This window comes from Ambystoma mexicanum, chromosome 4p (genome assembly GCF_040938575.1).
Source record: "Ambystoma mexicanum isolate Mex_15411 chromosome 4p, UKY_AmexF1_1, whole genome shotgun sequence".
Lineage (NCBI taxonomy): Eukaryota > Metazoa > Chordata > Amphibia > Caudata > Ambystomatidae > Ambystoma > Ambystoma mexicanum.
In genome coordinates, this window is record NC_090927.1 from 979,838,994 (window position 1) to 980,415,709 (window position 576,716).

Genomic DNA, 576,716 nt, shown 5'->3' on the forward strand with positions numbered 1-576,716 from the left:
GCATTATGCTTCTCTTTCTTTATCAGAAGCTCAAGAAGCAAGATTCAAGCCAAGCATAACTTTTAAACAAACCCTTAATGCTGGAATGCTGAAATCTGAACAAAAACTCCTCTCATAACCCCGACCGTGAAGAAACAATATGTTTCACAGAAGTTTCTTGTCAGTCTTTAACTAGGTCACATAACCTGTGACCTCAATCCTCCAATCATGTGACAGTCACTCCTTCAAGAACCTGCTGATAACTTCCTGTTTCCTCTTTCTTTGCTGCTCGAGCAGCAGATAAGTGTTATCATGTGCTTTAACATTATTGATTGTGAAAGTAATTAAGTATTCTATTATAGTTTAGTTATGGATTAATAGTGTCTTACTGTGGTGGGTTTCTGACTGAAGGTAGTCTCATTATTGTGATATGGGATATTTAACAGCGTTATGCAATGCTCTTCAGTACCTGTTATTCTTTTCTGCTTCGGAACCAGGCTGTAAGTGCTTACTACGTCTACCTTCCTGCAGGAAGGTGCCACGCCGCATGATATACTTCTACGGAGGCAGCAGGAGCATCCGCGCTCCATCCCGGCCCCTTCTCTGGGAGTTGTCAGTGGGCCAAGCACTGCGTCAGCAGCGGCTTCAGTGTCAGTGCTCGCCGGCGCATAGCCCCTCATGCACGGGCTGCCATACGAGGTTGCTGCATGACGCCCCGCAGGACAGTGGCTGGAGTCGCGAGACTCAGTGTCACAGCAGTGGGTGCACTTTATGCACAGCCCTCTTTTCAGCTTGCGCATTCGGCTGACGGCCTGCGCCTCAAGTGATGATTTTCCTCTTCTGCATAGGAAGCATCAGGGAACCGCACCGGGGACACATGTGAGGCAGAGGAGTACCACCGCCCCTCGGCAGAGTCAGCAGGTGCCCCAGCCCATGCAGCGGTCGCTAGAGGCGAAGCTGGCATAGCGGGCCGCCCCTCTGGCCCCCTATCATCAGGCTCGCCTCCACTCGCTTGAGGTGGGCGGAAGGGGCGGAAGCAGCCTGGCCTGGAGGCACATTAAGGGCCTGGGCTGACAGAACTAATCCTCTTTCCAGCCTGGAAAGAGGAGTTAATCCTCTTTCCAACCCTAAATTAACTGCAAACATGAGCTGGCAGGTTTCAGAATTGAAAGCAACTGGGAGCTGTTAGCTCCAACTGGCAGACTTGAAGAGCCTGGTTAACTTCATACCAACCACAAACGGGAGCCACTTTTGGCTCCCCACCTCACCTCGGGTCAAACATAACATTAGGACAGAGCTATACAACATTTAAAGTTGAATGGTAATAAGTGGTGGGCAAATTGATAGGTTTGCATCTTATGTGAAAGTTGGATGTGGGAAAAGCTATGGACTAGCTCCAAGTGTTACTAGAGGCATTGGAGCGACTAAAGGGGGTATCCCTGTGTACTGTTGGGAAGCAATGGCAGCACGGTTATAAGTGGGTCGGAAATAGGTAATTACAGTTTGCAATATGCAGAGATCTATACAATAGTTGAAGGGCAATGAATATTGGACAAATTGATAGGTTGGCATCTTATGTGGAAGTTAGATTTGGATACTTGTATGTGAATATGTGCTAGATGCAGCGGTATGACGTTGAAGGGAGATACATAACAAGAAGCAGCATTTACTAAGGCATTGCTGCTCGCATCAAGTGGTTTGCGGTACAATTGCGGTGAGCTTGGAGTGATTTAGCAGCTTCATACGAACAGCTACCAGGACGCCGACTGATAACAAGAATATGCACATTTGATTTAACTCTGTGCATTTGGGACTATCTATGCATAAGGATTCGTATAGATCATCACAACATTTAAGGGTCGTTGGGAATAAATGGCGAACATGTTGCTGGTAATACATGCAGATTGCAAGGGGAACTCCCGGTAGGTCTATCCGTAGGGACCAGAGAGTAGGGGGCAGTGCAAGATGGAATGACAGCAGCTGGGAATGTTGGCCACACACTCTGGGACCTCTGGGAGCATGCGTGTGCCCCAGGAGCCAGGACCAGGTACCAGTGGGGCTGTGAGTGCGACACCGGGGGCAGGTTCCCCCATTGCAGGATGACCTGGGCATTGGGATATAGGTTGTGAACTTAATGCCTGGAGGCGTAATTCTCTTATTGCAATTTATGTTGGTAATGCACTGTCTAAACTACAAATTTTGTCATTTGTATCACAGGATCAAGGATCCAGGGAGATGTTCACCAGGAAAGGGATTAAGTGTGGCAACAGCTCAGAGGGGTTCATAAGAGCAGCACTGGTAAGGTGGGCTTGTGCATCCAAGGTAAGACACACTGATTAAGGAGGGACCTCCCGGAAGGAAGATCCGTAGGGCCATTGAAAGAGGGGGGCAGTTGCAAAAGGATGAGCGGTACTTGAATCCGATGCTCGTGGATCGCCACGAGCATACGCTAGTGCCAGGAGCAGGTCCAGGTAGCAGGGGATATGCATGACTTTCTGTGAAGTGGTGCCTAAAGGTTAATGGTTGGCAGCGACTGGCAAAGGGCCATTTATGTGAATGAGTGGTTAGGGCAAACGGCCACGCGGGATGCCTGTGGATCACCTAGAATTAAGTACAGGAGAGTATTTAAGGGCAGGTGGACCACCCAATGAAGGGTAAGAGGTCCGGGGCTACACTCAACACAGGGTGTGAGATTTACTTCCTAAAAATATTAATTGGCCACCCAGTAAGTGATAAGACCGGGAGTTAACAGGTGTCCCCGGCGGTGGTATGGAGAGATTGACGTGCTTGGAGCACTGGTTTGGTTCAGGAACAGGAGATTGGGTGATGAAGACCCATTAGATCCCGCTAAGAATGGGGTATCACCGGTCTGACAAGGACAACTAGTGGTTTCTGAGGAGAATGTTCGGAGCACAAAAAAGGTAAGAAAGCTCATGATACCTAACGGAATTGGGTGACAGGTTGCTACATAGTGGCTGTATTAAGGGTTGCGGGGGGCACCCCCAAAGCGTGGCAGAGTTACAAGGGCGGTCCTAGAGAAGGAGGCACGCTGCGGTCTTGCCACGAGCTATAACCGCTGGCTGCATCAGCCTGGATGGGGTGAGACGGGTACTGATACCACTAGGGACGGTTGGGTCTCCTGAACAACTGATGCAGTGCCCTTGTTTGCTCTATTGAAACAATATGGGAGTGACTGAACTGGCTTTTGTATACCAGGGCTGACTGTTCTCGCAAGAGCAGAAACCCAAGTGAGGAGGCTCACCGGTTTTAAAAAGTGGACTTGTGTAACACGGGATTGGCAGAGCCACCCAGAAAAAGGATTTTCTAGGCCAGGGATAATTGTGGCCTGAGCAGGGCTGGGACCGCCCGTTAGGATGACTCCAAGAAAGTGACCATGTGTATTTCCAATAAAAATGACCATGCTTCATGAGAATCCGCCTGAAGCCCAAAGCCAAATGTAACTCCTGGTATGACTCGGATCTCGTCACCCTTAAGCGCAAGTGCAGGGTGGCAGAGAGGAAATGGCGTGCTTCATGTTCATCCTCTGACAAACTGGCCTGTCGCCTGCTCCAAAGGCAATACCGGCTCTCCGTTCTCACCAAGAAGAGAGCCCTTATCCAAGCCCGCATCTCTGCGGCATCTAACAATTCGGCCGAACTCTTTAAAATCTGCAAGGAGCTGGCCAACCCTGCTGCAGTCTCTACCTCTCCTGTCCCCTCCCAGGCCCTCTGCACGGCACTGGCCTCTCACTTCATTTCAAAAACTCAGGACATCCTGTCCTCACTCTCCTCCTATAACCTCCCCCCCTCTATTCCCTGCCCTTCCTCTGGCTCTTCTGCAGCCACCCCTCCTCTCTCCTTCTCTTCCTTTCCCCTTTTTTCTGCTGACGAGGTTTCAAGACAAGTCCGATCTATAAAAGTCTCATCAAAACAGGTCCACCCCTGTTCCTCCAAAACTATCAAGGACCACATTGACTCCTTGGCTCCTGCCCTTGCTGACTTCTGCAATCACTCCTTCGCCTCTGGAGTCTTCCCAACCCCTCTCAAGCACTCCCTTGTGCACCCCATTCTTAAGAAACCCTCTTCCGACCCTTCCTGCCCAGCTAACTATCGCCCAATCTCTATCACTCCCTTCCTGGGCAAGCTCCTGGAGAAACTGGCCATCTCCCAGCTTAATCTCCATGCTGAATGTGTTGGTAGTCTTCATGACCATCAGTCTGGCTTCAGAGCTGCCAGAAGCACGGAAACTGCTCTCCTGAACATCCGTGAGGACCTGCTCTCGAACCTTGACTCTAACATTCCATGTGTTCTCATTTTGCTTGATCTCTCTTATGCCTTTGATACTGTCAACCATACCATCCTGCTCAACCGTCTCCGTGATAACCTCGGTATCACTGGTCAGGCTCTGGCGTGGCTGACCTCTTTCCTCTCAAATCGACCCTCCCAGGTCCAACTGGGGTCTTTCCTCTCTGACATCTTCTTCTCTACCTGTGGTGTCCCCCGGGGATCTAACCTCTCTCCCTGGCTGTTCAACCAGTATCTGGCACTTCTCGCCCACCACATCGCCGCTCTCTGCCCCTACTTTCAGTGCTATGCGGATGATACCCAACTCATTTTCAGGCTACCCTCGGCCTCCTCTTCTCCTTCCCTCATCTCTGACTGTCTTTCTGCTATCCAGGAATGGTGTGCCGCCAACGACCTCTGCCTTAATGCCAGTAAGACTGAGATTCTACTCATCGGCACTCCCACTCCCTCCTTCCCTGCTGCTCTCTGGCCGGCCTCTCTGGGCCCTCTTCCTACTCCTACCTGCAAGGCAAAAAACCTTGGGGTCATCTTCGACTCCACACTCTCCTTCTCTCCTCACATATCCGACGTATCTAAGAAGTCACACTACCAGCTACACCTCCTCAGAGGTATCCTTACTTTCCTCTCCTTCCCCCAGAAGCTCACTGTCTCTAGAGCCCTGGTTCTCTCTAAGCTGGACTACTGTAACAGCCTCTATCTTAATCTGCCCGCCTCTACTCTCCACCCTTTGCAACTCATCCAGGACAGGACTGCAAGACTTGTCCTTGGCCTCAAGCCCAGGGACCGTATCTCTCCAGGACTGAAATCACTACACTGGCTCCCAGTGACTGCGAGGATCAAGTTCAAAACCCTCTGCATTGTCCACAAGGCCGTCTGGGGCCTTGGGCCAAAATACCTTCAACTCTCTCTTCCTAAATATCTTCCTTCTCGAGCTCTTCGCTCATCCGCCTCCAACTCCCTCAGGGTCAGCCGCTTCTCCAAACAACGGGTTGGGGGCAGATCTCTTTCCACTGCAGGGGCCTCCCTCTGGAACAGCCTTCCTACCTCCCTGAAACTTGAGGAGAACCACCTCCGGTTCCGGAAGCACCTCAAAACCTTCCTCTTTGCCTCCGCTTTCTCTCCCCCTCTCCCCTGCTAATACTACTGAAACTGCACTGAATCTGCAACTGGGCCATTCACCGTTCTCGGCCCAGCCACTCTCCCCTGCACTGCCTCCACGGCAACCCCTGCACTACGGGACTGTGTCTGTATCCATACAGCCCCCTTCCCAGCACTTGTTTGCACTTACCTCGCACTTGCCACCAGCTGGCCCTTGTTATTTATCCTGTATGCTGTATGCTTATAACCCTGTACTGCACTTTCCCCTCTCCCTTTCCCCCATGCACTTTTCCCTTCCCCTCTACCCTTGCACTTGCACAATCTGAATGACACCTGGCCTAGTAAGATCGTTGTCTGTCTCCCCTTGTTCCCCCCCCTGCCTCGTCGCGCCTTGAAACACTTGTGTATAGGCGCGTTACAAATGCCATATCATATCATATCATACCTTTTCCAGTCAGAAAGGCGTCTGTCTGTTTATGTGTGGAAACAATGTGGATAATGTATTCCTGTGTTTGCGGTGCTGCAGTGGGGGTTAGCCCCGCTAAGCAGGTGCTCCAGCCCACGCAGAGGGCGCTAGAGAGGCAGCTGGCTTAGCGGGCCCCCCCTATCGCTCCCTAGCGCCAGGTTTGCCTCCTCTTGCCTGAGGGAGGGGCAAAAGGAGCGTGCCCCCAGGGGCGTGGCTCGGAGCTGCCGCGATCGGCATGGCTTCCTAGGAGCTCCTGCTTGGCTCAGTGCACCGCAGCCAATATCGCCTGATCCAACCCCTTTTTATGGACGCAAACGAAATATAACCTGGGGGAACGTCCACTGCAGCTGTCGCTCGAGTTGGACCCTGCTCTGAAGCCGAACCATCATGATACAGCCTGAATTCCCAGTCAGGCCCCACGCGGTAAAAAGATGGCGGCCGCCGACTACGGACCATGAAGAGCAGCCATGAGGGGGAGGTGCAGGCGAGCAAAAGCAGCCCGGGCCACCTGACAAGACCAGCTCGTTCGCCCGCACTGTCTTATGCTACCCAGCACCTTGGCTCACGATCCCACAAGGGACACATGGACAGTCGGATTCGGGAGGTGGTCCTGGTGCCGTAGCCCGGCCGGACCCACGGACCCAGCATACTGCGCAATCATCGGCCGGCACCATAGCGGATCATATGATGCTCCTCGGGGGCTTTGGAGAGCCCGGTGGTAAACCTGAGCAGCGCCCTGGAGCATAGCGTCCTCTTCTGGGACAGCGAGCGACTGGCCAGGGCTTCCCTCTCCTCTCTCTCACCTCCATTCTGCACAGCCCCTCCGCTGGCATTGAATCCAACGGAGCCGTCTGCTCCACGCCCGCGTGACACCCGAAGCATGATCAGAACCGGCTTGCATCAATCCAGAGCCCCCCGCGCCTTACCATCTGCTGGCGTGGCCCCCAGATACCCCAGGGGGGCAGTGCTGCATCAGCGCACCTTGGGCTGCCCGCTGGGCTCATTGGTGCCGCTGGGGGAAATACCGGACAATGCCTTCAGTGGCTGCACACTGCTCGGGCACAGCAATCAGGCGGCCCAGACCGCCTCCGGCAGAATCCAGCACGGAGCAGCCAATAAACACCCCAACCATCGCATGATCCAGCCGGCCTGGCCATGTGCAGCTCCGGTTTGCCCATCCTTCACAGGCAGTCCCCCCCTGTGGCCACCCAGAGGAGCAGCATTAAATTAAGTTAATCCTTGAATTGTACAAGCTGCGGAGTATGGGGTGCCCAGCTGAGACCCACTAGAAATCCAGGCCGTCCGTTGATATCAGCCCCCAATCCCCTCCTCATTGGACACCAACAGGGACACGTAACTGAACGCCCTTGGCGGGGTCCCCGGATCTCTGCTCTTTTCAAGTGGCCTTTTCCACCGCCAGCCCATATCCATCAAGGGGATTGTCAATCCCCCCCATCCAGCAAGGGGACCAATGAAAGGACAGCGCAACCACAACCTCATCCCTCTCGACTTCTTGGGGCCCCCCTCGGCCTGCTCTAGGCATCATCCTCGGGCTCTTCCCGGTTCTCGAACCTTCCTGTCATCAGTGGTGCGGCAATATCACACCCAGTCTAAGGACTGATAACACCGAACCCCCCCCACCTCCTGCCCCGTAGAACTACCTTGCTAAGCCCACTGAAACCTTACAGTGGGGGCTGGAGTGTGGAAGGCGGGAGATTGGTGCTGACCACAGTGGTCACCGCCTGGGGAGCAGCACAAGGAACATTCTGCACCGCGCACAGCTGAAATTATCAAACAGAAGCAAAATGGCGAAAAGCGGGAAGGCATCTAAGCAAACGGACATTGCCGCCCTAATGAACAGCGCATCCACCGAAAGGTCCAAAAGGGTGGATACGTCGGAGGACCCAGCCACCAGCGCCACTCACAACGCAGCAGCCCATGGTCCGTCACAAATGGTCACGAAAGCCGATCTTCAAGATTTGCTATCAGCACTAACTAAAGAAATTCAGAAAAGCACGGAAGAGGTTACGAAAAAGATCAACTCCCTTGATAAGAGAGTGGTGGATGTGAAACGCCGAACAGCTGAACTCGAAACCGAGATCTGCAACCAACGATTTCAGGATGAGCAAGACCGGGACAGATTTACAGCCCTAGAAGCGAAGTGCGACCTCCTAGAAGCAAAGCAGGAGGATGCAGAGAATCGGTCCCGAAGGAACAAAATCCACCTGCGAGGGATTCCATCCTCCATCCCAGATGCAGACCTAAAAAGTTATGTATCGGACTTGCTCAGGTTCATAATCACCCTCCCGGACGAGTCCCCATTGGAACTGGACCGGGTTCACAGAACAACTCCTAGACAGACATCTGCTCTTCCCCCGGACGTTCTGGTGAGAATACATTTTTTCCAAGTCAAGGAGGAAATCATGTGGGAAGCGAGGCAAATGCGCCAAATCACCTTCCAAGGGTCCACACTCTCGCTCTATCAAGACCTAGCGAACTCCACTCTTCAAAAACGAAAAGCTATGCGAACATTCATGGAGTGGCTGTGCGAAAGGAAGATCCTATACCACTGGGGTTTCCCGACCTCTGTCAGATTCACATGGGAAGGGGCCCAGAAGAAATCCAATCGCCAAAAGAGGCGGACAAATTCATGGGCATCAAAGGAGGAGAGGGGGAGTCAGAATCCAAAGGGTCAGGCCGGGTATTCCCCAGAAAGCAATCGGAAGGAACCTGGTCGAAAGCCAGCAGACGGCGTAGTCTCCGAGGTCCCCCCAGGAAAGATTCCAATCCGGGATGATCAACAGCAACATCAATGGAGAACCCAGGCTCCATGGGCCCCACAACACTAATTTCCCGATTCGGGGAGTCAAAGGACTGGGGAACCAATCAGCCCTCACAGAGTTAGCAGCTTCACGGCAAGCTGGATCCTCAGCAAAAGGAGCCTACTCTTAAAGTTGCAGTGCGGGAGCAACGTTCGAGCTCCACCATATTTTGTTTCGGCGGTCCAGTTGGCCACCATCACGACGTGCACTAGTGCCACCAGTTTTCCCAGTGGCAGTAGGATGGGGTCTTTCCTACTAGTTCAAGAAAGGGGAGGGGGAAGGGGATGCGAGAGGGACACAGGGACAAGTTCAAAGCACGGAGAGTCGGGACGCTCAAGGTCCGCCCTCTCGGCCAACATCACAACACGTCACATCGACACCATTGCCTGAGCTACGCCAATACAGCGACGTTGTGCCGCACTTAAGGAGGCAGGAGTCAGCGGGGGACAAAAAGCTAATCATAGCCAACTCAGAAGAGAGAGGGGATGGCTGACACAAGCGAGGTAGTAATCATCTCATGGAATGTCCAAGGCCTGAACTCACCAATGAAGCGCAGATCAATTGAACATAGGCTGGGGCAATTAGCCGGAGACATCGTTCTGCTCCAAGAAATTCATTTGCTGCAGGAGGACAAACATCGGGTCAAATTCAGCAGATATAAAAAAGCTTACTTCGCCACATCTGGAGAGAAGAAAAGAGGGGTGGCAATATTGCTGAGTGACAGGGTCCCATTATCAAAAATCACAGTGAGAAGAGACCCGGGAGGTTGCTTCCTCCTACTTAAGGGCCTATTCGAGGAAATCCCCCATCACTATTGTCACAATCTATGGCCCCAACACGTCCCAAGCCAACTTTATCTCTGAACTAATTCCGATCATCTTATCCTTTCAGGAAGGGCACCTGATCATGGGTGGGGATTTCAACACTATGCCAAATCCCCAAATGGATAAAACTCTGCCACCCACAAATGCAGACTTTGCGCAAGCACTATCCCTGGCAAAGCTGCTCAGGGAAACGGAATCTGTCGACGCCTGGAGGCTATTCAACGGAACATCAAGGGTCTATACCCACTACTCTTGTGTACATAAAGGATTCTCAAGAATAGACCTCATACTAATCTCTGGGGTGCTGTATCCATGTCTAAATAAAGCAGAAATCCACACATGCATGATATCTGATTATGCCCCAGTGTCCGCAAACCTCGTCATATCGGGCCAAAAGCATCCTATTTAGAGACATTGGAAATTGAACAATTCCCTACTGCTAGATGAGTGCACCAGAACAGAAGTTGGGGAAACAATAACCAACTATTTTAAGGAGAACACAACTGATGACTCCCCCATCAACATGATCTGGGATGCTATGAAAGCAGTGGTCAGAGGGTCCCTAATCAGCACAGGGGCGGAACAGAGACGGATCTCGAACATTGCTGCTGCCAAACTGGAGCAAAAGGTAAAACATTTAGAGGCCGAGTTGAAATTTCACAGCTCCGGGAGAACAGAAAGAGCCCTGAGGAAAGCCAAAATAGCACAAGAAATGCACTGTACCGACCGAACTGCCAAGTCATTAGCCTTCACGAGGCAGTTCTATTATAGCAAAGGGAATAAGGCAAACAAAGTGCTGGCGCAAAAACTGAAAAAAATCCATAGCAGAAACAATATCCTCAAACTAGCGGGAGCCGACGGTAAATTATACTACTCTGAAGCGGATAAAATTAGCAAACTAGTGAGGCATCATAAAGCCATAATGTCGGGGAAACCTACAGTATTAGACAGCCTGCCAGAGTATTTGCAAACTATCCGCCCTCAAAACAAAACCGAGCTAGATTCCCTAGAATCCCCTTTCACTACCGAAGAATTTGGTCACCGGGTCAATGGCGGAGTCGCTCATAGTTCTGCTACACAAAGCTGGGAAAGACCCCAAGTTGGCTACCTCTTACCATCCGATTACACTACTGAACAATGACGGGAACATTTTCGCTAAGATCCTAGCTAGCAGACTGGGGGCGGTTCTTCCAAACCTGATAGACCGCGTTCAAATGGAATTTATTCTGGGGAGGGGGGACCCCCGACAACGTTAGGCGGACGATAAATATCATTGAAAGCGCACACAAGCTAGGCGTGGGAATGGCAGTCATATCTTTGGATGCACATAAAGCCTTCGATTTAGTGGACTGGGGAGCACTTCGGCTTCGGCCCAAATTTTACCACATGGTTGATGGCCAATTATCAAACCCCCACTACACAATTGCGTGTTAACGGTACCAGGTCTGAGGCAATACGCATATCCAAGGGCACTATGCAGGGCTGCCCACTCTCACCCTTGATTTTCGCCCTACCCATGGAGCCTTTCGCAGCGAGAATCAGGCAGAACATGAGGATAAAGGGGATCACTGTGGGAGACTATGAATACAAAATTGCTTTATACGCGGACGACGTGTTAATAACAGAGTCAAACCTGGCATCGTCTCTTGGGGCACTATGGGACGAAGTCAAAGAGTTTGGAGATCTATTCGGGTTCAGAGTAAATCTGAACAAATCCTCAGCCCTAGCAATTAATCTCCCTAAGCAGGAAAGAACTAGCCTTAGACCCCTAATGCCGATCCCATGGGCGAAAGGAGCAATTGAATACCTTGGGGTACACATCACTAAAGACCCGTCATGCTTGTACTCAAGCAACTTCCCGCAGTTAATTAAGGAATTTCAAAACTATTTAAAGCAATCGAGGACCCAAGAAATCTCCTGGTTCGGCCGGATCCCAGCCATAAAAATTAATATAATCCCCAGGTGGCTGTATGGCTGTACTACTGTACAGCATTACCGATCCACATCCCGGGTCCTGTCCTGGCACCACTGCAAAAGAAAATACAGGAATTTGTCTGGGGGGTGGAGGGGAAGCCCCGAATTGGAAGAAGAATTATGATGCAGGGGAAAGCGCAAGGTGGGCTGGGGGTACCCGGCGTCGCCAGATATGCCCTAGCGGCGCAATTGTCACATGCATACTCCTAGGTCCAAGAGTCAGACCTCCCGAAGTGGAACGAATTAGAGGTGGCCTGGTGCCCGGTCACCCCATCAGAGCTCCCACACTTGCCAAATATAAAACCCCAAGCAAATAGTGGTCCCCTCTCTGCGACAATCACAATCGTTCGCAGTTGGAAGGCCGCAGCCCGGAAATGGGGTGTCCGAGGTTCTCTGGGTCACCTAATCCCCATCTGGAACAACCCCAAATTCTCTCCAGGCAATCCCCCGCTTGGCTTCCAGCCCTGGAAGGAGGGAGGATTACTAAAAACAAGTGACTTCCTAGAAGAGGGAATGCCCATACCGTTTGAGAGATGCAAGACAAAATTCAGGGTCGGTGAGCGGGAAAGATTTCACAAAGCTCAAATTCGGCATTGTCTGTCCCACAGGGTAGTCAGGGAAAAATGCTCCAGAGAGTTAACAGCACTGGATCTCTCTCTAACAACCCCAACTAAAAGAGGGAGAACCTCTGCTCTCTACCGACTCCTAGATAGGTCACAGCCCTCCAAAAAAGAAAGATACATGCTTGAATGGGAGAAGGACTTGGGACGGGAAATAGAGGTTGAGGAATGGCAGAATATCTGGACTAGACTGCATAAGAGTTCACAGTGCATCACGAATAGGGAAGGGTGCTACAAACTCTGCTACAGGTATTATGTTACCCCAGCTCAGCTAAACAAGGCTAACCCGGACATCCCCGTGACCTATTGGCACGGTTGTCCCGCCCCCGGCTCACTATTCCACATGTCATACAAGGGGGGTTGTCCTAACGGCTGTGTTTCTGGGGTCTACTTTTTGATTGCAGTAAACCTAAAATTGTTCTGTCATGTAACATACATGCAAAAAAATTCTGTTTGTAGTAGTACTCATACAATTGAGAGTGCAGACAAAAATAGAAAGTAAATACAGCTTTTATTTATTTAGCTGTTCATGCATTTCCTAGTCATGCATTTGGATTTTTTTTTTAAATATTAATTTTTGGAAATCCAGTATATTAAGGGTGGTTTGTTCTTAAAGTTCATAAAACCTTAACAGGGCTGAATTGGCAACAGAATATAGTTGTACAAAGCTAAAACAAAGTAGTGCTTTGAAGTTAATGTGTAACCACCACCTATAGTGACAAGTGACAGTTCATATACAGGATACAACCAAACAGAAAGCAGTTAATGGTGTCACAATTGGTTGTATATAGCCAGGCTAAAGGGTGACCTAATACATTTTTTAATTAAAAATCTCTATTATCTGATTCAGGACGCATTGAAGCCTCCGAACTGAGGTCTATTTTACTTCTTTTCTTAATAGGATATCGTCATTGAACTGATTATTTGTAGCTTTGTCTGGTAAGTGATTCTATTGTGTCCTATTACTCTCTGACGGACTCCTTACTGTAGGATGTTGTGATTCTATATAACTGGTGTTTCCAGTTGCCTCTTGTCACCAATTAGTGGTTAATGTGTTTATTCCTGTATTCTTCCTTTAAATATCACAATTATTGTTTTAGGGTTATCTAGAATTTCGGTCATCACCTGAACTCTTTTGGTGTCTGGATTCGCATGTGGTTGTGCCACGGGATGCTGGTCATAACTAGTCTAGAGATGGCAATAGGGTATTAACCTTAACTTGTGTTGATGAATCCTGTTTTGATTATTGTCCATTTCTTCTTTTATTTTTATTGTGTACCTACATTGATCCGCAACTGCTGTACCACACCCCTAACCTGTTTCTTGGTATGTCTTTTATTCTGTAATATCCTTAAAACACCTTTTTGCATTTATTTGAACAACAATTTCTTCACTGTTATCTATTGAATATGTTAATTATCATCTGCTAATGATGTTTGTCATTCAGCCTTGAAGACAACCCAAGTGTCGAAACACGTGTCGGCTGTTCTTCAATATATTTTCATTAAAATGCTGTACCCAGATTGTTGATTTTTTGTACTTTAATGGTGTTAAGCGCAATCCTACCCCTCTCAATATACAACTGACCTAATACATGGGCGACGTCTGGATGTGAATCAGGTAGTTAGAACAAGTTAGGAGGACCAAGCAGAGCATGGTGAGGTGATGGTCCTCAGATGTTCGGCAAGGTGCCTTCATCTTGGGCCTGGACCAGGTCTCCCTAAAAGAGAGTTGAGGGGGCTCTATTAGTGCCTGAAATAATGGTCGAGGATTTTTGAACATGACATAAAAAATTCCATGATTATGGTACACCACAAACAAAGTTAAAAACCAGCCAAGCACGGGACTGACCTTGGGGGTAGTTGCGTTCGGTGGATCCTTGGATTAGTGGTCCACAGATGTATGGTAGGGTTTATTTAGTCCATGCTTGTTACGTGCAACATCAGGCTGCTGTTGGGTATATAATAAAAGGGCAATGTGTCGCATTGCACACTATGTATGCAGTATGTGGCATGCTGTTGCTGTAAGTGCAAGCAGCTATAGATGTAGAAACACAATGCTCACCTTACACAACATGCTTGTAGTCAGGAGCAGCTGGAGGGCGCTGGTGGCAGTGAAGGCGGCGCCAGCTAGAAGCCTGAGTGACATGTGGTAGTGTGGGAGCTGTGTTCCCAGGGCTGGCAACAGAAGGACACTCTCCTGTAAGGTGGAGACATAAGGACCCAGAAAAATTGGGATCTGTGTACAGGGGCTGGCTAATGGCGCCTGTGGAGGGAAAGACTGTATGCTACTTTACCTCTGGGCAGGAAGTGTGGATCCTGTGGAGCCGCAATGTCGAGGAGCGGCTGGGGAGCTGCGTTATGTGGCCGCAGAGCTGTACAAAGCAGAGCGCGATGCGCATGGGGAGTAGTGTTTGGCGTCCACTTCTCGTGCGCTTGTGTAATGAAGGAACAGGTTAGGGATAGCGCGCATGAGCGGGCTCTCCAAGCGTCTTGTAGTCATGGAGACGCAGGAGTATATGGAACAGAGAAAATGCAAAAAGCAGAGGCTGTAAAAATCTGCAGCCTGTGTATTTGTGGCCATGGTGGGCTGTGAGCCTGGAGAGAAAATCAGATGGCGTGGATGGTGCCTATGGTTGGAACTGAACTCAGCAGTCAAATCTAGAGGAAGAGGACAGCCCGTGGGCTGATGGTTCCCTGTTGTGGCCAGCAGTATTGGTCAGTGGCAAATCTGATGGCATACATGGTGCCTATGGCTGGAGGGAGCTGAGCTAGGCAGCCAAATCTAGGGGAGGGGGTGGGCCTGTGGGCTGTTGGCTCCCTGTTGTTGGCAGCAGTATGGGTCAGTGGTCCGACACCCGGATACAAGTCCACTGCTGGAAGGGGGGTCTGTGCCTGGGGATAAAGGCTGTGGGTGTAACGCTCACCTGGTTCCCATGGGGGCGCTGGTCTAGTCTGGATTGCTGTGGCCTCTTCTAGCGTGATGCGCAGGACCCGGCACACAGATTGGACAGGGCCTCCAAATCGTGCTTGCCTGGCCCATAGGAATATCCTTCTGCAGATGAGAAAGGGGTTAACAGTCTGCAGAATAGTGTGCTAGCTCCCCCCTTTCCCCCTTCGTTCCTCTCTAACTTCCTCCAAACCCCAGTTTAAGCTCACCTTATGGTTTGGAAGGATGCACTCTCCATCCTGCTTCTGGTGCAGGGGCGCGCGTTCGTCCAGTTACTTCACTGGTTTTCAGAATGGCGCTGGCAAAATCCACTTGACTTTCCTGAGCGTTGCGCCGTAAGTATGAAAGTTCAAAGTTCAAGTGAAGCCCCCTTTATGTTGTCTTTCTAACCTGTGATCTGTCCTTTATTTCAGGTGCAGAATGAAGGCGATGCGTCGAGGGGTTAAACTGCTGAGGTGAGTAGTGATGAGGGCGATCCCTCTAAATGTCCTTATCATTCCCCAGAAATGTCTCTTGTCCTTTCCCCATAGGGGCCGGGGTACGGTACCTGCCAACGGGGCGGCGCCGACCCGAAAGGTGGTAGAAAAGCCGGTAAGTATTATGGCTGTTAATCAGGCTTTCCTTCTGTGTTCCTTCTGCTCACGTTTTGTTTCTTCCTCTCTCCCCTAGGTGCAGAGATGTGGTGTCCGATGCTGACAGCCGCGATGGAGCCGGGAGATGTCTCGAGGACAGGTCAGTGAAGCGTGGCGCTGCAGTGAGCAACGCGATGCTTTTAAATGGAAGTCTTTCTTCAGGGATGCTGGCGAGAAGATTCCGGATGCAGGTAAGAAGTTTGAAATAGTTTTTGGTTTTCACCTTTCTCTTCTCTTCCTTCCTTGCAGGTCTTCCAGGATCGAGGCGGGCGTGGCTGGAGTCCAGGAGCAGGAGCAGACACGGTGAGCGTTAAGCTGCAGGAAGCAGAACAACGCGAAGCATGAGCTGCTGTCTGGGCGTGGCTTAAATAGCCTCCAAAGAAGTCCCAGGTATGTATCCTTCCCCAACTAGGTATGTATCCTTCCCTGGCCACGCCCAAGTGAAAAAATAGTCCCTATGAAAAAATAGTCCCTTTCAGGTCTCAGGGAGGCCTGAAGCGTGCAGCATGGTCTGCATCAGGTAAGTGCACAAAACACCTCCCTTTATGAGCCTGGCGCCTATGGCGCCAGGACTGATGTCCAACATGAGCCTGGCGCCAAAGGCGCCAGGACTGAGTCCAAAGAGCCCCTATAAGGGGCCGCTGGGCTTTTACCCGAGGGCATGATGCCTGCTTCCGGGGGTGCTGGGCCTGGCCTGGTGCTCCGGGGGTAGGCATCATGACAGCACTCCCCCCAAGGCCCCTCCCAAGGTCGTTCCTTCTGGAGGTTTCGGTTTGTTTGGGAAATTCCGATGGAACCTTTTTACCAGCCGAGGTGCATGTACGTGATCACTGGGTTCCCAAGACCTTTCCTGAGGCCCGTACCCTTTCCAATCAATTAGATAGAAAAGTTTTGATTTTGAGATCTTAGAATACAAAATGTTCTTCACCTCGAATTCAGGCTCCCCATCTATCTGAATCGGTTCTGGTGGCTTTGTTAATCTGGTTCCTGGGTGCACTGGTTTCAAAAGTGACACATGAAAAACAGGGTGAATCCGCATGTTAGCTGGTAGATCGAGCTTGACTGCCACTGGGTTGATTATAGCTTTGATCGAGTAAGGGCCTAAATACCTTGGATTAAAAGTTCGAGGCCCCTTGAGTGATAGGTGTTTGGTAGCCAACCATACTTGATCCCCTATTTGGTATGGAGGCGCCTCTCTTCGATGCAGATCCGCATTCTTTTTGTATTTCCCTTTCGCATGTTGCAAATGTGCAGTTGCATCCTTGAAGGCTTGAGTAATCGTAGAATGCAAATGGTCCACTGCGGGCATTTCAAGGCTCAGAGGTGAGTCCAAGTCTGAAGTACGAGGGTGATGTCCATATAGGGTATAAAAGGGGCTCTGACCAGTTCCAGAGTGTATCGAGTTATTGTATGCATATTCAGCCACCCATAAAATGTCCTTCCAATTACCCTCCGATTGGTGCAACATACATCGTAGATATTGTTCAAGGGTCTGGTTCGTTCTCTCCGTCTGACCATCGGTCTGTGGGTGGTGGCTGGTCGAGAGTCTTACGTTGATTTGTGCCAGTTGACAACACTTTTTCCAAAAATGAGAAATAAACAGGCTTCCCCGATCGCAGACTAGTATGGACGGGAATCCATGCAAACGGATGATATTTTCGAGGAATTCCTTGGCAAGAACAAAGGCTGAAGGTAATCCTTTCAACGGAATAAAGTGGGCCATTTTGGAAAATAAATCCACCACGACCAGAATAGTATTGTAACCATTACAAGAAGGAAGGTTCGTGATAAAATCTAGTGACAGGGTGTGCCAAGGTGCTGGTGGAATGTCTAAGGGCTGAAGAAGACCGGCGGGTCTTGTCTTTTGACCTTTGTTTTGGGCACAAACTCCACAGGACATCACAAAAGATTTAATATCCTTTCGCCAGGAAGGCCACCAGAATTGTCGTTTAACCTTTCCCTCTGTTTTGGCAATGCCAGGATGTCCTTCCATCAGGGTATCATGAATACGGGAAATAACCAGTTCTTGCAATTCCTTTTCTGGCAAAAAAAAAGCGTCTTTGGAAGTAAGGTAAGCCATCCTTGACTGAAAAGTTAGACCCCCTTTTGATCCAATCCTGCAAGGCTGAAGAGTCCAGGAATTGTTTCACTCGTGCTTGAATGTCTTCAAGGGTTTGTACAGTGGTTATCCCCAAAATTCTTTGTTCGGGAATTATCGGCACAGGTTCTGAGTTTGTGTCTATTTCTTCCATTCCAATTCGGGATAGAGCGTCCGCCTTACCATTCTTATAGCCGGGGCGGTAGGTGATTACAAAATCGAACTCAGCAAAGAACAAAGCCCATCGGAGCTGTCGAGACGATTGAGCCTTGGCAGTTTTTAAATATTGTAAATTTCGATGATCAGTGATCACGGTGATGGTATGCCGGGCACCGAGGAGATAATGCCGCCAAGCCTTAAAGGCGCACTTAATGGCTAATAGTTCCTTATCGGTGATCGCATAATTTATCTCCGGCGGCGAGAACTTTCTGGACCAAAATGCTACGGGGTGCAGTTGGTTGGTTTCAGGGTCTCTTTGAGACAGGACAGCTCCCATGGCTAAGCTGGACGCGTCGGTTTCGACTATATATGGGAGATCGGGACGCAGGTGCTTCAAAATAGGTGCGGACGTGAACTTAGCTTTCAACTCCTGAAAGGCCTGTTCGGCTTCCTCGGTCCATTCAAAACGTTTATTTTTTCGCAAGAGTGCAGTGATGGGTTGCACCACACGTGAAAACTCCGGGATAAACCTGCGATAAAAGTTGGCAAAACCAAGCATACTTTGGACACCTTTCACCGAACTAGGTGATGGCCATTTGAGGATGGCATCCACTTTCCGTGAATCCATTCGGACCCCTTTAGGTGTCAGGATGAATCCGAGAAACTCAACCTCGGTGGTATGGAAAAAACATTTTTCCAGCTTGGCAAACAGTTTGTGCTGGCGCAGTTTCTCTAGGACGGCCCTGACATGCTTTCTGTGATCAGATTCCAAAGAGGAGTACACAAGAATGTCATCGATATACACGACAACACAGACATCGATGAGTTCCCGAAGGACATCGTTCATGAAGAATTGGAAGGCTGCAGGCGCGTTGCACAACCCGAAAGGCATCACCTGGTATTCAAATAGTCCATATTTTGTACGGAAGGCCGTTTTCCATTCGTCGCCTTCTTTTACTCGTACCAGATGATAAGCCCCCCGGAGATCTAACTTGGTGTATACGCAAGCGTCCTTCACCTGGTCAAGGAGTTCAGGGATCAGAGGCAGAGGGTAACGATTTTTAACAGTTATCTGGTTCAAAGCGCGGTAATCGATACAAGTTCTAAGGTCGCCTTCTTTTTTGGGCACGAAGAACAAAGCTGAGGATGCCGGGGACTTTGACAGGCGAATGAAACCATTGGCGAGGTATTGATCTAAATATTGTCTCAAATGCAGATTCTCTGGTTCAGTAAGGGCGTAAATCCTGCTACAAGGGGGTTGTGCACCGGGCACCAGATCGATTTGGCAATCGTACGATCTGTGGGGAGGTAACGTGTTGGCCTGTTCCGTCCTGAAAGTCTTGGTACTCTGGAGGAAGTTGCACGGGGACAGAGGTTACTGATGCTAGATTAATATTTGGATTTTCTGGGTAGCAGGTTTGTGCACAATCCGGGAAGGTTATTCTCTTCGCTCGCCAATCAATTCGAGGATTATGTGTCTCTAACCAAGGGATTCCGAGAATAAGCTGAAACTGTGGAGCCTTGATTACATCAAACACAACTGCCTCCCGATGGCCATCCGGACCTACAAGTGTCACCTCAGCTGTGGAATGTGTTACCGGTCCAGAGGCAATTTCGGTTCCATCTACTGTGGTGATGACATCTTTGTTGGTTTTAGGACACAGAGTGAGGTTTATCCTAGAGACCAATTCTCGATCCACATAGTTTCCTATAGCCCCGCTATCGATGTATGCCTTTATAGCATGCAACCGTTTAGGCTGTTCCAGATCTACGAGGACCATTGGCACAATGAAATGCAAGGTCTGAGAGTTAGTTTTCAAGCTCGGCAAGCGGACCCCTACGCTTGCCGGGCGTGGTCGTTTCCCGATACAGAGTTTACATGGATTTTATCAGCGGCTCCTACCACCTTCTTGGGCGGCTTAACCGGGCAATCTCGTAGAAAGTGTCCAGAGGACCCACAATAAAGGCATAATTGCATCTGTCGTCTTCTTTCCCGTTCTTTTTGAGTTAGGGGTCCTTTAACCCCTCCGATTTGCATAGGCTCCGAGCCATCAGCCCCCTTGGGGTTAGCGTGGGTCTTGGCCAACACCCGGGTTTCAAACTTGGACCGATCTGCTTTTCTGTTTTGCAGCCTGTGATCCAATTGGACCACTAAGTCTATATATTCAGTGCATTCTTGGGGCGGATTTACAACTTGTGCCAGGACATCTTTAAGTTCTCCGCGTAGACCTCGATAGAATAACGTGATTCTTTTATCCTCTGGCCAACCAGTTTCCACAATTAGTCTATTGAAGGTTGCAATGTAGGATAGAAGGTCTTGATTGCCCTGTCGCAGAGATAGAAGTTCGTCATCCAGAGCCTGTCCCTGGGAGTGTCGAGCAAATAACCTTTCAATGCTTGTTTGAAATCCTTGAAAATCACGAAGAATCGGGTCATCTTGAGTTACCAGTGGGACTGACCAATCGGCAGCACAGCCGCTGAGATATGACAACACAAAGGCTACCTTGGTCTGATCATTAGGGAAGGCCCCAGGTCTGCATAGGAAGTGCAAACGACACTGATTCATGAATACGGCGAATCGTTTGGGGTCCCCAGCAAAGCGTTCCGGTGGGGCCAGCGGCATGTTCCCAGGTAGATTAATCTGCACCGGGTTACTGGAAACCACAGGAGCGGGGTTCCCCCCGGAACCGGGTAAAGGAGTTTGTCCAGCTTGGCCTTGCAAAAGCTGTCTAGCAAGGTCATCAGCTCTATCCTTTATTACAATCAGTTCCCTCCTGAGGGCACTAGTCTCTTGACGAGCGGCGTGTACTTCGGCCCGTAATTCCCCCAGTAATTGGGCCATCTGGTCAGTTTCGGAAGTTTCCATAGCGCCTGGGTGGGAATTTGTAGGAAGGCTTCGCGTTCTGTAACGCTCACCTGGTTCCCACGGGGGCGCTGGTCTAGTCTGGATTGCTGTGGCCTCTTCTATCGTGATGCGCAGGACCCGGCACACCGATTGGACAGGGCCTCCAAATCGTGCTTGCCTGGCCCGTAGGAATATCCTTCTGCAGATGAGAAAGGGGTTAACAGTCTGCAGAATAGTGTGCTAGCTCCCCCTTTTCCCCCTTCGTTCCTCTCTAACTTCCTCCAAACCCCGGTTTAAGCTCACCTTATGGTTTGGAAGGATGAACTCTCCATCCTGCTTCTGGTGCAGGGGCGCGCGTTCGTCCAGTTACTTCACTGGTTTTCAGAATGGCGCTGGCAAAATCCACTTGACTTTCCTGAGCGATGCGCCGTAAGTATGAAAGTTCAAAGTTCAAGTGAGGCCCCCTTTATGTTGTCTTTCTAACCTGTGATCTGTCCTTTATTTCAGGTGCAGAATGAAGGCGATGCGTCGAGGGGTTAAACTGCCGAGGTGGGTAGTGATGAGGGCGATCCCTCTAAATGTCCTTATCATTCCCCAGAAATGTCTCTTGTCCTTTCCCCATAGGGGCCGGGGTACGGTACCTGCCAACGGGGCGGCGCCGACCCGAAATGTGGAAGAAAAGCCGGTAAGTATTATGGCTGTTAATCAGGCTTTCCTTCTGTGTTCCTTCTGCTCACCTTTTGTTTCTTCCTCTCTCCCCTAGGTGCAGAGATGTGGTGTCCGATGCTGACAGCCGGGATGGAGCCGGGAGATGTCTCGAGGACAGGTGAGTGAAGCGTGGCGCTGCAGTGAGCAACGCGATGCTTTTAAATGGAAGTCTTTCTTCAGGGATGCCGGCGAGAAGATTCCGGATGCAGGTAAGAAGTTTGAAATAGTTTTTGGTTTTCACCTTTCTCTTCTCTTCCTTCCTTGCAGGTCTTCCAGGATCGAGGCGGGCTTGGCTGGAGTCCAGGAGCAGGAGCAGAGACGGTGAGCGTTAAGCTGCAGGAAGCAGAACAACGCGAAGCATGAGCTGCTGTCTGGGCGTGGCTTAAATAGCCTCCAAAGAAGTCCCAGGTATGTATCCTTCCCCAACTAGGTATGTATCCTTCCCTGGCCACGCCCAAGTGAAAAAATAGTCCCTATGAAAAAATAGTCCCTTTCAGGTCTCAGGGAGGCCTGAAGCGTGCAGCATGGTCTGCATCAGGTAAGTGCACAAAACACCTCCCTTTATGAGCCTGGCGCCTATGGCGCCAGGACTGATGTCCAACATGAGCCTGGCGCCAAAGGCGCCAGGACTGAGTCCAAAGAGCCCCTATAAGGGGCCGCTGGGCTTTTACCCGAGGGCATGATGCCTGCTTCCGGGGGTGCTGGACCTGGCCTGGTGCTCCGGGGGTAGGCATCATGACAGTGGGTCCTGCTCTGTTTGGCTGGGGGTGTATGTGAGGAGCCTGGTGGTCCGGCCCATTATATGGTTGTCAGGGTGAGGCTATAAGACTGGAAGCTGGGTAGGAGCAAAAGGAAGCTGCTAAAACAGAGTTCGGGAGGCTGTGGTAGGCGAGGAAATGGTGGCAGTGGAGGGCGCACTGAGAGGATAGCATAGTCTCGCTGAGGATGATAGGAACGATAGAATGTCCTATTTAGGCAATGCAGGGATCGTGGCTGGACAAAAGCTGCGGCGGTGTGGAAGTTAGCTAACCCCGGTACCCGCTGGGTTCTGCTTCGTTGAGCCCTTTAGTAGTGCTTTTAAGTTTAAAGATCCACCAAGCCTCTTTATGATTTAGTGAATTCAGTGCATTACTGGTGTTGGTGACTGAATCCGCAATCCACCAAAAGATGTCATCAGGTCCGTGGTGATGTTCTGTGTAGTGTTGGACCATAGGAGCTGTTAAAGATTTACATCTGATCTGAGACCGGTGTTCTCCTATTCTTTTGTGAATTTGGCTAGTTGTTTGTCCTACATAACAGAAGCCACAATGGCATTCTATTATGTATATGACATTTGCTGTTTTGCAATTTGTGAACTGCCTGAGTTGCCAATCTTTTTCACCAATCCGGAATGAATTCATTTTCTTTGTGAAGCAGCACACTGTGCACGTGCCGCATGGGTGATGGCCCCTTATTTCCCGCATGTTCCAGATAGTAGATCTTTGCGTTTTGTTATCTATTCTGGCGTGTGTTAACATGTCCTTGAGGTTTTTAGATCTGTTCAAAGCCATCCTGGGTATTTTTTCTTCTGGTAGGCTCAATTGCACTAGTGGCCAGAATTTTCTCAAGATTCCTTTGAGTTTGGTGGTGTCCGGGCCAAAGGTAGATACAAACGTGAGGGTATCATCACAATTGGAGCTGGACAATTTGGGGGTTAGCAGGTTCTCTCTAGGCGTATATTTGGCTCTTTTCGTTGTCTTCTTAATGAGTTTTTATGGGTATCCTCTATCCTCTAGTTTACTTTGTAGAACCTTTGCATGTTTGTTATATTGTTCCAGTTCAGTGCAATTACGTCTTAGCCTCAGAATTTGGCCATACGGAAGATTGTCACGTAGATTTTTCGGGTGGTGACTGTTGTAATGCAGCAGAGTGTTTCTGTCTGTCTCCTTGGTAAAGAGGTTGCACATCAAGGTTCCATTTTTGACTGAGATGGAAAGGTCCAGGAAATTGATTGTTGTATTGCTACTTAGCATGGTACATTTTATTTCTTGTGTCTTAGTGTTGAGCCAATTGAAAAAGGCGACAAGGCTGTTTTCATCCCCTTTCCATATTAGGATGATATTGTCGATATACCTATACCATGAGGTAATCTTATCTTGAAAAGGGTTTGAGGTGTTGAGGATGTAGAGGTGCTCAAATTCAGCCATAAAGATGACTGCCAGACTGGGTGCGAATGCTGCTCCCATGGCGGTCCCACTTGTTTGAAGGTAGAAGTTGTCATTGAACGAGAAAAAGTTATTGGTCAAGGCGAGTTCTAAGAGTTCCACTATGAAGTTGGTGGCGATTCTTTGTTGGAGCATAAAGTGAGTCAGGTGATGACTTATGCATTCCACTGCTGCCTCTTGTGGGATACTTGTGTATAGACTGACTATATCCATGGTGACTAGGAGTTCTTGATCTTTATTGAATGTTAGTCCTTCAAACTTTGTATTGGTGGACATGGTGTCCCTCAAGTATGTAGGCGTTTGCTGGCTGAGTTGCTTGAGGAAGTTGTCTATGAACTTGCAGATGGGTTCGAGTATCGATCCACACCCTGTCACAATTGGTCTTACCAGAGGGGTTTGCCTATTTTTGTGAAGTTTTGACAATGCATCAAATGCAGGAGTCCTGTTTTCCGAGGTATTTAGAAATGTTTCTTCCCGGTCTGTAATCCAGTTTTACTCTAGTGCATATCTTGTCACTTCCTGGATTTTGGTGCTTGATGTCTGCTGTGGGATCTTTCCTGAGTGTTTTGTAATTTCCTTCTTCATTGAGTAATTTCATTACCAGCTCTTTGTATTGCGTGATATTTTGGATGACAATCCCGCCACCTTTGTCCGCTGCTTTAAAAATCAGTTTTTTATTCTCGGCTAAAGTTGTCAGTGCCTTGCGTTCACCTAATGTTAGGTTGTGTCTCATGTGGTGGGGTTTTTCCTGTAATTTTTTTATTTCTTTGGTATTGCATTTCTCGAATGTTATCAGGGATCCTGGGACTTCGTTCTCAGTAGGATTAAATGTGGATTTTACTCTGAGGCCTGAGTCGTCTAGTTCCGGGCAGAAATCTTTGTCCTTGAAGTATACTTTTCTTCTGATACTCCTAAATAGATTGAAGAGTTCTGTGTCCAGTTTCAACCAATCTGTTTGATTAGTAGGTACAAACGATAGGCCTTTGGTGAGCATGGAAATTTCTTCTTTGGACAGTGTGACTCCTGAAAGGTTGAATATAGGAATTTCTTTCAATACCTCCAGTTGGCCCGTCTCCTCCGATTGCATTGTCCCCACTGTGGGAAGTTGAAGAACTGCATTGCCTGTGGATGTGGAGGTGGCCCCCAATATCCTCCTCTGGGGGCCATTTGTTCTAAAAAAAAATGCATCTGATGTGGTGGCTGGTATTGACCTTGTTGGGTATTTCTGTTTCTGGTTTGATTGGGGACACCTGATGAAGAGTCAGAGCTGGAGGTGTCCGAGAATGACACCCATTTGCGTCTGTTGCTAGTGGCAGATGTTTGATTAGCCAGTCTTTCCTTTTCCTTATTATCTTTGTACTCGGCTGAAAGGTACGGATAGACTTGTTCTATTTTAAAGTTGCCAATATCTTTGGCCAATTTTTTTTGTTTCTTCTCCAATGTAATAGATGCAAATTGTTCCAAGGCTTTGTCGATTTCTTTAAGTTTCTCTCCCGCATTGATAAGGCTGTCATGGAAGCAGCATTCACACCCAGTCTGGCAGTCATCTTTATGGCTGAATTTGAGCGCCACTACGTCCTCAACACCTCAAACCCTTTTCAAGATAAGATTACCTCATGGTATAGGTATATCGACGATATCATCCTAATATGGAAAGGGGACGAAAACAGCCTTGTTGACTTTTTCAACTGGCTCAACACTAAGAGACAAGAAATAAAATTTACCATGCTAAGTAGCAATACAACAATCAATTTCCTGGACCTTTCTATCTCAGTGAAAAATTGAACCTTGATGTGCAACCTCTTTACCAAGGAGACAGACAGAAACACTTTGCTGCATTACAACAGTCACCACCCGAAAAATCTACGTGACAATCTTCCGTATGGCCAATTTCTGAGGCTAAGACGTAATTACACTGAACTGGAACAATATAACAAACATGCAAAGGTTCTACAAAGTAAACTAGAGGATAGAGGACACCCAAAAAAACTCATTAAGAAGACAACGAAAAGAGCCAAATATACGCCTAGAGAGAACCTGCTAACCCCCAAATTGTCCAGCTCCAATTGTGATGATACCCTCACGTTTGTATCTACCTTTGGCCCGGACACCACCAAACTCAAAGGAATCTTAAGAAAATTCTGGCCACTAGTGCAATTGAGCCTACCAGAAGACAAAATACCCAGGATGGCTTTGAAAAGATCTAAAAACCTCAAGGACATGTTAACACACGCCAGAATAGATAACAAAACGCAAAGATCTACTATCTGGAACATGCGGGAAATAAGGGACCATCACCCATGCGGCACATGCACAGTGTGCTGCTTCACAAAGAAAATTAATTCATTCCGGATTGGCGAAAAATATTGCCAACTCAGGCAATTCACGAATTGTAAAACAGCAAATTTCATATACATAATAGAATGCCCTTGTGGCCAGGGGAGTGGCTAGGTCTGGAAAAGATCCGGGGCTAAGCTAATGTCCAGGCTGTCAGGACTCGGGGCTAGCTAGTCTTTTGGCTGTAGCTCCTGAGCTTCTATCCGGGGCTACAGCCAAAAGATCCGGGGCTATAGCCCCCTCAGCCCCCCCCTAGCAACGCCCCTGCTTGTGGCCTCCGTTATGTAGGACAAACAACCCGCCAAATTCACAAAAGAATAGGAGAACACCGGTCTCGGATCAGATGTACATCTTTAACAGCTCCTATGGTCCAACACTACACAGAACATCACCACAGACCTGATGACATCTTTTGGTGGATTGCGGGATTCAGTCACCAAAACCAGTAATGAACTGAATTCACTAAATCATAAAGAGGCTTGGTGGATCTTTAATATTAAAAGCACTACTATAGGGCTCAACGAAGCAGAACCCACCGGGTACCGGGGTTAGCTAACTTCCACACCCCCACAGCTTTTGTCCAGCCACAATCTCTGCATTGCCTAAATAGGACACTCTATTGTTCCTATCATCCTCAGCAAGACTATGCTATCCTCTCAGTGCGCCCTCCACTGCCACCATTTCCTCCCCTACGCCTACCACAGCCTCCCGAACTCTGTTTTAGCAGCTTCCTTTTGCTCCTACCCAGCTTCCAGTCTTATAGCCTCACCCTGACAACCATATAATGGGCCGGACCACCAGGCTCCTCTCATACACCCCCAGCCAAACAGAGCAGGACCCATAGCCTTTATCCCCAGGTACAGGCCCCCCTTCCAGCAGTGGACTTGTATCTGGGTGTCGGACCACTGACCCATATTGCTGCAAACAGCCCAAAGGCCCACCCCCTCCCCTAGATTTGACTGCCTAGTTCAGTTCCCTCCAACCATAGGCACCATGTATGCCACCAGATTTGCCACTGACCCATACTGCTGGCCACAACAGGGAACCATCAGCCCACGGGCTGTCCTCTTCCTCTAGATTTGACTGCTGAGTTCAGTTGCAACCATAGGTACCATCCATGCCATCTGATTTGCTCTCCAGGCTCACAGCCCACCATGGCCACAAATACACAGGCTGCAGATTTTTACAGCCTCCGCTTTTTGCGTTTTTCTCTGTTGCATATACTCCCGCGTCTCCATGACTACGAGACGCTTGGAGAGACCGCTCATGCGCGCTATCACTAACCTGTTCCTCCTTTACACATGCACACGAGAAGTAGACGCCAAACACTACTCCCCACGTGCATGCGCATCGCGCTCCGCTTTGTACAGCTCTGCGGCCACATAACGCAGCTCCCCAGTCGCTCCTCGACATTGCGACTCCACAGGATCCAAACTTCCTGCCCTAGACCCTGACCAGAGGTAAAGTAGCATACAGTCTTTCCCTCCACAGGCGCCATTAGCCAGCCCCTCTACACAGATCCCAATTTTTCTGGGTCCTTATGCCTGCACCTTACAGGAGAGCGTCCTTCTGTTGCCAGCACTGGGAACACAGCTCCCACACTACCACACGTCCCTCAGGCATCTAGCTGGCGCCACCTTCACCGCCACCAGCGCCCTCCAGCTGCTCCTGACTACGAGCATGTTGTGTAAGGTGAGCATTGTGTTTCTACATATGTATCTGCTTGCACTTACAATAACAGCATGCCACATACTGCATACATAGTGTGCAATGCGACACATTGCCCTTTTATTATATACCCAACAGCAGCCTGATGTTGCATGTAACAAGCATGGACTAAATAAACCCTACTATACATCTGTGGACCACTAATCCAAGGATCCATCGAACGCAACTACCCCCAAGGTCAGTCCCGTGCTTGCCTGGTTTTTAACTTTGTTTGTGGTGTACCATAATCATGGAATTTTTTATGTCATGTTCAAAACTCCTCGAACATTATTTCAGGCACTAATAGAGCCCCCTCAACTCTCTTTTAGGGAGACCTACTCCAGGCCAAAGATGAAGTCACCTTGCGGAAACATCTGAGGACCAGCACCTCACCATGCTCTGCTTGGTCCTCCTAACTTGTTCCAACTACCTGATTCACATCCAGACATCGACCATGTATTAGGTCACCCTTTAGCCTGGCTATATACAACCAATTGTGACACCATTAACTGCTTTCTGTTTGGTTGTATCCTGTATATGAACTGTCACTTGTCAATATAGGTGGTGGTTACACATTAACTTCAAAGCACTACTTTGTTTTAGCTTTGCACAACTATTTTCTGTTGCCAATTCAGCTATGTTAAGGTTTTCTGAATGTTAAGAACAAACCACTCTTAATATACTGGATTTCAAAAAATCATTTTTGAAAAAAATATCCAAATGCATGACTAGGAAATTCATGAGCAGCTAAATAATTAAAAGCTGTATTAACTTTCTATTTTTGTCTGCACTCTCAATTGTATGAGTACTACTACATACAGAATTTTTTTGCATGTATGTTACATGACAGAACAACTTTAGGTTTACTGCAATCAAAAAGTAGACCCCAGAAACACAGCCGTCAGGACAACCCCCCTTGTATCATGTACTAATAGCCCATAGTCCTGGCGCTCTTAGGGCCATCCCTTCGGTTACCATCACCATTCCACATGGTCTGGACCTGCCCAAAAGCAGAGGCATATTGGAAAGAGGTAGCACGCCACATCAAGGAAATCACTGGTCTCTCCATTGCCTGGGACCCCGGGATAATCCTTCTGGGTGAAACAGGAGGAGGGGCATTCCCGGTTTCAGGTCACATCCCTCGCCTATGCACGCACCTACTCCTGGCAGCAAAAAATTGCAATAGCCCGGTTGTGGAGAAACAAAGACGGACCCTCAGTAGCGTTATGGTGGTCCAAGTGTTGGGACATAGCAGTTGCTGAAAAGGTCACAGCAATTCGAGCAGGCTTTCTGAACAGAGCCCCAATTATCTGGGACCAATTCATGGACTACGCAGACAAATTTCCAGCTCTCATTATAAGGCCTCCACTAACCAGATGGCTCCAAGGCAGCCCACTTTATTAGGCTAAAGACTCAGACGGGGACAACCCATAACACGGGGGCCTGCTCGGACACCGTGGAAAAGGCATGGTCATGGACAATTATGGACAGGACACTAACCATCGCATCCTCTTCCCTCTAGCTCGAACTGCTTTAGTGTATTGGCACGATTATCGCAATGTTGCTGATGTTGTGTTTAACTGTAAAACCCAATAGAATGTTGTTTAGAAAAAAAAAGGCGCGTGCCCCCAAGGGCCCGGTCGGAAACAGCCTGGCCTGGGGGCACATAAAGGGCCTGGGCTGAGAGAGCTTATCCTCTTTCCAGCCCGGGCACCAGCAGCCACCCTCCCTCCAGACTTAGATGGCATGAAGGGGATAGGAAAAATGGTTGTAGCATTTATTGATAACAAGTTCTCTTGGTTTCTAGGAGTTTTTTGGCAATGTTTCTAAATATTGTTTTTCTGTCACAGGCGGAGTTACAAGGGCGGCCCTAGACAGAGGCATGCTGTGGTCTTGCCGCAAGCTATAACTGCTGGCTGCATCAGCCAGGATGAAGTGAGATGGGCACTGATACCACTAAGGACGATTGGGACTCCTAAACAACTGATGCAGTGGCCTTGTTCGTTCCATTGAAACAATATGGGAATGACTGAACTGGCAGTCATATACCAGGGCAGGGCGAGTGACCATGTGTTTTTCCAATAAAAATGACCATATCTTTTTCAGTCAGAAAGGTGTCTGTCTATTTATGTGTGGAAACAATGTGGATAATGTATTCCTGTGTTTGCGGGGCTTCAGTGGGGGTTAGCCCCGCTAAGCAGGTGCTCCAGCCCACGCATGGTGCGCTAAAGGGGCAGCTGGCTTTGCGGGCCACCACTCTGGCCCCCTAGCACCAGGCTCGCCTCCTCTTGCCTGGGGGGGCAAAAGGAGCATTCCCCCCAAGGGCCTAGTCGGAAACAGCCTGGCCTGGGAGCACATAAAGGGCCTCGGCTGAGAGAGATAATCCTCTTTCCAGCCCGGGCACCAGCAACCACCCTCCCTCCCAGACTTAGATGGCATGAAGGGGATAGGAAAAAGGGTTGTAGCATGTATTGATAACACAACACATTCTCTTGGTTTCTAGGTGTTTTCTGCCAATGTTTCTAAATATTGTTTTTCTGTCACAGGCTGAGTTACAAGGGTGGACCTAGCGAAGGAGGCACGCTGCGGTCTTGCCGCAAACTATAACCGTTGGCTGCATCATCCAGGATGGGGTGGGACGGGCACTGTTAGGCAGAATTGCAGGCAGTACCCTCTGGGACCACTATCCACAATTAGGACTACAGGTGTTAACCAAACCAACCTTTGGTATAAGTCTGTACCACACAGTTTTTGTTAGCCAGCTGAGCAGCCAGGCTTATCTCAAGAGTGAATGTGAGCAGTACAAGTAATTACATAAATGACTTTCAATCACAGTGGTTCAAGTAAACACTTATACTCAAGGTTTCCCGGTAAAAAACACTTATTAATTTATTACACAATCATTTAGAAAACATTTTACTAGGAGAAGGCAACGTAATATTATAAACCAATACACTTCAATACAAAATTCTAAGGTTTTGAGACAGTTTGAGCTCCACTGAAGAAGGAGCAAAATAGCAGTTCAGTACTTAGAAAGGAGCAAAAGGCACAAGGTAAGTAAAATAGATCATATATACTTTTTAGACAGTGCAAATAGTTTCAGTTCACCAGAGGAGTGCAATTCAAGTCAATAGGCCAGGCCAAAGTCAATGGGCTAGTGTTCCGGATAGGAAAGAGCAGTTCTGGTATCAAACTGTAAAGTCTTTGCAATGGTTTTTAGAAGTAGTTTAGGCGAAAAAGAATTATATGTTGGGTTACAAGCTGATTAGGCCTGCAAGTTGGGAAAGTTTCACGAACTTGCACCACGAGAGTGGCGTTCTCTCTATCGGGTTGGCACAGTACCTTTGTATGAAGAAACAAATGCTGCTGAAGTCGGAGTTCCTGGCAGGTCCTGCACATCTCGCTGTTCCTGAGCCTCAGTCGTGGGGACAAGAGGGAGGATGTCGGGGGACTCCTGCACTGCATGGGATCGTCAAAGAAAGCAAACAAAATGGAGTGACTTCAGTTCCAGTAGCTGCAGATTCAATAACACAAGCTTGTGTCCCTCCCCCTAGTTAATCCGAACCAGCCTTGAGAATGGTATCCAGGTGTCTTACGACTGCAGCAGGGCTTCACCGGGCAAACCAACGGTCCAGGAGTTGCACTAGCCGTCCTCTTCCAGCTCGTCTTCGGTTCTTTCGTTCTCCAGCATGGGGTCTGGCATGGATTCACATGCTCATGAATATTCCCCGTCGTCAGGCTGGGAATCCTCGGTAAAGAAAAAATCAGTATCAGTTTTGTTTCTGATCTGTCTTTCTTAGTAGTAACCAATCACTGATCTCTGGGTCATACTGCCCCCAGCCAATGACTGCCCTCTCCCTAAGCCCCGCCTCTGGCAGCCATCCTCAGATTTTTACCGCACGCTCAAGTGTTGGGAGTCCTCGTGTTTAGCTCTCACGATTTTTACTGCGTTTTCACGCTTTTTCAGGAGAATTTCTCATTTTTTCGGTTTAATCGAACCTCAAGCTCCACCGTTTGTACTTCCGATAACGGGGACCCGTTTCGGAATTCTTCTACGCCCCTCAAGGGTGAAGTTTTCGTCGAGTTTACACTTCTTGGAGGATTCCGGAAGATCTGCGGCCTACCTCAACGGACATGGCCCAGGACAAGGGGAGCTCGATGCCCGGATCCAAGCTGTTCAGGAACTGCCCTGGATGCGGATTATATAACGTTTTCAAGGAGGACGAGCATTCGCAATGTCTCTACTGCCTCCATGGGGACAAGACGCACGTGGAGAAGGACTGTGCGTTCTGCAAGAACCTTTCGGAACGGACCAAACAAGATTGTCGTTCCCGCCTCGCCACCTGGCTGGAGAAGGGCACAGCAAGTGAGAAGGCGAAGAGGAAGTCTGAGCGGGCTTATAACTCCTTTGAGGGCCCCCCCGGGGACGGGGGCCCAACAGAAGGCCAAGCACTGCGAGTCGGGCTCTTCGGTTGCCAAGCAGGGCGTTACTTCCCCGGCACGTTCGACCACGAGCCAGCGCTCTGGTTCGGGGAAGAGGAAGTCCGAGAACGCGGGTAGGCCGCTGGAGCGGACCTGGTCGATCTCGAAGGGGGAGCGAGGCGCTGACCCTCCCCCGAAGGCAAAGGCCCAGGACGCACCTAAGGTAGTGAGGGCTCTGATCCACCCTGCTAAGGCCTCTACCGAAATGGTCGCTGTGACCCTGGCGGAGCCGGCTGAGACTACGCCAATGGAAACGGCCTCTGGGCCCAGAGTATCCCTGCCGCCGCGGAGGGAATCCTCTTTCCAGCCCATCGCTAAGACCCCCCGTGAAGCCCCCGGCTGAAAAAGAGGGGGGGCGGCATCCATTAAAGACTCGGAATCAGCCTCTGAGGAGAAACTGGTGGAGACCGAGAAGGGCCTCAACGAAAGGTCCATAGGCCTCAACGAGAGGTTCATAAACCTCAACGAGAGGTTTGAAAAGGTTCGATCCAAGGGGACAGTCCCTGCTGACATGATCCAAGATAGCGACGACGACGACGAACAGGGCCCAGTGGAGCGGCCATCCCGTCTGTCGCAGCCATTGCCCGAGCCCCAGGATAGCTCGGCGGCCATTTTGTTGGCAATCCAATCCTTATGTATCGAGATAAGGACGAGATTACCACGCACCCCGACGGAGGAGCCAAAACCAGGCCTGTCGGGAAGCCCTCCGAACAAGCGGAGGAGAGTCCACCCCGCTCCGCCCTTCGTGCCTGCGAGACCGGTGGACCCCTCATCCCCCTCGCCGGGAGAGGATACGGCGACGGATACGGCGACGGGGATGGACGATGACGGCGGCGATGACACAGCGGACATCCCGTCGTCACCCCCCCTCCTGCGGGCGTCCCCAGCCGACGAGGTTGGCTCTTTCCACGCCATGATAACCAGGGCATCCGAGCTCTTCCAGCTCTGCCCTGAAGAACAGAAAAAGGAGGGGTTTCTGTACCAACGACGAGAGGCTAAGAGGAAGACGGTCCTCGCGTTGCCTTTATTCGACGACATCTGGGACGAGGGGCTTGCTGTCCTCAAGAACCCTGCCACAACACCTGCCAAGAGGGACAGGTACGAGAAGAAGTACCGAGTCCCCGATGCCGCCCCCTTGTGCCTCAGGGCCCAGCCCACGCCGGACTCGGTCGTCTTGGCAGCGGCTAAGAAGAAGGCAGCGGGCGCGGCGGCTTCAACTTCCACTTCCCTGCCGGACAGCGAGGGCAAGAAGTTGGACCCTATGGGACGACGAGTCATAACGTCGGCAGCGACGACAATTAAGGCGGCCAATGCCTTAGCGATCGTGGCCCGCTACGACAGGGAGCTCTGGTTCAAGATAGCTCCCCTGCTAGATTTCCTGCCTGATGACAAAAGGGCAGAGGTCCTAGAAATTCTGCAGGAGGGCGAGGTGGCGTCGGATCACGCCATAACGGTGGCGACGGACATTGCCTCCGACGACGAGGATGGCTCAAGGCGACAGACTTTCGCCAGGACGTCCAGACCAGAGTGTTGGACATGCCGTTCGACGGCAACAACCTCTTTGGTAAGGCTGTGGAGGAGTCTCTACAGGCCATCAAGACCGACTTGGAGACGGCCCGGGCCCTTGGGGTGCTTCAGCAGCGACGGCCCTTTCGGAGCCCCGGAGGCAGACAGGGTACCTCCAAAGGATCCAGCGGTGGCTCCTCCACTTACCGCCAGGTGGCCCGCTCCTCTTCCCAGGAGGCCTACAGAGGTCGCGGCAAGCAAGGGGGTTCCTGCCGTTGTCGCCAAGGAGGCCAAGGCGGCAAGGCCGCTTCCAAGCAAGACTGACCCGGCCGGGTTGTCGGGCCCCCACCGAAGCACCCCGGTGGGAGGCCGGCTGACGAAGTTCGTCAGAGTGTGGGAGTCCATCTCCACCGATCGTTGGGTGTTGGAGACCCTGGCCAACGGGCACTCGCTGGAATTCCTAAAGAAGTGCCCTGCATTCCTCCCGTGGCCAGGAAGGAGAATCATGTCCCTCAACTGCTGTTGGAAGTAAGGGCGATGCTCAAGAAAGGTGCCATCGAGCTCGTCCCCAGGAGGCTCCGGGCTCCGGAGTGTACTCAAGGTACTTCCTCGTCAGAAAGAAGACAGGCGGTTGGCGCCCCATCCTGGACCTGCGTTGGTTAAACAAATGCATCAAGGCGCAGAAATTCAGGATGGTCACCCTCCAGCACGTGCTGGGACAGCTGGAGGAAGGCGACTTCCTATCGTCGTTGGACCTGGAGGATGCTTACTTCCACATCCCCATTCTAAAAAGGCACAGGAAGTTCCTCAGGTTTGTGGTTCAGGGACGCCACTACCAATTCAGAGCCCTACCGTTCGGATTAAAGTCGGCACCCAGGGTTTTCACCAAGTGCCTAGCATCAGTGGCGGCGCGGCTGCGCCTGCAGGGGATCCACGTCTACCCCTACCTGGACGACTGGCTAATTCGGGCAAGGTCAAGGGAACTCGCCGTCGATCATACGGCGAGGACCGTCTGGTTGCTCACGGAGCTAGGGTACGCCATCAACTACCCCAAATCCCACCTGGTTCCATCGCAAGTAGCACTGTTTTTGGGGGCGAAGCTCGATACAGTGGAGCAATTGGCCTCCCCTTCAGAGGAGAGGACCAAGAGCATCCTGGGCAAGGTGCAGCGCCTGTTAGCCACGGACGTGGCCATGGTGAGGTCCATCAAGTCCCTTCTCGGGATGATGTCCTCATGCATCTACCTTGTGCCCCTTTGCAGACTTCGGATGCGTTCGCTACAGGAGTTCCTCGACGCCTGCTGGTTTCAGGCGAGGGGCTGCTTCGAGGACAGGATCCCCCTCGACGAGGAGTTCCGTGGGGCGATCCTATGGTGGGGCACCCGGGCTCACCTCACGACAGGCACGGACTTTCAAACCCCCGCATTTCACGAGACAGTGACTACGGACGCCTCTCTGGAGGGTTGGGGGGCCCACACCGGAGATCTCCCGGAGGAGAGGTCTCTTCACATCAACCTCTTGGAGCTCTGAGCAGTGTTCTGGGCGCTCAAGTCGTTCCTCCCGTCCCTCAAGGACAAAGTGGTGAGGATCTTCAACGACAAAACCACCATGATGTTCTACATACGGAAGCAGAGCAGGGGGGCACCAGATCCCCAGCCCTATCCAAGGAGACCCAGGATCTGTGGCACTGGGCCGTCGCCCAGGGGATGTTTCTGGTTCCTTTCCACCTGGCAGGAATAAAAAACACCATCGCGACTCACTCAGCAGGGAGCTGCGCTCGTGCCACGAGTGGGAACTGCGCCAGGATCAAGTGGATCGACTCTTCCAAAAATGGGGCAAACCCCAGATCGACCTGTTCGCGACGGCGACAAACTCCAAGTGCCAGAGGTTCGCCAGCAGGTTCCCACAGCCGAGGAGCATGGGCGATGCTTTCTCGTTCCCTTGGGACGGACTGTTTCTATACGCGTTCCCTCCATTGCCGTTGCTGCTCCGCCTCATCAACCAGCTCAAGAAGTCCAGGTGCAGGATGATCCTCGTCGCACCGCTGTGGCCGAGGCAGGTCTGGTTCCCGGACCTTCTGGACTTGTCAACGTCCCCGCCAGTCAGGCTGCCGGCGGACGCGGATCTTCTCTCCGGGAAGGAGGCGCCATTCTTCACCACGACCCACAGTCGCTGAACTTGCAGGCCTGGCTCCTGCAGCACTAGAGTTTGGAGGGTACGATATCCCAGCTGATTGCAGTGAGGTTCTTGCAAAGGCCAGGGCGTCCTCAACTCTCAAGTGTTATGGTCATAAATGGAAGAGGTTCTCTGTCTGGTGCCGTGCACAGAAGATCAACCCTCTGCGAATTACGGCCCCTCAAGTGCTGCCGTACCTGCTGTTGCTGGCCAAGGCTGGCTGGCTCAGGCCTCCATAAAAATTCATCTGGCTGCCATCTCCCGATATACCAGGATGACGGGACAGGCGTCCTTGTGGTCCCATCGCCTGGTGAAGGAATTTATTAAGGGACTATTCCGATAATTCCCGCCGGTGAAGGCTCCTGCCCCGGCATGGGAGCTTAATGTGGTGCTGACCAGGCTCATGGGGGCCCCATTCGAGCCTATGCATTTGGCGCCTTTGAAGTTCCTGTCATGGAAGACAGCGTTCCTCGTGGCCATCACCTCTGCACGACGAGTGGGAGAGATTCAGGCTCTATCTTGCAAGCCTCCATACTTGACTTTTCATGACACAGGGGTGGTGCTGAGGACGCACCCCTCCTTCATGCCCAAGGTGCCGTCGGACTTCCACCTCAACGAGCCCTTGGTGTTACCAGTTTTCTTTCCGTCGCCTTCGACGCCGGCCGAGAGGACTTTGCACTCGCTGGATGTAGCTAGAGCGCTGAAGTTTTACGTGGACCGCACGAAGAGTTTTCGGAAGACGTCACAACTGTTTGTGAACTTTGGGTCTGTGAATCAAGGGAAGGCTCTCTCGAAGGCTTCCATCTCCAGATGGCTCTCCGGCTGCATCATGCATTGTCACCGGTTGGCAAACCGACCGCTGCCCTGCCGTCCGAGAGCCCATTCGACCAGAGCGATCGCTGCTACCACGGCGTTCCTGTCTGGTGTGCCCCTGCTGGACATCTGCAGGGCTGCTTCTTGTAGGTCGATGCACACCTTCACAAGATTCTACTGCGTCGATCGGGGCTCCAGGGAGGAGTCCAGGGTCGGCCAAGCAGTGCTGCGCAACCTGTTCGCTTAAGGTGAGCCTGGTGAGGAGGTAAGAGATGCTTAATGTTGAGTGGTTGTATTGCTTAATGTTGAGCCCTTTTTGCCACCTCCCGTGGTTGTACATGTGTATACTGCTATGTATTCTTTTATTCGTGAGCATGTGAATCCATGCCAGACCCCATGCTGGAGAAGGAACAAGTTACTTACCTGTAACTGTTGTTCTCCAGCATGGGTCTGGTATGGATTCACATGCGAATCCTCCCACCTACCCCTCTGCGGCTCTTCACTTGATCATACTGCCACTTGGCGTGCTACCAAATCTGAGGATGGCTGCCAGAGGCGGGGCTTAGGGAGAGGGCAGTCATTGGCTGGGGCAGTATGACCCAGAGATCAGTGATTGGTTGCTACTAAGAAAGACAGATCAGAAACAAAACTGATACTTATTTTTTCTTTACCGAGGATTTCCAGCCTGACGACGGGGAATATTCATGAGCATGTGAATCCATGCCAGACCCATGCTGGAGAAGAACAGTTACAGGTAAGTAACTTGTTCCTTCCAGTGATCAACTCTGCCTTCCAGTCCTGGAGACTTGCTTTTTAAACAGTTTTCTCCCATTCATTCCAGCCTAGCTGTCACTCACCCAGAAGGGTGGCTGTCCTTGCTGGACAGTCAGCCAGCCAATCACACCAGAGTGCATTTGGGTCTCCTAGGAGACTAAGCACAGGGAGTTTCAGACACCTCGCTCACTTCCTGCCCACCCCAGACACTCGCCAAAAGCACACGAACAAAGGGACCAAACCTGGTTTGGAGTGCAGAGACAAACAATAGAAGGACCTTTCCAAAATGAAATGGCAAAAAAAGAAGACCGGGACCTGTTCAAACCAAGGGGTTTAAGGCGCCATCTTGAAAAACATGGCTCCCGTGATTTTTAACTACCGGTGTTCGCGTGTCGGGAAAAAGCATGGTAGTTCATTGTAAAACCACTGCCACTGGCCTTTTCAATAGGAAAGGGTAGCATTTGACTGCTACATGAGTATTAACACACAGGGGGTACTATGTAACCCCTCCAGCACTCCATTGTAAGATGGTGTGTGCTAGGTCTATAAATTTGGAAGAACTAGTAAAGTCAATTTCACTTTATTTATTTATTTATTACATTTATATAGCGCACAGACAGCCCGGTGGCATTGTGGCGCTGTTACTTGTAGGAGACTTAGTTACAGTAGGTACACGTTCAAGGCATTAGACAGCATGGATGTTATACATATTATGCATTGAAGGCTTATACAGTTTGCAATGTCCCTAGGGAAGGGATGGTAGTCACATCAGAAGGTAGAGTTGATCAGGCAAACAAGGTGGTTTTCATGGCCTTACAGAAGGCCGTGAGTGATGGTTCGGCTCACAAGGTAGTGGGGAGGGCATTCCAGTGTAGAGAGGCCAGGTAGGAGAAGCTGGCGCAACCTGCCCTAGCTCTTTTGACTCTGGGTATGGTGAGCATGTTGGCATAGGATGTCCTGGTAGGTCTTGTGGCAGAGGCAGGGTCGATTCTTTGTGACAGATAGGCTGGTGCAGAGAGGTGGATGTATTTGTGGATGACAGTCAGGGCTTTGAAGATGATCCTCTTCTTTATGGGGAGCCAGTGGGATGCTCTTCTGGCGGCAGTGATGTGCTATCTTTTGGAGATGCCTTGTGATGCACGTAGGGTGATAATTTGAATTACTTGCAGTTTCTCAAGGTTTTTTGTGGAGGTCCCTAGGAAGAGAACATTACAGTAGTCCAGCCGGGATCCAGTGATGGCAGTAGCTATGTTGGTGCAGTTGTCATTGGAGAGAAAGGGCCTCGCTGCATTGAGAAGTTTGGCATGGTAGGCAGCATAGGAGGCAATTGCATTTACTTGCCTAGTCATGGATAGATTAGAACCTAAGGAAACGCCTAGGGTTTTTACCGAGTCGGATACTGGAATTTTGATGGAGTCAATGGTGAAGTGGCTAAACTGAGCGTCAAGTTTTTTGAGGGTGTCAGGGGAGCCTACAAGTAGGAGTTCGGTTTTGTCCGAGTTGAGGCAGAGACTGTTGGCAGCCATCCATGTTTGGATGGTGTTGTAGATGTTGTTCAGAGTCGTGGAGTCAGTGTCATAGTCCCCTGTAAGTGTGGGAAGGATCTGCGTGTCGTCCGCGTAATTTGTGTAGGAGATGCCCATGGTGTCCAGGATGAGGAATAGGGGGTGAGTAAAGATGTTGTAAAGGGTAGGAGAGAGGCAGGAGCCTTGCGGTATGCCACATAACATGATGGTAGGTGAAGCAGTGGCTAGATCAGAGAAGACCTGCATGGTCCTACTTCGTAGGAATGAGGTAATCCATGTACTGGCTTCTGCAGAGAAGTTGGCTGTGGAGGTAATGTGATGGCATAGGACATCATGATCTACAAGGTCGAATGCAGCGGAGAAATCGAGGAGAAGAAGCAGGACCGGTTTACCTTGGTCTCTTGCGTCGTGCATCTGGTTTTTAAGGGCGAGTAGGGCGGTCTTAGTCCCGTGTTTGGGGCGAAAGCCGGATTTTCTCAGTCCTAGGAGTTTATACTCCTCGAGGAAGTGCTGAACTTGCAGGTATGCTGCTTTGTCCAGAATTTTAAGTAGGAAGGGGACAGTGGTAATGAGCCTGTAGTTGTTGGGTGAGGTGGGGTCAAGGGTGTTTTTTTTTAATGAGAGGCCTGACCCATGCTTCCTTGAGGGATGAAAGGACTTTCCCTGTGGTGAAGGAGGCATTGACAAAGGCCGTTAGGAATGGAGCGAGGGAGTCTGCACAGTCCTTGATAATGGCGGCGGGGCAGAGGTCTCCTTTGCAATTGGAAGATTTGATGCCTTTCATTATGTTAATGATGTCTTTACATTCTGTGGGAAACAGTAGTTTATCCCAGAGAATGTTGGGCCTCATTATGAGGCGGGCGGAATGGGTTTAACGGTGCTGTTAAAGGTGCCGGCGCCGTTAAACCCATTCCGCCCTATTACGAGGTTCCCTTGCGGGACCAACTCTGGACGCTGGTCAGACCAGACGTCCAGAGCGGGTCCCATGAGGGGACCAGGGAGCTAACAACAGGCCCATTATTAACGGACCCGTTGTTAGCTCCCTCCCATTCCCATTGAGCCCTATGGGGGCTCGAATGGGGAAGGTCCAGGTCCGGGTTCCCAGAATGGGGAAATACCGGGCCCTCCAAAGTCAGAAGGGCTCGGTATTTCCCCATCCAGGGACCAAGGACCCGGACCCGAGTTTGGAGGCAGCCATGCCCTCCAAACTCGTAATGAGGCCCATTTTGTTAAACTGTGTTTCCCTTCGCTCACATGTTGACATCATATTGAGCCAGTGGTGTGCCTGTGCAATAAGCGACCTCACCACCACAGACGCCATACCCACCAACTGCTTCCCTTCCCCCGAACCCTCCCCGACATGGGCCAAAAGCCAAGTCTCAGGTGAAAGTGGCAAAACTATGTCGACCATTTTTGATACAGTGTCAGCTACCTTTGACCATAGAGGCTGTATCGGGGGCATTCCCAGGCAACATGAAGAAAATCGGCATCCACCCGATTGCATCTCTTACAATTTGAGGGTCTATGTGAATAAATCCTGTTCAACCATAGGGGGGAGTAATATACCTGATGAATATATTTAAAGTGTATCAACCGGAATCGATATAGATTTAGGCTGCACGCATATAGAGTTCCATTGCTTATCGGTCAACGAGTATCCCAGAGTACTCTCACAGTGATCTCTATACCGGGCTGCACGGGGGATCTGAGGAACCTAGCCATACTATACAGGATCGATAACAGTCTCCTTTTAGGCGTTGGTGTGGTGATATATGTCATGATTGGAGGGCAGGGTGGAGCATTCAGTAACTCGGGCCACCTGGCACGGAGCACCTCACGCAAGCGGTAATATAGAAATAGCGTAATCGGGTTGCATTCGCCTCTTACTTTGAGGTCATCCCAGGAGACGAATCTGCCCTGCAGTGCTATATCTCCCATGGACTCAATCTGTAAAAGTGAAAAGTGCTGAAAGAATATCGACTCGTGTGTGAGTGGAATACCTTGTACATGATAAATGGCCATAGCAGGAGAATACCACTGTCCCTGTCCAGTCAGGGTGGCCAGTTGGTCCCAGGCCCTAAGTGTAACCGCCACAGGCTGTACATCTGTCCTATCACACCGTCCCCGAGTGCCCCCCAAAAGGCCCTTGAAATCGTCAGGGCAAGCAAGAGCTTTTTCCAGGTTCGTGTGGCGTAAGTCGGGTGAGGGTGTCCACCACCAAACCGCATATTGCGCTTGTGCAGTCAGATAGTACAAAAACAGATCTGGAACCTCGATGCCCCCCTGAGAGGTCGGACAGGACATTATTTCCATCGATATACTGGGACGTTTGCCGGCCCATATTAGTTTATTTACCAGACTCTTCACCCTGGTCCATTAGTTTGCCGGGGGCCATATCAGGACATTATTAAACACGTACAATAGTTTAGGTAGGATTACCATTTTTATAAGTGAGATCCTGGCGGCTTGGGCGATAGGGAGCCGAGCCCAGGTCTCGGCCTTATGTTCCAGGATTTGAAGAGCTGTTATGTAATTCTCCTCGTATAGCTTGGTTGGGGATGTGGAGACTGATACCCAGGTAGCGGATCCCTTGAGGACGCCACACAAAGTCATCCCCAATATCCCGCAGGGACTCAACTGCAGTGAGGGGGATGACTTCAGACTTGGACCAATTTATCTGAAGTCCAGAAAGGGTGCCAAAGCTGGTGATCTCTTCCACAATCGAACGTAAATTTTCTCAGGGCTGTTTGAGATAGATTAACATATCGTCAGCATAGAGGGAGACGATAGAAGTATGAGAGTGAAAGGTAATACCCCTATACGCATGATATTCTCTCAGTGCCCAAGCCACCGGTTCAATAGCCAGAGCGAATAGGATGGGGGAAAAGGGGCATCCCTGCTTGGTCCCGTGTGAAGGTGTAATGGGGTCTGACTGTTTTCCGTTAGTGTAAACTAGGGCTTTAGGGGCTGTATAGAGTAGGTACACCCATTGCAGGAAAGTATTGCCCAACCCAAATCGACGAAGGACCTCAAACAGAAACGGCCACTCCACCGAGTCGAATGCCTTTTCTGCGTCCAAAACGGCGACTAACAACGGGACTGATTGGTTTACATTATACATCAAAGAGAATAGCCTCCGCAAATTATTCTGGGTGGAGCGGCCAGGTATGTAATCTGCCAGGGAGGACCAACCCAGGCATATGGGGTAACAGTCTGTCCGCCAATAGTTTAGCAATAATCTTATTGTCCGTGTTTATCAGGGACGGGGGTCTATAGGAAGAGCAATTATAGGGGTCTTTGTCAGATTTTAGGAGAACCGTGACCAGGGCCGTACGGGTAGATTCAGGGAGGATGCCCGTTGCACTGGCCGCCTCAAACATGGACCGCTGATGGGGGATTAGTAGATCAGGGAACGTTTTATACAATTCCGCAGTAATGCCATCATTCCCGGGAGCTTTGCCATTAGGCAGAGACCAGATCACCTTGAGGAATTCTTCCATCGGAGCGGGGGTTGTTTAATAAGGCACTGAGTTCCGGCTCAATCCACCCCAAGGCCACTCTATCCAAATAGCGTACAATGTCATCATGCCCCGCCTTAAATTGTGTGGAATATAGGCGTTCATAATATTCTCGGAATGTATCATTTATCTTTGCAGACACCCTAGTACATTCCCCATTTGGCGTCTCTATTTCCAATATAGGGTTGGAGTGACACTCCCGTCCAATGGCCCACGCAAGTGTCCTACTAGGGCGTTCCCCTTCCACGTATCTGGCGGTGACCACTGGATCGCCTAGGAACCGTTCCTCGCTGCCCATTAATTTGCAAATCTCTTCCCTCTTGAGCTCTAACTCCGCACGGGTCGCCTCAGAGTCCCGAAGCCCCTGACAGGTCTCAAGATCTTTAAGTTCCAGCTCTTTATAGGAGATGGATCTACAAATGCACTTCAGGACCCCGCCCTCTTGCGAGATGCACCAGCCTCGGATATAAACTTTAAATGCCTCCCAGACTACTCTGGGATCTGGGACTGAGTCAGAGTTTATTTGAAAGAACTCAGTGATGGATTTACAAATGTCCTCGCAGAATGCTATGTCCTCCAGCGTGCAGGCCCTGAATCTCCATCGAAGTTGTTTCGGGGGGGACACCGGGCCAGAGAACTGGACCAGGAGCGGGGAGTGGTCAGACAATGTCCGGGGTCATATCTGAGCCTTGCGAGTCACTCGGGCCAGCTCAGGGGACAAGTGTATATAATCTATCCTCGAAGAGCACCCATGAACCCCCGAGAAAAAGGTAAACTCGCGATCACTGGTGGAGGAGTCGCCACGCATCAACAAGGGCATAGTCATCCGCTATTGATTTCCATTTATAGGCCGCTTTGAAAAGGAGGACCTGTCCTGAAGTAGTGAGAGTGTTACATTATAATCTCCCGCCCATACCACTTCATACCCCGGAGCGCAAGTGTTCAGAGCACGATTGAAAGAAGTCAGGATGGTCATAGTTAGGGCCATATATACTGATGAATAAAACCAACCATCCCGCAATCTCTCCGGCCACCAAGATAAACCTATCAGCATCCGCTCTCTGAGTGTGTAATTTGAATTCTAATGAACGGTGTATATATATCGATACACCCCGGGAGCTGGAAGTGAAAGGAGAACTATATCTATGGATATCTATGGATCCCCCAGCCTGTCAGCGGGGGGAGCCTATGATCCCTGCTCAAGTGGGTCTCCTGTAAGCAGAGAACATTTACGTGGTGGTTCTTGGCATCATTCGGAATCATTCTGGTTTTCTTGCCATTTCTGAAGCCCCGAATATTCCATGACATAAGAGTTATGTCTAAGTTAGTGTGTAAGTCAGAACCACCTGGCGATGTCATGGCACGACCAGTCTAAGTCGCGTAGTAGAATGGTGGCATGCAGATATATTCAATTTCCCCTTGTAGCGAGCTCATACTTCAGTGTGTACCTGGTAACACCGGAGATGTAGGTGATTGGAAAGTGTACCCCCCAATAAGAGCAGTGCAACTTCATTATAGTAACCCAAAACTTCCCCCCCATTGTTCCCCCACCCACGCCAGAAACTCCAACCAACTGGCCAGGAAGTACCACCCCCCACCCACATAACAAAAACTATCAACCTTAACTCTGTACGCTGGTGCTGGGCATGGGGGGGTGCCGGCGGCCACTGTGCCTACCGATGGTGAGAGGCTCATTTACCACATTTAACTTTTTCCTTGGTACTCAAGAGTAAGTATTGCTACAAGTATTGCCGATTCGGGGCCCAGGGCTGTCCAGAGAGGGCCTGCCAGTAAAATTCGGCGGCGGAAAGAGCCCAACGCCGCTCCCGCTGACCTGCGGCGGGGGGAGGCCCCCGGGTCCAGGACCTCCAAGGCAAATCTCTCCGCAGCTTCCGGCGAAGTGAAGAACAGAGTTTTTCCCTCATAGAGAACCCTAAGTTTGGCCGGGTACATCATAGAGTATCGTTTATCTTTTTTTCTTAGGATGTTTTTCACCGATTGGAAGGGCTTCCTCGGGTCCCAAACCTGTTGGCTAAAGTCCGGAAAGAGCCTTATCGTTGCTGAACCCCATCGTAAGGGCTGTTTTTCCCTTGCAGCTCGCAGCAGGATATCCCGGTCTCGGTAATTGAATAAACGTGCGATGATGGCTCTCTCCAGGGCCCCGGGGGGGGGGGGTTTCGCTGCAAGTGAGCGATGGGCTCGCTCCACCATGAACATTTCTGTAACAAGAGGGTCTCTGAGAACCTCTCTAAGCAGTTTTTCCACAAAAAACCTCCATGTTGTCGATGGGGATCGACTCGGTGACCCCTGTGATCCTAATGTTGTTTCTCCGTGATCTCCCTTCAAGGTCCTCATTCTTGGCGACCACTTTCTTAACCACTTGTTGAAGAGATGCCACCTCCCGCTGGAGCGCAGCGATTTTTTCTTCCAGATCTCCAATCCGGTGCACCGCTTCTGACATCCTACCACATAGTTTTCAATTTGGACTGCTGACACTTCAACTTTACAAGTTTTTGCTTAAATTTTGGCTCCTAAATTGTCTGTGCTGTTTTTCAGAGCTAACCGCGTCTGGTTAAGAGCCGAAATATCCAGTTGGGAGGGGCCAGGTTCATCCTCATGTTGTGGAGGGTCAGCTCTGGTATACTGCTCCATCCTCGCTTGTTTCTTTTGGTTACCCATTTCCAGGGGCAACCCAGGTAATATAATTGTGGCAGTCGTGGAGTAGGCTGAGATTAGCTAGGTGTATCGTGGGGAACTCCATAGGGCCAGCAGGGGGGACTAGTTGGACAGTGGGCTCCTGGTGTTACAGCTGACTGGCGAAGCTGTAGAGAGGCAGAGCGTGATGAGCAATAGCTGAGCGGGCCCAGGGCAGGAGAGCAGCCGCGCCTGGGGGGCAGGTCTGCCCAGGCTGATCCTGTTAGGGAATAGTTCCCTTGAAGGGGAGAAGCGCAGTGTAGAGGAGAAAAGTCATGTAGGTAGAGGGGAGGTTGCAGCCCCCCGCGCGGCACCCGGGCATACCCCAAGTTGTAATGGTTCCCAATCCGGGTCCAGAATCTACCACGTTGTGTCTGGTTCCCCTCCATTCCACAACTGGGGAATTATATTATGTACGCAGTGCAGGCTTAGAGATGCCAAAGGAAAGACTAGTCAGGGGACCAGCCATATAGTGAAGGACTCAGCCCTACTGTGACCCCCCCAAGCAAGGACAGCACCACACTCCGTGATAGTATGTGCCGGTGACCCCAGGATAAGGGGAGCGGGCTTCAGGATCAGAAACCCCCCGCACCCCCAACCCCCTGACTCACCACAAAAGTGTGATGTTGGAGCGGCAAGCACAACAGGGACCAGGGAGGAGCAGTGATGGAGCTGCCCCTCCGGCGCCGTGAGCTACCCAGAAGTAGCCGTTAGTCCCAAGGTCATCCGGGGGATCACCCGCAGAGCCCAGCAGAGAATGAGCCTCGCGCCACCACCCATGCAAGGGCAGCGGCATGGCTGGAAGAACAGGTGGCTCCAAAGAGCGGCACAGACAGGCTGTCAGCGTCAGTGGTACCGCCGCCTCCCGATGGAGCCGCCTCCCAGCCGAGTCTCAGGCAGTGCAGCCAGGAAGGTCCAACTCAGCAGGGGGCTCCCAAGTCACGCCATCTGGGGTCCGATCCCTCAGCTGGTGAAGAGGAACGGAGCAGCAGCAGAGGAGGCCACACCGAGCGGCCGCGCGCAGCAAAAACCAGGAGATCCACAGCCGTTCCATGGGGGAAGGGTGGCTTGCCAGATTAAGGCCGCAAAAGTCCAAGTACGTAGGGGAGCGAGCCCGCGCAGCCCAGGACGTTCAGAACCAGCTCCACCAATGCCGCCCAGGTTCCGACCCAACGCGCCGCCCCAATCACAGGGCAATTCTTAGCAGGAATGCAGGATTTTTCTCCATATGTTAGAGCCTCTCCAGGAGCACTCTCAGGCTGCGGCCATCTTACAAGCCACGCAACAACGCCCCCTGGGGCTAGTAGAGGGTTCTATTAACCCGAGATCAAGCATCTTGTTGACCTCTTCCTTTATGTGGGTTCTGACATTATCTGACATCCTGTAAACTCTGCTTTTAACAGGTAAACAGTCACCAGTGAGAATATCATGCTGGCCCCAAGGGGTCAAGCCTGGTGATAGTGAAAACAGGGAGGTAAACGGATTTAACAGAAACCTGCACTCCTCCTGTTGTTCCAGTGTCAGATTAGAAGAGAGATTAACTCCTTCTGTTTTATCATCTAAAGGTTGTCCACTGAGGAGATCAGGTGGAGGCTCATGCTCTTCCTCCTCTTGAGCTGAAGCTATAAGCAAAGCTCAAACTTCTGGTCTGGTGACATAAGCCTTTAGACAGTTGATGTGAAAGACCCTGGGGGCCTCCTTAGGATTGCCTAAGTCCACCAGATAGTTGACCTCTCCAAGTTTTCCAACAACCTTGTAGGGTCCTATCCATTTGTCCTGTAAGGCCCTCTGCCTTGTAGGAACCATAACTAAAACGTGCTGGTCTTGAGTAAACTCAACCATGTTGGCCTTCTGGTCATGCCAATGCTTTACCAGAGCCTGACCTGCTTCTAAGTTATCAGATGCTTCTGTCATCATGTGTGTCATTCTCCTCTGGAGACCTATCACATAGTCAGTGACTCTCACTGGCTTGGGAGGAGCAGCACTCTCCAACCCCTCCTTAATTAGGCCCAATGGACCTCTAACTGGATGACCATAGAGAAGCCCAAAGGGACTAAATCCAACTTCCTCCTGAGGGACTTCTATATAAGCAAATAGAAGGCATGGCAGTAGAAGGTCCCACTTTCTTCTAAGGGGTTCCTCTAAAGCACCCATCATGCTCTTCATGGTACGGTTAAACCTCTCTACCAATCCATTTGTCTGTGGATGATAGGCAGTTGAGAACCTTTAAGTCACTCCACAGTTTTTCCACATGGCCTGCATGTAGTGGGACATAAGGTTTGATCCCCTGTCAGAGATGACTTCCTTAGGAAAACCTACCCTGGTAAAAAATACCAAGTAGGGCCTTAGCAACAGCCTAAGCTGTTAACAGTCCTCATTGGTATGGCTTCAGGATACCTAGTAGCATTGTCTACTACAACCAATATAAATCGATTGCCTGAAGAGGGTGGAGGGTCTAAGGGACCAACAATGTTGATTACTACCCCCTCAGAAGGGACTCCCACCACTGGGAGGGACACCAAAGGTGCACATTCTTGCCAGAGATCTGACAATTGTGACAGCTCCTACAGAATTTATCTACATCAGACCCCAATTTAGGCCAGTAGAAATATAGAGAAAGCCTTTCGTTGGTCTTCTTGAAGCTCAAGTGACCAGCCAAAGGAATCTTGTGGGCTAACTGTAGGAACTGGTGTCTTATCTCTAGAGGCACTACACGTCTTCTGTACTCCCTGGGATAGACTTAGTTGGTTCACTGTAGAAGAGGCCATCTTCCCAGTACAACCTATGCTTCCCTGGCTCTTGTCCGTCAATTTGGGAATCTGCCTGTTGGCGAAGACCCTCAACAGTAGGACACTCTCTCTGGTCTCTGCTAAAGTCTGCCCTACAGGTGCCACCTTCTGCCAGTAAAGACTGCCGCTCAGGATGGCCTTTAGGATCCAGATCCCCAACAGGGGTCAGGTCTTCTTCCAGCTCTGAATCTTCAGCAGCTGATTCAACCTTTCCTGGTTGTTCCTTACACTCAGCCTCAGCTGGTGGAGCAGTCACGGGTGTGACTGTGGACAGTCCTCTGAGGGATGTCCTTCTTGGTAGCACAGGAGTGCTTTCTTGCTTTTTCCTTGAGACCTTGGGTTTCCCCGCTGTCTCATTCTTCCTTGAAATAGCAGTTAGTAGCTCCTGTGGGTTAGGTGTTATAGATTTCTCTGTAACATCCTGTGGATAGACATCTAAGGTACTCTCCCTGGCCCTCCTTGTCTGCTCATGTTTCCATTTGCTGGGAGGCCTGGGGTTCTTGATACAACTCCAAGAGTTTTTAAGTCATTCCCCAACAGGAGTCTCCCAGGCACCTCAGTTTGTACACTAACAGGTATCTTGACAGTCATGTTGTTGCACTGGATGAGAGCTGGTAGTCTAGGAAGCATTTGGTCAGGGCCTCCAGCAAGCTTAGTGAAGCTTGTGGGTGCCTTAGCAACATCCTCAGCCTTGAAATAAGATTCATCCACTACAGTAATGCTGGCCCCAGTGTCTCTAATGGCAGGAGTCTCCTGACCATTTACAGGTACACTTTCCTTGTAATATTAATTTGTTTTATCTGGAATCAAATTATATTCTGCTGTTCCCACAGACCCAGGGACACTAAAGAAACACTGGCAGAGACTCCAACGGGGTCTTCAGCCAGTACTTGAAAGTTACCACTTGTCACATGTACTTCGTCCTCTGGGGAGAAGGATAAGGAGACAGTGTGGACCCCTGAAGGTTTACCCTTACATCTGGGATCCCCTTTCACATGGTCAGTAGATCCACGAGCATAACATTTTGCAAATGTTTTGACAAATGGGGGTCTCTGCTGACCTCCCTCTGGTTTGGCACCAGAGGTTTCACTAGCCTGATTTGGTTTCCCTGGTGGCTTACCCTTCTTATGTTTGGGGCCCTCTTTTGGATTGGAGGTACTAGAATTCTCTTTGCCATCTTTATTTTGCTGCTTCCCATCATCATTTTTCTGAGTTGCCCCAGAATTCTTGTGAGTAGCCCTGCCGGCAAACCACAAGTCAGCAGCCTTTGCTAACTTTTTTGGATCAATTTCCTTAGAGTCAGCCAAGTGTTGTCTTAGCTCAGGAAAGCAGGCATAAAAAATAGATTCTAACCAAAATAGATTTCTCATGCCTTCAAAAGTGGTAACTCTGTAACCCTTTACCCAACCATCTATGTTTTTCAAACATTCACACACCCAGGTCTCCTAAGAGGTACCATCATTCTTTTTGAGGGTCCTAAACCTCTTAAGGTACTGGGAAGGAGTTTTCCCATATCTAGCTATTAAAGCTAGCTTCACATTTTCATACTCCAATCTTTCAAGTTGCCCCACCTCCAGTACAGCATCAGTTGCAACCTGGGGGAGCCTAGACAAAAGCCAAGGAATCAACTGATTGCCTGTGAAACCCTGAATCCCATAGTTATATTCAAAAGCAGCCAACCAATCTAAAATATCAAGCCTCACCTCATACATACTCTCAGCTTCTTTAGGCATGTGAGGCCTCTTAAGACTGGAAGACCTAGAAGACTCTGGGAGAGAACCATTTTCAAGAGACACTTTATTCATTTCTAGTTCATGATTCAATTCCATTCCTCTGAGCCTGAGTTCTTCATATTTACTATCAGTTTGCATTTGAATTCTTTTGAACTCTAACGCAAGCCTAATTTTTTTCAAGAGCGACAAATTCTGGACTCATTACTGGGTTATAGCTTGAGGAACTACAGCTAGTAAAGGTGCAGTGGGGCTCACATCCTGAGACTCCTCTAACTCATCAATAACATTAGAACTTGACTCTGAATCATTATCATCCTCATCAACATTATCCACATTTGCTGAGGGGGTAAGGGTTATAGCTCTACCTCCCAGTCTTTGATGATTCAAGAATGTCTCAATCAGTTCATTTTTCTTGCCTCTAACAGATAGAGACCTGACTTTACACATATCCTTCAGTTGATCTATGTAAGAATGATCAGGGCTTCCTGCTTGAACTTATCCATATTTGGCATTATAAAACAATTGCTTCTCTAGTGGTGCTTAGCCTTGTGCAGATTATCTGAACAAAAGTAAGATCAGCACTCTCAATGTAATAACTATAATGTATCCCACCACTGTACACCAGTGTTAGACAGAATTGCATGCAGTACCCTCTGGGACCACTACACACAATTTTGAATACAGTTGTTAGCCAAACCAACCTTTGGTATAAGTCTGTACCACACAGTTTTTGGTAGCGAGCTGAGCAGCCAGGCTTATCTCAAGAGTGAATGTGAGCAGTACAACTAGTTACACAGAGGACTTTCAATCACAGTGATTCAAATAAACACTTATACTCAAGGTTTCTTGGTAAAACACTTATTAATTTACTACACAATCATTTAGAAAACATTTCACTAGCAGAAGACAACTTAATATTATATACCAATACACTTCAATACAAAACTCCAAGATTTTGAGACAGTTTGAGCTCCTCTGAAATAGGATCCAAATGGCAGTTCAGTTACTTAGAAGTGAGCAAAAGGGGCAAGGTAAGTAGAATAGATCACATATACTTGTTAGACAGTGCAAATAGTTTCAGTTCACCAGAGGAATTCAATTCAAGTCAATAGGCCAGGCCAAAGTCAATGGGCTAGTGTTCTGGATAGGAAAGAGCAGTTCTGGTATCAAAGAGTAAAGTCTTTGAAAAAGTTCTTAGAAGTAGTTTAGGCGAAAAAAAATGTCGGGTCACAAGCTGATTAGGCCTGTAAATTGGGAAAGTTTCACAAACTTTCACCGCAAGAGTGGCGTTCTCTCAATCGGGTTGGCACAGTACCTTAGTATAAAGAACAAAATGCAACTGGTGATGCTGGTTCCTGGCAGGTCCTGCAGATTTCACTGTTCCTGATCCTCATTTGTGGGTACAAGAGGGAGGACATCGGGGGACTCCTGCACTGCACGGGATCGTCGAAGAAAGCAAACAAAATGGAGTCACTTGAGTTCCAGTATCTGTAGATTCAAGAACACAAGCTGGTGTCCCTCTCCCTGCCTAATCTGAATCCTAACCAGCCTTGAGAATGGTATCCAGGTGTTTTACGAGTTGATTGGTCCCACCAACTCAAAGGAAGACGCCGTCTTTGAAGGAGCTTCTCTGTCGAATGGAGTTTGACAAGTCGGACCTGCAGCAGGGCTTCACCGGGCAAACCAATGGTCCAGGAGTTGCAGCAGCCGTCCTCTTCCAGCTCGTCTTCGGTTCTTTCGTTCCAGTGGTTGACTCTGCCTTCCAGTCCTGGAGACTCGCTTTTTAAACAGTTTTCTCCCATTCATTCCAGCCTAGCTGTCACTCACCCAGCAGGGTGGCTGTCCTTGCCGGACAGTCAGCCAGTCAATCACGCCAGAGTGCATTTGGGTCTACTAGGAGGCTAAGCACGGGGAGTTTCAGGCACCTCCCTCACTTCCTGCCCACCCCAGACACTCAGACGCTAGAGGCAGTCTTCAGTCCTGAAGCCCGCCAAAGCCACATGAACAAAGGGACCAAACCTGGTTTAGCGCACAGAGACAAACACTAGAAGGACCTTTCTAAAAAGAAATGGCGAAAAAAGAAGAGCGGACCTGTTTAAACTAAGGGGCTAAAGGCGCCATCTTAAACAACATGGCTCCCGTGATTTTTAGCTACCGGTATTCGCGGTCGGGAAAAATCATGGTAGTTTGTTGTAAAACCACTGCCACCAGCCTTTTCAATAGGAACGGGTAGCATTTGACTGCTACATGAGTATTTAGACACAGGGGATACTATGTAACCTCTCCAGCACTCCATTGTAAGATGGTGTGTGCGGGGGCTATACATTTGGAAAGACTAGTAAAGTCAATTTCACTTTACATTCTCTGGGAAACAGTAGTTTATCCCAGAGAAGGTATTTAAACCTTTGAGGAGTCTAAAAAGACAACCCTGTGTCACTGCACTGAGGGTGCTGTGTAACACACATGAAAAGATGCCTTATGGAGCTATCTTAAAACTCCAAAGTCAAAGAAAACAAATGTAAACCACACATCAAAATACATGAAAGAGTGGGGAAAAAGGCTCACCCTTTCCAGGTAAAAAATCAAGTCCTTAAAAATCCAGCAAAGTTGCTGGGGGTCTCTAAGGTGAAGGGAATTAGCACATTTATGAGAATTCTCCCTAACAGGCACTGATACCACTAGGGACGGTTGGGACTCCTCAACAACTGATGCAGTGGCCTTGTTCGCTCCATTGAAACAATATGCAAGTTACTGAACTGGCAGTCGTATACCATGGCCGGACGTTCTTACAAGAGCGGAAACTGAAGCGAGGACGCTCACCAGTTTTAAAAATGAACTCAAATGGAAGGGACTGAACTGGCAGTCGATACCAGGGCCGGCTGTTCTCGCAAGAGCGGAAACTGAAATGAGGAGGCTCACTGGTTTTAAAAAGTGGACGTATGTAACATGGAATTGCCAGAGCCACTCGGAAAAAGGATTTTCTAGGCCAGGCATAATTGTGGCCTGAGCAGGGCTGGGGTCGCCCGTTAGGATGGCTCCAAGAAAGTGACCATGTGTTTTTCCAATGAAAAATGACCATATAATTTCCAGTCAGAAAGGTGTCTGTCTATTTATGTGTGGAAACAATGTGGATAATGTGTTCCTGTGTTTGGGGGCTGCAGTGGGGGTTAGCCCCGCTAAGCAGGTGCCCCATCCCATGCAGGGGGCGCTAGAGGGGCAGCTGGCTTAGCGGTCCGCCCCTCTGGCCCCCTAGTGCCATGCTCGCCTCCTCTAGCCTGGGGCGGGGCAAAAGGAGCATACCCCCAAGGGCCCGGTCGTAAACAGCCTGCCTGGGGGCACAAAAAGGGCCTGGGCTGAGAGAGCTAATCCTCTTTCCATCGCGGTGTTAGGCGATCCTCTGCACACCAGGCCACGACACATCAGAACACTGCCCACATTCCCCCAACACCTCCTCCCAAGCTTCGAGGCTCAAGTGATTCGGTGAACCCACAGAACCGAAAACTCCGTACCAGTGTACGGGCTCGATTGCAACCCTTTCTGCATTGGCAACTGCCTTGGAGAACGTATAGCAGAAAGGGCGGCCTCACGTCCTCACACCAGTCACGTGATACACTACGGCGTTCCCCATGTGATCTTGGTGGACGTCACATGATCCAGAGAAGTCACGTGACCCAGGGGCGATCAGTATAAAGGACTGAGAGACAGAACGCTCATTGCTTCTCAGCTGGCTTCGGACACTGTTTGGCGTTACAACTTTCTCCTTGTTTACCTTGACCACGGAAATCTATCTCGGACTCCCTCGGACACCCCTTGGTACTTTTGCTTGGAACTCTTTACCTGTTGCCGGATATTTGGACTGCACCTCGACTTGTCTTTGGATCATCCCTTGGTACCTTGCTGATCTTCTACGCCTTTTCCCTACTGGGGATTCAAGTCCAGCTCTGACTCCCACAGGTGGCTACTCTTCATCCACGCTGAATCTGCGGTTCTACCATTCCAGGGACCGCCGCATCTAATGAGCCTCGAACCTCCCTACTAGGTCACCTGGGTCTCCATTACACCACATAGGTAAGACACTTTAGTTACTTGTTTTCCTTATTGTATTGTGCTTGCCTGGTGCTTAACCTCATTCCCTCTTGACAGCAGCATCGGTGTTCCTAGAGGCTCCGTGGATCCGAGAAGACATCTCTCACCTGTGGCCTCAAAGGTCGTACAGCGGGTTTCTATTTAGTTCCCCTGTGCGTCACTTGGGGACGGAGGTCTCATCGGTCTACACGACACTCAAGTCAGAACAGACTGAGAAGCCGTATAGTCGTGTCAGACGATGCAGGGATCCACGGATGAACCCATAGCTGCTTTGGTTCAGGCAATTACAATATTAAGGGCAGATATGGCCGCCGCAAACGCTGTGATCCATCAAAGGTTAGATTCCATACAAAGTGTTCAACATTCCCTTCCGGCAGACCCTGAGTTTGGCGATGCCAGCTCCTCCACTACGCCCTCTCCCGTTATTGCTCCTGTAGTCCCAACTCCGATGATACTTCCAACCCCTTCCCCCCTAGCTGCTCCTGAACGCTATCAAGGGGATCCCAAGAAGTTCAGAACCTTTATTAATCAGTGCAAGTTACATTTCCTATGCAGACCTTTGGCTTTTTCCACCACCACTGCTAAAGCTGCCTTCGCCCTTTCCCATTTGGCCGGAACAGCAGCCGCTTGGGCTAATCCCCTGTTAGAGAACAATAGCCCAGTTCTTTATGACTTTGATTTGCTGCTCCTAGAAATGGCCCGAGTATTCGATACCCGACACAAGGTACAGTCTAGGGATTTGGAGTTGTTGGAATTGACTCAGGGTAAAAGGTCGCTGATAGATTACATCACCCGATTCAATCAGCTAGTTGCGGAAACATCATGGCCAGAAAACAAGAGGGCGGTGGTTTTCTATAGGGGGTTGAGTAACACCATGAAAGATGCACTAGCAGTGATCCCTTCTATGCCTACTCAGTATCAGGAATTGGTTGATCTGGTCTTGCAGGTAGATGCACGACGATCGGAGCGTAGAGCTGAATTGGGGGCCACTTCCTCTCCCACTCTTGTTGGCACTCCTGCTTCCAGTACCGAAGAACCTATGCAAGTGGGAGGGTTACGTAGTCCTATTACAACATCTGAGAGAGAACGTAGAAGGGTGGATAATGCATGCTTTTATTGTGGTACCACTGGACATTTCGTGAAAGAGTGTCCTCGACGGCCCAGGAAGAGTCAGGTTTTTCGGACGGCTCGACCTTAGAACCGGAGAACAGGTCGAGTGTTCCGTCATCTTCTCCGGGTACCTCCCTTGCCTTTACTCGTGTTCAACCCATTTCTGTAAGGGCTACCCTATGTCCCTCTACAGGCCTTCTTCATGCAGTCAATATCATTATTGATTCAGGTGCCACTGGTAATTACATAGATATTGATTTGGCCCATTCCCTCAACCTACCTTTAGTGGTGAAAACACGACCGGAACATGTCCAAGCCGTGGACGGCTCTGCACTGGTTTCTGGTCCTGTCAAACAGCAAACAGCACCCCTCCTGTTAACCATACAAGAAGTACACACCGAAACCCTGAGTTTTGATTTGATCACCACACCCCAATTCGGCATCATCCTAGGGATTCCATGGTTACATGAACACAATCCGTTGATCAATTGGCAGTCAGGTACTGTAGTCTTTGAGTCTGATATCTGTCAGAATTATTGTCTTCCGGTCCATCAAGCCCCTGACACACCTTCCCGGGCCTTGGGGGCCTTAGCCCAACTCGCACTGACTGTCGACGATCCGGAGCTTGTGCATACACATACTGTTGGGGGGTTGGTATCTGGGATTCCGCCAGAATACAGAGAATTCGAGTCAGTGTTCGACCGGGGCTCGTCTGAGGTACTCCCTCCACACAGACCATATGACTGCCCAATCGAACTGCTTCCCGATTCCAATATTCCTTCGGGCAGGATCTATTCTTTGTCCCCTTCGGAGGAACTGGCGTTGAAAGACTATGTACAGAACGCCCTGCGACTAGGACACATCCGCCCCTCCACTTCACCCGCGGCAAGTCCTATCTTCTTTGTACCTAAGAAGGAGGGGGATTTACGCCCTTGTGTAGATTATCGGCGTCTTAACGCTATCACTAAAAAGGATAGGTATCCCATCCCGTTAATCACTCCACTTCTAGACCATTTAACACACGCTTCCGTTTTCACTAAGCTCGACCTACGCGGCGCATACAACTTAGTACGCGTCCGCGAGGGAGACGAGTGGAAGACCGCTTTCTGCACTCGGTATGGCTTGTACGAATATCTGGTCATGCCCTTTGGCCTATGTAACGCCCCGGCCACTTTCCAACGATTCATGAACGACATATTCAGGGATATATTGGATGTATATATGGTTGTGTACTTGGACGATATCCTAATCTTTTCTCGTGACCTTGATGAACACGTGAATCATGTCCGAGAAATATTGACCCGTTTGAGAGAACATTCCTTGTTTGCCAAACCTGAGAAATGTCAGTTCCATAAGACAACTGTCGAGTTTTTGGGTTTTCACATCACCCCTGGGGCGTTATCCATGAATGAATCTAAGGTCAAAGCAGTCTTAGATTGGCCAGTACCTCGTACACTCAAATCCTTGCAGGCTTTTTTAGGGTTCGCCAACTTTTACAGACGTTTCATTTCTTCCTTTTCCACAATTGTAGCCCCGCTTACGGCCCTGACTAGTCCTCAGGTATCTTATCAATGGCAGAGAGAACAGCAGGAGGCTTTTGAGGCTTTGAAAACCGCCTTTACTACCGCACCGGTACTCCAACATCCTAATCCTGATCTTCCGTTCATAGTTGAGGCGGATGCCTCTTCCTTTGCCCTCGGTGCGGTATTATCACAAACATGTCCAAATACAGGCAAATTACATCCAGTTGCATATCATTCCCGTAAGTTTTCCAGTACTGAGTCTCATTATACCGTCACGGAGAAAGAACTCTTGGCTGTCATGGATGCTTTCCGTGTCTGGCGTCATCATCTTCTGGGGGCTAGACATCCCGTCACGGTATACTCCGATCATCGGAACCTACAGGATCTGGCTTCTTTGAAATGCATCAATAGCAGACAGGTCCGATGGCATCTTTTCTTTTCCGCCTTTGATTTCCATATCATGCACCGTCCTGGCATTTCACATGGGAAGGCGGATGCCTTGTCACGTTCTCCGGGAGGGGTCCAGTTGCCTACATTCCCCGACACTGTTCTCGGTAAAAGCCATGTGATTTGTCTCTGTACACCCTCATTGTCACTATTAGATTCGGTCCGGTCCTGGACTAGCAATCATTCTGACCAGCTGCGAGAATGGGATCCTGTATATTCTGATGGTCTACCTTTCGTACATGAACGCCTGTTTCTTCCTACACCTGATACACGTAACCTAGCCCTTGAGTGGTCTCATGACGCTCCCTTTAATGCCCATCCCGGACAAGAGCGCACTTTAGATCTTCTCAAGCGTTGGTGTTGGTGGCCTTCTATGAAGCGCGATGTAGAGTGTTATGTCAGATCTTGTGCGGTATGTGCTCAGGCTAAACATCAAAGGGGTCGACCGGTTGGATTGTTGCTTCCACTTCCGGTACCTCCCAGGCCCTGGCATACGTTAACAATGGATTTCGTTACCGATCTCCCCAAGTCCAAAGGCTTTGACACCGTCTGGGTAGTGGTGGACACGTTCACTAAAATGGCACGTTTTGTTCCTTGTAGGGGTATCCCTTCGGCCCCTGTCTTGGCGGACTTGTTTTTTGAACATGTGTTTATGTTATTCGGCCTCCCTTCGGTCATTGTTTCCGATCGAGGTTCACAGTTCACCTCTCGGTTTTGGAGGTCCTTGACGAAACTGTTGGGCATCGATACGAGGTATTCTTCGGCCTATCATCCGGAGACCGATGGCCAGACCGAAAGGACGAATCAATCGATGGAACAATACCTTCGTTGCCTCATATTGCAACACCAGTCCTCTTGGTTGGCCGTTTTGCGGCTTGCGGAGTTCGCGTATAACAACGCGGCTCATTCAGCTACTGGTTATTCTCCTTTTTACGCCCTCTATGGTCAACATCCCAAGGTTTTGCCGGTCCCTGATGCCTCTGGTTCTTTGAATCCTGCGGCCACGACATGTCTTAGGGATCTTTCGGCTATTCATGCAAGTACAGTGGTTCATCTCACTGAAGCAAAGGCCTCCATGAAGGCCCGTGTGGATGGCAAGCGTCGTGCTGCTCCCCCTCTGGTGGTGGGTTCTAGGGTCTGGTTATCTTCCCGGCATCTTCGACTAGTGGGTTGCCGGAAGTTGCTGCCTCGCTTTGTCGGGCCGTATGTGATCTCACAGGTTGTTAATCCGGTGGCTTTCCGTTTAGTACTCCCCAGCTCTTGGCGTATCCATCCTGTGTTTCATGTCTCCCTCCTCAAACCCTGTCCCGACTCAGTCCGTCTTCGTACCCCTGTTGCGCCGGTGTCCTTGACCTCTCCTGATGTTTTTGAGGTGTCGGCCATTTTGGGTTCTAGGTGGTTTAGGGGTAGACTCCAGTATCTGGTGGATTGGACGGGTTACGGCCCGGAGGAGCGTTCGTGGGTTTCCGCGTCTGATTTGAACGCCCCGCGGTTGGTTGCCCGCTTCCATAGGGATCATCCGTCCTGCCCACGAGGTCGTGGGCCGTTGGGGGGGGGCTATGTTAGGCGATCCTCTGCACACCAGGCCACGACACATCAGAACACTGCCCACATTCCCCCAACACCTCCTCCCAAGCTTCGAGGCTCAAGTGATTCGGTGAACCCACAGAACCGAAAACTCCGTACCAGTGTACGGGCTCGATTGCAACCCTTTCTGCATTGGCAACTGCCTTGGAGAACGTATAGCAGAAAGGGCGGCCTCACGTCCTCACACCAGTCACGTGATACACTACGGCGTTCCCCATGTGATCTTGGTGGACGTCACATGATCCAGAGAAGTCACGTGACCCAGGGGCGATCAGTATAAAGGACTGAGAGACAGAACGCTCATTGCTTCTCAGCTGGCTTCGGACACTGTTTGGCGTTACAACTTTCTCCTTGTTTACCTTGACCACGGAAATCTATCTCGGACTCCCTCGGACACCCCTTGGTACTTTTGCTTGGAACTCTTTACCTGTTGCCGGATATTTGGACTGCACCTCGACTTGTCTTTGGATCATCCCTTGGTACCTTGCTGATCTTCTACGCCTTTTCCCTACTGGGGATTCAAGTCCAGCTCTGACTCCCACAGGTGGCTACTCTTCATCCACGCTGAATCTGCGGTTCTACCATTCCAGGGACCGCCGCATCTAATGAGCCTCGAACCTCCCTACTAGGTCACCTGGGTCTCCATTACACCACATAGGTAAGACACTTTAGTTACTTGTTTTCCTTATTGTATTGTGCTTGCCTGGTGCTTAACCTCATTCCCTCTTGACAGCAGCATCGGTGTTCCTAGAGGCTCCGTGGATCCGAGAAGACATCTCTCACCTGTGGCCTCAAAGGTCGTACAGCGGGTTTCTATTTAGTTCCCCTGTGCGTCACTTGGGGACGGAGGTCTCATCGGTCTACACGACACTCAAGTCAGAACACGCGGGCAGCCTGGCTTCCAGACTTAAATGGCATGAAGGGGATAGGAAAAAGGGTTGAAGCATGTATTGATAACACATTCTCTTGGTTTCTAGGTGTTCTCTGTCAATATTTCTAAATATTGTTTTTCTGTCACAGGCAGAGTTACAAGGGTGGCCCTAGAGAAGGAGGCATGCTGCGGTCTTGCCGCAAGCTATAACCGCTGCCTGCATCAGCCAGGATGGTGTGAGACGGGCACTGATACCACTAGGGACGGTTGGGACTCCTCAACAACTGATGCAGTGGCCTTGTTCGCTCCATTGAAACAAAATGGGAGTGACTGAACTGGCAGTCTTATACCAGGGCTGGCCATTCTCGCAAGAGCGGAAACCGAAGCGAGGACGCTCACCGGTTTTAAAAATGAACTGAAATGGAAGGGACTGAACTTGCAGTCGGATACCAGGGCTGGCCTTTCTCGCAAGAGTGGAAACTGATGTGAGGAAGCCACTGGTTTTAAAAAGTGCACTAATGTAACACGGGATTGGCAGAGCGACCCGGAAAAAGGATTTTTTAGGCCAGGCATAATTGTGGCCTAAGCTGGGCTGGGACTGCCATTTAGGATGACTCCAAGAAAGTGACCATGTATTTTTCCAATAAAAAAGGCCAAATGTTTTCCAATCAGAAAGGTGTCTGTATAAATGTGCAGAAACAATGTGGATAATGTATTGCTGTATTTGGGGGGCTGCAGTAGGGGTTAGCCCCGCTATGCAAATATTTTTTTTCTAAAACGAGCCTGAGGCATTTTCGGATCTCTTGGTCAACCCGAAAAAAAAAAGATAGAAAAGAGAAGAAAAGAGATTTACACAATTAGAGCACAAAAAGAGCCGGACTCCGACCAAGAGTGGTCAGGTGTAGAGGATGCCTGCTCCACGCAGGACATGGCCTTGGCAGACAGTTTTAAGAGGGTGTTGGGTTCTTCGGTCGAGTCCACTATAAAAAAAGATGGTCTCCGACATGCTAGTGCCACTCAAGCGGTGGCTTGATGACATGAAAGTGCATATGAGGGACACATCTAAGGCTCTGGTCGTCCATGTGCCGAAAAGAAAGCAAGAGCACGCAGGGGGTAGTACTCTGGCCGTAAGAAGGGGCAAGCCTAGCAGAACCCATTCCCCGCCCGCTCCCCCCCACTCCCGCAACACCCCTCCCCCAGGCAAAAACCGATAGAGCCAGCTCCGTCGGCACTGTCAGACAACTTTTGCAGACTCAAGAAGGCTTTCCTGGAAAGAGAGTTAAATCCAGCCGAAATCCTGGCCCTGAAGCTGTCCTACCCGGAGTTATTAGGGCAGGAAGGTGCGCTCCACAAGTGTCATGAGAATTTCGGAAACCGCAGTGCTCTGTTTCAACCTGAATTCCCGGGGCCCGCAGATTGTCCTTATTGGACGACATTAGGCCCTCAGCGTGATGTTGGGGCGGCAGTGGCTGGCCAATGGATGGGAGGAGGTGACTGGGATGGGGCTCTCCACCCGTGGCCGGGAACCTCCACCCGCTCCCTGTCCTCTGCTGAGTGGAAACTGTACCCACTCAGCAGAGGACAGGGAATGGGAACGCGTTCTCCGGAGCCGAGTTGCAGTGGACTGTGGCCGCGTGTGTGAGTGCAGAGAGCCCTGTTTCATTGGGCGGCCCGAGAGTGGTATCGCTGGGGGAGGCAGGCAGCCCCACCCGGAGGAAAGGACGATGAGGCACCAAAAGAGTTAGTGGTGTGCAGGAGTGCTGCAGTCCAGGCCCGCACGGGGAAGGGAGCAACGCCTGCTGGGTCCTGCTGCAGCCCGCACTGCGGGAGTGTGTGGAGGCGGCTTGAAGGCCCGGAAGAGCGCCCTGACAAGGGGGCTCGCTGGAGCACAGTCCATCAGAGCCCTGCTGGAGGCAGGTGCAGTATGTTGTCAATTCGATAAGAGGAGGCACTTCCTTGGCCTACTGGATCCTGGGGACTGTGGGCTCTGGACATTTTTCTCTGCGCTGGAGGCAGTGGGGCTCAATTGGCTGGCCCCATAGCAGTGCAACTGCGGGAGACTTAAATTGGGAGCAGGCTTGCAGGAGGTGCAAGGCAACCGCTATTTCCAGAGGGGTGCTGCAGTAAGGCACAGTAGCTAGAGGAGAGCTTTCTCCCCACACCAGTGGACCGAGCAGGTGGAGGTGGAAAGTCTTGTGTATTACCCAGCTATTGCTCTGCCTTTGAAGTTGAGGGGGGAAGACGCCAAGGAGACGATTGGAGTGGGACATTGCTAGAGCCGGATAGGGATACTGTTGGCCTGGTTGGCGCCCACATGGGGGTGTGAAGGGCATAGAGGAGGCTGCGATAGTGACCACTGGCATGATGGTGAAGGGTCAACAGAAGTTAGAACACTGCAAGGTGTTCAAGCCCCAGACCTAGGGAGCTAATGATGGACTGGAGCAGGGCCCTGCGGAGGAAGCAGTGTCGATGAGCCAACTCCTGGCGGCTATTCAGGACTCAAGTGTGTCCCTGGAGGGAAAGATCCAGTCGGTGGCGGTGGATTTCACACTGGTCCAGGCAGACCTCAGGCTGATGGGCGAGAGAGTGGCCGAAGCAGAGAACAGGATGAGTGAAGTGGAAGATGCAGTCAAAGTGCTGCTTTAGAGAACCACACTGATGGCTTTCTCCCCTCCGCCAAATTTGGGAAAGATTTGTGCACTAGGAGGGGTGTCGGTTTCTGGTCACCTGATTGGTAACATGTGAAAACTACAGCTACCAGAATCCCTAGAGACTATAAGAGCTACTAATTGCAATCACCTGCATACCAGCACAGCCTCCCTGATGATTATTTGTGACAGGAAAGCGCTAGGAGGAGAACAAAAACAGAGCAACTGAACAGCAGATGGGATCCAACCCTGTTAATACTTTTTCACTGTTTTGGTATTCAACCCTGTTAATACTTATTAAATTGTTTTTGGGATCTAACCCAGTTACTTTTTGTATCAGGTCCAATTTGACTGGGAACTGGAGTGTGCGCCTCGCCATCCCCCTTTTGTTTCTTACAATGTATTCTAACAATATTGGCTTTGCTAATGCTTGCTTGCGCACACAATCTCTGAAAGTTGGGGCTACTTTTTGGTAGTTAGTTGTACTTGTACCCCAACCCTAAGAACTCTTCACTGGACCCCAGAGACCCTACCTGCATGTTTCCTGCTTCATAACTTCTGTGGAATTACCTGACCTATTGGACAAAAGACCCCAGACAATTTAGGGCTGGACAACTTTAGTTAGGGATCAGCTCTGTGGACCTTGAGATAATAATACTGATCTAACCTTTCCTTTGCAGGAGTTTGTGATATGTTTTATGCTCCATAACAAAGTGAATGCATATATGTATTTAGTTTATTAGTCTTGTGTAATAACTCTGCTTGCTAGAAGTCATTTTTCACAGTGTGTTTTTGGCCAATAAATATAACTCTATTTGTATACATCCTGTCTAAGTGTAATTTGTGATTCCTATTGTGTGACCTCATTGTGGACCCCTTACAAGCTCTCATTTTTTCACACAACAAAGTCTCAGGTAAGTTGAATACATAATTTTGTATTATCACCAAATGTTGACCTAGTCTATCTTGCTCTTCAACCACACCGAGCTAAACCCTTGTGTATTTCTATCCCTAGATAGCGCTGGTTGCTCCGCTTATCTAGGGTGAGGAGATAGTGGAGAGAGGACTTGTCCTATTGCTAACCTTCTGTACACACCGTAAAGTTGGCTGCTAGGATTTTTCTAAAAGGCACATGCCATGATCATCAAGGCATGTATCGTCTATCTTGCAAATTAACATTTATGTTTCTTATTCAGCTTCTTTGCTTGGCAGAAATATTTAAAACCAAATTCCATAAAAGTACTGTCAGTTTGTGTATTGGTATTCGGAACAACACAAAGCTGAGAGTACGTACTGTCAGAGGTTTTTGTAAACAGTTCTTTTGTTTTACAAAAATATAACCCCATATGTTACACAGAAAGCGTTCCTTTGCTGTGGGTTCCCTCTGTGTTTGGTTTGTAAACAGTTGAATCTGTCTTCTTCCTCTGGATACTGGAAGGTTTTTAAAAAAATTATTATTTCCGACCTCCCGCCATATCGCTGGTCAGTTTTTTAGAACAAGGTTGGGTTAAGCCTACCATTTTCAGTGGTCTAGTTCTTCAGGGCTATCTACAACACAGTTCTCTGTGCTGTTGTAATTGGTTTTCAGCCGACCATGCATTTGGCTTATGGTACCCCACCCTGATCCCTTTGAATTACAAACTCAATTTATTTAATCTTTGGAAGGAGCAGGACAGGTCTGGTTTCTCATCTCCCGGATGCCATAGTTATCAGCATTCCGTGGTACCTTGTGTGCCGGTGTTCAGAAAACACCACCGTCTCTGTTTTTCATACGGAGTGGGCTGCGATGCTCACCACCTCTGAAGAACTTAGCCTAGACCGCCTGTCAGTGCTACCTGAACTGGTTTGGCTACAGCTCCCCAGAGTTGTCCCTGTCACAATATAGGTTGTCCTTCTATGCATCTGTCCACCAGGCTAGAGTATAGAAAATCAGTCCTAACAAATTGGTGTACAGCGGTGGGATGACCCTCTCCACATAACATCGGGATGTTTTGTGAAAAGGATCTCTATTGGGTACCACAGTGTAGATCACTGTGTCAGATAATATTTACACAGAACACTTTCATTTTTGATTGCCTTGTAGAAACAAGTCACCTACTGTACTAGATATAATGAAAACAATCACTTTCACCACTGTAAGTGCCTCCAAAGTGGATCACGTAAGGAAGTTGTGTGCTGACAGGGGCTTGGCAGTCTCTGGCACTAAAGCAGAGTTGGCTGTGAACATACATTCTGGATTTTGAAAGAAATACGGTTGTGCCTAACTTAGAAAATGGTCCCGATAGTGGAGCTGAGGCTGGACCCAGCATCAGTAATGTAGTTACTGCCACTGCAGTTTCAAATGTTGAGGATGAGGAGAAGGAATTCTGGCTGTAACCCCCTTAGATGCTGAGGCATTGTTCAATTTGAAAAAACAGAAACCTAGGAAAGAGCTTGAGTTTAATGTGGCCAAATTGGAATTTGAGAGGGTTGAAAGGCAGAAAGACATGGATCACCAGCTGGAGCTGCCAATATTCAGGCTTCACAAGGTTCTTCCAGATGATCTGGAGATGGTTCTGGGTTCTTTTCACATCCTAGGTTTCCAGAAGATCTCTTAAGTATGTATGACGAGAAGAATTACATAATTGACTGCCGTGTAACCTTTGAGTATGCATGTGAGGTACAAGGAGTGAGTGATGCTGATAGGATTGCACGGTTGATCAGCAGACTGCCCCATTCTGGCTGCAGTGCCATTATGGAAACGACAAAGGCTGATAGATTAAACTTTTTGAAACTAAAGCTATCTCTTATCCTCAAGTTTGGGAAGACTCCTGCCCAATACTTGAGGAGGTTTAGAGAATATAAAAGAAAAGAACATATGACCTATGTAACTTTTGTTGCAGATTCATTAGAAAACGTGTGTGGCTGCATAGAGGGCTATCAAGTAACCACCTTTCGAAGGGATTGTGTCCTCCGACGTATTCCTTATCTTAGATAGAAATCCTTCAGCTTTGCTGGCCTCGGAAAATTTTTTCGCCAGAGGGCGCTGCGCGTCGATGATCGCCGAGTCGATGACCCTCGACGGCCTCCGTGCCGACGTCGACGTCATCCTGCCTATAAAGGCCGCGCGCAGCGTCCGTTGCTCAGTTCCGTTTTTCCGCGCTTCGTTGTGCCTCGGAACACCGTTGCTCAGTTCTCGTCAGATAACGTATATAATATCTAACCTCGATATCGATGGCATCCTCCTCCGACCCGACGACCCCTCGGTCCGGTTTCAAAAAGTGCCGAGACTGCGGGAAGAAAATGTCGTTGACGGACCCTCACAGGGTCTGTTTGTGGTGTCTGGGAATCACGCACCAGAGTTCGGAGTGTGAGGAATGCCTTTCCATGACGGCGAAAGCCTTGAAGGAGCGTAGGGGGAAGCTCGAGAGAGGTAGGTCAACTTTAACTTCCTCGAAAGCTTCTTCGGTAGAGTCGAGACGTTCGTCTCCTCACCATAAAAAACACTCTCGTTCTAGGTCACGAAGTGGCTCCCACCACTCGTCGACATCGAGACACTCGAAGAAGAGACGTAGGAGATCCCCTTCGTCATCTTCGTCGAGTTCTCCTGAGAGAGTTCATTGCCCCACAAAACGCAGCTCGCAAGCTGAGTGGGAGGAATTCAGGAAAAAGATGCTAAGCGTCTTCGAGAAAGCGGCCTCGTCCCCCTCGAAGACAGCTGAGGGTGATACCCCGGGTAAAAAACCCAAAAAATCTAAACGCCGCGAGTCGCAGTACCCGGCGGAAAAGTCAACCCGAAAGCGCCTCGAGCCATCGGGAGATAAAGCATCATCGACGCCATCGTCGAAAACTCCTTCGAAACAGAGGTCGGCGCCATCGACGCCGTTGTCGAAGGATTCATCGGCGCATCAGTCGATCGAGTCGACGCCGACGTCGACGCCGATATCGACGCCGGTGAAGGAAAGAACCACGGCTACTCCACAGCCAACGGTTAGACAAAAGACCTCCGACTCGACGCCGAGAACGTCGACGTCGTTCTCGAGCAGGACTCCGATCCTTTCGAGTTCCTCGAGGCCTAGTACACATTTCTCGACGCTTTTCACGGCGCCTTCGAGTACTTTCACGTCGGTGTCGACGACATCGACGTTTTCAAGGCCTGTGATGATGGCTCCTTCTGCATTGGAAATGGGGTTTATACCATTCCAAAAACCAAAGTATCCCCCTTTAACCTCGATTTTTGAGGAAAGGGAGGATTCAGACCAAGATATTGATTTACAGAGGACCACATCACCAGAGCCAGAGACTTTCGCCTCTGAGGAAAGAGGATTAAAAAATCTTCAGGATGCACTTCAGGAAGCTAGTGGCTTGGACACTTCTCCTGAAGCAGAATTTATCAAACCAGACCCAGGAGAACATGCGGAGACTCCATATAGAGCTCTGATGTCTAGAATCATAGAATTTATGGGTTGGTCTGCACCTTCTCCTGCCTTTCAGCAGGATGACCTCACTGACATACTGGACAAGGGCCCACAGGAGGATCCTGTGGTTCCATTTCACTCTGCTCTACAGAGAAGGATTTTGACAAACTGGGAAACGCCGGAAATTATCCCGGCAGTAAATAAAAAACTGTCAACAAAATACAGGGTGGCTAGTTCTGACCCTGAATATTTGTCAAAACACCCTACTCCTGAGAGCTTAGTTGTACAGGCTGCAACCTCATCAGGCAGCACATCTGCATACCCCACTGCTCCGCAGGATAGGGATGACAAAAAGTATGATGCCATGGCTAAGAAGGTTTTTTCTGCCTGTAGCATGGCGTTAAAGTCTATTAACGCGACCTGTACGCTCGCTAGGTTCAGCCACACCCTTTGGGAGTGCGCTTCATCAGCGGCTGACTGCCTCCAAGAAGGAGAGGAAAGGGACGCATTTTTAAACATCATCAGGGATGGTAAAGATGCGATGTGCGAGACCCTACAAACTGGCCTAGATTCTGCTGACAGTATCAGCAGGGCCATGGCGGCAAGTACCACAATCCGCAGGCATGCGTGGTTGAGGAAGTCTGGTTTTGCCTCTGACGTGCAGACCAGGCTTTTGAATATGCCCTTTGACGGTTCTACCCTCTTTGGAAAGAAGGCGGATGACAGTTTGGAGAAACTGCAAACGTCCAAGGCAGCAGCCAAGTCATTGGGAGCTGCTATCCGTCAGAATACCTTTCGTCCTTCGGGATCATCGTGGAGAGGACGGTCCTTTCGTTACTATTCCTCATATGGAAAGGGCAGAGGACGACCGGCTCAAAGAGGCCAAGGAAGATTTACCCGTGGTGGACGGGGTAGGGGAAAGAAAGCCGCACCCGCAGGAGCAGGAGCCACTTTACCTTCGGCAACTGCATCAGCCGCTTCAAAACCACTCTGAGGTCTCCCCTCACAGAACACCAGTAGGGGGCAGGTTAACTCACCATCTGACGGAATGGCAGGCTATTACGTCAGATGCTTGGGCTCTGGAGACAGTGGCCCAAGGTTACTGCCTGCCCTTCCTACATATCCCTCAGAGTCATCCACCGGGGAACAACCCTTTGAAGCTTCCAGATCCGCTCCTCTTGCAGGAGGTTTTAGACCTGCTAGAGAAAGGTGCCATAGAACTGGTACCTGTAGCGGAAAGGAACAAGGGTTGGTACTCCCCCTACTTCATAATACCGAAGAAGGACGGAGGACTGAGACCCATCTTAGACTTACGGGAATTGAACAAATTCCTCCGAAAGGACAAGTTCAAGATGGTGACTCTCTCTCAGATCCTTCAGGCCCTCCAGCTTCAGGACTGGTTGGTATCTCTAGACCTCCAGGACGCTTATTTCCATGTGCCGATCCATCCCAGGCACAGGAGATACCTGAGGTTCGCAATTGGCAGCTCTCATTATCAATTTCGAGTTCTGCCATTTGGGCTAACCTCCGCCCCGAGGGTCTTTACCAAGCTAATGTCGGTTGTGGCTGCAAGTCTAAGGAGGGAAGGGATTCATGTCTACCCTTACCTAGACGATTGGTTGATCAGAGCTGTATCTTCGGAACAGGTTCAGAGACAACTAGATTATGTTTGCCACTTCCTTCACAAGCTGGGCTTCTCCCTCAATTTAAAGAAGTCACAGATGATACCATCACAGAGACTCCAATTCATTGGAGCAGTCCTGGACACTTCCCTGGGAAGAGCCTTGCCACCAGAGGTGAGGGCTCGAGATATTCTGCAGATGGTCATCAGATTTCAGAATGCCCAATATCTCCCAGCCTACGACTTTCTGAGGTTGCTAGGCCTCATGGCATCCTGCATATTCCTCGTGCCGGAGGCTCGCCTGAGAATGAGATCCCTCCAGTGGGCACTGAGAACTCAGTGGTCACAGTTCTCAGGAAGGATGACAGATCTCCTTCGGATCCCGGTCAAAGTAGCCCGAGACCTTCAGTGGTGGGCCTGTCGGGAGAACATCCTGAAAGGAGAAATGTTTTGGCAACCATGGCCGGAGATAACAGTAGTCACGGATGCCTCACTCACGGGGTGGGGAGCTCACGCCAACGACTTGACCATCAGCGGTCGTTGGTCTCCATCGGAGTCCAGACTACATATCAACCTGTTGGAGCTGAGAGCCATCAGACTAGCGCTGAAGGCTTTTCTGCCGTCTGTACGGGGAAGAAACGTCCTAATAATGACGGACAATACAGTGGCCATGCACTACCTCAACAAAAGAGGAGGCGTAGGCTCACTACCACTGTGCAGAGAGGCGATGCAACTCTGGTTTTGGGCAATTCAGGAAGGAATCTCTCTATCGGCAATTCACCTAGCCGGAGAGAAGAACTTGACAGCGGACGCTCTGAGCAGGCAGAGCACAGTCTCTCACGAGTGGGAGATAGCTCAGGAAGTCCTTCAAGAGATCTTCGCCCTTTGGGGAACCCCTCAAGTGGATCTGTTCGCCACCAGTATCAACAGGAAGTGCGACAGATTTTGCTCAAGGGAATTTCCCCCGAGAGGAGCTCTAGGAGATGCGTTCGTAGTGGACTGGGAGTTCCCACTTCTGTACGCGTTCCCTCCGGTCCCTGTCATTCCTCAAATGATCAGGAGGTTGAGAAGGTTTCGGAAGACCATGATCCTAATTGCCCCGGATTGGGCCAGGAGAACGTGGTACCCGGACCTTCTAGACATGTCCATCTGCCCTCCAATTCGACTGCCATACAGAGAGGATCTTCTCTCGCAGAAGGAAGGTCAGGTTCTCCATCCAGCCATCAAGACCCTCAACCTTCACGCTTGGTGTCTGAAAGGTTGAGGTACAAGGATTGGGACCTTCCGGATGATGTTATGGAGGTGTTGCTTTCGGCCAGAAGGCCGGCAACTAAAACTCTATACCGCTGCCGTTGGAACAAATTTTGCAGCTGGTGCAGAGAAAAGAATATTGAACCCTTTTCTTGTGGTACACCTATGGTGTTGTCATTCTTACTTTACCTGGCTAATTCAGGCCTACAGGTTGGCACAATTAAGGGCTATCTCGCAGCGCTATCAATCTTTAAGCGCACTGCAGAGGAGCCTTCATACTTCAAAATTCCATTGGTAATACAATACCTAAAAGGATTAACTAATGTTTATCCCCCGAAACCTTTTCAAGTTCCCTTATGGGATTTAAACCTAATTTTAAACTTCCTAAAGGGTGCCCCTTTTGAACCACTACACTCTTGTTCATTGAAGCTTCTCACCCTCAAAACTGTTTTGCTAATAGCATTGACATCTGCTAGAAGGGTTAGCGAGTTGCAAGCCTTATCGTGTAAACCTCCACATACAATCTTTTACAAGGACAAAGTTGTTCTTCAGGTGAAGCCTAACTTCCTCCCGAAGGTAGTCTCGGAGTTTCACATCACTCAGAAGATTATATTACCTTCTTTCTACCCTCCTCCTCATCCGGGGAAGGAGGAAGAGAGACTGCACAGGCTGGACCCTAAGCGAGCCTTGAGCTTTTATATCAGCAGATTGGCTAAGATCAGACAAGCAGACCAACTCTTTGTAGGTTATGCAGGACATAAGTTGGGCCTTCCAATAACAAAACAAACCATCTCCAGATGGATTATTTTAGCCATTCTGGAGTGCTACAAATTGGCAGGAAAGGAGCCTCCTCAAAATCTAAGGGCTCATTCTACCAGGGGTATCGCAACATCCTCAGCCCTTCAAAGAGGGGTGCCAATTCGAGATATATGTGCGGCTGCCACATGGTCGTCCGCACATACATTTACCAAATTCTATAGCCTGGATTCCTCCTCTAGTCAAGAAACTAGATTCGGCAAGGCTGTGTTACACTCTGTCCATTCTGGAAGGGTAACATAACTTTTATTACTCCCGCCTCCAGTCACAATACCACTGCTATGGGAGTCTATCTAAGATAAGGAATACGTCGGAGGACACAATCCCTTCGAAGAACTAGTTACTCTTACCTTGTAACGTTCTTTCGATGGGATGTTCCTCCGACGTATTCCTTATCGACCCTCCCATCCATCCCCGCAGTATGACTTCCTGTGGGTTTGCAGCCTATGCTCCTTCAAGGTGATTAGTCTAATCCAAAAACATTACTGGGGACTACAAAACGGAACTGAGCAACGGACGCTGCGCGCGGCCTTTATAGGCAGGATGACGTCGACGTCGGCACGGAGGCCGTCGAGGGTCATCGACTCGGCGATCATCGACGCGCAGCGCCCTCTGGCGAAAAAATTTTCCGAGGCCAGCAAAGCTGAAGGATTTCTATCTAAGATAAGGAATACGTCGGAGGAACATCCCATCGAAAGAACGTTACAAGGTAAGAGTAACTAGTTCTTCAGGGTATGATCAATTTGCCCCTTGTTCCCCAGAGCTTAAGCAGCATTTGGCTGACTCAAAGGAGTTAAATCCAAAGAGGCTAGCTATGGTTGCTGACTTATAGGTATCACATGGAGTGTCCCATAAGAACACGCCTGCTTCAGGTAAGCAGGAGGGGGGAAAGAAGCACAGAGAGAAATCTGTGTGTCTCCCTGCCCTATGCCAAAGCAGCCCTTCCAATGACTTCAGTGAGGATGACCCGGTGTCCCCTTACCCTATCCCACATAGACAGGGTGAGCTGGAGATTTTGCTGAGGCAACCTATGTGATGCTGGAAATGCATTGGAGGGACATGGCCTCCATGTCCTTCTCCTGTACTCCCCTTATCATGTGTGTTCTGTGTTGTTTTCTGCACAGGAGTCCAGTTGGGACTCCTGGGAGTGCAGCTCTTCTTCCTTTTGTTTGTAGTGAACAAAGACCATTGGTTTACCCTTATGGCATCCATGGGTGGGGGTACAACCCTGTACCCCTGGTGTTTGTTTTGGGCACCTGTGTGTGGCACACATAGCAGGGTATGGGCTGGTGGCAGCTCCATGCTGAATTTGACAGGTGTGCTGAGTATCCTCCATTTCGCGATACCCAGACACTGCCATAGGAATCAGTGGATTCCTGATAGAAGGCAAGATGGCCTCTGTGGCCTCTTGGTTTCCATTACCTGTTAATTTTTTTTCCCAATGTCCTGGGAAGCCCTGACTCTGTCACTTCCCCTGATTGGCTGTTGGCTGGAAGAACCATATATAGTATTGTGGGGAAGTCCAGGACAGACTGGCTGGAGCCTTCTCAGTCGCTGTATGTCGTGGGTACACCCTTGGGGTGGGACCTGTGTGAATAGCTTGTGTGGCTGGTTTCTGTGTGGATGACACAATGAATGACACAGCCCTGCCTGAAACTGACATGAATGCAGTGTGGTGTGCTGAAAGGATGGGTGCTTGCCTCAATCCACATTCCTTGTTATTCCGGTAAGATAGCTCAGGGGGTTGAGCGCTCGCTGCTGCGATCAGAACGTGATCTGCAGATCGCAGGTTCGAATCCCGACAAGGCCAACTCAGCCTTTCTTCCTTCCGAGGTCGATAAATGAGTACCAATTTTGGTTGGTTGATATTGTATGTAAATATGTGCTCTGTAAAGCGCTTTGGATTAAGGCACTATATAAATAACACATCATTATCATTGTTATGGGTGTCTGGGTGGCAGTGAATGACCTGAATGCACTGTGAGCCTGATTGGCTGCCTGCCTGCACGAATGCCCTTCTGTCTGATTGGCTGACTGAGTTTGGCTTAGCATTGTGAATGAGGGACAAATGTGTATATCTGGGGACCTCTCACTTTCCAATTTGTTCAGAATCTGAAGTTGAAACTTGAAGCTGCTCATCCTTGAAGCCCAGCTGGAAGAAGAAGCATTGCTGCTGCTTTCGTTTGACCAAATCTAAAAGCTGTCGAGGACTTATCCGAGAGAGGACCTGGCTCGGAGACCAATCCCTGAGCTACAAAGGAACATTGTGCAGAACCTGATTTTCATCGAGGCACCCTGGAAGCCAGGCCCAAAAGACTGTCGACCGGAGACAGGGTCTGCTGAGAAATCTTGAAGTAAAGCACCGGCAAACGAGGCCATCGAAGTCCATTGCCGTCGACTGGGGTTTTCGGAGGATTTCCATAACTGCTGGAAGCCCATAGAGTCGTGTGGCCCAGAAGCAGGGACAGCTTGACGCTGTGCTGCTTTACGACCGGAGCCGCACCGCTCCACCTTTTCCCTAAGAACATTGAACGAAGGGCTCCCTTGCCATCACCATCGACCACTTTGTCCCGCCGCAGAAAGTCGAGGTCATCAACGACCGAGGAGAATCTGCCGGTGGGTTGCCCGCCACCAAAGTCGACAAAGATGTGTCAAGTGAAGATCCGAAATCCAGCCGTGGTCGAGTCCCGATCGTCAATGCTGACACCCGATACCTGCTGCCGGGCCTACGTTCTTCACAGAGTCCTCTTTGCAGCACCAAACTGTTTGCATTGAGGTGCACCGCACGCCTCATCTTCCCAGGACGTCCTTGAACGATCATCAACGAGCACCGCAAAGATCTAAGCTGCAGTCTCGATGCTAGTGTTCACATTTCTTCGAGGAATATCAACGCCCTGTGGCTCCTGCTTTAAAGGGAGTTCTCTCTTGAGGGATCCGTCAACGAACTGTGGGGTACAGTGGGGTAAGGGAGCATTTTAACCAGGAAATAAGACTATTTAAACATTAATGGACTGGGCTTATTAATACTCTTTTTTTAGAGGTTGCCCAAGTGGGGGGATCCTCATACAGAACTGTGTCTTAGTAGCTAAAGTACCATTCTGCCATTGTTTAACCCAACTTGTTTTCCTTCCCATGATCTATGCTGATACACATTGTTATCTGATTTGTATGCCATTATAACTGTCAGCAGTTGATGCATTTTAAAAGAATCAATAGCTAAGTGTGGTACAACATAGACGTATATATTTGCTATCATAGATTTGCCAAAGTGCAAAGTATGTTATTAATTGATGAATATATCTTGAACCTAATTTATATATAAAGAACTGTGTTAGCACATAACATAGTGTGTGGACATACCTTTGTGGGGGCTTGGGGACTACACTGTACTTAAGAACCAGCCCACATCACCCCCTGAGAGCTTAAGCCTTGGTTGCTCGTCCATTCTACCATATAGAGAATATTGGCTGGGGTGTTCTCTGCTTCTACTCTGCCATATAGAGGGCAGGAATACATATACCCCTCCAGTCTTTACAACCTCCCCCCTTGTTGTCACTGTCATCCCTTAGGACAGGTTGGTGTGAACCAGACTGTATTCTGGGAGTGAGTGAACCCACCAAGTTTGGGTTTTGTGGTGACTCAAAAACAAGTTGAAGTTTTGACAGTTTGTGTGAGATCCACCCTCTGTTGTAACAAAGACTGTTTGATCATTCTAGCTGTCCACGGATCTGGAGGAGTATACAGGTAAAGCCAGTTTTGGATTCTGTTGTCATGACCCTGGCCCTCACTGGCAATTCAGCCTTCCAGTTAGGGCCAGGTCAAAGGCCTTAAAACCTCATCCAAGACTCTCTTGGAGTCAGTCCTGGCACCTTTGGCGCCAGGCTCATAACCATCATGAAGACCAACATTAGAATTGGACTATTTAACTTGGGGGTATTCAGCCAACATGGAGGCACACACATAGCTCAGTTACAAGTCTTTTGGGTGTGGTAGGCCTGTGACTACTTTACCTGGACTACTTTGAGTGTGGCAGGCCTGGGACTATTTTACCTGGTCTACTTTACCAGAGACTATTTAAACCACACCCAAACAGCAGAACATGCTTTGCTTTATTCTGCTGTGGGCAGCATAACGCTTACCGTGTCCAGTTCTTTGATGCCAGCTTGTTGATGTATTATATTTGTTTTGCATTTGAAACATGACATGATCTGTTGTTGACAATGATGTTCCATATAATGTATATTTAAATGTAATAGCTTTATTATGCAACCAATAGCCCATGTACAGCCCTGATGAAGGTTCTCAACGAAATCCATTGGCAAAATGTACACTGATGGCAAATTAAGATGATCGCCCAACGTAGCATATTGTAAAGAAGTGCTATTTTCTCCAGAACGGGAATGTGAATAAAACATTCCTGGCTATAACCACACCGACTCAACAAGTGTTTAAACATACTCAATAAGTGGAGTACTAACATTTTAGGGAAGTATATTTTTGAAGTCTTTAGCCCCTAGGATTGGGGGCCAACTGAGAAGCGCCAGTGATAATAAGGCAAAGTTGCCTTATTTTTTGTTTTGTGTTACTTAGAGGTCCTTGTACTATAGGACCAGTTTGAACTGGCAGCTCCAGGTAAAAACATTAAACTATCAATCAATAGTTCTAAACATCCATTACAAATGGAAGAATAGTGTGGTGCCCACCACTCCTATATTTTTGTTGATGAAAAGGTATACATAACTCCAGATCCAGTAGCCATCATTCCAGAAGACAAACTCCTGGGTCTTACGACAACATTGACACAGAGTGAACTCCAAAACAAGATCCAACTCTTAATGGATCCCACTTTCTCACAAGAGTGGTGTACTCAAGGAGAACATTACACCATTAAAGACCAGTTACCATATTTTAGTAACCGTCTATACTTGCCAAGTAAAGATTTACAAGAGCAGGTTATTTCGGGTTATCACAACTCCCTGATTGAAGGTCATCCTGGAATTGCCAAAACTCTAGCTAAAGTAAAACACAACTATTGGTGGCCCACATGGCGTAAAGACATCATACGATTTATCCAATCTTGCGGTGTGTGTGCACAAAAAAAGTCCCAAAAGCAGAAACCAGCTGGTCTTAACCAACCATTGGAAATTCCTCCCGCACCATGGCACCCACTGTCCCTTGATTTCATTACAAATCTACCTGCCAGTCAAGGATTCAACACCATTTTAGTAGTTGTAGACTTGTTCTCTAAAATGGCACACTTCATTCCTTTTAAGGGTCTTCCAAATGCATCCAATTTAGCAAAAGTATTCCTGGAGGAAATCGTACGGCTACATGGCTTTCCATCGGTCTTGATCTCAGATCGAGGTAGTCAGTTTGTATCCAACTTCTGAGGTAAATGCTTTTCAATGGCCCAAATTGACATTTGATTATCCACAAGTCACCATCCTCAAACAGATGGCCAAACAGAAAGAACAAACCAAACCCTCGAGCAATACTTATGTTGCATGTTACATCAAGTGGAAAGAAATTGGAAGGACTTGTTATGGATAGCTGAATATGCCTATAATAATTCATTACAAACCAGCACTGGACAAACCCCTTTCTACACTATGGGCCTCATCACGACTTTGGCGGTAACCCTTAAATCCGGCGGTAGCGCTATTACCGCCGGATTTAAGGGTCCGCCAAATCAGGACTTTGGCGGATTTCGCCCCAGCTCTTATCTGGGGGGAAATCCGCCGAAAATTCGCGCTCATACCACCGGCGGGAAATCCGCCGGCGGTACTAGCGCAAAATTTCCCCATTGAGCCCAATGGGGAATGGGGCATTCCCGAATGGGCTCAATCGGGAATGGGGACTAACAGTACCGCCAAACTCGTGATCCGGCGCTATTAGTGCCGGGGAGTTCAGCGGTAGGGCTAATACCGCCAGCAGTAATACCACCGGGGTTACCGCCCGAGTCGTGATGAGGCCCTATATATGGTAGACATCCACGTACTTCAGAATTGGATCTCCCAACCCCTTTGGAAATGCCAATGGTTAAAACTCTACATACGACTATTTCCCAGGCCTTCAAAGAAGCAGCAGAACATTTACTCCAAGCCAAGAACAGACAAAAGAAATTTGCTGACAAACATCGTAGTAAAGCCCCCCAATATCAAATTGGAGACAAGGTCTGGTTAGCATCAAAATATGTGCCAATAAAAGGGACTCAGACCTTTCGTCCCTGTTATCTGGGACCTTATTCTATTGAATCCATAATAAATCCAGTGGCAGTTAAATTAGCCCTACCACCCACTGTGCAGATTCATCCTGTGTTTCACATATTACTCCTGAAACCGGTACAACCAGGTACTCGGGTTACAACACCACCAAAACCAGTATTAGTTGATGGAGAACCAGAGTTTAAAGTAAAGGATATCCTAGACTCAAAATACACCAGATCCAAACTATACTACTTAGTTGATTGGAAGGGATACGGCCGTCAAGACAGGTCATGGGAACCTAGTGAATACATCCATGCACCTCGCTTAATTAAAAAGTTCCATCAGAATTACCCAGCTAAACCAGGACCCGGCAGAAGTGCCACCGTGAGAGGGGCCTTGGGGGGGGGGAGTGCTGTCATGACCCTTGCCCCTGGCCCTCACTGGCAAGTCAGCCTTCCAGTTAGGGCCAGGTCAAAGGCCTTAAAACCTCATCAAAGACTCTCTTGGAGTCAGTCCTGGCGCCTTGGCGCCAGGCTCATAACCATAATGAAGACCAACATTAGAATTGGACTATTTACTTGGGACTATTTAACTTGGGGGTGTTCAGCCAACATGGAGGCACACACATAGCTCAATTACAAGTCTTTTGGGTGTGGCAGGCCTGTGACTACTTTACCTGGACTACTTTGGGTGTGGCAGGCCTGGGACTATATTACCTGGACTACTTTACCAGAGACTATTTAAACCACACCCAAACAGCAGAACATGCTTTGCGTTATTCTGCTGTCCAGTTCTTTGATGCCAGCTTACCTGAAACCAAGGACCTTCAGAGAGAGAAAGAACACTACGAAACTTACCTGGTACAGTATCCTGTCTTCAATCCATTGCTGACTTCAGTTCCACTCACCTGAAGGTATGAACTCCATCATCCAGCACTGCATGTATCCTGGAATACCTTAACCTGAAAATAGGAGAAAGAAAGACAGCATTAGTAAGCGTTTACTCATGTTTCCTCCCGAATGAAGAAAGCCACACAATTCTTACCTGGGTAGTCATCTCCTGGTCAGTATCATTGCTGGAACATTATGGCGCTCGGCGAGGAACATCACAACCTGCAAGGAGAGAAAAGACACAGGTTAGCAATATAAAAGGCGAAACAGCGCTGCATATCGCGCCTTACTCACCGGACAGCATCGCGTACACCTCGCTTTCGCCTACCGGCCCATGCTCTTCTTCAAACTGCATGACAACACCAAAATACCTTTCCATACCTAAAAGGAAAGAAGCAAGACTAAGAGGAACATAAGAACTGCATATAAAGACTGTAAAGCAGCAAACCTACGTTGTTCCAGCAGGCCTGGATTCCCACAGGGGGGCTTGTACCAGTGAAGTAACTTGGTCGCTGCTCGCCCCCCCCCCCACATCTACGCGCCCCTGCCACGAGGAGCAGGACGAAGAATCCACCTTTTACAATATTAAGACCCATCTTTAACCAGAGGCCTTACCAAGGGACCAGGAGAGGGTTCGAGAGTGCAAATCATCCAACCAGGGCTGGGTGGCGTCCCCGGCGATACCAGGTGAGCGTACCAGAATGCAAAGCCTCAATAATATTATCTACATGGGCGTCATGGAGACTTCAGAGACTGACCAGTTAGTTCAGTTGTTGGGACAATTACGCGCTGAAGTACATTCAGCCAGAAACCAACGCTCTTAGGAGGGATTTGATTGTTACTAAGGATTGTACCGTCGAAATAAGTATACAATTACTCCAATCACAGGCAGGACAGACCCCATTGCCTGGTAACATTCCGCCAGCACCTGTACCAACTTCTTCCACCAATCCAGTACAAATAACCCTTCCTGGGGCAGTTCCTTTAGCTCCACCTGAATGATTTACAGGGGACCCCAAGAAGTACGCAATGTTCATGAACCAGTGTTGTCTTTATTTCCTTTGCAGACCTGGGGCTTTTCTTAACGACCAAGCGCGGGTTGCTTTTGTCTTGTCATATCTGAGTGGCAGTGCTGCGGATTGGTCGGTACCATTGGTAAGTCAGGATAACCCGTTGTTCTATGACTTTGGGGGTTTCCAGATGGAAATGGAAAAACTCTTTGCTCGTCATACCCAAGGCCTAGCATTAGACAACAAACTTTTGTCACTCCGTCAAGGAAGTCAAGACTTGCTTACATATATAGCAACATTTAACAGACTAGTCATTGAAGCTGGGTGGCCTGAGGAAAAAAGGACCACACTATTTCATCGGGGTCTACGAGGGGAACTAAAGGATGTTCTTGCTCAAGTGGTTAACCCACCTAAAGACTGTGGAGAATTAATCAACCTTGTGTCGCAATTAGATCACAGATTACGAGACCAAAAAGCGGACCGGATAAGGTTAGACACTCAAGCTGTGTATGTCCGGTCAAAGGATAATGTTCCACGTGCATTGGAAAACACAGTAGAACCCATGCAAATCGGAGGTGTATGGCCCCCTTTAACTAAAACTGAAAGAGACAAGAGAAGGCAACATGAATTATGCTTATATTGCAGAAAATCAGGCTACTTCCCTAAAGAATGTCCAGTGAAACCGCCAAGGAGAACTGTTGAAGCCACAGAGAAGGAAGATAATAATGAGGAGTCGGAAAACTACCAAGCCCGGCAAGTGTTGACGTCCGCTTGTCGAGTGAGAAGGATGAGCCCCGACCTCACACTTTGCATTACCAGTAATTTTGATCAATCACCAACAACCGTCTTGGATGCATGCTGTCGAAGCATACATAGACAGTGGAGCAGTTGGGAATTTTGTAGACCAAGATCTGGCAGCAGAGATGGGGCTTCCCTTATGCTCTAAGTCGACTACTGAAAAAGTTACTACTGTTGATGGGACAGAAATAGCTTCCGGACCAGTAACCCAATGTACAGCAGCACTAACCCTATTGTGCCAGGATGGACACCGAGAATCTATTGCATTCGATCTCATCAAAGCTTCTCAGTTTTGACTAATCTTAGGGATGCCATGGTTGGTAGCTCACACCCCTCTAATAGATTGGCCTTTTCCAATGATTGTGCTTGCACATGTTATTACCAAGAAAAGGGGAGAACAGACTTATATACATCTGCTACTCCCAGTACGGCGGCGATTGTACTAGGTGTGACTAGTACTCTACCAAATGAATACCAAGATTTTCAAGACGTGTTCCAGAAAGAATAAGCCAATACTCTACCACCGCACAGGCCCTACGATTGTCAGATTGACCTCATACCTGGTGCACAAATTCCTTGTGGTCGAATCTATGCACTTACTGAACCAGAAAACCTCCATTTGAAATCTTATCTTGACCAGTACCTGGCAAACGGATTTATCCGCCCATCTAAATCACTGGCAGCCAGCCCCTTATTCTTCGTACCAAAGAAGGAAGGAGATTTGAGGACCTGCATCAACTATCGCGCATTAAACCAGATCACAGTAAAAAACCGTTATCCACTGCCCCTTATTCCCGAATTATTGGATCAAGTCAAAGACGCCCAAATCTATACCAAACTGGAACTTAGGGGGGCGTACCATCTTGTTCGAGTGAAGAAAGGAGACAAATGGAAAACCGCCTTTCGTACCAAATACGGCTTGTATGAATACCAGGTAATGCCTTTTGGACTTTTCAACGCTCCTGCTGCATTCCAGTACTTTATGAATGATGTTTTGCGGGAGTTAATCGACGTTTGTGCCCTGGTTTACATTGATGACATCTTAGTGTATTCTGCTACAAAAGAAGACCATGGCCCTCATTACGACCCTGGCGCTAATGGGTTAACGGCGCCGTAAAAGGCTGCAGCGCTGTTAACCCATTAGCGCCTAATTACGAGGTCCCTTCGCGGGACCCGACCTTAACGGCTGGTTTTACCAGCCGTTAAAGTAGGGACCTGCAAAGGGACCTTGGTGCTAAGTACGGTGCCGCAATTTGCGGCACCGTACTTACCGCCTTCCCCATTCCCATTGAGCCCTATGGGACAAAAATGGGAATGGGGAAGGGTCATGGAGGAAGGGGGAATTACCGCTCCGCCAAACTTGTAATGGGGTGGTAATTCCTCCTTTCTCCATGGCGGAGTCGGTAAGTTACCGGCATGGACAATGGTGCTAATAGCACCATGGTTTTCCGCCAGGGTCGTAATGAGGCCCCATGTCAGGCATGTCCGCTCTGTCCTTACTAAACTCTGACAACATAAACTGTATGCTAAACTCGAAAAATGCTCTTTTCATGTCAACGAAGTGGAGTTCCTCGGTTTTATCTGCATGCCAAAAGGTATCAGAATGGATAGGCACAAGGTAGATACCATACTTAACTGGCCGTCACCAACTTCATTTAAAGGAATCCAGAGTATGTTGGGCTTTGCAAACATTTACCGCCGATTCATCCCAGATTTTTCCCAAATAGTGCATCCAATTACATCACTATTGAGAAAAAACACTAAAAAGTTCCATTGGACCGAAGACACAGAGGAGGCCTTTCAAGAACTTAAGAAAAAATTCACTTCTGCTCCAGTTCTACGGCATCCTCGCCCAGACTTCCCTTATATAGTTGAAACAGATGCCTCTAGCATGGCAATGGGAGCTGTTCTCTCACAAAGGGACGCAGGAACTGGCCAGTTACACCCTGTGGCCTTCTGGTCACGAAAATTCTCACCTCCTGAACTCAACTATGCTATCACAGACAAATAACTCTTGGCTATAAAATCAGCTTTCAAGGCATGGCAACACTATCTCCTTGGTGCTAGACATACGGTCACGGTCATAACTGATCATCGAAACCTGCAATACCTAAAAACAGAAAAGGCTCAATCATTCCGTCAACTGCGGTGGGCTCTTTTCTTCGCTGAATATGACTAGGTGATCACCTACCGGCCAGGAGTCCGAAACGGAAAGGCAGACGCCTTGTCGCGCATGGGTGTTGATGAAAAGGTACATAAAACAAAAAATAAGGCAACTTTGCCTTATTATCACTGGCACTTCTCAGTTGGCCCCCAAACCTAGGGGCTGAAGACTTCAAAAATATACTTCCCTAAAATGTTAGTACTCCACTTATTGAGTATGTTTAAACACTTGTTGAGTCGGTGTGGTTATAGCCAGGAATGTTTTATTCACATTCCCGTTCTGGAGAAAATAGCACTTCTTTACAATATGCTACGTTGGGCGATCATCTTAATTTGCCATCAGTGTACATTTTGCCAATGCATTTCGGTGAGAACCTTCATCAGGGCTGCACATGGGCTATTGGTTGCATAATAAAGCTATTAAATGTAAATATACATTATATGGAACATCATTGTCAACAACAGATCATGTTATGTTTCAAATGCAAAACAAATTAAATACATCAGCAAGTTAACACATACCATTAATTGTGATGTCCCGCGGTATGTTCAAAAGTTGAGAAAAAGAAACAAAAACAAAAAGTGTGATTTAGTTTCAAAGCTGTGTACTCGATAATCTCAGGATTTAAGGAACATAAAGTAGTCCTACCTGATCGCATCAAATTCTGTTTTTCAAGTGCATGTTTAAATGCTTATGGCAATACTGCCGTTCCTGATTCTGATTTAGAAAGCATATGGGAACGCATGTACCAATGCTGTTACTGCTGGGGAAACAAACGTACCCTTAGCTCAACTCGCTCTTTGTATCTAATACATTCAATTAGCTGGCGCATATACGTCGGCGCTCACCTCTCGTTTGAGTAAGACTGCAGCTCTGCAAGCCGCGAAGACGCATGCTCGCTCAGGCCGAGAGCTGCATTTAAGTGTCGCCATGGAGACAGTTGCGAGGCGCCGTGATCCAGCTGGGAAGCCGGAGCACGTACGCCTCGCGCCCCACCCCTGGGTGTTCACCCTGGGGCGGGGAATTCTCCATGGCAACCTCGTGTTGCTTTAGTCGCTAAGGAAAGTAGAGTGACAGAAGAGCTGTCAGTACTGTTCAGATTCAATTTGCAAAATTCCCATTATGTAGCAAATGATTATGCATGTTCTTATATTGTCTTTTTACATTAAATAAGTGGTGCAATATGAACATGGGGCTATACAACCTCTCTTGGGTTAAAAAATTAAAGAGGTGATATAAAACTTAAACAATAAGGAATCATAAAAGCTCAGATGACTTGTACCGAAGACAATGGGTCTAAGGTGAAAAGCACAAATGTCGGATTCGCAAAATATCCCATGCAGACCATGTTTGTAGACTACTTCCTACAACCTCTCATTCAGAAAACCAGCACATACATTAAGGATTCCACACATTTTCTGCAACATTTGAATTCAATACCATTTGACCCTAATGACATTTGTTTCACAATTGACGTCAAGAGTCTATACATGTCAATCCCACATGAACTAGGTAATGAAGCGGTAGATGGATACTTCTCAAGGCAGAGGAAATACCAGCGCAAAAAGAATTCATAATGGCACTTCTTGAATTTATCAGTAACAATTCATATTTTCGATACAATGACAGATATTATCTTCAAATAGCTGGCACAGCCATGGGGGCCACCATGGCTCCATCTTTTGCTAATTCATTCATGCACAAATTTGAAACAGAATACGTCCTACTCAATCACCGGTGGCAGCAACATCTTGGTATTTGGATTAGATACATTGACGACATTTTTGGAGTGTGGAAAAGCAGTGAATCAGAACTACTGGAATTTTTTGATTGCCTGAACAGTAAAGACACAAGGATTCAGTTTACACATGAGTACTCTCGAGAAAGCATTCACTTTGTGGATGTGCAAATCAACATAACCAACACAGGATACCAGACAACCATTTTTCGAAAACCCACTGATCGCAATAATAACATCAACCAAGTCTTATCAAAAACTTAACATATAGCCAGATGCTATGTGTGAAAAGACTGGTGAGTGATCCAACTGAATATGAAAAGCAAGTCAAAGAAATGGGTAAAATGTTTTTGGATCGAGGATACACCAAAGAAGACGGCAGCAGAAACACGCACAGCAATTCAAAACAGGGAAGATCTGCTTAAAATGAAAACCAAGGAAGACAATTCTCCTCCATTAGTCTTTGTGTCTAAATATTCGAGACAGAGCAATCGTATCAAAACCATCATTAAAAAACAGTGGAATACAGTGACATGTGACCAACGAGTTGAGCATTTATTTAAAGACATTCCCACATTTGCTTACCAACGAAGCCAAAATCTCAAGGATAAACTTGTCAACACCAAACCAGCACAAAAAAAGAAAATTACCAATACAATTGGTACTTTTCCCTGCTTGAGTTGCAGTAATTGTGGCTACATTATGAAAGGTGAATCTCTAAAACATCCCTACACAGGAGAGACAATTAAATTAAAAGGTTTTGCTACATGTGATTCCCACAACGCGATATACACAATAAAGTGCCCTTGTGGCTTATATTATGTTGGACAAACACTGAGGATGGCAAAAACTAGATGGAACGAACATAGGTCCTGTATACGTGTAACGCTCACCTGATTCCCGTAGAGGCGCCGGTCTTGACTGGGCGTATACCGTATCTTCAAAGGTGATGTGTAACACACGGCTGGCTCTTTGGGCTGGACAGAGGTGCACTGTATGTCTGACTCGAAGGGTAAGATGTCTGCAGATAGAAAATATGGGATTAATGAACTGGGTTATTGAATGTCTCTCTCTTCTTCCCTTTCTCTTCTCCTGTAGAACCCCAAAGGTTAACGCTCTCACCTTAGGTAAGTGAACGCCGTGCTCTCCATCTGCCTCGGGGCAGGGTGCTGTAACCAGTTTCTTCACTGGATAAGGGGAGCAGGCCTCTTGACTTCAGAGGACTGCTGTCCGTCGTTTACTGCACGAACGGTAAGTTTCGAGTAATTCTAATGTCTTTAAAAGTCTTTAGTAATGATGTCTCTTGTTTTGCAGGGTTCCGGCGATGGCGGATGACGGGCTGAAGTGAGTTGAAGATGGAGCCCGTGTGATGAATAGAAGCGCCTGGAAGCACGTAAGTAAGCGCTTGTTGCTTGCTTCACGATGCGCTCTAACTGTCTTTTTATTTTGCAGGTACAAGTTCGGAGCGGCTGCAGGGTGCCGGAATACCCACTGGGTTAGATGTGGAAAGGAGTAATGGCACGTGAGTATTAAAGTTCCCCAATGTCTTTAAACGCACCTTGTTTTGTCTTTCAGATGCGGGATGCAGCGCCGAAGGCCTCCGGAGCGTGCGAAGAGTTGGTAAGCTTTTGTCTTTCAGATGCCGGAATGCAGTGCGAAGACCTCCGGAGCGCACGAAGAGTAGGTAAGCCTTTGTCTTTCAGGTGCCGGAATGCAGCGCGAGGCGTTGGTGACAGCCGATGGACCAGGTAAGTGAAGCGCTGTCACTGAAGACCGTAATGCTAACCTGTTCTTTCTTGTCTTTATAGGTGTTGCTGAAGACTGGATTCAGGATGGTAAGCCTTTTTCCTTAGGCCCAGGATCAGATGCAGAAGACACGATGAGCGTTCTGCTGCAGAGGATGCAAAATAACGCAAAGCAAGATTCATCCATCGGGTGTGGTTTAAATAGCCTCCTGTAGTGCTTAGGTGTCTCCTTCCACAGCCACGCCTAGGTAAGAAAAGAGTTCCTGCTTTCCAGAAGAGTTCCAGTGTTCTGAACCTAGGGAGTGGCTCCTGCCCCACCCAACAGGAAAAGTAGTTCCAAACAGAAGAGGATCAGAGGCTCAACTGGCAGGCAAGTAAGCAGCATGGTCTGCTGCAGGTAAGTCCACCCAAGCATTATGAGCCCGGCGCTTCCAGCGCTGGCACTGGGCATATTTATGAGCCTGGTGCCACTGGCGCCAGGACTAGGTCCAAAAGGTCCCAATTGGGACTGGTTGGCACTCGGAACCTGGGTTATGGATCTGCTTCCAAGGGAGTTGGGAAAACCCTGACCTTTTGGAAGCAGAGATCATGACAATACGTAACAACAACAAAAAGTTGGCTGTGGCCAGACACTGGAATGACAAGAAACACAACTTGGCACAGATTTGATTTGCACTTTTGGAAGTAGTGGAAAAAAGAGATCTTCATGAAAATTTCCAAAAAATTATGGACCAACGAGAAACCTTCTGATTGACCGTCTGAGTTCCCTTATACCTAAGGGGATGAACGAGGATATTAACTATATGTGTTTTTTATAAAACTGATGGAGCCATAACTCTTCAACGCAATTACTTTCTTATTGATTTAAAAAATTAAAAAAGATAATTTGCATCCCTGTACATTGCATACCAGACGGTTTGCTTTCAACCCTGATAAATAGTACAGATCTTACATGGGATATTTTGCGATCTGTCATTTGTGCTTTTCACCTTAGACCCAGTGTCTTCGGTACAAGTCATCTGAGCTTTTATGATTGCTTATTGTTTAAGTTTTATATCATCTCTTTAATTTTTCAACCCAAGAGAAGTTGTATAGCCCTATGTTCATATTGCACCACTTATTTAATGTAAAAATACAATATAAGAACACGCATAATAATTTTCTACATTATGGGAATTTTGCGAATTGAATCTGAACAGTACTGACAGCTCTTCTGTCACTCTACTTTCCTTAGCGACTAAAGCAACACGGCTTTGCCATGGAGACTTCCCCGCCCCAGGGTGAACACCGGGGGTGGGGCGCGAGGCGTACCTGCTCCAGCTTCCCAGCTGGACCATGGCGCCTCGCAAACCGTCTCCATGGCGACACTTAAATGCAGCTCTTGAGCCTGTGCGAGCACGCGTCTTCGCGGCTTGCAGAGCTGCAGTCTTACTCAAACGAGAGGTGAGCGCCGACGTATATGCGCCGGCTAATTGAATGTATGAGATACAAAGAGCGAGTTGAGCTAAGGGTACCTTTGTTTCCCCAGCAGTAACAGCATTGGTGCATGCGTTCCCATACCCTTTGTAAATCAGAATCAGAACCCGCAGTATTGCCATAAGCGTTTAAACACGCACTTAAAAAACAGAATTTGATGCGATCAGGTAGGACTACTTTATGTTCCTTAAATCCTGAGATTATCGAGTACACAGCTTTGAAACTAAATCGCACTTTTTGTTTTTGTTTCTTTTTCTCAACTTTTGAACATACCGCGGGACATCACAATTAATGGTATGTGTTAACTTGCTGATGTATTATATTTGTTTTGCATTTGAAACATGACATGATCTGTTGTTGACAATGATGTTCCATATAATGTATATTTAAATCTAATAGCTTTATTATGCAACCAATAGCCCATGTACAGCCCTGATGAAGGTTCTCACCGAAATGCATTGGCAAAATGTACACTGATGGCAAATTAAGATGATCGCCCAACGTAGCATATTGTAAAGAAGTGCTATTTTCTCCAGAACGGGAATGTGAATAAAACATTCCTGTCTATAACCACAACGACTCAACAAGTGTTTAAACATACTCAATAAGTGGACTACTAACATTTTAGGGAAGTATATTTTTGAAGTCTTCAGCCCCTAGGATTGGGGGCCAACTGAGAAGCGCCAGTGATAATAAGGCAAAGTTGCCTTATTTTTTGTTTTGTGTTACTTAGAGGTCCTTGTGCTATAGGACCAGTTTGAACTGGCAGCTCCACGTAAAAAGATGAAATTATCAATGAATAGTTCTAAACATCCATTACAAATGGAAGAATAGTGTGGTGCCCACCACTCCTATATTTTTGTTGATGAAAAGGTATACATAACTCCAGATCCAGTAGCCATCATTCCAGAAGACAAACTCCTGGGTCTTACGACAACATTGACACAGAGTGAACTCCAAAACAAGATCCAACTCTTAATGGATCCCACTTTCTCACAAGGGTGGTGTACTCAAGGAGAACATTACACAATTAAAGACCAGTTACCATATTTTAGGAACCGTCTATACTTGCCAAGTAAAGATTTACAAGAGCAGGTTATTTCGGGTTATCACGACTCCCTGATTGAAGGTCATCCTGGAATTGCCAAAACTCTAGCTAAAATAAAACAAAACTATTGGTGGCCCACATGGCATAAAGACATCATACAATGTATCCAATCTTGCTGTGTGTGTGCACAAAACAAGTCCCAAAAGCAGAAACCTGCTGGTCTTATCCAACCATTGGAAATTCCTTCCGCACCATGGCACACACTGTCCCTTGATTTCATTACAGATCTACCCCCCAGTCAAGGAGTCAACACCATCTTAGTAGTTGTAGACTTGTTCTCTAAAATGGCACACTTTATTCCTTTTAAGGGTCTTCCAAATGCATCCAATTTAGCAAAAGTATTCCTGGAGGAAATCGTACGGCTACATGGCTTTCCATCGGTCTTGATCTCAGATCGAGGTAGTCAGTTTGTATCCAACTTCTGGAGGAAATGCTGTTCAATGGCCCAAATTGACATTCGACTATCCACAAGTCGAGGAAATCCGCCGGCGGTATTAGCGCAAAATTTCCCCATTGAGCCCAATGGGGAATGGGGCATTCCCGAATGGGCTCAATGGGGAATGGGGACTAACATTACCGTCGAACTCATGATCCGGCGCTATTAGTGCCGGGGAGTTCAGCGGTAGGGCTAATACCGCCAGCAGTAATACCGCCGGGGTTACCGCCCAATTCGTGATGAGGCCCTATATATGGTAGACATCCACGTACTTCAGAATTGGATCTCCCAACCCCTTTGGAAATGCCAACGGTTAAAACCCTACATACGACTATTTCCCAGGCCTTCAAAGAAGCAGCAGAACATTTACTCCAAGCCAAGAACAAACAAAAGAAATTTGCTGACGAACATCGTAGTAAAGCCCCCCAATATCAAATTGGAGACAAGGTCTGGTTAGCATCAAAATATGTGGCAATAAAAGGGACTCAGACCTTTCGTCCCTGTTATCTGGGACCTTATTCTATTGAATCCATAATAAATCCAGTGGCAGTTAAATTAGCCCTACCACCCACTGTGCAGATTCATCCTGTGTTTCACGTATCACTCCTGAAACCGGTAGAACCCGGTACTCGGGTTACAACACCACCAAAACCAGTATTAGTTGACGGAGAACCAGAGTTTGAAGAAAAGGATATCCTAGACTCAAAATACACCAGATCCAAACTATACTACTTAGTTGATTGGAAGGGATACGGCCGTCAAGACAGGTCATGGGAACCTAGTGAATACATCCATGCACCTCGCTTAATTAAAAAGTTCCATCAGAATTACCCAGCTAAACCAGGACCCGGCAGAAGTGCCACCGTGAGAGGGGCCTTGGGGGGGGGGGAGTGCTGTCATGACCCTTGCCCCTGGTCCTCACTGGCAAGTCAGCCTTCCAGTTAGGGCCAGGTCAAAAGCCTTAAAACCTCATCAAAGACTCTCTTGGAGTCAGTCCTGGCACCTTGGCGCCAGGCTCATAACCATCATGAAGACCAACATTAGAATTGGACTATTTACTTGGGACTATTTAACTTGGGGGGGTTCAGCCAACATGGAGACACACACATAGCTCAGTTACAAGGAACTGAGCTATGCGGTCTAGTCTTTTGGGTGTGGCAGGCCTGGGAGTACTTTACCTGGACTACTTTGGGTGTGGCAGGCCTGGGACTATTTTACCTGGACTACTTTACCTGCGACTATTTAAACCACACTCAAACAGCAGAACATGCTTTGCGTTATTCTGCTGTGGGCAGCGTAACGCTCAACGTGTCCAATTCTTCGATGCCAGCTTACCTGAAACCAAGGACCTGCAGAGAGAGAAAGAACACTACGAAACTTACCTGGAAAAGTATCCTGTCTTCAATCCATCGCTGACTTCAGTTCCACTCACCTGAAGGTACGAACTCCATCATCCGGCACCGCATGCATCCTGGAATACCTTAACCTGAAAAGAGGAGAAAGAAAGACAGCATTAGTAATCGTTTACACACATTTCCTCCCGAATTAAGAAAGCCACACAATTGTTAACTGGCTAGTCATCTCCTGGTCAGTATAATTGCTGGAACATTACGGCGCTCGGCGAGGAACATCGCAACCTGCAAGGAGAGAAAAGACACAAGTTAGCAATATAAAAGGCGAAACAGCACCGCACATCACGCATTACTCACCGGACAGCATCTCGCACACCGCGCTTTCGCCTACCGGCCCATGCTCATCTTCAAACTGCATGACAACACCAAAATACCTTTCCATACCTAAAAGGAAAGAAGCAAGACTAAGAGGAACATAAGAACTGCATATAAACACTGTAAAGCAGCAAACCTACGGGGTCGCAGCAGGCCTGGATTCCCACACGGGGGCTTGTACCAGTGAAGTAACTTGGTCGCTGCTCGCCCCCCACATCTACGTGCCCCTGCCACGAGGAGCAGGACGAAGAATCCACCTTTTACAATATTAAGACCCATCTTTAACCAGAAGCCTTACCAAGGGACCGGGAGAGGGTTCGAGAGTGCAAATCATCCAATCAGGGCTGGGCGGCGTCCCCGTGGATACCAGGTGAGCGTAACATCTGTATGGACACTAGACAGAGATGCACTCTTCACTAAGAGGTAACAACTTAGTGGGTCAGCGCTGTTGCTGTTATGATCTCTCTGCAGGGTATGGAAACATACCCATTGCAGTCTATGCTGAAGAGCAGACAGCAGTTTTGGACTTTTCAAAGCATTACTTCAGTGTATGGACTTCTGGATTGGTGGCTGCAACGGACACCTGTCAAATGAGCGTAGCCCCTGTTCTGAATGGGAAAATGGATCTCAGCAATACATGTCTGGATCACATGGCAGATTTAACCCCCACTTGGAAATAACTGAGGATAACTCAAGTGACTGGCTGTCAGGACCTTCATCAGGCCAACTTGTTCATGGAGACAACCAAGTGTCAAACTGAACAGGAGTCATTGGCCTTACTCATGCATGAAGTTCGTGTATGTGGGGACAAGATGCAACCTTTTGTCAGTGAAGTACTCCATGTACAGAACTGGGCAACCCACACTACCCAAGCCCAAGTGAGGATTTTCCTTGGCCTCACTGGGAAACACAGGAGCAAAGTGGCAGCCTATAGCAATATAGCTGCCCCTTTGCCTGCCCTCACTACTCATAGGGGATCTAAAGAGTTCTTATGGACCCCTGGGTGTGAGAAGGCCTTCACTGGCCTGAAAGAATTCCTAGGTAAGGCCCCTGTTTTAAGGGCACCTAATTGGAAGAGACCTTTCTTATTGCAGATAGATGCCTATGACACTGGGATAGTTGGAAAACGTTCACAGCTTAAAGGCATGGTCTAGTAAAATTTTTTATTGTCCCTACGGGTCGGCCATGTTTTTTTAAGCCTAAGTGGCTCGATTTTAGAAAACTTTCCTATGGACCTTACCCGAGTTTTCGTCCATTAAACGCACGCGAAAACAAGCACCAGGGAGCTTTCATTTTGTGATAATCCTATCATTTCCCCCATCGCCCTGGCTGGCCTGCTTTTGCGGCACTAAATCATATCCCCCGCCCCTGAGCCTGTCATCAGCAGACGCGTACCGCCCATTTCACAACGCCAAAGCACGTCTCATGTCAACATTCGCTGCGCTTCAGCTAATGACGTGTCGCCATGGAAATGTCAGGACGCCTCTTTCCTCAATAAGTATAAACAGACCGTTTCACAACACACAGCAGCAGATTTCCGATTCCATTCCTCTCTCTGTGCTACTTTGAGTATTCTGTGACTCGTTTCAGTGCTCTGGTCAGCTACCTTGCCGCTTGTAGCCCGTGTGAACAGATACCAGTACCACCGCTATAAATTATTTTAGTTTGTTTAACACACAATGGCTACAATAATGCCCTACATGTACGAGCCCGAGTATACCGAGGAGGAACTACTGGAAAGGGAAGCACGTGAAAACGATGGGGATTCGGACTGCAGTTGGCAGGACGAATCAACAGATGAAGAGCCTGGGCCTAGTCGAATGGACGGCGTCTCCACCTGGTGCACATGCAATCGGTGCAAGCTAATGCCAACTGAGGACGAGAACTGCTGCTGCCGAGAAAACTCGGGATGCCTGGCCTACATTTCGGAAGACGAGCCACGACCGCAATGCATCACCGAGCTGCCAGACTTCAGAGCAGCCTGCCTCACACGGGCCGTGTTGAGAATAATGATGGTGCTTATGCACGAACTTCGAGCAACTGTTCGTCCTCGTAATCCGAGTAACGAGTAAGTATACTCTGCTTGTCATGCCACTCCTATTTCATGTTCTTCTACTATATCCAAAATTACATCTACATATCATTGTAACGCATGTAAATCGTTCAATAGTGTGCATTGTCTAGATAGCATTTGTCCGTGTAAAATGCCATTAGTTACAAGAATTGTCATTGACAACAAACGTTTATTAAACTTATCTTGGTCATTTAAAAACAGTTTGTTTCATTCCTTTTCACAGGTGGTACAGGCTGGTGGCCTATCGTTCCTTTACATGGTGGCTTCACGAGAGGCTTGGACACCGCGTTCGAAGAGTAATACCCGCCTGTGCTGTTCGTGCCATTAGAGAAACGTTCCCGAATGACAGCGGTCAGTACAGGGGATTTTCTCTCGCTGTGCTGCAACCTGACCTGTATAATCTTTAAAGTCTTGTATTTTTGTGTCATGAAAATAAGATACAAAATAAAACACCACATATATTTTAACAACGGTTGTCTCGATTTTTTAAATGAATCAAGTGTGTCTCCATTCAAGGATGGACGTCAGACATCTGTGCTCCGAATGGGTGAAGGTCTGGTCGCTGTGAAGCAGGGTGGTCACTATCTATCTAAGCTAACATAACATATTCTCGATAATGCATGCACTAAATAACACTTGTTCAAAGTCTTTCAGTAGGTTGTGTCTCTATAAAAGTCACACATATATCTATACTAACAATTACCATTGGATTATACAGGCCTTATGGTCTTGACCACTATAATACACCGGTTGAAGTGTGGGTCTGTGCTCACAAGAATCTCCGGTATGTGGCATTTGTTATTGATAAGCAACGATATACTATCATTGATATAAAGGCGATATACTGTATATTGATATAAAAGCGGTTCGCGCCGGTGGATGCGCGCTGGCATGGGGAGCTGTCAGGGGCGCGAAAGGCCAGGGTGCCAAACTACATGTACACTTCAAAAGGTGTCCCATGCCAAGGGGCCATCGGTCACATGGCCTCCTCAGACCCTGTGTCTCCAGCCAGGCCTCCCCTTGAAGCAGGCCTCCCCCCTGCAATCCACATAAGTGTGTCTCCATTCAGCAGTCGTCCTGTGCCTTATCTGCACACCCCAGGGCCATCCATCCCACCCCCCTGTATCAAAGGCGGTTCGCGCCGGTGGATGAGCGCTGGCATGGGGGGCTGTCAGGGGCGCGAAAGGCCAAGGTGCCAAACTACATGTACACTTCAAAAGGTGTCCCACGCCAAGGGGCCATCGGTCACATGGCCTCCTCAGACCTTGTGTCTCCAGCCAGGCCTCCCCTTGAAGCAGGCCGCCCCCCTGCAATCCACATAAGTGTGTCTCCATTCAGCAGTCTTCCTGTGCCTTATCTGCACGCCCCAGGGCCATCCATCCCACCCCCCTGTATCAAAGGCGGTTCGCGCCAGTGGATGAGCGCTGGCATGGGGGGCTGTCAGGGGCGCGAAAGGCCAAGGTGCCAAACTACATGTACACTTCAAAAGGTGTCCCACGCCAAGGGGCCATCGGTCACATGGCCTCCTCAGACCCCGTGTCTCCAGCCAGACCTCCCCTTGAAGCAGGCCGCCCCCTGCAATCCACATAAGTGTTTCTCCATTCAGCAGTCTTCCTGTGCCTTATCTGCACGCCCCAGGGCCATCCATCCCACCCCCCTGTATCAAAGGCGGTTCGCGCCAGTGGATGAGCGCTGGCATGGGGGGCTGTCAGGGGCGCGAAAGGCCAAGGTGCCAAACTACATGTACACTTCAAAAGGTGTCCCACGCCAAGGGGCCATCGGTCACATGGCCTCCTCAGACCCCGTGTCTCCATGCAGGCCTCCCCTTCAAGCAGGCCGCCCCCCTAATACCACGACATACATACGTCATTCATTCACAAACACACCCCAGTTTCTAATACTTTAAAAACCACTCGATATGTCTCATGAGAACATCTTTGTGCTTTGCAAGTCAACTCCTGAACGTGCTACCTGGGAACCACTGAGATCTATGCTAATCTGCTCGTTGTCCTGCTATCCGTGAACTTCTGTGACCGCTTCGAGCATACCCGTCAGTGCGCTACCTGTGGCCATCCACCTATTCTCCCGCAGCATACTGCTCTGCTTGCTGAATCCAACTGTTTGTTGGTCAAGGTAAGGCCATGTATCCTGGTCATATTTCGCAGATTTTTTAATTTCTATCTATTTGCGAGTAGAGTACCCAATAGTGCTATGTTCATTGGTCTCATTGCTATTGACTTGAATTTCCATTGCTATGCTATCAATAGATCTATTTATTTTCATCTGTGTCAATTGTCATCGAATTGCATCCTTCGGGGAACCAGTCTATGATGTAAGCATGTTTCCTTCTCGTGCAATACAGAACATCCAAGGGATGAGTCACATGTTCAGTTTTTAGTCACATCATTTATACATTTCTGCAACTTATGCAAATACTAAGCCGCACATAATGAACTGGTATAGTTCCTGCGACCAAAACAAACCTTGCATTGATCATTGTATGATTCATTTACTTTTGTATCAAATCTTTATTCTTGAAGATTGTATAATAATGTCGATATTTACTTTTCAGATTTATCAACAATGCCTGCCTGTTCGATTAGCGGTTGCCCTTCGAAGACCCATGCGAAATCTGAAGGCACTACAATGCATGTATTCCCGAAAACTGTTGATCGAATAAGAGAATGGGTCAGACATTGCGGATATCCACTGGATGAGCTGGAAAGTAGAGTCCAACAAGTCTTGCAGGACAAGAGGGGTGATCGATACCGCATCTGCAGCCGGCACTTTTCCATGGACATGTACACAACATCTTGGGTAACAAAGAAGAATAAACGGCGAACGACACGGAAATTGCTCGAAAACGCTATTCCCACTCTATTCGTCCACTTTTCGCCACCGGTGAGTGAAGTGTTCGGATTTAGCTTTAGGCCTTGGGGTAGTGTGTAGGTATCCGAACGGATTCATTGATATTGTAGGTGTTCTATCCCTTGTAATAATTTCGATATTGATATGATTGTATAGTTTTTTGAATAATGACATTTACCAATATATTCTTTTTCGATTTCATAACCCACAAACGCAATGTATATATATATGGGGACAGGGAACTGTGCTGTATTGAGCATTTTTCAAGTATTCTGTCGCCTTACCTGGCTATTTTTAATATTGGCATTTCATTATCAATCATTAATTGACCTTTACAACTTCTTGACTATCCCTTGAATCTGAAGCAAGAACATTCTACATCCTTGACGTGGTCGCAGTTATCAACCACTTCTAGCGCGTATCAGGTAATCTTACTAGGCTAATCCGCTACATACTTGTTTTATGCATGTCAAGTAATAGTTTTATTCTATCGTGTAATTATTTTACCGAATGTTTGGTTACTGCTTTCCAATTGATATACACCTTAGTTATCGTCCACTGGTGTTTGTTTTCAGTTATAATTAGTGTTATCCATACTAATGCAAGTACTGTCTTTCAGGGAGATGCTGAAGCGTCCGCCACATCTACAACATTTCTAGATGTTCTTCAACAGCAGGAGGTATGGATACTGACAGCTCCATCGAGCGTCATCATCAGAGCTGGAATTCTTGTCGTTTGATTGTTCTACACAATGTTTCATTCGTGGTTAGCCGTTGATATGTACCTCTGCTGTCGACCCCAGGTGTGTGTTATGTTTTCACAATTGTAATCCTCACTAATGCAAGTACTATGTTTCAGGCAGTTGATCGAGTGTCAACCCCTGCACTTTATGCAGAGCCTGACATTCAAGTATACGAATCGGCGCAACAGCTTTTGGAAGTGCGCACTACATTTGCAACATCCATAGATATTCTTCAGCAGCACGAGGTATGGATAATGACAGCTCCATCATGCGTGATCATATAACGTGATTCCATTTGCTATACTTTCTTCCCTATTAACGCAAGTGCTGTGTTTCAGGGAGACGACGAAGCTTCCACTACAATCACAGCATCCAATTTAGATGATGCAGATGTAAATAACTCGTTGAAAAAAGTCGATGAAATGTGATCATATTTAGATTTTCCTTGATTCTTTTGGACAATGCATCATTTGCGGTTATCTCTTTATATGTACCTGTGCGTTCGACCCCAAGTGTGTGTTATGTTTCCAATATTGAAAACCATACTAATTCAAGTACTGTGTTTCAGGGAGACGACGGAGCTTCCACCACAATCACAACATCTCATTTAGATGATGCAGATGTAAAGGAATCGTTGAAATAAGTCGATGAAATGTGATCATATTTGGATTTTCCTTGATTCTTTTGGACAATGCATCATTTGTGGTTATCTCTTTATATGTACCTGTGCCGTCGACCCCAAGTGTGTGTTGTGTTTCCAATATTGAAAAGCATACTAATTCAAGTACTGTGTTTCAGGGAGATGCGGATGCCTCCTCTCCAATACAACCATTCATGGCAGTCCATGCAGAGCCAGAGGTATGGATACTGACAGTTCCATCAAAATAGATCATCACTGGTCGAATACTTGTCGTTTGATTGTTGCACACAATGTTTAAATCGTGTTTGGCTATTGAGATGTACCTGTGTGTTCGTCCTCACGTGTGTTTTATGCTAACAATATTTTGATACATAGTAATGAAACTACTATGTTTCAGGGAGACGATGGAGCCTCATTCCGTGCTGTCTATGCGGATACAGAAAATATAGTCGTTGCAGCGCAAGAGGAAGGGAGGACATGCGGAAACGAATCGGAGCTACATCGTGCAGATGTTGAAGGTCGAGTCAAAAAAGTTGCAAAGAAAAAAAAACAAAAAAGGTTAGTTACAAACAGTTCATAACTTTAAAAAAATGTTTGTGCTGGGGACTATTTTATGTTTTTTTCCAGTCAATTCTACTACACTCCATCTTGTGTTTAAACTGAACATCCCTTTTCCAATCTCTCCTCCAGTTACCCGTGGGTGTCAGAACTATACACACACAGACAGTGAAGCGAATGAGAGATGTGGCTTGCCAGACCGTGTACACTATGGAGGAACTATTAATTGAGGCGAGGCCTGTTCGGGCTCGAGATGCTCATGTCCAATGGCCAGAACATGAATTAACTGTGTTTGGAGACTACAGCAAAGTTGCATTGGACAATAGCTACAGTGCGACCGCACCACCACAAGAAGATGTTATTGAATGTATTGAAGATAGCTCTGAAGTAGTTGCAGATCAATTTACACAATCTACACCCGCCAAAGATTTGCCACCAAAAAACCTGTCGACATTGTTGTGTTCTCCCATCGATGTTGAAGTAATAGATGTTGAAATGACAGAGAATGAACCAGCCGCAGCATCCATAGACGCATCAGAACTTGATATCAGCGATATTACTTTCCATTGGGCCTCATTAGGACCCTGGCGGAGAGGGTATTACGCCAGCGTAGTGCATGGCGTACCTCTCCGCCATACTACGAGTTCCCGTAGCGCCATGGAGGTTTTCTCCGCCTGGTTTTACCAGCCGGAGAAAACCATGGCGCTACGGGACCTCGTTGTTAATTACGCCACCGTATTTTACGGTGGCGTAATTAACTCCTTCCCCACTCCCATTATACCCTATGGGGCAAAAATGGGAATGGGGAAGGGCAGAATGGGGATTGGGGATTTACCGCTCCGCCGAGGTCGGAATGGGGCGGTAAATCCGCCAACCCCCATGGCGCTATCGGCGGCTTTCCGCCATGCTTCGCGGTGCATTTAGCACCGCGAAATCCGCCTGGGTCGTAATGAGGCCCATTGTGTTGAAATCTCCACAACGTCACAGGCCGAAACAACGTTGACGCAGGATGACAGACTAATGAAAGAGAGCAAATACATTGTATTCGACAGTTGTTTGATGGAAATTATAAGTATGCTGAAATGTGTGCATTCCATTAGAGGGAAAGTATGTGGGAAGCCATTGATTAATGTGACTCGTCAAATAAAAGGCAGTAACGTCAAAATAAATGCCGCCTGTCGATTAAATCATAGGTTCTCATGGTCTGGACAACCGATGCTGGGGAAACTGCCAGCAGGCAATCTACTGTGTGCAGCTGCATCACTTTTTAGTGGCTCCAGTTTTAGAAAGTTAGAGGCTTTCTTTCAGTTTGTGGGACTCCATTTAATTTCTAAAGCGCTGTACTACATATACCAACGTGATTATCTGTTTCCGGCCATTAGTGATGCTTGGAAAATTGAACAATTGTCTCTAGCAAGTACATTCAAAGGCAAACGATTCAGGCTAGCCGGCGATGGACAGTGCGACAGCCCTGGATTTTCTGCCAAGTACTGCACCTACCACTTTCAGGACATGGATAGTAAGAAAATTGTGAGTTCGGTGGTCATGCAGGTAACACAATGTACATCCTCAGTGGCCATGGAGAAACTGGGTTTTAAGAAATCAGGGGAATATCTACAATCGAGGGGAATGCACATCGACCTCATAGCCACGGATAAACACGTTTCAATTGCCAAGACAATGAGAGAGCAGTTCCCACATATTAAACATCAATTTGACATATGGCATCTTGCTAAATCAATCAATAGGAAAATCTCGGCTGCAGGTAAAAAAAAGGTTTTGAAAGTATTTTGCAGTGGTCACATTCTATCACCAACCATCTTTGGTGGAGCTCAAAAACTTGTGAGGGGTCAGTGGAAATACTACTTGAAAAATGGCGGTCACTGATGCACCACTGTACCAACGTTCACCGCTGGACAGCAAATGAACATTTCCACCAATGTGAACATGGCCCTTTGTCCCCAGAGGAGGCACGGAAGAAGAAGTGGTTGATTCCATCTTCACCGACACACAAAGCCATTGAGAAGATTGTTTTTGACAAAACTCTATCAAGAGATTTGAGGGGACTGATAGAATTCTGTCACACAGGAGATTTGGAGGTGTTCCACAATATGTGCCTAAAGTACAAGCCAAAGCGCTTGCATTTTAGCTTTCGGGGCATGAAGCATCGCACTCTACTAGCGGTCTTGGCCCATAACAGCAATGTCGGACGTGAACAATCTAGGACTAGGAGTAAAGTAAGGATGCCTCGCTACACTAAGGTGTTTTCAAAACGAAGTAAGCAATGGGTGATCAAACCAGTCTATGATGAAATGCAGTTCGACTTTGTGAAAGGCCTTATTGTTGCTGTGTTAGAGAAGCACAGATATGGAATTTTGGACGTTTCTGTGCAGAGCAGTGATCCATTGCCACCGAACATTGCGACTGTGCCATGCCCACCCGAAGCACAGCTGATTGTGAAGTACAAATCCCGGTTTAAATATTTGCAATACGATTGTATTTTTGTAAAAAAATGTTATTGTACAGTGTACCTGTAAACCTAACCCCTACCTTCACCATCATGGGTGGCAAACAAGCTGGGTGTCATCTTTGAATTCTCTCTATTCACCTCCCATATGTGTATGTATATATTTTTCTCATGTCTCATCTCATGTAAATGTAAATGCTGCGCACTGTTAACGGAGGGGAGGCTTGCGTATTGCAAAGAATAAAACAAACAAACAAACAATAAATCTCACTTTTAACTCAACTCCTGTGGTACTTTATACTTTCCCTGACCTTCCGCCAAAAATTAAATGTCTCAATTTGGGCTGCAAAGCTCGCAGACAACGGGGACAAAATTGGGGCACGTGGCATTTGGGAGAGAAGCCAGTTCGCATTTGCACATTGAGGCGCACTACATAGACGGATTCTAAACTTCAAGTTCTCACAGATGCCTATACTACGTGATGTTGCAAATAAAGAATGCGAAGGACAGCGCCCAGATGAGGCCCACAAGTCGCACTGGAAGTATAAAGGTCTATTGTTTTTTGACCTTGAGACAGGGACCATGCCGAAAGAACTACATTTGAAGGGAGTGTGCAATAACGTAAGAGACGATAAGGCAGAAAATTCAGAAACTAGACCGAGTTTCATTTTAGGTCAGTATACGAAAAATCGTTGTCAAGAGCACGGTCCGTTTTACAGACTGCATTACGAAGAGACACAATGGAAATTTCAAATATAATGTAAGTAAATCTTTACACGCTTTTATACCGGAATGAAGATTTAATGAATGGATGCATGAATAAATGAATGAATGAAGAGCTAGGAAAAGCAAGTAAAACTGTTCGTAGTGGGCACATGGGCATGCAGGTCCACTGGTCTCACCGATCTCGGTCCTTGGCCCAGGCACTTTTCCCTGCACTGCCTACCTGCACTACGGGACTGTCTCTGTATCCTTCATCCCCTTCTCCCGGCATTTACCTTGCACTTGCCACCAGCTGGCCCTATTATTTAATTTGTATTCAACTAACCATGTACAGCCCTTCCCCGTGCGCGATCAGAAAGACACCTGGCCTGGTAGGATCGTTGTCTGTCTGCCCTTGTTCCCCACCTGCCTCGTCACGCCTAGAAACACTTGAGTATAGGCGCGTTACAAATGCCATATATATCATATCATTCCTCACGCATGTAGACTAACTGTCGTTTATCATTGTGTGTTGGACTCGATTTATCTCGTTACTTTTCGCATTGATTTTAGAGACGAACATACTCCATTGAACTATCCTTGCAAGCAAATAGTTTCTGATCGGCCGTAATAAATAAAATGAGTAACATTAATGAAGTTCGGCTAGCGAGACTAATTATAATTTTTTTGTTTTCATAACAGGTATTTGATCCCATTCTGCCACTGCCATCTGTTTGAGACACCGGCGGATGGATTCTTCAGCAGACACCTGCAGCTTCGTGTCAACAACTGGAGCACGATCACCATATTATGGGACGATCGCCAAGGGCCCACATGCCCTTACGCTGTACTAGTGGCTAGAAGCAACATAACAACCTTTACGCTGGACTAGTGCCTAGTTGATGGAACAGCCTTGCGGTTCACCGTGCTTCCAAAGTGATTCTTTTTACGAAAATGAACACCTTGTGTACCATAAAGGAACAGCGCGTGACTCAAGATGAAACAGAACAGTTATTGCAGATACAGATAAAAGAAAATAAATGGCTTCCGGAGTTCATATGGCAATTGCTGAATATTCTCTAAACATTTAATGTCAAATAAATGTACTTTACCAAATGTACCGTGTTGCTGTTTCATTTTAAAGTACAGTTTCATATTCCGAATTGTGGCGCGCTGTGTTGTGAGTTGATCTGTGTTGGTTTCCGGGTTCTGTGTGGAGACGCGCAGAAGACGACTGGGCGCGTTTGCCTACGCAGCACAGTAACGTCACGGGGAGAGGTGGGGAATATCAATGTTTTGATAATGTCAGGCTCAGGGGCGGGGGAATTGATTTAGTGCCGCAAAAGCAGGTCAGCCAGGGCGATCGGGGAAAAGATAGTATTATCACAAAATGGCAGCTCCCTGGTGCTTGTTTTCATGTGCGTTTAATGGACGAAAATTCGGGTAAGGTCCATAGGAAAGTTTTCTAAAATCGAGCCCCTTAGGCTTAAAAAAACATGGCCGACCCGTAGGGACAATAAACATTTTTACTAGACCATGCCTTTAATGACACAGGTGAGGAACATCCTATATGTCTAATAAGGTGCTACCGTTTTAGTATTGGAGAACTCAGTTGGCCCCAGGTGGAGAAGAGTTTTTTTCCCATTGTATGGTGCCTTGGGAAGTTGAGGTCCTACCTCCATGGGACTCACTTCACTGTGTATGCTCACCGTAAGCCATTGAAGTGGTTGATAGATGTTAAGGGAGATAATCCAAAGTGGCTCAGGTGGTTCAAGAGTTTGGAGCCCTTGAACTTCACTACTGGGCATAGGCCAGATCCCAAATGTAGCAATTTTGATGGACTGTCCAACAGGGATAACCGACTGGAACAGAGGATCCATCAGGGGTGGATTAGTTCTTCCTGTCCCTTAGTCTGGCGGAGGGGAGTGTGTGTTAGGAAATATTTCTCTTTACTGCCCCTTTCCTTCCATCTTTATGGAACCCCCATACATTTTGCTTTTATTTTTGAATCTGACCTGTACTTTTTACAGTGCATTGAAGCTTAAGATTCACCGCACTGGCTTTTGCTCATTTCTCATGGGGAAACTCACATATCCTTCAGGCTTTCAGTCTTTCAGTACTGGGAAACATTGTTTCCCTTTTTCTTGTTACTGTGTTACTACTTTTGGTAACCTTTGTATCACTTGTGGTAATTTTGTATCATTGTGCACAGCAGCTTACACTGCAGTACAATGGGGAGCATTTTTGTTTTGCCCTAGACTACCACTCAGAGGATTTTTGGTTACTCTAGGTGTGCTAAAAGGATAGGCTGGTGACAGCAGTGACTTTTTCCCACTTTTTGGGATTTTTCGTTTTAGCCTTACTGTGTTTACCGCGTTTGGCTACTAACTGTGGCTACTGGTCAAACATGGCCATGTCACGAGATATTTCACTTGTCCTTTTGCCTTCTTGTTCTTTAGCCTTCTTCCTGGCCTGAGAGGCCAGGAAAATCCTTATAAGGATTTTCAGTGCCTGGGACAGCAGAAGCTGTTGGCAGGCTACTGGAGGGTTGTGTGTGTTTGCTGCAGGATGTGGGCTGGGACTGTCTGGTCCCAATCCACAAACTGGTTTCAATGTGTCTGAGTGGCATGCATGAATGTTCCCGCCAGTGGTCCTGATTGGACCACTTCTGGGGTGTGTGTGGGAGCTAGTCCTGCTATTGGGTAGTGAGAACATCAGCTCTTACCTGCTTTTAGGATAAGAAGAGGACCCCTGCACCCATTCTCCATAGATCCTGGAAAAACCTGAATGAGCCAAGTATCTTGTCCAGCTTTGAGACCCGCAAGGAAACCTGGGACCAGACGGAAGGAGGCCTGGCTACCAACTTCTGCTGCTGTCCTGGAGGATCCCTGTCTTGCTCGTGATCTATAGCAGTCCTGCGAAGGAGTTGCGACCCTTGAAGTGGAGGGAATTTCCATTACTGACGTCTTCTCGGTGCCCTGCCAAAGGAAGCCTTCGGAAGTGCCTTGGGACTGTCCTGTGGTTGACTAGCTTCGTTTTTTGGGCTACCATGCTGCCGGCGTCACTGTTCCGAGTTTCAGCCTGAAAATTTGAGGGTCCTCAGTTGGCCCTAAGAGGCTAACCTCTGCGATATTTCGCCATCCTAGTATTGAGGGGACCCGAGATACGGGGGGAAGTCTGACTGCGGCTGCTGAGGCCCTTTGCGGGTCCATATCCATCTCATTAACCTTGTGTAAACTTTACGAAGGGAGCTTCCACTGATGCACTTAATTTCCGATTAGGTCTTCCCCAGGTCAAAATACAGTTGATTTTGAAATAGTATCCCATAGACTCAGCATCTGGATAGCATGGAGCTGGGCCAACCTCATTTAAACACCCATTATCCATATTATTATGCTCATCAATTTAAAAAAAAAAAGGCACAGGTTGTTTTTGACATAGGACAGAAGTGGTTCCTCTGACTCTTAACGGGTGCAGTTTGGGCACATTTGATTTGTATTTCACTTGGGAATCTGCACGTTTATTAGATAAGAACTGTCTCCTGCTTCCAAGCGAAGAATCCCACAGCAAGATGGCCGCCGCCCTTGACGCGCATGCATTGCACGTGGGTAGGGTTGCCTTGGCCATGAAAAATATATACACGCGAGCGAGGCACCAGACCGGTAACCAAGTCTTCTGCTAAGTATGTGCTTTTATTTAGGCCTTTAATGCTTTCAATACCCTAGAATATGATGCTGCTAAGGCATGAGCGATCTGCCATAATAGGCAGCCGCAGAGTTGGAGCTATCTGAATCTAATGGGTGCCACAAGAAACGCTGAGGACCTAAATGCAGTATGCAGATACGGCCGCAACCACGGCCGCTTTTGATGTATTTATAGCAGGTAGCATGTGAACACACGTCAGTACTACAGTACGCGTGTGCCTAAACTAGTGACAATCTTTTTTTTACATATTTGTCCCTAACATGGCCCAATCCATTTCCAATCTGTTACAGAGAGGCAGAAGACTCCAATGAGTAAGTCTTAACTGCGAAGAACCTCACATAATTTGAATGTATCTTGATTTTTTATGCATTGTAGGTACACAGATGAACATGTAATTATAGATATACATGTTTGAGATGAAAGACAACTCAAAGTCCTAAGGATGGATTTTATATCCGAAATGCATCGGCAATCGTGTCAATGAAATTGAGTTGACTGTTTATAGAAATTAAATTGTAAAAATATATTGGTTTATTTAGAGAAGCGGCATACACCTTTCTCTGGATTTGTAAAGTGTTGTATTATCAATACGTTTTTATTGATTTTACAACAAGAACATTTAACTACATGCCACCCCTCCCACACTCTGAGTTCGGCCCCAAAGTCGGATTCCTGTCCTTATCGCCTCTGATGGCGTGTCCAGTTCCACCCTTTTCCCAATGTATTTCCAAGACGCCGACCTTCTGCGTAGTCCAATTGGCCCCTTAAATTAAGTTTAGTAGTCTTGTTCCCCTCGGACACCATGCGCTATTCTTGCCCCCTCTTGGAGGTATACCAACACCCTTGACCAGTCTGCGAGGAAGCCCTGCCGATCCCCTTGTAGCGAGTATGTCACCCACTCGAGTGCTGCAAAGTTCCACATCTTCCATTTGTGTTCTAGGGGGATCTCTCCATTTCCACTTCCGCACAACGGTGTCCCAAGGTACCTTTCAAATTGGGTCAATGCCCTGGTCGCTCCTTTCCTCACCAGGTCCGGCATCACCCAGTGCTGTAATTAGATGTATCTGTACCTTTCCCACTCCCCCAGCACAAAATCCTCTTTACATTGATTAAAGGATTTGATTTCGATCCTGTCAAACAGGTCGCACATTTTTTGGAACCCTCCCTCTTGCCAGGCGCGAGATCCTTTACCTCCCATCCCTATTGAGAACTGTGGATTGTCGAATATGGGGGTACACGGGGAACGGGAATGTTGTAAATTGGGCTTTCCCCACCAGCTCGTTCAAGGCCTCCCCCACCACTGTCACTATGCCACGTCAATACATACTGGCTGGCCTGTGTATCTTGGGTTTCCATAAAACCTCCTTTAGCTTCCCTCCTGCCACCGGCTCGTCCATTGCCCTCCATAGCTTCCCCCAGTCATCCCTCAGCCAGTCCCTCAAAGCCCTTATCTGCGCTGCCAGATAGTAAACCCGAGAGTCGGGTTGTCCCATTCCCCCTCTATTTCTGGGCATCATCATGACTTGCCGTGCCCCTCTTGTTTTTTTTTTTTTATTCCTCACAAACCTCCCCGCGTACCTTTGAAGGGCAGAGGGACTTGTATCGGGAGGGTCATGAAGTTGCATAGAAGCCGGGGTAGCACCACCATCTTAAGTACATTAATTCTACCCATCCACCTAATGTTCAGGGGGCCCAGTCCACTAATTCGTTTTTTATGCTTTCCAGGAAAGGCGGGTAGTTTTCTCCTGCCATCATTTCCAAGGAGTTGGTGAAGTGAACCCCCGGATATTTTACACCCTTCTTCGCCCATTGGTAAGGGTACTCACTTCTAATCACGGCTTCCATATGTGGTGGGATTGCCAGATTTAGTATTTCGGATTTGTGGGTATTGATTTTTAGCCCTGCCAATCCTCGGAATTCCTGTAACTCACCTTCCAGAGCCCTCAGAGACTTTTCAGGCTCCTGTATCGCTAGTAACATGTTGTCCAAAAAGGAGGCTATTTTGTGTTCCGTTCACCCAAAAGATATTCCCCTTATCTCCCTGTTTGCCTTGAATGTACCCAATAAAGGTTCCAGGTGAAGCAGCCTTGTTCCGTACCTCGCTAGACTGTAATGGCGGGTGACAGCTGGCCATTAATTGCCAAGCTTATTGATGGGTTCTTATAATTGGCCTTGATTCTGGACACAAACCTCTCCCCAAACCGCATCTTCTGCATTGTGATGAAGAGGAATTGCCATTCGACCCTGTCAAAAGCCTTTACGGCATCCAGGGCAATCCGAAGGGTGGGTGCTCTGCTTTCGCTGGCTTTATGTATAATGTGGGCTATCCTCCTCATGTTGTCGCTTGTTTGCCTTCCTTTTTTGAAGCCGGTCTGATCTTGAGAGATCAGCGGGGGGAGAACCTTGTCTAAGCAATTTGCCAGGATTTTGGTATAAATCTTGGCGTCCACATTGATCAGGGCAATTAGTCTGTATGAGTCACAGGCCGAAGGGTCTTTGCCCTGTTTGGGCTGTAGGACAACCTTTGACTCCTCCACAGATGGCGTAATCATCTGTGTTATTCCTATTTCGTTAAAGAGGGAAACCATGTGCAGAAATAGCTGTTCTCTAAAGGCCCTATAAAACTCTGAGGTAAATCTGTCAGGCCCTGAGGACTTGTTAAAGGGTAGGGATGAAATAGCTTTCCTCACCTCTGCCCCCGTTATCTCCTGTTCCAGCGTCCACCTTTCCTGCCTGGAGATTTGTGCTAGTGGCCTGGTGACCATGTATGCTTCCTGCTCTTCCTCAGAAACCCCCTCGGAGGTGCACAGTTTAGCGTAGAACTTCTCAAATTCCTTGGTAATATCTTCTGTGTCTGTGCTTGTCCCCCTCCCTCTATCTGGATTTACAGGATGGTCATAGCTTTTTCCTCCCTTTTTAGCATCCTTGCCAGTAATCTATCAGCCTTATTTGCTTTGACATAATACCTCGGTTTGAGAGACAGCAAGAAGCGTTCCAACACTCGTGCCTGGGTCATCTCCAGTTGCCCTCTCACTGCCCCGTATTCCCTCCTAGTCTCACCGCACACACCTGCCCCCATTTGAGTCATCACCTGCTCCAGTCTCTCTTTAAGGTCTTGTTCGACCCGCCCTATTTCACTGTCCCTCCTTGCTTTTATCGCTGTGATCTTCCCCTAATGGTTGCCTTGAAGGCATCTCACCTTATCTGTTGTGAGGTGTCCCCTTGCTTATTATCCTCAAAGTATTCCCTTATGCCCGTCCTTATTTCCTCCCTCAGCTTGTGGTCTTTCAGTAGCTGGGCTGGGAACCGCCACTTCCAAGTCCCTGGTGGTCCCCCTTCCCCCTGAGTTGTAGTGTAATGGGCGCATGGTCCGTAATTGTAATTTTAACACAACATTAAGTTATTGGGTGTGATCACACTCAGTAAATAAAATACAGATTGATCTCATGTAAGCTCTTTCAGCATCAAAATTTGCTTCTGTAAAAATATGACCGGTTTTTGAGCTATGTCAAATGTATCAGCTTTGAACTTATTTGTATGAAAATCCTAAAGGAACATTTGTCCGCTGGGAGTGCATTTGGGTTACCTGTTGGCAACAGCAGGTTGGTTTGAACTTAAGTTGTATTGAGTCTCCATAGGCCAGGGGACTTTACCCTTTTTGCACCAGAAATATCATTAGAAACCTGTCTTACTGTGAGTTAAGTTATATATACAAAACTGAACATGCTAGCAGAATCTGAAACAGTAGTGCCCCTCACCTATAACCTCTTGTTTATATCCTTTTCGGCCGACCAAGAGGGAGCACACTCCAACCAATACTTGAACGTATCCCTCCAAATATGTAATTTGCAAAGAATGATTCAACCACAGCCAACCGAGCAGAGGTGCTCGGATTTAGTGAGGAGGAGGCCAGGATAATGCTCGGGCTAATCAAATTGCACAGGAGAGGAACTGGTCTCCTCAGATAAACCTGAAGCTGTGATCAAGCAATTGGAATGGACAATTCTTCGTGAGATCAATTTAAAGTTGCACGCTCCTAACGTAGCCCAGTATCATAGGGCACAGGGAATACTGCGTGGCCTAAGGGTAGCGTTGGAACCAACTTTGTGCAAAGATAATCCTACCTTTGTTAAACAATGGCGGCATATTTTGAACAAATGCTCTCTTGACCTTATTTTGCTAACGATCGAGGAACTTGCACAAAATGTAAGCACCCTGGAAGAGGACATCAACAGTATCAAAACCAGTCTTAATGGTAGCCTATCACAGGAACAGATACATCAGATACTAGAAGACACCAACCAGAAATTGGATAATTACAAAAAAGAATTGGAGGTGAAAAAAATAAGGAAGTTCAGGAGCGATACAAAAGATTACAAATTGGATATAGAGTATAGCTTGCAAGAGTACTACAGACAAATGGCCCCTGAATGCAATCAGTCACGCATGCACACCTGAACCAGGTGCACCTAACGCTACAACCACATCCTCCGACGTATCGGGTGTAGAATTAGAAGCAGCACATGATACGGTCACAGAGGCAGAAGCATCAACATCGGACACCAACACCACCGGAGGAATTCCTTTTTTTAGAAAAATGTCTACCAGAAGGGAAAAAAAGAAAACGTTTGCAGGGAAAGAAGACAATCACAAAAAATACCTAGTGGTTAACATCTCGACATATCAACTCTCTAAAATTAAATTGGCTGTTTTGCAGAAAGGTTTATATTTTGTGCCATAACGTAGCAGCACACTTCTAAAAGAAAAGATTGTCTTCAGGTTGATGAGGAAATTAAAACTGAAGGTGTTCTATGACTCGATTGAGGAACTGTCTGATGGTAAAGTATCTTCAAGATATTTAGACATGTCACCTTGTACCAAAAGTACTTTCTATCCACCAGTACAAGCATTCGGGAAAACGGTACCTGAAGAAATATGGCAACTTCACAAACAGGGAGCGTCAGACCCTTAAGGGGCTGCTCGATAACCAGGAGATAATCTTCAAACCGGCCAACAAAGGAGGGGCCCTTTTCCTTATGGACAAGTGCGATTATCTGGAGGAAGTAGAAAGACAATTGATGGACCACGAAACATACCAAGAGATCCAATTTGACCCAACAGAGAAAGTACAGGCACTCATCAAAGAAGTCCTCGACAAAGTTGAAAATAGAGAAGTAATCTCTGAACGTACCAGAACATTTTTGGAAATCCCACACCCAGTTATGCCAGTTTGTTATATCCTGCCTACGATCCACAGATGTTTGACAAACCCTCCTGGATGCCCGATCATTGCAGCTATGGGCAGCCTTCGAGAACCTCTGGCGAAATATCTAGTTACGGTGATACAACCATTGATCCAAGAAATTCCAACTTATGTAAGGGACACTATGCACTTCATATTCAAGCTCAACGATATTCAGTTTATAAAGGGATGGGACACACTGTGTACAATGGATATAACCTTTCTCTACATAAACATCATACATGAAGCAGGCCTGGAGGCTATGGAATGGCTCCTACTAGTCTCACCGACATTTCTAAGTGCCTTATCCACAACAGTTCCGTCATACTCTGCAACGACTGCCGAGCTCACTTCACTTCGCTTTGGCTACATTGTTGTCCCCATAGCAATGTAGAATTTAAATTCGGAGGTCTTACCGCAGCAAGATGGCCGCCGTCCCCTCCACGCTTGACCTGTTTCCTGATTCGTACATGTGCTGAGGTTGGATTGGGTGCCCACCCCATTTAACCCAATAAACACGGCCGGCAGGCGTAAGCCGCCCCCCTCACCTAAGGCCCCACATAAGGATCCTGACTGAGCCTAACAGAGACAGAACAAGTGGCCATGCACTAAATTTGTGCTCCGTGGTAAGCTATTACCCTAATGTCTGATCCGCATACACCCATGATTATTTAATTTCCTGTGCCAGCCGGCCTATTGCTTCCCGATCAACCTTTAGCCCTGCCATGTACTTTGCCTAGAGATAGGTCCACCCACACACTGCGTGTCGGGCGCACAAGCTACTCTTCCGCAAAATCCACTGTGGCGTTCCTTCGCCATGACAATCCACGCTGCTTGTGGCATTCGTGTACCAGTTGAGATACTACGATTACCCCCTCATCTCTACTGAGTTTGCGCTAGTGCGCCCACTTTTGTCCACCGTACTATACTGAGGAGTTGGCTACACCTTGCCCTACCTACCCCACGCTGCGTCATTAGCCTCTTTAAGCAATGGCTATCTTCAAACTGAAAACCACTACACAGGTGAACTTACCTGGGCAATTGTATACCGCTGTGATCTGTATGCCCTATCTACTACATTGTTTAGCTGTGTTCAACTTGTGTACCATTGTCTACACAGCGCCTAGGTGCACCCGCCACTGTATGGTACGATGTCTTCAGTATAACCATCTAGTGCCTACTCAGGCATGCCCAGATACTATTGATACTCACATAAATGCCTGTGTATTCTAACTACGTTATTGGTCTCTGGCCCTCGCACAACTATATTGTACAGCTAGGTTTGACCCACGCACTATTATTACTAGTATCTGCTATAGATCTACATAGCGCCATAATTGCTTACGTGGACCCGCTACTGTATTGTCCTTGTACTCCGGAGTAACCACATAGTGTGGTGTGTGTGATCTATGTACTATTGTTATTCTTACAATACCACAATTGCCTGTGCTTATATATGACTGTAGTGCCTTGTGCCCGTGTCTCAACCACATAGCGTAGCATGCTTGATCTGTGGTCCTGTACATCTTATATTGTATTGTTCTGCGCCTGTGGTCTAATGATACGGGGAGGTGTGTTTGATCTCTGCACTACTGATATCCGTACAGCACCTAACTGGCCGTGTGTACCTAAGACTGTATTGCCTTATCTCCTTGGCTAAATTACATAGTGTGGCATGCTTCCTCCATGTACCTGGTGTCTACATAGTACCCTAATTGCGTGTGTGCACCTGCACCTATTCGTTCTGTGTTCTCGAGATAACTTTATGTGTCCCACTTAACCATGAACATTTACCCACAACCTATATGATGTTTCCTACCTACATTATAAGATTACCTCCTAGCCTTGTATCCATTGAAATAGGATGTTGTCACCTTTGTTTCATGTGGGCTGAAGGCCAAATATGATGTTTGAATGCGTCCTCACAGTTATTCCTCATCTTTGATATTCGTATCATCAGCTTTGGAAAAAATATTCCACACCAGAGAGCACTGTGCTCAATGTCGTGGTGTCGATGTCTGTTGAGGGCTGCCATAGTGCATTGACGTCATCAATGGTATAAATAGCTCGAGCCGTGGCCGTTGGCTTCAGTTCCGTTTTTCCAAAAGCTTTCGCTTCGAGTGTTTGAACGACTCTTCAGTCTTTGAAGCCAAGTCGACAAGTCAACCCCAAAAACTGGCTTAAAAAAATGCCAGTATTGCGGGAAGAAAATGTCCATCACTGATTCCCATTGCGTCTGCCTGTGGTGCCTGGATCCCGACTATCGGACCGATGACTGCTGGTCCTGTCAGGCCATGACAGGAAAAGCTCTCAAGGAATGATGAGGTAAATTGGTGGTGGAGAGGGAAACTTCGAAGGTTTGTTCGAAGAGGAATAAAGACTCTGGAGAGTCTAGGGATTCGTCCCGGCATAAGTCGAAGAAGTCCTGATCGAGGAGTCGGTCGTGGAAATCTTCTTCTTCTTCGTGTTCTTCTTGTTCTTCTTGTTCTTCATGTTCCTCTACTTCTTTTTCTTCTTCTTCTTCTTCTTCTTCTTCTTCTTCTTCTTCTTCTTCTTCTTCTTCTTCTTCTTGTTCTTGTCCTGACTCTACAAGTGTGATCACTTGTCCAACTAAACACGATTCCCCAAGAAAATGGGAGGCTTTAAGAGCCTCAATGATGTGAATCTTCGAGAATGCGACCCGACCCGCTCGAATCCTTTGGATGACAGAGAAAGGTCAGAGACTACTAAACGCTCTTAATCCGATGAAAAATCGTCGAGGGTACCTGGCAAAGAGCCTTCTCCGGGACCTCACAAAAAGAGCAAGTTGACAAGCCCATCGGTGCATATATCAAGGGCAAAGCCGGACAAAATGGCATCAGGTTCCAAACCTTCTTCGACACCAGTGTTGAGGACCTCGTCAACAATTGTCTCGAAGGTTTTATCGACAGCTTTCTCGACAACTAAGTTGCCTAAGGCTCCTTCAACGACTTTGTCGAAGCCAGCGTCGACAACATTGGTTGCGTCATCAACGCCATTACCAAAACCACATTCAGGGTCTCAACCCACGGGTAAAGTTTATACCCATTTGCCAAGGAAAGACTTTTCAAAGTCTATGACATCTATTTATGAGGAGGAGCTATCCTCTGAGGAAGATTCTTCCCCATTTGGGGTGAAATATGGGACAAAAGACGTTCCTGAGCAACTTGTCTACCCAGAATCGAAGATGTTTGACCTTCATGACTGTTTACAGACAGCTAGTGGCATTGACACTTCGCCTGAATATGAGTTTAAGCAACCTGATCCAACAGATCATGCTGATTCAGCATATAGGAATATTATGAGTAGGGTTGTGGAGTTCATGGGCTAGATCAGGAGCTCTCCTTCCTACCAAAAAGATGACATGACAGATATTCTGAGCCAGGGCCGCCAGAGGGATCCAGTACTACCTTTCCATACAGCCCTTCAAAGGAAGGTTATGTCCAACTGGGAAACCCCAGAATCTGGACCGGCAGTAAATTGTTACACTCACCTGGTCTCTGCGGAGGCGTTGGGGCACGATTGCAGCCCTCCCTGGAGTTAGATTACCCACGTCAGGTTTCTCCCCATGCTGATAAGCTGTGGACGGCGACAATTGGTGGCACTGATCCTATTAAGTATTGGTGATGAGCTCTCCGTCCTGCTACTTCAGGCAGGGGCGATTGTTGATGGGATCTTGTTCTTTCACTGATCCCTGGTAAGTAATAGTCCAGTCCAGCTGCGACTATGCTTTCCCCTGGTTGATGGTAAGTGTCTTACAAAGTCTCTTGTTTTTTCCCCTTTCTGTTTTCTGTCTTGGTATTACTGCTCTCAATAGTGTTGTTAATTCCTGAATAATGTTTTCTCTTCTTTTTTCTTCCCAATAGGTGGATATGCAGCACAAAAGCAGCTGTGGAGGCGCGGAGCGCGGCTGGGAGGAGGATGGATGAAACCGCAATGCCCGACAACAGGTGAGTGATAGTTTAAGGAAAAGCGCGTGGTTCGGTGGTAGCGCAACCTTAAACTTAATGTTTGTTAAGTGTCTAACCTTGCCTTTTGTCAGGTGCTGCGGTCGCGGTGGCGTGTGTCGTGCTGGGGTGTCAAGATGAAGGTTTCAGCATCCCGGAAGGTTTGAAGGTGAGCTGCGGTGCCAAGATGAAGATTTCAGCGTTCCGGAAGGTTTGGAGGTGAGCTACGTGCCAAGATGAAGGTTTCAGCGATCCGGAAGGTTTGAAGGAGAGCTGCGGTGCCAAGATGTCAGCGTTCTGTAAGGTTTGAAGACGCGCACAGGTGGGAGCAGGTTCCTCAGATGTTAAGTATGGAGGCAGGTAACCAGATTTCCAAAGGTAAGTTTAACCCCAAGCTGCGGTGAGTGTTATGCTACATGGAAGTGCAGAATAACGTGAAGCATCTGCCTCAGGGATTGGAGAAGCTTATATAGCTGCGATGGTGGGCACGCCCACTAGCCTGGCTTGCTACCACACCCTGCCACTCCCAGAGAGACAGCATGTGAAAGGAAACTGTTATGGACTTGATGGTCGTGCAGAGTATAAATACCTCCATCCCCAAGTACCCCACAGACAACACCAGAAATACTGCCTGTGCGGTCTTTGAGGCCACAGGTGGAAGTCCGTCAAGCCGATTTGGGAACAGCCGGAAGAACCCCTTGAACGCTGTAAAGCAAAAGGTTAGGCAGTTATGCACAGAACAGGAAGGACAACTAAAGACACAGGTAAGTTGGTGCTGCTTACCTATCTGTACAAGAGGTGGCCCAGAGATGTGAGAAAGGGCTGAACCCCGGAGCAGGAGTTGCTGGAGGCTAGGAAGACGGATAGGTAAACACCTAGAGTGGAGGCCGGAGGCCAGGTTACCAAGTAGACAGACGTGATCCGTAGAGTATCCAGAGACGAAGCCGAGGTCAAGTAAACAAGAGGACCAAAGTTCGAACAGGAGGGCGAGGCAGAAGCAGTCCGTGGAGCAAAGCGTGGTTCGGCAACTGAAGATCCAAAGTTCTGTTAGTAGAAGGGCAATGAGAGGCAGTCCGTGAAGCAAAGCGTGGTTCGGCAACTGAAGATCCAAAGTTCTGTTAGTAGAAGGGCAATGAGAGGCAGTCCGTGAAACAAAGCGTGGTCGAGGAAAGAAAACAATCCGTAAGTTCAAAAGCGTCACGTGATCCAGGAGGAAAACAGCTGTGAAGCAACGCTCCTTGTTTCCGGAAGTCTTTTATATCATTTCAGGGGTCACGTGATACGTGACACGGGAGCGTTGCTGCGTGAAGGGCAATCACGTGATCCGTGCCGCGCGGGTCTCCGTGGGCAACGCTTTGCGTTGTAGCGAGATGTCAATCTCCAGTTCAGTTGCCAAGAACGGGAGGGGCGATAAACGCCGGGTCTGCCATACAGTGTTCTAACAGGATGGTTGAGGGTCAATGGGTTACGTGGACCCCGGTAAGTGTGTGGGGTAGTGGGAGACGTAACAGAGTCCCCCCTCAAAGGCCCACGACCCCGTGGGCAGGCAGGGCAGTCCCTATGAAAACGGGCAACAAGAAGCGGGGCATGGACATCATTGGAGGAAACCCAAGAGCGGTCCTCGGGACCGTAACCCACCCAGTCGACGAGATATTGAAGGTGACCCCTGTGAAAACGGGAACCCAAGATAGCACTGACCTCGAAAACATCCGGAGAGGACACCGAGACAGAGGGTGGCGGAGCAGTGACACGGGTAGGGGCCAGACAAGGCTTGAGGAGAGAGGTATGAAAAACCGGGTGGACTCGCCAAGAAGGAGGGACAGCAAGGCGGAAGGCCACAGGGTTCAAGATCCCAGTGATTTTATAGGGACCCACAAAACGGGGCAACAGTTTGCGACACCCAGGTATACGCAAGTGTCGGGTCGACAACCACACCCGGTCCCCTACGCGATAAGCAGGGGCCACCGACCGTCTCCGGTCAGCCTTTGATTTCATCAAGGTTTTGGCCTCACGGAGATGGACAAGTGTCTGAGCATGGACGTCCGCAAGGTCGCGAACACAGGCGTTGGCAGCAGGGGTGTCGGAGGAGAGATCCGGAAGCAGAAGGGTGCGCGGATGTTGACCATACATAGAATAGAAAGGAGAGAAACCAGTAGCTGAGTGTCGTGAGTTGTTATAGGCGAATTCAGCGAGGTGGAGCAGATCGTACCAGGAGTCTTGGTATTGAAGGGTCAGGCACCGCAAATATTGTTCCATGGCTTGATTTACCCTCTCAGTCTGCCCATCGCTTTCTGGGTGATAGGCAGAGGAGAAACGAGCATCAATTCCCAGTAGTTTGGTAAGGGCACGCCAGAAACAGGAAGTAAACTGCGACCCGCGGTCCGATATGATGACCTGTGGAAGACCAAAGAGACAAAAGACTGTCCTGAAGAACAAGCGGGCTAGCGTTGGGGCCGAAGGTATGCCGGTGCAGGGAATGAAGCGTGCCATCTTAGTGTAGGAGTCCACGATAACCCAGATGGCATCATAACCTTGTCGGCGTGGCAGATCCGTGACAAGGTCCATGGAGATAATATGCCACGGTCGGAGGGGTATGGGCAATGGATGGAGTAGGCCTAGGGGGCGTCCTCTACGTGACTTGCATTGGGCACATATCGAACAGGTGTTCACGTAGTTCTCCACATCCCTTCTCATGGACGGCCACCAGCACCACCGGTGTAACAGATCCAGGGTGCGTTGCTGCCCTGGGTGACCGTTTATGGCAGCATCGTGAGACCAGGCCAGCGCTTGGTTGCGCACATCGCATGTGGGAAGGAACAACTTGCCCTGAACAAACGGCAACCCCTCTCGTAGTACAATATCCCATTCTGTGAGTGTATGCGGATGTTGGGAGACCCATTGTCTAATAGAGGTAAGCAGTGGCTGGGATGGTGTACACAAACAAACAACATGACCCTTCCCCAACAATGTGTCTGGAAATGAAGACAGTGGTTCCCCCCCAGGTGAACGGGATAGGGCATCAGCCTTACCATGAACAAGACCTGGCCTGTGCTTAACCACAAAATCAAAAGCAGCGAAGAACAAATGCCAACGCACTTGTCTGCTGTTCATGCATTTAAGAGAGGCCAGATCCTGTAGATTCTTGTGATCTGTGTATACTATGGTTTGGTGTTTCGCCCCCATGAGGTGGTGACGCCATGATTGGAGGGCGTCCTTGATGGCCAACAGCTCTTTCTCGGTCACTGTATAGTGTGACTCGGCTACAGTGAACTTCCGTGAGTGATAAGCTACCGGATGCAAACTACCCGTGGTTGGACATGGTTGTGACAGTATGGCACCCAGAGCAAACGAGGAAGCATCAGCCTCTATTACAAACGCAAGGTCCGGGTCAGGGTGCTGCAATACGGGGGCAGAAACAAATCTGGATTTAAGTGCCTCAAAAGCCTCCTGGTGTACCGAGGACCAGACGAAAGGGACGAGAGGGCTGGTCAGCGCAGTCAGGGGAGATACAATGGAAGAAAAACCGGCAATGAAACGCCGATAAAAATTAGCAAAGCCGAGAAAAGACTGGAGCTGTTTGAGGTTGACAGGGACTGGCCATTCCGTGACAGCACGGACTTTTGACTCATTCATAGACAACCCTCCAGGGGTGATGTGAAACCCCAGAAACTCCACCTCCCTTGTATGAAACAGACATTTCTCGGGTTTGGCAAACAGGGCGTTCTTCTTGAGACGGGAGAGTACCTCTCTAACATGAGCAATATGTTCTTTCAAGGAGGACGAATAGATCAAAATGTCGTCCAGATAGACCACCACGTACGTATCCAAGATGTCCGAGAATACATCGTTGACGAAACGCTGGAACGTTGCAGGTGCATTACAGAGCCCGAAAGGCATCACTGTATATTCAAATAAACCCTGTCTGGAGCAAAATGCCGTTTTCCATTCGTCCCCACGCCGCATGCGGATTAGGTTGTATGCCCCTCTCAGGTCTAATTTGGTAAACAGGGACGCCTTTGTCAGCCTGTCCAGTAGCGTGGAGATGAGCGGAATGGGGTACCTGTTCTTCACGGTGATAGCGTTTAACCGTCTATAGTCTACGCATGGGCGCAGATCACCTTCCTTTTTCGGGACAAAAAAAATAGGGCTGGCAGCTGGAGAACAGGAAGGACGGATATGACCCAAACGCAAGGCTTGCTGAATGTATTCTTTCAAAGCCCGTTCTTCAGACTGTGATAATGAGTAGATCCTACCCCTTGGTATAGGAGCATCCGGGAGAAGATCAATAGGACAGTCATAAGGTCTGTGTGGAGGTAGACCTTCCGCTGTGACTTTGTCAAAGACCATATGATAATCATGGTAGTCCACGGGAATACCTGCCATAACGGCTCCCACCGTGTGTGTTGACGTGGTGTCAGTGGCTATTTCCCTGATAACGGAGGAAGCCAAGGCGCCGAGGATTCTGGCGGGAGAGGAGAGTGATTCTGGTTCTGTTAGGCAGAAGTGCTGGCATTCTTCTGACTCGAACGTTACCTGTCCCGTTCCCCAATTAATCAAAGGGTTGTGGTGCCTTAACCAGGGGATACCCAAAATAACCCCGAATTGTGGCGTGGTGATGAGGTCAAATGACAGGCTCTCCTTATGAGTGCTCTGTATCACCACTTCCAAAGGTGCAGTTTGGTGCTTAATCGGACCAGAGGCCAAGGACGTGCCATCGACCGCTTGCACTGGTTCCGGGTGTTCTTTTTTGATCAAAGGCAGATTGAGACGATGGGCTAATGTGATGTCTATAAAACAACCCGTGGCCCCGGAGTCGATCACGATCTGAACGGCATGGACGATCTCCTGGGTAGGTTTCAACAGGGCCTGGACCACAACCGGTCTGATAGGACCGAAGGTGGGTTCAGCGGGGGTCGTGGATAGGCTCGCCGGTGCCCCCTGTATCATGGGCGAGCCTTCTGAAAACCCGGTGCCTTGTTCTTTGGTCGTCGGGGGCATTCCCTTACGTAGTGTCCATTTAACCCGCAGTAAAAACAGGCGTTGTCGGTTCTCCGACGTTCCCGTTCAGACTGCGTTATTGGGCTTCGGATCCCACCTATTTGCATGGGTTCAGTACTGGCGGGGGAAGGAACAGGGGTTGACTGGCCAGCAAACGTGGTTTCTGCCTTCCGTTCGGACCTCCGGGCGTCCACCTGTAGTGCAAGGTCTACAAGATCCGTAAACACAGAGGGAAGAGCAGGAACCACTGATAGAGCGTCCTTCAAGGAGTTGCATAACCCACGGTAGAACACGATCGCCTTTTTCTCCTCTGGCCAGGAGGTCTCAGCGGCGAGTTGATTGTAACGGGTGATGTACTCGATAAGTGTTTGCTTTCCCTGTGAGAGATCTAGTAATTCCAGGTCCCTTGACTGGGCCTTGTAGCGGGTGTCAAACACTTTAGCCATTTCCGTTATGAGGAGCTCAAAGTCATATAAAGCAGGATGGTCGTTTTCTAACATTGGGTTTGCCCAGGTAGCCGCTACACCAGAAAGATGGGACAAAAGGAATGCAGCTTTTGTGATAGAATCGGGGAAGGCTTGGGGTCTGCACAAGAAGTGGAGTTTGCATTGGTTTATGAAGGTGCGGTATTTCCGCGGGTCACCCTGATAGCGTTCTGGAGCGGCAAGCGGGAAAGAGGTTGGAAGCAAAACAGGTGTGGGTGCGGAGGCCGGGGCCGGGACAGGCAGTACTGGAGGGGCAGGGTCTCCGAACTCGGCGTCTGCAGGCAAAGGATAACGTGTGCTTTGCAAGGCGTCTAAGCGATGGTGAATGGCGGTCGTAGCTGCCGCCATGTCGGTCCTAAGGGCCGCTACGGCCTGCATTAGAGCGGTCACTGGGTCCCCGGTGGAGGGATTCATACTCTGAACGGCCAAAGGCTTCACAGTCTGTTATGGACTTGATGGTCGTGCAGAGTATAAATACCTCCGTCCCCAAGTACCCCACAGACAACACCAGAAATACTGCCTGTGCGGTCTTTGAGGCCACAGGTGGAAGTCCGTCGAGCCGATTTGGGAACAGCCGGAAGAACCCCTTGAACTCTGTAAAGCAAAAGGTTAGGCAGTTATGCACAGAACAGGAAGGACAACTAAAGACACAGGTAAGTTGGTGCTGCTTACCTATCTGTACAAGAGGTGGCCCAGAGATGTGAGAAAGGGCTGAACCCCGGAGCAGGAGTTGCTGGAGGCTAGGAAGACGGATAGGTAAACACCTAGAGTGGAGGCCGGAGGCCAGGTTACCAAGTAGACAGACGTGATCCGTAGAGTATCCAGAGACGAAGCCGAGGTCAAGTAAACAAGAGGACCAAAGTTCGAACAGGAGGGCGAGGCAGAAGCAGTCCGTGGAGCAAAGCGTGGTTCGGCAACTGAAGATCCAAAGTTCTGTTAGTAGAAGGGCAATGAGAGGCAGTCCGTGAAGCAAAGCGTGGTTCGGCAACTGAAGATCCAAAGTTCTGTTAGTAGAAGGGCAATGAGAGGCAGTCCGTGAAACAAAGCGTGGTCGAGGAAAGAAAACAATCCGTAAGTTCAAAAGCGTCACGTGATCCAGGAGGAAAACAGCTGTGAAGCAACGCTCCTTGTTTCCGGAAGTCTTTTATATCATTTCAGGGGTCACGTGATACGTGACACGGGAGCGTTGCTGCGTGAAGGGCAATCACGTGATCCGTGCCGCGCGGGTCTCCGTGGGCAACGCTTTGCGTTGTAGCGAGATGTCAATCTCCAGTTCAGTTGCCAAGAACGGGAGGGGCGATAAACGCCGGGTCTGCCATACAGTGTTCTAACAGGATGGTTGAGGGTCAATGGGTTACGTGGACCCAGGTAAGTGTGTGGGGTAGTGGGAGACGTAACAGAAACCCAATAGCAGCAGCCCCACCCAAGAGTACACATGGGGCTGCTGTAGTAATGAAATGTTCCTATGTTAAATACACTTGGCACCCAAAATGAGGTGCCATGTTCATAATAAAAGTATTATTGACCCAAATACATGTTCCTGCTTATTGTTTTTCATGAGCCTGGCGCCAAAGGCACCAGGACTGTGTCCATCCGGGCTCCCTGTGTAAGTGGCCCTGTAATGTTTGTGTCCTTGGCCTGATGGCCATGACAGCACTCCCCCTCAAGGGTGGTCCTGCTCCTGGTCCTGGCTTGGTGGGATTATTGGGATGGAATTGCCTGATTAAACATAGAGCATGGACGTGTTCACTGGGTTCCCATGTTCTGTCTTGAGGTCCATAACCTTTCCAGTCTATAAGGTAATACAATTTGGACCGAACCACCTTGGAGGCCAAGATGGATTTAAATTCATATTCCGGTTCCCTATCTAGTAATTCAGGCTCTGGCGGAGGACTAATCCTTGTATCCGGTTTCATTGGTTTGAGGAGAGAGACATGAAATACTGGGTGAATCTTCATGTGAGATGATAATTCCAATTTCATGGCAGCAATGTTGATTATTGCTTTGATAGTATAGGGGCCCAAATATCTGGGGCAGAAGGCCCTTGGCCCTTTCAACAGTATGTGGCTGGATGCAAACCAGACTTTATCCCCAATCTGGTAATCGGGAGCTTCTTTTCGGTGCCAGTCAGCAAACAGTTTTTGTCTTTCTTTGGCCATAGTCAAGTGTTCTGTCGCTTCCTCAAGAACCTGAGTGATGGTTTTTTGCAAGGTTTTCATTGCTAGCATTTCCAGAGTATCGAGTGGATCAAACATTGATGTCCGCGGATGTCTTCCGTGCACAGTATAGAATGAGGTTTGCCCCGTACTTGTGTGAACAGAGTTGTTGTATGTATACTCGGCTACCCAGAGTATGTTTTTCCAGGAGTCTTCGGAGTGTTGTAGCATACACCTTAAATACTGCTCTAGCGCCTGATTAGTTCGCTCGGTTTGCCCATCAGTTTGAGGGTGATGGCTTGTGGACAACCGGAGGTCAATTTTGGCAATCGTGCAACACCTTCTCCAAAAGGCGGAAACAAATTGAGTTCCACAATCCAATATTAATATTGACGGGAATCCATGCAATCAGACAATTTGTTCTAGAACACGGTAGCGAGAGTCGATGCCGTTGGAAGTCCCTTCAGAGGGATGAAATGGGCCATTTCGGAGAATAAATCCACAATCACTAAGATGGTGTTGTAACCATTGCAGGGAGGAAGAACCGTGATAAAGTCCATTGATAGAGTATGCCAAGGTGCTGGTGGTACCATCAAGGGACGTGGTAAACCAGCAGGATTTTGCTTCTGAGATATGTGTTGCGCACAAACACCAAGGGTTGCAATAAACTGGGCAATATCTTTTCTCCAAATTGGCCACCAGTAGTTTTGGTTTATCTTAGCCTGCGTTTTGGCTTTTCCTGGATGTCCTTCCACTAATGATTCATGATAGTTTGTGATGATTTGATTTTGCAGTTTCTTGTCCTGAATATATAAGCGTACTTGAAAATATGGTAGATTGTTTTCGATGGTGTACCGGTCTCCCTTTGAAAGCCATTCCTGTTGTGTTGACTGATCCATCTGGGACTGCAAACGGGTTTTTAAGTCATCTACACACTTGGTGGCAGCGATCTTGGTTTGGATTCGTTCTTCGGGAATGATGGCCACGGGATCGGATGTTGTAAAAGCCTCTTTTTCTTCACTCATGCGTGATAGTTCCAGGGGTGCCACCAAAGGGTGGCCAAGGGGGGCCACGGCCACCCTTATAAAAATGCTGGCCCCCCCCCAACGGCTCATTCAGTTATGTGTGTTTGTTTTGGTGTGCCACCTCAAGATTTCCATTGTGGCCACCCCTATGTAAAATGTCTGGGCGCACCACTGGATAGTGTGCCTGCTTTTCCATTCTGTACTCCAGGTCTATAAGTGATAATAAAGTCTTATTCTGCGAAAAAGAGCGCCCAACGAAGTTGACGCGGGGTTTGCGCTTTAGCAATCTTCAAGTATTGTAAGTTACGGTGGTCCGTGATAATGGTGACTGTGTGTCTCGTCCCAAGAAGATAGTGTCTCCATGCCTTGAATGATGCTTTAATCGCCAGTAATTCTTTATCCGTGATCACGTAGTTCAATTCGGGGGCAGAACATTTGCGGGACCAGAATGCGACGGGATGAAACTGTCCTGTTTCCATGTCTCGTTGGGACAATACCGCTCCCATCTGTTTCAACTATGTATGGCAGGTCTGGTCGAGGGTGTCGAAGAACTGGTGCTGTTGTAAAAGCTAGTTTCATCTTCCGAAAGGCTTCTTCAGCTTCTGCGGACCAATGGAATTTTCATTCTTTCTTAGTAGGGAGGTCATTGGGTGTACAATTTGTGAGAATCCAGGTATAAATCGGCATTAGAAATTAGTGAACCCGAGCACGCTTTGCACCCCTTTCGTGGATGTTGGTGAAGGCCATTGGAGGATTGCGTCCACCTTTCGTGGGTCCATATGTACGCCCTGTGGTGTGAGCATGAAGCCGAGAAATTCAACCTTGGTCACATGGAAGAAACATTTTTCCAGCTTGGCATACAACTGGTGATGTTGAAGCTTCTCTAAGACTGTTCGGACATGACCGATATGTTCTTCCTTGGAATTTGAGTAGATGAGAATGTCATTTATATAGACAAGTGCGCAAACGTCCAATAGCTCACGGAGCACATCATTCATAAAGAATTGGAACGCTGCATAACCCGAAGGGCATGACCTGGTATTCGAAGAGCCCATACTTCGTGTGAAAGGCCGTCTTCCACTCGTCTCCTTTTTTGACTCTCACAAGATGGTAGGCCCCTCGCAAATACAACTTGGTGTAAATCTGAGCGTGCTTCACCTGATCTAGGAGCTCTGATATAAGTGGTAAGGGGTATCGTTTTTTTACTGTGATCTGATTGCTCTGTAGTCAAGACAGGTTCTTAAGTCCCCTTCCTTCTTAGGCACGAAGAAGAGGGGCGAGGAAGCAGGGGACTTGGATGGGCGGATAGAACCATTTGCCAGATACTGATCCAGGTAAATTCTAAGATGTTGATTTTCCTGCTCTGTTAGAGCGTAAATGCGACTGCAGGGACTTTGAGCTGCAGGCACGAGGTCTATTTGGCAATCGTAGGGTCTATGTGGGGGCAAAACATTGGCTTGTTCCTTTTGAAAGACATCCTAGTAATTCATGTATTCAAGTGGTAAAGAGCCAGTGAGGCCCAGCATGATTCCTTTCTTTGGTTTCAGGTTGACGACGTCTTTGTTGTAACAGGTGTCGGCACAGTCTTGAGGAAAGGTCAGAACTCGTTTTCGCCAGTCGATCCTAGGATTATGGGTCTCCAGCCAAGGCATTCCCAATATCACCTGGAACTGAGGAGCTCCAATGAGATTGAAGGTAATGTCCTCTTGATGCCCGTCCTGCAACAGAAGCATGACTTTCGAAGGGATTGTGTCCTCCGACGTATTCCTCATCTTAGATATCTCCTTCGAGCTCTGCTGGCCTCGGAAAATGTTTTCTCTAGAGGGCGCTGCGCGTCGACGTCCTTCGAGTCGATGTCCCTCGACAGCCGCCGTATCGACGTTCGACGTCATCCTGCCTATAAAGGCCGCGCGCAGCGTCCGTTGCTCAGTTCCGTTTTTCCGCGCTTACTCGGTGCCTCGGAATACCGTTGCTCAGTTCTTAGTCAGATAATCCTATTTACCTCGAGTTATTCGATCCGTACTCGATGGCTTCCTCGTCGGAACCGACAACTCCTCGATCCGGCTTCAAAAAATGCCGAGATTGTGGGAAAAAGATGTCGTTGACCGATCCTCACAGAATTTGTCTGTGGTGCTTGGGAGCTGAACACCATTGTTCGGAATGCGAGGACTGTATGTCCATGACAGCTAAGGCCCTGAAGGAGCGTAGGGGGAAGCTGGAGAAAGGTAAGACTTTTAAAGCTTCTTCTTCGTCGACGAAGTCGAGACATTCGTCTCCTCGTCACCATTCGCGCTCCAGATCTCGGAGTGGGTCTCATCACTCCTCGAGATCGAAGCACTCGAAGAGGAGACGTCGAAGATCCCCTTCTCCGTCTTCCTCTTCCTCTGTTTCGCCAAAAAGAATCCCTTGCCCCACGAAACATAGTTCCCGGGCTGAATGGGAGGAATTCCGAAAGAATATGATGAGCGTCTTCGAGAAAGCGGCCTCGACCCCCTCGAAGACTGCCGAGAGCGATGCTCTGGTCGAAAGACCTGAAGGTCAAAAACGCCGCGAGTCGCAGTACCTGGCGAAAGAAACCTCTCGAGCGCGTTTCGAACCCTCGAGCAGGACTATGACCTCCAAACCTTCCTCGAAGGTTCCGTCGACGCCGTCGACGAAGGTCCCGTCGACGTTGAGGTCGATGTCTTCGACGCCGTTGTCGAGGGGACCTTCGACACACGGGTCTGTCGACTCGACGCCGCCCTCGACACCGGCGTTGACGCCAAGAAAAGTCACGGTTTCTACACATCCAGTGACTATCCCCAGGCCCTCGACGTCGATGACTTCGATATTGTCGAGTAGAATTCCAATTCTGTCGAGGTCCTTGAGGCCTCCACCTCTGTTTTCGACGCCACGCTCGAAGCCTTCGACGTCGGCGTCGACGACATTGACGCTTTCGAGGCCAATAATGACAAGTTCGGCACCCTCTGCCTTGGAAATGGGATTTACTCCCTTTATGAGTTCAGAACAATTGAGAACTATATCCTCAATTTTAGAAGAGGGTGAATTGTCTGAACAAGACACATTTGAGTTACAGGTACCTGTAACCCCAGTTAGAGAGGAATTTTCCTCTGAAGAGCGCAGATTAAAGGATCTTCATGATTCTTTACATGAGGCAAGTGGGTTAGACACTTTCCCTGAGGTGGAGTTTGCTATGCCAGACCCGGGGGAGCATGCTGAAACCCCCTACAGAGCCTTAATGGCCAGGATTACAGAGTTCATGGGGTGGTCTGCACCTTCACAATCTTTCCAACAAGATGACCTCACGGATATTCTTGACAAAGGCCCACAAGAGGATCCTGTGGTGCCCTTTCATAAAGCTCTTCAGAGAAAGATCATGGCAAACTGGGAAACCCCAGATGTAATACCTGCAGTAAATAAAAAACTGTCTACAAAGTACAGGGTATCTTCCACAGACCCAGAGTTTTTGTCTAAACACCCATCCCCAGAAAGTCTGGTGGTACAAGCAGCATTCTCTACCGATGTCAAGACGGCTTATCCTACAGTCCCACAGGACAGGGACGATAAAAAATATGATGCTATGGCAAAGAAAGTCTTTTCAGCATGTAGCATGGCGTTAAAGTCTGTTAATGCTACTTGCACCCTTGCTAGGTTCAGCCATACACTTTGGGAGTGTGCTTCTACAGCGGCTGACTGCATCCCGGAGGGAGAAGAAAGGGATGCGTTGCTGAATATTATACAGGACGGTAAAGACGCTATGTGCGAATCCCTCCAGATGGGCATTGATTCGGCTGACAGTATCAGCAGAGCAATGGCGGCAAGTACATCAACCAGGAGATTTGCTTGGTTGAGAAAGTCGGGTTTTGCCCCAGATGTGCAAGCCAGGCTCTTGAACATGCCATTCGATGGCTCTTCTTTGTTCGGGAAAAAGGCGGATGACAGTTTAGAGAAACTGCAAACTTCAAAAGCTGCAGCAAAATCCCTAGGAGCTGCAATCCGTCAGACTCCTTTTCGTCCCACAGGAACCTCTGCGAGGGGCAAGTCCTTTCGCTTCTACTCCGCATTCGGAAGAGGTAGAGGACGACCGGCTCAAAGGGGTCAAAGAAGAACTACCCGAGGTGGACGGGGTAGATATTCTAAAGCCGCAGCAACAGCAGGTGCCTCTTTACCATCGGCATCTGCATCAGCCGCCCCAAAACCACTCTGAGGACTCCCCTCACAGGACACCTGTAGGAGGCAGGTTGACTCAACATCTGGCGGTATGGCAGGCTATCACGTCAGATGCTTGGGCATTGGAAACAGTCGCCCAAGGTTACTGCCTGCCTTTCCTACGTATACCTCAGAGTCATCCACCGGGGATCAGCTCTCAGAAAGCTCCAGATCCGCTCCTCTTGCAGGAAATTTTGGACCTGCTAGAGAAAGGTGCCATAGAACCGGTACCTGTAGCGGAGAGGAACAAGGGCTGGTACTCCCCTTACTTTCTCATTCCGAAGAAAGACGGAGGACTGAGACCCATCTTGGACTTGCGAGAATTGAACAAATTCCTCAGAAAAGACAAATTCAAGATGGTCACTCTTTCTCAGATCCTCCAGGCCCTTCAGTTCCAGGACTGGTTGGTATCTCTGGACCTTCAGGACGCTTATTTCCATGTGCCTATCCATCTCAAACACAGGAAATACCTGAGGTTCGCAATTGGCAACTCTCACTATCAATTTCGAGTGCTGCCATTTGGGCTGACCTCCGCCCCAAGGGTCTTCACCAAGTTAATGTCGGTAGTGGCTGCAAGTCTAAGGAGGGAAGGGATTCACGTCTACCCTTACCTGGACGATTGGCTGATCAGGGCTGTTTCTCCGGAGCAAGCTCAGATCCAGCTAAATCACGTGTGCCACTTCCTTCACAGACTGGGCTTCTCCCTCAATTTAAAGAAGTCACAAATGATACCATCGCAGAGACTCCAGTTCATAGGAGCGATCCTGGATACTTCCCTGGGAAAAGCCTCGCCGCCAGAGGTGAGGGCTCAAGATATTCTACAGATGGTTACCAAGTTCCAGCATGCCCAACGTCTCCCAGCCTTCGACTTTTTGAGGTTGCTAGGCCTCATGGCATCCTGCATTTTCCTTGTGCCAGAGGCTCGCCTGAGAATGAGATCCCTCCAGTGGGCACTGAGGACTCAGTGGTCACAATTCTCAGGGAGAATGACAGATCTTCTTCAGGTTCCCGACAGAGTAGCTCGAGACCTTCAGTGGTGGGCCTGTCAGGAGAACATTCTAAAAGGAGAACAGTTTTGGCAACCCTGGCCGGAGATAACAGTAGTCACGGATGCCTCACTCACGGGGTGGGGAGCCCACGCCAACGACTTGACCATCAGCGGTCGTTGGTCTCCATTGGAGTCCAGACTACACATCGACCTGTTAGAGCTGAGAGCCATCAGACTTGCGTTGAAGGCTTTCCTGCCAGCTGTACAAGGGAAGAACGTCCTGATAATGACGGACAACACGGTGGCCATGCATTACCTCAACAAAAGAGGAGGCGTAGGATCACTACCCCTGTGCAGAGAGGCGATGCAGCTCTGGTTTTGGGAAATCCAAGAAGGAATCTCTCTATCGGCAGTTCACCTAGCCGGAGAGAAGAACTTGACAGCGGACGCTCTGAGCAGGCAGAACACAGTCTCCCACGAGTGGGAGCTAGCTCAGGAAGTCCTTCAAGAGATCTTCGCCCTTTGGGGAACCCCTCAGGTAGATCTGTTCGCCACCAGCCTAAACAGGAAATGCGACCTGTTCTGCTCAAGGGAATTTCCTCCGAGTGGAGCTCTGGGAGACGCGTTCATAGTGGACTGGGAGTTTCCGCTTCTGTACGCGTTCCCACCGTTCCCTGTCATTCCTCAAATGATCAGGAGGTTGAGAAGATTCCGGCGAACCATGATCCTAATTGCCCCGGATTGGGCCAGGAAAACGTGGTACCCGGACCTTCTAGATTTGTCCATCTGCCCTCCAATTCGACCTCCACTCAGAGAGAACCTACTCTCACAGAAGGGAGGTCAGGTTCTCCATCCAGACATCAAAACCCTCAACCTTCACGCTTGGCTTCTGAACGGCTGAGGTACAAGGATTGGGACCTCCCTGATGATGTTATGGAGGTGTTGCTTTCGGCAAGGAGGCCAGCAACAAAGTCTTTATACCGCTGCCGTTGGAACAGATTTTGCAGCTGGTGTAGAGAACAGAATATCGACCCATTTTCATGTGGTACACCAATGGTTTTGTCCTTCCTACTATATTTGGCAAATTCAGGCCTTCAAGTTGGCACCATTAAGGGCTATCTCGCAGCGCTATCTATCTTTAAGCGTACTGCGGAAGAACCATCCTATTTCAAATTACCCTTGGTAATACAGTTTCTAAAGGGGTTAACCAATGTTTATCCCCCAAGACCATTCCAAGTTCCCCTATGGGATTTAAACTTAGTACTAACTTTCCTGATGGGTACACCTTTCGAACCTCTCCATTCTTGTTCGTTAAGATTCCTTACCCTTAAAACTGTTTTATTAATAGCACTTACATCTGCTAGAAGGGTGAGCGAATTACAAGCTCTTTCTTGTAAACCCCCTCATACAATCTTTCACAAAGACAAAGTTGTCCTGCAAGTGAAGCCTAATTTCCTCCCAAAGGTGGTTTCTGAATTCCATATCACTCAGAAGATTACCCTACCATCTTTCTATCCTCCTCCTCACCCGGGGAAAGAGGGAGAGAGGTTACACAGACTAGACCCTAGGAGGGCTTTAAGTTTTTACATTAGTAGACTAGCCAGGATAAGACAGGCAGACCAGCTGTTTGTAGGTTACACAGGTCACAAGCTGGGGTTACCAATAACTAAGCAGACCATTTCCAGATGGATCATTCTAGCCATTCTGGAATGTTATAAACTGGCAGGGAAAGAGCCCCCTCAAAACCTTAGAGCTCATTCGACCAGAGGTATTGCAGCTTCATCGGCCCTCAAAAGAGGTGTGCCGGTTAAAGACATCTGTGCGGCCGCTACATGGTCGTCTGTCCATACCTTTACACGTTTTTACAATTTGGATTCCTCCTCCAGTCAAGAGGGTAGGTTTGGAAGGGCTGTACTGCATTCTATTCATCAATAGAAGACAGCGTGAAGTCAGTACTCCCTCCTCCGAATATAGAATACTGCTATGGGAGCCTATCTAAGATGAGGAATACGTCGGAGGACACAATCCCTTCGAAGAACAAGTTACTTCTTACCTTGTAACGTTCTTTCGAGGGGATGTTCCTCCGACGTATTCCTCATCGACCCTCCCATCCATCCCCGCAGTTCTACTTCCCTTGTTCTTGCAGCTTACGCTCCTTCAGGGTGATTAGTCTAGTCCAGACAGTATTACTGTGGGCTACAAAACGGAACTGAGCAACGGACGCTGCGCGCGGCCTTTATAGGCAGGATGACGTCGAACGTCGATACGGCGGCTGTCGAGGGACATCGACTCGAAGGACGTCGACGCGCAGCGCCCTCTAGAGAAAATTTTTTCCGAGGCCAGCAGAGCTGGAAGGAGATATCTAAGATGAGGAATACGTCGGAGGAACATCCCGTCGAAAGAACGTTACAAGGTAAGAAGTAACTTGTTCTTCTCGGTGTATTGTGTCATCGGGCTGGATGATAGCTGAGAACCATCCACTGCAGTGACATTTTCCGATTTCTGCTTTTGTAGTTTCCCACCGCTGCACTGTCAATGTATGCCTCCAGGGCATGTATCTTTGACGGTTGCTTGTGATTGACCAAAAGTATTAGAAGGACTAGATGTGAGGTCTGCACGGATTCCTTTTTCTCGCTCAACAAGTGGACCCCTACGCTTGCCAGGCATTGGAGTTTCCCCAAGTCCTGTACTTCTTCTTCATCATTGTTTTTGTCCGTTGCTCCAACTATTTTCTTGGGTCGTTTTACAGGGCATTCCCGGAGGAAGTGACCTGCTTTTCCACAATATAAGCAGAGCTGTTGCTGTCTTCTTTCCTCTTTTTCTGCCTTGGTAAGAGGACTCCGTAACCCACCAATTTGCATTGGTTCCGACTGTTCGTATGGTTTGGTCTGGTTCTCACGGGGTGGCACGTAAACTGACCTTCCCTCTGTTCTGGCTCGATCCATTTTCCTATTCTGCAACCTATGATCGAGTTGTACTGTCAGGTCTATGTAGTCCACACACCTCTCAGGTGGGTTCACAACTTGAGCAAAGCATATTTAAGTTCTCCATGTAACCCTCGATAAAAGAGCATAGTTCTCTTTTCCTCTGGCCAGTTGGTTTGGGCTATGAGACGATTGAAGGTTGCAATGTAGGTTAATAGATCTTGATTCCCCTGTCTGAGCGACAATAGTTTGTTGTCCAGAGCTTGTCCTTGAGTATGTCAGGCAAACAAGTTCTCCATCTCGTGCTGAAAATCCCCAAAGTTCTGAAGCAAAGGATTATCTTGAGTTACCAAGGGTATTGACCAGTCTGCCGCATTGCCTCCTAGGTATGAGAGTATGAATGCAACTTTGGCTTGATCATTAGGAAAGGTTCCTGGTCTGCATAAGAAATGAAGACAACATTGGTTCATGAATATGGCGAACTTGATTGAATCACCGTTGAAGCGTTCGGGTGGGGCTAGAGGCACTGCCCCTGGAAGAACCACCGGAACCGGTGTTGATTGTGGTGGCGTGGAAGATGGGACTATCCCAGGCAAGGGAACCTGTCATGCTTGTGCCTGCAGCATCTGTCTTGCCAAGTCATCAGTTCTTTCTCGCGTTACAATAAGATCCCTCCTTAATGCACTGGTTTCCTTCCTTGAAGCATGCACTTCAGCCCGTAATTCCCCTTGTAATTGGGCCAATAGATCTGTCTCTGAAGTTTCCATAACGCCCAGGCAGAGATTTGTAGACGCTTCGCGTTCTGTTACGCTCATCTGGTCTATGTGGAGACGTTGGGGCACGGTTGCAGACCTCTCTGGAGTTAGATCACCCCCATCAGGTCTTTCCCCCTGCTGATAAGCTGTGGACGGTGACAATTGGTGGCACTGCTCCTGTTAAGTATTGATGATGAGCTCTCTGTCCTGCTACTTCGGGCAGGGGCGCTTGTTGATGGGATCTAGTTCCTTCACTGATCCCTGGTAAGTAATAGTCCAGTCCAGATGCGACTAGACTTTCCCCTGGTGGATGGTAAGTGTCTCTCAATGTCTCTTGTCTTTTCCCCTTTCTGTTTTCTGTCTTGGTATTACTGCTCTCAATAGTTTTGTTAATTCCTGAATAACGTTTTCTCTTCTGTTTTCTTCCCAATAGGTGGATATGCGGCCCAAAATCAGCTCATGTGGAGCTGCTGTAATAATGAAAGTTTCCTATGTTAAATACACTTGGCACCCAAAATGAGGTGCCATGTTCATAATAAAAGTATTCTTGACCCAAATACATGTTCCTGCTTATTGTTTTTCATGAGCCTGGCCCCAAAGGCGCCAGGACTGTGTCCATCTGGGCCCCCTGTGTAAGTGGCCCTGTAATGTTTGTGTCCTTGGCCCGATGGCCATGACATAAATAAGAATTTTACCAGAAAGTATAGACCTTCATCCACTGATCCAGACTATTTAACTAAGCACCCTACACCTGAAAGCTTAGTTGTACAGGCAGCTACATCCACCAGGCAGTCTGCGTATCCCTCTATTCCCCCGGATAGGGATGACAAGATAATTGATGCCTGGGCTCGCAAGATTTTTTCTTCGAGCAGTATGGCTTTAAAATCTACCAATGTTACTTGTACCCTTTCGAGGTTTACTTACACCCTGTGGGACTGTGTTAGCATGGCGGCTCAGCACATTCTGGAAGGCGAGGAACGAGACGGCTTCCTGGCTATTGTGAAGGTTGGAAAGGAGGCAATGGGGGAGTGTCTCCAGTTAGGACTGGACACTTCTGACAGCATCAGCAGGTGCATGGCGTCTAGCGCAGTGCTAAGCAGGTTTGCGTGGCTGAGGAAGTCGGGGTTTGTACCGTATGTGCAGACCAGGCTACTCAATATGCCCTTTGACGGCTTGAGGTTGTTCGGCAGCAAGGCAGATGAGAGTCTAGAGAAGCTGCAGACCTCTAAGGAAGGAGTTAAGCCGCTTAGCGCCTCCATCCGTCAACCTCAGCAACACTCCTACTCAGGCATATCTTCTTGGAGGGATCGTCCTTTTCGTTTTTATTCCTCATTTGGAAGGGGAAAAGGACAGGCTAGTAAAGATGACAAAAAAGATTGCCTCGTGGTGGACAAGGAAAGGGTGCTACATCAGCCCCAGCAGCGGCAAATGTACCCTCAGCCGCTGTTGCAGCCGCCTCTAAGCCACTCTGAGGTCTTGACCCACAAGGCCCCAGTGGAAGGCAGGATCTATCAGCATCTGAACCTATGGCGGGGCATTACTTCAGATGTTTGGGCACTGGAAACGGTAGCCCAAGGTTACTTCCCAAGGTAGACCATCCACCGGGAGCCAACTCTGTCAAATTTCCGGATCTGCTCCGTGTGCAGGAAATGTTAACCCTGCTAGAGAAAGGTGCAATAGAACATGTACCTGTAGCGAACAGGAACAAGGGTAGGTACTCCCCTTATTTCCTCATTCCCAAAAAGGACAGAGGATTGAAACCCACCTTGGACTTAAGACACTTAAACAAGTTCCTCAGGAAGGACAAGTTCAAGATGGTAGCCCTTTCTCAGATCCTTTAGGCTCTCCAACTCCAAGACTGGTTGGTATCATTGGACCTTCAGGATGCTTACTTTCATGTGCCAGTCCCCGTCATTCCTCACGTGATCAGGGGGTTGAGAAAGTTTGGGAAATCCATGATCCTAATTGCTCCGGATTGGGCCAGGAGGACATGGTACCCGGACCTTCTGGACATGTCCATCTGCCCTCCAATACGTCTTCTACAAAGGGAGGATCTTCTCTCGAAACAGGAAGGTCGAGTTCTCCATCCAGGGGTCAAGACACTCAGCCTTCACGCATGGTTTCTGAGAGGCTGAGATATAAGGATTGGGACCTCCCGGATGACGTAATGGACATTTTGCTTTTGGCCAGAAGGCCAGCAGCAAAATCCTTGTATCGGTGTTGTTGGAATAAGTTCAGTAACTAGTCAAAGGATAAGAATGTGGACCCATTCCTATGTGGCACACCTATGGTGCTTATTCAATCTGGGACTTCAGATTGGTACAATAAAAGGATACCTAGCAGACTTCTCACATTGAAAACAGTCACACTAGTCGCTATTACATCAGCCCGCAGGGTGAATGAGTTGCAGGCTCTCTCTTGTAAGCCTCCTCACACGGTTTTCCATAAAGATAAAGTTACACTTAAAGTCAAACCTTCATTCCTACCCAATTTAGTCTCTGACTTTCATTTGTCTCAAAAATCACATTGCCATCTTTCTATCCTCCCCCTCATGCAGGTAAGGAGGAAGAAAGGCTTCACAGGATGGACCCAAAAAGGGCTCTCAGCTTTTATATTTCTAGACTTGCAAATTTTCGACAAAGTGACCAACTTTTCATTGGTTATACCGGCCACATATTGGGCATGGCAATAACAAAACCAACCTTATCCCGATGGATAATTATGGCAATTGGTGAATGTTACAAACTGGCAGATAAAAAACCTTCAGAGGGGCTAAGAGCTCACTCCACTATGAACATGGCAACTTAAACAGCTCTTCAAAGGGGTGTCCCGTTGCAAGACATCTGGGCAGCGGCCACCTGGTTGTCTATGCATACTTTTGTGAAACACTATTGTTTAGATTCCACGTCATCCCAAAGAGGGCTGTTTGCCAAGGCCGTTCTTCATACGGTCCATGATTGGGGTTAATTGCTACTCCCTCCTCCAACTTTTTTTACTGCTTTTGGAGTCTATCAAAGATGAGGAATACGTGGGAGGACACAATCCATTCGAAGAACAAGTTACTTACCAACTGTAACATTCTTTCGACTGGATGTTCCTCCCACGTATTCCTCATCGACCCTCCCAGCCTACCCCGCCATACAATTTACGTGATTTACACACTGTGTTCCTTGAGAGCTTGCGGTCTGGGGTGTGCCTACTCAACTACTCATTTGGGGATATCGAAAAAACAGAACTGAAACCAGAGGGCATGGCTCAAGCTATTTATACCATGGATGATGTTGATGCACTACGGCAGCCCTCAAGGGACATTCAACGCCACGATATCGAGCACAGCACCCTTTGGTGTGGATTTTTTTTCCCGAAGCAGCAAAACTGATGATACTAATATCAAAGATGAGGGATACGTGGGAGGAACATCCAGTCGAAAGAAAGTTACAGTTGGTAACTTGTTCTTTTGGTTTGGTTAGTGCAATGTTGTGCTACTGCATGCCTTAGAACACTGCTGCACAGACCTACTTACTATACAAACGCAATTGACCATTTGGTATGACCTTTCAGTAGCTGATTAGGAACCTGTGGGCCACCATGGTCTATTACAGGCCACTCCCGCCTAATTCTGCTTCAGACCTTTTGAAAAAACCCCACCCGGGTTCCCCCGACAGCCTTAACTATGCTAGCTATTTCCTCCATAATTGTATGCCTACTGGTATAATGGCCTAGCAACAGTACACCCATGCTAGCTTCAGACACTTCTAACCCCAAGGATGATTGCCCAATATTCAATTCCTATACCAATATTATCATTAGGAACCTCTCTACACTGACAACTCCTATGACTTCAGGATATGACATCAATGTAAATATATCCCTTCCCATATAATTGCCTATCACTGACCAATGCAATTGCATTCCCTCTGGCCATAACCGCAATAATGTCCAGATCTTTGCCGCTACTTAACCCTGCTGCTAACATCCGTAATCTCCTGGACAAGGCCAACCTGGGTTCTACATGTTCTTTAACTCCTGACCAATGGATCTGACAATTTGCCACAAGACCCATCCCAAATCAACCGTGCCCTACCAATATTAGAAACTATAGGGTGGGATCTAGACGACTTAATAATCGCACCCCCTCTCCTGATCTTAGGGACAACTCCACGTGCCAAATTCCACCGATAAAGAGTCGCAAACCTAAAATTAACCTTACTACTAAGTTGTCTGATTTGACAACCTCACTCAATGCCTCAGTCAATATGTCTCCTTACATCAAAGGAGCCTTAATGAATGCAAGATCCATGGTTGCCCATGCGTTAGATATAGCAGATCTGATAATAATAGCTAATCAATTGGACTTTCCAGCAATTACAGAGACCTGGCTACATGCAGCTGCAGGCCCTGCCCTTTCTCTTGCCATTCCAGACAATGTTACCATCCTGAGGCTGGACAGAGATACAACTAGAAGTGGCGGCATTGCCTTCATTGCCAGAACTAATCTAGAATTAAGAATCTCAACTCATCCGCCTTTCCCAGCAGGTGAACTCTTGACAGTTAAACTGCCACTCTCACCTTCACGGACTATAACCATGCATTTGTTATACAGACCACCTGGCCCTATTGCTTCCTTTGAAGAAGATATTTTAACATTACTTTTAACTAATACTAAACCTAGTTCACAAATTTTAATACTTGGAGACTTTAATCTTGGTCTTGGTGACCTGAATGATCAGCATGCCTTGGCATTGGCCAATACTATTGCAGAATTAGGCTTTACCCAGAGGATTAACACACCAACACATTCTAAAGGCAGAATTCTAGACTGGTTGGCTGACTTTAACTGTGAAACTACTATATTGTCTAATGAACCCTGTGCATGAACAGATCATCACCTATTAATATTTAATCTGAAGGATAGCCCTCAACCTACACAGACCAACCTTCTGGCACCTCCCGCATTCACTCGAAATAAATGGAATATAACAATGAACAATTTACTACCGCTTCTCCAGCCCATTTCTAAGCTTACGGCTGCTAGCACTGACCCGGCACTTCTGGTTGATTTATATCATTCTACAATTAATCAAGCCATAGATACTATTGCACCTTTATAAATGTGCAAAGGTAAACTTAGAGCCTACCTCAATTCTTGGTTTTCCCCTAATAGTAAAGCCTTACGAGCTGAAAAAAGAAAAGCCGAATTCCTCTGGAAAAATAACCGTACAGCCTTGAACAAGGAGAAGCTCACAAACATTTCAGCACAATACAAATGAGAGATTCTCCAAACTAAACGTGATATTTACAATGACAGGATCAACAAAGCGAGCTCAAGCACAAGAGAGCTCTTTGTTATCTTAAGAGAACTTGAGTCCCCAACCCCACCCACTGATATGTGCATCAAGGATAAGACCTGGTGCACAATTATTCAAACTGCTCTGTCCATTAAAATATCCCTTCTTCAAGATAAAATCGAAGCCGAAAAACTCAACATCCTTAACTCCCGTCCTCCACAAGAAACTTTGCCAGACCTTTCCAAACCTTCCAACCGATTCAAATTTTCTCTGATCTCTATCCTGGAGGTGGAGAATATTATAACCGCCCTTAAACCCTCCAGATGCCAGGGAAACACTTGCCCGGCCCTCATTATTAAAGAGGCAGCTAGGGACCTAGCCCCGTTCATCACAACTTTAATGGATGCCTCATTTGACTCCTGCTCAGTTCCTAATAATCTTAAGGACGCGTGGGTCCTCCCACTATTAAAGTAACCTACTCTGGACCCAAGCATTCCAGCCAATTACAGACGAATAACTGCAGTCCCATTTCTGGTAAAGATCATTGATAAAGCTGCGTACATCCAAATTCAGACTTACTTAGAGACTCACAATCTTCTGGGGCTCCGCCAATCTGGTTTTAGGCCTAAACATAGCATGAAAACAGCCCTAGTGGATCTAAAAAACCAAATAGATGAACTAAAGGATAAGGGGAAATTGGCTCTCCTCCTTTTACTAAACCTTTCGGCCGCTTTTCATTTAGTTGATCATAAAGTGCTATGCAACCATCTTTCTACAGCTGCCCATTTTTCTCCGGAGGTGACAGCCTGGATCCAATGTTTTGTAGACCATCGATCCATAAGAGTCTTATCTCCTTCTGCAGCAGCAGAGCCAACACCAATAACTTGTGGATGTCTGCAAGGGTCATGTGCATCTCCTACGATGTACAACATCTTCACAAAGCCTCTGTTTGATGACCTAGGCAATTTGGCTTTCACCTACACAAATTATGCATATGACACCCAAATCCTCATTCCTATCTCTGGCGATTACGAGGCTGACTCTGCCTTGTTGAATAAAATCTATCTCTTCATCCAGACATGGATGGCCTCCCACGGCCTGTGTCTGAACGATGAAAAGACGGAGCTCCTACTCATAGGAGCTTCAGTCAATCTCAACAAATTAAGTAACCAGTTCCAATCCTTTAACATTGAAGGTATAGACTTTAAAGTTGCCAAAGATGTAAAAACGTCCACTTAGACTCAACTCTTAGCCTACAAAGGCAAGTCAATGCCACTGCCTCGGCAACAGCATACATTTGCAAGCTTATCCACGCCTGCAAACCATTCCTTTCCACGGCCAGCTGTATTACACTAGCTAGAGCCTTAGCTCTGTCAAAACTAGACTACTGTAATGCCCTTCATCTTAGTTCCAGCAAACAAAACATTAACAAATTACAAATTCTTCAGAGCAACGCTCTTAGAACTCCTTTAAGCATCCCAAGAATGCAACATATCTCTATGATCAGACACAATACCAAGTGGCTGGCAGTTAACGATAGAATACAACTTAGAGCATTAACCTTCACCCACAAATGCCTAGCTAACGCAGCACCAAAATATCTGGTGGATACATTTACAAAATATATATCTGCACGACCGACTAGGACAGTGTATTCAAATTGTCTTAAGGTCCCCAGATATAACCTTAAAAAAAGTAGGGGAAGTAGCTTACTGGTCAGGACAGCACAGTTATGGAGCCCTATGCCTACAGCGTTAAGATCTGAACCCTCATCCTTCAGCTTTAGAAAAAATATTATAAACTGGCTTTTAGCCATGAATCCTTAACTTATCGTGATGGCCACATTTCTCTGCTAGATCTTATCCTGCTGATCATGTATAGCGTTGTAAATATTATGCAAATACTTTGACTTTGAACTGTGTAATATTCTATGCATTCTTGTCCTGTAATTTTGTATATTCTCTGAACGATGTAATTCTTTATGTATTCTTGTCCTGTAATTTACATATTCTTGTATCTTGAAACATTGTAATGTAATAAGTATTTTTATGCAACGTGTAATGCGCCTAGACACCTCTGGGTTTGGAGCGCTATATAAATAAATAAACAAACAAACAGGGCAGGAGAATCCTATCCATCAACGTTTGGTAAATTGCTGGGGCACCATGTAACTTCTGAAGGGTAAGCCTTTAAATTGATATAGACCTATCGGGTGTGTAAGGAACTCATGGTGGCAACAGTAAAGACAGACACAATTGATCACAGTTCCTGGGTGTTTATTAAACTGTATATGCAGGTTGACAAACAGCTAATCTGAGGCTAAATCTAAGATGGGAGCAAGCTACAACCATCAAATAATAATAAGACAGTCCTAGTGGCGTCTTGTCAAATAAAAGGGCCTATACTAAAAAAAACTATTGCCAATCCTTGCAACTAAATGCAAAAAGAGTGTGGGATAGTGTTCATAAAAAAGAAAGAAGTGTTCACTAATGATAAGTCAGGATGCGGTAGCCGGGGGTCTCCCTTCCCCACGTTTTAAGCATCGGACAAGGCGGGACTCCTGAGCATAGCACACTCTCGCTCTTTCACAGCATGAGGCTACAGTTCCGTTCTCGGATATCGGGATCTTCAGTGGTTAAGTCTCTTTTTCTACAAATAAGTCTATTTCCTCCGAGGACGTGATGTGTTAAAAAAATAACAAACAAAATGTTCCTTTCCATTGAACGTTGAGTGATGACTTCACCCCTGGGTCCCTCTCTTCTGGGTTCACACCCTTCTCATATGTTTGCCTCCCTCTGTCGGGTTCACTACGGCATTCAGATTCACAAAAAGTTCCTTGTGATATCAGGACCTTCAGGGTTTAAGTATCTTGCTTCCGAGGGCCTGGTATGCTACAAATAATAAACAAAAGTTCCTTTCGGATTGCACTTGGGGTGATGATTCTTCACCCCTGGGTCCCCCTCTTCCAGGCTCAGACCCCTCTCGATTATCAGCCTCCCTCCGTCGGGTTCACTCTGAATTGTATTTCAAAAGATTTTTCTGTTGCATTCACGTGTCGTTGGGTGATGGTTTTTCACCCCTGGATCCCCCTCTTCCGGGCTCAGACCCTTCTCAACTGTTTGCCTCCCTCCGTCGGGTTCACTATGGCGTTCACATATCATTGGGTGATGGTTTTTTTACCCCTGCATCCCCCTCTTCCGGGCTCAGACCCCTCTCGAATATTAGCCTCACCACGTCGGGTTCACTATGACTTTTTCCAAACGATCTGAACTGTTGCATTCACAAGTGTTAATGTCTTTTAAACAATTCACTGTGGACCTCCCTCTTCCAGATTCACTCCTATCAACACAATGTTCCTTTTGCTTTCTCACCTTTCTGAATTTATTTTCCTTAGCTTTCCAATAGTTTGTCAGTCAAACTGGGGACTAGTAATTGAGACACCTTCAGGTTTCTCACAGGTGGCAAAAACTATCTTTTCTTTATCTGGTCCGTGTTGTGGGACTTGTCAATAACCCTTGGTTAAGTATAGGGTAGACAAATAGACAACACTACCCAACTTATCGAGAAGATTGTCAATGCAAGGCATTGGGTATGCTGAGATGTTCACCTTTCTGAAGTCTATACAGAGCCTCCAACATTTGTCTGTTTTTTTCACTAGCACAATGGGAGAGGACCATGGACTGGTAGATGGTTCAATTATGTTGGTCTGTAGCATTTGCACTACCTGTTGACAATATTTCTATGGGCAACAGGTGGTCAATATGGTTTAAGATGTTTAAGGTTTAAGATGTACTACCTGGCCTGCAGGGGTGTGGATATGATGGTATATTCCTTTTCACCCTGCCAGGCTCTTCATGGAAAACATCTTGGAATTGTTCTAACAACTCAAGATTGTGTTGAGTGTTAGAAATATCAGAGCGAATTAGAGTGTTATTATTCACCTTGTCCGTTATCAAACAAGATAACACTGTGGCATTAGACTCAGAGATGTTCTCCTTCCACTCTTTCAACAAGTTTACATGGTAGATCTGCGTTTTCTGGCGACAGTCTGGTTGGGCGATCTTTTAATTACACAGTCCTGTCTTTGCCAAAGCCTCATATGGCCCATGTCATTTAGGAATAAGCTTGTGTTCTGAGGTAGGGAGAAGTACAAAGACCTTTTGCCCGATGGAAAATGACCTAAGGGAGATTTGCTTATCATAAGAAGCCTTTTGTTGGCTTTGGGCTCTACCAGGGTGACCTTGTACCAGGGATCGAACAGCTGTCATATGTTCTTTTAACCAAGAGGCTGTCTGCGAGAGTGGTATTGGAGCTTCTTCCCTTTCCTCCCATGTTTCTCGAAGCATCTCTAAAACATCTCTGGCTTCTCGCTCATAGAGTAATTCAAAGGGTAAGAAACCAGTGGAGGCTTGAGGTGTTTTTCTTATGGCAAACAAGGCACACAGAATCATCTGATTCCAGTTGGTTCCGTCCTTGTCGACTAATTTCCTAACAATGGTCTTAAGGGTCCTGTTAAACCATTCAACTAATCTGTCCATTTAGGGATGGTAAACGGAAAATCCTCAAGGTGGTTATATGAAGTAGCTCTTTTACCCCCCACATGAACTTACTCATAAAAGTGGTACGCTGGTCTGTTAGGATTTCTTTAGGGAAGCCCACTCGAGAGAAGAAGGGAAGTAAATGTTTTAGTATCTGCTGGGTGGTATTATTGCGCTGGGGACATGCCTCCGGGTATCGGGTGGCAAAGTCTCGTATTATTAGCACGTATTGGTTCCCTAACTTGGATTTTTCAAGGGACCCAATAATATCCATCCCAATCCTAGAGAATGGTACTTCGATGATGGGTAATGAATCTAAAGGGGCTGGTGGTGGTAAGGGAGTGCTGGTACGCTGACATATTTCAAAAGTCTGGATGATATTCTTTGTGTTGACATGTAAACCTGGCGAGTAGAATTTGCTGGATAGGTGAGCCTGAATTTTGGACTGGCCCAGATGCCCTCCTGTAAGATGTGAGTGTGCGATCTCAGCACTATCTGTTTGTGACTATGGGGAACCACTAGCTGTGTTTTTGGTATCCCTTCCTCTCTTTAAAAAGAAAAATGCCCCCCTCCCTTCCGACCCTCAGATTCAGGTATAACTTGTAGGAGGGCTTCTGCGAGTAAGGGATCATTTCGTTGAGCAAAGGCCAAAGGAAGTATGTCAGAACCTTTGTCACTGATGGAGGTTGGATAGAACTAGGTTGAGCATCAGCTTCCCAAAGCCTAAAGCACCCATCTCAGTGGTATCTTTCTCAGCCTCTTCTTTGATGATATCCTTTCAAGTATCCCTTGGGCTATTTGATCCCCTGCCTGCATCTGAAAGGCCTCTTCCCCATGATTGTGGAGTAATACTTTCACATCCTCTATTAAATCTGGGTCGCTCACCCCTGCCAGGACATTGATACCAAACTTTCAAGCAAGTCCTGATATGGATGCCAACCTGATGTAGGTTCCAGGAGGTGGAATAACGACAAGGTTAGTAGGGATGTGTTATAACTATTATGACTTCAAAGACAAACTATGGTTAAACAGGATTCAGCATTCAAAAATGACACCCACCTCCACTCATAGATCTTCAATGATTCAGCTTGTTTGGAGTTCGGAAGGTATTGGGGCTCCACCTAGAAACCCCTCCACGATCCAGTTAAAAAGCGCTAGAACGCGGTGGAGTCCCCGGGGAAAACCACCAAAGGGGAAAAAAACCCTGTGGTGTGCTGCTAGTGTGCGTGGACTCCTGAGGGCAGCAGCGAAGATGTTATGATGTTGGTCTGTGTCCGTGACTCCGCTAAAGGCAGGTGTCCTCTTATGAAGAGCACTAACGATAATAGAACAACAGTGTTTTGAGAGAACTAGTCAACAAAGGAGAAAGAAACTACCATAAGGTTGTCTGAAGAATACGGGCTTACTGTTGCGCTCACCTGGTATCCACAGGGACGCCACCCAGCCGGGTTACTCGCTGGTATGCTTCTCAGCTTTGCCCTGATGTGGTCTGCGGGGAAGGTTCTGCCTGAAAATACAGGAGGACTGTGTTCAGGACTGACCGACTGGGATAAGTATCCTCCCTCCACCCCTGTATGATTTCAGTCCCTCTGGTGCCCTCTCCTCACCTTGTGGTAGAATTAGGCGTGCTCTCCGTCCTGCCTTCTTTGCAGGGCGTGTTGTCTTTCATGGGTGAGTGCGGTCCAGTTACTTCACTGACGCCGGCCCATTTGATATTGTTCAGGTAGGTCTTATTGCTGTTCTTTAGTGTTGTTGCTATCCTGCATGCCTTTCTTGTTTAAAATGTCTCTTTTTTTCTCCCTTAGGTATGCGGAACTTCTTCGCGGCGAACTGGCTTGGTTTAGCCCCGCTGGTAAATGATGGCGCGTTAAGTCTTGCCTTTGCTAACCTGTGTTTTCCTTCCTTGTAGGTCGCAGTGTTCTTCAGCGCGAGTGGAATGTCTGGAGTGGTGCCAGCCGAGAGGCGACCAGCCAGGTAAGCCTTTTGAGCAGTTCGTAATTTGTAAATGTCTCTCCTGCTTTCTTTAATGTTGCCTCTATCTTCCTCTTTCAGGTCGTTCTGTCCGGGAGGCGTGCAGATTCGAGGAAGCTGTTCTCAGTAGCTGCGAGTGTTTAAAGATGAAGACTGCAGGTAAGATGCTGCTGCTAATGATGTTCCTTTTGTCTCCTTGCAGGTTCTGCTTCTCCGAGGTTCGAGGGAATAGCTGGACACAGTGAGCGTCACGTTGCAAGCTGCAAAGTAACGCGAAGCGTGCTGTCTTGCTCGGGTGTGGTTTAAGTAGCCCCAACAAAATAGTCCAGGTAAAGTAGTCCCTAGGCTACCGCACCCAAAACACTAGACCTAGACATAGACACTAGACTAGACATAGCTTGGTTCTTAGGAACCCAGCTATGTGGATGCCTCCATGTTGGCTGACAATACAATAAAGTAGTTCCCAAGCACATTGTTTTTCATGGTGTATGAGCCTGGCGCCATAGGCGCCGGGACTGGCCCCATGAGGGCTTTTGAAGAGGATGCCAGGCTCTAGAGGCCCGAGTCCTGACTCCACCTGGCCAATGGGTTCGCCAGAGGGGGTTTTGGGCGAGGATCGTGACACTTACCCTGGGTCTAGAGGTATTGTTCAGAAATCCTGTCAGCCGGTCAGGGCATCCAGAGAGCGATATGAGAGCGGAAACCTGGCCAGAAGAGACTAAATGGAAAGGGGAATAATGGACAGGCTGGTTTGGAGGAAGCGAGAAGCGAAGACACAGATGAGCGGTAAAGCTTGTGGCTTATCCTTACCGGACAATTCGTGACTCTGCAGCTTTTTGGAAGAACAGAGACTTTGGATTAAGCAGGGTGAAAGATCCTTGTTTATCCGGCGGATGATGCCTAACGTTAGATCATAAGACTGTGAAACACGGAAATAGATAAGCGCGCTGAGTAATTATACAAATCGCCAAGTGCTGCTACGTACCGAACAGCTTTCGGGAAAAGGCTGGTTGCCGGATAACGCTCAAGGAAGTCTTGTAAACAGCGGGATGGGAATCGCATATCTAATCACTGTGGGAAGGAAAACAAAAGAGGGAGTCCAAGAAGTGAAGTCCTAGGAAAATCTTCGTAGGTAGTAGATTGGAAAGCAGAAGAGAAGGTAGATTTGGTAAGCGTACTTACAGAGTGTAGCGGAGCTCTGGATAGAGTAGCAACGTGACAATTCAACTGCCGAGTATGCGGTCCGGGAAGTTGGGGGTGTGGCTACCAGCCTGTTTCGAGGGGGTAGAGACGCTAGACCACTTATTTTAGTTCTGGGTCCTGCAATACTGGGGGAATTCTGAAGTAGCCGAATAACGTGAATTGGTGGAATCGCTATGAGAGATGTAACAGGATGAGATGTCTTGCTTTTGGCGGGATGGTTTCTGACCGGCTACTACAAGGATCAAACCCAACAGAACCTTTAGTGGCCACTGTGGGTTTGGAGGCTCAACTACTTAATTTCTCGTATTTCAGGGTCCCCCAACCTGTTTCGATTGAGTTGAATCCCACCCTAGCACCATATGTGAGACAGGCATGGTATCAAGAGAGACACAGGAATTCATCACGAGTTGGGCGTTAGCCCTTAAATGCAGCAGTAACGGTATTACCTACTGGAATACCACTCCACCCTATCACAACCCTGCAAAGTTAGCGCTGGACGCAAAAGGGACCAGCGTTAATACAGCCGGCGGCAATACCGCCGTCAATACAGAGCGTTATCACAGACCTATCACAACCCCATTTCCAGCGGTATTACTGCCCGAAAACCGGCGATAATACAGCTGGAGGTAAATGAACCTAGGTGCCAGGAATAAAGCCACAGGTGCATACAATGCACACCAGAAGGCTAAAAAAGAAAAACACCCAGGCCCCAGGCACACTTTCCAACACCATGCTGCCGTTCTCTGCTGGGAGCTTTGACATGCAGTTTCACATGTTGCACCTGGAGATACATATTTTGGACAACCGGGGCAGGGCATGCCACAGGGAGCACGGGGAGGGGGTGGAATAAGGATGAGGAGGAGACCAGCCCCAGCAAGGCGTGCGCCCATCCCCAGGGTCAGGCTATCACCCTGGGCCCTCAGTGACACCCAGTTAGTAACAGAGTACTGGCTGGTTCGGGCGGCCATCACTGAGCTGCTGGCCACAATACAAAACAACATTGGGAGCAGGATTGACATCCGCACAGCCGTGCCCCCACTGGTCAAGTTGGTGGCAGTCCTGCAGTTCCAGGGGACCAGCACGTTCCAGCACTCTGTGGCCGCCATGATGCATGGCATTACCCAGTCGGCATTCAGTGCAGTCCTGGGCCAGGTGCTGGATGCCCTGCTGCGCCATGTCAACCTGCACATGGCACTGCCCACCACCCAGGCCCAGGTGAATGACCTCAAGGCACGCTTCTATGCCATTGCACAAGTGCCCAGCATCGTTTTAGCCATCAACTGCATCCTTGGTCCATTGGTTGCGCCACAGGCTCATGAGGCAGTCTTTCGGAACCGCAAGCACTATCCCTCATTGAATGTGCTGATGACCTGTGGGCCTGACCTAATCATCAGCCACGGCTGTTCCTGCTACCCTGGATCCACCCACAACTCCATGGTGCTATGCAACAGCACACCCCCAGCCTACATGGAGAGGCACAGGTGACAATGGACCTGGATAGTGGGTGAGTACAGACCCTGCTATAAATGTATGTTTAAGCACAAGTAAAAAAGGGGGGGTATAGCCACAGGAAGCATTGCATGCCAATAGGAGGCACCGTCAGCACCTCTGTAGCACATGCATCATTTACAGGGGGCATCCAAGGGCACATGCGCACGGCCACCATACCTGGACCCACACATGGTGATGGACACACATTGCTGCAAGCACAACACATCAGACCACAATAACCAGAATGCACCTGGAATGTGCTACAGTGCAGATCCACACCCCATCACCCAACAGCCAGTCCAGCCATTGCCCCAGGTAGGAATCCGAAGTGAGAGGATCCCACTACCTATTGCCTAAAGTACTTTATACCGGGGAGTTAACATGTACATCAACATCACACAGAGAGTTTCCCATTAGTACATTAAAACATATATGAAATGTTAAACGAAATTGTTGGTGTAATGGACATTTATCAACATCTAGTGATACAGGCACATGAAAAAGAGAAATGCCTACTTCCCCATATCAGCCAGTCATAACTGTAGCCCCATCCTGTGGTACTCCATGCACCACTGGCCCAACCATATCCAAGGAGTGGTGCAGGTGGAACCCGGGGCACAAGGCTTCCAGTGTCCCTTGCACAATAATTGAATGGAATATTACTACACCCTATTATAGGTAAAAAAGGTAAAAAATGTGTGTTCAAGCCTATTCATAATGAGTAAAAGTGGATCATGCACCCCCTTACCTATAGTGCTGTGTCCACCTGTAACACAGCAGCCATCCCATGTTCAGTCAACTGTCAGCTGCCAGAGGACAGACACCTCAACAACACAGGGTGCATGTACAGGACAAATAATGCATGACATGAAATAGGAAGGATGTACACCCATCACTCATACACACTGCGTGGCCCTGTTGCTCACAGGAATCCCCATGGTGCATAATGGCTGAATATTCTGAATCTGCAGACTCGTGCATGGTACAAATGCCTGATGTTGTCATCCAATCCCATGCAGGTGATTTAGGATACCCGCAGCTCACCTGGCTGATGACCCCTATGCGTGACCTAAGAACACCACATGACCACGCATACAACCTGCCCACAGCCGGACACGCATCTGCATCAAACATGCTTTTGGACTATTGGAGGCACGATTCAGGTGCCCAGATCGTACTCGAGGGGTCCAGACAAAATTGGCAAAATAGTCTTGATGTGTGCAATGCTGCACAACATTTGCCTCAGGTGGAATGTGCCCTTACCCCCCGACGCAGACATGCGCCCAGGGACTGATGATGACAATGACCATGTAGCCGGAGCCAGGGCTGATACACACAGGGATGGAGTGAGGGAGGGGAGGCTGGCGCAACAGGCACTGATCAATAATTGTTCTTGCCACAGTGACTGGACCCAGAACACGACATGCACATTTCGAATAAGGAGCACTAGTACACAATCATGATTGTCCTTGCATTGTCTCAGATTTCAACAGGCTTTAATGTATGTGAAACTAGCCCTATCCCCTCCCCCACCCACCACCAACTCCCCATCACACAGACCCCCCTCCTCCCTCCGTCCACCAACTCCCCAGCACACAGTCGCCCCTTCCCCCACCAACTCCCCACCACACAACCCCTCTCTCCACACCCAACCATGTGTCCATGTGATGGCCCATCAGGCTGACAGTGCATAGTCCATTCATTGGGTACGTGGCCGCTTCCCATGTGCACCTGATTCGGGAAAGCGATGTAGCAGCCTGTGCTGGGACCTCTGCCGTGGGGTTCCCTGTTGGGACTCCTCAGTGGGGGTGGTGGAGGTAGATGGGGTGGAGGCAGGCATTTAAATTTGCTGCCAAGGTTATTTGTTTCCCTCATTTGTTCAGCCAGCAAATGCAGAGAGCCCCTCGCATAGCTCCCTTACCCTCTGCCCAAACCCCAGGAGGGATGTTGTGCATGACTCCACCACCATCCTCGTGTGGGCATTGTCCCTGGCCATGGTCTTCATAGCACCCATGATGGCCTTCACATGCCTTATGTGTCCCCTGGCAAGGCCTCGATTCTTAGCTGACGTGCCTCTATAACATCCAGCTGTGCCATCACAGCAGCCACGAGACCAGTAGGAGGTGTTGGGGTGGGGCTGCGATGCCTGGGGGGGCTTTCCTGCCTGGGGGGGTGGCTGTCCTGCCTAAAGGGGCTTTACCATGTGTGGGGGCTGGCTGATTATGAGGCATATGAGGGAGTGTCGTTGTCAGACACCGGGGTGTAGGCGCAACAGTGGTGTGCCCGGCACTGTGACCTTCATCTGTGCACCTCCACATGGTCATGGCTCTCTGGCGGTGTGCTAATTTCCGGCACATGCATGTCTTCGGTGTGGGGGCTGCAGCAGTCTGCTGGTCATCGCTGCTTGCCCCTCCCTCCTGGGTGGTTGATATTGGGCCGCTTCAACGGCCTCCTCCTGGTTGGCCCTGGAGGATTGTGTCCTTGGTGGTGGCGTGGTCCTGGAAGGTTGGACTGCTGGTGTTGGAGTGGCCCTGGAGGTTTGGGCCCTTGGTGTTGGTGTGGTCCTGGAGGGGTGGGCCCTTGGTGGTGGTGTGGCACTGCTGCAGTGTGGGGTGGGTCTTCCGCCTTGGTGTGCCCTGTCGGCCCCTTCGCAGGGTGCTGGTGGAGGTGTGGTTGGGTGCTCGATGGAATAGCCCCGCTACCTCATCCTCCTTGGACGCCTCAGGTGATGCTTGCGTACCTGTAGGGGACAAAGGGGATGGCATTAGGTCACATTTGCTCACGTGTTTTGGCATGCAGAGCAGTACTTACGGGGAGGGGGGTTGCACAGGGTGGTTGGACTACTCAAGCATGGGCCTGGCCTGCTTGCAACTTACAGTGGGTTGGTATATATTCAGCATGGTGCAGGAGGGGGGCACACTTGGGAATGTAGCTTCCCGGTGGTGGCATGGCAGGGGTTTAGTGTTGGCGTAGGCATTGATTGTCTGGCAAGCACCTGGTTTACTGGTGCACTGCTGTGTCCACGCCATGGCTGTGTGTTGCATGGAACTTGGATGTGTCCCTTTTCTGCCCTCCCCACAGCTAATGCTCACAAGGGTGGCCTAGGTGCACTGGCACATGGGTGCTGCTGTGGATGCCTTTGGTGGCTCACACACACTGCACCCAGTCACAATGCCCGGCTCATGGGAATTCACACTGGAGGATGGTGTGCTGGGATATTGACATTACATATGGTATTTAGGGGGAGGTTGACTCACCTTCGGCCTTCTGGGTGGCAGCGCCTGCCTGCGCACATCCAACTCCCTCTATCCCTGCCATGTCTTTGATGCTGCTGCAGAGCTCCTCCCATGGCATGAGCTCCGGTGGTGGTGGTGATCCTCCTCCGGTTGCCATGCAGTCTGTCCGGTTCTGGGCTAGAAAGCCACGGACCTGCAGTTCGTTGAATCACTTCCTGCAGTCTTCCCCATACCTGGGGATACAGCCGACTGCAAACACCTTTTCGCTGACGGTGCCCCAGGTGTGGTTGCAGCACTTTGAGCTGGTTTTATTATTGTGTGCCCCATACAGCTGCTCATAGTGCACTAACATTTCCTCCACAAGGACGTTGAGCTTAGACTCTGTACATTTCGGCTTACGGAGCCTATCCTGGACTGACTTGCTCCTTGCACGCTCCTGTGACATTTCTTATGTTCAATTGCTCTGGATGGCTGCCAGGGGCTCTGATTTTTAATGGATTGTGATTTCCAAAATGGCCACCGCAGTTTTTCCCGTTCTGGCTGTGATGCATTTCCTGTGCTCTATTACTACGCGCTATTACAGTGCCCCATTACTGCGCTATATTGGCTGCTAGTGGCGGCAGTTCCATTTAGGCTTGGATTTCGGGTGTTAGCGTTTTTTGGGTCGAGCAGTATTAGCGTTAATGCCGGGTATGTGTGTGCGTGTCCACTGACTTGTGATACAGCAGTTTCTGTGCGACTACTCCCGATGTTAACACTAATACCACTCCACAGTAATTACACCCAGATTGTGGTGCTCACTCGAATTGTCGGAAGCGGCTGCCATTCGAATGGATTGTGTCCTCCCACGTATTCCTCATCTTATAATAAATCGTTATCTCCAGCTTCGCTGCTTCGGAAAAAAAAATTCTCGGCAGAGGGCGCTGTGCTCGAGGTCGTGGCGTCGATTGTCCCTCGACGGACTCCGTACTCTGTCGACATCACCGATGGTATAAATAGCTCGAGCCGCGCCCGTTGCTTCAGTTCCGTTTTTCCAATCACTTCGCTATCGAGAACGGCGCGCTTGAGATTTTCTGTGAAGAAAATGTCATCTTCTTCGACTCCTTCGACACCCAAGACTGGGTTCAAGAAGTGCGTAGATTGTGGATCGAAAATGTTGATCACGGATCCCCACTGAGTTTGTCTCTGGTGTCTCGTTCCAGTCACCGGACCGACGACTGTGGTTCCTGCCAATCCATGACCGAGAAAGCTCTTTGTGAGAGGAGAGGTAAACTGTCGGCGGGGAAGGAAGCCTCTAAGAAGGCTACGTCCAAAAAACGTAAGAAAGCGACTGATTCGAAGGAATCGGATCGCCATAGGCATTCAAAGAGATCTCGATCTAGGAGTAGATCGAGACACTCTTCTTCCTCGTCCAAGAAAATTAAGAGGAGACATAGATCTCCCTCATCATCATCTTCCGAGTCGACCGAAGAAATTCGATGTCCGACAAAATCGGATTCTCCCAGAAAATGGGAAGAATTTAGTAAAAAAGATGATGGAGGTATTCGAGAATGCGGCCCCGACCCCCTCGAATGAACCTCGGAAGAGCCATACCCCTAAGGTTGCTCCATTGGACGACAAAGGGAAGTCTAAGACTACCATGGTAAAAACCGGTAGTGTCGAGGATACTCGAAAAACTCGAGTCGATGACAAGTCATCGAGGACTCTTCGAGGGTCGAGCACCTCTCTGGTGCCATATAATAAACATAAGTCGTCGAAGGCTTCGACGACTTTATCGACGCCATCGCGGTCGACCGTTTCGACATCGAAACCAAAAATAACTTCGACGCCTGTATCGAAGTCATCTTCGAAATTATCGAAGATTCCTTCGACAACTTCGAAGGATTTTTCTATTCCTTCGACGCGTATAGTAGAGGAAGAAAGAAGATTTACTCCATTGCCCAGGTCAGACTTTTTTAAGTCCATGTCCTCAATTTATGAGGAATCTGGCTCAGAGGAAGAGGAAGTTACTCCCTTTGGAGTTTCATATGGCACGCAACAAGTTCCTGAGGAACTCATTGATCAAGAGTCCAAAATGAGAGACCTGAGTGACACTCTACATTCTGCCAGTGGAATTGACACCTCCCCAGAATTAGAGTTTGCCAGACCTGATCCTGCAGAACATGTAGACTCAGGGTACAGGAGTCGTATGACCAGAGTAATTGAGTATATGGGTTGGGGTAACACTTCACCCGTTTTTGAACAAGATGACATGGCGGATATAATTGTCAGAGGTCCTCAGAAAGATCCAGTTCTCCCCTTTCACAGGGCTCTTCAGAGGAGGGTGGAGAAAAACTGGGAAAAGCCTGAGAGCATTGCTGCTGCAGATAGTAATTTCCCCAAGAAAAACAGACCAGCTGGTACGGATCCTGAACACTTAAACAGGCATCCGACTCCAGAAAGTCTAGTTATTCAGGCAGCATCCACATCAAAGCAAACTGCATATCCCACTATCCCTCCAGATAGAGAGGATGAAAAAGTTGATGCCTGGGTACGTAAAGTTTTAACTTCAGGCAGTATGGCCCTTAAATCGACAAATGTCACCTGTACCCTGGCAGGTTTACCCATACCCTGTGGGACTGTATTTTGGCGGCGGCTGAGCATATTCTGGAAGGCGAGGAAAGGGAAGGCTTCCTGAATATAGTCAAAGACGGGAACTAGGCAATGGGGGAATGTCTCCAGTCTGGACTGGATACTGCTGATAGTATCAGCAGATCCATGGCTGCAAGCATTGTGCTACGCAGATTTGCGTGGTTGAGGAAGTCGGGATTTGCACCAGACGTGCAAGCCAGACTCCTCAACATGCCCTTTGATGGCTCGAGGCTGTTTGGCAGTAAGGCTGATGAAAGCCTAGAAAAAGACCTCGAAAGCAGCAGCTAAATCGCTTAGTGCCTCCATGCGCCAGCCTCTAGAACCCTATTCCGGCTCATCTTCCTGGAGGGGTCGTTCTTTTCGTTACTACTCCTCATTTGGTAGAGGAATAGGACAGGCTTCTCAAAGGGGCAAAAGAAACTTCCCTCGAAGAGCACGGGGAAGAGGTGCAAAATCAGCCTCAGGAGCGGCATCTGTAACCTCGGCACTCCTGCAGCCACCTCCAAATCCCTCTGAGACCTTGTTACACAAAACACCAGTGGGAGGCAGGATCTCTCAGCATCTGAGGGAATGGCGAGGCATTACCTCAGATGCTTGGGCACTGGAAACAGTAGCTCAAGGTTACTGTCTCTCCTTCCAAAAAAGGCCTCAGAATCATCCCCCAGGAGCCAACTCCGTAAAAACTCCAGACCCGCTCCTGTTGCAGGAAATTTTAACCCTGCTAGAGAAAGGTGCCATAGAACAGGTACCGGTAGCGGAGAGGAACAGGGGTTGGTACTCCCCATATTTTCTCATCCCAAAAAAGGACAGAGGACTGAGACCCATCTTGGATTTAAGAAACTTGAACAAGTTCCTCAGGAAGGACAAGTTCAAGATGGTCACTCTTTCTCAGATCCTTCAGGCTCTCCAACTCCAAGATTGGTTGGTATCATTGGACCTTCAGGATGCTTACTTTCATGTGCCAATCCATCCAAAGTACAGAAAGTACCTGAGGTTCGTGATTGGCAACTCTCATTATAAGTTTCGGGTTCTGCCATTCGGGTTGACCACCGCCTGAGGGTTTTCACCAAACTGTGGCAGTTGTGGCAGCGAGTCTCAGCAGAGGGGATATTCACATCTACCCGTACCTGGACGACTGGTTGATCAGAGAAAGTTCTCCAAAACAAGCTCAGGAACATCTTTCGATCACTTGCCACTTCCTCCACAAATTGGGCTTCTCCCTCAATTTCAAGAAGTCTCATATGATACCATCCCAAAAGCTCCAGTTTATCGGAGCAGTCTTGGATACTTCCTCAGGAAAAGCCTCGCCTCCCGAAGTGAGAGCTCTCCACATCCAGCAGATGGTAACGAAGTTCCAGAATGCCCAACGTCTACCGGCCTTCGATTTTCTCAGGTTGCTCGGCCTCATGGCATCCTGCATTTTCCTAGTACCAGAGGCCAGGTTGAGAATGAGATCCCTTCAGTGGGCACTCAGAACTCAGTGGTCCCAGTTTTCAGGGAATATGTCGGATCTTCTGCAAGTCCCGAGCGCAGTTGCTCAGGATCTTCTATGGAGGGCTTGCAACGACAACATTCTCAAGGGAGAATCTTTTTGGCAACCATGGCCGCAGATAACAGTAATGACGGACGCCTCACTCACGGGGTGGGGAGCACACACCAACGATCTGACAATCAGCGGTCGTTGGTCTCCATCGGAGTCCAAACTACACATCAACGTTTTGGAGCTGAGGGCAATCAGACTAGCGCTGAAGGCCTTTCTGCCCTCTGTACAGGGAAAGAATGTCCTGATAATGACGGACAACACGGTGGCCATGTACTACCTCAACAAAAGGAGGAGGAGTAGGGTCACTACCACTGTCCAGAGAGGCGATGCAGCTATGGTTCTGGGCAATACTAGAAGGAATCTCTCTATCGGCAATTCACCTAGCCGGAGAAAAGAACACAGCGGCAAACGCTCTGAGCAGGCAGAGCACGGTCTCTCACGAGTGGGAGCTGGCTCACGAAGTCCTTCTGGAGATCTTCGCCCTTTGGGGAACCCCTCAAGTGGATCTGTTCGCCACCGCGATCAACCAGAAGTGCGATCAGTACTGCTCAAGGGAATTTCCTCAAAGCGGAGCTCTGGGAGACGCATTCGTAGTGGAGTGGAAGTTTCCACTGCTGTACGCGTTTTACCCAGTTCCTGTGATTCCTCAAGTAATCAGGAGGTTGATAAAGTTCAGGAAAACCATGATCCTAATTGCCCCGGATTGGGCCAGGAGTACGTGGTACCCGGACCTTCTAGACATGTCCATCTGCACTCCAATACGTCTTCCATAAAGAGAGGATCTTCTCTCGCAAAAGGAAGGTCAGGTTCTCCATCCAGAGGTCAAGACACTCAACCTTCACGCATGGTTTCTGAGAGGTTGAGATACAAGGATTGGGATCTTCCGGATGACGTAATGGAAGTCTTGCTTTCTGCCAGAAGACCAGCAACAAAATCTTTGTACAGATGTCGCTGGAACAGATTTAGTAACTGGTGCAAAGATAAGGATGTGGACCCTTTTCAATGTGGCACTCCAATGGTGCTCTCTTTCCTGTTACATCTAGCCAATCTGGAGCTCCAGATAGGAACAATAAAAGGACACCTTGCTGCGTTGTCCATTTTCAAGCGCACTTCGGAAGAGGTTTCATGTTTCAAAATACCATTAATCATTCAATTCTTAAAAGGGCTTACTAACGTATACCCTCCAGTACCTTTTCATGTCCCAACTTGGGATTTAAATTTAGTACTAACATTTTTGACTTGCATACCTTTTGAGCCTCTGCACTCCTGTCCATTGAGGCTACTAACACTAACGACTGTCCTTCTTGTGGCCCTATCATCAGCCCGCAGGGTTAGTGAACTTCAGGCTCTCTCATGCAAACCATCATATACTGTTTTTTATAAGGAAGGATAAGGTAGTCCTTAAGGTTAAACCTTCCTTTTTACCAAAGGTAGTTTCGGACTTCCATTTGTCACAAAAAATAATACTACCAACATTTTATCCTCCTCCTCATTTGGGCAAGGAAGAGGAGAGACTGCACAGACTAGATCCCAAGAGGGCCCTTAGTTTTTACATCTCAAGGATGTCTAAATTACGACAAGATGACCAACTGTTTGTGGGTTATACTGGTCATAAACTGAGCTTATCAGTAACAAAACAGACCATATCCCGCTGGATCATTTTGGCCATAATTGAATGCTACAGATTGGTGGGAAAAAAAACCACCATATGGGCTTCGAGCCCATTCTACAAGGGGAATGGCTACTTCTGCGGCTCTAAAGAGGGGAGTTCCGGCAGCAGATATTTGTTCAGCTGCAACTTGGAAAACAATGCATACTTTTATCAAGCATTACTGCTTGGATACTGCCTCCTCCAATGAGGGGTTATTTGCCAAGGCAGTTCTGCATTCTGTACATTAAAACTGTAATTAGTACTCCCACCTCCAAAATTGCCACTGCTATGGGAGTCTATCATAAGATGAGGAATACGTGGGAGGACACAATCCATTCGAAGAATAAGTTACTTACCAACTGTAACATTCTTTCGACTGGATGTTCCTCCCACGTATTCCTCATCGACCCTCCCATCCTACCCCGCAGTACAGTTTACCTTTTCTTACACTTTCTTCTCACAAAGAATGTATCTGTCATGGGGCACGCCTGGGTGTTCCTCCTATACTTTCATCGAAAAAACAGAACCGAAGCAACATGCGCGGCTCGAGCTATTTATACCATCAGTGACGTCGACAGAGTACGGAGTCCGTCGAGGGACAATCGACGACACGACCTCGAGCATAGCGCCCTCTGCCGAGAACATTTTTTTCCGAAGCAGCCAAGCTGGAGATAACGATTTATTATAAGATGAGGAATACGTGGGAGGAACATCCAGTCAAAAGAACGTTACAGTTGGTAAGTAACTTCTTCTTCTGTGTGCGTGCTCTGTGTTCCGGTGAGGCAGTCCAGTGTTCAGTATTCAGTATACATGTACGCAATGTGAGTGCAAGAAGTGCGAGAGGTTCTTTCCTCGAATCCTGCAGAGCAGGCAGAATCGAGTAGTGAGAGTCGAGTATGGATCGGGTGGCACAGGAAATGTAGAGGAGAGGAGAGGAAACCGTTGTCGGGTTGCTGGTGGATATTGACGAGACCACGGGCTGGAAAACTCAAGGTCTTAAGGTCTGCTTATCATATCCTGCCACCTGCCTCCTGTCGGAAGTACCCGTAGCAAGGCATTTTCATCCTGCTACATCCCGCTTGGTGCTTCTGTTGGACTACGGTCTGCAGTTTGACTGCGGTCGCGGTAAGCGTTAAGCGCTAAGCCTAATAAGTCTTTTGTTGCCAATAACCATAGCGACCTCACTATCATTAACACCAACCACTAGTATGGTAGTGATGTAGCAGCGAGTTGAGTCGAGTGAAAGTGGGAGACTGTTGAGGTTGATCCCCTTTGATCCCGCGACTCGCTATCGTAAAAACTAGCAGGTTTAGTACGTAGGCAGAATACTAGTCCTGTTGTGTGAACAGTGTGTACAGTGCCACCCCTCCTCCCCTTGGTAACATTTAAGTGTTAGGCACAGGCACAGGGGTGCTCGCGGGGGGGGGGGTCCAGCGAAGTAGTCACTTTTTGGAGAGGTTTACTCCTCTGTGACAACCAGGAGTTACGGTGATTGAAGGATCTATTCCAGGACCTATTCCTAGGAGCGGTGCTCCTTTTGATTGTGTCTGGTATTGCGAGCAATAATAACCACCGGGAGGCGATTCCTATTACTTCCCACAGCCGTTCTACCTGGGGGCAGTGTATCCAGGGCAGAAAAGTGGTTGTAGACCTCTGAGGAGTGGAGTACTACTGAAAAACAATTATTCCCCAGACTTCTACAAACCGGTGGTAAAGTGCCCTGAAGTGATAAAGAGGAATAACATCTCTAAGGGCCTCATTACACGGACGGCGGTGGACCAAGGTGCTATTAGAACCTTGGTCCATGCCGGTAAAATACCGGCATTGCCTTGGTGGAAAGGGGAATTACCGCCCTATTCCAAGGTTGGTGGGGTAATTCCCCCTTCCCCCATTGCCCTTCCACATTCCCATTTTTGCCCCATAGGGCATAATGGGAATGGGGAAGGTGCTAATTACGGCACCGCAAATTGCGGTACTGTAATTAGCTCCCTGGTCCCTTTGCGGGTTGGTTTTTAACGCCTGCAAAAAGCGGGCGTTAAATTCTCCAACCCGCAAAGGGACCTTGTAGTAAGGCGGTAAGGTTTTACCAATACCGGTAAAATACCGGTACCGGTAAACCCTTACCGCCGTCCGTGTAGCTCCAAGTACAAGTACAAGACTCTAAAAATGAAATTAAGGAGCACTGCCCTTTTAGAGTCAGCAAAAGTCCCACAATGGGATGGATCATACTTGGAACCAGTGGCGCAATCAACCGTAACAGGAACGCCCTGGCTGGGGGAGACACCTGCAAATCCAATCCAGAACTCTGTAATAACTATGGCTCAAATCCATAGTTTAGGTCAGCATCCTCAGGAAAAGGATAAGGGAATGGAGAGTCAAAACACAAACCACTGGAAAAGAGGTTTAGAATATACAGTGACTACTGATAATATCCAAAGGAAAATTAAGGAATACTTTGGGAAAAGAAGAAGTAGTAGTTTAGACGAACTGGTAGATACATCAGACTCAAACTGGGGTGATGTGATAGAAACCGGAAGAGAAACTGGAAATCAACTGGTGGAAGCTCAACGAGTGGTCGCTAGTCAAGAGGAGGAATGTGGAGTGATTGGAGAGAGCATGGGTGGGGGGATAGAGCGGGGTAGAGACTTATATTTGGAAGAAGATACACAGAATGATGTCCCCGCAGAAGAGCAGGGAATTGATACAACAGAAGCTCTCCCTCCAAATGGCTCAACCCTAAAGGCTCTCAACTATGTTCTAAACTCGCTGGTTTTAGTCTTTGAGCTACTAAGAGGAGAAGTTCAATCCCAAACAGGGACCTTGCTGGAGCTGACCAACGAGATGACGAAATATGATGCATCGATGGTGGGTCTCAGTAATGTGATCAACGTTACGCTAACCCCAATAATCCTGGAGATTAAGAGAGACGCTAGAAAGCAAACAGACAATATTGAGCCCCTTCAAGCCCTCTGTAGGAAGATTGGAAAGGAGGAAGAAACTACAAGAAATCAGATACAGAAAACCCTGAAATCTCAGCAGGCTAAACCTCAATTGAAGGAAGCAGATTGCCAAACGGGGGGAATCAAACTGGGGACCGCAGGCAGATACACCCCTGTCGGAATCAACAGTAGAAGAACTTTTAAGGATGGTGCAAATATTGGAAGACAAGGTTGGGCTCTTAGAAGACCATCAACAAATAGTGGGAGAAGTGGCCGTGGAAGATCTAAACAGCTCCATTCTATGCTGGACGGAGGCAAGCAGCCAAAATTACAGGAGGAGAGGAAAGATGAAAAAGAAGAGGAAAGGAAATAAAGACAAGTCAGAGACGAGTCCTCCAGGGGGAGAAACCAAGAAAAGAAAACCAAAAATCAAAAGAAACAGAAGCGTAATAATACAAATAATGAAGATGATCAGGACGAGCGGAAAAAATTACAAATGCATAAATCAGCAGGGAAGGAGCTGGAGAACCATGTAGATGAGGAATCCAGCTACCCAACTACATCTGTGTCTAAGAAAGGGGCGGTAAAAACTGGTCAGGCAAATCAGGATAGTGAACCAGAAGTAATAAAAGTGAGTGTGGGCCTGCAAACTGAGGCGACAATAAACGGTGTCAGCACTACCAGGGCCCAAGGGGCCAGAAGGTGGAAACTTTCCCCGATTTTCATCCAGAAGAATAAGTCCATCAGTCAAGTAGGGGCAGGAAGCACCAAAAATGGTGGATTAATTGTCCAACTGGTGCCGAAATTTGTGAAAACTAAAGAAGATGAACTAAGCCAACAACTGTGGGGTCAAAAAGAATCCCTGCCTGCACTGACTATGAACCTGGGGAGTGGGAAATTCTGTAATTTAACAGAACCGGAGTGTAACGCTCACCTGATTCCCGTAGAGGCGCCGGTCTTGACTGGGCGTATACCGTATCTTCAAAGGTGATGTGTAACACACGGCTGGCTCTTTGGGCTGGACCTCTGTGCACTGTATGTCTGACTCGAAGGGTAAGATGTCGGCAGATAGAAAATATGGGATTAAGGAACTGGGTTATTGAATGTCTCTCTCTTCTTCCCTTTCTCTTCTCCTGTAGAACCCCAAAGGTTAACGCTCTCACCTTAGGTAAGTGAACGCTGTGCTCTCCATCTGCCTCGGGGCAGGGTGCTGTAACCAGTTTCTTCACTGGATAAGGGGAGCAGGCCTCTTGACTTCAGAGGACTGCTGTCCGTCATTTACTGCACGAACGGTAAGTTTCGAGTAATTCTAATGTCTTTAAAGTCTTTAGTAATGATGTCTCTTGTTTTGCAGGGTTCCGGCGATGGCGGATGACGGGCTGAAGTGAGTTGAAGATGGAGCCCGTGTGATGAATAGAAGCGCCTGGAAGCACGTAAGTAAGCGCTTGTTGCCTGCTTCACGATGCGCTCTAACTGTCTTTTTATTTTGCAGGTACAAGTTCGGAGCGGCTGCAGGGTGCCGGAATACCCACTGGGTTAGATGTGGAAAGGAGTAATGGCACGTGAGTATTAAAGTTCCCCAATGTCTTTAAACGCACCTTGTTTTGTCTTTCAGATGCGGGATGCAGCGCCGAAGGCCTCCGGAGCGTGCAAAGAGTTGGTAAGCTTTTGTCTTTCAGATGCCGGAATGCAGTGTGAAGACCTCCGGAGCGCACGAAGAGTAGGTAAGCCTTTGTCTTTCAGATGCCGGAATGCAGCGCGAGGCGTTGGTGACAGCCGATGGACCAGGTAAGTGAAGAGCTGTCACTGAAGACCGTAATGCTAACCAGTTCTTTCTTGTCTTTATAGGTGTTGCTGAAGACTGGATTCAGGATGGTAAGCCTTTTTCCTTAGGCCCAGGATCAGATGCAGAAGACACGATGAGCGTTCTGCTGCAGAGGATGCAGAATAACGCAAAGCAAGATTCATCCATCGGGTGTGGTTTAAATAGCCTCCTGTAGTGCTTAGGTGTCTCCTTCCACAACCACGCCTATGTAAGAAAAGAGTTCCTGCTTTCCAGAAGAGTTCCAGTGTTCTGAATCTAGGGAGTGGCTCCTGCCCCACCCAACAGGAAAAGTAGTTCCAAACAGAAGAGGATCAGAGGCTCAACTGGCAGGCAAGTAAGCAGCATGGTCTGCTGCAGGTAAGTCCACCCAAGCATTATGAGCCCGACGCTTCCAGCGCTGGGACTGGCCATATTTATGAGCCTGGTGCCACTGGCGCCAGGACTGGGTCCAAAAGGTCCCAATTGGGACTGGTTGGCACTCGGAACCTGGGTTATGGATCTGCTTCCAAGGGAGTTGGGAAAACCCTGACCTTTTGGAAGCAGAGATCATGACAGTACCCCCCCTCAAGGCCCCTCCCAAACCGGGCTTCTCCGGGGGTTTTGGCTTGTCAGGAAATGTTCGGTGAAATCTTTTGATTAGGCGAGGAGCGTGGACATATTCAGCAGGTTCCCAGGATCTCTCTTGGGGGCCGTAGCCTTTCCAGTCAATTAGATAAAATAGTTTAGATTTGGAGATCTTGGAGTCCAGAATGCTTTTGACTTCAAACTCGAGTTCTCCATCAACTAGGATAGGTTTTGGAGATTTAGTTAGTCGGGTTTGAGGTTGCACGGGTTTTAATGGAGAGACGTGGAAGACCGGATGTATCTTCATGTGCGGGGGAAAGTCCAACTTGACCGCTACTGGGTTTACTATGGTAGTGATGGAATAGGGACCAAGGTATCTTGGGTTGAATGTGCATGGCCCTTTTAGAGGTAGATATTTGGTGGATAACCAGACTTGATCCCCTACTTGATATTGAGGGGCTTCCTTCCGATGTTGATCTGCTCCTTTCTTGTATTGTTCTTTAGCCCTTTGAAGGTGAGAAACAGCTTCCTTAAAGGCTTGGGTGATTGTAGAATGCAGGTAGTCTACTGCTGGTGTTTCAAGATCTTGGAGGGGATCCAACTCCGAGGTTCGAGGGTGACTGCCATACAAAAGAAAAAACGGGGTTTTCCCAGTTCCTGAATGGACAGAGTTATTGTAGGCATATTCGGCTATCCAAAGGATGTCTTTCCAAGTTTTTTCAGTTTGTTGCAGCATGCAGCGTAAATACTGTTCCAGAGTTTGATTGGTCCTCTCGGTTTGTCCGTCGGTCTGAGGGTGGTGACTGGTCGATAGTCTCACATCAATTTGAGCCGACCGACAGCAACTTCGCCAAAAATGAGAAATAAATTGACTACCTCGATCCGAAATTAGAACCGAAGGAAAACCGTGCAGTCGGACGATGTTTTCGAGAAATTCTCGGGCCAGAGTTGCTGCTGTTAGCAAGCCTTTGAGCGGAATGAAATGCGCCATCTTGGAGAATAAGTCCACGATTACTAGAACCGTATTGTATCCGGAGCATGGAGGTAGATCGGTGATGAAGTCCATAGAAAGCGTATGCCAAGGGCGAGGTGAGATGTCAATAGGGCGTAAGAGGCCTGCTGGTCTTTCCTTTTGACTCTTGTTTTGGGCGCATACTCCACAGGACATTATAAAGTCTCTGATATCTTTTTTCCAAGACGGCCACCAGAAGTAGCGCTTGATCTTTTCTGAGGTCTTGGCCATACCGGGATGTCCTTCCATTAAAGAATCGTGATAACAAGAGATTACTTTTTTCTGTAAATCTGTGCTGGGCAGGTATAATCGTTCTTGGAAATACAATAAGTTGTCCTTTACTGCAAAGTCCTTTCCCTGCAGATGCCAATTCTGTATGTCTGCTGGAGTTACAAGTTGCCTGGCTTTATCCTTAACTTCCTCTATGGATTGTGTGGCGATTACACCCAGAATTCTTTGTTCGGGAATGATTGGTACAGGTTTAGGGTTGATCAAGTGTTCTTCCACTCCCATCCGAGAAAGGGCATCAGCTTTACCGTTCTTTGTACCAGGTCTATAGGTAATTATGAAGTCAAACTCGGCAAAGAATAATGCCCAACGGAGTTGTCTAGAGGATTGGGCTTTTGCGGTTTTCAAATATTGCAGGTTTCGGTGATCCGTAATCACAGTAACGGTGTGTCGGGCCCCCAGCAGATAATGCCGCCAAGCCTTAAAGGCAGACTTGATAGCCAGAAGTTCCTTGTCAGTAATCGTGTAATTGATTTCAGGAGGCGAGAATTTGCGGGACCAAAATGCCACGGGATGCAACTGATTGGTTACCGGGTCCTTTTGTGATAGAACTGCCCCCATGGCAAGGCTTGAAGCATCAGTTTCCACGATGTAGGGGAGTTCGGGGCGAGGGTGTTTTAAGATTGGTGTAGAGATAAATTTAGTCTTCAAATCCTGGAAAGCTTGCTCCGCCTCGGTAGACCATTCAAAACGTTTGTTTTTCTTTAACAAGGCAGTGATGGGCTGGACTATTCGAGAGAATTCGGGGATAAACCTGCGGTAAAAGTTAGCGAAGCCTAACATGCTTTGCACACCTTTTACGGAGGATGGTGATGGCCATTTGAGAACTGCATCGACCTTCTTTGAATCCATACGCACTCCGCCAGGTGATAATATGAATCCCAAGAATTCAACTTCAGTCATGTTGAAAACACAGTTTTCCAACTTAGCGAAAAGTTTGTGTTGACGCAATCTTTCGAGGACCATTTTCACGTGTTTCCGATGTTCAGATTCCGATGAAGAATAAACGAGGATGTCGTCAATGTAAACAACAACACACACATCTATGAGCTCTCTGAGGACATCGTTCATAAAATATTGAAAGGCGGCCGGGGCATTGCAAAGTCCGAAGGGCATGACCTGATATTCAAATAGCCCATACTTGGTGCGGAAGGCCGTCTTCCATTCATCGCCCTCTTTTACTCGTACCAAGTGGTAAGCTCCTCTAAGATCCAGCTTTGTATATATGCATGCTTTTCTGACTTGGTCCAGGAGTTCAGGGATCAAAGGTAACGGATATCTATTCTTAACGGTGATCTGGTTCAGGGAGCGATAATCTATACAAGTTCTAAGGTCTCCTTCCTTTTTTGGAACGAAGAACAAAGCTGAAGAAGCAGGGGACTTGGAAGGACGAATAAACCCATTTGCCAGGTATTGATCCAGGTATTGTCGAAGGTGAAGATTCTCAGGCTCGGTGAGGGCACACATTCTACTACAAGGAGGAGTAGATCCAGGTATCAGGTCTATCTGGCAGTCATAAGACCTATGAGGAGGTAGAGAGTTAGCCTGATCCTTCCGGAAAACATCTTGGTATTCTAGGTATTCGGGAGGTAACTGGGGAGTCTCTGAAGAAATTGCTGCCAGTGCAACACCAGGTGGAGGGTGACAAGTAGAGACACATTCTGGAAACTGGACCGTTCTTGCTCGCCAATCGATCAGAGGATTGTGTTTCTCTAACCAAGGTATTCCTAGAATAATCTGAAACTGAGGGGCCTTGATCACATCGAACACGATCTTCTCATAGTGTCCATCTTGACTTACTAGCGTCACCTCTTGAGTGGTATGCGTTACTGGCCCGGAGGCTATCTCCGTACCATCCACCGTAGTAATGACGTCCTTTACAGCCTTGGGACAAAGAGTTAGATTCATCCTCAAAACCATTTCATGATCCACATAATTGCAGATGGCACCGCTGTCGACGTAAGATTCAATTGCATGTAATCGATCCGGATTATCAGGGCTAATGAGGACCATAGGTATCACGAAATGCGAGGTCACGGAACTGGTTTTCACGCTCGGCAAGAGGACCTCTATTCTTGTCGGGCGAGGTCGTTTCCCTGCTCAGAGTTTGTAACTTTGGTAACTGCAGCTCCTACTGCCTTCTTGGCAGGTTTCACCGGACAGTCTCGAAGAAAGTGCCCTGAGTTTCCGCAATAGAGGCATAATTGCAACTGTTTTCTCCTTTCCCGCTCCTTTTGTGTTAGAGGACCTTTCAGACCCCCTATTTGCATGGGTTCCCCGGAGTCTACTCCTTTGGAAGGAGTTGGCGGTTTGGAAAATACTCGAGCATCAAACTTGGAACGATCGGCCTTCCTGTTCTGCAGTCTGTGATCTATTTGAACGACTAAGTCTATATAGTCCGAACAATCTTGTGGGGGATTCACTACTTGGGCTAACACATCTTTGAGCTCTCCACGTAGACCTCTAGAAAACAGTGTAATCCTTTTGTCCTCAGGACATTGAGTTTCCACTATCAGTCTGTTGAAAGACGCAATATAAGCCAAAAGGTCTTGATTACCTTGTCGCAACGAAAGAAGCTCATTGTCCAAGGCCTGCCCCTGTGAATGTCTTGCGAACAGTTTTTCCATACTGAGCTGAAAAGCTTGAAAATCATGGAGGACCGGATCATCTTGATTTACTAGAGGGATCGACCAGTCTGCCGCATTGCCACTAAGGTACGAAAGCACGAAAGCTACTTTAGCTTGATCAGTTGGAAAGGCTGCTGGCCGGCATAAGAAATGCAACCGGCACTGATTGATAAATACTGCAAACCCCTTTGGGTCACCAGAAAATCGTTCGGGCGGAGCCAGAGGTACATTCCCAGGTAGGTTGATCTGCACTGGATTCATAGAGGATGTAGAAGGAAGATTTCCCCCAGATGCGGGTAACGGGGTCTGTCCGGCTTGTGACTGTAGCAATTGTCTAGCAAGATCATCTGTTCGCTCCTTGGAAATAATCAGTTCCCTTCTTAGAGCGTTCGTTTCCTGACGGGCTGCATGCACTTCTGCCCTTAGTTCCCCAAGTAACTGGGCTAGCTGGTCGGTATCCGAGGTTTCCATAGCGCCTGGACGGGAGTTTTGTGGTAGGCTTTGCGTTCTGTAACGCTCACCTGATTCCCGTAGAGGCGCCGGTCTTGACTGGGCGTATACCGTATCTTCAAAGGTGATGTGTAACACACGGCTGGCTCTTTGGGCTGGACCTCTGTGCACTGTATGTCTGACTCGAAGGGTAAGATGTCTGCAGATAGAAAATATGGGATTAAGGAACTGGGTTATTGAATGTCTCTCTCTTCTTCCCTTTCTCTTCTCCTGTAGAACCCCAAAGGTTAACGCTCTCACCTTAGGTAAGTGAACGCTGTGCTCTCCATCTGCCTCGGGGCAGGGTGCTGTAACCAGTTTCTTCACTGGATAAGGGGAGCAGGCCTCTTGACTTCAGAGGACTGCTGTCCGTCGTTTACTGCACGAACGATAAGTTTCGAGTAATTCTAATGTCTTTAAAGTCTTTAGTAATGATGTCTCTTGTTTTGCAGGGTTCCGGCGATGGCGGATAACGGGCTGAAGTGAGTTGAAGATGGAGCCCGTGTGATGAATAGAAGCGCCTGGAAGCACGTAAGTAAGCGCTTGTTGCCTGCTTCACGATGCGCTCTAACTCTCTTTTTATTTTGCAGGTACAAGTTCGGAGCGGCTGCAGGGTGCCGGAATACCCACTGGGTTAGATGTGGAAAGGAGTAATGGAGCGTGAGTATTAAAGTTCCCCAATGTCTTTAAACGCACCTTGTTTTGTCTTTCAGATGCGGGATGCAGCGCCGAAGGCCTCCGGAGCGTGCGAAGAGTTGGTAAGCTTTTGTCTTTCAGATGCCGGAATGCAGTGTGAAGACCTCCGGAGCGCACAAAGAGTAGGTAAGCCTTTGTCTTTCAGATGCCGGAATGCAGCACGAGGCGTTGGTGACCGCCGATGGGCCAGGTAAGTGAAGAGCTGTCACTGAAGACCGTAATGCTAACCAGTTCTTTCTTGTCTTTATAGGTGTTGCTGAAGACTGGATTCAGGATGGTAAGCCTTTTTCCTTAGGCCCAGGATCAGATGCAGAAGACACGATGAGCGTTCTGCTGCAGAGGATGCTGAATAACGCAAAGCAAGATTCATCCATCGGGTGTGGTTTAAATAGCCTCCTGTAGTGCTTAGGTGTCTCCTTCCACAGCCACGCCTAGGTAAGAAAAGAGTTCCTGCTTTCCAGAAGAGTTCCAGTGTTCTGAATCTAGGGAGTGGCTCCTGCCCCACCCAACAGGAAAAGTAGTTCCAAACAGAAGAGGATCAGAGGCTCAACTGGCAGGCAAGTAAGCAGCATGGTCTGCTGCAGGTAAGTCCACCCAAGCATTATGAGCCCGGCGCTTCCAGCGCTGGGACTGGGCATATTTATGAGCCTGGTGCCACTGGCGCCAGGACTGGGTCCAAAAGGTCCCAATTGGGACTGGTTGGCACTCGGAACCTGGGTTATGGATCTGCTTCCAAGGGAGTTGGGAAAACCCTGACCTTTTGGAAGCAGAGATCATGACACGGAGGGGGATCAGGGGGGGGTCATCGCTGGGGGGTTTCAAAGGACCTGGAAATATAGATCCCGAGGAGACTTAGAACAAGGCAACGGACCTGCAGGAGGGCACTACTTGCCTTGAAATACCAAAGCTTTGGTTGAAAATACTGACTAAACCAGCCCATTTGAAATCACTAAATAGATCAGTTATTTTGACTATATTTAAAAAAGTTAAATGTTTATTTCTGTTCTCTACAAATGATATTGAGTATGTTAGGTTCCCAGAGCAGAATGTTCTTTCTACAGTGGAGATAGGACTGAACTCACTAAGGGAGCATTCTCCAGTTTTAAAGGCGGCTAGCGCCTTGGAAGCTGAAGGTTTGATGGTCTTTAACACCCCCCGAATAGCCTCCTGAATACTTCCCCCCAATTATAGTGGCAAACAAGGTAATTTTCTGGAGTGAGAGGGAAGAGGCCCGTATGGCCCAGGTAGGATCGGGGAGGCGGGTAAGCAACAAGAACCTCTAAGTCAAGAGAAAGCACTGGCCTCCCTTCCAGACATTCTATCACAAGTGTTGAAGAGCCTGGGCCTGGGGGTGCAGGGTCTTTAGTCAAAAGGGGCTCAACATAGTGAGCTGGAACACAAGGGGTTTCAGCACCTTTAGGGCAAAATGTATAAGAGATTATCTGTTGGGGAAAATGGACATACTACTATTACAGGAAACATGGCTAGTTAACCCAATAGAGATCGAAGGGTTTGTGATTCACTTTCTTCCAGCTAGCCAAAAATCCAAGGGTCGTCCTGTGGGGGGGTTGGTGATGGCATTTAAGAATAGCTCTGTGAGATCTGTGACCACAATTTTTAAAGATGAACTAGGTATATTGGCATGTAAAATACAGCCGACCTCTAATTTGGGGAACCCGGTATGGATAGTGATAAACGTTTATTGGAACCCTGCCCAATCGGAGATTGATATTTTTGGGCAAACTATCAGATCTATTAGGGATAATCAAGGAAGAATGGGAATGAGTGAACATCTTGCTAGCAGGAGATTTTAATGCGGAATGTGTGCCCCACAGTAAGGGGAAGAAGGGCGGAGGTCTGCAGAAAATGTCCACTAAAGGGAAGGCTTGGCTTGACTTTGTCTGCCTGGGACCTAAAAATGCTGACTGTTGTGAATTAAGGAGATAAGGAACCCTGTATGACGTGGCACAGAGGTGCCTCAGCCTCCATTTTGGACTACATCCTGCTCAGTGAAGGCCTTCTCACCCACTCACCAATATTGGAGATTAAGGAAGAAGGGGGTAGCGATCACTCGAGACTAGAACTTGCATTTACAGATTTGCCATTGGCCCCAAAGGTACTGCATAAACAAGAGCTGTCCGGAGCAAAAGGTAGAGTAAGACTAGTAAAGTACGCCCAGGGTGGGATAAGTTTAAATAGTAAGCTATATAGCATACCAGACCACATAATTAGAGAGATGTGCCATCCAGAAGAGGTTGTGAACGCCATTTGGACTCTAGTTGCCCCAAAATTTCCGTTAGATAGAATCTGTCATAAACATATACATAGCTTTGACTAGGAAATTTGGATAAAGAAACGGTCCCTAGAAAAAGCATCCGTGATCTTAAGGCCCTAAAGTGGAATCAAAGTGTTTATAGCGCGAAAGTAAAGCGGCTTAGAAATAATTATAGGGCCTGGATGAAGAGTCAAAAGGCTATTCACTTTCAACGAGATGGGGAACACATGTTAAGGATGGTCTCGGAAACGAACTCAAGAAACCTTTGGTCAGTGCTAAATGAATTAGACTCTCAGTCTAGTAGCTCCCTTTGTAATCTGGTGCCTGAAAGGGACTGGGTAGTTTATCTTTCTGGTATAGTTAAAAAACCACAGAGAGAATTAGACTGTAGACCGTTAGATCATGGGTGGGAGCTAGGTCTGGAGGAATCAGATATCGAAGAAATAATAAAGAAGGCCTCATCCTCGAGAGCAGCACGCCCAAATGGCTTAACATATCAGGTTCTCAAAGAGGAGCCACTACTCGGGGCAGAAATACTAAGACACCTGTCCTCATTGATCCTACAGAAAAGACAGCTCCCTCCATCCTGGAAGACGGCTCTGGTGGTACCATTTTTCAAGCAGGGTGATAGCACAAATCCAGCAAATTATCGTCCTATCACCCTCCTTGACATAGAGAGTAAAATCTTTATGAGATTATTACTAAGGGAGCTGTCGACCTGGGTGGAGGAGGAGAAGGTCCTCTACTGCTTCCAGACGGGCTTTAGAAAAGGGTTGTCTACAACATTAAATGGTATGGTGTTGAACCTGCTCAGCGAATACACGGCAGTCAAGGGGGGCATACCAGTATATGGGGCATGGATAGACCTCTCTAAGGCTTTTGACCATATTGATAGGGCGAAGCTGTGGTACAAATTTAGGAGTAAAGTGATCCCGGAAAGGCTGCTTTCAATAATAATGGAATTTCACAAAGGGAACACAATAAGGGTGAGGCTGGATAATAAGGGGCACTTATCCGCGACAATCCCAGTGGAAAGAGGGGTAAAACAGGGCTGTTTGGGTGCACCCACGTTCTTCAATTTATTTTTGGCAGACGTGGGAGCTCATTTATTATCGTCAGTCTTGGCCTGCCCAAAATTAAATGGGAGAAAAATCTTTTGGCTGGCATACGCCGACGATATTGTCCTGTAAGATAATACTGCTATAGGTCTACAGCATTTGTTAAACGGATTGGGAGATTATGCGCCCAAAAATGGCCTGAAAATAAACCCAAGTAAATCAAAGATAATGGTGTTGAGGCATCCTCTGAAGAAAAGGGTGTTTGAACACTGGGCACTTGAAGGCCAAGCAATCCCACAAGTAGAAGATCTGGTATATTTGGGGTACAAACTTTATGCTTGTTCAACAAACTATAAAGTGGAACAAGACATTATGAGCAAGGGTCTCCGTTTTCTTCCACATTTGAAAAAAATCAATTCTAAATACTGTAAATTCTCAATTATCCCCATGAGAAAATACTATTTGATGAAAATTGTTCCAAAATTGTTGTATGGGCTCAAGCCAAGCCGCTAATTTGGGATTTTGACTGGGCAAAATTGGAAGGCAGAATATGAAAGGGGGCTTTAAATCTGCCCTGTAGTACCCCAGGGTGGCACCTGAGGTGCGAATTAGGCTTCAAATCTCTAGGGAGTCTGGCCAAATGGAAACTGATGTCACTCTTTAGAGAAATCATAAACCGAAACCAGACTCACTGTATGAGGACATTAAGGCACACTTGGGGGGCCTGAAATCGAGGGCTTTGCTGAATTTGGAATGTAGAATGGAACAAGAGCTAGCCAAAATAGGCCTAGACAGAGAGGTCCTAATAGGAAACCCATTGAAAGTAAAGCGGGAAATTGAATTATTGGATGGGATATACACCACTGCTAAAGTTAGGACATCAATCCCGCGGAACAGCTTTTTGGTGATCGATACTAAACTGAGCTTTCTTCGACAATACATGGTATTGTTCCCAGATAGTAGAATTAGAAATTATTTTTTAAGGGTGAGGCTTAATATACTGCCCACAGGAGAGATTTTGGCAATCAGAAAACAAGGAATAAAAGCAATAAAATACTGTAATGAATGGGATCCACTGACAAATAAGTCCCTTAAACATTTGCTGATGGACTGTGAAGGGACATGGGCCCTCAGGGAAAAAGAGTTAGGAAGATTCACAGAGAGGTTGGAATGGTTATCATCTGAAAACGTGGTATACAATGATTTCAGGGTATAACGTCCAGTTTACAGTAACGCTAGTGGAGGTTCTGAGAGCTTTAAATCTCCTCCTGTAAAAGGAAAGTCACTCTTGGGTTAGAAAATGGGGATGGGCTTTCAGGCCCAGAAAGTGGACATTTCGTGGCCTATCAGGCATTTGTAAATTGTTAGGTAGTAATGCTGAAGATGCTCTAGTGAGTAGAAAAGAGGGGAGGGCCTAGGGGTTTTTAATGTGTGTTTTAGGAATTTTATTTTGTATCACTTTGCATAGTCCTGGTTGGTTTGAAAGATGTGGTATTGTAAAGGTTTGTCTATATTATGTTTATGGATTAAAACCAAACACAATAAAAAAAATTACACCCAGATAACGCCCAACTCATGATGAGACCCCAAGACCCAAACGTAACAGTTCAAAAACGTTAATTTATAAACTTTGTTGGGTTGGTGGAATGCCTAACTGGCCCTAACTCTAAAGGGGTGGTTCCCTCAACTGATGCTTCTAATGGTTGTCGATGTCTATAAGGCAAAAACCAAAGTCTGTCTGTGTCTAAGCCTATGCTTGCCTTCACTCTTAGACAACATGTGTTCAGGGATCTTCTTAAAGAAAAAATGGTGGTTAAAAAGGAAATGTAAACCAGAGCTGGTTTCAGGTAGTCTAAGTAATAGGTGTATTTCTGCCAGTTCATTGTTTGTTTTTTATTACATTTTTATTGTTTTCAAACAACAAAGGAGTAGAACAAGGCAATCGTAATACAACGTCTTGGCTACACAGGAGAACACGTTTCCCCAACAGTACAGTGACCTTTCATATTCAATTTTCTTAAACCCACCCAACCCCACCCAACAACCCAACATTGCCTACATGAGTTACCTAGTTAGTATATGTGTGGGTGATAACAAAGAGTTTCTAAAAATTGAGATGTACATTAGTTTAGTTTATTTATTTGTATAGCACGCCTGGCCCAAAGGCATCTGGGTGCATTTCTTTAGGTTACGGTTACAGTAGCATAAATATACAAAGGATGCATCTATACAACAGTTTACAAATCCTTTTACATAGAACATACATTAGTATAACATTTTACATATTTATGGCACTTATACAGGGAATCCATCTGTTTCAGGACCCATAGCTGTGGGTGCAAACAGAATTTATTTTTGTTTACTCCAAGACATGAGTTCAGACTGTCCCAAACCGACTGCGTGTTGCCAAACAACAGGTTCTCCCAAGGACCATTTTTGTAAGTCTGTCCAGCAGTCGTCCCCTATAGGGCCTCTTGGGGATTTCTAAGCCATAGCGATTCTGCGCTTGGCCAACACATAAGCTAGATCTTTCAACTTATTTGTGTAACGTGTGTTCTGTGGACGTGGGAACATTCTCTGTAAGCAGGCGGCTGGGGATAAAATGTTCAATGTCACACCTCCTCTGCACATTCTGCCTGCAATTTCCTCCCAGTATCTTTTAATTTGTGGACAAGGCCAACACATGTGTAGAATCCCTGTAGACTCTGCACTACATCTGGGGCAACACTGCCTGTTCGAGCTACTAAAACTAGAAATACTTTGGGGTGACAAGTATGCCCTGTGCATTATAAACAATTGAATTAGTTTTAGTTTTGCATTTCTAGACACGTGTTTATGATATTGCAGTACCTTTAACCATTCTGGGTCTGTGAAGGGTTCCCAAAATCTCTTTCCCATTTATGTCTAATTTTCAGACCTGAGGAAAATAGACCAGATAGGAGTAACTCATAAATCCTAGACGTATGAGCCTCATATATGTCATACATAAATTCCGCACGCCAAATTTGTGTCAACAAGATCATGAAGTGTTGGCCATCTCTGTATAATAGCGTATAAAATAGCATGTTACAATAAATACTGACCCTTATGTAAACCAGTGCAGTCTCTGAGCTCTTGGAAAGGTACAAATTAGTTATCTTGAAACAAGTCTCCAATTGTTACAATTCCACAGGATTCCCAGTGTGTGCGAACCCTAAACTCATCTGTTGTCTATCTGATACAACAGAAACTAGAGGAATCTGCATGGAAACGGGGTCAGTTGTTCAAAGTATCTTAAACGCCCTATTTTAAAGGTGTATGCCCAATTTCACCAAACATGATTGATGATTAATTTGGGATGGCTTCATCCATAACCTCTCTTTTAAGTAAAAGTGTTGAATTGTAGGCCACAGCAGTGAGGTGTCAAGTGTGGGGTCATCAGCTAGTCAGCCGGCAACAAATTGCAGTTGCTCTGTAAGAAAATACAATTCGAATTGGGGTACCCTAATCCCACCTACTTCATACTGTCGCGTACCATCTATTCTTATGCTAGCGTCACTGTATTTGTCCCTTAGGAACACTGCAATCGGTTCCATGGCAAGAATGTAGAGAGTCAGGGATAATGGGCAACCTTGCCTCGTGCCTTTTTCCAATTCCCAGGATTCTGAAAAGTGTCGACCGGTTTTAACTCTGGCTTTCGGTTTAGTGTATACTAGTTGTACCGATCGTATATATTGTTGTCCAATACCAAACCGCTTGAGTTTGGCATATAACCACTCCCATATAATGGAGTTGAACACTTTGATAGCGTCCAAAGCTGCTACTGCGTAATGTATGTCCTTTGACTTAGTACTGTTGATGATGTGATGTAGGCTCCTTAAATTGCGGGATATATTTCTGCCAGGCACATAGCCTCTCTGATCAGAGTGTATTAGAGTAGTCATGACCTTTTTGAGTCTGTTAGCTAATAATGCCGTAAGTATTTACTATTTAACATGGATACGCGTCTGTAGGAGCTGCAATCCATTGGTGATTTATTAGGTTTAGGAAGGGGTATTATTACTGATTACTGATTCACGTAAGCTGGCAGGTAAAATGCTGAGTTCAAAAGCCTCAGTTAACATGTCCAAGGTGCAAGGTCTGCAGCAAATTCTTTATAAAAACTTACTGGGCAAGCCGTCTGCACGGGGGTTTTTGCCAGTGGGCATGGAGCGTATTCTGATCGATAGTTCATCCAAAGTTATAGGGGTGTCCAGGTACTCCAAGGTTACACTGTCTAGGCTAGGAAGGTTAATATGGTCTAATGCTTCGTCTATGGCTGTATGTGGAAGTTTGGTGTCCGCTCTGTATAAGGAACTATACAATTTGAAGAAGGTGGTGTTGACCTCATTTTGTGTATTACAAGGGTTACCCTGGTCATCTTAATGGAGCATATTAATTCACGTTTAGTGTTGCTTTTATATAGCCAAGCCAGTAGTCTACCAGGCTTGTCATCTTCAGCATGTTCTGAGGTATTATTGTTTTGATTAGCAGTGTTCTACTCAATATTCTCTAACTCCTGCTCAGCGGTAGCAAGTTCTCTGCAGATTTCGGCTTGGATACGACCTGATTTGGCAATTGCCTCACCCCTGATAACCACCTTAAATGCTTCCCATAGTGTGTCGACAGTAGAAACACTGCAAGTGTTTTGTGCAAAGTAATTTTTAATTTTTTCCGTCACGTGTTCTCTAAATATCGCAACATGTACAGCTTCACTCATTAATTTCGATGTTGGAATAGGGGATGGAGGGGGAACACATTTCCATCTGATGAGAAGTGGGGCATGGTCTGATAAAACCTAGCTCTATATTCAGCTTCAATAAATTCCTTAATCAATTCTATACCAGTAAAGAAGTAATCAAGTCTTGTGTGAAATGCATTTGGGGCAGACAAATGTGAGAAGTGCCTAGAGTCTGAGTGGAGGACCTGCCAAATATCCGACAATTCAATTACTCCAAAAGCGTGTGAAGATCCCTAGCAGGAAGAGCAGATTTTGTGAATTTATTATCTGATCTGTCCAGGATTGGGTTCAGTGTACCATTGAAGTCTCTACCCCATATCAAAGCACCATTTCTAAAGGGACTTAGCCTAGGGTACAATGTTTGAAAAAAGGACGCAGCATTATGGTTGGGGGCGTATGTGTTAATTATACACATTGTTTTATGTTCTAAAAAGCCATACATGAGGGCCATCCTGCCCTCATCGTCAGTCTTAACCTGGAGCCTTTTAAAGGGAACAGAAGGTGCCATACAAATTAAAACACCCCTGGCATAAGCTGAATATACAGAGCCAACGATTTGTCCACCCCACTTCTTAGCAATCATCTCCTATATGCTTGTAGTGACATGTGTTTCTTGTAATAGGGCTACATTAATTTTGTATCCGCGTATATATGTTAGCACTCTATTTCTCTTGATATAACTATTAAGACCTCAGACATTCCAGGTCACCATTTTGAGGCTTTCTGCCATTGTTCATGATGCATAATAGTGAATGAAGTCACATGGAGTAGCCCTGGTTGGGCCAGCACAACCCACAACAAGCCACATATTGCCAATAAGTCATTGAGAGAGCTTGTTCTGGATCCAAGAAACATTATTATTACTAGTGCTACGTCCCCTGTAAAGCCGGAATGTAGAGAGGCCCATAGGTTAATTTAAAGGTTATGCGCAGGGTTAAGTTGAAGGAGTGGTGTACGCAAGCCAATAGGGATTGTATAATTATTGGCTGCAGCCACAGTAATCTTACTTTTTTCCTTGCAAATTGAAATAACTTCTCCAACTTGCCTTCTGATTTGAAGTTGATAGTAGATTGTCGATAAACCTTTTTGTATTGTGTGCCCCTTCTGGTCTTGTTATGCTTTACTCAAGATTATGTTTTTGTATTGTTGTATGTTTTGTTTGTGCGCACTGAGGCCTATGGGTATGCTCCGCAATATAAGAATTAAATAAATAAAAAATAAAATAAAGAGCCACCACACGTTTGAGCAAATGTTATTGCTGCAATTACAACATTCAGAAGACATACCTCTTAGTGCATGATCATGGATACTCGTAACATATATTGTAGGCAAACTTAGATTCTCTTCCACAAAAGAAAGACTTCCGAAAGGCTGGCTTGAAATACATGCTCATTTACCCAGCTCATCTGAAGATCCTGCAGAAAAAACGCTCATTATTCTTTGACCATCTTGAAGACGCACATACGTGGATGGACACAGAAAAGATTGCACCCTCCACAGAATGAAGCAATATATGGTCTCACCATTAAACAACTTACCTAACGTTGCACGCGTCTGTCCAGTGACTGGTGCTGCATTGGTCTCTGTTAAGCCCTAAATTGGCCACAAAACGATTTCAGTGTTTATTTTTATGTTTATTAAGTTTATATAGCGCTTTAATCTAAAGCGCTTTACAGTATAACAAGGTACAATAATGAAAGAAGCATATTTACAATCATGAAACAAACCAGTGATACAATATGTAGAACAGTTTACTTAGAAGGCGGGGAAGAGGGAAGGGGGAGGGGAGAGGAGGTATGTAAGGAAGGTTTCAATGTCTGATTTGAGATCAGCGGGAGCGGGAAGAAGGGGGAGGGAGGGAAGGCATGGGAAGGGGGGACAGGGGAGTTGGGGGGGAGAGAGAGGGTAGAGAAGGAAAGTCAGGGGGAGAGTGGAGAAGAAGGGCTTTCAAGGAGGAGCAGAAGGATGAGTAGGTAGGGGTGGAATGGATAGAAAGAGGTAGGGAGATCCAATGAAGAGGGGCCAAGAGTTGAAAGGAACAGAAGCGTGAGGAGGCGCATGGGGCTGGGGGTACAGTGAGTAAGTAGAGATCAGCTGAGCGGAGAGAGCTTGAGGGAGAGTAAAATGAGAGGAGGGAAGAGAGATAGGGGGCGAGATCATGGAGAGATTTGAAGACAAGACAGAGGAATTGAAATTTTAGTTGTGAGAGGAAGGGTAGCCAGCTAAGTTGATTAGTCAATGCACAATGGATGTTTGGAGAGTCGACTGAACTCTATTCGACTGGTTTCCTTTTGGGATACAGTTTTTTCTTGAATGCAGGATTACTCCCATGGACAAGACTACTGCTCCCTGCAGGTGGTGTTTATTGACCCTTGACTGCTGCAACCTTGGTTGAATTCTTTCTCACTATCACCTAAGAGGTGATAGTGAGAAAGGGTAGGTAAAACCTCACCTTGCGGTAATTCATGGCATCTTGGGATTGAAGATTGCGTTTCGACTGGCTTGCGTGCTGTGCAGGAGGCTGTCTGTCATGCACAAAGGCTACGTACAATAATAGAGACACAAAAGTTATTGGTATTGAAAGCTCTAGTCCTCAATGTTTGATAGTTAGATATCAAAGAGGTTGTTAATTACCTTGTAAATGTGTTTTAATCACGTAGTGTGACGTAGTTCTACAGAGAACATCTGGGGGCGAAATGCCGAGTGGATCAAGCGACGATGGCTGTTGCAGGCTCAATCGTCTGATTGCAAGGCTCGAATTTCAAAACATGGTGGACGCTTCAAAATCGTCCTGAAAAAGAAAGCACAGAATGTGCGCTTGTCAAGGGACCCGGATGTGACCAATCACAAAAACAGGTACAATCAAAGGGTTGCATAAATGACAGTCATGGATTGGCTGAAGCAGTGAGAGAGACGGCTGTCTAGTGGCCAAAACTGAAAAGCCTAGATGCTCCAAAAAATGTTGCTAGCTTTGTGAACACATGGTGGCACCTGTAATAATGCACAATATAGTGATAGGAGGGACTAAATAGGGCCTTGGTGCTTAAAGTCTCAGTCACACGTGCTCTTGTTGTCATATGTAGAGCGAAACATGCTGGTTAGCCAGCTGGAGAGGAACGCCAGAGGCAAGCTATCTCATTGATGGCTCATGGTCACAAAAACGCTATATCTAGCGAAAAACTACGGGATAGGACTGTGAAGTGCGTGAACAAACACTTGATGTCAGCTTAAATGCTTAACTTGTGGTACACTACGAGACGTATTCAAAATCTCGCTCGTGCTTGGCTGTATGGTATATAATTCTATGACAAGACTGGAGGCGAGCATTATGCTTCAACTTCTTTAATTTACCACTCTTCAGCAGTTTCAACAAACTCAAAAATCATAACAAAACACTGAAAACCGTCTGAACAGACTTTTCTTCTTTCGAACTACAATCCCCATAGTCTCTGTAGTCCATATCCTTCCATGCTCAGCTTATGACCATATCCTGTCCCTGAGCTCCTTCTCTTCTTTTACTGCTCTTCAAGCAGATAAGTACTACTTTGTGCATCTCCCTATTGTAATGTAATGTTTAACAGCATGGTTAGAGTGTGCGTTTGTTTCAGTGATGTATGCCGCAAATGCGAGCAAGGGAAACGTTTCAGTGTTTAGACATTTATAATAATTAGAGGGTCACAGGCAGAGCATGTTCGATCGCGTGTTATTCTCGTTTCACTTTCATTATTAATCACGGCGAGGGCTTCTCACGGCGCTGCCAACCCGTGCCATATGACCGGTACTCCAGGGGTGGCGAGTCGCCGCTGTGAGGGCTTACGGTGACTTATTTCGCCCTCGGTTAGAGTAGTGGAGGCGGCAGAAGGGGAGAGCGGCCTGAGCCTCTCCAGAGATAGAGCCCCCTCCCTCGCGAAGGCAGAGCCGGCCCCTCGCAGATCAGCGGAGCTTGCCGGCCCCCTCCTTTGGAGGGGAGGAGCCTCACCACCGCTCATGGCCGCGTCGCATACTCACAGCGATGCGGAACGAAGCAGAGGGTCGGTTTGATCGCCGAGCCCGGCGGTGGAAGAAAAAGAGCTTCGCTTGTAGCGAAGGCGGTGAGCTTTCAAGCTAAATAATAGAGCGGAGCGCTATTCACCACGCGATCACCGCAGGAAACCAGCTGCAGCACTCGGAGTGCATTGTGCAGCGGGAGCCAGAAGTAGGCTATCTGCCTATCTAAGACACGGTGCAGAGGGGCCCACCGAGAGTGACACGCCTAGCACAGGCAGCCAAGAAAAGTAAACAGTCCGGTGCAGCCACAAAAAAAAAGGAGGATCTACATTAATAAACGGGAGGAAGAAGAAAGAGGTGATACTACCTCTGTCCCGTTCAGAGCATCTGTAGTGAAAGGGGCGTGCTGCGACACCTTTACAGGTATTTAAGGCACACAGCATCCTCGCATGATGTCGGAGTTCGAGTGGAGCGAAGAAGAGCAGCCATCAGATCTGGCTGCCAGCTTCAAAGAGGTGCTGGGGAACTCACTGATAGATGCAGTGGCTCTAGGGGTTATACCCCTTCAAGACAGGATGGAGTCCTTAGAGGCGATGCTACAGCAGCCAGTAGACAGCACCATGCGGACTGATCGCACGCCCACAGAACCCTCAGAGAAAGGGTCACAGGGGAGTATTAAGGCCCGTAAGAGGAAAGCTCCTCTCGACCCCCAGGGCCCTTTAGAAGGGGCGAAAGAGAAGGCCCCGGAGGTCGTCGACGCCTTCGAAAAGCTCCGCGAAGCATATTTGCGGCGCCAGACAGTGCTGGAACTCACGACCCCCCACTCCAGGGGAAGATTACGAAGGAGATGATAACCCAGGCTCGGAAGAGGAGCCAGAGGATGGTGAACCTCCCTCTCAGGATGAAGAGGAATTGAGAGAAGAGGAGGAGTGCAAACCCAGCAGAGGGAAAAGACTCCGCAAGGAGAAACACCTCGAAGAAGAAGAGGAGGAGGAAGGGATGTTCGACCTGGACAGTATCCGGAATCCGAGATCGTCAGACTGGCAGCCCTCACCGAGAGTGGCCCAGTATATGACCAAGAGACTGAGGAAAGCTCTGGACAAGGAAGTCCGTCAAAGACTTCGGGCAGAGTGCCCGAGACCAGATCTGCCGGAGAAAGTGGCCGAGACGCCAGAGTTAGACCCCAAAATGCTAACTTTCATTTTGAAAACAAGCAAGGACCCTCGTAAGGGTATTGATAGGTCTTGGAGGAGTTGCCAGGAGAAGGTGCTGGACCTGGCCGGGCCACTCGCAAAGATTATGGACCTGGCGGAGAGAGCCAGGGATACAGGGGAAGAAGTGGACCCCGACGCCCAGGCAGGCTGGGCGCAGAGAGCCGTATGCCTCTTGGGGAATGCGAACTGTGCCATCGCTTCCGAGCGCCGGAGAGGTCTATTGTTGAAGATCGACGAGAAGCTTAGCGATTTGGCCTCGTACGAAACCGGAGAGGCAGCTCAAGGACTCCTCTTCGGAGAGACCTTCGGCAAGGAGATGGGCCGCTTTGTGGGCACCTACACGTCCTTGGAGAAGGCGCAGGCTTCCATCCGGAAGGTTTTCCCCATCCGAGTTTTTGGAGGGACAAGTCACTTGACTGGTTGCAATCGAGGAAGAAGACCCCAGAATGCCAGAGCTCAGTACTGTGAGAATAGGCAGCAGGACTCCTTCTTCCCGTCCAGAGGACGCTTCCCAAGGGGTCGCAGAGGAAGAGGATCCGGTCGTGGTCAAGGATTCACGCAAGGTGAGAGCAGCGTATTATCCCCCAGTAGGCGGGAGAACTGGCATGTTTTTGAAAAGCTGGCGCGAGCTTTCCAGCGATGCCTGGGTATTGCAAACTGTTGCGGGTATGAGTTTAGAGTTTGTGCAACCACCTGTTCAGGGACACAAGCCCCACCAGCAGCGGCTGGGACGCGCAGAGAAGAAGCTCCTGGATCAGGAGCTAGGCCTACTAGCGGCGAAGAACGCCATAGAAAGGTGCCCGAGGGATCGCGAATTTGTAAGCAACATGTTTCTGGTGCACAGAAAAGAGAAGGTGCGCCCAGTTATATATCTAAAAGAGCTGAACGGTTGGATAGTATACCGACATTTCAAGATGGAGGGCATCCATCAACTCCGAGATTCGCTCAGAGAGACAGATTGGCTGACGAGATTGGATCTGAAGGATGCCTACCTAATGATACCAGTAGCGGAAGAATTCAGAACTTTCCTAGCTTTTCGCTGGAAAGGACAGCTTTGGCCGTTCCGGACTATGCCCTTCGGACTTGCCTCGGCGCCTTGGGCATTTACCAAGACAATGAAGCCAGTAGCGGCAGCAATAAGAGAGAAAGGTATAAGATTGATCATCTATCTAGACAATCTCCTGCTTCTGTGCGAGGACCAAGAATCCCTCAAGTACCAGACGAAGTGGGTCCAGGAACTGTTGACGTCCCTAGGATTCCTAATGAACATAGAGAAGTCGTATACCGAGCCAGCGCAGAGACTGGACTTCCTAGGTTTCATCCTGGACAGCTGGAAAGCTACGCTTGAGCTTCCGGCCTGGAAGATTCGCAACATCAAAAGAGAATTGAGAGGGTGCCTGCAAAGGCAGGTCGTGTCCCTCCGAACATTAGCGAGGATTGTGGGGCTGTTGGCAGCTTCTATTCAGGCCATATTTCCAGGGCCATTACATTATCGAACCCTGCAGAGGTTGAAGATAAGACATCTGCAGCAAGGGCTGAGATACCATCAGTTAGTGCCATTAGATCAGGAATCCAAGACGGAACTGGAATGGTGGTTGAAGAATATGGACGACAAGCCAGATCTAATTATAGAATCCGACGCCAGCCGACTAGGTTGGAGCGCTCAGTGCAGAGATCTGCAGACAGGGGGGAAATGGAGCGAGGAGGAGCTCCGTTTAGAAATAAATTGCCTGGAATTGTTGGCAGGATCCTTCGCGATCAGAGCCTTCACGAAGGGAAAGATGAGGTCTTGCGTCCTACTGAAGATGGACAACATATCGGCAGTGCGATACATAAACCACCTACGCGGCACCAGGTCCAGAATGCTAGCCGAGCTAGTGAAGGACTTTCAGCACCTCTCTCTGCAATCAGAGACATCGGTCACAGCGGAGTACCTCCCGGGATCCCTGAACGTAATAGCGGACTGGAACTCGCGCTACCTCTCGGATTCCAGCGATTGGAGGCTGGACCCAGCAGTGTTTCAGAGGATGACCGAGAGATGGGGACCGATGCACATAGACCTGTTCGCATCCCGGTTGAACGCTCAGACAGCAGAATATTTCAGCTGGAGACTGGACCCGGGAGCTCAAGGAATGGATGCGTTTCTGCAAGAATGCAGCGGAGGTCTGCATTACGCATTTCCCCCATTCGTGATGCTGAGCAGAGTCTTAGCGAAGTGTCGGAGGGAAGCAGCGGAATTGCTATTAGTAGCTCCGTGCTGGAAGTCGCAAGTATGGTTTCCGACGCTCATGGAGCTAGTCGTGGTTCGCCTTTAAATGGAGTAAGAACCTCAAAGACTGTTTGGTCCATACATACGAAGAACAGAAACCAGGAAACCCTGGCCAAAGAACACTGTGGAATCTACCACCAGTAATTGGCCACTATAGGTGTGGCATATGTACTGCCTGTGCCTTTACAAGAGACTTAAAAGAAATTAATTTAAATGGCATGACCTGGAAACTTAACTCTTTTACAAACTGCAAAACAAAATGGTCAGTCTATGGTATAAAATGCCCATGCGGGTTACTGTACATCGGCAAATGTAAACGAGAAATCCGACAACGGATTTACGAACATAAATCTTGACTAAAAAATGAAGTGGAGGATAAACCCATTGATGCACATTTCAAAGCTAAGAAACACCTCCACACAAAACTTTTCATGTTCATTATTGAAACAGTAAAAAATCCCTACAGAGGGGGGGACCGCGATATGATGCTACGTCGCTTTGAACAAAAGCGTATATATTGCCTTGACACTGTAAGGAAGGGCTTGAACGTTTCAATCAAGTGGAATTTGTTTTTTAACTAAAACCACCCCAATCCGAAGTTTTTGCAAGATATCATGGGTTTTTGCCTTCAATCACACCGGGATGAGCCTAATCTAGAGTAATAGACACCAATATAGAAATTACTAGACAAACACCTGTGTAAACAGAGGAAAATGTATCTAGTACTTAATTTATTTTTGTTATTAACATCTATGATGTATGATTGTATCAAATTCAACTCACTCTGTCCGCTCAGACTGCTATGACTATGTTAATACATTTGCATTCAGCCAAAATAACACTAATTGACCGTTGAGGATATATGCACAATGTATCTGTATCTATACTATTGACCCATTTGTGTAACAACAATTGTGTTTTGTTAACTAAGGGGAATTGTTCATAGCCAATTGTACAATATACGTCATGCGTAAGTGGAAATATCTGAATTGTCAGACACCTCATATTTTTGGGTGTATGCTTTGATGTGGAAAATGGTTTTATATAGCCGCACTTTCAGAAATAACCAATTACTTCTCTTCTGAGCATTTACGGTTGAATTCCTTGACGTACAGAGTTCGCCTCCTCCATGCGAGTCAATAAAGTAAATTCAATTTCAATGCCCCGGTCTCAAGCTCGTATGCACATGTGCGAAAACCAAGACACTGAACTACTATGACCGCACAGAAAATTAACACAGGTAAGCGTCTTACTCCCCAAGTTGTACTTAGACTTGCCTTCCACTGGTGCAGCACTGCAGAGTAGGCCCGTTTATATACATTTCTTCGCCAGTCTCCACAGCGTGTCAGCGGCGATCACTACATCAGCCGCCATTACCAAAGCAGCTCGCCCGCGGCGTCCTTAGTTACGAAACGTGCATGCTGTGTATTATACAACTATATACCATACAGCCAAGCACGAGCGAGATTTTGAATACATCTCCTAGTGTACCACAAGTTAAGCATTTAAGCCGACATCAAGTGTTTGTTCACGCACTTCACGGTCCTATCCAGTACTTTTTCGCTAGACATAGCGTTTTTGCGACCATGAGCCATCAATGTGATAGCTTGCCTCTGGCATTCCTCTCCAGTTGGCTAACCAGCATGTTTCGCTCTACATATGACACTAGGGGCCTCATTACACGGTAGGCGGAGAACCATGGTGCTATTAGCGCCATGGTTCATGCAGGTAAAATACCGGCACCGCCTTGGTGGAAAGGGGAATTACCGCCCCATTCCAAGGTTGGCGGGGCGGTAATTCCCCCTTCCACCATTGCCCTTCCCCATTCCCATTTTTGCCCCATAGGGCATAATGGGAATGGGGAAGGCGCTAATTACGGTACCGCAAATTGCGGTACCATAATTAGCTCCCTGGGTGCCTTTGCGGGTTGGTTCTTAACGCCTGCAAAAAGCAGGCGTTAAATACCCAAACCCGCATAGGGACCTCGTAGTAAGGCGATAAGGATTTACTGGTACCGGTAAAATAGCGGTACCGGTAAACCCTTACCGCCTACCGTGTAATGAGGCCCTATGAGCGCAAACATGCGACTGAGACTTTAAGCACCACGGCCCTATTTAGTCCCCCCCTATCACTATATTGTGCATTATTGCAGGAGCCATCACAATGCTAGCAACGTTTTTTGGAGCATCTAGGCTTTTCAGTTTTGGCCACTAGACAGCCGTCTCTCTCACTGCTTCAGCAAATCCATGACATCATTTATGCAACCCTTTGATTGTACCTGTTTTTATGATTGGCGAGCGCACATTCTGTGCTTTCTTTTTCAAGATGATTTTGAAGCGTCCACCAGGTTTTGAAATTCGAGCCTTGCAATCAGACGATTGAGCCTGCAACAGCCATTGTCGCTTAATTCACTTGGCATTTCGCCCCCAGAAGTTCTCTGTAGAACTACGTTACACTACGTGATTAAAACACATTTACGAGGTAATTAACAACCTCTTTGACCTCTAACTATCAAACATTGAGGACTAGAGCTTTCAATATCAATAACTTTTGTGCCTGCACTGCAGGCAAGCCAGTCGAAACGCAATCTTCAATCCCAAGACACCAAGAATTACCTCAAGGTGAGGTTTTACCTACACTTTCTCACTACCACCTCTTAATCAGTTGAGGCATGATCACACTTTTTAACACGACCCCTCTCCTTTTTAAATTTTAGATCCTAAACTGTTACATTTAACACCCTTCACGTTGTCCTGAAGAAAGCTCGGAGTTCCTGAAAGTCATTTTCCACCTATAAGCCTTTCTATGGTTACAATAACTCGATCCGAGCCAGAAACACTAATGTGTCGACAGTAAAAATGTGTTTGAAATTTGTTACTACACATTGATCTATTGTTTTGATTCAGCATCTATGACATGATATTTGAATTTCTGTCTGCATGGTCACCAACAGCGATTTGCGGCTTTTTTGTTTTTAAATATGATGTTTTTTTAAATTCAATTTTGTTTTATCTGTATGATTACGGGTGTGATCCTTATTAGCTAGTATTATTTCTAGCTGAAAATGAGGTGTTCCCCCAATGCGCATCCTAAGAGAGGGGCAGTCAGAACGTAGAACCAGCCATTAGCACCCTGGACAAGTAGTTTGAAGGGCAATATTTTTGCAAGCAGAATGTCACAGATTGCACACGGTATATAGGTATTATTGCTGTTTAACTTGAAATAATAGCGCTTGCCGAAGGAGGAGACCAAGTACAGAAAGTAACCAATGCAATCAAAGTATATATCTGGCAATCATATCAAACCCCACCGGGTGCGCTACGACAGAACCCAGTCAAATCGCTGTCTACTTGAGGAACAGCACTTCTGTGCAATCAATGGAGATTGTCAAGCAATGGCGCCGAGAGGCAACAAGAGGGTCTTTGCAGCAGTCTCTCCATGGAAAGTAGACCGCTGAAATGGGCCCAAAATTAGGAGCACAGTGGAGGGCCTGGCAAGCTACCCTCAAGTTAGGTTGTGTAGGCAGCTTAATGCGGATTACATCAACGCCACACAATCAATACCCCGCACTGATTTCAGGTATATTGGGCCGGTAGAGGATTTACTGGATACGTCAGTCTAAGCCAGCGGTATTCAAACTGTGGGTCGCGCCCCCATCCCTGGGGGGCCGTGAGAGCCCAGAATGAAATGTAAAAAAAATATATATATATATTTTTTTAGATTGGAAGAAATGGTCAGGGGCAGCTCACATGGTCAGACTGGAGCATGAAACTGTCTCAGGCACCAATGAAAAAGCAGTTGTAAATGGATATTCATTCCTTTAGTCACAGACTTTTTGAATAGTACCCAAGGGGGTGCTTTGTGTTAAAATATAAATAAATTGTGATATTTAAAGAATATTTATTCAGCAACAATGGTAAAAATTACTAACTGCATAGAGAAATAACTCATCAAACTGGTCCACATTGGCCAAAAAGGTGGGCCATTTTGACTGACCCACACTAGCATTTTGCATTTTTGGTACAGGCCTTGCCCTATTGCCCTATAGGCCACTCCGAGCCTGGCGGCTCATCCAAAATGGCGAGGGGGCGCCCACTCACTGGCCCCCTCACCCATTATGGAGGCGCTAAGCAGCCAGCCCAGTGAAACAAAAGCACTCACTCAGCTGCTTTTTCCAGCTCAGGGAGTGCTCCTGGGCTGGCTAACCTATCGAAGGGAAACACTATTTCCCTTTGACAGTTCAGTTTAGTTACCCAACCGCACATGCTCACTGAGCCATGCAAGTGCTGGGGCGTTTTTCTTCGCCAGCATTGCATAGCTCATTGGAAATGCTGGCTGGGGCACTCCATGTCTCTATGTGCGAGGGGGAGCTCCTGCGCCTCCTCGCACATATGGACAGAACAGCCTGGAGCAGGGTGTTTCAGCACCCACACGCAGGCCAATGCAGAAGGTACGTTTATGTTCATTTTTTTTTATTATTTAAACATGTGTCCCGGGAGGATAGCTCAGTGACAACGTGTTCGCCTTGGAAGCAAGACGACAGGAAGCAACACAGGTTCGATCCCCGGGTCCGCGCTTAGAAACCTCTGGGTATTTAAGCGCATTATAAATACGCAACTTAGACAAAAAAGAAAACAAATACGCAACTAAAAAACAATTCCTGTAACAGCACCTCAATGCCGCGGGCTGTGTGAGCGCTTTAAAAATGCTAAATAAATAAATAAATATGTATGGATGCGTGTATGCTTGTGTTATGAGTGAGGGTATGGTGATGGATGCTTGTGTGAATGATAGAGTGATTGCTGTATGAATGTTTGTGTGTGTATTAGTTTGTTTTGGTCCGTTGAGCTGACTTTGGCAAGTGGTGGATAGAGGGGGGAAGGACTGCGTAAAATGCGTAAATGCCTTTGTTGCACAATCCCCCTACCCACCTGCCAAAATCAGCTCTCCTTCTGAGGCGCTGTGGAGCCCAGCGGATAGGGATGGTATTTTTTTACTGGATTTCTATCAAAGATGTCCAGTCAAAAATACCATGCTTTGCCCCTTGGCACGCTAGCATACACACGTAATCATGCTGATTGTGTTAGGCCCAGTGGGGCTCAAGGGACAGGGATGGTATCTTTTTACTGGACATCTATCTATTGTAGATGTCCAGTAAAAAATGTCATGCCTACCTCCTGGGCCCCCCAGCACCTATTGCAAACTGTTTGGCTATTTACCCAGGTATGCTCTACATTGCAACATTTTAACCCATTATCTTAAAAAAAATCACGGGGGAGAACCCCCCAAACCTCCCTTCATTGGTTTGGGCTCCCTCACTGCGCTCAGTCGCTATAGCATTTTTGGGGGAAATAGTTATGCCCCTCCACTTAAAAAATCACTAGCCGCCACTGGCCCTCGGACTGTGGTGGGAATGGGATGAGGGGAGCCCAGGGACTGTGGTGGGAGCAGGATGGGCAGGAACCATGGCATGGTGGTGGGAGCCAGGTGGGGAGAGCCCAGGGTGTGTGATGGGATGGGGAGAGCCTAGTGACTGTGTAGGAGTGGGATGAGGGAGCCCAGCGACTGTGATGGGAGCAGGTGGGGGAGCTCAGGGACTATACTGAAAGTAGGTTGCACTGAGGGTGCGTAATACATACTGTCCATTTGACCTTTTTTGGGGGGGCCTGGCCTACCCAAATTTTGCTATCGGGGGCCTAGGCCAAAAAAGTGTGAAGACCACTGGTCTAAGCGCAGTGCAGGGGTCGAGGGCTGCAATGATTCAGAGAATGGTGTTGCGGTCTGAACATCAGCTCAACATCTAGTGGAAGCTGCAGAGTATTACAGTTTGTTTTTCAAAACTCAAAAAGGGACGTCGAACAGGGCGTGTCAGTGTGACGTTCCCTGTACCCAAGATCCCTCACGCGTGTAGGACCCTCAGATTGTATTTTTTCTGACATGAGGTAGCATGAGGAGTAGCGTGAATACAGAGTATCCAAGCAGATAAGCTAGATAAGACTACAAGCATCCATGCGCCTTCTCTCAGAGGGGAGGAAGCATGGGCGCATGTGAATCTAAGCAGATACAAGCATCAGAAATACGATTACGGTGAGTAATGTATCCCTTCTGAGGCTTGTGGAATCTGCTTAGATCACATGCAGATGACACTCAGCTCATTTCAGGCTACCCAGAGCCACCTTTTCTCCCTCTCTCATATCTAACTGTCTTTCCCCCATCCAGGAGTGGTGTGCCACCAACGATCTCTGCCTTAATGCCAATAAGACCGAGATTCTCCTCATCGGCACACCAATACCCTCCTTTCCTGTTACTCTCTGGCTGGCCTCTCTTGTCCCTCTTCCTCCTCCCACCTGTGAGGCAAAAAACCTTGGTGTTATCTTTGACTCCACGCTTTCCTTCTCTCCTCACATCTCTGACGTCTCTAAGAAGTCACACTACCAGCTGCACCTCCTCAGGGGTATTCTTCCTTTCCTCTCCTTCCCCCAGAAGCTCACTGTCTCCAGAGCTCTGGTTCTCTCTAGGCTGGACTACTGCAACAGCCTTTTTCTAAATCTGCCTGCTTCCACCCTCCGCCATCTGCAACTCATCCAGAACAAGACTGCGAGACTTGTCCTTGGCCTCAAGCCCAGGGATCGTATCACTCCAGAACTGAAATCTCTGCTCTGGCTCCCAGTGGCTGCAAGGATTAACTTCAAAACCCTCTACATTGTCCACAAGGCCTTCTGGGGCCTGGGGCCTCAATACCTTCAACTCTCTCTTCCTAAATATCTTCCTTCTCGAGCTCTTCGCTCTACCGCCTCCAACTCCCTCCGGGCCAGTCGCTTCTCCAAGCAATTAGTTGGTGGTAGATCTCTTTCTTTCGGCGGGGGCCTCCCTCCGGAACAGCCTTCCTGCCCCCCTGAAACTTGAGGAGAACCATCTCTGGTTCCAGATGCACCTCAAAACCTTTCTCTTTGCTTCTGCTTTCTCTCCTCCTCTCCCCTGCTGAACTCCTGGCTGAAACTGATCTTGCACTGGGTACCTGGCCACCCTCTGATCTCGGGCCCAGGTCCCCTCCCCTGCCAGTTGCACACCTGCACTGCCTTCCTTGAAACCCTGCACTTGGGGACTGTTTTTCTGTATCCCTACAGTCCCTTACCAGCACTTGACACTTGATGCCTGCACTTACCCTTTACCCTTGCACTTGCCAGCTGCTGGCCATACTTTACTTATTGTTATTTATTCTATTATCCTTTTACTGCACTGTCCCCTCCCTCTTCCCCTAGCACTCACCCCTTCCTCCTTCCTATGCACTTGCGTGATCTGAATGACACCTGGCCTAGTAGGGTCGTTGTCTGTCTTCCCTCTGTTCCCCCACCCGTACCTTGTTGCGCCTTGAAACACTTGTGTATAGGCGCGTTATAAATGCCATATCATATCAATGCGTCGCAAGTCTTGTCAAACCTTCAACGTTATGAATATGAAGGGTAAGTCGGAGACCGCTGATCTGATATATAAGTGTCCGGGTGCAGGGGGTTGCCCCACGTATCCGGCACGCATGCGCTGATGCGAGTAATCTTAGGAGCGCTGGCTGGGCACACGCAAGGCATTAGACCGCCACCCCCTCACCTCTGTCGGGCTCAAGATGCAGCCCCCGCTATGGGCGTCCACTACACCACTGACCCACAATGCTCTGTCTTAGAGTCGTATCAATCGTGCTCAAAAGAGGGAGGTCAGGCAGCACAGGCGGAGTCAACACTTCTCCGGACCTTCAGCATTCCAGTTTCGGTCTCTGCAGCATCTACATGGGTGGGCCGGCGCCATCTTGATCCTTCAGCCGGCCGCCGATCACAGCTATCGCAGACCGTAGAACTAGTGTTCCATGGGTATTTAGGGAACGTAAATTACAAAGACACGAGCACGGGTTAATTATCCAGCACTGTCATCCAAAGCGTCTAAATCACAAAATGGGTGTCTTTCGCACTAATACGATTCCACCAATGGTTAAATACCTGCGATAAGCATATTAAATTCACGATGGATTGGCATCAAACACAAGTCAGCTTCTTGGATTTGCTCATCCAAAAATCTAACAATAAATTGGTTACAACCCTTTATCGAAAGCCCACAGACAAAAATACACTCCTTACTTTCTCCAGTTTTCACGCTGTGGGGTTGCATCAGAATTTTCCTTCTGGGTAATTTCTGCGAATCCGCAGAAATTGTACAGCGAAAGTTGAATTGAAGAAGCATGCAGACGATTTCAAAAAAAGATTGTTGGAAAGAGGGTACCCCAAAAAACCTGTCAAGGATAATTTGAAGCGGGCGTCTAATACGCATAGAGATCTATGTCTCGTGCCTTGGGAAAAACAGAAGCAGGATAGATTGGTTTGTGTGACCACATTTAATCCAGTGAGTAACCAAATTAAAAAGTTTGTGAATCGGAACTGGGACCTAATAAAACAGCCAAGAAGTCTGTCGCAGAAACCCATATTTGCCTTTAAGAAAAATCAAAATCTGAAACAACAATTGGCACATACCTATACAGACAGAACCCGAGAACAAACGGTTCTTAACCAATGGGGATTACCACCAATAGTGGGACACCACCAATGTGGTAATTGTGTACCCTGCCCCTTAACCGAGACACGTTTGGAGTTCAATTATGGAATCATAAGGTGAAAATTAAGAACTCATACAAATTGTCGAACTAAGAATGTGATTTACATAATTATGTGTCCTTGTGACTTGATGTACATGGGTAAGACTACGAGAGAGGTAAGGCAACGCATAGGGGAACAGCGAAGCTGTATACGTAATAAAGTGGCAGATAAACCTTTAGTGGACCACTTTATACAATATCAACATAAAGACACTGAATTAAAATGGTTTGTACTACAAAGTGTTAAACCGCATAAATGAGGCAGTGATATGGCGGTGGCTTTACATAAAATAGAACAGCGTTGGATTTATCGACTAGACACGGTTAAACACAGACTTAACATTTCCATGGAGTGGAATGCCCTCATAACCCATTTACTTCTACGTCCCGTCCCCTTTCCTCCATACTTATGGGACATCTCTCCATCCTGTGGGACGGGACCGGAGCACTTTGTAAAAAGCATCCAAATTTTTTTTTTCAAAAATGTGTCCTTCCTCTCTTTCTGCGCGGGGCCCGGCACGGGGCCGTAACCCTGCCCACCTTGGGTCCGCTCCGCGCATCGCCCATCAGTCCTTTGCTCCGCTCGTTCGGGACTGAACGCACTTGCACCCTCAGAAGAATTTCTTCCCTTTTTCCTCTCTGGCTCTCGCTAGCGATCGTGTACTAGTCTGTCTATGTCGTTCAAACTAGACTTTCCAAATTGTTCATCGTGTCACCGTCGTTTCGCGAGGGCGGATCCCCATCCTCTTTGTTTGGAGTGCTTGGGTCCGGATCACCATTGGGACTCCTGTTTTTACTGTGACTCCCTTTCGGTCCGGGCACTTCAACATCAGTTGGAGCGGTGGGAGGAGGTGTTCCGACGAACTCCTCCTTCACATTTTCAGGCATTCATCGACAAGAAGAAAAAATGCCTGGTAAGTTCTTTACTTTTCAGAGCACCCCGACCGGGGGATACCTTTCCGGGTTCCTCTCGGGCCGGGAGGGGTGTTGATCGCCCTACCACCGGGGTTCGCCCTGAGGTGCCTTCTCTGAGGGTCTCCGTAAGGGGCCTGTGGATACCGGAGCACGCTCCGAGGCCCCTCCTGTGGGGGCTGTTTGTAGACCCAGTTCTACTGAGTCGCGGGGTACCGGAGCTCGCTCTGAGGCCTCTTTGTCGGCTTCCCTCAAAAATAAGATCGGGGTGCGCCCCGAGGCCTTGGGTGGGCTTGCTGTTACCGAACAGATGTTCGAGGCCCGAGCAGATAAGGCTGTTATCGGGCCTGGGTCCGAGGTCCCTTGTCCAGAGGCTAAAGCTACCAACAGTTCTGAGAGGCCTGACAAGGCCTTGTTGGTGAAAGCTGTTTCTCACCGTTCCCGCTCTTGCGGCGACACCAGACCTGTTGAGGGGGCAAAGAAGCAAAGTTCTTCTTTTACCGGCAGTACCGAGGTCCTTCCTTCAAAGGCTAATTTGGCGGTTGGTATGTCACAAAAACATTCCAGGCCTCACAGTACCGGCTTTGCCGAGGTCCCTTATGTTAAGGCTAAAGTTAAGACCCCTGATCCATTGACGGGGGCCCTGCCTCACTTCCTCACGTGCCGCAGTTCCCCTCAGATGAGGACAAAATGGTGCCCGTTCCCGCTACGACCGCGGCGGCCATTTTGGGTGCTAACCCTACAACTACGCCATCGGCCTCAGGTGTAGGGCTTGGTCCCTTGGTTGAACATAGAGTCCCTTGTGCGCATCCTTATCGGCCAGTTTATGACTGGAACGCTCGGATGCCTCTTCCGCACAATGTATCGTTGCCTGCAGGGTGGGCACCGTTGATTTATGTGGATACGTCGGTGGAGGGGCCAGTGTGGCACCCTTCCCCGTTACGTGCCTGGATTTGTCCACCTCATGAGAGGCCTCCTCAGGTTCCGAAACAGTCTCCGGATGATGCTTTTTTCGGTAAATTTCAAACGCTTATGCGTACCGACCCCATGAGGGAGTATTTCAAAGGGCTTTTTAGGGAGATATGTCCTGCCACGCCTCCGGCTCCACCTGTTCCTTCGGTGGTTCCGCTGGCACCCCCCTTGCCTACGGTGCCTTCCCCGACTCTTCCGCCTTTGCCCCCATTGTCCCCTGGGGACAAGGCAGCGCCTGACACGGTTCAGCAGGATCCTGATCTGTCGGATGACGCGCAAGGCGATCAGGACAGCGAGGACCTCCCCCGCTCTATCAGAGCTTTTCATGACCGGGTACTGGACATGATGAACTTCTTAGATGTTCCAGTGCCCAAGGCACCCGCTCCACAGGAGGGCGTGCTTTCTGGGGCGTTCACCCTGTCTCCCTTGGAGCGTACTGGCCTGTTCTTGCAGAAGGACGTTCTGGCCGAGGTACGCAGAGTCTGGGATCTCCTGGAGGCTGCGGCTCATCACGTAGACACCTCGGCCCGGGGCCTTATGCTGGGGGTTGATACCTCACGGCAGGCGTGGCTGCATGCAACTAAATTCTCAAAAGAAGTGCAGGACAAGGTGTTGGACCTTCTGTTCGATGGGAAGGAGCTCTTTCATTCTACAACAGATGTAGAGCTCACCAAGACGAAGGATAGCACTCAGACAGCAAAGTCCTTGTCTGTCCTGGTTAAGGCTCCTTTCAAAACCCAGAGACCGTTGTCACAAAGTCGACCTTCCTCTGGCTTTAGGGGCTTCCTCGACCGCAAATCTCGCAGAGTGGATACCCCTGGGGGAACAACCACCGTAGGCAACAACGTATACAGTTTTTGTCCCGCTCCTCAGCCTCCTCCTCAGGTCCTACTAAAGGAGGGTTTTCTGCGCTCGCACAAGACCCCGGTGGGAGGACGCATTGAGTCTCATTGGGAGGCGTGGCAGACCATCAAAGAAGACAGATGGGTCTTGTCAGTCGCTCGAGCGGGCTTCCGCTTACCCCTACCCCCTACCTCACCCCTCAACCCTCCTTTTCAGCGGTCGGGCTCGCCCTACCTCAAAGCCGAAGTTCAGAAACTTCTGGACCTCAGAGCTGTGGAACCCGTTCCCCTTGGGGAGTGAGGGAAGCGCTTCTACTCTCGGCTGTTTACGGTGCCCAAACCCAACCAGGCTGGCCTGCGCACCATCCTAGACCTTTCCCAGTTCAATCTTTTTCTACCCCGAGAGAAATTCAAGATGATCACGCCCAGCCAGATACGGTCCTCCTTGCAGATGGGCGATTGGCTCAGCGTCGTGGATCTTCAGGATGCGTACATGCATATCCTAATTTGGAACCCACACAGGTGATATCTCCGCTTCTCTTTGGGAGAGGAGCACTTCTAGTTTCGAGTGCTTCCTTTTGGCTTCAGCTCGGCACCGCATGTCTTCACAAAGATGATGTTGGTGATTGCGGCCTATCTTCGTCTCCAGGGTATCCATGTGTATCCATATTTGGACGACTGGCTCTTACGCAGCCCTTGTCCGCTGGCAGCAGCGGGCAATCTCCAGTCTCTCCTTCAGCTCCTGTTCCATCTTGGGCTGTCGGTGAACTGGCAGAAATCTTCCATGACGGTCTCGCAGGACCTGATTTTCATGGGTTTTCGATGGAACACGATCGACTGCAGAGTGTACCTGACCGGGGACAGAATGGCGGATCTGTTAGCCACGTGTCACATGTTTGCGCAGTCGGAGAGCATGTCAGCCTGGTGGTTCCAGAGGCTTCTGGGCCTCATGGCCTCGTGTGTGCTGGCTCTTCCTCTCGCTCGTCTCAAGATGAGACGGACCCAGAAGGCTCTTCGGAGTTCTTGGCGTCAGGCTGTGGACCCGGATTCCAAGCTGATAATGATTCCGGCTTCCATGAGAGTGGACCTGGAATGGTGGTCATCTCTCAGCAACCTGTCGGTGGATGTGGGGTTTCAGGACCCAGATCCGATGGTGACGATCACGACGGACTCCTCCCTCCTGGGCTGGGGTGCGACGTTAGATCTTCTACAGGTTTTGGACCTCTGGTCGCCTCAGGACAAGCTTCTTCACATAAATCATCTGGAGCTTCTGGCGATCTTCCTAGCGCTCAGGGCGTTCAGACCAATCATTGCCAACAAGGTGGTCCGCATACGCACAGACAATGTGGTGTTGATGTATTACATTAGCAAGCAAGGGGGAACGAAGTCTCCCCCCCTCGTGGACCTGTCTATCCAGATTTGGGAGTGGGCCGTGCTTCATGGGGTCTGGCTGCTTGCAGTGCACATCCCGGGCCAGCTGAATGTCACAGCGGAGGCCCTCAGCCGACAGTGGTCAGCTACGAGTGGGAGTTGAAGGCGGAGGTCCACTCATGGATCTTCCTGCGTTGGGGCACACCGGAGGTGGATCTCTTCGCTACGGCGGTGAACAAGAAGCTTCCTCGGTATGCCTCCAGAGGGGGGCTGGGAGCCTCCTCTCTGGGGGATGCTCTCGAGATTCCATGGCACAACATGAGAGCTTATGCCTTCCCGCCTCTGCCTCTAGTCCATCGAGCAATTTGGAAGCTGAAGAATTCGGTGAACTGCTCCCTTCTACTCATAGCCCCCTGGTGGCCGGCCAGGTTTTGGTTCTCAGAACTTCAACACCTATCGGTGTATCCGCCGATCAGGTTACCAGTGACCCCCAATCTTCTTCATCAAGGGGAACAGCAGATGTGGCACCCCTCCCCACAATCGCTCAGCTTGGCGACATGGTGCCTGAGTTCAGGTCTTTAGAGCATCTTAACTTGTCTACGGATAACATGCGTATTATCCAGGCAGCCAGGAAACCCTCGACCAGATCCCAATACCGGAGTAAATGGCTCAGGTTCTGTCATGGGGTTTGGAAAAGCAGTTGGACCCAAGGGTGCCTACGATTGACACTGTGCTGTCCTTCATGTCCTCGCTAGCAGAGTCGGGTGTTCACATTCTGTCATGCAGAACTTACCTTTCAGCGGTCTCTGCTTATCTTTCTACAGACCAATGTTCCTACTCTCTGAGTAACCTAGTGGTTAAGAGGCATTTTGCAGGCTTGACACGCCTCTACACTCCAGTTCGTAGACCGCACCCGCCGTGGGACCTAAATGTAGTCCTGACGGCGCTCTGCCATAAGCCTTTTCAACCAATGGCCATGGTGGACCTCAAGTACCTATCCTGGAATGTGTCCTTTCTGGTCGCCGTTACGTCAGCGAGGCGGGTGAGTGAGCTCTAGGCCTTGTCAGTGGAGCATCCCTTCTTGGTCTTTCACAAGGACAAGGGGGTCCTATGGACAAACCCTGCCTTTCTACCGAAGGTGGTAACTGATTTCCATCTGAATCAGTCGATCTCCCTGCCGGCCTTTTTTCGAACCCTACCTCAGAGGCAGAAAGGGTTCTGCACTGTCTTGATGTCAGAAGGGCTCTTAAGTTCTACCTTGACAGGACTTCCGAGCTTAGGAGTTCTTCTCAACTTTTTATGTCTTTCGGTAACCCTCAGGGTAAGCAAGCGTCTAAGGCGACTATTTCTCGGTGGATCGCCGTCTGCATTACGGAGTCTTTCACCGTCCAAGGGCTGAAACCTCCTAAGGGTATTCATGCACACCTGGTGCGGGGCAAGGCAGCTGCGGTTGCTTTTCAGAAGTATGTCACCTGGGAGTCCATTGCTAGGGCAGCTACTTGGGCCTCCCCATCTGCTTTTTGTAAGCATTATTGTCTTGACATGAGTTCGAGAGCTGATGCTCAGTTGGTCAGGCTGTGCTGAAGAACCTTTTTCAATAAGGGGTATTTCCATCCACCCGTAGTTCCTGTTAGGAGTGCTTGGGAATCTCCCATAAGTATGGAGGAAAGGGGACGGGACCTAGGAGTATAACCAGGTTACTCACCGTAGTGACCACCTTACTCCTGGTCCATAATCTCCTTTCCTCCATACGCCCGCCCGCAATCCCTTCTAATAAGGTCCTCTGTTATTGCTAACAGGTCTCTGACCTGGCGATAGAAAAGGACTGATGGGCGATGCGTGGGGCGGAGCCAAGGTGGGCGGGGTAACGGCCGCGCGCCGGGCCCCGCGCAGAAAGAGAGGAAGGACACATTTTTGGAGAAAAAAAATGTGGATGCTTTTTACTAAGTGTTCCGGTCCCGTCCCACAGGATGGAGAGATGTCCCATAAGTATGGAGGAAAGGGGACTATGGACTAGGAGTAAGGTGGTCACTACGGTGAGTAACCTGGTTAGAATGTCCTGTCTAATATATGGTTTGTTACAGATACCATATACATGGAGTAATAGAGGGACTCAGTTTTACCTACTGTTGGTGGTTTCGGCTCCAAGATAAATACTTCCTGACAAGGACTGAGATGACTGGAAAAGTAATTGGCAATGGTGTTTACATAATAATTGGAAAAGTAATTGATAATGGTGTATACAACATAATTCGACAGGAGGCATAGGATGTTAATATCATCCCGATATGGTGTGTTCTTGCTGTGCATCAATTGATGCGACTATATCACCAGAGATACATGAGCGAGTGTAAATGTAATAAGAATAGAATCCAATGAGAGGCACATGATGTAATTGCAGATCGTTTTTCACCCCCGTGTGGGATTAGATGATAATAAACAAAAAGGAATATATCATCTGCGAAATGACTATAATATCTATTCAGATGTAAAGTGTGGCTGTTTACTGCAACTTTGCAAATGCTATGATACATCGTGTGAGTGAGAGAGGACCAAACATTACATGGTACTCCTCTTTCTAGTTCCATGCTTTGCTGTGTAAATTAGTCAAACGATGATGCGGATCATGTAATCCTTGCGCAACGGCTACGAAGAAAACAACAGATTTGATATTCACAGAGACAGAAGACTGGGAATACGGTCCCTGCGCCACTAAAGGTGAGTACCCTGTGTGCGACTCGTATGTAGTGCGGATTAGAATGCCGGAAGATTCAGAGCGATAGTCTGTGAATACAGAGCGATGCGGTACGGCTAATGAATGCAGTAAGAATAGACGTGTGGACACAGAGAGTTCCACGCATCCTTGTGGACATTGTGCTAATGAGTTTGATTAACAAATTGCGTTACGTAGCATCAAAGGTGCATTGGATAATCAAATTTACCAACGTTATCCTGTTGGTGCGGAGATACCCAGGAATACAAATGATTAATAGAAAGATTGGGGTGGATAATAACAGTGGATACCCAGTAAGTAGTGAAAATATGGGAGTAACACATAGAGATGGCATTATATGAGAATGTCACTTGAATTTGGAATCTGAAGAGACGGCTATAGTTAATGACACTTCTTGTTATGTTACCACAGGGAGACTGTATCGGCGTAGCTATACTGAAGAAACGGCTTGAAAGTACATCCTAATCTAATCCACAATACCCATTGTGGTCCTGATGAAGGTTGCATTATCGCGTGGACGAATGTGTTGAAGTCCAAACAGACAACTGAAACACGTGTAGACATTTACATCTGTGCAATTGATTATACATAGATAGAACCATCTGAGAGTGAGGTGGAGGGCATTTCACAGTGAAACAGATAGATTGCTGACCAAGTGGTCTAAGAGATAGGTGTGATATGTACATTTTTTAAGAAAGTGAGATTGAATGGATGGTAGGATTCAATGTATGTGAGTTGAATTTTGAGAAATGTTTTGATATATGTTTTATGAATTGACATTTTATATTTGTGTATGAAAATAAAATTAATTTGAATTTAAAGAGTGACATTTATTGATATATTTAAAAAGATAAATGTATAAGATGTACCATTCCCTATCCTACTGGTCCACTTTTGTTTGTTCTTACAGTTTCTAGCCTGGAGGACCAGGGATTTTGACCAGGCAACCCTTTGTTTATAAATTTCTAAAAAGCCATACATGAGGGCCATCCTGCCCTCAACGTCAGTCTTAACATGAAGCCTTTTAAAGGTAACAGAAGGTGCCATCCAAATTAAAACACCGCTGGCATAAACTGAATATACAGAGCCTACACGCGTCTGTGCAGTGACTGGTGCTGCCTTGGTCTCCGTTAAGGCCTAATGTCCTTGAAAACGATTTCAGTGATTAGTAAATGCACAATAGTTGTTTAGAGACTCGACTGAACTCTGTTCGACTGGTTTCCTTTTGGGATACAGTTTTTTCTTGAATGCAGGATTACTCCTATGGACAGGACTACTGCTCCCTGGAGGTGTTTGTTGACCCTTGACTGCTGCAATCCCGGTTGAATTCTTTCTTGGGTATTAGTTTTTCAGTACTCACCCACTACACACCTGCCGCATAATCTTGGTGTTGGGGGTGTCAGTGCAAGAAGCGGATACACCTGAACAAGTACCCTGTAGGGTTACTGCTTACATGTAAACCACCCTAAGGACTAATAAGGCCATGCCTGTTCTTGCAGCAGAAGTGACCTTGAGGTCACAATTCCCATAAAATGTCCATTAGAGTTGCCATTAGGGCCTGACAGGCCTTGAAGGGGGAGGCGGACATAAACATGAGCCAGCCTCTGCCTAGTCACATGCCTAAGGGTAAATAAAAACTTAAGAGAACAAAGGGAAAGGCTGCAGTTGAATTAATAGGAAAATACATATTGCATAAAAGGGGCAAATATGCCACAACGGTCATTCCAGACTTTTATTAAAGGTGACAGTCACTGCCTTTGAACCATGCTAAAGCGATTTTTGTGTGATAAACATAACTAAAGTTATTAATGAAAATGTTATTTGGGCCTTCCCTTAATTCCGAGAGATTTGAAAGTTGGTGTGAGGGTGAAGGAAATAATTAACATGAAAACTATGAAGTTGCATATTTTTCACTGATACAGCTCCTCAGTAAATGAAGAAAACCTGCGTCTCTGCATTGGAAGTGTGTGCCGACTTCAGATTAGCATCATCTGATTTGCCTTAAAATGTAGTTCTTAAAAATATATTCATACATGTAAAGATTTGAATAATAAGGGTGTTTGCCATGTTGATAGATAGTCAGAGTTTTTAAACATGCTGAGCCCACTGTCAAATTGGGATGACAAAGCTTTCTCCTCCCACAGCTGTCCTGACTCACTCCCTCATCTCCTTGTCCTATTAGCACACAGGTGGGAGGTGGGTAGAGAAAATCAACCACTCCCTTTCGCGGGAATCATGACAAGTTTGTGATGTCAGTTGCCCTATAAGTAGACGGTTTGCATTAGAGTTGGGCTTTTTCCACTTATTCCAGGAGGTAACCTGCTGCTGAAATCTTTCGAGAAACATCCCAGTAGAGAGGCCCAAATCGTGCATTGGAGACAGGAACCAGGAGACATAGAAGCTGACTGGGACCCCTTGCATGATTCAGCGGAGACAATCCTTGACTGACACCCTTGCTGTCCCAGCGGTGCCCTGCTGTTCCCTGGTGCCCATTTGAAGGCCTCTCCTGTAAGTAAAACTATCCCCAAAGCAATAGATTGTGTAGGCCCTGCATTTTTCTAGAATTGTTGTAGTTATTTCTCCATAGCAAAATATCCTGTTTATCTGTGTAGATCCTTAGCATATTTAACTAAAGTAAATCAATTCATTCCCCTATAGAAATCACAGGATGGGTCTTGTTGGCATTCGAAACCAACACGCTCTTCCCAGTGTGTTTTGTGCCGGTATAGACATGCAGATTTGCCAAAAGAATTAATCCCAAAACCCTGTTTCCACGTGAGTGGGCAGGGTGCAAAAATGAAATTCCCCATTGATCTCCTTCATTTTAAATCAGAATTGTGAAGCCTGGTAGTGCCCTTGCATGTGCACGGTGCAAAACGAAATTGCTCCCTTGTTCCCAAACAGAACCACAAAGCCCTGCCTGTTCTTTTTAGCTGTGGAAAAACAGATTTCCCATTGCTTTTCTTTCCCTCATATTGCATCTGTGATGAAACATATTCTGACTATACACCGGGCTGGTTCTTAGTCCATTGTGGTACCGGGTACTTGTTGGGGTTTGGGTGCGAGACGAGTTGGAGGCCTTACCAAATTGAACCGAATCAGAATCATAGTGAGTCATTGTGCGCCACATTCAATGGGGGGAAAGGAACTCCCTGAGTTGAGTGTGAACGTGTAATAAACTACGACAAAACTGGGGGCTTGTGCCGAGATTGGTAGAGAGTTTTCACTCGTGACAGTGCAGTAGCAGCAGACTATTCATTTAGGTATAATTGCATTTCAGTAGATGGAAAGTTGTGTTGATTTGTGAAGGCGCCATTCAGACCTGTAACCTGGGTTTCAGGGCAGTGTGCAGATAAAAGTGTTCATTGAGTTGTTATTGTAAGTACAAACTAAGCAGGAGCAGGTTTGAGATTCTGCCCTTGCACATAGAGCATTTTAGGTGCAGAACACATTCCAGAATGACCACCGTAGAAATCAATATGGCCAGGAAGCACCTTCTATCTGAATTGTTTATTAAGGGTGAATGCGTAGAACAGGATCATGAAATGTGGCAAGCTAGAATGATGCAGAAGGTTACATCTGCAAATGTTGATACGTGGCAGGATAATGGGCTGTTACATCAGGCCCTGACAGACTTTTATATGACACAGACCAGCAGAGATGAGCAAATTAAAATGGCTCAGCTCATAGCATATATGTACTCCCAGATGATGATCATGGAAGAAAGATACCAGGATAGTGTAGCCTCTATGCAAAACCAATCTGAGCTTTTAGATCAAGAACAGAGAGAGTTGAAACAATTAGAGGAAAAAGTGGAACATAACCAACATTCAGAGTTAAAATTAGAAAACGTTATTCAGCAGTTAAAGGACGAGTTAGTGACACAACAGCAAGCAACTATAGAGCGTGAGGGTCAATTTTCTGCACTAAAAGAGGAGTATCAAGAAAGTGTTGAAAATTTGAGCGCGAGTCAACAAAAATTAAGTGAGCAAGTTGTGCACAATTGAGCCTGTTTAGAGGACATTTTTGCATTTCAAACGCAGATTAAACAACTGAAAGATGAGAATAGCCAGTTGATCATTAGGGATGTCAATTCCCAGACGGAATTCAATCAGATGCGCCACAATCTGAACACTCTGAAACAACAGAGAGAGCACCTCAGGGAAGAGAATAGCATATTGTCTCAGGAGAAAAGTGCCATGTGTCAGGGAGCGTGTCAGTTAAGGACGGACTGACATGGAGAAAAGTGAGTTATGTTCTCAGGAACTGACTGACATGAGGATAGAAAATGAAAAATTAAGGGAACATGTGAGGCAAGCAGAGGTTGACATAGAGCAGGCAAAACAGGCCAAAAGTGCACAAAGAGAGGAGATTAGTCTCCTGCAAAAGAAGAAGTCTGAACATGCCCAGACAATACAAGCCTCACAAAAGGAAAATGAGTCCCTTTTTGGGGAGAACAAGGGACTCGGTGATCAAGTAGTGGCACAAAACAAAGTACTTGATGCTTCTCAAGCACTGGTATCAGAGTTGAAAGCTCAGGCCTCTATATATCACCAAGTGATAGGGACTGAGAAAAATAAATGTGAGAGATTGGCAAAGAAAATAGCCAAATACAAACAGGCTTTGAGGCACCGCAATCAGTTACAGTATGGAAAGGCAGCCTCCGATCACGGAGTGATGAACTCCTTAACAGGGACCTCAAGCCAACTCATCACATTATGTGCACAGGGTACTGCTAACTTCATGCCTGCCCGTTTGCAAGAACAGGGAAACATGATGCAGCTGGACCCAACCAGGCCTAGTCAAACTGAGCCAGAAGGGCAGTCCTTACCAGATATGACGGATATTCATATTTATTCAGATTTAAAAATACCCTAGCAGGTACTTCCGACCAGGAAGGCTCCTATGATGAAATTCTCAGGGAGTTAGACTGGCAGAAACTAAAGTTACAAAGGGACCACCTCGTCCGCTTTGCAGACAGAGAAGAACCAGAGTCCAGGCCTCCAAAGAGTATTTTAAAAACCATCACACATTCAGGGAGGTGGGGGAATTCTCCACCATACCCGGAAGAAGGGATGGGAAAGATGAGTACTCCCCTGTGCGAAAAGGGGAGTACAGGGGAAGTGACCCTGAGAGTCCACAGCACCACGGGGGAGAAAAGACCAGACCCCGTCATTCTGGGAGAGATTCCCAGTCTCATAGAGGTAGGGAGCGCCTAGAGGACAGAGAATGGAACACCGATAGTAGCAGCTCTGAGTAAGAGGGTGAGTGGACTCAGGTGCAGCGGAAAAGGAAGGCTGCCAAATAGAAGAGAGGTCATGTAAAAGACACAATTCGGCAAATAAAGGCCATCAAGAGCTTTTTGACTCCCAGCACAAGAATGCCAAATACTCAGTAGGGGAGCATCTAGAGCTGTATGACCAAATGATGACGTCATTTGGTATAAAAAATGATCAAAATTCCATGGAGTTCATCAAATGGACATTCTCCCCGGAATACCCCAACTTCTTTGCAGGGCTGGAGGATCAAGATCACCAAAGATGGTCCACATATAAGGCGGCTATTTTAAAGCATTTCTCCATTCACAGGAAACCTCTGGAGGCCTGCAAGGCGGCCTACAACCTGCAGTATGGGGAAGACCAAGCACCTAGAGAGTTTGTGCAAGAGCTGAAGCGGGCATTTGCCCAGACCTCTAGGTGGGTGAACACAAATAGCTGGGAGTTCATTAACACTTACTTCCATGCCCTCCCGAAATACATTATGACCCAACTGGAATTGGACTTCCATGAGTGTGAAGAGTGTCTGGTTATCGGAGAAGGCTGCCTAATTGTGCTTTAGTTGCTATGTGCCATTGACATAGCTATCGGATCTCTTGCTACTCGTGCTGCTGCCAGAGCTACTGGAGTCTTTCTACCAGCTTCATTCCAGATCCAGACCCCGCCTCCAGCTGATGCCCGCATTCATTACCATCACTGTTAGCGAGCATAGCGGAGTGTGAAGAGTGTCTGTTTGTCAGAGAACGCTGCCTAATTGTGCTTTATTTGCTATGTGCCATTGACATAGCTATCAGATCTCTTGCCACTCGTGCTGCCGACGGAGCCACTGGAGTCTTTCTACCAGCTTCATTCCAGATCCAGACACCACCTCCAGCTGACGCCCGCGTTCATTACCATCACTGTAAGCAGAGCGTAGCAGAGTGTGAAGAGTGTCTGGTTATCGGAGAAGGTTGCCTAATTGTGCTTTATTTGCTATGTGCCATTGACATAGCTATCGGATCTCTTGCTACTTGTGCTGCTGACGGAGCCACTGGATTCTTTCTACCAGCTTCATTCCAGACCCTGCCTCCAGCTGACGGCCACATTCATTATCATCACTTTCAGCTCAGTGTGAAGAGTGTCTGGTGTCCAGTGGTCCGGCGGGCCTGTGGCACCAATGGAAGAAGGAAGAACTCTAAGGGGCTCTAAGAGCAGGAAAGAAGGGGACCCTGCAGCACCATCTATGTTTGATGCTTCAGCAGCTGTGTTCACTTCGTGCCTGGACTTGACATTTGATCAAGTCATAGTTGGTAAGCCTAAACGTAAATCTGCAACACTAAACATTGAACTATTGTCTTCCCCCAATACACAACGAAATACTCTGTCTGACCTGTCCTGAGGGGTACTGGTTCTGCTTGTGTCGGAAATTGTTCATCTTCGAGACTCTTCACCTATACCATCACCATCTAGGGTAAGGGGGATGGAGGATGAAGTCCCTTTGGAACTACACGATGGTGTGTCTCCCTGTTCGAAAATTTGTCTACCCTGCCCTGCTACAAGCTCTACTGAACTGGACGGTGGCATGGAATGTGTGTTGCCGGGAGATAACGCCATAAAAGCGAACTGCTCACCAATGCCACCCTTAGTTAAGGGGCTAGCAGACCCCTCCTCTGTACCACAGGGTGCGTCTGACTTCCCGCTGAGGGATGGGTGGGAGGATTTAGGCGAAAAAGGCATCCCTACTTCTATCTCACATTGACAAACTAATATTCCACTCTTGGTGGGAAGCGGTCGGTCTGTGGGTTTTGAGGCTTAGGTTGTGCAGGTTCAGATGCACAGAAAGCCCTCCAAAATCAACATCAGGAGCCCTGTTTGGGTGCTCTAGAGAGTGCCTTTGGGGAACAATAATTCAGAAAATTAAATAGAAAGGAACGCTACGTTGAGTTTTAAGGAGACTCACACTGAAAAGGTGTAACTAATATTGTGATACCTCGTCGAATCCAGTCCCAAACAAACAGCTGGGCAAAGCTGACTCTCCAAGACATTTCTCTTGCTTTGCGCCGAATCGAAGTGCAAAGGAACCGAGTAAATGGGGACCACAGCCCAGGATCTACAAGAAAGCCCTGATGAGGGGTCCGGGTCCTGGGATTACCCGATTGATAACTAACCTCCTCAAACCAATCTGTTCAGTGAGGGGCCAAGCATCGGCTGATCTATCTGAGGCTGAACTGTTGAGGTTTTGAAACCTGTGACCTCCAACACACCGGAAACCCCCAGTACCCAAGACGTGACAGAAGCAACATGGGTCTCGACAACCCCCTTCAACTTTTCATCCTTTGCCAGACCTGGTAATGGCAAGGAACCTCTCACACTGTCACTATGCTGGGCAGCCCGGAATGATCAACGTGTTTCTGATGGTGAAACCCCAGTGGAGGTTGACACCGACCACTCTACAAGTTTATGGGAGAAGCCGATTGAGGGGTCGCTTGAGATTCAGAGGTCGGACCTCCTCAATTTGGCAGGGACAATAGGCCCCAGCCTCACATCTACGCATGCTGTACAGGGCTTCTCTGGAGTTTCTGAGGCCTATGTGCAAAACCTAGCAATGAAAGACTTTGACGTAACCACGTCAGAGCCGTCCAAGCAAATTCTTGCGAATGCCATCGATGAACTGTCTTGATCAGGAGCAAGGGACGCGGCTATAGACCTAGAGACCCGGGCACCTGATCAAATGCTTCCTAGAAACGTGCGTGCTCTTGTTTTGAATGCAACACTGCGGAACTTCAGTAGTATCCCTCTAAAAGACTTCTCCTTTGAACAGAACCCAAGCGTCATTCAAAAGAATGCTGCAGACAGGAAAAACTAGCCGGACCTCCTCTCTATGATGTCAACCATTACCATTGCCCTACTCCATTTATGAAGCTGTATAACACTCTAAAAGACCACACCACTCTGCTGGCGATAATACATTCCAAGTTAGTTTTTCTCAAGGGGTTTGTCACGCCCAACAAACATCGACCAGCAGCAGAGCAATTCCAACCGGAGCAGAGGAGGGGGATAATGCAACATACGCTCAACCATCAAACACATTTTTCCAAAGCGACCCAGACAATCCCGGTCGTGCAACAGGTGGACTTAACCAACGAGACTGAGGATCAATCTGATGTCTGTTTAGATCCTTCAGGCAAAGAACCACATCCTTTAGCCATGGGTCTCCTCTGACCATGGCAACGATGAAATCCAGATGGATATCGTCCACCCAGGAGAAGTTGGGAATCCTGCTTTTGCTATTTTTGGTGTACAACGACAAAAGTTGACCGAAAAGGTTTTCCAGGACAAGTTGACGCCACAGGAGCCCCATAAAAGGGCTCCGGTCCTTCTTCTTCCCCAGCCGAAGGCTAAAAGACCATCTCCCAGGAAGACCCTTCTGAAAGAAACAAAATACCTGACTAACAACATTGCTCCCTTGTGTGTACTAAATAGAGAGCAGCGGTCTCCTAGTGAGACTACTACAAACGAAGTGAGCCCGACACTACAGACCCTGTTGGATATTTCAACATACTCTACAGAATACTCCCCAACTGGTCGTCAGGAAGCACGAGGGCTAGAAGAGTTCCCCTCTGTGAAGAAGCACCACAATTAGGATCTTTGCCGAACAACCAGCCTAGTTCTCCTTTTCTCACCATGTCAGAAAAAAGAAGGGGATCTGCTTTTAGTCAAATCCATGAGGGGAGACCTGAGCGGATTGTTTCTAGGGGCCCAAATCCAAACACAGAACCACTTATTGGAGAAAATAAAAGTAGAAACAAACAAGGCTTCTAAGATCGGGCCCCAAGTTGTAAACTCTGGCACTGTCAAAGCTGCCAGTTCCTTGGTATGTTAAAGGGTCGAGTTCAAGACGGGAAACCAAAAATCTAATGGCTTTCGTCGATCTGGTCCAGGCATTTGACCAAATCGACCATCAGAAGCTGTGGGGAAAAACTAGAGGTGAGGAGTTGCCCAAAGTCCATTTTGGAGCCGATAAAAGCAATGCATCGAGCTGTGTCATAAAGAGTCTGATTGGATAAATCCGGCCTTCTATCTGAAGAAATACCTACAGCCAGGGGAGTTAAGCAGGGCTGCCCAATGGCACCGGCTCTGTTTAACTTCTTTTTGACCGATATGAAGTATACTGACTTCAAAATAAGAACTTTTCCACCAAGGGTGGGCGGAGTCCCATTACTTCGAATACTCGATGCCGTTGACATAGTTTTGGTAGACCAAACTCCTGTGGGGCTCCAACTGCAACTTAACACCTTGCAGATTTTCATCAAGACCAATGGTCTGGAGATCAACAAGTCAAAGACCAAGATCCTGAGTTTCGGCAATTCCAACATAGACAAAAATGGCTATTTTTGGACACTAGACGGCCACCATATTGAGCAAGTGAGCTCATTTAAGTACTTGGGGGTCTGGCTCAGCAACACAGCATCTGAGGCTCCAATGGTTTCCCGTCTAAGAGCTACCACAATGGCCCTGTCTAGTCAAGCTTGAGCCCTGAACCAAAAGAATGGGCGTTTTTCCATCCTACCGGTTCTTACTTTTTACAGATCCAAAGTGGTGGCAACATTAACTTACGGGTCGGACGCAATGCCTAATCTTCCAGAAGCAACTTGGCCTCAGTTGGAAGGCATATTTTGGAGGAAAGTTTTAGGACTCACGCAATCTACACCAATCCAAATTATACAGCGGGAGCTGGGCTTTTCCTCCAGTGGTCGAAGTGTACGAAAAGAAGTAGTGGAACTATGTTCCCTACAGGCCTGCACCGCTCCCCACAGACCCCATTGCCGCCCCCCTCCAATGCACAATAAAAAACCTAAAACACATGTGCCTGCTCTTTAAGGAAACGTCCTGTGCAGTGCACTGAAAGTGCAAGTTCCAACCTCTTCCTACACTTTTATTTTAAAACGAAACCGTTCCCGAACGGTTTCTTTTTAAAATAAAAGTATAGGAACGGTAAAACTTAATTAAAAGAAGTAGAGGAGCCCCGCTCCCGACCGCTCCTGCCCACTTCGACCACTGCAAGTTTCCTCATTAAAATTAAGGGTTGTCTGGAACAGCCTCAGTGTTTTTAGAAAATGCTTTACATCAGCACGACCTGAAATTTTGGAGATGCTACGTAAAGAAATCATGGCATCCCAAAACACAATGCTGCAGAACTGGAGAAGAAAAATGCGTTCTTCCTTGCAAGAAATTGGGGGCTCAATCAAGGTCCTACCTGTGAATCCTGTGTGGGTTAAGACCAAACTGAGAGAGCTAGACAGGATCAACACTCTGGACTCAGCAGGCAGATATCAATCGGTTTCCCATATTTCACGAGAGCCACAAAAATTGGACACTACTTGTAAATATCTAACTTAACTACCAGATAAAAAACTCAGTGATCAATACCTACATATCCGTCTGAACCTCCAGCCTACAAATGAAATCAGAGCAATTCGAGGTCTCTCAGAAAGAAACAATTGTCGTTTCTGTAAGGACGTTACTGCAGTGGAAACATTAAAGCACTGGGTTACTTCTTGCCCAGCGCTCACGGAGAGGCACACTAAATACTTTAGCCACCTACCATCTGACTTTCAAAAGCAGGAGAATCACGAATAGTGGTCACTTCTGATTGCAGGGAACATGACGAGTCATGTGATTGCAATGGCTAAATTCTTGGAGACTTTGTTTGCCACATGAGGTCATGTGAGTAATCAAACCCATTCTTGTTCTGATTCTCTCATTTCTTTTCCTTTTATGATTCTTTCATGGAATAATTAGTAATGGAATTTTACGCTTTTTAAGTAGTTATTTGTAAAATGGGATTTTGTTTTGCTAAAATATTGTTTGAATTATATGCAAATAAAAGATTTAAAAAAAATAAAAATGAGCATAGGACCCTGTATTGGGTGATAGAACAGGCCACCAGGATTTATGAAGTACAAAAGCTCTTTGAAAATAAAAATAAGCCTAAACACCACCAACCTGTCAGACACACCCTCTGTTGCAAATGTGGCAGAGGTGAAAAATACCCCCATATTGGACTTGGAAATGGGGGCGGCCTAAAAATACTCCTCCCGCTAATGCTAATAAGCAGAATGCGAGGCAGAGGAGACCCTCTGATCCAAGACAATCGGGTGGTAGCCAGGCAGGGTATCCAACCAATGCTCCATCTGACCTTGCCACCTATATCAGCCCTAGATACAAGGGTAAAAGACCCATCTTGGGGTATGTATGGACTCCCCGGCACAAGGGAGGGGGGTCCAATCAGGTATGTACAGCCCCAGGAAACCTCCCTTCAAACTTCCCTCAGAACTTCCCTCAGGAGGGAAGAAATACTCCACCCCCCAACCTAAGTTTCTTTCACAGATACCCTTCAAACCCCAATTTCCCAAACAATCCTCCTCTCTTTCTCTGCTTTCAGGGTAATAGATTCCCTGCGCTTGTTTCTGACATTGCGGAAGTCGACGGAAACTGCGCAAGTCTCGCAAGAAACGTTTGCTCTAGGTTCTGACTGAACGGAGCAACGGAGCGAGCGTCTTAGGCTTTGGAAGGAAAGTTCCGGTCGTGCAGAAGCCCGTGACCGCTGCGGTACTTTCCGTGCAAAGTGGATTCCATCTCGCCATTGCGAGCTGTCAAGGGGCTCTTGCCGACCATAGCTCGCTTCCTGGAGGAGGCGGAGCTAGCCGAAGCACGTGACAAATCACGTGATACATCTCTCCTTCATAACGCTGAGTGAACCGCCCGAGGGGCGAGTGGTGTTGGCCTAAGGAGAAGTGCTTCTTAATTGAAAACGAGCGTTTTTTTCAGCGGATTCCATCTCGGCATTGCGAGCTGTCAAGGGGCTCTTGCCGACCATAGCTCGCTTCCTGGAGGAGGCGGAGCTAGCCGAAGCACGTGACAAATCACGTGATACATCTCTCCTTCATAACGCAGAGTGAACCACCCTCGCGGAGTTAAGCCCATCGGGGTCAAGGCCACTGGCTGTTGTGCGGCTGTTTGGCGCAGTGGGGTCGCAGCAATAAAACAACAATTGCAGAGTGTGGAGTCTGCGGGATCAGCGGACCGGCAGCCATACCCAAGCAGGTAAGAACAACTAGAGTTTGGAACAGTGTTTATAAATTAAAAATAAAAAGAGAGCCATAGATTACAGCTGATTGAGTATAACTGAAAGCCATCAGAAGTGAGTTGACATTACAAAAGAAACTTAGACTGCGCAATCCTGTTTAAAATCGGTGAAAAGTGTAGCGAGGGGGGACTGCGGGAATCTGTCCTTTGACCCCCTCACTACAAATAAAAGGGTTTTCGAATACATCGAAGACAAGGGAAAACACTATACCATTAGACATTGTACTCTCCCTTTCGATCGAGAAACGTGGTGCGGAACAAAGCGAGTTGTACAGACGTTGCACCCAAGGTACGGTGTGTACCGCATATCAGGAAGAGAACAGTGTGGGGGGACTGCGGGAGTCCTTCCTTTCACCCCCACAAGCTCAAAGAAACATCAACCTGCCCCCTCCCAATATCTCGACACTGATCTACCTTGTAGCGAAGCTGCCGAGTCCATCTGCGGCACGGGCGTGCCGACGGGGAGAGAGAACGCCTGCGTAGAGCGAGAGACGGGGAGCATAGGCGGTACCGGTTACACGCGTGCAGTGTGTGCCGAGCGCGGAGCAACATCTGACGGAAAGAAAGCGGAGGGGGAAAGGGACGAGGGATCGAGAAGATCAAGGCTGACCGTGGAAGAACAGGGTGAAGCATTGGAAATGACGGCCGGAACGGAAGAAGCGAATGCATCATTGACCCTGCACATACCAAGAAGAAACACGAGACAAACATCTAAACTAATGTTAGGAAATGCAAAGAAACAAGATGAAAGTCATAACAGTGCTATGGAAGAGGGATACAATCTGAGCCAGGTGGAAATACTGGATTGTACACCCCTTAAAGAGAAAGAAACCATTAAGGGAGAAAATGTAACGCTCACCTGATTCCCACGGAGGCGCTGGTCCCGGCTGAACTGTTATAGTCTCTTCAATTGAGAAGCGTAGAGCTCGGATGACTCTCTGGACTGGGCTTCTTCTTATTGACCATCTGGCTTGCAGGGTAAGGTTTCTGCAGGCGGAAGAAAAAAGGGTTAATGACCGTTTGGCTGGACTTCTTCCTCACTAATCGCCAATTCTCCGAAAGTCCAATGTCCTGGTGAGCTCTCACCTTAGGCGTACAAATGCTGGGCTCTCCATCTTGCGACTTATGCAGGGGTGCGTGGGTTCCAGTTACGTCACTGGAGATCCTCAAAGTCTTTTGTGGCCTTAGAAGTGGCACAGGTGCTGAGATGCGAAAAGGTGATGCCGCCGTTACTGCACGAGCGGATGCCAGTAGGTATAAAGAGTTTATAGTCTTGAAGAGATGGGCACCTTTAATGAAGTCTTTGCATTGTCTTTTTCAGGTGCCTGGATGCTGAGGGCGTGGTCACAGAGAGCGCAACACATGCGGTTGTACGTAGGTATGGGAATTTCAATGACACCTCAATAATGTCCCTGGTTTTCTGTTTTCAGGTCTTGAGATGTTGCGGGCGTTTTCCCAGTCGCGGATGCACGTGGGGAGACACGTAAGTGTTAGGCTTTCTTGCAGTCTTTAATGGCACTTAAATAATGTCTTTTCTTGTTTTCAGGTGCCGGGCTGCTGCGGTTGAAGAGATCGTAATACGCGCACAAAAGCAGGTAAGAAAAGTAAATGCGGTTGCCTTCACCCGATTCCTACTTAACAATGTTCTTTGTCTTTACAGGTGCCGTTAGGCTGCTGAAGAGAAGGCCGCGAAGAATCCGTGAAAGCACAGATGGATCAGGTAAGCGAGCGCGGCTGCGAACGTGTTGCAACTTGCTAACCTTATGTTTCTTTTGCTTGCAGGTTCTGCCGGTGTCTGGATTCCTGGATGGTAAGTATAGTTCTCGTGTCTTTCTTCCACAGGTTGCTGAGCTGAAGCTGGAGATGTCACTGGAATGCTGGAGCTGACTCGGTGAGCGTCCTGCTGCAGATGCAGAATAACGCGAAGCACGTTTTCCCAATCGGTGTGGTTTAAATAGTGTTGGAGTGATTGGGTGTCTTCTTCCTCAGCCTCGCCCAGGTAAAAGAGTTCCTGTGTTCCAGAGCTAAGGAGTGGCACCAGCCCCACCCAGGTAAGAAAGTGGTCCCAGTTCAGGGAATAGTTCCTCCCAGCAGAAGGCTGGGGACTTCATTATGCCAGCATTTGCAAAGGTGAGTATGCAGCATGGTCTGCTACAGGTAGGTCCACCCAAGCACCTTTGCAAGAATTATGAGCCCGGCGCCCAGAGGCGCCAGGACATGGTCCAAAGGGCCCCAATAGGGGTTTGTTGGAGCCGGGGACGAGGGTCGTGAGCCTGCTTCCGGGGATGCTGGGCTTGACTTGGCTTCTCGGGAGCAGTGCTCATGACAGAAAATAACAATACAGACAGCAAAAACCATGAAGTATTGCTATCAATAAAAGACAAAATAGGTGATACGCAGAAAGGAGAAATTATGCAACAAATTTGCGACGAACAGAGCAATAAAGGGACAAATCCAAAAACAACAAATGCTGAAGAAAGCAATTAATCCCCAGACGCAGAGGGGAAAGGAGCAAGTGACAAAAAAAGATAAAAAGGAAATAAAAGAACCGGCAACATCCATCGAACAAAAACTTGGTGCAAAAAGCTTAAAGCAAGAAAGTGATACCAGTAAACATGAACAGCCACTAGTATCACAGAAAGAAAAAGCAATTAAGGCAAAAGAGCAATGGAAATTGTACTATCAAAGAGCGTCCAAATCAGAAAGATTTATAAAAGAAACTGCGCCAATTAGTCAATGTCGAATGGAACGTCTATCGCTGGATTTTACAGAAATTGAAACATTGATGGAATTACAACAAATAAATAGGAAAAACAGAAAACAAGCTAATTTAGCTGAAAGAACATTAGAAACAAATAAGGAGACCAATAGTTGGCAAAACTATACTGACTCAAGTTATACAACTACAAACAAGATACAAAGAGCGAATAAGGAAACCAATGCCAAGAAAACAAACTACATGCCAGAGGAATCTGTTGGCGATTGTCCACCCAAGCCAGGAAATAAACAAGAGTCAGTGGCTACATCAATGCTGGATCTACAGAACATGCTGATAGCTGTAACAACGCAAACAATCATACCTTACATAAAGCTACAAGAAGCAAGTCATGAAACAATGAAAGAACATACTACGATACTCAATTCCATATCCACCAAACAAAAGAATTTAGAAATGCTGTTATACAAACTACAAGAACGGCTCAGCATAGAAGCAGAAAACAGCTATATATGGCAACAAAGACTGGCAGAGATAGCAAGACAAGATAGAACGGACAAAGCAACCCTTATGGAAGCCCTAATTTCGTTCACAAAAACATCCATAGCGAAGAATAACATGGAAGGAAAAAATCAAAAAGAGAAAGATCAAAAGTTGGGAGCACATAAGATAGGCTCCGCTAAGACAATAGGAGATAGTACACAGAATAGGAGAGAGAACAATTATAATGATGAAACAGAGAACCTGAACGACATACTCCTAATAGACTTGACATCCGAAGAACTTAAGACAAAAATAAATAAAAAACCTATAAACCGGACAGCGGAATTAACAACAAATACAATAAATCCGCAGCCTGAAACAACACAAGGGAATGTGAATTATAGCATATTCGAACAACAGTCAATGAATACTTCAAATAAAACAAAAACGCAAATGGCAAAAAAACAGACAAAAAAACAACAAAGAGGATCTAGAGCATTTCTCAGGAACCTAGCCCAAAGTGCTAAAGATAATAGTAAAAAACCACAGTTCCAAAAAAACAAAGAAATGAGCATAATGGATACAGTAACAAAAGAAAGCGAAGCAAGAACAAGAGGAGTAGAAGAATCCACCCAAACCCAAGAAATAATAAGCGAGGGCGATAACATTCAAACTGTGAGCGTCTCATCAAATGCAGGCGTTCTTAACTTGGTCAAGGAGTTCCGGAATCTGTCGCGTTTCGAGGGTTCCACGATCAGTCTGAGGAATCACTTGGGTTAGATACCGCTAAAGTAATTCAGACTTCCTTCCTGAGAGCACAGCTTGCAGGGAAAAGAAACACCTGTCAGGCCAAGGGCTCAGGCAAAAAGGCAGAACGCACAGCGGAGCTAGAGGGAAGAAAACAAACAAAGCAAATATTACATACCGTTTGTTGACAATTCCAGTCCCTCTACCCCCTCCGAGCCCCACAAGCTTACCTGTGTATTCTTTTCCTTCAGCGGAATACCTACTTGTGACAATACACAAGAATGGGAGTGCGTGAAGGTCAGGGGAAGTTTTCTTGCTTGAATGAAGGGGGACCATAGACTTCCCTCAATGATGGATTAGTGATGTCAACAGTAGAGTGTCCCCCATTCCAATGAGTGAAAACAAAATCAAATGTTCCAAGAACAAGTAGGCAAAAAGAAAACAGCAGAGCGTCCCACTATCCAAGGAGTGAAGCCAAGTGTCTCAAGATCCAAGGGGGCGGAGTAAATGATGAGCACAGCAAAGCGTCCCAAAAAATCCCACAAGTGATGAATACAGCAAAGCGTCCCAAAAAATCCCACAAGTGATGAGCACAGCAAAGCGTCCCAACAATAACCAAGAAGTGAGGTTTCTCCACTCGGGGAGCGGTTGGCCAGGAGTGATTTGAAGACTACGGGGTTGAAGGGAGCCGGAAACCAGAGATGAGAAGCAGAATCCAAAACAAGTCCGAGGTGTATTCCGTGGTCGAGCAGGGGAGTTGATCAAACGAAGGTCTAAGGCAGAACCAAGGAGACGATAACAAGGTCCAAGATCCAAGGTAAGCCTAGAATTCAGGAACCAGAAAGGCAAGGAAAAGGGGAGAAGGAACTTATTCCAAGAGCGTAGCTCGCGTAACGCAATGGTTTAGGAGCACCGGCTTACTGGGGGCGTGGCCAATTATAGGAAGTGAAATGCAATCGAGGCGTGGAACGCACGCAAAAAGAAAGTAAAAAACGTTCCAAAGGTTCCTTGCGGGCATCGTCCTCTTGGGAGATGTAGTTGATTGCCGGCGGTGGCGTCGGCGTTGCCGCAAACGCCAAGTTAAACACCACGGGCTTCTCCCCTGGGCATAAGAATACCCTAAGAAACCGGGGGACGTGACAGTACCCCTCCTCAAAGATGGGCCTCCCCCGGGTCTCGAACCATTAGACTGGAGAAACGCCCGCAAAAGACGCGGAGCGTGAAGATTTGAGGCGGGTTCCCAGGTACGATCTTCGGGCCATAGCCTTTCCAGTCTACTAGATAATGCCGGGTGCCCCGGATTACTCGAGTATCCAATATGGCCTGAACCTCATATTCCTCTTCCCCCTGAATCGCAATGGGAGCGGGACGATCACCCAAACGTGTACCGGCAACATAAGGCCGTAATAGGGAGACGTGGAACACGGGGTGGATCTTCCAAACCGAGGGTATGCCCAAACGATAGGCCACTGCGTTGATGCATCGCGTGATGGTATAGGGACCCACGTAGCGGGGATTCAGCTTACGTTTGCCTGGTATGCGAAGGTGCACAGTGGATAGCCAGACCTAGTCCCCCAGGTGATACTCCGGGGCTGTCCTACGATGCCTATCAGCATTTCGTTTCGTGCGATCCTGTGCTTGGTGTAGATGCTGAAGCACAGCGGCACAGATAGATCGTAAGGACTGGGCTGTTGCCTGAGCTGCGGGTACTCGTGCCACCGAAGGAAGGGTGGATGGTAGAACTCGAGGATGTAAACCATACATGGCATAGAAAGGTGAACAACCAGCCGATGCATGGCAGGCATTGTTGTAAGCGAATTCCGCAGCCCCCAATACAGACAGCCAGTCCGATTGATATTGTAGACACAAACATCGGAGATACTGCTCCATTGTGGCATTGAGGCGTTCTGTCTGCCCGTCCGTCTGAGGATGGTATGCTGAGGATAGGCGAACGTCAATGCCAAGAAACCGAGTGAGAGCCACCCAGAAACGCGAGGTGAATTGGGATCCACGATCTGAGATAAGGATCAGAGGGAGGCCGAATAGGCGAACCACCTGTTCGAAGAACAACTTGGCCAATGTAGGAGCAGAAGGAACACCATTGCAGGGGACAAAGCGTGCCATCTTGGTGAAGGCATCTACCACCACCAAGATAGTGGTAAACCCCTGGACTGGTGGTAGCTCTACCACAAAATCAAGTGACACAGTGTGCCATGGGCGTGATGGGATGGGCATTTTCTGGAGAAGCCCCACCGGTTTTCCAGGTACCGTTTTGCATTGTGTACAGACGGCACATTTAGATACATAGTCTGCCACATCCCGTTTCATATTGGGCCACCAACACCACCGGAGGAGTAGATCAGTTGTCTTAGTTTGTCCTGGATGGGCCGCCAGGCGAGAATCATGGGACCAGTTTAGGGCCTGTAACCGAGTCCGAGCATCAGGGATATATAGACGTTCCTGTACGTAAGGTAATCCCGATATCAATTGTGCTTTTAGCCCTTGAAGTACCTCCCCATGGTCAGCAGCCCAGTGACGGATCCGTTCTAATAAGGAACCGGTTGCAGCACAGACACACATAACCGTGTTGTGTGGCAAAACAGGAAGGACTGCCTCCTCGAAGGGGATATCAACTCCGATACGAGAAAGTGCATCGGCCTTGCCATGCAAGGGGCCCGGTCGATAAGAAACCGTGAAATTGAATTGTGCAAAAAACAAATGCCATCTGATTTGTCTAGAGTTGGTACATTTCACCGTGGATAGAGCTTGTAGGTTACGGTGGTCCGTGTAAACCGTGACAGGGTGTCGACCCCCCAGTAGATGGTGTCTCCACTCCTTAAAAGCAGCTCGAATAGCCAATAGCTCACGTTCCATTATAGTATAATGTTTCTCCGGAGAAGTCAATTTCCTGGAAAAGAAGGCTACTGGGTGTAGTTGCCGAGTCATGGGGCATTTTTGAGATAAGATCGCCCCAAGGGCAAGGGCAGAGGCATCAGCTTCGATGATGAAAGGTAATAGGGGGTTTGGATGTAGCAAGACCGGAGCCGTAGTGAACGCCTCTTTCAAGGCCTGAAAGGCGTCGTGAGCCTGAATGTCCCAACAAAAGGGAACTGAGGGACTGGTAAGGCGTGTCAATGGGACTACAATGGCTGAAAAGGATGCAATAAAGCGTCTATAAAAGTTAGCGAATCCTAGGAAGGATTGCAAACCCTTAAGCGAAGTAGGAGCAGGCCAATCAAGGACTGCTCGTATCTTTGCATCATGCATATGAACACCCTGAGAGGATATCACGAATCCTAGAAACTCCACAGAGGAAACATGAAAGACACATTTTTCAGCCTTTGCATATAACCCATGTTCCCGAAGACGGAGTAACACCGTCCGGACATGGTTCTTATGTTGTGATAACGTTTCCGAGAATATCAATATATCATCCAGATATATCACAACAAAAACATCCAACAGGTCTCGGAAGATGTCATTGACAAAGTGTTGGAAGGTTGCGGGGGCGTTACATAGACCAAACGGCATTACTAGGTATTCAAAAAGGCCGTATTTGCACTTGAAGGCAGTCTTCCACTCGTCGCCCGCACGCACTCTCACCAGATTGTAGGCCCCCCTTAGATCTAGTTTCGTAAAGAGTTTGGTGGTAGAGAGACGATCCAACAACTCCGAAATGAGGGGTAATGGGTACTGGTTTTTTATTGTCACAGCATTAAGTGTACGATAATCTACACAAGGCCGGAGATCCCCTTCCTTTTTTGGGACAAAAAAAATCGGAGAAGCAGCTGGAGAACGGGAAGGTCTTATATGGCCCAATCTCAGAGATTTCTCAACGTACTCCTTTAGGAGTTCTTCCTCAGGCCGTGCCAAAGAATATATCCTTCCGTGGGAGAGAATGGCATTGGGTACCAAATCAATCGGACAGTCATATTCCCGATGTGGCGGCAGTTGTTCAGACAAACCTTTGTCAAACACTTCCATCAGGTCCTGATATGCAGAAGGGATTTCCACCGTCATCCTAGTAGTAGCGTTACAAGTGAGGATACTTGAAATCAGAGCCTTACATGGAGATGGGTGAGATGTCCCGTGAAGTGGAAAGCAGTCCCTCAAACACAGGGGAGAAGAAAAAAGCACTGTTTGCTCCACCCAATCAATGATAGGGTTATGTTTACGTAACCATGGGAGGCCCAAGATGACCCCAAATTGTGGTGTGGATATGAGATCGAAGGACAGGTATTCTGCATGCCCTTCCGTTGTGCTCATCCGCAAGGGTTGTGTTTGTTTTACAACATGACCCGAAACCAAACAGGAGCCGTCTACTGCATAGACAAGTTCTGGTGACTCCTTAGGGTCTACCGGGATACCATAGGTTGCTGCCAGATGTTCATCCATATAATTACCTGTTGCCCCGGAATCTATCATGACTGGACTAGAAAAGACTTGAGAGTTGGGCAACATAAAAGACATATCTAAATATATGTGCGAGGCAGCTGTTTGAAGGAATGAGCCATTGGAAGGCTGACCCGTCACGTCGGCTCGATTTAGGGACGGGTCGTGGCGTTTCCCGCCCGTTTAACAGGGCGTTTAGGGCAGACACGAATGAAATGTCCCGTTTGTCCACAATACAGACACAGATTGTTTTGCATTCTTCTCTCCCTCTCTGCTTTTGAGAGGGGACCTTTTACTGCCCCAATTTGCATGGGTTCTACCTCTCCAGAGGTTTGAGAAGATCCTAATTCGGATTTGCCAGGGCGAGGATCAAGGTGACGGCGTTCTCCACGCCTTTGTTGCATCCGAGCATCGACCTGTAATACCAAATCAAGCAATTCAGGAAATACTGAAGGGATAGAAGGGACAACGGACAATGCGTCCTTAAGTTCGTCTGATAACCCCTTATAAAAGACTGCCGCCTTTTTTGATTCAGGCCAAGAGGTTTCTGCGGCCAGCTGATTAAATCGGGCTAAATACGCCAAAAGAGGTTGTTTCCCCTGGGATATTGCCAAAAACTCTAAATCCGAAGCCTGAGCCTTATATCTGGTGTCAAAGACCAGATTCATGGCGACTAGTAGGGCATCGAAATCGTACAAGACCGGGTCATTGGACTCCAACAACGGATTCGCCCAGGCCGCAGCCATACCCCCTAGATGAGAGAGCACAAAAGCTGCTTTTGTTTCAGAATTAGGGAATGCCAAGGGACGGCATAGGAAATGTAAACGACATTGATTGACAAATGTCCTATACGTTTTTGGGTCTCCCGTGAAGCGTTCCGGTGGTGCCAATGGAAAAGGACCCGGCAACACCACAGGGGCTAGGGGTGTCGGAGGAACTGGTGGTGGTACAGGAGCGGGAACATCCCCAAACTCCTCATCCACCGGCAAGGGTTGCACAAAGCTTTGCATGACATCAATGCGTTGGTGCAAAGCGGCATGTGCTGCTGCCATGTCTGTGCGTAACGTGGTAAAGGCTTGCATCATAGCAGCCATAGGATCTGCATTAGGATCCATCTCGGACAGACAGTATTGGGCTCCTAAATCTGTCGCGTTTCGAGGGTTCCACGATCAGTCTGAGGAATCACTTGGGTTAGATACCGCTAAAGTAATTCAGACTTCCTTCCTGAGAGCACAGTTTGCAGGGAAAAGAAACACCTGTCAGGCCAAGGGCTCAGGCAAAAAGGCAGAACGCACAGCGGAGCTAGAGGGAAGAAAACAAACAAAGCAAATATTACATACCGTTTGTTGACAATTCCAGTCCCTCTACCCCCTCCGAGCCCCACAAGCTTACCTGTGTATTCTTTTCCTTCAGCGGAATACCTACTTGTGACAATACACAAGAATGGGAGTGCGTGAAGGTCAGGGGAAGTTTTCTTGCTTGAATGAAGGGGGACCATAGACTTCCCTCAATGATGGATTAGTGATGTCAACAGTAGAGTGTCCCCCATTCCAATGAGTGAAAACAAAATCAAATGTTCCAAGAGCAAGTAGGCAAAAAGAAAACAGCAGAGCGTCCCACTATCCAAGGAGTGAAGCCAAGTGTCTCAAGATCCAAGGGGGCGGAGTAAATGATGAGCACAGCAAAGCGTCCCAAAAAATCCCACAAGTGATGAATACAGCAAAGCGTCCCAAAAAATCCCACAAGTGATGAGCACAGCAAAGCGTTCCAACAATAACCAAGAAGTGAGGTTTCTCCACTCGGGGAGCGGGTGGCCAGGAGTGATTTGAAGACTACGGGGTTGAAGGGAGCCGGAAACCAGAGATGAGAAGCAGAATCCAAAACAAGTCCGAGGTGTATTCCGTGGTCGAGCAGGGGAGTTGATCAAACGAAGGTCTAAGGCAGAACCAAGGAGACGATAACAAGGTCCAAGGTCCAAGGTAAGCCTAGAATTCAGGAACCAGAAAGGCAAGGAAAAGGGGAGAAGGAACTTATTCCAAGAGCGTAGCTCGCGTAACGCAATGGTTTAGGAGCACCGGCTTACTGGGGGCGTGGCCAATTATAGGAAGTGAAATGCAATCGAGGCGTGGAACGCACGCAAAAAGAAAGTAAAAAACGTTCCAAAGGTTCCTTGCGGGCATCGTCCTCTTGGGAGATGTAGTTGATTACCGGCGGTGGCGTCGGCGTTGCCGCAAACGCCAAGTTAAACGCCACAGGCTTCTCCCCTGGGCATAAGAATACCCTAAGAAACCGGGGGACGTGACAGAATCAGAGGTAGGGGGTATCTGTTCTTTACCGTTATCTGGTTCAGGGCACGATAATCAATACAGGTTCTAAGGTCACCTTCTTTTTTAGGTACGAAGAACAAAGCCGAGGATGCAGGAGACTTTGATGGGCGGATAAATCTATTGGCCAGGTACTGGTCCAGATACTGTCGCAAATGAAGATTTTCAGGCTCGGTAAGGGCGTAAATTCTACTACAAGGGGGAGTGGCTCCGGGTATCAGGTCTATTTGACAGTCATAAGATCTGTGGGGAGGCAGGGTATTAGCCTGTTCCTTCTGAAAGACATCTTGGAATTCTTGATACTCTGGAGGCAATTGCGGTGCTTCGGATGTTGCTACCGCTAGGCCAATACTGGGTCGAGGATAACAAGTAGGTGCACACTCTGGGAACTGTATCATCTTTGCTCGCCAATCAATTTGAGGATTGTGTTTCTCCAACCAAGGGATCCCCAGAATTATTTGGAACTGAGGGGCCTTGATCACATCGAACACGATTACCTCCCGATATCCATCTTGGCCTAATAATGTCACTTCTGTGGTGGTATGGGTTACCGGTCCGGAGGCTATTTCCGTACCATCCACTGTGGTAATGATGTCTTTAATTACCTTAGGACAAAGGGGTACGTTCATCCTGGAAGCCATCTCGCGGTCTACATAATTTCCAATCGCTCCGCTATCAATGTATGCTTTAATGGCATGCAAACGATCCGGTCGTTCTGGATTTATGAGGACCATTGACATTATGAAGTGCGAGGTCAATGAACTGGTTTTTACGCTCGGCAAGCGGACCTCTACACTTGTCGGGCGAGGTCGTTTCCCGGCTCGGGCTTTTCGGAATTCTTATCAGAAGCTCCCACTGTCTTCTTCGGAGGTTTCACCGGGCAATCTCGGAGGAAATGTCCTGAATTTCCACAATAGAGACATAGCTGCAATTGTCGTCTCCTGTCGCGTTCTTTCTGGGTTGGGGGACCCTTTAGGACCCCTATTTGCATAGGTTCTACGGTTTCAACTCCTTTGGTGTGAGTTAGTGGCTTAGAGAATACTCGAGTTTCGAACCTGGAGCGGTCTGCCTTTCTGTTTTGTAGTCTGTGATCCAATTGGACCACTAAATCAATGTACTCTGAACAATCTTGAGGGGGATTCACGACCTGGGCTAGGACGTCTTTGAGTTTGCCACGCAAACCCCTGTGGAAAAGCGTGATCCTCTTGTCCTCGGGCCATCTGGTTTCTACGATTAGTCTGTTAAATGACGCAATATAAGCCAGAAGATCCTGATTGCCCTGCCGTAGGGAAAGGAGTTCGTTGTCCAGGGCCTGCCCCTGGGAATGTCTTGCGATAAGTCTTTCCATATTGGCCTGGAAGGCCTGGAAATTGCGAAGAATCGGGTCATCCTGTGTAACCAGAGGGATCGACCAATCAGCGGCGCTGCCGCTAAGATACGAAAGCACAAAGGCTACTTTAGTCTGATCAGTCGGAAAAGCAGCTGGTCTACAAAGAAAGTGCAATCGGCACTGATTTATATTTATGAACACCGCAAACCTCTTAGGGTCACCAGAGAAGCGTTCGGGCGGAGCCAAAGGCACATTTCCGGGCAGATTGATTTGAACAGGATTGGCTGAAGCCGCCGGGGTATAGGTCCCTCCTGAATTAGGTAGAGGGGTTTGCCCCGCTTGTGTTTGTAATAACTGTCTGGCGAGGTCATCAGTTCGTTCTTTGGACATAATCAATTCCCTCCTCAGGGCATTCGTTTCCTGGCGGGCAGCATGTACTTCAGCTCTTAATTGCTCTAGTAACTGGGCCAGTTGATCAGTGTCGGAAGTTTCCATAGCGCCTGGGTAGGAGGTTATTGGAGGGCTTCGCGTTCTGTAACGCTCACCTGATTCCCACGGAGGCGCTGGTCCCGGCTGAACTGTTATAGTCTCTTCAATTGAGAAGCATAGAGCTCGGATGACTCTCTGGACTGGGCTTCCTCTTATTGACCGTCTGGCTTGCAGGGTAAGGTTTCTGCAGGCGGAAGAAAAAAGGGTTAATGACCGTTTGGTTGGACTTCCTCCTCACTAATCGCCAACTCTCCGAAAGTCCAATGTCCTGGTGAGCTCTCACCTTAGGCGTATAAATGCTGGGCTCTCCATCCTGCGACTTATGCAGGGGTGCGTGGGTTCCAGTTACGTCACTGGAGATCCTCAAAGTCTTTTGTGGCCTTAGAAGTGGCACAGGTGCTGAGATGCCAAAAGGTGATGCCGCCGTTACTGCACGAGCGGATGCCAGTAGGTATAAAGAGTTTATAGTCTTGAAGAGATGGGCACCTTTAATGAAGTCTTTGCATTGTCTTTTTCAGGTGCCTGGATGCTGAGGGCGTGGTCACAGAGAGCGCAACACGTGCGGTTGTACGTAGGTATGGGAATTTCAATGACACCTCAATAATGTCCCTGGTTTTCTGTTTTCAGGTCTTGAGATGTTGCGGGCGTTTTCCCAGTCGCGGATGCATGTGGGGAAACACGTAAGTGTTAGGCTTTCTTGCAGTCTTTAATGGCACTTAAATAATGTCTTTTCTTGTTTTCAGGTGCCAGGCTGCTGCGGTTGAAGAGATCGTAATACGCGCACAAAAGCAGGTAAGAAAAGTAAATGCGGCCGCCTTCACCCGATTCCTACTTAACAATGTTCTTTGTCTTTACAGGTGCCGTTAGGCTGCTGAAGAGAAGGCCGCGAAGAATCCGTGAAAGCACAGATGGATCAGGTAAGCGAGCGTGGCTGCGAACATGTTGCAACTTGCCAACCTTATGTTTCATTTGCTTGCAGGTTCTGCCGGTGTCTGGATTCCTGGATGGTAAGTATAGTTCTCGTGTCTTTCTTCCACAGGTTGCTGAGCTGAAGCTGGAGATGTCACTGGAATGCTGGAGCTGACTCGGTGAGCGTCCTGCTGCAGATGCAGAATAACGCGAAGCACGTTTTCCCGATCGGGTGTGGTTTAAATAGTGTTGGAGTGATTGGGTGTCTTCTTCCTCAGCCTCGCCCAGGTAAAAGAGTTCCTGTGTTCCAGAGCTAAGGAGTGGCACCAGCCCCACCCAGGTAAGAAAGTGGTCCCAGTTCAGGGAATAGTTCCTCCCAGCAGAAGGCTGGGGACTTCATCATGCCAGCATTTGCAAAGGTGAGTATGCAGCATGGTCTGCTACAGGTAGGTCCACCCAAGCACCTTTGCAAGAATTATGAGCCCGGCGCCCCTGGCGCCGGGACTGAGGTTCCTTATGAGCCTGGCGCCAGAGGCGCCAGGACATGGTCCAAAGGGCCCCAATAGGGGTTTGCTGGAGCCGGGGACGAGGGTCGTGAGCCTGCTTCCGGGGATGCTGGGCTTGACTTGGCTTCTCGGGAGCAGTGCTCATGACAGAAAATAACAATACAGACAGCAAAAACCATGAAGTATTGCTATCAATAAAAGACAAAATAGGTGATACGCAGAAAGGAGAAATTATGCAACAAATTTGCGACGAACAGAGCAATAAAGGGACAAATCCAAAAACAACAAATGCTGAAGAAAGCAATTAATCCCCAGAGGCAGAGGGGAAAGGAGCAAGTGACAAAAAAAGATAAAAAGGAAATAAAAGAACCGGCAACATCCATCGAACAAAAACTTGGTGCAAAAAGCTTAAAGCAAGAAAGTGATACCAGTAAACATGAACAGCCACTAGTATCACAGAAAGAAAAAGCAATTAAGGCAAAAGAGCAATGGAAATTGTACTATCAAAGAGCGTCCAAATCAGAAAGATTTATAAAAGAAACTGCGCCAATTAGTCAATGTCGAATGGAACGTCTATCGCTGGATTTTACAGAAATTGAAACATTGATGGAATTACAACAAATAAATAGGAACAACAGAAAACAAGCTAATTTAGCTGAAAGAACATTAGAAACAAATAAGGAGACCAATAGTTGGCAAAACTATACTGACTCAAGTTATACAACTACAAACAAGATACAAAGAGCGAATAAGGAAACCAATGCCAAGAAAACAAACTACATGCCAGAGGAATCTGTTGGCGATTGTCCACCCAAGCCAGGAAATAAACAAGAGTCAGTGGTTACATCAATGCTGGATCTACAGAACATGCTGATAGCTGTAACAACGCAAACAATCATACCTTACATAAAGCTACAAGAAGCAAGTCATGAAACAATGAAAGAACATACTACGATACTCAATTCCATATCCACCAAACAAAAGAATTTAGAAATGCTGTTATACAAACTACAAGAAAGGCTCAGCATAGAAGCAGAAAACAGCTATATATGGCAACAAAGACTGGCAGAGATAGCAAGACAAGATAGAACGGACAAAGCAACCCTTATGGAAGCCCTAATTTCGTTCACAAAAACATCCATAGCGAAGAATAACATGGAAGGAAAAAATCAAAAAGAGAAAGATCAAAAGTTGGGAGCACATAAGATAGGCTCCGCTAAGACAATAGGAGATAGTACACAGAATAGGAGAGAGAACAATTATAATGATGAAACAGAGAACCTGAACGACATACTCCTAATAGTCTTGACATCCGAAGAACTTAAGACAAAAATAAATAAAAAACCTATAAACCGGACAGCGGAATTAACAACAAATACAATAAATCCGCAGCCTGAGACAACACAAGGGAATGTGAATTATAGCATATTCGAACAACAGTCAATGAATACTTCAAATAAAACAAAATCGCAAATGGCAAAAAAACAGACAAAAAAAACAACAAAGAGGATCTAGAGCATTTCTCAGGAACCTAGCCCAAAGTGCTAAAGATAATAGTAAAAAACCACAGTTCCAAAAAAACAAAGAAATGAGCATAATGGATACAGTAACAAAAGAAAGCGAAGCAAGAACAAGAGGAGTAGAAGAATCCACCCAAACACAAGAAATAATAAGCGAGGGCGATAACATTCAAACTGTGAGCGTCTCATCAAGTGAAGAAGGAAATATTGAATCACTATTGAACCTTTCCACTTATTCAACACAGGAACCAGACAAGGTTAGAAATGAAGACAAAAAGCGGAGAAGGGCAACAGGAACAACAACCAAATCCTGCATCTATGCTGACAATTGACTGTTACGACGAAACTATTACAGAATCATACATATCAATTGAGCTATCCTGTGAATGAGATTAAAGTTAGAAGGAAGATCTGAAAAAGAGGCTAACATTGTGATGAACAGAACTAATCTATTACGCCTCTTTAAGGCAATTCCAAAATTGGAAAAACTAAAATCAAAAGATCTGAAACAAATCGAATTTAGAGACGAACAGAGATTGGATAAAATCTGGATATATTGTTGCTCAGGAGAATTGAAAAATTTAATATCATCATGCGCTGAAGAACTGGAAGATAGAGGATTTAGAGTGTCAAATGATGATAAAAACGGACAATGACATGAAAGAACGCAGCAAGAGAGTAATAGAACATACTGGGATATCAGCAGTGATGAAAGCAACTTACATAATGAAAATAAAGGATGGAGCGAAATAGAGGAAGTATGATGGTACAAGGACGAGAAAAAAAAAAGGAACTCAATACAGTACAAGGATAAAACACCAAACAAATGGAATTTTGAAAAATCACCCTTCTGGCGCGAAATTAGTATGGAAAAGAGCAGAAATGAAGAAACAAAAAAACCAAGACAATAACAACGAACAGGAAATAACATACAAGAAGTAACTATATGCTCATGGAATACTAGGGGACATTTACATCTATTCCAAACGGAACAACCAGAGTTAAACTCAGCAGAGGTGATATGTTTACAGGAGACATGGTTAACAACTCCTCCAATATGTGAAGGATTTCTAACATACATGAATCCTGCTATTAACAACAATGGAGGCAGACCGTCAGCGGGACTTATTACCCTAATTAGTCAGGAACTGACTACAGAAATTATCGAATACCAGAACATTGGAAACTGGGCACAAAACACATTAATCAAAAGACAAGTGATGGTAGAACTACATTGGAACAGAGAGTCCAAAAGGACCCAATACCTAAACATCACCAATATATATTGGAATCCAAAGAAAGTACCAGAAGAAATAGTAATAGATTCTATCTTCACTAAGATAGACAGCATTTCACAAGAGCATCAAGATGTAGAATTTATTATATGCGGAGACCTCAACCTGCATATATTTGACGACAAAGGAGATCTAATAGCAGATCAACTGTTGGAAAATAGAGCACGAAGGTGGATAAAAGAGACATGAAATAGAAACTTCGAAAGATGGGATGCCCTCAATGCAGCAAAAAAACCAATACCAACATGGTCAAGAGGGGAAAACAAATCAATCATAGATCATATCTATACGAGCAAGGGAATTACCCAAGCAAAAATTGAAGCCAAAAATGTATATAGTGAACTTAGCGATCATTACATACTAAAGCGCGCATGGGAAATGAACAAAGAAGAACGACGCAAAATAAATATCCCCAAGTTGACACTAGTAAATAGAATGAACCGTTTGAGAATCCTGCATAACAGACTAACTGAAATAACAGAAACATTAACGAATTCAAAGAAAGAAGATTCCAATAAAATCAACTATGGGTGGTTAACTGACCAATTCCAAATGAAACAGAGATTGAATCATCCATCCAAACCTGAGCGAAAATATATTTACAACAAAGATATCGCAGTAAAGAAAAAGGAAAAAAAGGAATCCATTAAAAGAGCACAAAAAGAATCACCTCAAACCAAAAAAAGAATAATTGGCCAAGCAAAACAAAAATTTAAAAATTGGCATAAAAATGGCAAAATGATGCAAGACCAAGAAAACGCCGAATCCATGATGGCCTCCCTGAAAAACCGTAACACCAGACGTTTGTGGGAACTCTTGAAATCGAGTACAAAGGCTGAAAATGCAATGATAGTGGATGTTCCAGAAGCAGCGTGGATAGAGTATTTCTCAACTCTCTACGAAGAACGAACAACAGCAATAAAGAAAACTCAACAACATTTGCCAAGGCAATGGAACATTAGATACGAAATCGAAGACATTACCAACATAATAAAAAAACTAAATACATCAAGGGCACCGGGGCCAGATGGAATGTCGAACGCAACATTAAAACAAAATCCAGAAGTTTGGGCACAATTCTGTGGTAAAATTATAGATCTGATTAACCGCACGAAAAAGGTCCCAGAGTCCTGGAAAATAGCAACACTAATCCCAATATACAAACAGGGATCATCAAAAGAACCAAAGAATTATCGACCACTGGCGCTCCTGGATCCACTAGGGAAAATTTTTGCTAACTTGATACTGACAAGATTAAACATTTGGGCAAAACAAACAAAACATCAAGCGGTGCGCCAAACAGGATTTGTGCGCAATGTCGGAACAAACGTGAATCTCATGATCCTAAATCTGATGGAACAAGAAGCAGAAAGAACAAAAACAAATACAATAGTAGCGTATGTCGACTTGAGCCTTGCCTATGATAAAATCAATAGAGACCTGCTGTGGAAGAAATTAGAACAATGGAGATGCCCTAGTGACATCCTAGAACCAATTAAACTTTTGTATTCCAACACAAAAATACAAGTAAGAATGACAGCGGATGGAATAATAACAAAGCAAATAAACACCTGGCATGGTCTAAAGCAAGGGTGTCCGCTAGCAGCCGCACTGTTCAGTTTGTTTACGTCGGATTTTGAAGAGGCTATAAATACACCAACCATCAACCCACCAAAATTAAATGCGACTGCAGTACCTTGTTTGATCTATGCAGACGATATCATCTTATTAGCAAAAACACCGTGCGGATTACAAAAAGCTCTTAACAAAACCCATGAATACATGGAACAAAATGAACTGACAATAAACACTAAGAAAACAAGAATCATGCACCTAACAAAGAAGAATTCAAATGGGAAAAAAACATTCCAATATTACCTCCAGAAAGAGAAACTGATCCAGGTTACAACTTATAAATATCTAGGGATATGGATCAACCAATCTCTGACAGAAGCACCATGGGCAGAACAGCTAAAAGCAAAAACTAGAATGTTAGCCAGACAAGGCCTGTCAATACATAAGACATTTGGAAAATTTTCGCTTAAACCAGCGGTAACCTTTTATAAACAAAAAGTGACAGCGATCCTTGCATACGGTGCTGAAACTATGATTAACCATGATAGAACCATATGGATGAAATTGGAAGCGATTTATTGGAGAAAAGTTCTAAGTCTACCCCAGAACATGCCTATGATATGGATACGCTATGAATTGGGCCTCCAATCATTAGAATCAATAATCGAATGGAAAATAATAGACTTCTATAGAAAAATGAACAGCGAAGAAAAGATACCGGCATTGGAAATCCTAAGAACTTCAAAAGTACACGTAAGCAATGTTACATTGGACAAATGGAAAGAAGCAGCCATGTTTATATGTAACAAAAAAGGAATCGCACTGGACACATTGACGAAAATGCCTCAAATCGCAAAAAAGAAGCTGAGTAGAACCGATTGGATTGAAACTCAAGTGCAGAAAGATCAATATAAAATGACACTCAAATGCGAGGGAGAAGAAAGAGCACTTAATCAACTTCCAAATTACTTAAAATTATATCCGGATCGAAGAATTAGAGACATGTGCCTAAGATTCAGACTGAACCTACTGCCAACAAGAGAAGTACAGGGGAAATGGAGCCAATATAAAAGTGCAAATAGTGACTGCAGATTCTGCCAAACAAGAGGAAAAACTGAAACGCTCTATCACGTAATTATGGAATGCGAGGCACTATATCAAAAGAGACTGCTCTTTAGCGCCAAATACTCAGTGCCACAGTAAAAATGGAAAAAGAAGAAAGATGGAGTCACATCTTAATAGGAAATAATAGAAAGATGGTCGCAACCATAGTTCACTTCTGGGAAAACATTAAGCTGGACAATAGTAACAGTAATGAAGAAGGATAAAAGATAAATGATGTCTGGTGTTTGTTTGTGAAATTTTTTAGAAGGAGAATAATGTAAACTGAATGTGAACGATAAATGTAAGGTTTAAGATGTAAACCAAATGCATTTTAATAAAAAAAAAAAGCAAAAAATAAAAAAATAGATTCCCGAATCAGGGAGAAGGTAGACCAAGGATGGAGTGTTATCAGGGAAACTCTCAATACCCGAGCTACTCTGGGAGAAGGGACAGCTACCTTTTACGGGAGCAGCAAAGGTATGAATCCAGACCCCCCTACCAACCGTAAAGGATGTCTCAAATGGAGCACCAGGTCAACCATTTGACACAAGACCTGGGTCACATTTTGAGGGCTCAGTGTCCATTGATGATAAAAGCATAGAACATAATAGTTGGGTTGTGAGAGGTGTCCCCTCCGCCTTTTACTTAGGCAGTGACATTCTCAATCGATTCGCAATTAATTTGGGCCTAATTAATTACAAAGTAGTTTGTTTGTGCCTACACCTCTTTGCGCCAAATTTCTGATGTAAATGAATAAAAGTACGTAGTCAAGTTTCTTCAAGTATATTTTCTTAATGTTTTTTATGAGAACTCTTTATGAACAAGGATTTGCCAGAACCAAAACAGGACCCCCGATGCTTGAGGCATGAGCAAGAGAATTTTGTAGCCCGGATTTGAAAAAGGCGCCAATGGAACGCCGAAACACGTGTCATCCATATGGGCAGAACATATATCAAATAAATTAAGAAAATATACTTGAAGAAACTTGACTACGTACTTTTATTCATTTACATCAGAAATTTGGCGCAAAGAGGTGTAGGCACAAACAAACTACTGCTTACTTTACAAACGGAGCTGAGGGACTCTATGGGCCTCATTACGACCCTGGCGGAAATCGCGGTGCTAAATGCACCGCGGAGCACGGCGGAAAGCTGCCGATAGCGCCATGGAGGTTGGCGGATTTTCCGCCCCATGCCGACCTTGGCGGGGCGGTAAATCCCCATTCCCCATTTTACCCTTCCCCATTCCCATTTTTGCCCCATAGGGTATAATGGGAGTGGGGAAGGCGTTAATTGCGCCACCGTAAAATACGGTGGCGTAATTAACAACAAGGTCCCGTAGCGCCATGGATTTCTCCGCCCGGAAAAACCAGGCGGAAAACGTTCCATGGCGCTACGGGAACTCGTAGTAGGGCGGACGGGTCCGCCGCGAATAACGCTGGCGTAAACCCACTCCGCCAGGGTCGTAATGAGGCCCTATGTCTCCGTGTTGACCTACATCCTTGCGACACAAGAATAAAATAATAAAATAAGAAAACCATTGCCAACTTTAATAGCACTAACATACGGGTCGCGAGAGTACACCTTATGAGATCCCCACTCAAGAAGTTCCTCACTCAGTAGATAATTAATTACAAAGCCTGGTCCCGACTGGGGGGTAACCCCATGGGCTTTGGCAACACTGAGAAAGCATTTCGGTCAGCTCAATTGCTGCCGTATGCGGTTGAAGTGCAAATGGGAGAAGAGGTCACCATCCCAGGACAGGTACGACAATTTACAATTCCCCTTAAAATGAACCAAGGACAGAATCTCAAAAACAATGACGCTTATATAAATTTGAATTATCACCTCCAACAGCAGGGTCTGTATTTACATCCAACACCCCTAGTTGACCTAGAACAGGACACCATTCAAATATTGATGGACAACAGTGACCCTAGAAGTATCACTTTGGGCGCAGGCACCTGTATTGGAATGGTGACAGATGCCCAACATTATTCTATTGACTTAGGTAATAAGATCATGGGACCAATTCCAAATGACTTACCATTTTGACAACGATATCCCTATGGAAAAGATTTTCACCCAGAAAGAGGGGAATTTCTTGTGTACCTTTGCTGCTCCCGTAAAAGGTAGCTGTCCCTTCTCTGCCCTTATGGTGGGGAAAAGGTGACCTGTTAGGACCCCAACCGGTCCATAAAGCTGGGGGTTGCCCAATAGCACTTTAAGATGAAGTAGCAGCACCCGTGAGATGGATGGGGATGCAGATTAATATTCTAGCATCAAATCAATAATGACAACTCAATGGTTTGGCAAAGGGAGTCCGTTTAATGACAAGTACAAAAAACGGGGAGTTTCATGAATATCAGCGGTTGCTTGATCTTCCTTCTCGCTTCACAACTCCAACAAACTTCATAAAAAACATATCATTTATACTACAGACTCGTCATCACTGACGTTTAACGCTTAAAATGTTGCATGCAATTATATTGGTTCTAGGAAGGTAACTTTAATATAGGTACTACATCTGTGTATGGTAACAGAGTGAGGGGATTGGGTAAACACTGTCATGTGGGGCATGTAAGCCCTACCTTAAAAATGGCTACTGTGGACGTCACTAAAAGTATGACGTCCCAATGGTTCTACTAACTATAAGACCCTAGATTACTTGGTCCACTATGATTGGGTTGGCACAAACCCCACTTATACTTTTCCACTTTGCCTAGCAGCATGCAGAATGGTCGGCCAGGTGCAGGGTGCTCATCAGCTCCCCCAGCCTTTCTCCAATCACTTCAGTGGTCATGTGTCAATTATTTCACTGTGGTTGGCCATGAGACTGCCTCTGTGTCTGGAAAAGTTCTGATATCTTTGCATGGCACACTGCCATGCATAGGTGTGAAAGTCCCCCTTCTTCTCGCTCGGCTGGTCACTTGATTCAGACACCGTAAAATCGCCTCATTTTCCATGTAATTCCTGTATTTGATTTTCTTTTTGTCCACCACCTGCCTTCTGCTTCTTATCTTGACCTTTCTGAGCAGGATATTCTGTTCCTTGCTTCATTAATTGTAGCTACTGTTGGTCTATTTGAGCTGGTACGACCTTGGCTTTTTGGCACAATTTGTCTCTGTCTGAGTTTCGCTTCTGTCCTTTATTCTTGATTTGCTAATTATGAAGCTCTCCTCATGCGACCTCTAGTAACCTTTGGTTTTTTCTGCGTTTGTGCGTAGTGGAAGTATACTTATATAACATGCTTTTTAGTGAAGTAGGTATGTATAGGTGGCGCTTGCTGCAATCTATCTTACTACTAAGCATAGCAAGCCACACGACTTTCTTAGCTTTCTTGCGGTTCCAAGCATATGTACACGTGTAAACTAACTGAATATCTTCATCATGCTCATGGCATAAGCTTCTTACATTTGACATCGTCCTTTCACTTTTGGTTCATGATGTCCCTTATCCATGGTGTTTTGTCTCCTTTTGTCATTCGCAGGTCGTCATACCTTCTATATGTGAGTCAGTCCGGGTTCTTGTGACATCACCATTCGTCTTCCTTTAAGACCTTTTTGGCTTCTTCAGGGACTGTACTCTGACAATCTTCATTCCGTTTCATTTGTTGATATGGTTCTCTCAATGGATACTTTACTGTCCAGGTTTTCTTAGGTGTCGGTACCTCAATGAGTGCTGTTCTTCTGATAGGTACTGGACAGAGCCCCACTCTGGCTCTCTGCTGGTTTATTTGTTCCTCGTACATCACATACTTTGGCGTGAACGTTCCTGTTACTTCAAAATGGACGGTTGGAGTGCGGGCCGTACTTGGCACCTCCTCTACAATCCCCCCTCTGGACGATTCATCGACCACTTTCATTTCTTCCTTTGTATCCATCTTCTTTGGATCCTCTGTATTTACTTTCACTTCATTCTCTGGGTCAATTTTACTTCATCTTCTGGGTGCATTCATAATTGTTATTCTGTTAATGCAAACTATACAGGGTTCGAGAATACCCCTGCTCAAAGGTGCATATAATGACAGGTCAATAAAATTACTGTCACTAACCTGTTCTGACAGCAATCTTCTGGAGCAGCAAGGAAGAATGCAAGAATCTCCCAGAAGCCCCTGCTCCTCCCGAATCCTGGGCGGCATGGAAGCCAGAGAGGGAAAGACAGGGGCCCCAGGGAAACCCTCTGGCGAAGAAAACCCTGGGTGGTCTTGAAGAGTGCTTCTGAGGTATTGGCTCTTCTTTGGAGGAAGGTTGCTGGTGCAGGAGTGGAGTTTCCTACAGAACAAGGGATTAACAGGTAAGTAATGGGAAAAGAGAGAGTGTCTGAAGAAGAGAGTCTGTTGGAAGGGAACCCCACTTACTGTATTCAATCTCTAGACGGATTTAAATCATTGGAGAAGACTGGTATCGAGAGCAGGGAAGGATGTTGACTCAACGGGTTAACAGTAGATTCCTAATGAGAGTAAGAGGATCAGTCACAGAAATAAGAGAAGGGGAGAGAAGGAAAATGGTTGATGAGGTGAAAGAATTCACTTTCTCGAGACGGAAGACTGGCCAGAAATGGTATCTGCTCGGAGAGATGAAACCCGAGCGGGAAGGGAATTATGAGCCGGGAATTCCGGAAGAGAAATAATCGCGGGAGAGAGGATATGCGAAGGATTGCTATATGGAAAGGAAGACAGAAAAGAGGAAATAAGGGCGAGCAATTTAATCTCCACAGAAGTTTTATAAATAGTATTGCGAACCTACGAAGCGTCATGTAAAGCAGAAGCGACGCACAGGATAGAAGTCTTTCGGTCCTTTAATGCAGTCACGTGATCACCCAATCGCGTGTGCGGAAGACGTGCAACAATTAGACTGTCACTTCTCCCGTGCCAGTGATTCACAGCCATCTTGAAATTCCTGCGCAATGTGGATCCACACAACGACCATTGCCGTCTCAACTGCCATCGTTGGAAAGGTGTAACAATAATGGTCCGAAGAAATGTCTCTTTGGGGTCCATATTTTTATGACTCCTTTTAGACTTCCTGCTGTTCTTACGTGTTCATCTTTGTTCCACATCATTACTTGACACTGTCCATTTGGGCTGCAATAGATTCATCTTCCCACATAATTTCTATGTTTCCTGAGATATTGAAACTTTGTTCCTTCTGGTGCATGAATGCTGGCTTTCACAAAGTCTCTTATTTCCTCATCAGTCAGGTCTTTGGGCTTCCACCCTGGTTCGACATCAATCATGATCTTCATCCCTGTGGCCTTTTTCACAGTTTTCTGACACTGTGAGATTATTATCTTGATAACACAGAATCCAAGCAATATCATCACTAGCAGGGCTCCTAGGAATTTGAATGCGCCGGCCATCCATTGCGGAACCCATGAGAATAGTGATCCAAACCAACTGTCGCCGTCCACTTCATCAGTTTCCTCAATCATTTGGTTCTGTAGTTTCGTCAGTATACCTATGGCGTCTACTAGAGTTCCATTTTCTTCGTCATGAGAAGGTATAAATGTGCAACATGATTCTCCGATTTTTGCACAAACACCTCCATCCATGGCTGTGATCATGTCAAGGATATATCTGTTCTGGAGAGTCATTAGTCAAATCACTCTTAACTCTTCCTTAATTGCGTTGAATCCCTTTAAGTGTCGTGTTGATGGTCTGGAATAACTCTCATCTGGTTATCTACAACCATTTAGTATTTGCTCCAACCTGAATTCTCGGCATGAAGATCGTTGTGAACACTGATGAGGTCTGGCTGAATATCGAATCTCATCAAAGGCTTCTATTGATTTGGCAGAGAAATAATTTTCTCTCTTCATTCGGTTCATCAATTCCACAGATCTCCTTTCCCTCAGGTGAGCATCTGCTTTCGGGAAACTGTCAATATTCAGATAATTTTTCGGAATCACCAATGCTGGAACGTGGACATTCACTATTGTGCATATACTCCCCCCCTCCCCCGGTTTCTCGGTAGTCTGATGCATGCTTTGGATCCACATGCCCAATAATGATCCATGATCACTGCAGTACCGTGTATCATTCCTGGAGCGTCACAAACTCGCCCACAGTTCTGATTCTCTCCCATCTTCCTTGTGCCATTTTTCCTGAAGCAGAATTTTGGGCTTTCCAATGGCACTATTTGCAAGGGTCCTCCTCTGTCCTCGACCCATGTCAATAGTTTAGCAAATTTTGGCCATAATGGCTTCCATCCATTTCGCACTATGTTGATGGTGGGCTCATAGTGACCGAAGACCATTAATGCCCTGCAGATCACCACTCCTTTCTCCCATCCATCTGGTGAAAGCACTGTTCCTCAAATTTACATTTGGCCTCTGTTCTTCCACTTCCGAGCTTCTTCTGGCCTCTTCCCTTGAACGTTTAGTTTGTGATTTGCTTCTCTTGTGATTTCTGCTCCTTTAACTCCAGGCTTCTCATATCTGATCACAATGGGCCTCATTAGGACCCAGGCGGTAAGGGGTTTACGCCGGCGTAAACCATGGCGCCCCTTACCGCCTGAGTACGAGTTCCCTTAGCGCCATGGTGATTTTAACGCCTGCTTTTAGCAGGCGTTAAAATCCATGGCGCTAAGGGACCTTGTTGTTAATTACGCCACCGTAATTTACGGTGGCGTAATTAACGGCTTCCCCACTCCCATTATGCCCTATGGGGCCAGAAATGGGAATGGGGAAGGGTAAATGGGGATTGGGGACTTACCGCCCCGCCAACCTCGGAATGGGGCAGTAAGTCCGCCAACCCCCATGGCGGAGTTGGCAGCTTAGCGCCATGGACCATGGTGCTAATAGCGCCATGGTCCTCCGCCAAGGTCCTAATGAGGGCCAATGTGTTTTGTCTCTACATTGTTTCTTGTCTTTGTGTCCTGGACATAATCATCTTCATTTGGATCAGTTGCTTCAGTTGCCCATTTCAGTGAGGCATCACTTCCCATCAACGGGCCTCTGGTCGTGCACATTGCTATGTGTGAGAGACAGTGGGCCTCATTACGACCCTGGCGGAACGGGTTAAACGGCGCCGTAAAAGGCTGCGGCGCCGTTCAACCCGTTCCGCCACATTACGAGGTCCCCTCGCGGGACACGTTAAGCACGCCTGAGAAAACCAGACGTGCATACCGGGTCCCGCGAGGGGAAGAGGGAGCAAACAACGGGCCATCTCGTAATGGCCTGTTGTTTACTCCCTCTCCCATTCCCATTCAGCCCTATGGGGGCTGAAATGGGAATGGGGATGAACCGTGTCCGTGTCCTCGAGTGAGGAATTACCGGGCCATCCGAACTCGGAATGGTCCGGTAAGTCCTCATTCCGAGGACACGGACACGGATGCGGTTTTGCCGGCAGCCATGCCGCCAATATCGGCATGGCTACCGGCATACCTCGTAATGAGGCCCAGTGTGCTGTTTGGACATCAATTTCTACAGCTACAAAGATCTTTGACTTCCCCATGCTGTGAGGTAGGAGTGCACAAACAAAGCATTCCCCATCTAAATTCCGTCTACCAACTTCTTTCTTATGCTGGTACCATATGTTATTTCGCAAATGTGCTGTGCTGTCCAAGTAGTCATTTAGCTCACTGTCATCTCCTTGTATGCTTCTCTTGTTTCGGAAGGTTCTCATGTAGTTTGTTATAACTACATCCTTGAACGCATTCGTATGGCTTTTTCTTGCTGGAGGATTCTCAGGTACCTCAATCCATGGTGCAGGCCTCTTCATCTGCACAAATTGAGTGGGCAAAAGTCTGGCAATTCTTTCTTTTTTCTCTTGCCCTTTCGTGGCTCTGGCTATGAACGGCCATAATGATTCTGCTATCATTTGTCCATTTTAGATTTTCTCTGGGCTTGCAGTTGCCAGTCTCAGTGCTGGATCAGGGGTGTTAATTAATGCTGTTTCAGTTGGCTTCCTCGCCAACTCCTTTTGTCTCTTCACTAGTTCAGCTTTCTTCATTTGGCTTTTAACTTAAGTTATAGTAGAGCTTCTCATTGTCCAACCTTCCTGTCTTCTTTGGCCTGTGGTTCTGTAATTATTGAAACTAGACCTGGTGTGTGTGTATTCATCGTTTGCATGAGTGTGGTTGTCAGTAGCCTTCTTTCATTCTTACTCTGCGAACCCTGTCTCCGACTTTTCAATTTGTTTGTTACCATAAGTGTGTGTTTGTCATTGCTAATCACATCCATCTCAAGTTCACTCATTCCGCTATCAGACCTTCTAGGGACTGGAATGACTATGTAAGGTCTGGGTGCCTTCGTGGGTTTCATGTGTACATCATTAGGTGGGTGCACTGGAATCGGAACACTTTGTGCACCAATAAAAAATGCAGTTCTAATTATCAGTGACAGTAAAACAATGATGAATACAATGCATAGGTAAATTATTCCTCTATAGGTTAATCGACAGCACTTAGTTCTGGAACAATAATAGCGTCTCTCCTCATTAGGGGATGACAAGATTACTACTTTGGTTGCCCATCTCGATCATCTGAGGAAAGAAAACTAACTTTTAATACATTCTAGGCAATATTATCTCTGGATTCTGCCATTTCTGCTTGGGGTACTGAAACAATTGTCCTTCTTTGCTTCAATAATATATTGTCTCTTGCCTCTGGAAACAGTTCTCTTTGCTGTATACGAAAATGTCAAATTCAGGTACTAAGTACAGCAATTCTCTTAGTTTGCATGTTCAAAATAAACAAGCTCCCAATCGATTCCTCTTATCTGTTTCACTCCAGAAGACATGTCGTGTCCTTGTCAGCATAACAACAGTGAAGTCTCTGGCAATACCTTCTTGATCTGTCCCTCGGCGAAAGTTTAAAATCTTCTCAGAAACTCTGCTGATGGTTAGAAAGTTTGACTTGCATCACAATACTATGCAAGAGCATGCTCATCTGTGTAGAATTAGCTGGGTCTCTGATGAATGTGAGGACGTCAACACCGGCAGGCCTCCCCACAAATTCTGGAAAATCCTCAATTAGGCGAAAGAAGACATTGCTTGACAATCTGCTATCTCCTGGTGACAGGGACATTTGTTCTGCCCTTGCTAAAGTTTCAAACTGTTTGGCCCTCACTCACTGTGAGCGGTTTCTGCAATCTTGATGTGTGTGGAGAGCAACTTGGATTATAATTCCGTTCAGGATTATACTTAATGTTCTGTGTTTGCTGGATCTCGAAGAAATGTCAAAACGTCCGTGTTTCTCCCGATAAGATCTGGACAGTCTTCAATTAAGCAAAAGAACAGCACACTGATAAGCCTATTCGCTTCTTCTTCTGCTTGCGACGTTTGTTTTTTCCTCTCTGTACTTCAGAAGCAGGAGGAACTGCTCGGCAATCACAGTGAGCAGCATCCTTATTGTCTTTTCGTTTTCAGGATCTTGAAGAAAGTCAGTGGTGCTGGTGAGCCTTCCCACCAATGACGGGTACGATCTTAAGACTAGGTCAACATAACTCAGGACGTCTTTGGTGATGTCGCTAATGTGGGACACCATATGTGAGTCCAAATAATGCTCCTGTTTGAAACAAATCTGGATACTCTATTTTCTTCCAATTTGTGTGTCCTCGATCAAAATTTGGCATATCCTTTTTGTTATGAAGCAACTCCCAGCCTTCTTATGGTTGACTTGCCAGGTTTATTAACAGCTTCACAGGTATCTTTACAGGCAGTCATTTAAGTTACACAAGCAGTTACATAAAGGACATAGAACACTGGCAGCCCATCACCCAGGCAGGGGGTTCACCAACTGACCAAGGCTGGAACCTTCATTCACACATTCCAACACTCAGACATCAACACTACACATGACATCACAACATTCCTGCTCACCCAGGCAAGACATATACAACACATCTCCCCCTTCACATTAACACACTGCACACACTAAGCACTACACACAACACTTTTCTTATCAAGGCTTCAGTGTGCCTCAGTCCAAAGTTCAAAGTTAATGACCTCTGTTGTGGCTTTATGCATGCAATTTTCTTCTTCACCCTGCAACTAGGATGCACAGAGTGTCCGTTTTTATGTCCTTATCCCCTTTTTTGCTCAGAGGAAATGTCTAAAATTAAACCACAACTTTGCACAAAAGTTCTTTGTCTTGGCTTTGCTGGTCATGCATCCTTCTTCCTCGTAATGGATCTCGTCTGCACGTGCTGCGGTTCTTCCCCGTTGTCTGTAGTCTCTACGCATTGGGGTGCGGGCAATGGGCCTTCTCCGATATATGGCTTGATGTCACCCAGAAAAATCCAAGCTCTTCTTCCTTGCAGCGTGACTGCAGAGGGAGTGACGTCTTCCACTGTAAAGGGTCCGTTGAATTTTGGCTCGTCCCACTTTTTTCTCATGTGGTTCTTCACCAGGACCATGTCTCCAGGGAAGATTGATGGTACACATAAACTCTGAACTGGGTTTGCAGTAGTATCTACCTCTGTGTTCTGTGCTGCCCTGCACCCTTTTCGTCGTCGCTGCAGCTGGCCTGAAATGACAGTAAGGCAAGATGTCATGCAATTCAAATAATTTTGCATTTCAGACCCTAAGATTTCTCCTGTTGGCTGGGCATCACATCTAGCTCTGTCTTGGGGTGTCAGGGGAGTGCGCATCCTTCTGCCTATTGCTATTTCGTGCGGCGTAAGATGATGGTTAGAGCCAGGCTGGTTTCTGAGAGCATACAGTGCCAAAGGAAGGCAGTGTAACCATCCCTTCCTTAGAGTAAGCTTCAACTTGGCTATCCTTTCTTTTAACAAGCCATTGAGCTTCTCACATATCCCATTACCTTGCGGGTGATATGCCGATGAGAACTTGTGCTTTATACCAAGCAGCAAGCTAATCTGTTCAAAGACTTTGTTAACAAAATTAGCCCATTATCTGATCTCATAACCTCACATACTCCCCACCTGGGAAATACCTCTCTCACCAGAAATTTGGTCGCACAGGTAGAGCCTGGGTGTGTGCATGGACCTGCTTCTATCCATCTAGAGAATGGACACACCACAACAATTAGGTACCTGTACCCGTTCCATACTTGAATCATATCGACGTAATCGACATGCAAATGCTGAAAAGGTCCATTGGGCCTTGGGATGACTCCTCTCATTACTCGTAGTGTATGCCCAGCCGTGAACTGCTGGCAGATTATACAGTTCACCATAAAAAATGCAAGGTGCTCTGCTAAATTCGCTATGAACCAGTCTTCAGCGAGCGTTGCCGCGAGATTCTCTTTTGTCATGTGCGCTGGATAGTGCAACTGTTCCAATGCTAATTTTAAAAGGACTATAGGCATTACTGGTTTACCAGTGCTGTCTTGTCGCCACAAACTTTCGGATGGGTTTAAAGAACACCCTCGCCGCTTGCAGCGGTTCTTCTCCTCCTGTGGTGCCTCCCCTTGGAGTTTCATTAACTGGGTTTGCCCCATGTTATTATAGCTCTCAGGTTCACTTCGTGCAACAATTATTTTTTCATTTACATCAGTTATTTCCACATTCATTATGGTTTTGTCTTTGGATGCCATACGCTTGGCCTCCGTGTCTGCTGCTTGATTTCCTTGTGAAATAAAATATATCCCCTTCGTGTGGACGGTGCATTTCATGACCGCTATGCCCACTGGGAGCTGCAGTGCCTTAATGAGCCTATCCAATAGGGCTGTGTGCTCCACTGGCATGCCGTCCGCTCGGAGGTAGCCACTCCTTTTCCAGCGTGCTAGGCCTGCATGCACCGTTGATGTCACATAGGCGGAGTCACTGTACACCGTTACTTCCTGGTCTGCGTGATTCTCAATCGTGAGTATCAAAGCCAATTATTCTGCAGCTTGTGCTGAATAATGAGATGGTAATCGTGCACTAATGAGTACTTGAATTTCTCCGTTTGCTTTGTGCTTCACCACAGCAGTGCCTGTATATCTTTGCCCATCATTTTGATCGATTCTCGAGGAACCGTCAACGAAGACAATTTCTCCTTCTGCCAATGCATTTTCTTTCACTCTGGGAATCGCATCATAAAATTCTTCATAGTTCGCGCAGTCATGTATTGGCTCTCCTTCAGTGACTGGTTCTGCAATGAACATAGCTGGGTTTACTATCTTACATCGAATAATTTTAACCGATGGATTTGATATGATCACTTCATAAGCAGAAGCTCTCTGAGATGTCAATGTGCCCTTTGGTTTCTCTAGAATAGCAAATATCGCGTGCTCGATGTACACAATGGTTGCAGCTTTCTCCATGGCGCAACGCTGCGGCAGTTAAACTTTGTTCGCAAGGTAAGTGGCCTCTCATCACTGGGTCCAAATTCTCACTGTAGTATGCCAGGGGCTTGTACCCCAGTGTGGTTCTCTATGTGAGCACTGCCATCATAACGCTGCCATTCATGTGTGAAAACAAGTAGAATTCCTCTGCATAATTGGGAATCCCTAAAACTGGCGCAGTGCAACTGGCTCTCTTGAGTTCAGTAAATCAGTTTTCCATGGTCTCAGACCATTCAGTTTTCCCTTTTGTCACCTGTACCTTCTTTAGGGCCTGCAACAAGGGCTTGGTATATGAGCTGTAGTCAAAGACCCAAGCCCTGACATAATTGCAAAGACCTAAAAAACTCTGCATCTGTTTTATCGTGTGTGGTTTAGCTGTGTTCAGTATGGCTTTAGCCCTTTCAGGGGTAACCCTTTTCCCCTCATGCAAGATCAGTTGGCCTATGTACAGCACTTCTCGCTGACAGTATTGTAACTTTTCTTTGTCAACTTTATATCCTTTCTCAGCCAATATAGTCAAAAGCTGAATAGAATCGCGTCTGCATCTTTCCTCTGTTGTGCTGCAAATTAGGATGTCATCCACATATTGCAAGACAACACTTTCTAATGCAATATTGCTTAAGTCCATCTGCTGGACTCTGTTGAAAATTGAAGGAGACTCACAGTACCCATGGGGCAACCTCGTGCTTTTCAGACGCATCTGTCTGAATGTAAATGACGTCAAATCCTGTGAGTCTTGGTGCAATGGGATTGAGAAAAATGCATTTTTCAAGTCAATAACTGTGAAATATTTTGCCTCAACAGGTATGTTAAATAGGATTGTGGCTGGGTTAGGGACTAAAAGGAACTCGGCCTCTACAATATCATTTATCGGGCGTAAATCTTGAATTAGTCTCCAAGACCCTCCCTTTGATTTTTTGATAGGGTACACTGCGGTATTGCATGACGACTCTGACGTCACTAAGATGTTCCATCATAGCCGAAATTGTCTTGAAAATTCCTTCATCTGCTTCCCTAGAGATGGGATACTGTCGTACTTTGGGTAAAATTGCTCCTGGCTTCAATTTAATCCTTACTTTTCCGATTCCTTTCAATAAGCCTACGTCATAGGGTCCTATGGTCCATACTGAGGCAATGTCCTCCTCAAAATATTCAGGAGGATTCTGTGCCAACACCATTCTCTGAGGCACTTCTCTTTTGATCATTTTCACCCAGAAAGTGAGATTTACCTCAACTGTTGTTTCTTCTCCATCTGCTTGCTCGTCAAACAGATTGTCATCAGTGATGTCAGTCAATCTGTACCCTTCTTCAACGGCAATTACTGTGCACCATTGTCGGCCTTCATCATCGCAACCATCGACCAAGGCCATTTTCCCTCGCACTATAGCTGTGTGTATCATCAAGGGAAATACTTGTCCCTTCTCCTCGTGCATAGGTATTCTTGGCCTAAATAGAAATTCATCTGGGGTCCTCATGGTTTTGTCTGCAAGGCCTGGTTGCCCTGCCATTAACACACATACTCCATATGCAAATATTTCTGGCTCTAATGGGATAGCTCTCATGGCTGTGTATTCTGCGTATGCTTTAATCATCTCGCATACGTTCAAATAGTGCATTTCTGGAGTTGAACATATTATGCCCTTCTCCGTGAAGGAGATTGTCATGTTTAACTTTGTCATTAGGTCTCGTCCCAAGATATTTACTAGGGTTTGTCTCGAATATAACAGTGGTACATTCATATCACGTTCTCCTATAGAGACTGGAAGTGTATCTGTAAAAGGAACACGACTTGTTGCTCCTGTGAAGCCCTGAGTATTTATAGCATCGCCGGACAAGGAAAACTTGCCTTCAGGTATACACGAGCGTGTTGCACCTGTGTCAACTAAGAAGGAATATTCTTTATCCCCTATAACGACATCCATCCTTGGTTCCTAGTGAGGGTCTGCTGTCACTGATAGGATAGAACACATCAGATTTTCCAGTGAGCTGTCCTAGTCCATATACAACTTTGTCCCGTTTTGCATGAATGGACTTCCTCCATCACCAGTGTTAGCTCTTATTCCAGAGTTCACAGCCTGTCCTGCACTTACTGTTTGTGCCAGTTGCATCGGTGACTGTTGACACTGTCCTTGTAGAAAATGTATCAAGTTCTGAGGTTGCAAGCTTTGCTGTGCTCCTGGTGTTTGCTGTTGCAGTGTGTGATTCTGTGCAACTCCATTTCCTCCCTGCTGTAAAAACACAGGTGGATTCACCATATCTGCTCTTGTTCCTTGGTCGTTTTGCACCATGCCTTGACTTCTCCATGTGCGTGCTAGATGCCGTATCATCCCACACGTCCAACATATCGGTGGTGGTCTGATTATTTGCCCATTCAACATATCCTGATTGCCATTTTGCATGTGTTGGACGCCTCCCTGATTGTTTTGAAAACCTCCCTGATTACTCTGCCATCCTCTTCCTCTAAATCCTCTCCCCCTTGGGTAAAACCCATTATTGCCCTGATTAATCTGCTGCGGATTCTTGACCTGCTGTATGTTCGATATGTCTGTGTTAGTTATCATTGCCTCTTCAATGGCATATTTTGACAATTTTTTCTGCCCTAATTTTGCCGCTTCTGCTTTTCGTGCAGCCTCTTTTTTGCGATTCTTTTCCTGTAGTAGTCTGCAATAGTGCACTATGGTCAACTGTATTTCAGACCACGGTTTGGCTTCGATTCCTACCAATTTCTTGAGCTGCTTCTGTACCTGATCTTGCAGCCCTTGGCATAATATATGGTAAAACCCAGGTATAGATTTCCACCAAGATTCCTGCGTTTCCAGTACCCACACGTCTTGGAAATTCTGGATGTATAGCTCCCATGTCGGAAGTAGCCGGATATAGCAATCGTAATGCTTTCCATACTGCGGCTCTGCAATTGTTAAATGGTGCTCCGTCGTGCGCAGTATTAACTGTAGTTACGCCAGGATAACCTGCACGTGTCCACACATGGTCAGCTCTGTCACCAAGTGTGGCGATTAAAAGACCTTTGCTATCCCCTATAGCTAACAGTTTCCCTCCTGTCATTTTTTCTAGCTCGTGTATCCATTTTCCGGCTTCCGATGTCAACATTGTAAGCTTATTTTTCAGGTTTTCCCGATCCATATGTGGCCAGGAAATATACTGTGGCCTCGTTCCTCCTTTCTCGAGCAACGGAAATTGTGATGCATAGTCCTCCTTCTCTTCTCTCATAATTTTTCTGTCTATTGCAGGAGTAATATTCCTGCATCGCCGCCTACCTGGTAATGTCCTTAGTCGGCTCACATAGGGTGGTGAAGACACCCCCCTCTGACCGTAAGATCCTTCTTCGTGTCGGTCTGACTGTGTGGCTGACTCTGATTCCTCAGGTGCAGACTGTCTAGAATCTGACCATCTTATCCTTTTCCTCCACAGAAGCCTTTTTCGCGTCTCTTCTCTTCCTCCTTTTCCTCATGTTCCTCTCTTTCCGCGTCTGATATTGTCTGTGCCCAACTGGTGCAACTTCTCTCATCCTCCTTGTTCCTATTGATTGTCAACCTGTCTAGGGACAGTTCTCTATTTCTACTACTTCAGGCGGCGTCCTCAGCATCATACAGCTGAGTGCTCTCTAGGCGCTCGTCCTCTCCTTTCCCTTGAGGTGCTTCTTCTAGCCCCATTTCATCATATATCCTATCGATCGTCTCTCTGATGCTTCTGGTATCGAAGTGCCCTAGACGTGCCTGCTACTGAATCATACTCAGGAAAGAATTCTTCGATGTCTTCCCAATCTACTACTGGATCGGGTTTTTTAACCTCTCTTTCCAGATATTCAAGATCGCGTGCTCTGTGTCTTTGTTTATATTCTACGCCATCATCGAATTCTCTGCGCTTCCTCGCTTCCTCTCTGACCCTATCTTCTTCCCTTTTCTTTGCATCTCTACGTTCATTTGCCCTTTGTATTTCCTCATCCCTTTGTCTCTTTATTCTTTTTTCCTGTATTTATTTATTTATTTGGATTTGTAGAGCGCACGTCAGCCTGGGGGCATCATGGCACTTGTTACAGACATATCTTAGTTGCATATTCACAAGTAGCACACAATTTCCAGGAGCAAGTATGACATTTGTACAAATTTGCAGTGCAGTATATTTACATAGATTAGCGAGTGTCACATATTATTGTGCAAGGAAAAATCGGGAGTGAGTTCTCCGCTCTAATGTTTGCAGGTAGAGCATTCCAGGACTTGGCAGCAAGGTAGGGGAAGCTTAGGCCACCGGCTTTGGCTTTTTTGATGCTTGGGATGTGGAGTAAATTGGTGTATTGCGTCCTGGTGGGACATGAGGTGGAGGGTTTGGATATGGTCTCTGATAGGTAGGACGGGGCGGAAAGAGAGAGGCATTTGTGTGTGAGGGTGAGGATTTTGAGTGTGATCCGCTCTTTGACCGGGAGCCATTGGGCTGAGTGTCTGGCCTGGGAGATATGCTCTTTTCTTGGGATGCTAAGAGCGGCCCGGAGAGCATTGTTCTGTGTGACTTGTAGTCTGTTTAGGTTTTTTGCTGATGTGCCTGCTACGAGGGCATTGCAATAGTCCAGTTTGGCTCCAATGGTTGCTCTGGCTATTGAAAGGCAGTTTGGTTTTGAGAGGTATGGCTTGATGGCGTTTATAAATTTGGTGGTATGCGCAGATGAGGAGATGATTGCGCTGTATTATCTGGTCATTGATATTGAGGAGTCTAGGTATACTCCCAGTGTCTTGACAGCTGTGAATACGGGGATGATGGAGTTGTCAATGGAGAAGTTGGCGTACAGTTTGTCCAGTTTGTCTAGGGTGGTCTGTTGACCTAGTATCATAATTTCAGTCTTGTCTCCATTAAGGCAGAGGCCATTAACTGCCATCCAGGCCTGGATGATGGAGTAGATTGTGTGGAGTGCCTTGGGGTCTTCGTGGTATGATCCTGAGGGAGGTAGAAGTACTTGTGTGCCGTCTGCGTAGTTTGTGTACGTGATGCCATGTGAGTCGAGTTTGTCAAAGAGAGGCTTAGTGAACAAGTTGTAAAGTGTGGGTGCAGTGCAGGATCCTTGATGGACCCTGCAATGGATTGTAGTGGGTGTGGCATTAGCAGTGTCCGAGAAGATTTTCATGGCTCTTCCCTCGAGGAAGAAGGTGACCCAGAGAGCTGATACTTTAGAGAAATTGGCTGAGTGTGTGAGGTCTGAGGTGAGGGTCTTGTGATCAACCAGATCAAATGCGGCTGAGAGATCTAGGAGGAGCAGTAGGGCTGGCTTGCCCTTATCCATGATTTGGGTGATCTGACTCTTCAGATCCACTGGGCTGTTTCGGTGCCGTGTCCTTTCCGGAAGCCTGATTGCCTGGTCCCTAGGATGGAGTGGGTTTCCATAAAGTGTTGGATTTGGCAGTGTGCGGTTTTGTCCAATAATTTCAAGAGGAATGGTACTGTAGTTATCGGTCTGTAGTTGTTGGGTTGTAGGGGCTCAAGGGTAGATTTTTTTAGGAGGGGCGGACCCAGGCCTCTTTGAGGCTAGCTGGGATAATGCCTGATTTAAAGGACGCATTGATGAGCGGCGCAAAGCAGTCTGCACAGTCTTTGATGAGCTTGGGCAGGCATATATCGCCTTTACAAGGGGAGGGTTTCAGATTTTTTAGTAAGTTGATAACTTCTGGTTCAGTGATGTCCCTGAGGCGAAGTCAGGTATGGTGGGCTTAGACGAGGCGGGTGTGGAGTTAGTAGGCTTGGTTCCTGTCTGTTGAGGTAATGCTTTGCAATGGTCTTTGATTTTCTTTTGGAGAAGGTCAATTTTGTGTAGCATGGCAGCTTGGATACTAGCACACCAAGCTTCATCTTTGATTATTTCATCAGGTGTATTGGGGGTGGAGATGAGCTCTTTAGAAATGGTGAAGATTTCTTTAGAGTGCGATTTGACATTAGAGATTCGTGTGTTGAAGGCGCTGGCTTTGGCAGCAGTGATTGCTGTTTTGTATTGGTGGGAGATTAAGTTGAATTTGTTTTTGGCACTGCAGCAGGGGTTGGTTTGCCAGTTTTTTAGCGCTTCTCTTTTGCAGGAGCGCATTGAGTGCAGTTCTTCAGTGAACCAGGAGTTGGTGTGTAGTGATTTCTTTTCTTTTTTCCATTCGAGTGCTGCTATTTCGTTAATAGCTTTAGTGATGACATCTTTTTAGATGTCTGCTAAAATATTGGGGTCATTAGTGAATGGGGGTGCTAGTTCCGGTGTGTTGAAGTAGGGGCGAAGGTTATCCTCTTTAAGCTTTTTAGAGCTTCTGACTTGTGCAGCGATAGCAGGGGTCAGAGTTTTGTGGTTTTTGGTGATGGGAACAGAGAATTCGATACAGTTGGTCGGTCCAGGGCAGTGAGGTGTTAGAGGTGATAGTAGCGAGGCAATTATGGTCCGCGAACCAATCTAGAATGCGGCCTTTGGAGTGAGTTGGACTTTCTACTTTCTGGGTGAAGCCTAAGTCACTAAGTTCCTTGGTGAGGGTGACCACAGGTTTGTCTTTAGCATCATTGAATCCCAGATTGAGGTCTCCTAGTAGAAGAGTTTTAGTGGAGCTTTTCATATTATTACTGAGAATGTGGATGATGTTTTCCTGAGAATCTAGAGTGAGGCATGGGGGACGGTATAGTAAGTGAATATTGATGGTCCTGTTGGGTGACAGTGTGAGTTTAGCCGATAAGAGGTCAGAGTTGCTGGTTGAGGAGTGACTGATAAGTCGGAGCTGGAGGTTCTCCTTGTAGATGAATGCTACTCCGGCTCCTGTTTGTTCAGGTCTATCTTGTCTGAGTATGGTGAAGCCTGGTGGTAGTGCAAGTGCAACGGCGCGGCGGGGCCTGATGCTTCATGGAACCATGTTTCTGTGATGGCTAATAGGTCAATGTTGTTGTTGGTTATGAGGTCATGAATATCTGATGCATAAGCTGGGAGGGAGCGGACATTGAGGAGGGCACATTTGATGTGAGGTGTGTGTAGTTTGTTAGTAGAGGCATGGGTGTCGGATGTGTCTGATATGTTATGTGTGGTGACATTGTGGGGTATGGTTTGGTTAGTGGGTGATTGTTTGTAGGTGTGTGGATGTTCAGTGCAAGGGATGTGTTTGAAAGTGGTGCGGGAGCTTAATCTGTAGTTTCTGTGTTCTAAGGGAGGGGGTTGTGTGCTGAATTCTACAGTCAGTGTGCAAGCTCTAATTCTTTCTAGTCTATACATTATTGTGATGCCATGTGCAGGGGTTGCGTCTGTAAGAGGTGAGTGTGTTTGTGAGGTATCCAGGGCAGTGGGTTGAGTGGGATTGGGGAAGGGGCTTTGTGGAGTGGGTCTAAGGGGGCGGAGTGAGGTGTAAGGTTGGAGAGCAGCAAGTGTTGCAAGGAGAGTGAGCAGCGTGGTGGTGGCAGCGGCGAGCTTGCAGGAAGCTATGGGCATGATTGTAAGCTGGGAGGGCTGGGGGTAGTGGTGGGCACAGTCAAATTTGGTTGGGTGGCCCCAGCCAGTGGTGGCAGGAACAGATTGATTCAGAGTGGGCTAAAAAGCATGCTAAGGTACAAGAAAAAAGTCAGTGTGGCCTACGAACAGCAAGAGGCATGGTCAAGAGGGCAAATGTGGCCTATGGGCGACCATGAGGTGCACTCTAAATGGCAGATGTGGCATAGAACAAAGCAACATAGGCATATCATATGGTTCAGCTATGTGAATGCAGAAAAACAGTTCTAACATGAGGCTAGATGCGGTTTGCCAAATGTTCTACAGGATACAGCAGTTTCAGCGCAGTAGGCAAGTCATACAGTTTGGCTAACAGAATACTGGGAAGCAGTTCTAGCAGAAAGGGCTAAATGCGGTTTGGCAGATGTTCAACAAAATACAGTATCATCACGTGTATACAAGGTAGGCATAATATGCAATTAGGTTATAGTGAATATTATGATGAGAAACCTTACTCGGATATGCTAGGTGCTGTTTTCATCGAATTTCGCAAGAATTAACATCACAGTTGCAGTTAATTATATTATGTCTAGATGAGGTTAGGAGAGACTAAAGGACCGGGTGCGTAGTGTTATGCAGTCAAGTGGGAGTCATGAATAATGCTAGCTAGGTGAGGCAGAAGCAGCTGTATTACGAGGCGCTTGAAAATATCGAAGATTTAAATGGCACAGGCACAGTTATGCGCGAAGACAGAGAGCACATAGGAGTACAATAAGACCCAGTAAGAGGCAGTGGTCAGTACTTCGATATATGTGCACCGGATCGGGGTCTGTGTGCAGTGTGGATTACGCTCCGGTAGTACTCTAGGGTGAGTAGGGTGAGTAATGGAACAACAGGGTCTAGTGCATGTCACAGCGCTATCGGTAGTGGCGAGGGAGTGCAGGCGTATATTGATATGGGGCACAATGCACTCTCACCGTGTGACTGATGATGATGTCCGTGAGCAATTGTTCCAGGGTGCACGGTGCGCATGTCAGCAGTATGTGAAAGGCAGAGCTTGGAGACCATGAGCAGCCTGCAGCACGGCATGCTCGGTCAGCTCTGTCAGCAGCCTTGGTCTCCAGCCTTGGGTCGTGAGGCCGGCTTCGCAGGCCGGCTGCATCCGATTGGGTAAAATGCGGGTCAGGCAAGAATGGCCTTTTGCTCTTCATCTATTCGTATTTGTTCCACTCTGTCCTGATCATTAGCTGTTCTCTGTTTATGATTGCGTTGTCTTTCTTGCTCCTCGCAATACAACTGCTCTTGTCTCTGCCTACCTCTTTTCCTGATCCTTTCGTCTCTTAATCCTTTTTCCTTTTCCTTCTCTTTCCTCTGTATACTGTCTAGCTTCCCTTTTTGTCTCATGTCGTTGATGCCTTTAACACCGAGTTTCAATAAAAGCTGTCCTCCCATCCATTCGTTCTGTGTGAATGCTATCTCATCAGTTCTATCCTCATTTCCTTTCCATCTTTTGCCCTCTCTCTCTGTGTCGAGAGATGTACTTGCTGTTGCCTGGTCTTCTCTCTCGTTCTCACGCCTCTCTTTGTCCCTCAGGACCTTGGAGGTGATAGATCTATCTCTGTCTTTATCTGGGTTTTCGTCACTACTTCGCGTAGGTGACTCATATGCCGGGTTGCTATATCCCGTGGCTGCTTTAAGTTCCCTTAGTGGGTATAATCCTTCGTCTTTACTAAATTCACTTTTTCGTTTCAAATGGGGCGGGTGGCGCAGATCCACTGGCGGCTCCACTTCCTTATCCTCTTGGTACATCTTCCGAAGCTCTAAACTAGCTGCGCGTTTGTCTAACTTTATGCCAGTGTATGTGGCGTGTAAATATGTCGTCATGTGCTGCAGGACCGTTTTAGACAGCGATCCACCCTGGGGCCATGGCATAAACATTTTGTTTGCGGTTCCTTTAACGCACATGTACTGTACTTTTTCAGCTTAGGTGTGTGTTTTGGCAACTGCTTGCACAAGTGTATTAATAGTGTTATGTCTTCCATGCTTAAATCTGTTCACTTTCTCTTTATATAACACTTGTTGTGCTTTTCTGTTTCTTTAAACAACTTCCGAAATATGAGCAAGCACCAATCGTCGCAAGCTCCAATCCCGTTTTTTCACAAAACATTATACTTTCTTTTTCAAACAACAAGCATCAATTCGTATCCTACAATATCTCAGCTAAACAATCGCATAATTTATGCTAAAAAAGGAAAAAAATCTCAAATCTCAAAAAAATGTCATCCTATGACATCACAACAAACAACACATATGACAGATGTTGACAGACTAGACAGACTCCAGCCGGCTGCACAAATCTCTTCCCTAAATTTTACCCTGACATGGGGTGTAAGCCCATCCCTTTCAAAAAACGTCTTTAACCGCTTTGGTCTCTTAGTTAGTCCTATTTTATTCAGGACTTTGGATGCAGGCTTCTTCTAACCGCTATATTAAGTGTAGGAATTTGGGGGTATCCTCTCTTCTCGGGTGTCCTCCCGGTATCTCTCTTTTCTCGGGTGTCCTCCCCGGTATCCTTATCCACTACTCGGTCACCCTTTGAGTCACTATTTTCTTCTCTCTCTCTCTCTCTCTCTCTCTCTCTCTCTCTCTCTCACTCTCTCTCTCTCTCTATATATAGGGGAGAGAAAATTACTCCTTCTTTTCCCCTAAGGAGGATGGCACTCCGGACAGTGAGGTACTCCCCAGGATAGGGCTTCGTCCTTGATTAAAAGACAATAGTTTTATCTTTTAAAAATCCAGTTTTATTAAGGCATCAGCCAAAAATTAGAAAAAACACGGTACAACGCGTTTCACAGCCTACTTGCTGCTTGTTCACGTACAAGTGAGTGCTCTAAGACATTGTGTATATATTCCCACGAATTCCCAACTCTATGGTTCTACAGTCTGTGTTTGTCCCTTTTCAGTTTTCATTGCGGCCTGTGCTCGGTACCTCGCAGTTAGTAGACATGGTTGCCATTTTGTAACGGCTATTGCCAATGCTTGGAAATACTAACTGCTGATGAACCAAAGCCAGGACAGAAGAAAACACAATGTGACCCCCAAATATCTCTGCTGGAATGGCAATGGGTTTCTTATAATTTAGGCGGCATGTTGTCCGTAGTGGAAAAAACAATTATGTAAACTTTTTGCCATAAAGTGCATAGTGCTGATAAATAGTACATGGGTCACAAAAATACATACGGTTAATAACAAGTTGATCAATGCATAGTGCTTCGTTAAGCATGGCCATTTTAAAGAGCAGTTTTCTCTATGTGTAGAAAAGAGAAAAGTATTCAAGAGATGAAAAAATCTAGCTCAGAATAGGTTCGTAAAGTGCTTAGTGCAAATGTAATCCTGGTAATAGATTAATAAAGTGCATAGTGCAGGTATTATCCATAATTAAAAATAACATTTGAATAAACATAAATCTGAGCTAAACTTTAATATCCAAATAAAGGTAGTAAAATTGGCTCATGCTTAAAATCATTCTTGTAAACTCTATGCTGGGACCGCCACAGAACCAAATTTAAGATAAATGCAACCACATGTGTATAAAAGCACCAATAAAAACATACAATACACAAACAAGCACTATTCAAAAAGTATGAAAAAAGATCTAGTATACAATATAAAGGATAAAAACCCTCATACAAGCGAACTTGATTCTCAGCTATGTTTACAGATGCTCAAAATATCCGATAAGGTATTATTAAAAGTCCATGCATATTGGCGGCTTAAGTTATTTACACAAGACAATGAGTATGATGCAGATTATAGTAATTCTAAAATGGGCCGGTTTCTCAGGTTCCTAAATATGTATGCAGTTCTTCGTCAAGATTATGACCTTTGGGTTTTTTGGATTCTATGTCCAGGATGAATCTGGTCTCCATTTGCCAATTTCGTCTTATTCTCACAAATTCACCATATGGAATACTCCACTTCAAAGATGTAGGATGGTTGCTTGTGGCAAACAATGGCATATTCGAACTCGTAGGCTTACGATATAGTTCGGTTGTAATTTCTTGTTGATTAGTCTTAACTACAACATCCAAGAAAATTATTTCTTGCCGACTATGAGTTTCAGTGAATTGTAAGTTCAATTTATTGACATTAAGTATGTTTACAAATTCAAGCCAATCCTTTTCTTCACCTTTCCAAAGAATAAAAAGATCATCGATAAACCTGAGCCATAAAATCACTTTATCAGTAAAATAGTGGTTGCATTCTGTCCAAACATAAAACTTTTCCCACCATCCCATTGTCAGGTTAGCGTACGATGGGGCGAAACATGTACCCATAGCAGTCCCTCTCAGCTGGTTATAGTATTTATTATCAAAGAGGAACACATTGTTAGTGAGGCACATTCCAATCATTTCCATTATCATTTCTCCATGGGCACGATAGTTTAAGGACCTACTATCAAGAAAGTATTTACACGCTTTCATGCCGTCCTCGTGTCGAATGGACGTGTACAATGATACAACGTCCAGTGTGGCAAACATGTATTCCTCTTCCCACACTATACCTTCAATCTTGCTGAGGAAATCTTTGGTATCTCGAAGGTATGACGGTAGCGTGAGTACAAGCGGTAGTAGAGTCTGGTCCACATATTTAGAGATATTTTCAAGGGAGGCTCCATTGAGGGTGACAATGGGTCGACCCGGAGGGCGAGTAGGATGTTTATGGATTTTTGGAAGAAAATATATCGTAGGTATGATAGGGAACTTGTTGTAAAGGAACTTGCAGTCATCTTCGTCAAGTATATCCACAACGGACCATTTCTTGAGAAGAACATCAACCTTTGCATTTATTTCTTCTATAGGGTTAGTTTCCAATTGCTCATAGCACTGAACGTCTTGCAGTTGTCTGTGTGCTTCTTTAAGGTACTCTGTCCGATTTTGTATAACCACATTAGTGCCTTTGTCTGAGGCTTTGATGACAATGCTTTTTTCATTTTGTAAATCTTTAAGAATTTGTCTTTCTTTTGGTGAAAAATTAGATTTAACTTTAGTTTTATGTGATCTGGCTTTCTGGAGATCATGGATCACTAGATCTTGAAAGGCTTCAATTTTCCCCCCAGGTTGAAATTGGGGATTAAATCTTGATTTGGCTTTGAGCTTGCTGTTTATTGGCCAATCAGTGCTTATATTAAGCATTTCCAGAGAGATCTCAGATGACACTTGTTCCACATTTGCTAAGGATTCTAGTTCCGCCAAGTTGAGTAAGGTATCTAGGTCCTCAATTGCAACAGATGTTTTGCCTTGTAAAGTTTTTTTGATTTTTTCTTTAGGCGGATTAAAAAAAAAGAGCGGTAGCGTCCATGTAGTTATGGTTAAGTTGGTGTTTCCATAGGAAGAGCATTTTTTGGGTGGCTTATAACTTCGCTCCCTCTGGACGAATCCTCACCAAACTTTGCAAAAAAAGTATATGGCCCACTCCGACTTTTTTTTTTGCAAAGTTTGGAGAGGTTTGGTCCAGGGGGGGCAAAGTTATAGGGGGGGTCCCAAAACTTTTGTTTTTTCCCATAATGGGAAAAAGAAATTGCGCACGCCTACAGCCCAAACCGCTGGACGGATTTACACCAAATTTGCGGCAGGAGTGGGGGCTTGGTCCCAAAAGCGTTCTTTTGCAAATTTGGTGTAAATCCATCCAGTAGTTTTTTTTTAAATGACCAAAATGTAAGGCAAAAAAATTAGTGATATCTCCGTTCGCTCCGCGGACGGACTTCCCTGTTCGATCCGCGGACAGCGCCCCGATTGGCCAAGCGGCTTGCGTGATGTCCGCGGACATGCGACGTGTTCGCTGATTGGACGGCGTGGTGCGTGAAGCGCGTCAGATTATTTGTGGCGCCCGCCATCTTGCATTCGCCAATGACCGTGGACAGTGCGGTGGTACTTGGATTAAAAATTGTATTTATTGTATTTATTGGAGTGTGTTGGTGTGTAAGAGTGTTTGGGGAGGGTGGAGGAGTATGAGATAGGTTCAATGTTCTGTTTTTTTTATGTGCTAGGCGCTTTTGTTGTGTTCGATTTGTCTGCGGACAACACGGCTGTTCTGAAATTTTCTATATAAACTAAATGGTGGGGTGTTCCGAGGACGGAGTATGTGTCCGTTTTGTTCGTAAGCAAGCTAAAATTGAGCTAAGAACACTTGCGGTGTCCTTAAATGTTGGTACATAAACAAAATGGGGGTGTCCTGAGGACGCTGTCCGTATTGTACTCTGGCAAGTTGAATGTGTTCTTAGAACACTCGCGGTGCTGAAATGTTTGCAATTAAACAAAATGGGGGTGTTCTGAGAACGCTGTTCGTATTGTTCATTGTCAGGTTGAAAGTGTTCTAAGAACCCTCCTTATGTCCGCTGACATTACAATTTCCTGTGGGCCTTACCCGACTTTTTGTCCACTAAACAAATGATAAATCAGGCTGCTTTGCGCCGACATTATGTGATAATCCTATCACTTGCCCCATCAACCTGGCTGACCTGTTTTTGCGACACTAAATCATATCTCCTGCCCCTAAGCCTGACATTATCAAAGCATTCATATTCCCCGTCTCTCTCCGTGACGTTACAGGGTACGTAGCCAAATGCGCCCAGTCGTCTCCAGTCCTACGCGACTTTACACAGAACCCAGAAAACAACACACATCATCTCACAACACAGCGCGCCACAATTCGGAATATGAAACTGTGATTTAAAAGCAAACAACATCTTGACTCACGCGCTATTCCTTTGCGCTACACAGGGTGTTGGTTTAAGGTAAAAGAAGCACTATGGTCGCACTGATAATCGGAAGGCTGTTCCAACAACGAGGCATTATGGATTATAAAATACTAGCATATTAAAAATGGCAGTACACGTTTAAGAAGCGACAACAGAACAACCTAATCATTGGGGGGTTTATTTAAATACTAGTGCATTTGCATGTGAATGTATGCATATGGGTGTAATGAGTTTGAATCTGTGCATTCGCGACTTTCATTACAAAAAAGGGGTGAGCTCAATGAGAGGCTATAACAACCATGCCCTCGGCCATCACCCATCATGCACCTGGTGAATTATGCAAATTAGGTTATGACGTCATTTAGCTACTTCTAGCTACTTTTATGACGGCCAATAGCTACTTTTCTTACTAAGGAGTTGCCAACACTGCTCCTACGCGACTTCATACAGAATCCGGAAAACAACACAGATCATCTCACAACACAGTGCGCCACAATTTGGAATATGAAACTGTGATTTAAAAGCAAACAGCAAGATTGTACATTTCGTAAAGTACATTTATTTGACATCAAATGTTTAGAGAATATTCAGCGATTTGCATTTGTCTTTGCTGTCGATCCGCAAAAGTTCATCTTGACTCACGCGCTGTTCCTTTGCGCTACACAGGGTGTTGGTTTATGATAAAAGAAGCACTATGGTCGCACTGATAATCGGAAGGCTGTTCCAACAACGAGGCATTATGGATTATAAAATACTAGCATATTAAAAATGGCAGTACACGTTTAAGAAGCAACAACAGAACAACCTAATCATTGTGGGGTTTATTTAAATACTAGTGCATTTGCATGTGAATGGATGCATATGGATGTAATGAGTTTGCATCTGTGCATTTGCGACTTTCATTACAAAAAAGTGGTGAGCTCAATGAGAGGCTATAACAACCATGCCCTCGGCAATCACCCATCATGCACCTGGTGAATTATGCAAATTAGGTTATGACGTCATTTAGCTACTTCGAGTTACTTTTATGATGGCCAATAGCTACTTTTCTTACTAAGGAGTTGCCAACACTGCTCCTACGCGACTTCATACAGAATCCGGAAAACAACACAGATCATCTCACAACACAGCACGCCACAATTCGGAATATAAAACTGCGAGTTAAAAGCAAACAGCAAGATTGTACATTTCGTAAAGTACATTTATTTGACATCAAATGTTTAGAGAATATTCAGCGATTTGCATTTGTCTTTGCTGTCGATCTGCAAAAGTTCATCTTGAGTCATGCGCTGTTCCTTTGCGTTACATAGGGTGTTGGTTTATGATAAAAGAAGGACTGTGGTCGCACTGATAATCGGAAGGCTGTTCCAACAACGAGGCATTAGACCACCATAACGGTTGGTATGTTGCTTCTAACCGCTGGTACCACGTACGGGCATATTGGTCCTTGGCGATTGTCCCATAAAATGGTGAGGGTCATGAAGTTGTTTACTCGGAGCTGCACCTGGCAGTTAAAAATGCGTCGGCCGGGGTCTTAAAATCGTGGCATTGACAGTAGGGAAGGATGTACCTGTTTTAAAAACATAAATTAGTCTCACAAGCCGATCTTCATTATAAATATTCATTTTATTTATTAGGGCGTGAAACTATTTGCTAGCGAGGATAGTGCAACGGAGTATGTTAACTTATTCCCACTAACCCACCCTCTCTCCTCTGCCTTTTTCAGAGCCATCTGAGAGCCAGCGGACCACTTCGGCAGTGATAGTGCGCGGTACAAAACAATATGCCACATTGAACAAACAAGTACAACTTAACCGGGCTTTAACGCCACGCTATTGTTATTATATTTCGGTATAAAATAATTTAAAGGGTTACTTACATTATATTGGCATTTTCCATTGGCTACGCATAATGCAGTCCCTAAATACGACTCAGTCTGTGCCAATGATCTTTCTCATAGTGATATAATATATAAAAGCGGTTTCGTTTCAGAAATTTCATCCTTATCGTCTCTTACGTTTTTGCACCCCTCCTTCAAAAGAAGTCTTTTGGCACGATCCCTGTCTGTCAAGGTCAAAAAACAATAGAACCTTATGGTGCGAGTGGTGGGCCACTCCGGCCCGCGAGCAAAAAATGGAAGCAGCTGACCTTCACTGTGATCGAGCATAAATTCTTACTTTGCAACATTCTATGTAAAGCCATCCCTGAGAAATTGCTTTTTACACTCCATCTTTGTATATTGTCTGCGTGCTAATGAAAAAAGTTTGTTAAAGGGAGTTTATGGTTAACTTGCGCTACTAAAAAACGATGAAATTCAGTAAAAAAACGTTAACGGGACGTTATGGTTAAGTTGTGCTAATTAAAACCTATGCAATTCAGTAAAAAAACATTGTTAAAGGGACGTTATGGTTAAGTTGCGCTAATAAAAACCTATGAAATTCAATGAAAAAACGTTGTTAAAAGGGACGTTATGGTTAAGTTGCGCTACTAAAAACCTATCAAATTCAGTAAAAAACCTTTGTTAAAGGGACGTTATGGTTCAAAGTAAAACCGAAAAACCCCTGAAATTCGGCAGTTATGGTAAGATAAGCAACCATAATTCGTGCCACTGTGCACTGCTAACACTAACACCCAGGACATCAAAGATGACATCACAAATGTCAATCGATAAACCATCCTATCTCTGCTACCAAGTGTGCACTAGGACCCCAACCGGCCCATAAAACAGGGGGTTGCCCAAAAGCACTTTAAGATGAAGTAGCAGCACCCGTGATATGGATGGGGATGCAGATTAATACTCTAGCATCAAATCAATAATGACAACTCAATGGTTTGTCAAAGGGAGTCCGTTTAATGACAAGTACAAAAAACAGGGAGTTTCATGAATATCAGCGGTTGCTTGATCTTCCTTCTCGCTTCACAACTCCAATGAACTTCAGAAAAAACACATCATTTATACTACAAACACTTCATCACTGATGTGTCACGCTTAAAATGTTGCATGCAATTCTATTGGTTCTAGGAAGGTAACTTTAATATAGGTACTAAATCTGTATATGGTAACAGAGTGAGGGGATTGGGTAAACACTGTCAGGTGGGGCATCTAAAACCTACCTTAAATATGGCTACTGTGGACGCCACTGAAAGTACAACGTCCCATTGGTTCTACTAACTATAAGACCATAGATTGCTTGGTGCACTATGATTGGGTTGGCACCAACCCCACTCATACTGTTCTACTTTGCCTAGCAGCATGCAGAAGGGTCGGCCAGGTGCAGGTTGCTTGTCAGCTCACCCAGCCTTTCTCCAATTATTGCTACAATCATTCATCACTTCAGTGGTCGTGTCAAATATTTCACTGTGGTTGGCCTTGAGACTGCTTCTCTGTCTGGAAAAGTTCTGATATCTTTGCATGACACACCGCCATGCATAGGTGTGAAAGTCCCACTTCTTCTCGCTTGGCTGGTCACATGATTCAGACACTGTAAAATCGCCTCATACTCCATGTAATTCTTTTATTTGATTTTCATTTTGTCCACCACCTGCCTTCTGCTTCTTATCTCGACCTTTCTGAGCAGGATATTCTGTTCCTTGCTTCATTAATTGTAGCTATTGTTGCTTTATTCTTGATTTGTTAACTATGAAGCTCTCCTTATGCAACCTCTAGTAACCTTTGGTTGATTCTGCCTTTGAGCGTAGTGGAAGTATACTTATATAACGTGCTTCTATTGAGGTAGGTATGTATAGGTGGCACTTGCCGCAATCTGTCTTACTACAAAGCATAGCAAGCCGCATGATTTTCCTAGCTTTCTTGCGGTTCCAAGCATATGTACACGTGTAAACTTACTGAATATCTTCGTCGTGCTCATGGCATAAACTTCTTACATTTGACATCGTCCTTTCACTTTTGGTTCATGATGTCCCTTATCCATGGTGTTTCGTCTCCTTTTGTCATTCGCAGGTCGTCATACCTTCTATATGTGAGTCAGTCCGGGTTCTTGTGACATCACCATTCATCTTCCTTTAAGACCTTTTTGGCTTCTTCAGGGACTGTACTTTGACAATCTTCATTCCGTTTCATTTGTTGATATGGTTTTCTCAATGGATACTTTACTGTCCAGGTTTTCTTAGGTGTCGGTACCTCAATGGGTGCGGTTCTTCTGATAGGTACTGGACAGAGCACCACTGCGGGTCTCTGCTGGTTTATTTGTTCCTTGTACGTCACATACTTCGGCGTGCACGTTCCTGGTACTTCAAAATGGACGGTTGGAGTGCTGGCCGTACTTGGGACCTCCTCTACACTGTGACATCAGGAAGGATGAGGTGTATTTCAAGTCAACAGTGACTACCTCCCGTCCTTAAAACCTCATGTCCAGGCCAACACCATAACAAGAGATCTCTCCACCCAACTGGAGGATACCGCTGAAATTGCCATGCTTTAAGCAGATGGTCGAAGAGCAAAACAATCTTGCTGATGCCTGTGAGACCGAGGAGCAAAAGCAGAAGCTGAAATAGGTGTTTTTGAATTTTCAGGATATTTTTGCTGTGGATTTGTACGACTGTGGGTGCACAGAGATACATTCAACTTCCATACCAACGGACCCTGAGATGGATGCAGTGTTTGTGCAGCAATACCTGTTGCCTCTTGCGTCTATGGAGTCACTCACAGAGATTATCAAAAACTTAGAAACCCGTGGGATAATTCGTCCAGTTCACAGTACCATTAATAACCCAGTACTGGGGATACCGAAACCCAATGGCCAATGGAGACTTTGCGCAGACCTTAGGGAGTTAAATAAACGGGTCCACATGTCAAGATGGCCCCTTCCCTACATCAATCAGGGACTGACCCAGAAACAAGGGTCAAAGGTGTATACCACCATTGACCTGACCAACGTTACTGGATAGTACCCGTGAGTACGAAAGACCAGTACAAGCTTGCCTTTACCTTCGGGGGCAGCAATACACGTGGACCCGAACCCCCTTTGGATACATAAACTCTGGCAATTAATTTGACATCTATCTACATAAGGCCATGCCCGACTTCGGCAAAAGGGGAAACCTAGCCTATGTGAATGATGTCTTAATCAAGAGCTCAACTGTGGAGGAACACGTAGCTGAAATACGCTATGTTCTGACCCAGTTGCAGAAAACTGGAGCAAAACTGTCCCTTCATATAGCACAGTGGTGTAAGTCCCGCGTGAACTTCTTAGGGCATGAAATCACCCCTGATGGTCTCAATGCCCAGGTGAAAAAGGTGGAAACATTATTGAAATTGAAAGACCCTTCTATTCTGCGTGAACTAAGAAGTCGTCTTAGACTCACTAATTATAGTAGAAAGTTCATAGAGGACTACACAGAGGTCACGCTACCCCTGGTCCATTTATTAAAGGCCAGGGTCAAGTGGGAGTGGGGTCCAGAACAATCCGAGACAGTAAAACAACTAAAGAGAAGCCTTTCCCAAGCGCCTTGTTTTTCTTACCCCATAAAGAACAAGGAATTCTTCTTGGAGACAGTGTTCTCAAATACTTGCTTAACAGCAGTATTATACCAAAAGCACGACAAGGTCAACAAAGTAATCTCGTACGCGGGCAAGACTTTGTCCTCTGTGAAGGAAAAAATCAACAATTGTGAAAAGGCAGGCCTGGCAACGTTGTGGGCGTTGAAGAATTACCACCCGGTCATCCAGTGGGAGCACATCATTGTCGAGAGTCCTTACCAGCCCTTGCAATATCTCCAAAGTGACTGAATCCGAACAGGGAACGGGAGTAATTCCAGAATTACTTCCTGAATTCTGGTCCATGAAAAGCTTTCCTGTGGAGGTCAGATATGGCCAAAACAAGAAGAGAACCCTAGCGTAAGGTTTGGCTGACTTGCATGACTGTGCTCAAGAAATCTGTCTCGAGGATGAAACTCTAAAGACCAAAGACAACATGGAGGCGTACCTTTCTCTCCTGTACAAAGTCTATGGGAAAGACACATGCCAGGGGATACCCACAGTTTATTTGGATGGGTGTTCTACCATGTTGATAACCACGGGGAAAAAGAACTAGTGGTTGGCATTGGGAACTTCTGGGTGACTGATTCTCCAGAGCACTCTGCTGGGTACAAAATAGGTCCCCGAAGTAGTCAGGTGGCAGAGTTGATGGCGATACATCAAGCCATCCTCACGGCCATGCAACACCAACCAAAAGAACTTGCCATAATCACAGATTCAGATTATGGAATGGGTTTGTGGAGCACCTGATTAATTGGAAAAATCGAGGCATGCTGTTTGCGGATAACAAACCGCTCAAGCATGGGAAATTAATCCAAGCAATTGATGATCTGGTCACCTTTAATGAGATGACTATCTATTGGAAAAAGGTCAGCGGTCACTCCAAAACAGAGGGACCAGACAAAACTGGAAAGGACTTGGCTGACCAGTTGGCCAAAACCAGGGCCATCCACAGGGATCTCATAGAAACTGAATCCCTGTTGGGGCAAATCCAGGTCCCAGCTGTCATCAGGTCCCAAACACATGTCCAAAATGAACTCTCAAATGGCAAAGGAAAGTAAAGTAAGCCCAGATGCTGATTTGATTACGGCACAAAAAAGAGGACCCGATTATTGGGAAATTTTATCAACATATTGAAGACCCCGTGAATTTTCATCTGACGGAATCCGATTATATCGGGAAAGAGGATCTCCGGGTGTTGATGAAGTTTTCCAAAATGTTCCAAATCCAAGACGGTTTGTTGGTATGGAGATCCATATGTGGGTGGTACCTACCTCATTCTGAAGCCTGGTGTTAAGTCACACCCATGATGCCATGTCATAGGGGGTTTCATACAACCTTAGAAATCTTATGATAGGTTGCATACTGGCCACACATGGGTCAGGACCTCAACCTTTACTTCACGGGGTGTCTTGTGTGTGCTCAGTTTCAGCCAAGTTCCCTCACACACCGAGCTCCCCTTCAGAAAACGGGAATGACATTTGTGTGGTTGTACTTGCAAGTCGATTTCATTGTGCCAGTGATTTGCTCCTTTAGAGGAATCAAATACATGCTGACTGTGACATGCTTGTTTACCAAGTGGGTGGAATGTCTTCTGGCCCCAAATTGCAAGGTAGAAACAGCTGTTGCCCTAATGATCAATCACATCTTCTCTCGTTTTGGCCTTCCCTAAAGGATTGAGTCGGACCGAGGAAGTCATTTTACCAGTGAGGTGATGACAAAGATGTGGGAGATACTAGGGGTAAAGAGAAAACTCCACATTGCCTACCACCCAGCCTCAAGCAGGGGAGTTGAAAGGTACAATAAAACAATCGTGGGCATCTTCAAGAAGTTTGTGGCGGACTGTAGACCTAGTTTGGACATCCGATTACCGCTTGTCCTGATGGCCATCAGGTCTACTCCATCTTCTGCGATGAAAATGTCACCATTCAAGCTCATGACTGGATGGAAAATGGTGCTACCTCAGCATCTGCTCTACAGAACTCAAGAGCAGACCCTGATCAACGCGTCCACGACCCATGTGTACATTGAGAATTTACAAAAACACCTTCAGCACGCTTTTGCTTACGCTCAGCGAAATTTAGACAAGTCAGCAAAGGGGATGAAAACACACTACGACTTAAAGACCACCAAAAAAGAGTACGAAGTAGGAGACAGGGTCTACCTGTACAATTTCCAAAGGAACCAGACCAAAGAGCGGAAGTACCCACCTCCTGGCGTAGCGCTTTTGAAATTGTCGATAAAATATCACCTGTCCCTATAAGATCTGCATCCCTAAAGGGGAACAGAGCGAAGGGAAATGGGTTCATGTCAATCAGTTGGAAAGCTGTCATCCCAGACAGAACGTGCGACTGATTGAAGAACCCAGTCAGGGTAGAGCCCAGGAACCATATGAAGAATAAAGGTAAAGAATGGGAACCCGGATGGAGAAAATCACACATTTACAGGGAGTAAAACCATGTATACTTATCAGGAATGTACCAAAAGCAATAATCATGTCGTAAATTGTGTACGTCAAGTAAAATGTAAGGTGTAACTTGTTGTTTTGTTGTCAATTTGCACGTCAATACCGGGGAAATTAGTACTGTATGAAATATTTAACCTCTCTTTTATTCTCGGCAGATTAAATAACTCCTTGCCTCTACAGGCCGGAGGTGGAGCTACCGGAAAGGGGGGGGTCCAGGACCAAAACCCAAAATCCAAAAAGAGTGGAGTGCAGACCAGAGCGCCACTCCCTCAGGACAAGGAAAAGAGTGGACGTCCTCTGACGAAGATCCCTGGAATTAATCCAGGCCACAAGGAAACAGACAACCCACTCTCTCCTTGCTCTTCTCTCGGTCTCATTTGAATCAAAGTTCCAGGAGGGGGGACCTGTGGGGTGAAATATAGCCTCAGAATGCTAGAAATCAAGAGGCCAGAGTCTTTTGTAAATGCCCACTGAAGTATAAGGCCAGCACAGAAATTGTGATGTCAGACATAAGGCCTATTGAACCATGACAGGCCCCAGTAAAGAAAGTGGGTGAATTTCAAAAGTGCAAATATATATGCAATGCATTTCAGCAAGGAAAAGAAAAACATGTGGCTGACAATCCATGGGGAGCTGCACTTGTACTTAAAGAGACAAGAGTGTGTACATTATCTTAAATGTAATACCAAATGGTGCTCCAGTCATCGAAATTGAAATCAAGCTCCTTGTATTTACAAGAAACAAAAGACTTTCTTTTTTGTTTTTCCCTCATCCAAATGACAGTATACAGAGAAAAAGGCTCACTAGAATTTCAAAGTTTGAACATGGTTTTCTCATATAACCACCCTATACATATGGACAATCTAAAAGTGACACTCATGTATTTTGAAACTGTGAAATTAAAGAAACATAGTGTATATGGATAAGACCCAGGTGACCAATAAGATGTCATGTCAATTGCATTGTGTGTGAGTTTAAAAGGCCATTGCTTGCAGGATACATGAGCCAGTCATTTCTCCAAAGATCAAACTTAACCTCCAAGACCTTTCCTCTGCTGCCCTTAAGAGAGGGGCCTGGTTGTCAATCATCAATCACGGCCATTACTTAATATATAAAGAAATACACTGCTTAGATGTAAACCACGGTAAGGACTGATAAGGCTATGCCTGTTCTTGCATCAGAAGTGACCATGAGGTCACAATTCCAATAAAATGTCCACTATTGGGGCCTTACAGGCCTTGAAGGGGGAGGTGGACATAAACATGAGCCAACCTCTGCCTGGTCACGTGCCTAATTTAGGAGAACGAAGGGAAAGGCTGCAGTTGAATGAATAGGAAAATACATATTATTGCATAAAAGGGGCAGTGTATATGCCATAACGGTCATTCCAGACCTTTATTAAAGATGACAATCACTGCCTTGGAACCATGCTAAAACAATTTTTGTGTGATAAACATAACTTAAGTTATTAATGAAAATTTTATTTGGGCCTTCCCTTGATTCCGAGAGATTTGAAAGTTGGTGTGAGGGTGAAGGAAATAATTAACATGAAAACTATGAAGTGGCATATTTTTCATTGATACAGCTCCTCAGTAAATGAAGAAAACCTGTGTCTCTGCAGTGGCAGGGTGTGCCGACTTCAGATTAGCATCATCTGATTTGCCTTAAAATGCAGTTCTTAAAAATATATTCAGAGTTTTTAAACATGCTGAGCGCACTGTCAAATTGGGATGACAAAGCTTTCTCCTCCCACAGTTGTCCGGACTCACTCCCCCCATTGCTTTGTCCTATTAGCACACAGGTGGGAGGTGGGTAGAGAAAATCAACCAATCCCTTTCGCGGGAATCATGACAAATTATTGATGTCATTTTCCCTATAAGTAGACCAGTTTGCATTAGAAAGGGGCTTTTTCCACTTATTCCGCGAGTTAACCTGCTGCTGAAATCTTGTGAGAAACATCCCAGCAGAGAGGCCCAAATCTTGCATTGGAGACAGGAACCAGGAGACATAGAAGCTGACTGGGACCCCTTGGAGGATTCAGAGGTGAAAATCCTTGACTGACCACCTTGCTGTCCCAGTGGTGCCCTGCTGTTCCCTGATGTCCATTGCAAGGCCTCTCCTGTAAGCAAAACTATCCTCAAAGCCATAGATTGTGTAAGCCCTGCATTTTTCAAGCATTGTTGTAGTTATTTCCACATAGCAAAATATTATGTTTGTCTATGTAGATCCTTAGCATATTTAATTTAAGTAAATCAATTAATTCCCCTTTAGAAATCACGGGATAGGTCTTGTTGGTATTCAAAACCAACAAGCTCTTTCCAGTGTGTTTTGAGCCGGTATAGACATAAAGATTTGCCAAAAGAATGAATCCCAAAACCCTGTTTCCATGTGAGTGTGCAGGTTCAAAACGAAATTCCCCATTGGTCCCCTTCATTTTAAATCAGAGGTGTGAAGCCTGGTAGTGCCTTTGCATGTGCAGGGTGCAAAACAAATGTCCCCCTTGTTCTCACTGTGCTCTGACCAGAACCACAAAGCCCTGTCTGTTCTTTTTAGGTGTGGCAAAACAAATTTTCCATTGCTTTCCCTCATATTGTATCTGTGATTAGAATCACAAAATTTATTTTCCCATTGTGTTTTCACTCTCTGCCACTGGCCTTCAATTCAGAGGGTTCAAGTCTAATTTATGTTTTGAGGGTGGGGTTGCTGGGAGAGAGGTATTATAACCAAATGAGCAATCTTGAATTGTTCTTTTTCTGTATTGGTGGGTGATTTGAAAATAAAGTGCGACTGCATATCTCAGTATTATCTCTGTGTTGGTGCTTTTACGAAGTCACTTTTATTCTTGTGTTGCCACAGCATTGGTGGCTGATGTTACTCAGTTTGCCAAATTTGATTTAAATTAATTAATAAACATATATTCAGACCACACACTAGCCTGGATCTTAGTCCATTGTGGCACTGGCTACTTGTTGGGGGTTGGGTGCAAGACGGATTGGAGGCCTTACCAAATTGACCGAATCAGAATCATAGTGATTTATTGTGCGCCACATTGATTGGGGGAAAGGAACTCCCTGAGTTGAGTGTACCCGTGTAATAAACTGTGACAAAACGACCATCCTGAACTCCAAAGTTTATTGGTTGAAGGTGGTCCTGATAGGGTTGAGTTTAGTAAAGGCCAACGTGAGTGCCCATCTTTGGAAGGCCTAAGGAGATAGGCCTGCTCCCAGCTTGAGGGTGAATCTCCTGGGAAGCACAGGATTTATTGGGAAGGTGGACCCCTCAGTGAGCCCACAGAGTCAGAGTCTAGAGAAAGAGACTATAGGAGGTTGGTGGTTCCCCTTCATGTAAGACCATTCCTTTTGCAGCTGGCGCATGAAGTCCCCCTTGGTCACCTTGGCATCAAGAGAACAAAGCAAAGGTTAGCCATACACCTTTACTGCCCCAAAATGGGGGTGCAAGTATTAAGTCACTGCAGGAGTGGTGCCACATGCCATTTATCTGGAAAAGGTGGTACAACAATCCATTCAAGCTCCACTGATACCACTCCCAGTGGGAGGGGTATGATTTGAAAGGGTAGGGATTAGAATAGTTGGTCCCCTTGACCCTCAAACATCCTCAGGCAATAGGTTTATCCTGACGCTGCTCGACCATGCCACCAGGTATCCTGAGACCATCCCATTGAAAACTGTAACTGCCAAGTCAGTTGCAAAAGCTTTGCTTGGCAAATTCACTAGGGTTGGCTTCTCTAAAGAAGGTGTGTCTGATAGGGGCAGCAACTTTATGTCCAGGTATATGCCAGCCATGTGGAAGGAGTGTGGGGTTACCTATATGTTTTCCTCAGCATATCTCCCCCAAACCAATGGCTTAATGGAGAGGTTCAATAGAACCCCCAAAATCATTATTGGGGCTCTAGAAGAGCCCCAGAGGAGAAAATGGGATATTCTTTTACCATGCTTGTTGTTTGCCTACAGAGAAATACCTCAAGAGGAAGTTGGCTTCAGCCCCTTTGAGCTTATTTTTGGTCACCCTGTAAGGGAGCCCTTGGCTATATTCAAGGAGGGGTGGGAAATGCCTACTCCCCCTATCACTACCAATGTGGTGGGCTATGTGCTAGGTCTAAGAAAAAGAATGGTACTCCTGATGGGTCAGGCTAGTGAGAAGTTAAAGGCTGGGAAAGCTCTGGTGAAACAATGGGCCTCATTCCGACTCCGCCATGGTGAATGGCGGAATTACCGCCCCATTCCAAGGTTGGCGGGGTCGGTAATTCCCCATTCACCATGGGCCCTTCCCCATTCCCATTTTTGCCCCATAGGGCTCAACGGGAATGGGGAAGGTGCTAATTACTGCACCGTAAATTACGGTGCCGTAATTAGCTTCAAGGTCCCTTTGCGGGTTGGTTTTTTAACGCCTGCAAAAAGCAGGTGTTAAGTTCCAACCCGCAAAGGGAACTCGGAATAGGGCGGTAAGGGTTTAACGGCACCGGTCTCGTTACCGGTGACCTTTAACCCTTACCGCCCGACTCGGAATGAGGCACAATGGTCTGACCAGAAGACTTCCCAGATCAACTTCACACTGGGCCAGAAAGTCCTGATCATGAACCCCATAAGGCCTAGAGCTTTACAAGATAAATGGTCAGGTTCTTACACAGTGGCGGAGTCACTGGGTGAGGTTAACTATTTAGTGGACCTTGGAATGGCTGGACAGGCTTCAAAAGTGTTCCATGTGAATAGGCTGGAGGCTTTCATCCCTTGAGTTGAAAAAGCTGCACTGCTGTTGGCTTCAGATGTAGAGGAGGAAGAGTCAGAACCTCTTCCTGATCTGTTCCAGGGCAGTCCTTCAGACAGCTCCATTGAGGGTGTCAAAGTGGCCCCTCACCTGACTTCTGTTCAGCAAGAAGCGGTGAGAAGTTTGCTGAGGCAATTCTCCCCCTTGTTTACCCTAGCTCCCGGTTTGACACCTTGGTGCAAACATGATATTGACACAGGTGATAGTGTACCTACCAAAAATAGGGGATACAGGATGTCAAATAAGATGAAATCTTACATGAAGACGGAGGTCAACAAGATGTTAGATCTTGGAGTGATTAAACCCTCCAGTAGTCCTTGGTCCAGTCCCGTGGTTCTGGTTCCAAAAGCAGGTTCCTCTGAGCTGAGGTTCTGTGTGGATTACAGAGCTATGAATGCTGTCACCAAGACAGATGCACACCCCTTACCTAGAACTGATGAACTGGTGGATACTTTGGGTGCCTCCGCAGCACATTTGACCTCACTTCAGGGTATTGGCAAATAGCCCTAGCAGAACATGTCCATGAGAAGATAGCATTCTCAACTCCAGAAGGCCATTACCAGTTCAGAGTAATGCCCTTTGGGTTGAAAAATGCACCTGCCACTTTTCAGTGGCTTGTGAATCATGTCCTTAATGGGTTGGGTGAATTCTGTCTTGCATATCTGGATGATCTAGCAGTTTTCAGTGCCACCTGGGTGGATCATGTGAAACACCTTAGGATTGTGTTGCAGGCTCTTCAGAAGGCCCACTTGACTATAAAGGCCAGTAAGTGCCAGATTGGTCCAGGTTCAGGGGTCTACTTTGGGCATGAAGTAGGTGGAGAGAGGATACAACCTCTACGCAGTAAAGTACAAGCAGTTCAAGAGTGGCCTACCCCATGACATAAACCCAGGTGAGAGCCTTTTTAGGTCTCACATGGTACTAGAGAAACTTTATGGCAGACTATGGGACCATAGCTGCCCCTCTGACTGCTCTCACAACTCCAAAGAAACCCAAGACGGTCTCTTGGTTTGAGGATTGTGGAAAGACCTTCAATGGCTTAAAAGACTCCCTGTGCAAGACCCCTGTTCTCAGGGTCCCTGATTACCAAAGACCTTCTATTGTGCAGACAGATGCCTCTGACACTGAAATAGGTGCTGTACTATAACAGGTAGATGAGAAAGGTAAGGAACACCCTATTGGATTCATAAGCCGCCAGCTTAAGGACAGAGAGCTCAGGTGGTCCACAGTAGAGAAATAATGTTTCTCTGTTGTTTGGGCCCTAAGGAAGCTGAAACCCTACCTCTATGGAACACACTTCACTGTGTAAACTGCCATAAACCCTTAAAGTGGCTCATAAGCATGAAGGGAGAGGATCCGAATTTGCTCAGGTGGTCCATAAGCCTGCAAGGTTTTGACTTCACCATTGAGCATAGGCCAGGCGTTCAACATAGCAATGCTGATGGGTTGTCCAGAATGTTTAACCGGCCTGAACAAGAAGCTCCTCCAGGGGTGGATTAGTTCCCCTTGTCCTTGGTCTGGGAGGGATGAGTGTTAGGAAAGATTTCCATTTATGTGTAATTTTTCCTCCAGTTGTGAACTCCCCAATGTGTTGCTGTTGTCTGACCATCCTAGCCTGACTTTTTCCAGTGGAGCCCAGCCTTCTGCTGTATTCTGCTGGGCTTTTGCTCATTTTGTTATGGGGAAACTGACATGCCCTTTAGACAGGCAGTAACGGGAGACTTGGTTTCCCTTAGTCTTTCACTTTGTTGCTATTCTTTAGCAACATTTAATCAGTGCACAAAGTACCTTAGAGTACACTGCGCTGGGGTCCCCTTTTCATTTTTAAGGAACTAGGCAACCTAAAAGGATTTTTCGGTGAATGTAAAAATGTGACTTGGACAGAACTGATACCAGCTGTTACTTTTCATGTATTTTTAACCCTTTTGTATGGTGCATACCGCGTTAACCGCGTTTGGCCCAGGACAGTGGCCAGTGCCTAAAATGGTCATGCCACGAGGTCCTTTGTACTGTCCTTTGGCCATCTTGTCCCTTTGCCTTCCCCAGGTCGAGCAGACCCAGGAAATTCCTTATTTGGTCATGCAGACTCCTGCGCAAACCAAAGCTTTAGCAGGCTTATGCATGCCTTGTGTGCATGCCTCCAGGATGTGGGCTGGACTGTCTAGTTCTAGTACAAATCCTGGGTGCCAGGATGTTTGGTTTGCTGAGAATGACTGGAACCATCGTGGTCCGTGATTGGTCCATGTCTGGGATGGCTGTATGTGAGCAGATCTCTCATTGGGACCTCTTCATTTTGGCACGAATGAGATTCTGGATAAAAGAAGGAATCTTAGACCAATTACAGGTTGATCTCTTGAGTTCACACCGAATTTAGGAAAGGAGCCAAGTATCCTGAAACCAAGAAGCAGAGCTGAGGAACCGCTGGTGACCCGTTGAAAGGTTTGGCACCCTGAGCCAGTTGTTGTCCCGTTGGACCCTGTGTTTCTGATCGAACCTAGAAAGTCTGCAAAGGCGTTTCGACCCATTGGAATAGTGGGACTAACTATTCTCGGCTCCTCCAACTTAACCTGTAAGCAAGCCTTCTCGGAAGTGTTCCTGGACCAACCATTGAACTGACCAGCTTGCATGGGACGTTTGCCCTGGAAACACTGCCGTCTCAAGTTGACACTTGAGCATTTGGAGACTGTAACATGTGGGTATAAGGCACTCTCCCGCTGAGTTTCGTACACCTAGCATTCCTAGGTCTGGAATTAGGAGATTACACCTGAACCCGAGCATACGTGGTCACTGTGTCACCCAGCTGTGGTGACGAATTTCTTGCGTGCCTTGCTACTGTGTCCCCCTGTGCCCTCAGACTCGCTGCAGCGGAATTGGCCTGATCCCTTCATCAGGAGTAATCTCTACTGTGCCACCACAGAAACATCCATAGAACGCAACCCCTGAAAGCCGTAGAAACGTGCAATTGTAGGAGTTGAACCTGCGACCGAAGTGTACTCGACTGCCGAAGTTTGGTCTGGAGTGTGCTGAGGTTCGGTGAGTACTTGCAACCCTTAATGGTGGCCCCTGGAACATCCATCCATTTTTACGCACAAATGTACCCTGAGGACCAGTCTTCTTTATCAAGGTAAATTACCAATGGGGGTCCTGGGAGTCCGTCTGCCAGACATTAGTCCTGGTTACGAGGGACTTATCCAGAGTCTTTAGCTCATTATCTTTCACAGAGAAGAAATATCCCAAACATATCAGTCTTTGTCCTGCCCTGGGGCAGTCCAGCACCGAAATGCTAGGCAATTCTCCTCTGAACAAGAGTACCAACAGCATCCCCAGACACCTGTTTCGGTCTGGTTGGACCTCATCAGTAGGGAGGAGCTGTGCCTCTCTAAGAATATTGAGCTGGACTGCGCCAGGGCAGGACAAAGACTGATATGTTTGGGATATTTCTTCTCTGTGAAAGATAGTGAGCTAAAGACTCTGGGAAAGTCCCTTGTAGCCAGGACTAATGTCTGGCAGACGGACTCCCAGGACCCCCCCTGTCAATTTGCATAATTAAGTAACTTTGGGTCTCACCCTAAGTTACTAGGGGAATCCAGACGTGGACCCCTTGCTCACTATTCTTAGAGAGGCACATCTCTTCCCTACTGCGAGGTCCAACCAGACTGTAAAACGTGTCTGGGGATGCTGTTGGTACTCTTGTTCAGAGGAGAATTGCCTAGCTTTTCGGGGCTGGACTGCCCCAGGGCAGGACAAAGACTGATATGTTTGGGATATTTCTTCTCTGTGAAAGATAGTGTGCTAAAGACTCTGGATAAGTCCCTTGTAACCAGGACTAATGTCTGGCAGAGGGACACCCAGGACCACCCCCTTGTCAATTTGCATAATTAAGTAACTTTGGGTCTCACCCTACATTACTAGGGGAATCCAGACATGGACCCCTTGCTCACTATTCTTAGAGAGGCACAGCTCATCCCTACTGATGAGGTCCAACCAGACCGAAACACGTCTCGGGGGATGCTGTTGGTACTCTTGTCCAGAGAAGAATTGCCTAGCATTTCGGTGCTGGACTGCTCCAGGGCAGGACAAAGACTGATATGTTTGGGATATTTCTGCTCTGTGAAAGATAGTGAGCTAAAGACTCTGGGTAAATCCCTTGTAACCAGGACTAATGTCTGGCAGAGGGACTCCCAGGACCCCCCCTGTCAATTTGCATAATTAAGTAACTTTGGGTCTCACCCTAAGTTACTAGGGGAATCCAGACGTGAGGGTGCATATCATCCTTGAGGATGGGGAAGCGCCTGCGTGGGTCCGCCCACGCAGCCGATAATTAAGAAGAAGACGAAGAAGAAGAAGAAGAAGAAGAAGAATCCAGACGTGGACCCCTTGCTCACTATTCTTAGAGAGGCACAGCTCCTCCCTACTGATGAGGTCCAACCAGACCGAAACACGTGTCTTGGGATGCTGTTGGTACTCTTGTTCAGAGGAGAATTGCCTAGCATTCTGGAGCTGGACTGCCCCAGGGCACGACAAAGACTGATATGTTTGGGATATTTCTTCTCTGTGAAAGATAGTGAGCTAAAGACTCTGGGTAAGTCCCTTGTAACCAGGACTAATGTCTGGCAGAGGGACTCCCTGGACCCCCCCTTGTCAATTTGCATAATTAAGTAACTTTGGGTCTCACCCTAAGTTACTAGGGGAATCCAGACATGGACCCCTTGCTCACTATTCTTAGAGAGGCACAGATCCTCCCTACTGATGAGGTCCAACCAGACCGAAACACGTGTCTGGGGATGGTGTTGGTACTTTTGTTCAGAGGAGAATTGCCTAGCATTTCGGTGCTCGACTGCCCCAGGGCAGGACAAATACTGATATGTTTGGGATATTTCTTCTCTGTGAAAGATAGTGAGCTAAAGACTCTGGGTAAGTCCCTTAGAGGGACTCTCAGGACCCCCCTTGTCAATTTGCATAATTAGGTAACTTTGGGTCTCACCCTAAGTTACTACGGGAATCCAGACGTGGACCCCTTGCTCACTATTCTTAGAGAGGCACGGCTCCTCCCTACTGATGAGGTCCAACCAGACCGAAACACGTGTCTGGAGATGCTGTTGGTACTCTTGTTCAGAGGAGAATTGCCTAGCAGTTTGGTGCTGGACTGCCCCAGGGCAGGACTGTCATGATGCCTACCTCCAAGGAGCCAGGTCCGACCCAGCAACCCCAGAGGCAGGCATCATTTCCCCCAGGGAAGTGCCAGCGGGCCCAAGCTGGGGCCCTTTGGACACAGTCCTGGTGCCTTAGGCGCCAGGCTCATAAAGCTAGACATGTGTTCAAGTGTTTTAATGTGCACTTACCTGATGCAGACCATGCTGCTACATCCAGGCCCTCTTGAGGCCTGACTGGAACTACTTTACCTGTGGGACTACTTTCCACCTGGGTGTGGTCGGGGAAGGATACATACCTGATCGGTGGAAGGGTACATGCCTGGAACTTCTTCCAAAGCTATTTAAACCACGCCCGATCAGCAACTCACGCTTCGCGTTGTTCTGCTCCTCGCAGCTGGACGCTCACCGTGTCCGCTCCTGCATCTGGACTTCAGCCACGCCTGTCAGCATCCTGGGGCGCCTGCAAAAGGAGATAAGAGGGAATTGGAGAGAAAGAAGACCTTACCTGCTAAAGCTGCATCACGGGGACATCACACCGACGATCCTGAAAGGGAAGACATCATTTTAAAAGCATTTCGTTTCGATCGCTGCAGCGCTGCATTTCACTCACCTTTCCTGGGCGCCTCCATCTTCAGCAGCGATCATCCGGATCCGCACCCACTTCCCAGAGCCTAGAGAGAAAAGACAAGAAAACAAGGTGAGAGAAGGAAGGGAAAAAGGAAAAGCTCAGTTTCCTTCTAAGACTTACCTGTTGGGTCATTCCCATTTCATTTCGGGTCCTGCCGCTTCCAGGCATTCCGGACCCCGGCCCCAAAGGGGAAAAAAGACAAAGACATTGAATGAGCCAATGCAAAGACATTACCTGAACGCTCTTCCAGAACTTACACTTCGGGTCGGCGCCATATCTCCGACATTCCGAACCCCGGCCCCTAAGGGGAAAAAGACATAAGCATTAGCGCTTGCTGCAATAAGACAATGAACATTACTATTAAGCTTGAACTTTAGAACTTGCAACAGAACTCTTACAGCGCCTCACCCGGAAAGTCAAGCTTATATTGAACTCCCATCAAACCTCAATCCAGTGAAGTAACTGGGTTTCAACTCGCCCCTGCATCAGAAGCAGGATGGAGAACTCATCCTTCCAAACCCTAAGGTGAGACTTCACGGGGAATCGTGGAAGGGTATCGAGGAGGGTTGGAAGGGAGTGGGAGGCTTGAGCATTATTCCGTCAGTAGGTAATACTCCCTTTTCACGCACAGGGGAATATTCCTGCGAGCCAGGAAAGCCAGAGTAGAGGGGCCCTTCCTGTCCATCATCAGAGTCCTGCGCTTCACCATTGAAGAAGCATCAGCACTCGAAGCCAGACCTGCGCCTCCGTGGGAATCAGGTGAGCGTGACAAGGACAAAGACTGATATGTTTGGGATATTTCTTCTCTGTGAAAGATAGTGAGCTAAAGACTCTGGGAAAGTCCCTTGTAACCAGGACTAATGTCTGGCAGACGGACTCCCAGGACCCCCCCCCTGTCAATTTGCATAATTAAGTAACTTTGGGTCTCACCCTAAATTACTAGGGGAATCCAGATGTGGACCCCTTGCTCACTATTCTTAGAGAGGCACAGCTCCTCCCTACTGATGAGGTCCAACCAGATCGAAACACGTGTCTGGGGATGCTGTTGGTACTCTTGTTCAGAGGAGAATTTCCTAGCATTTCAGTGCTGGACTGCCCCAGGGCAGGACAAGGACTGATATGTTTGGGATATTTCTTCTCTGTGAAAGATAGTGAGCTAAAGACTCTAGGTAAGTCCCTTGTAACCAGGACTAATGTCTGGCAGAGGGACACCCAGGACTCCCCTTGTCAATTTGCATAATTAAGTAACTTTGGGTCTCACCCTAAATTACTAGGGGAATCCAGGCGTGGACCCCTTGCTCACTATTCTTAGAGAGGCACAGCTCCTCCCTACTGATGAGGTCCAACCAGACCGAAACACGTCTCGGGGGATGCTGTTGGTACTCTTGTTCAGAGAAGAATTGCCTAGCATTTCGGTGTTGGACTGCCCCAGGGCAGGACAAAGACTGATAGGTTTGGGATATTTCTTCTCTGTGAAAGATAGTGAGCTAAAGATAGTGAGCTAAAGACTCTGGGTAAGTCCCTTAGAGGGACTCTCAGGACCCCCTTGTCAATTTGCATAATTAAGTAACTTTGGGTCTCACCCTAAGTTACTACGGGAATCCAGACGTGGACCCCTTGCTCACTATTCTTAGAGAGGCACAGCTCCTCCCTACTGATGAGGTCCAACCAGACCGAAACACGTGTCTGGCGATGCTGTTGGTACTCTTGTTCAGAGGAGAATTGCCTAGCATTTCGGTGCTCGACTGCCCCAGGGCAGGACAAATACTGATATGTTTGGGATATTTCTTCTCTGTGAAAGATAGTGAGCTAAAGACTCTGGGTAAGTCCCTTAGAGGGACTCTCAGGACCCCCCTTGTCAATTTGCATAATTAGGTAACTTTGGGTCTCACCCTAAGTTACTACGGGAATCCAGACGTGGACCCCTTGCTCACTATTCTTAGAGAGGCACGGCTCCTCCCTACTGATGAGGTCCAACCAGACCGAAACACGTGTCTGGAGATGCTGTTGGTACTCTTGTTCAGAGGAGAATTGCCTAGCAGTTTGGTGCTGGACTGCCCCAGGGCAGGACTGTCATGATGCCTACCTCCAAGGAGCCAGGTCCGACCCAGCAACCCCAGAGGCAGGCATCATTTCCCCCAGGGAAGTGCCAGCGGGCCCAAGCTGGGGCCCTTTGGACACAGTCCTGGTGCCTTAGGCGCCAGGCTCATAAAGCTAGACATGTGTTCAAGTGTTTTAATGTGCACTTACCTGATGCAGACCATGCTGCTACATCCAGGCCCTCTTGAGGCCTGACTGGAACTACTTTACTTGTGGGACTACTTTCCACCTGGGTGTGGTCGGGGAAGGATACATACCTGATCGGTGGAAGGGTACATGCCTGAAACTTCTTCCAAAGCTATTTAAACCACGCCCGATCAGCAACTCACGCTTCGCGTTGTTCTGCTCCTCGCAGCTGGACGCTCACCGTGTCAGCTCCTGCATCTGGACTTCAGCCACGCCTGTCAGCACCCTGGGGCGCCTGCAAAAGGAGATAAGAGGGAATTGGAGAGAAAGAAGACCTTACCTGCTAAAGCTGCATCACGGGGACATCACACCGACGATCCTGAAAGGGAAGACATCATTTTAAAAGCATTTCGTTTCGATCGCTGCAGCGCTGCATTTCACTCACCTTTCCTGGGCGCCTCCATCTTCAGCAGCGATCATCCGGATCCGCACCCACTTCCCAGAGCCTAGAGAGAAAAGACAAGAAAACAAGGTGAGAGAAGGAAGGGAAAAAGGAAAAGCTCAGTTTCCTTCTAAGACTTACCTGTTGGGTCATTCCCATTTCATTTCGGGTCCTGCCGCTTCCAGGCATTCCGGACCCCGGCCCCAAAGGGGAAAAAAGACAAAGACATTGAATGAGCCAATGCAAAGACATTACCTGAACGCTCTTCCAGAACTTACACTTCGGGTCGGCGCCATATCTCCGACATTCCGAACCCCGGCCCCTAAGGGGAAAAAGACATAAGCATTAGCGCTTGCTGCAATAAGACAATGAACATTACTATTAAGCTTGAACTTTAGAACTTGCAACAGAACTCTTACAGCGCCTCACCCGGAAAGTCAAGCTTATATTGAACTCCCATCAAACCTCAATCCAGTGAAGTAACTGGGTTTCAACGCGCCCCTGCATCAGAAGCAGGATGGAGAACTCATCCTTCCAAACCCTAAGGTGAGACTTCACGGGGAATCGTGGAAGGGTATCGAGGAGGGTTGGAAGGGAGTGGGAGGCTTGAGCATTATTCCGTCAGTAGGTAATACTCCCTTTTCACGCACAGGGGAATATTCCTGCGAGCCAGAAAAGCCAGAGTAGAGGGGCCCTTCCTGTCCATCATCAGAGTCCTGCGCTTCACCATTGAAGAAGCATCAGCACTCGAAGCCAGACCTGCGCCTCCGTGGGAATCAGGTGAGCGTGACAGAACGCGAAGCCTACCCACAATCTCCCATCCGGGCGCTATGGAGACTTCCGAGACAGATCAGCTGGCCCAGCTTTTGGGGGAATTACAGGCAGAAGTGCACCCAGCCCGCCAGGAGACTAACGCTCTCAAAAGAGAACTGATCCTATCCAAGGAAAGAACTGATGACCTGGCCAAAAGGTTATTGCAGGCCCAGGCAGGGCACACTCCTTTACCTGATTCCGGAGGTACTTCCACATCAATGGGTTTGAATAACCCGGTACAAATCAATCTACCTGGACACATGCCTTTGGCCCCACCTGAACGTTTTGTGGGGGATCCCAAGAAATATGCCGTCTTTATGAACCAATGTCGTTTACACTTTCTATGCAGACCCGGGGCCTTCCCTAACGACCAGACCAAGGTAGCCTTTATACTATCTTACCTCAGTGGCAGTGCTGCCGATTGGTCTATTCCATTGGTAAATCAGGATGATCCAATTCTCCAGGATTTTCAGGGCTTCCAGGCCAGCATGGAAAGATTGTTTGCTCGACACTCTCAAGGACAGGCCCTTGATAACGAACTGCTATCCTTACGACAAGGTAATCAGGATCTCCTGTCCTACGTTGCCACCTTTAATAGACTGGTTGTGGAAACTGGATGGCCAGAAAACAAAAGGATCACATTGTTTCATCGAGGCCTGCGCGGAGAGCTTAAGGATGTTCTAGCTCAGATAGTAGATCCACCCCAGGTCTGCGCAGACTACATAGACGTGGTGGTTCAACTTGATCACAGACTTCAAAATAGAAAAGCAGATCGGTTCAAGTACGAAACCCGAGTACCGATTAAAACCCACACTAACTCCAAGAGTACCGACGTATCTGAACCTATGCAAATCGGCGGAGTTAAAGGACCATTAACGCAGAAGGAACGAGAGAGAAGGCGGCAAATGCAACTTTGTCTGTATTGCGGGACTTCCGGTCACTTTCTTCGAAATTGTCCGGTTAAACCACCTAAGAAGGTGGTTGGAGCCACTGATAACGATTTATTGACACCTGATTCGGGAAACGACCTAGCCCGACAAGCGTAGGGGTCGGCTTGCCGAGCTTGAAAACAAACTCTTTGACCTCGCATTTTGTCATGCCAATGGTGCTCTTGGATCCAAAACAGCCTCAGCAGTTGCATGCTGTAAAAGCATACATCGACAGTGGAGCTATTGGAAACTACATAGACCGTGAATTGGCTTCCAGTATTAAGCTCCCTCTCCGCCCGAAAGTAACCCAAGATATCATTACTACAGTAGATGGAACCGAAATAGCCTCAGGACCTGTAACGCATTCCACTGTTGAAATGACACTGGTGTGTCAGGATGGACATCGGGAAGCAATCGTGTTTGATGTCATCAAGGCCCCACAATTTCAAGTAATTCTTGGAATTCCTTGGTTAGAAACACATAATCCCAGAATCGAATGGCGAGCAAAGAAGATAAGTTTTCCTGATTGTGAACCAACTTGTTATCCAAGAAATCCAGTTATGGGTCTAGCCTCAGCAACTTCCACCCCTGTTCAGCTACCGTCAGAATACCAAGAATTCCAAGACGTTTTTCAGAAGGAACAGGCTAACACGTTACCTCCCCATCGGTCTTATGATTGCCAAATCGATCTGGTAACCAATGCTCAACTACCTTGTAGTAGGATTTATGCTCTTACTGAACCTGAGAACCTGCATTTGCGTCAGTATTTAGATCAGTACCTAGCCAATGGTTTTATTCGCCCGTCCAAGTCTCCTGTCTCCTCAGCTCTGTTCTTCGTGCCGAAAAAAGAGGGCGACCTTAGAACATGTATAGACTATCGCACCCTAAATCAAATTACGATTAAGAATCGTTATCCTCTGCCCCTGATGTAACGCTCACCTGATTCCCACGGAGGCGCGGGTCTTGGCAGGAAGCTGTCTGTGACTCGAAAAGTGATGTGCAGGACTCGATTGGCTTCTGGGGTCGAACCTCTTCGCACTGTGTGTCGGACTCAAAGAGTGAGGTTTCTGCAGATGAAAGAATATGGGGGTTAATGGTCTGGGTAGTTGAATGTCCCTCTCTTCCTCTCTCTTCCCAGCTTTTTCGTAGAGCCCCCAGGTCAACGTGCTCACCTTATATAGGTGAATGCTGGGCTCTCCATCTGCGTCTGGTGCAGGGTGCCGTTGCCAGTTCCTTCACTGGTGAAACATAGGCCTCTTGAATTCAGAGGATGGTTACCGTCGTTGTCTGCACGAGCGGTGAGTTTCTGGACACCTTTTGTCTTTCTAGTCTTTAAATGCGAGGCACGTTTATATGCAGACTCTATATAATGCTTTTCCCTTATGTATTGCAGGGCTCTTGAGATGGAAGATGAAGTAAAGCGCCTGGAAGTTTGTAAGTATGGCAAGCGCTCTAATTGTCTCTTTCCTTGCAGCTTAGTTCGTGTTAAAGAGACGCTGGAGTATTTGCAGGCGTTTTATTGCGACGAGCGGGATGGACGTAAGTAAATACCTGCTTAATGTCTTTTCTTTTGCCTTTCAGATGTTGGTTTGCAGCGCCGGAGTCCGCGGAATGCCAGTAAGTTGTTAACGATGCTTTGTCTTTACAGACGGCGATGCAGATCGAAGAAATCCGGAATCCACAGCGTGCCGGTAAGTATGGCAATGCTTTTGCCTTTGCAGGTGGAGATGCGGCGTGACGAAGCGGCCGCAGCCGATGGATCAGGTGAGTAAGTACTGCGTGTAAAGTTCGCCTTGCTAACCTGTTGTTTCTGTTCTTTGCAGGTGCTGATGATGTCTGGATACTGAAATGGTAAGTAGGATTCTTGCAGGTCCAGGATCAGAAGAAGAAAAGCCGGAGCAGACTCGGTGAGCGTTCTGCTGCAGATGCAGAATAACGCGAAGCACGCTTCATCTATCGGGTGTGGTTTAAACAGCCTTGGAGTGATGAGGCGTCTTCTTCCACGGCCCCGCCTAGGTAAGAAAAGAGTTCCAGTTTCCAGAAGCGTTCCAGTGCTGTATCCAGGGAGTGGAGCTGCCCCACCCAGGTAAGAAAGTAGTTCCTGTTCTTAGATAGCTTCTAAGTGGCTGGTAAGTAAGCAGCATGGTCTGCTGCAGGTAAGTCCACCCAAGCATCCTCACACCTATTATGAGCCCGGTGCTTCCAGTGCCGGGACCAATGGTTTTGATGAGCCTGGTGCCACCGGCGCCAGGACAAGGTCCAAAAGGTCCAAGTGGGGACCGGCTGGTACCTAGGATTAGGGTTAGGGGCCCGCTTCCAAGGACGTTGGGCTGGTCCTGGCTCCTTGGAAGCAGTGATCATGACAGTACCCCCCCTCAAGGCCCCTCCTAAGCGTGTCTTCTCCGGGGGTTTCGGCTTGTCGGGGTGATTCAGATGGAATTTTTTGACCAGACGAGGTGCGTGGACGTATTCTGAAGGTTCCCAAGACCTTTCCTGGGGGCCGTAACCTTTCCAATCAACCAGATAATATAACTTAGATTTGGAGATTTTGGAGTCTAGGATGTTCTTTACTTCGAATTCAAGTTCTCCATCTACTAAAACCGGTTCTGGGAGTTCAGTCAATCGGGTTTCTGGTTGCACAGGTTTTAATAAGGAGACATGGAATACTGGGTGTATTTTCATATGCGTAGGTAACTCCAATTTGACAGCCACCGGATTAATTATGGCAGATATGAGATAGGGTCCAAGGTATCTCGGAATGAAGGTGCGGGGTCCCTTTAGAGGCAGGTGCTTAGTGGATAGCCAGACTTGATCTCCTACAGCGTAATGAGGAGCCTCTTTACGGTGTCGATCTGCTCCTCTTTTGAATTGAGCTTTAGCTCTTTGCAGATGGGCCGAGGCTTCTTTAAAAGCATGGGTGATCTCCGAGTGCAAGTGATCCACAGCAGGTGCTTCGAATTCTTGGGGAGGATCCAGGTTAGAGGTTCTAGGATGGTGTCCGTATAGTAAGAAGAAGGGAGTCTTCCCTGTTCCAGAATGAATCGAATTATTGTAAGCGTATTCAGCGATCCAAAGAATATCCTTCCAGGGGTTTTCAGTTTGTTGGAGCATGCAACGTAGATATTGCTCTAGAGTTTGATTTGTCCTTTCGGTTTGTCCGTCAGTTTGGGGATGGTGACTAGTTGAAAGTCTTACATCAATTTGGGCTAGACGACAGCAACTGCGCAAGAAGTGAGAGATGAATTGACTTCCCCTATCGGAGACTAAAACCGAGTGAAAACCGTGTAGCCGAACGATGTTTTCTAAGAATTCTCGGGCCAATACTGAGGCTGATGGTAGACCCTTTAGGGGAATGAAGTGAGCCATCTTGGAGAATAGATCCACGACTACTAAAATGGTAGTATACCCCGAGCATGGAGGTAAATCCGTGATGAAATCCATGGACAGGGTATGCCATGGACAGGGAGGAATGTCTAGTGGCTGTAGTAGGCCAGCTGGTTTTTCCTTCTGACTTTTATTCTGGGCACACACACCGCAAGAGATTACAAAGTCTCTAATATCCTTTTTCCATGACGGCCACCAGAAATGTCTTTTAATCTTTTCCATGGTTTTGGTAATGCCAGGGTGACCCTCCATTAGAGAGTCGTGATAACAGGAGATTACTTGTTTTTGTATTTTCTCACAGGGTAAATGCAATCGTCCTCGGAAATATGGTAGGTCTTGATCCACTGAACATTCTTTCCCCTTTAATTGCCAATCTTGTAAATCGCCCGGAGTTAGGAGTGATTTAACCATGGTCTTGATGTCTTCAAAAGATTGAGCGCTGACCAAACCCAAAATTCTTTGTTCTGGAATTATGGGTATTGGTTCTGGATTGGTCAAATGTTCATCTACCCCCATCCGGGAGAGGGCATCTGCTTTTCCGTTCTTACTGCCTGGTCGATAAGTAATTATAAAGTCAAATTCGGCTAGAAAAAGAGCCCAGCGAAGCTGTCTGGAAGATTGAGCTTTGGCTGTCTTTAGATATTGTAAATTGCGGTGGTCAGTCATTACGGTGACTGTGTGTTTGGCTCCTAGAAGATAATGCCGCCAGGCTTTAAAGGCCGATCTGATGGCCAAAAGTTCCTTGTCTGTAATTGAATAGTTGATCTCGGGAGGCGAAAACTTGCGGGACCAAAAGGCAACAGGATGTAGTTGGTGTGTGACCGGATCTCTTTGTGATAACACTGCCCCCATAGCAAGACTAGAAGCATCCGTTTCCACGATGTAAGGAAGTTCTGGGCGGGGATGTTTTAAAACAGGTGCAGAAATTAATTTAGCTTTTAAATCCTGAAAAGCTTGTTCTGCTTCAGAAGACCACTCAAAACGTTTGTTCTTTTTCAACAGAGCGGTGATGGGCTGGACTATCCGAGAAAATTCAGGAATGAATCTGCGGTAAAAGTTAGCGAATCCTAACATGCTTTGAACTCCTTTTACAGAGGTTGGTGATGGCCACTTGATAATTGCATCAACTTTCTTTGAATCCATATGGACTCCGTTAGGCGACAATATGAATCCCAGGAACTCGACTTCCGTTACGTTGAAAACGCATTTCTCAAGCTTAGCAAAAAGATTATGTTGACGCAATCTCTCGAGAACCTTTTTAACGTGTCTCTGATGTTCTTCAGATGATGAATAGACGAGGATGTCGTCAATGTAGACAACAACACACACGTCTATGAGTTCTCTAAGGACATCGTTCATAAAATATTGGAAAGCAGCAGGAGCAATACACAGTCCAAAGGGCATCACTTGATATTCGAATAGCCCGTACTTGGTGCGGAAGGCCGTTTTCCATTCATCGCCCTCTTTTATCCGTACCAAGTGGTAGGCTCCTCTGAGATCCAGCTTTGTGTATATACATGCATCTTTGACTTGGTCCAGGAGTTCAGGGATCAAAGGTAACGGGTATCTGTTTTTAACGGTGATCTGATTCAGGGCGCGGTAATCTATGCAAGTCCTAAGGTCTCCTTCCTTTTTCGGAACGAAGAACAAAGCCGATGAAGCTGGAGATTTTGAAGGACGGATAAACCCGTTAGCTAGGTATTGGTCCAGGTACTGTCTGAGGTGAAGGTTCTCTGGCTCGGTGAGGGCATAAATCCTGCTGCAAGGAGGAGTTGTTCCAGGTATCAGATCTATTTGACAGTCGTAAGACCTATGAGGAGGCAGGGTGTTAGCTTGATCCTTCCGGAAGACGTCTTGGAATTCCTGGTTTTCGGGAGGTAATTTGGGAACCTCCTCAGAAGAGATTGCCGCCAGTGAAACATCAGACCGAGGATAACAAGTGGTAAAACACTCTGGAAACTGAACCGTCTTTGCTCGCCAATCGATCTGAGGATTGTGCTTCTCTAACCAAGGGATTCCCAGAATGATCTGGAACTGAGGGGCCTTGATTACATCGAACACGATTCTCTCCCGGTGTCCATCTTGACTCACTAGCGTCACTTCTTGGGTGGCATGCGTTACTGGTCCGGAGGCTATCTCCGTGCCATCCACAGTAGTGATGACGTCTTTTACTGCCTTAGGGACAAGGGGTAGATTCATCCTTGATACCATTTCACGGTCCACATAGTTACCGATTGCTCCGCTGTCAATGTAAGATTCAATTGCATGCAAACGATCCGGACGTTCAGGACTAATGAGGACCATGGGTATCACGAAATGCGAGGTCACGGGACAGATCTTAACGCTCGGCAAGAGGACCTCTACTCTTGTCGGGCGAGGTTGTTTCCCTGTTCTGACTTTGTGGTACAGGTATCCGCGGCTCCTACAGTCTTCTTAGCTGGTTTCACTGGACAGTCCCGAAGAAAGTGTCCTGAGTTTCCGCAATAGAGGCATAATTGCAGCTGCCTTCTTCTTTCCCGCTCTTTCTGGGTTAAAGGTCCTTTCATGCCCCGTATTTGCATGGGTTCCACAGTGTCAGCGCCCTTATTCGAGGTCTGTGGTTTAGAAAACACTCGGGTATCAAATCTGGAACGATCTGCCTTCCTGTTCTGTAGTCTATGGTCCAATTGGACAACTAAGTCAATATAATCAGAACATTCTTGTGGAGGATTCACAACTTGCGCTAACACATCCTTGAGCTCTCCACGCAGGCCTCTGTAGAAAAGCTTTATTCTCTTGTCCTCGGGCCATTGTGTTTCCACTATGAGTCTATTGAAGGAGGCTATATAAGTCAAGAGGTCTTGATTACCCTGTCGTAATGAGAGAAGTTCATTGTCCAAGGCCTGCCCTTGTGCATGTCTTGCGAACAGTTTCTCCATGCTGGACTGGAAGGCCTGAAAATCATGTAAAACCGGATCATCCTGGGTGACTAACGGGATCGACCAATCTGCAGCGCTGCCACTGAGATAAGAAAGCACAAAAGCCACCTTGGTCTGGTCTGTTGGGAATGCAGCTGGTCGACATAAGAAGTGTAGGCGGCACTGGTTGATGAACTCTGCGAATTTCTTTGGATCACCAGAAAAGCGTTCGGGCGGAGCCAAGGGCACATTACCGGGCAGATTGATTTGCACTGGATTTGAAGCTGATGCAGAAGGATAACTCCCTCCTGGAACGGGCAAAGGTGTCTGTCCTGCCTGCGTTTGTAACAACTGCCTAGCAAGGTCCTCTGTTCGCTCCTTGGAAATTATCAGTTCTCTTCTTAGAGAGTTCGTTTCCTGACGAGCTGCATGTACTTCTGCTCTTAATTCCCCGAGCAACTGGGCTAGTCGATCAGTGTCTGAGGTTTCCATTGCGCCTGGGTAGGAGTTTTGTGGTGGGCTTCGCGTTCTGTAACGCTCACCTGATTCCCACGGAGGCGCGGGTCTTGGCAGGAAGCTGTCTGTGACTCGAAAAGTGATGTGCAGGACTCGATTGGCTTCTGGGGTCGAACCACTTCGCACTGTGTGTCGGACTCGAAGAGTGAGGTTTCTGCAGGTGAAAGAATATGGGGGTTAATGGTCTGGGTAGTTGAATGTCCCTCTCTCCCTCTCTCTTCCCAGCTTTTTCGTAGAGCCCCCAGGTCAACGTGCTCACCTTATATAGGTGAATGCTGGGCTCTCCATCTGCGTCTGGTGCAGGGTGCCGTTGCCAGTTCCTTCACTGGTGAAACATAGGCCTCTTGAATTCAGAGGATGGTTACCGTCGTTGTCTGCACGAGCAGTGAGTTTCTGGACACCTTTTGTCTTTATAGTCTTAAAATGCGTGCCACGTTTATATGCAGACTCTATATAATGCTTTTCCCTTATGTATTGCAGGGCTCTTGAGATGGAAGATGAAGTAAAGCGCCTGGAAGTTTGTAAGTATGGCAAGCGCTCTAATTGTCTCTTTCCTTGCAGCTTAGTTCGTATTAAAGAGACGCCGGAGTATTTGCAGGCGTTTTATTGCGACGAGCGGGATGGACGTAAGTAAATACCTGCTTAATGTCTTTTCTTTTGCCTTTCAGATGTTGGTTTGCAGCGCCGGAGTCCGCGGAATGCCAGTAAGTTGTTAACAATGCTTTGTCTTTACAGGCGGCGATGCAGAACGAAGAAATCCGGAATCCACAGCGTGCCGGTAAGTATGGCAATGCTTTTGCCTTTGCAGGTGGAGATGCGGCGTGACGAAGCGGCCGCAGCCGATGGATCAGGTGAGTAAGTACTGCGTGTAAAGTTCGCCTTGCTAACCTGTTGTTTCTGTTCTTTGCAGGTGCTGATGATGTCTGGATACTGAAATGGTAAGTAGGATTCTTGCAGGTCCAGGATCAGAAGAAGAAAAGCCGGAGCAGACTCGGTGAGCGTTCTGCTGCAGATGCAGAATAACACGAAGCACGCTTCATCTATCGGGTGTGGTTTAAATAGCCTTGGAGTGATGAGGCGTCTTCTTCCACGGCCCCGCCTAGGTAAGAAAAGAGTACCAGTTTCCAGAAGAGTTCCAGTGCTGTATCCAGTGGAGCTGCCCCACCCAGGTAAGAAAGTAGTTCCTGTTCTTAGATAGCTTCTAAGTGGCTGGTAAGTAAGCAGAATGGTCTGCTGCAGGTAAGTCCACCCAAGCATCCTCACACCTATTATGAGCCCGGCGCTTCCAGTGCCGGGACCAATGGTTTTGATGAGCCTGGTGCCACCGGCACCAGGACAAGGTCCAAAAGGTCCCAGTGGGGACGGGCTGGTGCCTAGGATTAGGGTTAGGGGCCCGCTTCCAAGGACGTTGGGCTGGTCCTGGCTCCTTGGAAGCAGTGATCATGACACCTGATCCCTGAGCTTATCGACCAGGTGAAAGACGCTTGTGTGTACACCAAGTTAGATCTCCGAGGAGCTTACCACCTGGTGCGTATAAAAGAAGGCGACGAATGGAAGACTGCATTCCGCACCAAATTTGGGCTCTTCGAATATCAGGTGATGCCCTTCGGTTTGTGCAATGCACCTGCCGCCTTTCAGTACTTTATGAATGATGTTCTTCGGGAACTTATCGATGTCTGTGTCATTGTTTATATTGATGACATCCTGGTGTACTCTTCTTCAGAATCCGATCACAGAAAACATGTTAGGGCAGTTCTTGAGAAATTGCGCCAGCATAGACTATTTGCAAAGCTCGAAAAATGCGTCTTTCATACCACAGAAGCTGAGTTTCTCGGATTCATCCTGACACCTCAAGGAGTCCGAATGGACTCGCGAAAGGTGGACGCCATCCTCAAATGGCCATCTCCTAGCTCGGTGAAGGGAGTTCAGAGCATGCTCGGCTTCGCCAATTTCTATCGAAGATTCATTCCGGAACTTTCCCGAACAGTCCAGCCCATCACAGCTCTCCTAAAGAAAAACAAACGCTTTGAATGGACTCTTGAGGCCGAACAAGCCTTTCAGGACCTGAAAACCAAATTCACCTCTGCACCTGTATTGAAGCACCCGCACCCAGATCTCCCTTACATTGTGGAAACCGACGCATCCAGTTCGGCCATGGGAGCTGTCTTGTCGCAAAGAGACCCAGAAACTAACCAACTACACCCTGTGGCCTTTTGGTCCAGGAAATTTTCTCCTCCTGAAATCAACTGCGCAATTACCGACAAGGAGTTACTGGCTATTAAATCTGCTTTCAAGGCTTGTTGTCACTACCTTCTCGGGGCAAGACACACCATCACTGTAATTACAGACCACAGAAATTTACAATATTTAAAGACGGCCAAAGCTCAATCTTCACGACAACTCCGATGGGCTCTATTCTTTGCGGAATTTGATTTCGTAATTACCTATCGCCCTGGCTGCAAGAATGGTAAAGCGGACGCCTTATCCCGGATTGGCATGGAAGAACCCAATTCGAGTTTAGAACCTGTGCCAATCATACCTGAACAACGAATCTTAGGCCTAACTTCATTGCAAACTATTGAGGACATCCAAACGCAAGTAAAACAACTTCTAGACTCTTCAGCCTTACTGGAATGGAGTCAAAAGGGTCCTCATTACACCGTTAAGGATGATTTACCCTACTTCCAGGAGCGGTTGTTTCTACCAAGTAAAGAATTGCAAGAACTTGTTATTGCCCATCATCATGAATCATTAATGGAAGGACACCCTGGTATCGCTAAAACGGAGGAAAAAATCAAACGCCACTTCTGGTGGCCTTCTTGGAGAAAAGACATAAAGTCTTTTGTATTGTCTTGCGGAATTTGCGCCCAAAACAAGGGTCAAAAGAAAAGGCCAGCCGGCCTACTTCAACCCTTGGATATTCCACCGGCACCATGGCACACCTTGTCAATGGACTTTATAACTGACCTGCCTCCTTGTGCTGGTTACAACACTATCCTTGTAATTGTGGATCTATTCTCCAAAATGTCCCACTTTATCCCTTTAAAAGGTTTGCCTTCAGCTTCCACCTTGGCCAAGGAATTTCTGGAGAATATAGTTCGCATACATGGTTTTCCTTCCATACTAGTCTCGGATCGTGGAAGTCAATTTATCTCCCATTTTTGGAAGAAATGTTGTCAACTAGCACAAATAGATGTGCGGTTATCCACCAGCCACCACCCCCAGACCGACGGACAAACCGAGAGAACCAATCAGACTCTCAAGCAATATCTTCGGTGCATGTTACACCAATCCGAGTTAAATTGGAAAGACATCCTTTGAATCGCAGAATATGCATACAACAATTCAGTGCATTCTGGAACCGGACAAACTCCTTTTTATACTTTGTATGGTCACCATCCTCGGACCTCTGACCTAGATCCACCTCTGACCCTGGAAATGCCCGCAGTAAATCATCTGCATTCCACAATAACCCGAGCCTTCAAAGAAGCTGCAACTCATTTACAGAAAGCCAAGAAAAAGTATAAAGAAAATGCTGATTTGCACCGAAGTAAAACTCCTCCTTACCAAGTAGGAGACCGGGTATGGCTAGCAACGAAACATTTACCCCTCAAGGGCCCGCGAACCTTCAATCCCAGATTCATAGGACCTTATCCCATCAAGGCTATAATCAATCCCGTGGCCTTTAAACTGGATTTACCGTCTAACATGCGTATTCATCCAGTTTTTCATGCATCACTTTTGAAGCCAGTACAACCAGGGACCCGATTGTCCAAGCCTCCAGACCCAGTTTAAATTGAAGGGGAATTAGAATTCGAAGTTAAAGACATTTTAGACTCCAAGGTGTTAAAGTCAAAACTCTTCTATCTTGTTGACTGGAAGGGATATGGACCTCAGGAGAGATCGTGGGAGCCTAGTAACCATGTTCACGCACCTCGATTAATACAAAGGTTCCACCAGAGATTTCCGAACAAGCCAAAACCCCTGGAGGGAACAACCTTGGGAGGGGCCTTGAGGGGGGGTACTGTCATGATGCCTACCTCCAAGGAGCCAGGTCCGACCCAGCAACCCCAAAGGCAGGCATCATTTCCCCCAGGGAAGTGCCAGCGGCCCCAAGCTGGGGCCCTTTGGACACAGTCCTGGCGCCTTAGGCACCAGGCTCATGTTGGACCCCTGTCCTGGCGCCTTAGGCGCCAGGCTCATAAAGCTAGACATGCGTTCAAGTGTTTTAATGTGCACTTACCTGATGCAGACCATGCTGCTACATCGAGGCCCTCTTGAGCCCTGACTGGAACTACTTTACCTGTGGGACTACTTTCCACCTGGGTGTGGTCGGGGAAGGATACATACCTGATCAGTGGAAGGGTACATGCCTGGAACTTCTTCCAAAGCTATTTAAACCACGCCCGATCAGCAACTCACGCTTCGCGTTGTTCTGCTCCTCGCAGCTGGACGCTCACCGTGTCAGCTCCTGCATCTGGACTTCAGCCACGCCTGTCAGCATCCTGGGTCGCCTGCAAAAGGAGATAAGAGGGAATTGGAGAGAAAGAAGACCTTACTGCTAAAGCTGCATCACGGGAACATCACACCGACGATCCTGAAAGGGAAGACATCATTTTAAAAACATTTTGTTTCGATCGCTGCAGCGCTGCATTTCACTCACCTTTCCTGGGCGCCTCCATCTTCAGCAGCGATCATCCGGATCCGCACCCACTTCCCAGAGCCTAGAGAGAAAAGACAAGAAAACAAGGTGAGAGAAGGAAGGGAAAAAGGAAAAGCTCAGTTTCCTTCTAAGACTTACCTGTTGGGTCATTCCCATTTCATTTCGGGTCCTGCCGCTTCCAGGCATTCCGGACCCCGGCCCCAAAGGGGAAAAAAGACAAAGACATTGAATGAGCGAATGCAAAGACATTACCTGAACGCTCTTCCAGAACTTACACTTCGGGTCGGCACCATATCTCTGACATTCCGAACCCCGGCCCCTAAGGGGAAAAAGACATAAGCATTAGCGCTTGCTGCAATAAGACAATGAACATTACTATTAAGCTTGAACTTTAGAACTTGCAACAGAACTCTTACAGCGCCTCACCCGAATAGTCAAGCTTATATTGAACTCCCATCAAACCTCAATCCAGTGAAGTAACTGGGTTTCAACGCGCCCCTGCATCAGAAGCAGGATGGAGAACTCATCCTTCCAAACCCTAAGGTGAGACTTCACGGGGAATCGTGGAAGGGTATCGAGGAGGGTTGGAAGGGAGTGGGAGGCTTGAGCATTATTCCGTCAGTAGGTAATACTCCCTTTTCACGCACAGGGGAATATTCCTGAGAGCCAGAAAAGCCAGAGTAGAGGGGCCCTTCCTGTCCATCATCAGAGTCCTGCGCTTCACCATTGAAGAAGCATCAGCACTCGAAGCCAGACCTGCACCTCCGTGGGAATCAGGTGAGCGTGACAAGGACAAAGACTGATATGTTTGGGATATTTCTTCTCTATGAAAGATAGTGAGCTAAAGACTCTGGGAAAGTCCCTTGTAACCAGGACTAATGTCTGGCAGACGGACTCCCAGGACCCCCCCCCCTGTCAATTTGCATAATTAAGTAACTTTGGGTCTCACCCTAAATTACTAGGGGAATCCAGATGTGGACCCCTTGCTCACTATTCTTAGAGAGGCACAGCTCCTCCCTACTGATGAGGTCCAACCAGATCGAAACACGTGTCTGGGGATGCTGTTGGGACTCTTGTTCAGAGGAGAATTTCCTAGCATTTCAGTGCTGGACTGCCCCAGGGCAGGACAAAGACTGATATGTTTGGGATATTTCTTCTCTGTGAAAGATAGTGAGCTAAAGACTCTGGGTAAGTCCCTTGTAACAAGCACTAATGTCTGGCAGAGGGACTCCCAGGACCCCCCTTGTCAATTTGCATAATTAAGTAACTTTGGGTCTCACCATAGATTACTAGGGGAATCTAGACGTGGACCCCTTGATCACTATTCTTAGAGAGGCACAGCTCCTCCCTACTGATGAGGTCCAACCAGACCGAAACACGTCTCTGGGGATGCTGTTGGTACTCTTGTTCAGAGAAGAATTGCCTAGCATTTCGGTGCTGGACTGCCCCAGGGCAGGACAAAGACTGATATGTTTGGGATATTTCTTCTCTGTGAAAGATAGTGAGCTAAAGACTCTAGGAAAGACCCTTGTAACCAGGACTAATGTCTGGCAGAGGGACTACCAGGATCCCCCTTGTCAATTTGCATAATTAAGTAACTTTGGGTCTCACCATAAATTACTAGGGGAATCCAGACGTGCACCCCTTGATCACTATTCTTAGAGAGGCCCAGCGCCTCCCTACTGATGAGGTCCAACCAGACTGAAACACATGTCTGGGGTTGCTGTTGGTACTCTTGTTCAGAGGAGAATTGCCTAGCAGTTCGGTGCTGGACTGCCCCAGGGCAGGACAAAGACTGATATGTTTGGGATATTTCTTCTCTGTGAAAGATAGTGAGCTAAAGACTCTAGGTAAGTCCCTTGTAACCAGGACTAATGTCTGGCAGAGGGACTCCCAGGACCCCCTTGTCAATTTGCATAATTAAGTAACTTTTCGTCTCACCCTAAGTTACTAGGGGAATCCAGACGTGGACCCCTTGCTCACTATTCTTAGAGAGGCACAGCTCCTCCTTACTGATGAGGTCCAACAAGACCGAAACACGTGTCTGGGGATGCTGTTGGTACTCTTGTTCAGAGGAGAATTTCCTAGCATTTCAGTGCTGGACTGCCCCAGGGCAGAACAAAGACTGATATGTTTGGGATATTTCTTCTCTGTGAAAGATAGTGAGCTAAAGACTCTGGGTAAGTTCCTTGTAACCAGCACTAATGTCTGGCAGAGGGACTCCCAGGACCCCCCTTGTCAATTTGCATAATTAAGTAACTTTGGGTTTCACCCTAAATTACTAGGGGAATACAGACGTGGACCCCTTGCTCCCTATTCTTAGAGAGGCACAGCTCCTCCCTACTGATGAGGTCCAACCAGACTGAAACATGTGTCTGGGGATGCTGTTGGTACTCTTGTTCAGAGGAGAATTGCCTAGCATTTCGGTGCTGGACTGCCCCAGGGCAGGAAAAAGACTGATATGTTTGGGATATTTCTTCTCTGTGAAAGATAGTGAGCTAAAGACTCTAGGTAAGTCCTTTGTAACTAGAACTAATGTCTGGCAGAGGGACTCCCAGGATCCCCCTTGTCAATTTGCATAATTAAGTAACTTTGGGTCTCACCCTAAATTACTAGGGGAATCCAGACGTGGACCCCTTGCTCACTATTCTTAGAGAGGCACAGCTCCTTCCTACTGATGAGGTCCAACCAGACCGAAACACGTGTCTGGGGATGCTGTTGGTACTCTTGTTTAGAGGTGAATTGCCTAGCATTTCGGTGCTGGATTGCCCCAGGGCAGGACAAAGACTGATATGTTTGGGATATTTCTTCTCTGTGAAAGATAGTGTGCTAAAGACTCTGGGTAAGTCCCTTGTAACGAGGACCCCCCTTGTCAATTTGCATAATTAAGTAACTTTGGATCTCACCCTACATTACTAGGGGAATCCAGACGTGGACCCCTTGCTCACTATTCTTAGAGAGGCACAGCTCCTCCCTATTGATGAGGTCCAACCAGACCGAAACACGTCTCGGGGGGATGCTGTTGGTACTCTTGTTCAGAGAAGAATTGCCTAGCATTTCGGTGCTGGACTGCCCCAGTGCAGGACAAAGACTGATATGTTTGGGATATTTCTTCTCTGTGAAAGATAGTGAGCTGAAGACTCTGGCTAAGTCCCTTGTAACCAGGACTAATGTCTGGCAGAGGGACTCCCATGACCCCCCTTGTCAATTTGCATAATTAAGTAACTTTGGGTCTCACCCTAAGTTAGTAGGGGAATCCAGATGTGGACCCCTTGCTCACTATTCATAGAGAGGCACAGCTCCTTCCTACTGATGAGGTCCAACCAGACTGAAACACGTGTCTGAGGATGCTGTTGGTACTCTTGTTCAGAAGAGAATTGCCTAGCTTTTCGGTGCTGTACTGCCCCAGGGCAGGACAAAGACTGATATGTTTGGGATATTTCTTCTCTGTGAAAGATAGTGAGCTAAAGACTCTAGGTAAGTCCCTTGTAACCAGGACTAATGTCTGGCAGAGGGACTCCCAGGATCCCCCTTGTCAATTTGCATAATTAAGTAACTTTGGGTCTCACCCTAAGTTACTAGAGGAATCCAGACGTGGACCCCTTGCTCACTAGTCTTAGAGAGGCACAGCTCTTCCCTACTGATGAGGTCCAACCAGACTGTAACACGTGTCTGGGGATGCTGTTGGTACTCTTGTTCAGAGGAGAATTGCCTATCTTTTCGGTGCTGGACTGCCCCAGGGCAGGACAAAGACTGATATGTTTGGGATATTTCTTCTCTGTGAAAGATAGTGAGCTAAAGACTCTGGGTAAGTCCCTTGTAACAAGCACTAATGTCTGGCAGAGGGACTCCCAGGACCCCCCTTGTCAATTTGCATAATTAAGTAACTTTGGGTCTCACCATAAATTACTAGGGGAATCTAGACGTGGACCCCTTGATCACTATTCTTAGAGAGGCACAGCTCCTCCCTACTGATGAGGTCCAACCAGACCGAAACACGTCTCTGGGGATGCTGTTGGTACTCTTGTTCAGAGAAGAATTGCCTAGCATTTCGGTGCTGGACTGCCCCAGGGCAGGACAAAGACTGATATGTTTGGGATATTTCTTCTCTGTGAAAGATAGTGAGCTAAAGACTCTAGGTAAGACCCTTGTAACCAGGACTAATGTCTGGCAGAGGGACTCCCATGACCCCCCTTGTCAATTTGCATAATTAAGTAACTTTGGGTCTCACCCTAAGTTAGTAGGGGAATCCAGATGTGGACCCCTTGCTCACTATTCATAGAGAGGCACATCTCCTTCCTACTGATGAGGTCCAACCAGACTGAAACACGTGTCTGGGGATGCTGTTGGTACTCTTGTTCAGAAGAGAATTGCCTAGCTTTTCGGTGCTGTACTGCCCCAGGGCAGGACAAAGACTGATATGTTTGGGATATTTCTTCTCTGTGAAAGATAGTGAGCTAAAGACTCTAGGTAAGTCCCTTGTAACCAGGACTAAGGTCTGGCAGAGGGACTCCCAGGATCCCCCTTGTCAATTTGCATAATTAAGTAACTTTGGGTCTCACCCTAAGTTACTAGGGGAATCCAGACTTGGACCCCTTGCTCACTATCCTTAGAGAGGCACAGCTCCTTCCTACTGATGAAGTCCAACCAGACCGAAACACGTGTCTGGGGATGCTGTTGGTACTCTTGTTCAGAGGAGAATTGCCTAGCATTTCGGTGCTGGACTGCCCCAGGGCAGGAAAAAGACTGATATGTTTGGGATATTTCTTCTCTGTGAAAGATAGTGAGCTAAAGACTCTGGCTAAGTCCCTTGTAACCAGGACTAATGTCTGGCAGAGGGACTCCCATGACCCCCTTTGTCAATTTGCATAATTAAGTAACTTTGGTTCTCACCCTAAGTTAGTAGGGGAATCCAGATGTGGACCCCTTGCTCACTATTCATAGAGAGGCACAGCTCCTTCCTACTGATGAGGTCCAACCAGACTGAAACACGTGTCTGGGGATGCTGTTGGTACTCTTGTTCAGAAGAGAATTGCCCAGCTTTTCGGTGCTGTACTGCCCCAGGGCAAGACAAAGACTGATATGTTTGGGATATTTCTTCTCTGTGAAAGATAGTGAGCTAAAGACTCTAGGTAAGTCCCTTGTAACCAGGACTAATGTCTGGCAGAGGGACTCCCATGATCCCCCTTGTCAATTTGCATAATTAAGTAACTTTGGGTCTCACCCTAAGTTACTAGAGGAATCCAGACGTGGACCCCTTGCTCACTAGTCTTAGAGAGGCACAGCTCTTCCCTACTGATGAGGTCCAACCAGACTGTAACACGTGTCTGGGGATGCTGTTGGTACTCTTGTTCAGAGGAGAATTGCCTATCTTTTCGGTGCTGGACTGCCCCAGGGCAGGACAAAGACTGATATGTTTGGGATATTTCTTCTCTGTGAAAGATAGTGAGCTAAAGACTCTGGGTAAGTCCCTTGTAACAAGCACTAATGTCTGGCAGAGGGACTCCCAGGACCCCCCTTGTCAATTTGCATAATTAAGTAACTTTGGGTCTCACCATAAATTACTAGGGGAATCTAGACGTGGACCCCTTGATCACTATTCTTAGAGAGGCACAGCTCCTCCCTACTGATGAGGTCCAACCAGACCGAAACACGTCTCTGGGGATGCTGTTGGTACTCTTGTTCAGAGAAGAATTGCCTAGCATTTCGGTGCTGGACTGCCCCAGGGCAGGACAAAGACTGATATGTTTGGGATATTTCTTCTCTGTGAAAGATAGTGAGCTAAAGACTCTAGGTAAGACCCTTGTAACCAGGACTAATGTCTGGCAGAGGGACTACCAGGATCCCCCTTGTCAATTTGCATAATTAAGTAACTTTGGGTCTCACCATAAATTACTAGGGGAATCCAGACGTGCACCCCTTGATCACTATTCTTAGAGAGGCACAGCGCCTCCCTACTGATGAGGTCCAACCAGACTGAAACACGTGTCTGGGGTTGCTGTTGGTACTCTTGTTCAGAGGAGAATTGCCTAGCAGTTCGGTGCTGGACTGCCCCAGGGCAGGACAAAGACTGATATGTTTGGGATATTTCTTCTCTGTGAAAGATAGTGAGCTAAAGACTCTAGGTAAGTCCCTTGTAACCAGGACTAATGTCTGGCAGAGGGACTCCCAGGACCCCCTTGTCAATTTGCATAATTAAGTAACTTTGGGTCTCACCCTAAGTTACTAGGGGAATCCAGACGTGTACCCCTTGCTCACTATTCTTAGAGAGGCACAGCTTCTCCTTACTGATGAGGTCCAACAAGACCGAAACACGTGTCTGGGGATGCTGTTGGTACTCTTGTTCAGAGGAGAATTTCCTAGCATTTCAGTGCTGGACTGCCCCAGGGCAGAACAAAGACTGATATGTTTGGGATATTTCTTCTCTGTGAAAGCTAGTGAGCTAAAGACTCTGGGTAAGTTCCTTGTAACCAGCACTAATGTCTGGCAGAGGGACTCCCAGGACCCCCCTTGTCAATTTGCATAATTAAGTAACTTTGGGTTTCACCCTAAATTACTAGGGGAATACAGACGTGGACCCCTTGCTCCCTATTCTTAGAGAGGCACAGCTCCTCCCTACTGATGAGGTCCAACCAGACTGAAACATGTGTCTGGGGATGCTGTTGGTACTCTTGTTCAGAGGAGAATTGCCTAGCATTTCGGTGCTGGACTGCCCCAGGGCAGGAAAAAGACTGATATGTTTGGGATATTTCTTCTCTGTGAAAGATAGTGAAATAAAGACTCTAGGTAAGTCCTTTGTAACTAGGACTAATGTCTGGCAGAGGGACTCCCAGGATCCCCCTTGTCAATTTGCATAATTAAGTAACTTTGGGTCTCACCCTAAATTACTAGGGGAATCCAGACGTGGACCCCTTGCTCACTATTCTTAGAGAGGCACAGCTCCTTCCTACTGATGAGGTCCAACCAGACCGAAACACGTGCCTGGGGATGCTGTTGGCACTCTTGTTTAGAGGAGAATTGCCTAGCATTTCGGTGCTGGATTGCCCCAGGGCAGGACAAAGACTGATATGTTTGGGATATTTCTTCTCTGTGAAAAATAGTGTGCTAAAGACTCTGGGTAAGTCCCTTGTAACGAGGACCCCCCTTGTCAATTTGCATAATTAAGTAACTTTGGATCTCACCCTACATTACTAGGGGAATCCAGACGTGGACCCCTTGCTCACTATTCTTAGAGAGGCACAGCTCCTCCCTATTGATGAGTTCCAACCAGACCGAAACACGTCTCGGGGGATGCTGTTGGTACTCTTGTTCAGAGAAGAATTGCCTAGCATTTCGGTGCTGGACTGCCCCAGTGCAGGACAAAGACTGATATGTTTGGGATATTTCTTCTCTGTGAAAGATAGTGAGCTAAAGACTCTGGCTAAGTCCCTTGTAACCAGGACTAATGTCTGGCAGAGGGACTCCCATGACCCCCCTTGTCAATTTGCATAATTAAGTAACTTTGGGTCTCACCCTAAGTTAGTAGGGGAATCCAGATGTGGACCTCTTGCTCACTATTCATAGAGAGGCACAGCTCCTTCCTACTGATGAGGTCCAACCAGACTGAAACACGTGTCTGGGGATGCTGTTGGTACTCTTGTTCAGAAGAGAATTGCCTAGCTTTTCGGTGCTGTACTGCCCCAGGGCAGGACAAAGACTGATATGTTTGGGATATTTCTTCTCTGTGAAAGATAGTGAGCTAAAGACTCTAGGTAAGTCCCTTGTAACCAGGACTAATGTCTGGCAGAGGGACTCCCAGGATCCCCCTTGTCAATTTGCATAAATAAGTGACTTTGGGTCTCACCCTAAGTTACTAGGGGAATCCAGACGTGGACCCCTTGCTCACTATCCTTAGAGAGGCACAGCTCCTTCCTACTGATGAAGTCCAACCAGACCGAAACACGTGTCTGGGGATGCTGTTGCTACTCTTGTTCAGAGGAGAATTGCCTAGCATTTCGGTGCTGGACTGCCCCAGGGCAGGTAAAAGACTGATATGTTTGGGATATTTCTTCTCTGTGAAAGATAGTGAGCTAAAGACTCTGGCTAAGTCCCTTGTAACCAGGACTAATGTCTGGCAGAGGGACTCCCATGACCCCCTTTGTCAATTTGCATAATTAAGTAACTTTGGTTCTCACCCTAAGTTAGTAGGGAAATCCAGATGTGGACCCCTTGCTCACTATTCATAGAGAGGCACAGCTCCTTCCTACTGATGAGGTCCAACCAGACTGAAACACGTGTCTGGGGATGCTGTTGGTACTCTTGTTCAGAAGAGAATTGCCTAGCTTTTCGGTGCTGTACTGCCCCAGGGCAAGACAAAGACAGATATGTTTGGGATATTTCTTCTCTGTGAAAGATAGTGAGCTAAAGACTCTAGGTAAGTCCCTTGTAACCAGGACTAATGTCTGGCAGAGGGACTCCCATGATCCCCCTTGTCAATTTGCATAATTAAGTAACTTTGGGTCTCACCCTAAGTTAGTAGGGGAATCCAGACGTGGACCCCTTGCTCACTATTCTTAGAGAGGCACATCTCCTTCCTACTGATGAGGTCCAACCAGACTGAAACACGTGTCTGGGGATGCTGTTGGTACTCTTGTTCAGAAGAGAATTGCCTAGCTTTTCGGTGCTGTACTGCCCCAGGGCAGGACAAAGACTGATATGTTTGGGATATTTCTTCTCTGTGAAAGATAGTGAGCTAAAGACTCTAGGTAAGTCCCTTGTAACCAGGACTAAGGTCTGGCAGAGGGACTCCCAGGATCCCCCTTGTCAATTTGCATAATTAAGTAACTTTGGGTCTCACCCTAAGTTACTAGAGGAATCCAGACGTGGACCCCTTGCTCACTATTCTTAGAGAGGCACAGCTTCTCCTTACTGATGAGGTCCAACAAGACCGAAACACGTGTCTGGGGATGCTGTTGGTACTCTTGTTCAGAGGAGAATTTCCTAGCATTTCAGTGCTGGACTGCCCCAGGGCAGAACAAAGACTGATATGTTTGGGATATTTCTTCTCTGTGAAAGCTAGTGAGCTAAAGACTCTGGGTAAGTTCCTTGTAACCAGCACTAATGTCTGGCAGAGGGACTCCCAGGACCCCCCTTGTCAATTTGCATAATTAAGTAACTTTGGGTTTCACCCTAAATTACTAGGGGAATACAGACGTGGACCCCTTGCTCCCTATTCTTAGAGAGGCACAGCTCCTCCCTACTGATGAGGTCCAACCAGACTGAAACATGTGTCTGGGGATGCTGTTGGTACTCTTGTTCAGAGGAGAATTGCCTAGCATTTCGGTGCTGGACTGCCCCAGGGCAGGAAAAAGACTGATATGTTTGGGATATTTCTTCTCTGTGAAAGATAGTGAAATAAAGACTCTAGGTAAGTCCTTTGTAACTAGGACTAATGTCTGGCAGAGGGACTCCCAGGATCCCCCTTGTCAATTTGCATAATTAAGTAACTTTGGGTCTCACCCTAAATTACTAGGGGAATCCAGACGTGGACCCCTTGCTCACTATTCTTAGAGAGGCACAGCTCCTTCCTACTGATGAGGTCCAACCAGACCGAAACACGTGCCTGGGGATGCTGTTGGCACTCTTGTTTAGAGGAGAATTGCCTAGCATTTCGGTGCTGGATTGCCCCAGGGCAGGACAAAGACTGATATGTTTGGGATATTTCTTCTCTGTGAAAAATAGTGTGCTAAAGACTCTGGGTAAGTCCCTTGTAACGAGGACCCCCCTTGTCAATTTGCATAATTAAGTAACTTTGGATCTCACCCTACATTACTAGGGGAATCCAGACGTGGACCCCTTGCTCACTATTCTTAGAGAGGCACAGCTCCTCCCTATTGATGAGTTCCAACCAGACCGAAACACGTCTCGGGGGATGCTGTTGGTACTCTTGTTCAGAGAAGAATTGCCTAGCATTTCGGTGCTGGACTGCCCCAGTGCAGGACAAAGACTGATATGTTTGGGATATTTCTTCTCTGTGAAAGATAGTGAGCTAAAGACTCTGGCTAAGTCCCTTGTAACCAGGACTAATGTCTGGCAGAGGGACTCCCATGACCCCCCTTGTCAATTTGCATAATTAAGTAACTTTGGGTCTCACCCTAAGTTAGTAGGGGAATCCAGATGTGGACCTCTTGCTCACTATTCATAGAGAGGCACAGCTCCTTCCTACTGATGAGGTCCAACCAGACTGAAACACGTGTCTGGGGATGCTGTTGGTACTCTTGTTCAGAAGAGAATTGCCTAGCTTTTCGGTGCTGTACTGCCCCAGGGCAGGACAAAGACTGATATGTTTGGGATATTTCTTCTCTGTGAAAGATAGTGAGCTAAAGACTCTAGGTAAGTCCCTTGTAACCAGGACTAATGTCTGGCAGAGGGACTCCCAGGATCCCCCTTGTCAATTTGCATAAATAAGTGACTTTGGGTCTCACCCTAAGTTACTAGGGGAATCCAGACGTGGACCCCTTGCTCACTATCCTTAGAGAGGCACAGCTCCTTCCTACTGATGAAGTCCAACCAGACCGAAACACGTGTCTGGGGATGCTGTTGCTACTCTTGTTCAGAGGAGAATTGCCTAGCATTTCGGTGCTGGACTGCCCCAGGGCAGGTAAAAGACTGATATGTTTGGGATATTTCTTCTCTGTGAAAGATAGTGAGCTAAAGACTCTGGCTAAGTCCCTTGTAACCAGGACTAATGTCTGGCAGAGGGACTCCCATGACCCCCTTTGTCAATTTGCATAATTAAGTAACTTTGGTTCTCACCCTAAGTTAGTAGGGAAATCCAGATGTGGACCCCTTGCTCACTATTCATAGAGAGGCACAGCTCCTTCCTACTGATGAGGTCCAACCAGACTGAAACACGTGTCTGGGGATGCTGTTGGTACTCTTGTTCAGAAGAGAATTGCCTAGCTTTTCGGTGCTGTACTGCCCCAGGGCAAGACAAAGACAGATATGTTTGGGATATTTCTTCTCTGTGAAAGATAGTGAGCTAAAGACTCTAGGTAAGTCCCTTGTAACCAGGACTAATGTCTGGCAGAGGGACTCCCATGATCCCCCTTGTCAATTTGCATAATTAAGTAACTTTGGGTCTCACCCTAAGTTAGTAGGGGAATCCAGACGTGGACCCCTTGCTCACTATTCTTAGAGAGGCACATCTCCTTCCTACTGATGAGGTCCAACCAGACTGAAACACGTGTCTGGGGATGCTGTTGGTACTCTTGTTCAGAAGAGAATTGCCTAGCTTTTCGGTGCTGTACTGCCCCAGGGCAGGACAAAGACTGATATGTTTGGGATATTTCTTCTCTGTGAAAGATAGTGAGCTAAAGACTCTAGGTAAGTCCCTTGTAACCAGGACTAAGGTCTGGCAGAGGGACTCCCAGGATCCCCCTTGTCAATTTGCATAATTAAGTAACTTTGGGTCTCACCCTAAGTTACTAGAGGAATCCAGACGTGGACCCCTTGCTCACTAGTCTTAGAGAGGCACAGCTCTTCCCTACTGATGAGGTCCAACCAGACTGTAACACGTGTCTGGGGATGCTGTTGGTACTCTTGTTCAGAGGAGAATTGCCTATCTTTTCGGTGCTGGACTGCCCCAGGGCAGGACAAAGACTGATATGTTTGGGATATTTCTTCTCTGTGAAAGATAGTGAGCTAAAGACTCTGGGTAAGTCCCTTGTAACAAGCACTAATGTCTGGCAGAGGGACTCCCAGGACCCCCCTTGTCAATTTGCATAATTAAGTAACTTTGGGTCTCACCATAAATTACTAGGGGAATCTAGACGTGGACCCCTTGATCACTATTCTTAGAGAGGCACAGCTCCTCCCTACTGATGAGGTCCAACCAGACCGAAACACGTCTCTGGGGATGCTGTTGGTACTCTTGTTCAGAGAAGAATTGCCTAGCATTTCGGTGCTGGACTGCCCCAGGGCAGGACAAAGACTGATATGTTTGGGATATTTCTTCTCTGTGAAAGATAGTGAGCTAAAGACTCTAGGTAAGACCCTTGTAACCAGGACTAATGTCTGGCAGAGGGACTACCAGGATCCCCCTTGTCAATTTGCATAATTAAGTAACTTTGGGTCTCACCATAAATTACTAGGGGAATCCAGACGTGCACCCCTTGATCACTATTCTTAGAGAGGCACAGCTTCTCCTTACTGATGAGGTCCAACAAGACCGAAACACGTGTCTGGGGATGCTGTTGGTACTCTTGTTCAGAGGAGAATTTCCTAGCATTTCAGTGCTGGACTGCCCCAGGGCAGAACAAAGACTGATATGTTTGGGATATTTCTTCTCTGTGAAAGCTAGTGAGCTAAAGACTCTGGGTAAGTTCCTTGTAACCAGCACTAATGTCTGGCAGAGGGACTCCCAGGACCCCCCTTGTCAATTTGCATAATTAAGTAACTTTGGGTCTCACCCTAAATTACTAGGGGAATACAGACGTGGACCCCTTGCTCCCTATTCTTAGAGAGGCACAGCTCCTCCCTACTGATGAGGTCCAACCAGACTGAAACATGTGTCTGGGGATGCTGTTGGTACTCTTGTTCAGAGGAGAATTGCCTAGCATTTCGGTGCTGGACTGCCCCAGGGCAGGAAAAAGACTGATATGTTTGGGATATTTCTTCTCTGTGAAAGATAGTGAAATAAAGACTCTAGGTAAGTCCTTTGTAACTAGGACTAATGTCTGGCAGAGGGACTCCCAGGATCCCCCTTGTCAATTTGCATAATTAAGTAACTTTGGGTCTCACCCTAAATTACTAGGGGAATCCAGACGTGGACCCCTTGCTCACTATTCTTAGAGAGGCACAGCTCCTTCCTACTGATGAGGTCCAACCAGACCGAAACACGTGCCTGGGGATGCTGTTGGCACTCTTGTTTAGAGGAGAATTGCCTAGCATTTCGGTGCTGGATTGCCCCAGGGCAGGACAAAGACTGATATGTTTGGGATATTTCTTCTCTGTGAAAAATAGTGTGCTAAAGACTCTGGGTAAGTCCCTTGTAACGAGGACCCCCCTTGTCAATTTGCATAATTAAGTAACTTTGGATCTCACCCTACATTACTAGGGGAATCCAGACGTGGACCCCTTGCTCACTATTCTTAGAGAGGCACAGCTCCTCCCTATTGATGAGTTCCAACCAGACCGAAACACGTCTCGGGGGATGCTGTTGGTACTCTTGTTCAGAGAAGAATTGCCTAGCATTTCGGTGCTGGACTGCCCCAGTGCAGGACAAAGACTGATATGTTTGGGATATTTCTTCTCTGTGAAAGATAGTGAGCTAAAGACTCTGGCTAAGTCCCTTGTAACCAGGACTAATGTCTGGCAGAGGGACTCCCATGACCCCCCTTGTCAATTTGCATAATTAAGTAACTTTGGGTCTCACCCTAAGTTAGTAGGGGAATCCAGATGTGGACCTCTTGCTCACTATTCATAGAGAGGCACAGCTCCTTCCTACTGATGAGGTCCAACCAGACTGAAACACGTGTCTGGGGATGCTGTTGGTACTCTTGTTCAGAAGAGAATTGCCTAGCTTTTCGGTGCTGTACTGCCCCAGGGCAGGACAAAGACTGATATGTTTGGGATATTTCTTCTCTGTGAAAGATAGTGAGCTAAAGACTCTAGGTAAGTCCCTTGTAACCAGGACTAATGTCTGGCAGAGGGACTCCCAGGATCCCCCTTGTCAATTTGCATAAATAAGTGACTTTGGGTCTCACCCTAAGTTACTAGGGGAATCCAGACGTGGACCCCTTGCTCACTATCCTTAGAGAGGCACAGCTCCTTCCTACTGATGAAGTCCAACCAGACCGAAACACGTGTCTGGGGATGCTGTTGCTACTCTTGTTCAGAGGAGAATTGCCTAGCATTTCGGTGCTGGACTGCCCCAGGGCAGGTAAAAGACTGATATGTTTGGGATATTTCTTCTCTGTGAAAGATAGTGAGCTAAAGACTCTGGCTAAGTCCCTTGTAACCAGGACTAATGTCTGGCAGAGGGACTCCCATGACCCCCTTTGTCAATTTGCATAATTAAGTAACTTTGGTTCTCACCCTAAGTTAGTAGGGAAATCCAGATGTGGACCCCTTGCTCACTATTCATAGAGAGGCACAGCTCCTTCCTACTGATGAGGTCCAACCAGACTGAAACACGTGTCTGGGGATGCTGTTGGTACTCTTGTTCAGAAGAGAATTGCCTAGCTTTTCGGTGCTGTACTGCCCCAGGGCAAGACAAAGACAGATATGTTTGGGATATTTCTTCTCTGTGAAAGATAGTGAGCTAAAGACTCTAGGTAAGTCCCTTGTAACCAGGACTAATGTCTGGCAGAGGGACTCCCATGATCCCCCTTGTCAATTTGCATAATTAAGTAACTTTGGGTCTCACCCTAAGTTAGTAGGGGAATCCAGACGTGGACCCCTTGCTCACTATTCTTAGAGAGGCACATCTCCTTCCTACTGATGAGGTCCAACCAGACTGAAACACGTGTCTGGGGATGCTGTTGGTACTCTTGTTCAGAAGAGAATTGCCTAGCTTTTCGGTGCTGTACTGCCCCAGGGCAGGACAAAGACTGATATGTTTGGGATATTTCTTCTCTGTGAAAGATAGTGAGCTAAAGACTCTAGGTAAGTCCCTTGTAACCAGGACTAAGGTCTGGCAGAGGGACTCCCAGGATCCCCCTTGTCAATTTGCATAATTAAGTAACTTTGGGTCTCACCCTAAGTTACTAGGGGAATCCAGACTTGGACCCCTTGCTCACTATCCTTAGAGAGGCACAGCTCCTTCCTACTGATGAAGTCCAACCAGACCGAAACACGTGTCTGGGGATGCTGTTGGTACTCTTGTTCAGAGGAGAATTGCCTAGCATTTCGGTGCTGGACTGCCCCAGGGCAGGAAAAAGACTGATATGTTTGGGATATTTCTTCTCTGTGAAAGATAGTGAGCTAAAGACTCTGGCTAAGTCCCTTGTAACCAGGACTAATGTCTGGCAGAGGGACTCCCATGACCCCCTTTGTCAATTTGCATAATTAAGTAACTTTGGTTCTCACCCTAAGTTAGTAGGGGAATCCAGATGTGGACCCCTTGCTCACTATTCATAGAGAGGCACAGCTCCTTCCTACTGATGAGGTCCAACCAGACTGAAACACGTGTCTGGGGATGCTGTTGGTACTCTTGTTCAGAAGAGAATTGCCCAGCTTTTCGGTGCTGTACTGCCCCAGGGCAAGACAAAGACTGATATGTTTGGGATATTTCTTCTCTGTGAAAGATAGTGAGCTAAAGACTCTAGGTAAGTCCCTTGTAACCAGGACTAATGTCTGGCAGAGGGACTCCCATGATCCCCCTTGTCAATTTGCATAATTAAGTAACTTTGGGTCTCACCCTAAGTTACTAGAGGAATCCAGACGTGGACCCCTTGCTCACTAGTCTTAGAGAGGCACAGCTCTTCCCTACTGATGAGGTCCAACCAGACTGTAACACGTGTCTGGGGATGCTGTTGGTACTCTTGTTCAGAGGAGAATTGCCTATCTTTTCGGTGCTGGACTGCCCCAGGGCAGGACAAAGACTGATATGTTTGGGATATTTCTTCTCTGTGAAAGATAGTGAGCTAAAGACTCTGGGTAAGTCCCTTGTAACAAGCACTAATGTCTGGCAGAGGGACTCCCAGGACCCCCCTTGTCAATTTGCATAATTAAGTAACTTTGGGTCTCACCATAAATTACTAGGGGAATCTAGACGTGGACCCCTTGATCACTATTCTTAGAGAGGCACAGCTCCTCCCTACTGATGAGGTCCAACCAGACCGAAACACGTCTCTGGGGATGCTGTTGGTACTCTTGTTCAGAGAAGAATTGCCTAGCATTTCGGTGCTGGACTGCCCCAGGGCAGGACAAAGACTGATATGTTTGGGATATTTCTTCTCTGTGAAAGATAGTGAGCTAAAGACTCTAGGTAAGACCCTTGTAACCAGGACTAATGTCTGGCAGAGGGACTACCAGGATCCCCCTTGTCAATTTGCATAATTAAGTAACTTTGGGTCTCACCATAAATTACTAGGGGAATCCAGACGTGCACCCCTTGATCACTATTCTTAGAGAGGCACAGCGCCTCCCTACTGATGAGGTCCAACCAGACTGAAACACGTGTCTGGGGTTGCTGTTGGTACTCTTGTTCAGAGGAGAATTGCCTAGCAGTTCGGTGCTGGACTGCCCCAGGGCAGGACAAAGACTGATATGTTTGGGATATTTCTTCTCTGTGAAAGATAGTGAGCTAAAGACTCTAGGTAAGTCCCTTGTAACCAGGACTAATGTCTGGCAGAGGGACTCCCAGGACCCCCTTGTCAATTTGCATAATTAAGTAACTTTGGGTCTCACCCTAAGTTACTAGGGGAATCCAGACGTGTACCCCTTGCTCACTATTCTTAGAGAGGCACAGCTTCTCCTTACTGATGAGGTCCAACAAGACCGAAACACGTGTCTGGGGATGCTGTTGGTACTCTTGTTCAGAGGAGAATTTCCTAGCATTTCAGTGCTGGACTGCCCCAGGGCAGAACAAAGACTGATATGTTTGGGATATTTCTTCTCTGTGAAAGCTAGTGAGCTAAAGACTCTGGGTAAGTTCCTTGTAACCAGCACTAATGTCTGGCAGAGGGACTCCCAGGACCCCCCTTGTCAATTTGCATAATTAAGTAACTTTGGGTTTCACCCTAAATTACTAGGGGAATACAGACGTGGACCCCTTGCTCCCTATTCTTAGAGAGGCACAGCTCCTCCCTACTGATGAGGTCCAACCAGACTGAAACATGTGTCTGGGGATGCTGTTGGTACTCTTGTTCAGAGGAGAATTGCCTAGCATTTCGGTGCTGGACTGCCCCAGGGCAGGAAAAAGACTGATATGTTTGGGATATTTCTTCTCTGTGAAAGATAGTGAAATAAAGACTCTAGGTAAGTCCTTTGTAACTAGGACTAATGTCTGGCAGAGGGACTCCCAGGATCCCCCTTGTCAATTTGCATAATTAAGTAACTTTGGGTCTCACCCTAAATTACTAGGGGAATCCAGACGTGGACCCCTTGCTCACTATTCTTAGAGAGGCACAGCTCCTTCCTACTGATGAGGTCCAACCAGACCGAAACACGTGCCTGGGGATGCTGTTGGCACTCTTGTTTAGAGGAGAATTGCCTAGCATTTCGGTGCTGGATTGCCCCAGGGCAGGACAAAGACTGATATGTTTGGGATATTTCTTCTCTGTGAAAAATAGTGTGCTAAAGACTCTGGGTAAGTCCCTTGTAACGAGGACCCCCCTTGTCAATTTGCATAATTAAGTAACTTTGGATCTCACCCTACATTACTAGGGGAATCCAGACGTGGACCCCTTGCTCGCTATTCTTAGAGAGGCACAGCTCCTCCCTATTGATGAGTTCCAACCAGACCGAAACACGTCTCGGGGGATGCTGTTGGTACTCTTGTTCAGAGAAGAATTGCCTAGCATTTCGGTGCTGGACTGCCCCAGTGCAGGACAAAGACTGATATGTTTGGGATATTTCTTCTCTGTGAAAGATAGTGAGCTAAAGACTCTGGCTAAGTCCCTTGTAACCAGGACTAATGTCTGGCAGAGGGACTCCCATGACCCCCCTTGTCAATTTGCATAATTAAGTAACTTTGGGTCTCACCCTAAGTTAGTAGGGGAATCCAGATGTGGACCTCTTGCTCACTATTCATAGAGAGGCACAGCTCCTTCCTACTGATGAGGTCCAACCAGACTGAAACACGTGTCTGGGGATGCTGTTGGTACTCTTGTTCAGAAGAGAATTGCCTAGCTTTTCGGTGCTGTACTGCCCCAGGGCAGGACAAAGACTGATATGTTTGGGATATTTCTTCTCTGTGAAAGATAGTGAGCTAAAGACTCTAGGTAAGTCCCTTGTAACCAGGACTAATGTCTGGCAGAGGGACTCCCAGGATCCCCCTTGTCAATTTGCATAAATAAGTGACTTTGGGTCTCACCCTAAGTTACTAGGGGAATCCAGACGTGGACCCCTTGCTCACTATCCTTAGAGAGGCACAGCTCCTTCCTACTGATGAAGTCCAACCAGACCGAAACACGTGTCTGGGGATGCTGTTGCTACTCTTGTTCAGAGGAGAATTGCCTAGCATTTCGGTGCTGGACTGCCCCAGGGCAGGTAAAAGACTGATATGTTTGGGATATTTCTTCTCTGTGAAAGATAGTGAGCTAAAGACTCTGGCTAAGTCCCTTGTAACCAGGACTAATGTCTGGCAGAGGGACTCCCATGACCCCCTTTGTCAATTTGCATAATTAAGTAACTTTGGTTCTCACCCTAAGTTAGTAGGGAAATCCAGATGTGGACCCCTTGCTCACTATTCATAGAGAGGCACAGCTCCTTCCTACTGATGAGGTCCAACCAGACTGAAACACGTGTCTGGGGATGCTGTTGGTACTCTTGTTCAGAAGAGAATTGCCTAGCTTTTCGGTGCTGTACTGCCCCAGGGCAAGACAAAGACAGATATGTTTGGGATATTTCTTCTCTGTGAAAGATAGTGAGCTAAAGACTCTAGGTAAGTCCCTTGTAACCAGGACTAATGTCTGGCAGAGGGACTCCCATGATCCCCCTTGTCAATTTGCATAATTAAGTAACTTTGGGTCTCACCCTAAGTTAGTAGGGGAATCCAGACGTGGACCCCTTGCTCACTATTCTTAGAGAGGCACAGCTCCTTCCTACTGATGAGGTCCAACCAGACTGAAACACGTGTCTGGGGATGCTGTTGGTACTCTTGTTCAGAGGAGAATTGCCTAGCATTTCGGTGCTGGACTGCCCCAGGGCAGGAAAAAGACTGATATGTTTGGGATATTTCTTCTCTGTGAAAGATAGTGAGCTAAAGACTCTGGCTAAGTCCCTTGTAACCAGGACTAATGTCTGGCAGAGGGACTCCCATGACCCCCTTTGTCAATTTGCATAATTAAGTAACTTTGGGTCTCACCCTAAGTTAGTAGGGGAATCCAGACGTGGACCCCTTGCTCACTATTCTTAGAGAGGCACAGCTCCTTCCTACTGATGAGGTCCAACCAGACCGAAACACGTGTCTGGGGATGCTGTTGGTACTCTTGTTCAGAGGAGAATTGCCTAGCATTTCGGTGCTGGATTGCCCCAGGGCAGGACAAAGACTGATATGTTTGGGATATTTCTTCTCTGTGAAAGATAGTGTGCTAAAGACTCTGGGTAAGTCCCTTGTAACGAGGACCCCCCTTGTCAATTTGCATAATTAAGTAACTTTGGATCTCACCCTACATTACTAGGGGAATCCAGACGTGGACCCCTTGCTCACTATTCTTAGAGAGGCACAGCTCCTCCCTATTGATGAGGTCCAACCAGACCGAAACACGTCTCGGGGGATGCTGTTGGTACTCTTGTTCAGAGAAGAATTGCCTAGCATTTCGGTGCTGGACTGCCCCAGGGCAGGACAAAGACTGATATGTTTGGGATATTTCTTCTCTGTGAAAGATAGTGAGCTAAAGACTCTGGGTAAGTCCCTTGTAACCAGGACTAATGTCTGGCAGAGGGACTCCCAGGACCCCCCCTGTCAATTTGCATAATTAAGTAACTTTGGGTCTCACCCTAAGTTACTAGGGGAATCCAGACGTGAGAGTGCACATCATCCTTTAGGATGGGGAAGCGCCTGCGTCGGTCCGCCCACGCAGCTGATAATGAAGAAGAAGAAGAAGAAGAAGAAGAAGAAGAAGAAGAAGAATCCAGACGTGGACCCCTTGCTCACTATTCTTAGAGAGGCACAGCTCCTCCCTACTGATGAGGTCCAACCAGACCGAAACATGTGTCTTGGGATGCTGTTGGTACTCTTGTTCAGAGGAGAATTGCCTAGCATTCCGGAGCTGGACTGCCCCAGGGCATGACAAAGACTGATATGTTTGGGATATTTCTTCTCTGTGAAAGATAGTGAGCTAAACACTCTGGGTATGTCCCTTGTAACCAGGACTAATGTCTGGCAGAGGGACTCCCTGGACCCCCCTTGTCAATTTGCATAATTAAGTAACTTTGGGTCTCACCCTAAGTTACTAGGGGAATCCAGACATGGACCCCTTGCTCACTATTCTTAGAGAGGCACAGATCCTCCCTACTGATGAGGTCCAACCAGACCGAAACACGTGTCTGGGGATGGTGTTGTTACTTTTGTTCAGAGGAGAATTGCCTAGCATTTCGGTGCTCGACTGCCCCAGGGCAGGACAAATACTGATATGTTTGGGATATTTCTTCTCTGTGAAAGATAGTGAGCTAACGACTATGGGTAAGTCCCTTAGAGGGACTCTCAGGACCCCCCCTTGTCAATTTGCATAATTAGGTAACTTTGGGTCTCACCCTAAGTTACTACGGGAATCCAGACGTGGACCCCTTGCTCACTATTCTTAGAGAGGCACGGCTCCTCCCTACTGATGAGGTCCAACCAGACCGAAACACTTGTCTGGGGATGCTGTTGGTACTCTTGTTCAGAGGAGAATTGCCTAGCAGGTTGGTGCTGGACTTCCCCAGGGCAGGACTGTCATGATGCCTACCTCCAAGGAGCCAGGTCCGACCCACCAACCCCATAGGCAGGCATCATTTCCCCCAGGGAAGTGCCAGCGGGCCCAAGCTGGGGCCCTTTGGACACAGTCCTGGCGCCTTAGGCGCCAGGCTCATGTTGGACCCCTGTCCTGGCGCCTTAGGAGTCAGGCTCATAAAGCTAGACATGTGTTCAAGTGTTTTAATGTGCACTTACCTGATGCAGACCATGCTGCTACATCCAGGCCCTCTTGAGGGAATTGGAGAGAAAGAAGACCTTACCTGCTAAAGCTGCATCACGGGGACATCACACCGACGATCCGGAAAGGGAAGACATCATTTTAAAAGCATTTCGTTTCGATCGCTGCAGCGCTGCATTTCACTCACCTTTCCTAGGCGCCTCCATCTTCAGCAGCGATCATCCGGATCCGCACCCACTTCCCAGAGCCTAGAGAGAAAAGACAAGAAAACAAAGTGAAAGAAGGAAGGGAAAAAGGAAAAGCTCAGTTTCCTTCTAAGACTTACCTGTTGGGTCATTCCCTTTCATTTCGGGTCCTGCCGTTTCCAGGCATTCCGGACCCCGGCCCCAAAGGGGAAAAAAGACAAAGACATTGAATGAGCGAATGCAAAGACATTACCTGAACGCTCTTCCAGAACTTACACTTCGGGTCAGCGCCATATCTCCGACATTCCGAACCCTGGCCCCTAAGGAGAAAAAGACATAAGCATTAGCGCTTGCTGCAATAAGACAATGAACATTACTATTAAGCTTGAACTTTAGAACTTGCAACAGAACTCTTACAGCGCCTCATCTGAATAGTCAAGCTTATATTGAACTCCCATCAAACCTCAATCCAGTGAAGTAACTGGGTTTCAACGCGCCCCTGCATCAGAAGTAGGATGGAGAACTCATCCTTCAAAACCCTAAGGTGAGACTTCACGGGGAATCGTGGAAGGGTATCGAGGAGGGTTGGAAGGGAGTGGGAGGCTTCAGCATTATTCCGTCAGTAGGTAATACTCCCTTTTCACGCACAGGGGAATATTCCTGCGAGCCAGAAAAGCCAGAGTAGAGGGGCCCTTCCTGTCCATCATCAGAGTCATGCGCTTCACCATTGAAGAAGCATCAGCACTCAAAGCCAGACCTGCGCCTCCGTGGGAATCAGGTGAGCGTGACAGAACGCAAAGCCTACCCACAATCTCCCATCCGGGCGCTATGGAGACTTCCGTGACAGATCAGCTGGCCCAGCTTTTGGGGGAATTACGGGCAGAAGTGCACTCAGCCCGCCAGGAGACTAACGCTCTCAAAAGAGAACTGATCCTATCCAAGGAAAGAACTGATGACCTGGCCAAAAGGTTATTGCAGGCCCAGGCAGGGCACACTCCTTTACCTAATTCCGGAAGGTACTTCCACATCAATGGGTTTGAATAACCCGGTACAAATCAATCTACCTGGACACATGCCTTTGGCCCCGCCTGAACGTTTTGCGGGGGATCCCAAGAAATATGCCGTCTTTATGAACCAATGTCGTTTACACTTTCTATGCAGACCCGGGGCCTTCCCTAACGACCAGACCAAGGTAGCCTTTATACTATCTTACCTCAGTGGCAGTGCTGCCGATTGGTCTATTCCATTGGTAAATCAGGATGATCCAATTCTCCAGGATTTTCAGGGCTTCCAGGCCAGCATGGAAAGATTGTTTGCTCGACACTCTCAAGGACAGGCCCTTGATAACGAACTGCTATCCTTACGACAAGGTAATCAGGATCTCCTGTCCTACGTTGCCACCTTTAATAGACTGGTTGTGGAAACTGGATGGCCAGAAAACAAAAGGATCACATTGTTTCATCGAGGCCTGCGCGGAGAGCTTAAGGATGTTCTAGCTCAGATAGTAGATCCACCCCAGGTCTGCGCAGACTACATAGACTTGGTGGTTCAACTTGATCACAGACTTCAAAATAGAAAAGCAGATCGGTTCAAGTAGGAAACCCGAGTACCGATCAAAACCCACGCTAACTCCAACAGTACCGACGTATCCGAACCTATGCAAATCGGCGGTGTTAAAGGACCATTAACGCAGAAGGAACGAGAGAGAAGGCGGCAAATGCAACTTTGTCTGTATTGCGGGACTTCCGGTCACTTTCTTCGAAATTGTCCGGTTAAACCACCTAAGAAGGTGGTTGGAGCCACTGATAACGATTTATTGACACCTGATTCGGGAAACGACCTAGCCCGACAAGCGTAGGGGTCCGCTTGCCGAGCTTGAAAACAAAATCTTTGACCTCGCATTTTGTCATGCCAATGGTGCTCGTGGACCCAAAACAGCCTCAGCAGTTGCATGCTGTAAAAGCATACATCGACAGTGGAGCTATTGGAAACTACATAGACCGTGAATTGGCTTCCAGTATTAAGCTCCCTCTCCGCCCGAAAGTAACCCAAGATGTTATTACTACAGTAGATGGAACCGAAATAGCCTCAGGACCTGTAACGCATTCCACTGTTGAAATGACACTGGTGGGTCAGGATGGACATCGGGAAGCAATCGTGTTTGATGTCATCAAGGCCCCACAATTTCAAGTAATTCTTGGAATTCCTTGGTTAGAAACACATAATCCCAGAATCGACTGGCGAGCAAAGAAGATAAGTTTTCCTGATTGTGAACCAACTTGTTATCCAAGAAATCCAGTTATGGGTCTAGCCTCAGCAACTTCCACCCCTGTTCAGCTACCGTCAGAATACCAAGAATTCCAAGACGTTTTTCAGAAGGAACAGGCTAACACGTTACCTCCCCATCGGTCTTACGATTGCCAAATCGATCTGGTACCCAATGCTCAACTACCTTGTAGTAGGATTTATGCTCTTACGGAACCTGAGAACCTGCATTTGCGTCAGTATTTAGATCAGTACCTAGCCAATGGTTTTATTCGCCCGTCCAAGTCTCCTGTCTCCTCAGCTCTGTTCTTCGTGCCGAAAAAAGAGGGCGACCTTAGAACATGTATAGACTATCGCGCCCTAAATCAAATTACGATTAAGAATCGTTATCCTCTGCCCCTGATCCCTGAGCTTATCGACCAGGTGAAAGACGCTTGTGTGTACACCAAGTTAGATCTCCGAGGAGCTTACCACCTGGTGCGTATAAAAGAAGGCGACGAATGGAAGACTGCATTCCGCACCAAATTTGGGCTCTTCGAATATCAGGTGATGCCCTTCGGTTTGTGCAATGCACCTGCCGCCTTTCAGTACTTTATGAATGATGTTCTTCGGGAACTTATCGATGTCTGTGGCATTGTTTATATTGACGACATCCTGGTGTACTCTTCTTCAGAATCTGATCACAGAAAACATGTTAGGGCAGTTCTTGAGAAATTGCGCCAGCATAGACTATTTGCAAAGCTCGGAAAATGCGTCTTTCATACCACAGAAGTTGAGTTTCTCGGATTCATCCTGACACCTCAAGGAGTCCGAATGGACTCGCGAAAGGTGGACGCCATCCTCAAATGGCCATCTCCTAGCTCGGTGAAGGGAGTTCAGAGCATGCTCGGCTTCGCCAATTTCTATCGAAGATTCATTCCGGAATTTTACCGAACAGTCCAACCCATCACAGCTCTCCTAAAGAAAAACAAACGCTTTGAATGGACTCTTGAGGCCGAACAAGCTTTCAGGACCTGAAAACCAAATTCACCTCTGCACCTGTATTGAAGCACCCGCACCCAGATCTCCCTTACATTGTGGAAACCGACGCATCCAGTTCGGCCATGGGAGCTGTCTTGTCGCAAAGAGACCCAGAAACTAACCAACTACACCCTGTGGCCTTTTGGTCCAGGAAATGTTCTCCTCCTGAAATCAACTGCGCAATTACCGACAAGGAGTTACTGGCTATTAAATCTGCTTTCAAGTCTCGGCGTCACTACCTTCTCGGGGCAAGACACACCATCACTGTAATTACGGACCACAGAAATTTACAATATTTAAAGACGGCCAAAGCTCAATCTTCACGACAACTCCGATGGGCTCTATTCTTTGCGGAATTTGATTTCGTAATTACCTATCGCCCTGGCTGCAAGAATGGTAAAGCGGACGCCTTATCCCGGATTGGCATGGAAGAACCCAATTCGAGTTTAGAACCTGTGCCAATCATACCTGAACAAAGAATCTTAGGCCTAACTTCATTGCAAACTATTGAGGACATCCAAACGCAAGTAAAAAAACTTCTAGACTCTTCAGCCTTACTGGAATGGAGTCAAAAGGGTCCTCATTACACCGTTAAGGATGATTTACCCTACTTCTAGGAGCGGTTGTTTCTACCAAGTAAAGAATTGCAAGAACTTGTTATTGCCCATCATCATGAATCATTAATGGAAGGACACCCTGGTATCGCTAAAACGGAGGAAAAAATCAAACGCCACTTCTGGTGGCCTTCTTGGAGAAAAGACATAAAGTCTTTTGTATTGTCTTGCGGAATTTGCGCCCAAAACAAGGGTCAAAAGAAAAGGCCAGCCGGCCTACTTCAACCCTTGGATATTCCACCGGCACCATGGCACACCTTGTCAATGGACTTTATAACTGACCTGCCTCCTTGTGCTGGTTACAACACTATCCTTGTAATTGTGGATCTATTCTCCAAAATGGCCCACTTTATCCCTTTAAAAGGTTTGCCTTCAGCTTCCACCTTGGCCAAGGAATTTCTGGAGAATATAGTTTGCATACATGGTTTTCCTTCCATATTAGTCTCGGATCGTGGAAGTCAATTTATCTCCCATTTTTGGAAGAAATGTTGTCAACTAGCACAAATAGATGTGCGGTTATCCACCAGCCACCACCCCCAGACCGACGGACAAACCGAGAGAACCAATCAGACTCTCGAGCAATATCTTCGGTGCATGTTACACCAATCCGAGTTAAATTGGAAAGACATCCTTTGGATCGCAGAATATGCATACAACAATTCAGTGCATTCTGGAACCGGACAAACTCCTTTTTATACTTTGTATGGTCACCATCCTCGGACCTCTGATCTAGATCCACCTCTGACCCTGGAAATGCCCGCAGTAAATCATCTGCATTCCACAATAACCCGAGCCTTCAAAGAAGCTGCAACTCATTTACAGCAAGCCAAGAAAAAGTATAAAGAAAATGCTGATTTGCACCGAAGTAAAACTCCTCCTTACCAAGTAGGAGGCCGCGTATGGCTAGCAACGAAACATTTACCCCTCAAGGGCCCGCGAACCTTCCATCCCAGATTCATAGGACCTTATCCCATCAAGGCTATAATCAATCCCGTGGCCTTTAAACTGGATTTACCGTCTAACATGCGTATTCATCCAGTTTTTCATGCATCACTTTTGAAGCCAGTACAACCAGGGACCCAATTGTCCAAGCCTCCAGACCCAGTTCAAACTGAAGGGGAATTAGAATTCGAAGTTAAAGACATTTTAGACTCCAAGGTGTTAAAGTCAAAACTCTTCTATCTTGTTGACTGGAAGGGATATGGACCTCAGGAGAGATCGTGGAAGCCTAGTAACCATGTTCACGCACCTCGATTAATACAAAGGTTCCACCGGAGATTTCCGAACAAGCCAAAACCCCCGGAGGGAACAACCTTGGGAGGGGCCTTGAGGGGGGGTACTGTCAAGATGCCTACCTTCAAGGAGCCAGGTCCGACCCAGCAACCCCAAAGGCAGGCATCATTTCCCCCAGGGAAGTGCCAGCGGGCCCAAGCTGGGGCCCTTTGGACACAGTCCTGGCGCCTTAGGCGTCAGGCTCATGTTGGACCCCTGTCCTGGCGCCTTAAGCTAGACATGTGTTCAAGTGTTTTAATGTGCACTTACCTGATGCAGACCATGCTGCTACATCCAGGCCCTCTTGAGGCCTGACTGGAACTACTTTACCTGTGGGACTACTTTCCACCTGGGTGTAGTCGGGGAAGGATACATACCTGATCGGTGGAAGGGTACATGCCTGGAACTTCTTCCAAAGCTATTTAAACCACGCCCGATCAGCAACTCACGCTTCGCGTTGTTCTGCTCCTCGCAGCTGGACGCTCACCGTGTCAGCTCCTGCATCTGGACTTCAGCCACGCCTGTAAGCATCCTGGGTCGCCTGCAAAAGGAGATAAGAGGGAATTGGAGAGAAAGAAGACCTTACCTGCTAAAGCTGCATCACGGGGACATCACACCGACGATCCTGAAAGGGAAGACATCATTTTAAAAGCATTTCGTTTCGATCGCTGCAGCGCTGCATTTCACTCACCTTTCCTGGGCGCCTCCATCTTCAGCAGCGATCATCCGGATCCGCACCCACTTCCCAGAGCCTAGAGAGAAAAGACAAGAAAACAAGGTGAGAGAAGGAAGGGAAAAAGGAAAAGCTCAGTTTCCTTCTAAGACTTACCTGTTGGGTCATTCCCATTTCATTTCGGGTCCTGCCGCTTCCAGGCATTCCGGACCCCGGCCCCAAAGGGGAAAAAAGACAAAGACATTGAATGAGCGAATGCAAAGACATTACCTGAACGCTCTTCCAGAACTTACACTTCGGGTCGGCGCCATATCTCCGGCATTCCAAACCCTGGCCCCTAAGGGGAAAAAGACATAAGCATTAGCGCTTGCTGCAATAAGACAATGAACATTACTATTAAGCTTGAACTTTAGAACTTGCAACAGAACTCTTACAGCGCCTCACCCGAATAGTCAAGCTTATATTGAACTCCCATCAAACCTCAATCCAGTGAAGAAACTGGGTTTCAACGCGCCCCTGCATCAGAAGCAGGATGGAGAACTCATCCTTCCAAACCCTAAGGTGAGACTTCACAGGGAATCGTGGAAGGGTATCGAGGAGGGTTGGAAGGGAGTGTGTTACGTCTCCTACACCTAACAACCCCTCTGCGGGTGCCATGCCCCCACCCTCGGCCTCTTGCCGTCCCACTCGCTCGCATACACATCCGATTGCACGCAGGTTCAGGCGCCCATTCAATCGTCATACCCGGGGGTTTACTCATACACCTGGCACTTACCTTCCCTCCAGCTCCTGGCAGCTACACTGGAGGCTTCCATGTCATCAGGGTGCCCTGAATGGACCTCGGAGGATCCGCGCGTCACGTGACTCTCCAGTGCAGCAACACTCCCGTATCACGTGACTTCTGTCATTCCATCACGTGATATGCCGTCATTGAATAAAAGAGTCCGGAAGTCAATGAGCGGCGCTTCACAACTGTTCTACCCGGATCCCGTGACGCTCGTTCTATAACTGACTCTACGGATTTTCTCGACCACGTTTTTTTGATACCACGGATTGCCTTTGCCTTGCCCAAGTATTGACATTGGATCACCAGTTGCCGGCCTACCTTTGCTACATTGGATTCCTAGTGCCTTTGCCTCTTGTTACCTCGTTTGGAACTGTTTTCTCGCTGCCTGACCCTTGGACTGTCCCTGGTTTGCCTTACGGATTTCGTTTCTTGCCCTGGATTCTTGGCCTCTGGCCTTCTTGCCTGTCTGCATACCCAACATCTGCCCTCCAACACGTGGGGAACTCCCAACGCCTCTCTGCTGTCATTTGAACATCCTTGCCAACACATTAGGTAAGCCATTTAGGATAATTTTCCTGGGGTTTTACACTTGCCAACTGCTCTGTGCTTATCCTATAACCTATTGCATTGCAGCGTTCGAGGGGTCCTTTTCCGGCTGTTCCCGAATCCAGGCCTACGAACCACTTCACCTGTGGCCTCAAAGACCGCACAGGCAGTATTTCTGGTGTTGTCTGTGCGGTACTTGGGGACGGAGGTATCCTTACTCTGCACGACCATCAAGTCTGTAACAGATTGTGAAGCCATTGGCGTCGGAGTATGGATTCCTCCGCCGGGGACCCCGTGACCGCTTTAATGCAGGCCGTAGCGGCTCTTAGGACTGACATGGCCACAGCCACAGCCGCCATTCACCACCGCCTAGACCTCCTACAAAGCGCACATTATTCCCCGTCTGTAGACATCGAGTTTAGGGATGCCACCCCTCCAGTCCAGGCCACACCTGCTGCCGCTCCTGCCCCTGTATTGATCCCAACCTCCTCTCCTCTTGCTGCCCCAGAACGCTTTCAGGGAGACCCACGGTCCTACCGCACCTTCATAAATCAATGCAGACTCCATTTCTTGTGCAGACCTCAGGCCTTCCCTGATTCGGTTACGAAAGCCGCTTTTCTCTTATCTCATCTATCAGGCATAGCGGCCACTTGGGCAAATCCGTTCTTGGAAGGCAACCATCCTGTATTGTATGATTTTGAGCTTCTGGTCACGGAGATGGCTAAAGTGTTTGATACCCGCTACAAGGCCCAGGCAAGGGACCTGGAACTATTGGACCTTACACAGGGTAAACAAACATTGATTGAGTACATCACCCGGTATAACCAACTCGCCGCTGAAACTTCTTGGCCTGAGGAAAAGAAGGCGATCGTGTTCTACTGAGGACTCAGTGGTGCTATGAAGGACGCCCTTTCAGTGGTCCCTGCCCTTCCTTCTGTTTTCACAGACCTTGTAGACCTTGCCCTACAGGTGGACGCCCGCAAATCCGAACGAAGGATGAAATCCACATTTGGGCAGCCATCTCCAGCGCCAACTTCCGGCGGTTCCGAGCCCATGCAAATAGGCGGAATCCGCAGTCCCATAACACAGTCAGAATGTGAACGTCGAAGAACCAACAATGCTTGTTTTTACTGTGGTCTAAACGGACATTTTGTAAAAGAATGCCCCCGCCGACCGAGAAACACGCCGGGTTTTCAGAAGGCTCGCCCATGATACCGGGGGCACCGGCGAGCCCTTTCACGACCCCCGCTGTCCCTGCATTTGGTCCTATCAGACCTGTTACAGTACAAGCCCTATTGAAACCCACTAGAGACATCATTCACACTGTTCAGATAGTGATAGACTCCGGAGCCACGGGTTGTTTCATGGACATTGCGCTAGCGCATCGTCTTAACCTACCTCTGATCCAAAAGGACCACCCCGAACCGGTACAGGCCGTTGATGGCACTTCTTTAGCCTCCGGCCCTATTAAGCATCAAACCCACCTTTGGAGGTGGTCATACAAGGTACCCACAAGGAGAACTTGTCGTTCGACCTCATTACCACACCCCAGTTCGGGGTCATATTGGGAATACCCTGGTTGAAACACCATAACCCGTTAATCAACTGGGGTACGGGACAAGTGCTATTTGAGTCGGAAGAATGCCAACATTTCTGCCTCATAGAACCCGAGTCACCCTCATCTCCTGCCTCTGTTCTCGGCGCTATGGCTTCCTCCCACATCAGCGACACGGCACCTGACGGTACGTCAGCACACACCGTGGGAGCCGTTATGGCAGGCATTCCCAAGGAATACCAAGATTACCACATGGTTTTTGATAAGACCGTAGCGGAAGGCCTACCTCCACATAGGCCCTATGATTGCCCTATCGACCTCCTTCCAGAAACTCCCATACCCAAGGGAAGGGTTTATTCGCTATCACCATCTGAGGAACAAACCCTAAAGGACTATATACAACAGGCATTGCGTTTGGGTCATATCCGGCCGTCCTGCTCTCCGGCTGCTAGTCCTATATTCTTTGTACCAAAGAAAGAGGGGGATTTGCGCCCATGCGTGGATTACAGGCGATTGAATTCCATCACAATAAAGAACAGATATCCTATCCCTCTTATTTCCACGCTCCTGGATAGGCTGACTAAGGCATCGATCTATACCAAACTAGACCTAAGAGGGGCATATAACCTGGTCCGAATACGACGCGGTGACGAATGGAAAACCGCGTTTTGTTCCCGACAGGGGTTGTTCGAGTACACCGTGATGCCCTTCGGACTTTGCAATGCACCTGCAACGTTCCAACGTTTCATCGATGACATCTTTTCTGATATCTTGGATACGTATGTGGTGGTCTATCTAGACGACATCCTGATTTTTTCTTCCTCTTTGGAGGACCATGTCTCTCATGTCAGGGAAGTCCTATCACGCCTAAAGAAGAACGCATTATTTGCTAAACCCGAAAAATGCTCGTTCCATGTAAGAGAGGTGGACTTCCTGGGTTTCCACATTTCTCCTGGGGGGCTATCGATGAATCAATCCAAGGTCCGTGCTGTCACGGAATGGCCAATCCCTGGCAACACCAAACAATTACAATCTTTTATCGGCTTTGCAAATTTTTACCGACGCTTTATAATTGGGTTTTCTTCCATTGTATCTCCCTTGACAGCGTTAACTAGCCCTCTTGTCCCCTTTATCTGGACCTCCGTACACCAGATGGCGTTTGACACACTCAAATCTAGGTTTGTCTCAGCCCCTGTGTTGCAACACCCCGACCCAGATCTACCATATGTACTAGAAGCAGATGCCTCTTCGTTTGCCCTAGGTGCTGTGCTGTCCCAACCATGCCCTGCCACGGGCTGTTTACATCCGATTGCTTACCATTCACGGAAGTTCTCCGCAGCCGAATCCCACTACACGGTGACCGAGAAGGAACTCTTGGCCATAAAAGATGCCCTCCAGGTATGGCGGCACCACCTCATGGGGGCAAGGCACCAGACGATAGTGTACACAGACCATAAGAACCTTCAGGACTTGGCCTCGCTTAAATGCGCAAATAGCAGACAGGTGCGTTGGCACTTGTTTTTTGCTGCTTTTGACTTTGTGGTTAAGCACAGGCTGGGTTCGGTCCATGGCAAAGCTGACGCTCTTTCTCGCTCCCCTGGGGGGGAAACGCTGCCTCTGTTCCCAGACACGGTTTTAGGAAAGGGCCATGTCATATGTCTATGTACACCATCCCCACCCATGCTTACGGCCATCAAGCAATGGGTTTCCCAACATCCACACATTCTCAATGAATGGGATATCATACTTCAGGAGGGGTTGCCATTCGTCCAGGGTAGATTGTACCTTCCTACGAGCGACGTCCGCAATCAGGCGCTTGCTTGGTCCCACGACGCGGCTGTCAACGGCCACCCAGGGCAGCAACGTACTCATGAGTTGTTACACCGATGGTGTTGGTGGCCATCCATGAGACGAGACATAGATAACTATGTTAACACTTGCTCAGTATGTGCTCAATGTAAGGCTCGTAGAGGGAGTCCCTTGGGATTACTCCAACCACTACCTGTTCCCCCCAGGCCTTGGCATACCATCTCCATGGATCTTATCACAGACCTACCACGCAGACAGGGCTATGATACCATTTGGGTTATAGTAGATTCCTACACCAAAATGGGCCGCTTCATCCCCTGTACCGGCATTCCCTCAGCCCCGACCCTTGCCCGTCTGTTCTTTAAGGCTGTTTTTTGTCTTTTCGGTCTTCCGCAGGTCATTGTATCGGATCGTGGGTCACAGTTTACTTCCTGCTTCTGGCGTGCCCTCACCAAGCTCTTAGGCATTGATGCTCACTTTTCTTCTGCCTATCACCCAGAAAGCGATGGGCAGACGGAGAGAGTAAACCAGGCCCTGGAACAATACCTGCGTTGTTTGACCCTCCAGTATCAGGATTCCTGGTTTAACCTACTCCATCTTGCTGAGTTTGCATATAATAATGCCCGACATTCTGCTACGGGTTTCTCTCCCTTTTATTCTATGTACGGTCAGCATCCCCGCACTCTCCCATTACCTGACCTCACTTCTGCCACTCCTGCTGCTAATGCCTGTGTTCGCGATCTGGCCGATGTCCATGCTCAAACCCTTGTCCATCTTCATGAGGCACAGGCAGTTATGAAATCAAAGGCTGATAGGAAGCGGACAGCGGCCCCTGCTTATCACGTGGGTGATCGGGTATGGTTGTCGACCCGGCATTTACGCATCCCCGGTTGTCGCAAACTGTTGCCTCGCTTTATTGGTCCCTACAGAATCACTCGCGTCCTGAATCCTGTTGCTTTTCGCCTTGGGGTCCCTTCTGCCTGGCGGCTCCACCCGGTTTTTCATACTTCCCTTCTCAAGCCCTGCCTTGCTCCTACCCGTATCACTACTCCTCCTGCTCCCGTGTCACTGTCCACTCCTGATGAGTTCGAGGTCAATGCCATCATGGGTTCTCGTCTTCACAGGGGGCACCTTCAGTATCTCGTTGACTGGGTGGGTTATGGCCCTGAGGATCGCTCCTGGGTTCCCTCCTCTGATGTCCATGCCCCTCTCCTTGTTGCTCGATTTCATAGGGACTGCCCTGCCTGCCCACGAGGTCGTGGGCCATTGAGGGGGCACTCTGTTACGTCTCCTACACCTAACAACCCCTCTGCGGGTGCCACGCCCCCACCCTCGGCCTCTTGCCGTCCCACTCGCTCGCATACACATCCGATTGCACGCAGGTTCAGGCGCCCATTCAATCGTCATACCCGGGGGTTTACTCATACACCTGGCACTTACCTTCCCTCCCGCTACTGGCAGCTACACTGGAGGCTTCCATGTCATCAGGGTGCCCTGAATGGACCTCGGAGGATCCGCGCGTCACGTGACTCTCCAGTGCAGCAACACTCCCGTATCACGTGACTTCTGTCATTCCATCACGTGATATGCCGTCATTGAATAAAAGAGTCCGGAAGTCAATGAGCGGCGCTTCACAACTGTTCTACCCGGATCCCGTGACGCTCGTTCTATAACTGACTCTACGGATTTTCTCGACCACGTTTTTTTGATACCACGGATTGCCTTTGCCTTGCCCAAGTATTGACATTGGATCACCAGTTGCCGGACTACCTTTGCTACATTGGATTCCTAGTGCCTTTGCCTCTTGTTACCTCGTTTGGAACTGTTTTCTCGCTGCCTGACCCTTGGACTGTCCCTGGTTTGCCTTACGGATTTCGTTTCTTGCCCTGGATTCTTGGCCTCTGGCCTTCTTGCCTGTCTGCATACCCAACATCTGCCCTCCAACACGTGGGGAACTCCCAACGCCTCTCTGCTGTCATTTGAACATCCTTGCCAACACATTAGGTAAGCCATTTAGGATAATTTTCCTGGGGTTTTACACTTGCCAACTGCTCTGTGCTTATCCTATAACCTATTGCATTGCAGCGTTCGAGGGGTCCTTTTCCGGCTGTTCCCGAATCCAGGCCTACGAACCACTTCACCTGTGGCCTCAAAGACCGCACAGGCAGTATTTCTGGTGTTGTCTGTGCGGTACTTGGGGACGGAGGTATCCTTACTCTGCACGACCATCAAGTCTGTAACAGAGTGGGAGGCTTGAGCATTATTCCGTCAGTAGGTAATACTCCCTTTTCACGCACAGGGGAATATTCCTGCGAGCCAGAAAAGCCAGAGTAGAGGGGCCCTTCCTGTCCATCATCAGAGTCCTGCGCTTCACCATTGAAGAAGCATCAGCACTCGAAGCCAGACCTGCGCCTCCGTGGGAATCAGGTGAGCGTGACAAGGACAAAGACTGATATGTTTGGGATATTTCTTCTCTGTGAAAGATAGTGAGCTAAAGACTCTGGGAAAGTCCCTTGTAACCAGGACTAATGTCTGGCAGACGGACTCCCAGGACCCCCCCCCTGTCAATTTGCATAATTAAGTAACTTTGGGTCTCACCCTAAATTACTAGGGGAATCCAGATGTGGACCCCTTGCTCACTATTCTTAGAGAGGCACAGCTCCTCTCTACTGATGAGGTCCAACCAGACCGAAACATGTGTCTGGGGATGCTGTTGGTACTCTTGTTCAGAGGAGAATTTCCTAGCATTTCAGTGCTGGACTGCCCCAGGGCAGGACAAAGACTGATATGTTTGGGATATTTCTTCTCTGTGGAAGATAGTGAGCTAAAGACTCTGTGTAAGTCCCTTGTAACCAGGACTAATGTCTGGCAGAGGGACTCCCAGGACCCCCTTGTCAATTTGCATAATTAAGTAACTTTGGGTCTCACCCTAAGTTACTAGGGGAATCCAGATGTGGACCCCTTGCTCACTATTCTTAGAGAGGCACAGCTCCTCCTTACTGATGAGGTCCAACAAGACCGAAACACGTGTCTGGGGATGCTGTTGGTACTCTTGTTCAGAGAAGAATTGCCTAGCATTTCGGTGCTGGACTGCCCCAGGGCAGGACAAAGACTGATATGTTTGGGATATTTCTTCTCTGTGAAAGATAGTGAGCTAAAGACTCTGGGTAAGTCCCTTAGAGGGACTCTCAGGAACCCCCTTGTCAATTTGCATAATTAAGTAACTTTGGGTCTCACCCTAAATTACTAGTGGAATCCAGACGTGGACCCCTTGCTCATTATTCTTAGAGAGGCACAGCTCCTCCCCACTGATGAGGGTCAACCACACTGAAACACATGTCTGGGGATGCTGTTGGTACTCTTGTTCAGAGGAGAATTGCCTAGCATTTCGGTGCTGGACTGCCCCAGGGCAGGACAAAGACTGATATGTTTGGGATATTTCTTCTATGTGGAAGATAGTGAGCTAAAGACTGTGTGTAAGTCCCTTGTAACCAGGACTAATGTCTGGCAGAGGGACTCCCAGGACCCCCTTGTCAATTTGCATAATTAAGTAACTTTGGGTCTCAACCTAAGTTACTAGGGGAATCCAGATGTGGACCCCTTGCTCACTATTCTTAGAGAGGCACAGCTCCTCCCCACTGATGAGGGTCAACCACACTGAAACACATGTCTGGGGATGCTGTTGGTACTCTTGTTCAGAGAAGAATTGCCTAGCATTTCGGTGCTGGACTGCCCCAGGGCAGGACAAAGACTGATATGTTTGGGATATTTCTTCTCTGTGAAAGATAGTGAGCTAAAGACTCTAGGTAAGACCCTTGTAACCAGGACTAATGTCTGGCAGAGGGACTCCCATGACCCCCCTTGTCAATTTGCATAATTAAGTAACTTTGGGTCTCACCCTAAGTTAGTAGGGGAATCCAGATGTGGACCCCTTGCTCACTATTCATAGAGAGGCACAGCTCCTTCCTACTGATGAGGTCCAACCAGACTGAAACACGTGTCTGGGGATGCTGTTGGTACTCTTGTTCAGAAGAGAATTGCCTAGCTTTTCAGTGCTGTACTGCCCCAGGGCAGGACAAAGACTGATATGTTTGGGATATTTCTTCTCTGTGAAAGATAGTGAGCTAAAGACTCTAGGTAAGTCCCTTGTAACCAGGACTAAGGTCTGGCAGAGGGACTCCCAGGATCCCCCTTGTCAATTTGCATAATTAAGTAACTTTGGGTCTCACCCTAAGTTACTAGGGGAATCCAGACTTGGACCCCTTGCTCACTATCCTTAGAGAGGCACAGCTCCTTCCTACTGATGAAGTCCAACCAGACCGAAACACGTGTCTGGGGATGCTGTTGGTACTCTTGTTCAGAGGAGAATTGCCTAGCATTTCGGTGCTGGACTGCCCCAGGGCAGGAAAAAGACTGATATGTTTGGGATATTTCTTCTCTGTGAAAGATAGTGAGCTAAAGACTCTGGCTAAGTCCCTTGTAACCAGGACTAATGTCTGGCAGAGGGACTCCCATGACCCCCTTTGTCAATTTGCATAATTAAGTAACTTTGGTTCTCACCCTAAGTTAGTAGGGGAATCCAGATGTGGACCCCTTGCTCACTATTCATAGAGAGGCACAGCTCCTTCCTACTGATGAGGTCCAACCAGACCGAAACACGTGTCTGGGGATGCTGTTGGTACTCTTGTTCAGAAGAGAATTGCCCAGCTTTTCGGTGCTGTACTGCCCCAGGGCAAGACAAAGACTGATATGTTTGGGATATTTCTTCTCTGTGAAAGATAGTGAGCTAAAGACTCTAGGTAAGTCCCTTGTAACCAGGACTAATGTCTGGCAGAGGGACTCCCATGATCCCCCTTGTCAATTTGCATAATTAAGTAACTTTGGGTCTCACCCTAAGTTACTAGAGGAATCCAGACGTGGACCCCTTGCTCACTAGTCTTAGAGAGGCACAGCTCTTCCCTACTGATGAGGTCCAACCAGACTGTAACACATGTCTGGGGATGCTGTTGGTACTCTTGTTCAGAGGAGAATTGCCTATCTTTTCGGTGCTGGACTGCCCCAGGGCAGGACAAAGACTGATATGTTTGGGATATTTCTTCTCTGTGAACGATAGTGAGCTAAAGACTCTGGGTAAGTCCCTTGTAACAAGCACTAATGTCTGGCAGAGGGACTCCCAGGACCCCCCTTGTCAATTTGCATAATTAAGTAACTTTGGGTCTCACCATAAATTACTAGGGGAATCTAGACGTGGACCCCTTGATCACTATTCTTAGAGAGGCACAGCTCCTCCCTACTGATGAGGTCCAACCAGACCGAAACACGTCTCTGGGGATGCTGTTGGTACTCTTGTTCAGAGAAGAATTGCCTAGCATTTCGGTGCTGGACTGCCCCAGGGCAGGGCAAAGACTGATATGTTTGGGATATTTCTTCTCTGTGAAAGATAGTGAGCTAAAGACTCTAGGTAAGACCCTTGTAACCAGGACTAATGTCTGGCAGAGGGACTACCAGGATCCCCCTTGTCAATTTGCATAATTAAGTAACTTTGGGTCTCACCATAAATTACTAGGGGAATCCAGACGTGCACCCCTTGATCACTATTCTTAGAGAGGCACAGCGCCTCCCTACTGATGAGGTCCAACCAGACTGAAACACGTGTCTGGGGTTGCTGTTGGTACTCTTGTTCAGAGGAGAATTGCCTAGCAGTTCGGTGCTGGACTGCCCCAGGGCAGGACAAAGACTGATATGTTTGGGATATTTCTTCTCTGTGAAAGATAGTGAGCTAAAGACTCTAGGTAAGTCCCTTGTAACCAGGACTAATGTCTGGCAGAGGGACTCCCAGGACCCCCTTGTCAATTTGCATAATTAAGTAACTTTGGGTCTCACCCTAAGTTACTAGGGGAATCCAGACGTGTACCCCTTGCTCACTATTCTTAGAGAGGCACAGCTTCTCCTTACTGATGAGGTCCAACAAGACCGAAACACGTGTCTGGGGATGCTGTTGGTACTCTTGTTCAGAGGAGAATTTCCTAGCATTTCAGTGCTGGACTGCCCCAGGGCAGAACAAAGACTGATATGTTTGGGATATTTCTTCTCTGTGAAAGCTAGTGAGCTAAAGACTCTGGGTAAGTTCCTTGTAACCAGCACTAATGTCTGGCAGAGGGACTCCCAGGACCCCCCTTGTCAATTTGCATAATTAAGTAACTTTGGGTTTCACCCTAAATTACTAGGGGAATACAGACGTGGACCCCTTGCTCCCTATTCTTAGAGAGGCACAGCTCCTCCCTACTGATGAGGTCCAACCAGACTGAAACATGTGTCTGGGGATGCTGTTGGTACTCTTGTTCAGAGGAGAATTGCCTAGCATTTCGGTGCTGGACTGCCCCAGGGCAGGAAAAAGACTGATATGTTTGGGATATTTCTTCTCTGTGAAAGATAGTGAAATAAAGACTCTAGGTAAGTCCTTTGTAACTAGGACTAATGTCTGGCAGAGGGACTCCCAGGATCCCCCTTGTCAATTTGCATAATTAAGTAACTTTGGGTCTCACCCTAAATTACTAGGGGAATCCAGACGTGGACCCCTTGCTCACTATTCTTAGAGAGGCACAGCTCCTTCCTACTGATGAGGTCCAACCAGACCGAAACACGTGCCTGGGGATGCTGTTGGCACTCTTGTTTAGAGGAGAATTGCCTAGCATTTCGGTGCTGGATTGCCCCAGGGCAGGACAAAGACTGATATGTTTGGGATATTTCTTCTCTGTGAAAAATAGTGTGCTAAAGACTCTGGGTAAGTCCCTTGTAACGAGGACCCCCCTTGTCAATTTGCATAATTAAGTAACTTTGGATCTCACCCTACATTACTAGGGGAATCCAGACGTGGACCCCTTGCTCACTATTCTTAGAGAGGCACAGCTCCTCCCTATTGATGAGTTCCAACCAGACCGAAACACGTCTCGGGGGATGCTGTTGGTACTCTTGTTCAGAGAAGAATTGCCTAGCATTTCGGTGCTGGACTGCCCCAGTGCAGGACAAAGACTGATATGTTTGGGATATTTCTTCTCTGTGAAAGATAGTGAGCTAAAGACTCTGGCTAAGTCCCTTGTAACCAGGACTAATGTCTGGCAGAGGGACTCCCATGACCCCCCTTGTCAATTTGCATAATTAAGTAACTTTGGGTCTCACCCTAAGTTAGTAGGGGAATCCAGATGTGGACCTCTTGCTCACTATTCATAGAGAGGCACAGCTCCTTCCTACTGATGAGGTCCAACCAGACTGAAACACGTGTCTGGGGATGCTGTTGGTACTCTTGTTCAGAAGAGAATTGCCTAGCTTTTCGGTGCTGTACTGCCCCAGGGCAGGACAAAGACTGATATGTTTGGGATATTTCTTCTCTGTGAAAGATAGTGAGCTAAAGACTCTAGGTAAGTCCCTTGTAACCAGGACTAATGTCTGGCAGAGGGACTCCCAGGATCCCCCTTGTCAATTTGCATAAATAAGTGACTTTGGGTCTCACCCTAAGTTACTAGGGGAATCCAGACGTGGACCCCTTGCTCACTATCCTTAGAGAGGCACAGCTCCTTCCTACTGATGAAGTCCAACCAGACCGAAACACGTGTCTGGGGATGCTGTTGCTACTCTTGTTCAGAGGAGAATTGCCTAGCATTTCGGTGCTGGACTGCCCCAGGGCAGGTAAAAGACTGATATGTTTGGGATATTTCTTCTCTGTGAAAGATAGTGAGCTAAAGACTCTGGCTAAGTCCCTTGTAACCAGGACTAATGTCTGGCAGAGGGACTCCCATGACCCCCTTTGTCAATTTGCATAATTAAGTAACTTTGGTTCTCACCCTAAGTTAGTAGGGAAATCCAGATGTGGACCCCTTGCTCACTATTCATAGAGAGGCACAGCTCCTTCCTACTGATGAGGTCCAACCAGACTGAAACACGTGTCTGGGGATGCTGTTGGTACTCTTGTTCAGAAGAGAATTGCCTAGCTTTTCGGTGCTGTACTGCCCCAGGGCAAGACAAAGACTGATATGTTTGGGATATTTCTTCTCTGTGAAAGATAGTGAGCTAAAGACTCTAGGTAAGTCCCTTGTAACCAGGACTAATGTCTGGCAGAGGGACTCCCATGATCCCCCTTGTCAATTTGCATAATTAAGTAACTTTGGGTCTCACCCTAAGTTAGTAGGGGAATCCAGACGTGGACCCCTTGCTCACTATTCTTAGAGAGGCACAGCTCCTTCCTACTGATGAGGTCCAACCAGACTGAAACACGTGTCTGGGGATGCTGTTGGTACTCTTGTTCAGAGGAGAATTGCCTAGCATTTCGGTGCTGGACTGCCCCAGGGCAGGAAAAAGACTGATATGTTTGGGATATTTCTTCTCTGTGAAAGATAGTGAGCTAAAGACTCTGGCTAAGTCCCTTGTAACCAGGACTAATGTCTGGCAGAGGGACTCCCATGACCCCCTTTGTCAATTTGCATAATTAAGTAACTTTGGGTCTCACCCTAAGTTAGTAGGGGAATCCAGACGTGGACCCCTTGCTCACTATTCTTAGAGAGGCACAGCTCCTTCCTACTGATGAGGTCCAACCAGACCGAAACACGTGTCTGGGGATGCTGTTGGTACTCTTGTTCAGAGGAGAATTGCCTAGCATTTCGGTGCTGGATTGCCCCAGGGCAGGACAAAGACTGATATGTTTGGGATATTTCTTCTCTGTGAAAGATAGTGTGCTAAAGACTCTGGGTAAGTCCCTTGTAACGAGGACCCCCCTTGTCAATTTGCATAATTAAGTAACTTTGGATCTCACCCTACATTACTAGGGGAATCCAGACGTGGACCCCTTGCTCACTATTCTTAGAGAGGCACAGCTCCTCCCTATTGATGAGGTCCAACCAGACCGAAACACGTCTCGGGGGATGCTGTTGGTACTCTTGTTCAGAGAAGAATTGCCTAGCATTTCGGTGCTGGACTGCCCCAGGGCAGGACAAAGACTGATATGTTTGGGATATTTCTTCTCTGTGAAAGATAGTGAGCTAAAGACTCTGGGTAAGTCCCTTGTAACCAGGACTAATGTCTGGCAGAGGGACTCCCAGGACCCCCCCTGTCAATTTGCATAATTAAGTAACTTTGGGTCTCACCCTAAGTTACTAGGGGAATCCAGACGTGAGAGTGCACATCATCCTTTAGGATGGGGAAGCGCCTGCGTCGGTCTGCCCACGCAGCTGATAATGAAGAAGAAGAAGAAGAAGAAGAAGAAGAAGAAGAAGAAGAATCCAGACGTGGACCCCTTGCTCACTATTCTTAGAGAGGCACAGCTCCTCCCTACTGATGAGGTCCAACCAGACCGAAACATGTGTCTTGGGATGCTGTTGGTACTCTTGTTCAGAGGAGAATTGCCTAGCATTCCGGAGCTGGACTGCCCCAGGGCATGACAAAGACTGATATGTTTGGGATATTTCTTCTCTGTGAAAGATAGTGAGCTAAAGACTCTGGGTATGTCCCTTGTAACCAGGACTAATGTCTGGCAGAGGGACTCCCTGGACCCCCCTTGTCAATTTGCATAATTAAGTAACTTTGGGTCTCACCCTAAGTTACTAGGGGAATCCAGACATGGACCCCTTGCTCACTATTCTTAGAGAGGCACAGATCCTCCCTACTGATGAGGTCCAACCAGACCGAAACACGTGTCTGGGGATGGTGTTGTTACTTTTGTTCAGAGGAGAATTGCCTAGCATTTCGGTGCTCGACTGCCCCAGGGCAGGACAAATACTGATATGTTTGGGATATTTCTTCTCTGTGAAAGATAGTGAGCTAACGACTCTGGGTAAGTCCCTTAGAGGGACTCTCAGGACCCCCCCTTGTCAATTTGCATAATTAGGTAACTTTGGGTCTCACCCTAAGTTACTACGGGAATCCAGACGTGGACCCCTTGCTCACTATTCTTAGAGAGGCACGGCTCCTCCCTACTGATGAGGTCCAACCAGACCGAAACACTTGTCTGGGGATGCTGTTGGTACTCTTGTTCAGAGGAGAATTGCCTAGCAGGTTGGTGCTGGACTGCCCCAGGGCAGGACTGTCATGATGCCTACCTCCAAGGAGCCAGGTCCGACCCACCAACCCCATAGGCAGGCATCATTTCCCCCAGGGAAGTGCCAGCGGGCCCAAGCTGGGGCCCTTTGGACACAGTCCTGGCGCCTTAGGCGCCAGGCTCATGTTGGACCCCTGTCCTGGCGCCTTAGGAGTCAGGCTCATAAAGCTAGACATGTGTTCAAGTGTTTTAATGTGCACTTACCTGATGCAGACCATGCTGCTACATCCAGGCCCTCTTGAGGGAATTGGAGAGAAAGAAGACCTTACCTGCTAAAGCTGCATCACGGGGACATCACACCGACGATCCGGAAAGGGAAGACATCATTTTAAAAGCATTTCGTTTCGATCGCTGCAGCGCTGCATTTCACTCACCTTTCCTAGGCGCCTCCATCTTCAGCAGCGATCATCCGGATCCGCACCCACTTCCCAGAGCCTAGAGAGAAAAGACAAGAAAACAAAGTGAAAGAAGGAAGGGAAAAAGGAAAAGCTCAGTTTCCTTCTAAGACTTACCTGTTGGGTCATTCCCTTTCATTTCGGGTCCTGCCGTTTCCAGGCATTCCGGACCCCGGCCCCAAAGGGGAAAAAAGACAAAGACATTGAATGAGCGAATGCAAAGACATTACCTGAACGCTCTTCCAGAACTTACACTTCGGGTCAGCGCCATATCTCCGACATTCCGAACCCTGGCCCCTAAGGAGAAAAAGACATAAGCATTAGCGCTTGCTGCAATAAGACAATGAACATTACTATTAAGCTTGAACTTTAGAACTTGCAACAGAACTCTTACAGCGCCTCATCTGAATAGTCAAGCTTATATTGAACTCCCATCAAACCTCAATCCAGTGAAGTAACTGGGTTTCAACGCGCCCCTGCATCAGAAGTAGGATGGAGAACTCATCCTTCAAAACCCTAAGGTGAGACTTCACGGGGAATCGTGGAAGGGTATCGAGGAGGGTTGGAAGGGAGTGGGAGGCTTCAGCATTATTCCGTCAGTAGGTAATACTCCCTTTTCACGCACAGGGGAATATTCCTGCGAGCCAGAAAAGCCAGAGTAGAGGGGCCCTTCCTGTCCATCATCAGAGTCATGCGCTTCACCATTGAAGAAGCATCAGCACTCGAAGCCAGACCTGCGCCTCCGTGGGAATCAGGTGAGCGTGACAGAACGCAAAGCCTACCCACAATCTCCCATCCGGGCGCTATGGAGACTTCCGTGACAGATCAGCTGGCCCAGCTTTTGGGGGAATTACGGGCAGAAGTGCACTCAGCCCGCCAGGAGACTAACGCTCTCAAAAGAGAACTGATCCTATCCAAGGAAAGAACTGATGACCTGGCCAAAAGGTTATTGCAGGCCCAGGCAGGGCACACTCCTTTACCTAATTCCGGAAGGTACTTCCACATCAATGGGTTTGAATAACCCGGTACAAATCAATCTACCTGGACACATGCCTTTGGCCCCGCCTGAACGTTTTGCGGGGGATCCCAAGAAATATGCCGTCTTTATGAACCAATGTCGTTTACACTTTCTATGCAGACCCGGGGCCTTCCCTAACGACCAGACCAAGGTAGCCTTTATACTATCTTACCTCAGTGGCAGTGCTGCCGATTGGTCTATTCCATTGGTAAATCAGGATGATCCAATTCTCCAGGATTTTCAGGGCTTCCAGGCCAGCATGGAAAGATTGTTTGCTCGACACTCTCAAGGACAGGCCCTTGATAACGAACTGCTATCCTTACGACAAGGTAATCAGGATCTCCTGTCCTACGTTGCCACCTTTAATAGACTGGTTGTGGAAACTGGATGGCCAGAAAACAAAAGGATCACATTGTTTCATCGAGGGCTGCGCGGAGAGCTTAAGGATGTTCTAGCTCAGATAGTAGATCCACCCCAGGTCTGCGCAGACTACATAGACTTGGTGGTTCAACTTGATCACAGACTTCAAAATAGAAAAGCAGATCGGTTCAAGTAGGAAACCCGAGTACCGATCAAAACCCACGCTAACTCCAACAGTACCGACGTATCCGAACCTATGCAAATCGGCGGTGTTAAAGGACCATTAACGCAGAAGGAACGAGAGAGAAGGCGGCAAATGCAACTTTGTCTGTATTGCGGGACTTCCGGTCACTTTCTTCGAAATTGTCCGGTTAAACCACCTAAGAAGGTGGTTGGAGCCACTGATAACGATTTATTGACACCTGATTCGGGAAACGACCTAGCCCGACAAGCGTAGGGGTCCGCTTGCCGAGCTTGAAAACAAAATCTTTGACCTCGCATTTTGTCATGCCAATGGTGCTCGTGGACCCAAAACAGCCTCAGCAGTTGCATGCTGTAAAAGCATACATCGACAGTGGAGCTATTGGAAACTACATAGACCGTGAATTGGCTTCCAGTATTAAGCTCCCTCTCCGCCCGAAAGTAACCCAAGATGTTATTACTACAGTAGATGGAACCGAAATAGCCTCAGGACCTGTAACGCATTCCACTGTTGAAATGACACTGGTGGGTCAGGATGGACATCGGGAAGCAATCGTGTTTGATGTCATCAAGGCCCCACAATTTCAAGTAATTCTTGGAATTCCTTGGTTAGAAACACATAATCCCAGAATCGACTGGCGAGCAAAGAAGATAAGTTTTCCTGATTGTGAACCAACTTGTTATCCAAGAAATCCAGTTATGGGTCTAGCCTCAGCAACTTCCACCCCTGTTCAGCTACCGTCAGAATACCAAGAATTCCAAGACGTTTTTCAGAAGGAACAGGCTAACACGTTACCTCCCCATCGGTCTTACGATTGCCAAATCGATCTGGTACCCAATGCTCAACTACCTTGTAGTAGGATTTATGCTCTTACGGAACCTGAGAACCTGCATTTGCGTCAGTATTTAGATCAGTACCTAGCCAATGGTTTTATTCGCCCGTCCAAGTCTCCTGTCTCCTCAGCTCTGTTCTTCGTGCCGAAAAAAGAGGGCGACCTTAGAACATGTATAGACTATCGCGCCCTAAATCAAATTACGATTAAGAATCGTTATCCTCTGCCCCTGATCCCTGAGCTTATCGACCAGGTGAAAGACGCTTGTGTGTACACCAAGTTAGATCTCCGAGGAGCTTACCACCTGGTGCGTATAAAAGAAGGCGACGAATGGAAGACTGCATTCCGCACCAAATTTGGGCTCTTCGAATATCAGGTGATGCCCTTCGGTTTGTGCAATGCACCTGCCGCCTTTCAGTACTTTATGAATGATGTTCTTCGGGAACTTATCGATGTCTGTGGCATTGTTTATATTGACGACATCCTGGTGTACTCTTCTTCAGAATCTGATCACAGAAAACATGTTAGGGCAGTTCTTGAGAAATTGCGCCAGCATAGACTATTTGCAAAGCTCGGAAAATGCGTCTTTCATACCACAGAAGTTGAGTTTCTCGGATTCATCCTGACACCTCAAGGAGTCCGAATGGACTCGCGAAAGGTGGACGCCATCCTCAAATGGCCATCTCCTAGCTCGGTGAAGGGAGTTCAGAGCATGCTCGGCTTCGTCAATTTCTATCGAAGATTCATTCCGGAATTTTACCGAACAGTCCAACCCATCACAGCTCTCCTAAAGAAAAACAAACGCTTTGAATGGACTCTTGAGGCCGAACAAGCTTTCAGGACCTGAAAACCAAATTCACCTCTGCACCTGTATTGAAGCACCCGCACCCAGATCTCCCTTACATTGTGGAAACCGACGCATCCAGTTCGGCCATGGGAGCTGTCTTGTCGCAAAGAGACCCAGAAACTAACCAACTACACCCTGTGGCCTTTTGGTCCAGGAAATGTTCTCCTCCTGAAATCAACTGCGCAATTACCGACAAGGAGTTACTGGCTATTAAATCTGCTTTCAAGTCTCGGCGTCGCTACCTTCTCGGGGCAAGACACACCATCACTGTAATTACGGACCACAGAAATTTACAATATTTAAAGACGGCCAAAGCTCAATCTTCACGACAACTCCGATGGGCTCTATTCTTTGCGGAATTTGATTTCGTAATTACCTATCGCCCTGGCTGCAAGAATGGTAAAGCGGACGCCTTATCCCGGATTGGCATGGAAGAACCCAATTCGAGTTTAGAACCTGTGCCAATCATACCTGAACAAAGAATCTTAGGCCTAACTTCATTGCAAACTATTGAGGACATCCAAACGCAAGTAAAAAAACTTCTAGACTCTTCAGCCTTACTGGAATGGAGTCAAAAGGGTCCTCATTACACCGTTAAGGATGATTTACCCTACTTCTAGGAGCGGTTGTTTCTACCAAGTAAAGAATTGCAAGAACTTGTTATTGCCCATCATCATGAATCATTAATGGAAGGACACCCTGGTATCGCTAAAACGGAGGAAAAAATCAAACGCCACTTCTGGTGGCCTTCTTGGAGAAAAGACATAAAGTCTTTTGTATTGTCTTGCGGAATTTGCGCCCAAAACAAGGGTCAAAAGAAAAGGCCAGCCGGCCTACTTCAACCCTTGGATATTCCACCGGCACCATGGCACACCTTGTCAATGGACTTTATAACTGACCTGCCTCCTTGTGCTGGTTACAACACTATCCTTGTAATTGTGGATCTATTCTCCAAAATGGCCCACTTTATCCCTTTAAAAGGTTTGCCTTCAGCTTCCACCTTGGCCAAGGAATTTCTGGAGAATATAGTTTGCATACATGGTTTTCCTTCCATATTAGTCTCGGATCGTGGAAGTCAATTTATCTCCCATTTTTGGAAGAAATGTTGTCAACTAGCACAAATAGATGTGCGGTTATCCACCAGCCACCACCCCCAGACCGACGGACAAACCGAGAGAACCAATCAGACTCTCGAGCAATATCTTCGGTGCATGTTACACCAATCCGAGTTAAATTGGAAAGACATCCTTTGGATCGCAGAATATGCATACAACAATTCAGTGCATTCTGGAACCGGACAAACTCCTTTTTATACTTTGTATGGTCACCATCCTCGGACCTCTGATCTAGATCCACCTCTGACCCTGGAAATGCCCGCAGTAAATCATCTGCATTCCACAATAACCCGAGCCTTCAAAGAAGCTGCAACTCATTTACAGCAAGCCAAGAAAAAGTATAAAGAAAATGCTGATTTGCACCGAAGTAAAACTCCTCCTTACCAAGTAGGAGGCCGCGTATGGCTAGCAACGAAACATTTACCCCTCAAGGGCCCGCGAACCTTCCATCCCAGATTCATAGGACCTTATCCCATCAAGGCTATAATCAATCCCGTGGCCTTTAAACTGGATTTACCGTCTAACATGCGTATTCATCCAGTTTTTCATGCATCACTTTTGAAGCCAGTACAACCAGGGACCCAATTGTCCAAGCCTCCAGACCCAGTTCAAACTGAAGGGGAATTAGAATTCGAAGTTAAAGACATTTTAGACTCCAAGGTGTTAAAGTCAAAACTCTTCTATCTTGTTGACTGGAAGGGATATGGACCTCAGGAGAGATCGTGGAAGCCTAGTAACCATGTTCACGCACCTCGATTAATACAAAGGTTCCACCGGAGATTTCCGAACAAGCCAAAACCCCCGGAGGGAACAACCTTGGGAGGGGCCTTGAGGGGGGGTACTGTCAAGATGCCTACCTTCAAGGAGCCAGGTCCGACCCAGCAACCCCAAAGGCAGGCATCATTTCCCCCAGGGAAGTGCCAGCGGGCCCAAGCTGGGGCCCTTTGGACACAGTCCTGGCGCCTTAGGCGTCAGGCTCATGTTGGACCCCTGTCCTGGCGCCTTAGGCGCCAGGCTCATAAAGCTAGACATGTGTTCAAGTGTTTTAATGTGCACTTACCTGATGCAGACCATGCTGCTACATCCAGGCCCTCTTGAGGCCTGACTGGAACTACTTTACCTGTGGGACTACTTTCCACCTGGGTGTAGTCGGGGAAGGATACATACCTGATCGGTGGAAGGGTACATGCCTGGAACTTCTTCCAAAGCTATTTAAACCACGCCCGATCAGCAACTCACGCTTCGCGTTGTTCTGCTCCTCGCAGCTGGACGCTCACCGTGTCAGCTCCTGCATCTGGACTTCAGCCACGCCTGTAAGCATCCTGGGTCGCCTGCAAAAGGAGATAAGAGGGAATTGGAGAGAAAGAAGACCTTACCTGCTAAAGCTGCATCACGGGGACATCACACCGACGATCCTGAAAGGGAAGACATCATTTTAAAAGCATTTCGTTTCGATCGCTGCAGCGCTGCATTTCACTCACCTTTCCTGGGCGCCTCCATCTTCAGCAGCGATCATCCGGATCCGCACCCACTTCCCAGAGCCTAGAGAGAAAAGACAAGAAAACAAGGTGAGAGAAGGAAGGGAAAAAGGAAAAGCTCAGTTTCCTTCTAAGACTTACCTGTTGGGTCATTCCCATTTCATTTCGGGTCCTGCCGCTTCCAGGCATTCCGGACCCCGGCCCCAAAGGGGAAAAAAGACAAAGACATTGAATGAGCGAATGCAAAGACATTACCTGAACGCTCTTCCAGAACTTACACTTCGGGTCGGCGCCATATCTCCGGCATTCCAAACCCTGGCCCCTAAGGGGAAAAAGACATAAGCATTAGCGCTTGCTGCAATAAGACAATGAACATTACTATTAAGCTTGAACTTTAGAACTTGCAACAGAACTCTTACAGCGCCTCACCCGAATAGTCAAGCTTATATTGAACTCCCATCAAACCTCAATCCAGTGAAGAAACTGGGTTTCAACGCTCCCCTGCATCAGAAGCAGGATGGAGAACTCATCCTTCCAAACCCTAAGGTGAGACTTCACAGGGAATTGTGGAAGGGTATCGAGGAGGGTTGGAAGGGAGTGTGTTACGTCTCCTACACCTAACAACCCCTCTGCGGGTGCCATGCCCCCACCCTCGGCCTCTTGCCGTCCCACTCGCTCGCATACACATCCGATTGCACGCAGGTTCAGGCGCCCATTCAATCGTCATACCCGGGGGTTTACTCATACACCTGGCACTTACCTTCCCTCCAGCTCCTGGCAGCTACACTGGAGGCTTCCATGTCATCAGGGTGCCCTGAATGGACCTCGGAGGATCCACGCGTCACGTGACTCTCCAGTGCAGCAACACTCCCGTATCACGTGACTTCTGTCATTCCATCACGTGATATGCCGTCATTGAATAAAAGAGTCCGGAAGTCAATGAGCGGCGCTTCACAACTGTTCTACCCGGATCCCGTGACGCTCGTTCTATAACTGACTCTACGGATTTTCTCGACCACGTTTTTTTGATACCACGGATTGCCTTTGCCTTGCCCAAGTATTGACATTGGATCACCAGTTGCCGGACTACCTTTGCTACATTGGATTCCTAGTGCCTTTGCCTCTTGTTACCTCGTTTGGAACTGTTTTCTCGCTGCCTGACCCTTGGACTGTCCCTGGTTTGCCTTACGGATTTCGTTTCTTGCCCTGGATTCTTGGCCTCTGGCCTTCTTGCCTGTCTGCATACCCAACATCTGCCCTCCAACACGTGGGGAACTCCCAACGCCTCTCTGCTGTCATTTGAACATCCTTGCCAACACATTAGGTAAGCCATTTAGGATAATTTTCCTGGGGTTTTACACTTGCCAACTGCTCTGTGCTTATCCTATAACCTATTGCATTGCAGCGTTCGAGGGGTCCTTTTCCGGCTGTTCCCGAATCCAGGCCTACGAACCACTTCACCTGTGGCCTCAAAGACCGCACAGGCAGTATTTCTGGTGTTGTCTGTGCGGTACTTGGGGACGGAGGTATCCTTACTCTGCACGACCATCAAGTCTGTAACAGATTGTGAAGCCATTGGCGTCGGAGTATGGATTCCTCCGCCGGGGACCCCGTGACCGCTTTAATGCAGGCCGTAGCGGCTCTTAGGACTGACATGGCCACAGCCACAGCCGCCATTCACCACCGCCTAGACCTCCTACAAAGCGCACATCATTCCCCGTCTGTAGACATCGAGTTTAGGGATGCCACCCCTCCAGTCCAGGCCACACCTGCTCCCGCTCCTGCCCCTGTATTGATCCCAACCTCCTCTCCTCTTGCTGCCCCAGAACGCTTTCAGGGAGACCCACGGTCCTACCGCACCTTCATAAATCAATGCAGACTCCATTTCTTGTGCAGACCTCAGGCCTTCCCTGATTCGGTTACGAAAGCCGCTTTTCTCTTATCTCATCTATCAGGCATAGCGGCCACTTGGGCAAATCCGTTCTTGGAAGGCAACCATCCTGTATTGTATGATTTTGAGCTTCTGGTCACGGAGATGGCTAAAGTGTTTGATACCCGCTACAAGGCCCAGGCAAGGGACCTGGAACTATTGGACCTTACACAGGGTAAACAAACATTGATTGAGTACATCACCCGGTATAACCAACTCGCCGCTGAAACTTCTTGGCCTGAGGAAAAGAAGGCGATCGTGTTCTACCGAGGACTCAGTGGTGCTATGAAGGACGCCCTTTCAGTGGTCCCTGCCCTTCCTTCTGTTTTCACAGACCTTGTAGACCTTGCCCTACAGGTGGACGCCCGCAAATCCGAACGAAGGATGGAATCCACATTTGGGCAGCCATCTCCAGCGCCAACTTCCGGCGGTTCCGAGCCCATGCAAATAGGCGGAATCCGCAGTCCCATAACACAGTCAGAATGTGAACGTCGAAGAACCAACAATGCTTGTTTTTACTGTGGTCTAAACGGACATTTTGTAAAAGAATGCCCCCGCCGACCGAGAAACACGCCGGGTTTTCAGAAGGCTCGCCCATGATACCGGGGGCACCGGCGAGCCCTTTCACGACCCCCGCTGTCCCTGCATTTGGTCCTATCAGACCTGTTACAGTACAAGCCCTATTGAAACCCACTAGAGACATCATTCACACTGTTCAGATAGTGATAGACTCCGGAGCCACGGGTTGTTTCATGGACATTGCGCTAGCGCATCGTCTTAACCTACCTCTGATCCAAAAGGACCACCCCGAACCGGTACAGGCCGTTGATGGCACTTCTTTAGCCTCCGGCCCTATTAAGCATCAAACCCACCTTTGGAGGTGGTCATACAAGGTACCCACAAGGAGAACTTGTCGTTCGACCTCATTACCACACCCCAGTTCGGGGTCATATTGGGAATACCCTGGTTGAAACACCATAACCCGTTAATCAACTGGGGTACGGGACAAGTGCTATTTGAGTCGGAAGAATGCCAACATTTCTGCCTCATAGAACCCGAGTCACCCTCATCTCCTGCCTCTGTTCTCGGCGCTATGGCTTCCTCCCACATCAGCGACACGGCACCTGACGGTACGTCAGCACACACCGTGGGAGCCGTTATGGCAGGCATTCCCAAGGAATACCAAGATTACCACATGGTTTTTGATAAGACCGTAGCGGAAGGCCTACCTCCACATAGGCCCTATGATTGCCCTATCGACCTCCTTCCAGAAACTCCCATACCCAAGGGAAGGGTTTATTCGCTATCACCATCTGAGGAACAAACCCTAAAGGACTATATACAACAGGCATTGCGTTTGGGTCATATCCGGCCGTCCTGCTCTCCGGCTGCTAGTCCTATATTCTTTGTACCAAAGAAAGAGGGGGATTTGCGCCCATGCGTGGATTACAGGCGATTGAATTCCATCACAATAAAGAACAGATATCCTATCCCTCTTATTTCCACGCTCCTGGATAGGCTGACTAAGGCATCGATCTATACCAAACTAGACCTAAGAGGGGCATATAACCTGGTCCGAATACGACGCGGTGACGAATGGAAAACCGCGTTTTGTTCCCGACAGGGGTTGTTCGAGTACACCGTGATGCCCTTCGGACTTTGCAATGCACCTGCAACGTTCCAACGTTTCATCGATGACATCTTTTCTGATATCTTGGATACGTATGTGGTGGTCTATCTAGACGACATCCTGATTTTTTCTTCCTCTTTGGAGGACCATGTCTCTCATGTCAGGGAAGTCCTATCACGCCTAAAGAAGAACGCATTATTTGCTAAACCCGAAAAATGCTCGTTCCATGTAAGAGAGGTGGACTTCCTGGGTTTCCACATTTCTCCTGGGGGGCTATCGATGAATCAATCCAAGGTCCGTGCTGTCACGGAATGGCCAATCCCTGGCAACACCAAACAATTACAATCTTTTATCGGCTTTGCAAATTTTTACCGACGCTTTATAATTGGGTTTTCTTCCATTGTATCTCCCTTGACAGCGTTAACTAGCCCTCTTGTCCCCTTTATCTGGACCTCCGTACACCAGATGGCGTTTGACACACTCAAATCTAGGTTTGTCTCAGCCCCTGTGTTGCAACACCCCGACCCAGATCTACCATATGTACTAGAAGCAGATGCCTCTTCGTTTGCCCTAGGTGCTGTGCTGTCCCAACCATGCCCTGCCACGGGCTGTTTACATCCGATTGCTTACCATTCACGGAAGTTCTCCGCAGCCGAATCCCACTACACGGTGACCGAGAAGGAACTCTTGGCCATAAAAGATGCCCTCCAGGTATGGCGGCACCACCTCATGGGGGCAAGGCACCAGACGATAGTGTACACAGACCATAAGAACCTTCAGGACTTGGCCTCGCTTAAATGCGCAAATAGCAGACAGGTGCGTTGGCACTTGTTTTTTGCTGCTTTTGACTTTGTGGTTAAGCACAGGCTGGGTTCGGTCCATGGCAAAGCTGACGCTCTTTCTCGCTCCCCTGGGGGGGAAACGCTGCCTCTGTTCCCAGACACGGTTTTAGGAAAGGGCCATGTCATATGTCTATGTACACCATCCCCACCCATGCTTACGGCCATCAAGCAATGGGTTTCCCAACATCCACACATTCTCAATGAATGGGATATCGTACTTCAGGAGGGGTTGCCATTCGTCCAGGGTAGATTGTACCTTCCTACGAGCGACGTCCGCAATCAGGCGCTTGCTTGGTCCCACGACGCGGCTGTCAACGGCCACCCAGGGCAGCAACGTACTCATGAGTTGTTACACCGATGGTGTTGGTGGCCATCCATGAGACGAGACATAAATAACTATGTTAACACTTGCTCAGTATGTGCTCAATGTAAGGCTCGTAGAGGGAGTCCCTTGGGATTACTCCAACCACTACCTGTTCCCCCCAGGCCTTGGCATACCATCTCCATGGATCTTATCACAGACCTACCACGCAGACAGGGCTATGATACCATTTGGGTTATAGTAGATTCCTACACCAAAATGGGCCGCTTCATCCCCTGTACCGGCATTCCCTCAGCCCCGACCCTTGCCCGTCTGTTCTTTAAGGCTGTTTTTTGTCTTTTCGGTCTTCCGCAGGTCATTGTATCGGATCGTGGGTCACAGTTTACTTCCTGCTTCTGGCGTGCCCTCACCAAGCTCTTAGGCATTGATGCTCACTTTTCTTCTGCCTATCACCCAGAAAGCGATGGGCAGACGGAGAGAGTAAACCAGGCCCTGGAACAATACCTGCGTTGTTTGACCCTCCAGTATCAGGATTCCTGGTTTAACCTACTCCATCTTGCTGAGTTTGCATATAATAATGCCCGACATTCTGCTACGGGTTTCTCTCCCTTTTATTCTATGTACGGTCAGCATCCCCGCACTCTCCCATTACCTGACCTCACTTCTGCCACTCCTGCTGCTAATGCCTGTGTTCGCGATCTGGCCGATGTCCATGCTCAAACCCTTGTCCATCTTCATGAGGCACAGGCAGTTATGAAATCAAAGGCTGATAGGAAGCGGACAGCGGCCCCTGCTTATCACGTGGGTGATCGGGTATGGTTGTCGACCCGGCATTTACGCATCCCCGGTTGTCGCAAACTGTTGCCTCGCTTTATTGGTCCCTACAGAATCACTCGCGTCCTGAATCCTGTTGCTTTTCGCCTTGGGGTCCCTTCTGCCTGGCGGCTCCACCCGGTTTTTCATACTTCCCTTCTCAAGCCCTGCCTTGCTCCTACCCGTATCACTACTCCTCCTGCTCCCGTGTCACTGTCCACTCCTGATGAGTTCGAGGTCAATGCCATCATGGGTTCTCGTCTTCACAGGGGGCACCTTCAGTATCTCGTTGACTGGGTGGGTTATGGCCCTGAGGATCGCTCCTGGGTTCCCTCCTCTGATGTCCATGCCCCTCTCCTTGTTGCTCGATTTCATAGGGACTGCCCTGCCTGCCCACAAGGTCGTGGGCCATTGAGGGGGGACTCTGTTACGTCTCCTACACCTAACAACCCCTCTGCGGGTGCCACGCCCCCACCCTCGGCCTCTTGCCGTCCCACTCGCTCGCATACACATCCGATTGCACGCAGGTTCAGGCGCCCATTCAATCGTCATACCCGGGGGTTTACTCATACACCTGGCACTTACCTTCCCTCCCGCTACTGGCAGCTACACTGGAGGCTTCCATGTCATCAGGGTGCCCTGAATGGACCTCGGAGGATCCGCGCGTCACGTGACTCTCCAGTGCAGCAACACTCCCGTATCACGTGACTTCTGTCATTCCATCACGTGATATGCCGTCATTGAATAAAAGAGTCCGGAAGTCAATGAGCGGCGCTTCACAACTGTTCTACCCGGATCCCGTGACGCTCGTTCTATAACTGACTCTACGGATTTTCTCGACCACGTTTTTTTGATACCACGGATTGCCTTTGCCTTGCCCAAGTATTGACATTGGATCACCAGTTGCCGGACTACCTTTGCTACATTGGATTCCTAGTGCCTTTGCCTCTTGTTACCTCGTTTGGAACTGTTTTCTCGCTGCCTGACCCTTGGACTGTCCCTGGTTTGCCTTACGGATTTCGTTTCTTGCCCTGGATTCTTGGCCTCTGGCCTTCTTGCCTGTCTGCATACCCAACATCTGCCCTCCAACACGTGGGGAACTCCCAACGCCTCTCTGCTGTCATTTGAACATCCTTGCCAACACATTAGGTAAGCCATTTAGGATAATTTTCCTGGGGTTTTACACTTGCCAACTGCTCTGTGCTTATCCTATAACCTATTGCATTGCAGCGTTCGAGGGGTCCTTTTCCGGCTGTTCCCGAATCCAGGCCTACGAACCACTTCACCTGTGGCCTCAAAGACCGCACAGGCAGTATTTCTGGTGTTGTCTGTGCGGTACTTGGGGACGGAGGTATCCTTACTCTGCACGACCATCAAGTCTGTAACAGAGTGGGAGGCTTGAGCATTATTCCGTCAGTAGGTAATACTCCCTTTTCACGCACAGGGGAATATTCCTGCGAGCCAGAAAAGCCAGAGTAGAGGGGCCCTTCCTGTCCATCATCAGAGTCCTGCGCTTCACCATTGAAGAAGCATCAGCACTCGAAGCCAGACCTGCGCCTCCGTGGGAATCAGGTGAGCGTGACAAGGACAAAGACTGATATGTTTGGGATATTTCTTCTCTGTGAAAGATAGTGAGCTAAAGACTCTGGGAAAGTCCCTTGTAACCAGGACTAATGTCTGGCAGACGGACTCCCAGGACCCCCCCCCCTGTCAATTTGCATAATTAAGTAACTTTGGGTCTCACCCTAAATTACTAGGGGAATCCAGATGTGGACCCCTTGCTCACTATTCTTAGAGAGGCACAGCTCCTCTCTACTGATGAGGTCCAACCAGACCGAAACATGTGTCTGGGGATGCTGTTGGTACTCTTGTTCAGAGGAGAATTTCCTAGCATTTCAGTGCTGGACTGCCCCAGGGCAGGACAAAGACTGATATGTTTGGGATATTTCTTCTCTGTGGAAGATAGTGAGCTAAAGACTCTGTGTAAGTCCCTTGTAACCAGGACTAATGTCTGGCAGAGGGACTCCCAGGACCCCCTTGTCAATTTGCATAATTAAGTAACTTTGGGTCTCACCCTAAGTTACTAGGGGAATCCAGATGTGGACCCCTTGCTCACTATTCTTAGAGAGGCACAGCTCCTCCTTACTGATGAGGTCCAACAAGACCGAAACACGTGTCTGGGGATGCTGTTGGTACTCTTGTTCAGAGAAGAATTGCCTAGCATTTCGGTGCTGGACTGCCCCAGGGCAGGACAAAGACTGATATGTTTGGGATATTTCTTCTCTGTGAAAGATAGTGAGCTAAAGACTCTGGGTAAGTCCCTTAGAGGGACTCTCAGGAACCCCCTTGTCAATTTGCATAATTAAGTAACTTTGGGTCTCACCCTAAATTACTAGTGGAATCCAGACGTGGACCCCTTGCTCATTATTCTTAGAGAGGCACAGCTCCTCCCCACTGATGAGGGTCAACCACACTGAAACACATGTCTGGGGATGCTGTTGGTACTCTTGTTCAGAGGAGAATTGCCTAGCATTTCGGTGCTGGACTGCCCCAGGGCAGGACAAAGACTGATATGTTTGGGATATTTCTTCTATGTGGAAGATAGTGAGCTAAAGACTGTGTGTAAGTCCCTTGTAACCAGGACTAATGTCTGGCAGAGGGACTCCCAGGACCCCCTTGTCAATTTGCATAATTAAGTAACTTTGGGTCTCACCCTAAGTTACTAGGGGAATCCAGATGTGGACCCCTTGCTCACTATTCTTAGAGAGGCACAGCTCCTCCTTACTGATGAGGTCCAACAAGACCGAAACACGTGTCTGGGGATGCGGTTGGTACTCTTGTTCAGAGGAGAATTTCCTAGCATTTCAGTGCTGGACTGCCCGAGGGCAGGACAAAGACTGATATGTTTGGGATATTTCTTCTCTGTGAAAGATAGTGAGCTAAAGACTCTGGGTAAGTTCCTTGTAACCAGCACTAATGTCTGGCAGAGGGACTCCCAGGACCCCCCTTGTCAATTTGCATAATTAAGTAACTTTGGGTCTCACCCTAAGTTACTAGGGGAATCCAGACGTGGACCCCTTGCTCACTATTCTTAGAGAGGCACAACTCCTCCCTACTGATGAGGGCCAACCAGACTGAAACACATGTCTGGGGATGCTGTTGGTACTCTTGTTAAGAGGAGAATTGCTTAGCATTTCGGTGCTGGACTGCCCCAGGGCAGGACAAAGACTGATATGTTTGGGATATTTCTTCTCTGTGAAAGATAGTGAGCTAAAGACTCTGGGAAAGTCCCTTGTAACCAGCACTAATGTCTGGCAGACGGACTCCCAGGACTCCCCCCTGTCAATTTGCATAATTAAGTAACTTTGGGTCTCACCCTAAATTACTAAGGGAATCCAGATGTGGACCCCTTGCTCACTATTCTTAGAGAGGCACAGCTCCTCCCTACTGATGAGGTCCAACCAGACCAAAACACGTGTCTGGGGATGTTGTTGGTACTCTTGTTCAGAGTAGAATTTCCTAGCATTTCAGTGCTGGACTGCCCCAGGGCAGGACAAGGACTGATATGTTTGGGATATTTCTTCTCTGTGAAAGATAGTGAGCTAAAGACTCTAGGTAAGTCCCTTGTAACCAGGACTAATGTCTGGCAGAGGGACTACCAGGATCCCCCTTGTCAATTTGCATAATTACGTAACTTTGGGTCTCACCCTAAGTTACTAGGGGAATCCAGACGTGGACCCCTTGCTCACTATTCTTAGAGAGGCACATCTCTTCCCTACTGATGAGGTCCAACCAGACTGTAACACGTGTCTGGGGGTGCTGTTGGTACTCTTGTTCAGAGGAGAATTGCCTAGCTTTTCGGTGCTGGACTGCCCCAGGGCAGGACAAAGACTGATATGTTTGGGATATTTGTTCTCTGTGAAAGATAGTGAGCTAAAGACTCTGGGTAAGTCCCTTGTAACCAGCACTAATGTCTGGCAGAGGGACTCCCAGGACCCCCCTTGTCAATTTGCATAATTAAGTAACTTTGGATCTCACCATAAATTACTAGGGGAATCCAGACGTGGACCTCTTGATCACTATTCTCAGAGAGGCACAGCTCCTCCCTACTGATGAGGTCCAACCAGACCGAAACACGTCTCTGGGGATGCTGTTGGTACTCTTGTTCAGAGAAGAATTGCCTAGCATTTTGGTGCTGGACTGCCCCAGGGCAGGACAAAGACTGATATGTTTGGGATATTTCTTCTATGTGAAAGATAGTGAGCTAAAGACTCTGTGTAAGTCCCTTGTAACCAGGACTAATGTCTGGCAGAGGGACTCCCAGGACCCCCTTGCCAATTTGCATAATTAAGTAACTTTGGGTCTCACCCTAAGTTACTAGGGGAATCCAGATGTGGACCCCTTGCTCACTATTCTTAGAGAGGCACAGCTGCTCCTTACTGATGAGGTCCAACAAGACCGAAACACGTGTCTGGGGATGCGGTTGGTACTCTTGTTCAGAGGAGAATTTCCTAGCATTTCAGTGCTGGACTGCCCCAGGGCAGGACAAAGACTGATATGTTTGGGATATTTCTTCTCTGTGAAAGATAGTGAGCTAAAGACTCTGGGTAAGTTCCTTGTAACCAGCACTAATGTCTGGCAGAGGGACTCCCAGGACCCCCCTTGTCAATTTGCATAATTAAGTAACTTTGGGTCTCACCCTAAATTACTAGGGCAATCCAGACGTTGACCCCTTGCTCCCTATTCTTAGAGAGGCACAGCTCCTCCCTACTGATGAGGTCCAACCAGACTGAAACATGTGTCTGGGGATGCTGTTGGTACTCTTGTTCAGAGGAGAATTGCCTAGCATTTCGGTGCTGGACTGCCCCAGGGCAGGAAAAAGATTGATATGTTTGAGATATTTCTTCTCTGTGAAAGATAGTGAGCTAAAGACTCTGGCTAAGTCCCTTGTAACCAGGACTAATGTCTGGCAGAGGGACTCCCATGACCCCCCTTGTCAATTTGCATAATTAAGTAACTTTGGGTCTCACCCTAAGTTACTAGGGGAATCCAGATGTGGACCCCTTGCTCACTATTCATAGAGAGGCACAGCTCCTTCCTACTGATGAGGTCCAACCAGACTCAAACACGTGTCTGGGGATGCTGTTGGTACTCTTGTTCAGAGGAGAATTGCCTAGCTTTTCGGTGCTGTACTGCACCAGGGCAGGACAAAGACTGATATGTTTGGGATATTTCTTCATTGTGAAAGATAGTGAGCTAAAGACTCTGGGTAAGTCCCTTAGAGGGACTCTCAGGACCCCCCCCTTGTCAATTTGCATAATTAAGTAACTTTGGGTCTCACCGTAAGTTACTACGGGAATCCAGACGTGGACCCCTTGCTCACTATTCTTAGAGAGGCACGGCTCCTCCCTACTGATGAGGTCCAACCAGACCGAAACACGTGTCTGGGGATGCTGTTGGTACTCTTGTTCAGAGGAGAATTTCCTAGCATTTCAGTGCTGGACTGCCCCAGGGCAGGACAAAGACTAATATGTTTGGGATATTTCTTCTCTGTGAAAGATAGTGAGCTAAAGACTCTGGGTAAGTTCCTTGTAACCAGCACTAATGTCTGGCAGAGGGACTCCCAGGACCCCCCTTGTCAATTTGCATAATTAAGTAACTTTGGGTCTCACCATAAATTATTAGGGGAATCCAGACGTGGACCCCTTGATCACTATTCTTAGAGAGGCACAGCTCCTCCCTACTGATGAGGTCCAACCAGACCGAAACACGTCTCTGGGGATGCTGTTGGTACTCTTGTTCAGAGAAGAATTGCCTAGCATTTCGGTGCTGGACTGCCCCAGGGCAGGACAAAGACTGATATGTTTGGGATATTTCTTCTCTGTGAAAGATAGTGAGCTAAAGACTCTGGGTAAGTCCCTTAGAGGGACTCTCAGGAACCCCCTTGTCAATTTGCATAATTAAGTAACTTTGGGTCTCACCATAAGTTACTAGGGGAATCCAGACGTGGACCCCTTGCTCACTATTCTTAGAGAGGCACAGCTCCTCCCTACTGATGAGGTCCAACCAGACCGAAACACGTGTCTGGGGATGCTGTTGGTACTCTTGTTCAGAGAAGAATTGCCTAGCATTTCGGTGCTGGACTGCCCCAGGGCAGGACAAAGACTGATATGTTTGGGATATTTCTTCTCTGTGAAAGATAGTGAGCTAAAGATAGTGAGCTAAAGACTCTGGGTAAGTCCCTTAGAGGGACTCTACGGACCCCCTTGTCAATTTGCATAATTAAGTAACTTTGGGTCTCACCCTAAATTACTACGGGAATCCAGACGTGGACCCCTTGCTCACTATTCTTAGAGAGGCACAGCTCCTCCCTACTGATGAGGTCCAACCAGACCGAAACACGTGTCTGGGGATGCTGTTGGTACTCTTGTTCAGAGGAAAATTGCCTAGCAGTTCAGTGCTGGACTGCCCCAGGGCAGGACAAAGACTGATATGTTTGGGATATTTCTTCTCTGTGAAAGATAGTGAGCTAAAGACTCTGGGAAAGTCCCTTGTAACCAGGACTAATGTCTGGCAGAGGGACTCCCAGGACCCCCCTTGTCAATTTGCATAATTAAGTAACTTTGGGTCTCACCCTAAGTTACTAGGGGAATCCAGACATGGACCCCTTGCTCACTATTCTTAGAGAGGCACAACTCCTCCCTACTGATGAGGGCCAACCAGACTGAAACACATGTCTGGGGATGCTGTTGGTACTTTTGTTAAGAGGAGAATTGCTTAGCATTTCGGTGCTGGACTGCCCCAGGGCAGGACAAAGACTGATATGTTTGGGATATTTCTTCTCTGTGAAAGATAGTGAGCTAAAGACTCTGGGAAAGTCCCTTGTAACCAGGACTAATGTCTGGCAGATGGACTCCCAGGACTCCCCCCTGTTAATTTGCATAATTAAGTAACTTTGGGTCTCACCCTAAGTTACTAGGGGAATCCAGACGTGGACCCCTTGCTCACTATTCTTAGAGAGGCACAGCTCCTCCCCACTGATGAGGGTCAACCACACTGAAACACATGTCTGGGGATGCTGTTGGGACTCTTGTTCAGAGGAGAATTGCCTAGCATTTCGGTGCTGGACTGCCCCAGGGCAGGACAAAGACTGATATGTTTGGGATATTTCTTCTCTGTGGAAGATAGTGAGCTAAAGACTCTGTGTAAGTCCCTTGTAACCAGGACTAATGTCTGGCAGAGGGACTCCCAGGACCCCCTTGTCAATTTGCATAATTAAGTAACTTTGGGTCTCACCCTAAGTTACTAGGGGAATCCAGATGTGGACCCCTTGCTCACTATTCTTGGAGAGGCACAGCTCCTCCTTACTGATGAGGTCCAACAAGACCGAAACACGTGTCTGGGGATGCTGTTGGTACTCTTGTTCAGAGGAGAATTTCCTAGCATTTCAGTGCTGGACTGCCCCAGGGCAGGACAAAGACTGATATGTTTGGGATATTTCTTCTCTGTGAAAGATGGTGAGCTAAAGACTCTGGGTAAGTTCCTTGAAACCAGCACTAATGTCTGGCAGAGGGACTCCCAGGACCCCCCTTGTCAATTTGCATAATTAAGTAACTTTGGGTCTCACCCTAAATTACTAGGGGAATCCAGACGTGGACCCCTTGCTCCCTATTCTTAGAGAGGCACAGCTCCTCCCTACTGATGAGGTCCAACCAGACTGAAACATGTGTCTGGGGATGCTGTTGGTACTCTTGTTCAGAGGAGAATTGCCTAGCATTTCGGTGCTGGACTGCCCCAGGGCAGGAAAAAGACTGATATGTTTGGGATATTTCTTCTCTGTGAAAGATAGTGAGCTAAAGACTCTGGCTAAGTCCCTTGTAACCGGGACTAATGTCTGGCAGAGGGACTCCCAGGACCCCCCTTGTCAATTTGCATAATTAAGTAACTTTGGGTCTCACCCTAAGTTACTAGGGGAATCCAGACATGGACCCCTTGCTCACTATTCTTAGAGAGGCACAACTCCTCCCTACTGATGAGGGCCAACCACACTGAAACACATGTCTGGGGATGCTGTTGGTACTCTTGTTAAGAGGAGAATTGCTTAGCATTTCGGTGCTGGACTGCCCCAGGGCAGGACAAAGACTGATATGTTTGGGATATTTCTTCTCTGTGAAAGATAGTGAGCTAAAGACTCTGGGAAAGTCCCTTGTAACCAGGACTAATGTCTGGCAGATGGACTCCCAGGACTCCCCCCTGTTAATTTGCATAATTAAGTAACTTTGGGTCTCACCCAAAGTTACTAGGGGAATCCAGACGTGGACCCCTTGCTCACTATTCTTAGAGAGGCACAGCTCCTCCCCACTGATGAGGGTCAACCACACTGAAACACATGTCTGGGGATGCTGTTGGTACTCTTGTTCAGAGGAGAATTGCCTAGCATTTCGGTGCTGGACTGCCCCAGGGCAGGACAAAGACTGATATGTTTGGGATATTTCTTCTCTGTGGAAGATAGTGAGCTAAAGACTCTGTGTAAGTCCCTTGTAACCAGGACTAATGTCTGGCAGAGGGACTCCCAGGACCCCCCTTGTCAATTTGCATAATTAAGTAACTTTGGGTCTCACCCTAAGTTACTAGGGGAATCCAGAGGTGGACCCCTTGCTCACTATTCATAGAGAGGCACAGCTCCTTCCTACTGATGAGGTCCAACCAGACCGAAACACGTGTCTGGGGATGCTGTTGGTACTCTTGTTCAGAGGAGAATTGCCTAGCATTCCGGAGCTGGACTGCACCCCGGCACGACAAAGACTGATATGTTTGGGATATTTCTTCTCTGTGATAGATAGTGAGCTAAAGACTCTGGGTAAGTCCCTTGTAACCAGGACTAATGTCTGGCAGGGGGACTCCAAGGACCCCCTTGTCAATTTGCATAATTAAGTAACTTTGGGGCTCACCCTAAGTTACTAGGGGAATCCAGACGTGGACCCCTTGCTCACTATTCTTAGAGAGGCACAGATCCTCCTTACTGATGAGGTCCAACAAGACCGAAACACGTGTCTGGGGATGCGGTTGGTACTCTTGTTCAGAGGAGAATTTCCTAGCATTTCAGTGCTGGACTGCCCCAGGGCAGGACAAAGACTGATATGTTTGGGATATTTCTTCTCTGTGAAAGATAGTGAGCTAAAGACTCTGGGTAAGTTCCTTGTAACCAGCACTAATGTCTGGCAGAGGGACTCCCAGGACCCCCCTTGTCAATTTGCATAATTAAGTAACTTTGGGTCTCACCCTAAATTACTAGGGCAATCCAGACGTGGACCCCTTGCTCCCTATTCTTAGAGAGGCACAGCTCCTCCCTACTGATGAGGTCCAACCAGACTGAAACATGTGTCTGGGGATGCTGTTGGTACTCTTGTTCAGAGGAGAATTGCCTAGCATTTCGGTGCTGGACTGCCCCAGGGCAGGAAAAAGATTGATATGTTTGAGATATTTCTTCTCTGTGAAAGATAGTGAGCTAAAGACTCTGGCTAAGTCCCTTGTAACCAGGACTAATGTCTGGCAGAGGGACTCCCATGACCCCCCTTGTCAATTTGCATAATTAAGTAACTTTGGGTCTCACCCTAAGTTACTAGGGGAATCCAGATGTGGACCCCTTGCTCACTATTCATAGAGAGGCACAGCTCCTTCCTACTGATGAGGTCCAACCAGACTCAAACACGTGTCTGGGGATGCTGTTGGTACTCTTGTTCAGAGGAGAATTGCCTAGCTTTTCGGTGCTGTACTGCACCAGGGCAGGACAAAGACTGATATGTTTGGGATATTTCTTCATTGTGAAAGATAGTGAGCTAAAGACTCTGGGTAAGTCCCTTAGAGGGACTCTCAGGACCCCCCCCTTGTCAATTTGCATAATTAAGTAACTTTGGGTCTCACCGTAAGTTACTACGGGAATCCAGACGTGGACCCCTTGCTCACTATTCTTAGAGAGGCACGGCTCCTCCCTACTGATGAGGTCCAACCAGACCGAAACACGTGTCTGGGGATGCTGTTGGTACTCTTGTTCAGAGGAGAATTTCCTAGCATTTCAGTGCTGGACTGCCCCAGGGCAGGACAAAGACTAATATGTTTGGGATATTTCTTCTCTGTGAAAGATAGTGAGCTAAAGACTCTGGGTAAGTTCCTTGTAACCAGCACTAATGTCTGGCAGAGGGACTCCCAGGACCCCCCTTGTCAATTTGCATAATTAAGTAACTTTGGGTCTCACCATAAATTATTAGGGGAATCCAGACGTGGACCCCTTGATCACTATTCTTAGAGAGGCACAGCTCCTCCCTACTGATGAGGTCCAACCAGACCGAAACACGTCTCTGGGGATGCTGTTGGTACTCTTGTTCAGAGAAGAATTGCCTAGCATTTCGGTGCTGGACTGCCCCAGGGCAGGACAAAGACTGATATGTTTGGGATATTTCTTCTCTGTGAAAGATAGTGAGCTAAAGACTCTGGGTAAGTCCCTTAGAGGGACTCTCAGGAACCCCCTTGTCAATTTGCATAATTAAGTAACTTTGGGTCTCACCATAAGTTACTAGGGGAATCCAGACGTGGACCCCTTGCTCACTATTCTTAGAGAGGCACAGCTCCTCCCTACTGATGAGGTCCAACCAGACCGAAACACGTGTCTGGGGATGCTGTTGGGACTCTTGTTCAGAGGAGAATTGCCTAGCATTTCGGTGCTGGACTGCCCCAGGGCAGGACAAAGACTGATATGTTTGGGATATTTCTTCTCTGTGGAAGATAGTGAGCTAAAGACTCTGTGTAAGTCCCTTGTAACCAGGACTAATGTCTGGCAGAGGGACTCCCAGGACCCCCTTGTCAATTTGCATAATTAAGTAACTTTGGGTCTCACCCTAAGTTACTAGGGGAATCCAGATGTGGACCCCTTGCTCACTATTCTTGGAGAGGCACAGCTCCTCCTTACTGATGAGGTCCAACAAGACCGAAACACGTGTCTGGGGATGCTGTTGGTACTCTTGTTCAGAGGAGAATTTCCTAGCATTTCAGTGCTGGACTGCCCCAGGGCAGGACAAAGACTGATATGTTTGGGATATTTCTTCTCTGTGAAAGATGGTGAGCTAAAGACTCTGGGTAAGTTCCTTGAAACCAGCACTAATGTCTGGCAGAGGGACTCCCAGGACCCCCCTTGTCAATTTGCATAATTAAGTAACTTTGGGTCTCACCCTAAATTACTAGGGGAATCCAGACGTGGACCCCTTGCTCCCTATTCTTAGAGAGGCACAGCTCCTCCCTACTGATGAGGTCCAACCAGACTGAAACATGTGTCTGGGGATGCTGTTGGTACTCTTGTTCAGAGGAGAATTGCCTAGCATTTCGGTGCTGGACTGCCCCAGGGCAGGAAAAAGACTGATATGTTTGGGATATTTCTTCTCTGTGAAAGATAGTGAGCTAAAGACTCTGGCTAAGTCCCTTGTAACCGGGACTAATGTCTGGCAGAGGGACTCCCAGGACCCCCCTTGTCAATTTGCATAATTAAGTAACTTTGGGTCTCACCCTAAGTTACTAGGGGAATCCAGACATGGACCCCTTGCTCACTATTCTTAGAGAGGCACAACTCCTCCCTACTGATGAGGGCCAACCACACTGAAACACATGTCTGGGGATGCTGTTGGTACTCTTGTTAAGAGGAGAATTGCTTAGCATTTCGGTGCTGGACTGCCCCAGGGCAGGACAAAGACTGATATGTTTGGGATATTTCTTCTCTGTGAAAGATAGTGAGCTAAAGACTCTGGGAAAGTCCCTTGTAACCAGGACTAATGTCTGGAAGATGGACTCCCAGGACTCCCCCCTGTTAATTTGCATAATTAAGTAACTTTGGGTCTCACCCAAAGTTACTAGGGGAATCCAGACGTGGACCCCTTGCTCACTATTCTTAGAGAGGCACAGCTCCTCCCCACTGATGAGGGTCAACCACACTGAAACACATGTCTGGGGATGCTGTTGGTACTCTTGTTCAGAGGAGAATTGCCTAGCATTTCGGTGCTGGACTGCCCCAGGGCAGGACAAAGACTGATATGTTTGGGATATTTCTTCTCTGTGGAAGATAGTGAGCTAAAGACTCTGTGTAAGTCCCTTGTAACCAGGACTAATGTCTGGCAGAGGGACTCCCAGGACCCCCCTTGTCAATTTGCATAATTAAGTAACTTTGGGTCTCACCCTAAGTTACTAGGGGAATCCAGAGGTGGACCCCTTGCTCACTATTCATAGAGAGGCACAGCTCCTTCCTACTGATGAGGTCCAACCAGACCGAAACACGTGTCTGGGGATGCTGTTGGTACTCTTGTTCAGAGGAGAATTGCCTAGCATTCCGGAGCTGGACTGCACCCCGGCACGACAAAGACTGATATGTTTGGGATATTTCTTCTCTGTGAAAGATAGTGAGCTAAAGACTCTGGGTAAGTCCCTTGTAACCAGGACTAATGTCTGGCAGGGGGACTCCAAGGACCCCCTTGTCAATTTGCATAATTAAGTAACTTTGGGGCTCACCCTAAGTTACTAGGGGAATCCAGACGTGGACCCCTTGCTCACTATTCTTAGAGAGGCACAGATCCTCCGTACTGATGAGGTCCAACCAGACCGAAATACGTGTCTCGGGATGGTGTTGGTACTCTTGTTCAGAGGAGAATTGCCTAGCATTTCGGTGCTGGACTGCCCCAGGGCAGGACAAAGACTGATATGTTTGGGATATTTCTTCTCTGTGAAAGATAGTGAGCTAAAGACTCTGGGTAAGTCCCTTAGAGGGACTCTCAGGACCCCCCCTTGTCAATTTGCATAATTAAGTAACTTTGGGTCTCACCCTAAGTTACTACGGGAATCCAGACGTGGACCCCTTGCTCACTATTCTTAGAGAGGCATGGCTCCTCCCTACTGATGAGGTCCAACCAGAACGAAACACGTGTCTGGGGATGCTGTTGGTACTCTTGTTCAGAGGAGAATTGCTTAGCAGTTTGGTGCTGGACTGCCCCAGGGCAGGACAAAGACTGATATGTTTGGGATATTTCTTCTCTGGGAAAGATAGTGAGCTAAAGACTCTGGGGAAAGTCCCTTGTAACCAGGACTAATGTCTGGCAGAGGGACTCCCAGGACCCCCCTTGTCAATTTGCATAATTAAGTAACTTTGGGTCTCACCCTAAGTTACTAGGCGAATCCAGACGTGGACCCCTTGCTCACTATTCTTAGAGAGGCACAACTCCTCCCTACTGATGAGGTCCAACCAGACCGAAACACGTGTCTGGGGATGCTGTTGGTACTCTTATTCAGAGGAGAATTGCCTAGCATTTTGGTGCTGTACTGCCCCAGGGCAGGACAAAGACTGATATGTTTGGGATATTTCTTCTCTGTGAAAGATAGTGAGCTAAAGACTCTGGGTAAGTCCCTTGTAACCAGGACTAATGTCTGGCAGAGGGACTCCCAGGACCCCCCCATGTCAAATTGCATAATTAAGTAACTTTGGGTCTCACCCTAAGTTACTAGGGGAATCCAGATGTGGACCCCTTGCTTGCTCACTATTCTTAGAGAGGCACAGCTCCTTCCTACTGATGAGGTCCAACCAGACCGAAACACGTGTCTGGGGATGCTGTTGGTACTCTTGTTCAGAGGAGAATTTCCTAGCATTTCAGTGCTGGACTGCCCCAGGGCAGGACAAAGACTGATATGTTTGGGATATTTCTTCTCTGTGAAAGATAGTGAGCTAAAGACTCTAGGTAAGTCCCTTGTAACCAGAACTAATGTCTGGCAGAGGAACTCCCAGGATCCCCCTTGTCAATTTGCATAACTAAGTAACTTTGGGTCTCACCCTAAGGTACTAGGGGAATCCAGACGTGGACCCCTTGCTCCCTATTCTTAGAGAGGCACAGCTCCTCCCTACTGATGAGGTCCAACCAGACCGAAACACGTCTCTGGGGATGCTGTTGGTACTCTTGTTCAGAGAAGAATTGCCTAGCATTTCGGTGCTGGACTGCCGCAGGGCAGGACAAAGACTAATATGTTTGGGATATTTCTTCTCTGTGAAAGATAGTGTGCTAAAGATTCTGGGTAAGTCCCTTGTAACCAGGACTAATGTCTGGCAGAGGGACACCCAGGACCCCCCTTGTCAATTTGCATAATTAAGTAACTTTGGGTCTCACCCTAAATTACTAGGGCAATCCAGATGTGGACCCCTTGCTCACTATTCTTAGAGAGGCACAGCTCCTCCCTACTGATGAGGTCCAACCAGACCGAAACACGTCTCGGGGGATGCTGTTGGTGCTCTTGTTCAGAGAAGAATTGCCTAGCATTTCAGTGCTGGACTGCTCCAGGGCAGACACAAAGACTGATATTTTTGGGATATTTCTTCTCTGTGAAAGATAGTGAGCTAAAGACTCTGGGTAAGTCCCTTGTAACAAGGACTAATGTCTGGCAGAGGGACTCCCAGGACCCCCCTTGTCAATTTGCATAATTAAGTAACTTTGGGTCTCACCCTGAGTTACTAGGGGAATCCAGACGTGAGGGTGCATATCATCCTTTAGGATGGGGAAGCGCCTGCCTGGGTCTGCCCATGCTTATTATTATTATTATGATGATGATGATGATGATTCATCCTCCTCCTCCTCCTCCTCCTCCTCCTCCTCCTCCTCCTCCTCCTCCTCCTCCTCCAGACGTGGACCCCTTGCTCGCTATTCTTAGAGAGGCACAGATCCTCCCTACTGATGAGGTCCAACCAGACCGAAACATGTCTCGGGGGATGTGTTGGTACTCTTGTTCAGAGGAGAATTGCCTAGCATTTCGGTGCTCGACTGCCCCAGGGCAGGACAAAGACTGATATGTTTGGGATATTTCTTCTCTGTGAAAGATAGTGAGCTAAAGACTCTGGGTAAATCCCTTAGAGGGACTCTCAGGACCCCCCTTGTCAATTTGCATAATTAAGTAACTTTGGGTCTCACCCTAAGTTACTACGGGAATCCAGACGTGGACCCCTTGCTCACTATTCTTAGAGAGGCACGGCTCCTCCCTACTGATGAGGTGTCTGGGGATGCTGTTGGTACTCTTGTTCAGAGGAGAATTGCCTAGCAGTTTGGTGCTGGACTGCCCCAGGGCAGGACAAAGACTGATATGTTTGGGATATTTCTTCTCTGGGAAAGATAGTGCGCTAAAGACTCTGGCAAAGTCCCTTGTAACCAGGACTAATGTCTGGCAGAGGGACTCCCAGGACCCCCCTTGTCAATTTGCATAATTAAGTAACTTTGGGTCTCACCCTAAGTTACTAGGGGAATCCAGACCTGGACCCCTTGCTCACTATTCTTAGAGAGGCACAACTCCTTCCTACTGATGAGGTCCAACCAGACCGAAACACGTGTCTGGGGATGATGTTGGTACTCTTGTTCAGAGGAGAATTGCCTAGCATTTCGGTGCTGGACTGCCCCAGGGCAGGACAAAGACTGATATGTTTGGGATATTTCTTCTCTGTGAAAGATAGTGAGCTAAAGACTCTTGGTAAGTCCCTTGTAACCAGGACTAATGTCTGGCAGAGGGACTCCCAGGACCCCCCTTGTCAATTCTTTATCAAGGTAGACTGTGATAATAAGCTATTCCCAACTCTTGGATCCTGTTCTGCCTTGTATGCCCCTTTCTTTACAGGTTGTGGACCCTTACTGTGTACTATCCTTTAGGCCATTGCTGACTGTATATATGTTTAATAGTAGTGTTGTGTTGGTTTAGTTATTACTGCTAAGATTTGCTTTGTGTATGATTTAAAAAAGCATTTAATAAAGGTGTATGTATTTTTGATATATACACATGACAGAGTAATTTGCAGTGCCATTTACTGTGTGTGCTCATTGTGGGCTTTTGATCACCCTCACCCTTACTGAGACCTAGTCTTGACCGCTGCCAATGCTACCTTGATTGGTCTGGCTTGTCCAGAAGGTTACCCTGTTCCAAAAAACTAGGCTGGCCTTCTGAACCTCTGCCCACCAGGTCAGAGTTCAGAAATCCATCTTAATAGCTGTGCTTCACTCACCGGCTTCAGTGACGCTGCAATTGAGGGTTGCTCTGCTTCACCAACTTCCTCGACCACTGCTACTGCTTCTGGCTCACATGGGTCCCACACCCTTCTCCAACAGGGGTGTCTCCAATCTGGGCACTTCAATTGGGAGCTCCTTTTCCTCCCAAGGCTCTCAGCTTGCCTTCTGCTTCTGGCCTTGGTCGCCTGCACAGTTTCGGCTCTGCAATCACAGCAACTCAGTTCACATGGGGAAACCTCCGCTTCCAGCACGTCTTGCGCTGGGCAGCCTCTACAATTTAGGGTTTGGGAGAACAGGACCCTCTCAGAACTTGCAGGTGAAATTTGCTGTCTCCACCTTTCGGCGTCCCTTCTGTGCTCCCACCTCCTTGTGACTAGCCAGCCTCATGTTTCGCCTTGGCTACTATTACTGCCAGCTTTACAACTCCTGTTCCAGCTCCTACTTCTGCCTTCTTGCTGGGGCCTTTTATGCCTCAAATGTTTGACAATAGGCTTCAGTTGCAGGCTGTTAGCCTTAATTACATAACTACTACAATGGCTACTAGACTTCATTGCCTGACTACTACAGCCACATGCCTCTTCATCCTTCTTCCTCCTCTCAGTACTTCTAGGATTCTGGGACATGTAGTTCTTTTCAACAATGTTAGGTTTTTATACTTCTGAATTACTTGTAAGCCTGAATTTAATTCCTTTAAGGTTTTTAACAGAGGGGTTGTGCAATTTAGCTTTTCCAGAGAAAGATTGTTAAGCGAAGACAACATTTCCATAATCCTTTGCATGGCACCCTTAGGACAGAGGATGGTATTTAATTTGGGATATCAAAAAGGATCTTTCTTTTGGTATAGTGTGCTTTGATTTTATAACCTTAAAGTTCACAACCTTACATTTAATATGAGGTTGAGAGATATTAAAATGGCAATAGGCCATAATCTCTTTAGGTACAGTGGTAAGAATCTTCCTGTTGGCGGATAAATATGGTGTCTTATCCCATAGAATCTCCTCACTACCCTGGGCCCTGTCTCCTCCCTGGTGATCCTCCCGCAGTACATCACCCCCAAGGTTGGGATCAGGAAGCGTCTGCCTTTCCCTTGCCACCTGGGAGGAACCTTTAGGCAAGTGTTCAGTGAGGGATCCATAAGATTCTTTACAATGCTCCCTCTCACAAGCTGCCAGAGCACTATTACAAAACATAGAAACCTTTGAGCAGAAGGATGTTGGCACGGGTTGCACACTAATACGAGGGAGTGTGCTTATTCCTCAACAGCACATGATTGTTTTGCGCAACTTTGGATTGTGTGATACTTCCTCATATTCTCTCTGGTCATTCCCTAATTATGGTTGGAATCTCAATAGACTTAGCCCATTTTAGCTCATTTTAACACCGCCCCCAACTCCCCCTCCATCCTGGCGGTTTTAACCTGACATCTTTACTAAATTGGTATTTTACAACTCTCTCTCTGAAGAAATATCAAATGTTTCCTTGAAGAACATTACGACCCAGGCGGTAAGTTACCGCCTGGGCCGTGACTTTACCACCATGGCGTAAACTACGTTTACGCCATGGTGGTTGGCGGACTTACCGCCCCATTCCGACCTAGGCGGGGCGGTAAGTCCCCAATCCCCATTTACCCTTCCCCATTCCCATTTTTGCCCCATAGGGCATAATGGGAGTGGGGAAGGCGTTAATTACGCCACCGTAAATTACGGTGGCGTAATTAACTCCATGGTCCCTTAGCGCCATGGATTTTAACACCTGCTAAAAGCAGGTGTTAAAAGCACCATGGCGCTAGGGGACCTCGTAATCAGGCGGTAAGGGTCGGCGCTGTTAACGCTGCCGTAAACCCCTTACCGCCTGAGTTGTAATGAGGCCCGTCATTGTTGTAATATGCAAGACCTTCAGTAGTTACATTCGAGGGTGCATATCTCAGAGAAGGTGGAGGGATTATGCTTTCTCCATAAAGATATGTCAATACTACAAACAGGAGATTTGCAGGCTGGAGACTGATGATGATACGTCCTTCTTCTGATTAAAGATAAATGCTCAGTTTTGTGATGAGACCCTTTGTGAAACCAGATGCATGGATCGTAGGGTATGGGGAAAGGGATCATACCGAAAAATAATTGTCCTGGACAATATGTCAGGAGGAATAGGGTGAGAGTAGAAATATACTGGGGACAGAGAGCTTTTATAGCAGTGACAGGGATATGTGTCATACGTACACTTCATATTATGGCACTTCAAAGTCATCTACACAATGTATTCCTACATCTCAGAAAAATATCTTTTTATATTGTGTCTCTGTCTGGATGATTCACATAAAGAATCTCTGGAGGCTCCCATAGAAGAATCTGGAATTGCCTGAGGGATTTGTGGATTTGCTTCTAGAAAAGATGCTGGCCCTGACTGGAATGGAGCTGAATTTTAAAAATAACTTTTGGATCTTCTCATTCACAAATGTGTGTCTTCTCATTCCCAAACTCACATTTTTTTTTAACCAGGAGGCTATTCTTGGGTACTCTCATCTCGAGTCAGTAAGATCGGCTTTGATGACATTCCTCCTTAAGCCAGGAGAGAAAAGAAAAAAATGGCCATCTCACAGACTGCCCTCCTGAACCTGTACAGTAAAATTCTGGATAAATTCCTTGCAACTTACCTTTTCCCTTGTTTACCTCTAATGTGCTTCTGGACCTGTCCGTTTTTGTGCTGGGAGGTCGACCCATGCTAACCTCCATTTTTTTTGGTGTAGTAGCACTTCTTGATACCCGAATTCCTGTTATTGTTATGCCACTTGATACCGAAAGAGCAGTTTATTCAGTAGAATGGCAATCTCTTTTCTCAGAGCTGACAGGGATGGTGGTTGGTAAAAAGGCTCCATTTCCTCTGTGAGCTTTATAAAAAAAATACATTGGCTCGGATGCTGACTAATGTGGCTCCGTCCTTGCCTTTGCTTCTATCTTGAGGTACAAGGTAGAGTTTCCACCTGTTTCACTTGAATTTTGCTTTGGTTATTGATCACTTGGCCTGCTTATTATGAGAGACGTCTTCGCAATCAGAGCTTCAAATTTCTAATCAAAATGTTTGCTGGTCACTTTATGCAGAAAACATGCAGAGGTATCTTGGTTTCTCTGACAATAATCTTTCGACCATAGCCCAGGAGGTAAAGGCTTTTGGTGACCTCGCTGGTTTACGCATAATCTGGATTAAATCTGAGCCCCATCCGAAGATACACACCACATCTAGAAAGATAGAGAAGTTAGGGTTTACATAATGTTTTTGACCGCGTACCAGGCTAATCATGCCCCCAAACTGGTAGCTACTGCTAAAAAAGCGGCAAATGGATTTACACTCCTGATATCTCAGACATAGCCTTGCAGATAAAGAGGGCGATTCTCCCGAGATATCTGTATTTCTCTACAAACACCCCACTGAAATTACTTGGAGCCTTTTTCTCTATGGTTTGCTCTTAACTGATTAGAGTGGTATGGGTGGGTGGTCATTTTAGACTCATTCAGGAAACCCTTAACCTACCACTAGAAAAGGGTGTTTTATGGGTGCCTGATTTGGAGTCTAATTACCTCATTGCTCAAATTCATCACCCTATACAGTGGCACTGTCCTTTGGCAGGAGCACAACATGTAAAGCTTAACAGAATTGTAACTGCTCCACATAATCCTTAAAATATCATTCTACGGACACTAAAACTTCACAGAGATGAGGTGGCCATGACAGTTTGGGCTTGCACAAGACTCCAAGTTAGATTTTAACAGTCCTATTTTACAGTCCCTGCATTAACCTGGACAGGATCCCTAGATTACACTTTACCTATAACCTAACCTCGGTTAAGGAACTACGGACACTTGGCTTGATGATGCTCGACCACCTGTCTGTAAATGGTGAATTTATCGCGTTTGCCCGCTTTCACGAAATCAGGGTGTAACAGATGAGCATGTTATGTTATATCTTCACCTCCGGGATGAGTTTGCAACTCATTTCCCTCCCTTTCCTAAATCACTTGTATGAAGATTTATAGATGCCTATTAACCTCAAGCACTTTTATTATTCTATTAGACTTATTATTCACATGTAAGGTCATTTGTAAAGATTGATAATGCAACGGAGATCGGCACAAGCTCAAATGTCAAAACCTAAATGGAAGGAAATTTTGAGAATGGTGAATCATGATGTCTGGCTTGATGTTTTTATCTAATTAAAGTGTATCTCAATTAACAGCAAATATTGAATATTACTTTTAAAATGTTTACACTAAATCTGTTACTTGCCACGTAGAATTACGAAGTTTGACTCAACTCCTCCAAGTTTATTTTTATTGAAATCTCGGACCACATAAAGTACAATTCGATAAAAAACCAATCATATAGCATTATAACTGCTTAACATTCATGTGTCGGGATTTCATTTGATCTGATTTAACAATACAACTGTTGCTCTTACACTCTTTGGCAACTTCTTATTAAACAGTTTAGGGAAAATCAATTAGCGCTAAGTCTACGCACAGTTCAAAGACAACAAAGGGGAAAGGGAGACGGCAAGGAGAGAAAAGAGAAGAAAAAAAACCAACAATAAAGTTCATTATGTCTTTTGGTACTTTTATCTAGGACACACATTTCATGCAATCCCGAATCATTCTCATGGGTTCAGCAGGAGCTTTACCAGTCTTGGTTGGAAGAACATATGCTCTTTTTCTGCCACATAGTCCAAGAATGGCCCCCACTTACTCATAAACTTAGGGAGCTTCTTATCAATCGTGGTTGTCAGTTTTTCCATTGCAAGTAGTTCCCAGATTTTCACCCACCAGTATGCTGTATGTGGACCCTCCACCTCTTTCCAGAATCGGGCTCGTGTGAGCCTAGCAGCCATAAGTTGGTGGGAGACTAGTTCGGCTCTGGGGCCCGACATTGGATAGGAACCATCCTCAGGAACGTCACCCAACAGTAGAATTTGCGGGTCCATTGGAAGTAGTGTACCGCAAATGTCCTTGATTTTGGATCGTATCTCCAGCCAAAATGATTGTATTGTTGGGCAATGCCACCGCATGTGGCCCAGGTCGCGCCTCTCCCCACATCCATGCCAGCATGTGTCTGGAATTTCTGGGTTCATTGCATGGAGTTTATGTGGAGATAGGTACCAGCGGTAGCATAGTTTGAGAGCACCCTCTCTGACTGCCATACATCGTGAAGTCTTATGGGCCCTACTCCATATCTTCTGCCATGAGTCTTGGGGAACCGTAATCCCTAATTCCCTTTCCCATGCTAACATGTATGGTAGTTTGTCTTCCATCGGGGCGTTTTCCAGGAGGAGGTAACAAGTAGCTATTCTACGGGTCTGCTGGCCCTCCAACACTGTCAGTTCTATCCCTGTAGGGGGTCTATTGGCTGCTCGTTTTACACTCGGGTGTGTGACCCAATGGCGCAGTTGCAAATATCTGAACCTCTCTGTTTCGGAGAGCCCGAATTTCGACTTGCATTGATCAAAGGTCAAGGGCGTGTTGTTTTCATAGAGATCTCGTAACCTTAGGGGCTTCCCTTCTGACCAAAGGTGATAGGCATTAGGTTGGAGGCCTGGAGTGAAGGCTGGATTCTGAGTGATAGGCGATAGGGGGCCCAGACCGGCTGAGAAACCTCATTGTGCGCAGGCTTTATCCCAGCAGCGAAGAGTATTTTTCGTGGTTGGGAGCAGGGAAATTTGGTGGGTACATGCTTCTTTTGGGAGAAATGGCAAGAAGTGCAGGGGGACGGCGGATTCAGCTTGTTCAATTTCATACCACTTAGGCAAAACCTCAGGCGGACTCGACCATCCCAGCATCCCTGCTACCTGACCGGCTCTGAAGTATCTCGAAATGGAAGGGAGTCCTAGGCATCCAGACGCTTTCCCCCTCGTAAGAAGTTTGCGCGGGAGCCTCGGTTGTTTCCCTTGCCATACGAACCTGCCAATTTCTTTTTGGAATTCGAGGAGATCTCGTTCCGGGATTATTATTGGGAGGGCGTGGAAAGTGTATAGAAGCTTTGGGAGAAGAGACATTTTGACTGCGCTAATACGCCAGAGCCATGATATCTCTTGCGCTGTCCATCTGTGCAAAGAGTCTCTGGATTCTTTGAATAGGTTAGGAATGTTGGCCTTTAGCAGGCCCTTGTAGGTTGGAGTTAAGCGCACACCTAGGTATGTAATATATGTGGGATTCCACTGAAATGGGTATGTATTCTGGAGTGCTGTTAGAGTGGCCTGTGATTCCGTCAATCCCATTCCCATTGATTTCCCGGAATTTAATGTGAATCCGGAGACCACAGCAAACCGAGCCAATGAATTCACAAGGAAGAGTAGGGAGCTACGGGCGTCTCTAAGGAAGCAGAGCACATCGTCCGCGTACAACGCGACTTTGTGGCATTACAAAATCTTCCGAGCTGAGCGGAAGATTTTGTAAAACTTATTGGTAAACCCATCAGGGCCCGGGGCTTTGCCAATGTGAAGGGCCTTAATAGTATCTTCGACTTCTTGGGTCGTAATGGGATCCTCTAATGAGGTGCTTAAGGCCTGTGGGATGTGGGTGACTCGTGCTTCCTTTATACATTTCCTGGCGGATTGTGGATCCCCGGCGTGGGAGGCTGATTGTTCTCTAAAGAAGGTTTCCACAATGCAGAGTCTGCCCTCCTCAGAGGAAATAGATCTGCCCAGATGGTCGCGCAGGGAGTCTATCCTGTTCCGTTTTGCTTGTTTTTTAGGTTTTGCTGCCAATAGCCTGTTAGCCTTGTTCCCTTTTGTGTAGAAGTATTGTTTTACCTTCAGCATATAATGTGCGGCTCTTGATGTATGGTGCGCTTCTAGAGCCTTTTGTGCTATGCAGAGGTCTCTCAGGGAGCGGCGCAAGCTCTTGCTCTTATGTATTGCTTCAAATTTACGAACCTCGCCCTCTAACTGGGCCTACAAGACTTTCCTGGCTCTCCCTCTCTGTGTAGCTTGTTCTATCAGGTGACCTCTGATAACCGCATTTGCAGCATCCCACATTACCCCAAGTCCTGTGTCCCCTGTGTCGTTCTCCTGAAAGTAGTGTATGATAGTTTCGGGCGTGGATTGTCTCGTCCTCCAATAGGAGGTCATTTAATCTCCAAGGTGGTCTTTGGGGAGGGGATGTTTCGGGAGGAGTTAGTGTTAAGCGGACCGGGGTGTGATCCGAGAGGACTTCCGGGAAAATTTCAATTTCCGTCGCCCATGGGATAAGGGTGTCAGAGAGGAGGAACATATCAAGTCTGGAGAACCCCTTATGGACCGGTGAAACGTATGTATAATCTCGTTCTTCCAGATGTAGGAACCGCCACTTCGATAGGGGAGTGTTCTCGCAACAGTGTGGTAAGGGCTAAGAAATTTTTCTTATCGTTTGCTGTTGGGGGAAGTGTCTTATCGAGTAAGGGGTTGACCACTGCATTAAAGTCTCCACCAAGTATTATCTCACCCTCAGCATGTTGCGCTAAAGTTTCCGAGAAAGAAGCAAAAAATAAGTCTTGCTTAGCATTTGGGGCGTATGAAGAAATCAGAGTCATTCTCCACCCCCACAGCATAGCTACTATCAGCATAAATCTCCCCTCACTGACTCGTATTATCTTCAATGTTTTTAGGGGAATGCCCTTACGCACCACGGTGGTGACCCCACGTTTCTTCGTGCCACTAGAGGTGAAGAATTTCATTGGGTAGAGTCTATTGTTAAGGCGAAATTTGTCTGCAGGTTGGAGATGGGTTTCTGGAGAAATAGAAACGCTGAATCTAGTGACGCTAGTCTATGTAGCAGTGCATTACGTTTTAGAGGGTAATTCAACCCTTGTACATTAAGGGTGATAAATTTAAACTCTGGTGTCGCCATTCTGGGAACATTCAGGCTCCCCTGATGCACTATCTAATCCTTTCCCCTCCCCATCTGGGACCCCTCGCTCCGACAATCCGCGAGGGACTCATGTGGACGGATTGCACCATCCTCCTTGGGGGACAGGGATTCGACAATGAACTGAGACTGACCAAAGATGTTTAGGACCATAGTAAAGACATGCTGGCAAAATGACCAACAGCAGCCAAATAAAAACAAAAACCATAATAAACATAAAGACAAAAATATCAGAGGCTTCCAACAGCCCCAATTTCAATTTCAACATCAACAAACCGTCCGCAACAATGGGCGCAATCCGACTTGGGCGCCCCGTTCAACAGTGGTTCCCCCAGCCATTAGATCCCTCGCCTCTGCCTCCGTGGAGACTGTATAGTGCTGGTTGTGAAAGTCAAAGATCAGCTTACAAGGGAACCCGCAGCGGTAACAGATTTTACGGGCTTGCAACCATGAGGTCACCCTCTGTAGTCAGCATCGACAAGCTAGGGTGTATGGAGAGAGATGCTGGAACAGCTGTATGGACGCTCCTCGGAATTGTATTGCTTCTGATTTCCTGGCAGCTGCCATGATTTCTTCTTTCTGGCAAAAAAAGTGGATCCTGGTGAGGACATCCGGAAGGAGATTTCTCCTCTGCTGAACTGATGAGTATACGCTGTGTGTCCTGTCTAGGATTAGAGCTTCTGAGGGGGAAGGCTCAATAGACTCCGGAACAGATTGCTTACATAATTTGCCAGCTCTTGGTCTGAAACTTGCCGAGGGATCCCACGAAGGCGCACCTTGTTGCGTCTAGACCTATTTTAAAGGTCCGCCTGTTTACCTCAAATGTCCTCCAGGTGTTCTTCAATCGTCCGCACCCGTTTCATGAGTACCTCAGTATCATGTGTTTGCTCGCATGTTACGTTTTCTAGGTCATTAACCCTGTCTTCAAGACCTCCCAGATGGGTAGTTAGCTCGGACAGTGATCTAGCCAATGAGTCTTTTGAGGTGTTTATTTCCGCTTTGTTATCGTGGGTAATCTCTTGTTTAAAGGCTTTTAGCAGCTCCTCAAAGTCAGTTCTGGAGAATGCCATGTCTAGGGGAGGCTCTATGACAGGGGTCGGGTGGATGTCCACTATCACCGTATGGCTCTGGGGAGCAGGTGGCACCTGGGGTGTTAGGAAGGCTTTAATGTCCTGTGCCTTTTTCTTACCTACTGCTTTGGGCATCGCCAGGGGAACAGGGCACTGGGTCGTAATAGCCCACAAATGGAGTAGGGGGCTATGTGGTGCTGGGAGCTGATGAAGTTAGCCAGCGGTTCCGTGCGAGCATCCAGGGTAATCCAAGAGGCCCAATAGTTTCCGACTGCATTGCAGATCTAAAATCAAGGCGAGCCCATAGAAGTGCAGATTGGGGGCACTAGCCTAGGGTCCACAAAACAATCACCAGCCCAGCACCATTCTCCCTGGGCGCAGCTGGTGGGCCGCGAAAGGCACAGAGGGCCTGGGAAGGGAGCAAGAGTGCTATTCCCCTCCGTTCAGGAGCAGGACCGTGTGCCAACTTGGGATCGGTCACAAAAGGCAGGATCAAAGGCACGCTCCGCTCACCCTCTTCCTCTCCAGCCTGGCTGATCCGGCATGATCTTCTGTGAAGACTTCAGCTCCCGCAGGGGTGCTGTCAAGCGGGGGGCGGAACTGCGGCATTCCCCGGCTCTTTACGACGGGGAGGATATGTCGAGCTCCGCTCTCTCATGGATACGCCCTCTCCCCCGGGTCCCAGCAGGATCCTCCAGACAGCAGCCCGGCGACCGGGCCAGGAGCCCCAGGGCAAAAGTGCCCGTGATGGTGCGCCCCTCCTCCAGCCCAGGCAGGCAGCGCACCCCCACGTCCTCGGGAACGCCAGCCATCCCGCTCCCGCAACGCTCGTCTCTCCCACCACAGGCTCGCTTCTCTCCTCCCTGCAGGTCGGGGGTTCCCCACTTTCAAATCCCCTTCTCCATGCACGCGGGACTGGTATGCCGCGTTCGGGGCTCACTTCAGGCTAATCAAGGGCCGTGCGCCGCCATGTTGCCAATAACGGTCCCAAGGGAACCGGGGAAATTTCGGCGATTTCTGTCGTGATTTCGCTCCGATTTTCATGGGAGTTGCTATCCGGAGGGCCACCTCGGATTCAGCCAGCAGTCCTGTCAGCCTGCGTCTGGGACATGGTTGCAAAACGCTAAAATTGCGATGTTCAGGTCACCCTTTGGCGGAGCTCACAGCAGGCACAGCTTCATTGCGCACTGCCTAGCCACACCCCCTTGACTGAAATCCTAATGGAGCTTTCCCTTGATGGAAGCAGAAAGGTGTAAAAGTTATTCATTTGGCCTGGTTTTTGACGATCAGTTAAAGACTTTTGGTTCCAAGTGATGCAAAAGCTAGCTCTGATAACCACAGACACTCTTACCAAAGGACCACTTCACTATTGGGGTATGTACATGGTACACCAAATCCTGTAAGCCACTTTGCTGCCCTTTCTTTGCTTGCAGCTTGCAAACAGATGGCAGTACACTGGATGCATTTTATCAGCCTGGTTTAAGGAATTGGTATGGGATGATGAATGTGAAGACACATAACGTGGGCAGGGCTTTCCCAGAGAGGTTGCCATCACATGAACATTTGGCCTGTCTTAACAACATATTTGGCAACCCTTACTAATGTTAAAAATGATAACCAGACTGCCAGTTATGAACACTATACTCTTGAGTTGATGTATAGAACAATGAACAGTAATCATATATTTTCCTCCTGCCTTTATATGGTCCATCATTGAACCATGTGTATATGACTGGGCTCATCCCGATCACAACAAAAGGATTCATTTTGGCATTTCGCCTTATATCCGAAATGTTGTGATTGTCTAGTTTACCCTGGAGTTTCTTAAATACACCAGTTTGTAATTTTATTTTATGTTACTCAGCTTTTATATTGCGCCACTTATCACCATAGCGGTCTAAACTACACCATGTTGGCCTTCTGGTCATGCCAATGTTTGACCAGAGCCTTTAAGTTATCAGAAGCTTCTGTCATCATGAGTGCCATTCTCCTCTGGAGACCTAGCACATAGTCAGTGACTCTCACTGGCTTGAGGGAAGGAGCACTCTCCAACCCTTCCTTGATTAAGGCCAAAGGGACGATAACCGGATGACCATCGAGCAGTTCAAAGGGGCTGAACCCAACCCCTGCTTGAGGGACCTCTCTATAAGCAAAGAGAAGGCATGGCAGTAGAAGGTCCTACTTTCTTCTAAGGGGTTCCTCTAAAGCACCTATGATGCTCTTCATAGTTCTATTAAACCTTTCCACCAACCCATTGGTTTGGCAATGGTAGGCTATTGAGAACTGGTAGTCGCTCCGCAGTTTTTCCAAACGATCGGCATGTTGTGGGACATAAAATTTAACCCCATGTCAGAGATGACCTCCTTAGGAAAACCTACCCTGATAAAGATACCAAGGAGGCCTTAGCCATTGCCTGAGCAGTAACAGTTCTCATAGGTATGGCTTCAGGATACCTGGTAGCATGGTCTACTACAACCAATATACATTGGTTGCCTGAAGAAGTTGGAGGGTCTAGGGAAACAACAATCTCAATTCCCACCCTCTCAAACGGAACTCTCACCACTGGGAGGGGCACTAAAGGTGCCACATTCTTGGCTCCACTCTTGCCAGAAGTCAGACAAGTGTGACAGCACTTACAGAATTTTTCTACATCAGACACCATCTTGGGCCAGTAGAAATACAGAGATAGCCTCACTTTGTTCCTCTTGCAACTCAAGTGGCCAGCCAGAGGGTGGGATCTCATGGGCTAACTGTAAGAATGGTTGTCTCACCTCCTGGGGCACTTCAAGTCTTCTGTAGTCTCCTGGGGTATACTCAGTAAATTCACTGTAGAGGAGGCCATTCTCCCAGTAAAGCCTATGCTTCCGTGGCTCTTGCCCTTCCAGCTGGGAAGCTGTCTGTTGGCGAAGACGTTCTAGATAGGGACACTCTCTTTGACCTCTGCTGAAGTCTGCCCTAAAGGGTCCACCTTTTGCAAGTAAAGTTTGCAGCTCAGGATGGTTTTTAGGATCCAGATCTCCAACATAGGGAAGGTTTTCTTCCAGCTCTGTTTCACCAGTAGCTGACTCTTTTGAGTTTGGTTGATCCTCCCACTCAGACTCAGTTGGGGAATGGTTCAACGGGGTGACTTGGGACTGTCCTCTCAGGGATGTCCTTGACCTGTGAACAGGTTTATGTCGAATACCTTTCTTTCTCCCAGAGATCTTGGGTTTCCCCTTTGTCTCTTTCTTTGGCTTGGGAATAGAAGGATGGCCTTCCTGTGGACTGGGGGTAAGATACATCTCCACCTCCCACTGAGAGTCTCCTAAGATTGCCTCTCTGGCTAATCTTGTTTGCTCCTGCTTCCTCTTACTGGGAGGGCTGGGGTGCTAGATACAACTCCAAGAGTGTTCAACTCATTACCCAACAGGACTCTCCCAGGCACCTCCTTTTGTACACTGACAGGTATTCTTACAGTCATATTATTGCACTGGATGAGAGCTGGCAGAATTGGAACCATTTGGATTGGGCCTCCTGCACGTTTAGTGGGACCTTTGGGTACCCTAGCTACATCCTCAAGTTTGAAAAAACTGTCAACAACCACTGCAATGCTTGCCCCAGTGTATCTAATGGCAGGGGTCTCCTGACCATTTCCAAGTACACTGTCCTAATAATATTCTTTTGTGTTATCTGGTATGGAGTTGCACACATCTACATTCTGTTGTTCCCACAGACCCACAGACACTAAAGAAACACTGGCTTGAACTCCAATGGGGTCTTCAGCCAGTAATTGAAAGATACCACTTCCCATATGAACTTCTTCCATCAGGGATGAAGGATAAGGGGGCAGTGTGGACCCCTAAAGGTTTACCCTTACATCTGGGATCCCCTTTCACATGATCAGTAGACCCACATACAAAACATTTCCCAAATGCTGTCTGGAATGGGGTTTTCTGCTGCCCCCCCTTTGGTTTGGCACCAGAGGCTTCACTAGACCTACCAGGTTTCCCATGGGACTTACCCTTACTATGTTTGTGGCCCCCTTTTGGATGGTTGGAATTGGAATTTTCTTTTCCCTCTTTCTTGAGCTGCTTCCCTTCATCCTTTTTGTGGGTTGCCCCAGATTCCTTGTGGGTGGCCCTGTTGGCTACCCAAAAGTCAGTAGCCTGTGGTAACCTTTTGGGATCAATCTCTTTTGAGTCAGCCAAGTGCTGTCTCTGCTCAGGAGAGCAGGCATCAAAAATAGATTCCAATAAAAACAGATTTCTCATTCCTTCAAGAGTGTTCACTGTGTAACCCTTAACCCAACCATCTAGATTCTTTAACCATTCACATACCCAGGTAGCCCAAGGTATACCATCAGTATTTTTGAGGGTCCTAAACCTCTTAATACTGGGAAGGAGTCTTCCCAAATCTGGCTATTAATGCCAGCTTCACAGATTCATGCACCTTTCTCTCAACGGCACCCAACCCCATTACAGCATCACAACCATTCAGTGGGAGCCTAGACATGAGCCAAGGAATTAAATCATTCCCACTGATTCCTTGAAGACCACAGGTGTATTGAAACGTACCCAGCCAATCCAATACATCAGATTTTGATTCATACATACTCACTGCTTCTTTTGGCAGGCAAGGCCTCTTTGGACTTGCAGACCTAGAGGACCCCGGGAGGAAAGCAGATTCAAGAGACAGTCTTTTCATATCTATTTCATGTTGCATTTCCAACTCCCTGAGTTTGATGTCGTGATGTTTGGCTTCAGCTTGAGCATTGGACTTTTTGAACTCCAACTCTAATCTCATGGTCTCAAGAGAAACATTCTGGGATTAATGTTCGACCTTGTGAGGTCCCAATGGAAATAGACCGAGCCAAACGGGCAGGCTGTGGCAAAGAGGGGTTCTCTCCCTGAGACTCCTCTACCTCCTCTGACTCCTCTTGCGGATTGGAGTTAGACTCTAAACTGTCATCCTCATCACTATTTTCCACATTTCTTGGGATAGTAGGTGTTACAGGCCTACTACCCAAACTTTGGTGATTCAACAACTGTGTAATCAATTCACATGTCTTTCCTTTTACAGGCAGACCCCTAGCTCTGCACATATCTTTCAGTTGATCTACTGTCAGAATACCCAGGGCTGCCTCATTGAAGTTATCCATATTTGGCATGTTACAATTGCTTTACTTTTTTGATGGACCTTAGCCTGTGGCTGGTTTAATTGGGCACAAGTACAGCAAATAGTCCATGTAACCACCCTACACAAATCTTCACCACCTGCCACCAGTGTTAGTCGAGATTGTATGCAGTAACCTGTGGGAGACTACACCAGTCTTGTCCTTGGTATTATGTAACCCACCTATTGGTATATGTCTGTACTACACAAGTTGGTAGAGTGACTGAGAAGCCAGACTTATCTCAAGAGGGGTAAATGTGAGCTGTAGCATCGAAATCCACACATACAAGTATTAATATAACACTTACACTCAAGCTTTTCTAGTAAAATAATTATTTATCTATTTAACGGTCAGTTTTAAATATGCCTTCTTTAAAAAGGGCAATATGCAACAATAAAAATACACATATATACAATACGAAGTGCGCACGGAGAGAAGTTGTGAAAAAGTGGTCTGTTGCGGTCGGGTGCTGGAATCTCTGTCATTGCTGCTGCTGGTTCTACAGAGAGGAGGAGCCTAAGTAACCCGAGTTGTGTGGAACTGCATAAAGCCACTATTCAAGCGCAGAGCACGTGCAGAGAGAAGTGGTGAAAAGTGGTCTGTTGTGGTCCATTGGTGGTCGGAGGGGCGGAGGACCTTTCATCAAGTGAAGACCTGAAGTGGATAAGATTCATAACGGGTAAGAGACTGCAAGCAGTTTATCGTGTGTAGAAGGCGGGAGACTGCGGGGACAAACTCTCTTTGATCCTGCCGGCAACCCTCTCCTTATATAATAGCTTATAACTCTGTGCCGTAAACTAGGACGCTTTTAAGAGGTATAAGTGGTATAACTGGCCAAGTGATAAAGAACAAAGACCAGCGATAAGGTATCATTAGAGGGAGACTGTCGAGGGTTCGCCCTCTTTGATCCCGATAGTGAATGTTTCTGCAAGCTTCTATCTAACGTGGAGTTCCAGAAAGCTCAGAAGAAGAGGGGCTAAGGATTGGCAGCAGTGTCTGTGGTCTAGGAGTCGTGTTCCCTGTGAGCCAATTCTGTCCCACTGTAGTAGAACGCTACAAACAAAAATAATAAGTCAGTTAAATTCATTCCACACACACGATTGCTAATAACGACTGCAACTCATAAGAACTTTCAGCCCCTAGACACAGTACAATGAAATTACAGAGTACTTTGATGCAGGACGATACTAGATCACCAGAATGGGAGTAAGCAATACACACTCCACAGAATTATGTCCTGCTGAAATTAATCCAAATATACTGCGTAGCCAATTGATACAGGCACAGGTGCACACGCAACTGTGATGTCCACGTGACTAGGGTCACGTGAACAAGAAAATAAATATGAGCGAGGAGCCCGCCAAAAGGCAGTTCCCGCTCCGACACACCCCGACACTGTGTCCATGTCTTTGTCTGCGCTACGCGGCGCACGCTATCCCACTAGGCCCAGCCCCCAGCCCTATCACACTGGCGACGAAGCGGGATCCCTTGTGGACCCGCCAGGAAAAGAAGGCAGCAGGCAGTCACGCTCCCCCGGCAGCCCAGGCCCGCTGAGATACTCGTGCCAGACAGTGAAGCCGGGGAGCGAGGAAAAAAAAAAACACACAAGCCTGCCACCGCAGGCTGACAAGTAAGTGCAATGCCCCGCCCGCACCCCCGCCAACGGCCACAATCACAGGGGGAGGGAGCCCAGGCTGTGAGCCCCGCACGCCCACATTGCACAGAGAAAAAAAAAAGAAACACCACGAGCGAAAACGTACGCTCGTAAGGGCTGGACCCCCCATCCCCTACGTCAGAAGCGCAGTACACTGCTTCACACTCCTTCAAAGAGGACTGTGCACAGTGCCACGTGGGGACAGCTACTTGTGTTATTTGCAAATGCACGCACCTGCCAGCGAGGCCCAAGAACTAATACTCCAACCAGTGGTAGCAACGTCAAAAGCCATAGCCCAGAAATGCTGACCCGGACAAGGACAGAGGAATCCAGCAAAGAACCCCACTTGTTAACAGTGCCTCCCACGAGCTACCACATGTGCTCCGCATGAGACACGAGGCATCGCTGGACTGGAGATAAGGCATAGCACCCAGACTGCACCCAGTCAACAGAGGGAGCAAGGTGGCTAATGCGCTCACAGGCGTCGTGGAGATCTATCATCCTAAAGCCAGGCTGCACCCATCCACAGGCGCAGGGTCGGATGGGAGTGAACATGGCAGATGACATCACAACGCCACAAAGATTGCAGATCCAGAGCCGGAACCCAGACACCAGCACGTGGCTGGACAACACACAGGGCACGTTCATGCAACCATTTGAGCCATTTGGCGCCCGCACCAGCCTCCGGTGGGAACTATGGCTACAACAGTTGGAGCTCTCCCTCCACACCCGCAGGATTGAAGATGAAGAGATGAAGAGGGTGTTCCTCATGCTTAACCTAGGCACGATGGCCCTTCGCATCTTCAACGCCCTGCCGAACCGAGGCACAGACGACTACTACGCGACCACCAAGGATGTCCTCACGAAGAAATTCAAGCCAAAGGCCAGCCACGACTTCGAAAGATTTAAGATGAGCCAAGCCAGACAACGCCCGCAAGAGAGTATAGACGACTTCCACAGTCGGCTGAGAGGGATGGCACTGTCGTGTGACTTCCCGAATGAAGAGTTTGCAGTCAGGCAACAAGTCATACAAGGGTTATCCTCAGAGAACCTAAGGCGCGCAGTTCTAGCTGAAGAAGATCTGCCGCTTGACACTACCCTGGCCATGGGACGCTTACGTGAAAGGACGGTTGAGTATGCGGCAGAGATGGAGCAGATCATAAGTCACCTGCCTTTAGACACTGACCTGTCAAAGAACAACACCCCAACAATCAACGCCCTGAGGCAACAGAGGACACGAGGAGGGCCACCCAGCACGAGACCGAAAGACTGCATATGGTGCAGGGGACAACACGGTAGGAACGAACCATGCCCAGCATATGGCACCACGTGCCACAAATGTGGGAAAGAAAATCATTACGCAGCGGTGTGCCTAAGCTCCAGGGTGCCCAGAGACACCACCCGCAGGGAGAACACGACACAGAGACAACATGGGAACCCGAGGATCCACCAGGCACCCAGAGAGACAACAGGACCGCCAAAGAAAACCAAAAGAGAGGCCCCGGTACAGCAGAAGCGGGCGCGCCCGCACCATCGGTGGCGAGGGGTCAGACAGCGCGAGCAGCAGCGAAGGAGACCAGTCCAGCAGGGAGCCATCCCCAAGCCACACCAAGTGGACCCACAATCGGAGAAAGGAGAAGGCGCACATGATTTCAGCAGTGAAGCCAGGAGACAGCAACGACCGCAGTGGTGCCAGGTCCCGCCGATGTACGGTGCTGGTAGGCGACATCCCAGTCACCATGATGATAGACACCGGGGCCACGGTAAACGTGATGGCAATCTCCAGATTCGACAAACTCGTGCCCAAGCCGACACTCCGACGGCGCTCAGTTCTGCTCTACGCCTATGGGTGCAAGAAGCCCCTCCCAGTGGCGGGATACTTCAAAACAATGCTCTCACATAGTGGCATCAGCTGCAAGACCCGGATCAATGTTGTGGATGCCGGCATCGAAACTCTGCTCAGCTGCACCACGGCCGAGCGCCTAGAAGTTATACAGTTCAACCTGGCAGTCCAACCCGAGAACATCAAACTTCTTCTCAAAAAGCACAAGAAACTCTTCACCAGCATTGGGTGTCTCAAAGGGCGATCGGTAAAACTCCATATCAACCCGACCATTGAACCCAGAGCGGTGAGACACAGGAGGGTCCCATTCCACACGAGGGCCGCTGTGGAAGCTGAACTCAAGAAACTGGAAGACATGAAGATCATCGAAAAGACGTAAGGAGCCACCCCGTGGGTCTCCCCCATGGTAGTCACAGCGAAGCCCAAACAACCCAATGCCGTACGCATCTGCATTGACATGCGCCTTCCCAACGCAGCTATTGGCCGAGAGAGACACATCACGCCAAACGATTGACGAGCTGATCGTAGATCTCACAGGCGCAACTGTCTTCAGCAAACTCGACCTCCGATCTGGCTACCATCAGATCCACCTAGCCAAGGAATCCCGCTACATCACCACCTTCTCGTCACATTTAGGGCTCCGGCGATACCGGCGCCTTACCTTCGGGATTTCCTCAGCAGCGGAGGTCTTCCAGAACGAGATTCGGAGAGTGCTTCAGGATCTACCAGGTGTCACTAATGTCAGTGACGACATCTTAGTCTATGGAAGAACTGAAGCTGAACACACGGCCCGGCTAGCAGCGACACTGCAACGGCTTGAAGAGTCAGGACTCACGCTCCACGAAGAAAAATGCGAGTTTGCAAAGAAGTCACTCAGCTTTTTCGGCTATGTATTCAATGCCGGTAAAGTTAGCGACATCAAAAATGCAAAAGCACCGTCCTCGACGTCGGAGGTGAGACGCTTCCTAGGCATGGCCACGTACTGCGGTCGCTTCATCCCTGACCTTGCCACGACCGCTGCCCCACTACGGGAGCTCACAAAAGCCAAGGCCCCATGGCCGTGGGGCATCAGTCAAGAACAAGTGTTCCAGAAGATAAAAGACTCCCTCTCCAGCGACGCCACCATGGCGTTTTTTGACATTCATCGCACCACAGAACTACTTGTTGACGCCAGCCCTGTTGGGCTAGGGGCGGTGCTGACACAGAGAGACAAGAATGGAGCTCTCTAGACCATTGCGTTTGCAAGCAGAGCGCTCACACCGGCTGAACAAAATTATGCTCACATCGAGAAAGAGGCACTGGCCATTATCTAGGGGTGCAAGCACTTTCATGTATATGTCCTGGGGCACCCGGTGAAAGTGCTTACCGACCACAAACCACTCATCCCCATCTTTGGAGGCTCAGCGCCACACCCACCTGCGAGAATCAAGTGTTGGCTATTGCAGATGCAACAGTTCGACCTGATTGTGCAGTACTGTGCGGGTGCTGACAACCCAGCGGACTACTTGTCGCGCCACCCACGATCGGCCACGGCGTCGGAACAAGAGGCGGCGAAAAATGCAAAAGAACATGTCTGCCAAATTGTTGAGCATGCCAGACCCAAGGCAATGACACTAGGGGAAATACAATCTGAGATGGAGAATGACCCCTGCCTACAGCTTGCGAAGACAGCTGTTCTAACGGGTGAATGGAAGACGTTCCTGTCAACAGTCACCAGAAGAACACAGCCAGCCCAAGAACTGCTACACGCGCTGTTTGGGATACGCCATGAACTGTCCATGTCGGCAGACGGACGGGTCTTGAAGGGACATAGGATTGTTCTGCTGCTGTCCCTGTATGAGAGCGCAATCCGACTGGTGCATGAGGGGCGCCAGGGAGTCGTCAAAACTCTTGCATACCTCAAGTCACGCATCTGGCTGCCCCACATGCAACGTAGAGTGTTGGCCCTCATAGAAACCTAAAAATAAGACCTGTCGTATGCTGACAGGTAGTCCCTACAATGCACTCCACCGGGATATTACATCCCGAACATTCAGTATGGAAAATGTCATCAATTGCAATAATTCCAAGATGATATACATAACAATTTCAACATCAATTGTGAGGGTCAATTAATCATTCTTCATCAAATGGGTTATCATAAAAACAGGTTTAATTCAAATACACTTCTATGCCAAAGGGCTATGTCTTGATATTCTCAACAACAATATAACAGATTTTATATACAGATTTTGTATTTAAATCGATGAAATGTGTTGCCACACTCATCAAACAATAGTTCAAAGTAATAATGATGCCAATGTGGCTGGTAATGTCCTAGTAGGGTCAGTTATTCGATCAACTCCAGACATATAATTCATATAGGGATGTTTTCTGATTACTTAATGGCTTCTCAAAGGGCCGTTTCCACAAGTACCAGATATATGCGGTGTTGGTGGCATCTGATTACATATCCTATATTAATGTCTTGGTATGATCCGAATCAAAGGACTGTGTCCACACTGTTGTGAAAAGAAGTGCCTACGCGTTTTGGAATAAATCCTTCTTCAGGGCGGTTGTGGATATGCTGTATTTCTCAGTCAATCACATGAAGTGTATCTGTAGATAACACATAAAAAATGTGGTGGGTCAGAACAAGTAAAGTGGGTCAAACACTATTTCGTTAATCTAAACTCCAATACAAAGAGGAACAAAGGGCTGACTAGGAATCATGAGTAAAGAACTCGGAATCTTGAGTAGGAAACTAACCTTCTTCAACCCGGGGCTTAGGCCAACTCGGTAACTCCAGGGGTAATTACAGGTGGTTCATTAAGAACAGTGGATATTACACCACTCGAACTTCTCAAATGGCCAGTTTGTCCGGTAAGGGTTAAGCATTCTGTAAGGGAAATAGAGGGAGGGTGTCACTGTGCTACCTAAGTAACAGTCTTCAATATGCAAATAGCGTACTGACGCCGTGCGCGTCTTACTATGGCTTACTAAGTCAAGACTGGCCCAAATCTAGTTCCGATCACATAACGTGTGTCCGTGCATACCACCAAATGGTCCGCACGTCTCACTTTATGTGTCTATATGCAGGGTCTCGCTCCTGCCACATGTTACACACTAAAGTTAACGGAGCGCAGTCATACACTCCTACGTAGTGACTATCGTAGCTAACGATTTAAAATGTCTAGTCCCGAACGGGGGAGAAAACAGATTAAAAGCTTACCGCTGCGGAAGCCAAACACCGCACGTCTGCTCACAAAGCCAAGCTGAAGTGAGGACAGCGTGTGCATGTTGTCATAGAGAACATGCGCGCATGCGTCCTGCCAGGTACGCGTGCCATATTGGTAGGGGCAAGCTTAGGGTCGTTATGGCAACCTCGTAGTGTTACCCAGCCTAGGATGCGTCGGTCATAGCTGGGCGCAAGAGCGTTGTTACTATTTAAGTCTACCTTGCTAATAGATATTAGGTAACATGATTTATCCCTTGAATGTCACATAGGTCACATAGTCTAATGTTCTCTCAATCCCTTCCAAATGTATGCGCATATTTGGAGATCTAGGATACTTTAAAAATTGGGTGGGAGAAGGGACTACAAGGGACTACACAGTAGACGATCGGGTCCCTCCTCACCGTCCTGTCGTGACAGACACCACAGATGGTCAGGCCTCGTAGAAACCTGCAGCGCCTGCCGGTCCTCACGTCGGCCTGGACCACCAGAACCCATGGAATGCCTGCCACGAAGCACCCGAAGATGGGACTCCATCAGCATCGATTTTTGCACCATCGCCAATGAGACATACCTGCTAGTGGCAATTGATGAGCATACAAGGTACTCCGAAGTTGAACCCGTCCACTCAACAGAAGCAGCAGCGGTCACCACTGCTCTAGAGAAAATGTTTGCAACACATGGCATTCCGTAGGCGATCCGAAGCGACAACGGCCCGCCGTTCACAAGCAAAGAGTTCTAACGCTCATAGACGATCTGGGAATACGCCACCATCACATAACACCCTGCTGGCCACAAGCCAATGGGGACGCTGAACGATTTATGGCATCCATCAACAAGACCATACGCATTGCGAAGAACAAAGGCCGCAGGTGGCTCCCCGAGCTCTACAGATTCCTGCGCACGTACCAGCTGACACCACACTCCTCAACTCGAGTCAGCCCAGCAGACATGATGTTTGGTGTCCCCATCCAAGGGGGCCTGCCCCAACACCACTCCTGGAAACTGACCCTGGCCGAGATAGAGGACATTGAAACAAGGAGGCAGCTACATAACGCCAAGGAGGACTTGACCAGAAGGGCGGTAGCCAGCGACCTTCAGGTTGGGGACACCGTCCTGGTAAGAACTCGCAATCGGAAAGGGAAGATGTCACTTCCGTACGAGTCTGAACCGTGGACGGTATCCCGTCGAGAGCATGGCATCGTGTCAGCCACCTGAGGACACGAGTCAGTGTCGAGGAATGCCTCACACTTCCAGAAAGTCCTGCCGACCCTGTGGGAGGAAAGCAACGCTGACAGTAATCCCAGAGGAAACCATTCGACACAGACAGATGACCCACAAGAAGGTCCGGAGGAAGAGGTAATCCCAGAGTTTTCTGTCCGCCAGGAAGAAGACAGAAGCAGGGACACACTCCACACCCCCCACCGAAAGAGGAACGGGCGGTATGCCCTTCGAAAGTAACCAGTGCCATCGACGAGGTTGAAAGGCTTCATTCTCAACAGCGTCTACGTCCAGCCAGGCTGAGGGACTGGAAGCTAGCCCTGGCGAGAGATTAGAGATGCTCCAGCAATAGCAGTTTGGTTTGAATAGTTACATGTTTGGGGAGAGGGGCGGCCATATTTGAGTGACTATGTTTCTAATGCTTTGGATACAAGCAAGTTTCATTTTTTTCATGTTTGAAGAGACATCTAAAAGTTGATGAGGGATGTGATGTCCATGTGACTACGGTCACGTGAACAACAAAATAAATATGAGCGAGGAGGCCACCAAAAGGCAGTTCCCGCTCCGACACACCCCGACACTGTGTCCGTGTCTTTGTCTGCGCTACGCGGCAAGCGCTATCCCACTAGGCCCAGCCTCAGCCCTATCTCAGCAACCAATGCCATTGCCCCAAACCCCGAAAGCCAGAGTGGGCTTGGATCGGGGCACACAATCCATCACACATGCATGGAGGCAGGGGATTGAATATACAATCACGACAAATAAAATACAAAGAAAAATAGACACTCATTTTGGAGAAAAAAAAAGAAGTAAGAGCTTAAGTGATGAAGATTCTTTTTCAGCATCCCAAGATCTGGCGGTGTACTCCATGGAGGGAGGGAAAGCCATTGAGGAACATCGAGACACTCCCCCAAATGGAATATCAGTGGAGGAAGAAATGGGAGCTGATTTGGCTATGGGGGCAGGGACATCCATTGGAAACCAAATAGCTTGACTACTGGAAGAGAGTTCCAACGAAGAAGAGGATGTAGTCTGCCCGGCTTCAAGCTCCCCTAAAGCCCAGAACAATGGCCAAATAAATGAAAATACCCTGTCAGCTCTCAACTTTGTTTTGAACTAGTTGGTGTCTGATTTGAGCTACTGAGGGAGGGCAGAGGCGCAGTCACAGGCCGGGGTCCTATTGGAACTTACAAAAGAAGTCTCCAATTCAGACTGAACTCTGGTGGGATGTAATAAGGTTATAAATGGCACATTGATACCAGTTTTGAAGGACCTGCGAGTGGAGGTCACAAAACAAGGACTGGATTTGTCAGCAGTTCTGCGCTCATTGAGTGTAAAAAAAGATGAGGAGGCTTGAAACATTTCCCCCCTTCAGGACCTCGTGACTCAGCTGAAGCATGGATCCCAGGGGCAGACAGAAGAGGGAGAGGAGAGAAAGGACTCATTCTATCCATTTGACAATACCCCTCTTTTGGAATCAGTCATAGAGGAATTCAGAAGACATGCAAATGTGGCGGATGCTATTATGGAGGAGGGGCAATCCCAACAAACCACAACAGGGGGACAACCCCAGGAAGTCCAAGAATCAACAGGGCCATTGAGTTCAGAGACCGGCCAGCGTCTCTCCAAAAATAGAAGGAGAATAAGAAAGAAAGAGGCACGAAGAAGGAGAAAGATAAAAGGAACTGCTCCACTCTGTGAAGAAGGGAAAACATCAAAAAAGTAGAAATGTGTATAGATAAGCAAAACAGAAACAAACTCTTTCTTGAGAATGCTCTCGAAGCCAACATCATTACTGCCCACAGAGGGTGAAGATGCCCTGAACTCTACAATAATCAATGAGAAGGATCCTTTAGGAAACATGCCAAAGGAAGGATGGCCAGAACTAAAAGAACAAAAACAGAAAACAAAGGGGCAGTCACTGAAAGTCATTCAGCAAGAAGAAATTAAAATCAAAATGTTAGCGTGGGACTCCAAACAGACTAGAAGGGTGTAGAATTGGAAAAGAGGGTCAAAGGGACCAAGAAGGTTGAGATGGAGGGGAGAAAGCCCTCGGGGCCTATGAACTGCGCTATTTTCTTGATGAATAAATGCTAGTCAGTGCCCAATGGGACTAGTACTAATGAACCAGTGACAACAATAGAAGAAGTAAAGAGAAAAAGTGCCTCGATCTTTCTGAGCGGTCCAGCAAAAAGCTCTGGAAAAATGCCCTTACTGGAAGAAGTGAGGCTGGGACAAGGGAAACAATGTACAATGGACATGATTTACAGTGGTTTAGGGAAGATAGTGAAAGCAGAAGATGTCCCCCCTCATGCTGTGATTACGAAGGAACTGGGCCTTCCACCTCAGCAAGCAAAAATGAAAGAGGACTAAATGTTTGCATTGCCAAAGATTTGGTTAACACTAATTTCAAATCAAAACAATATAAGCTCCCTTTGTAGAGGAGTGATTTTGTCACAATTGAGAAAAGTTTCAAGCCTCTATTTGTTAAGGTCACAGGATATTGAATATGTAAGGTTCCCGTATGTCAAGAATCCACATATGGCAGAGTTGGGATTAACAACATGGGAAGGGCAAGAGGCAATAATGGGGGCAGTAAGAGACTTAGAAGGGATAGAATCCGGGTCTCTAGTTTTTGCCCATTAGAAACACCAAAATCGACTCAACTAACACCGAAATGGAGGTCTAGGGCCAGGGAGAGCTCTGGGGGCCTAAGGGAAGAAGACCCGATGTCAAGGAAAGGGGAGAGTAGAGGGGAGATCTCTTTTAATAGGACCATCCCCCTCCTGCCGGAAATACTGACACAGGTCCTTCAGAAACTGGGCGTGGGCACTCAACCTCTTCAGACAGACAGGGTTAAGGTGATCTGTTGGAACACGTGGGGTCCGAATACCTTCACCTCAAGAAAAATGAAAGAACATTGTCCAGAATAGGAGACTCAGTCCAATTCTGGAAGGTACTACCGCTTTCTCTGATGGGTAGGGTGGCCCTCTGTAAAATGGTGATCCTGCCACGGTTCCTTTATTTCTTTACTAACATACCATATGTGTCAAAGAGAGTATTCTTTAAAATGTTAGATGTTAAGATTAGGGAGTTACTATGGGATACAGGGAGGAGGAAGATGTCCTTGGAGACACTGCGGAGGCCGAGGGAGGACGGGGGATTAGGTCTTCCGGACTATGAGAAATACTTTGTGGTGGCAAAATTGCAGGCGGTTTGGTGTGGGATCAACCGGGGGGGGTGGGGGAGGCCCTTAAGGGATTGAGAGGGAGTCTGCCGCCAAACTGTAGGCCGGTGGAGCTGCTTTGGTATCCATTGGGGGATAGAGGGAGAACGGTAGTGTTTGAGGCGGTAAGGGAGACCTGGAGGAAGTATGTTGGTGGTAGAGGGGTCGGAGGGCGGTACGAGGGCAGTCTCCCATGGGGTGCTGATCAGAACCTCTGTCAGGTGATTGGGAGGGTAGGGATACAGAGACTTAGGGAGAAAGGCTGTGAAACGGTGGGGGATCTTTTTGAAGGTGGGAAGCTACTTACTTGTGGGGATTGGTGCCAGAAATTGGACCTATCGCAGGGGTTTTTTCTAGCGTATGGGGCAGTGGTCCGTAGGCTGGCAGAGTTGTGGGTAGAAATTCCGGAGGAGCCGGAGTCGTGTTCGATTCTCCGAGTAGTGCTGGACCAGGCGACGGGTAGGTCCCGCATCTCGCGGATCTATAAGGCCTTTTGGGAGGGAAGGGCAGAGGGGGAAATGAGGGTCAAGGGGAGATGGGAGGCGGACATGGGTCACCCAATACCGAACGCAGAATGGGTTAAGGTTTGGGGGCTGGTCCGACAGACATCAAGGAATGCCTGTTTTCAACTGGTTCAATTCAATATTTTGCATAGGACGTATGTGACCCCGGGCAATGAACAGGGATCTATCGGATGAATGTCCAAGATGCGGGGTGGCGCAGGCAGGGTTCGGGCATATGACATGGGATTGTAGGGTAATAGTGGCATATTGGGATGAGGTTCTAAAAGGAGTGAATAGTTTGTTGGGAACTAGACTGGAACGTTGTCCGGAAACGTGTCTGTGGGGTAAGCTCCCAGGGGGGGAGAGGCATAAAGTGCGGAACAGGATGGGCCGGTTCCTACTTATACTGGCTAAGCGCTGAATGGCGATAGCGTGGAAGTGCCCTCAGGGACCGGCGGTCACCCTCTGCCAGAAAGATGTGCGGAGGTGGGGTTTGGTGGAATTTACAGTTCTGAAGAAGGTGGACTCTGAAATGGAAGGGGAAGAGGTTACGGTCCAATGGGCCCAACTGTTAAATGACCTGTCAAAGGACAACAATTTACGACCGCCGTGAGGATCTACAGATAAGGATGGGAGGATGAGGGGATAAGGGAGAATGGGGGAGGTAGGCACTAGTGAGCCGGCAAGGACAAGTTGGACTCTCAGGGAAACCATGGATGTTCCAGATCTATATGCTGTGATCGTGGAAGGTCTGGAGGCCTGAATCTGGACACTGGAAGGGGGGACGGGGAGGAGGGGGGGTTGGTTGCGTTAGGGAGTTACTAATGTTGTTTAATTAAAGTTATTCAATGTGTGTAGGGGAAGGGTTTGGGGGGAGCGTGGAGGGGGGGCGGAGGGGTGGAGGGCTGGTTATTTACTTTGATATTACAAAATGCCAATAAAGAGTGTTTTTAAAAAAAAGAAAAATTAAAGAAAGCCTCTTTAGTAATGGTGATATAATAATACTACAAGGCACTTGGATGGTGAACCCGATTGAAATAGAAGGGTTCACAATTTTTACTCAACCCGGGCTCCAAAAAGCCAAAGGAAGGCCAGCAGGTGGCATGCTGCTTGCTTTTAAAAACATACTGTTTGTCACAGGTTTCCCCCCCTTCTCGCCTGTCTGTGTTGTTTGTTCGTGATCTTCGATGAAATCTTCTTTCGCACAGTTCGGGTTTTGTATAAACCTGTGCGGGGGTCCTCGGGTTTCAGCGTGCGGTTCGTGACCCGTCTCCAGGAAGCGTTCAGATGTCCGGGAAGAAGTCCAGGAAATGGCAAGGAGCACACTTGGAAAGACGAGTGCGAAGGCAATCCAGGAATGCAAGGTGAGGGCAAAAAGGGAAGGATGAAAGAGGAGGAAATTCAGGGGACCGGGAACCAGGAATCAGAGGTAATCGCTGTACGAACTATGGCAGCACATGTCTGACTACTGCAAGCGGTAGCGTTGAGACGCGCAGGGCCGCGCGGGGCGTGTCTGCTTTGTAGAACGCAGAGCGTACAATGCAGAGACTGGCAAACAGCGTTCCGCGTTTGGCGGCCATGTTGGGAGTACTGCTGAGTTCAGTCCCCTATGCGTCAGGGACCACGAAGTCCAAAAGGGACGCGTACGGTGGTTCATGACACTGTTAGGAGAGACTCCTTTGATTTTGGAAAATAAATTGGGCATTCAAATTTCTAAGGTCTATCTAAAATATCAGAGGCCGTTACTCGAGGTGATAGCTGTGAACATCTACTGGAACCCCACCTGTGCCAGCTTGCAAGACTTTTTGGGAGATCTATCGGCAGGATTGGAAAAGATCAAATTACTCTATGGAGATGCACATATGATTCTAGGAGGAGATTTTAACACGTATTGGCTACGTCTGACCAGGGAGAACCCCACACAAAGGCCCTGCAGGCTTCCTGGGAGGGGCAGAGCCTGGGTGGAGTTTCTGACTGGGTGGGGCTTGGAAATGGCAAATGGCACACTGCTGGGAGATCTACCTGCAAATCCTACTAGGCTCGAGGGCGCGTCAGCATCTATCATAGACTATATCTTTATGTCAGTTGGCCTATTCACTTATTTTATTTTTAAATGTTTTTATTGGCATTTGTAGTTAACATACACATTTTGCATCTCAATGCATCCTCTTTATCAAGCATGTGTCTGAACAGTAACAGATAACTTTGAACAATAACAATAACAAACAGTCTTCACTATTATGACTATTCATGAGGGCGCTTCAGCTGTTTACTTCACGTGCTTTCCGGTTCTGCAAGCAGTTATATCTATCGGAAGTCATGCAGCATCCTATTTTTGGGCATTTATAGTGTAGGGCTGATTCTTTATGTGTCCCAAGCAACTCAGCTGCTGCATTTAAACCTTCACGGGGTTTATCGTCGATGGATGAAACACCTCCCAGATCAGTTCTTTCCAGGCCTCGTATGCAGGGCTGGGTTCACCACCTGCTTTAGAAAGACCGTCACCCCACACCCTAGTTTCTGCCTCAGACCAATGTTGCAGTTCACTTTACCATATAGAGTATTGTGGGCCACTTGCCGTTTTCCAGGCCATTGCAATGGACCTCTTGGCTAGTACACATGCCATGTCCATTAATTTGAGCACATGTCTGACATTGCCTATTCGCGGGTAGGCTCCTATGAGGCATTCTTTCGGCGTCCATTCATACCGCTTCACACTCGCTGTTCTGCAAGCCTGTTCAACCTTTGCCCAGAAATGCTGTACCTTCGGACATTTCCAGAACATGTGTACCATATCCACTTCCTCTGACCCTCACCAAGGGCACAACGGGTGTGTGCCTTTGCCAAATATTGCTATTCTATTTGGTGTCATGTAGGTCCTGTACAACACATTTAGTTGGATCAGTCTCTGAATCGGGCGTTCCTGGATACTTCACTGGGGTACATTTGGATCCGTTCCCATTCTGTATCAGAAATTTCAGTTCCCAGGTCCGTTTCCCACCCTCGTTTTAGCCTGTCACTCTTGGGGTTAGGCCTTTCCGATAGCTGATTATAAATTCTAGACACTAGCTTCCATCCGTCTCCAAGATTGTGCAGGAGAGTTAAGACTGGATCAGCTTCTGATTCCTCAGGCCATTTTATCCACCTTTTCCTTGCTACTTTTCTAATCTTTTAATACCATAGAAAATGGCATTGGGCAGACCTTCCTTCTCTCTCATTGGTTCAAATTCCCTGAACAGCCCTTCCTCATACATATCTCCCCAGGTGTATATGCCGTATCTTTCCCATTTGCTTACAACTGCCAGGTCTGCCCGGGCCGTGCAGATGTCAACCGCAATCGGTGTCTCAGGGGATTAGGGGTGTTCCTGACCATCCAGTTTCTGTGCCCTGCTCCAGATTTTTCTGCCTAATAGCACGATCATTGGGGCATTCCCCAGGCACGCTAGTGGGAACCACAGTATTTCCTTTGGTCACAAGGGCACCACCAGCTGTTGGATCAGCTTTGTTTCCGAGCAGACCTCATCCGCTATCCATTTGTCCACGAAGCTGAGTTGTGCAGCCAGATAGTATTTCTCGAGATTTGGCAGTGGTACCCCCCAGCCTCATATGGCAGCATAAGCGAGCCCGGTGATAGTCTGTGTCTGGTGGGTCCACACAGTAGCTCCCTGAACAGACTTTCCAGTAAGCGAAAGAAGGCGGCCGGGACGTAGTAGTGGATAGTGTGGAAAAAATATAAAAACCTAGGCAGGACTATCATTTTGCTGACAGCAACCCTGCCCATCATCGACAGCGGTAGTTTGGGCCAGAACTTTATCGACCTCCTAATCCCTGCACTGCTACCAAAGTGTTACCCGCATGCATTAACTCCGGAGTGAATTCAGTTGCCACTTGATGCCCACTCTCGGGAGGTCCGTTTCCATTTTCCCAGCTAAGCCTGCCAGTGGGAATATACAAGATTTCTCTTTGCTAAATGAGACCCCCGACACCTGGTTCCTGTGGATATAGGTGCCCATGCCTCTAACATTCCATGTCAGTATTCTTATATCAGCCGCCACTGCATTCTAAGCTTTTCCCTTTCTGCGCCCCTTCACCTCTTTGTTTCCACAAGTCCCATGCCCCCACTCGCACTCGTTTTGCAATGACTCCCAACCAAGCACCCAACTGTTCATTATGACAATCATTCTGAAGACGTTATAACATTTCAAACAACAACAAAGCAAACATAACCAACTGCACCCAGCAGTTGTACTGGTCAGACAACGCTCAGGTTCCCCCGCTCCATCTTGGCCCATCCGGGTCTTCGTGTGCAGGTCACGTGGGGTCGGCAACAGGCCAGTTCCAGTCCCTTTGCGGGGATGCACATGCTGGCTCAGGTCGGTTAGCCTGACAGTTCCCCCGCCTTTCAGGAACAGGTTCCTTGCTTTGGTGGATGGAAGTTTCCAGCGAGGCGTTCATCATAAAGCATTCGTTAAGACGTTGTGGACAACAATTGCCCCCCCTAGTTAAAGTGATTCAGACTGCGTCACAGTTTTGTTGGGGCACCTCGCCTCGCTCGTTCCCCTGCATTCACACCAATGATACGCGGAGCCAGTGATACTATGAACCTTCTTTATTCGTGACTAACATTCAACTGAACTCCCTTCCCTTGTCCCTCCCCTTCCGCCGTGGTTTGTGTGTGTGTGTCCCTTCCCTTAAAGGGGCTGTGTCCCTTTATTCATGTACAACACCTCCCCCGTGCTTAACATGAAAGGCGGGGTCACATCTGTTCAATGAGTCCCACCGGTCTCCTCACTGCCCTCTGGGGTCTGCCTGGAGACTCTCTGCTTTCGCCAATCACTTCAACTGGAGGGTCTGCGTTGTCTTCATCTCTTGGATCCTCAGCAGCTATTTCTGGTGCTTCTGGATCATCGAAATATAACCTTTTGAAAAACGACGCATTCCTGGTGATCTGTCCTGGTTCTCCAATCGCAGTTATCATGGGCCCCTTTATGGCCGTGATGATTCAAGGTTCTGGATTATAGCGGGTGTCTGTTTTCTTTCTCTGGGTTTGTCATGCTAGGACGGCTTGTCCTACTTCTAGCTGGGGGTCTCTTGCTTTCCTCTTTCTGTCAGCCCATTCTTTGGCTTTCCTCTTCTTTTCAGCATCCCTTTCCCTTATGGCTGCATCCTCTTCCGGTGTGTAGTCGTCCCACTGGGGGATGGTGTTCGGGGTCGGTATCTCACCATTAGCTCAGCTGGTGATTTTCCTGTTGCATCGTGCTGGGTGTTCCTGTAGCTTCTAAGCATGCTGCAGATGGCTTGGGCTTGAGGTACTTGCACAGCTAGGGCTTTCTGTCTGGTTAGTTTAATAGTGGCCATGAATCTTTCCACTATGCCGTTGGCTTGAGGCCAGAGCGGTGTAACCTTCTGATGATGGAAACCGAGGTGTTCTGCAAATTTGGCAAATTCACGTCCTTGAAATGGGGATCCGTTGTCTGTCTTGACGATGTTGGGGATGCCCCATTCACTGAATAGTTCATCTACGATGGGCGCCGTTTCACAGAATAATGTTGACGGTGTTTGCTTGATGAAGGGAAATCTTGAGTATTCATCGATGATTACAAGCAGGTATCCTCCTTCTTCCAGGGGTCCATAGAAGTCTATGGCAACCTTTTGCAAGGGTCTCGCTGGAAGTGTTGTTGGCTGCAGGGGGTTTGGGGGTGGTCCCTTTGCTGCTAGTTGGCAAGGTCTATAGTGTGCCAGCATGTCTTCCACAACGGTGTCCATGTACGGGAACCAGATGTGACTTCTTAGCATCTTTTTTGTATTGTCAATCCCCCTGTGGCCTTAATGGGCTAGTGTTAGTAGCGTCTTCCGTAGGTCTTATGGAGCCCCTAGCCTGCTTCCACGTAGCAGTATGCCTTGGTCCGAGGCCACCAGTTCCTTGTGTATTTTGGCTAGTCGATCTAGGTCTTTCTTATCCGCCCCCTCCCCTCCATTTCTTTTTTCTTGGCACTCTCTCCATTTGTTGGAGCTGGTGAGGTGTAATGCAGTTTTGATAGTTGGGTCAGCCTTGCTTCTCTCTGCAAGTATTGCCGTTGATATCGTCGGTGGCATGGCGTTGGCAGATGGGTATGAAATGTATTCTTCGGCTTTGTGGGCTAAGGCGTCATCACTTTTTATCAGTGGGTGCCTGGACAGGTAGTCTGCCGGGTTGGCCTCTCCTCCTGGCTTGTGGACCATCACATAGTCATATTCTTGTAGTCTTATCCCCCAGCGCTCAATTCGGGGAGGCATTTTTTTTGCTTGGGGTTCCCAAATATGGAGAGGTGTGCTTGATGGTCCATTACAAGGGTGAATTTCCGGCCAATTACAAAGTGGTGAAACCTTTCGCAGGCCCATACTGCTGCAAGGATTTCCCGTTCGGCTTGAGAGTAAGCCCTCTCGGTGTGGGAAAGGGCGCGGCTGGCGTAGGCTACAACTGCATGTCGTGCGTTGTCCTTGGTGTCAGTTTGAGCTAGGATGGCTCAGAGACCAACTGGGCTAGCATCTACCGTGATGATGGTGTGCCATTCCGGATGGAAGTACACTAGTTGGCGGTGGTTGGCGAGGCTCTCTTTTATAGCTGTGAATGCTGCCTGGCAGTGTGGGTCCCAGAGGAATGGTTGGTCCTTTTTTAGGAGGATTCGAAGTGGGTCGGTGATTGTGGCATAGTTTGGGAGGTAGCGCGCACAGTATCCCGCCATCCCTAGGAAGGAGCGTAGTTCCGCCGTTGTCGTGGGAGCTTGGCGATCAGTAATTGCTTTTATGCCTCTGTTTGAAAATATATGTCCAAAGAACCTGAGGCTGGTCGTATTGATGTCGCATTTGGGTCCGTTCAGAGTTAATCCTGCCTCTTGGAGGATCTTGCAAACAGCTGTGAGGGCTCTATCGTTTTGTTCTTGGTCCCTCCCGAAGATCAGGATGTCATCGCTGTAATTTAGGGCATTTAGCTCGGATGATATTAGGCGTCTGATTTTCTCTTGAAAGATTTCTGCAGCGGAAGATATGCTGAAGTTGAGCCTTTTATATCTAAATAGGCCTTTGTGTGTCGCAAAGGTGGTGATTGCTCTTGAAGCCGGATCTATGACGAGCTGATGGTCGCCCTGATTGAGATCTAGTTTTGAGAAGTGCGTTGCTTGATTCAGCCTGATAAGCATGTCCTCTAGGTTTGGGCCTGGGTGCCTCTCCCTTTGGATGGCGGTGTTGGGGATGCGCATATCGACGCATATGCATAGGCGTCTGTTGTCCTTGGGCACTATTACTTTGGGTGATACCCATGGTGTCGGTCCTTCTGCTTTTTCAATGATGTCGTTGAGGAGGAGGAGTTGGATCTCCTTTGACACTTGTGCCTGTAGGTGGAAGCCCACCTTGCGGGGGTGTGGCTTCCACCTGGCGTGATTTCGGGGTTAATGTGCAGTTTGACAACGGAGTCTTTGAGCATACCCACTCCTTTGAACAGTTTGGGGAATTGAGCCTTGAGATCCTCTTTTGTGAGGGGTCGGCACGTTATTGACATGATGGCGTCGCACTCCGACGGGTGCCCCCTTATTACTTCAGATTGGTCGTTTTTGTAGGTCAATGAGCGCTAGGGCTCTGGCTGTTCGGTAGCTGAGGAGGCATCGACCTATGGAGGGGCTCTTTATGACATGAATTGTGGAGGTCACTGTGAGGTCGCGATGTGTCAATTCACATTGAAATTGTCCTTTGGTGTCATGGGCAGGGCTGCTCCCAACTGGAAGATGTGCGTTTTGGACTTCCGCAGAGGGTAGAGGGTAGCAATGTCATGATATAGTTCTTCGTTCAAGACATTTACCGTCGCTCCGGTGTCAACAACAAATTACTCTAAGAAGATAGCTCGTCCCTTGTGTATCACTTTGAATCGTGACGGGTACATCAGCATGTACTTGAGATTCAGCTGCTGCAGCCTAGCTTTGACTGGAACAAAGGAATTTCTAGCTCTCTGTACCACTGGGGTGTAGTCTGGAGAATGTGGACACCACTAGACGGTATAGAGTTCCGGAGCCGTAGAAGTGATCCAAAGTAAGCCTAATCCGTTGATCAAATAAATACCTGTTAATAGTCTCCGTTTGCCTGACTCTGCGGGATGTCAGGAAAGGAGCCAGAGGGTTCTGATCTGAAAGAAAGTCTACAGAAGGTAGGAGGCAGGGCTACGGGAACCGGCTCTGATGGAGTCAAGCACAGGTAAGCACGGAAGACAGAAGGCTGCGGGCAAGCGAGTAGCAGAGCGAAAGGGAGGAGTCGTACACAGCGAGAGCCGTGCACAAAGTGGGAACAAAGAAAATCTTGGGACCGTGAGCTCCGAGACCGAAATAGCAGAGAAAGTATTAGCGTCTTAACCAGAAAGCAAGTAGAACAAACTACGTGGTTGCAAGGAAAGGATTGCTGGGAGAAGAGTGATTAAGTACTCAGAACTGCCATAGGAAAAAAGACTAGACCGCCACTTCACCACAGACAATGATGTGCCGGAACAACTAATGGCCACTCAATATCCAGTGCTTCCACACTCTCCAGGTGCCTGGACACATGACAGTATGCCCCCTTCTAGACCCGGGGAAGACGGTTTACCTGGGTGAGCCCGGTGGAATTTTGGGCATAAGGCTGGGACATTTACATGAGAGGCATGTTCACAGGAGTCTTCAGACCTGGGACCTTCCAACCCAGCAGGTATTCAAGATGTCCTCTTCGGTACCTGGAGTCGTATCTGTGGAATACTTCGTATTCTGCGTTTGAGTCCCCCTGAATGTGTGTGTAGTTGGAGATTGACTGTCCAGAAGCAACAGGAAGAAAAGTCTTGAGAAGAGATGAATGAAAAACAGGGTGGATGCGTTTAAGAAGAGAAGGTAGTTTTAGTCTATACGCTACCCGGTTGATCCTGGACAGAATTTGGAAAGGACCCAGAAAGCGAGGAGACAGCTTAAAGGGGTGTGCCCAACAAGGAAGAAATTTCATTGAGAGCCATACCAGAGAGCCCACTTCCCATTTGGGGCCCTTCTGACGATGGTGATCTGCCTGTTGTTTGTATGTCTGTAAACTGGCTTCAAGGCTTAGTCGAGCTGATGCTTGTGCTTCTGCAATTTTGGCCAGGGATGCATCCACTGCTGGTGTAGCAGTCTGCCCCTTCCAGGTGGTGAAAAGACCTCAGGGATGAAAGCCATACGTACAGTAGAAAGGTGTAATTCCAATGGCGGTGTGTTTAGCATTGTTGTACGAAAATTCTGCAGTGGGTAATAATGAAACCCAGTCATCTTGCTGCTAGTTGCAGTAACAGCATAAGTATAGTTCTAGTGTAGCGTTGAGTCTTTCTGTCTGCCCGTTGGATTGCAGGTGTTAACCCGACGACATGGCTCTTTCTTTTCCCAATTTCTTACACAGGTCTTTCCAGAAGTGGGACGTGTATTGGCTGCCTCTGTCTGTTGTTATCTTATCGGGGATACCGTGTACGTGCAGCCTAAATATATCCCTTGTGAAATTCTCAGCCATCTCCGCCACCATGGGAACCCTTGGTAAAGGGGAGAAGTAAGCCATTTTAGTGAATGTGTCGATGGTGACCATGATGCAAGTACATGACCGTGATTTGGGGAGTTCCACAATAAAGTCGGTTGATATCTGTTCCCAAGGACGCGTGGGGGGCTTGTCTTGTTTCAGAAGAAATGGGTTTACCCGAGGCGTATTTGGTTTTGGCACACTCTGGGCATGCCTTCACATACTCTTTGACATCTTGCCTTACGGTAGGCCAATAGAAAGATTTTAGTTAAATGTTAAATGTTAAATGTTAAAGGTATTTGTACCGCGCACCGTCACCAATGGAGTTGGTCCCCAGGCGCTCTAGCGGATCTGAAAACAAGAAGGTGGGATGGGTTAGTAAGGTGAAGAGGGAGTAGGATAGTGAGAGGAGTGGTGTTCTGTTGGCAGTTTCAACTCGGTATACACCGGGTGCTGAGCTTTGGTGCGTGTATCGGATCGATGTCAGTCCGCGTGTGCTGTTGGTGCGGCTTATGTGTTGTTGCACTGTTGTGAAGTGCGTGCGGGTTGTTGTGCGAGAGATGGTTGTGTGAGTTTTTTGAGTGAGATAAGTATGTAGAGGTGTTAAGTATTTTTGGTTAGTGGGTTATATGATATTTAACATGCTAATATTCACAATTCTGTCTAAGTGTAGCATATGCTAACATTCACAATCCTGTCTAGATGCGGCACAGGCTAGTGTTCACAATTCCAGGTGTGGCACTTGCTAACCTTCACAATTCCATCTAAGTGTGGCAGATGCTAACATTCACAATCATGTCTAGATGTGACGCAGGCTACTGTTCACCATTCCATCTAAGTGTTGGACATGCTAACATTCAAATTTTATCTAAGTGTGGCAGATGCTAATGTTCGCAGTCCTATCAAGATGCAATGTAGGCTAATGTTCACAATTCTGAGTGTGAGACATGCTAACATTCAAGATCCATCTAAGTGTGGCACATGCTGACTTTCACAATAATATCTATGGGCCTCATTACACGGATGGCGGTAAGGGTTTACCGGTACCGGTATTTTACTGGTACCGGTAAATCCTTACCGCCTTACTACGAGGTCCCTTTGCGGGTTGGGGAATTTAACGCCTGCTTTTTGCAGGCGTTAAAAACCAACCCGCAAAGGGACACAGGGAGCTAATTACGGTACCGCAATTTGCGGTACCGTAATTAGCGCCTTCCCCATTCCCATTATGCCCTATGGGGCAAAAATGGGAATGGGGAAGGGCAATGGTAGAAGGGGGAATTACCGCCCCGCCAACCTTGGAATGGGGCGGTAATTCCCCTTTCCGCCAAGGCGGTGCCGGTATTTTACCGGCATGAACCATGGCGCTAATAGCACCATGGTTCTCCGCCATCCGTGTAATGAGGCCCTATGTGTGGCATGTGCTAACATTCACGATCCTGTCTACTGCGACGCAGCCTGAAGTTCACAGTTCTGTCTAAGTGTGGTGCTTGTTATCCTTCATAATTCCATCTAAGTGTGGCACATGCTAACATTCACACTCCTGTTGGGATGCGACGCATGCTAATGTTCACCATCCGATCTGAGTGTTGGACATGCTAACATTCGAATTCCATCTAAGTGTGGCACATGCTAACGCTCACAGACCTATCTAGATGCGACACAGGCTAATGTTCACAATTCTAAGTGTGGCATTTGCTAAGCTTCACAATTCCATCTAAGTGTGGCAGATGCTAACATTCACAGTCCTGTCCAGATGCGGCATGGGCTAATGTTCACAACTCTAGGTGTGGAATTTGCTAACCTTCACAGTTCCATCTAAGTGTGGCAGATGCTAACATTATCAATCCTGTTTAGATGCGGCACATGCTAACATTCAAAATCCTGTCTAGATGCGACGCAGGCTAATGTTCACAATTCTAAGTGTGGCATTTGCTAAGCTTCACAATTCCATCTAAGTGTGGCAGATGCTAACATTCACAGTCCTGTCTAGATGCGGCATGGGCTAATGTTCACAATTCTAGGTGTGGCATTTGCTAACCTTCACAGTTCCATCTAAGTGTGGCAGATGCTAACATTATCAATCCTGTCTCGATGCAGCGTAGGCTGATGTTCACAATTCTAGGTGTGGCACTTGCTAACCTTCACAATTCCGTCTAAGTGTGACAGATGCTAATATTCGTGGCCCTGTCTAGATGCGACGCAGGCTAATGTTCACAATTCTAGGTGTGGCACTTGCTAACCTTCACAATTCCATCTAAGTGTGGCAGATGCTAACGTTCACAGTCCTGTCTAGATGCGGCATGGCCTAATTTTCACAATTCTAGGGGTGGCATTTGCTAACCTTCACAATTCCATCTAAGTGTGGCAGATGCTACTGTTCACAGTCCTATCAAGATGCGATGCAGGCTAATGTATGCAGTTCTGAGTGTGAGACGCCCTAACATTCAAGATCCATCTAAGTGTGGCACATGCTGACTTTCACAATACTATCTATGTGTGGCAATTGCTAATATTCACAGTCCTGTCTAGATGCGACGCAGGCTAATGTTCACAATTCTAGGTGTGGCATTTGCTAACCTTCACAGTTCCATCTAAATGTGGCAATGCTAACATTCACAGTCCTGTCTAGATGCGACGCAGGCTAATGTTCACAATTCTAGGTGTGCCACTTGCTAACCTTCACAATTCCGTCTAAGTGTGGCAGATACTAACGTTCACAGACCTATCTAGATGCGACACAGGCTAATGTTCACAATTCTAAGTGTGGCATTTGCTAAGCTTCACAATTCCATCTAAGTGTGGCAGATGCTAACATTATCAATCCTGTTTAGATGTGGCGCGGGCTAACATTCAAAATCCTGTCTAGATGCAACGCAGGCTAATGTCCACAATTCTAAGTGTCGCATTTGCTAAGCTTCACAATTCCATCTAAGTCTGCCAGATGCTAACATTCACAGTCCTGTCTAGATGCAGCATGGGCTAATGTTCACAATTCTAGGTGTGGCATTTGCTAACCTTCACAGCTCCATCTAAGTGTGGCAGATGCTAACATTATCAATCCTGTTTAGATGTGGCGCGGGCTAACATTCAAAATTCTGTCTAGATGCAACGCAGGCTAATGTCCACATTTCTAAGTGTGGCATTTGCTAAGCTTCACAATTCCATCTAAGTCTGGCAAATGCTAACATTCACAGTCCTGTCTAGATGCAGCATGGGCTAATCTTCACAATTCTAGGTGTGGCATTTGCTAACCTTCACAGCTCCATCTAAGTGTGGCAGATGCTAATATTATCAATCCTGTCTAGATGCGGCGCAGGCTGATGTTAACAATTCTAGGTGTGGCACTTGCTAACCTTCACAATTCCGTCTAAGTGTGGCAGATGCTAACATTCACAGTCCTGTCTAGATGCAACGCAGGCTAATGTTCACAATTCTAGGTGTGGCATTTGCTAGCCTTCACAACTCCGTCTAAGTGTGGCAGATACTAACATTCAAAGTCCTGTCTAGATGCGACGCAGGCTACTGTTCACAATTCTAAGTGTGGCACTTGCTAAGATTCACAATTCCATCTAAGTGTGGCAGATGCTAACGTTCACAGTCCTGATTAGATGCGGCATGGGCTCATTTTCACAATTCTAGGTGTGGCAATTGCTAACCTTCACAATTCCATCTAAGTGTGGCACATGCTGACTTTCACAATACTATCTATGTGTGGCATGTGCTAATATTCACAGTCCTGTCTAGATGTGACACAGGCTAATGTTCACAATTCTAGGTGTGGCATTTGCTAACCTTCACAGTTCCATCTAAGTGTGACAATGCTAACATTCACAGTCCTGTCTAGATGCGACACAGGCTAATGTTCACAATTCTAGGTGTGGACTTGCTAACCTTCACAATTCCGTCTAAGTGTGGCAGATACTAACATTCACAGTCCTGTCTAGATGCAACGTAGGCTACTGTTCACAATTCTAAGTGTGGCACTTGCCAAGCTTCACAATTCCATCTAGGTGTGGCAGATGCTAAGGTTCACAGTCCTGTCTAGATGCAGCATGGGCTAATTTTCACAATTCTAGGTGTGGCATTTGCTAACCTTCACAATTCCATTTAAGTGTGGCATGTGCTAACATTCACAGTCCTGTCTAGATGCAGCGCAGGTTCATCTTCACAGTTCTCTCTAAGGTGTGGTACCTATTAACATTGGCAAGTTGGCAAGTGTGTTACTATGTAATGCAAGGCAATATTTACAGTCCAGCCATGAATAGATTTAGGCTGGAGGGCACACATCTCTCTAACTATGTATGGTGTAAGTCTATGGCAGTCTATGTTATGGAAAGGTAGGTAGAGTGGCAGGGGCTTTCTGGAGTAGAGTAATTGCTCTACACCCCACCCATGCCACACTTACAGTTTTTGTTGGTGTCTGTTGTCTGCTGGCTTCATTGGCTTCTCCCTGCGGACACCTGCAGACACATCTTGGAGCCGCCAATATCGGAGCCGCCCTTTGCCTCGGGCCCTTCGCTGCAGTGGCTGCCGGGCAGAGGGCTGCCCTGGGAAGGTCAGTTAAACCCAAGTGTCCCACCAATCATGTCATTGAGGAAGGTTTGATGGTAGTGCAGGAGGCAGCTGTATGGTAATGATCTTTCTCCAATCAGGCTGGGGGGAGGGAGAGGGATGTGGAAGGGTGCTGGGGCTGCAAGGGGCAGGGGCCGCATCAGGGTACAAACAATGCCCTAGCCATGAAAAAAGCAGGGCCAGGAGGGTTGCTGCACTAGATGGCTCACCTGCACTCGCTCCAGATGGAAATGGGTGAGCAGGGAGGTGCTGGTGGGTACACCAGCAATAGCTACAAACTTTCTCCAATCAGGATGGGGGGGGTCGGGCTGCGAGGTGGGAGGAGAGTGGGGGGAGGGAGAGGGAAGTGGAAGGGTGCCGTGGCTGCAAGGGGCAGGGGCCGCATCAGGGTACAAACAATGCCCTAACCATGAAAAAAGCAGGCCCAGGAGGGTCGCTGCACTAGATGGCTCACCTGCACTCCCTCCAGATGGAAATGGGCAAGGAGGGAGGCGCTGGTGGGTACACCAGTCATGGCTACGAACTTTCTCCAATCAGGTTGGGGGGCGGTCTGGGAGGCGGGAGAGGGAAGGAGAAGGGTGCCGGGGCTGCAAGGGGCAGGGGCCGCATCAGGGTACAAACAATGCCCTAACCATGAAAAAAGCAGGCCCAGGAGGGTCGCTGCACTAGATGGCTCACTTGCACTCGCTCCAGATGGAAATGGGCGAGCAGGGAGGCGCTGGTGGGTACACCAGCCATGGCTACGAACTTTCTCCAATCAGGTTGGGGGGGCGGTCTGGGAGGCGGGAGGGGGGAGGGGGAAGGGGTTGGGAAGTGGAAGGGTGCTGGGGCTGCAAGGGGCAGGGGCCGCATCAGGGTACAAACAATGCCCTAACCATGAAAAAAGCAGGCCCTGGAGGGTCGCTGCACTAGATGGCTCACCTGCACTCACTTCAGATGGAAATGGGCGAGCAGGGAGGCGCTGGTGGGTACACCAGCCATGGCTACGAACTTTCTCCAATCAGGTTGGGGGGGGCGTGCTGGGAGGCAGGAGAGGGAAGTGGAAGGGTGCCGGGGCTGCAAGGGGCCGGGGCCGCATCAGGGTACAAACAATGCCCTAACCATGAAAAAAGCAGGCCCAGGAGGGTCGCTGCACTAGATGGCTCCCTGCACTCACTCCAGATGGAAATGGGCTTGCAGGGAGGCGCTGGTGGGTACACCAGCCATGGTTACGAACTTTCTTCAATCAGGTTGGGGGGGGGTGGGCTGGGAGGCGGGAGGGGGAAGGGGGATGGAGAGGGAAGTGGAAGGGTGCCAGTGCTGCAAGGGGCAGGGGCCGCATCAGGGTACAAACAATGCCCTAACCATGAAAAAAGCAGGCCTAGGAGGGTTGCTGCACTAGATGGCTCACCTGCACTCGCTCCAGATGGAAATGGGCGGGCAGGGAGGCGCTGGTGGGTACACCAGCCATGGCTACGAACTTTCTCCAATCAGGTTGGGGGGGCGGTCTGGGAGGCGGGAGGGGGGGAGGGTTTGGGAAGTGGAAGGGTGCCGGGGCTGCAAGGGGTAGGGGCCGCATCAGGGTACAAACAATGCCCTAACCATGAAAAAAGCAGGCCCTGGAGGGTCGCTGCACTAGATGGCTCACCTGCACTCGCTTCACATGGAAATGGGCGAGCAGGGAGGCGCTGGTGGGTACACCAGCCATGGCTCCGAACTTTCTCCAATCAGGTTGTGGGGGGGGGGGGGCTGGGAGGCGCGAGAGGGAGGTGGAAGGGTGCCGGGGCTGCAAGGGGCAGGGGCCGCATCAGGGTACAAACAATGACCTAACCATGAAAAAAGCAGGTCCAGGAGGGTTGCTGCACTAGATGGCTCACCTGCACTCGCTCCAGATGGAAATGGGCGAGCAGGGAGGTGCTGGTGGGTACACCAGCCATGGCTATGAACTTTCTCCAATTTGGTTGCAGTGCGGGCTGGGAGGCGGGAGGGGGGAGAGGGAAGTGGAAGGGTGCCAGTGCTGCAAGGGGTAGGGGCCGCATCAGGGTACAAACAATGCCCTAACCATGAAAAAGCAGGCCCAGGAGGGTTGCTGCACTAGATGGCTCACCTGCACTCGCTCCAGATGGAAATGAGCGAGCAGGGAGGCACTGGTAGGTACACCAGCCATGGCTACGAACTTTCTCCAATCAGGTTGGGGGGTGGGCTCGGAGGCGGGAGGAGGGAGAGGGAAGTGGAAGGGTGCCAGTGCTGCAAGGGGTAGGGGCCGCATCAGGGTACAAACAATGCCCTAACCATGAAAAAGCAGGCCCAGGAGGGTTGCTGCACTAGATGGCTCACCTGCACTCGCTCCAGATGGAAATGGGCGGGCAGGGAGGCGCTGGTGAGTACACCAGCCATGGCTACGAACTTTCTCCAATACGGTTGGGGGGGCGGTCTGGGAGGCGGGAGGGGGAAGGGGGCGAGGGGTTGGGAAGTGGAAGGGTTCTGGGGCTGCAAGGGGCAGGGGCCGCATCAGGGTATAAACAATGCCCTCACCATGAAAAAAGCAGGCCCTGTGTCAGATCCAATGTGCCAGACTGACCTCTGTGTCCTGCTAACTTATTGTCATGACACCCGCTCAAAACCTTCCTCCTGAGTGCTCCAGAAGGTATGTATAGGCTGTCCTTTTTAAACCAGAGGCCCTCCTTCTGATGTAGCTCTTCTGACGAAGGTGTAGTTCCTTTCCGTTCCTGAATCATGGCTTCTTTGACCTGTTGGAGAAAGGTGTTTATGTGAGCCACAAATCGGTTTCTGGGAAACAGATGTTCTGGGGGACGGTTGATAAGTATTCCTGCTGATTGTTTTCGAGAAAGAGCGTCCGCTAAAGTAGTCTAACTTCCAGGTAAGTATGTAACGAGAAAGTCATATTGGCCGAAAAAATGAGCCCATCTGGCCTGATGGGAATTTATGCATTCCATAGACTGTAGAACCTTGAGATTCTTGTGATCAGTTCTGATAATAAAGGGATGGCTACTGCATTGAAGTAGATGTCTCCATTCTTCACAGGCTTGTTTCATCGCCAGCAGTTCTTTCTCCAACACTGAATAATTGTGTTGACTTGGAGAGAGTGTTTGTGAAAGATAAGCAATCGGATATTCTACTCCGTTCTCCTCTTGAAGCAAAACCGCCCCAATAGCCACTGCTGAGGTGTCTGTTTCAACGATGAATTGTTTATTCTGATTGGGTTGCTTCAGGATGGGAGCTGAGAAGAATAGCTCTTTCAGGTGTTGGAAACTTCTTTCTGCTGCTTCGGTCCATAAAAAGGGAGGTGATAGGCAAAACGACTTCTGAGAATTTCGGAATGAACCAGGGGTAAAAGTTTGCCAAACCCAGGAATCTTTGTATTTTCTTTACTGATGTTGGGGCAGACCATTCCAGTACGGCCGAGACCTTGTTCTTGTCCATGGTTATACCCTTTTCAGACTAAACAAAGCCCAAATAGGGTATAGTCTTAACCCCAAACACACACTTCTCCAACTTGGCCAGTAAGTGGTTCTGTTGTAGGAGATTCAGAGCTTCCTGAACATGTTTGTGATGTTCATTAGGATCAGTGGACGATAACCTTCAGGAACATGAGGTCTGAAAACATTCTGTCCATGATTCGCTGGAAAACAGCAATGGCATTTACTAGACCAAACTGCATTACCTTGTATTCGTGTAAGCCAAATGGCGTACGAAAAGCTGTTTTCCATTCGTCTCCTGATCTTATCCTGAGCAAGTGGTAGCGTTGTGTAGATTTAAGTGTGTGAAGATTTTAGCACCTTGCACGGCTTCCCTGATGTCAGTGATCAAAGTCATCGGATAACGGTCTCTCACGGTCACCTTCTTTAAACCCCTGTAGTCAATACACAGCCTTAATTCATTTGAGTCCCGCTTTGGGATAAAGAAAAGAGAAGCCCCTGTGGGGGATTTAGAGGGTTGAATGAGGCTGTAGTGAAGGTTACTGTCAAGGTATTCCCTGAGGGCGTGTTTCTCGGCCTGTGAAAGAGAAAACATCCGTCCGAATGGAACTAGGACGTTGGGTGTCAGTTTCATTGCACAGTTCTCTGGTCTATGTGGAGGTAGTTCCACTGGAACCTGCTCTGTGAACACCTGTTGATCTGAAGCCAGTTATAGCGGCAGGGCGTGCACTCCCAATGGCCTTTCCGGTGCTGCTGACGGATCTTGCTGTACGTCAAAAGGGAAAGGCAATATTATTTGCAGTGATCAGACTCAAAGCTTAGCTGGTTACGGCACCAATCGATACGTGGATTATGTTTCCTGAGCAACGTAATCCCTAGAATGATGGGAAAGTGGGCGGCACATATTATGTTGAATCGGATAATTTCCGAATGTTGTGAAATCGTAACCTGGAGATTTTCTGTGGTGTGTGTGATGGGTCTGGACAACTAAGGAAAACCGTCCACACCTTCCACCTTCTGACCTTCTTTGCGGTTAACCCGCCGCAGACCCACCTGGTTTGCCCATAAGGTATCCACAAGGTTCCCTGCCACACCACAATCGAGCAGGGCCAACGCCTCGATCCTTTTGTGACCAACTCCGACTTGAACAGGGATGACCATGAGGCGTAAGTCTTCAGTAACACCCGAAGTTGATTTGGACAAGGATACGTAGGGACTGCAATTGGAGACATTCCCCCGGAAACCTGTCCCTTTTAGGATTGAGGGTGGCCGTTTCCCGCCCGGCGCGGGAGAACCTCTAGGCAGTCTCGCAGAAGGTGTTTATCAGAAATATAGGAGAGCATATCCAATGATCCCTGGAGGACATCGAGTATATCTTTACATGCTGTATAGGTGATCTCAGGCCTCTCGAATGTCTGACGAAGAATTGCCTTAAACCCGTCAAAGTCTTGCAAAATCAGATTGGGACTGGTGACCAGGGGTGTGGCCTAGGTCAAAACATCACCCGTTATGTTGGAAATAAGAAACCCAACCCGGGCCTGACTCGTGGCAAAAGTGGTAGGTCTGAAGGTGAAGTACAACATACATGCGTCGAGGAATTCCTTGACCCGTTGAGGGGTGCCGTCAAACTTCCCTGAGGGCAAAGCCATGGGAGGCAGTTCAGGTTAAATATGCTCCCTGGTTGTCATCATTTGCCGCAATACGGCGTTCTCAGCCTTTAGCGACTGAACCTCTTCTGAGAGTCCTTGTACCTGTCATGGCCATTGGCCCAGAACCTCAGACCCGGTACCATCAGGGGACGTGAGCAAGGGGTAACACAACCTTTTATTGTCCCTTGGGGACAATACGACATAGAGGGCCCAGCTGGGCTCAATCTTGACACCTTTGACACCAGGCTCATGAATAAGTGTGCACTGGCACCTTTTAAGTACCTTGCACACTTTTATTTGGTACAAGGTACTTATTTTCCCTGCAGGGGCCTCCACGTGCATTGGTTCGGGCGTGGCTTATTGAGAGGGTTGGATTGCACGTGCAGCATCCTTTGGGAGTGGCAGGGTGGAGCCGGTGAGCCAAGACTAATGGGGCGTGGCCAGGGCTAGGCTATATAAGCCCGCCCAGCCTGCATACAAGCGCTTTGCTTTATTCTGCTGATGGCAACTTAACGCTCACCGCCGCCTGAGCGCACCTTACCTTGTTTCCAGGTACCAACCTGAGCGCATCTTACCTCGTTTCCAGCTACCAGCTGTAGCACTTACCTTGGAATCTGTTTTTGGCGAACATCCATCTCCAGACCTCCGGAAAGCAGCGCTCCAGGCCGACATCGTGACACTATGAGCAATCCATCGGAAGACCGTGCCTGCAAGAGAAAAAGATAAAGACAAGGTAAGAATTCGCTAAGACATTGCGCCTCATTACAACCTGCCAGTCCGGGACCGTGCAAAATCCGTGACGGCGGTAAAAACGTTTCCGTGTCCGCAAGGTTGCGGAAAAACCGTCCGATTACACGCTGTCGGTCGCGCGCACCACACGGACTCAGAAACGTTGTTACCGCCGTTACGGAAAACCCCACGGAAATGGAAATAACGCAGCCACAAGTGGCGCAAAACCCGTGTCCGCCGCCAGGGACACGGAACCGGAAATACCATGATCGCCAAAACAGGAAACAGAGAGGCGGCCATCATATAAAAGCACAATCCATTGCCATCCAGAGCCAGCACAAGCACAGTCCTAACTCTGAGAAGCCAAAAGGGACCACCAGCATGTCTGCCAGGATTCCTGCTCAGAGGCAGCGCAAACAGCGCTTCAGCGAGGCAGAGCTAACCGTCTTGGTGGAGCACATTGTGGACAATGCAGAGATGCTGTTCAGCGCCGACCAACGGCGTGCCACACAGCAGCGGAGGAAGGAGGTGTGGGCCGAAGCTGCACGCAAGTGCACCGCTGTGGGCGTGACAGCGAGGAGCATGAAGGACTGCCACAAGCGGTGGGACGACCTGAGGCTGAGGGTACGCAACCTCATTTCCACGCACCGCCAACACAGCAGTGGGACAGGCGGAGGACCCCCTTGCCCACTGAGGCTGCAAGCATGGGAGGAGCATTGCAGCAGTGTCCTCCACCTAGAGGGAATCCATGGGATCGGGGAGGCTGAGGCAGGAGTGAGCCCACCTGCAGATGCCGGTAAGTGCCCAAACATGAATGCCACATGAAAATATGCAGTTGTGAGTACTGGGCCAGAGGACCCATTAACAACCCCCCCACCCCCAGGCAGTGCATGTGTGGGCCAAAGGACCCATTAACAACCTCCCCCCCAGGCAGTGCATGTGTGGGCCAAAGGACCCATTAACAACCCCCCCCAGGCAGTGCATGTGTGGGCCAAAGGCCCCATTAACAACCCCCCCCTCCAGGCAATGCATGTGTGGGCCAAAGGACCCATCATGATCCGTATGGCAACCAATATCACAGAATGCATACACCAGCAATCAGATGCATGTGACTAACACTATTCAATGTACAATCTTAATGACGCATGTGATGCACCCATATGCCACCACAACAACACTAATTGCATGCCCTTTGTGTCCCTACAGCCGTTTCAAGTGACAGTGATACTGCACAACAGGTCAGCCAATCTGCACCGGCAAGTACACAAGCCACCGCCACCACACAGGAGGATGCTGCCGGCAGTTCTGCACCTCTGGCCACATTACCAGCCACTACAGATGTGCGGCCCACCACCACCACCGACATCCCCACCGTTTCCACACTGCCTGAGTCTAGACAGGTGCCACGGGAACCTATCATGGCCACCCAACACAACACAGAAGGCAGCAGCACTGCAGAGGGGGCGGCCTGCAGTGATAACAGTGCCCCCGCAAGAGCACTCGGAAATGGGGCCACAGGGGGAGATGCCCACATTGGAAGACCTGGGCTCCTTCCATGAGCTGGAGTTCAGCCCCACATCACTGGGGAGTCCCATGAGGTCGCCCACCGCATCCATGGCCGAACTGAATGCCCGCATGCAGCCGATGGAGGACCAGCAGGCTACCCTCACCCAGTTGGTGGAGAGGCAGCTAGAGGAATCCAGGCTGCAGAGGGAGAGCTACAGCGCCTCAGTGCGTCGCCTGTTGAGGTCCATCGGACGCTTTGCGAGAACTATAGTGACCCTTGCACGCCATGTGCGGGAGGGCAACGACCACACCTCCAGGCTTGTAGAGGCCATGTTGGTTGACCAACAGGCAAATCTGGCACGGATGCCCTCAATCCCAGATTCTGCGCAATCAAACACAACCACCCCATCCAGCTCCACTACTGCCAGTCCAAGGAGGCGCTCGAGTAGGCTAACGGTTCCCTCGGGCAAGGTTGCACAGGCACAGAGGCGCACACAGAAGTGATGGCATGTGTGTGGGGCAGAGCAGGACACATGTGGACTACAAGGGTGTGAGAGGGGTGGGCACGTTTGGGTGGTGGGGTAGGTAGTTTTGGGGGTTTGAACAATGGGGTCTGGGTGGGGGCGGGCACGTTTGGGTGGTGGGGTAGGTAGTTTTGGGGGTTTGAACAATGGGATCTGGGTGGGGGTGGGCACGTTTGGGTGGTGGGTGGCCCCGGGTGTACAGCTTCCCTAACCAATGCACCTCCTTCCCTGTTGTTATTACATCAATACATCACCATTTCGAATCAAGACATACATGTGTGGACATTGATCATTTATTTTGCAGTACAACTATTAATTCATTGTCGTCACCATGTTCGTGCATTTCTGTGAATGCGCTGTGACTCAAAAGTAAATGCGAATCAGGGCATCCCGTGCTCTCTGGCCATCATGTGGACCCCCAGGGGGAGGCGGTGCCATCCCATCCCCATCTCCATCCCCATCTCCATCCCAATCCCCATCTCCATCCCCATCCCCATCTTCCTCATCTGCGTCTGGTGGCATTGGGATGTTCCTGCGCAGGCATATATTGTGCAGCATGGCACATACGAGCGTGATTTTACCCGTCTTCACTGGGCTGTACAGCAGTGATCCGCCAGATCTGCTCAGACAGCGGAAACGGGCCTTCAAATGTCCTCTCAATCATTCCACGTGTGCGGATATGTTCCCTATTGTATGCCTCTTCATGCCTGTTCCTTGGTCTCCGTACAGGTGTCATCATCCATGGCGTGAGTGCATATCCCGCATCACCTACATGGGATGTAGATGGGGGAACATGTCAGTGTTTGTGGCATCATGTCCTCATCTGCTGCTGTGCATTCTTGTATCATCATTCATTCATGCATATGTACCATGCAGTGTATGGAGGTATGTTTTGGGCATCACGATGTATGTCGCTAACTGGATGTGGGCCTACACATTAACTTGCATGTTTACTGTGCCCTGCGGGTGACATTTCATTGTGTGCATGTCACGGTGCAGTGGTGTCCACACATGGCAGAGTGACTCCACTGTACGGAAGTAGTAAATACACGTCGTCTCATTTACACGCCTCTCGTGCCTTTTGAGGCAGTGTTTCAATTGAGGGTGGGTGTCTGCAGTGGCACAAGGTTCATGGGACAGTGACGGGATTGGCTGTGCCAGCGTGTGCACGGGCACATTGTGATGCCCTGTCATGTCTTCCTTCATGATGTTTGGCATCCGCTGTGTATTTGGTAGATGGAAGGGGGGTGATGCATGTGCGGTCACAGCGGCACACTCACAATGCTCATTGGCCTGGACACACACACACCACTTCGACAGGGTTGTAGCATCGTCAGCTGTACTCACCCAATAGCCATGTGCTTTGTCCGGCATAGCGTTCCATGTACCGTGGCAACGTGGAATTCCGCAGTACCATTGAGTCATGTGATGAGCCTGGGAAACGTGCGCAGAAGTGTCTAATCAGTTGCATGGCATCACAAACCATCTGGACATTCAAAGAGTGATACTGTTTCCTATTGCGGAACACCGCCTCAATTGCACATGGTACTGTCAGCTCAACGTGGGTGCAGTCAACTGCACCTATGCAATTTGGCATGCCTGCTATGGCATGGAAGGCCAACTTGGTGGCAATGACCTCGGGGAGGGTGCGGGGTAGGGCTATGTGTTCCGACACATGGCGCAACAGGGCATCCAGTACCTGTAACAGGATTTTGGAGAAACAGGGTTGTGATATGCCGTGCAGCTCACCAACCGTGTGTTGATAGGTGCCAGTGCCAAGGAAATGCAGTACTGAGACAACCTTCAAGAGGGAGGGGATGGCGGTGGGGGTGTCAATTAGGCTGCTGATGTTGTCCTCAATCATGGCGGTGATGTGCAGGATTGTTGCACGGTCCAGCCGGTATAGTGTATGGATCTGTCCTGGGGTGAGGTTTCAGGGTGAGGCCCTGATGCGTGGTATTGCTGGCTGGCGGCGGGGTCGGGCTGGCTGGGCAATGGGGTTTGCCATAGCTGCAGGGTTGGCTGGTTGCCGCCTGCGCCTCCTCCGCCTACGCCACCTCCTCTGCGCCATTACTGCCACCATGTGCAGTGCTGCCTGTTGGTTGAGTAGGCCCAGTCCCAGTGCTACTAGACCTGCTGCCTGCATGGTTCTGTGTTGTGTTGGGCTGGGTGTGGCCCCTTTGTAGGCTCCCAGTGACCTGCTAGGTCCAGCTGGGCTGATTTGGTGCACCTGTGCCCTGATTCAGTTCAGCAGGCAGTGTATAACGCCATGTTCGCGGTGGCGGCGGTTCCGCCACCGTGATCACGATATTTACGCCATTTTTTTGCCGGTATTTCCGTGTCCGCGCTAGTTGTGATGCTCACTGTGTTTCGTGTTGACGGTAACGGAGGGGTTTCCGTGCAGACGGACTTAACGAGACCCCTATTTCCGCGGTGGCGGTTGAGGGTGGTGCTATTACCGGGGCCGCGGGTCATGATTGGGCGGACATGGAAACGGTGCCGGTATGGTTTTACCGGCAGTGTTAATTCCGGACCGGAGTACTTGTAATGAGGCCCATTATGTTTAAGGTTGCGCTTGGACAAATCCTTGCGCTTAACCTTAAACCAACACTCACCTTTTGTCGGAGCATCGTAGACTCCCTTCTCTTCCCATTTGGCCTCGCTCCATGCACCGCATTTCATATGTTGGGAGAAGCAGAGGAAAGACATCATTAAAAGATACGGACAATAATCAGTGATCAACATCACAATATTTTAAAGCCATAAGACACCTTCAGGAGTGGTTAAGTCACAGCTGGTCTGGGCTGCCACGCACAATGGGCCAGTGAAGGAACTCGGTCCATCAAGAAGCGCCCCTGCAGTGAGAAGCAAGACGGAGAGCTCGTCATCATTAATCAAAAGGTGAGACTATATGGGTCGGCACATGCTCACCACATTTTGGGAAGAAGGGTTTGAGAGGGACAGCAGTCACATAGCAGGATTCTCACGATCTCTCGTATCCACGCAGGAGCAGAGTCAATTGTCGTAGCCCACAGCATATGAGCAGGGAAAGAAGCTTGACAAGAGGAATCCACTTCCTGGGAGGGCTGCAACAGTGCCCCTATGTCCCCGCATAGACCAGGTGAGCATAACAGAACGTGAAGCCACTACGAATCTCTGCTTGGGTGTTATGGAAACCTCGGAAACAGACTAGTTGGCCCAGCTACTGGGGGAATTACGGGCTGAAGTCCATGCCTCCAGACTGGAAACCAATGCTTTAAGGAGGGATCTTATTGTAGCCCGAGAACGAACTGACCACTTGGCAAGACAAATGCTTCAGACCCACGCAGGTCAGGTCCCACTACCAGGACTTGCCCAACCTCCCATGCTGCAGCCTTCACCACCAGTTCAAGTGGTTCTTCCAAGTGCAGTGCCACTGGCCCCGCCCGAACGCTTCACTGGCCACCCTAACAAGTACGCTATATTCATAAACCAATGTCGCCTCCATGTTTTGTGCAGGCCTGGAGCTTTTCCTAATGATCAAGCCAGTGTCGCCTTTGTACTCTCATATTTAGGAGGTAGCGCAGCGGACTGGTCGATACCATTAGTAAACCAGGATGATCCCCTACTCCGAGACTTTGGGAAATTTCAGCGGGAGATGGAAAAATTGCTTGCAAGGCATACACAAGGACATGCATTGGACAACAAATTATTGTCACTCAGACAGGAAAACCAAGACCTATTGACCTACATCGCAACCTTCAATTGTCTTGTAGCACAGACAAACTGGCCTGAAGAAAAGAGAACTACGCTCTTTTATCGAGGGTTGCGTGGGGAACTTAAGGATGTTCTAGCCCAAGCGGTCAATCCCCCTGAGGGATGTGTGGAATACATCAACTTAACTGTGTAGCTCGATCACAGATTGCAGAATCGAAAAATGGATCGCACAAGACTGAAGAGAGGTCGGTCTATATGAGACCTCGGGACAACTAAACCAAAACCCACGAACAAACTGAACCAATGCAAAACGTGGATTACGGAATCCTATCACCAAGGCTGAAAGGGAGAAAAGGAGGCAACAACAGCTCTGCTTATACTGTGGGAAAGCAGGACACTTCCTCCGAGAATGCCTGGTAAAACCACCCAAGAGATTAGTTGAAGCAATGGGCAATGGCAATGAAGAAAAGGAACAGGATTCGGGAAACTCCAACGCCCGACAAGCGTAGGGGCCCACTTGTCGAGCGAAAAGAAGGAATCCGCACAGACCTCACATCTAGTCATCCCGGTACTTTTGGTTAACCATAAACAACCGTCAAAGATACATGCCTTGGAGGAATATATTGATAGCGGAGCTCTGGGAAATTATATTGATCAAGATCTGGCTGCACGATAGGCCTTCCTCTCCAACAGAAGCTGAAATCGGAAAACGTCACAGCAGTGGATTGTTCTTATTTATTATCTGGGCCAGTGACACAGCATACCGAAAAAGTCATGCTTATGTGTCAGGATGGTCATCAAGAAGAAATTTCCTTCAATCTCTATGGTGCGCGTCAGTTCGAGATGATATTAGGAATGCCTTGGCTGGAAACCCACAACCTAGGATCGACTGGCAAAAACGAGTTCTGACCCTTCCTCAAGAGTGTGCTAACACCTGCTACACCAAAAATGTGGGCAACCTGAAACCCAAGACGAAAACCATTCTGGGACTCACTGGTTCCTTACCACCTGAATATCTGGATTACCAGGATGTTTTTCAGAAGGAGCAAGCGAACACCCTGCCTCCACACAGGCCTTACGATTGCCAAATCGATCTGGTGCCCGGAGCCTAAATTCCCTGCAGTCAAATTTACGCCCTAACTGAGCAGGAAAACCAGCATCTAAAATCTTACCTGGTTTAGTATCTAGCTAACGGCTTTATCTGCTCGTCTAAGTCCCCTGCGTTCTCGGCTCTCTTTTTCGTACCTAAAAAAGAGGGCGACTTAAGAACTTGTATTGACTATAGAGCACTTAACCAGATCACAGTAAAAAACAGATACCCACTGCCAGTTAATCCGGAGCTTCTGGATCAGGTAAAGAATGCTCAAGTTTACACGAAACTAGATCTACAAGGAGCCTATCACCTTGTAAGAGTTAAAAAAAGGGGACGAGTGGAAGACGGCATTCCGTACCAAGTATGGTCATTTCAAATACCAGGTTATGCCATTTGGGTTATGTAATGCCCCGGTGGTGTTCCCATTTTTTATGAACGATGTGCTTCATGAATTATTGCACGTTTGCGTACTTGTCTACATAGATGACATTCTGATTTACTCGGTTTCCAAGGAGAACCACGTCGGCCATGTAAGAGCAGTATTGGAAAAACTTCGACAGCAATTGGCTGTTTGCCAAGTTAGAAAAGTGTTTCTTCCATGTAACAGAAGTTGAATTCTTGGGCTGTATGCTCACACCACGGGGAGTACACATGGACACACGCAAGGTGGAAGCTATCCTTCAATAGCCATCACCAACATCCACAAAAGGAGTACAAAGTGTGCTCGGATTCGCCAATTTTTATTGTCGGTTTATTCCTAGGTTTTCGCAGATAGATCATCCAATTATCTCCGTGCTGAGAAAAAACAAGAAATTCCTTTGGTCTCCAGAAGCAGATAATACCTTCCAGGAGCTGAAACTTGCATTCACCACAACACCAGTTCTTCAACACCCTCGACAGGATCTGCCATACGTGGTCGAAACATATGCCTCCAACGTAGCCATCGGGGCGGTATTATCACAAAGGGACCCCGACACAGGACAATTACATCGCATAGCATTGTGGTCCCGTAGGTTTTCTGCACCTGAGTTGAACTATGCGATCACAGACAAAGAATTGCTAGCGATTAAGGGAGCCTTCAAAACATGGAGACACTATCTTCTGGGGGTGAGACATACAGTAACCGTCATCACGGATCACCGCAATCTGCAATACTTGAAGACTGCTAAGGCCCAATCCTCACGCCAACTTTGGTGGGCTCTCTTCTTTGCAGAATACATTTTTATCATTACCTACGGATCCGGAGTATGCAATGGGAAAGCAGACGCTCTGTCATGCATGAGTGAGGGCAAAGAAGCCTTTACACGTCTTAGCCCGTGGCCTTCATTCCTGAAGAACGAATCCAGAACCAAATCGCTGCAGCCACCTGTCTGGATGACTTGATAACCAATCTCCAATCCCAGATGAACCAAGCAACACAATAGGAGTGGCTATCTAGAGGAGACCAATACACCATTGAAAAAGGTCTACCTTACTTTCAAGAGAGACTGTACATTCAGGACAAGAAACTACAAGATCAAATAATAGCAAACTATCATGATTCATTAGTGGAAGGAAATCCAGGGATTGACAAGAATCAAGCTAAAATACAAAAACGCTATTGGTGGCCAACATGGAGAAAAGACATTACCCAATTCATTGCGACCTGTGGTGTCTGCGCACAACACAAATCTCAGAAGTTAAATCCAGCCGGGTATCTGCATCCATTGACGGTACTGCCAGCACTGTGGCATACGTTGTCAATGGACTTTATCACAGATCTTCTTCCTTGCAATGGTTATAACACCATTTAGTTGTTGTGGATTTGTTCTCCAAAATGGCCCATTTTGTTAGGCAGAATCCTGTGCAGTTCCCTTAGGGAGCACTACAGAAGATTAGGACTACAGGTGAGAGCAATAAATCCCCTTTGGTATCAGTCTGTACCACAGAGATTTAGTTGGTAGCTGTGGCTGAGCAGTCAGACTTATCTCAAGAGGGAGATGAGCAGTATTCAGGGTTTACACAATAGGCCTTCGGTACTATGGAGCAAGGAAACACTGACCAAAGCTTTGTAGTAAAAGAATATATATATATTTATTTTATACACTTCTAGTTAAACACATCTATCACAGTTTTTAAAGCAAGTTCAATTCGGTCAAAGAAAGTATACACAACTCCCTAGGTAAATTGTAGAGAGGTTTGAGCAAGAGTGAAAACTGAGCAAAACAGCACAGTATAAACCAAACACAAATGGCACTCTAGCAATTTCTCACAAGGGAGGGAAAGCACAAGTTATACAGAAAGATCTTCTTACACACCCTAGCAACACTTTCCATAAGTTTGTGAACCAGATTAAGCAAGGCAGTGCATCAGTATAGTAAATACATAAATGAAAACTGAGCAAAATGGCATTTCACAAGGTTTAAAAGTGGGAAGGAAAGGGTGTTTATAAGAAGTAGGTGCATCAACACATTTCTAGTTGAGAAGCAATCTAAAGAATGCAGTTCTAACAAATTTAGCTAGAGTCAGTAGGCCTGTGCCAGAGTCAGTGGTATAAGGCAAGGGCCCAGGAGCAAAATGTTCTTGTAGCTGCAGTCAAGTCTTTGGTTAACGATTTTGAAAAGGTGGATGCAGAAGGTGAAAGACAATGTTAAGAGAGAGGGGCGGCCAACCCAACAGGTAGGTAAAGGATTTAAAACACCTTTAGAGCTACCGCGAAGAAAGGGCGGCCTGGCGGAACAATGTACCTTTAAAATGAAGAAGTGGCTCCTGCTATGGTGGTTGTTCCTGGTAGTTCCTCCAGTTCGGGGGATCCAGCAGAGGAAAAGAGGCTCTCGCCGTGTAGGAAGGTTCGAGGTACTGCACTACCCGTGGAGGAAACCAGCCGCTGTGCTGCCCGACGAATAAAAGGTACGCTCCTTTAAATCGCGGTCCGGGTGGACGGGTGCTTGGCTATCCGGTCTCCAATTACAGGGTACTGGCGATTCGACCAACGCAGGTCTGGGAAGGCGATTGGCAAACTGGTTGGCCCCACCAGCTCAAGGGAAGAAGGCTCTTTCAGATGAAGATCTTCTCTCGTCATGTGGAGAAAAGTGGTGAGATGCTGCAGCAGGGCTTCACCGGTGGTTCAGTCGTTGCAGATGTCTTTGGCTTCTCTCCTCTTCGGCTTCTTAGTTCCAGTGGCGACGTCTTGCTCTTCCAGTCCTCAGGATCCTGCTTTTATGCAAAAAGAAAATACGGGAGGGAGAGCCCTACCAAGACTCAGGACTGTGGGCCATTAACAATTGTGTACAAAGAGTGGGGGTGTCCTGACTGGAAAAGTCTAAGCCGACTGCCGCTTATTGATTGCAGCCTAGGTTTAACGACAATGTGTTATCCTTGGATGTCACCATTTGTGTATTTACCAAGGATAGCAGTACATAAGAGAACCATAATAATCCACTTGTGCTAGACCATTAGTCTGTAAAAGAACAGCTTTTATTAAGTGACTGTCCTTGTTCTTTTACATATTTTTTGTAAAGAAATCATAAGTACAAAATATACAGGTGTACATTTTTTCACCAAAGTCACATATACAAAATATCAACAAATAAAACTAAATAGAGAAAAATGTAGAGAAAAGAAGAAAAGACATGTAGCAAAAGATATGACAAAGTCATACATGTGCATGCTAACAGAAGTATAACGACATTCTGTTGCTGCTACTACATTTCATTTTTCTAATTGTAGACAGTTATCCTCGAAGGTAAAAGTCCTTGGATAGGTCTAACTAAGCCAGGCTAAAGGGTGACCAAAAAATATATAGTTGATCGACGTCCCTGAAATTAATCTCTACTTGGATCTGAGGGGGACCCCGCCACACCACAAGGGTAAGGGAGTCCCAGGACGTTTCGGCCTTAGTGGGTCACAGCCTTCTTCATGGAACCAAGGAGTGGAGTACCCTATGAAAAATTAAGGGGACTGAGGTTACTTGAGACAAGTAACATGAAATTTGAAGAACACATAAGGGTAAAAACGGGAATATGTACATAAACATGTCATTGTCACAAGAAAACAAGACCCTATGATTTAAACTTGCAAAGTACATGTCTAGTTATACTCGAATCGGTGAACCAGGGCTGGCCTCACATCGACCTGGGTTCTAAAAAGATGGTCAAAGCTCATAGAAAATATAATAAAATATATCAAATCCTCCTCTGAAAATTAAAATCAAAATTAGAAAAGGCATGCTGCCCAAGTGCACTAGATGGAGAATATGTGCAATGGAGAAGTTGTAATGCCATATTATTCCAACCACCCCCATCCTAAATATGTAGAAAGAGTACAAAGTGGAGAGGAAGGAAAGTACCTTTAGATGGTGCTGCAGCGCCAACACATGGAGTTCTGTGGCTGCTATGCAGTGTATTGGCCAAAAGAAAAGGCAAATGGCGTGCTGGATGCTGCACCTGGAGCTGAAAAAAGCACCAAGCGTCTGCCTAAGCAAAGAAAAAGATCGAAATTAAGGCATAAGGAAAGGGTGGGCATGACTAGTGCCTAGTATGGAAAATAGAGGGTCAGACAATAGCAGACCATCAGGGCAATGATTTAACTTACATACGAGAGCCAGTCAACAATACGGAGCTCCGACTGTCTTTATCGATTCGAAAGGAAGCTGTGCAAAATTGCAGGGCTGTACGGTGCTGAGCATGCGCCTTATTTCGTACACTAATCCTGCGCGCATGCGCTATGGGGCTATGCCAGGTCGGCATCTAGGTAGCCTGGCAACGTATATGCGGAAGTATACCGTCATACGTCCAGCCACCAAAGTTCTAAAATCGGCTGCTTACATTGTAAACAGTTCCACGCATGCAGCTCCGAAATGTTGGAATGACCGGCAGGTAACAATCCTAAGTGGAGGAGTGTTAGCCCAACCTTCGTTTGGTTGTAGCGCCGGACTAGGTGCCTATAGATCCCAGTGGGCGGGGCAGAGGAGGGTAAGGGGCAAAAAGTGGGGGGGGCGGGGGGGCAGGGGGGGTTTGGGGGTGGGTTGGAGATGGGGGGTGGAAAATTCCTCACAAATTGGCTGTTCAGTGAAAGTGCCTATATTTGGATAACTGTCAGGTATCCCCCATTTGTACTAAATGAAACAGAGAATGTAAAAACTCCTGTGAATAAGCGGGATGGAGACTGAAAAGATGCACACATTGAATACTAGGCGTAGAGGTAGAATATTTTTTTTTTTATGATTGGATCTGGGGCTGTGCTTCATTCAGGCCTTTTGTAATGGCCTGAAGTTTATACATCCACCACGATTCTTTAAAGTTCAGGGAGTTGGTGATGTTGCTGGTGTTGTATACTTTGTCAGCAACCCACCATGTAAAGCTGTCCGGGTTGTGTTGGTATTCAAGGAAGTGTGGTACCAGGGGTGCTGTGATATTTTTGCACCGAATTCGGGACCGGTGTTCGCCAATTCTCTTGTGAACCGGTCTCGATGTCTGTCCCACATATCTGAGCCCGCAAGGGCATTCGATGATGTAAATCACATTGCTAGATTTGCAATTAGAGAAGTGCCTTAATCTCCATTCCTTCGCTCCGATGTTGAAGGAGGTCATTTTCTTGGTCTGTTTACATACAGTACAATTGCCGCATGGATGTTGGCCATTGATTTCTCTGAGATTCCATAAGGTAGATCTCGTGCTATTTTTGCTCATCCTGGCATGGGTAAGCATATCCTTAAGGTTCTTAGATCTTCGCAAGGCCATTCTTGGTGTTGGTTCTTTCGGCAAGCTGAGCTGAATCAATGGCCAGAATTTTCTTATGAGACTTTTGAGCTTGGTTGTATTTGGACCGAATGTGGTGACACAGGCCATAATGTTGTCTTCTTGGTTATTGTGAATTTTGGGTGTGAGTAAGGTTTCGCGAGGTGTGAACCTGGCTCTCTTCATGGTATCTCTGAGTAGTTTCTTAGGGTACCCTCTGGTTTTCAACTTGTCTTCTAGTGCAGCTGCGTTTATTTTAAATTCTGCAATGTCTGTGCAGTTTCTACGTACTCGTAGAAACTGTCCATATGGGAGGTTATTTCTTAAATTGCGTGGATGGTTGCTTTTGTAGTGCAGGATTGTATTCCGATCGGTTTCCTTTTTAAACATAGTACATTCCAATTGATTATTCTTGGGTTTGATGGTCAAGTCGAGGAAGTTGATGCTGGAATTGCTGCTGTTGATGGTAAATTTTATTTCTTCTGTACAGTTATTGATCCAGTCAAAGAAATTTGCCAAATTATCCTCCTCTCCTTTCCAAATGAAAATAATGTCATCAATGTACCTATGCCAAAGTATTATATTGTCCAGGAATGGATTGCGTGTATTCAGTACATTATTGTATTCATATTCTGCCATAAAGATGATGGCCATGCTAGGGGCGAATGCTGCCCCCATGGCCGTCCCTCGGATCTGCAAGTAGAATGTGTCCTCAAATTGAAAAAAGTTATTAGTGAGTGCCAATTCCAATAGCTCAGCTAAAAAGTTGGTGGGGACTCTGGTTTGCGACATATGATGCGTGAGATGATGTCTAATGCATTCAATCGCTGAATCTTGTGGAATGCTGGTGTAGAGGCTGTTTATGTCCATAGTCACTAATCTGTCTTCAGAAGGATTGAAAGGTTGATGCTCAAAAGTGTTGATGGTTGCCATGGTATCTCGCAGATAAGTAGGTGTTTTTTGGCTCAAGGGTTTCAGAAAGAAATCAATGAATTTACCAATTGGTTCCAGTATTGAGCCACATCCAGACACTATAGGTCGGCCAGGTGGTGTGATCCGGTTCTTATGCAATTTGGGGAGGGCGTAAAATGCGGGAATTCGCCCTTCCAAGTTATTCAAAAATATTTCTTCCTTCTCAGATATCCAATTATTGGACAAAGCAAATTCTGTGATTTCTTTAATTTTTATTTTTATTTCTGCAGTAGGGTCTTTTCGTAGTTTTTTGTAGTTGTCCTCTTCATTGAGAAGCAGTAGCACCATTTGTTTATACTGATCTCTACTTTGCACTACTACTCCACCTCCCTTATCTGCTGCTTTAATGACGATAGAATTATTGTCTGCCAATTGTTTTAGTGCTTTCTGTTCTCCTTGGTTGAGGTTGTGTCTTTTATTAGAGGTTACATGCTGTATTTTTTGCATTTCTTGTTTTATGCATTTTTCAAAAGCAAGAACACATGCCGGCATCTCATTGTCATTGGGAACAAAATCAGATTTTTTCCTAAGTCCTGAGTCTTCAGGTTCCATAAGGTCTTCTTTGTCCTGAAAGAAGACTTTTCTTCTGATGGTCCGGTAGAAGCTGGTAAGTTCTTGGTCTAGTTGGAACCAATCCGTGCAATTTGTGGGGACAAAGGATAGTCCCTTTGATAACACCGATATTTCTTCTTTAGTAAATGTAATCCCGGAGAGATTAAAAATTGGTATTAATTTTAGTATCTCCTCCGTCTCCTGTTCGGAGTGGGTGTCCGCCAGCGTGGGTAATTGAAAGGAGGCATTGGCTGAAACTGTGGGGGGCCCCAGTAGCCTCCCCTGGGACCTCCTTGGCCTAAAAAAGGCAGCACTTGGGGTTGTTGGTTACCCTGGTTAGTTGGTCTTCCCCCATAGTGAGCTTGGTCATCATCTGAGGATCCTGAGCTTGAAGTGTTCCAAAAGGATACATTTTTGCGTCTATTTCTTAAGGGTCCTGTCTGGTTAATCATCCTTTCTTTCTCCTTTTTCTCCTTATAGTCAGCTGAAAGGTATGGATATACTAGCTCAAGTTGAAAGTTTTTAATGTCTTTGGCTAGTTTCTTGTGCTTTTTTTCAAGTGTGTTGCTCATGAAAGTGTCCATTGTTTTATTTATTTCTTTCAGTTTATCTCGAGCATTTTCCAAGCTTTCATCATTAAGAAATTTGTTTTCTTGTACCTTGAGTTCTTTAGAGATCTCTTGATGGATCCTCTGGGCGGTGGTGATAGTGAGGACCATGAGGTCCCTGCTACACTTTGTAGCGATTTTGCTAAATCCAAGCATATACTCCTTGTCCTCCAAAAATAGGGCTGGCTAATTGCGAACTAGCAAACCGACTGGTACCAGATTCACCCTAAGGTATTCCCTTAAAAAGTGGCCATGTACTTCTGTTCTGAAGCATCGCTTTTTAAGGTTAAGTAAGTCGTCCCCCGATGCTGTGGATGCTAAAGTTTGTTGTGCACCCTCTAGGTTGAATAGTGTGGGGCCTTGAATAATTTCTAAAATCTGTTCTTCTGTGAAACTAAGAGTCTGATCCATGTTGAAAACTATGTGTAATGTGGATGTGGGTCAGGTAACTGGGCACCAGAAAACGAGTAAACTAGAAGGGGTCTTGTAAAGAGATACCTAAAAATGGTATGAACAACTAAAGTAAAAGATACCCTATTATAGCGCAGCGGCTATATCATAAACAGAAAATACGGGAGGGAGAGCCCTACCAAGACTCAGGACTGTGGGCCATTAACAATTGTGTACAAAGAGTGGGGGTGTCCTGACTGGAAAAGTCTAAGCCGACTGCCGCTTATTGATTGCAGCCTAGGTTTAACGACAATGTGTTATCCTTGGATGTCACCATTTGTGTATTTACCAAGGATAGCAGTACATAAGAGAACCATAATAATCCACTTGTGCTAGACCATTAGTCTGTAAAAGAACAGCTTTTATTAAGTGACTGTTCTTGTTCTTTTACATATTTTTTGTAAAGAAATTATAAGTACAAAATATACAGGTGTACATTTTTTCACCAAAGTCACATATACAAAATATCAACAAATAAAACTAAATAGAGAAAAATGTAGAGAAAAGAAGAAAAGACATGTAGCAAAAGATAGGACAAAGTCATACATGTGCATGCTAACAGAAGTATAACGACATTCTGTTGCTGCTACTACATTTCATTTTTCTAATTGTAGACCGTTATCCTCGAAGGTAAAAGTCCTTGGATAGGTCTAACTAAGCCAGGCTAAAGGGTGACCAAAAAATATATAGTTGATCGACGTCCCTGAAATGAATCTCTACTTGGATCTGAGGGGGACCCCGCCACACCACAAGGGTAAGGGAGTCCCAGGACGTTTCGGCCTTAGTGGGTCACAGCCTTCTTCATGGAACCAAGGAGTGGAGTACCCTATGAAAAATTAAGGGGACTGAGGTTACTTGAGACAAGTAACATGAAATTTGAAGAACACATAATGGTAAAAACGGGAATATGTACATAAACATGTCATTGTCACAAGAAAACAAGACCCTATGATTTAAACTTGCAAAGTACATGTCTAGTTATACTCGAATCGGTGAACCAGGGCTGGCCTCACATCGACCTGGGTTCTAAAAAGATGGTCAAAGCTCATAGAAAATATAATAAAATATATCAAATCCTCCTCTGAAAATTAAAATCAAAATTAGAAAAGGCATGCTGCCCAAGTGCACTAGATGGAGAATATGTGCAATGGAGAAGTTGTAATGCCATATTATTCCAACCACCCCCATCCTAAATATGTAGAAAGAGTACAAAGTGGAGAGGAAGGAAAGTACCTTTAGATGGTGCTGCAGCGCCAACACATGGAGCTCTGTGGCTGCTATGCAGTGTATTGGCCAAAAGAAAAGGCAAATGGCGTGCTGGATGCTGCACCTGGAGCTGAAAAAAGCACCAAGCGTCTGCCTAAGCAAAGAAAAAGATCGAAATTAAGGCATAAGGAAAGGGTGGGCATGACTAGTGCCTAGTATGGAAAATAGAGGGTCAGACAATAGCAGACCATCAGGGCAATGATTTAACTTACATACGAGAGCCAGTCAACAATACGGATCTCTGACTGTCTTTATCGATTCGAAAGGAAGCTGTGCAAAATTGCAGGGCTGTACGGTGCTGAGCATGCGCCTTATTTCGTACACTAATCCTGCGCGCATGCGCTATGGGGCTATGCCAGGTCGGCATCTAGGTAGCCTGGCAACGTATATGCGGAAGTATACCGTCATACGTCCAGCCACCAAAGTTCTAAAATCGGCTGCTTACAATCCATTCCTGGACAATATAATACTTTGGCATAGGTACATTGATGACATTATTTTCATTTGGAAAGGAGAGGAGGATAATTTGGCAAAAATTTTTTTGACTGGATCAATAACTGTACAGAAGAAATAAAATTTACTATCAACAGCAGCAATTCCAGCATCAACTTCCTTGACTTGACCATCAAACCCAAGAATAATCAATTCGAATGTACTATGTTTAAAAAGGAAACCGATCGGAATACAATCCTGCACTACAAAAGCAACCATCCACGCAATTTAAGAAATAACCTCCCATATGGACAGTTTCTACGAGTACGTAGAAACTGCACAGACATTGCAGAATTTAAAATAAACGCAGCTGCACTAGAAGACAAGTTGAAAACCAGAGGGTACCCTAAGAAACTACTCAGAGATACCATGAAGAGAGCCAGGTTCACACCTCGCGAAACCTTACTCACACCCAAAATTCACAATAACCAAGAAGACAACATTATGGCCTGTGTCACCACATTCGGTCCAAATACAACCAAGCTCAAAAGTCTCATAAGAAAATTCTGGCCATTGATTCAGCTCAGCTTGCCGAAAGAACCAACACCAAGAATGGCCTTGCGAAGATCTAAGAACCTTAAGGATATGCTTACCCATGCCAGGATGAGCAAAAATAGCACGAGATCTACCTTATGGAATCTCAGAGAAATCAATGGCCACCATCCATGCGGCAATTGTACTGTATGTAAACAGACCAAGAAAATGACCTCCTTCAACATCGGAGCGAAGGAATGGAGATTAAGGCACTTCTCTAATTGCAAATCTAGCAATGTGATTTACATCATTGAATGCCCTTGCGGGCTCAGATATGTGGGACAGACATCGAGACCGGTTCACAAGAGAATTGGCGAACACCGGTCCCGAATTCGGTGCAAAAATATCACAGGACCCCTGGTACCACACTTCCTTGAATACTAACACAACCCGGACAGCTTTACATGGTGGGTTGCTGACAAAGTATACAACACCAGCAACATCACCAACTCCCTGAACTTTAAAGAATCGTGGTGGATGTATAAACTTCAGGCCATTACAAAAGGCCTGAATGAAGCACAGCCCCAGATCCAATTATAAAATATTCTACCTCTACGCCTAGTATTCAATGTGTGCATCTTTTCAGTCTCCATCCCGCTTATTCACAGGAGTTTTTACATTCTCTGTTTCATTTAGTACATATGGGGGATACCTGACAGTTATCCAAATATAGGCACTTTCACTGAACAGCCAATTTGTGAGGAATTTTCCACCCCCCATCTCCAACCCACCCCCAAACCCCCCCTGCCCACCCGCCCCCCCCACTTTTTGCCCCTTACCCTCCTCTGCCCCGCCCACTGGGATCTATAGGCACCTAGTCCGGCGCTACAACCAAACGAAGGTTGGGCTAACACTCCTCCACTTAGGATTGTTACCTGCCGGTCATTCCAACATTTCGGAGCTGCATGCGTGGAACTGTTTACAATGTAAGCAGCCGATTTTAGAACTTTGGTGGCTGGACGTATGACGGTATACTTCCGCATATACGTTGCCAGGCTACCTAGATGCCGACCTGGCATAGCCCCATAGCGCATGCGCGCAGGATTAGTGTACGAAATAAGGCGCATGCTCAGCACCGTACAGCCCTGCAATTTTGCACAGCTTCCTTTCGAATCGATAAAGACAGTCAGAGCTCCGTATTGTTGACTGGCTCTCGTATGTAAGTTAAATCATTGCCCTGATGGTCTGCTATTGTCTGACCCTCTATTTTCCATACTAGGCACTAGTCATGCCCACCCTTTCCTTCTGCCTTAATTTCGATCTTTTTCTTTGCTTAGGCAGACGCTTGGTGCTTTTTTCAGCTCCAGGTGCAGCATCCAGCACGCCATTTGCCTTTTCTTTTGGCCAATACACTGCATAGCAGCCACAGAGCTCCATGTGTTGGCGCTGCAGCACCATCTAAAGGTACTTTCCTTCCTCTCCACTTTGTACTCTTTCTACATATTTAGGATGGGGGTGGTTGGAATAATATGGCATTACAACTTCTCCATTGCACATATTCTCCATCTAGTGCACTTGGGCAGCATGCCTTTTCTAATTTTGATTTTAATTTTCAGAGGAGGATTTGATATATTTTATTATATTTTCTATGAGCTTTGACCATCTTTTTAGAACCCAGGTCGATGTGAGGCCAGCCCTGGTTCACCGATTCGAGTATAACTAGACATGTACTTTGCAAGTTTAAATCATAGGGTCTTGTTTTCTTGTGACAATGACATGTTTATGTACATATTCCCGTTTTTACCATTATGTGTTCTTCAAATTTCATGTTACTTGTCTCAAGTAACCTCAGTCCCCTTAATTTTTCATAGGGTACTCCACTCCTTGGTTCCATGAAGAAGGCTGTGACCCACTAAGGCCGAAACGTCCTGGGACTCCCTTACCCTTGTGGTGTGGCGGGGTCCCCCTCAGATCCAAGTAGAGATTCATTTCAGGGACGTCGATCAACTATATATTTTTTGGTCACCCTTTAGCCTGGCTTAGTTAGACCTATCCAAGGACTTTTACCTTCGAGGATAACGGTCTACAATTAGAAAAATGAAATGTAGTAGCAGCAACAGAATGTCGTTATACTTCTGTTAGCATGCACATGTATGACTTTGTCCTATCTTTTGCTACATGTCTTTTCTTCTTTTCTCTACATTTTTCTCTATTTAGTTTTATTTGTTGATATTTTGTATATGTGACTTTGGTGAAAAAATGTACACCTGTATATTTTGTACTTATAATTTCTTTACAAAAAATATGTAAAAGAACAAGAACAGTCACTTAATAAAAGCTGTTCTTTTACAGACTAATGGTCTAGCACAAGTGGATTATTATGGTTCTCTTATGTACTGCTATCCTTGGTAAATACACAAATGGTGACATCCAAGGATAACACATTGTCGTTAAACCTAGGCTGCAATCAATAAGCGGCAGTCGGCTTAGACTTTTCCAGTCAGGACACCCCCACTCTTTGTACACAATTGTTAATGGCCCACAGTCCTGAGTCTTGGTAGGGCTCTCCCTCCCGTATTTTCTGTTTATGATATAGCCGCTGCGCTATAATAGGGTATCTTTTACTTTAGTTGTTCATACCATTTTTAGGTATCTCTTTACAAGACCCCTTCTAGTTTACTCGTTTTCTGGTGCCCAGTTACCTGACCCACATCCACATTACACATAGTTTTCAACATGGATCAGACTCTTAGTTTCACAGAAGAACAGATTTTAGAAATTATTCAAGGCCCCACACTATTCAACCTAGAGGGTGCACAACAAACTTTAGCATCCACAGCATCGGGGGACGACTTACTTAACCTTAAAAAGCGATGCTTCAGAACAGAAGTACATGGCCACTTTTTAAGGGAATACCTTAGGGTGAATCTGGTACCAGTCGGTTTGCTAGTTCGCAATGAGCCAGCCCTATTTTTGGAGGACAAGGAGTATATGCTTGGATTTAGCAAAATCGCTACAAAGTGTAGCAGGGACCTCATGGTCCTCACTATCACCACCGCCCAGAGGATCCATCAAGAGATCTCTAAAGAACTCAAGGTACAAGAAAACAAATTTCTTAATGATGAAAGCTTGGAAAATGCTCGAGATAAACTGAAAGAAATAAATAAAACAATGGACACTTTCATGAGCAACACACTTGAAAAAAAGCACAAGAAACTAGCCAAAGACATTAAAAACTTTCAACTTGAGCTAGTATATCCATACCTTTCAGCTGACTATAAGGAGAAAAAGGAGAAAGAAAGGATGATTAACCAGACAGGACCCTTAAGAAATAGACGCAAAAATGTATCCTTTTGGAACACTTCAAGCTCAGGATCCTCAGATGATGACCAAGCTCACTATGGGGGAAGACCAACTAACCAGGGCAACCAACAACCCCAAGTGCTGCCTTTTTTAGGCCAAGGAGGTCCCAGGGGAGGCTACTGGGGCCCCCTACAGTATCAGCCAATGCCTCCTTTCAATTACCCACGCTGGCGGACACCCACTCCGAACAGGAGACGGAGGAGATACTAAAATTAATACCAATTTTTAATCTCTCCGGGATTACATTTACTAAAGAAGAAATATCGGTGTTATCAAAGGGACTATCCTTTGTCCCCACAAATTGCACGGATTGGTTCCAACTAGACCAAGAACTTACCAGCTTCTACCAGACCATCAGAAGAAAAGTCTTCTTTCAGGACAAAGAAGACCTTATGGAACCTGAAGACTCAGGACTTAGGAAAAAATCTGATTTTGTTCCCAATGACAATGAGATGCCGGCATGTGTTCTTGCTTTTGAAAAATGCATAAAACAAGAAATGCAAAAAATACAGCATGTAACCTCTAATAAAAGACACAACCTCAACCAAGGAGAACAGAAAGCACTAAAACAATTGGCAGACAATAATTCTATCGTCATTAAAGCAGCAGATAAGGAAGGTGGAGTAGTAGTGCAAAGTAGAGATCAGTATAAACAAATGGTGCTACTGCTTCTCAATGAAGAGGACAACTACAAAAAACTACGAAAAGACCCTACTGCAGAAATAAAAATAAAAATTAAAGAAATCACAGAATTTGCTTTGTCCAATAATTGGATATCTGAGAAGGAAGAAATATTTTTGAATAACTCGGAAGGGCGAATTCCCGCATTTTACGCCCTCCCCAAATTGCATAAGAACCGGATCACACCACCTGGCCGACCTATAGTGTCTGGATGTGGCTCAATACTGGAACCAATTGGTAAATTCATTGATTTCTTTCTGAAACCCTTGAGCCAAAAAACACCTACTTATCTGCGAGATACCATGGCAACCATCAACACTTTTGAGCATCAACCTTTCAATCCTTCTGAAGACAGATTAGTGACTATGGACATAAACAGCCTCTACACCAGCATTCCACAAGATTCAGCGATTGAATGCATTAGACATCATCTCACGCATCATATGTCGCAAACCAGAGTCCCCACCAACTTTTTAGCTGAGCTATTGGAATTGGCACTCACTAATAACTTTTTTCAATTTGAGGACACATTCTACTTGCAGATCCGAGGGACGGCCATGGGGGCAGCATTCGCCCCTAGCATGGCCATTATCTTTATGGCAGAATATGAATACAATAATGTACTGAATACACGCAATCCATTCCTGGACAATATAATACTTTGGCATAGGTACATTGATGACATTATTTTCATTTGGAAAGGAGAGGAGGATAATTTGGCAAATTTTTTTGACTGGATCAATAACTGTACAGAAGAAATAAAATTTACCATCAACAGCAGCAATTCCAGCATCAACTTCCTCGACTTGACCATCAAACCCAAGAATAATCAATTGGAATGTACTATGTTTAAAAAGGAAACCGATCGGAATACAATCCTGCACTACAAAAGCAACCATCCACGCAATTTAAGAAATAACCTCCCATATGGACAGTTTCTACGAGTACGTAGAAACTGCACAGACATTGCAGAATTTAAAATAAACGCAGCTGCACTAGAAGACAAGTTGAAAACCAGAGGGTACCCTAAGAAACTACTCAGAGATACCATGAAGAGAGCCAGGTTCACACCTCGCGAAACCTTACTCACACCCAAAATTCACAATAACCAAGAAGACAACATTATGGCCTGTGTCACCACATTCGGTCCAAATACAACCAAGCTCAAAAGTCTCATAAGAAAATTCTGGCCATTGATTCAGCTCAGCTTGCCGAAAGAACCAACACCAAGAATGGCCTTGCGAAGATCTAAGAACCTTAAGGATATGCTTACCCATGCCAGGATGAGCAAAAATAACACGAGATCTACCTTATGGAATCTCAGAGAAATCAATGGCCACCATCCATGCGGCAATTGTACTGTATGTAAACAGACCAAGAAAATGACCTCCTTCAACATCGGAGCGAAGGAATGGAGATTAAGGCACTTCTCTAATTGCAAATCTAGCAATGTGATTTACATCATCGAATGCCCTTGCGGGCTCAGATATGTGGGACAGACATCGAGACCGGTTCACAAGAGAATTGGCGAACACCAGTCCCGAATTCGGTGCAAAAATATCACAGCACCCCTGGTACCACACTTCCTTGAATACCAACACAACCCGGACAGCTTTACATGGTGGGTTGCTGACAAAGTATACAACACCAGCAACATCACCAACTCCCTGAACTTTAAAGAATCGTGGTGGATGTATAAACTTCAGGCCATTACAAAAGGCCTGAATGAAGCACAGCCCCAGATCCAATTATAAAATATTCTACCTCTACGCCTAGTATTCAATGTGTGCATCTTTTCAGTCTCCATCCCGCTTATTCACAGGAGTTTTTACATTCTCTGTTTCATTTAGTACATATGGGGGATACCTGACAGTTATCCAAATATAGGCACTTTCACTGAACAGCCAATTTGTGAGGAATTTTCCACCCCCCATCTCCAACCCACCCCCAAACCCCCCCTGCCCCCCCGCCTCCCCCCCACTTTTTGCCCCTTACCCTCCTCTGCCCCGCCCACTGGGATCTATAGGCACCTAGTCCGGCGCTACAACCAAACGAAGGTTGGGCTAACACTCCTCCACTTAGGATTGTTACCTGCCGGTCATTCCAACATTTCGGAGCTGCATGCGTGGAACTGTTTACAATGTAAGCAGCCGATTTTAGAACTTTGGTGGCTGGACGTATGACGGTATACTTCCGCATATACGTTGCCAGGCTACCTAGATGCCGACCTGGCATAGCCCCATAGCGCATGCGCGCAGGATTAGTGTACGAAATAAGGCGCATGCTCAGCACCGTACAGCCCTGCAATTTTGCACAGCTTCCTTTCGAATCGATAAAGACAGTCGGAGCTCCGTATTGTTGACTGGCTCTCGTATGTAAGTTAAATCATTGCCCTGATGGTCTGCTATTGTCTGACCCTCTATTTTCCATACTAGGCACTAGTCATGCCCACCCTTTCCTTCTGCCTTAATTTCGATCTTTTTCTTTGCTTAGGCAGACGCTTGGTGCTTTTTTCAGCTCCAGGTGCAGCATCCAGCACGCCATTTGCCTTTTCTTTTGGCCAATACACTGCATAGCAGCCACAGAACTCCATGTGTTGGCGCTGCAGCACCATCTAAAGGTACTTTCCTTCCTCTCCACTTTGTACTCTTTCTACATATTTAGGATGGGGGTGGTTGGAATAATATGGCATTACAACTTCTCCATTGCACATATTCTCCATCTAGTGCACTTGGGCAGCATGCCTTTTCTAATTTTGATTTTAATTTTCAGAGGAGGATTTGATATATTTTATTATATTTTCTATGAGCTTTGACCATCTTTTTAGAACCCAGGTCGATGTGAGGCCAGCCCTGGTTCACCGATTCGAGTATAACTAGACATGTACTTTGCAAGTTTAAATCATAGGGTCTTGTTTTCTTGTGACAATGACATGTTTATGTACATATTCCTGTTTTTACCATTATGTGTTCTTCAAATTTCATGTTACTTGTCTCAAGTAACCTCAGTCCCCTTAATTTTTCATAGGGTACTCCACTCCTTGGTTCCATGAAGAAGGCTGTGACCCACTAAGGCCGAAACGTCCTGGGACTCCCTTACCCTTGTGGTGTGGCGGGGTCCCCCTCAGATCCAAGTAGAGATTCATTTCAGGGACGTCGATCAACTATATATTTTTTGGTCACCCTTTAGCCTGGCTTAATTAGACCTATCCAAGGACTTTTACCTTCGAGGATAACTGTCTACAATTAGAAAAATGAAATGTAGTAGCAGCAACAGAATGTCGTTATACTTCTGTTAGCATGCACATGTATGACTTTGTCCTATCTTTTGCTACATGTCTTTTCTTCTTTTCTCTACATCTTTCTCTATTTAGTTTTATTTGTTGATATTTTGTATATGTGACTTTGGTGAAAAAATGTACACCTGTATATTTTGTACTTATAATTTCTTTACAAAAAATATGTAAAAGAACAAGGACAGTCACTTAATAAAAGCTGTTCTTTTACAGACTAATGGTCTAGCACAAGTGGATTATTATGGTTCTCTTATGTACTGCTATCCTTGGTAAATACACAAATGGTGACATCCAAGGATAACACATTGTCGTTAAACCAAGCTGCAATCAATAAGCGGCAGTCGGCTTAGACTTTTCCAGTCAGGACACCCCCACTCTTTGTACACAATAATTTATGCAAAAAGAACCCCATACATACAGCCTAGCTGTCACTCACACAGTGGAGTGGTCATCTTGGCGGGAGACCCTCCAGCCTATCAGGATAGAGTGAGACATGGGTTGCTGAAGCAACCCTGTCCAGGGGTCCTACTCCCCCTCCCACACAATGGACCCACCCCATAATCAGTGGCGCCGAAAGGAGGGCTTCTTGGCAGAAGCCCGCCAAAAGGACGAACAAAGGATACCCGACCTGGGTTAGGAGTTTAGAGAAAGACACGAGAAAGAAGTTATATTAAAGTTCTGGCAAATAAAACCTACCGGAGTAAAGTTAATATTAAAATACACCAGCGGTATGTTAGAGGTTGTCAGAAAATGTGGTAGCCTCGAACAATGGGAAAATCCCATAGGAAAATATTTGCGGTTGAATATTTTCGGTAGTAACCACTGTCACCAGCCAGAAACTTTTGAGAGAGGGCCTGTACGGTACCCTCTCGAAAATGAACATGAGGAAAAACTATGAACCCTTCCTAGTACTTCCATAGTAAGATGGGTTGTACTGGTTTAGTTCACAAAAATTGACTAGTAAAGTCAATGAGGACTTTACATGCCCTGGGAGACAGAAGTCAGTCCCAGGGTATGGAGTCTATGTTTGGGGGTCGCTACAACACCCCTGTGTCACTGCACGGAGGGTGCTGTGTAACACATGTGAATAAAGATGGTTCCTATGGAGGTGAGAGAAACTCAATAGACATTAAACACAAAAATAGCCTAGAACACACATAGCAAAAAATGCCTACGAGTGGGAAAAAGAGTCTCACTCTTAGCAGGAGAAAAAAACAAACCCTTCAAATCCAGCAAAGCTGCTGGGGGACTCTATAGGTAAGGGAAATTAGCCATAAAATGAGAATTTCCCTAACACATTTTATCCCATTAAAGGGATTAATGCTTCCCAATGCTTCCGTCCTCGCTACCGGGTTTCTGGAACAGATTGTCATATTACACAGATTCCCATCAGTACTAATATCAGATCGTGGAACTCAGTTCGTCTCAGCACTCTGGAAGAACGAAACCAGGTACCCGAATTGAAGCACCACCCGAGCCCGACATCAAAGAAGGAGAACTGGAATACAAGGTCAAGGTTATTCTGGATTCCAAGATAGAGCGATCTAAATTGTACTACCTTATAGATTGGAAGGGTTATGGACCTCAAGACCGTACATGGGAACCCAGTGAATTCGTCCACGCTTCACGACTGATCAGACAGTTCCATCGCAACAACCCCACCAAGCAGGGACCAGGAGAAAAAACACCCTTGAGGGGACTTGAGAGGGAGTGCTGTCATGGCCATTGGCCCGGAACCACAGACCCCGCACCATCAGGGGACGCGAGCAATGGGTAACACAACCTTTTATTGTCCCTTGAGGACAATACGGCATAGAGTGCCAGGCTCAGGAATAGGTGTGCACTGGCACACTTTTATTTAGTGCAAGGTACTTATTTTCCCTGCAGGGGCCTCCACGTACATTGGTTCGGGTGTGGCTTATTGAGAGGGTTGGATTCATGTGCAGCATCCTTTAGGAGTGACAGGTTGGGCCGGTGAGCCAAGACTAATGGGCGTGGTCAGGGCTAGACTATATAAACCCGCCCAGCCCACATGCAAGCGATTTGCGTTATTCTGCTGATGGCAGCGTAATGCTCACTGCCGCCTGAGCGCACCTTACCTTGTTTCCAGCTACCAGCCTCAGCGCATCTTACCTCGTTGCCAGCAACCAGCCGTAGCACTTACCTTGGAATCTGTTTTCGGCGAACATCCATCTCCAGACCTCCGGAAAGCAGCGCTCCAATCCGACATTGTGACACTACGAGCAATCCATCGGAAGACAGTGCCTGCAAGATAAAAAGATAAAGACAAGGTTAGAATTTGCTAAGACATTACGTTTAAGGTTGCGCTTTGACAAATCCTTGCGCTTAACTTAAACCAACACTCACCTTTTGTCGGAGCATTGCAGACTCCCTTCTCTTCCCATTTGGCCTCGCTCCATGCACCGCAACTATCGCTGGGCCGCATTTCATCTGTTGGGAGAAGCGGAGGAAAGACATCATTAAAAGATACGGACAATAATCAGGGATCAACATCACAATATTAAGACATTTACCTTCAGGAGTGGTTAAGTCACAGCTGGTCTGGGCTGCCACGCACAATGGGCCAGTGAAGGAACTCGGTCCATCAAGAAGCGCCCTTGCAGTGAGAAGCAGGACGGAGAGCTCGTCATCATTAATCAACAGGTGAGACTATATTGGTCGGCGCATGCTCACCACATTTTGGGAAGAAGGGTTCAAGAGAGACAGCAGTCACATAGCAGCATTCTCACAATCTCTCGTATCCACGCAGGAGCAGAGTCAACAATTGTCGCAGACCACAGCATATGAGCAGGGGAAGAAGCCTCACAAGAGTGATCCACTTCCTGGGAGGGCTGCAACCGTGCCCCTACATCCCCGCAGAGACCAGGTGAGGGTAACATTACCGCTCCTAGGAGTTCTTGTACTTGCTCCATTGTGGCCATATTCTTCTGGCGTTGCAAACTATCAAGTGTCAGATCACTACCCTCTGACCCATTACTAGCAGTCTCCTCCTCACCTGATTGACTGGAATTGGTATTGTAGACGTTGAGACTCCGCCGGCAGGTATAGTCCTTTTCCTTCCTTTGAGGTGTTGACCTGCCTCGGAGGGAAGCCACAGTGGCAGTCTGAAAGCTGCAACCCTGCGGCCCCTCCTCTGGGACAGGCCGATCTGGGGAAAAAGCAGATGCTGAAAGAACCCCACTGAAGATCTCCAGATTTGTGGAAGAGGATGTCTGAAGAATGTGGTCTCCGGTAGATGGTAAAGAGTTCCGGAGCCATAGAAGTGATCCATATTAAGCCTAATCCATTGATCAAATACCTGTTAATAGTCTCTGTTTGCCTGACTCTGTGGAGCGTCAGGAAAGGATAAATATCCAGAGATTGGATCAGTAGGATGGAATGACACTCATTAGTACAAATTCATATTTTATTAAATAAATTTATCATATGAAATAACAATTTCTCAATAAAAAATTCATAAAAAAAATTTCATATCCACATTCATAGCCACATACAAATCTCATTCATACATTTACACAGAACACAACAGCCCATGATATTTCACTTATCATTGGGTTTTAAGAACACAGCTTCATTTATATTGAGCAATAGACCCAGTCCCTAACATTAGGTGTCATGGTGTATATAGCACCAGATTTTTGGGTCAGGTATTTGTCACACAGAAAACGTCAACACGTGTAGTTTTTTATTGAGAAATTGTTAATAAAATATGAATTTGTACTAATGAGTGTCATTCCATCCTACTGATCCAATCTCTGGATATTTATTCACTATACCTGAAGGATCAGGGTTTAAAGTGCAGGTCTACCCCTTTATTTTTCCCGCGTCAGGAAAGGAGCCAGGGTGTTTCGAGCCGAAAGAAAGTGTATAGAAGGTAGGAGGCGGGGCTACGGAAACCGGCTCTGATGGAGTCAAGCACAGGTAAGCACGGAAGGCAGAAGGCTGCAGGCAAGCGAGGAGGGGAAAGGGGAGGTCGTACACAGCGAGAGCCGCGCACAAAGTGGGAACAAAGAAAACCCTGGAACTGTGAGCTCTGAGACCGAAATGGCAGACAAAGCACTAGTGTTTTAACCAGAAAGCAAGTAGAACAAACTATGTGGTTGCAATGCAAGCATTTCTGGGAGAAGAGTGATTAAGTACTCAGCAACCGCCATAGGAAAAAAGACTAGACCGCCACCACAGACAATGTCGTGCCGGACAACTAATGGCCACTCAATCTCCAGCGCTTCCACACTCTCCAGGTGCCCGGAAGCACGACATCAAGAGAATCAGAGGCAACTAATTGAGAGTAGGAAGGGCCGAGTTAATTTAGGAAAATATAAATGGGAAGGGGAAGCCCTGAACGACTGCCTTATGGAAACAGTGGAAAGCACACTAAGGGAAAATTGCCAGCCGGATAAGTTTGTCAGGTTCATATGGTCATTTTACCCTCCAAGTGTGGGGGGAGGGGGTAAAAGACAGATTCATTGCCATTCCTTTGAGGAAGAAACTAGGCAAAGCTAAAAGAGGCTAAATCAGAAGCTGAGACTTCTGAAGAGGCTGAATTTACCAAAGGTTGTTTTTGAAAAAAAGCGTAAAGCTCTAAGGCAGAATTACAAACAATGGTTGGTGGGAAGGAAGTTTCTTCGCCTTCAGCAGGATGGCGAATATATGTTGAAATTAGTGGCCATCTGGTAAATTTTGGTTCGTCATCCACCAGCTTGAAGGCAATTAAAAAAACACGTTGTGTATTTGGTGCCAGAAAAGGAGTGGATCGATCATCTCTCCGCGGCCTTTGGAAAGCCCCTAGAATCTAAAGATTGCTTAGATAGATGCTTTAGAAGAGGCCTATCTACCGCCATGAACGGAGTAGCCCTAAAAATTATGAGCGAAAAGTCAGGGGAAAAGAGAGAACAACCACTTTTTGGGGCCTGGGTAGACTTTTCGAAAGCTTTCAAACAGGTCAACAGGAATCGACTGTGGTCTAAACTAAGAGCATGGGGCATTCCGGAGGGTCTCCTAGCAATGCTAGTTGAGATGCATAGAGATACCAAAATCAGAGTCCGCCTGGATGAAGAAGGACATCTCTCGGAGGAAATCAGGGTGGAAAGAGGGGTAAGACAGGGATGTCTGGTGGCGGCGCTATTCTTTAATTTGTATCTGGCGGATTTGGGGGACTATCTGACATCATCGGCATTGGCCAGCCCAATGATAAATGCTTTGAAAATCCATTGGCTGGCCTACACTGATGATGGGGTGCTGTTGGATAAAACAGCGGTGGGGCTGCAACGCCTCCTAAATAAATTGGATTGCTATGCTAGAGAGAATGGCCTCGCTCTAAACCCCAAAAACCTAGTATTATGGTGTTTAAACATAGTCTGAAAAGGATGAAATGTTCTCATTGGGAGATGGGAGGGCAGAGAATCACTAGGGTTGAGGACTTGCTATACCTGGGCTACAAGGTCTATGCCTCACCGGCCATGTGTAAGGTTGAGAGTGACATGCAAAATAAGATTAGGCATCTCATCTCGCAGATGAAAAAAATTGTAGCCAAATAATGCAGATTCTCAATCTTACCGTTGTTCAAATATTATCAAGCAAAAGTGATACTGGTAATTCTGTATGGCTTGGAAGCAAAGTTGCACCTGTGGGAGACAGACTGGCAAAGATGGGAGGGCATGGTCTGGAAGAAGTTCCTCAGTCTCCTGATGAGTCTTTCCATGGGGCCCTTAAGATTTGAACTAGGGCTGCGCACGTTAAAGGTCCAAGCAAGTTGGAAACTAATTTCCCTATACAGACTAATCATCATGGCACAGGAGGAGTCACTGTTTGACAATGTTAAGGCCCATCTGGAGAAAGGTGAATCAAAAATGCTAAAAAATCTGAAAGTGATGGCAAAGGATGAGTTGACCAGAGCGAACACAGATTTTGAAACATTAAATGAAAATCTGTGTAAAGAAAAAAAAGCACTGGTCGAAATGGATTGGATTAACACAATAGATATGATGCGATCAGCAGGTGTTTCAAACCAATTCATGGTGGCAGAGAAAAAGCAAGGGTATATTCCAAAATATCTAGTGAGATTCCCGGATTAGAATGTCAGAAATAATTTCTTAAGAATACGGTTAATTAAATATAGCCACAACAGGGGAGGTTCTCTCACAAAGGGGATTGGGAGAATCAGCCACAAGTCTATGCAATAAGTGTAAAAACCCTGAGGAACAAACTTTAAAACATCTTTTAATGGAATGCTGGGGCACCTTGTCTGTAAGATCTTTACTATTTGCTAGGTTTAGTGTAGGCCGGGAGAGTTTTCTTCCAGAGATGTTTAGGGATCGGATAATTTCAGGCCACTATCAGGCACTCACAATTGCTGTGGTACAGGTGTTGAAAAGTGTTAATATCAACTGCTAGGTCATGTGTGAAATATGGAGCCCGAAGAGTTTTGGTGGGAAGCCTTGAGAAGCTACATGAAACTTCATTCAGAAGCTGATCAAAGAGTTCTTGATTGATTGTTTCTGTTACAACATCTTCGTTTATTCCTTTCAGAGATCTGCTTTATTTCCCCTCGTATTTCGCTTCCATGATAAGTCTTCTGTGATTAGATGATTGACAATTTTCTTTTTACTATGGTTGCTATATATATGTATGTACTGAATTTCTTTTCTTTTTATGTAGATTTTATGATTGGCTTTTTATTTTGTGTATTAAAAGAAGTATGAATAATGCCCATATAAAGTGGAATGTTTTTATGCTTTGTAAAAGGTTATTCATAACCATATACAATAACAAAAAATTACTTCATGACACATTCTCAGAATCAAGATAAGCAAGTTGATGCTTGTTAGAGATGCTTCCTACACCGTGAGGTGACTTCAATTACTAGGACAGTATTGGCATTTATATATCACTTTTTTTGTACTTGGAAAAATTGTGAGGTTATCGAAAAGGAAAAGGTTAGCGAAGGAAAAAGGTTTTCAGAGTATGTGAGCACTTTTCAATCTCCCAATCAAGTCTAGATTAGATCTTTCCCAGCAACACAAGTTAAACGTATGCACCACCTATGAGGGACAGTTTGAATTTAAGTCAATGGGTCAAAAGAGTCTGCATGGAGCTAAGACAGCCAAAGTCAATTTGAGCAATGTCTATGGAGCTGAGGCACTTCTTTAGATAGCACAAATGTTTTGCACAATGTTAGAGAGTTTGTAGAAAATCACTATTGGGCAGCTACTACAAGTCTCAGGTGAGATAATGCAACAAAAGAGGTAAGTACCCCTTAGTTAGGACAGTACCTTAGGTTTGCAGAAGAGGATCCAGCTGGCTTCTGTTCTGGCTGCAGTCTTGAAGATCCTGGGTTCCTGTGCCTCAGTCATGGGGACAAGAGGCAGGAAGTCTGGAGGGCTCCTGCACTGCAGTTTGAAGGTCGGTGGCAGCTAGGGGCTCTTTTCAGTTCAGCCACACTTCACGGTTTCAGCTACCGGCAAATAGCACCACTGCTGATCTTGGACACGTGATGGGCTTCCCTTGCTTCTGGCGTCCATTACTCTGGAGAGGTGACTCAGGCTTGAGTCATCCTGCTTCGGGAGGGTCCTCCTGGCGCTCTGGTCCGTCTTAAAGATGATGCACTCGACTACAGATTTCTCTACCCCTGGCACTCGGTTCCAGCAGCAGTAAAGAAGTACAGCCAGTTGAGGAAGGTCTTCCAGCAAAGTCCGTCTTGGGGTTAGTTGGCCCCACCAACCCAAGGGAAGAAGTCGTCCTTTCTGGAGCTTCTCTAGTCGATTTGTCAGTCTAGAAATATGGATACCTCTACTTTGTGACCGCAAACGCATTTTGATGGCCGTGGGCCAACCGTCTCATGCACGATATGACAGAATATAGGTTTTCAAGTTTGCCAATGAATGGCCATTTTGATGTAACAAGAATCGCCACTTTGTTTTCTAACCATTGCTCATTGCTTTCTGTTCCTATTGCTTCACAGTATATTTTCTGCTTACTCTGCTCGACTGTAAAACATTGTTGTCTGTATGTGAAAAGGACAAGGCCGCAGGGCTGAGAGGATAACAAGAGTTCGCTGAAACACAAACGTAGGCAGCGCCAGGAAGAATGCCCGGCTCCCTCCCGAATGTAGCCTTGAAGCAGAGCTGCAGGGCATTTAATCATTTCACAGCTGCCAGCCAGTCTCGTTATATGGTAGAATATGTTAGAATAATACTGCTAAAGGCCTGAATTATGCTTTTCTTACAGCCCCCCTTTGCTGAGCCCGCTAGAGCATGTCGGCTCCCAGGACGCGAATAGCACCTAATAGATAGCAAGGTCCGGAATGCAACTCTTCCCCCCCCCTGTATGTAGTTTGCTTCTAAGAACAGAAGCGCTGTGTTCTATTCATCAACTGAAAGATGCCTTCGCACTCACAAATTGCAAATTGTTACTAGAATAGATGTTTGAAGGTGTCACAGTAGTCAGAGATGTCCATCATCACACCAAGTTCAAAGAAACCCAATAAAGGGGGGTGTTAAACATGTCATAGCTGATTGTTTGATATGCATTTTGTATATATGTAACTGATGTACGTAATTCACTCTCTTGCGTCCCTCGAGGTATAGAGATACACGTCGTGGGGCGTGAGACTGAGTTGGCCAACTGAGACTTTTGCTTTTCAATAAACCCTAGCTTTGGGAATACAACCTCGTGTCTGGCGTATCTATCGTGTGTGGTGACTCGCCTTGTTTCCATAGACGTCAGGGTCCCCTAGGGGCCCCTTTCAGATTCAGAATTGGAGCTTCAGCACTGCAGAAGGGCTTCAGCTGGCAGTTCAACGGTACAGGAGGATGCAGCAAGCTTCTCTTCACGATTCCTTCATCAGATGTTTCGTCCAGTGTTTGACTCCGCCTTCAGTCCAAGAAGCCTCACCTTTTATTCAGGTTTCTCCCATTCATGCACAGCCTAGCTGTCACTCACACAGCAGGGTGGCTGTCCTGCAAGGACAGCCAGGCAGCCAATCAGCACTGGGTGCATTCAGGTAACCAAGGAGACTAAGGATAGGGAGTTTTGGGCACCTCCCTCGCTTTCTGCCCTGCCAGACATACTGGAGCCAGAGACGGGTTTCAGTACTGAAGCCCGCCAAAGGCAAAACGAACAAAAGGGTTAAACCTGGTTTGGCTCGCAGAGTTAAACCCAAGAAAGACCTCACAACCAAGAAATGGCAAGAAAAGAAGAACGGGGCCATTTTGAAAAAATGGGCATCCATGGGTGCACTACAGCAGCTGAGGATTCATCCTGCGGTAGAAACGCACAATGGTAGGAAAATTAAGCCACTGCCACCAGCCATTAAAAGTTGTGAGGGTAACATAAACTTTTTTACGTGAGTAAGTAGGAAAAGAGGCTACTAAGTAATCCCGCAGCACTCCACATCAAGAGGTAAGTAAATTCTATTTCACTTTACTACTCTTGGGAACAGTAGTTCACCCAAGAGAAGGTATTTAAACCTTATGAGAAATCCAAAGGACCTCTCTGTGACACTGCACTGAAGGTGCTGTGTGTCACCATACAAAAGGTAGATGCCTATGCAGTTTGTTATGCTCCAAAACCAAAGGAAACAAGGAGTCCAAATCAGATCAAAATACATGAGAGAGTGAGAAAAAAGTGTCACTCACTCCACGATAAAGATTTTAAAGTCCTAAAGTCCAGCAAACGAGCTGGGGGTCTCTAAGTTGAACGGAATTAGCACAGAAAGGAGAATTCTCCCTAACACTCTTCCCTCCACCAGACTATGGGACAGGAGGATTTAATCCACTCCTGGATGAATCTCCGAATCCAGTCCGTCATACTTTCTGGAGAGACCAACAGCATTTTGGTGATTACACCCTGGCCTGTGTTCTATGATAAAATCAAACCCTTGGAGGCTGATTGAGCATTTTAACAATTTAGGATTCTCCCCATTCATCTGCATTAACCATTTCAAGGGTTGGTGGTCTGTCTGAATAACAAAAGTAAATCCATACAAGTATGATTTAAACTTCTTCAGAGATCACAGAATGGCAAAACACTCATGTTCAATTGTTGCCCACCTTGTCTTGCATCCTTCAGTTTCCTACTGATGAAGCAGATAGGGTTTTCCCTGCCTTTTTCATCCAGCTGACTCAAAACTGCACCTATCCCTGTATTAGAAGCATTTGTCTCTACAATTAAGGATTGGTTGTAGTCAGGAGCTCTCAAGACTGGAGCTTGACAAAGGGCTTTCTTCTGTCCTTCAAAGGCCTTAGTGCACTCCTCATCCCACTTGGCCTTCTTGGTGAGGAGATCACATTCAAGGGAGAAGCTATGGTCGCATAGTTCCCTATGAAGTTCCTGTAGTACCCAGTGAGTGTAACACTCACCTGGTTCCACGGGGGTGCCACCCAGCAGTTGGGGTTCCGATGTCCCTCCTTGGGAGGATCAGATGCGACCAGCGGAAGAGTTCTGCCTGGAATACAGGTAAGCTATGTTCAGGACTGGGCAACCGGGGTAAACAGCCTCCCACCTCCCTGTAGGTCTGCGACCCTTCTGGTCTTCTCCTCACCTTGTTTTAGATGTTGGCGGGTTCTCCGTCCTGCTGTCTTGGCAGGGGCGCGTTGTGCTTGGTGGGCAATGGCGATCGAGATGCTTCACTGATGCCGGCCCGTCTTGAGTCTTTCAGGTAGGTCTTATTGCTGTGAATATTGCTGTTCTTGCATGCCTTTTAAACAATGTCTTTTTCTTCCTAGGTACGGGGAAGTCCAATATGTGGCAAGACGGAATCTGTGTTTCGCCGGTAAGTATGGGCGTTTTTGGAGCGCCTTGATGCGGTGAGAAGGCGCTATGCACTGCGCTTAAGATGCCTTGCCTTTGCTAACCTGTTATCTTTTCCTCTCCACAGGTCGCGGTACTCGGCCGGAGTATGGAATTTCCGTAGTGATGCTGATTGAGGAGCGGCTGGCGAGGTAAGCCTTTCGGCACAGTTCGTTAATTGTACATTGTCTAATGCCTTGTTTCTTCTCTTTTACAGGCCCATCGATCCGAAGGATCGCTGGTTCCAGGATGATGGTCGGAAGAGCTCCGGACCACTGGCGATGAAGTTCAGGTAAGCTGCTGCCTTTTCTCACGAAGTCTTCTCCTTTCCTTTGCAGGTGCTGTTCTTCTGAGGTTCGTGGCTGAATCTGAACACGGTGAGCGTTATGTTGCAGTAATGCAAACTAACAAGAAGTGTGTCAGTCTATTCGGGTGTGGTTTAAATAGCTTCAAGAAAGAAGTCCAGGTAAAATAGTCCCCATGGTACCACACCCAAAAACACTACACTGCAAGCCTGGTTTCAAGGAGCCAGGTTATGCGGATGCCTCCACATGACTAGCATTAATGAAAAGTAGTTCCCAAGCACAAGTCCATATTCAAACATGAGCCTGGCGCCAAAGGCGCCAGGACTGGCCCCAAGAAGGCCTAGGCTGCAATTTCTTGGATTTAGTGGGGACTGGAATCAAGGATCTCCCTGTCCCATAGGTTGGCCAGGGGGTCTTCAGAGTGTGGGTTGTGACAGTGAGACCTAGAAAGGCTCTCACTTGGGTCTGAGTAGTAGTGGTGGCCCCGTCTCGTACAGTTTATACTTTGCTAGCCAATGGCCTTATTTCACCTCCTTCTACATCATATCCAAGGTAGACCACTTTACTCTAGCCAATTTGACATTTGCTAGCCTTTATGGTCAGAGGGGCCTGTTCAAGAGCCTGTAAAACATATCCTAGGTGGTAAAGGTGCTCTTCCCAAGTGAGGCTGAACACTGCAATGTCATCCAAGTATGCCAAAGTCCTCCATCCCATTCAGAACTTGATTCACCATCCTCTGAAATGTAGCAGGTGCATTTTTGAGTCCAAAAGGCATAACCTTAAACTGGTATAGGCCTCTTGGGGTAGACAATGCAGTTTTATGCTTGGCATGGTCTGTCAGAGCTATTTGCCAATAGATTGAGGCCAGGTCAAATGTACTGAGGAACTTAGTTGAACCAAGTTTGTCCAGGTCATCTGTCCCGGGTAAAGGATGGGCATCAGTCGTGGTGATGGCATCAAGAGCTCTATAGTCCACTTAAAATCTCAACTCGTTGGATCCTGCTTTTTGCACTAGTACAACTAGACTAGCCCATGGACTTATAGATGGCTCTATTACCCCAAGATCAACCATCTTCTTGACCTCTTCCTTTATGTGGGATCTGACATGGTCTGACATTCTGCAAACCTGCTTTTCACAGGGAGACTGTGACCAGTGAGAATATCATGCTGGCCCCAAGGGGCTAAGCTTAGTGTCAGAGACAACAGGGAGGCAAACTGATTTAACAGAGCCTTGTACTCCTCCTGTTGTTGCAGAGTCAGATCTGAAGAGAGTTTTACTCCTTCAATTGTCTCATCTGAAGGCTGTCCCCTGAGGAGATCAGGGAGATGCTCACTCTCCTCCTCCTCTTGACCAGAGGCTAGAAGCAAAGCTCCCAGTTCTGGTCTGGAAACATAAGCTTTCAGACGGTTAGTTTGATAGGGGCCTCCTTGGGATTGAAAAATATGCAGAAGACCAGGTAACAAACCTGGCCACACAGCCGCTCTCTGTATAAGCCCTACCAAGGGCAGTGCAATTTGCAAAATTAGAGTCAACTAGTAAATGTTCACTGTATTTACAGGATGAAGCTCTCATCCGTGCCTGTCCATATTCCAAAAATATCATCGATGAACCGTAACCAGAGGTGTATATTTTTGTTCCATTCCTGGTTGACTTTTTCACATATCTTAACAACATCGACCAGCGCATCCAGTTCACCAAAGAGACCTCCAGAGACAGAATCACATTCCTTGATGTTCAGATTGAGAAAAAAGACGCCAACTATTCTACTACATTATTTCGAAAAATCACAGATCGCAATAACTTACTTCACCGCCTGAGTTTCCATCAGTCCAGTTTACTCAAAAATCTTCCTTACAGTCAATTGTTGAGAGTTAAAAAGATTGTGAGCGATCCTGAAGACTACTTAGCACAGCAATTGAACATGAGAGAGAAATTTGAAGCACGTGGCTACAGAAAGGATGAATTGGATTTGGCAGTCCAGAGGGTTAATTCCCTTGATCGTGACAGCCTATTGGAAAGTACTACTAAACCCAAGAAAGAACTCAAAACTCCAGTATATGTTTCTAAATTTTCCATTCAGAGTAACAAAATAAAGAATTCCATTAAGAAACATTGGAGCATTTTTAAGAATGATGTAAGGGTCCAGAATCTATTTGAACAACTTCCAGTCTTTGCTTATCAAAGGAGCAAAAACCTACGAGATGAACTGGTCCACACGAGGTCACTGATGAAAGAACCCATTACTTCACGCACAGGAACATATCCGTGCTTACATTGCATCCATTGTAATTTGGTGATCAAGGGTGACACGATATACCATCCCAGAACAGGCAACAAGATTTTCCTGAAGACATTTGGTACGTGTGATAGTGTGAACATTATATATGGTATAAAATGCCCCTGTGGTAAGTATTATGTAGGACAGTCCACGAGATCAGCAAAGGCACGTTGGAACGAGCACCGTTCGTGCATACGTACATGTAACACCAACTCGGCAGTGGCACGCCACTGGCGTGATGAGAACCACAACCTGACTCAAATTAGATTTGTCATTCTTGAAGTGTTAAAGAAATCGAATCCCCATGAGGATTTGGGCCTGCGACTCAACCAAAGAGAAACCTTTTGGATAGACAAACTTGGGAGCCTCTACCCAAATGGCCTAAATGAAGAGATTAACTATCACTGTTACATTTGAATCATTGTTTTCCATGCTTGACTTAAGAGGATTATGTTGATACATGAGTGACTAGTACATGATTCCCTTCCTCTACCAATGTACATTTATACCGTGACACTTTGGATGACCTCTCTCTTTAAGGGGGTCATTCATGTCTTTTATTTTAGGATTCAATATGAATTGTTATCACATTAGGATCCAATCACCAACGTTTACACACCATTGTCGCCCTTCCCGAACTTAGGTTTGGGACCCAAGGTAGCGCCTTCCGGGGGCTACCGCATGCGACTGGTGTATTTATGATAAATGTACATGATATATCCACGATTACACCCATTAGTTGTTTATGTAATGGTTTAGATACACATGCTACCCTTGCATGATTTATTCCATATATCGCAGTGTGTCTAATATGCTTATTATTATTATTATTATTATTATCATAATGTTTGTTTATTTTATCTATGACATTTTCACTCATTTATACACAATTGTCAGTATGTTTTCTATGTCTATTAGCCTTTTTTTCTCATATTCAATTTTCTGTTCTTTTCCTTCTACAATTCTACATTTATCAGTAGCTTTACTGTAAATTCTTTTTTATCTGGATTCCTGGCTTGAATTGCCTGATTGCATGGAGAGCAATCGTCAGTATGTTTTCTATGTCTATCAGCCTTTTTTCTCATATTTAATTTTTGTTTTTTTCCTTCTATAATTCCGTAATTATCATCAGCTCTACTGCAAATTCTTTTTTATTTGAATTCTTGGCCTGAATTGTCTGATTGCATAGAGTGTAATCGGCAGTATGTTTTCTATGTCTATCAGCCGTTTTTCTCATATTTAATTTTCGATTTTTTTCCTTCTATAATTCCGTAATTATCATCAGCTCTACTGCAAATTCTTTATTTCCATGATTCTTAGCCTTGATTGCCTGATTGCATAGAGTGCAACTGCCTATCGGCATCGTGTCGATCAATGGACACATTTGGGTCACGTGTTTATATTAGTATGAGTAACCTTGGGAACGCTGTTCCCTGGCTATGCGGAATGGCGTCCCCTGCTTGACTGCAATCCCAGCCTCAGTACACTCGTAGCTTTACGAGTACAGGTAAGCCTGCAGACCTCTACAACTAGTGTCTATGACAAATTCTGAGACAACCCACTAAGACACATGTCGTTGCACCTACAGATTGAAGAATTGATTTGGTCTGGTTTCCAGACCTTTGATCTTGCGTGAAGTTGTTGTCAACTCCCCGCACATTTTTTCCACGGGCTACCTCGATCCCTTGAGGTAACTTTCCTTGGTTTTCTGATCATGTTCAAATTAACTGTGTTATTTCATTTACACATTATTTATTTTGGCATTTTTTCTTTTCCCTACTGTGTGGCTTCATTCACCTTTTCCATTTACCTTGCAACTCATCGAAAATTGGTATGTTATTTTTATATTGTTTTCACGCATGGTTATATTTTGTAACACAATCACAATTTTGTTTATGTTTTTCAAAACTTGATGCTTTTGGTATAAATGTTCCACAGTTTGTGTAAATTAGACCTGCCATGATGAAGGAGCTGTATGCTCCGAAATGCATTGGCACTTTATGTTTATAACAATTATGGGATGAGTTAGCCGCGGCCTCACTAAGATTTTATTAGTGACCAACTTGGAATTTTCTTTTTGATAAACGCATATTACTTTTGGATCCGACTAAGAGATTTATTTGGATGAGTTACATCCTGTAAATACAGTGAACATTTACTAGTTGACTCTAATTTTGCAAATTGCACTGCCCTTGGTAGGGCTTATACAGAGAGCGGCTGTGTGGCCAGGTTTGTTACCTGGTCTTCTGCATATTTTTGTGTTCCACGAGTCAGTGTGTCTCCAGACTCATCGTAGCCAGCTCCTGTGAATTTTTTGAAAGATGATTTATAACCTCAACCTTTTTTGATCTGTTTGAAAGTGAATTTAAACAAGTGGTGCCCACTTACTTACCTTCCTGCCTCCTTGGGATTGCCCAATTCCACTAAATAATGGACCTCTCCAAGTTTACCCACAAACCTGAAGGGTCCAATCCATTTGTCCTGTAAGGCCCTCTGCCTTGTAGGTGCCATAACTAGAACAAGCTGGTCTGGAGTAAACTGCACCATGTTGGCCTTCTGGTCATGCCAATGTTTGACCAGAGCCTGGCCTGCTTTCAAGTTATCAGAAGCTTCTGTCATCGTGAGTGTCATTCTCCTCCAGAGACCTAGCACATAGTCAGTGACTCTCACGGGCTTGAGGGGAAGGAACACTCTCCAACCCTCCCTTGATTAGGGCCAAAGGGCCTCTAACCGGATGGCCATAGACCAGTTCAAATGGGCTGAACCCAACCCCTACTTGAAGGACTTCTCTATAAGCAAAGAGAAGGCATGGCCGTAGAGGGTCCCACTTTGTTCTAAGGGGTTCCTCTAAAGCACTTATCATGCTCTTCATAGTTCTATTAAATCTCTCCAACAACCCCTTGGTTTGGGGGTGGTAGGCTGTTGAGAACGTGGAGGTCACTCCACAGTTTGTCCACATGGTCTGCATGTAGTCGGACATACAATTTGACCCCCTGTCAGAGATGACCTCCGTAGGAAAGCCTACCCTGGTAAAGATACCAAGGAGGACTTAGCCACTGCCTGAGCAGTAACAGTTCTCATAGGCATGGCTTCAGGATACCTGATAGCATGGTCTACCACAACCAATATAACTCGGTTGCCTAAAGAAGTTGGAGGGTCTAGGGTACCAACAATGTCAATCCCCACCTTCCCAAAAGGAACTCCCACCACTGGGAGGAGCACTAAAGGTGCCACATTCTTGTCTCCACTCTTGCCCAAAGTCTGACAAGTGTGACAGCTCTTACTGAATATTTCTACATCAGACCCCATCTTGGGCCAATAGAAATACAGAGATAGCCTCTCTTTGGTCCTCTTGAAACTCAAGTGGCCAGCCAGATGGATCTCATGGGCTAACTGTAAGAACTGTTGTCTCACCTCCTGGGGTACTACAAGTTTTCTATAGTCTCCTGGGGTAGACTCAGTAGGTTTACTGTAGAGGAGGCCATCCTCCCAGTAAAGCCTATGCTTCCCTGGATCTTGCCCTTCCAGCTGGGAAGCTGTCTGTTGGCAAAGACCTTCTAGATAGGGACACTCACTTTGACCTCTGCTGAAATGTGCCCTAGAGGGTCCACCTTCTGCAAGTAATGTTTGCAGCTCAGGATGGTCTTTAGGATCCAGATATCCAACATAGGAAAGGTTTTCTTCCAGCTCTGTTTCACCAGTAGCTGGCTCTTCTGAGTTTGGTTGGTCCTCCCACTCAGCATCAGCTGGGAAAGGAGTCACTGGGGTGACCTGGGACTGTCCTCCCAGGGATGCCCTTGTCCTGTGAACAGGTTTAGGTGTAATACCTTTCTTTCTCCCAGATATCTTGGGCTTCCCCTTTGTCTCTTTCTTTGGCATGGAAATAGAAGGGTGGCCTTCCTGTGTATTGGGGGTAAGAGGAATCTCCTCCACCTCCCACTTCCTCTTACTGGGAGGCCTGGGGGTACTAGATACATCTCCAAGAGTTTTCAAATCATTACCAAACAGGACTCTCCCGGGCACCTCAATTTGTACACTGACAGGTATTCAAACGGTCATATTATTGCACTGGATGAGCGCTGGCAGAATTGGAAGCATTTGGATTGGGCCTCCTGCAAGTTTAGTGGGACCTTTGGGTGCCTTGGCTACATCGTCAGGTTTGAAAAAACTTTCATCAGCCACTGTAATACTTGCCCTAGTGTCTCTAATGGCAGCGATCTCCTGACCATTTACAAATACACTGTCCTTATAATATTCTTTTGTGTTATCTGGTATGGAGTTATATACATCCACATTCTGTTGTTCCCATAGACCCAGGGACACCAGAGAAATACTGGCTTGAACTCCAGTGGGGTCTTCAGCCAGTAATTGAAAGTTACCACTTGCCATATGAACCCCTCCCTCTGGGATGAAGGTTAAGGAGGCAGCGTGGACCCCTGAAGGTTTACTCTCACATCTGGGATCCACTTTCCCATGATCAGTAGACCCACATACAAAACATTTCCTAAATGCTATCTGGAGTGGTGCTTTCTGCTGACCTCCCTCTGGTTTGGCACTAGAGGTTTCACTAGACTTACCAAGTTTCCCATGGGCTTTACCCTTACTATGTTTGTGGCCTACTTTTGGATGGTTGGAATTAGAATTCTCTTTTCCATCTTTCTTGTGCTGCTTCCCATCAACCTTTTTGTGAGTTAGCCAAGACTCCTTGTGAGTGACCCTGTTGGCTACCCACAAGTCAGCCGCCTGTGCTAACTTTTTGCGATCAATCTCTTTTTGAGTCAGCCAAGTGCTGTCTCAGCTCAGGAGAGCAGGCATCAAAAATAGATTCCAATAAAAGCAGATTTCTCATTCCTTCAAAGGTATTTACTCTGTAGCCCTTAACCCAACCATCTAAGTTCTTTAATTACTCACATACCAAGGTAGCCCAAGGGGCACCTTAAGTCTTTTTGAGGATCCTATACCTCTTAGGGTACTGGGACGGAGTTTTCCCAAATCTGGCTATTAAAAGCCAGCTTCACAGATTCATAATCCTTTCTCTCAATGGTACCCAACTCCATCACAGCATCACAGCCATTCAGGGGAGCCTAGACATGATTCCCACAGATTCCCTGAAGACCCCAGGTGTATTCAAACATACCTAGCCAATCCAATACATCAAGTTTTGATCCATACATACTCACTGCTTCTTTGGGCAGGCAAGGTCTCTTTGGAGTTGCAGACTTAGAGGACCCTGGAAGGGAAGCAGATTCAAGCAGATTCAAGAGACTGTCTTTTCATATCTTTTTCATGTTGCCTTTCCAACTCCCTGAGTTTCATGTCTTCATGTCTGGCATCAGCTTGAGCATTCAACTTTTTGAACTCCAACTCTAATCTCATTGTCTCAAGAGAAACACATTTTGGGCTTAATGTTGGTCCTTGTGGGGTCCCAATGGAAACAGACTGGGGCAAAAGGGCAGGCTGTGGCAAAGAGGGGTTCTCTCCCTGAGATTCCTCTACCTCCTCTGACTCCTATTGCAGATTGGAGTTAGTCTCTAAACTGTCATCCTCATCACTATTTTCCACATTCCTTGGGATAGTAGGTGTTATAGGCCTACTACCCAAACTTTGGTGATTCAACAACCTTGTAATCAATTAATATTTCTTTCCTTTTACAGGCAGACCCCTAGCTCTGCACATATCTTTCAGTTGATCTACTGTCAGAATAACCAGGGCGCCTCATTGAAGTTATCCATATTTGGCATGTTACAGTTGCTTTACTTTTTGATGGAGCTTAGCCTTGTGGCTGGTTAAGTTGGGCACAAGTACAGCAAATAGTCAGTTTAACCACTCTACACAAATCCTCAACGCGTGCCGCCAGTGTTAAGCAAGATTGTATACAGTAACCCTGTGGGAGACTACACCAGTATTGTCCTCTTGGTATTAGGTAACCCAGCTATTGGTATAGGTCTGTATACACAAGTTGGTAGAGTGACTGAGCAGCCAGACATATCTCAAGAGGAGTAAATGTGAGATGTAGAGTGGTAGCATCGAAATCCACACATACAAGTATTCAAATAACACTTACATTCAAGGTTTTCTAGTAAAATAATTATTTATTTATTTAACGGTCAGTTTTAAATAAGCCTTCTTTAAAAAGGACAATATGCAACAATAAAAATACACTTCATAACACGTTCTCAGAATCAAGATAATCAAGTTGATACTCGTTAGGGATGCTTCCTACACCCTGAGGTGACTTCAATTACTAGGACAGTATTGGCATTTATATATCACTTTTTGTACTTGGTCAAATTCTGAGATTGTGGAAAAGGAAAAGGTCAGGGAAGGAAAAAGGTTAACAGATTCCCAGAGCATGTGAGCACTTTTCAATCTCCCAATGAAGTCTAGATTCGATCTTTCCCAGCAATAATATTTAAACTCATGCATCTCCTATGAGGGATAGTTACAATCAAAGTCAATGGGTCGGAAGAGTCTGCAGGGAGCCAGGAAAGCCAAAGTCAATTCGAGCAATGTCTATGGAGCTGAGGCACTTCTTTAGATAGCTCAAAAGTCTTGCACAATGTTAGAGAGTTTGTAGAAAATCAATGTTGGGCCACACGCTGTTAGGCTTGTGAGGGTCAGAACTGAGATCAACTCTGCAAAAAGCAGCTACTGCAGGTCTCAAGTGAGATAATGCAAGCTACAGACAAAAGAGGTAAGTACCCCTTAGTTGGGACAGTATCTTAGGCTTGACGACGAGGATCCAGCTGGCTTCTTTTCTGGTTGCAGTCTTGCAGGTACTGGGTTCCTGGGCCTCAGTCATGGGGACAAGAGGGAGGACATCTGGAGGACTCCTGCACTGCAGTTTGAAGGTCGGCAGCATCTACAGTCTCTTTTCAGTTCAGCGGCACTTTGAGGTTACAGCTACCGGCAAATAGAAACTTGAAAGGCTTCCCTTGCATCTGGAGTGCAGCACTCTGGTGAGGTGACTCGGGCTTGGGTCGTCCTGCTTCGGGAGAGTCCTCAGGATCTTCCTGGATCTCTGGTCCGGCTTATAGACGATGAACTCGACTACAGGTTTCGTGACCCCTGGCACGCGGTTCCAACAGCAGCAAAGAAGTACAGCCAGTTAGGGAAGGTCTTACTGCAAAGTTCGTCTTGGGGTTAGTTGGTCCCACCAACCCAAGGGAAGAAGTCATCTTTTCCGGAGCTTCCGTAGTCGATTTGGAATTGGAGCTTCAGTACTAAAGCAGGGTTTCACCAGGCAGTTAAATGGTCCAGGAGGATGCAGCCAGCTTCTCTTCATGATTCCTTCATCGGATGTTTCGTCTATTGGTCGACTCTGCCTTCAGTCCAAGAAACCTCACCTTTTATACATATTTCTCCCATTCATTCACAGCCTAGCTGTCATCCATCCATGGCGACCACTCCAAACTTGGGGGAAATCAAGCCCTTTTCTTCCAGAGCATTCCCTGCTCCTGACGTGTAAAGATTAAAAAGAGTTGGGGCCAACATACAACCCTGCCAAAGTCCATTTGAGATATCAAATTTTATGGATAGAAGTCCGCCTGAATTTAAGTGAACTTGCATTCTTGTGTTCGAGTACAAGGCAATAAAAATTTCTAATAAGTCTCTAGGCATTCCCAACTCCGACAATATACACCAAAGATTTGACCTATCAACCAAATCAAACGCCATACTAAGATCGATTGATGCTACAAATACAAGACGCTGCTCTGTAGGGAGCTAAGAATTAGACCCCCAAAATCTGTACCTATGCCTTTTTTTAATCCTATCTGATTGGTGTTCAGTATATTGTTGTCATCTATCCACTTATGTATGTGAGTCAGCACCATGGATGCAAACATTTTGGAATCCGCATCAGTGATGGCAATTGGTCTATAACTAGTCGGAAACATTCTGAGTCCTTTTTTGTAGATTGGAAGTACAATGCAGACATTCCAGGAGACAGGAATTGTCTTCGTTTTAAGTATGCCTTCAAATACAATAAACAAAATTCTTGTCCAGAGGAAGATATTAGTTTTAAAGATTGAGTTGGAAAGATTGTTGGGACAAGCACACCTAGAATTTTTGCAAAGATTGGTAAGTCGACAAACTGTCTCTGTAGTATTATCTAAGGCCCAGATTGTTGATTCAACGCTACTTCTAACAACACTATACCCGTGTCTATTGTAGAGGTTAATAAAATGATCAATCCAACATTGTTCACTAATCGGATTAAGGATCTTTGCTTGTTGGGAGGATTCGAGATTGTTCAGGATTTCCCAGAAAGATGCCGAATTGTTGTTTTTCACAGCACACAGTAACCTTTAACTATCCTTTTGATAGAGTCATCCCCTGTACCATATTAACCAATTTTTAAAGGTTTGCTTGAGTCGTTTGATTTTAGATGTTTGTATCATGGGTTCGGCTATATCCTTTTTAATAGTTCTTATTTCTTTCCTCGGCAACAACCTGTGATCGTGGATCAAAATATCAGTTCTGTGTCGATGATTATGATTTATGTTAGAGAAAAATGCTTTCTTATCATTCAGATCACCCATTATAGTGTTCCGATATGGTATGAAGTTGGCAGCTGAATATCTTATAATTTTACAATCCAATTTCGAAGATTCAAAGTCTTGTAACATAGTTAACATGCATATATCTAATTTATGTTTAGTCCAGTTAACTCTATTCCCACTTGGATTAACTGTAAGATTTTTCTCACAGAAATCATTTTCCTCACTATAATGACAGAACTGGAAGTAAATTTGAAGCATCACATGGTCACTATGGGGAGAATCCTTCAATTCAAATTTCGACAATCTCTTGCTCAATTGACAGGATACAAACATATAATCAATGGTTTAGGAACAGCCTTGTGCCTTCCAAGTCAGTAGTGTATGTTTGATGAGTTCAAGACCCCATATATTGGCAAAGGCAAGACATAGTGCTCCTCGCAGTTTGGAATTCCCTTTTTTACATGCATGGAGGGCGGGATCTGACCTCAGATCTTCAATCAAAGAGGGCTCAATATTACAGTCTGCATTTAAATCACCAGCAATTCATATTTGACCTCCTTTGGCTATTTCATGCCAGTGATCACAAATTTCACCCACAACATCAGAATATTCACTCGGGTTCCAATATACATTGACAATAAGTAAGTGAAATCTATCTAATTGTTCTTGTATCTGAAAGGTGCCAATAAGCATACAACCTGATATATTATTTTCACTTTTTTTTACAATATCTCTACCCTGACTATACGCCAATAGAAGCCCACCTTTGGGTCTACCCTGAAGGCCTTGAGTTGCTTGAATACTGATAATATCAAAGCCATCCCATATTAAGTTTACACTTGCCCATGTCTCTTGGAGGAGAATAAAGTCGAAACCAGATAGTTTGATTACTAGAGTCGTACAATTAACTAAACGGGAGTGACCACAAGAATTCCAGCTACACAGGCTAATCCTGTCAGTCACGCTAAAGTGGTCTTTGCAGTATTTTAACTGAGTAATGGAGTCCCGTAACGATAATTCAAGCTATCTCCAGTCTTGAGTATCAGACCCACAATGAAATTCTCCTGTTGGATTGATTATTGTAGTAGGTTGAGATTTATTGGTATTCTCTTTGGGAAGAGTTTATCTTTTATCATTGGATAAGATTGGTGGCGTATAGTTTGTAATATCAAAATCTCTTCTCTGCAAAGAGACCACTTCTTTAAGGAGCAGTGTCCTAACTAGGGCAGAGGGAATCACCAATCGTATGTAATCAAATCTGAGGTTGAGTACATAATCCACCAACAGAATATCTGCTGATGTAATAAGGCTAAATTCAGGAATCTCAGCAAATAGCGACAATATATAAGGACGGTTTAAAGACTGAGGTCCACCATCCTCAAATATGTAGCTCATAATCAAACTGGACTGGTCCTGTAAAATCGGTTTGCGCAAGTCCAATTCAACATTTGTGATGGTTTTATTATCAATTTGATAATAATTGTTAGTATTTAAATTTAAATTTGTATCAGCGATGGTTTCAGGGTTGCCTAAATTGCTGGTATTTCCATTTAATTCTTGCATAATGTTAACAACAAGACATTTGACTGTCTATTCATCGAGACTTATGCTTTTTGTCACATTCTGTTCAGTCTCTCTCCCCAAATTAGGAACTTGCGGATCTTCATTATAAGATTGAGATGTTATAAAGTCAATGCCTTGTTGACTTTGTGTGGTTGGTCAGATTTTGAATCAGTAACTTTCAGTTTGAGGTCAAAACCAACATTGACAGATTCTGTGGGAGGTTTATAAATGATAGAGGTTAGACCCTCAAGGTCGGTATTTAGGTGCCTGGAGGAATCACAGATTTTAGTATTTACATTTTCAAATACCTTCTCCAGAATGCAGTTTTTTGTATTGGCAGGTATGGGAGTGACTGTCCTAGACAATGCATTGGGATTTTTAAAAATCTCAAAGATATCATTAATTCCATACTCAATTGTCTTCAGTTGTTGCTCCAGGCGTAAAGAATCTTTTTTATTTTTCACGGCCTCTGATAGATTATTGTCCCCATCCTGATAGTCACTCTGGGTACATTGATCAATACTCGTTTGTTTTTTAGTGCTCATATTCTTACCAAGGTTTATGTTAGTCATAGAGTTGACTAAATCAGTAGTAGATTGTTTTCAAAACGTTTCCTCTTGTGAGGCTTCGTCAATAATGTGGCTGAATCCCTTATCTCTTAGAAATTTGCCTGAGGATTTGTTCTAAGATCTTTGCCCACACGCCTTTTTTTGTTTAATTTTGTTTTCTTGTTTTTTGGTTAATTTAACCTTGGGTAGAGAATCTTCTACACAAGCAGGGGCAGGTACTTCGGTGATCTGTACCTCGGAGTGACTATCAGGGTAGGAACTGGGTCGTTATCACTGGAGGTACATACAAACGGAGGACTATTAATGACAACATCCTTTGGGAGTGAATTGGTGATATCAATGACATTGCTCACTACATGCCCATGATCAATAGGACATTTTCTTTCATAGTCTTTTTTTGACATAGCAGAATTGGATTTATACAGATCGTTCAACATCAAAGACACACAACCTTTCATATCTTCATTACATTTATCCGGTAAGAGTCCTATCATTCTAAAGATGCTGTGCAACACTTCAGTCTGCTCACATAGCTCCTGAATGGTTAAGCCATTGTGCATACCCAAAAGAGATGTTAACTCGGATAAATTGGTGTTAGTGCGAAAATCTGCTTCTGCTTTTTCAGAATAAGTGGACAATCCCATTAAGGGATTCGCTTCTTGAAAGATGAATGGGTCATCTATGAATGATCTGTTAGGGTTGTTGATAGAGTCAATATAAGGACCCTTAACAACACAATTGAGATTGGGTTTGCCTATGCTTTTCGTTATCTTCGATAAAAAGTGATTGAGAACTTTCCTCATTATCCAATTCAATCACAGTTATGGGGTATTTTTCAATTTGTTGGAGCAAGCTAGAGCACAGACCAGCATTTCCTGCTCATTGACACACTCTTCAGGCAAGGGTGTCGCCGCAGCTCTGGCTAGACTAGCTCGTTGTGTGGTCATGGCTGCAAATAATATCGGGGACAGTGTCCTTCTGAACTAAGGACGGTTTATTTTTCATCTAGGATACTCAAGATTTCAATCACACTTAGTTTGTAATTATACTTGAGTAATGATTAAGTATCTACAGTTCAATATGAATGAGATGTTACGGTCTTGAGAAAATCCCTCTATAAATTGTCTTCTGCATTCACCTTTTACCTTTTCCCTATAGTTGTTGTTAGATCAATCCTAAACTTGCATGATTGAATACAGAGATAGAGGTTAAACCATACAAGTCACATGTTCCTGAATCGGGGATCAAATGAATCCGAGATAAGTTCCAAAATAAAGTGCAAAAAATGATTGTCAGAGCCCAAACATAAAATCTGTCCAAATATAAAGCAGTAGCACAGGATGTATAATGTACAAGCCATAAAGAAATTACCTGCACACATAAAACACGTTGAATGCAGAAAACATAATTACTAATTCAATGAGATTTCCACGTTGGACGGACTGCATAATACAACTGTAAGTCAACCTAACATCTTCAACAATACTGCACAGCGTCTGAATATTACACGCAACCACAGCAATGTAGCTTACTTTATATGTAGAAGATAACTCAAGGACCACTAAAGAAAGTCAACTGCGCACCGCCGCACACCCGAACAGCCAAACGGCCTACTGAGGGCTACTTCGGGTGCGCGGTGTATGGAGTGAGATATCAGATACAGAAAGTGAGAGTGTCCAAAATCTCACGAAAGAGTCTGGTGATAATGTATCACAGTTGAAATTCATAAATTCCACAGCTACCTCATAGCGTTACGGCAGGGCGCACAGATTACAGCTTCTCCTTGAGGAGGACGAACAGCGTTCCACAGCCCAAACAGCCTACTTAGGGCGACATCTGGTGTGCACCAACAAGCTTTCAAGTTTGTTGGATCCAAAGCTGCTAAGAGGTGAAGGAGTGGCATTGTTTAGATAGTGCCCAAATTAGCAGCCATACATGTGTGATCCCATACATCTAGCAAAACTACCTGTGTCTTGGCCCATGACTGATACTAGGCTGTCTGAGATGAAGCCGATGAAAAGTGTCCAGATGGAATTGGTACAGTTCAACTACGATGCTCTCTCCCACACTTGAGAGGGCGTGTCAGATGTCAATGAGCCTAAATTTGGCAGAACATTTAACTAAGGGGCACCATTGCATCCCAGCAGATCTCTATACTTTTATTGGAGCAGTACTTGCAATAATTAGAACATCTGGCCAACTTTTGATGGCACAGTACCAGCACTTGTCAATCTTAATAAGAACAAGTACTGAATGGGCGTAATGTTCACGCTCAACTTTTAAACTCGTGAGCAGCTATGATGAAGAAAGTCGGCCAGTGCAATAATGTTCCATTGCAGTGGAAGATTTCAAGCCATGATGCTCTTAATGTTGTCTTTTTTCATTAACTCCCCTCTTCTAGACTTGATAGGTGACTAAAGGTGACCTTTCAGAGGCACCGCTTGATTTATAAATCACATTTGAATTAAGTATATTCAGGTGCTGTGCCGCTGTAGCAGAGCCAGCCATAAGTTAAATACGCCTTTAACATGTAAAAGAAAGCATGGCAGCCCCTCTACCTAGAGCAAACACAGCTAAAACAACCTGCTCTATGGGATGTATCCCACTAAAGAGAGTCTGCAACCAGGTTTTAGCTCATAGAAGAAAAATATCAATTTGTGTATCAGTTTGCTCTCCCCATAAGGGCAGTCCAGCACCGCTAGACAATTCTCTACTGAACAAGAGCCCCATCTGCCACACCAGAAATGTGTTTTAACCTAGTTGGGCCTTATCAGAAAAGTGAAGCAGAGCCTCTCTGAGGCTAAGTGCGCAAGGGGTCCACGTCTGGATTACCCTTTGTACCTTAGAGTAAGACCCCAAATTTTACAAAATGTATGAAAGTGTGGGAGCTCCTCTACTGAGAACCAATGTTGCTCATATAACCAGTTCTGTGGGATGCATCCCACCCAGGTGGGTCTACCATCAGGTTTTAGCTCACTGTACGGTTTCCAGTGGAAACTAACCATTTACATATCAGACTGGTCCCACCCACAAGGGCAGTCCAGCACTAGGCAATTCTCCTCTGAACAAAAGTACCATAGGCAACCCCAAATTGGTGTTTCAGCCTTCTTAGGCCTTCTTTAATGGTACTGGCCCACGTTTTTTAACGGCCATTTAGAAGATTGTTTTCACTGCATTTTTATAGGGGTTTGGGGGGTGAGGTTAGGGAATATTTTCTTTTAATATTTATGGGTAGTTGGGGGTTCGGGAAGGGGAGAGGAGCGTAGAAGGGAAGTATTGGGGACTTAGCCCCCATATAAATGCTGCTACAAAATGGGGGAAACAGTCTCAGTGAGTTACCCCGTTTAATGTGACTGGCATTACCCAAGCCAAATGGATCTTTCGGAAACAATTGTTTATCGGGAAATATAGCTCTGCCAGTTGACATGCCTGCTGCAAAGTGTGTTTGTGTGTGTGTGTGTGTGTGTGTGTGCTTGTGTGTGTTTGTGTGTAGGCAGGTTTGTGTGGTGTGTGTGTTTGTGTATGGTGTGATGTGTGGCGCAAGGTGCATGGTGTGTGTAGTTGAAGGTCAGAAGTTATAACCCCAGCTAAGATGACTTAACCTACCACTTCTGACCCAGATTCTCCAAGTGTGACAATACTGACCCTTCTCAGAATGGCTGGTTTATTTTTTAATTGGGACAATAGCCACTTGTTTGAGCAGGGCTGCTGCTGCTATATTTTATTTCCTGGCATACTTTTTAAAAACTTTTATATAGCTCTTAATATCACCTGACAGGTTCTAAAGAATTAAAAACTGGCGATTATCTGAAAGCAACCACACTTGCACTTTCCAGTAAGACTATAATACATTATTTTTTTTTAGAGCTGCTATACTTTTATCCTGACAGCAACGCACTTCTCAGCAAGGCTCTTAAACGTTCAATGTTACTGTACAGCATTTTGCCCGATGCTGATGGATCTTTAATGGGATAGAAAAACCACTTGCAAGAATTGCAGCTGAAAAGTTCTAAATCACCAGCTAGACATTGCTCACACTTTTCAACTGAACTTCAAAAAATTAAACCACACAGCATTGCACCTTTAAGAAGGGCCTCTGATGTTGTAATCGGATAGTACTGAAACCTCTTGGCAAGCTGTGGCTGATATACTTTGAGTGGGTAATTCATAGAATTCAGCGCATAAGTGGCGCACGCGGCTGGCGCACAGTGTGCGCGTGCGAATCCCTGCGCCAGCAGCGTGCGCCAAAATACATTTCCGCGCACAGCGTATTCATGGATTCCAGCCACCAAAACCAGCCGTGGCGCACAGTGGCGCAGCAACCCTGCAGCAGCGCCAGTTACGCCCCCAAGAACGCCCCTTGCGCCGGGAAAAGCCATCAAAATCCCCAATCCAGCGCAAAGGGCTGCGCTAACCCTGTACCAGCATGGCAAGCGGGGTACGTGTATCACTGGGGTGCGCGGGAAGTTCCTCACGTTATTTCAGCTGGGTACGTGTACATTAGGGGTGCGCGGGAAGTTCCACACGCGATTCCATCAGGGTACGTGTACATAAGGGGTGCGCGGGAAGTTTCACACGTGAATTCAGCAGGGTATGTGTATTTCAGGGGTGCGAGGGAAGTTTCACACGCGATTTCAGCTGGGTACGTGTATATCAGGGGTGCGCTGGAAGTTCCACACGCGAATGTCCTGGGTACGTGTATTTCGGGGTGCGCGGGAAGTTACACACGTGAATTCAGCAGGGTACGTGTATTTCAGGGGTGCGCGGGAAGTTTCACACGCGATTTTAGCTGGGTACGTGTATATCAGGGGTGCGCTGGAAGTTCCACACGCGAATGTCCTGGGTACGTGTATTTCGGGGTGCGCGGGAAGTTACACACGTGAATCCAGCAGGGTACTTGTATTTCAGGGGTGCGCGGGAAGTTTCACACGCGATTTCAGCTGGGTACGTGTATATCAGGGGTGCGCTGGAGGTTCCACACGCGAATGTCCTGGGTACGTGTATTTCAGGGTGCGCGGGAATTTACACACGTGAATTCAGCAGGGTAGGTGTATTTCAGGGGTGCGCGGAAAGTTCTACACGCGATTTCAGCTGGGTACGTGTATATCAGGGGTGCGCTGGAAGTTCCACACGCGAATGTCTTGGGTACGTGTATTTCGGGGTGCACGGGAAGTTACACACGTGAATTCAGCAGGGTACGTGTATTTCAGGGGTGTGCGGAAAGTTCCACACGCGATTCCATCAGGGTACGTGTATATCAGGGGTGCGCTGGAAGTTCCACACGCGAATGTCCTGGGTACGTGTATTTCGGGGTGCGCAGAAAGTTACACACGTGAATTCAGCAGGGTATGTGTATTTCAGGGGTGCGCGGGAAGTTTCACACGCGATTGGCCCTGTGCGAGCATGGTACGTGTATTACTGGGGTGCGCGGGAAGTTTCACACGCGATTTCAGCTGGGTACGTGTATTTCAGGGGTTCCGTGGAGTACTACACATGAATTGGCCGTGTGGGTCCTCCCAGGTGTTCGCTCCACAACCTTCACGGCCCCTGCAGGCAGCCCACACCACGGGGGACTACCCTGCACCCCCACTCTTGTCCCCCAGCACCCCCACCCCCCAGCAGTGCAGGGCACCCTCCACCAGGCCCCCAACTCATGTCCCCCTGCACCCCCATCCCCCAGCACTGTGGGGCACCCTCCACCAGGCCCCCACACATGTCCCCCTGCACCCCCACCCCCCAGCAGTGCAGGGCACCCTCCACCAGGCCCCCAACTCATGTCCCCCTGCACCCCCACCCCCCAGCACTGTGGGGCACCCTCCACCAGGCCCCCAACTCATGTCCCCCTGCACCCCCACCCCACAGCACTGTGGGGCACCTGCCAGCAGGCCCCCACTCATGTTCAACTCATGTCCCCCTGCACCCCCACCCCCCAGCACTGTGGGGCACCTGCCAGCAGGCCCCCACACATGTCCCCCTGCACCCCCACCCCCCGGCAGTGCAGGGCACCCTCCACCAGCCCCCCAACTCATGTCCCCCTGCACCCCCACCCCCCAGCACTGTGGGGCACCCTCCACCAGGCCCCCACACATGTCCCCCTGCACCCCCACCCCCCAGCAGTGCAGGGCACCCTCCACCAGGCCCCCAACTCATGTCCCCCTGCACCCCCACCCCCCAGCAGTGCAGGGCACCCTCCACCAGGCCCCCAACTCATGTCCCCCTGCACCCCCACCCCCCAGCACTGTGGGGCACCCTCCACCAGGCCCCCAACTCATGTCCCCCTGCACCCCCACCCCCCAGCACTGTGGGGCACCTGCCAGCAGGCCCCCACTCATGTTCAACTCATGTCCCCCTGCACCCCCACCCCCCAGCACTGTGGGGCACCTGCCAGCAGGCCCCCACACATGTACCCCTGCACCCCCACCCCCCAGCAGTGCAGGGCACCCTCCACCAGGCCCCCAACTCATGTCCCCCTGCACCCCAACCCCCCAGCACTGTGGGGCACCCTCCACCAGGCCCCCACACATGTTCCCCTGCACCCCCACCCCCCAGCAGTGCAGGGCAACCTCCACCAGGCCCCCAACTCATGTCCCCCTGCACCCCCACCCCCCAGCACTGTGGGGCACCCTCCACCAGGCCCCCAACTCATGTCCCCCTGCACCCCCACCTCCCAGCACTGTGGGGCACCTTCCAGCAGGCCAGCACGCATGTCCAACTCATGTCCCCCTGCACCCCCACCCCCCAGCACTGTGGGGCACCTGCCAGCAGGCCCCCACACATGTCCCCCTGCACTCCCACCCCCAGCAGTGCAGGGCACCCTCCACCAGGCCCCCAACTCATGTCCCCCTGCACCCCCACCCCCCAGCACTGTGGGGCACCCTCCACCAGGCCCCCACACATGTCCCCCTGCACCCCCACCCCCCAGCAGTGCAGGGCACCCTCCACCAGGCCCCCAACTCATGTCCCCCTGCACCCCCACCCCCCAGCACTGTGGGGGCACCTGCCAGCAGGCCCCCACACATGTCCCCCAGCCAACCTGTCATCACAATCTAGATCCCTGGCCCTTATGGTCAGCCTCCAAATGCCAAACACCCACCCGAGTATTGCATCCACCCACTTAGAAATGTCAATAACATGATAGAACCCCAATTGCAAGTTTGGAAATGAACACATGTCCCTCACATACACCCAATGGGTGTCAGTGAATCTCAAAACCCATATCATGATATGCATGAAACCAATGAGATGATACTACACATTGAAGTTTGAACAAAAAATATGTATTAAAAGAAACATAAATAGAATAAAAAATTAACAAACAATAATGGGAATTCAAAAATAATAAAAACCAGCATGTCCGTGAAATAATGCAAAACCACAAATCATAATCCAAAGGAAAGGTGTCCAAAGTCACAGTCCACAAAAGTAAATCCAATGGAAAATTAAAATTGAAAACCATTGCTCCATGGGTAAATTGTAAAAAAAAATGAAAATCCAACAGTCAACTATGTACAGATAAACAATCCAGGGTCCATGATCCCAACAGAAGAAATGAAACCTATCTAATAACACTACCTAATAAAAAAAAACTATATACAAAAATGTGGCCCATTGTCCAAAAGGTCCAAAAAAAATGCAAAACCAAAGGAAACCTAACACTAACTACAGAACTATTTACAAGGGCAGCGGGCTAGTCCGACGGCTCACTTTTGGATGACCCGGGCCAGGGCATCATCGAACTCCTGCTCAATGTCCCGGAGGCGGTCCTCCTCCATGGCCCCGAGGGTCCGCAGGGCCGTCGACATGTCTACCTCCAACCCCCTGCAGATTGCCTCGAGGCACTCGGCCCGCCTCAGGGCCCTCCGCATGGAGTTCTCCACCCTGACCATCGTGAGCCGTGCCTCTTCCGCCCGCTGCCGGTCCGCATCTATGGCGTGGCCCAACCACTGCCACACGGAAGACACTTCCCGTCCTGGGTCCTCCTGCCCTCCGGCTGATGCCTGCCCCTCCGATGCCGAAGGCCCCGAGCCATCATGGCTCCCACCACGTTGCTGCTGCTGCTGTGCCTCTGCCCGTGCACTGCCTCCTGCTGCCTGCACATCCTCCGCTGGCTGGGGTGTAGTCGTTGATGTGGCCACCCCTGCTGGACGTCCGACTCCCGACTGTGGCAGGGATGTCTCCTCCACCAGCCTGGCCGCACCGTCAGAGGCAGCTCCACAGGGCACCCAGGTGACTGATGGGTGGGAAGACTGGCGCATAGGGGATTCAGTTGAGGAGGGGGTCGTAGAAAGCCCTATCAAACGGAGGAATCCGGCCTGGGTGACCTGTCCCAGTAGGCCGACGCGGTCAACAAGCCATTCGAGATGACGTGCAGTCTCCTCATGAAAAGACTGCAGGTCACCTCGCATGGCCCGTTGACTCAACGCCACACCAGTCAGGACAGGTTCAACCCGGACCCGGATAGCCACCTCCGCAGGCAGAGGAAGGCCAGTTGTCGTGAGCTCATCCCCTGCCTGAAAACGGGTCTGGACGTAGGCATCCCTGCTGGTGCAAGATGATGCAGTGACAGGATCAGGGACAGGATTGCACACAGGCACCTCTGCGGCGGCCTGTGCTGCCTCCTGTCCCTGGTCCTGCACTGCACCACTAGCACCAGTGGAATCCCCACCTCCAGACCCCGCCCGTCTCTGTTGCTTGCACGGCCTCCTCCTCCACCAAACCCCCCACCAACCTGGATGACTCTGTGCCATCTTCCCCCGTTGGGCCCTGTGGGGTCCCAGCTGCCCCTTTTGCTGCCGAGGAGTCCAACTCCAACGTCCGCCTCTTGGACCTCCCCCCGGCAGCTGCGGCCTGGGACGCGGCACCGGACTCCTCACTCCCCGACGAGATCACAACCTGGGAGGGGAGCCGGGCCTTGCGTCTCCGGCTGGCGGTGGGATCCCCGCCGCTGCGCTCCACAGCCCTTCTCCGCCCTCTTCATCAGTTGACGCTGCAGACAGGAAGAAATAAAACATAGGCATCAGGGCACTGTACAATGGACACATACACACATGACAGTTGTACATGAGTGGCATTGGCAAACCTCAGACATGCCATCACAATCCCCAACACACATGTCATTTCAACTTGCACACATGAGCCATGCCACAGCCATATCGCAACTGCCAGCACCATCCATACACATACAACAGCATGAGCAGGCAAAGGTGAGCCAGACATCACATGCAACACAGGGAGTGCACTACACATGTACACACACAACCACACTTGCATGCATGTGTACACCTCTGCCAACTGTCGCAGTGTTCAGATGGGCATCCATGTCACATCTGCCAATCAGGCTTCCACATCCCGCTGTCACATGCATCCATGTTGCATCACTGTTGCACCCTTGTCAAATACACACACATGCACATGTACACATTGCTGATACATGCAGCTGAAAAAAACATACATGCGTGACATCACAAACATGCCTACTTACATACACATTCACCCAAACATGTGTGCCCACACAACTGCATTTGGCATGCAAGCCTACACACACAAGCACCATCCATGTCTCACAAATGACAGCCCTCGCATGTGTTAGCCTCACAGCCCTGTACACCCCTACCCATACTCGGCCCCATACAAACAGATGTGCAACCTGCACACTACTGAAACATCACCACACGCACAGCTTACAATCAGGATGCATGTACACTTACCGCTCGACTCCAGACGGGTCTGCCTCTCAAGGACCTGGACGTGGAGCGCTGGGGATATGCGTTCCAGGACCCTCATCTGATCTTCCGACAAGTGGCCCCTTAGCATCCGCTGCCTTCAAGAGGCGCCGGGCCTTGTTGAGGGTCCTGGACCTGGAGTCCTCCCAGCGCTTCTTGACATGTTGGAAGTCACGGACTGCCACCCCCTCCGCGTTGATGGCAGTCACGATGTCCGTCCAGATCCAAGTCCGTCCTTCCTTGCTGGCGTGGGAACTTCCGAAGAGGACATCATACTGCCCCAGGACTTGCTCCACCAGGACACCAACGTCCCTGGCACTGAAGCTGGTGCCCCTCTGCCTCTCTGGCCGGGGGTTCTCAGTGGTGCCAGATGTTGCAGTGCCTGACATGACAACCCCAGAGGCAGGAGTGGGTGGGCAACTGGGTCCTGGGGCTGGGCTGTGGAGCGATGGAATCCCAGTCGGTTCCAGCAGGGGTGGTCACAGCAACAGCACCCCTGGCTAATGTGCAGGCAGCAAATGGCAGGGCACGTGGGCAGCAGGCAGTCAGGCAGCAGCAGATGGCAGGTGGGAGCGTGCTCGGGGCTCTGGGGGCCAGTAATTCGGCCTTCTGGGCAGGAGCGTGGTCTTCCGTGTGCTTACGCATGGCCAGCTTGATACGGAGTGATTTGACACGTGAAAATTCTGCACGTCAGCGTGTAATTCGAGGAAAGGCCCTTAGCGCGTAAGCGCGTCTGCACGCATACGCAATTTCATTGGACAGAAGGCATTTCAAGCGCAAGCGCCTCTGTGACGTGACGCGTGCAGGCGTGCATGGCCGTTTCAGCGCGCGTGAAAAACTGCACGTCCGCGTGTAATCCGAGGAAAGGGCCCATGCACGTAAGTGACGTGACGCGCGCGGGCGTTTCCCTCAGCACGGGTTAAAGGTGAGCGGGGCCAGCAGTTCACTGTACGTGCTTTCGTGGAGACCGACGTGTTGTTGCTGCTTCCTGTTGTTTCGCGCGCCATCACAACTTCACAGCTATCAAGGACGTATCTCTTCTTTTGGCGGGGGTATTGGCTACGCGTGTTTTTCTGCATCGCGCTAGTCAGACGGTGAGTCGCACACGCTCTTTTTCCCACTGCGGGTGCCCCTGTGTATCGCACCCATTTTCGATGTCATAGTAGCCTGCGTGTCCCACGCGTACGCGTTATTCGTGTTACTGGGTGCCACCGCGTACTGTGGGAGGTTGAATCCACGCACGTAGGCTGCAGGGTTGCGTGCACAGTTTTAGTGCAGTTTTGGGGTGCCTGAGCGTTGCGTGACCCGTCACTACATCACCGGGGTCACATACAGCCTTGCAGGTGCAGGGGGGCTGTTAACATCTTGCTTCCCACCCCCTTCACCCCAATTGCCCAGGTCAATTGTGGTGTACACCTCCCATTGGCACTACTCCATCTGTGCCGGCACTACTACATCTGTGCCATGGTTGGGAGGCCACCAAAGGTGAGGGGCGCCTCAGCTGGGCATACTCCTCGTGGCGGGCATGGTCGGGGACGTGGCCGTGGTGACCAGGGAGTAGGGGGACTCCAGGGTGTCCAGGGCGGCCACAGAGGGGGAAGAGGCAGGGGTGCGCCACTTGAGCACAATGTTGTGCCATGTTTCGGTGCAGTCATGCCACCAGTGGTTCTGGGGGATGCAGCTTCTGCATCTGGCACTGGCGCCCGTGTGACCCGGCAGTCCGTTCCATCGACTGCCACGGGCCCAAGGGTAGTGGTAGCTGCAGGTGCAGCTGTGGACACCGCCACCCAGGCTCAGGGTCTGCCAGCGCAGGCTGCGTTGGCACTTGAGGAGCCCTTGGTAGATTTGCAACAGGCCAGGAGGGAAACCATAGGGGCAGGCCGGGCTGCTCAGACCAAGACACGTGTCCCTCGGGCAGTTATGTCATCTGCTGCCCCGAACAGCCGGGTGTTGGCAAGTGCAGGGGCAGATGCACCCAACAACACCCCGGTTGTGAGTCTGCCAAACAGGACCATTGCGGTCAATGTCCCTGCCACAGCTGATGTTGCTGCACAGGGTCCATTAGAGGGCACCCAGCTGCCACTGACACAAGTCAAGCCTTTGGTCGTCCCTCCACCTGCCACTCCCTTGGCTCAATCCACTGAACCCACTGGCCATACTGGTCAGGGCGGCATTAGCCAGCCAGGGTCTGCACCACAGTCCAAGAGGAGGAAGGTTGCACCTGCAGCACAGGCTGGGACCCCACACACAGCCACGACCTCCTGCACGTCGAGGAAGAAGCCTTTCTGCAAGCAGGAACTGGACTTCCTCGTGGGCTACGTGCGGGGCCACAGCCGTGACATGCTAGTGGGTGCCAATAGTCAGACTACGGCTGCCCAACGTGACACCCATGGAAGCATGTTGCGGAACATGTCAGTTCATTCGGCCAAGGGGTGCGCACGGCGCAAGAGTGCAAAAAGCGTTGGAATGACATCAAACGCAGCACTAAGGCTAAGCATGCCTCTAATTACAACTTGACTCTGGTGACTGGCGGTGGGCCTGCACCAGAGGAGGAAGAGCTCACTCCGCATGAGGCACTCGTTGCGGAGTTCATACCATCTGAATCGGTTGAAGGAGTGGGAGAGATGCTGGACTTTGATGCCCAGTCCAGTGAGTGTTGATGCGTGTTTGTTGAGGACGTGTGTGATTCACTTGTGGGATGTGTTGTGCATGATTGCCACTACATGTGACGTGTACATGGTTCTGATGTGTAAGTAATGCAATGCTTCCGTGATGCATGTCTCCTCTGCCTGCATGCGGGGACTCCATGTAGGCATGCTCCCTTGCCCATCCTCCGCCACTCTGCACCCCAGTTCCACCTTTGCGCTGGTCTGCTTCAATCTTGGCAATGTGTACTTTCCTGTTCATGCGTCCTGTGTAGATGCTAACTTCCAGCGTAGAATCTGCTAGACATATGCCGTGTGGTACAGCCTTAGTACTTGATGCAGGGTATCTCACTTGTACTGTGCATAGGTCAGATGTCCCGCAGGGACATGAGTGCCCATTCATGCTCCATGTGCATTGCACGCATGCCCCTATGTGTCCTTGACTGGATGATCACTGTAATACAAGTCCTGGGTGACATACATTGCATGGCATCTCATCAGCCTTCCCATGTCAACTGTGGCTCAGTACTGCGTTGGCCACATGTTTAGGGTCTAACAATCTGTGTGGCTCACAGGCCTCAGCCTGTTCAATGGCCAATGACTCTGTCCAACTGTTGTTGTGTCTTCTTCACACGTGGGCGGACTCCAGAGTTTTCATCATGTGTCCTGCTTACTGTCCCATCATCATTTGCAGTGTTGTCACTTGAATCACATTAAGCTGTTGATGCCAGTCAACACTGCCTGTCAATACACAGGTGTATGGTCAGCCTTTTGATACCATGCTAGGCATCCCTGCTTTGGTACTGGGGTGGAGGGGTGCTTGGCTTCTAGATATGGTACACATTGAATGCACAATGCACGTGATGCCTGAATTTGACCTTGCACTGCCTTCACATTTCCTGGCACACACCATGGAGTCCTTGTACATGTAGGTAGTGAGTGGCGTACACATTTTCTGCACTGCATAGACCCACTTCCATGGAAACTGCCACCTTTCAACAGGTCCGATCACAGAAGCAATTCAAAGTTGACCCAGCATGCATGCCAGGTTATATGTTGTGTGTCACATGTCTGCCTGATGCATTTGTTGTCGGTGTGTGTGTGTGTGTTGTGTGCTTCTGACATGTGTAGTGACCTTTTTTCTCTCTATTTTTCAGGTGATGACGCAATGGAGGCAGAGGATGGTGTTGTCATGCCACGACACAGGGTTGTTACCACTACATCAATCCGGCACAAGTGGGGGTCGTGGGGTGGTAGGCCACGAAAACCCCCAAGTGCTACAGTCCATCTTGTCTCTGGCTGCCTATGAGTCCAGCCTTGATGACGACTCTGACGTCCATGTTGATGTGGGTGAGCATCAAGTCCATGTGTCAGGGGTGAGTGATTCTGATGTGGACACTCCTCTGTCTGCGACACCTGCACTGAGGGATCAGACAGTCTTGGTTCCTCCGCCCGTGGTGGATCGGGACGCAGGGTCACCCTCCACACTAGTCACTGATGTGCCTGGGACATCACGTCGACGGGGGCATGTAGTCGTGCAGCCGCGGGCGGTGCCAACACAGCGAGGACCCCCGGTCCTTGGGTCCCGCAGGGGTCAAGCCCGGCAACGCGGTCACCGCGCGTAACCGCAGTATACTGAGTGGGAGCAAGACATGACTGCCAATTCAGAACGGCAGGGGGCAGCAATGGAGAACATCGCTGAGAGCATGGAGCGTGTGGCCCGATCTGTGCTCCCCCCTGCTAGGCAGGTGCTTCTCCAGCAGCAGGCGGCACGGTCCACGGCCCGCTCGCTCAGGCTGTTCATGGCGGCCTCAGACAGGGCACGCCAGGCTGAAATGTCGTCTCTGCATCAAGCAATTGCTGCTCACGCAGAGGCGCACATGGATGCCCTGAGGGAGGAGTATGCTTCCCTCAAATCCACTCTGGGTGTCCTTATGATGTCCCAGTGGCAGCGGGCAGAGAAGAGGTTTGCACAGCTTGAGCGTACCATCTCGGCTGAGCTACAGGCTTGCCGGGAGGTGCAGCGGTTGTCCAGCCAGGCCTTGCAAGGTAGCACGTGTAACACGGAGGAACTCCGTGTTACATGTGCTACCTTGCAAGAGGAAGCACGTGTATCACGTGAGGTTCTGCATGCAGACCTACGTCACATCGCCACACAGAACCAGGCTCACCCGTCCGGCAGACTTGCTGCCGACGAGGGGCAAGCTGCGGCTAGGCGTGGCCAGGCTACTGTGCCACGTCCTTCTTTCCAGGATGAGCCAGACTCGGACGACCATCTATCTCCCACATAGGTCGGGCTGTGCAGGCGTTGAGCCCATGGAGGTTTTTTTTTGGCTCAGCATCATCGCATGTGGGTGTTGAGCAGCACCCTGTACCTCCCCCCTCCTGGGTGCCTCCCCTCCCCCCCGGGTCATATGTGGCCATTTTTGATTTTTCTTTTAGTTTAGTTAGTTAAGTTTCTGTTTGATAGTTAGTTTAATTAGGTAATGTAGGTTTTCCATAGTTAGTGTAATTAGTTAATATAGTTTAAAATTGCTTGTCTATTGTGCTTTCATGTGACGGTGCGGTGCTTTGTGGCTTTTGAAGGCATCCACTGTCTGTTCCAGCTGGGCCCTTCAGGCTTGTCTTGTGTATGTGTTTGCTGCTTGGGGTCCTTGACTCACATATGCCACTCCTGCCTCCCTTATCCATGGGCTTGCAAGGATGGTTCGGTGTGACAACCTATTACACAAGGGCTTTGGACTGTCATATCTGTGGCATGTCTGGTGCTGTGTGACATGTGTTGACACCCCTAGTGGGGATGATTGCGGTGTTATTGTCCACTGTTCAGCTTTTGTTAGATGGGGTGTTTCATGATTAATGTGTACATTCATTGCTATGCATTGTGTAGTATGTTTCTTATCTTTACTGTACACGTGCTTGTTGCAATTCATGCCGTAGATAGTGTGTTCCACACTTTGGATGTGAAAGACGGACTGATGGTGTGATTTCTGATGTAAGTCTCTGACATGGTCAAGTAATGAGATGCCTGAAGAGACACACACAGATGACTTTAAAGCATTAATCATGTGTTTCATGCCCTTTCTGCAGGGGGATGAGCCTCCAGAGCACCTTTGCCAGCAGACATGGCCCATTGGACGTCTGAATTCTGGACACGTTTGTTGGTGCCCACATGCACATGTGTGCACAAGCAGAGGCACAGGGATTGCAGACCTACATCCTAGAACTGCTGACGTGTTCCAAGGAACTCCAGGCAAGGTGAGCAGCACAGGGGGGCCACAACACAGCAAAGCTTGCACCAGGCGAGTTGCACATGCAGTCTTAGTCACAGCACTGAGGGTGAGCTTGGACGAATATTGGTGTTGAAGCACACAATGCAGCTCAGATGTGTTGGTGGACTGATGGCTGTTGATTGTAAGGTTGTCTGGGACACCTGCAGGGGCAGTGGCACATACCCTCCGGTACACCAAGGTCCATTGAGGCACTTGTATCAACCATGTAGCCTTCCGAGACATGGAAAGGGGCAGCTCACAGGGACATACAGCAAGGGACATACTCGGGTGCAGTGCATTTAATTTCCATGTACATTTTGATACATGCACTGCCAACTTTGTTTCGGTCATGGTGGAACACGACTTGTTCTGAAGTCATGCCTTGCTATATGGGTCTGTCTGCTTACCCAGGGAACATTGCATGTTGTGTGAATTGTGACACATTGTTGTTCCATTTGCCACGCACCCACCGGCGGCTGACTTACTGCATTGACTGTGTATGACCCATCACAGGGGTAATGTTACATATGGGTACAAAGCATCTACACCAGATTGTCTGTTTGTAGAGTAGTTTGTTGCTATGGGGCATGTTTGGTGGTGTGTTTTTGTGTAATGGGCACATACAGATTATTGACTGTGGCTCTCTTTGCAGCATTGCAGTGCTCCTGTAACCGGACCTGAGAGTGCGCAGGCAGGAGGCCAGCACTCAAAACCAGAGTTAAGTGTCTTGTTGTTTTTCTTTCAAACTGCTCTGCATAGGCTTGCTGGGGGGTGCACTAATGCATGGATGAATGTGTAATTCAATTTGGTATGTTTTTTCCCCCTAATCACCCGGAGTCCTATCCAATTTTAAACCCTGTACCCTCTACCCGGTGTTCCTGCTTCCCGTACCTATCCACGCAACGTTCCCTAACCCTCTTTCCCCGCTGGGGTTTCGGATGCCTGTGTAAGCCCCAAACTTGCAGGCGCCAAAACCCTAGAGGGGGTGGTTGGTTTGTGCCACTCCTAAGCCTGGACTACAGAAGGCCATGACAATGATGTCCACGTTTGTTTGGATTGTGTATGTGTTCATGCAGGTAGTACATTTTCGTGCATTCCCTACTTTCATGTGTCATTCCTCCTCCCCTCTCCTGCCACTCATTCCAGTTATCCAGTGTGCCAACACCTGTCCCGACTGCATATCCCTGACCCTCCTTCCCCACCAGGGTCTCAGAGGCCTGTGTGAGTTTGACCTTGCAGGCACCCGGGACACGGTGGGGGTGGTTGTTTCGTGACACTCCCACGCCTGTACACGGGACCTGTGACAGTACACATCCGTTCATGGTGCATCATTCTATGTTATGTACCACACATGGTTCACATCCTGTTGTGACATTGTTTTACTGTGCTACCTTGGTTGTTACATAATTGTGGTAGTACTTGGCCTTTGTGAGGTACTGCTACGTCAAGTCATCTACTGGAGGGTGTTCTGGTTCGTTTTTCTGGCTTGGATTTTGTGATTTTGCAAATGAGGGTGGACTCTGAGGGTGCAGGCACCTTTTTACACACAAGGTGGGAGATGGTGACAAAGGGGAAAGGTGATCCTGTGGCCAGGTGAAATTGAGGGTTGAAGGCTCCATGACCCAGGTGCAGTTGTTCAGTGGGTCATGGTCATTTGTGAGGGGGGGGTTGTTGTTGATAGTTGCCTTGCCCTGCAGTGTGATGGGAACCCTGACATTGTAATGGTGGTATCCTATGTACATGTTGTGTTCTGCTGATCAATGCCTGTTCATGTGTTGTGTTTACCTTTCAGGTGTGAGGGGATAGTTGTGGTTTGACACTGATGGTCACTTGATTGCACATGCATATGTTGAGTGCATCTCCTTACTGACCCACACACTTGCACTATGATGCACTACATGTACAACCACCGTTGCATATCCACGTGTACACTGTTTGCCTTCTGGTGCCCACTGTGTCCCTGCAGCACATGTTCTGTGACCAATTATGGATCCTGTACATGCCTAATTTGCTTTTTGATGTGGTCTGTCGCTTAGATGTGATGCTCAGGGTTTGCATCACACACAATGGCTGTTCGCTGTGCTGTGCACTGAGCAGTGTATTGCAGGAGTTGGACACAGCACACAGAAGCTGCAGTGTTGATTTTGCAATGCACAATGTGCATGTAGACAGGCATTCATTGTTATGTTACGTCTACAACTCTTGTAATGCATTTGGAAATTACTTATTTTGGGTGGGAGGTTGTTGGTCAGTCATTTCATCTGATTCCATGTCAGGCATCATTGTCTGATGCCACTGTACATTTTTGACATGGCAATGTGTACCTTATTCTTACTGTGTTGGTGTATGGGTATTGCTTGCCATGTCATGTTGTGGTTTGGGAGGGTTTGAGTGACATAACAGTGATGGCCATGGCCTGTTTTGCAGGTGTGTGTGATTCACACCTTGCATGTCAGGGTCATCCGCTTCTCAAAGCAACTAGCTGGGGTAGATCTCTCTCCGCGGCAGGGGCCTCCCTCTGGAACAGCCTTCCTGCCTCACTGGAACTTGAGGAGAACCATCTCCGGTTCCGGAAGCACCTCAAGACCTTCCTCTTTGCTTCCGCTTTCTCTCTGCCTCTCCCTTGCAAAATTCTTCATTGGAACTGCACTGGATCTGCAACTGGGCCACTCTCACCGACCTCGGTCCCTGGCCCAGCCACTCTCCACTTGCACTGCCTCCCTGGAAACCCCTGCACTGCGGGACTGTCTCTCTATCCCTACATCCCCCCTTCCCAGCACTTGTCTGCACTTACCTTTGCAGTTGCCACAAGCTGGCCTATTTATTTGTTTTTTAGTCTACTTACCCTGTACTGCACTCCCCCCCTCCCCTTCCCCTTGCAGTTTTCCCTTCCCCTACCCCTGCACTTGCACAATCTAAATGACACCTGGCCTAGTAGTTTTGTTGTCTGTCTTCCCTTGTTCCCCCCTCCCTGCCTCATCGCACCTTGAAATACTTGTGTATAGGCCATATCATGTCATGTCATATGTGTGCCTTTTGGTCACACAGGATAGCTTTGTTTAAGTAGCTAGGGATGCAGACAATGTGGCACTTCCATGGCAACTATCTCAGGGTGGTAGGGTTGTGACAGTTGACTGTCTCTTTGTCATCATCGATTGTCACCTGGTATGTGCCAGGCCTGTGTGCACTCCGCAGGGGTGGGAGTTTAGGTGAAAAATGTGGCTACAAGCTGGGTCCGGGCTTCCTCGCCACGTGCCCTGTCCCCTCCCATGGGCAGCGCCTGTGCCTGTGGTTGGGGATGTGGGGGCACCACCGTGTCCACCGGTACGCCCTGCCGCGTTGCAACATTGTGCAGGACACATGCTGCCACAATGATCCTGCACACTACTGGGGGTGCATAGAGTAGCTGCCCGTCAGAGCGGTCAAGGGAGCGGAAACGTGACTTGAGCACTCCGAATGTGCGCTCAACTATGGCCCTGGTTGCAATATGGGCGGCGTTGTATCTTACCTGGGGTGGTGTGGTGGGGTTCCGGATTGGCGTCATCATGTGGTTGCTCAGAGGGTAGACACTGTCCCCTGGGAGGTGTAAATGGTTGTGATTATTGGGGTTTGTGTATTTGTGTGTGTGTGTGTGACATGCATGCATGTGCAAGGGCATTTGTACTCACCTAGGAGCCAGGTGTCGCCATGCTGGCCAGCTTCCAGGGCCCGGCTCAGGGCGGACATTCTGTATATGAAACTGTCATGGGTGGAGCCAGGGTAGTTTGCATAGACAGAGGTGATGATTCCCTTTGCATCGCATACCACCTGTACATTGATGGAATGCCAGTGCTTGCGGTTTCGGTAGATGTGCTCAGTGGCCCTAGGTGGACGTAGGGCCACATGGGTGCAATCTATGGCACCGAGCACTTTGGGGAAGTGTGCCACCCTGAAAAAATCCAAGACAACGGCCTGCCTTTCTGCGGGTGTTCTGGGCATGTATATGTGCCTGCGGACTGAGGGGCGCGCTGTCATGATTGCCAGTACCTGGTGTAGGCAGCGTGACTGTGTGGCCTGTGAGACCCCCCCACTATGGCAGTAGTCCGCTGAAATGACCCAGTGGCCAAAAAATGCAGGACATTGAGCACCTTCTCCAAGGGGCTCAATGCTTGGGAGCAAAGGGTGGGGGATGTAAGGTCATCTTCCCACTCCCTGACCAGGTCTAGGATGATATGGGGTGGAAACCTATACCTGCCGTAGACCTGGTCATCAGGCATCCCAAAAAGGCTTGTCCGTGGTGCAAAAATGCGTGCACTGGCTATTCTCCTCCTGCGGTGTCCCACGATCAGTGCTGCGACAAATGGGCCATTCATCGTAGCTGTATATACGTGTTTGTTGTTTGCGCGCACTTTTATACTGTGCGTGGGGACGCTTCCGCCTGCCTTCGTGTGGCGGACGCGTTGACGCCTGTGTGCGTCTTTTGCCGTGCGCGGGTTTCCCGTATTCGAATCCATGAATACGGGTTGTTCGCGTGCGTGTGGGCGTTCCGTATAGTACCCTGCAGTACTTCCCCAGTTACGCCTTCTTTTTCACGCATTATTCCCCATTCCGCGTGTTACGCCCACTGTTCGGCACACTTTGGATGTGTGCGCCGCGCTATGTGCGCTTTTGCTGTGCGCGTAGCGCACGCCGTGTGTGCCCGCGTGCGCCATGGCAGGATTGGGCGCATGGACAGCGGGAAACACGCGCAGCGTCTTCCTTGAATCGCACGCGTGCGCGTGCGCTGGGTTTCTCGCGCTTGCGCCACCTTGCGCCTGCTTGCGCTGGGATTTTCGGCGCACGTTTGCTCCATGAATGGACCCCTGAATGCGGTATCAGCACCTTTCAACAGGTTTGCTATACTTTTCATTGTTAGAACCTGCACATCCAGCATACTTTTGCACTTTTTGCAAATACTTTTTTACATTTTTTCTATTGTGAATTGGTTGCAAAAATATCAACCTTGCACATTTAGTAATACAAGCAATTTAAAAGAAAAAAGATTGACAATTCAACCAAAATAAAACAATCATTAAACCAATACAATAGACACATAAGCAGCCATATTCAATACAAAGGAAAATTAGGAAAAATGTACTCATCATTAATAATTCGTCAAAATTTAAAATGTAACATAAAATAAAAAATAAACAAACTAAAAAAATAAACTGTTGCCTTGCACTAAGTATCACTCATTTGGTTTTCACCATCAGAGCTTAACCATACCTATCGAGTTTACAATTAGCGAAGTTTAATGGGCCGCCAATAGTCACTCCCAAAACTCACCACTTGTTAACCATGACTGCCGCTGAACAAACCCACCAAACAACCTTATTCCAATATCCTGCAATGCTACATATTGAATCAACAGATGTTCTCTAATTTGTATTACACCTTCCATTTTACACATATCACAGTTCTTATTGAGCTTGAAATCCTTATTCCAGGCACACATAATGGGCCTCATTACGACCCTGGCGGAAAGTGACTGACCGGACCGCAACAGCGTAAATAGCGTTTCCGCCATTGCACGAAGGAGCAAAGTGCGGCTAATTACGACCCATCGGGCACGAGCATTACGCCATGGCGGAATCCGAAAGGCTGCGATGGCGGAAATGACCCCAAAACGGCCCTTACCGCCGCCGTACGCTGCACCAGGTGCAATACCGCCACCCATCTTAGCGGTCACCGTAATGAGCGGTCACCGTAACGAGCGGGCACCGCAAATTACGGGCACCGTAAATATACGGAAACGGAAGTAAAAGCATGTGGCCGGAACGGGAAACAGCACGCCGCACAACTATAAAATCCGAATCCCAACACAACCATTAAAAATCCGACCCTGACACACATCCCAACCCGTTAGAAACCCCAGTTAAAAAAATAAATATGGGAAAGGTAGCCAAGAAAGCGTGTGACCGCAAGCGGCAGGTACACTTCTCCCGAGAGGAACTGACCGTGCTCACCGAGACCCTCCAGGAAAATGCCGCCGTCGTCTTCTCCAGTCAAATGACCAGGACGGCCCTTGCCAACAAGAAGGCCATATGGGCCCTGGTGGCACAGCGCGTAAGTGCGGTGGGGACAACACCCCGCACGCCACAGCAATGTCGCAAGCGGTGGGACGACCTGCGGATCCGCGTACGCAGCATACTTTCTGCGAACAGGAACATCGCCACAGCTACCGGGGGGGGTTCAGAGTCGCCCATCAAGTTGACCCCCTGGGAGGATATCTGCGCCTCCACCATAGGAATGGAGAGCATAGAGGGAGTCGGAGGGATGGAGAAAGGAGTGCCGACATCCGGAGAATCAGGTAGGTTGGCCAAGAGAAACAATGCGAAATCCACAAACCACGAACATGTGCAGTACCATGTGACCCCATAGTGCAATACATACTTTGCCCTGACAGCGCCCTCTAAAAGTCAGAATGAATAAACAAATCAATCAAGATGCCATAAACAACCCCTACATGTGCAGCATGCACCCCCTAACTGCAGGCAGCCAAATGAATGCATCCTCAATCCACACGAAAATGAGACCACCTCCAAGGCCCAGTCCCAAATCAGCCTCATGTACCACCCCAATGCATTTGATACGTTGCCATTCCAAATCCGACAGACCCATAACTAACGCTCGCCCCTCTTTACTCCACCACAGGGTCCGATACCAACGACGAGCTGCAGGACACCCCTACCAGCACGCCTGCAAAGAGGGCCAGGACCAACGTCCCAAGAGCCTCCACCTCAGGTGCAAGGATCAAGACACGGCAGCAGCAGGAATCAAGTGGCAGCACACTGGAGGGGACTGCAACAGGCACCCCAGCAGCCAGCAAGTCCACAACCCCAGCACCACAGGTCCCCCCAAAGAACGTATCTGATGGCACTGCCTCTGGTGGTAGCAGCACCATAGGTGACACAGCTGTCATGCCAGCATGCTCCGACACGGAAAACAGTGCTGGCGACGTAGGTACCATCCATGACCTTTCCCAATCCCCCTGCATGTTCCATCCCCTACACCATGACGAAACCACGCAGGGGCACCCTGAAGACGACGACTGGCCAACCCCCACAAGTCCTGTGCCAAGGCAACATGTGTTGAGCAGCCCCCCTGTCACACCACCGCAAATGTCCATGGCCCAGCAGAGGCAACAGTCCCTCGACCTGCTGATCGAGCAACAGCAGGAAGTGTCCACGCTACTCAAGGACCATGCAAATGAATGTGGGGGTTCCAGGGCAGCCATGGAAACATCCACCGAGAAACTCAGGGCACAAATAGAGAAAAGTAGTGAGAGCCTCAGGGGAGAAATGGAGAGAAGCACCGAGAGCCTGAGAGCACAAATGGAGAAAAGCACCGAGAGCCTGAGAGCACAAATGGAGAAAAGCACCGAGAGCCTGAGAGCACAAATGGAGAAAAGCACCGAGAGCCTGAGGGGGGAACTGCATGCGACGTCCAAAGACGTTTGTGCTGAACTTGCTGCTGTGCGCCGTGTGCTCTCGGAGCTCTCACAAACCCTCAGAGACATGCATGGACGCGAGCAGGCAGAGACATCATCCGTGGCAAGTTCCGTCCAGGGCAGCCCCCAACGCAGATCTGGCAGGAACCTGCGCTCCACGGGCAGGGGTGCCCCTGATACCCGTAGAGGGGGCTTGCAATAGCGTCTACCCACGGACAGCATGCATATTTGGACACTGGTGTTGGGGGGGAGGTAGTAGGGTGGAGGGGGTGTGTTGGGCTTCACTGGGTGGCGGGTCCATAGGGTGTATAAATCAAATCACATTAACAATACAGCACCTCATTATCATCCAATGACATGTGTGGACATTGATATTTGCGTACGAGGCCTTCATAGGCGTACAGTCCACAATGTGCCTGTACTACACACACACAGTGCCACAGGTCCCCTTTCCGTGTAATAGGCACCATGCGTGGTTGCTAGAAGCATGCATCTATGATGCTCTGTCGGATTGCACGTGCATCCTGTGCCTCATGGACTCCTTGAGGTGCCTCCACATCCCCACCCTCATCATCATCATCATCTTCAGGTGCATGCAGTACAGCGTCAGGGGGCATGGGCACATTCCTACGTATGCACATGTTGTGCAGCATGACACATGCCATGACCATCTTAGAAACCTTCTCATGGCTGTACATGAGTGCCCCGCCAGACCTGCTGAGGCTGCGGAAACGAGCCTTCAGTAGGCCGAATGCCTGTTCAATGACCACACGGGTACGTGAGTGGGCATGGTTGTAGTCCTCCTCATGCTCGTTCTGTGGGTTCCGGATTGGTGTAAGGAGCCATCTCTTCAGTGGATACCCGGCATCACCTGTATGAGACGAATAAAGGGTGTCAGTGGAATGATAGTGCTAAGTAGCCCCCCCCCCCTCCTGCAAGGTCATTGACGCATCAAATGGGCCACGATGTCATGCATGGAATGAGACTCACCGAGTAGCCAGGATCTGTGCCCTGCGTGTCGCTCCATGTAGCGTGGTATTCTTGTGTTCCTCAGGACCATAGAATCATGGGTAGATCCTGGAAATCTGGCACAACAATGCGTAAAGATCTTGTTGGAGTCACACACCATTTGCACATTGATTGAATGAAATTGTTTCCGGTTGCGGTACTGGACCTCCATGGCATGTGGGACAACCAATTCAACATGGGTGCAGTCGATGGCACCAATGCAACCCGGGATGCCGCCAAGTGCATGGAATCCCACTTTTGCGTTGGTAATCTCCTGGTACGTGCGTGGTAGTGTGATGTGGTCGTCGGCGTGCTTCAGGAGGGCATCGTGCACTTGGAAGAGTGTCCGTGAGAACAGTGGCTGTGAAATGCCATGCAACTGTCCCACTGTGTGCTGGTAGGTGCCTGTGGCCAGGAAGTGGAGTGCAGACACCACCTTCAGTAGGGGTGGGATGGCGGTTGGGCTATCTATCATGCTCACGAGGTCAGCATGTGTCATGTCCACAATGGCGATTATGGTGTCCCGGTCCAAACGGTAGAGGGTGTGGATCTGCTCAGCAGTGAGGTTGAACGGATCAGCTCGGAGGCGTGGGATTGCGGGCCGCCTGCGTGGTGGTAGTGGCAGTGCTTGTGGGCCTTGCTGACCCTGCCTTGCCCTCCTCCTCCTCCTTCTCCTCCGTCTCCCCTGTGCGCCCGGTTGTTGTACCTGTTGTTGTTCGTCGTCTTCTTGTAGTTGTAGCACTTGCAGTGCTATCTGGTCCCCCAGGCCCAACATCGCTAGTCCTGCCGGTAGCATTTTGGAGTGGGAGTGGTTGTGGGAGGGGTTTGGGTCTGCTATATATGTGCTGTCGGCCTGTATGGCCTCCACCTGTGCTGATTGAATGAATCTGTGGCAGATGCAATCCCTTCTGGCCGAGCACGTCCCGCACGTAAGGCTGCATTTGGCCGCATGGCATCTTGGAATTGGAATCATGTATCAAATCCCGATGGCAGTGTGATGTACTTTGACTGATTTTCATGCTATGCTCCCATTGTTACACATGCTATGATTGCAGCCGCTTACATACCTGTGAAGAGTCAGTGGTATGTAGGGCTCGATCGATGGCCGACCCTCATGCAGCACAGTAACGTACTTCACCGACGGGCGTGGCGTCCCATTTGTGATTGCAGCCAGTTAGCATTATGACACACAGCCGCACTACATTGATGTAATTGTGAATGCAAGCGTTCACAGAAGCCTTTTCGACGTAATGTTGCAAGTGAGGAATTCGAAGGCCAGCATTTTTGGTTTTGAAGTAGCGGCGAGGATACGCCCACAGGTCTGGCTGGAAATGTAACGTTCTATTGTAGAATGTCCTTGGGACATGGCCCATAACGAGCAGGCAATGAATGATATGAATTGAATGGGATGCGCAATAGCGTAGTGGACGATAAGGCAGGACGTTCCCAAATCCATCTTGCTTCACAACACTACAGATCCGGCCAGGAGCACAGTGGTTTTTGCAGACTGCATTACGCACAGACGCGATGGAAGTTTCACATATTATGTGAGTGAATATTCATGCGTTTTCATTGCGGGATGAGGGAATGATGAATGGATGCATGGACAGATGATTCCGTTTAGGGTCTGCCATGTACATGGGTTTTTTGAATCACTCCCCTTCCCCTGCGCTATGTGATGCAAGGCTGCCATAGTGGGACTTACGTCTATCTGCCCTTGTCGGATCCTCCCTGTCTCGACGCGCCTTCATACACTTGTGTCTAGGCACGTTACTAATCCCATGTCATGGGTTCTATCTTGACGGACGCATGCACAGTAACCGACGTTGCCAATGGTGTATTTACCTCGATTGATTTCGTTATGATTCGATACTGATTTAGGGGTCTGTATATTCCTTTGGAGTGGGCTAGCATGCATATGGGTGTGGAATTGGTGTGTTGAATGAAGATTGTAATGCATCATGAGTCCCGTAATGCAATCGGTTAATTTGTGTTTCTTTTGGGTGACAGGTATCTCCTGCCCTATTGCAGATGCCATCTCTACGCCACTCCTCCAGATGGTTTTTACTCTCGACTCCTGCAGCTTCGGGTGAATCAGTGGAGCACCATTTCGATCTTATGGGACGATCGCCAATGGGCCACATGCCCTTACGCTGTACTGGTGGCTAGGTGCAACATTTCGGCCTTTCAGCTCGACTAGTGCCTGCCTCATGGGACGGACCTGCGGTTCTTGCCGCTTCCATGTTGCCTTTTGGAACGTTGATGTAGGCCCTGTGTGCCATGATGGTACAGGGCGTCACACAAGTGGAAGCTGGTCAATTATTGCAGATGCAGCCCTCGGTGATGATGGTTGTTTTGGTGTTATTTTGCAAATTGCTGTGGGGCCTTTGTCATTTGGATGTGCATTTAAATTGTATTCCGATATTTGTCGTGTTGCGTTGTTCTTTGCAGGTGATGTGGCGATTTTCGATTTGTGGCGGTATGTATTGCGAGATGATCTGCATTGTGTTCCGCCTTCTGAGTTGAGTTGTGTGGTACAGTACTGGCCGCGTTTGCCTACGTAGCACAGTATGGTCACGGATAGGGGCTGCCATTGTGACTGTTTACATGATGTGCTGTTCAGGGGCGGGGGATTGGCTTTTGGCCGACTGGTGCCTGTCAGCCAGGTCGATTGGTGGAATGATGGGATGTTCAGAATGTGGCTGGTCACAGGTGACTGTGTTTGCGTGCGTTTGTTGGAGGGGGACTGGGGTCATGTCCATTGGAATAGCTTCTGTATTGATGCCATCTGTGCCCTGCAGCTCCCATCGGCCCCTCTTGGGATGAGCCTGGCTGCTCAGTCACTCTGCCAACTTGTGTGGTACATGCTTCTGCTGATGGTTGGTTTGTTTACTGGCAAGAGTACAGGGCTGGTGCAATCCCCCTCAGGATGCTGTTTTGGATGTTGCCTTGCGCTGGTGGCAAGCGATGGGGGACTACTGTTGTTTTGTGTCATGTGTTCTTGATTTTCATTTTGATGTATTGTACCTTCACATGCCTGTGCTGCATCAGTACGGCTATGGTGACATGCCGTACATGGATGCCCACTCACGGGGCGCTTTGAGCCCCTGCATGCTTTTCTACGTTGGCATGCATGGGTGAATTGTAGATTTCACTGGTTGCATAGTGTGAGTACATTGCGCCTGCCAGGAGTTGTGCAATGTGGCCAGGGAGTGGAGTACAGGCACTCAGTGGGCCATTTACGGTTGGTTCACGATGCCGTATTTCTCGCCATGGCGGAATGGTACTTTACGACGTGCTTGATGGCGTTCAGTACATGTCCGCTAGGGTCAGAATTCGCGTACCGTTGCGCCATGGCGGTGATTCCGGTTTTGCAAGGCGCGCGTGCGCGTACTTGGTGCAGTTAGCGTTGCCGTTCACTGCGGTGTCGCTAATGGCATCGTACTTTACGGTGACGGGTCATAATCGCAACGAGCGGTGTTCGATGGCGGTATTGCATTTCCGCCATCATTTTTCCATTTCCGCCAGGGTCGTAATGAGGCCCAATGTCTCTTGTTGGAAGTAAATTCAGTCTAAATCTAAGGACCTCGTTCTTCAGCATTCCAGCCATGATTGTCTCATGGATACTCAGCCCCCTCTCTTTATTCACTGGGACACTTCACCATCTCAGAATCTCTTTTGGGGGACATCGTCCTCTTCCAAAGGATTGGCTCCTCTCCTCCACCCCTCCTACTCGAGGGTTTGTGGGAGTATTTGCAAGCACCACATCATCTCACCCTGGCAACGCCTTCCTCTACCTGTGCTCTTCCTTTCCTCAGCATTGCACCTATGTATAACTCCATCAGCGTACAGTCTGGAGCACAAGATTTTCCGGCTGACGGTCTTCGGGTTAGCGACTCCTTTCCTCCTTGGGTGCAGTCTTCCCCACCACTTCACCACCATAGAAAAATGACACTGGAACTTCTTGTACAAATTACTTGTGAGAGGCAGTTTGACACACTGCTCCTACAAGAATGGCATCCTTCCTTGACTTTAGCAGGGTGTGCAAGGCTGGTCAGAGCTAGCTCATAAGGTTCACACACAAAAATATAGGTTTTTATACAACACTCATTACTATGGGATATCATTTTTCTAGGCTTGTCCTAGAATTGCTTCAAAAAGATGTATCTTCTGAATGTGCCAAACACTATATATATATATATATATATATATATATATATATATATATATATATATATATATCGTTTATCATGTGTTTTCTTTTTCTGTCCTGGACATATGTCCAAATAAAGTATAATTTTTTGACTGATCTTAAATGGATTGCTGCCTCAGTGTTTTGCCGTAATTGTTACCAGCAGAACTGCTTCCTGGAGTGCCTTCTGCTTTCCCTGCACTCGCGTACAGGGTTGACTATATATATATATATATATATATTACGAAACAACATGAGGAGACAGCGTGGGAGAGACGTGCCGTACCAGTGGAGAGAGCAGTCATCGTGTCGGAGGACGCAGAGAACGCCCATCTACGAACCGGTAGGTCAACCTCCATTTTCTTTATCCTCACATTTTCCAAATGTGGAGTTTCGTTCCCAAAGTATTAACCGCCACACCATAACGCTCAGTCTGCAAACATAGTGTCATGCGTTACTAAGACCGAACGTTGTGTCAAGTTTCAAGGGCAGCAACACTCCACATCACTTGAGTTTATACTAGACTATGACGTCTCAACTGGAAAGGGAAAACCTACGTAGAGAGCAAGACGTGTCACTTTTTTGCGAAAAACAAACAAATGTTAAACGCAAGGCATTAACAACACAATCATCGGATACTGTAACTAATGATGAAATTAGACTTTTGAGAGAAATGGAAAAACTGCAAAAATGTGAAATCAGTAAATGGTGGGAGGAAAACTCCCTTCAGAACTATGTAGATGTGGGACGCATCCGAAGAGGTTTGCGTATTTTAACCACACCCACTTTTGAGGAACAAGATCCTGCGATGCTACAGGAACAGGGAGAGGCTAGCAATACATGTTCTGTCATCTTCATCAAATATGCTAGAACAGATCGACATAAGATATTACAGAAAATCAGTGAAATCGAGGATCAACTACAAGATATTGCGAAAACTGAAGAAGGAAATGTTTTGCGTACCAATATGCAGAAAGGATATAAAACCTTTGAAGAGGACATTAAATTAAGAAAACAGAGGAAATTCCTGCGAGATAAAAAGGATTATGAACAGGGCAGGGTTCTGACATTTGCCAAACGTTATGATATTCTTAGGAAGAAACTCCTGAATGATCAATAGGTGGCAACAAATGAAGTACCCACTGAACTGTCCTCTTCTGACGTGGATACAACCGAGAGTGAAAGTGAACAACCCCCTAAGAAATTGATTTTTTTAGAGGAGATGAGGTTGCTAGGCATGGATGGAAGACAAAACAACAACAAAAAAACAAGAGGCAGAGGACGAGGCAAACTAACTTGCCAAAGAAGAAGAAAAAATAAGAAGGGGGAGACGTGGCCTCAACATCAGTAATAGACAAGACGGAGAGGCTAACACGCTCTGGAACCAAAAAGTAGCAGACATTTCTATGCAAACACCAGATATGTCAGTAATTAATTTGTCCCAGTATCTCCTAAATACTCAAGAAATGAAAATACACCAACTGGGCCTCAACTTCTGCCCATCGTCACTCTATAACTATGCAGACACTGGTATTGATTTTGACAGATACATGAGAAAAATAAGACTGAAAAAATTCTTTGCAACCAACCCTCCACCCGGAACTCCTGAAGTACTCACTCAAGGATCCACCAACATCTCTATTTTGGACATGCAGACATTACAGAACCTCGAATATATGCAGCCTGAGAGTGATGAAAGCATGGATGTTTTAGATCAAGACTGGCATGAAATGAACATAGATACTAGCTGGCGAGGCAAAACTGAACTTGAGGCTAAATCAAGATTTAATCCTGTTTTTAACCCAGGGGCCATTTGGAAGCCTTCCAAGATTTGGCGATTAGTGATCTCAAAAAAATAAGGCAAAAATGTAATTCTGCCAACAATCTAACTCTAGTCCAACATAACACTATTCAACTTTTGGCAGCACAGACAGGGATTATTATTAAACCATCAGAGGAACTAATATAGTTATCATGGACCGTGATGGCGATAATAAAGAGGCAGAAAGACAACTACGTGATAGAAAATACTAATCCCTTATTAACTGAGAATCCCTCTGTAAGCAGGCATGAGAAACTTGGGAACTTGTTAATGACATGGAAGGAGAAACACATCCTGGATGATGATGTGTGCAAGTTTTTACATTCCAAATCTATTTCCTGCCTACAGTGCACAAGAGTTTAAACAGAACCCCAGGTAGACCAATTGTGACACTGTTTGGGGCTCTGTTAGAAAACATCTCAAAATGTATTGACAAAACTCTTGTGTCCTTTGTGATTGCACTACCCTCTTACTTGAGGGACACCAAAGATTTTTTAAGTCGGTGGAGGGGATACCTTGGGAATCAACTTACCTGCTCACAACATTGGATGTAGTTTCCCTCTAAACATCGATAAAACATGCAGATGGACTCCAAGCATGCCAGCATTTTCTTTATACCAGATCGATGAATTATTTACAACATGGCCAAATGATTTTAGAAATGATTAATCTTTGCCTAACCAATAATTGCTTTCTTTTTAACAAAGAATACTTTATCCAAGTGCAGGGTACTGCCATGGGCACGACATTTGCCCCTCATAAGCTAATCTCACCATGGGCTGGTGGGAGAAGTTTGTGGTGTGGCATCCCAGTAACAACAGATATACGGCCAAAATTGTGTTATGGTTACGTTATATCGACAACCTTTCTATCATCTGGGATGGTACAAGCATTGAGTGGCTGAACTTTGTTAAAATACTAAACCTCAATGAGTTAAACCTGAGTTTCACTGAAAGTTATAGCCAGACCAAAATAGCATTTCTGGATGTTCAGGTAATAGTATCTGAAGGAGAACATGCCATGGAGCTTTACAGAAACCCCACTAGCTCCAATATTCCTCTACATGCTAACAGCAGCCACCCCACATCTCTAACATGGAGTATTCTGTATGGGGAATTTATCCGCACACGTTGTAATTGCTCCAAGATTGGAACGTTTGACACGGAAGGCGCCTTTATGGACAAAAGTTTAAACTCCGAGGCTATCTGAAAAAGGTGTTGCAAAGAGCTTATCTAAAAGCCAGAAATATGGAGTGCTGTACACTTTTGACAGATAATACCACCTTGCTTAACATTTATGAAACTACTGATGTTAGGCTCATTTTGACCTTTGGCCAAGAAGCATCTGACATATGTAGGATCATGCACAAGCAATATCATGTCTTGAAGTTAGACGAACATTTAAGCACAATGCTAGGGGAACGGGTAAACATTACATTCAAGAGATCTACTTCATTGAGAGACATGCTAGTACCTAGCTTCATGAGCCAATATACAACACATCAGAAAATATGTGGCTGCAAACCAAAACATCAGGGTTCCACAAATGCCAGAAATGGAAGGCATGTCAATATGCTACCAATACATCTGACTATTTACACCCTGTCCTTAACAAGAAAAATAGACATTAAGACCTGCATAACCTGCGAGACAGAATTTGTAGTGTATGTACTTATTTGCTCATGCAAGAAATGGTATGTAGGAAGCACAAAGGACAAACTTAAATTACGAGTGCTCCAACATACTAGGGCGATAAAAAAATGCTGACCCTACCTATCCTATGGAATTACATTTTCAAATGGAGCATGGTGGTAAACTAGATGGTTTCTCTTTTTTTGGCATTCAAGCAGTTCCCAAATCTCTGAGAGGAAGCAACCGTGAGCTCTTATTAAGACAATCAGAAACCAAGACCATCTTGGATTTCGAGACCAAAAAGCCACGGGGCCACAACCTTGATGAAGAACTGTATACTTTTTTAGGCACTTGATAACACTTGATGGTATTATTCATGCACAAGTTGGTGTGCCTTGGTCATATCATTTTTGGAGTCTTTAATCATTGTGTATCATTATATTCTTACAATTGCCTTGTCTTTCTAGAATGCTAATGCATTTTCTGTTCTAGATTGTTTTGATGCACTAAGTGAACCATCTACTTTTTATTATTTGTACTCAATTGTATTGTGAATTTTTAACAATATGGCTTTACAGCATTGAAACATAGGAATTGGTTTTATTGACACAAAGATTTTAAGGACTTTTATAGCATATGGTTGTTGAAACATTGAACTCTGGCTTTTTGGATAGATATGTTAAATCACACAATTATGAATTTTATGTATCATTGTGGTTTTAACTAATTGATTACTTTTAACTATTGTGGAATTACTGGTAGGCTGTGAGAGATTCAGAATGTATAAGGCACTAGACACCTTACTGATAAAAACCTTAATGTACTATGCACTTTATCAGCATTATTTTAAAGGCACTATGCACTTTATGTTGTTTACATAATTGCGTATTTGCAGAAGCGTCTTTGCACAGATACTATATGTCCCATGTAATTTCAAGGACTTATCTCCACTGCAGCCCTCCTTTTCACAGTTTGAGTCAACTGACTACATATCCATGATACTGACTGCTTGTATGAGGACTTTATATGACAGTCTCTATTACTTAAGGGGTATTATTTTATTGCCACATCGCCGCTATATGAGATGTATTTCAGACTCAAGCAAGCAGATGCCAGCACACTAGGCAACATATTAACATACAATTTTGTATAATTTTCTGTGTATGGTACCCCTTATACAAGTTTATGTTATATACTATGAGATTTATTATTACATTTCTTAGTATGCCTGAGTCATTATATTGTATTTACATATAATACCTAGCTGTCTATATGTATATCCGTTCTGTCTAGACTTTCCAAAATGGCCGACCTAAAAATGCAATAGGAATGTTTGACCTAAATGCAAGACGCTCTGCATGTACCATAGAGTTGTATGTATGTTTATTGTCCATCATTTGTGTCCCTGCTGAACCACGTGATCAAGCGGTCAGAGCACCACGAAACATGTCATCCTGTTCCATGGTTTTCCCTTTCAGCACATTGCTAATAAAATTTAAGTGTTAGCTGGATTTCGCTGTGCTGCTTTCTTGAATTTGCCGAAGAACACTTTATTCTCTGGCTGCTCTGGGGGTGCAGCCCACCTGGCTACATGTACTTGCTACAAAGGGCTTTTCTGCAAAATGTATATATATGTATATATATATATATAATGGTGCTCTCAACGTTTCGACATTAAACCACAGGTCTTCATCAGGGATATTAAGTCATAATCCAAAAGATATATATATATAATATATATATGTATATATATATATATATATATCAATGTGTGCATATGCATAAGATTCATATGATATAAAAACATAAATCAATAGTGAACATTGTTTTGGTTAGTGGTGACTCGCGCACTGTCTCCCTATAAACAAGTTGGTTTCCAGATTAAATTTATTCAAAGTATTCCATGTAGATATTCTCGAGTTTTCAATTTCTTTCTGATGTGGTGAACCGACACGTGTTTCGAATTTGGTCATTTTCAAGGCCCTTCTTCCACTGGTTTGGTTGACAGACCGAGATATTACTTTCGTTGCTTCATTGATGATCATGTGAGTATTGGAATGAGAAAAACATGGGCCGATAAAGAAGCACCTTAAATCTGCTACACCCTGTTATGGTGCGAAATATAGTGTCTACATATTAGTATGTTGTAGAAATCCGAGGATACCTTATTCAGGTCAATGATTTGAAAAATCCTCCGCCTTAATGGCAATGTAACATAATCCTGGGGTTGAATTCCTGCTCATTCATGGAGGAAAATTACTGTGGTTAATTCTGTTCTGTTAGCTCAAGCTGTCATAAATTCAGTGTTATAAACAATATACCAACTGGCGAATACTTCAGAGCCCGATGGAACGGTAAAGAAAGGGAACAGTTTGAAAAATAATGTGATATTCTTGACACTAGATTTAAGCAACAGGGCTATACAGAGGAAGTTCTAACACATACAAGGATGAAAAGTGTGAGAATGAGATGAGTAGATTTACTGAAACCAATTAAAGAGATAAGACTGAACAGTTAAAAGTAAGGATTGTGACACAATGTTCTGCTGAAAGCAAAAGGATGTATGGTTTAATGTGTAAACATTGGGACATTCTAACAGGAGCGCCTGATCTTTTGGATTACATTGAAAATAGACCAAGCATAGTCTATACAAAAGCACCAAAACTGAAAAATGCATTATGTCCATCTTTCCTAAAAACCCTTACAGATACAGACTACGAGATTTTAGGTGGATTCCATAAATGTGGTAATTGTAGTATGTGTCAGTATACAAAAGAATGTCAAAGTCTAAAGATAAATATAAATGAGGATTTGTATATAAAATACTTTATTAATTGCAGGACCATATTTGCGGTTTATGCAATCATTTGTGTGTGTGATCTTGTGTGCATAGGAAGTACAATATGGGAGCTTCGTATTAGAATCAGTGTACACTTAAATGCATTAAATGAAGAGGATATGAGGTATTAGCATTCATTGGCAGGAATGTTACCAAATGGATGACAAGGCAGAAAATAGATTCCTTGGTCTAAGAACAATATATAAAGATCCAAGAGGTGGTAATAGGGAAACAGCGCTTCGCAGATTGGAAGCAAAAATTATATTTAAATATAGATCTAGAGCTAGAGATCTTGATTCAGATCATGAAATGGGCCACTTGTTGTGAACTCTAACGTATTGTGTATATTTCATAAACTTAAGGTATTAAATGACCATATGTGCAAAAAAGACTGTGATGTGATTTACTTTATAATTTGGATATTAACTTTTGTATTGGAGAAAGCAGTTTAGAGTGACACAATGATGTCTGTGGAAAAGCAAATAATGCAATTTGTGATTGACAATAATGAGGTCAACCACTAAGATATTGAAAGGCAGAATTAAAAACAAGACAATTGACAATTTTTTTGCATTAGAAGTTGCTCATTGAACTTAGCATAGATATAGAGCTACAAACATGGAATGAACCTAAGTTCTTTGTCATATGAGGTAAGATGACAGGGAACACTTAAAATCACTATAAATGACAAATTGGAATGAAACTTTAATGATTATATGGACAATGTTATGTGTAATTTAAAACTGTTAATTGAATACATGCAAATGTGATATTTATTGAAAGAACAGTTTCATGACATATTTATAATTGAAAAATGCTCTGGTGTAATTCTTTGTCCATCACCAAGACTGAGAAGAGAGAGGGAAAACATTTTGTATATCGATTAATGTCACCGTTTATGCAATGATTACAGACCAAAGATGATAAATGCTGAGAAAGAGTTAAAGTAATTAAGTGGGTCACAGTATGCTGCTACTCTGCATATTTTGTATAGAAAAGTGTAATGATAGGTTCAAAACGCACAGCAGGAGCATTGTTTACTTATGCTAATGGCGCGATGGACGCATGACGTGAGAAGCTGTATTACATTACAGTCCATTTATATTCGGGATGCAAACAGGAAGGCTAAAAGGCTTAGTTAAGCATGACAGAAGTAAGTAGAAATGGCCAGAGGAACATTTTTGTTATAAGACTGAGCAGTGGATAATTACAGATACGTTTTTCATTATCTTTTAGGACCGGGGTTGCTGGGAACTAATCCCATGAAACAGCACCAATTCTGTTCTTTTGAGTGGAAGGCACGCGTGTGAAGTCGGTGCAGGGCTATTAGGTTGAACTATACACTAATCTTATGACCTGCTTACAAGCAAACTGTGATAAACAGGCCCCTATTACTCATTCCATTAAATCTCGTTGTAAGAACAACCAGTGGTATAACAAGTTTTTAAAGTTTAAAAAAATGAATATTGTCGAAAGGAAAAAGTGTGGTTGAAAACTAGATCCTCTGGGGATCTATATGAGGTCAAAGCAGCACTAAGGAGTTATAAGGAGGCTATTGTCGCTGCAAAAGCTGAATGTCTGCAAAGACAAATTGGTTGTGCTTTGAATAGACCTAAGGCCCTTTTTGACACAGTGAAGCACTTTAGCTCCCCTTCTTGTACAACTTCATGTGTTGCTCCCTCTTTATATCTGGCTAACGACCTCAATGCTTTCTTTATAGACAAGCTTGACGTGATTAGAGCAAAAATTGAATTAGAAACGGTGCTAGTACCTATTACGCTGTTAAACACTAATGTAGGGGCCGAGTCAGATTTAACGGTTTTAAAGTTTGATTTTAAACCAGTGGAATTGGATCTGATTAGTAATTTCCTCTCCCAACTGAACCCCACTAATTTTAATTATGATCCGATTCCGGCATATTTAGTCAAAAGTCATGTGGAAGTGCTAAGCACACCTGTATTGGCTATTATAAATGCCTCACTAATGCAAGGCTGTATTCCTAACGAGCTAAAAAGATCATATATTACACCCTTGCAGAAGAAAGATACTCTAGACCGGAAGGTCTATTCAATCTATTGCCCTATTGCAGGCTTACCCTGGTGGGCCAAGATCCTGGAAAGGATTGTTACAATCCAATTGCAGGCTCATTTGGAGGAGCAGGGTATTTTGGATGTATGTCAATCTGGTTTCAGACCAGGTCACGGGACTGAGACGGCACTATTATCAGTCTGGTATGATGTCTTGAAGACAGGCGATGAAGGTGACATCAGCATGCAAGTCATGCTGGATCTCTCTGCGGCATTTGATACTGTCAATTTTGAGATTCTCGTCTCTAGACTCTCTGACACGGCCCAGATTTCAAATGCCTCCTTGAGGTGGTTTATTTTGTTTCCAAATGATCGCTTTCAACAGGTCAAGTGGGGGGGCCTTCATCTCAGACTTTCTAGCAGTCAGATATGGAGTCCCTCAGGGATCATCTTTGTCACCTTTACTTTTTAACATTTATATTCGCCCCCTTTTGGAGATTTTTGCTGCGTTTGGATTATTTTATCATTCTTATGCCGACGACACACAGATCTACATACGGCTAACCAAACATACGGAAGCTATACAGAGAGTGTTGGCTTGTGCCAGTAAAATTAAGAGCTAGATGGCTGCTAATAAGCTCCAGCTCAATCCAAATAAAACTGAAATTATTTTGTTCGGCTAAAATAAAAAAACTGGCTACAGCCCTGCTACAGGTGCCTTGTCCTGAGCACTTTGAGACACAGACATCATTTGTCTCAAAAGTAAAAAACCTTATGAAAAAGGGGACAGGGCGGATAGGATCCTAGCTTGGAGGCTGAGGGAGGTACAGAGGAGCAGAATGGTGAAGGCAGTGAAGAACGAGGTGGGGGAGCTGGGACATGATACTTCTCACATTGGAGAGGCCTTCCGCCGATATTACGAAAGGCTATACTCGTCTGAGTACAGAGGGGACGGGGGGGAGATCGAGGAATTCCTAAACTCCATCCGGGTCCCGTCTTTGACTAGGGAGATGGCGGAGGGGTTGGAGGGTCCGGTGACCGAGGAGGAGGTGGAACATGCGATCAGTGGCATGAAGGTGGGCACTTCCCCGGGCGAAGATGGCTACTCAGTGTACTTCTACAAAAGGTTTCGGTCGGCCCTCGCCCCCCACCTGGTCAGGGTGTTTAACGCGGTTCTGGAGGGGGGTCCTCTCCCGGACTCCATGATGGAGGCAGTTATTGTAGTGCTCCCGAAGGACGGTAGAGACCCCTTGGAGTGCTCCTCCTACCGCCCGATCTCCCTGTTGAATATTGATGTTAAGATCCTGGCCAAGGTCATCGGGAGCCGGGTGTCCTACCGAAGCTGGTCCACGGTGACCAGGTGGGGTTCGTTAGGGGGAGACAGGGCTCAGATAATATTCGCAAGACCATAGACCTGTTTCATTACGCCCAGGTGTCGGACCTAGACGCGAGCGTCCTCTCCCTAGACTCAGAAAAGGCATTCGACAGGGTCGAGTGGAGGTTCATGGAGCTCACTCTTCAGAAGATGGGCTTCGGGACCCACATTAGGGACTGGGTGGCCGCACTGTACAGGGCCCCAAAGGCCAGAGTCCAAGTGAATGGTAGATTGTCGGCCCCACTCCTTCTATCACGAGGAACAAGACAGGGATGCCAACTCTCCCCGTTGATCTATGTCCTAACTATGGAACCCCTGGCAATAGCAATCAGATCACACCCAGACATCAAGGGGATCAGGAGAGGCGATGTAGAATTCAAGCTCTCCCTGTTTGCAGACGATATCCTGGCCTATCTGGTGGACCCAAAATCCTCACTCCCCCCCCCCTCCTGTCCCTGTTGTCCGAATTTGGGCGCTTCTCAGGCCTAAAGATCAACACATCTAAATCAGTCCTCCTCCCCATGAGAACTCGGGACCCAGGCCTAGATTCCCGGGACAGCCTGGGGGGAATAGCGGTGGGGAAGACCTCAATCCGATACCTGGGGATCTTTCTGACCAGGGACCTGCACAACCTCGCCCCTGCTAACTATGACCCCGTTATGTCGCAGGTCACCGCCGATTTAAGGAGATGGGGCTCCATGATCCTGTCCTGGTATGGTCGCATGACGGCAGTGAAAATGAATATACTCCCGCGCCTACTATACCTTTTCACCGCCCTCCCCACCAGCGTCCCCGACCAAACATTCAGGGTCCTCCAGAATGCGGTGCGCGAGTTTGTATGGCAGGGTAGGACCCCGAGAACCGCGAAGGCCATTCTCACCCTACCTAGAGAGGAGGGGGGGTTCGGGCTCCCCGACTTTCACCTCTACTTCCGCGCCGCTCAATTGCGCGTCCTCCTGGAACACATGAGGGAAGGGATGGGCACATACTGGTCGTACCTGGAGGACATGGATGCGCACCCACTTAAGGTACGCGACCTCCTATGGGCCCCACCTAAATTCATCCCGAACAGGCTCAAATCCCACCCAACACTGGGAGTTCTCTGGGCAATATGGAGGGAGGGCCCCCAAACGGCACATCTGACATCATGGCCGTCCCCGATGTCATCCCTTTGGGGTCACCCACTTAGACTGGGAAACAGGGGGTTCCGTAATGCACAGTCCTGGTCAGACTCAGGGATGGAATGGGCTGGTCAACTGTTTAAAGAGGGAGAATTCCTACCATACGAAGACTTGAGGACCGCCCTCGGCCCGGAGTCAATCTCCATATTCGAGTACCTCCGCCTGAAGGGTATCCTGTGCGATCAAGCATGGGGCCAGCGGCTAAAGAGACAGATGACCCCCTTTGAGAAACTACTCGATACTGCAACCTCCAGGAAGGGGGCGGTATCTGCAATGTACAAAATCCTTAACACAGTGGACCTGGGGAGAAGGAGGGGGTTCCGCACTTTCTGGAACGATCTGGCCGGGGAAGAAATTTCGGAGGACTCCTGGTCGAGGATATTCAAAATAGCATTCCACGGGAACCTGTTCACAGCAGACATGGAGCACAACTTTAAAATTCTACAGGGGTGGCACAGAGATCCCGTCAAACTGTCAAAAATGTTCACGGGAATATCCCCCGCCTGCCCGAGGGGATGTGACCAGGCAGGCACGAGGGGCCACATGTGGTGGCACTGTCCGAAAGCACAAACATACTGGGAGAGGGTAAGGGGTTGGATCGCCGAAGTCACGGAGGAATTGCTTCCCCATAATCCCCTGACAGTGCTGCTGGGCCTCCCCGCAGAGGATACGGAGGTACACAGATACCCGAGAATGTGGGAAACAATGCTGAGGGCCGGGAGGGTGGCATTGGCCCAGAAATGGAAGAGCAGGGAGACGCCCACAAAGGAGGACTGGATACACAAGGTTAAAAACATGTTCTTGATGGACAAATTAACAGCGATGATGAACAATGACATGAACTCTTTTCAGACTAACTGGTACGGGGTACAGCAGATCTGGGGTTGGGAGGTCCACTGAAGCTCGGGGAGGGAACGTGGATGGAAATGGGGACCCGCGTCCCGGGGGATAATGGACGACATGCAGCCAAACACGCAGTTGGAATTTTTTTGCTTTTTTCCCGAACTCCGGCCACACAAAGTTTGCAACGCATCTCCCTGTGAAGGGGGTTCTACTGGATCCAAGTTAATTGGGGGGAGGGTTCGTTCTTTTCTGGGAGGGCGGGGGGAGGGGGAGGGGTCCTTTTTCTTTTCTCTTACTTTGGGGGCTGATGACACGTTTATTTTATGGTAAAGCTTCCAGCCTGTTTGTTATATTATGAAAATGTTAATAAAATAAAGTTTAAAAAAAAAAAAGTAAAAAACCTTGGTTTAACTTGGCAGGCAGACCTTGGTTGCACCCAGCAGATGAATAACATAGTTAAATCTGTATATTGTCAACTCAGACTATTAAAACCACTGCTACCTTTGATTCCATCTAAAGATCGTCCCATGGTGGTCGTGCCTTGGTAAATGCAAGGCTTGACTACTGTAATGCATTGCTCATGGGCATTCCGAAGTAACAAATGCAGCGCTTACAGGTTGCACAAAACTCGGCCATTAGGGCGATTTTCTCTCTGTTTCGACGTTCTCATATTTCACATTCTCTGAGAGAACTTCATTGGCTTCCTGTGCAACAGAGGGTGTTGTTTAAAACCCTCTGTTTGATATTTAGATGTATTCTTGGTACTGCCCCGAGATATCTGGGGTCCTCGGTTTATCAACCGGAACGTTGTCTACGGTCACCCAAGAAATATTGTTGGTGGTCCCTCACTCAAATTTTGTTACTTAGGGCAATAGACGCTTCTCCCACGCAGGGCCAAAGGCCTGGAATGCCCTACCATATGAATTCTGTAAGGCTAAATCCTTGTTGGAGTTCAGAAAAAAACTGTTTAAGACATGGAAGCTTATTCTGTTAATTTTCTTTTTTTTAAACTTTTGTTTATTGGCAGGAGGTTAAGACAGGTACAGCACAGTTAGCATGTTAGCAAAAAAAACAATATAACAACAACTATACGCATTACATCACAGCTAATATCGACATCACATTTTTGAGGGGGTGAATATTGTGGAATAGTGCGCATGAGTAGTGCATCAAGAAGAGTTAGGTTGGGTCGGTGAAGGGGCGGAGGACCAGCCGACCCCATCCTTGCTGTTCAGGTAACTGCAGAATTCAGACCACACATTTCCAGGGCGGGAGGGCGTGGCCAAGGAATCGATGTACTCCTCCTTGCACGTTTGTACCCACGTGAGTGCCTTCAACCACATGTCGAGGGTAGGGGGGGAGCGGCGCTTCCAGCATTGTAATATACATTTTTTGGCGACAATAGCACTTACATTCAAGAATTTTGACATTTTCCTTACATTTTCACCCAACCAAATACCGAACAGCAAGGCAAGTGGGTCCATCTCTACAGGGGAGCCAATTATCTCTGAGAGCACCTCCGTCACCTCCGACCAAAACTTGTGAAGCGCGGCACAGGACCAAAACATGTGAACGTGGTCTGCCACGTTTGATTTGTATTTCGGGCATGTATGTGTCAAAGTGAGCGTGAATTTTGCAACTCTGTACGGCATGTAGTAGAGCCTATTAAGTAATTTGTATTGAATGCAGCGGAACCTGGCATTAAGTGATACTTTGCGCATGTGAACACACATTTTGCCCCACATTTCGTCAGTGATCACCGTTTCGAGCTCCCCGGCCCATGCTTCCCGTGGTTCCGGGGAAATATTCTCTAGTTTGCCCATCTGTATTTTATATAAGGAGGATATTATGCCTCTACAGCCATTGGAGTTTGCTATATACTGGAGTTCAGGTGAGTCTGGAGGCTCCTCGGGGAAGGAGGGCCACATAGCCTGCACCGCTGCTCTCAACCTATAGTACTGCAGCAAGGCCAGCGCAGAGCTAGGGCGCCCAGGGCGCAATGTACGGGGGGCGATAAATGAACCATCAGGATATAGGTCTGTCAGGGCCCGATATCTCAGGTTTTCCCAACGTTGAGAGAGGTGTTGGTCATGTGTAGGGGTGAGGCCGGGAAATTGCCATAAGGGGAGCCACTTATAGTATGGGTGCTGTTCTGGACTGGGGGATAGGATGTTATTCCATGCCCGAATTGTGGTAGCCACCGGATCCCATGGGGCATCCGCACGAAAACCATAGTGTAATAGTAGGGTCATGATGTGGATACCGTCTCCCGCCATTTTTTCCAATTTAACATGTGGGGGCGGGTTAGGGTGTGTATACCAATGGGTAGCATGTTGGGCCTGAGCAGCGTTCCAGTAGAAAGTTAAATTAGGGGCATTTAGGCCCCCCTTTTCATAAGGGAGGGTCATATGTTGCCACTTCTTGCGGACAGCGTCAGAGTGCCAGAGAAATTGAGCAAACGCTGTGTGAAGCCTCTTGAAATATTGCTTGCCTGGCCAAACTGGCACATTCGCAAAAATATAGAGAAGCTTGGGGACCGTGATCATTTTTATTAGGGAGAGTCTGCCCGCAAGGGATAGGGGGAGATTGCGCCACTTAAGAATCTTGGATTCAATAAGGTGTGCCGTTGCTTCGTAGTTGTCTGCCAACAGGTAAGCTTTAGCCAGTGACACCTGCACCCCGAGATACTTGATCCCAGCCGGGGACCAGCGTAGGGGGAATTCACAGGACGGTTGCTGAGTTGTTTTAGTGAGAGGGAAAATTTCGGATTTTGAGTAGTTTATGGTGAAGCCCGAATACGTGCCAATTTTGGTTATATCTAGAATGATAGGGTCCAAGTATGTGGAGGGTTGTCTGACGTAAAGGAGTACGTCATCCGCGTACAATGAGATGATTTCCGGTGTGCCCTGCAACCGAACGCCCTTGCGAGTGTGTTCATCTCTGACATGATCGGCCATGGGTTCAATAGCAAGCGCAAAGAGGATGGGGGAGAATGGGCAGCCTTGACGGGTGCCCCTGTGTAATTCAAAGGGGGAAGGAGGGACGGAGTTAACTAGCACCCTTGCCGACGGTCCCGTGTACAACAGTTTTATATAGGAGATCATATTTGGCCCTATTCCCATTTTCTCCAAGACAGCCCATAAGTATTGCCATGATACCATGTCGAACGCCTTTTGGGCATCCAGTGTGACCGCTACAGCGTCCGCATTAGGATCAATTCTGGACAGGACGTTAAATAACCGCCGGATATTAAGTGCCGTAGAGCGGCCAGGGACAAACCCGCTCTGGTCGGCATGGACTAGGTGGGGCATGAATGGAAGGAACCTATTGGCAATGACTTTAGCAAAGATCTTCATGTCGGTATTTATGAGGGACAAGGGCCTGTCGGAACCGCATTCGTCTGGAGGTTTCCCTGGTTTTGGGAGGACGGTAATTAATGCTTCTCTTAAAGAGGGGGGAAGGATGCGTGAACGGAGTGATTCAGTCCAAACCCCATGCAGTATGGGCGCTAGTTTAGCAACATGCTCTTGATAGAACTCAGATGTGAGTCCATCGGGGCCCGGGGCTTTGCCCTTAGGGAGATCCGAGATCACCTGCACTATCTCGTCCAAGGAAAACGGGGCATCAAGCAGTTCTCGGGTACTTTGAGAGATTAAGGTCATAGGGATGGATTCTAATAGGTCGTCGAGGTCATGGGCCGTGTGCTCTGGTTGGGGGCCATATAACTTGGCGTAAAAACTGGCGAAAGTGTCAAGGATAGCATGGTCTGACCAGTGTCTCGACCCCTTTTCATCGATGATACTATCTATGCAAGTCCTACCTCCCTCAGAACGGACCAGTTTGGCCAAGGTTCTGCCCGGTCTGTCTCCCTCACCATATCTTCAGGCAGCCGCAGGGCGAGCGTAGTATCTCACTTCGCTAAGGGTATGTGCTTCAAATATCTCCAGTTCCGACCTAATCTTCGCTAGGGTGGCAGGGGCTGGTTCAGAGGTGTATTCTTGTTCTAAGGTTTTAAGCTTGGTTTTGGAGAGATTTAAGGCCTGCTTTATGGCCCTGAGGACCCCAGCCTCCCTAGAGATGCACATACCCCTGATGTAAACTTTGAATGCCTCCCAGCGAGTCCCTTCGGATGTATCGGAGACATTGTTGTTTTCATAGAACAAGTTTATGTCGGCTGGTATCTCAGCCCTAAAGACGATATCTGATAGGGCATCGGATTTAAAGCGCCAGGCGGGGCTGCCCCGGGGGCGTGCCCTAGCTGGATCTGTAGTAGAACAGGAGAGTGGTCGGAGAGTGTGCGCTCAAGGATCGTAACATCAGAGACCCTGCCCATCAGGCTACCGGACAGGAGGAATAGATCTATTCTCGAGGAACTATCGTGTACCGTGGAGTAAAAGGTGTAGCCCCTCTCCTGGGGGTGTAGTACTCTCCAAGCGTCGTGAAGGTTCAAAGAGCCCATGTGAGTAAGAAGCCGTTTGGCTGCTCGGGTCATAGGTCTACTGGCAGAGGTTGTTCTATCTAGAGCCATATCAAGTATGAGGTTCATGTCTCCGTCCCATATAATGGGGACGTCCACATATTTCATGAGAATGGAAGATACCGTATCCATGAAATCGGGAGAATCAATATTGGGAGCATATGAGTTTGCAAGCAGGCATTCTTCGTTAGCTAGGTTACAATGTAGGATCACAAATCTGCCTTCAGAATCAATGTGGGATGTGTGAAGCGTGAACCCAACGGATTTGTGGATGAGCGTGAGGACTCCCCTGGACTGAGTGGAGTACTGAGTATAGTATCTGCTGAGGCCCCAGGTCTAAGCAAGGTTTGATGACAAGAGTTTCTTAGCGTGTGTCTCCTGCAACAGGAGAATCTTGACCCCATGCCTCTGTGCATACGCAGTAATTCTACAAGACTTGGTAAAATTGGTCAACCCCCAGACATTCCACGTTAATATTCTAATAGCCACACTAAAGAGTTAAGGAACATCCCAGATGTGGATTATCACTCCGAGTATCAACCGGAGCGCTGTGATGAGGCAGACCTGCCACCCCGCCGCACCAGTCAGGACCATCCCGCCATTTTGTGTAAAACAAACCCCAACTGTCCCACCCCCCACCCTCACCGCCCGGTAGTGACTAGCAGTGAATAGACAACCACCTTGAACCCAAACTGCGTGCCATCCCCAACTCGGCAGCGCCTGAGAAGTAGCCCAAACGGGGCTTGAACACGAACCCATCGCCATAAACGGCATTGCAGCTGCAGTCGGGGCTGCTGCTGCCGTTGAGCCCACCCATGTTAAAACTTTGGACGAAAAAACAACATTCTCATTTTTTCAGCATTGATTGACTATTGAAGTAGAGGTTACAATTAAAGGATAACCATGGTTTCCAGGATAGCATGGACAAAATCGGAGCTACCGCAGGTCAGTGCATAACAGTGTGGCCCAGTCTCTGGAGTGCAGGCCCGGGTTTGGCAACAGAAGCATGAAGTATAGGGAGACAACTCCCGCAGGAGATGAAATACTAGGGAGTTCGCCAAGGGCCCAAGGCCGGCCAGCAAATGGGGCGTCAAGAGGGGGCGGGCCGCAGCATGCCAGGTGAACAATCTCACGGTCGCCCCAGCCGCCAGAGGTCAGCGGGGGGACCAAGGGGGTACTGGATCAATCGTCGTCCATTTGTTGCTCCGGGGAATTCACAAGTGGGACCTGCGCTTCGATAAACTTAACGGCCTCATCCGGGACAGTAAAGAAATAGCTTTTGTTGCGATAAATTAATTTCAGGCGAGCAGGGAAAAGCATATAGTACTCAATTTTCCTGTCTCTCAACAACTTCTTCACCCCGCTAAATCGGCGTCGCTCCATCTGGACCTCCACTGAAAAGTCAGGGAAGATCCTGATGATCTGAGATTCCAGCCTCAGCTCCCCTCTCTCCCTGGCCAGACGAAGAATGTGATCCCTGTCCTTGTAGCTCAGTAATTTTGCGATAATCGGCCTGGGGAAATCACCTGGTTTAGGGTGGGGTGCCAGAGAGCGGTGCGTTCTTTCAACTGTAAAGAATGGTGAGAGCTCGGGGTTACCAAGGAGATCTTTAATGAGTTGCTCAACCACGAGCTCCATGCAACCCTTTAGTGCTGACTCCGGAACCCCCACTATGCGAATGTTATTTCGCCGAGAGCTCGATTCGAGGTCATCGTTCTTGGCTTTGACTTGTTTCATGTCACGGACAAGCTCTGTAACTGTGTTCTGAAGTGTATGAATGTGATCCTCGTTGGTACTTATCCGTTGCTCCGCCACGTAGGGAGGCGACATTAGCATTGATGTCATACAGCTTTTCATGAAAGGATGCAATGTTTTTTGCCATGGACTCCATCATGATGGTCAGGTCGGGTTGAGGGGGGTCCGGCAAAATCTCGCTGTCCTCCTGTGCCGCGGATGAGGACACAGGCTCCGCACGAGGGGCCGCCTTGGCAAACTTGTCCATAGCGCCCACTTTGTTAGCCCCCCGAGCTCTGTTGGACATTACGGCTGTGAATAGCCCGTATCAAGCCTGGCGGTTTCAGAGGTGAGCAGCGGCTGAGGAGTCGCGGGGAAAGATGAAGGCGGGCCAACAGCCGTCGGCCGTGGGTATTGTAGGTCCCAGGATAAGGACAGTATGCCGACAGGGTGGGGAAGGCGGATTGCGATGTGGCAGCAGAGATGAGGTAGGCCAGCAGGGAGTATGCAGAATCCTGCACCGTACGGGTCACGTGGGGAGCGCAGGCCTCACCGGTTGAAGAAGCTAGGGGCCCAGAGTATTTTGTGTAAGTAATGGCTCACCCAGGTAGGCTTAGGCCCAGAGCGCAGAGATGCCAAACAGACGACACAGAGACCACAGGCCGCCCAGATAGTGGCACCACAATCAGCCAGTCAGTACAGCGGGTAGGGCACCTCCCCTTACAGTGAGACCCCGAGGCGTGTCAGTTCACTATGGCAGCCCGGGCCCGAAAAGATCTAGAGCAAGATGTGGCGTGGGGCGAGGTAACGGGCTCACAGCCACCACCGCTATGTAGGCCGCCGCGCCGGGGGCGGCGCAGGATGAAGGAGCCACGCTCCGCGGGAGAAAAGACAGGTGTGGGTCGAGCCCCCACCCAGGCAGCTCCACAGTGGGCGGATAGAGCCCCAGGCCAGAACACCAGCAGCCAGGCGGGGAGCGGGGGTCTGCACCAGGAGGGAACAGGGGGGATGGGACACAGCGCCCAGCACCCACCTCACAGCCCCAGGGGCGGCTGGAACGGCTCATCGCCTGCAGGCCAGTGGGCGCAGGTCCGCGGCTGGCGGCACCCCACCGGCGTGATCCACTGGAGCGGGGGGATGAGGAGGGCGGGAGAGGACGTAGCACCGGAGGCTTCCAGATAGCTGCGCGGGCCTCCCCCCTCCGCGGGGGAGTGATCACCCGCAGACGCAAGCCCCTCAGCCAGCGCGGCCCACACAGTCTTAGGAGCAGTGGGAGGTCTGCGCTCACATGCAGAGGCGGCAGGGGTCACGGCGCACGGAGTCCAACAGTGCGCCGCACCCCCGCCGCAGCCAGGATCCAACAGCGACGGGGCACCCGCCGCTAAAAAGGTGAAAGGGAGCAGCGGGGGACCGACAGCCCGGGCAGCAGCAAGGAGGCCAGACACAACAGCGGGGAGACACCGCAGGGGGTCACGGGCAGCAGCATATGAGGATCGGGAGACACAACACCTCCGGCGGCTGCGATGCAGATGGAAAGAGGCCCCGGGGTATGTCCAACCAGGGCGGCAGCAAGGAGATCCAGCACAGCGGCGAGGAGGCACTGCAGGCAGCCGCGTCCGGCAGCGCGGGAAGCTCGGGAGCCGCAGGACCGCACCGCGGCGCAAACTCAGAAGGAGGGAAGCCACGGGGTGCGGGCCACCTGGGCAGCAGCAAGGATGCGAGGCACAGCAGCGAGGGAGCGCCACAGGTGGCCGTGGCTAGCAGCGTGGAAGGATCCTGAGCCGTGGCACGTCCCGGCCGCGGCGGGGCTGGCGGCCACAAGTAAACCCAGGAGGCCGTGAATAGGCCCCAGATGTCGGAAGCGCGGGACCCGGGTGCCGATTCAGCTTAAAGTCACAGGAGCAGGTAGAGGACGATGTCGGGCAAAAGATCGTGCAGTGGCTGTAGCAGGCAATGAGGATTAGCGCTGATATGGAAAGGATTCAGGTGGGACACGACGGAGCTCCAAAGCTAAGCGGCCATCTTGCTTGGCTGCTCAACAGCGCCCCATATTCTGTTAATTTTCCTCGCTGATATATCATCTGCGGCCAGATGCCATTTTTTTGCCCGGTTCACTTCTGGGGTTATGCGCAGTACAAATTCCCAAATACAAATACAAAGAATACGGATATTATATTTTTTAGGGGAGCAATTAAATGTGTGATGATGAGTTGCACAATTTGGGTTAGTACAAATAACACATGGTTTTTCAAATCTGTATAGGTTCAGGAATTTCACACTTATGTCAAGGACTATAACAAGAGATTGTAGAGAGTTTATCAACTAATAATTGGAATGATTGATGTAAGTAAGATATTTGAATATTGGAGCGCAGCAACACATAAGATGAGCTATAATTTAAAATTGTTTGGTGAATTAGGTGTTAAGATTAGGTATGCTCTTTTTTATTTTGTTTCATAGAATTGGAGAAGACTGTTTGAATAAGAGCAACCTGAATGGTAATATCTTATATGAAGAGCTAAATTCACATTCCACTGATAAGGTGATGGTTAGAGGGTCATACATTCATGGTTATACTAGCTGGGGTACACAGTGTTGCCCGTCTCCTGATCAAGTGGTGTCTCATGTGCCCTGGAGGATGTTGCTCTTGTCCTCTTGTTTGCAAGTCTTTCTTTAGTTTGCTCTGGTATCTCATGTGCCCTGGAGGATGTTGCTCTTGTCCTCATGTCAGCAAGTCTTGCTTCAGTTTGCTCTGGCATCTCATTTGCCCTGGAGAAAGTTGCGTTTGCACTCCGGTCAGCAAGTCGTGCTGCTGTTTGTTGATGTGTTTCAAAAGCTCTTGATCTTGATTTTCACTTTGCATCAGATGGAGCTTTTCCAAGTGATATTCGTTTTTTGTGCGACATGTTTCAGTCACTCAGTGGCTTCATCACATTTGAGGAAATGTCCAAGAAAGTTTGATTGATTGTGCTCTCTTCTCGTGAATGAATTTAAGTAAAAAGTAACCTTGGAATTTCCCATATTTTGAGTGGCATGATAAAAAAAAATGTTTGATTTGCTTTTAAAATGCTTTAATAAACACTTTCTAGCTGTATATAATAGTAATACATTTCAAAGGAAAAACCAACAGATCGAACATTTTGTTTCAGACACTTTTCCAAATTGTGCCTCCTTCTAGTACCTTCTGTAGTGAATTGGGGTGAGCATCAGTAAATGAGGGTGTCTACACAGTGAATTTTTTTGCAGCTCCTTAGTTTTTATATTTGAAAAAAAATAAGAAAAGAAAACTGGAATACATTTATTTTGTTAGCATGCACCCCATCCTCCCTGCCTGTTGCCCTCCGTCACTCTTGTGTGGCAAGTACACCAGCTGCAGCGAGTTCTATAGCAGGAGATCTTTTTTCTTCGCTGGCCTTGCAGCAATTCATAGATGGCCGCCGCCTTTACCAACCACTTAGCGGCTCCCCGGAGATTTCATCGTCAGCCTGCTATTGGACAGTGGCTTAACAAATCTGGCCTATTGTGGACCGGCAGGCTTTAGCCGGCCCACTCCTAAAGACCCACTTTCTAGGCCTGCACTATCTGCCTTACTCATTCCCTTCTTTATCTGAGCCTGTGGAGGTGGCTCCCTTCCTGCAGACCTGATCTGATGCTTGACGGACGCACTTGATGCCCGGCATCTCCTCCATTTTCCATCCCAATACAAGGATCCATGATCGAAGAGAAAGAGTAAAAGAAAAAGCTGATTTGTTTTTATATTTGAAAAAAAAAGAAAAGAAAGCTGGAACAAATTAATTTTGTTAGCACGCATCCCGCCCTCATTGCCTGTTGCCATCCGTCACCCTTGGGCGGCGAGTACACCATCTACAGCGAGTTCTATATCAGGAGGCCTTTTTTCTTTGCCAGTCTCGTGGCAATTCAAAGATGGCCGCCGCCTTTACCAACCACTAAGCGGCTCCCCGGAGACTTCATCATCAGCCTGCTATTGGCCAGTGGCTTAAAAAATCTGGCCTATTGTGGACCAGCAGGCTTTGGCCAGCCCACCCCTCAAAGGCCCACTTTCTAGGCCTGCACTATCTGCCTTGCTCATTCCCTTCTTTATTGGAACCTGCAGAGGTGGCTCCCTACCTGAAGACCTGATCTAATGCTTGACGGATGCACTTGATGCTCGGCATCTCCTCCATTTTCCACCCCAACACGAGGTAGGAGGATCCATAATCGAAGAGAAAGAGTAAAAGAAAAAGCTGATTTGTTTTTACATTTGAAAAAGAAAATAAAATAAACTTGAACTGATTTATTTTGCTAGCACACATCCCTCCCTCCCTGTTGCCCTCCATCACCCTTGGGCGGCAGGTACACTGGTTGCAGCAAGTTCTATGGCAGTAGGCCTTTTATCTTGGCCTCATGGCAATTCAAAGATGTCTGCCACCTTTCCCAACCACTAAGCGGCTTCCTGGGGACTTAATCATCAGCATGCATGCCACACGAACGCAAGGTGGGTGATGTGATCCTGCATTCAGAGCTCACTGAAAAAACATTGTGACACTTTCACTTCCCTTTGAGTTAGTCGCCACCACTAAATAACGCTTCCTACACCTCTGTCTGTCCCTCCCTCACTCTGTCTCACCGAGACTCCCACTCTCATTACCACTAGCTGTGCCTTGTGGCTGCATTGTTTATCATTCTGTTCTGTTGATTTCGAACTTAGCTGTGCCCGGTGGCTGCACTGTGTTTCATTGTTTACTGCTGATTTTGAACTTAGCTGTGCCCGGTGGCTGCACTGTGTTTCATTTTGTCCTGCTAATTTTGAACTTAGCTGTGCCTGGTGGCTGCATTGTGTTTCATCGTATCCTGCTAATTTTGAACTTGGCTGCGCCTAGTGGCTGCATTGTTTTTCATTCTGTCCTGCTAATTCCGAACTTAGCTGTGCCCAGTGGCTGCATTGTGTTTCATTCTGTCCTGCTGATTTTGAATTTAGCTGTGCCCGGTGGCTGCATTGTGTTTCATTGTATCCTGCTAATTTTAAACTTGGCTGTGCCTAGTGGATGCATTGTGTTTCATTATGTCCTGCTGTTTTCGAACGTGGCTGTGCCCAGTGGCTGTATTGTGTTTCATTGGGCCCTGCTAATTTTGAACTTAGCTGTGCCCAGTGGCTGCATTGTGTTTATTTCTGTCCTGCTGATTTTGAACTTAGCTGTGACCGGTGGCTGCATTGTGTTTCATTGTATCCTGCTAATTTTGAACTTGGCTGTGCCTAGTGGTTGCATTGTGTTTCATTATGACCTACTAATTTTGAACTTAGCTGTGCCCAGTGGCTGCATTGTGTTTCATTATTTCCTGCTAATTTCTAACTTAGCTGTGCCCGGTGGCTGCATTGTGTTTCATTGTATCCTGCTAATTTTGAACTTGGCTGTGCCTAGTGGATGCATTGTGTTTCATTATGTACTACTAATTTTGAACTTAGCTGTGCCCAGTGGCTGCCTTGTGTTTCATTATTTCCTGCTAATTTCTAACTTAGCTGTGCCCGGTGGCTGCATTGTGTTTCATAGTATCCTGCTAATTTTGAACTTGGCTGTACCTAGTGGCTGCATTGTGTTTCATTATTTCCTACTAATTTCTAACTTAGCTGTGCCCGGTGGCTGCATTGTGTTTCATTGTATCCTGCTAATTTTGAACTTGGCTGTGCCTAGTGGATGCATTGTGTTTCATTATGTCCTACTAATTCTGAACTTAGCTGTGCCCAGTGGCTGCATTATTTTTCATTCTGTCCTGCTGATTTCAAACTTAGCTGTGCTTGGTGACTGCATTCTGTTTCATTGTATCCTTCTAATTTTGAACTTGGCTGTACCTAGTGGCTGCATTATGTTTCATTCTGTCCTGCTGATTTCAAACTTAGCTGTGCCCGGTGGCTGCATTGTGTTTCATTGTATCCTGCTAATTCTGAACTTGGCTGTGCCTAGTGGCTGCATTGTGTTTCATTATGTCCCGCTAATTTTGAATTTAGCTGTGCCCAGTGCCTGCATTGTGTTTTCATTGTGTCCTGTCGCTCTTGTCTTGTTCCATCTCTCCTGCTTGCACCCCTGCTGTGTTCTCCCCCAGTGTCTCCACCCACCTTCTGCTCTTCTCTCATTTCCCACCCACTCTCCTCACCCTCCTCTTCCCCCTCCTCCACATCACCTATGTGCTCTCTGTTTCTCCTATCTTCTCCAACTGTTTCTCTATCGACTACCCTACCCTTCTCACTAAGTCTGGTAGTAAGAATTTCAAAAAGGATACCTTGGTCACCAACCCAGGCCTCCCTATCGCTGATACCTAAACTAGTGTTTCCTCTAGACAGACCCTCACCGACATCCTCTTTGTCGTTCCCTCGCCATACCTATGTACTATTCATATGGTCTCTGTGCTCTCTCCTTTCTCTTCATCTCCCATTAATGGTGGCACCCGGTGGGAGGCCCTCCTGGCTTCCTTCCATTCCTCTAAGGCCATCAGTAATGTTTACCTGAATGGCACCATCTTGGTCCAAGGCCCTCAGGCCAACCCTCTCCTCTTTCATAGACTCTTCCCACACCGTATCAATTTCCTTTCATCTCCCGCTGTCCCTTCTCTCTCTTGTTCGGCTTCCTTGCCTCCACCCTCCGCCACTTCTCTGGCACACTCTTCCTCCTCCTTGGCTACCTTTCCCTCTCCTCCTACCTCCTCTGCCCTCCCTCAGGCTATTTCTACACCTCCGCAGGGAGTACCTCTGATGTGTACCCCTCCCCGGAAGTATTTCAAGGATGGCAACCTTCTCCACCTCGCCACTCTTAACTCTCACTCAGCTGTCAAACACGCCTCTGACATCTTCCTTCTCTTGGAAGAATTTGACCTTGATGTTCTTGGTCTCATCGAGACATGATTCACGGCCAGCTCTGTCACAAGCTTTGACACTCTCCTTCCTGATGGCTGCATGATCCTCTCCGTGCCCAGATCCAACCGTTCCAGTGGGGGTGTAGTCTTGATCTTCCTGGAGTGTATTCCTGCCTCTATCATTCCTATGCAAGCCTAATCCTCATTTGTATTCATGGTCTGCAGGCTTTCTCTCTCTCCTGGCCACTCTCTCACAGTGGCTACCACCTACCAGCCACCTGGTCAGCTCACCTCCTTCCTCTCTGAGTGGGTGGACCTCTCTTCCTCCCTCCTGCCCTCAACCATTCATCTCCTCCTCCTTGGAGACTTCAAAATCCACCTGGATGCCTCCTGTCCCGCCACAGGACTCTTTCGCAACCTTTGTGACTCTCTATTCTTCCCTCTGGCCCGACTCACTCTGCAGGGCACACTCTTGATGTTCTCATCTCCTCAGACCTCCCCCTCTCTTACCCTCTCACCACTTCTCTCTCCTGGAGTGACCATTTTCTCCTCTCATCTCTCTCTCTCTCTACCCCCCAGGTCAAGCCCATACCCACACTGCCACCCTCCTACTCAGTCATTCAACCCATGAAGCAAGTGTCATTTGAGGCTTTTCCTGCATCCTTCTCTTACCTTCTTGCACCTTTGGCAGACTCACACCCTGACACAGCCCTTTTCATGCTCCACTCCGCTATCTCTGATAGCCTCGATGTACTTGCTCCTGTCATGAGGATCCGCATGAAGCCTAAAATCAAGATCAACTCCTGGTACGACTCAGACCTTGTCACCCTTAAATGCAAGTGTAGGGTGGCTGAGAGGAAATGGTTGACATCTTGTACATCCTCTGACAAACTGGCCTGCCACCTGCTCCAAAGGCAATAACAACTCTTTTTCCTCACTAAGAAGAGAGCTCACATCCAAGACTGCATTTCTGCAGCATCGAACAACTCAGCTGAACTCTTTAAAATCTTCAAGGAGCTGGCCAATCCTGCCACAGTCTCTACCTCTCCTGTCCCTTCCCAGGCCCTCTGTACTGCCCTGGCTTCTCACTTCATCTCTAAACCCCAGGATATCATGTCCACCCTCTCGGCTCCTCCTGCCTCTACATCCACTCCCTCCTCTTCTTCCGGCCCCCTTGTGGCCCCCCCCCCTCCCTTCTCGGCCTTTCCTCTCTTCTCCCCTGACGAGGTTTCTTGACAAGTCCGATCTATGAAAACCTCATCTAAATAGGTTCTGCCCTGTTCTTCCAAAACTGTCAAGGATCATATTGACAGCCTCGCTCTAGCCTTGGCTGATTTCTGCAACCATTCTTTCACCTCTGGTACCTTTCCCTCCCCCTGAAGCACTCTCTTGTGTACCCTCTTCTCAAGAAACCCTCAGCTGACCCCTCCGTTCCGGCTAATTATTGCCTGATCTCTATCACTCCTTTCCTGGGCAAACTCCTGGAACAGCTGGACATCTCCCAGCTTAATCTTCACACCAAATCTGTTGGTTGTCTCCATGACCATCATTCTGGCTTCAGAGCAGCCAGAAGTATGGAAACTGCTCTTCTGAAGATCAGTGAAGACCTGCTCTCTAACCTTGATTGTAACCTCCTTTCTGTCCTCATCCTACTTGGTCTCTCTCTTGCCTTTGACACGGTCAACCATGCTATCCTGCTCAATTGGCTCTGTGATAACCTGGGTATCACTGATCAGGCTCTGGCCTAGCTGACTTCTTTCCTCTCTGACCGAACTTCCAAGGTCCAACTTGGGCCCTTCCTCTCCTCTATCTCTCTCTCCACCCATGGTGTTCCCCAGGGGTCTAACCTTTCTCCATGGGTGTTCAACCCATACCTGGCACCTCTCCCCCACCGCATTGCTGCTCTCTGCTCCAACTTCCAGTGCTATGTGGATGATGCCCAGCTCTCTTTCAAGCTCATCTCTGCAGCCTCTTCTCCTTCTCTCATCCCGGATTGTCTGTCTGCCATTCAGGAGTGTTGCGCCGCCAATGATCTCTGCCTGAATGCCAGTAAGATGGAGATCTTCCTCATCGGCACACCTGCACCCCTCTTTCCTGCCACTCTCTGGCCGGCCTCCCTTGGCCCGCTTCCTGCTCCCACGTATGGGGCTAAGAACCTCTGGGTTATCTTCGACTCCACACTCTCCTTCTCTCCTCACATTTCCGACGTCTCTAAGAAATCAAACTACCAACTGCACCTCCTCAGAGGTATTCTTCCTTTCCGCTCCTTCCCCCAGGAGCTCACTGTCTCCATAGCTCTGGTTCTCTCTAGGCTTGACTACTGTAACAGCCTCTTTTTAAATCTGCCCGCCTCTACTCTCCCCCCTCTGCCACTCATCCAGAACAGGACTGCAAGACTTTTCCTAGGCCTCAAGCCCAGGGATCATATCTCTCCAGCACTGAAATCACTCCATTGGCTCCCAGTGGCTGCAAGGATCAAGTTCAAGACCCTTTGCATTGTCCACAGGCCTTCTGGGGCCTGGGACCAAAATATATCCAGCTTTCTCTTTGGAAGTATCTTCCTACTTGTGCTCTTCGCTCCTCCACCTACATCTCCTTGAGGGTCAGTCGCTTTTCCAAGCAATGAGTTGGGGGCAGATCTCTCTCTTCGGCCGCCCTCTGGAACAGCCTCCCTACTTCTCTGAAACTTGAGCAGCACCATCTCCGGTTCCGGAAGCAGCTCAATACTTTCCTATTTGCTTCTGCCTTCTCTCTTCCTCTTCCGTACTGATCTCCTGCCTGATACTGCACTGGTTACCTGGCTACCCTCTGAACCATGGGCCCAGTTGCCCGCCCTCACAGTTGCACACCTGTACTTCCTCCTGGCAACCCTGCACTTGGGGCTGTATCTGCAACCCCACAGTCCCCCTACCTGCACTTATCAACACTTGGCCACACTTGTTTTTTTCAATGTTCTGATCATATGTTTTGCACTTGCTCCTCCTCCCCTTCCCTTGGCACTTTCCCTCTTCCCTCTGCCTTGCACTTGCGTGATCTCAATGTCACTTGGCCTAGTAAGATCGGTGTCTTGTCCTCCCTTTGTTCCACTGTCTTGCCTCGTCGTGCCTTGAAAAAATTGTTTAGAGGCGCGCTATAAAGTCATATCATGTCATATCCAAACATGAACTACAATCTTGCCCCAAACAAAAGAGGAACCCATGCACACTTTGGTAGATGTGGGTTCAACGGTGTGGATTTGTATAGCCGGACAAACATACAACATACATACATTCTGCTTCATATATAAAGATGGGGGGTCCCACCTAAGCCCTATGATCCATGCCCACCTCCTCCATCACTGTCCTCTCTGCACACCTGTGTTCCAGGCTTAGTTTTCTTTAATATCCCACCCCCCGCTCTGGGCCCCAATCCGCTACAACCCCTAACCCCTGATGAACCATTCCAACATCCGGCAACTCAGCAAGATGCCTTAGTCTTGGGGACTCAACGGTGCAGTTAAGAAGGTCATATAATGTGAGACCCAAAGGAATATGCCTGCAACTGCAGCACAGCTGCCACACCAACAACAAATTAATGAAGGCTGGGTCTGCCTTTCCATGCCTCTCTTGCACATCCAGTCTGGAGCTCTCTGAATACGCTCTCCCCATGTCCTTCCAAGCATGCCCTGAATAGCCCAATTGTGTCTATATTGTTTCACCCTAGTATTGTAGCTTCTTGTTATGCAGCCTTATGCTTCACAACTAGGTCTGTGTTGTATGAAAAGCAGTACATGCAGACAAGTCACTTGTATATGTTCAGATTGTGCAGCATACGGTAGGCTTAACTCTTGTAGACACTGAGAGGTTGATGGTGATAGCTAGCATTCAACTTGCACTCCGAACACAAATCCTTAAAGGTGTTCGATACAAAACTCTGTATGGTATGGAGCCTAATCCCTGACAACCAACTAAATAGACGTGCCCCTCATCAGTCCTCGTCAGTCCGTAAGCTGGCTGTTCAACAAAGTCAAGATGGATGGTCCAGAACATTGCTTTCTCCATGCTTCATGCTTTCTCCATTGGGGACCCACATCCTAGAGGATGCATCAGTTTGAAGCAAGGTCTGAACAAAAACTGTCTACATTTGCAAAATGGTATTGACCTGCATTTTCTGGCCACCATCGGTGTTCCAGATTTGTAGCTGGACAAAATAACTCAAAACCTTCTTATGTGAGAAATTCCACACATGCACGGAATATAAATAGCGTTTCCCCTACTTGATGATTTCACAGCACACTGCGCACCATTCCACGGCTAGCCTCTACCTCGACCATGCAGCAGTGCCAATATGAGCTCATCACAAAGACGAGCCGCTGGTGCCGCTGCCTATGCCACCGCGTTCTGCAGCTCCAATAATACCAAGGACTTGAGAAGTCCACTCCATCAGGCTCTCGTTCTGCATCCTTCTCAACAGTAAATCAGCCCCCCACAGCATATTGTTGACTGTCGGAGAACTACCTTTCTGTCCCCGATCATCAGGTACCCTTGCCATGCCAAATGATGTAATCCACGTGTGTGCCCCTACAGTGTTAACGCAGATTACCTCCCTGTTTTAGGCTACTCCTAATTTTGTCAATTTTCTGCTCACTGTGTACTAAGTAATTCAACTTTTGACTTTGACCATTAACAATGGCGCAATCACATGTTCGGTTCATCTGATGCTTCCTCTATATTTCTGGAATGATTAATCTTCCCCTGTTCATACACCTTCAGCACACACTTAATGGAAGCGACCTCAAGCCCATCAGAGCCGGTTCTTGCTCTTATAGACACTATAAATTGCCAAATAACCCCTACCCGGCTTTACGCTCCAAGCTTGTTCCTTCTAAACTAATGCATACAATTCCGATGGTTTGAGCACCCAAAACGTACAATCAGAAACAAACTCTGAGCCGTATAGTTGGGGTGGTCTAAAGATTAGGGTGGGCAGCAGGTTACGAGCAACAGGAGGAGGAAAGAAGTAATATGTTTAGAGCCGTAGAATCCCCAATAGTCTAGACTTCATGACCCATCTAGAAGCCGGTCCTACTGGTGAAGCATCAGCTGGCCTCTGCGAGCCTTCAACTACACAGCCCACCTACAGCATGATTGATCAGGGACCGACCAACTGCTTAAAGTCCACTTCCTGCATGTTTAATTAGGGACCAGCTGCTTAAAAGAAAACCTCTGATCTTAATCTAGCAGGACTGAAACTGAAAAAACACTATGAATTTTACAGGCGTTATTTTGCTTAGAAAGCTGTAGTTGTGCGGGCGTGTCAGGGTGTCACTAATAGGTTGGTGACCTTAGGTAGATTGCTGACGGGGACCGTAATTCCAGGCCTAATTTAGTGCACCATTCTCACTATGAAGTTGGCACATGGATGCCACTTTGGGATTGTGGAGTTCATAGACAAGCAGAACCTAAGCACACACAGTTCACATCTCAGTGTGCAAACGTAGCATTTCACTAATGTGCAAAACAGTTGTGTAAACAGGGTAGGGCCTAAGCAGGCAAGGCCCACCCAAAAATCTGTAAATGCCCACTCAGCAGAGCTGTGTGGGCATTGACAGATGGTAATGTCACTGTGGTGGGCCCATTATCTTCAGGCCACACTTGTTTGACAATTCTGGCCACGCCTCTGGTGCAAAAGTGCATAACGGTGCCCTGTAAATGAAGCTAGCAAGAGCAAAACAGGAAGGTCTGTCCGGCTTGCAGAACTTTGCCTTGATAGGACCATCTCAACTCTGCTTTTGAGAAATTTAAATCACAGGAAGGGTCTTGAAAAGTTGCACGACGAGCCTGAAATCACATTCTAGGGTCCACATACATGATAGCCAAAAAGTTGAGGTCCTTGATGCTCGCTGTGTAAAGTTTCAATCATGCTTCTATTTTCAAAAATATCTTTTGGGGGCGGGGTGCAGGGGAAAAAAGCAACACACCCCCAAATGAATTAATTGTGGCATGTCAAGTGGACAAGTGCATAAAAGCACCCTGTAAATTGAGCTAGCAACTAGAGCAAAAGGGGAAGGTCCATCCGGCTACAGAACATTTCCTTGGTACGGCCATCCCAACGCTTCTTTTGAGAAATTGAAATCACAGGGAAGGTGTTAAAAAGTTGCAAACAATAACCACGACGAGCCTGCAAACATATTCTAAAATCCACACACACATGATATCCAAAAGTTACTGTCTCTGACGCCCGATGTGTACATTTTCAACCGTGCTTCTGTTTTCGAAAATATCTTTGTGGGTGGGCGGGAGCGCAGGGGAAAAAAAGCAGCCCTAAAATCTCCCCCGCCCCCAAATACATTTCTTGCATGCCAAGTGCACAAGTGCATAAAGGTACCCTGTAAATTGACCTAGAAAGAGCAAAACGGGAAGGCCCAGCCTACAGAACTGTGCCTCGACACGGATATGATATGATATGATACGGACATTTCATGCTTCTTTTGAAAAATTGAAATCACAGGGAAGGTGTTAAAAAGTTGCAAACAATGCCCACGACGAGCCTGAAAACCCATTCCACGATCCACACACACATCATATGCAAACGGTTGTGGTCTCTGTTGCTCTGCTCGCTATGGAAAGTTTCAATCATGCTTCTTTTCTTTTCTCGAAAATATCGTTTGGGGGCAGGGTGCAGGGGAAAAAAAGCAACCCTGAAATCCCCCCAAATTAATTTCTGGCGTGTAAACGCTAAGCCTGAGAGAAAGAGGCCAAACGGTCTATGTTGCTGGCAATGAAGTTGTTTCTGGGGTGCATGCAAGGGTTCCCAGGAGGGCCTGACACTGCGCATTGTCTGCTGAGGGCTACTGATGCCTCTTGGCCTCCTTCGCCAGGAGAAGGAGAGGGATCAGCGCCTTATTTGAGATAATTGTAGGTGTCAGCGTGTAAACGCTCGCAGCCTTCCCCAAAGTCTCCCTGTCCCACCCCAGCCCCCCCTCCATTCAAGGCATCTGGTATCAGTTCAATGCCACCGGGCCCCGGATGCGGCTTGAAGTCGCACAGGCTTTGCGCCGCGCTGTGTCTGCATGCGTGATTCAGGATTCCGAAAGCCATTCAAACTTTTGGCTTTTGCCATTGTCTACGCCGGCTTCAAAGTGAACAAAAATTATACAGTGAGGAGAAGCGGCATCTGGTGGCATTAAGATTCCCACAGACAGCAGCTTATTCATGATCAGGCCCATTAATTCAATTATCAGCAATGCAGATAGGAGCTGGCTTTAGCAGTGCCAATCAAGCAAACTTGAAATAAGGGTGCTGTGCGCTAGCCATCGGCCTAGGGCTTGTGTAGACCTTATGCTCAGCTATTTTATGCTTCACAATGCGAATTGTCTCTGGGCCCTTGCCTTACTCAAAGTTATGAAGAGTTGGTCTTGGAGCTAAAGAAGGTCAATTCTTTGTTTTTCTTATTATTATTCGACACAGCTATGTAACATATCGTTTTTGTAATTTCAAACGGTAAATATAAAGGTATGCTGATACATCAGTTTGTATAAAAAATAAAAAGAATAGAAATAAAGTAAATTCCCACATATCAATCAATAATTAAATAAATATTTACATAGTCAAATTTGACAGAATCTTGTAGTTGATACCACAATCAGTAAATCATAATTAATGAGTGTATTGCTAATTGTCATATGATTCGGATACATAGCTCATTGATCATTGTAGCTAAATCTGCATATCCATTTCATGCCAAAATCTTATTGTCATCTAATTCAAATTCCTCAATCTTAAATCATTTATCGTTATTTGTGTGTCAACATATTATCAACATCATACCAGAATCTAATGGTGCAGCCAAGCTCCATTACAAGGTCATAGAACTCCAGGGTGACTTGCAATATCCTTTTTATGTATGGTAGGGGTATTGCATTTCTTATAATACATGGCCAAACACTGTCATCCCCTTTAATAACTGGTCTCTTGCTTAATATAATGTAAGAGATCTTGCATTTGCTGATCCATATAATCAGTATAGAATCTGTTTGTTTGGATTTATAAGAGCAAGCATGCAGCTCCCACTGCGTAGCAGAAAAATTGTTTAAGCAGTTTAATAAAATGTATTGAAAGAAACGTTCATTTTGGGCTTTACAATAAGTAATAACATGCAGATTCTTGCTCAAAGGAGTTAAACTCCTACAGTGCACAAATTAAACATTCTCCTATAAACAGTTCCTTGTCAATAAAGGGCTGCAATGTGTCACAGAAAGCTACTCTGCGAGCAAAGAATTTCAAAAGCTTTTCACTGCTTTAATTAAGTACTGCATTGACAGCAGAAATTCTCTCTGTTGGCTCCAGCAGGAGGAGTCGTGATGTTGCAACTGAAGCGGAATTAAGCGTCAAGCACCCGTTCCAAAGGCTGTAATGGGTGTTAACGGCCCCGGGCCCGAGTTAAAGGCCTGAGCGAAGCGGGGATGTTTAACGAGGGCAGCGGGATGTTAACACCCGTTGCAGCTCTTGGAATGGGTGCTTAACGCTTTTAGCACCCATCCCATGGGCTGGGACAGGGCTAAATGGAAATTAAACTTGAAGCGCCCTGTTCACTGAAAGAAAATACCATACAAACATGGCCACCATGGAAGAGGGAGCTGGGGCTCTGTACCGAGCCCCTCTTCCATTTCCAAGGCGGCCAAACTGAGCAGGGACAAAAGCTGCATGAGCTGCTGCGGCGGCGCGTGCCGCCACAGCAATGCGGTAAGTGGGCATTGGGCGGTGTGGGGACAAATTACTGCTGGGTCGTGGGAGGAAGGTTACTGGCGGGGACGGCCATCAGGCAGCTTGGGATGGATGCCTAGATTAGCAGTTTCAGCCTGCCTCCTGATTGGCTGGCTCCCGCACCAATGGTGCTAATAACTGATTACCCACTTTAGTTGTGATATCATTTCTTATTACAGCAAAACAAAAGAGGTGATGGAGGAAGTTTTCAAATTAATCTTAACCTCTGGCATTGCTACGGGCAAACCTCCAGACTATCTTTCTTTGCCTGCCAAGCCATTAAAAAAGGGGGAAAGACCATATGCAAATCAGGCTTGGTCCCACCTCCAAAGGGGCAGTGCAGCCAGAAATGCTTGGTCACACCCCTTCTGCACGAGATCACAAGCATCCCCAAACATGTTTTGGCCTTGTTGTGTCTCATCAGTGATGGGTGGCTTGGGTCTGTAGGCCCAGCAGACACGGCAGCACATCTCGACATACCCGTCCCATTCTGGGTGAGTATAGCAAAAGGAAAGAGGTGGTGGCTTGAAGGTTTCAAATAAATGTTCACCTCTGGCTTGCTCCGGGAAACCCTCCAGACCATCTTTCTTTGCCTGCCAAGCCATTACAAAAGAGGAAAGACCATATGCAAATCAGGCTTTGCCCCACCTCTTAATACAGGTAAATTGTGATGTCATAACCAGCCTGTAACAAGACGATTATTTCCAGGCTTGTATACAGCCGTTGCAGGCTGCCATGTATTATAAATGATATAACATTACTATCCAAGTTATGAAGACTTGGCCTTCAAGCTAAAGCAGGTCAGGTCTCAAAAACAGTACCAGGCGTGTTTTTGGAAGGATATCTGAACCTGTTTTACCTAGGGTAAAGTAACAATGTTTGATGGATTTGATATAGTGTCTCCTTATGGAGGGATCTGTTCTCTGTCTCACTCTTCAATGTGCCAGCGGTGAGGAGCATGGCAATCACTCTGAAACTGACTATTCCTCCTATGGTTAGTGCTTCATAAAGTCTTTTATCTAACTATCCCTGTAATAGTGCGATTGCATTTTAAGTACATAGTCAAAGCTACAAGAACCGCAACTCAGTGGTCACATCCAAATGTGCATGGACGTGCATCTCGATACAGTACTTTGCATCGCCACAGGACACCAGGGGACTGGGCTACTTCTGTTGCCACGCTTTGACATGCACAAAGTTAAGCCATTTCACTCACATGACATTAGGCCTCATTTCAAGTTCAGCGGTGCGAGAAAAAACGGGTGGTAATTCCACGGAACAACGGAATACTGCCGTTTTACCCACACCGCTGTGCTACAAGTTTGACCTTTAAGTGGGTGATTTTCCACCACCATCATGTTGCAGGTAAATCTGCAACTATAAAGTACACAATTGCCAGAATTACCACCGAATTACCACCAAACTCGTACTGAGGTCCAATTTTGGCTTTTTATTTTCTGCCTCATTTCTCTCTTTTATGCCTCAAGATTTGACAATCAGGACATCTCCTTAAGAGTTACATTGGAGTGTTTGACTGTTCATCAGACCACCTTCTACATCCCTCTTTGTGCATCGAGGCCATATGCATCTGTTGCAGTTCCATATTGTATATGTGTCTCTTGCCCTGGCTGTGCATGCGCCCCTATAGAGGGTCTTGCAAAGAAGGCCCAGTGCCTCCGAGTTCTAATGCCTGGTGCCTGCAGTAGCCACCCTGTCTATGGGGTCATCCTGTATTCCCAACCCTGTCTGCAACGCTCGCGCGCACGCACACGCAGACGCACACACACACCTCTCTCTCTCTCTCTCTCTCTCTCTCTCTCTCTCTCTCTCTCTCTCTTCTCTCTCTCTCCCTCTCTCTCTCCTTCCCCTCCCCCCTTCCCGCTCTTTCTCTCTCTAAAGTCAGTCTGCATTTAATGGTCCAGGCGGATGCAAGGCAGCTCTGGCACATGAAGAGCGACCCCTCCCCCACCCCCTCTGAAATCTCCCACCTCCCTCCATCGTGTGAGTCTCGCACCCCTGCCCGACCCCGGGTCCCCCTCTGCCTGTCTACCCACGAATGCACACAACTGGGACATTGCTGGGAAATGCGGCCGGTGATAATAGAGATTTCTCTTTCATTTTTTCCGCTTGACTTGGTTATTGTTGCCTTTCTTCCCCCGTGATTCCTCCTGGGGGGATTAGCTCTGACTTCGCCACCATTGGCGGCGCGAGTGGCCCAAACCCCTCGCCTGACAATGGCCCGGGATCAAGGGATGGCCCGTCCTGAGCCCGCGAGGCCTGATCTGTGCCAGGCGAGCTCATCAAGTGCGGCCAGAGAATGGGAGAGCTTTTGGGGGCTGGGGCGGGGGATGCATTCACTCTGAAGGCTTCTCCCCAAATTGCCTCTAAATTTTTTTTAATGAAAAGTAACGCTTGCAGCAATCAGCGGATTACACACAGTGAAAGAGGCGCGGACCTGCATTTAAATGCAGCCCGCTCTTAGCATCTGGCCAGGCGTTTTATGAAATGAGCAGACTTTGTAATTCCTTGCGGAAAAAAACCCACAAGGCTCCAGGAATGATGTGTGTATGGACTTTGGCGCATAATTACAAATAAATACGGCGGCCCAGACTCAGTGGTGGAAGTGGAAAAAATAAACTAGTGGTACACTCTGGCTGCAACCAAAAAGAAGGTAGTACGTTGATCGGACAGATGGCGGGTGGGGGGGAATGGGGGGGAAGGCTACCAGGATCACAAACTTTGGCTCAAATTGTTGGATTTCAAGGTCTACATTAATAATGTCTTCTAGAGTTTAATACAAACTGCATAATAAAGCCACATGACAACATGTAAATCCTTAGAGCACCCAAAGAATATCATTGTGATTTCATTTTCACATCCTGAATGGTGAACTATAAGTCCCAGAATGCAAGATGACAATTTGAAGAATCTAGTTTACCCCACTGTACTTTCAGCGATTTAAGACCTGTACGAAAAGTTGTGTACTAAACAAAGATAGACATGCAGATTCTGTCACAAACGTCCACCTCGTCGTTATTCATGATGTTGAAAACATTTGATTAGTGACTTAAAACAACTTTATTGTTTTGCGTGTCAAGATAGTAGACATCTCAGATATACACAAATCTTCGAATGGGCGCTTTGTGTTGCTCACTTCGGCTAGGACAGATTTGCAAGGTAACTCACTTTGTTGGAAATATTCCATCATGCATATGAAAGGCTCTGTCAGTGTGTGTGTGTGGCAGTACTTGAAGGTCTGCCCTGAGCCGATTTTATAACTGACTCAGGAGAAAGAAAAAGTGTTAAGGACGCGTTTCTTGAGCCTTTGAACTAAGCAAACAAACGAATGCAGCGCATACCAATGATTTATATTACACTTGCAGTAAAAACAGCAGTAAAGTGGCGGTAATTCTGTTAACACGGCTTTATCGTGCATTACTGCACTGCCGTACTGCAGGTTTGGGGGTAAAGTGGATGACATAGATCTGGCATGCTGGAGGTAAATCCTCTACTGTAATGGCAAAAATCATCGGATTCACTGTGCGGTAATAGCGCTCACAGTCCCTCAGTTGAAAATCCCCATGGATTCTAAAAATGGGGATTTACACCGTCTTAACCACCACTCACTCATGATCCTGTGGTAATGCCATTGGACCAAATGGCAGAAATTGTAACCAAGTTTGGTGGTAATTCTGGGGTATTACCGCCCATTACAAGCAAACTAGGGACACAGCCCATTGTAAGGAGCATTTGTTTCTGCACAGGACACTGGCAGGCCAGAAAAATCTGTATAAATGACCATTCACTCTGTGCCCAAACAACCAGTGTATATTTGCATAAGATATCTGAGGAGCCTGATTATGAGTTTGACAGTACTTGCAAATACCACCACACTGAATTAGTGTTACCACATGTGGTAATAGTAATTCTTGCCACATTTTAGAGTTATGCCTCGTTTTGGAGTCCCATTTGACTCCATTGAGGATATGTGCACTTACCACATGATGTAATTCCCTAGGGATCATTGCTGCTATTGTAAAGGGAGTTAATAGGCCTTATTTGGAGTATGCCGGTATCCTGGTGGTAGAGCCACCAGGATACCAGCATTTGGTACTTACTTTTACCGCCACTCGGGAGCCGGTGGGACTCAAGTGCTGGCGGGACATTGTAAATTCCCATTCATGGACTCCCATAGCACTCCATGAGGGGACTTTCCATCATTACCGCTACCGGCAATGCCGGTGGCAGTAGTGAGGCCTTTTTAATCGGGTAGGGCACCTGGGTTACCTCCAGTCTTTAGCTGCAGGTAACCCAGGTGCCCCACCGGCAAAACCGTAGTCGGGCGGTCCAGTAAAGTTTTGTACTTTTTTAAACTTTTTTACCAGACCGCCGACTCGGAATGAAGCCCAATATCTCCACTTGCATCTTGCCGTTATCCAGTTGCATGGGTGTCAAAAAGCATTATGGTGTGGCGTGGCATGGCAGGAGGTGTTCTGAATTACCATCTGTTTTTACTTTAATGAGCGCCCTTGTTTTCGCTCTCCTCAGAAGAAAGTTTCTATAGAGAGAGGTGAGGAAATCGGAAAGTGGAAGGAACTGAGACAGGAACATATCCTTGTTGTGCTCTGTAGTGTGTACAAAACAGTTTGCAACAAAAATCCTAGCTGCCAAGTTGCCCTGTGTCACGCGTGTCACGCAGAGCCAGTCCTGCCCCTCCCATTTCCTACTGGCCATTGTAGTTTCGCTTTTCCCGTTGTTAGTGTGAGCCAACAAGTCCCAGCTTGTAAGGTTAAAAGCCAAGACTGGCTCACGGTGCCACGCTTGACATGGGGCTACTCGGAAGCTTTGCAAAACATGGAGTGTTTCCGTAAAAGTGTAGCTTAGTAAATGGCACATGCATTTCATAAGATGCAGCCCTTATACACACGGAGTGAGGAGCTCTGCACGTACCCTGAATTAGGTACGTAGTCTTCAAGTTGTAGCAACCTGGCGCCCTCCCTCCTAGTGGCACCACAAGCATCTAGAATATCACATTTAACTGGCCCTGAATAGAGATGGACAGCCAGCACCACTATAGTTTACATAGCAGTTGAACATACACACTGTTTAATGTCCACATTTATACAGGCCTCAGGTATGTTACAGAGCGTATTAATGTTTACACGCATGCGCAAGCCTCGTTCCGGCTTGCGCATGTGGGTTACAATAAAGAAGGACCGGAAGGCTTTATTCGCCGCCAGGACCCCAAACTGAGCAGACGTGTCCATGCCATCTTCTGACAGATGTGTGTGTGATGCAAGGGGCGGCCTGGGGAAATCATAACTGCTAACATTGGCGACGAGGAAAGTGCAACGTGAGGGTGGGCGGAATCCTCAAAGGGATTATCAACGTCGAACAAGGTGATCCGAGACGCTCCACAGTACAGATTCCCACGCAGCAAGTTGGCCGCCATTTTGGCCACATTGTACACGACGGTTGCTCATGCGCCGATCGTGATACACAGAAAGTCGATTTTTGGAACATTCATGGCTATCAGACCTCCGAAGGCCGTGATTTATGACTTCTAAATGAAGTTTGGAGATCTCATTTCACTTCATTCTTGCAGCTGTGAAGACACCAGAATCAGAGGCCCATCCTGCCTGTGAGAGGAACACCAACAGAAGGTGCTACCCAAGAAGAGCCAAGTGAGTGGGGATTGCATCGTCTCAAGAAGGGGGCAGACTTGCAGCCTCACTCACTAAAGTGGGGTGCTCGTGCGGTCTGTAAGCATGGGAGAACAGGATGATGCTGCAGTTGCTCCAGCGCCAGTGCCACACAGACAACAAGGTACTTTGGTGCCCATGCCGGAGTTTGACCTTTCAGGGCCCCCTTCCAAGCTTGGCCCAAAATGGTTGTTATGAGTAAAGAAGCTGGAAATATTCTTTAGAGCCACTGGTGAGACAGAGGATGACGCAAAGGTGGCAACTATGCTGTATTCGGCAGGATCAGAGGTGCACCAGACTTTTGAATCTTTGAACTCGCAGGCGACCACATATGCGGCTGTCAAGACGGCCCTAAAAAATCATTTCCTACCTCTGGCGAACATAGATTATGACAGGTTTGTCATGTGTGCAGAGAAGCAGTTGGGGGATGAGTCACTGGACCAGTTCTGTGGGAGGTTAAGACATTCGGCAAGCACATGTAGGTGGGAGAATGAGAAGGCATAGCACGCAACCAACTTATTCAAGGGTGCAGCTCGGGGAAGCTGAGAAGACAGATCCTCTGTGAGCCTGACTTAATGCTAGTGCAAATTCTGGACATTGGATATGCATATGAGCAGGCGGAGAGCAGGGGTGCTCGGATAGATGCAGCTGTCCGCCCGGGGAAGACTGAAGAAGCTTTCGCCATTGGCCGATCCACCCCTACTAAGCCACGGTGGAGTCAGAAAAGGCCTGAAGGTCCTCCAAACTCCAACAGCCCACATTCATGCCAATAATGTGGCTATGATCTACCTCATGTGGGCGAGTGTCCGGCAAAGACAAGAGTATGTGGCAGATGTAGCACGCCAGGACATTACGCAAGGGTGTGCAGGGCAGCGACTCCAGTGGCCACGTCCGGGGGCCCAGCGAGAGTTGGTAGTGGTGACCTTAGAAAATCAAAGAATGTGGTGGCGATAGAACATGGTATACAGGAGCTAGACATAGCAGAGGAGGAGGAGGATGAAGAGGAAGTATTTTTAATGTCCAATATAGCGACGGGCGCAAGGAAATGGAGGCAACCTACCTGCATGATCAACATCGGGGACACCCCAACCCTAGTATTAATTGACACAGGTACATCAGTCTGTGTTTTGGCAGCAGAACATTATGAGGCCATTCCAGGCCCACCGGGGCTTGAGGACACCAAAGCAAGAATCTACACCTTTGGGGGAGACACGCCTTTACCCATACTAGGGGTTTTTGTAGTTGCTGTCACCCACGGACAGAACACGATAAAGGTAAGGTTCTTTGTCACTGATGTGAGCCTTCATTCACTACTGAGCTGTGCGGCCTCAGAGGTGCTAGACATTGTCCATTTTGCCTTGTTAGTGTACCAAACAGACATTGATCACCTCCTGGAACGATATGCAGACATTTTCCATGGGGTGGGTAAGCTGAAGGGGGACCCTATCCAGCTCCACATCGACGAGTCAGTGAGGCCAACGGCACTAAAGCACAGGAGAATACCATTTCACCTTAGGGCGCAAGTCGAGAAGGAATTACAGACATTGGTTGATAAGGACATCATCGAAAGGGTAGAAGGCCCCACCCCATGGGTGTACCCAATTGTGGTGGCACCGAAACCAAAACAGCCCGGGGCCGTACTCATTTGTGCGATATGCGACTGCCCAATGTGGCGATCAAATGGGAGAGATACCTCACGCTGACATTGGACGATATTATAGGTGAGCTACAAGGGGCCAGAATGTTCTCCAAATTGGACCTCCATTCTGGGTATCATCAGTTGGAGCTACACCCAGAGTCCCGTTATATTACGACTTTCACCACCCACGAGGGATTATAACAGTTCAAAAGGTTACGTTTTGGGTGTATCGTCAGCAGCATAAGTTTTTCAAAATATCATTCATGGTGCCCTGGCCGAACTGAAAGGCATCATCAACTTGAGCGACGATATCCTTGTCTTTGCCTCCTCTGAAGCGGATCATATGAAAAGACTGGAAAAGACACTTCACAGAATCAAAAACCTAGGTCTCACGCTACACAAGCAAAAGTGTGAGTTATTCAAGGACCGTATTGAATTCTTTGGGTTCATCTATTGAATTCTAGGGGGCATAACCCCGGACTCGGAGAAAGTGCGAGACATACAAGAAGCAGCAACCCCAGAAACACCCTCAGAGGTATGGTGAACTACTGTGGCCGATTTATTCGGGACCTGGCGTCTCTGTCCGAGCCACTGAGGGCACTTACCAAGAATGACGTTGTCTGGGCATGGACCACCAGAGAGCAGAAAGTGTTCACAGACATTAAGACGGCATTAACGGACAGGGAAACAATGGCATACTTTAATCCCGAGAGGAAATCAGAGATTGTGGTGGACGTCAGCCCAGTAGGACTGGGCGCGGTACTTCTACAAGCAGATGCCCAAGGACTAATGCATCCCATCGCATATGCCAGCAAGGTGTTATCGGATACAGAAAGAAGGTATTTGCAGATTGAAAGGGAGGCGCTGGCCACCCTGTGGGGGTGTAAACACTTCAGACTCTACATCTTGGGGAAACCTGTGGTGATTATCACAGACCACAAACCACTGATACCCATTATGGCAGGCGGATCCTCGAAACCACCCCCTCGGATTGAGCGGTGGATGCTGTCTCTGATTGAATATGGGGTAAAACTGCAATACCGACCAGGCACTAACAACCCTGCTGATTACTTATCTCGCCACCCAGGGGCTGGCCGTACGCAAGAAAACTCAGAGGTGGTTGATTGCATAGAAATGGTTTGTAATGTCGTGGAAGCGGCCATGCCCGTAGCATTATCACTTCAAGAGATAGTGACAGCTTTGAGAATTGATGAGGTGCTTCAGATCATTCAGACAGCCATGGACAGCGGGGAGTGGAAAGACGTGTTAGCCAACAACACCAGACGAGCGACGGGGGCACAACAAGACTTGCAGGCACTGTGGAAGGCCCGAAACGAACTTTCTATGTCTGATGAAAGACTACTGTTGAGGGGACAGCAAATCGTTATTCCTCGCTCCCTGGTGGCAAAGGTGTTGGAACTAGCGACCAGGCACTAACAACCCTGCTGAACTAGCCCACAGAGTGCGGCAAAAACTAAAGCATGCCTGAGAGCCAAGGTATGGTTTACAGACCTAGAGATGCGTGTGGACGAATTTGTGCACCTATGCATTCCATGCCAAGCTGCCAGGCCAGTTGAGAGGGGACCCCCATACAATCCATGGAAAGAAGTGAGAAGCCATGGAGAACCGTGCACGCAGACTTTGGGTCCACAGGACGGGGGAGGTACTTTCTAGCAGTAGTGGAACAATGGTCCAGATACCCAGAGATCGAGTTAGTGGAGTCGACGGCGTGCAACCATACTATATTAGCTCTGGAGAATATCTTTGCCACACATGGTTTCCCATATGGACTCTGCTCGGACAATGGCCCACCGTTCTAGGGGCAGCAATTTGCCAAATACTTCGAGGACAGTGGCATTAGACACCAAAGAGTAACACCTCCCTGGCCAAGAGCAAATGGGGAAGCAGAATGGTTCATGCGGACATTGAAAAAAATATTCTGTATTTCACTAAATGGTGGAGGAGAATTACGCCAGAACTTGTTTGAGTTCCTGAGAGAGTACAGGGCAACCCCACACCAGTCCACGGGGGGTATCACTGGGGGTGGGCATTGTTTAGATGTTGTCCGAGAGGCCTGATACCTGAGGTGGAGGGAAGAGAACATGGGGTGATTGACAATGATCGTGTCCGACAGGAGCGGCAGGCCAGAAATGAGAAAGAAAGCAGTCAGAGAAATCTACAAGACAAGGCCATCGCTGTAGGGGACACAGTACTAATACGAAACAGACATCCTGAGGAGAAATGTCCCTCACTTACGAACCTCAACCCATGGGGGTGACACATGTGAAAGGCTCCATGATAACTGCAGCAGATGGGCGAGGCACTGTGACCCGTATTGTGTCCTACTTCAAAAAGATCAAAGCCAACCCGCCTGAAAGAACTCACAAGGCCAATGAGCCTGAGAACCCAGATGTCACCCCGACAACTGAGGCACAGGATGGGGATGGAGACCCTCCATCAAGGGAACCGCCACGTCCGGCCCATGACGACAGCTGGAGATATCCGAGCAGAGAAGTGAGGCGGCGTCCAGCTCGATTCTAGGACTATATCATGGACACCGATGCCCAGATGGCTTGGCCGGTAACACGAGTTGACTCACGTTGAGTTGTTGTACTGTTGGTATGTTGTTGTTCTGTTTTTGTTTAAATAAAAGGAGGAATGTGACGGAGCGTATTAAGCCTCGTTCCGGCTCGCTCATGCGGGTTACAATAAAGAAGGACCGGAAGGCTTCATTCACTGCCGGGACCCCAAACTGAGCAGACGTGTCTGTGCCTTATTCTGACAGGTGCGTGTGTGATTAGAGGGGCAGTTTGGGGCAATCATAACTGTTAACAATTAGTAGTTTTCTAGTCATTCTCAGTGAAAATGGAGGGTTGGCCCCTGCTTTTTGCAGGAAGAGTGGGAAACAGAGCCAAACAAACGTTAGCTCGCCTTTAATGCTCTCCAACCCTGGCCAGTGCATACCCTCTCTAAACCAAGCATCAGCCTGCCACTGTCTCTCCTACAGCGCTCTGATATTCTACTATCCAACGTAATTCGAATTCCTCATTCTTGATTAGGCTGACACAGAAGATAATGGCGGAACAGGGTTTTCCACTCTTTTCTGTGAGTGGGACCCGTTCTCATGGATTCCCCGAACTGAAGTATCCGCATAAGGGTCAGGCACTGTGTCTCATCTGTCTGATCCCCTTGGATCAGCTTGCTTCTTGTGGCTCGTGCCTGCTTGTCCTGCATCAGGAAATGGCAGACGCAGTCTGCAGAATCAGTGACATCATGATTGCCAAGATGCTTGACATGGTGGCTACCGTTGCTGTGTCCGCAGTGCATGTGTGCACACAGCTGAAATCGCTCCAGACGCAACACATGCAGCAGTGAACGGCACGCAAATCCCGTTAGCCCAAGGCTCACATGCCTGGCCGCACTGCATGCAGTGAAGTGTGAGAACCTGTGTCGAGGAAGCCGACACTGCAGGTGTGGTCGCCACTGGCCTGTTTTATTCGGATTCCCTGGGGTCTACAGAATGAGCCGTCATCTGTTCACAAACACCAACATCCAAACTATATTGGACCTGGAACATGTGAGACATGTTCCACGAATTTCTATGGTGCCCCAGATCCCTAGATTACAATTGCCTGTATCGGCAAGGAGATATGAATAAGCGCGCAAGCAGTCGCTCACATGCCTCATTTGTGAGGGGAATTCAATGAATTTTTTGCAGAAAACATGAACTGTGCGGGTGTTTACTGCAGAATGCAATCTCTGCATGGAACATATGGTTATGTGTTTATGAAGCACCGTTTGCATAGGAAAAATGATCTGTGGCCCCCACATGGCATCTGGCTGCCCACTACTTTGAGGCCCTTTCTAGATGGCTGCTCGCTTCTGCCCGCAGCAGGCCGACTACCCCCTTGTGTCACCCAGCTGCCTCCTGCATTGTCATTGATACAGCCAATAACAAAACCTGCAGGCTTTAGCCGCCCGCTGCATCCAAGACCTGTATCTAGGCCCGGGGGACTGCCCACAAGATTCTTATTCAGCTGCGAGCTACGGAGGATCAGGCTCTTCCTGGCCCCTACATGACATCCCGACTCTGCCACACCTTCAGAGGAGGAAGCGGTCTGCATGCAGATTACCACGGACAGCCCAATTGTGGTACGCATATTACAATGAAGATAGCTCACTTGTGAGTGGAATTCAAAGAATTGTATGCAGAAATCGTGTACTGTGCGGGTGTTCATTGTAGAATTCAATCCCTGCATGTAGCACATGGTTATATGTTTCTGAAGCGCTGCCGGGACAGGAAATAAGATCTGTCCCTGCATGCACGGCCTGTACATAAGGCCCTGTCTGTGCCTGTCTGGGCAGAGGAGAGCCTTGAAGGCTATCCACAAGCTATGCTTCGGCCTCCAAACTTGCCTCATGGACCTCTACCACCCTTGCATTACCTGAAGTGAGTGATGGCTGTACTCTTCCTTTGCCTCCTCCACCAATCCGACTGAACCTTCCTCCTCTGCAGTTGTACTTTACCTTTTCTGCCACTACTAATCTTCTTCTCCCATCACTGCATTTATGCTGTGTGTACCTTACATCTGCGCACCTCTCTTGCGTTGCATCTGTGCCGCTTTTTAAAAATGAAATTCAATTTTGGTTGTGTGTACCACATCTGTGCACCTCTCTTGCATTGCATCTGTGCCTCTTTTTAAAAAGGAAATTCGATTTTAGATGTATATACCTACATCTGTGCACCTCTCTTGCATTGCACTTGTGCCTCTTTTTAAAAAAGTAATTCAATTGTGTTTGTGTGTACCACATCTGTGCACCTCTTTTGCATTGCATCTGTACCTATTTTTCTGAAAGGAAATTTGATTTTGGATGCATGCACCTACATCTGTGCACCTCTCTTGCATTGCATCTGTGCCTCTTTTTAAAAAGGAATTTCGATTTTGGTTGTGTGAACCACATCTGTGCACCTCACTTGCATTACATCTGTGCCTCGTTTTAAAAAGGAAATTCTATTTTGGCTGTGTGTAACTATATCTGTGCAACTCTCTTGCCTTGCATCTGTGTCTCTTTTTTTAAAAAAAGAATATTCTATTTTGACTACGTGTACCACATCTGTGCACCTCCCTTGAATTGCATCTGTACCTCTTTTTTAAAAGGAAATTCGATTTTTTTTGTGTGTACCACATCTGTGCACCTCTCTTGCTTTGCATCTGTGCCTCTTTTTAAAAAGGAAATTCGATTTTGGCTGTGTGTTCCAACACCTGTGCACCTCTCTTGCATTGCATCTGTGCCTCTTTTTAAAAAGGAAATTCGATCTTGGCTGTGTGTGCATACTTCTGTGCACCTCTCTTGCATTGCATCTGTGCCTCTTTTTAAAAAGAATATTTGTATTTTAAGATCTGTTTTCCTTTACATCTGTGCACCTCTTATTTCTTGATACTCTATTCCTTTCTGCATTGCATTTATGCCTTGTGACTACTTCCACTAGGGCACCTGGTTAGTTTAGCTAGAACTGTGCTGTGCAGCCACTCTTCTTTCATTCCTCAACTATCCTCTGCCGTCACTATGGCTCTCTCCATCTCTCCTATTTTCTCTAATGGCTACACTATCACCTATCTACCCTCTCACACGAAGTCTGGTAGAAAAAAGCACAAAAAGAGACATATTGAGTGCAAACCCTGGACTTACGATTGCAGGCACCTATGTCAGCGCTTCCTCCAGAGAGGTTTTCACTGATATCCTCTTCTCTGTCTTCTCTCCAGATCTATGGCCCACCATCTCATCTCCACTCTCTCTCCTTCCACATCCTCTACCATTAACGGTGGCACAAAGTGGGAAATTCTCTTGGCCGGCTTCTCATCCTCTTGTTGCTTTGTTAATGTCTTTGTTAATGTCTATCACACAGGCACTATCCTGGTTCAGGGTCCACAACCCAACCTCCTTCTCTTTGACCAGATCCTGCCTTCTCTCATTACCTTCCTTTTTTCTCATGCATCACCCCCACTTCTCTCTCTCTCCCTCCTCTGACTGCTGTACCACGCCCCTGTACACCGCCTCAGAAAACTTTCAAAGGCAGAGACCTCCTCTATCTGGTGAATCTTAATGCCCGCTCAGCAAACAAACACTCTCCTGACATCTGCCTCTTTCTGGAAGACATTGACCTTGACATGCTGGCTCTTAACGAGACTTGGTTCAATGCCAGCTAAGTCACTGCTTTTGACTCCTTCCTCCATGATGGGTTCAACCTCGGTCTCACCACACTGGCAGGGGGGGAGCTGTTGGGTTGCCTTAATCTTCCCTGAGTGGATTCCTGCTTCTATTGTACCCACCCAGCACTACTCTTCATTTGAAAGCCTGGTTTGCAAATTGGTCATCTCTCCCATCTCCACCCAGACCATTGCTACCATCTACCGGCCCCCAAGGTGCTACCACCCTGTTCCTCTCTGGATGGGCTGCCTTCTGCTCTTCCTTACTTTCATCTACCTCCAACCTCCTCCTCCTGAGAGATTTCAATATCCAATTGGACTCCCCTGGCTCTGCATCCACTCCCTTCACGGACTTCTGCACCTCTCTTTTCCTCTCCATTCTACCTTCTGGGCCAACCCACTCAGCTGGACACACTCTGGACGCCCCCATACACTCTGACCTCTCTCTCTCCCCTCCACTGGTCAACCCTCTCTCCTGGTCCAACCATTCTCATCTCTACTGCCACCTGGATACCTTTGGCCCACCCAAACACCCCTCCATCCTCGTTCACTAACATCCGCCCGATGAAATGAGTGTCAGATGCTGCCTTCGCTTCCACCTTCATTCCCCCTCACCCCCTACCTCTGATACTACCTCTAACTCTGCTCTCAGCAACCTCCACCTTTGCATCACCAATACCTCTGACATTCTTGACTCAGTCATGAGGATCCGCCTGAAACCTGCCTCGAAGCATAACACCTGGTACGACTCTGAACTTGCAGCCCTGAAACGAAAGTGCAGGGTGGTGGAACAGAAGTGGCACACTTCAAGCTCACCCTCTGACAGACTGGCCTGCCGCCTGCTTCAAAGGCAATACAGACTCTCCATCCATGCCAAGAAAAGAGCCCAAATACAGACACAGGATTCTGGTGCACCAACAAAACGGTCTGCAGGGAACTAGCCAACCCTTCCGCAGTCTGCTCCCCTTTTCTTTCCAAGGCCCTCTGGCCACACACTTCACCACCAAAACTCAGGACATCCTAAACTCCCTTGCTAGCCAACCTCCAAACCCATCCCTCACCCCTTGCCTCCCTTGTCCCCTCACCCTCCTCCTTTCTCCTTCTCCTCCTCCCCTGTCACACCTGAAGAAGTTACCAGAGTTGTCCGCTCCATGAAGGTCTCTTTTAAACAGGTTTCCCCTTGCTCATCCAGAATCATCAAGCATAACATTGGCTCCCTTGCCACTGCACGCGCTGGTTTCTGCAATCACTCTTTTGACACTGGATCTTTCCCCTCCTCCCTTAAGCACTCCCTTGTGCACCAACTCCCGAAAAACCCTTCAGCAGACCATACCTGCCCTGCCAACTAACGCCTTATTTCCGTCACCCCCTGCCTGGGTAAGCTGTTGGAGTAGCTGGCATTACCCCATCTCAACCCACACACCAAACTTGTTGATGGTTTCCACAACAAGCGATCTGGATTCCGAGCATCCAGAGGCACGGAAACTGCTCTTCTGAACACCCGTGAGGAACTGCTCGCATCTCTGGACTACAACTCCCCATCTGACCTCATCCTTCTCGATCTCTCCTCTGCCTTTGACACAGTCAGTGACACTGCCAGTAAAATCAAATCTGCCTATTGCTGCATACTGCTTAGCCCTGCCTACCTAGCTCGTGCTACACTGCCAGTAAAATAGAATCTGCCTATTGCTGCATACTGCTTAGCCCTGCCTACCTAGCTTGTGCTACACTGCCAGTAAAATCGAATCTGCCTATTGCTGCATACTGCTTAGCCCTGCCTACCCAGCTTGTGCTACACTGCCAGTAAAATCAAATCTGCCTATTATTGCATTTTATCTAGCCCCACCATTCTTGCCTGCGTTATATTGCCTTAGCAAACCTGATTCTGCCTTGGCCGTTTCTACAGTATTCCTAGCCTATGTGCCCGGTTGTACTTACAGTGCTTAAGCTACACCTCCTAGAGTGACCTATCTTGCGCTTAAGTGTAACGTACTCCTAGTCACATTAAGTGTCACATACTCCTAGTCACATTAATTACTGTTGCATGTGTGCCTTAGCTTCTACCCGAATGCCATTATTGGACCTTGTTAGCTGTGGTGACATATTACTGCCGTCACTATGGCCATGCCTTACCACTGCACTGACATCAGTTTGCGCCATGATATGCCTTGCCCAATGTTGTTGACCGAATCATGTTAGTCACTTCCTAGTTCTACCTACTTATCTGCGTCACTTAGTGGCTACTGAATTCCCTATCTCTGATACTGGTATTGGAAGGATGCTAAACATAGCAATACTGCTCTGTACTATGGCTGTTGCCATGCATGTGGACTCTAGCAGCCAAGAATTCAATGCTCAGTCACTAGTCCCTATCCTAGACTCCAGCATGCTAATCCCTATAAATGTGGCGCAATCCAATCCATCTATACACCATAGGTCCCTAGAGACAGGATCCTACGCCCCTTTACCATGCGCCACGTCTATTAGAAATGACAGACTCCGCGCCAGACTAGCCAAACTATATGAACCTTTGAGAAGAGCCCTACCGGCCACTAACCTCAAAACCAACCATAAACATAACCTGAGACTTGTGGCTATCACTGTCGATTTTGAACATGAATACCCCTCAGCGTAATAACTAGCCCCCACCCATCTATCACAATCATGTGAAGTTCTCACTGCCAAACTTCAGATAAGTAATTCCCAATCCGTTACTATGCACCTAATATATAGACCACCTTGTAACGCTCACCTGATTCCCGCAGAGGTGCTGGTCTTGACTGGGTGAATGCCGTATCTTCAAGGGTGATGTGTAACACACGGTTGGCTCTTTGGGCTGGACCTCTGTGCACTGTATGTCTGACTCGAAGAGTAAGATGTCTGCAGATAGAAAATATGGGATTACTGAACTGGGGTTATTGGGTGCCTCTCTCCTCTTCCCTTTCTCTTCTCCTGTAGAACCCCAAAGGTTAACGCCCTCACCTTAGGTAAGTGAACGCCGAGCTCTCCATCTGCCTCGGGGCAGGGTGCCGTAACCAGTTTCTTCACTGGATAAGGGTGCAGGCCTCTTGACCTCAGAGGACTGCTGTCCGTCGTTAACTGCACGAACGGTAAGTTCTGGGCACTTCAAATGTCTTAAAAGTCTTTTGTAATGATATCTCTTGTTTTGCAGGGTTCCGGTGATGGCGGATGGCTGGCTGATGAGAGTTGAGGATAGAAACCGCGTGAGGAATAGAAGCGCCTGGAAGCACGTAAGTAAGCGCTTGTAGCCTGCTTCACGATGCGCACTAACTGTCCCTTTTATCTTGCAGGTACAAGTTCGGAGCTTTAGAGAAGCTGAAGGGTGCTGGAATACCCACTGGATTCGGCGTGGGAAGGAGTAATGGCACGTGAGTAATAAAGTTGCCCAATGTCTTTAAACGCACCTTCTTTTGTCTTTCAGATGCGGGATGCAGCGCCGAAGGCCTCCGGAGCGTGCGAAGAGCTGGTAAGCTTTTGTCTTTCAGATGCCGGAATGCAGTGCGAAGACCTCCGGAGCATGCGAAGAGTAGGTAAGCCTTTGTCTTTCAGATGCCGGAATGCAGCGCGAGGCGTTGGTGACAGCCGATGGACCAGGTAAGAGATGCGCTGCCACTGAAGACCGTAGTGCTAACCTGTTCTTTCTTTGTCTTTACAGGTGCTGCTGAAGACTGGATTCCAGGATGGTAAGCCTTTGTTCCCTTAGGCCCAGGATCAGAAACAGAAGACACGATGAGCGTTCTGCTGCAGAGAATGCAGAATAACGCAAAGCAAGATTCATCCATCGGGTGTGGTTTAAATAGCCTCCTGTAGTGCTTAGGTGTCTCCTTCCACAGCCACGCCTAAGAAAAGAGTTCCTGCTTTCCAGAAGAGTTCCAGTGTTCTGAACCTAGGGAGTGGCTCCTGCCCCACCCAACAGGAAAAGTAGTCCCAAACAGAAGAGGATCAGGGGTTCAACTGGCAGGTAAGTAAGCAGCATGGTCTGCTGCAGGTAAGTCCACCCAAGCATTATGAGCCCGGCGCTTCCAGCGCTGGGACTGGGCATCTTTATGAGCCTGGTGCCACTGGCGCCAGGACAGGGTCCAAAAGGTCCCAATTGGGACTGGCTGGCACTCGGAACCGGGGTTATGGGTCTGCTTCCAAGGGAGTCGGGCAAGTCCTGATCTTTTGGAAGCAGAGATCATGACAGCACCCCCCCTCAAGGCCCCTCCCAAACCGGGCTTCTCCGGGGGTTTGGGCTTGTTAGGAAATGTTCGATGAAATCTTTTGATTAGACAAGGCGCGTGGACATATTCTGCAGGTTCCCAGGATCTTTCTTGGGGACCGTAGCCTTTCCAGTCAATCAGGTAAAATAGTTTAGATTTGGAGATCTTGGAATCCAGGATGCTTTTGACCTCAAACTCGAGTTCTCCATCAACTAGAATAGGTTTTGGAGATGTAGTTAGTCGGGTTTGAGGTTGCACGGGTTTTAATAGAGAGACGTGGAAGACCGGATGTATCTTCATGTGAGGGGGCAAGTCCAACTTGACCGCTACTGGATTTACTATGGTAGTGATGGAATAGGGACCAAGGTATCTTGGGTTGAATGTGCGTGGTCCTTTTAGAGGTAGATATTTGGTGGATAACCAGACTTGATCTCCTACTTGATATTGGGGGGCTTCCTTCCGATGTTGGTCTGCTCCTTTCTTGTATTGTTCTTTAGTCCTTTGAAGGTGAGAAACGGCTTCCTTAAAGGCTTGGGTGATTGTAGAATGCAGGTGGTCTACTGCTGGTGTTCCAAGATCTTGGAGTGGATCCAACTCCGAGGTTCGAGGGTGACTACCGTATAAAAGAAAAAACGGGGTCTTCCCAGTTCCCGAGTGGACAGAGTTATTGTAGGCATATTCGGCTTTCCAAAGGATATCTTTCCAAGTTTTTTCAGTTTGTTGTAGCATGCAGCGCAAATACTGTTCCAGAGTTTTATTGGTCCTCTCGGTTTGTCCGTCGGTTTGAGGGTGGTGGCTGGTCGAAAGTCTCACATCAATTTGAGCCGACCGACAGCAACTTCGCCAAAAATGTGAAATAAATTGACTACCTCGATCCGAAATTAGAACTGAAGGAAAACCGTGCAGTCGGACGATGTTTTTGAGAAATTCTCGGGCCAGAGTTGCTGCTGTTGGTAAGCCTTTGAGTGGAATGAAATGTGCCATCTTGGAGAATAGGTCCACGATTACTAGGATCGTATTGTATCCGGAGCATGGAGATAGATCGGTGATGAAGTCCATAGAAAGCGTATGCCAAGGGCGAGGCGGGTTGTCAATAGGGCGTAAGAGGCCGGCTGGTTTTTCCTTTTGACTCTTGTTTTGGGCGCATACTCCACAGGACATTATAAAGTCTCTGACAACTTTTTTCCAAGACGGCCACCAGAAGTAGCGCTTGATCTTTTCCGAGGTCTTGGTCATACCGGGATGTCCTTCCATTAAAGAATCGTGATAACAAGAGATTACCTTTTTCTGTAAATCTGTACTGGGCAGGTATAACCGTTCTTGGAAATATAATAGGTTGTCCTTCACCGTAAAGTCCTTTCCCTGCAGATGCCAATTCTGTATGTCTGCTGGAGTTACCAGTAGCCTGGCTTTATCCTTAACTTCCTCTATGGATTGTGTGGCGATTACACCTAGAATTCTTTGTTCGGGAATGATAGGTACAGGTTTAGGATTGATCAAATGTTCTTCCACTCCCATCCGAGAAAGGGCATCAGCTTTACCGTTTTTTGTACCAGGTCGATAGGTAATTATGAAGTCAAACTCGGCAAAGAATAGTGCCCAACGGAGTTGCCTAGAGGATTGAGCTTTTGCGGTTTTCAAATATTGCAGGTTTTGGTGATCTGTAATCACAGTAACGGTGTGTCGGGCCCCCAGAAGATAATGCCGCCAAGCCTTAAAGGCGGACTTGATAGCTAGAAGTTCCTTATCAGTAATAATGTAATTGATTTCAGGAGGCGAGAATTTGCGGGACCAAAATGCCACGGGATGCAACTGATTGGTTACTGGGTCCTTTTGTGATAGAACTGCCCCCATGGCAAGGCTCGAAGCATCAATTTCAACGATGTAGGGAAGTTCTGGGCGAGGATGTTTTAAGATCGGTGCAGAGATAAATCTAGTCTTCAAATTCTGGAAAGCTTGTTCCGCCTCGGTAGACCATTCAAAACGTTTGTTTTTCTTTAACAAGGCGGTGATTGGCTAGATTATTCGAGAGAATTCGGGGATAAACCTGCGGTAAAAGTTAGCGAAGCCTAACATGCTTTGAACACCTTTTACGGAGGATGGCGATGGCCATTTGAGAATTGCATCGACCTTCTTTGAATCCATACGCACTCCGCTAGGTGATAATGTGAATCCCAAGAATTCAACTTCAGTCACGTTGAAAACACATTTTTCCAACCTAGCGAAAAGTTTGTGTTGACGCAATCTCTCGAGGACCATTTTCACGTGTTTCCGATGTTCAGTTTCCGATGAAGAATAAACGAGGATGTCGTCAATGTAAACAACAACACACACATCTATGAGCTCTCTGAGGACATCGTTCATAAAATATTGAAAGGCGGCCGGGGCATTGCAAAGTCCGAAGGGCATGACCTGATATTCAAATAGCCCATACTTGGTGCGGAAGGCCGTCTTCCATTCATCGCCCTCTTTTACTCGTACCAAGTGGTAGGCTCCTCTAAGATCCAGCTTTGTATATATGCATGCTTTTCTGACTTGGTCCAGGAGTTCAGGGATCAAAGGTAACGGATATCTATTCTTAACGGTGATCTGGTTCAGAGCGCGATAATCTATACAAGTTCTAAGGTCCCCTTCTTTTTTTGGAACGAAGAACAAAGCTGAGGAAGCAGGGGACTTGGAAGGACGAATAAACCCATTCGCTAGGTATTGATCCAGGTATTGTCGGAGGTGAAGATTCTCAGGCTCGGTGAGGGCATAAATTCTACTACAAGGAGGAGTAGATCCAGGTATCAGGTCTATCTGGCAGTCATAAAACCTATGAGGAGGTAGAGAGTTAGCCTGATCCTTCCGGAAAACATCTTGGAATTCTAGGTATTCAGGAGGTAACTGGGGAGCCTCCGAGGAACTTGCTGCCAGTGCAACACCAGGTCGAGGGTGACAAGTAGAGACACATTCTGGAAACTGAACCGTTCTTGCTCGCCAATCGATCTGAGGATTGTGCTTCTCTAACCAAGGAATTCCTAGAATAATCTGGAACTGAGGGGCCTTGATCACATCGAACACGATCTTCTCATGGTGTCCATCTTGACTTACTAGCGTCACTTCTTGGGTGGTATGCGTTACTGGTCCGGAGGCTATCTCTGTACCATCCATCGTAGTAATGACGTCCTTTACAGCCTTTGGACAAAGAGTCAGATTCATCCTCAAAACCATTTCATGATCCACATAATTGCCGATGGCACCGCTGTCGACGTAAGCTTCAATCGCATGTAATCGATCCGGATGTTCAGGGCTAATGAGGACCATATGTATCACGAAATGCGAGGTCACGGAACTGGTTTTAACGCTCGGCAAGAGGACCTCTATTCTTGTCGGGCGAGGTTGTTTCCCTGCTCAGAGTTTGTGACCCTGGTAACTGCAGCTCCTACTGCCTTCTTGGCTGGTTTCACCGGACAGTCTCGAAGAAAGTGCCCCGAGTTTCCGCAATAGAGGCATAATTGCAGCTGTTTTCTCCTTTCTCGCTCCTTTTGTGTTAGTGGTCCTTTCAGGCCCCCTATTTGCATGGGTTCCCCGGAGTCTACTCCTTTGGTAGGAGTTGGTGGTTTGGAAAATACTCGAGCATCAAACTTGGAACGATCGGCCTTCCTGTTCTGCAGTCTGTGGTCAATTTGATCGACTAAGTCAATATAGTCCGAACAGTCTTGCGGGGGATTCACTACTTGGGCTAACACATCTTTGAGCTCTCCACGTAGACCTCTATAAAACAGCGTAATCCTTTTGTCCTCAGGCCATCGAGTTTCCACTATCAGTCTGTTGAAAGACGCAATATAAGCCAAAAGGTCTTGATTACCCTGTCGCAATGAAAGGAGCTCATTGTCCAAGGCCTGCCCCTGTGAATGTCTTGCAAACAGTTTTTCCATACTGAGCTGAAAAGCTTGAAAATCATGGAGAACCGGATCATCTTGATTAACTAGAGGGATCGACCAGTCTGCCGCATTGCCACTAAGGTACGAAAGCACGAAAGCTACCTTAGCTTGATCAGTTGGAAAGGCTGCTGGCCGGCATAAGAAGTGCAACCGGCACTGGTTAATAAATACTGCAAACCTCTTTGGGTCACCAGAAAATCGTTCGGGCGGAGCCAGAGGTACATTCCCAGGTAGGTTGATCTGCACTGGGTTCGTAGAGGATGTTGAAGGAAGATTTGCCCCTGATGCGGGTAACAGAGTTTGTCTGACTTGTGACTGTAGCAATTGTCTAGCGAGATCGTCTGTTCGCTCCTTGGAAATAATCAGTTCCCTTCTTAGAGCATTAGTTTCCTGACGGGCTGCATGCACTTCTGCTCTTAGTTCCCCAAGTAACTGGGCTAGCTGGTCGGTATCCGAGGTTTCCATAGCGCCTGGGTGGGAGTTTTGCGGTAGGGTTTGCGTTCTGTAACGCTCACCTGATTCCCGCAGAGGCGCCGGTCTTGACTGGGTGAATGCCGTATCTTCAAGGGTGATTTGTAACACACGGTTGGCTCTTTGGGCTGGACCTCTGTGCACTGTATGTCTGACTCGAAGAGTAAGATGTCTGCAGATAGAAAATATGGGATTACTGAACTGGGGTTATTGGGTGCCTCTCTCCTCTTCCCTTTCTCTTCTCCTGTAGAACCCCAAAGGTTAACGCCCTCACCTTAGGTAAGTGAACGCCGAGCTCTCCATCTGCCTCGGGGCAGGGTGCCGTAACCAGTTTCTTCACTGGATAAGGGTGCAGGCCTCTTGACCTCAGAGGACTGCTGTCCGTCGTTAACTGCACGAACGGTAAGTTCTGGGCACTTCAAATGTCTTAAAAGTCTTTTGTAATGATATCTCTTGTTTTGCAGGGTTCCGGTGATGGCGGATGGCGGGCTGATGAGAGTTGAGGATCGAACCCGCGTGAGGAATAGAAGCGCCTGGAAGCACGTAAGTAAGCGCTTGTAGCCTGCTTCACGATGCGCACTAACTGTCCCTTTTATCTTGCAGGTACAAGTTCGGAGCTTTAGAGAAGCTGAAGGGTGCTGGAATACCCACTGGATTCGGCGTGGGAAGGAGTAATGGCACGTGAGTAATAAAGTTGCCCAATGTCTTTAAACTCACCTTATTTTGTCTTTCAGATGCGGGATGCAGCGCCGAAGGCCTCCGGAGCGTGCGAAGAGCTGGTAAGCTTTTGTCTTTCAGATGCCGGAATGCAGTGCGAAGACCTCCGGAGCATGCGAAGAGTAGGTAAGCCTTTGTCTTTCAGATGCCGGAATGCAGCGCGAGGCGTTGGTGACAGCCGATGGACCAGGTAAGAGATGCGCTGCCACTGAAGACCGTAGTGCTAACCTGTTCTTTCTTTGTCTTTACAGGTGCTGCTGAAGACTGGATTCCAGGATGGTAAGCCTTTGTTCCCTTAGGCCCAGGATCAGAAGCAGAAGACACGATGAGCGTTCTGCTGCAGAGAATGCAGAATAACGCAAAGCAAGATTCATCCATCGGGTGTGGTTTAAATAGCCTCCTGTAGTGCTTAGGTGTCTCCTTCCACAGCCACGCCTAAGAAAAGAGTTCCTGCTTTCCAGAAGAGTTCCAGTGTTCTGAACCTAGGGAGTGGCTCCTGCCCCACCCAACAGGAAAAGTAGTCCCAAACAGAAGAGGATCAGGGGTTCAACTGGCAGGTAAGTAAGCAGCATGGTCTGCTGCAGGTAAGTCCACCCAAGCATTATGAGCCCGGCGCTTCCAGCGTTGGGACTGGGCATCTTTATGAGCCTGGTGCCACTGGCGCCAGGACAGGGTCCAAAAGGTCCCAATTGGGACTGGCTGGCACTCGGAACCGGGGTTATGGGTCTGCTTCCAAGGGAGTCGGGCAAGTCCTGATCTTTTGGAAGCAGAGATCATGACACACCTGGCCCTCTTGGCACCTTTGAGGAAGACTTGCATAACATAATTATGAATAACCTTAAACCTACCTCACAACTACTCCTATTAGGAGACTTCAACCTAGGTTTTAACGACCAAATGGATAAAAACGCAACAGATATAGCCAACACTATCAACGCACTAGGCCTTACCCAAAAAGGTAATAAACCCACCCACCTAAAAGGGAGAATACTGGACTGGATAGTGGACCTTAACTGCTTAGCTACCATTTCATCCATCTTGCCATTATCGTGGACAGACCACTTTCTGGTGTCCTTCCACCTATCCACTATAAGACCTACTCCATTGGTTCAACCAGTAGCGCCACCATGTTCAACTAGAAGTAAAAAAAGCATCACTGTAGAGAAAGTTATCCCGCCCATTCTTCCCATCCTCAACGCACTACCAGAAAATATTGACCCTAGCATCCTAGTTCAGGAATTTAACAACATCATGCTCACCACACTGGATAAAATCGCCCCTGTCAAACTCAGACCTAGCAAACCAATAGCCCATTTAAATAAATGGTTCACTCCACAATTTATAGACCTTCGCACCTTAAAGAATAAAAGTGAAACCAATTGTAGACTTTGGCCTTCTAATGAGAATAAAGCTAAATTAACCTCACTTTCCTCACACTACAAGAAGGAAATTTGCAGAGCTAAACGTAATTCCTACGACGAGCGTATTGGTAACTCTAACTCAAGTATGAAAGAACTCTTTTCTATACTCAAAGAACTTGAGTCCCCAATTGCTATACCTGATGTCTGCACCAAGGACAAATCCTGGTGTACAGACATCCAACATGCCTTAGCTAATAAAATTAATACACCCCAGAATAAAATTAAACAAAAAAGAAGCACTGAACCTACAGCACTCGCCTAACACCCTCCTGCCTAACGTTTCACCATCGGCACACAATACTACCTTCCATTTCTCTAAAATGTCTATCCTGGAGGTAGAAAAAATTATCCTATCACTGAAGCCCTCAAACTGCAAAGGCGATATTTGCCCAGCACAACTAATAAAAGATGCTGCCAGAGACCTCTCCCCATTCATCACTAAACTGATAAATGCCTCATTTGCCACAGGCACCATACCTGCTAACCTCAAACAATCCTGGGTGCTACCCCTCCTTCAGAAACAGACATTAGATGCGCTTATTCCCACTAACTACTGGCCCATCACCACGGTCCCATTTCTACTGAAAATATTGGATAAAGCTGTATACATCCAAATTCAAAAACACCTTGAACTGCACAAACTTTTAGGCAACAGACAATCTGGTTTCCGTCCACTACACGGAACAGAGACAGACTTAATAGACCTAAAGTCCCAAATAGACGAGCAGAGAGACAAAGGTAAGACAGTACTCCTGCTCCTACTTGATCTTTCTGCCGCATTTGATCTGGTCAATCACAAGGTCTTATGCCGGCATCTCGACTCTGCAGCCCACTTCTCCACGGGCGCCATCAAATGGATCGAGTCCTTCCTGAGTGAGAGAACCATGAGAGTCTTCTCCCCCTCAGTAGCTGCCGACCCAACACCTATCCTATGCGGTGTCCCTCAAGGGTCTTGCGTCTCGCCTACCCTCTACAATATCTTCAAGAAGCCACTGTTCGACGATCTGGACCAGCTGGGTATCACCCACACTAATTATGCAGATGATACCCAGATTCTCCTCCCACTTTCTGGGGATTACAGCACGGACAAGGGCTTAGTGAACAAAGTTTACCTTATCATCCAAGCATTGATGTCCACTAATGTCCTGTGCTTGAACAATGATAAGACTGAACTTATAATTCTGGGCTTGCAGGCTAATCTTAAAAAAACTAGGCCAAGAAATCTCCTCATTTAATATTGACGGGAACACCATCAAAGTCTCCAAGGAAGTAAAAACCCTTGGATTCTACTTGGACTCCACACTGTCCTTTGATAAACAGGTCAAATCCCTCACCTCTGCCATGGCTTACACCTGTAAGCTACTCAGAGCTGGTAAGCCGTTCCTCTCTGACAATAGCTGCCTGATCCTGGCGAGGGCTCTAATACTCTCCAGAATTGACTACTGCAATGCCTTATACAGCGGTGCCAATAAATCTACCATACAAAAGCTCCAAACACTTCAGAATAACGCCCGAAGAGCGGCCCTAGGCATAAACAAGAAAACTCACATCTCCTCCTTGAGACGCCAACATAAATTGTTATCCACATCTAACAAAATACAACTAAAAACACTCTCCTTGACCTACAAATCCCTTAATAACGTAGCCCCCAGCTACCTTATAGATAAACTCCAGAGAATAACTTCTCTCAGACCTACCAGAACTGAGAATGTTAACTGTCTGACCATACCCAAATATAAGCTCACCACTATCGGTGGCAATAGCTTTACTGTCAAGGCAGCTAAACTCTGGAATTCACTGCCTCAGGATCTTAGAGCAGACCAACCCTACCTACATTTCAGGAAAAAGGTAATAAAACACATCATCACTACTGACCCCTAGTCTCTCATTACCCACTGGGGATCTGCCCACATCCAAAGAGACCTGTCCATCCTGCATTAATAGTGCAGTACTGCGTTAACTCTGAAGACCTTGTGTAATGTAACCAACCCGGGAGCCTAAGTGTTACATAAAGGGCCCCATTTTTGGCATAGATATCCTTTGCACAGTGTCTATCGCTTATCTCTGTAACTACATTGGCTATTCCCTGTCTTCGCCTCTATTCTGTACATTGTGTATACCTTGTATTCATGTAAATATTGTATTTCTCGTTACTATTTAAATACTGTTTTCTGTGTATATTCGTAACCTTTGTAAGCGTTGCATTTCCATATTGTTGCGCCCTTTTACTCACGAGTCTGGTGCGCCTAACAAATGAATAAACAAACAAACAAACAAACAGTCAACCATTCCATCCACAAACAAAGGCTCCACAATACCCTTGGCATCTCGAAACGGGCACTGGACTGGCTGACAACCTTCCTTAGTGATCGCTCTTCCCAAGTCTTATTGGGCACCTTCTCCTCTCCTACTTCCTTCTCCACCTGTGGTGTCCCCCAGGGTTCTATCCTCTCCCCTTTGCTCTTTACCATCTAACTTGCCCTGCTTGCACGCCTCATCTCCTGTCATGCCCACCGGTTCCTGGAACCATTGGAACCATTTTAGATGGAGCGGCCATTGATTATCCCGCCACGTTTGTTTCTATTTGTTAGGGGATGGTCTAGTCTTTTTCCGCACGTTGCTAGCGCGCAGCATGGTGGGAGGTATATGTTTCCGGTCCTCCCGGCACTCCGCGCGTTGCAACATCAGAGTTTTCACTTTTCGCACACTCCTGTGCTTTGGTTCCAGCGCTCTCTTTTGAGATTACTCTACGGAGTTCTGTTTTTTCTCCGCCGTGGTCCCCTGACCTCGGTCCCTCTTGCTCTTCCTTTCTTTCGCGTACCTTTGCGCCTTTTTCACTCGCTTCTTCTTCCTTCCTCTTTCTTTCAAGCGCTTCGGCGTTTACTGTTATTTCCGTTCATGTTTACCTTTCATGCTAAACAATTACTTACTCTGCCTCCTGCCGTCCTTGCTCTACACCCGGCCAGCCGGCACTCAACCCGCGGCTCCATTTGCTTCCTGTGCAGCGGCTTACCTGCTCTTCTCTTCACAAGGACTCTTCCTGACGATTGCATACTCTCCGGTATCCCTGCGTCTACATACCATCTCTGCAGTGATTTCCGGATCGACTGCATCCTGCTATTCGTGCAACATCCTACCAAGAAGAACTCTGTCTGCAGTGTTTTTTTTTTTTTAGCCTAAGGCTTTTTTCCCTCATTTTTCGTCCATCTTGGTGGAGGGGCCACAGGAGCTACAGCTCACAAGTGGACACTGTGGCTTCCTACCGTGGTGGGCACTCAACACCGTCTCCATATCAGTACAGAGAACCAGTCCTTTTCAACACGGATTCCAGCTGAACAGGTGATGAGTCGGAGGAGGGCAGTGGGTCTGAAGAATTCCTGCTTGCAGTTGACATCTCCTCCTTCTCCTCCAACTTCCAGTGTTACGCAGACGACACACAGCTCTTTTTCAAACTTCCTGCTGAACCTCTTGCACCGTCCAGTATCCCTGGCTGCCTATCTGCCATACAGTCCTGGTGCTCCTCCAACGATCTCTGCCTCAACGCCTGCCACACTGAGATCCTTCCTATTGCTACCCCTGCTCCCTCCTTCTTGTGCTCTGGTGCTGCTCCTTCTTCTGAAGCCAGAAACCTTGGAGTTATCTTCGACTCCTCTCTCTCCTACTTTCCTCACACTAAGGACATTGCCAAGAAGTCCCACTTTCAGCTCTTCCTTCTCAAAGGAATTCTCCCTTTTCTCACTTTTCCCCAGAGGCTCAATGTTACCCGAGCCCTGGTTCTCTCTAGGCTTGACTATTGCAATAGCCTCCTCCTGAATCTACCGTCTTCCACTCTGCAGCCCCTTCAGGTAATCCAGAATAGAGCAGCAAGATTTATCCTTGGTCTTAAACCCAGGGACTGCATCAACCCTTCATTGGCTCCCGGATGTTTCACAGATTAAAGTCAAATCCCACTGCATCATCCACAAGGCTGTCTGTACCCGGGGATCACATTTTCTGCTACTTTATCTTACTTAAATACTCTCCTTCTAGACCACTTAGTTGCTCTGGCACCAACACTTTGTGTGTAAAGCGCTTTGCTAAACAGAGGGTAGGTGGTTGAACGCTTTCCTCAGCTGGCTACCTCCTATGGAAAAGCCTCCCCGTGCGCCTTGAGCTGGACTTTCTTAAATTCAGGGACCTCCTCAAGACCTACCTCTTCACCTCCTCCTTCCCTTCTTGTCTTCTCTGCTAATCCCACAGTTGCTGTGATTGGTGTCCGGGTCCCCTATGCATCCTCAGGGCCCCTCACCTCCCACACCCAATCTGCCCAGCTCATGTCTACCCTCAGCACTTGCCTTGGAACACCTTCCACCTCAGAGGTTCGCACTTCCTCCTAATGTAGCCCCTGGCATTGTAGCACCACTCTTCAACCCAAGCACTTCATGTGTGGCTCACCCATGAGCCCGGACTCCCCAGCACTTACACCTTCTGCCCTTTTTCCTTGCTGCACTTGCACGTTCTGAATACTCACATGGCATAGTATGCTCGTCCTTCCTCCTTTGGCCTCTAGTGCTCTTATTACTTATTGTGTTTTGTAACGTATTTCACTCCCTTGTTCCCTCCCCTCACCCTATGGGCGCTTGGAAAAATGTATGGTTTGCTTGTATACAGCAAGTAGTTTACTTGCAGTATACAAGCAAACCATAAATAAATAGTTGGGTATCTTTGCACTGCCAATAGATTAAGGCATCAGCGAGACCATACAAACCAGTCACTAGCTGGAACTACAACCTACGAGTGTGAAAATTGAAAGGTGTTCAGTATTTTCCTAAATACTATCTGATTAACATCTTCTTGAAGAAGTTTGGGACATGTGTTCCAACTCTTGGAGATCATAAATGTGAAGGTTTTTCCACCAAATCTTTTTTTGCTAAATTTAGTGAGCAGAAAATCATCAGAAGTCTGTTTGGTTGGTATTGGCAAAGACTATTTGAGATAATGGCAGATATATCATGAAGCTGAATCCTTAATTTGTCCCTCCAATAATGCCAAATATGAATCATCCCTCTAAACGAAAGCAAGCATCAATCAATGTGTCGGGTTAACAACTGTAAATGAATACTACAGTGGTAACCCCTGCAAAATATTCAGTCATAGTCACTCCACAGTCAGATGTAGCTTGTAATAAACTAGAATGCTAAAGAAAACTTAAAGGGTTGTTCTGATTGTGCCAGAAAATACGTCAGAAAGACCCCCACCACATCGATGACTAGGTGATTCTCCTCATTATCCTTATTTGAGCTGATTTAGGCACTGGCATGAGAGCGGACCCCAGGTTTTCAATACTAAATTCACTCCTTGTGGATGATGCAAATTTATTTCAGCCTTGTGCGCATGTGTGCATGGTGGGCATCAGTTTGGGGCAGTCCCATGACATGATGGCTGCCATTACAGCAGCTCCCTGTGGACTACCTCTAAAAAGCAAGTCCAGTGGGGAAGGATGTCTGCTTCTCCGCCGGCATCTGACTGCTGATGCCGGCAGGGATGTAGTCAGATTCCTTGCATGGAATGGGGAACCATATAGAGTGGATTTTCTACCAGTATTTTCACTCCACGTGTTAATTTTGGTGTGGATGAGGGAAAGCACCCTCATCAAAATGAGGCTGTGAGACAAGTCTTTAAAAATCCAGAACATTTGTACGTAGACCAAAAGAGAAACTAGAGCTGAACGTTTTCCCTATTCAGACAAAGTGCTCGGGTCCAAGAAATATAGCCTCACAAATCACTCAAGACACCCTGTGACAGAACCCAAAATGGTGGGTCGGCCTGAAAAGTGTGGTGTGAACGAGAACCCCATGGGTTGTTATCGAACACCCAGGGAAATAGACTAGTTCTTAACCGAAAAAAGTCATCCATGACAGGTTCTTTCAGGAAAATGAAGGCTTCCTGAGAAACACAGAGAATGCAAAATTCCCACTGCACGCTGTCAGAAAAATGGGAAACTAATGCTTGGGCGGCAAATAATGTCTCTGCATATCACGAGAAGAAATCGGACACATATATAAATCAGCATTTCAAGGGAAAATGCCTATAGAGACTATGTATAGTACCGAATTGCCTCTTATGTTTCCCTATTGTATGTCCTCTTTACTCCCCTTAGCAATACTTGTCATGGCAATGAAGCAGTTAAGCATGCAATATTTACAGCATCATTGCCGCTGAATCAGGCACCTTTTGTTTTATGGATGTATGTTTATGTATGTTAACCAAAATTAATACTTCACCCATCACCACCGTAGTGTTCTTACAGCACCTGGCCTTGTCCAAAAGCTGTTTTCCTAGAGTACCCTGCACTCCTTTAGTTTGAGGATTAGTTCACTAGAAATTAATGGTAAGAATAATCAGTTTTAGAGTTGATTTGGACTTGGTGTTTCAGGTGCAGAGGAGAAAACTACAGCCCTGGCATATGGTTTTATTAGGGGAAATTGACAAATAAATTCCCTAATTTGGGGAACTCGCATCCCCTGCACAATGTTTGTGGCTCAATAAATTACCCCAACTTTCTGGATAGTTATGGGTAGCTTATATATTATTTTCTTCATAATGAATCAAAAAAACACAATGCCATTTCTTTTTCAATTATTTAGAGACAAAATAATAAATAGCAAATTCATTTTTTCAAATGAAGCCTTTTATTGTCCAACGCGTTTCGAGATTTTATTTCTCTTCTTCAGGAGCAGTTTTAAGCAAAATCTCCCAAAAGATTAAAAATTGTACAATTATAAAATTGTCAAATATTTTGGGTCAAATTTGTCTTCAATTATACTTCGTTTTTCAAACAAATTCATTGTATACTCAGCATTGATACTCAGAATTGGCTCAAGTGTTTGTTTAGACATCGTACAATTAAACATCTGGAACAAAATCCCTTTAACCTTTGTATTCTTCAGGTTCAGTGGTACTGGTTAATAAATGCAATTCCATAGCTGTCATATCAATCTTATCCATATTCATGCCAATTGATACATCCTACTTTACATTGTTTTGACTATTTTTCCAAAATTATCTGCAGAGCGCTGTTATCATAGACTTATCTATTCATCCATATTTTCAAATCTGAGGTAATTATTAAAAACATCATATGAAATGGGAACATTGGTTATGTTTATCAAGGGTGCTGACTTTATATGCGTACCAGATGCGCTACTGTATCTTCTGTAACGGTTTTCCCCAATGGGTTTCAAGGAATCTCTCTCTATCCTATGGTATTCAGTTCTGTATTTGGCAAAAGTGCATTATTTAGGTTAAATTCTGATAATGCATCTGATTATTAGTGATATCTAATGCTCTGCATACAGTGGCAGCCCACTTACTTTATTGTCCTTCCTGTTCTGTTCACAGTGTTTTTTCAATGATGCCAGTGTTATTGGGATCGAGTTTCTCAAACAAGGTCTATTATGAAAAAAAGCAAAGAGCGAAAATTCGTGTTTGGAAGGTCTCCCTTATCAGGGTCTGCTTTTGGTCTCAATTGATCCCTATTTCTAACATACCCACAAGTGGGGTCAGCTTTATCCAGAAAGTTGACCTTATTTATTGAGCCACAAACAGTGTGCGGGGGACGCAATCAGGGAATTTATTTTTTCAGCTTGTCCAAAAGCTGACGCCTTGTCACCTCACCAAGATGTTGCCAGACATTGGACAAGAGAGAGTAGGGTTCGGGAAAAAGGAGGTGATGGGAAAGAGTACGGTTAGCAGGGAAGGTGGAAGAAAAAGGGAGACGACCAAAAGACAAACAAATCCAGAGGGCAAAGCGCCAAATGGGAAGAGAGGTGTGGGATATGATTGTGCTAGTAGGGCCGCTTGCATCGCACCCGGGGTTGGTTACCTGTATGCATGCGAGGTGGTCTCAAGAACGGGTGGCTCGCTCTAGAGCAGAACTTTCCTGGGATGGCAAAGTCTAGAGCCACTAAAGCAGGGGACTGGATATGGTTGCGTGATGAGAGCTAGACTTTTCCTGTCGTGGGGATTAAGGCAACCCAGTCATGACTAATTATGTGACCGAATGATTTGCTCACTCGTATTTGCTGGGGGCTTTGTACACCAACTTGTATTCCTCTTTTCCTCTGTGCCCTCCATTCAGCTTCAGATCACAATTAGAACAGTTGGGGAGCTCACGAGTGAAGCATCCTCCAGCAAAGGTCAGGCAGCACTCTGCAAGTTCACATGTGTACTCCACGCCTCACCCTTTCAAGGTCAAATAAATGAAGACTATTAATTCAGGTAATAACATAGATCATTACAGTGCTTAGAAGCGTAAGGAATTAGTCATGAAGCTCTATGTAAAAACGTGACATGATCCGATCTGTCCAAACATTCGTGCATTCGCAGGAATACTGTGCACGTGATCTTTTTCCAACTTGTGCACATATTTGCGCTTTCTCTTTTCAAATCCATTCCGATTAGTCGATGCCACAGAGGCGCGTCCCTATTTTGTTTGCAAATCAGGCCAAAATATGGCATCCCTCATAAAACACCTCCTTTCATAGTGTGAGCCGTCACGGTTCACAAAAATCGCCATACACAAACGATGTATGCGGTTCCACTCGTAGGTCACCGAGCACCGCAGCGGAGCCTGAAAAATGCGGCCTCTTGGCACCGATCGGGGTCATTAAAAAGACAACAAGTTTGCTTCCACTGACTGCTCACTGATCCGAAGGACAAGTTCAAATTGTCATGTCTGGTAGACAAGGCAATCATTACCAGGAAGCCTGATTTCCAGCGATGCCCGCACAATCGGAGAGAGCCAACTTCGGGAGCGAAACATGCAAACTCCCTCAAAGTTACAGCGTATTTAAAGAAGGGCCGAGCTATTTAAAGTCCCTAGTAAGGCCTGCCAGGCAGTCTGGGAGTGTCTGGGATCAAGCAAATATCTGTTAATTTGATTCTTCATAGCCATAGTACAATGGGCTACGATTCACATATGGCGTCTAGAGACAAGGGAGCAACAGCTACCTCCCTCCCTCCCTCCCTCCCTCCCTCCCTCCCTCCCTCCCTCCCTCCCTCCCTCCCTCCCTCCCTCCCTCCCTCCCTCCCTCCCTCCCTCCCTTCCTCCCTCCCTTCCTTCCTTCCTTCCTTCCTTCCTTCCTTCCTTCCTTCCTTCCTTCCTTCCTTCCTTCCTTCCTTCCTTCCTTCCTTCCTTCCTTCCTTCCTTCCTTCCTTCCTTCCTTCCTTCCTTCCTTCCTTCCTTCCTTCCTTCCTTCCTTCCTTCCTTCCTTCCTTCCTTCCTTCCTTCCTTCCTTCCTTCCTTCCTTCCTTCCTTCCTTCCTTCCTTCCTTCCTTCCTTCCTTCCTTCCTTCCTTCCTTCCTTCCTTCCTTCCTTCCTTCCTTCCTTCCTTCCTTTTCCAAATGTAAGTATACAGTAAATCCATGGTGGTTTATGTTTGCAGCTTTTTTTTCCGTAATCTGCATGTAAGAAACAAAAGTGCGATTCATTATAATGAACAACATTAACATCATAGTCTATAGCCACGCTTTGGCATTGCTGCATCAGCGGTAGGTTAGTATTATCTGTAACCGATGGGCAAGCTTCTTACTGCTCTGTCAGCACATGGAGAAAATGATGTTTGCAGTGGGCGCCATCCCAAATAATAAAACAGTAAACATGAACATAGGACTGGTCTAGAAACGCGTAGACTCTTATGCCCTCTCAAGTCTTGACTGTTGTGTCCAATTGCAGGTGCATCCACCTCAGTCTATTAATCCAATGCATGTTACTCCCTTTCTTGTCCCTCCCTCCCGCGTCCCCACCCTATCTCTAATCTCCTTCTTTAGGGAGTCAAGTTATGGACCCCAATTGGTCTCGGTGTCATTGCAATTGGTCTTGGTGTCATTATCACGCGGTGGGATCATTTAGCTATTCTGACACAGTGCCCCTGGTCCCTACTCTGTCCCCCAGTGCATTGCTAGATCACGCCCCTCCCCCCACCCGCCCCGAAAGAGGAACCCATCTATCCGATTGCTTGATGGAACATGCAGCGGACTGCAGAGCAGTGTCCTCAACCTGGAGGTTGGAGGCCTTTTTCAGCTCACTACTTTTCCCGCTGCTACTCACCTCCATTCCAAGTAATACCAGTTTGCTGCAGATCCCCATCATAAGAACCACAGAGCCGAGCTTGACACTGGTGTACTAGAAGGGATCCTGCCGGCTTAAAATATAATCAGGAAATGCATTTTTGGAACACACGACCACGAACATGCTAATCCTTAATAATAAAGAAGCCCAACAAAAACAAACAGGATGCAGGGATTGGGGGAGAGGATAGTGCAATGTAGTGGAGGGGGGAGGGAGAGGTAAGGGAAAACAACTGGGGCATGGGGACCATCCCTCCCAGAAAGGTAACCGTAAGGCCCAATAAAGTTGAAGACTCGTGAAACTCAACCTCGGGCATCACTCAACCACCTTCCCAGAAGACTAGTACCAACTGTGTATAATGCCGCATTTCTGTGGGTCTCCCCTTATTTTGATATTGTGGCTTTTCCTAAACATTTCCAGGCTCCTGCTTCGATGGACTTTATCAACGTGACATACATCTAGCAGCCTAATCTGCAAGACTATCCAGCACATAGCTGTTGTGGGTGGGTCCCCACTCACACACTCTGCAGGGTCGTGGTGCACCTAACCTGGGTTGCACAGGCAGTGAAGACATGGACAGCGTTTTAACAGAGCAGGTCCCCGCTCCGGAATGCCGGGCTGCTGGCCGGCACGTCTTTAAACACAGCGCGCTGTGACATGCTATGTCACGGCGGGCTGTCATGTGATACAACACTCCTCCCTTTTTATACAAAACGACCATTTTCGACAACATGTCTAACCATAAGAAACTTTCTGAGATATAACGTGTATGCAGTTTCTCACAGACTAGTCTCTCCTGCCAGATGGCCACCTCTGCCACGCTGCAAACCCTCTGCTACACCGGGCCAGCGTCTCGGGGTCCCGTTCTCCTCTGGTCCTCCCAGGTTTCTAGTGTTGCTGTCTTCACATTCCAACCAGCAATCCCAGCTCCCTCGCACTTCTTGGCAGAATCACACCTTTAATACCTGAAGTTATTGTCAAGTGGAGTCAGGTGTAAATGGTTTGGGTTGATTGCCTTACCATGTTTAAAGATGTGAAGGCAGGCGCTCTGTTACCAGTCTTTAGCTTCTCCTCCTAACGCACGTTTTCATGACTTCATCAATCTTCAGGGAGGCTGAGTTTCTGTGTTTTTTCAAGCGGGTCTGCATTTCTGTTTCAGGTGTAACAAATTAATTAGCTCTGAAGATTCTGGTACTTGTACTTTTCGCACTTGATTTTGCTGGCAGGTGACTGGAAACAACTCCCTCCCCAGCACAAATCTTCCCCTTGATGGGGGGAGGGGAAAAGCCATGGTTGTGGCTCCCCAATGTAAGGCATGATGGCCCTGTTGCACTGCCTTGTGAGCCCGGGACTCCTGGAACAATGTTTAAAGATGTGAAGGCAGGCGCTCTGTTACCAGTCTTTAGCTTCTCCTCCTAACGCACGTTTTCATGACTTCATCAGTCTTCAGGGAGGCTGAGTTTCTGTGTTTTTTCAAGCAGGTCTGCATTTCTGTTTCAGGTGTAACAAATTAATTAGCTCTGAGGATTCTGGTACTTGTATTTTTCGCATTTGATTTTGCTGGCAGGTGACTGGAAACAACTCCCTCCATAGCACAAATCTTCCCCTTCATGGGGGGTGGGGGAAAGCCATGGTTGTGGCTCTCCAATGTAAGGCATGATGGCCCTGCTGCACTGCCTTGTGAGCCCGGGATTCCTGGAACAATGATTAAAGATGTGAAGGCAGGCGCTCTGTTACCATTCTTTAGCTTCTCCTCCTAACGCTCGTTTTCATGACTTCAACAATCTTCAGAGAGGCTGAGTTTCTGTGTTTTTTCAGGCGGGTATGCATTTCTGTTTCAGGTGTAACAAATTAATTAGCTCTGAGGATTCTGGTACTTGTATTTTTCGCACTTGATTTTGCTGACAGGTGACTGGAAACAACTCCCTCCACAGCACAAATCTTCCCCTTGATGGGGGGAGGGGGAAAGCCATGGTTGTGGCTCTCCAATGTAAGTAGGTTAGAATCACACAAAGATTAAAAAGTCCAGCAAAAACACATATTTTACTCATAGTGTCTAAAGTTAGTAAAGTGACAGGGTGTAGTAAATCACCTTGACAAATTCATTTTCAAAGCATTAATTGTCTTGTTTTATTCGGGGGAACATGTTTGAAATGCACAGCACGGGAGTCTTAATGCTGTATAAAGACACATAGATTTTCGTTTCTAGATGTCTACATATGTTTCGGCACAGGATTTACATGAACACCATCCCTAGTGTTCTGCTGTTATAGTTCTAGCACTCTTCAGGACGAAATCTTGTTTTTCAGAAGTGACGAAAAAGTTCAACAAAATCCCCAGCTTTTTCACACTTTCCAATGCTGTAAAAGGTGGAAATGCGAAATTTGTGTTAGTGCTTGATCTAGGATAAAAGCATATTTAAATGCTTTATGTGACTAGGATTGCTAAGTTATCCAGGTCTCCGCTTATCACTGACCTTTTTATGCTCTTGTGGTTGGACTCAAGTTTTAGTTGATGTATTGAAGGAAGTGGAGGGGGCGTGGCTAGGAAGCCATGTGAAAGGACGTGTCTGTACGGGGGCTCCCGAAGATCCGCACATTATCCGACTGAAAACAGTGCAAGGACCGATGCAATTTGGCTGAGACTGATATGACCGCGCGCATGAATCTCAGGTGAACGTGAGGTTATGTTTCGATACGGGCCTGCACCGTGAGAGCGCAACAAAAAGCTAAAAGAAGATCTGGAGGCGAGAGTGCGATGAACGAGAAAATGGCCGCCGCCGCCGAACAAAGAAACAAAGGGGTGCTTGATCTGGGCGCCTGTCGGTCGCACTGGAGCATGGTGGTGGTGTAGGTGCATGACGCGGGTGCATCGAGGTTATTAAGGACACCCAGTCCTGCGAGGCCGACGGCGTGGACCTGGGAAGGGAGCAGGGCCTGATCGAAGATACTTTATGACCGGATCGTGCGGTGTGACCGGGAACTGTGCCCCGGGCCCTTTGTGGCCTAAAGTGGACCTCAGAGGGTGAGACGCGACCTGGCTTCGCTAGGTAATAGACAAGATGGCCGGGGGTGCCGGAGGACAGAGGAACTTTGTGTCTGAGAAGTGGTGATAACAATGGGGCACCCGCAGAGTGCACTGTGAAACCCTGCCCCAGATCCGAGCGGGGATTGAAGGACGTGAGACATGTCTAACAAGCCCCTGAGAGCGAAGACCAAACAGCACACGCTCGACGAATACGCTAAAACGCCTCCCGGCCCAGACGGAGCCAAAAGCAAGGACAAAACGCAAGCCAAGGAAATGGCCGCCGGGGGTGCGAACCACGAGGTCCTCGCTGCGATCGCAGACCTGAAAGCGACCTGGGAGACCAAGCTCCAGCTCGCTGTGGCTGAACTGAAGACCGCAATGGAACTCCAGGTTGGGGCAGTGCAGGAGGACGTGAACCTCCTAAGGCAGGACGTGCGTACCCTGGCAGAGCGTACAGAGACTTTGGAGAAAGAATTGAGCCCTACCGCGGCGGACTGCGCTGTGCATAAGCGTGAACTCCATGCCCTGGTGCAACGCGTGGGCAACTTGGAGAGTAGGGCGGAGGAGGCAGAAGGGCGCGCCCGGAGGAACAACATTCGTATCGTAGGCCTGCCGGAGGGAACTGAGGGCCACAATCCAACGGAATTTATTGAAAACATGCTACTGCAGGAGATCACGGGAGGCACCCTGTCGCAGGGTTTTGCGGTTGAGAGAGCGCACAGGGCCTTAACTAGGAAGCCACCACCGGGAAACCCGCCCAGGCCAGTGATAGCTAAGATCCTTAATTACCGGGACCGAGAAAGGATCCTTGAACACTTCCGCAAGGGAGGCACAATACAACGAGGAGCGGCGAATATAACGGCCTATCCCGACTACACCCTGCAGGTACAGCGCAGTCGTATGAACTTCGGAACGGTGAAGAGGAGATTGCGGGAAGCGGGGCTTAAATACATGTTGCTCTATCCGGCCAAACTGAAGGTTTTCTTTCAGAGCAAGCTACTGTTCTTTGTCACCCCGGAGGATGCTATGGAGTGGTTGGATGCACACAACTGCCCTCAGGAGTCAGATGTTCAGACGGCCGGTGGAAAATAAAGGACGAGATAAGTAACGCTGTAGGCCCGGTCGGGTCATGAACATTGGGACTAGATTATAGTCACTGAACTCGCTTGAGAACATGCGTGCGTCAGGGGTTATGAAACGTGGTCCTTGCGCGGACATGGTTGCGAAGATGAGGAGCCGCCTGAAGCCACCCTTCACACCCCCTTTTTGTGTTTAGTTTAGTCACTGTTAGTGGGGTGACACCCTGTCGGGTTCTCTATTTGGGTTTCCAAGGAGGACCGAACACAGGGATGCTTGAGATCCAGGGATGGAGCTGGGCAGTGGTTGGGGGTAGGGGTTTGGGGGGGAGTTTTAGTTTTTGTATGAGCCTGGGGGTGAAACCGGGAGTGGGTGTTCGCAAAGTGGGGAGGGATTGCCTCGGATGGGGGGAGGAAACTACTGATAGGCCATGGGAGACCTCAGGATATTAACGTGGAACGTTAGGGGGCTTAACAGTTATCTTAAGCGAAATAAAGTCATGTTGTATCTTAAGAGGCAGAAGATAGACGTAGCCCTGCTACAGGAGACACATCTAAAGCGAGAGAAACTGGAGCTGGTAGGGAGGAAGTGGAAGGGAACAGTGGTAGGATCAACGTACTCCGCCTATGCCAGAGGAGTGCTGGTGTGGGTGGCGCCCCACGTCCCATTCAAGCTAATTGAGGAGGTTGTGGAGGAGGATGGGAGGTTGGTTATGGTGAGGGGGATGGTAGAGAACAAAGTAGTGTGCATTGTAAACACATACGCGCCTAACCAGGAAACGGCGACATATTTTAGGACGCTGTGCACCAAGCTCAGTGTTGGGATGGGGGGCACGGTGATATGGGGTGGTGACTTTAATTGCGTGTTGAACCCCAGGGAGGATAGGTCGGATGACAAGATGGCTGGGCCCAGTCCGGCGGCTAGGGCATTGCAGACGCTGCTGGCGGATTTTGGCCTAGTTGATGTGTGGAGAGCGAAACACCCGAGCGCGAGACAATACTCGCACTATTCGGCTCCGCATTTACTGCACACGAGGCTTGATTACTTTTTCACTACGCCAGACATAGTCGCGGAGTGCGACCATATAGACTACAGGGCGAGGGTCCTCTCTGACCACTCGCCCCTGGTCATGCGATGGCAACTGTATTCCCCACGAGCGCGTATTCCAACATGGCGCCTAAGGGCGGAGGCGCTCAAAGACCCCGCCTTCAGAGAGGATATTAGGGAAGAGATAACTGCTTATTTTGAGGTGAATAAAGGGAGCGTTAAGTCGGCTGGCACCTTATGGGAGGCCTTTAAGGTCGTAATGCGGGGGATCGCCATTGCGAAGTCTAAGGGATTGATGGGGGGAGTCCTGGCGGATTTGCATAGAGCTGAGACTGCGCTGGAGGAGGAGTTGAAAGGTGGTGGGACAGATGCGGAGGCGGTCTCCAAATTGCAACAAGAGTGTGCGGAACATTGGGACAGGCTCTGTAATTTGAACTATAGAAAGTATATTGAGAGACTGCATGCGGGGGGAGATAAAACGGGCCGACTCTTAGCTTGGCTGTACAAGAGTGAGACCCCACGATCCCCGATCAGAATGGTAACCAATGAAAAGGGGGAGGAGGTAGACACCCAAGAAGGCGTGAACAGGGCATTCGTGGAATACTATAAGGTCTTATACGAAGATTGCGAGGGGGGCAGCCAGGAGGAGATAGACGAAGTGCTGGAAGATGTAGGCTTGCCCAAGGTCAGCGATGAGGAGCGAGAGGAGCTGGATGCTCCGATCACCCTGGAAGAGCTGAAGGAGATTGTGAGACAGTTGCCCACTAGTAAGGCCCCAGGGGCAGATGGGTTCCCCAGTGAATTTTCTAAAGTTTATGCAGAGGAAGTGCTCCCGCCCATGTTGGAAATGCTCAACGAAGCGTACGAGATGGGACGGTTGCCGGAGTCACTTAGGGAGGCGATTATAATACCGCTCCCCAAGCCAAATAAACCGGGACATGATTGTGGCTCCTACAGGCCCCTGTCGATGCTGAACCAAGACAGTAAGATCCTGACAGCTGTCCTGGCTACTAGAATGCGTAGAGTGATCGGCAAGTTGATCCACCCTGACCAGACGGGCTATGTCCCTAATAGGAACATCACTCACAACCACAGGCGCCTCCACAGGGTGGTCGAGTGGGGTGGTGGTGAGGACGGCGAAATGGCGATAGTAGCATTGGACGCGGTTAAGGCGTTCGACTCTGTTCGGTGGCCTTGGCTGCTAGCGGCTCTGAAAGGGTACGGGATGGGACCAGGTTATGTTAGGTGGGCCGAGATGTTATACAGTGCACCACTGGCCAGGGTCCGTACGGGCGCAGTGGTGTCAGAGAGATGGCAGTTGGGCAGAGGCACTAGGCAGGGGTGTCCTTGGTCCCCAATGTTGTACATCCTGGCCCTAGAACCCTTAGCGATTTACCTCCGGCAGCAATATGACCCGGTCGGCATTGATGTGAGAGGAGAGTGTCACCTCATATCCCTGTATGCAGATGATATGCTGTTATACCTAAGATACCCAGAAGAAAATTTGCAGTATGTCTTAGAGGTGATGGGGAGGTATGCCTGGTTGTCCGGTATAGCGGTAAACCCTCAGAAATCCACTCTATTTCCGCTGGGGGGCTATGTGGGGACTCCAGTGGAGAGGTTGCCAGTGTTGCAGATCCCGTGGGCGACGAGATCCTTTAGATACTTGGGGATTGATGTGTATCATACGACCGTGGAAGAGCACAAGCATAACACCGAACTTGCTGTGGGGAAGATCGAGAAATGTATGAGGTTCTGGGAAAGATTACCACTAGCGATGATGGGCCGAGGAGCCATGCTTAAAATGGTGGTGCTGCCCAGGCTTCTGCATTATTTTAACAACATCCCCTACATGATTCCTAAGAAGTTTTTTGTGAGGCTACATAGTGTTTGCAGAGAATTCCTGTGGCACGGCATGCGCAACAGAGTCGCACTGTGGAAGCTGCAGAACTTCTATGAGAAGGGCGGAATCAAGCTGCCGAACTTTGAGGCATATTATGTGGCAGCGCAGCTACAATATGTGTCCAGGTGGCTCTCTGATGAAGAGACCCCTGAACACAGGCTGTTTGGGAAGGATTGCTCCCCTTTTTACTTGCGAGAGGTGATCTGGGTGGCTAATGCATGCATGAGGGAGCGGCCTAGTATGCTAGCTTTGGGACGGAACATGTGGAAACGGGCCTGCCGGATGATGGGCAACCCTTTGCCGTGTGTGTTGCAGTTCCCATTGGTCGCACTGGCGAAGGGAGACGGGCAGCTCAGGGCAACCATTCGGATATACTGGGAGTCAGTGGGGTTGGTCACCATGGGAGATATTTGGCAGGATGGGACCATCTTGGAGTTCGAAGAATTAGAGGCAGGGTCGGGACTGCACAGGGGTCAATATATGACATATCACAGGATAGTGCAGGAGATCCGGAATAGGTGGCCCGAAACTACCCTGGCCGATGAACCGGATGCCCCGGTGGAAATACTATATGACACATCGGAGGGCGGGCATGAGGTCTCTAGGTTGTACGAGATGTTGATGACGAAGGCCAGGAGCGATTTAGAGCACTTGAGACAGGAATGGGAAACGGAGATGGGGGCCCCGATGGCAGATGGGTTGTGGGAGCGAGCCCTCGGGTATCATAAAAAAGTATTGAGAAATGCCAGGTTTAAGCAAATACAGCTTTATATAACGCACAGAGCATACCTGACCCCTTTGAGAATATCCAAATTTCGGGGTGTTGGACGCCAGGCGTGCCCCAAGTGCGACGAGGAGAATGCAGACATGATACATATGTTTTGGGCGTGCCCAGTAATTGCAAGCTATTGGGGTGAAGTGGCGCAGAAGCTGGCAGGAAAGGGTGTTACGCTCAAAGTGGATTCAGCCTGGGCCTGCTTACTGGGAGGATATCCCAGAGCGCGTAAACTTAGACATGTCGATAAATTGAAAGATCTGGCTTATGTGCTTGCTAAACGTAGGATTGCCATGGGTTGGAAGGAGTGTCATAAGCCACGAACGGAGGTCTGGTGGAGGGATCTCCAAAAATGGGCGGAGGCCGAGACGGCTGTGTGGCGAGATGCCAGTATCGCAGGGGAGGACGAGGAAATGTGCTCTCTTGCGGCATGGAAACTGTTGATAGCTAAACTGTTTGGAACGGGGTCAGCTTCAATTGACTCTGAGAGTGATGACGCCCCCTCGCCCACAGCGGATACCAAAGGCGAACACCATACAGGCTCATAGGGGGGAGGGATGGGGATTGCAGTGTTGTTGGTTGTTAAACGTGTTTATTTATGTTTAAGTTGTAATGTTGTGTGGTTTATATATATAAAATAAAAATATATTTAAAAAAAAAAAAAAATGTATTGAAGGAAGTGGGAACTCGCTTCCTTTTCTATGTATGGTGTCATACAACAGACTGATTCTGTGATATTTTAGCAGACTTTACACGATTTTACTCCGCCATCATGTCATTTGTCTTGTTGTTCTCAGCAGGGAAACTCTTTTTTTCTCTCGACCTGTAGGGAAGGTCATATGGTGCGTTTTAACACATTTTTTTATTTTAATGTTACTTGTGAGACAGATCGTGCAGTATTATGACTGACCTGCAAATTCTTTAGTCAATTTTTGTTCAATTCGGCACTGGGTCGCTAAGCAGTTTCACGCTGGGCCGGTGCACAATTTTGCGAAACGGATGCCGTCTTTATCCCACCAGCCTGAAAGGACAAAAAGGTGGGGGGGGGGGGGGCATTAGGGAAAACTTTCTTCGGATCCTCTCAGGACTACCTTCAGTGTAGCATGTCCCAAATAGTCTTTTTGGATGCTTACAATTCCACTCTGAGGGAAAGCGGGTGTTTAGGGACAGGTTCGATTTACCTTGTGAGTAATTCCAGGCGGTCGGAGGTCTTTCAGTGTACTGCGGCTCCTCTCTGTTTGCATGCGGGAGAACCAGTTTGTCTGATACAGTGTCCCGGAGGAGTTTTAGTGTTGTTTCGTGTTAACGTGTCACATGACCACATATTGCGCGTCTGGTCCGTGCTTTTACTTTGTAATTCGATATACGTCCAGAATGGGCAGCCATCTTGGAGGGTGTAAATGCAGTACTAGGTCCGCGTCTTTTCGAATGTTCAGAATGTCTAACCACACTTGGTCCTCAAATATATTGAATATGTCCATAGTTGTATCCTTTTCTATGATGGTGCCAGATGGCACTTGATGTAGGTGATAAGTGTTGCCTTCTTAGGGTGCCTTTTTAGTTAATAAAATTGCCATACCTAGGGTATATATATATTATCTTGTCGGAAAATGTCAGAAATCTTTCTGGTTGGAGTGCTTAGGATGCCATACGTGAGACGTATGTTGTTTAGTGGAGAACAGAAGTGAAGATATCTATATCCAGTCGATATATTAGATATTTGGGATATTAATCCTTAAAAGAAAATACCCCACTCCACTGCTGAATTTAGGCCATTTTTCACTGTGTCCAAATCAAAAATCCATTTTTGTTCACACTTTCGGAGTGCTAGATCACGGTCTCCTCCTCTTTTTGAGATTTGGACTGTTTGGATAATGAACCAAAATATTTCGCATGATTTATGCTTCAAATGGAGATAATGGGCGACCAGTGGTTTGTTAGGTGTTTGGTTTCTAATGTTGGTACGGTGTTCTCCTATACGTGTCTTTTTGTTTTTCCGATGTAGAGGAGTTGGCAAGGGCACTGGATTGCGTAAACTACCCATTGGGAGCTACAGTTTGTAAATGATTTCAGTTGCCAAATTTTTCCTTTCAGGTTAACATCCTTCATGTTTTTCGTTAATGAACATATAGTGTCCTGTTACAGGAGGTAGATCCCAGAGTGAGTGAGCCCAGAGGAGTGAGCCCGGGACTCCTGGAACAATGTTTAAAGATGTGAAGGCAGGCGCTCTGTTACCAGTTTACACCTGAAACAGAAATGTAGACCCGCCTGAAAAAACACAGAAACTCAGCCTCCCTGAAGATTGATGAAGTCATGAAAACGTGTGTTAGGAGGAGAAGCTAAAGACTGGTAACAGAGCGCCTGCCTTCACATCTTGAAACATTGTTCCAGGAGTCCTGGGCTCACAAGGCAGTGCAGCAGGGCCATCATGCCTTACATTGGAGAGCCACAACAATGGCTTTCCCCCTCCCCCCATCAAGGGGAAGGATTGTGCTATGGAGGGATTTGTTTCCAGTCACCTGCCAGCAAAATCAAGTGCGAAAAATACAAGTACCAGAATCCTCAGAGCTAATTAATTTGTTACACCTGAAACAGAAATGCAGACCCGCCTGAAAAAACACAGAAACTCAGCCTCCCTGAAGATTGATGAAGTCATGAAAACGTGCGTTAGGAGGAGAAGCTAAAGACTGGTAACAGAGCAAATGCCTTCACATCTTTAAACATTGTTCCAGGAGTCCTGGGCTCACAAGGCAGTGCAGCAGGGCCATCATGCCTTACATTGGAGAGCCACAACCATGGCTTTCCCACTCCCCCCATCAAGGGGAAGATTTGTGCTATGGAGGGAGTTGTTTCCAGTCACCTGCCAGCAAAATCAAGTGCGCAAAATACAAGTACCAGAATCCTCAGAGCTAATTAATTTGTTACACCTGAAACAGAAATGCATACCCGCCTGAAAAAACACAGAAACTCAGCCTCTCTGAAGATTGTTGAAGTCATGAAAACGAGCGTTAGGAGGAGAAGCTAAAGACTGGTAACGGAGCGCCTGCCTTCACATCTTTAAAAGTTAATGATTGCCTTACCATGCCTGACTCTATCAGTGGGACAGACTACTGGTGTTACATGGTAGGCCACACTTTGTATTCCTATGTTGTTTCTATGGGTAATCCTCATTGCACTGGATCATCTCTTCTTCATCCCAATACCTATGGGGAGGGGGAGATGGGGTGTGATTGGAAATAACCCATTAAGGTGGGGGGAGAGTGGGTTGGTGTATAATTGGAAAAGGGGGAATACCATGTCTCGCCCATGGGTATTCTCCTCCCAATCCCCCGGGTGCTCCACTCAGGTGATCCTCCCTTGCTTGTCCACCCCCATGGTCGGGATCCAAAAGCGATGGCCCTTCTCTGGCCACCTGAATGGAAGATCCCAGAGGAGTAGGTGGGAGAATACCATCAGGTTTCTCACAAAGACGAGGGCTTTGGGGGGAGAGGGGTGGCACATCCAAGAGTTGGGGATCGGGATAGGGTGGGTAGAAGGTGGAGGTTGAAAGGATTGAGGGAAGGGGCTGGAAGTTGGGGACCCGTGCCAGGGGGGATCTGGAGGAAGGTGCTGTGGAACTGGGGACAGGAGGACAACGGTGGGCTGGGATGATAGGGACAGGAGAAGAATGTAGGAGGGTAGAGAGAGGATACAGTGGGGAGGCCGACTGGGGGCAAGTAGAAGCGGGGGTCGCATCTCTATATTCCTTCAAGTGGGCAACACATAATGTGAGGGGGCTATACTCCCCCCTCAAGAGGAAGAAATTCGAGCTACACACTAGATAATCAGGGATCGATATTTTGGTCATTCATGATACCCATCTGCTATGGAGAGACCGATCAAGACTTCACCTGAGGGGCTTCTCCCGGATTATCCACGGGCCCTAATCAGACTGGAGGAGTAGCCCTGGCATTCTGTGAGGGCATGGATTTCAGAATTACTGAGCCCAAAGCAGACAAAGAGGGCAGGTACATCATTGTAGTGGGAGGATTTGAGGGGACAGCCTACACAGTGGCTTCAATGTATGACCTTAATGTAGCACCGGAAGCCTTCCTGCGAGACTTACTAACCATACTGAGGGGTTTGTGAAAGGACACATTACACTTATGGGAGACTTCAACCTAGCCTGGTCACAGAAATTAGACAGAAGTACTGGAGGAACTTCTTACAAGAGGCGGGGGAGGGGGGCTACTAAATTCTTACAGGACAAGTTTTAAGCCTTTTGCCTTCGGGATGTTTGGAGAGGGAAACAAGGGAAAAAGGAGGGATTCACCTTCTTCTCAAGTATGCATGGCTCACAATCCCAAATAAATTACAGGTGGGTTTCGGCCCCTCTGTTGGGGGAAGTTAGGGGTATTGAATTGGACCTGCCTGGGATAGCAGAACATGCAGTGGTCACAATGGACTTGAGGATTTCCAGGCGTAAACCGGGGATTTGGGGACGGGGAAATCCAGGGGAATTATTGCGGGACCCCGCCCTTAGGAGAGAATTGGAAGACAAGATTATGAACTTCTTTGACTTGAACAGAGACACAGACATGGGGGAGGGCATCAGTTGGGGCGCCTTTAAGGCCACGATACGGGGCAAGTTCATTGCAGCAAAATTGTTGAGAGACAGGCAAATGAGGCTCCTTGAGGCGCAGATGGAGGCGGAGGTCGAAGACATCAGGAGGCGATCTGTGGGGGTGCCTACCAGAAGGGTTATGAGGGAGTACAGACAGGCCGTGGAGCAGCTAAACACCCTTAAAACAAAGAAGGCAGAGAGGTCTTTACTGTCGGTCCACCAATGCTATTATGCAGAGGCCAATAAGTCTGAAAGACTTCTGTCACGGCTGCTGAGGAGGGGGTAGGGGTGGGCTCTAAAACCATCATTGCTGTCACAAATGAGCAGAAGCTACGCCACTCCCGTACAACTGACATCCAAGTGAGCTTTGTGCGTTACTATGTGGACCTATACTTGTCTCAGGACCCCACTGATCAGTGGCAAGGGGAGTTATTGAATTATACTCATCTGCCCATGCTGGGGGCTGAAGCTAGGACATTGCTGGGGCAGGAAACATCAGGAAAAGAGGTGCGTGATGTCATAAAAGTATTGCCCCTTAGTAATTTGCCAGCCAAGGCGGCTTTACTACAGCCTTCTATAAAACATTCCCGAGAGTACTAGTCCCCCTTCTTACCAGGAACTTTAACCACTTACGGGAGACCGGGCATATCTCAGTGTCAATGGAGGAGGCAAAAATCACTCTCATCCCCAAGCCCAACAAAGGCCCCAGCAAGTGTGGTTCATACAGACCAATAGTGTTAATCAATGTCAATTTCAAGATTTACACCAAAATCTTCGCCAGCAGACTGGAGAGCTTTCTCCCATCCCTTATCCACCCTGACCAATCAGGGTTTGTACAAGGGCGCCAAACATTAAACAATATTAGATGCATTGCTCACCTTGTAGAAAAGTTCCATAAGACGTCCACCCCAGCGGTCATCCTTTCCTTTGACATTGAGAAGGCCATTGACCGAGTAGAATGGTCTTTCCTGTTTTTGGCGATGGACAGAATTGGACTGGGAGGGGAATTTATGCAGATGTTCTGACCCAATTATAACACCCTGTCAGTGTGGCTCCTTATAAACGGAACTATGTCCCGGACATTCATGTTGAGTAGGGGAACCAAACAGGGGTGCCCCTTTCCCCTTTGCTGCATGCAATCTACTTAGAACCGCTCCACCAGACCTTGCTGGATTTGGGGGAGAGGGGAAATCCAAGGAATTCCCTTTGGGGGAGTAAAACATAAAGTGGTGCCCTTTTCGGATAGCATGTTGCCCGCACTGTGAAACCCGGGGCCATCGCTGAAGGTATGTAGGAGGGTGCTGTCTGAATTGGGGTAGTGGGTATCGGGGCCTGAAGATCAGCCTGACAAAGTCTGAGCTGTTAAATCTAACCATGGGGGGCAGAGGGAGGTGATGGAGTTCAAGGCCTCTTCGCCATTTATTTGGAACTACGGGCGGATTCGATACGTGGGAATACATATTACCCCTAAGATCTGGGGCTAGTACGTTGCCAATTATCCTCCTATTCTAGCTGCTATTAGAGCTGATCTGAACAAATGGAGGGCCCTCAGCATTTCCTGGATAGGCAGGCTAGCCGCAGTTAAAATTGTTATGCTCCCTCATCTTCTCTACCTGTTTCAGACCTTGCCGGTAGTAGTTTGTTTGGCGAACTGGGGAAATTGATGGGCATGAAGTGGGCAAAAGACACAGGATCAAGCGCAACCTGCTAATGTCCCCGCGAAGAGCAGGGGGATGGCACTTCCCAATTTTCAACTGTACTTTGAGGCATCCCAAGTGCGGTTGATAAGGGAATGGTTTGCGGCTCATGAGGGGAAACTGTGGGTGGGTATGAACTGGGAGGTGGTGAGGTATGATCTGAGGGAAGGCCTATGGCTGACTAAAGGAGCGGCAGGGGCACTCTTAGCAGCTATCCTGATAACCAGTAAGAGGGTACTTGGGCCCCAACAGAATCCCTGCCACAAGAATGGAAGACTCAACCATAGGGCAAAGTTTACTGTCTTTATTCTCAAATAAAATGACAGAGCTCACACTAAAAGAGCATGTCGTTTCCAGAGCTCTTGTCCTCCAAACGTGTGTCACACCATTTTAACAATACGTAATGTCACAAGAACGAGTTGCATCTCCCAAAACCTATCAGAGAAGGGGATTGGTCAGTTTAGGAAAACTATATAAGTAATACATAAGGGTTAGTTTGGTTATTGAATCATCATATCTGGTGGCTCCTCCTAGGACCACCACTAAATTTAACCAATACAAAGATGCAGGGTAATAAGGAAATAATTGGCCCCTGCAACATAGTGTGCCATAACCTGAAAGGTAGCTAAGGATTGGACAGAACGTGTCTCAGCCTTGGGACCTTGGAGAACTACCAGGCTGAGTGAACCTTTTCAAGGCAATGGGAACGATCACGCAGGTGCTGTATGTTCCTATCATGTCGTCATCTCTGATTGCCTGAGCCCTGAAAGAGTACTTTGAACCTGTGCAGTGCTTGTATCTTTCCACCTCTGATTTGATGGAAACAGCTTTCCTCCATTTACCTCGAGTGAATAGGCATTGTCCTGTTCTTCCAGGTCACATGTGTAGGGACCACAACATGGAGCTCTCCTCCTTGTAATTATGAAGATTTTAAGCTATATTCCTTGCAGTTGTCTAATCGCCTTGGTAAACTTAAAACCTTCTGTCTCTGCTCATCCTTAACTAGGATGTGCAACATGTCTGTGCTGGATGCTCTGTCTGCCTTTAGCTGTGTCAGGCTGGCAGCTTCTCCATGTATTCAAAGCCTGTCTCACCTTCACCCTTCATTTCAGTGCACCTATGGCTTCCATCTTTGTTCTTGTGGCTTTCCGTGTTAGTCGCAGTTAAGCATCTGCAAGCTGGATATATGTATTCTTGGCATCTTGCTGTTTCTGCTTAGCAAAAGATATGTGTGTGTGTGTGTCAGTCATCTATTTGCATGAGTCATAAGCATTTGTTTCGTGTCTAGCAGTAAAAAACGAATGAGTGTTGGCGTAGCTTCGTGCATGGATGCCTGTCATGATCCCAGCAAAGGAGCACCGTTCCCATTCAGAAATACCAGAGAAGCAAGGAACTTCATATCAGTCAGTGGACCAACAGTGGCTTCAAGCCTGGCACAAAAGGCATTTGTCTCATTCATAGCATTGCACCCATAGGTTCACATAGCGCTTACATTGGTTTTTCATACACTCAACATGGCTGCCACCAAGTCCATTGTAAACTCACAGCACATACTACACCTATTGCAGAGGGAGGTACTTAAGCCCCGCCTCCGCTGGAGCGCTTGCTCCGCGTCTTCTCCGCTGACAGCGGTTAACGCTACCAGCGATCTCCTGACAGAACCTGTCAAAGCAAAAAGAAGTTAAGAGATATTAGTTTCCCCAGAAAATCAACAGAATTACATAGTTTACTGAAAAGACTTACCGAACCGAAGTATTTCCGAAGTGTTTCTTCAGTCAGCTGTTTATTTCATAGTCTCTGCATCTTCTGTCAGAAATTCTGTCGCAGCCGCAGCATCTTCCTCACAGCAGTCTTCGTTTGCGGTCGCAGTGCCTTCATTCAGAAGTTTTCCTCAGCAGTCTCTGCATCACATGAAGGTACTTCATCTACAGTTTTCCAAAAACCCGCAAAACAAAAGGTATTTTCATTAATGAATTAACTTTGTGAATAAGAAAGAAGAAGTTTTACATATGTTGCTTACCTGAAGTCCCAGCAAGTTATTCTTCACTTAGTTATTACCATGCTCGTCTCTGAAGGCTGCAATTACTCAGTTAAGACGAACTCACGTTTATTTAACATTTCCTCTAACCAGGTATAGTCACAGCCATACCGCAGCGGCTAACCTTTTCTAAGAACCAAGAACCTGCAAAATAAAAAGGGAACATTTAGACAGAGAGATCTCTCCAACGTAGGGACTGTTCAGAATCTGAAGAACTATATGTATTTCTTTTCACCAAAGAAACCACCCAAGATAACTCTAAAAAGAAGCAATGACATTATTCTGACAAGAATCTTTTGAACACCACAGCCTCTCAAGTTAAAAGTTTCAAACCAACGCGCCCCTGTAGAATACAGGAAGGAGAGCTCCACAAAACATAAGCACAGGTGAGGAGGGAGGGATTTATCAAAGGCACAATGCAATACAGTGTTTTCCTGCCAATAGAAATGACAGTAGTTCTATTGTTACTATTGTTGTTTTCACAGAATAAGAGCCCAGATAACATATCCTCTAGCTGAGAAGGCATTATGCTCCCACGGAGTCCCAGGTAAGCGTTATAGAACGCAAAGCCGTACTTAAATTACTCTACCTGAGCGTAATGGAGGACACAGGAATAGATAATTTATCCCATCTTTTGGGAGAGTTAAGGGCAGAGGTCCATGCAGCTAGGTCTGAAACCAACTCTCTTAGGAGAGAGTTAGTGGTTAACAGAGAGCGCACTGAGGAATTGGGTTGTAAATTGCTAAAGTCCCAAGCAGGACAAGCACCACTTCCTAGTAGGGTTTCACAGGGTCAAATTCCGCTCCCAGTCCTCCTCTACAAGTAGTTTTACCCGGGAATATTCCCCTAGCAGCCCCAGAGAGTTTAACAGGGGACCCACCGCGTTTTGCAGTTTTTATAAACCAATGTAATTTACCCTTTCTATGTTAACCTGGGGTCTTTCCTTCGGATCAGGCCAAGGTGGCGTTTGTGTTGTCATATTTGGGGGGACATGCTGCGGACTGGTCCATACCCTTAGTGAATAGAGATGATCCGTTACTGAGGAATTTTCCTGGTTTTCGGCATGAGTTAGGGAAACCTTTTGCTCATCCTGCTCAGGGTCAAACCTTAGACAACGAGCTGCTCTCTTTACGCCAAGGTAACCAAGAATTGTTGGCTTATATAGCCTCTTTCAATTGATTATTAGCAGAAACATATTGGCCATCGAAGATTGAGAGGAGAACTCAAGGATATTTTAGCGCAAATCTTTAATCCCCCTACAAGTTGTGCCGAATTCATAGACCTGTCCATACAGCTGGATCACCGATTGCAGAACCGGCGCTCTGATCAGGCCAGATCAGAGGCTAAATCATTTTATGTTCATTCAAAAGACTCTGGAACTCGTCCAATGACTGAAAGTCACCCTGAGCCCATGCAGTTAGGGGGTGTTCGAGGTCCCATCTCTAAAGAAGAACGAGACAACAGAAGACAGCAGAACCTATGTCTCTATTGTGGCTCTGAAGGTCATCATTTACGAAACTGTCCAGCGAAACCACCATGGAAACCAGTGGGAGCTGTAGAGAAGGTGGACAGAAAAATCACAGAAAATGAACAACCGGAAAACTCCAATGCCCGACAAGTGTAGAGGTCGACTTGTCGAGCCAAAAGAAGGAAATTCAGATCTCTCATTTCGTTGTTCCAGTCATCCTAAGTAGCGACTTTCAACCTTCCAAGAAGTATGCTCTGGAAGCATATGTGGACAGTGGTGCAATTGGAAACTACATGGATTACGAACTAGCAGGCAAGATGGGTATTTGTGTACATCCAAAGGCTGTGGTGGAAAATGTCCTAGCGGTAGATGGAACTCAACTAATATTCGGACCAGTGACGAAGTGTACTGAAGTTTGCACCTTGCTTTGCCAGGAAGGACATCGGGAAAATATATCGTGTGACCTAATTAGTGCTCCACAGTTTAAAGTTATTTTAAGAATTCCATGGCTAGAGAAACATAACCCACAGATTGATTGGCGTGCTAAAACCATAGTTTTCACTGAGGAATGCAGGACTTCCTGCTATGTTCAAGGTGGAACACTGAAGAAAGAGTTTCCAGAGATTTCATGTAAAAAAAAACACCTTAGGGTTGATAGGAACCCTTCCCCTGGAGTATCAAGACTTTCAAGAAGTTTCAAAGAAGAACAGGCTAACGTGCTGCCACCTCATTGGCCATATGATTGCCAAATTGATTTGATCCCGGGCTCAAAAACTCCATGCAGCAGAATTTACGCCCTAACTGAACAAGAAAATATTCATTTAAAGACCTATTTAGATAATTACCTGGCCATTGGGTTCATTCGGCCCTCTAAGTCCCCCATGGCATCTCCTCTGTTTTTCATGCCCAAGAAAGAAGGGGACATTCGTACCTGTATAGACTACCGTGCCCTCAACCAGATCACAGTCAAGAACCGATACCCCCTTCCACTCATTCCAGTGTTAATGGATCAAGTTAAGGATGCCAAGATTTTTACTAAACTAGACCTTAGAGGAGCTTACCACTTACTGAGAATCAAAGAAGAAGATGAATGGAAGAATAAAAAAACAAAAGACAAGCTGAATCAGCATGGAAACAGTCCCCCTCCGTCAATAACAAATCAGCCTACGCACTAGCTTCCAATACCTATAAATTAGCAATCATTCAAACAAAAAAAACATGTACGATGAGAGAATCTGCAATGCCAAATCCAATACCAAAGAGCTCTTTAACATCCTGAGAGACCTCGAATCTCCATCCCCCATCCCAGACACATGCACTAAAGACATCTCTTGGTGTACCAACATACAAGAAGCACTCCTTGGCAAAATTGCTATGCTACAAGCAAAGATTGAGTCAAAGAAAGAGAGTCTTAACTTCACTGACAACCCCATCTCTCCCACTCACACTGCACAACTAGATGACAATAACCTATTTGAATTCTCTACCATCACTACCAAAGAGGTTGAAGATATAATCAATTCTCTAAAACCCTCCAAATGCCAAGGGGACATTTGCCCTTCTCCGGTCATCAAAGACACGGCCAAACATCTTGCCCCCTTATCACATCCCTAATAAACGCATCCTTCACATCCAGCACAGTACCTAACAACCTAAAGGATTGCTGGGTCTTGAAGCTACTCAAGAAACCCACTTTATATCCCAGTGTCCCCACAAATTACAGACCCATTACCACTGTATCCTTCCTCCTAAAAATCCTCGACAGAGCTGCCTACCTGCAGGTCCAGAACCACTTAGAGAAAAACAACCTGCTTGGGTTAAGACAATCAGGCTTCCGTCCCAAACATGGCACTGAGACAGCCTTGATCGACCTCAAGACACAAATGGACAACCTTAAAGACAACGGCAAACTAGCCCTTCTTCTCCTCCTTGACTTATCAGCCGCTTTTGACTTGATAAATCACGACATTCTCTGCAAAAACCTTGCCTCAGGAGCCAAATTCTCTGACAAGGCCAATGCCTGGATTCAGTCCTTCTTGAATAACAGATGTATGAGGGTCTTTGCTCCCACAGCCTCTGCGGAACCAGCCCCCGTTACCTGTGGCATCCCCCAGGGCTCCTGTGTTTCCCCTACACTATACAATGTATTTACAAAACCCCTCTTCGACATACTAGACCACTTGGGTGTCATCTACACAAATTACGCCGATGACACCCAAATACTCATCCCTCTAACAGGCGATTATTACACCAACAACACACTACTTAACAACATTTACTCCATTATCCAAGAATGGATGGCCAAACATGGACTTTGCCTCAGCGACGACAAAACTGAGCTTCTTCTCTTAGGCTCCCAAGCCAGACTTAATAAACTTGACAAACTTTACCAGACATTTACCATTGACGGCAATAACATTACTGTCTCTAACAGGGTCAAAACTCTTGGTATTTACCTTGACTCCTCCCTCACATTGACAAGACAAATCAACGCTATAACATCTGCCACTGCTTACACATGCAAGCTCATCAATGCCAGTAGACCTTACATCTCTACCTCCAACTGTACCACCCTAGCCAGAGCACTAGTACTATCCAAAGTCGACTATTGCAATGCTCTTTACCTGGGCACCAGCCAAAAGAACATTGACAAGCTTCAAGTTATCCAAAATAACGCATTAAGAGCAGCCATGAACATACCCAAACACAAGCACATCTCTGATACCAGACACACCTGTCATTGGCTATCTATATCCCAGAGAATCAAATATAAAACACTCTCCCTCACACACAAATGCTTATCCAACCAAGCACCCAGATACCTCTCGGATAACTTCAAGCAACATACACCATCTCGCCCAACCAGATCAGCCCAAATTCACTGCTTAAACATCCCCTGATTTAAGCTCCAAAAAGCAGGTGGCACAAGCTTCCCAGTGCTTGCCTCTAAATTATGGAACTCTCTACCCACCGAGCTGAGATCAGAACCATCCTTTCACTGCTTTAGACACAGAACCAAAACGTGGCTCTTGGCCGAAGAAGCTTAAAACACCGACCTATTACAACTCAATTGTATATATTGTATAAGCTGCACACCCCCTAACCTTGTAAATACGTCATTACCTGTATATTATCCGAAACTGCTTTAAAATGTGCACATTACCAGCAACTGTATTATAATGTCTTCATTCTATGTAATGCTTACCTACTTTTGCTATGCCTGTAACACTTTCACTACTTGTAACTTGTAACCATGTAACCTTGTTCAAGCGCCTGGATGCCCCTGGGCCAGGCGGCGCTATATAAATAATAAACTAAACTAAACTAAGACTGCTTTCCGCACAAAGTACGGATTGTACAAATATCAAGTCATGCCCTTTGGCTTATGTAACGCACCAGCAGCCTTCCAGAATTTTATGAACAATGTTTTGTGTGAATTGCTTGATGTCTGCACTGTAGTGTACCTTGACGACATTCTCATTTACTCGAACTCGGGTCAAGAACACATAACCCATGTAAGAGGAGTACTCCAGAAACTGCGACAACACAAGCTCTTTGTTAAACTAGAAAAATTTTCCTTTCATACAACCTCAATGGAGTTTCTGGGATTCATATTGTCGCCTATGGGAATCCAAATGGATAACCGAAAAGTTGACGCAGTACTAAATTGGCCTTCCCCAACATCAGTGAAAGGAGTCCAAAGTTTTTTAGGATTTACACATTTTTACAGACGCTTTATTGCAGGATTTTCACAAGTGGTCCACCCAATAACTTTGTTGCTGTGAAAACACAAAACCTTCACCAGGACCCAAGAAGCAGAAGAGGCCTTCCAGACATTAAAGAAAGAATTTACCACCGCTTACCCACAACACACGCTACCATTTGTAGTGGAAACCGATGCGTCCAGTGCAGCAATGGGAGCAGTACTATCCCAGAGAGACACTGAAACCAGACAACTGCATCCAGTGGACTTCTGGCCCAAGAAGTTCTCAACCGCCGAATTAAACTACAGCATCACAGACAAGGAACTACCAGCAATCAAACACGCATTCAAAGAATGGAGACATCACTTGTTAGGGGCCCGGCATACTGTTACTGTTTTTACAGATCACCGAAACCTACAATATTTGTGCAACGCCAAAGCCCAGTCATCCCGACAACTCAGTTGGGCGTTATTTTTCGTAGAATACGATTTTGTCATCCCTTATCGCCCAGGGGTACGTAATGGCAAGGCGGATGCCCTGTCAAGGATTGGAGAAAGGGAAGAGATTCAAAGCACAACAGAACCTGTAAACATAATTCCAGAAGAGAAGATGCTGGGAGTCACTGGAACCTCCGAAGAAGACTTGAAGGCACAAATTCGACTTAACATGACCACTTCAGAATTAGAGGCTTGGGAGTCAAGATGACCTAACTTCTGTCTTCAAGAAAGTCTACCTTATTTCCAGAGTCGACTCTACCTACCCCATCAGGAGTTGCAAAAGAAAGTTATGGCAGACTACCATGGAGCCACATTGGAAGGCTGCCATGGAATTTCTAAGACCCGCGCCAAAATCAAGAGGAATATCTGGTAGCCAACATGGTGCAAGGACATCATAGATTACATTCAAACTTGTGGTATTTGTGCTCAGAATAACAGCCTAAAGCAGAAACTAGCAGGAATGCTTCAACCGTTACCCATCCCACCAGCGCCATGGCATACCAATTCTATGGACTTTATTAGGGAGCTACCTCCTCGTCTGGGGTATAACTCAATTCTTGTCGTAGTGGACTTATTTTCCTAGATGGCACATTTAATTGGCCTTAACGGATTTCCTACTTCCTCAGTCTTAGCAAAGGTATTCCTGGAACAAATTGTACGTCTTCATGGATTTCCATCTACTGTGATCTCTGATAGGGGGAGCCAATTTGTATCCCAATTCTGGAGAAACTGTTGCGAGTTGGCTAAGATGAAGTGCGTCTATCTACCAGTCACCACCCACAGACTGACGGTCAAACAGAAATAACCAATCAGACTCTTGAACAATACCTTCCATGTCTCCTCCACCAGATAGATTGTTCTTGGGTAGATGTCCTTTGGATCGCAGAGTATGCTTATAATAACTCTGAACATAATTCCATGGGCTATACTCCTTTCTACATACTGAACGGTTTGCATCCTTGGACCTCCACCTTCGATCCCACAAAGACTTTAGAGATGCCAACAGTACAGAGTCTTCTTGATAACATTAGCAGAGTACAGGACGAGGTTCTACGACATTTGGCTACAGCAAAGGAGGATCAAAAGAAATTTGCAGATGGTCTTCGAAGAAAATATCCAGAGTATAAGGTGGGAGACAAGGTTTGGTTGTCTTCTAAACACATTGCGCTCAAAGGCCCACGTAAATTCCAACCTAGGTTTCTGGGCCCATTTCCAGTGTAGACAATTGTCGATCCCGCAGCAGTAAGACTAAAGTTGCCATCCCACATGCAAATCTATCCAGTATTCCACGTTTCTTTGATCAAACCACTGAGTCCAGGGAGCATATTACAGCCACCACCAAAACCCCTAATCATAGAAGGTGAACCAGAATTCATAGTAAAGGAAATGTTAGATTCCAAAATTGTCAAAAGAAAATTGTTCTGCCTAGTAGATTGGAAAGGGTTTGGTCCACAGGAAAGGACTTGGGAACCTAGCTCAAATATTCACGCCCCCATATTACTTCAAAAGTTTCATCAAAACCACCCTACTAAGCCAGGACCAGAGGGTTTATCCTTGGGAGGGGACTTGGGAGGAAAACTGTCATGATCCCAGAAAAGGAGCACCATTCCCATTCCGAAATACAAGGGAAGGAAGGAACTTCATATCAGTCAGTTGGTCAACAGTGGCTTCAAGCCTGGCACAAAAGGCATTTGGCTCATTCATGCCATTGCACCCATAGGCTCACATAGTGCTTACATTGGTTTTTCCTACACTCAACATGGCTGCCGCCAAGTCTATTGTAAACTCACAGCACATACTACACCTATTGCAGAGGGAGCTACTTAAGCCCCATCTCCGCTGGAGTGATCACTTCACGTCTTCTCTGCTGACAGCGGGTAGCATTACCAGCAATTTCCTGACAGAACCTGTCAAAGGAAAAAGAAGTTAAGAGATATTAGTTTCCCCAGAAAATCAACAGAATTCCATAGTTTACTGAAAAGACTTACCAAACCGAAGTCTTTCCGAAGTGTTTCTTCAGTCTATGTTTATTTTGTAGTCTCTGCATCCTCTTTCAGAAGTTCCCTCGCAGCCGCAGCATCTTCCTCACAGCAGTCTTCGTTCGCTATCGCAGTGTCTTCATTCAGAGGTTTTCCTCTGCAGTCTCTGCATCACCTAAAGGTACTTCATCTACAGTTTTCCGAAAACCTGCAAAGCAAAAGGTATTTTTGTTAATGAATGAACTTTGTGAATAAGAAAGAAGAAGTTTTACATATGTTGCTTACCTGAAGTCCGAGCAAGTTATTCTTCGCTTGGTTATTACTGCGCTCGTCTCTGAAGGCTGCAATTACTCAGTTAAGATGAACTCACATTTATTTAACGTTTCTCAAATGAGTACAGTCGCAGCCATACCACAGCAGCTAACCTTTTCTGAGAACCAAGAACCTGAAAAATAAAAAGGGAACATTTAGAAAGAGAAATCTCACCAACGTAGGGATTGCTCAGAATCTGAAGAACTGTATATATTTTCTTTTCACCAAAGAAACCACCCAAGATAACTCTAAAAAGAGGCAAGGACATTAGTCTGACAAGAATCTTTTGAACACCACAGCCTCTCAAGATAAAAGTTTCAAACCAACGCGCCCCTGTAGAATACAGGAAGGAGAGCTCCACAAAACATAAGCACAGGTGAGGAGGGAGGGATTTATCAAAGGTACACTGCAATTACAGGTTTTTTTCTGCCAATAGATATTACAGTAGTTCTAGTGTTATTATTGTTGTTTTCACAGAATAAGAGCCCAGATAACAGATCCTCTAGCTGAGAAGGCATTACGCTCCTGGGGAGTCCCAGGTAAACATTACAATGCCTATATGCTTCACGTCTATGTAGACCTACGTCGTGATGTTTGTGATGATGTCATCAGCTTTTTGAGCTTAATGTCAGTCAACTTGTTCGATGAATGACAATTCTATTTCCTCCGTATTGTCAGTCGGGTATGGTTTGATGGCTGTCTGAGCGAGTAATGTTTCTCTTATCTGCGACACATCAATGATGGTGATGAAGGGCCTAGGAGTGATATACATCTATCATTTCTCTGCCTTTGGGCTGCGAGTCGGGTGAGGGTCATGAGGGCCACACTTGGACCTTTGTCTTCAATCCCCTCTCTGGTCGACGAGCTGACCACACTTCCCAGGCATCCATCTTAGAGAATCCATCTACTTGTATGTGTTTCCACGGTAGTTCTAGTGCTGGTGTGTTTAGCTGTAAGAGAGAACATATCCCTCCCGAGTTAGGTGGTAATTGCATGTATGCCATCGATTGGCAGGCCCAGTAGTGGTCCATTAGTACTGCAGTACCGACCCTCATGCAAGGGTCTTCAATATCTGCTTGCATCCTTTATTCTCTCCAACCTTCATTGGACCATCATTCTGGAAACACAATGAAGCAGTCTCAAGTGGTAGAGTTGGCATAGGACCGGCTTAATTCTCTGTCCATGTGAGAAACGTTGCACTTGCTTCCCATTTCTTGAGGCAGTTGTCATTTTCTTTTTGTACTATTTCTACTCTAACAGTTGGGAACGTGTGTGCTTTTCACCCAATTATTACCTCTTTCCATCTTTCTGCTGTGTAGATTTCTCCATATACTAATAGCTGTGGTCTTTCCCAGCATCCTGGCATTCCTCCTATTTCCTTTTTTCCTGTCTTGGATCATTGTCATTCCTTTTGTGTCACCATCTTTGCTCCCCCTTTCTGTGGGCCAATAGGGAGGTAGTCTATTGTCTTGTCGGTGCTCCAGTAGTCATCTATCATGTCTTGAGTCTTAATGTAACTGTCTTCATGCAGGAGCGTCATCTGCGATATATCCACTTTAATGTAGCCCATCGCCTTTGAAATCGATCTCGGTTGGTGCAGAGCGATAGATGCATGAGGCATTGTGCTCTGGCGGTTGGAATTTCAGCTGCTACGAATGTTCTGGATGTACTCATGGCATAGGGGAGGAGAGAGCACACATAACAGCTCTCCTTCGTATTTTCGTTCCCCACCTTGGTCATGTGTTTGTACCACATGTTGTTGGCGATATGAGCCGAATTAGTTTGATTCAAATTTCCTGGTCAAAGTTTACATCTACTCAGCGTTTAAGTCTTTTGATTTCTTTTGCAGCATTTGTCATCTGCCCAGATATGGCTTCAGTAATAGTATAGATGGGGGTAGCATTAGTAGGGGTCAAAGCATGGACATGGAAAATAGAATCTTTTGTAATGCAAAGAGGGTAAAGAAGTAGAGACAAGGCACAAAACATCAATACTGCAGTTTGAATTACATTTTCCATTTTTGTAGTACTGAATGTTCTGTGTGTTGTTCCGAAAATCCAGAAGAATCACCCGAAAAGCCTCAACAATGCGTAATTATTGTTTTAGCATGTAAGGTTAAGCTCTTTGCCTAAAGTATTGGGAGAGTGCTACACAGAACAACCGCTCCCTCACCAAACAGACCCTAACACTACTTAGTATCATTATGACTGAGGGGTCTCCCTGGGACAGACATGGGTAGGTTTGTGCCAGGTAAAGCAGAAAAGCATGAAAAAACTATCTAGACGGGTTCATCCATTCAGATTCAATTACACATCTAATAAAGTACTCTTCAAAGGTTGTGTGCAGGCACAGAATCATGTATTTGAACAGTCCTTTTACTTTCATGATAAATACCTAGTGTGAGAAAAGATAGTGTGCCTAATATAATTCTGCGTTTTGTCCTTCATTAACTCTAGTTATCGAATGAGTCACTCTTTGCTGTATTGTATTGTAATGTTTATTTATATAGCGCTTATACACAGGCAAGTGTTTCAAATCGTTCAAGGAGGGTGGGAACACGGGTAAAAAAATAACAGCCGCTCAGAGCCCTTGAAAAACAGAGACAATAATAGTCTGCACAGGCAGAGTAAAGTGCATGAAATACATTTAACAGTATGGGGTATAACAAATAGGCCTGAAGGCCATTCTGCAATTTGAACAGTACAATTATGGGTGAAGACAGGGGAGAACAGACAGATGATCTTCTGGCGTGGTGCATGCAGATCGAGCAAGTGCAGAGGGTGACAGGGAGGGGAGGGTCAAGTGCATCTGGTCTGTTGAGACTGGGGTAAGTGCAGAGAGTGCCACTCTCTAGGGTTAATTTCTCAGTGCATTGAGTGTGGGTGAGGTGTAGGGCCTGGAGGCAAGTGCGAGAGAGGACTGGCAGGAGTGCCAGGGACCAGTGAGACTCTTAGGTACACCAGGTGGCCAGTCAGCATGCTGTAAGGAATAGTAGGGAGAGGGGGAAGGACAGAGAACTAGGTTAGCAGGGTAGAGGGAGAGAGAAGGAAGAAGAGAAGAGGAAGGTCTTGAGGAGTTTCCGGAATTTCAGGAGATCCAGCTCAAGACGTAGGGTGGCAGGGGGAGGCACCTGCCGAGGATACGGATCTCCCACAAAATGTCTGCACAGAGAACCGGCCCACTCACAGAAGGTTGGAGGTAGATGAGCAGAGGGCTCGTGAGGGACAGTATTTAGGGAGGCAGCGTTGAAGGTAGGTGGGTCCCAGGCCCCAGAAAGTCTTGTGATCAATGCAAAGGGTCTTGAATTTGATCCCTGCAGCCACGGGGAGCCAGTGAAGGGATTTCAGCACTCAAGAGGTGTGGTCCCTGGACTTAAGGCCAAGGATAAGTCTCGCATTTCTGTTCTGGATAAGTTGCAGAGGGCGCAGGGCACATGAAGGGAGGTTGAGGAAGAGTGTGTTGCAATAGTCCAACCTGGAGAGAACCTGGGGTCTGGAGACAGTGAGCCTCTGGGGGAAAGTGAGAAAGGGTAGAGTACCTCTGAGGAGGGGTAGCTGTTAGTTAGACTTTTTAGAGATGTCTGAAATGTGACAGGAGAAAGAGAGAGTGGAATCAAATATGACCCCAAGGTTTCTTGTTACACGGGTGGGTGCAGCTGCAGGGTCAAAAGAGGCTGGCCAGAGTGAAAGTGGGAAGGCAGTAGCAGGGGTTCCAATAAGAATGATCTAAGTCTTAATGGCATTGAGGCAGAGGTCATTTGCAGCACACCATGACTGAATAGCAGACAGACAGTCAGATATGAGCGAGGAGGAAGATGCCTCTCTTTTGTCTTGCTCTTCTCCTTGCATCAAATCATCTTAGTTCTGGCAGGCGAAGGTCTCACCACGGCAAGGCTTGACGTCTCCAATGTAATTCTAGGCTTTTTTCCACTAAGCTTAACAGCTCGATCAGTGGCCTGCTTTACAAGATAGGGTTCCTCAAAACATGGCTTGAACCAAGGCCTGACAAAACTTCACAAGAAAACAGAGTGCCCTGGATAAAGTAGTGTTTTTTTCAAAAATTCATAGTGCGTTTTGGTGTGTTGTCTTCCTCAATCTTCTTCGACCTCTCCCGCCGGGATTGAAGCTGTCAAGAGACAAAAGAGGCACTAGCCATCATTGAAGCAAGGTAATCATGCATTTCCTTTCCTAAAACAACAGCAAAACTATGGGCGTCTGTCAGGGCTGTAGCGGAAGGAGCAAGTAAAAGTTTCATGGATCGCCCTGTCACCACTTCATGAGGGGTTAAGTGGTGGTCTGATCCGATGCAAGCTGGTTGCACAAAAGCTAACAAAGCTAGGGGCAGGCAATGAAGCCACCCCTTTTTCAACTTGGCTTTAATTTGGGCTTTTCTTTTCTTTCAGTAGACCATTGAGGTGCTCAAGTTGTCAATTCGCTTGCGGGTGATAAGCACAGGAGAACGTGTGCTTGATCTGCAGTAGAGCTGTTATATGCTCAAAGGTCTCATTTACAAAATGAGGTCCATTGTCAGACCTCAGTACCTCGCAGAACCGCCATTGTGGTACTACCTCTTTAACAAGGAATTTTGTATCTCTGAGGGCATCAGGGTGTGAACAGGTACCAGCTGCGATCCACCGGGAAAATGGGCATACAACTACTATCATGGAGAAGTAGCCTTGGCATACGTGGATCATGTCCACATAGTCTAAATGGAGATGTTGGAAAGGCCCAATTGGGTGGGCTATTGCTCCTCGCACTACGCGTTAAGTATGGCCCGCATTAAACCTTTTACAAACAGTACAATTTTCCATAAATTAGGCTATGTGCTTCATCATATTTGGACAGAACCACACTTCCTCAATGTGTCCGGCAATTACGTCCCTACCTAAATTAGTAGGATGATGTAAAGGCATGAGAGCAATCTGCAACAATGCAACTGGGATCACTAGCCTGCCTGTGCTCACCTATCATCATA